At 41.5% G+C, this 427500-nt stretch overlaps 10 protein-coding genes and 1 long non-coding RNA gene across 23 annotated transcripts in view; 7 read left to right on the forward strand and 4 right to left on the reverse strand.

Moving 5' to 3' along the window:
• The window catches only part of LOC147203410 (uncharacterized), a 30556-nt gene extending 22066 nt beyond the window's left edge, over window positions 1-8490 (reverse strand). Inside the window, exon 1 of the long non-coding RNA XR_015101159.1 lies at window positions 8437-8490. This is a non-coding gene — a long non-coding RNA (uncharacterized LOC147203410). The remainder of the gene's footprint in view (window positions 1-8436) is intronic.
• Window positions 8491-61925: 53435 nt separating this feature from the next.
• mms22l (MMS22-like, DNA repair protein) lies at window positions 61926-86662 on the forward strand. The gene is made up of 26 exons (XM_086113056.1): window positions 61926-62043; window positions 62544-62730; window positions 62840-62965; window positions 64028-64080; window positions 64405-64492; window positions 64588-64765; window positions 66140-66233; window positions 66558-66688; window positions 68868-68981; window positions 69377-69553; window positions 70353-70415; window positions 70538-70657; window positions 71466-71701; window positions 75030-75246; window positions 75363-75652; window positions 79466-79644; window positions 79904-80054; window positions 80240-80367; window positions 82380-82522; window positions 82820-82976; window positions 83091-83236; window positions 83434-83645; window positions 83761-83927; window positions 85083-85179; window positions 85261-85428; window positions 85499-86662. Exons 1-26 carry the CDS (start codon window positions 61926-61928, stop codon window positions 85587-85589), a joined length of 3831 nt encoding a protein of 1276 aa, XP_085969182.1. The 3' UTR covers window positions 85590-86662.
• On the reverse strand, window positions 86458-124846 carry klhl32 (kelch-like family member 32). 3 transcript variants are annotated; one of them, XM_086113057.1, is made up of 12 exons: window positions 124657-124798; window positions 123351-123472; window positions 118704-118881; window positions 109537-109644; window positions 106170-106268; window positions 102562-102777; window positions 96068-96794; window positions 95874-95906; window positions 94736-94794; window positions 90057-90249; window positions 87501-87595; window positions 86458-87260 (listed from the first exon to the last, which is right to left on the reverse strand). In XM_086113057.1, the coding sequence occupies exons 2-12, from the start codon at window positions 123371-123373 to the stop codon at window positions 87099-87101; spliced, it is 1893 nt and encodes a 630-aa protein (XP_085969183.1). In that variant the 5' UTR covers window positions 123374-123472; window positions 124657-124798; the 3' UTR covers window positions 86458-87098. The 3 variants fall into 3 exon arrangements, with proteins under 3 accessions (XP_085969183.1, XP_085969184.1, XP_085969185.1); XM_086113058.1 differs by lacking the exon at window positions 124657-124798 and adding an exon at window positions 119981-120249 and having other exon boundaries at window positions 123351-123462; XM_086113059.1 differs by lacking the exon at window positions 95874-95906 and having other exon boundaries at window positions 124657-124846.
• A 729-nt stretch (window positions 124847-125575) lies between these two features.
• Window positions 125576-138557, forward strand: fzd6 (frizzled class receptor 6). Its single transcript, XM_086114046.1, has 8 exons — window positions 125576-125687; window positions 126760-127157; window positions 134028-134224; window positions 134308-134887; window positions 135064-135483; window positions 136476-136624; window positions 136708-137067; window positions 137298-138557. Exons 2-8 carry the CDS (start codon window positions 126984-126986, stop codon window positions 137452-137454), a joined length of 2037 nt encoding a protein of 678 aa, XP_085970172.1. The 5' UTR covers window positions 125576-125687; window positions 126760-126983; the 3' UTR covers window positions 137455-138557.
• Window positions 138558-138659: 102 nt separating this feature from the next.
• Window positions 138660-144111, forward strand: LOC147203414 (collagen triple helix repeat-containing protein 1-like). Of its 2 annotated transcripts, none has more exons than XM_086113943.1 (4): window positions 138660-138916; window positions 141156-141374; window positions 141918-142134; window positions 143647-144111. In XM_086113943.1, the coding sequence occupies exons 1-4, from the start codon at window positions 138758-138760 to the stop codon at window positions 143787-143789; spliced, it is 738 nt and encodes a 245-aa protein (XP_085970069.1). In that variant the 5' UTR covers window positions 138660-138757; the 3' UTR covers window positions 143790-144111. The 2 variants fall into 2 exon arrangements, with proteins under 2 accessions (XP_085970069.1, XP_085970070.1); XM_086113944.1 differs by having other exon boundaries at window positions 138660-138874.
• On the reverse strand, window positions 143271-149575 carry LOC147203415 (solute carrier family 25 member 32-like). Its single transcript, XM_086113942.1, has 7 exons — window positions 149118-149575; window positions 147387-147537; window positions 147230-147315; window positions 146847-147001; window positions 145643-145756; window positions 145324-145469; window positions 143271-145208 (listed from the first exon to the last, which is right to left on the reverse strand). Exons 1-7 carry the CDS (start codon window positions 149308-149310, stop codon window positions 145085-145087), a joined length of 969 nt encoding a protein of 322 aa, XP_085970068.1. The 5' UTR covers window positions 149311-149575; the 3' UTR covers window positions 143271-145084.
• A 635-nt stretch (window positions 149576-150210) lies between these two features.
• On the forward strand, window positions 150211-158385 carry dcaf13 (ddb1 and cul4 associated factor 13). The gene is made up of 11 exons (XM_086114300.1): window positions 150211-150391; window positions 150686-150885; window positions 150983-151090; window positions 151186-151275; window positions 151403-151558; window positions 152900-152977; window positions 153065-153147; window positions 154574-154738; window positions 154971-155106; window positions 156732-156895; window positions 157377-158385. The coding sequence occupies exons 1-11, from the start codon at window positions 150322-150324 to the stop codon at window positions 157462-157464; spliced, it is 1338 nt and encodes a 445-aa protein (XP_085970426.1). The 5' UTR covers window positions 150211-150321; the 3' UTR covers window positions 157465-158385.
• A 677-nt stretch (window positions 158386-159062) lies between these two features.
• Window positions 159063-298406, forward strand: rims2a (regulating synaptic membrane exocytosis 2a). Of its 8 annotated transcripts, XM_086112617.1 has the most exons (33): window positions 159063-159289; window positions 159735-159920; window positions 183602-183634; window positions 184345-184437; window positions 187638-187848; window positions 205840-206129; window positions 233245-234185; window positions 242889-243100; window positions 244320-244439; window positions 245394-245493; window positions 245565-245688; window positions 250423-250469; window positions 251106-251218; window positions 251910-251957; window positions 254577-254707; window positions 254900-255071; window positions 257135-257288; window positions 257396-257419; window positions 258592-258660; window positions 259480-259618; window positions 261448-261564; window positions 263989-264174; window positions 265359-265465; window positions 270595-270627; window positions 274043-274143; window positions 276506-276672; window positions 277244-277483; window positions 285767-285984; window positions 294883-295024; window positions 295168-295280; window positions 295394-295495; window positions 295584-295723; window positions 295813-298406. In XM_086112617.1, exons 2-33 carry the CDS (start codon window positions 159751-159753, stop codon window positions 296014-296016), a joined length of 5061 nt encoding a protein of 1686 aa, XP_085968743.1. In that variant the 5' UTR covers window positions 159063-159289; window positions 159735-159750; the 3' UTR covers window positions 296017-298406. The 8 variants fall into 8 exon arrangements, with proteins under 8 accessions (XP_085968743.1, XP_085968749.1, XP_085968748.1 ...); XM_086112623.1 differs by lacking the exons at window positions 183602-183634; window positions 184345-184437; window positions 242889-243100; window positions 257396-257419; window positions 277244-277483 and adding an exon at window positions 242631-242698 and having other exon boundaries at window positions 285740-285984; XM_086112618.1 differs by lacking the exons at window positions 159063-159289; window positions 159735-159920; window positions 183602-183634; window positions 184345-184437; window positions 187638-187848 and adding an exon at window positions 194044-194241.
• Window positions 298407-301378: 2972 nt separating this feature from the next.
• Window positions 301379-303643, forward strand: dcstamp (dendrocyte expressed seven transmembrane protein). The gene is made up of 3 exons (XM_086113891.1): window positions 301379-302411; window positions 302800-303135; window positions 303227-303643. The coding sequence occupies exons 1-3, from the start codon at window positions 301383-301385 to the stop codon at window positions 303275-303277; spliced, it is 1416 nt and encodes a 471-aa protein (XP_085970017.1). The 5' UTR covers window positions 301379-301382; the 3' UTR covers window positions 303278-303643.
• Window positions 303644-305835: 2192 nt separating this feature from the next.
• On the reverse strand, window positions 305836-321870 carry dpys (dihydropyrimidinase). 3 transcript variants are annotated; one of them, XM_086113361.1, is made up of 10 exons: window positions 321765-321870; window positions 320865-321139; window positions 318846-319004; window positions 316879-317058; window positions 316010-316199; window positions 315661-315817; window positions 313279-313420; window positions 312003-312145; window positions 307479-307686; window positions 305836-306280 (listed from the first exon to the last, which is right to left on the reverse strand). In XM_086113361.1, the coding sequence occupies exons 2-10, from the start codon at window positions 321114-321116 to the stop codon at window positions 306221-306223; spliced, it is 1491 nt and encodes a 496-aa protein (XP_085969487.1). In that variant the 5' UTR covers window positions 321117-321139; window positions 321765-321870; the 3' UTR covers window positions 305836-306220. The 3 variants fall into 3 exon arrangements, with proteins under 3 accessions (XP_085969487.1, XP_085969489.1, XP_085969490.1); XM_086113363.1 differs by having other exon boundaries at window positions 321760-321847; XM_086113364.1 differs by having other exon boundaries at window positions 321755-321813.
• Window positions 321871-382119: 60249 nt separating this feature from the next.
• Window positions 382120-427500, forward strand: part of zfpm2a (zinc finger protein, FOG family member 2a) — a 114437-nt gene continuing 69056 nt past the window's right edge. The window contains exons 1-3 of the mRNA XM_086114344.1: window positions 382120-382451; window positions 414090-414248; window positions 420164-420265. Of these exons, the coding sequence (XP_085970470.1) occupies window positions 382412-382451; window positions 414090-414248; window positions 420164-420265 (301 nt within the window). The 5' untranslated portion in view covers window positions 382120-382411. The remainder of the gene's footprint in view (window positions 382452-414089; window positions 414249-420163; window positions 420266-427500) is intronic.

Here is a 427500-nt window from a genome sequence, read left to right on the forward strand (position 1 = left end):
TGTGTGTATATATATATATATCTACAGTATATATATGAGATACTTCTTGTAACGTATTAACGATACAAAAGTGTATTTTAAGGTATAAGGTATCAGAACCTTTAATTGCCTCAAAAGTCCATCTCATCTAAATTTAAATTGAATTTTAGTTTGGCATAACCTTCCCATTTTCTGTATGAAGGGCAGTTACCTGTGGTTTCTAAAGAAAATCTTTTATTGTTGTCAGGAGTTTTCGCCCAGCCACACCTGACTGTCAACAAATAAATCAGGAGTCCCATCGGCTCATGCAAGACCGAGTGACGTATTCCAACAAAGGTTAAAGAGAGGTGGCAGAAAGGTTGAGTTTCCAAAGAAGCCCTAAATTGTCCATTGGTGTAAATTTGAGTGTGAGTGCTTGCGTATGTTTGCAGATGACCAGTGACCAGTCCCGGAGTCTGCACGGTGGGGCCCCAGCTTACCTTCAACTCAAATGAAGATCAGCAAGAGCAAATGAGTTGATGTTCCCTTGAAAACTACTTAAACAAAACAAATATGAATTTTTGTGTATTTTGAGACAATAATTAATCTCTAGGTATACATTGTTGAAAATAGTTATGATTGCAGCCCCGGGGATTTTTCACCTCTTGTGGTGATACGTTTTATACAACAACCTACAATGCACACACAATAGAAAATAAATAGCATGAGTTAACCCCCCCCCATACGCACACACTCACACACATATTCGATGTCAGACAAGAAAATAATTGTGACTCCACAAAAATAAGAGTCGTTTCTAAGAGCGATCATTGTCAGTGTTGATTTCAGCAAAAGTCACATTGTGCTTCACACTGGTTGGACCACCCAGTGTTCATCAGGTGAAGGAGCAACAGCAGGAAATATTGCTTTTGGAGTTTTTTTACTCCACCACCTTAAGTGTAAGCAGGAAACAGAAAACTAAATAAAATGGCAAAGTAATACTTTGTAAATGAGACACACTAGGCAAATTTTTTTTTTATAATTTAAACTGTTTTGGGCATTAGATAGATGGATGGATGGATGGATAGATAGATAGATAAGGGAGAGAGAGAGAGAGAGAAATGTGTGCGTGTGTGTGTATATGCACACATTCATACAAAACACACAATAGGGCGCCTTCTCTTAAAAATAAATGTCAATGTAAAAAGCACAGAGTAGGAGAGGTGGTGCATGACTAACACCGAGCATTCCTTATTCAGCCCTCTCACTTTCTCTGGCATAGCATATGTCTCACAATCTCATCTTGTTCCTTCCACTTTCTCAACATCTGCACTCTCTCTTTACATTCCAATGTCCTTCATCTCCTAGGAACATCTATGAACACCTCCTTCCTTCTCACCCTATTTTTATCTCTTCTTTTTCTGAATCTCACCCTCCCTCCTTGCATGCACAAATCTCTGCATTCCCTTTCTCCTACTCTCAATGGGCTCATGTCCCACGAGGTGAAAACTAGGAGGGAGGAATGATCTTGGAATGGAAAATGGTTTATTTCTGACAACTGAGCGGCATTAAACACCACTCCCATTCCCAGTGAAACCACATGATGGTAGTGATGAAAAGAAGTGAAAAACAAACAAACAACCAAAACAACTCATATTAATCACTGTAATTGTGTGGGTGCTTTGGGTACCCAAGCGGCTGGGTGCCGATGAGGGATGATGCTGCTCATAGGCCTGCCTCGCCTCCATGAATCACAGCCTGAGTCGCTCACAGGCCGCCACAGAACAAAAAATAGAGATGAAAAATGCAGCAATTAAGTGATTTGATTTCTGCTCTACCCTTCTGTATTTCTCTCTTACTGCCCCTTTTAGGGCCACACACACACACACATAAAAATTAAAAAAATTGATATCCAACCCCTATTCAAAAACCGAGGTGAACACATAAATGCATAAAACTCAAGAGAACTCATTCACACATCCACAAATACAAGCATATGAACATATCGGCTATACGGCATGCTGAGGCAAGAGGTGATATCTGATGAATTTCATTTCTGTTTCTCTTTCTCTGTCTGCATTTTTGTGTCAAGATTTAGTCATGAAGAGACAGAACCCAGCGTCTTACTACTCTTCAGCAATAAAAGCCATGTGATCCTTCACTTGACATTCGATACGTATAATACATATTGCTGGAGAATCCTTGTAACTCCAAAATCATCACTTTTAAGGAGACCCCCAAAATGCCATGCTTGTTCAATCATGAACAGTGCGTCATCAAAAAGAGCAAGATATTTTCAACACTTTACTGTGGTGGTTGGCATTTACTTTGGTGCATTACAGCCACCTTCAGCATGCTGTACAGACAGTGGCCACCAGCAGTAATGCATAATTACTTCTTCCTTGCTCTACTACTTGTCCTTCTTCAACGTCTTCTTCTTCAATGTTTTGGGGCATTATCGCCAAGAACACGAAGGTGGCAGTAATTCACAGAAAGTGATCCCGATTAAGGAGGAGGGCTTTTGAGTGCCAGTCAAGGTCAAATTTGATTATAGTCAGCTTGCACCTGATTGTAAGTTGTAGGACCAACCAAACTATGAGAAAAGTGTGATTTGTATTTATTTATTTATTTTAAATAGAGTAGTCATGAGACACCAGAAGCCTAGTCCATTTTTTGTTCTCAAGCTTGGGTTGAGTGTGTTTGTGGCCAATGCTTCCAGAGATGGTTCCTTTAAGCTTGTGACGTTACCTGTGGATTTGGTTACATCACGGTCGGGCTAGCGAGTGTCTCTTGCCCCTCTAGGGCTCTGTAAACTGCATCTAATTCAATGAGGTGCACTACCAGGTTCAGGTATTCATTCCCTGATGCTGATTGAGATAATCTAAGTACTGTAGTTCTTTACAGTGGTGAAATACTTCTTTTCTGATAAAGTATGTCATAATTAAAAGGTGACACCTTGTTTAGTGGGGCTAAGTTTTTTTTTCATCTGTTTTCAATTCAGCCTGATGTTTTTTTGGTTGGCAAGTTCAGTTCAATAATTGTTATTCTGATCTACAAGTAGTGTGTTTGGCTAAATGTGGAATCTTTTTCATTTTTATTAGCGTTGAAATCATGAAGCCTTTGCCATTAGTGGAGTGTAAGCCATTTCATGCTGTTTTCCATATCCTCCACCACTGACCATTGTCAAATGTTGTGTGTCCAATGTCACATGCTCCATTGTCCCTGGTGGTGAATCTGCTCCTTGTGTTCCTGCTCCACTCACCAATCTGTCCATTGATCTCCCACCCATACTTCCCTTCAACAAGACTCCAATATATTTTAACCCCTCCGCTTGTGGAAGATTTTTGACTCTGGTCACAGCACACTTTTCCTACTATGGACAGACGCCTCAGATGTGGATATGCTGATACTCATCGCACTTCTTCATTCTCATCTGCCTCACATTTGGCTGCAAACCGCTCCTTGAAGAGGTGAGGATCACAATTTGATGAAGCCACCAAAAAGCAGAGACGTAATACTGAGGCCAGAATCGGTGAACAGAATCGGTGCAACGCCTTGGAGGTGTCCAGCCCTTACTGGAAATGAACTTGCAAAATTTACCGAAGCCTGCTGAAATGATGAAGTCACTTGTCATTGATAACACTTGCATGCAAATATTTTCATATATTTGATGAGAGGATTATCAATGAATGCAGAATTGTACCTATCACCTGAAAACATATATGCACATGATCAATAAAGTACACATATGTATGTTTCTATGATGCTAACATTACAATGAGAAAATCAACATGAACTGAGATACATTTTGGTCAACAAATTCTGTTGAGAAAGGGTATTTTTTTTACCCCAATGTCTGCCTCGCACAAATATTCAGTAGGCCTATAACAATTTGCCTCCTACAAGCTGCAAGGTCGAAGGACTTCAGACTATGAGAGATGTCGACATTTAATGCATGCGTCTAGCATTGGGGATGGAGCTGAAAAGGACAGGGCTAAGCACATGCAATTAAGAGCAGGTGTGAGTGGTTAAGGTACCACCAGCGCTGTGTAAATGTGAGTGTGTTGTATGCGTGTACATGTGCACGTGCGTAAGTGTGTTTGTGTGTGTGTGTGTGTGTGTTTGCGTAAATGCGAGTGTGTGGCCAGCCTCGGCATCAGGCCATGATGGACTGCTTCACAGAGCCAAACACCCGTTCAGCAAGCAGCATGCTCATTAATCCTGCCAAACTCCACTTGTTACATGCACGCACAGGAAATCATGAGGCTAGGTAAACCGGCAACGGCTGCGATCCATCACTATGTGCCAGCACAGACAAGAATACACTTCCACATGCACACTAACATGTGGTGGTTTATTTTTAAGATCCATGGATTAGTTTCTTCTGTTCTCTCCGTTTCAGTGAAATCACCTTCAATGGTGGTGAAGGCCTGCACATGCTTTATGTTAAGTCCAGGACATAACCTTTTGTTTATTGGAAAAAAATAAGTCTGGTTTGGGGAAACATGTCAGTCAATCATTTTGACCTTTATTTAATTCGAAAATCAAACTCATTTTCGCCAGGTGTGATTGTGAGCGTGAATGGTCGCTTGTCTATGTGTGCCCTGCAATTTGCTGGCAACCAGTTCAAAGTGCACCCTGCCTACTTGCCCTTGAGAAAGGCTCCAGCACGCCCCTCATTTTTGTTACAGAGTTTTGTTTGGTGTCTACATTTCTGGGATCCCAAAACATTATCGGGTTCATTTCGAACCCTGACAGCCATTTGATCTTGCTTTTTTTTGTTGTGTGAATTGGACTGTTAACATTTCGTTTGTGTTCTCTGTGTGCTATTACCTTGCCTTTTGCAAGCACTTTTTATTTTATTTTATTTTTTATGCATTTTTTATTTTTTATTCTCTTTCCTGGCTCCTTGTGACCAGCGATTTCTGTTTGGACTTTGTCGGTTCTGCGTTTTTTTATCAATTGTTTTGTTGTTTGCCTTTTGTCTCCGTCTGCATTTTGGGCATCCAAAATATTATTCGGTTCGTTCTCGAACATGCAATGTTAATGGTTGGACAAGCATGCTGTTTTTGGAGTCTCTTAGGAAAGTGATGATTTTGAGAGTATTAACCTGGTGCCAATGATATACATAAAAATATCACAGCGATGCAGCCTGCATGTAGCAAGTGATGGCTAACCAATTTAGGAGTCAAGAGTACAGTGAGTGATATGTCCGATACTGACTTTGGAATAAATCTCAGACAGGTAGTGGAGTGGGTCAAGTTTAGTTTCTAGACATGTCCAGCTCCGGGCCTGGTGGGCAACTGTCCTGCCTGTTTTCCACCTGCAACACACCTGATTCAGATGATCAGCTCATCAGCCAGCTCTGATGCAGCATTAGAACGATCCTGATGATTTGAATCAGGTGTGTGGCTCCCGAGAGAGCTTGAAAACAGGCAGGACAGCGGCCCTTGAGGACCGACTTTGGACACCCCTGAGTTAGGCAGTCAAACAGCCAAATCTAGAACCTACGCCATCATTATCTAATTGTGACAGAAAGAGAGCCATAACCAGCTGTTTAGACTAAGAAACAGAAAAGCATGATTTTACTCAATAAAGCACGTGTGTCAAAGTCCTCAAGGCAACCAGTTCATACTGCATGTTTTTGATGTTTCCCTCCTACAGCACAGCTGATTCAAAGGATCAAGATCATTATCAGGCTCCTGCAATGTGAGCTTTAAAAAAAACAAGAACAAAACATTTCTAGAGCCAACACAAAAATTACCCGAAACGAATATATCACAGAATTAAGTGCCCCCAGCTGAAGGGAGCCCCGATGACCCAACCGTAAACGCTGTAATAAAATGTTGTCATTCTGAGAGCTCTCTCATGGGGCCCCCTACTTGCAGGCTTGTTGGAAACACACCTAGAGTACAACTATAAAACACACACACACACACACACACACACACACACACACATGCACAAGAGGAAAAAAGAAAGACTGCACTGTAGAAAATGATTTTGAAGAGTGTCAAATCGTACCCATGAAAATCGTGTAAAATGTTCCAGATTGTTTTAGGCAGTAAAGAAATGATATCAGTAACAAGTGTTGCCTAAAAAAATTGTAAAATATTCCCCACACGTAAGAAAAACAAAACAAAAAAGCCAATTTTCGAATTCTACCCAAATGCATCCTTACAAAAAAAGAATATATATATATATATATACTGTATATATACATATATATATATATAGAGAGAGAGAGAGAGAGAGAGAGAATCCACCCATAAATGTCTGGTCACAATTTACAGCCACTTTCAGTGGATAAATGTAAATCATACATTTTGGGTAAAGAGTAAAAAATTAAATACCTAAATAAATTGAGGAGTACCTGACATTTCTAGTTACATGTGTATATTTACTGCAAAACAAACAGGCAAAGCGTCAGCGTATCCGTCGTACCGCATGGCTCGGATGGTTGAATGGTCAACTCCAGACCCAAAGGTTGTGGGTTCAGTCCTCAGCCCTTGTGATCATGTCAGAGTGTTCTTAAGCAAGAGACTGATCCTCAGTTTCTTCTGTTGTTGTGTCATCAGTAAGTGAATGAGAAGATTTAACCTCAAACCTCCCAAAAATGTACAAAAAATGCCTGGCTATTATTTTATAGGAAGGTGGAAATACAATGCACTATAAGAGTTGGACAGAATGCAATAGAAATTTGTTCATTGGGGTTTTTTAACCTCACTAATCATTGTGTCAGGTACACATCTTGTTTTTTCAAGGTTTTTTTTTTTTTTATTTTTTTTTTTTTTTGTGTGTCAGACAATTTATATGGCCTGGATTTAGCACCATACTAGTGGAGAGAAATACTGCCACAAAGCCTGGGAAGAAATCAATAAAGCTTGACCTCAGTTTGACCTTTCGCTCGATGGCGAAGTTATGGGATCACACTGGACTTGATATTAGCTTATTTGATGTGTAGTTTCCCAACAGCAGCGCTCTTTGCCCCCAATATTTCTTTTCCTTTCATTGTACTCGTGTCAATTGTTGTTTTTCTTTTAAAAGCTTGTGAACAGGGCGGCCCGGTAGTCCAGTGGTTAGCACGTCGGCTTCACAGTGCAGAGGTACCGGGTTCGATTCCAGCTCCGGCCTCCCTGTGTGGAGTTTGTATGTTCTCCCCGGGCCTGCGTGGGTTTTCTCCGGGTGCTCCGGTTTCCTCCCACGTTCCAAAAACATGTATGGCAGGCTGATTGGGCGCTCTAAATTGTCCCTCGGTGTGAGTGTGGGCGCGGATGGTTGTTCGTCTCTGTGTGCCCTGCGATTGGCTGTCAACTGATTCAGGGTGTCCCCCGCCTACTGCCCGAAGACGGCTGGGATAGGCTCCAGCACCCCCCGCGACCCTAGTGAGGATCAAGCGGTTCGGAAAATGGATGGATGAAGCTTGTGAACACAGACATAACAGCTATGCACACACACGCACACACCCCACGTGACAAATGCTATATGAGGCCAGTAACATAGTCCAGTGGTTAGGTGCAGTGCTGAGGCAGATTTGTCATCACAATAGATGTTTGCCTGGATGGAGAAAGCCAAAGCCATCAGCCAAATGACATTCCATGTATCGTTTGACTGAGAAGCTACATTGCTATTCACACCAATTTAGCCCTGAGAGAGCGGGATTTCCAGTCCAGCCAACCTTTTTGTTATGACTCTTGTATTAACATCTAGTTCTAACTGTGAAAACCTTTCAGGAGGATAGATGAGAAAAGCTCCCTGGCAACAACTCTCACATGCTAATAAACTCCATTAGAAACCCTAAAACCAAAACAACAGTTGCAAAAAACAACAACAAAAACCAGGCAGCACCTTCACAAATAAAGTGATCTCTTTAATCCCGCTCACTTCATGGACATAGACTGCATAATATACAGTAATGAATCCTTCACTGCCCATCAAAGCAGAGGGATATCACACAATTATTTTTTTTTTTCTGCACATGAAAGCAGACTTGGGTACGTGATGGAATATATGTACCATCGTGACATAATCAGGATACAAAAAGTATAAAACTGAAATTTGTTGTCGTTGCAGAAAAGAAACCCACAGTCAGATTACCGGCACATTTGTTAAAATGTTGGATTTTTTGCAGGATTATTTTTCATGCAGGGTTTCAAACTACCGGGACAAGCATCCTTCCGGAGTGGATAACGGTCACAATATTAGTCAGTGGACCACCATTGCTCATCCTCGGGAAACAGTTTAATGACAAAAAGTACGACAGAAAATCACTCAAAGGGAGAAAAAGCCAACCACAATGAACACAAAATCCCTCTGAATGAGGACAAACTGGAAAGACAAACGAGACAAAGTATCAGCAAAACACAAAACTTTACACTGGGCAAGTCTTGACTTGGAGCATTGCATAGAAAACAAGGCTGAGAGCTTGATCTCATCAGACGAACTAGCATTAACAGAGGCAAATAGACTAATACACACCTTGTCCACATGGACATGGAAATTATCTTCACACGGAATCATTCCAAAAAATGTTTGTGTTCATCCAAAACCACGGAAACTTCTTCGCTCTTATATACGATATATGCCTGATCCTTATGGCCTTGTAACACTGCCACAGGAAGTTACCAACAGCATAGAATGAAGAAGCCGTGCCATGAAAACAAATTCACAACAATGGCAGTGAATGCCAAGCGGGGAAGAAGAGACTGGAACGGATTTGGGTGGAGATTTTGCTGGAAAAGCCGTACCATCCTCAGTAGTTTCTGCAGCATGAAGGCAACATATGGTTATTGTTACTGTTGACGTTGTTTGTACATGGTGCCAGAGCTGGGCCAATGGGTCATAGTTTCAGTAAATATGCGTATGTGTTGTACACAGAAATGCAAGGACAGCGTTTTGACATTCATCCATGCTGAAAAAAGTGATCCTATTCAGGTTCACAAATAACTGGCTCCATGTGGATGAAACACAGGAAAGATTTTTAAAAATATATGTGCCGATACACTGATTAAAAAAAACACAGGAGAGGGGCAAGTTATCTGAAAAGAGCGGTGAGCTGAGTACAATTAAAAAAGGAAGGGAACGCAAATTATATTTTTGAAGAAAAGGAATCATTCCGATTTCTTGGAGATGACTCCCACGAGCTCGTGAAAGATGGCGAAATCAGATCGGGCAAATAGTGATGTTGCTCCAGCTTAGTGGTGCTCTTCATGGATGAAGGGAATTGTGAACCCTCATTGACCGATGCATTTCTTTGGCGAGGTTCTGGTCCACATTGAAGGGCAAAACGAGCAGTCTGTCATTTGGGTTTTTGAAATACCGTATGCCTTTTGTGACACTTGTCCTTGAACCTTTCTGACACATCTTGTACATTAACTTACTGGAAGGCAAGATGACTGTAAATCCCCCAAAAGTTGTATTTGCAGAGTTACAAGCTTTTGTCAAAGATTACGTCATCATAGCTCTGGGTCTTCATTGAAAGGTATGTACAATGTCGGAGAATATTTTGTTTACCTTGACAGTTCTGAGCACATTGTACAAAATGACGTCTTACACAATCATTCACTTGTATATTTATTCCATTTTTAGATTTACTCGAGGATGGTGGCAGAGAGGCAGTGCGTGAAAAAAAAGAGTACAATGTTGCGCTCAAGGACACATGAAAATCACTGCCCGGGGAACAAAACACCAAACCAAAGATTTGATTAACTTTCTCCACCTCTTAAACCACAGCCACACTAACAAGGGATGGCATTTACACAACAATTAACACAAGCATAATGCACTTGCTGATAGACATCAGTAAATATAATACACACACAACCGCATCTAAAATGGCCATAAACAAGTACCACAGAGTGTTGGCGCCTAGACTGAAGTCATCACGGACCTGTAAAGCATTAGCCTCTGTGTGACTCGAGCCACTCCAGAAATAGCCCCTGTAATGTATGCTTACTGCCATAGTCTCTTTTGCACAATAGTGCCCTTAATAACACACTCCATTTCTGTTGGCATAAATAAGGGCTCCATTTCCATCTTATTTAATGCAAATGAGAGAACCCGTGCCCAAACAGGTAGTGGGAGTAGTGTGTGTAAGTGGAGAGTGGAAGTGTGTAGTCGCCGAGTGTAGAGGCATGATTGGGGACGAGCAAATTCAAATGAGCACTGGAGAGACCCAACAATGTGCCGTCGACTCCCCCGCCGGCCTGCCATCAGTGTGACAGACAGCGTCACTTAGGGGCCATGCCGCCTGCACAGTGTGCCATTACAAGGGCCAACGCAAAACCAATATTTATCCAAGCAAATGATTCTCATGAGAGGGATGATGATTGCAGACGCAAGTGTTGCGCTCCAGTAGGAGGCGCTGGTGCAGCCAACAGCCGTGGTTCATTGCTTCCCTCACGTTGTCATTGGTCGGCTGCTATTATACTGACAAATTTGTGTAACTCAGCAGAACACTTCATATCCAGACAGGATGCACTTGCAGTTTTTACACTGGAAATCCGATTAAAAGGCTTTTCAGTTGCACAGACATGCAAAGGTACTAATTGAATGCTTCCCGGGTCGATGGAAACAACGCCTCTCTCAGAGTGGACCAGCGATTACTTGGCGACACTTTCCTCAAACGTGAGCTTGAACATTTGCCGCATGGACAAAAGTAAAACAAAGAAATAACCAGATTCTAAAGATATATTTGAGTCTGAAGATACTTTCCCAAAGGCAATTTTGGATTAGTTTGGTTCCATCAAATACTGTATAAAGTACTGTGGACTGGACGAAGAGACAAGTTCACTCTTACCATCGTCAAAGCCTCACAATTGTTTAACTGGGTGGATGAATGGTGTGGGTGTCATGAAATAAATTTTCAGTGTTCATTCAGTACACATTTTTAAAACTCATTCAAACCCAGGGACATATGTCTTTCACATTTTATCAGGTGGGAGGGTAAAGGAGGGTCTCAAAATGTCTGGAATGCTGGCTTTTTTCCCGCTATGAGCACAATGGTCCCTAACCTGACGTTTTAAGAATACAAGTAGAAGATTTCGGGGCAAACACTGTAAAATGATATGCAGATTAAATATAATCATTCCACTAATTTTCCCCGTATTACTGATAAATGGGCTGAAGTGTAGAGTGTAGAGAAGCGAGTGATTACTTGAAAAAAAAAAATGCAAATTCACTGGTTGCACTGATGTGGGTTGAAGAAAATTGTACCGGTAGTTGCATTGTCTAAAATTTTAGGGGCAAAATGTCACCATTTAGGGGCATGACGTCCTGCCTCAAAGCCACAGAAGTCTTATGGCCCCTTATGTTTGGCTGCATTAATTCGACAAGGTACATAAAAGCATCCATAGATTGTTGAAGGGTACAACACATGCTGTGGATAGTGGAGATTGCATAAATAGGTCACATAGTGTGTGCCATAATCTGCCTACGCATACAGTATATGAGATTGTCAAAGGAGGACCAGAATCAATCACAAGTGCCAACAGGGGGCACTGCGTGGACAAAGATTTAGTCATCAGAATGATCGTCGAAATCTCCAACAATTGCGGAAATTGTTCAACAATACATAAACAAATCCATAGGTCCAAAATAATACTTTTGCATAACATGTTCTGAGAACCACTGTCGATAACGATGCACTGACTTTACTTTCTTTCCTTCTGAGGGTTGAAAGGAGCAGAAGGCAGACTTCACCCCGGACTGCGTGCCACTCAGTGCACATTCTACATTCAGACAACAAGTCTCACTCACTTTCACACCGACACTGAGTGGGAATTGAACCCACAATGGCTACATGTAAGTGGCTACATACAAGTGAATCACTATCACCGTCGCTGGTTATTAAATCAGCCTGAAATAAAAGAGGCAGTCAATGAGTCATTCTGCTTATGGAATACAAAGTTTGTGAAGAGTATTTTGAAAATGTGTCTCTGCAATTGCACGTAGATCACCGTCCCAAAGTAACCAATTATGGGATGCTACAAACTGTGCCGGCAGCAGCAGCTGGTGAATCTAAACCAAAGACCAGAAGAGGTGGAGAGGAGAAAAGGTTTACGAGGTGGGGATGATGGTCTGATAAAACAGCCCCATACAAACTTCCTTCAAGGAAAGGTTAATCTCTCTCTCTCTCGTTTTCTGTATACCCCCCCGCCCCCCACTCTGCCCTCCCTTTACCAGCTGAGGCCTGTGTGACTTACAGCAGGTCCAGACTGCATTAGATTAAATCATAAATTACCCACCGACCCCCATATCTGCATCACCCCCGCCCCACCTACCCATACCCATCGTCCCATCGCACACGATCCTCGCTGGTCCGTTCCCTATCACAATGGAGCTCTCCCTTTCGTCTCGTCTCTTCCATTCCACATGTACGGTATTTCTCCCGCTTCTCCACGATTATTTTCCTCCAACCCTAATCATTATTCTCTTGTATTCACCCCCTCATTTTTCTCGATCACCACACTCTACAATGGAGCGCGGCTACAGTATTTTTCTTGCCAGCAGTGTAGCGTTAGCCACAACATGTGATACATTTTATTCAGATTAGGTGTGTGTGTGTTTGTATGATGCAGTGTGAAGGAAGCTCATGTAGTAATCTGTCTCTGTATTAAAAAATAAATAAATCTCTGGTGTCATGAAAAAAAAAAGCCACAGTGAATTGGCGCAAGTGCGGCATGGTATTATCAGTTTTAATAAACTATTTTCAAGCATAATTCACTCTCTAGTTGATAGTAAGTAAAGCAAACTTGAAGAAAGTTTAACTGCACTGGCAATATCAAATTGCAAATCGTCCACTTCAACAGAGGTCATGTGCTTGAACAGCTGAATTTGCTTCTGCTCTTTGTAGGTTCCTATTCCAACCAGACCACGTCTTGTCATCCTATGCAAACTACACGCACACTTATGAATAACTGATAAATTGATGGGTAGCATCGCTGATGGGGTAGTGGTACACTCGCCTAAATTGTGGGCAACGTGGGATCGATTCCCAATCAGTGACGGTGTGGATGTGGGTGTGAGTGGTTGTTTGTCTCTAAATGCCTGTCTCTAAAATGGCGACCAGTTCTGGGCATAGTCTGCCTTCCGCCCGAACTCAGCTGGGACAGGCTGCAGCAACTCCCACCGACCCTGTTCAGGATAAGCGGTGTTGATAATAGATGGATGGATGGATGATAGTTCTCTGAATTTCAATTGATTGAGTTGTTAGACTAAACACAAGAGCTATTTCATTTCTGACAGTGTGCGGTGTATTAATTCCTGTAACTCAATGAAAACCTGATCCAGCAGGACTTGAAAGATTTGATGTGTTGTATTGGGATTTTCACCACACATTCTGGTATGGTTGGTTAAATCCAAGTCGGGTACATTTACAGTATGTGAATGAAATATTATGATTGTTTATAGACTTACAGTCACAAGAGCCTGTTCTGGGCTTAACCGAGCATTTGGAGGATAAAAAACAAGCTAGCGATAGAAAGAAAAAAATATATAAATTTCCTCCTTCACTCCCCTTCAACCCCCACCCCCTTCGCTCCACTGCTCCACTGGAGAGAAAAGGGAAATAAAATTGAGTGACCCTGCAGCTCTTTTTTTCCCCCCACTGCTCTCTTCATCCTCCCCCTTACAGTGTGAAATCAAATTTCCATGAAGCTTCCAAATCTGTTGCACAGCAAGGTGATTTATCAGGGATGCAAAGAGCATGCAGAAACAATCTTTATTACATCCATTTCCTGCTTGTCAGTCGGGATCATGTTGGCTGTTCATTAAAGGCGCGGCGCAGGTGAGGAGAATGCATCCCGATGCCTTGATAGATTGTCTGCTCCCCTGTGGTGACAGCAGCTGGATGGATTGAACAGCGGGGGGCAAGGAGGGAGGGGAAAAAAAGCGCTGACTCTGTCGCTCCTCCTGTCAGACACACTTTTACATGGCCGGCCAGTGTCATCCCAACCAAGCAGCATGTACCAAAGGTACATGCGCATGCGGGCTCATAACAATCATTGGACTGCCGCCAGGAGTAAGTCTGCATGGATGCACACATACCATGAGCACACAAACACAATTATTTAGAAGAAATGATATCAGGATACAGATGCAAATATACTTGAAAAATATTTGCAATCATAGCTCAAAAAAAGGCTTCATTGAAATTAAATGTATAGTTGTTGTTTTTGCTGGTTTTCAACGGTAAATGCAAAAGGAAATATGTGTTTCATTAATTAGGTAAACATCTGGAGAGGTGATCACTAATCACTAATAATTACAATAATACTAACCTATCAATGAAATCAGTAAAAACTAGTGAGCCACTTTCATTAGCTGCCATAAACGCTTATGCCATAAAAGCATTTTTAAGATAAGATAAGATAACTTTTATTTGTCCCACACTGAGGAAATTTGCAGTCTACAGTAGCAAAATTGGGAGGGAAGAGAAAGAAACCCCAAAGTGTTTCATTGCACAAAATAAATGTTGCAGAAAAGACCTGTACACAGTTCAATAAAAGTGCAATATAAAATATAGCATTAGCAATATATTTGTCGAATAAATATAATAAATTAGCAATCGCATGGAAAACACAGCATAAGGTGGCTGTGCTATTTACAATGGTTACAGGTTTTCACGTATGTTTATTCAGCAGCCTGACAACAGACAGCATTTGGACACATGGTATGCTTTGCCTTCGGAGTAATTTCCTTTTTGCATCATTCCGATACAATTCGACCTTGTTTTCATGTTGACAAGTACATTTATTTCCGAGCCTGGTTGGCTTTTTACGAAGTATATTTTACTTGAAGCTAACCACTGGTTTGCACCACTGTTGTTAAGCCTCCATACTCGATTTCCATGTATTAAGACTGTCGGATGTGGTCGACCCTGGCCTCTCAGGATCTTGTGTCGCGGCCTGTTCCTGCCCTGATTTGGGTTTCCGTGCTGTCTCTCACTTCAGCCTTTTCCAGCCACCGGTATGTTTCTTGATGTCAGCCACTTCTTCAATTTGTTGGTTGTACATGCCTCGTCGAGATACCATCCACCCACACTTATCTAATCTGAATGACAGTCTGCATATCCTTGTAAAATGAAGCAGGAAGTCGATATCATGCTCATTTTTTGGCAAACAGTTTAATGTCATCCATGGAGAGGAGGTGACTGATTATTGTTCCACTACTGAACGGTACTTGAAGCCACTCTTAGGCCTCTATTTTCATCGACAGGCGCATGTAAGCACTTGCGTATCTTCATTGTCATGTCCAATTTATTAAGATTTGGAATTTGACACAGCGCACTACGCCATGTTGGGCACTTATTACACTCCCTCAGCACACTTGATAATTTGGTGAATGAACGTAGATTAGACCTTTGCCCATCTAAAAGCAGGTCTAAATTGGGACATATGTGGACTGGATTAACTCCATTCATAAATATGACAACAGCGTGCCATTGATTCCTCAGACTTATTGTAGAAAAGAATTCATTTAATGCATTATTATTATTATTATTATTATCACCTTTAATGCATTTTTAAAACCACAACACTTTGTCACGGTTCTATTCCGTTTGTCTCCAGCAGGTGACATCGAAGGGGTTCTCCTCCTGAGCCGCACCTGTTGGTCATCATGTCATAAGTTCTTTTTTTTTTTTCTTCTTCTTAAAAGGACCATGCTTGCAACTTGTATTTGGAGTGTTGTGCCACTGTCATTGGTGTTTGCTTGTGTGTTTGTTTGTTTGTTTGCTTGTTTTTTATTTACTTTGGGTTATTGGGGTTTTCAGGACTTTGTGTTATTGATGTCGTTTTTTCCAGTGTGCCCCTGTAAGTGTTTTTGTTCATATAATTTGTTCAGTACACCCTGGTTCTCCTGCCTCCTTGCTTTTTTGTTTATTTAGCACACACAAACGCGACACAATTAGACCGCACTTGCACGAGACTTGCATTGGGCACAAAAAATAAAGCAGTGATGTGCAGTCAGGGGCAGCAAGTGAGACACACCTGCGAGACGTTCTCTGAATGAGAAGAAATAGAAAAAAGGTGGAAAAAATGATATTAAATTCTGTTCCATTTCAGTTCTATGGTGTGTGTTTTCCATTGATTTCCTTTTTCAATCAAATAATTAACAATTTTCAAAATAGCTGAATGTGCATATTTGCTATGGGGGATGGGAAGGAAGTGAAGGAAAGCGCAATGCAGGCTTGGAGCTTCAGTTCATCCATTGCCGACTTGGACAGTTGGCTTGTGCATTTACACAAGAGACATTGCTGTTTGTCTTTCTATTGCCAATAAACATGTTTCATCACATAAGTGCTGCACATGTTGACGTTCAACAGTCTGTTGAATATTTTTTAAGAATGTGTGTGACATATTTTATCAATTTTACGACCAAAAAAGCCATTTGGAGAGAACGTCATCCCAAAAAATATATGTTCTATAGCTATATGTTTTATGCACTGCGGTTGGCTGGCAACCGGTTCAGGGTGTCTCCCGCCGACTGCCCAAAGACAGCTGGGATAGGCTACAGCACGCCAGTGACCCTTGTGAGGATAAGAGGATCAGAAAATGAATGGATGGATGGATGTTCTATGCACCTCCACTAAACACGACATTTTGATTAATATTGCATTTGTGGAAGATGAGTTAAGTTAAGAAGCAAAATCCACCGGGTTTTATGCTTCTCATGGGGCAGACATTTTGCCACTTTGACGCTCAAGTCACGACCAATGATGGGACACCTGCAGTGGCGTATGCTGGTCTGTCAAGGAGGGGAAGCTCAATTTCGGCCTGCATCATAAAATGTGTCCGTTTATTTATACGTGAATTCTACTCTCCGTTCCTTTTCAAGAAAATGATCTGTGTTAATAAAACCCACCAGAAATAAAAGATTAATTTGTCGCTAGTCGTTTTCAACAAAGAGAGTGTCGCTAAGATGATTAAAAGTCTCCAGTTCAACTCAGAACAGAATGAGAATTGAAAAATGCTCTCACGGGTGCCTACACCAAAAGATCGGTGATTGGCTAATTTCGCTGTCAATCAAAAAGAGAGAGAGAGAAAGAGAGGCTCAGACAGATCATCCAATCATGCTGCAGAAAAGCTGAGCGTCTGGGCCAGCCCATAAACGCCCACTGTCCATAGACTCCCAGAGACGCTGAGCGTCCGATGGGCGGGACAAAACCAGCATTTATCCAATGACTCATCTCGTTTCAATGCATTGGGGCAAAGGGCTCTGAACTCTCTCGACCCCCAGCGTCCGCGCTGTAGACGCTCAGCGTCCACACAGTTTAAAGCACAGTGAAGCTGCGGGAATGAATGAGAAGGGAGTCGCGTCATAACCAGTAAAAAGAAGCTGATTCAGAACAAAAGTTGAGCACGTTGTAGTGCATATTTAGTCAATAACATGGACACACAATTGTATGGACACACATATACTGTATTTGATCACTTCTTTTTGACTTTTTAGGGGAAGCTGAGCTTCCCTTACAGTCTGAGAGCAAACGCCTCTGGTCACCTGTTTTCTGAAAGTGAGGCACGATTAGCCTTCCATTGCTGGCTACTTTGCAGCCAAAGAGCAATTATGGATTAAATCGGAATGACCCTGAAAATGTCTGCTGTTATGTTATGTATATCTGTTAAGGCTTTTGCCCCTCCACACACATTTGTCATGATTCTTAGGATTCTCACACCTAAGGTTAATAAGAACATTTTTGAGTGAATACCTATCATCGATTAACATCCAAGAAGTCTTCATCAGTAAAAGTACAAACTCATAATGCTGAATTATCTGATGCCATTTAGTGTATGATTCAAGCATAAATTGTGTTATTTCAATTGATTCGCAAAATCATTTTTTCGCAATCTTTTTTTTCCCCCTTTCTTTAAAGTAAGCATTAAAGCCTACATGGATGCACTGATGTCGTGCAGGGGTCCCCAACCTTTTTTGCCCCACGGACCGGTTTAAGTCAGACAATATTTTCAGGGACCGGCATTTAAGGTGTGGCGGATTAATACAACAAAATAATATGGTATGAGCTGCATGAAAACTGTGGTGTTTTCGAAATATAATAAACACAATGAGCGTCTAATCTGGTCGCAACACTCTTATCGCTATGGTAATGTTTAATGCCTTCAAAATACGATACAACGCAAATTCAAAGTGCATGAAAATGATGACTCACCACAGCCCTGAGCTTGATTTTCTGCAATCAGACAGTCCCATCTCGGGGTAATAGGAGACAATGACACCTCAAGTGTGTGGTTTATGTCCAGTCTACCTCTTAATTTTGTTTTAGTCGCCGTTGCTGCAGAAACTCCCCACTTCACACAGGTAGGATGTCGAAAATAGCAACAGTGCTATTGTGGCGATCTCAGAGTATTCAGCCATAACTTGAATCCAGTTGTCTCGAACGTACTTTTAAGGCCGCCGTCATTTGCGATCTCCAAGCAGCTTTTTTACTCATTTTGCGGGCTTCAGCGTTTTGTTTTTGAGCGTCATCGGTCACGTGACCGAGAAGCGTGGCTTTACGTGAGTCAAGTGTGACACAGACGGATGTAACGGAGAATCCGGTAATTTTTCAAAATAAAAAATCTTTCGTATTCCGAAATAAATAAAACGGAAATAAGGCAAGTTCTTTCTGTGCGGCCGATACTAAATGCCCTGCGGACCGGCGGTTGGGGACCACTGATGTAGTGTACACTTAAAAACGTTTTTTTCAATGTACTCATTTTTTTCCACAAGTGGCTGCGCGAAATATACCGGGGTAATCATTTAGATCCAAATATAATTTTTCGAAATAATTATTTTTTTAATTATATAGAGGACTTTATATTGTGCAAGCACCTAACGAAATAAAATTGAGAAAATTAAACACACCATTTTTTTCAGTGTACCTCATCAAGTCAATCAGCAAAGTGTATTTGTTAAAGGGCCGATGTGAACCAACATAACCAGTCATAAAGTATTTTATCACTCCTCCTACATTAAAGATAAATATGTCAACAAACATTGTTCTACATCGACAGTATTGTGCTACGCTTATTTCCACAGAGGCTTGCCTTGACAACGCACGGCTTACTTTTTTAGTCTGTAATTATCGTGAAGGGGAAAAAATGCCACAAGGTGCAGTAAACACAAGCAGAGCTGAAGGTTGATTCAAATTTCTGCTCCAAAACATCACTGCATTAGAGACATCTGTTCCCTTAATTGTCTATGCCACTTTTCACCCTTCTTGGTATGAACATGTTATCTTTCACTCTTCTCTCTCCAGCCACTCATCAATGTTTCCCCCTTTTTTAGAATTCCAATGTTTGCCCCCTGTTTCGCTGTGTACTGCTGGGTTTTCTCCGGCTACTCCGGTTTTCTCCAGGTACTCCGGTTTCCTCCTACATTCCCCAAAACATACATGGCAGGTTAATGGAACACTGTAAATTGTCCCAAGGTGTGTTTGTGAGTGCGAATGGATGTTCGCCCATATGTGCCGACAGTATGTGCCTTGGCTGGCGACCAGTTGATGGTGTGCCCCGCCTACTGCCCGAAGGCGGATCGGCTCCAGCACACCTACGAGCTTTGTGAGGATAAGTGGCTTAGAAAATGGATGGATGGATAGATGGATGGATGGATGGGCAATATTTAAAAAACCAACTGCAGCACCTAGTCCCCCTCAGAGTGTTCGCTTGGTAGTCATAAAGTCGACTGGGATCGTCATGGAAGTGGGAAATGTTTTCTGTCAGGCAGTGATAGGGATCTACTGTTACTCGAGAGCTACAGTATATCCTGCCTGTTTTAGATCTCTATCTCTCTACTTCAATACAAATGATCTGCAAGCTCTGTAGAGGCCTTAAACGATCGTGAACAACAAGGAAATGGCTCTCAAGGAACATATATAAATTAATAAATCCTTGTCTCACCCCTCGGGTGGTGTCCGTCGCACATTCAGCACGGATCCTGTGCCAGAGGCCAGGAAGCTTGAGGGTTCTGCGCAGTATCCTTGCTGTTCCCAGCACCGCACTTTTCTGGACTGAGATGTCCGATGTTGTTCCCACGATCTGTTGCAACCACTCATCTAGTTTGGGGGTCACTGCCCCGAGTTCTCCGACCACCACAGGCACGACTGTCGCCTTTACCTTCCAGGCTCTCTCCAGCTCCTCTCTGAGCCCTTGGTATTTCTCGAGTTTCTTGTGTTCCTTCTTTCTGATGTTTCCATCACTTGGGACCGCAACATCCACTACAACGGCTTTCCGCTGCCCATTATCTATGATCACGATATCCGGTTGGTTCGCCATTACCATCTTGTCAGTCTGGATCTGGAAGTCCCACAGGATCTTCGCTCTGTCATTCTCCACCACCTTCGGAGGTGTTTCCCATTTTGACCTTGGGGTTTCTAGTCCATACTCCGCACAGATGTTTCGGTAGACTATGCCAGCCACCTGGTTATGGCGTTCCATGTAGGCTTTCCCTGCCAGCAAATTTACACCCTGCAGTTATGTGTTGGATCGTCTCAGGTGCCTCTTTGCACAACCTACACCTTGGGTCTTGTCTGGTATGGTATATCTGGGCCTCAATGGCTCTGGTGCTCAGGGCCTGCTCCTCTGTGCTGTCCTTCAGGCTGATAGGACTTCTTGAGATCAGCCACTTCAGTTATGGTCCTCTGGTACATCCCGTGTAGAGGCTTGTCCTCACATGATGGTCCCTCTTCCAGCACCTCATCCTCTGTTCCCCATTGTCTGAGACATTCTCTGAGTACGTCATCCGTTGGGGCCTTCTCCTTGATGTATTCATGGAGCTTGGATGTTTCATCCTGGACTCATACTGTATATATACAGTATATATGAGTATATCAGTTTCATTCCATCCGTACTTTCAACTTTCAAAGCCTTCTCTGCAGAGTAGTTTGATGTTATTTAAGTTTTTATATTGCTAAAAAATTATTGTGAAGTACTGTATAGTACAGTGTTCTCGAGGTGATGTATTGGAAGATAAAGGTTACTGTGCTTTTTTCTTTTTGGTAATATCCTCAAATACATGAAATGGGCTTCTTTAATGCCACACATCGACCTGTTTCATTTCGATGCGTACAGGTAAGAGCGCTTCGAAGGGACACTATACAGACAATCTACAAAGTTGTTTTTAGTAATAGTTTAGTAATACACTTTAAAAAAATAATTAGAAAGTGACAGAATACATATTGAGATGGCTGAAGGTGAGTCTTTACAGTCAGTACATAATTTGTCATCTTAACTGTATTCTTAATGAGCAAAGAAAGAAAGGATGGCCTTGGGAAGACAGAATAGGAGAAGGGAGAAAGAAAGAATAGGAATTTTGCCAGCGCTTGAACTTGTGTCCAGTTGAATCAATAGAGAGAGGTGAAATGGACTATTACAGTCTCAGAGGAGAGGAGTCGATTTGAGTCAAATACTGTCTCTTTATGTCTTTGTTTGTCTCTCTCTCTCTCTCTCTCTCTCTCTCACACACACACACACACACACAAAAATATCATCACTTGGGGTGGTAAAGGGCTAGGCGTATGCCACGGCTGGTGGGGCGGGGGTGGAGGGACACCCCTTCTACTCACCCCTCATCTCCACTGTAGCTCAGGTGGTCGTAGGTGGTCAGGTGGTCAGGTGGAGGTCTGGCAGGAGGTAAAGGCCCACGGTCAGGAGCGTGCGACATCCTGCCCACTTGCGCTCCTCTCCGGGTGTCTGTACGGGAAAGCAGGTCCGTCTGAGGGAGCTGAGTCACGGCAGTGTGTGACTGTAACTCTTGATCTCTCTGCTTGTGGATCAGGTTCACTTATGACAGAAAGAGCACTAATTACTGAATTTTATCCATCCATCCTTTTTGTGATCCAATTATTCTCACTCAGGTGGAGGATGTGATGGAACCTATCCCAGCCGTCCTTGGGCAGTAGGCGGGGTACACCCTGAACTGGTTACCAGCCAATCGCACGGCACACAATGAAACATACTCACAATCACACCTAGGGACAATTTGGAGTGTTCCATTAACCTGCCATGCATGTTTTGGGAATGTAGGTGGAAACCGGAGTACCCCAATAAAACCCACGCCGGCATGGGGAGAATATACAAACTTTACACAAGAAGACCGGTGCCGGAATCGAACCTTGCACCCCTGCACTGTGAGGTGGATATGCTCACCAGTCGTCCACCGTGCCGTCATTAATTAATTAAATAATTATTGTTTAATATTTATCACTGAAACTGTGTTCAACCAATGACTGCATAAATAACTTTGCAAAGTTTCAACTCATTCTAATGTATTTCCATTCTTCACATCTTTTTTTCTGCCACATTCCCTACGCGTGTGATAGGTGTGAGGCACGTACCAATGCACAACGGGTAATGCAGTATAGCCATAGGCATCTGAGTATCACACGGCCCAAGAGAGAAATGGACAAGGAGATGGATGCTTCTGTGGACTTATATGAAGTCCTGGTATGCTACACCCTAAATTGAAACATGCTGGTCCTCCGTACTGGCGCATTCCGGCCCACTTAAAGTACTGGTGAAAAGGTATTAACACTCTCAAGTGCTTTGTCTCATGTCTGACAAAATAGCATTTTGCATCTCAGTTGTACTAGATTTTAACATGGATGATGGATGTGTCATTGATGGTGTAGTAGTACACCCGCCTCACTTGTGTGCAGGCAGCGTGGGATTGGTTCCCACTCAGCGATGGTGTGGATGTGGGTGTGAGTGGTTGTTTGTTTTTATACGTGCCCTGTGACTGACTGGCGACCAGTTCAGTGTGTAGTCTGCCTTCCGCCTGAAGTCAGCTGGTAAAGGCTCCAGAAACCCCCCACAGCCCTTTTCGGGATAAACCGTATTGAAAATGGATGGATGGGTGGATGGATGGATGGATGATGGATGCTTACTTTGCACATCATGCTTCATTCTTCCCAAAATGTTTGTGCAGCTTCAGCTAGCATACATGTTGCAGCTACAATGAATAGCGACCTAACAATGGGACAGATGTTGCCTCATCAACACATTTGAAAGGACATTGTGTGTGTGATAATTTTATGCAGGCAGAGCCTAAACTTCAGAGGCATGTTCAGAATAGTTGCTAGATTCATTTAAAATGGTTTACTCGGTTAGGACCTGAATATTATTCCTGCAGGAGAGCCACATGATGCAATACTCCCCCCCCCCCCCCCCCCGCCCCATCCACACACACATTGTTTTGGGTGGAGAACATGACACAACGAAATCAACTTTATGAACACATGCATACAAACTACAACATAAATTTACTGTGCACCACTAGACTTTGGATAGCACATGCCATTTTCTTAGTCCACTTTAGTGCACAACCTTCCGAATCAAAGGCACATTGGAAGAGCACATGAATGCACACATGCAGGTACTGTATTGAAACAAGGCTCATCAACTGCAGTTCTATCAGCACTTCAGAATTGTGAGACTTCAATTAGTTCTTGATGAATGAGCCCATAAGGTGACACTTTCTCATTTCCCTAGTTGGCAGATATTCCACCAATCAGACAGAAACAAATCCTCATTGTGCCATGACTGAGATGAAGATGAGGAGCGTGTTGATGGTGTTGGGGAGGGATGCAGGGTAGAAATACATTCACTGCCCCTCCTCAGGGATTCGGGTTCAGCATTGTCACACTAAAAACACTTTCAGAACCAACTGACCAGATTTTTTTTTATTATGGTGGCAATAATGATGGGAAAATGAAGCTTCAAATTTGCTTCCTGAATCAGTTGATGTATTTTTTTGAGATGGCACTCTCTGTTTAACATTAGACTGACAGTACACTGACTTGCCATTTCTTCAAACCATTTATTTAAAACAGACAGTGCCATCTAGAGGAGTCAAAAATACAACTCCTTCATGAAGCAAATGTGAAGCTTCATCTTACCATCACTTGTTTTTAACAAAACCAACAAGTACCACAACAAACAAGTATGTGCTTAGTGGAAACAAGCATCACATATCACTAGATCTTCCAAATATATTATGTTCATATGAGAGAAATAAAATTTCTGTTTGAATTTACTGCTTTTATAGAATCTTTAACACGACCCTTAATTTTTAGTGTTTTTCAAACGTTGTCTTTGAAGGAATATTTGTTATTTAAAACATTTGATGAACCATATTCATTCGATTTCATTGACTTTGTACTAGTACACACAGTGTTAGCTTTCAGGCTGAAACACCAACATTGTGGATGCTGTTGACGAGAAATATGTACCATTAGTCACATCTAAAATTCAGCTGAATTTATTGTGTTATTGTGTTATCTTGTTTTTGACAATGCTGCGCAAGCTAACTTGATATTAAGTCATCATCAGCTCTGAACATCAGAGAAGAGAAACCGATCAAGGGTAGGAGAGAGCCTGTTTTTGCTCATTGTCTTGGGCTGAATGTGGTGTTCTCATTGTAATTTGCCAGTGTAGTTAATTTAATGGGTATTATTTGACCTGTATTAATGCTTCCTCTCAATGTGTCGATAAAAGTTGGATGTTGTGCCAGCGATTTCTGCAAGCAAAGCAACACAGGTTTTGCACATTGCAGTGTTCTGCTTATTTTGTTTGGCAAATAAAGCCATTATGTTTTTGGAAAAGAAACTTAATTACTGCAGAATTTTTCTCAAGCGCTGCGTCTCCAGTCATCTTCACCCACTCTGTGTGGGTGGAAGGTGTGGCACTCCAGGCCCATTCTGTGTTTCTCACAGATCACAGTAGTATTGGCCTGGTCTTGACCAGTCTTGATTAAAAAAAACTCCCCAGTCAGCCCGATCCAGGACCTTCAATTCCGAGACGAAACCCTTAAAAAGTAGTCTCGAGAACAATCTGAAGATCAAGACTGATCTTGAGACAACACTAACTTATCCGTAAAATGTTATTATTATCTTGTATTTATATATAATGTATTTCACATTACTTGAAACTTTAGTTTGGAGAGCATCTCAAAGATTTACACCACCAACATGTTATGCACTTACTTGGCCTTTGTGTGTGCGTGTATTCGTGTGTGTGCATGTGTGTGTGTGTGGGTGGGTGAACACAGAAATGATACCTGCTGTCATGACAGAGGAAACCATAATTACAACAGAATACATTTTCATTACTTGTATTCTTTTTTTGCAAGACAAGCGCTTTGAAACGGTTCTTGAGTTGTTTTTTTTTATTGGGTCGCCGATTGTCAGAGTAAAAAACGGTAAGTTATTTTATTGATCATCAAACAGACAGGAGGCTGCAGAAAGACCAAAACCCAGATAAAAATCTGTGCAAGTAAAGATACGAGCAACACAATTGCAAAAGAGCAGCTCAGTCGGGGGTAGAGTGTGTGAGTATGGGCGTTGGTGTATGTTGTGTTTGTGAAGGTTACAATGGGGGAGAGTGCTGCTTTGTCGTGGGGCAGAATAAAGATGCATGGAAGCAGCTGGCAAGCTCGCGTCCACCACAGCTCCAACCCTGGGGAATGTGAACATACATTCAAATAACACAGGCGCGCACCTTTGACAGTTTGGATATAACCTGAGACAGAGGCAATACCAGAGTCTTTTCAAATCAAACAGTCATGAAATGGAAGCCACCCAAGCAAGCTTTTATCCACAAAAATGTATATAAATCACTACATACTACGACAGCAATGGAATACACACAAGAACATATTTGCACATAGGCACAGCTGTTTAAACTGAAAAACCTGATTTTGAGTATGAATTCTGCTTCAGCAACATGCGCACTTGTTCAAAGAAAATGGGCTAGTACGCATTTGTCATGAATCCAATGGTAAATTTGCGTGTATGCACAGTATGATCAATCCTAAATGAGGCCCATTGTCAGTACTGGTAAATGTCAAGATTGTGCCGAAGGAACAATTTAAATCTTGTGTTTGTATCACAGTTGTGAGTCAGTGGTACTGCAAGGCTCATCAAACCCAGACATCCATTTGAGATGTCTTGTGTCTCCCTCTCCAGTCACACATGGAAACCTGTCTGACTTGCCTGTCAGAGAAACATTGTTCACCATGTGGACAAGATTAGACAAGGAAGCTGGAGACTTCCTCAAAAGCCTGGTAAATAGGCTTCCCTCTGCATGGGGCACAGTAGGTTATTTAAGGTGAGGGACTGGCCGCTATTCGTCTCTTCAGACTGCCTGTCAGTCCTCTCCTCTGGGACTCGACAACCACAAGAGTCATCACATGGCCATATGTGTGTACAGTACATGTTTTTATTTCCATGTCTTGAACTCTTGACAACAGAAACTAGGTCTGTGTTATCTGGCCAAAGGTGAAATGCCGCCCATATTCCCATATTGCCTACATATTATCATATCATTAGAATTGTATTATCATATCATTATTTCAGGACACCTCAGTCTGTCACGATTGGGTAGTCTGGAGTTTTCGGGTCGCAGTCAAAGGTGGACCCAAGCACAGGGAAGCATGAGAGAGAAGGCAGGGGAACTGGTGTGTGTGTGTGTGTGTGCGTGTGTGTACACGTATACAGTAAATATTCTCTAGTACGGACTCGTGTTTGCGCTGTCCAATTTGTCCTGATAACAGAAATTCCTCATTTGGGAAATGAGCATGGTACATGTCCTTTATGAACCTGCAAGTATGTTGACAAAATGCACGTGTAACAACACAATCAATAAAATACAAAAATATACTGTCCAAATATATATATAACAAAAACTGCAATACAGGTGTATCCCAAAAAATCACAACAGTAAAATACATACAGTATTTTAATGTTTATTTTTTTTCTGTCTTGGGGAAAAAAAATTGTATTTTGGATTTTTTTTGTTGGATGCATTCTTTGGTTTATGACAATGTTTGCCTGCGTGTCATACAGTTTTCTTGCTAGTTGCAAGTAACTATCCCGTTGATCACCGATGTCTGGTAATTCTTGTGCATACTGAAGGATTTTTGTTGCCATTTGCATTGCTTCCTTGCTGGATGGTGGCTTGTCATCAGGAGTTAAATCGATGCCTTGTTTTTTAAAGTTTCATAGATTTGCCTCTTTCCGACTCCAAGTGTCTGCTGGATCTTTTTAACTTTGTGTCCAGCCTCGCTCAAACGGATACATTTCACTCGCTCTGCTCCAGTCGTTACAGTTCTTCTACGTTTCGATGCGATGATCTACACGACGTAAGTGAATAAAGTTAAAATCTTTCGCAATTACAGTAAAACGCACGCCAATAAAAAGTCGCTTACACGTCTTCGTTTCGAATCTGATGAATGAAAACGGCGAAGCGAACACGTTTCTTCGGTCATGTCGAGTGGGTGCTGCTTTTAAGCTAGTGCCGCGTTCTCCAGGACGTAAGTGAATAAAGTTAAAATAATTCATAATTACAGTAAAACGCACGGCAATAAAAACTCACTTACACGTCGTCGTTTAGAATCTGATGATCGAAAAACGCGAAGTGAAAACTTGTTTCGGCCTTGTGTATTTTCCGTCGCATCGGGTGGGCGTTACGTGTATTTAAGCTCCCGCGGCATTACACCTCCATCCGGGTTACGGGTAGTGGAATTTCCGCTTACGCAACTTCCGGTAACACGTAATATCGTAGTCAAAATGTTAATGCATAGGTTTTTATTCCGGGTGAAGGATATTCCTTTCCATAGAATTCCAGGGATGGGAATATTTACTGTGTGTATATATATATATATATATATATATATATATATATATATATATATATATATATATATATATGCGCCTGTGTGGGTTTTCTCCGGTTTTCCTCCCACATTCCAAAAACATGTGCATGGTTGTTTGATTGAAAGTTTTAAATCAGTGTTTTTCAAACCTTGTGTGTGAGATATTGTCAGGTGTGCCGTGGGAAATTATCCAATACAGTATTGTGCGGTCTATCACCTGACATTGTAATCATGTCGTACTCTTCCATACCGGTTGTCACATTGCAAGGTGGTGGTGGACCCCAAAAAGCAGGCAAGAGGGAGGAGCAGGGTGTACTTGACAAATTGTATTAAAACATAGAGAAAACTAAATCCAAAACAAACAAAGTCCAAAGTATCAAACAAAAATCATGACTGAAGCTAAAACATAACTGTGACCGAAACATGACTGAAACAAACCCGACAGCAGCAAACAAGCAAACAATGAGTGGTCGGGCGGGAGTCCTTTTATACTCCTAATGACATAACGACCAACAGGTGTGCAGCTGCAGGGGGAGCCCTACAGTGCCACCTGTTGGTCACAAACAGAATCATGACACCGGTAGGGAGCAGCAGCAGCTAGGTAATTGCCTTATGCTTCGAGACAAGCATAGTTTCAGGTCCGAGGCAATACAATGAACGGTATCTTTCATTAAGCTGCGCAACTGCGCACTGCTCGCACACTCTCAGCACACAAGAAAACCTATCCGGTGCAATGAACGCACTGCCAATGAATTAGATATATAACTTTTTTCTGTATCAATTTGCTGTATAATTCAGTGAGTGACAGGTGTCCAGCCAATCACACAATACGATGCAGTGACGCTATGCAGTCAAACACGGCATTGACAGTACTTGCGCTTTTTCTCTAGTCTGATCCATAACAATACAGTGCGGCGGCGATAAGTGACCTAAAGCTAATCCCTTATCATGGCGAGACGACCGGGCAGTGAATGTGATAAATCGACTCCTCAAACCAAAATAAGAATGAACTGCAGTTCTTTTAAATTGGAATGGATGTCAGAGTATGTGCAAATGGAAGAACAAGCAGTGAAACTGGGTGAGATGTTTTCTTTTTCGAGTGAGAAAGGTATGCTATGCAAAACATGCAGCAAAGCTAAAGTTGTCAGCGAATTTTCCAATGGAGAAATACGGACTAAATGGAAGCTGGACTACCTCAAGCAACACATTCAGCACAAAAGTCATTTGAATGATGTTGGAGTTATACAAAGACTCAAGATGGGAAAAGGGATTGGGGCAATATTGCGGGAGAGCGCAAACGACTGAGAGAAAAAGAACCGGCTGTCACACAGAAAAAAATTCGACCCTGAGCAAGTTAAAGTTCTAATTGACTATATTTTACTTGCCATTAAAACGAATGCACCACATATTGGATTGATGTTGATTTGATTCCTATTCAATGTGTTATAATGTTGCGTTATTTTTCAATGTAAAAAAAACGCTTATAGTAACAATATAACACTTAATTAATTACACTAAAAATAAGCTGTTTTCACATATTCAGGTAGTGGTGTGCCGCGGGATTTTTTTCAAAGAAAGAAATGTGCCTTGGCTCAAAAAGATTGAAAAACACTGCTTTAAATTGTCCCTCGGTGTGATTGTGAGCGCAAAAGGTTGTTTATTTTTGTGTGACCTTCGATTGGCTGGCAACCAGTTCAGGGTGTACCCCGCCTGCTGCCTGAAGATGACTGGGATAGGCTTCAGCATGCCTGCGACCCTGAGGATAAGCAGGTTCAAAGTGGATCGATTGATGGATGGATGGATGGATGAATTTCTTTTCTTTTCGATATTTTGGAAATCTACCTTTATTTATAAGTTTTTTGTTAATGTGTTCAAATGTTGTCATTTGTCAATACATTCTTGTCATTTTTGTCAGCCACTTTTGCTTTCTATGCTTTGTTTTGGAATATTGTTAACTCTTGTGCTTGTAAGTGCTTGCTGCGTCTTTTTTGTGTGAAGCACATTGAGTTACCTTGTGCCTGAAATGTGCTGTCCAAATGAAACTCTGTCTTTTGCAACCCCCCACATTTATGTTCTTCATTTAAAAGATCCAGTTCAGAATACCTTGAGCTGTACACTGCAATAGACAGACCTCGAACAGGAGATGTTTATAGATACCCGAATGTAATCAAGTCAAAATTCATGATTTGTTGATTAGGGGTGGGGGGGATCATACGAATGCACTTGATTATCTTGAATTTTTTTAATCATTATTTTAATTCCCGGTAATCAAAATGTAACTTCTCTTCATCGCTCATCACAATTTTTTTTTCTCCCTGAGAAGAATACTTACCTCCCCTGTGATACGCTGGCGACCCGTTCTGGGTGTACCCCACTTCTCGGCCAAAAGTCAGCTGGGATCGGCTCCAGCACCGCGTGACCCTAGTGAGAGAAAGCGGTCCAAAGAGTGGTTGAATGGATGACGAATACTTACCTCCACATGAACTAGCTTAAGCACCACTTGCAAACACTCACAGTGTTTGCACTGAACACATTTTCTTTCCCAGTTGTAATGAAACTGGCAATTTTCAAATTCTCAAATTAATTATCCATTCAAATTGTCAAATTTGTTAATAATGTCTACCTCCAATAACCAGTACTGGTTAGGTTAGGTTAGTTTGTTAGTAAGTTAGTTTATTAGTTTTTCTGTTCGTTTGAACATGACATCAAGTAGCACGAGAAGACATGCGTAATTACCGCTATAATTCCTGTTCTTTATTTTATTGGTTAATAATTATGGGATACAAGTGTTTCATACTAATATTTACTTTAATTATGACCATAGAGTTTTCTATCTTTGTGTTTTGTATTTATGGACAAAATTCGGGTTGCTCCTACATGATGTTGTTGCAAAATCCTGTTGTAAACTCCTAAAATTGAAGCGATATACAGTACTTGCTAAGATCTGCAATATAAATCAAATATTAAATAAAATCAAAATTGATGTTTTAGAATGGCGGCACATTGGTCGACAGGTTAGCATGTCAGCCTCACAATGTAGAGGTGCAGGGTTCGATTCCACCTACAGCTTTCCTGTGTGGAAAATGCATGTTCTCACCGTGCCTGCGTGGATTTTCTCCAGGTACGCCATGGCAGGTTAATGCAACACTCTAAATTGTCCCTCGGTGTGATTGTGAGCGCAAATCGTTCGTTTATGTGTTTCCCTGGGATTGGTTGGTAACCAGTTCAGGGTGTATCCCGCCTATTGATCCAAGACGGCTAGGACAGACTGCAGCATGCCCGCGACCCTCGTGTGGATGAGCAGATTAGAAAATGGATGGATGCATGGATGTTTTGGAATGAGGAACAAACAGATAATAACTACCATCCTTTTTTAGAACTACATTTGCAACACAGTAATGTAAAATTGCTAATAAAATGCTACTTACATCAATGAATTACACACATAATTCACTGTGTGTGTATCTTGAAAAAGACCTCTAGTTGCTTTGGAGGAGCAGCCAGGAACCACTGATCAATACACATGATAGAATGCTAATCGCTCTTCGCCAAACCAGGGCCTGACGGCTACTAATAGCACAAACTCACAGGGGATTTTGTATGTGTGTGTGTGTGTGTGTGTGTGTGTGTAAGGGGGGCATTTGTGAGGGGGGCTAATGGCAGACAGAGACTCTTTAGGGAGTATTCCTGAAGGTTAGACTCAGGGGGTGAGGGGCAATTGACCGCACTGTCTATGACACTGACCCCACAACTGTCAGCACATTCATCATCCACTGAGACATAAGGTATAGACAGTAAGGGTACACCAACACAAACATACAGCAAGACCCCCCCCCCACCACACACACACACACACACACACACACACACACACACACACACACACACACACACACACACACGTATTGTATACTTACATATTTCATTCTACCGGGGAGAACTGGAAGAGTTTAAAATCAATATATGAGCCAGCTAAACAGATACATGAGCAACCAAAATGAGCAGGTGTGATTCAGGCTCGGTTATCTTTAAGTTGGATTTTCTCAGGGAAACTCACCAGGCAAAGTCAGCGAAATACAAAAACGGAATTCCAAAATATATGTGTTTGGTAAAACCTCTTTACTAAAATGAGAGCGCAAAGAACGAAAACATTGCAGCCATGTGATTGAGTGGCAGAGGGAGAGCGGACAACGTGACTGTACGGAGAAGACAGTGAATCGACAGGTGTGTAAATGACTATAATGTGTGTGTGTGTTTGTGTGCATGTATGCGTGCGTGCGTGTATGTGTGTTTATATGTAGCTGTGTGTATCGCTTCTCTGGAGGAGGTGAGCAAGGTCAGGAATAAACAAAGAGAAATTTTGCATATGTGCATTGTGTGCCCATGGCTCTCCATGAATGAGTGAATAAGGAGGCTAGAAGGCAGCTGCAGCAGCGTGATACGAGCCGGGGTGCAGAGATATCGGCGCTGACATTTTGGGCTTCGCAACCTACCCGCTGCCTCCTGGGAAAGCCATGGCAGTGTCAGTGGCCAAATGCCGACACCCCCTTTTCTCCACCTCATCTGTCAATCACAACGTTGTCCTTCCTGATGGTCCTTGTGGCTTAGACCATAACTGTCATTTTGACATGCAGCAGTGAATGCATCTCATGTGCCGCCCTACCAGGACCTGACTCACTGCTGATTAATATCTGGACCCTAATCACCCCCATCTTCATTCAATACTTCATCCCCGACTACCACACAAAGAAAAACAGAAAGGTTTTGTGTGTGTGTGTGTGCGCAAGTGCGGAGAAGATGAAGAGCAAAATGATCGGCAAACGAGAAGGAATAGAGAAATGAGAGTTCTTCCGCAGTGAGGAGAGAGAAAATGCATTAAGTGAAAGAGAGGAGACAGATAAGGTTGAGATACACTCTGGCCCCTCCTCTCGCCTTCTTTCAGGGCACCTCTTGGCCTCCCCTCCCTCCCCTTCTCCATGCCCACCCCTGGGCCCTCTGGTGTTGCTCACTCCATTGTGTCAGCCTTCAGAAGTGCTCAGTTTGAGTGGCAGTCCGTCACAGATCAGTTCCCTGCTAAAGCGGCCCGGCAGGCCGGGGTGACGGGCCAGGAAGGGATCTAAGTGGGGTTTATCAGCGCTTCTTAACGCCTCTCCAGCTCCCTGACACAAAAGAGAGGGGGTATTAAACATCTAAAGCAAACCAAAAAGCGTGAAAGCTCCTTATAGGGCCGCAGGATTGGAGATGTGACTGGAGTCTTTAGAGAAATAGCAAAATGAGAAGGGGGGAAAAAAGGAGAGAAAAGTGGGTGGGAAGAAAACACACCAATGCCGCAGTGAGGAAACATCATTGAGGGGAAAATTTTGTTATTTCAGTCCTGTGTTGACATGTGAATAGGTGGTAAAGAGATATAAAGAACAGTCGTGTGAGAGTGCAGCTGAAGAGCTCTCTGGCTTGTCACCTGATTTCATGCAACATTGGAATGTCGCACTCACAACTGAACATAAATATAACGGTAAAAATAACGGGATTGCACATTGGATATACTGTCCATCACTACACCCATGGAGGACACTGCCCCTCACAAAACGTATTATTTGGGACACCTGCATAATTCGTGCGTGTGTTTACAGTTATACATCATTACAGTGCATCATGTCGATTTGAATAATTTGGTTTAGGTATGAGAGTGTTGAAATGTTAGCACAGATCAGTGTGACACAGTTCTGCAGTGCAAACTACAAGCTCTAAGATATGTTGTCAAATGAATACCTTGCTTACAGAGTCAGTCAGTCAGTCAGAGTTGTAGTGGAGATCGTGGCCGATCATATAATTTTCAGCCATCTATCCATTTTCTAATGCACTTATCCTCACAAGGGACGCGGGGCGTGCTGGAGCCTGTCCCAGCTGTCTTGGGGCAGTAGGCGGGGGAAACCCTGAAGTGGTTGCCAGCCAATCACAAGGCACATAGAGACAGACAACCATCCGCGCTCACACTCACACCTAAGAACAATTGAGAGTGTTTCATTAACCGGCCACAGATGTTTTTGGAACGTGGGAGTACCCAAAAAAAACCCATAGAGGCACGTGGAGAACATGCAAACTCCACACAAGAAGGCCGGAAATGAACCCTGCACCTCTGCACTGTGGGGCCGGCGCACGAACCAGCCAATCACCAGGCCGCATATAATTTTCAATTGGGTAAAAAACAAAAAATCTGATTTATTTTCTTTTTTTCGTAATTTTGAAAAGAACCACAAACAGCAAGATAACAATCCTGCAGTACATATTGTCAAATGTAACTGCAATAGCTTAGTGTTAAGGACAAAGCGGCGCCTTGAGGATCAAGCTTTTTCCATTGCAGGTTCCTCCCTTTGAATCTGTTCAACATTCGGCAAGGCCCTTCTGTCCAGCTTTAAAAATGGTCTCAAAAAACACTTAAGCCTTTGATCTTCGATGCAGCATGTGACTCCCCATTGTTTTAGTGTTTTATTGTGTTTACTGTTTTTATGTTATTCATTTATTGTTTTTACTGGCATTGGTTTTATATGTTTGATTTGCACTTTTTGTACTGCACTTTGTATGCAGTAATGGTTGTTTTAAAGTGTTCAACAAATAAAGTTAAGCTGAGTTTATTTTTATTCATTGCATTTGCAATTGAATCGCAATTTGCTAAAACACAAATATAATTGCTCATCTTTGAAAGGTCATTGAGTGCAGAGTGGAAAGGCGGGGAAAGGCAATGCTGTTAGTAAAGCCTGCCGGTGTGTTTTCCCGTCTCACTATATCTAACATGTTTGATCCTTTTCGCCCTGCAGGGTTAAAGAAAAAAAAAAGGTCATCGGCTGCCATTGTATGTTGGAGCGTGTGCCGTTGTGGGTAATAAATAAATAGGAAGTGTTCGTGCTAATAAACCTGTTATCTGCACAGCTTTATGTGTGAGCGACCACAACTTTATGTGTGTGCTGCCCATATAAAACAAAAGGGTTGACCTCAATTTACGTGTCTCTAATGTTTGAGCACACACTCAACACAACAGAGTCCGAACTTCTTGGGCGGTAACAAACGAAAACTCACCCTCTGGTCAAAGGGCAGCAACATACGCAAATCACGTATGAAGAGAAAAGTTTGACTGTATGAGACCCGATGTTGCCTTGTCATAGACAGACGAAAAGGTGTTGCTCCGCATTTAATTGATGAGATATCGGTTAGGGTTACGTTTTTGTCTTGAGCGTTTTCAACAAGAATCCATATCCCCCCTTTCAGTCAGGGCTGTGTAAGAAGGCGGCACAGAGCTGCTGGAGAGCGGGCTCGTTAAACCTGACCTGCAATTAATTTACTCCAAATTCTCCTCCTGTGCCAGATGATTTTTGCCTTCGTGGTTGTTTTCCATGTCTCTGCGCTCCAGTGGTTCTCTGGCGTCCTCCTTCCAGTTATTGATTTGTAGTGAGTTGTTTTTGGGTGATTTTGTGGTTATTTGCTTTTTGTTTGAAGACTATTTCCTAAAAAGGTGAATTTTTGCTTTTTGTGCTTGAATAAACTTCTGTCAACATTTTTCACCTGGGTCGTTGATCCTGTCGGCGCTGCCGTTTGGGACATTGGAAGACGTTGCGTCATAAAGGCATAATGTTAGTTTTCCTACACGTTAGTATTTGCCATGTGATTGACTGGAGATTGGTTCTTAAGTTTTATACCCGTTTTATTTATTGATGTATATGATAGAGTGATTAACATGTTTGACGCAATATGAAATTTGATATGTTGAAGTAGTAAAGTGACGGATTTGCTCACCTTATTGTTGCAATCTGCTATTTAGGTCATATATTTCCATACTGATTTACAGTGTGGAACAGTACTACTCCCAGATCGTATTGATTATAGGTGTGTTGCAAAATTGTTGTTTCTGGCATTTCAAAAATGTTTACATGAGTGAATTTTTTCCCCTACTTTTGTACCACAACTTTGTACCACCTACCTCAGGCGTACTATTTAAAGACACAAAATCAGCCGATGGACTGCATGTTGTGTTTGATAAATCTCACGGGGCATGATAAATTCATCTATCTGCATAAACTGAACTCCTCCCACAATACGCCAAATGATCTGCATGGCAATTTATCAATTTTTGCAGGATGCGAACCTGGTTGTGCCCAGTTAGTGGATCAGCTTTCACATCTGTTTGTGCGCAAAATCAAGTTTGCACGCACAAACCTTGAATAAATCAAGCCCATTTTGTTAAGTTGTGGTCATGTCTGTGTTCGATGGCCTAGACCAGGGGTGCCCAAACTTTTTGGATCGAAGATCTACTTTTCGATCAACTAGCCTCCCGGGATCGACCCTTACCAGCACGCGCGCGCACACACACACACACACACACACGCACACACACACACACACGCACACACGCCATGATGAGAAACAGCCTGAAACTGAGGCATGCGACGCACTTTTGCAGCCTGTTAACTATCGTAGCTCACACGTACCGTTTTAAAGTGCTTCCCTAGGCCCTCCTAGATTCCTATTCTTTGCCCATGCCCTCGGTGAATTGTACACGAAGCAAACTCTGAATGAGAATAATGACGAGAAAAGATAGAGCGCAACAGTTCTGATCACAAGCTGCAATTGCAGACTGCTGAGAGCTAACAACATCCGGTGACGTAATTACGCACCAGCGTAAATTCAAGATTTACCTGCTTTATTTTATTTTTTTAAATATTTTTTTGGTGAAAATGAGACTGATAAGATGATTAGGGTGTAGCGTACATTAACACAAAAATATATTACTAACATGTACAAAGACACACAAATGGTTGTTGTTTTTTTTTTCTCCTCGACACCACTCTTCGGATCTACTTGGGACCTGTCTTAGATCTACCGGTAGATCAGGATCGACCTAATGGGCACCCCTGGCCTAGACGTTTATATTGAGCTGTTTTCCACCATCTTGCTAATTATGTCATTAGTCGTGTGATTATTACAACAGCTCATTGTTGCCTTGCTGACTGCGGGCTAGATCAATCGGGATTACATGGTGGCAAAACCTCCGCCTCCTCTGAGAAACCACCGTGGACCTCGATTATGTGTTTGCTGTAAACAATGGCTTGTTGTACAGCCTGCTGCATATGAGCCTCAAAGCTGCCTTTTCATGGACCACTGTCGTCAAACCAGCCTTTGATTGAAACTACAGCATCTGTTGCACAGTTCACTGATTTATGGGGGGTATTCCAATCCTGCAAACACAACATTGTTAGCTTACTATTCTTATATAGGAGAATGGTGGACCAGCTTTGTCTTTTATTGTCGCACTGTGATTAGTTATTGAATAAGATAGGTGGAGTACGGTAAATAATACCGCTATTCCCAAACTGTGGAAGGATTTATCACCTCGATTGAGGTTGTGGGAGTCAGCGGGTAAAAAAATAAAAAAGGACTTTAAAATCCTGCCTTTCAGTCGCAGCTGTGAGTTTCCTGACAGCGTCTTTGGTAATGTTAGCATTTAACGTACACATGGTGGACCATTATTTCGCAACATGGTTCAGTTCCAAAATGTTTGATAAGATTGTAAACATAGAATACGTTAAAAATGACTCGTCTTATCAAATAACCTGTTGTGGACAGTAAAACCATGTAAAAACACATTATTTAACCACTTACTATAGGTAGCAGAGTGGAACATGACAAAATCACGTGCATCCAATGGGAAAAAAATGTGGAAAATGATGATTATACACTCTTTGATACTGACCATTTTACTTCACTCGTATGTATGCAAATGTGCACAATCGCAGAGGAGGGCATTCCGTCATTACTCACAGTGAGCGATGACATCCTGGAACTCTTGTTTATTGTAGTCTGCTAGGTAAACATAGATTTCTACCGTTACAAAAACAAAGTATAATATGTTAAACTTCAAGTCGCTCTCTGTTTACGATCCAGCTCATACACGCCCAGTTTGACGAGTCGTTTTCAATGAGCTAAAAGACTTCTGCAAAAGAAACATCAGTGGTTCCTCGATTCTTGCTCCTCTGTGGACCCTCCTCAATGTTTGATCCTGACTTTTCCAAGCTAATTTAAGAGAATTCAGATGTTCCTTTTTATTTGAACATGACAACAACATCTGGGAGATGCTGGAAGGATCAAGCAACACAAAGAATATAAGTGCCTGGCTACATTTGATTGGTGAAATGGAGTCACACCTCACTACTGGTCACAACTGATTGATGAAACAGCGTCATGTGACAGCGCCTGAGGCAGCGGAAATAGATAAAAATACAAGTAGCAAGCGGAATGTCGTTAAATGTAACAGCGTAGTGTTTCTTTTAAACAAAAAATAGTCAAATTAAAATAAAGAGTAGCTACATTGATCTACCTGGATAAGTACAATTTATCCAAAAAGACGATAAAGTATATGGAGGGCTTTACTACCCACCTTTGAAAATATATAGAATGGTTTCTGGCCTTCCACTCTGGGGTGAAAGGTACTGTGCCTGTGTGGTCATACTTCTTGGCACCGGCAGAAAAATCAGGATGCGATAGTTCTTACGCGAGTGCAGTTTCACTTTCAGTGAACATACTGCAAAGCCATATGTGCGTTTCCCACGTAGGTCATTCTACAAAACATTTTGCCAAGTCTGACTGAAACAACTTAGGTTTGTCAAGAAAGTGTTTACCTATTCAGAGGCCATCAATCAATTCTGTATATCGTTTTCAGTCGCTGACGGAAGCAGGTTTTCATCCATCACTGGAACCGTCACTAACTGGGTCAGTACCGATGGATCTTCTCCATCCGTCACGAATGGACTCCTGTTTTGTTGATGACTGACAGAAGTAAACACACCCTATGTATCTTGCATGTGTTTGTTCGCAGAGGTAAATACACCAGGCTTCAGAAAAAAACAAATCTTTAACATCGCTAGTCAATCTTGTGACTGGTGGTTGTGTCGGCTGGTAAATGCTATCTTTGTTCAACAACTGTAAACCATTCACTGCACTCACTAGATCAGGGGTCACCAACCTTTTTGAGAGTGACAACTACTTCATGTGTCCTGATTATGTGAAGGGCTAGCAAATTGATACACGTCTGAAATAACATGTGTACAAATTACATTTTATATTAGAATATTAGATAGATAGCTACTGTAGCTAGCTAGATAGATAGCTAAATATGTAGCTATAGAGAATCTATAATACTGCCCGTGTTTGCATTTTTAAATGATAATTTCTACTAGCAAATCACAATCCTAGCACTGGCGGGCTACTGGTGTGGTCCTCACGGGCTACCTGGTGCCCGTGGGCACCACGCTGGAGACCCCTGCACTAGATCCTCCAACTTCTTTGCTCCCAATTCTCCAAACCTGCTCCTTTTTTTTAGGACATACCGGCCGATAAAGGAAGCTGGCTGTGTTGTACAACTTTCGGTTCAACAGACTGCAATGGCCTAGTCCCATACTGGTTTTATTTTGTGTGTGTGTGTGTGTGTGTGTGTGTGTGTGTGTGTGTGTGTGTGTGTGTGTGTGTGTGTGCATGTGTGTTTTTTTTGGCTTTATTTGGCTGTATGTCTCTCGTGCTGTGCCTAGGTCTAACGTAGTAAGGAGTACCTTCTCGATGCCGATTGGTTGCCAATGCAACACTGCCAAGAAGAAGGAAAAAGAAGGTTATCAAAAAAATGGTGATGAACTGTAATTTAGCAATGACGGAAACACAGTTAAAATAAATATAAGTTCTGTACTTGTCATGCATCCAACATTTACCCCATCCCTGAGTGGGCCACAACCATGCAGCACCCTGGGGCCAATTTCTTAAAATTTCTTGAATCAAAAATCTTGAGGTACATTTTATTTATTCGTTTTAGACTTTTGTCCTTTTGCCCCTCATGGTTCAATGCATTTTGAACGCATGTTCGTGTCCTTGCACAATAGTTTAATATATGGGTGTGTTCGAGAGAAGGCGGCGTTCTGGTGCACCCTGGAGAAAGCACAAGGCCAAAGCTTCGACCCTTTCCTCCCAATTCTCCTCTCACCCTGTGCTGTCATGGGATGTCTCAGAGGGTGACGGTTTCCGTGGCAACATAAGCCCTGCAAGTGGCTGCATTGTACACTGCTCGAAGGAGAAGTAGCTTGGTTGGTTGAAGGTGGCAATAGAAGGGACAAAAGTCATCCACAGGAAGAGTAAATTACTTTCAGCTATTTGCCACGTGACTCTTTTATCCACGTCTTGCTAATCAACACTAGACGCTGATTAAAACAACAGCTGTCCAAATGAATTGTCATTTGCATATACATGCTGTGTAAAATCAGTACCAAAGTGATGGTGTGAGTTTATCTTAAGGTGGCCATGCAAATGTATCACACGGTCGTGTCTAAGTAACTGATGACACTGATTTAGTGGTGATGCAAATCTACTTCCCGCTGTGTTACAGACAATCCCAATCAGGTCATAAAAATAAATAAATTTAAAAAATAAAAAAAGTGGCTTCTTTAGCTTGATCCACTCTCTAGACTCTACCGTGTGAGGGGAATCATACTGTATGGCACTGGTTATTTATTAGCACAGTTGAAATGCATACACCGTTTCAGCAGTTGCCAGTCTATTCCTTGTCAGGGCGCCCCCTACTGTCTCTTAATACTAACAGACCCTTGAAGCATCTGACTTGTCAGTGTTGGCATTTGCAGAACTGAAGTGTTTCAACTATAGTCCCTCACCTCCTGATATTGTAAAATATGTGCTATGCTATGCACGTAGTAACAAATAATATAACTGATGTTATAAAATGAAGGGAAAAAGTAGTTCCCAAGATCAAGAAAGATCAAGACGTTTCTAGAAATGTGGCCAATCATATTCACTTTTGAACCATTTGCCCAGCACAATTTCAGGATATCCACTGTGCCACTGTTTTTATATGTGAGTTTTGTATGAAGTGCACTGATATCAAAAAGCACACCATTTATTTAACCTTATACTGGGCCTTTCATTTCCAAGCTTTATAAACTCAATCGTATTGACCGCCTGGGAGAGTTACAGCTAACTAAGTGAAATCTACTCGACTGCAATTGTGTGCAGGGTGCACGTTTTATTGGTGTGTGCGTGTGTGTGTGTGTGTGTGTGTGTGTGCGTCTGTGTGTGTGCGTCTGTGTGTGTGTGTGTGTGTGTGTGTGTGTGTGTGTGTGCGTCTGTGTGTGTGCGTCTGTGTGTGTGTGTGTGTGTGTGTGTGTGTGTGTGTGTGTGTGTGTGTGTGTGTGTGTGTGTGTGTGTGTGTGTGTGCCTGACTGATTCTATCTTCCTTCACTTTCGTTCGCTCTATTCTTTGTCCCTGAGGTGCACCAGGGCTGGGACTGCCGAGTAAATTGTCCCAAATTGAGTTCCTTTTTGCTGGCAGATACAGGCCACATCACGACCATTTAGAAAGAGACAGCGAGGGGGGAGAGAATGGAGGGCGAGAGAGAGAGAAAAAAAATCAAAGAACACATCACTTGCTAAATTTTCACACTAATTTCTCTCTTTACCTTTCACTTGTGCCTAGGCTCCCTGTCTTTCTGTTTCTCCTTTGTAAATTTCCCTGCTGCCTCTCTGTCTTCAAGGAGCACATTATTCTTCGGCTGTACTTCTCCTGTTTTATGTGATTCTCTCAGTGTCTCCTTGTGTCTTTGTCTGCTATGAATAAATGGTTCTTTTGCTTGTCTTGGCTTTTCCCCTTGTTGATTCTTGACCATGGTGTGTCTTCCTCTTCTTTTATTCTTTTTCCTGCTGGATCCCATTTCATTTCTGGTATAGCATAAATGAATTCTGTTTCTAGTCAATGTGTATTGTCGTTCTTACTCGGGTTTCTATCCTAACTGTTTGCTTCCCCTTTTAGCCCTTGCATCCTGCCATCTATGGATACAATGTGACTTGGTACAGACCTCTTGTGAGGTGAAGCCTCGCTCCAACAATAATCACAAAGTGAGGTTTTTGGTTGTTTTTTTAAAATTCTGGGATTCCAGCTGTGCCAAGTTGAGCACATCCACCAGCCCTGATGCTGACACACTCCATTAAACTCAGCAGGGAGGCTGCAGGCTGACTGGGGCCACAGGTGAAGCGCAGGAAGAAGATGGGGATACAGTACAAGTACAGTATGTCCTGGGATGAGGGAGGACTGGGCCTGGAGAGAGGAATAGTAATAGAGCACTAGAGAGACTGTACATGTGGGACTGCGATAGGAGTAGATACAAACCTGAAATGTTTGCTGCTTGACATGAAAACTAAAACTTTTATGCACATGCCACTGTGCCTGCTTTTAATCATGACCCCCCCCCCCACTGAGCCTTAACTCACAAAAACAACAACAACAACAAAAACAACTAATTGATGTTTTTTTTTGTACATGGCTGAAAGCTTGACTAATCTGTAAATCCCCAGAGAACAATTTCAGGAATGCTGAAAATATAAGAAAAGAAAGGTAGAAATGGGTGATGACTATTGACGGTAACGGGGTCTGGGCAGATATACATCCATACAGTAAAAATGAATGTGAAAATTGAATGTGAAACTATTTAAGCCTCAAAAATTGCAACATATTCTGAGGACTGAAACGAAATATTTTTTTTAATTTCTATTTGGTTATCAATAGGAGAGGTCCTAAATCTAATCTCGAATATTTATTGTTTGTCAAGTACAGTAAATATTCTCTAGTACGGACTCGTGTTTGCGCTGTCCAATTTGTCCTGATAACAGAAATTCCTCATTTGGGAAATGAGCATGGTACATGTCCTTTATGAACCTGCAGGTATGTTGACAAAATGCATGTGTAACAACACAATCAATAAAATACAAAAATATACTGTCCAAAAACTGTTTATATAACAAAAACTGCAATACAGGTGTATCCCAAAAAAATCACAACAGTAAAATACATACAGTATTTTAATGTTTATTTTTTTCTGTCTTGGGAAAAAAATATGTATTTTGGATTGTTTTGTTGGATGCATTCTTTGGTTTATGACAATGTTTGCCTGCGTGTCATACAGTTTTCTTGCTAGTTGCAAGTATGTAGTACCGATGTCTGGTAATTCTTGTGCATACTGAAAGATTTTTGTTGCCATTTGCATTGCTTCCTTGCTGGATGGTGGCTTGTCATCAGGAGTTGAATCGATGCCTTGTTTTTTAAAGTTTCGTAAATTTGCGTCTTTCCGACTCCAAGTGTCTGCTGGATCTTTTTAACTTTGTGTCCAGCCTCGCTCAAACGGATGCATTTCACTCGCTCTGCTCCAATCGTTACAGTTCTTCTACGTTTCGATGCGATGATCTACACGACGTAAGTGAATAAAGTTAAAATCTTTCGCAATTATAGTAAAGCGCACGCCAATAAAAAGTCGCTTACACGTCTTCGTTTCGAATCTGATGAATGAAAACGGCGAAGCGAACACGTTTCTTCGGTCATGTCGAGTGGGTGCTGCTTTTAAGCTCGTGCCGCGTTCTCCAGGACGTAAGTGAATAAAGTTAAAATCATTCACAATTACAGTAAAACGCACGGCAATAAAAACTCACTTACACGTCGTCGTTTAGAATCTGATGATCGAAAAACGCGAAGTGAAAACTTGTTTCGGCCTTGTGTATTTTCCGTCGCATCGGGTGGGCGTTACGTGTATTTAAGCTCCCGCGGCATTACACCTCCATCCGGGTTACGGGTAGTGGAATTTCCGCTTACGCAACTTCCGGTAACACGTAATATCGTAGTCAAAATGTTAATGCATAGGTTTTTATTCCGGGTGAAGGATATTCCTTTCCATAGAATTCCGGGGATGGGAATATTTACTGTATTGTAATTAGGAGGACATGGGAAAACGATCCAAGCTGCCTTGAACTGTCACTGCTACCATGCTATTGTTGCTGCGGGGTTATAAGTATGACAGTATCATAATTAGGGAGCATTCACAAACGAACGCACAAATCCTTATGCCTTGGTCAAGAAGGGTCATAGCAAAACAATATGAGGCCAATCAAGGTAACACTGGTATGGCTCTCTCTCTACTAATGAAAGCACTTTCAAAAGGTAATCTAATTCACCGGCTGCAATTAAGACTGGGAGTGCCTTGTCATGATCAATTATCTGCTCCTTCACTCATGTTCTCCATCGTGGATCCCGAGCATGCCTGACACAGCAAACTGTCGGACAAATCATCCCCGTCAGCCAACCACTGTTTTCAAACACAGAAATACACTGACTCTAATTACGTATCATTGCAAAATGCATATAACATTACTGGAGGGAAAAAAAAACCTATACTCTCCAGCAGGCGGTAGGTTACCATATCATACATCTGTGTGGCATGACACAAGTGACGACTGCTGACCTGTTTTGAAATGACGACAAAGACTTTGTGTTTTTGTTCTGCTCCCTGACATACTCCAAACAGAGGCAGTAGTTTTTCATTTCCTTAGGGAAGATAGCAAGACTGTTTTGTAGAGTAGCCGCCTAAATGACCGGACTGGGAACTAAAAATCTCTATCAGTGGATTTGTGGACATTTTCTCACAGATGTGTGTCAAATGTTTGTTTGGGTTGTCTTTGACAAATTCAACAAAGCATCATGCTAGCTAGTTTCAGCACCACAGTAGACAATGTCTGTGCCATTAATCCCAGCAACAAAATACAGTAGTCAGTTCACGAGCCAGTTAGCATGCCATCAATGATTATGTTCACCATGTCTGATTTTGAGCCAACATACCTGTTCAAATGTGTAATTGTGGCAACCACTGGGCCTCCCTTTTCAACAATTTACTTTGCAAAACATAATACATTAAAACTACGGTGGTAGAGAAAAATGCTAAAGTCATTCTTCAATCTTTTTGCCCTGTTTTCTCAATTGCTTTGCCCTGGCCAAGCAACATGCAAACGAGTGCCTTCTCGTGCCATTTGGCCATTGCCACCTGGAAGAGCATGTGATGTCATGGTTAAATGTGCTACTGTACAAAGGAAGAGACTGAGGCTTCTTGCATGAGGGTCCTGGTGGAACTTCATTTGGTTTCACTCTGAGGCCGCAGTTTAATGACCAACTTTATGGTCATGCCATTGGACTTGCAGCCGCATGTCCTGGACACAAAGGTAAAGGGAGGGGCGGAGCTGTCAACATATCACGATCTGGTGGTATGTGTGCTCCAATGGTGTGGGCACATGCCAGTTAGGTATTGCAGTCCCAAATCTATGATGAGGATCTGCTGGGAACGTCTGGCAGAGCAGTTTATAGCATAGTGGGAAGCATTTGAGAATCAGTCCCTCCAAATCTGAGGCCAAGGTAGAGTGCACTATTCAGGTCAGGGATGAGATTCGGCCAAAGTGGAGGAGTTCAAGTATCTTGGGTTCTTGTGCACAAGTGAAGCCAAATTGAGGCAGGAAATTGACCGGCGGATTGGTGCAGCGTCTGCAGTGACGGGGATTCTGCACCGGTCTGTCATGGTGAAAAAGGAGCTTGAGCCAAAATGTAATGCTTTTGATTTACTGGTCGATCTATGTTCCTACCTTCATGGTCATGAGCTGTAGGTTGTGACCGAAAGGACAAGATATCAGATACAAGCAGACAAAATTAGTACCCTTCACAGGGTGTCCGGGCTCTCCCTTAGAGATAGGATGACAAGCTTGAACATCCAAGAAAAACGTAGAGTACAGCTGCTGCGCCTCTGCATTAAGACGAGCTAGATGGGACGGTTTGGGCGGATGTTTAGGATGCTTTCTGAATGCCTCCTCAGTGAGATATTTCTGGCACATCCCACCGGGAGGAGGCCCCGAGGAAGACACACTAACTGGCCTGAGAAGGTGTGGTTAGCCCCCCCCCCCCCCCCCTCCCATAAGAGCTGGACTAAGTGGCTGGGAAAAGGCAAGTTTGAGCTTCTCTACGTCGCTGATCTGACCTCGGATAAACAGAAGAAGGTAGATGGATAGGTGGATGTTATTATTGATAAACTTTGCTGGTTCGATCTGCTGTTTTGCTCAAATCACTTTTTTTCCTATTCAGATTTTTATATGACAGGATGGATGAATTATACAAGATTTTCAAAGTGAATTAAATGGTTCTTGTCATGATCCGTATTCGGCAGCAGGTGGCACGCGTTCACTTCTGTCGCCTGCACACCTGCTGCCTATTTGCCAGAGATTGCACCTGCTATATCTAGGCGCTGCGACAGTCAAATCACTGCCGGAGTATTGCATGCCGTGCCACTGCTGTTGCCTATGATTGCCATTCTTACTCGATACCATTCGCTGTTGGTTAAATTTTCGTCGTCCCAAAGGAATCATTATATTAGCGTACGTGAACTAGTACTTGTCTTAAACATATTTCCCTTGCCATTTTTTGCAAGCGTTTTCTGTTGTCGCGTTTCCTTATTTCCTGGTTCTCGTTTTCACCAGCGCTTTCTGTTGTTTATTTGACGGGGTTTTGTTTGTAATAAATATTTTTGTTTTGACGAAGTCCTTGTCGGTGTCTGCTCCTTCGGGGATCCACTTATTCTCTGTTACGTACGAAGCAGTTCCCTTTTCCTGCTTCGTGCGTAACGTGACAGTTCTAAGACACCGTAGCCTTTTTCCCACACAAGCTGTCATTCAGATAATACATTGCAATCTTTATATTCAAATGCCTTTTAATAGTATTTGTATTCTTATTTTTTGTGACTATCAATGTGCCACTGATTTCTAATCTAGACTTTAAAATGTGGTGTTTGTTTTGTTATTTGAAACAAAAGGTGACATGTACAAGGCTTTCTTGACGACATTTAAATAAATGCGACAGAAAATCAGCCTGGGATCAGAATGTGGACACCAAATGAACCATTGCTTCCACTGGAAAAAAAAAATGGTGCGCTGAATTTACTCTATTTTGTCGAGTGGCTACACACAATAGATCGGTTGTTCTTTACCTGGGTTCAATTGAACCCTAGGGGTTCGGCGAAGCGGAATTGAGTTCGCTCAGTAGTCACCGTGTGACTGCCGTGATAGTACATCATACAATTTTAAAAAACTATACTTAGGCCATGTAATTTTATTTGCTTTTTACTGTTTTTAAATGCCGGTAAATATTTTTTAAATGTCTTGAATTTGTAAAAAAATCTAATGTTTATTTTTCACTAATGAAGGGTTTGGTGAATGTGCATATGAACTGGTTGGGTCCAGTACCTCCTAACAAGGCTAAGAACCACTGCAATAGATTCATCTGGATTTTGGTACATTTGTTAAGCATCATCTGGATTTCGATTTGTTAAGTAGATGTTTCGTGCAACCACTTGACAAAATAAACATTTTTCTCAGTGTAGTTGTGTTATAGCACCTTACTTCCACCTTTTTACATTTTTCCAAGAATCAGCTCATAATCCTAATGCCAATTAAACCTACAGTAATCACCATGTTTGTTATATTTGCATGAACAACCCTGATGTAGGTATGCATTTTTTTCCAATGATACAACCACTGGCATTTCTAGACAATTTACCTGCGGTGGTGAGGGGGTGGCAGGAGGTTCCGTTGGGAGGGCAGAGGTTATAACACACCCATACCCACTCAAATGCGTGCGCGCGCACACACACACACACACACACACACACGCATGAACGCACGCATCCATATACACACAATTTAATTCTTTAATTAATAATGTGCATGTCACGTAACAATAAAATAGCTCAATATTGAGCACAGTCTGTTTAACCTTTATAAAAGCAATCCTCAACTAGGACTGCCACAACCATTATTTTGCTTATTGTCTAGTCACCAATAACAGTTGCAATTAGTCGATGAATCGGATCATGTATTGTAAATCATAGCAGATTGCTCCAGCAAGTAGCTGCTCTTATGTAGCCATCATTATTTTACAGTTAAATTCTTCACGGTATGTACAAATTAATAATAAACATAATTAAGATAATGGTACATTCAACTTTGATTAAACTTTGCAGCTTTTACCAGCATTTCGCACATAGTTATAGACAATGGTGCAACTTCAAATGAGCGCAATAATGTGCCCTTATCGTTTCTATCTGTTCATGTTAAGTGCATTTTAAAATGGAACCAACCACTACTGGATACACTATGCGTACTTTCACTATGAATACGATGGAAGTCTACATAAATGAAAAAAGAAATATATGTCGCACTCTTCTGAGGTATCAAGCATTTTGTTCTGCAAAAGACAGAAACGAAATGAGTGAAATTAGGAAAAAAGAACTGTGCTAAAGAAACACAAAATGAATGTTTTCATTTTATGTTTTCATGAAACCTTTATTCATCCCAAACATTTTGCTTTGCTTTGCTAGTATGTATAATTTAAAAGCATTAAAATGATTCACAGTTTGCATGCTTTCCCCGTGCCTGAGTGGGTTTTCTCAAGGTTGTCCGGTTTCCTCCCACATTCCAAAAACATACATCGTATGTTGATTAAACGCTCCAAATTGTCCCTAGGTGTGAGTGTGAGCGTGGATGGTTGTTCGTCTCTGTGTGCGCTGTGATTGGCTGCCAACCGGTTCAGGGTGTCCCCTGCCTTCTGCCCGGAGACACCTGGGATAAGCACACCAGCACATCGGCGACCCTTGTGAGAATAATGGATGAATGGATAAAAAAATTCGCAAATGTGGCAATGACTGAGAGAGAGAGAGAGAGAGAGAGAGAGAGAGTGCGCACGTCCATACAGTGCGTGCTTTGTGGAAGATGTTACAATGTATTGTTTTCAAAATCTCGTCTACTACATCTAGGCACAACACCTCGATGTAACAGACATCCAATTATGGAAAAATACTGGTCGCTGATGGTGTAATGGTACACTCGCCTGACTTGTGAGCGGGCAGCGTGGGATCGGTTCCCACTCAGTGATGGTGTGGATGTGGGTGTGACTGGTTTGTCTCTAGAAGTGCCCTGTGACTGACTGGTGACCAGTTCAGTGTGTAGCTGCCTTCCCGTGGTGGTGGTGGGGGGTGCGGGGGAGTGGGAGTAAATTCGAAACTGCCTCCCTGTATAACCACCTATGGACGCAGCATAATTTCTTGCAAATTATTTGGCAGAGTCTCAAGCAATGGTTTGCAGAAAACCCTGGGGCCTCTGATTTAAGTTTGACAAATCACTTCTTTCTGGTAGAGATTGTATAAAACGGGTTGAACAAATTATAAGAAAGCATTGCTAGTTAGGATTGTTCAGAGAAAAAAAAAACAATACCACCCAAGATGGACCAAATGTAAAACAATATTTCATTCTCAGGGAGTTCAATCAATCGCAAATTGTTGGTTCTGATTGGTTTAGAAGACAACAATGTCAGTCTGTATGTATCAGGTCTATCTGAGAAGAAGATCGGAAGGGCTTCAACCAACACTGCACACTTCAAATCTGATAACACCTAACAACAAAGTGCAGTCGAACTGTGCGCATGGGTGGAATTTTCATTGTTTCTGTATTTTGGCAGATGGGCACAGGGAGAAACAGACGTTTGCATCATTGCGGGAGTGAACACAGCTGACTTATTTCCTGAACAATGAAAGCGGCTTCACTCATGTCCTTTAAATTTAGCGCATGAGAGGCGTGCACGCAGTCTTCGAAATTTGACACAAATGGACTTGCTGGAGTCCATGCAGAAGATTGACGTAAAGCTGACCAGGGCGATCGCCAATCACTGTTGTGAAGGGGGTATTTGGAGACCAACTTCCATTGCAATGGTTTGTGTCTACATGCATGAATCGCAGCATCCCCAATAGCTGTGCCATTGCCCAGGAGGGTGTTTTAAAAAATATACAATAAAGAAGATGACAACAATAATGTGTTCAATGAAGTTATTTCTATTAGGATTAAAAGGGCCGATGCATGTTGTTGTCATATTTAGAAATGAAATAGGATGACATCCACCACACATACCAGTGCAGAATCCGTCTGCCAGCGCTCCAATCAAATCCACCAAACTCATGTTACACCACTGCCGCCACAACTTACCTGCTTTTAGCTGGTCTAAGATCCAGATCATACTTGTCACTAAATTGTCAGGTGCACCACAGGCGTGGAAAAGAAAATGCCTTCCTTCTGCCAGAACGCCCAGCATGCTGCAGCGTGGTCTGCCAGATTCCTCAAAATGGAAAACTAGACTTGCCCGAGCACAAAAATGGAGATGTGCCAGGTTTTACGCAGGGTGCACGCGTGCCTGTAGAGCCCCTTGACACAATAACCCAAATCCCAGAAAGACACACCATAACCAGAAAAGCAATCTGGTGTATGTGGTCACTTGCAGTGAGCATCACATGATGATATTTTGGGAAAACAAGCAACCACTGAGCAGGCACCTGGCACAGCATTGACAGACTAACTCTTCAGCTCAAGGCTCAGCTCTCTACCAGCGCCTCAAAGAGACACAGCACTCTTTGGAGGACAAAAATATGCATGTTCTGGACAGAGAAGCAAGGTGGTTTGAAAGTGAAGTGAAAGAGGCCACATAAAATGCCCTTCAAATCAATCCATTTAGATGGGCGTTTCAAATGAAGATTTTCAGACTAATACTTCTGTGTTTCTCATCCAAGGGTAGGCACTGGAATTATACTGTTCATCACAACATTCTCTCCTCGTCCAGGATGCTGTTCAAGATTGCTCCTATAGCGAGTGATTCATCATTTTCTGGTTGTTATTACAACCGCCATGAGTATAACAACTTCCCAAGCTGTGCAAGTCATGTTGAAATGCTACTGGTACTTGTGATCATTACAAAAGGAAACAAAAAGTGTTCAAAATAGCCCACTTCTTCAAATGAAAACTGCGGCCACAAATGGCTCTCTACTATTTCCGGTTTCGTCCAGGAAGTCGCGCCTGTAATTGTTTCTACATAAGGGCCCTCAGCAATAAGGTGGATAATTCAGCCTCTAACTACCAACACAGCCTCAATTGGCCTTGAGGTGGCTACACAATTTTTTTTGCTTCTGAATGTAACATTGACGAGGCGTTTTCCACCCAACAACTGCTGTTGATCGGTTGAGGTCTCTCTCCAAGGCATCTTAACGACTGCCATTTCTGATCCCAATAGAGTGATACTATTGATGATGATTTGGGGTGTGGTTCAAACTTGGGGGATAAATAGTTAGGTTTCTACACCAGTACCCAGGCCAACTACTGTCCGAACTAGCCTTGTGCATGAACTGAAGAAGCCTGCTCAGATAGGAGGGGAAACGTCATTTAAGATAATCAGAACAGTTCGGTTGCTATCAGCTCAATAGCCATTTATCCATCCATTTTCTGTAACACTATAAAGCAAAATATGTCACAATGTCCAGTTGGGTGTGCCTGAGTTCATCATCTGCACTTGTCGTCTTTACCTCTCTCTCTCTCTCTCTCTCTCTTATTTCAATATTTAACAGTTTTATTGGAGGCTAGACTCCTGTGTGCTAAGGCGCTCTCATTAATTTTCCAAGAAAGTGCTTCAATCCATCACAGAGCCAACATGTGGCCTTTGGAGCTATACATCATCTAAGCCACGAAAGGGGGTGGAGAGGGGTGCTTGGCTACTCTCCCCCTCTTGGCCTCCTCCATCCTACGCTTCTTTCTCCCTCTTTCCCACCTTTATTTCCCACAAGAGTTTCCCACCTGGGACGGAGACCACATTTTGCCCACAGTCAAGTCCTGGCTCTCCAAGATTCCTTCATTTGCTAATGAAGAGTGAGGTATGAGTCAGGCTGGGAGTGAGGGGGTGTCGGTGTGTGTGTATGTGTGTGCGTGTGTGTGGGGGAAGTGGGGGGGGGGGGGGGGTGAAGGGAGTCTGCGATGTAGGACAGTAAGCAAAGAGAGAGAGCAAATATAAGAGAGATGGAGATAGGCGAGAGTGAATGAATTGTGTGAGGCTAAGAGAGAGAGAGACAGCGAGGGAGAAATAGATAAGAAAATTGGAGAAAAGCTCAATGGAATGAATTAAATTGGGCGACGAAAGTGGGCAAGAGGACGATCACGTGTGAATGTGTGCGCATCCTTCATTCATAAGCTACACGTGTGCATCTTGCACGAGGAAACAGAAATGGACATAGAGGTCTGTGAGGGGGCAGCCAAATGAGCTGCATTTCCCAGCATGCATCTGGTGCGGGGTTGTCCTCCCTGCCGCCCCTGGCCTGCACCTTCCTTAATTTCACTGCCTCTGCTCTCTTTGTGCTGAGGAGTCAGAATGAACTCTGGGCTCTCTCCCTAATGGACTGGACCCATGATCAACCATTAGAGGATTGGTGTCCCTTTATGTGCCCCTGGGCGCCAGTGCAATGCTTTTTTCATTTCACACATGCGCACACATTTACCCTATATAGAGGTATGTACACGCGCAATGGTCATGAGAGTTTGGTGTCATCCCGCAGACGTAAGGCTTAAAATAGCTTAGCATCTGACCGAGGCTCTTTTCAGTAGAAGTAGAATTTTCAAAAAGCATTTTCGGTGGATGAGGTTTCAGAGAAGAAGCTGTCTGAGTCTCCTCGACAGCAACCCGATCTGAACGTTTGTGTGATTTCATTTAGCTGGTAAATCCAGAACTCTACCTCAATTACATTTGCTTTACTCGGAAGGGAAACACACCTCTAGTGTACTGTACATACAAAGGAAATGGGAAGGGAGGGGATGTCGTGGGTTTACTCGCACGGAGCGGATTGGAGATTGGATCTCTCGATGAGCTGATAGTGAGACACGAGTAAAGCTGTGCTGAAGTAATGTAATGCTAATGATATGGTAATGATATGGTAATCTGCTGGCAGTATTCCTCCTCACAGGAGAGTAGGGGGAACCTGAGAGACCTTTCACCATTGGCTGAAGACCATGGACTACGTGATGTCAGAGTTCAAGACAAAACAAACCTACACGCACAACCGCATGCACACTCACAAATACAGAGACTTTAGCAAACACTTCTAGAAGAATTACACTCTGAGAATTATACATACAGTGCAACATCTTATTTGATTAATGGAATAAAATCCGAGAGGTGAGCAACCAAAAACTGAATGGTTATTTCCGAGAGTTATTGATATCGGAACTTCTTTCTTTCTTTGTTTTTTGTTTGTTGTGTTTTTTAATGCGTGTCAAAAGGTCATTGTTTTTCTTTGCCGAGAAATCAAAACAGAAAATGATTCATTTTATATCACCACCACAGTGTTGTTTTTCTTGTCATTGTCTGTGACACCCAGCACCTGTGATGGCTGCCATTATCGGCAACATATTCTCTGTGCCTCTTTCTGATTGCACATACAGGCCACTCCAGCCCTGGTTGGGTGATGAGAGCCATCATTATATGGGCGGTCTTACTTTAGTGACGTCTTAGCCGTCACAGTTACAAGTTGTGTTTGTTTACTAGGAGCTCTGCGTTTGCTGTTTCCTTCCATATTTAGCCGACAACAATGACCTGTTTGATTGAAAGAAATGCTGACAAATGGAGTCTCAAGAGTTGCTGATTGGCACTGTGAAGCCAAGTAAACATGACACGCTGGGAAATAAATTCAGTGCATTGTACAATAAATAATTACCGGTAATGGTATTTTGTCGGATATTCCTACAAAATGCATCTGCAGTACATCACAGTAGTGTATATACAGTGGAACATGATGGCCATTTTGTTGTCTTGCCTTTGTGTCTTACATTTACATGAGGGATATACTCTGCCTGAGATGCACAGTGACATTTTTTTTCCAAGATGGCGCCCGACTAGGCAGCCTTCGGCAAGTGCTCTTCAAGAGCCTTGCTTTTTTGTTCTTTTTTGCAGTTTTTGTCTTTTGTTTTGTCACATGTTTGTTGTTTCATCGTGTGGACCTGATATGGACTGTTTTCAGCGTTTTTTGGCCACGACATTCGTCAAAGGAGAAGTATCTGTGCTTGGTGGTTGCGCCTTCTCGGCAGCACGCCTGTACCAGCACAGATTTTGATTGGGAGGAATGTCGGCGCCATTGACTGTCGGTGCTGGACAGACCTGGGGCGCTTGTGTTTTTTGCGCCTGTAATGGGCAGCATTTTTCACAACCCCGTTTTGTTCAGTGGCTATGTCGGCGCTGTTGGACAGTCGCCGTTGGTGCGGCTGGATGGATGGCTGCTGAAGTTGAGGATGTGGAGAGAGGAGCGTTGGCGCAGAGCGCCGATGCGTATTTGGAACCGTGAGTCGCCGCTTGGAATTGAAATGGATTTCCATGGGACAGGAGAAGTGAACCAATCTCTTTTTTCGTCAATGGATGCTACAGCTTCTTGTTGACTTTGAAACTTAGCTTGTAGCCGACGTGTGCACATTTTGAGCATGACGTCTCTGATCCACTGGTTAAAGGACACTTTGATTCTCTCCTCTTTCATCTCAAACTGCTTCAAACAACAAAGCGTGTGATGGAAAAGTGGTTAGAACTGCATGACTGTCCGTGTTTTATGTGTTATGTGTTGTGTTTATTATTTTACTTTATATTAACTGTTTTGTTAAGCGCTTTGTTACAGCTGCCGCTGTTGTGAAAGCGCTATATAAATCAGCATGTATTGTATTGTATTGTATTGTATTTTCCAGAGTGATGCACACTAAATCAAAGAGACCAACAATATGTTGAGCATCAGCATGGAGACATTTGATTCTCATTCCACTCATGCAGCATTACCACTGGAAAGCCAACAGACATCAAAATCCCCGGAAGCAGGTGTTGTGCTTGTCAGGCGTCTCATTTCACTTCAGTGTTTTAAATAAATAAATCACAGCAAATTGTGAGGTGCCTGTTCTCTCTTGATTTATGCAGTATTCACTGTAGATGCAAGGCGCAAATCACAGACGCAATTAAAATAGCTTTGGATAACTAAGGCAATTTAGTGTCAGTGATATTCGCCCGTTTGCTGACAGAAAAGAGGTTGGTCAGCAGAATTGAAGTACAGGTTAAGGTGGGGCTTTGCTGGATGAAGCCCCTGATTAATTCACTTATTAACTGTCCTTGCTTGGCAATGGTCAAATTGAAAATTACACACGAATGCTGCTTACAAACTGGAACAGAAACTAAGATTGCCAGTGAATTTTTTTGGGGGGGGGCGGGCACCACTATATCTGTGACCATGAATAAATATCGTTTTGGTGAATGTGTTTAGTTTGTTAACAAAAAGCAGTCTTTATATACAAGGGGATTTCAGTGGTGTGGTAAAGGCACAAAGAATATTTGTGTGCATACATTAGGAACAATGTGAGAGGACGACAGAGACAGGGATGCACTGTCCAATACCCCCGGTAAAGGTCAAAGCGATGTTTTATTCATGATTCAGGCGGCAGAGGCAGCAGCAGCGCCAGGGCCAAGGTTAAAATGAGCTTGCATCCTGATTCCCCAGAGCCAGTGCTGCACACCACTTCACACACAAGGCCAGCACACACTGGCACATACTTATCAACAATGACAACACGTTCACCCGCAACCAGTAATCATCAATAGGTTTAAAAGACAACTTTAGGTGGTTTGCCAGAAGAAATACCCTCGTAAGATGGTCCTGCCTATACGGACCTCACTGTGAATGGACATTTAAAATTTCGCCAGACATGTGCTTTGTACAACAACAGTTGGCAAACTCACACCCATTAAAAAGGTTCTAAATTAGTAGCGTGACAAAAAATAAATTGATTCAGAAAATTAGTTTTGATTCAAAAGATGTGAGCCTCATTTATAGTCCTGGCAAGTTCATAAATTTTGTAAAATGACAATAAAAGCACTTGTTGCATCACACCCTCTCTAACTGACCTTTACCTCTCGAGTCAAATTGTAATCCCACTGAATCAACCTGAATTGAATCGCTCCACATGAATCGTATTGCACCCCATGTATCGACATATGGTTTCACACTTGGTCTTCCACTGGAGAGATACACACCCCTCTTCTAAATGTTTTATTGCTTCAGTTCTCTGCTGGAAGTGCTTTTTCGATTTCCTTCCACTTCTAATGAACAATAAATTACTTAATTGTGCTATGGCTTCAGAGAGAGAAGCAGATTTGATAGAAAAGGACCTACAAGGTCGTGATTGCATTGTTTTTTTAAAACAGATTTAATCATATACTGTATATCCATCCATCCATCCATTTTCCGAACCGCTTGATCCTCACTAGGGTCGCGGGGGGTGCTGGAGCCTATCCCAGCCGTCTCCGGGCAGTAGGCGGGGGACACCCTGAATCAGTTGCCAGCCAATCGCAGGGCACTATACTGTATATATACAGTATATATATATATATATATATATATATATATATATATATATATATATATATATATACTGTATATATACACACATCCATCCTCATCTTTCCATTCTTTTTTTAGAAAGTAACATTTCCATTGATGAAAACTGCTGGTTTAATTTATAATCCATTTTACCTCCTCTATTTTTCTCCTTTCGTTGTCTTAGAAAATAGCAAAAATTCACCTGACCAAGAGTTGCTTAAAACAACTGTACTTTTTAGACAAAGTCGTTGACATGACGCAAACACCACTTATGTTAACTTCAAAGTGCTGAGTCCAAATCACAGGCGTTAACCTGACAAATGAGAACATTTCATCAGAAAAGTAAACGCCACTCGGCTCTCTCTGATCATCCATTCGGTATCTTTATAATGTCATGTTCAAGAGGCATTAAAAAAAACAAAACTCTTCCAACAGTGTAAATTCCTGGGGCATATGTCACTGATGCGTTTTTAAACATGCAAACATGCAGTGATCTCTTGTCAACACTGATGTAAGCCATGTCGGTTGGTCCCATGATGCCTCTCTGTGGCCAAGAGATTACACTGCAGGAGGCAGCCAAGTATCAGAATCAAGTACAGCAAAAGTAAACTTCCATCCGTTCATTTTCTAGACTGCTTCAACCATTTCGGGTCACGGGCAGTGGGAGCCTGTCAGATCTGACTTCAGGCCAAAGGCATACTTCACTCTGTGTCAGTCGCCAGACTATCACAGATTACATCGAGAGAAGGACAATATTTCACAATGACATTGAGTGGGAGCCAAAGCCACTTTCTCGCACAGAAGTCTGGTGAGTGAACCACGACACCATCCATGACTGAAAAAGAACACATGAATTCTGTTTGAAAATACAACTGCAACTAAAATAGCCATCATTATGCTGAAATCATTTTTATTGGCTTTCAAATTTGCATTTGCTTTGCTTGGTTATTCAAACAGCAGTCCTTGTGTAATTTATCATTTTAAACATATAGATGAAGCTTCAACATATTTTACAGTATTTTTTTTTAATTATGTCCAGTATTGATTGCATTACCGGTGATTGGAAGTTATTGCAGTATAAAGTTGTACTTTTGATGCACCGCTGCCTCTCGGAGGGTTGGCAATGGATTGTGGGAAGAAGCTTCCTATGGAGAAGACACAAAGAAGGAAAAAAAGGCAACCTGCATGGAGAGGTTTGGACCAGCAAAGATTCAAACCCACAACCTTCCCGCCGTTCAGTGACAGTGCTAACAAGGTGACCATCGTGACCACTGCTGATAAATAGTTCTTTTTGTCCACTTAAGACGAGGAATCTGATGTAAATATTAAAAATCCAAAATGATGTGTAAAATTGAAATACAAGACAAGTGGTACCTCGACATCGTTTATAAATTCCTACATAGTACAGGTGAAACTAATAAATGACAAATAACATCTTATTTTATGCACAGGCAAAGTGAAATGAGAAATAAAGCCTTAGGTTTACACACAGGGTTGTCTCTCTATTTTGTTTTAGATTTAAGCTTTAAGTTGGTCAGATTCATAACTACTGCTTTACTATACATTAACAACAGATCACACCCAAAAAAAAAGAGAAAATCTGACTGAAGTGAATGTTTTCCTGCTGAAAATCAACATTATCACAGTGCTCGTGCCTTACACAGAACAACCTGGCCCTCTTTGGCCAGCTGAAAATAACTTGTAGTGAGTAGTAACTTGTAGGATGAATGCTTTGCCCGTGAGGTCCTTCTCTCTTTCCCTGTCAGACTTTGTAAATTTTCATCAAATAGGCATAAAATGCGAGCTGTTTCAATGTCTTGAGCAGCCAAGGCAATCAGAGCTACACTCAACCTATGACTGCAAAGTCATTGTCCTGTCCACTGCCTGCATTTTCAGGTTGTGACACAACATCTGCATTCCGTGGAAAAAGTAAGAAGTCAGCTTGGCGGGCTTAGCAAGCCTCTGAAGATGCAACAGAAACATTTGTTGATCTGGCAGAACATCCGTTCCAGCTTTTAGGGGTTGGCTGTCAGTCAAGCCAAGTCAAATTTGTTTATATTGCCCGGCTCTTATTCACTAAAGTATCTCAAAGGGGTTCAAATGCCCACAGTTGGTAAATCTTAATGACATCCCCAGGAAGACAAGTAAATATGATATGCAGTTTATCTATCTCTGTCTCTCTCTGTCTCTCTCTCTCTCTCTCTCTCTCTATATATATATATATATATATATATATATATCGCAAGTCATTCCGTCTCCATAGGCCTGCAGATGGTTCAGGGAATCAAGGTCACCGTGCCGGTTCGGTTGACCCTTCTGCAGATCACAAAAAGCATGCAAGAGAACTAATCAAATGCTCTGCAATGCAAATTTGGATTGCTCAACAAACAACAGTCAACTCTGCATCTACCATATTTAACCAGAAAAATCCAAATGGCCAAAATTTCACACAAATTAGTTTATCGAATGTGGTACTGACACTGGCAATTGTTAAAAAATAAATAAAAATAAAATGCTTGTGAGCATCACAGACACATCCGCTATACTTCCGCATGAAATAATCAGCATGAGAACTGGCCACCTGCAGCCAGAGAGGGTGAAACGCCCAGAATAAATCTTCCATCCAGTCTCATGAATTCTGGAACGTTGACATCAAGGGCCCCTATCCTTGATGCAGGTGCTTCTGAGAGCAACAACATCAATTGTCGTGTTGTGTGAACTCACTCCCCTCATCCCGGGACAGCAAAAACTTTTATGAATTGTTCTCTACCTCAGCTTTCCGTTGTGATGATGGGCCAAAATGTCACTTTTCATAAAATGGGAATTTCCATTGTGCATTATGGTAATGCTCACAAATTGCTCAAATACAATGCATTCTTGTCCCGTTCGTTTTTCTCACTTCAAGTAAAAATCAACAGCAGCCCACCTGCAGTGTCTTAAAAGAGCTGACGGATGTTTTACGTCTGCAACACCTTTCAGCTCCAATCTCTCAAGCCTCTGATTGAAATCGATTCCCTAACTTGGTGCTCGAGCCCCAGCCAATCCCACTGAGGTGAAGGCCCAGCAGCGTACACCCGCCCTGCAAGGAGCACACCACGGGCAGAGACAAAGTAGACAGCAAAGGTGTGGGGGAAAGACTGTGAGGGTACATTGAACATTGCTCGTGCCTCAGGGGCCCCAGGGATGCTGATAAAGTACCTGGACATTTTTATAGACAAACTACTTATTTCGGTCCTCATATCGCTTGGGAAGACTGATAACTTTATATTCCTCTCAGGCAGAAGAATGAGGGGTGGGGAGTTTTCAAGAGTTTAATTGATCAAGCTGTAGCCGCAAGCGTTTTTTTTTTCTGGAGATAAAAGGCACTGCTACTTTCGCCTTTACAATATGAAGATCTTTTAGAATGCAGACTCAATGAAAAAGAAAAAAAAGTAACTCATTATGCAAAGTCATTACTGGCCTCTGACTACTCTGCTTAAAGAGAGGGAGTTAATAGTAAAATTGTATGGTAAGGATTTCTAGAGGTCAAACGACCAGTCTTATGATAACAGTGCTTAAAAAGATCATTGCTCTAAAATAAAAAGATAACCATGTTGAGGTCAAACTCAAATACAGGGCTTATTAAAAAGGTGGAGCAACATGTTGGCTTATTATCTTTTGGACAATGCCCTTTTGAGATCAAAACAAAATATTACATGGTGCCATGCGTCTTGCAAATGCCCTTCACCTGGCGTTTTCAGTTGCTCTGGCTGACAACTGCAATCCAATACAGGTGGCGTTGTGTTGTTACGAACGTCGCCTAGAGAACAAGATATGCGGCCCTTCCAGTGTACAAACCAACCACAGCCATGACTCATTTTTAAAATTGTGTTTTTCGTTTTATATTTAATGTCCAGACGTGCCTTTCATACGAACATTTACAGTAATTATGAATTGTGTTAGCAACTTGTGTTCCAACTTACATACCAATTGGGGCGGCTGTTGGTGTTGCAAGGAGGGGACACTGATCCTTACAATTAATTTGAATTGTGGACAGTATTTGAATATCCAATCCTTCCATCCATTTTCTGATCCGCTTATCCTCACAAGGGTCGTGGGGGGTGCTGGAGCCTATCCCAGCCGTCTTCGGGCAGTAGGCGAGGGACACCCTGAACCGGTTGCCAGCCAATCGCAGGGCACACATAGACGAATAACCATCCGTACTCACACTCACGTCCAGGGACAATTTAGAGTGTTCAATCAGCCTGTCATGCATGTTTTTGGAATGTGGGAGGAAACCGGTGTACCCGGAGAAACCCACGCAGCCACGGAGAGAACATGCAAACTCAACACAGGAAGGCCGGAGCTGGAATCCAACAGTGATTGAACATTTAGGGAAAATTTGTAAAATGCTCATGAAGAAACATAAACTATTACGATGTACGGATGGGCTTGATAATTGAGTGATCACTCGATCTTTAAGAATTCTGTTGATGTGGAACTGATTGTTAATATTGTCTTGAAGAAATTGAGGAGTGCATGATTTGGCTTAAACAAGTAGAGGTGCAGCTTCAGTTGCAACCCAAAAAATCTGATTAAAGTTAATTTTGTGAGGTGAGTTTCCTCCAGGTTTTGACATTAGTTGCTCCACTTTACTGCTAATGCACCGTATGTACTGTTCTGTGCCATGTCTATTTTGTGTAAAGAGTAAAAAGGTTGACAGGGAGTCTTCAATGACAACTAAGTTGGTAGATTTTTCACATTGCAACTTTTGTGGCAAAAAGAGCTGCTACTAGTATCTGAATACTTGCTAAATGTGGTGACAAAGCTTGCAATTTTGCAAGGCTGAGAATACTCGATGTGTCTGTGACTGGGTCAAATCTCTGACATAACCTCACAATGTGTTCAACATTGTTCTGTCTGCTGAGATAGTATGTGGGCTTTTTTTGTTTTTTCGAACCTTCTTTTACTTTCTGTGTCATTGCTTATAAGTCATCTTACTGGGTTATGTCATTAAAAGATGTATGCGCTTCCCATTCTCAACCCCGGTACAGTACATCGGTTGTATTGTGAAATGGTATTTAGATATGTACTCCAAATGAAGATTAGAAAACAAAAGAAGAAAGAAATCCTGACAGTGTTTCATCATTATTGCTTGTAAAAATAGGGACTTAATAAAATCAGGTCACTACACATGATTAATTTGCTCTTGTCTTGAAAATACAATTTCACCCGATAAATCCTCTTTAGCTCTCAGCCTGAATGGGGTGCAGCACTTTGGCATTTCAATGTCATCAATTCAACAAGTAAGTCAACAACACTTAATTGTATGAGAAAAGAGCAAGTGACAAAAGGTTCAATTTAACCGATTTATTTAGCAATCAAACAGAAAAACTACCCTACTGTCAACCTGACCTTTCCTTTGCAATCAACAATGTCGTTTTCCCACTCCATGCTGTGTCTGCCACCGGTCACTGCCAAATCTGAGTAAAAGTGACTCTCAAATGTACATGCAAGTACAGCCTCAAACCATGATGATCAAATGTCACATTCAAATCCATAAATCCTTTGCTGAAATATAATGTATGGACATTTCTTTTTTTCCAACCTTGAAGAATTTCAGTTTTGATCTTGACCACATTCAAACAATCAATTAATTATTCTACCTGTCCCTGTTTATAACTGGCAGAGATATCTGAACTATGAAATATTTGTAATCAATAACGAATCCTTCTCGGACAATATGAATGAAATTGAATGCATTCTTATGACCATTTTTTTGGCTCAAGCTTTATGCTATCAAACAAATACAGTATCCCCATTGTTTTGGTAACATTGTGAACAAATTAACATTAATATCTTGCTTCTCCATTTTTTTCAGCAGAGGCCAGGTAGAAATGTATCGAGATGTTTCCCCGTGACGACCCTGAATGGTGTTCAGGCAAGCGGGAAAGAATTCAAGGATACGTTTGCTGTTGTCAAGCAGCGTAACTACAGCTAGGCTTTGTGGTCTTCACTCTTCAATTTGTAATTCCAGTGGCATGATACGTGTCCAGAGTCGGAAGTGCTGTTTAACTTCGGATTGTAAACCTTCGAAGAGCGACTCCTCCTGTTACCTCTGTGTTTTTACAAAGCCACGCCCATTACTGAACTTTGGACCAATCAAAAAGTTTAATGTTGGCTTCGCACATGCGCAATGCAAACGCGCGGGACACTGCCGGAACACAAACAGTAGGGCGACATTTGGAAAAGCTGCCATCCTTGTCACGAATATGCGGAATATTACCTCACATAAACAACAATAAAGGTTCGTTCATGTTATAGTGTAGTATAATAACATCGGGATCATTCGGGTTTGTTTGTGTGCATGTGACTGTGTGTACGATCTTGTGGTGATATATAGATGTGTATATGTTGAAGGGGAGGGGGTCCTCTTTATGTTGTAAGATTGAAATGTTTTAACTGTACAGCACTTTGAGTTGCATTTTTATGTCTGAAAAGTTCTTTATAAATAAAGTTTGATTGATTGATAGTGCAGTTTAATTGTCTTGATTCTAGTTTTGCCCTGATCGGAATCAAGTAAATAAACACTGAATGGCACTGTAAACATTGCTAACATAACTTGAACCTAATGTTTCGATCTCGAAAGCGTGGGCACGTTATATTTTAAATCTCAGGTTGAACTGCAAACGCATAACATTAGTATTATGACAATTAACGCATAACCTGAAAATATTGCAATGCTTTTTGTGGCATTTTGTGTGTTCTTCGTTGATTTGTTTGTTTGTTTGTTTTTTAAATGACTAGAGGTGACAATGAGTAGCAGCATGGCAGACGACTTCAACCAATCCCTCACCCCTCCAGTCTCCCCAACAGATGGTCTGTGTGAGCTTTCCCCAGCCAAACCACCTTGGTTCTGTTGCTCTGAAGCAAAGGAGAATCCAACTGGATCTCTCTCAGATGAGGGATACACAGCTAGTGGTTCACTGAAAAGGTAAACCATTTTTTTTATGTTATTGAAAGGCGTTTTCCTGAGTTAATGTACAAAATAGAAACTAACAGGATATGAAACCATACTAACATGAAATGGACCCACTACACAGGCTGCTGTTGTGTCTCGATCCAGCCCCTGCAGACTATGAGAGTGACACAGTAGAAATCTTTGGTTTAACCTGGGTTACAGAGACAGCACTGGTTGAATCAACGAAGCTACTCTTTGGTCTACTGAGGTAAACTAAGACACAAAGCTCAGTTCATTTTGCACGTTCCAAGAAACATCTGTGCGTCAATGCCTTTTCTAATAGAAAAAAACAGACATTTCTACTGAAAAGTAACTACTCGATCTCAAGCGCTTTTTGACAGCCTGGATCATGTGTAAAAACAAGAGGAGTTGGCTAAAAAGAGAGTGGAAAAAGACAGAGAGGATCAATAAGCTTTTAGCGCTTGCTAAAAAGCTTAAAATGAAGAGAAAATAAAGTATTCTACCTCATGAAACTGTATATTGTTGTATATACTGTAAATAGACATCCACTTTATATAATAAAATACATTCATAACCCATATATAGTAAACAGTGTGGGACTTCACTATCACTATATGGGGTAAGAATCAACAGCTTTTTATCACATTTACACAACACTTTATGAATACAAGTAATAAACAAATCTTAAATATGGCAGGGAATGTGTTTCCTTTTTTAGTTTTGATTTTGAGCAGCAAATTTGAAGTTACATATTGGTGCTCACAGGAATGCATAAGCAAAATTGCACAAATTTTCACTTGAAAGAATAGTGAACAATCTTGGGATTTTTTTCTGTTCAAGTTTCAAATAGTGTGTAAATTGAATACACTTCATCTTCAGCATGTTTGTGCCACTTTTGTAAGTGCCCACGCCCCGTCCAGGCCACGCCCCTTTCCGCTTTTTTCATCACTAGCCATTGTCATCCCTGTTCTATACTACTTAAGCTAATTACTTTTGCAGGTGAGCTTGAACACCATAGCCTGGTTGCCAGTCACTTGCACAACACATAGATAAACGACAATTTGCTCGCATTCACACCTATTGACAATTTTGAGTTTTCAATGAATTTAACGTTCGTGATTTTGGAATTACTGTATGTGAGTATAGGAGCCTAAAAAAAACCCACACAACCATCATATATGAAGAAACATTTCATTTAATCTTTTTGTTTATGCGTGACAGTGGTAAATAAGCAAACAGTTTTTGTCAACATAAAACTCTCAATCAAGTTTCACTAATATACTTTTTACTGCTTGGTGTTGAATTTCAGGCAAAAAATCTACATGCTTGAGACTATGGCACAGCACATCTCACCTGACTTTGGTAAGCATGGTTCTATATCTATCCCACAATATGTCTAATGGTTTGGCTTTCAGCATTAATGGCAAAAAACAAATCTCCACAATAGGCTATTAATACAGCCATACTGTGAATAACTAAATCCATTTGTGATCCTTAATTCACATAAAGTCATTGCAACACATTAACATCAATCAAAATATATTGAGATTTGGTTTCAAGGTGACCGTGGAGAAATCAGTTGGATATTGGACTAAAATTGACAGCTCAAGTTTCTATTCTGTTCATGATATATTGGTTACATAAAGACGACATAGTCTGTGTCGCAACATGTCTTTTGTGTTTTAGGTCAACGATCTAACCTTCACTATGAGGCCTCTGAGCTCAGACAGCAGTGTGTATTATTTCTTCAATATGTTAAAGTCTTCCTACACAGGTAATCTCCTTACCAAAATGATCCCACCCTTGGCACTTGTCTGGGTTTCTGTACACTGTTTCTGTGATCCTTTTCATTTTAATTTTTGTGTTCAGATACCTCAGGGTTTCCTGCAGCCTTGATGTACATCCAACCCACCCTTTTGAGGAGCTGGAGGGTCAACTTCCATCTGTTCTAGTCGAGGAGTTGTTTGGCATCATTCTGCTCATTGGCCGTCTTAAAGACCTGCCTGCCAACATTCAGAATGCTTTCACTATACAGAACCCTGGAAAGGTACTCCTGCTGGTTAGGTATTATGTAATTGAAACTTGGGGCTACCGTTTGTTCCGGCGCTCTTCTGTGAAGAAATACATAGGATAGTGGCTCTTAACCTGGGTTCGATCGAACCCCAGTGGTTCGGTGAATCGGTGTCAGGGGTTCGACGGAGCCTCTGCCATGGAGGTTAAGACACACTCGACCCAACATGCAGGGATGGCAATTTTCTGCGGATACGCGGAAATTCGCCTTTTTATTTCTTTAATTGATCATTTTTGTGAATCGTCTAAATCCGTTGAGAAAATTTTAGGGGGGGGTCAGGTACCTTATCATCGAGTTTTCACGAGCTCTCCCGATCAGTCTTTCCATCTTCCGATTGTAAACAGCCCTGCGATTGGATGTGTATGATGTCTTACTTGTTGTGATTGGTCGTCCGGGCCACGCCCCTTTTTTTCATCACTAGCCATTGCCATCCCTGAACATGTCAATTAGTTATGACACGCCCACTTGGTCATTACTGGCTGCAGATGAGCACATCACATTACATTGCTTGTCCAATCAGTGCTGCGGGAAATTTAGTTCACTCGGTAGTCAACGTGTGAGTGTTGTGATAGTACGTCATATTATTTTAAAAAAACAAACATATGTATAGACATTTTATTTACTTTTTTCTGATTTTAATAAATGTGTTTTTTATATTTTGAATTTGTAGAAAGTCGTATTTTTGTTTTTCACCAATGAAGTGTTCGGTGAATGTGCTATGAACTGGTTCGGTACCTTTAACAAGGTTAAAAACCACTGACATGGGATAAGCTTGAAGATGCTGCAGAGTAGGGATCCCCAACCTATATGAAGCCAAGGCACATTTTTTAATTTTGAAAAATCACACGGCAGACCACCAAACAAAATTGTCACAAAAAGAGCATACATATGTCAATTACATATTTTTTTCATCTAGTAGAAGATCATGTAAGTGTTCTTTGTATGAAATACAAAATTCATCACTTATTGAGGGCCGACACTGTGATTTACTGGTTAGCACATAGGCCTCACAGCGCAGAGGTACAGGGTTCGATTCCGGCTCCGGCCTTCCTGTGGGGGTGTTAGCATGTTCTCCCCGTGCCTGTGTGGGTTTTCTCCGGGTACTACGGTTTCCTCCCACATTCCAAAAAGATGCATAGCAGGTTAATGGGACATTCTCAATTGCCCCTCGGTGTGGCTGTGAGTGCGAATGGTTGTTTCTTGTTATGTGTGCCCTGCAATTGGCTGGCAACCAGTTCACGGTGTCCCTCACCTAATGCCCGATGACGGCAGCGATAGGCTAGTGCTGGAAGTCGAAAGATTGTGTGGTGTTTCATTGTGCCAGTGGGATATTCTGTGTTGTGTCCACAGATTTTTCCTCCTTCTTGGCATTTGTTACACCTTCACCTTGACATCCATTGGTCAGTCTTGGAGATCCTCCACCTGTTGGGCCACAAGATGCATGGTACTGTACAGTATGTTTGCGTACTCTGAAATACAGTAAGCTTACCCTGGCGTAGTAAAAGATGTGAAAGATTTTAAATGATGTCATTGTCACACATGAACAACATATCGGAAGAAGACTTTTAAATGAAAGGAAAATGTGAAAGTGTTTAACAGGGACAGAAGAAGCAAATACTGTATTTTCTGGACAGTGCAGTTTCCCCTCTTCTACTGTAGGTGATTTGCATTGAGGTTGGTGTTGATGTATAGTGCAGCTAGCAGAGCAGGCTACCTCTTTCTGACCTATAGATGTTGTCCTCACTGTTTTAGCTCCTCTTCTGCCCAGGCCGGGTGGTGTACGCACACCAGTTCATGAACCTGACGGGAGAGAACTTGACTGATACCAGTCTGTTTGAGGAGCACCTGTGCAGCCTCCTGTGTGACCTAACCGGCCTGGCCATGGGGAAATACAGCAAGGTGGGCATGAAGCATTGAGGTACCACGCCTTAGTTTTGAGATATGCCCTTGATATCTGTAGCTTGTATCGATTAAAATGTATTTTTCGAACAGAAAAGAGATCTAAGCAAGCACTGTGATTCAAATTCAATCCATCATGATGACAGTCGAGAAGGCTGATACTGTCGTTTCATATTTTTTCAGTACAGTTCTATCCATCCATCCATGATCTGATCCGCTTATCCTCACGAGGGTCACGGCCATGCTGAACCCTAGCCCAGCTTTCTTTGGGCGGCTAGTTTTAAAATTTCACAGGCTTTCCAACTATCTATATTCACTGACAATGGACAGCTTGGAAAATCAAATTTACACAGTGCATACATGTTTGAGAACAAGAGTGTCAACGTGATGCCCGCTTTCACGTGATCTTATTTTCAAGTCAAGTCAACTGTATTTATAGAGCTCTTTCAAACAGCCATCGCTGCATACAAAGTGCTTTACATGGAGCAATTTAACATGCACAATAAACAGTAAGACAAATCGGTAATAAAGATGGTAGAAAGCACCAAACAGTAAAACCAAGAACAAATCTAAGTCATGCTGAGTCGAATGCCAAAGAATACAAGTGAGTTTTGAGGAGGGTTTTGAAGATGGGCAGCGAGGAGGCTTGCCGAATGTTCAGTGGGAGGTCATTCCAGAGAGAGGGACCAGCAACAGAAAAGGCTAGATCCCCTCTGAGCCTCAGTTTAGTTCTTGGTACTTCTAATAATGTCTGGTCCGCAGACCTGAGGCGCCGGGCAGGTGTGTAGGGGCGGATGAGCTCAGAGAGGTAAGGTGGCGCGAGATTATTCAGAGATTTGAAAACAAATAAGAGGATCTTAAAAATAACTCTAAAATGTATGGGGAGCCAGTGAAGGGATGCCAGAGTAGGAGTTATGTGCTCCCTCTTACGAGTACCAGTCAAGAGGCGAGCAGCGGCATTCTGGACCAGCTGAAGGCGCTTAATGGAGGACTGGCTGACTCCAAAGTAAAGGGCATTACAGTAATTGAGCCGGGATGTGACAAAGGCATGAATTACTGTCTCAAAGTGTTCATGTGAGAGGAGAGGTTTTATTTTGGCCAGCTGTCTAAGGTGAAGGAAGCTGGATTTAACAACGGCACCAATTTGCCGATCATGTTTGAAATCACTGTCCAGTTTAAGGCCCAAGTTTGAGACTGTTGACTTAAGATAAGGAGACAGGGGGCCCAAGTCTACAGGATGGGATGTACAAGGGCCACTGGGACCAAACAATATCACCTCTGTCTTCTTTTCATTGAATTTCAAGACATTTTGTGCCATCCAGGTTTTGATTTCTTCCAGACAGGACAGGAGTGGCCTTAATGAGAAGGCGTCTTTCTTGCTCAGTGGGACATAGATCTGGCAGTCATCTGCATAGCAATGGAAGGGAATACTACGTTTCCTTAAGATGGAACCCAATGGGAGCAGATACAGCGAGAACAGCAGAGGCCCCAGAATTGAGCCCTGTGGAACACCACATGACAGGGGAGCAGTGCGTGACTCAGAGCAGCCAAGGCTGACACAAAAGGTTCTGTCAGCTAAATAGGACCTAAACCACTCAAGAGCACTGCCGCCAATGCCCACCAAGTGCTGCAAACGAGTCAGCAGAATACTGTGATCCACTGTATCAAATGCTGCAGTTAAGTCCAATAAAACTAGACACACGTGGTCTCCAGCGCCATTTGCCAGGAGGATGTCATTAGAAACGCGTAACAGGGCTGGCTCCGTGCTATGCATCGTCTTGAAACCTGACTGGAAGACCTCCAAGATGTTATGTTCATCCAAGAAAAATTTCAACTGCATGTGCACCACTTTTTCCAGAATTTTGGAAATGAAAGGCAGTTTGGAAATGGGCCTGAAACTTGACAGCACATCTGGATCAAGACCAGGTTTCTTGATCAAGGGTTGGACCACAGCATGTTTTCAGCCAGAGGAAAATCGTTTTGCTCGGCATGCTTGCTGCTAGACTAACGATGTAATGTTTGAACAACTTGGCCTAGCTCCAGTCCTTGTTCTGGGCGGAGAACAATCACTGAACTGGTCGCGAGGCAATCACAAGGCAAATTATTACAATGAATATAATTGTAATGAAGTGTACTATTTTATTTATGTATTTATTTATTTGTTAGTTTTTTTTTTTAGGTGAGGCCAACAGAGGTTCTCAGCAGTCACCATTACCTCTGCTCCTGCACCAAAGAGCTATGGATCCTTGTCATTCACCTTTTGCAATATAGGAATAAAAGGCGACACTCACAGGTGATGTAGATGCCAATTAGGGATGTAACAACATGCAAATGCCACAAAATAATATTATCATGATATGAACCTCACAATACAATAATTATCACGATATTGTGGGGAAGTTGGCAAAATAAAAAAATAAAAATCTCACGATACTGTATAAAAACTCACAATATTGTTAAAAAAGAAAAATAATCATAATAATTGGAAAATAAAAATATAATATTGTATTTTTGTATTGGACTGGTGAGCCATTTTATTGCCAAGTGCTCCTCTTGGCCCAGCGGCGTAAAGTATGATGGTCTATGTAAGTTGTAATGTTGTCTTCAGCTGACACTTAAAATTGAAGCATTTACTTGCACATTTGCACCAACGAAATATACAGTATATTGTCTCTCTTCTCCCTTTAGTCTTTTTGGAGCTATATGAACTCGTTGCTGAGGCCTCTAGTGTCAGGTAAACCTGCAGCAGAACAGTTCAGTGGCCTCCCGACACACTGCAAGGACCCCCTAGGATTCACATGGTGGCTGCTCACTCATCTAGCAATATTAGGCCAGTACAGTCAAAATGGCATAATTCAAGATGAGGTAAGGGGCACATTTACATAACTTGACTCACTGGCAGTTTGTTGCATACACCCACACAATTCAGTATGATTCAATGCAACAAAGATTCTAATGCTCAGCTTTCATTGACACGATTAAAAATATTCATTTAAAAGCAAAACAAACCAAAAAAAAAAAACGATACATATTTATTGCTGTTTTTGTTGACGTTTGTGGTTGTTTAGAGTTTGACTTTATCATCATGGCTGTGGTAAGGAAGTATTTTTGGCGTCCTTGTATCATGTTTGATAGAGAGAGATATGAATAACACAATTTGAAATATATTGTCTATATCAGTGATTCTCAAATTGGGGTATGACAATTAAAGGTGGTATTAGTACTTTGTCTGATGGCTCACTCTAGTGGTATGCGAGAATCACTGATTTAAATGTTTAATTGTTCACAAAGTTACATTGACTTTTTTAAGCAAGTGCAGCACATTTCTTGAGTACAGTTCTTTTAACTGTTGGGTATGGAAAGAAACATTTGCATTTTACATTATCAAGCTGCTTTTTTTTTCTTTTCTGTGCAATAGATCTTAATTGAATCATCTTTCAAGTACAAGTACTTAAACATCCGTGCATATTACAGTGGCTTACCATAATATCAAGTATGTTGTTTTGGAATAAAACCTCTTCCTCGTTTTTGCTGAACATTATTTTTTGAGGTGGTATTTGGTGTAAAAAGTTTGAGAACATTTGGTCTATATTAATAATTGTATGTTAATAAGTGTTGATTTGATTTTTTTTTATGTCTCATACTCTTTCGCCCATCCCTGCAGAAATTCCAAGATGACAATTGGACGTTTGTGGAGGAGTTGCTGAAGTTGACTTGCAAGGCACAGGTCAGCATCTTCAACTAACTGGTCAAACTTAATGAAAACCAGTCTTTTTTATTTGTTCAGTTTTGATGACTACACCACACTGCATGAACGTGTACTTGTCTGTATAATCTGTATAATCATAGGGAGGGCTTGCAGAGGAGCAGGTCAGAATGCATGTGCACTGTTGTCTCTCTTTGTGTCTGCTGTGGAAACCCAGTACCAGCGCCGTCTCGATCCTCTGGGACTACTACAGCAAAAACCTGGTGAGGCGTAATACTTGGTTCAGAAAAGTGATTTACAGCCATAGTGATGTTAAATCCCGTCGTAATCTACTGTATTTCCTCCTATAGTGTCTGTGTTGTGTTGTTGGGCTCCTTTAAGGCTTTGGTGTCTGTTAGAGTGGAGGGCTTAATTTGAAGTTGTATATTGTTGTAATGTTGTCGTCATTTTAGCATGTTTTGCCGTGGAAAGTTTGGCATCACTTTCTCTTTGAAACTCCAAAATAAACTGGTTCTCGCTTAATGAGGTCTATGCTATCCAATCTATAAGAGCCATCATTTGAGAAAATGTGGTACATGAGAGATGTTTCTCCAGGTCCTCGTGTGGCTGCTTTTTAGACCCATGGGGAACATGTAAAATACTTTGACTGACTTGCAAGACACCTACAAATGGCATATTTAAAAGGAATGTTCCCCGCATATTCATGATGCAGTACTTGTGAATTCACCTAGTGGCTGATTGTTTCGGAACCTAGCCAGCATTGTTCACTGAAAACCCCACATATTCACAGTTTTGGTACTCAGGCCAAAGCCTCGTCTAATACAAAAGTAATACTTTGCTGCCATCTGGTGGTATTGATTTTAAAGTGAGGGGAGGAGCTTCCATCATACAGTCCAGAACCGTTTCTAAGAGAAAAGTGCTTTGACATAATCTTGCGGCAGCTATAGAGTCAGATTTTTGGTCCCTGTCTGTTTTTCTTTCTGTACATTCTTTGCCCCGCTAAGATGCTTCTTGTCAATTTCCATAGTCATTTGTAGTTTGCCTGCTCTGCTGTGTCTCTCCAATCCCCAGGGTGCCTCATTCACTGTGCCGTGGCTTGGAGTGAGCGGCCTGGGCACTTTGTGCAAGACGCCCCTGTCTCTTTTGCAGCAGGCACGCAACTGCTGTGAGCCGTCTCCCCTCCTCTCCCCAGGACACACCCAACTGTACCGTTCGGCCAGTTCATTCCACATCTTTCTGCGAGTGCTGGCCCTATGCCTGTCTCAGGACAGCGTGGGGGGAGTACCACAGAGACAGATCAAAGGAAGGTAAAGCTCGACTGGTGACACGAAACCAAATCTCAATGTGTTAAATGTGCATACCCGCAACACACACCCAACATACAGCTTCATACAGTAATTGCACTTAACCATGCTTTCCACTCTCATTGGGAAGATCTCATCTTGCCAGAAGCTTTTGAAATGTATTTGTCTCCAAGTTCAGCCGGTGTCTCAGGAGTCAACCACCTGCTCTTCGTCACAGAAAAACAACATAATCCACACCTGCTCTTTCTAGAATTGCAGTGTGTTTTCAGAGAGCGTGTCCTCTTTTCGGTCAGTGATTCTCGGCACCCTGGTTGTGCTATGAGAAATCATCACAGGTGCTGTGGGAAATGATTCAACTGACTTCATTTGTCCAAAAATCATTTATTTACTTATTACAAATACATTAATCCCTCGTTTATCGCGGTTGATGGGGACCAAAACCACCCGCGATAAACGAAAATTCGCGAAGTAGCGACCCCCACCCCTCCATATAGGTACATGTACATAATATTTAGAAAGCCAAATTTAATGGTATACATGCATGTAGAAGTCAATTTGAAGTAATTAACATGACTTAAAGCTTTACATGAATAGATTTAAACAAGAATAACAAAATACAGTAAACATATAATTTTCTTTTGTCCGCAAATGTTCCGCGAGAAGCTGCGAAAGTCAGCAAAACAACAGGGAGTCACATCGAGCAACATATACAGTACTGTACTACGTGTACAGTGATCCCTCGCTATTTTGCGGTTCGTTTATCGCAGATTCGGTGCATCGCGGATTTTTTCAAACATATTCATTAAAAAAAATATGTACAGTATATATATTTTTCATATACATGGAGCACAGTACTGTATATTCTCTGTGACCCGCTGTTGTTTTGCAGCTTCTCACGGACTGTTTGTAGACTTTTTGCGAACTTAAAAAAAAAAAATATATATATATATATATAAATATATATATATATACTGTATATATATATTCATTCATTCATTCATTCATTCATCTTCCGAACCGCTTTATCCTCACGAGGGTCGCGGGGGTGCTGGAGCCTATCCCAGCTGTCTTCGGGCAGTAGGCAGGGGACACCCTGAATCAGTTGCCAGCCAATCGCAGGGCACACAGAGACAAACAACCATCCACGCTCACATTCACACCTAGGGACAATTTTAGAGAGTTCAATCAGCCTGCCATGCATGTTTTTAGAATGTGGGAGGAAACCGGAGTACCCGGAGAAAACCCACGCAGGCCCGGGGAGAACATGCAAACTCCACACAGGGAGGCCGGAGCTGGAATTGAACCCGGTACCTCTGCACTGTGAAGTCGACGTGCTAACCACTGGACAACCGGGCCGCCATATATATACTGTATATATATATATATTTTTTTTTTTTTTTACCTGTATATGTTAATTGGTCACTACTTCGCGGATTTTCGTTTATTGTCAGTGGTTTTGGTTCCCATTATCCACGATAAACGAGGGATTACTGTATATGAAAAAAAAATTATGAATGTTAGAAAAAATCCGCGATGCACTGAAACCGCGATAAACGAACCGCGAAATAGCGAAGGATCACTGTACATTTGTGTTCATTTACCTATGCCAGCGCTGTGATGTGATGACGGGCACGGACAATTTACAACTAAACCTGTGTAAGCGATCACCTGTTGTCATTCAAACTAGAGAATAAGTTATGGCTTCCTGCTAGTGAATCAGCTTTTTGTGATTTAAACAGGCCCAGATGATGCACCCACTATGTACATTTGTGAGTAAATTGAAACAAGATCGCCATTATTTCAGTATTCATACTTTTTTTTAAAGTGTTCTTGATGCCTTGGCTCGACCAAGGTTGGGAAACACTGTTTTGTGTTTTGTTCATGCATGTGTAACAGCAACATCACCTAGTCCGGTATCCTCATATATCACATACAGGCTGGCCACCCAAATGAGGCAACCATAGATAAGTCTGCCTAATGTCTTCCCTCTGTCTGGAATATTCTCAGCATCATTGCAGACATGGGGGCTAATTAGTTAACGAGCGTGGCGGTTAATGCGCCTTAGCAAAGCTTTGGTGCTTTCCAACACGGATAGCAAGGGGGCTTGTCTGGTGGGGGGCTGGTGGATGTGTGTACTCAGCCAGACTAGGCTGGAACATGTCCAGATCTCTCCCCCTACCCTCCAGCCACACCCCGCGCCTCCTCTTACTGTTACCTCAACCAATGCTATCGCTCCTTCCTCCTCAGGAGGCTCGACTGTTTGCGTAAGCCAAGGGAGACATCAATGATGGCCAGGTTAATGCGTGACACATTGGCCATGTTGATATCCAGAACCAGGAATTTCGAACATCTGCTTGGCTGCAGAGAAAACACTCAAATTAACAAACAGAACAGAACAGTGGGGAGAACATCTACTCATGGCGGCATCTTTTTTTACATGCCATATGCATTTCGTCGGTCAGATGGCTTTATATACAGTCTAAGTGTGTGTGTGTGTGTGTAATTATGTCTTGTATGAAAATATAAATATATTGCTTAAATTTGTTTAAAAAAACATGAGAAATGGACCTTTAAAAATAATATCCCAATATTAAATTTACAATCACAAAGAGAGGGAAAAAAATGCAATCAACTTATTTTTCAAATTGCTACAGCCCTATACCTTTGATATAAGTTTATCTTGGGATTTGGCACTATTGGCGTTTTGACCCAGCAGCATCACAACTCACCTGAGATGGGGAAAATGGGCTCAGTATACCGGTATATATATTTTTTGTTTAACCAGGTGAGCAGAATGTGAACAGGAAGCATGACTCTGTGTGTGTGTTTGTGTGTGTGTGTGTGCGCGCGCGCGCTTTTATTGATCCTTCTCTGGTGTTGCAGTAAATTGGTTTGGCTGTAGAGAGGGACCAAGCGCCTACTGCTGTGTGTCTGAGTGTCTCTGACATTTAACATGATCTTTAAAGGCATTTCTCCACAGTGCCCTCAGGATCTAACAGAATGCTGGGTGTTTCGCTTTTCTTATTCCCTCTCCCACTTTATGCACCCAACCTCCCAACCCACAAACACGCACACACACACACTCTCAAGGCCGGCCAGACAGCGCAGATTTCCCCCTTGGTGCAGTGAGGGGGATGGAGGCAGGCGGTAGAGAGCATCGCCAGAGTGGGAAGTTTAGTCATTGCGGACTGAAAAAGGACACGTTACTTCTGAAGTGATTCGATAGACATTTTACGTTTTGCCAAATCTGCGCTTCATAGTTGCACTCGTTTCTATCTTATAAATGACTATACTATCAACCAAAGTGTTCATTGTTTTTGTCCTTTTTCAGGATTTGCTCTAAGTTCTCCTCTAAGAAGATGAAGGAGCTGACGGAGGCCGGGCTCATGAATTTCTTGCTCCTGTTTCTGGTGGTTGCCAGGAAGGTGGAACTGGAGGATGTTGCCAGTAAAACCTGTGAGCTGCTGGGCTTCCTGCCATCTGACTGCCCCCCAGGACACCGCACACTGGTGTGGAGGGGACAGCTGGCACTGGTGTTGTTATTTCAGGTATGTTCAATCATCAAAAAAAAGTAGAGCTGCTGAATAATTCCGAAGCATGGTCCAGTCCAGTCCGTTTGATTCATCTGTGCAAGCGCTTTTGACATTTGTGTTCTTTGATCTAGGAGAGGGGCTTGGATCTCGGCCCACTTGCTAGTGGGCTAGCCACATCTTTCAGTGATATCGCTAAGGAGTTCTACAATAAAACTACCGAGATGTCTCGTAAGCTTGCCCTCTGGGGGCCTCTTGGATCATACCTGGAGGGGGTGGCTGAAGTGTTCGAAACAAGCACCAGGCTCAACCTATCAGAGGAAAAACTTCTCAATGAAGGCTTTGTGTGGTTGCTGCCAGCCTGCCGCCAGTCTGAACTCAACTCTGTTCTTGGCTTTCTGCAGACTGTCCTCGCCCAGCTCAGGTGAGAGTAATCACCACCCAGGCTTTTCAGCCGTTCTCATTATTCTTTTTTCTCCCACTGAATTACTCTCTCTCACATAAGCCCCTTTTACACTGACCACCGGTGAAAGTTGCAGGGTTGAAGCCTTCCTGCAAATTTGCCAGGTTTTGAAATAGTGTCAGAGGCATGGCAGGCGGAATGCCACCAGAAGGTTTTGCGACAAAGACTCACCAATCTTGGCCCTTTGTGTTGAAAGCAGTCCCTATCTCCAATGCTGGCACTGATGTCACCACGTGTTATTGTAATTATCTGCGCTATTGGCCACAATTTATGGATTTTGTCTGAAAAAGCCTGGTGAATAAATGCCTATCTACCCCGACACCGGTGTTGCGCCCAATAGAACCCGGTGGAATGAGATTTTTGGGGCAGACACCGATAAGGCGGGCTAAAAAAATATAGTGTCAAATATATATCGGAATATATCTGAAATATCAGCCATTTGTATGAAATAAAAGAACATTGATACACGCAGGATATATACTGTTAATAAACACACATTCTTTACTTTTTGGAGGCCGGGCGGTGTTGGAACTATTCTTTCTCTTCCAACCTGGTTTGGGAAAGCAGGCTGAGGAAGGCCCCGATGCCACTGACATCTGATTGGCTGACAGTTCTCTGCATTTTTTTAAGTGATGCCAGAAGGAACTTTGCTGCACACGACAATTTCCTGGTTTTAAGTGAGCGAGACAGAGCCTCCCGCCGCCAAGTCATAAAAATACAATCTATTGCGAGCATCAGCCCGAAACCTCAAAATTTGGTAGATTTTTTTATTCATTCATTCAAGATGATTTTTTTATTTTTTATTTTTTTGCTTACACTATTTTTACAATTTATTCATCAAAGTGTTGAAAAATGGCTTTCTCTCTTTTGGCTTTCTCGCTTTGGCGAAGAAATATTTACAGTTGAACAAGCATGACATTTTGGGGGTCTACTGAAAAGTGATTATTTAGGAGGTACAAGGATTTGACACGACACGAGTAAACAGTGCACGTGAGTTTTAGCAATATTTACAATTTCATATGTACCCGTGTGCCGATATAATAGCCAAAGTATGATTCATAACAAAGAAGCAGAACAATATATGACTAATTCATTAAAAAAAAAGTTCTATATCTATTGAAAAGTTCTATCTGCATCTTATCGGGTTTTTGCAACAACTCAAAGCTAAAGGCTGAAGCAAACATTTAAAAGTGGAAAGAGCAAACCTTTTCTCCAATCAAAATTTGAAATAATCAATACATGCATACGAGACTTACTACAAAGGACGACCGCTCAACTACATTTTACCGACTGATGTTTGCTCTCAAAACATCCATCCATCCATTTTCCAGTCCGCTAATCCTCACAAGAGTCGCGGGGCGTGCTGGAGGCGATCCCAGCCGTCTTCGGGCAGTAGGCGGGGGACACCCTGAATTGGTTTCCAGCCAATCGTAGGGCACACATAGAGAAACAGCCTCTCGCGCGCACTCACACCGAAGGCCATTTTTGTGAGTTCCATTAACCTGCCATGCTTGTTTTGGGAATGTGGGAGGAAATCGGAGGAAACCGGACAAACCCCAGACTGGCACAGCGGAGAACATGCAAACTCCACACAGGATGGCAGGAGCCGGAATCAAACCCTGCACCACTGCACTGTGAGGGAGACATGCTAACCAGTCCCCCATCGTGCCTCCCCCGCTTAGATGCAATACATAAAATATAAGATATGGCAGTTCAGGAATAATTGTGGTCACAATGTTCATAAAACAAGTATTTTTTAGGATGAATATTTGTTCACAGACACACTACAAACTTTATTTTTACAAGGTTACCAAATTGGGTGTTTTATTGTCTTCTATTGATATTTCCGAATTGTAACTAGAGTTGAATGTAACTCAAGTGGAACCGCCGTGAATTAGGAAGAGCCATAGTCAGCGCATAAGTATGTTTTATGGACTTTAAAACTAAAGCTGATGTCAAAGGGCAACTTTGCAGTCATTTCTGCCTACTAATTACAACAGTTAAGTTGCATTAGTCTTCCTTTATTTTCAATAAGCTACAACTCTCACTTGCTGTACAATACAGTAGTCTTAAATTAGACATGGGATAATAGTTGCATCTGTTTTTATTTCCCAGCGATGAAACTTCCACAATGTTAAAAGACTGCTTCAAACCTTGTGTGAAAAATAACCAACTTGAATGCGCAGTAAGTTCATAGCAGTTTGTCTGTGAGCACATTATCGACTTTGGCCACCAAAGTGTACTGTTATTGTTTTACACAGCAGTCAAATCTTTAAATAGAACAAGCCGAATGCTGTTTTTGCTGTTATATACAGTACGCACAGAATTGATACCGTATTATTAAGCGCCTTCAAACCGAAAGCAGAGACTACAGTATAAAGCTTTGTTGCTTTTTTTGTTGCAATTATTAATTGTGGTCATTTTGTTTGATTGGCAAATTTAGCAGGTGCATCATTACACCTATTAAGAGCCGCGTGGAATCTGCACACATTACGGTGATTATTGTGCCAATGGCTGAGAAAATGGAGCGTCCGAGTGTTCACCCTTGATGGCACTTATACAAGAAGCCAGTCCCAAGCCTAATTCCTCAGCTTTATTCCTTCCCATGTCTCTCGGCTGTGGTAAGGTGGGGGGTGCCGCCGGCTGATGAGGTGAGCCGGCGATGGCACAACCTGTTGGATCTGTTTTCAGCAGAACTAATTAACTCCAGTCGCCCTGGCTTAATAGAAGGCAGGCCTTCCTTTGAGGTCATTACAACCTCTCACTTGATATCTAGCCTTTTGTTTTTGCCAGGTGAATGTGGAGCACATCTCAAGTCAAATCAAAAACACTCGTTGGTGTCTGTAGTGTGTGTGTGCTGAGGGGGGGGGGGTAGTTTGAAGGACGGGTGAAAGGTGGTTGGGACTCACCTTCGGAGTTTGCAAAGTGCATAGGTGGAAGAGAGGATCCAAACGGCGTCTTTTTGTTGGGTTGGCACCGGGTTGAATGTATTTGTATGTTTGCGGGTACACCTTGTAAGGAATGTCAGTTAGCAGGATTAAGTAGGGTCTCTGATGATGCCTTGTACAATGAGGGCTGATGGGTGTGAAAGGCCCATTCCGCAGTAGTAACGAGGCTAATGAATTCAGAGTCTAATCGATTGTCTCAGCTCTCTCTGGATTAGATGCAACCTTGCTGGAAGGGAAGAAGTGAATTGTGTGTGTCTGTGTGTACAGATGGGGATGGGATAGTGTGTGTATGAGGGAGGGGAGGGGGCGGGGGGGGGGGGGGGGTTCCTAGCCTGTGCTCGCTGTACACCTCGAACCCCTACTTCCCCGCACCCCCATCTGGGTAGTCGAAGGGGGACAGAAGGATCACCTCCAGTCTAAATGAGATTACAGCTTCTTCAGCTGCTTATCTGGGCTAATGCCAGCCACTGTGGAGCTGCTCGTGAGGCTGCGGCTAGGGCCAGGGATGAGCCAGAAGAGCCAAAGTACATTGTGTGTACAGAGGATCAGCAACTAGGCTCCCCCTCTATACCCATAATATCCTCTTCTCCTTCCCGATCTCATCCTACACTCTGCTGCTCCACACCGCAGCACACCACAGCCGCCAGTAATCCCCCAGGAGGGAAGAAAGAAAACACTTAAGAAGCAGTGAGAGAGGAACAGTGGAGAAACGGGATGAATAATAAAGAGAGGAAAAAAAAGAGGTGGGGTTTTGGCGGGGGTTGTAATCTTGCACACTAGGTTTGACTTTTGCATTGGACAGATTTGTTTATCTGTGTTTTTCCAGACGGGCACATCAACAGCATGTCCAGTCAGAACCCGCCTTGACCCGGATGACTACCAACCCTGTTGTGAAAGAGCCCCACCTAGCGTTAGCACTGGCACTTTGGGCCCACTTCTTCCCCTTCCTCCGCAATTTACGCCTCTCTCAGACCCCTCCGGCTCAGTTGGCAGATGCGGCCGCAGGTCAGTATCAGTGGGATCCTCATCAGGGGAGAAAAGGTGACTAACAGCCTGAAAAACAATCAGAGAGAAGAGTTGAGGCCAAATTAAATTTTGTTGCCTTTTGAATCGATTGAAGATTTTTCATAAATGAAGGGTGAGGAAGGTCAATTTGGAACTGTGACAGTAGATGACAGAAACAGAAGATGGCGCACGGATCTTGCATGTACGAGCTGACACATGGGCATCTTTATTATTCTGAATGACTCTGAAATGCCCTCAGGCTTCACTCTTCTGGCATTCGAGCTGCCCGCCTCTGCCCCGCAGGACCTTCAACCCACTCCCGTGCAGTCCATCATGCAATACTTTGGTTGGGATGACATGGTTCATCCACTTCTCGTCACGCGCTACCTTCCGCATCTACTCCAAAACAGGTACTGCCCACTGCGACCATACCAAAGCTTGTTTGATGAAAATCCCCTCCAGTGTGCTCTGTCACGTACTAATTAATGAGTGTTCACGCAAAAGAATCAGGTAGTGGCCATTTGTTCTTCCCGGGTTCACCGTGTGGCACCAAATAATGGTTGCTTTTAAACCTTTGACCATCTGTCTTTTTCAGAGAGCTGTTGGAGTCACTCACCGGCAATCGTGGCGTCATTCTGTCAGCGTCGTCACAAAGTCTGTCAGTCAGGGCCTGGTTCCGATGTATTCTACAGCAACACCTTGGTGGATCTGAAAGCAGAGCAGGTAAAAGCAATTTTTTCTCCCAAGGTTTCATTTCTTCTCCAATTCTGCTGTGTGTTCTTGAGTAATTTATCACTCCTTTTTGTGTGTTCTACTTCATAAAGCACAAAGCTACTGACTGTCGTGACTGTTTTGTGCAGCTGATGTGGTATTCATTCCCACCCATTCGTAAAGGTCTTGTTGGCGACTCATGATCAATTCGGCCGGGGTTTAAGTCCGCTTTTTGCCCGAAGTCATCAATTAGAAAATGGATGGATGTCATGCTACTGTTACATATTGTAGAAGCGGCAAAATTGAGAGCTAAAATGTATTTCCACAATAGTTTAACTAAGCAGAATTCAATCTCATGTGTAACACCACAACAAAAGGCTTTGACGACCACGTGAGCATATGTCGATTTACCATGGCAACAGAGAGAAAAAAATTCAACTTAATTTATTGAATTCCCCCTTGTAATTGGAGGTTTTAGTGCATAGTGACGATGAAAATATATTCTGTTTGGAGAAAAAAAAACAGCAATGCCTTGGCAGCGAAGGGCAACAACATAGGTTTGGATAAGCTATTATGTCATACACCTACTTAATGTTTAGTCGCACTTGAGATCAGAGCTGAAAGGCACTGCCGAATAAAATCTGACATTCATTTCGATGCAGTCCTGCATTGGCGTAGCCTCCTTGGAAGCAGCTTCAAGTGAGACATCAAATTCAGACAGGCAAGGCATCTCTGAGATTGTATTCATACTAATTGACACTAGACAATCCGTTCGCTAAATATTAAGATGAGAAATCTTTTTTTGAACACGATTTTATCTCCACATTCAACTCACTGCTTCGTAGACCAGGATGGCCATATTCTCCCATGTGCATAGGTCAGAAAAGTGTGCAGCTTTTCTGGTTGCTGCCGCCCAACTCAAATCTGTCATTTACGCTCAAGCCAAATGCACGCTGCGGGTGGAGCAACCTTAAAATGTGGGCATTTCCTGCACACCTTCTCCTCGTGCACTCTTCTGTGTTCCAGAGTTATTAATGGACCACCAAAAATGCTTTGTCATATCATATCATTTTAGATTTAGCGAGCAGGTCAGGTTCACAGGATCTGTTACTATGGTGACTGACTTGGAAATTTCTCTTTCCCGTCTTGGACTAGATAATTCAGTTGCCCGCATCTCAGGGTTCAACTTTCAAACGACTTTTCACATAAGATGATTTTGGAATACAACCTTCCAGTCCAAGCTCAACTGAATAAATTGTAGGAATGTAATGACAGTGGCGATATCGTGATTGTTTAGTTAGGCAGCTGGCTAAAGTGAAACCTCTCCTTTCTCATGAGCACTTTGAGACCGTAATTCGTGCCTACATCACATCCCGGCTCGATTACTGCAATGCACTTTACTTTGGAGTCAGCCAGTCCTCCATTAAGTGTCTCCAGCTGGTCCAGAATGCCGCTGCTCGCCTCTTGACTGGTACTCGTAAGAGGGAGCACATAACTCCTACTCTGGCATCCCTTTACTGGCTCCCTATACATTTTAGAGTTCTTTTTAAGATCCTATTATTTGTTTTCAAATCTTTAAATGACCTCGCGCCACCTTACCTCTCTGAGCTCATCCGCCCCTACACACCTGCCCGGCGCCTCAGGTCTGCGGACCAGACATTATTAGAAGTACCAAGAACTAAGTGGAGGCTCAGAGGGGATTGAACCTTTTCCGTTGCTGGCCCCTCTCTCTGGAATGACCTCCAGCTGAACATTCGGCAAGCCTCCTCGCTGCCCAGCTTTAAAACCCGCCTCAAAACTCATTTGTATTCTTTGGCATTTGACTCTCAACTGTTTGGTGCTTTCTACTGTCCTTGTTCCTGATTTATTGCTTTATTGTTGTACATATGATAGTTGCTCCATGTACAGCATTTTGTCTGCAGCAATGGCTGCTTTAAAGTGCTCTCTAAATACAGTTGAGTTGAGTTTTGTTTTAGATCTGAATTTGAAACCCTGGTGGTGTTTGTGCCTGACTTCCGATACAGGCCTCGCTATGGAGGAGCAGCTGTGTGAACTGACCCGCCTAGTGCTGATGCTTCCCGAGGTGGAGAGTCTTCTGCGGAAAGCGAACCTCTCTCTCCCGGCCACCATGACGACGCCCACTTCAGCCTTGGAGTTGTTTGTTGAGGTAACGTACACTCATCATTGATAGATGTACTCTACTATAGCTAAAGCAACCAAGTATGTGTTTAGATTTCAGGGGAATTTTTTTTATTTTATTTTTTTAACCTCCTGCTGAGAACTGCAAGTCTCACACAAATAAGGCCGACGCATTCGTCGAAATTCAAACTGGACCTTTTATATACAATACTGATACATGAGAGATGTATTCCGCATATGTCCCTGTGAATTTTTGCCCGACAGTCACGCAGCGCCTGGATGTAAAGGTTTCCAAACTCGCTTATCTGCTTCTCGCTTGTGTCAGGCTGTAAGCAGAGTCTACGGCACACTGCAGGTTTCTTCTGAGCGTTCAGCCATGGTGACCAGAGCGCTGGACTACCTGGGAGACGTCCTTAAATATATTAAACCCTCTTTGGTCAGCAAGAATCAGAAAGGAATTCAGCTGGCCTATTGGGCACTCGGTAAGAGTCACATGATAAAATTCAGGAGTATGTGTGTATGGCGATGTTTGACCTGCGGGGTCAGGAAACTGTCACTCGTTTGTTTGCCTGTCTTTCTTGGACCTTGTGAGCCAGGCTGCGTCGTGAAGCACTGGAGCCCCCTGCTGGTCACATCCAAGGCGCAGCAGTTGCTCTTCCGCATTGTGGATCGGCTGCTCCTCCCTCAGAACCTCACTCAGCAAGACACAGCTCTCAGAAACAGCCTGCCACTCTATCTACAGGTTTGGGTCCAACGTGCATGAACCAGATCGCTATATAATCTGAAAAAACAACATCAGAAGAAAAGTTGGCCTCTATGTTCAGACATACTGTATATGCCTAAAGCTAAATGCATCAGAAAACTCTCACTGTCTTACTGTAACATTCAAGATATTTTTTGGGAGCAGAGAAAATGATGCTTGTACTAAAATCCCTGCAGGGTCTGTCGGTGGCTTCTAGTGTAGCCCCGTCGCAAGGAGTGTACCTGAAGCAGCAGCTCCACTCCATCATCCGTAGATATCTTGACCATTTCCTTCCCGCCTCAGCTTCACTGGGCAGCATCGCCAATCATCCCGTGCTTCTCGGTGCATGCGAGCCCATCCCAAACGGCACCGGAGCTTCGCTGAGGAGGACCATCCTGCAGGTCCTCTGGTCGGTCGACATGAAATCTGCTCGAAGTTTGAATTTCAACTCCCACGTCAGTTTGGCATGGCTTGCCCAAATCTGCTCTAATTTACGTTGAAACGTTTTTTTTTTCTGCTATTAGCGGGAGCTTCCTTCAGTTCCAAGGTCATTGTCCTCCACCTCGCCTCGCATCAGTCCTGTTTTTCCTGTTGGAACTTCTGAGACGCAACAGCGACTCAGACCCCGACCTCCTCGCTCTGCCGCTTCCTGCTCTACTGCGCTGCTTGATGCTGGTCAATGACCCTCAGGGTGAGCTTCAGTTGGTTAGGGCTTGTTGACTGCTTCCAATTTTCACGCTACAGGTGCCCGCCAATCAATTAGATTATTGAGGGAAACAGCGTGGGGGGTTCTCCTTCTGTGCTTGTGCAGGTCCTATTTGGGTCAAATTTGTTTATGTATGAGGTGATTTTACATTTGATGATTTTTACGGTCACAACAGTTCTCTGGCGGACACCGTAATTTCCATGTGGTAGGTGACAAAAAAGACTTTTGACACTTCTAGACGAATTATGCATTGATGTGATTATAAGTGTGAATGGTTGTTTGCCTGTGCGCCCTGTGATTGGCTGGCAATCAGTGCGGGCTGTGCTGCGCCTCTCGCCCAAAGTTATCCGGATTGGCTCCAGCTCAGCAAAAACCATCAGGACAAGCGCCATAGAAAATGAATGGATGGATGGACATTTTGTTCATTTTAGTCATTCAACTCAAAGAGCGCCGCTCTCGTTATGTTGATTCACTACACACACAGTGAAATCCATCCATCCATTTTCCGAACCGCCTGATCCTCACTAGGGTCGCGGGGGGTGCTGGAGCCTATCCCAGCCGTGTTCGGGCAGTAGGTGGGGGACACCCTGAATCAGTTGCCAGCCAATCGCAGGGCACACAGAGACGAACAACCAACCACGCTCACACTCACACCTAGGGACAATTTAGAGCGTCCAGTCAGCCTGCCATGCATGTTTTTGGAATGTGGGAGGAAACCGGAGCACCCGGAGAAAACCCACGCAGGCCCGGGGAGAACATGCAAACTCCACACAGGGAGGCCGGAGCTGGAATCGAACCCGGTACCTCTGCACTGTGAAGCCGACGTGCTAACCACTGGACTACCGGGCCGCCCCACACAGTGAAATATTTAATCATTTTATTTTTATAATTTTGGGCAATATTGTTTACGGCGAATGAAAACTACATATTCATCTCAAGAAATGACAATGTTGCATCAACAATCAGAATGCCTTTTTATGTAAGATATTGGCAGCAATTGGCCTCTCGAAAAAGTATACATTCTAAATGAAAAACAATGGCTTTTCATTTAGAATGTATTGTGCTGTCAAGATGTCTTCATTTCTCACTCAACTGGAATTTATTTTTCGGTGACATCCCATGCTTGATATTTTTGTGCAGTGAGGAAGACAAGCACGGATGCAGTACAACTTGTGGTCGAGCGATGTGCTGCAGTGTGTGTAAAAGGACCGTGTGAGCAGCTGTTGTCGGTCTTAAGGTAACCGTTATTAATGTGTTGCAGTCAGTAGGCTTGGCTTACACTTCATGATTTTACCGTTTTTCTCTTTTATGTTCCAAGGTCATTTGTGGCCGAGAATGCGAGAGTGTATGACAGGCAGATTTACACCGTTCTCGAGACGGTGGCTGTTTTAGATCCCCCTGTTGTTGAAGCCCTTATTCCCACCCTGTCTCTTGCTCTGAGAAACAACGAACACAAGAAAGGACTGGGCAAGAATGCCACCTTAAGGTGAGCAAGCGCACAAATCCACTGCATTGTTGTTGCTTGATTTGACAAGTTCACCTTTTTGTTTCAACAGAAGTGCATACAAGAAACTGCTGTGTCTTCTTGGGGAGAGTGGGCAGGCAGAAATCTCAAGTTTGGAAGCAGACGAAAGTGCCAAGACCTAAAATCAGCTCGTAGCATCTTCTACTGTCATATTCTTTGTTGCCAAATATTTTTCTATTACCAACCCAAATATTCACTTAAAAAAAAAAAAAACGTCCATGCAATTGTATTTTGTTTGGCACAAACATTGAGTCAATGCTGGATTAACTAAAATTTGACTTGAATGTTTTTTTTTTTCAACCAGGTCGACACAGGAGCATGATGTACCCTTCCATGATTGATGTCCAATACATGAGCTGTTAAAAAAAATACTAATAATTTTGATTGATCATGTTAGATAAGTATTTTAAAAAAGAAATATGCAATTGTGTAATCACTATAGGGAGACTACAGCATCGATACTGGTTGTTTATGCATGTTGTACAGTGTATTATACTGTATATATTGTAAAGAAGGTATTGACTTGAATTTGTACAAGCATATAATTTGCAATTAAGTATGCAATTCAGATTTTGGACGTATTCTACTCGGATTATATGAAGTGATCACAGTTAGGTGCTGGATCTCTCTAGTGGGTCGCAAGCTCAGAGTTCCCAATTGTGAGGGAAAATGATGTGTAAAGGCTCAAATATTTTATAGTTTTTCTGATTGCAAGCCATTTCTTGAAGTGTGACTTAAGTTTGCTCCAAATCACAAAGGCAATCACCAAGCCTCTATTTCGGTCATTTTCCTGCTTCACTGTATTGTTTTTCCTTCTCACATCGGTGACATTCTGTTGGGCAACTTCAACCTTCACTCTCAGTGGTGGCTGTAGAATTCATGCATTGCCTCAATTTACTGTTCACTTACCTCTTGCTGCTCAATGATCAGGGAGCTTAATCCCTCGCTTTCTATGAATGCTCCAGCTCGGACAATAACACAGTAGATAAATCACACCTAATACACAAGTCATTTATTTTGGAAAGTCGATATACACTATTCACTTAAAGACTGACGAGGGAATTGCAGCACCACACTGAATTATTTTGGTAGAAACTGCTTTGAAAATCAGCATGATAAATAGTCATCTATGCATTGATGTACCGAGAATGACAAGCAAACATTTTATTTCACAATAAACACGTCTTGAACATGTTATGGATCTCTGTCATGACAGAGGGTGATATGTATGTACCGGTACACTGCCAAAGTGTGTTTCATTCAAGGTTTGAAAAAACAAAAACAAAAACAAAATCTTGCCGTTAAAGTTTACTGACATGATACAGAGTGAATAATGAAATGGGTTAAAGTATTTACGTTCCGGGGTTTGCATTTATTGTCTGCATCTAATGATTTACACATTAATTATTATTGTTATTAATTTTTTAATGACTAGACACCAGGATGGCTGGTTTGCATTTCAGGGAAACACAATGGGTTTGGGATAGGACAGCAGCAAGTCTTGTCAGGAGAGTTAGTCTCGTGTGAATACGAGTAAATACTATCTTTTTTTTTTTTTTTCCCCCAAATCACATTTGCAAATACTGACTGTCAAATGTATGGTTGTTCTTCAGTCCTGCATTTGCTGTGGTTCAAACGGAAGCAATCCTGTGTTGGGGTACTTGGAGTGTCTGAAGGTTAGGGCATGTGAAATATGGAGCAGGGAGGAAACAAGTTGCTATCCCATTTGAGCCAAATGGCAACGTTGGCCCATAGAAAACTTCCTCTTTTCCCACCCGACTCAGATCCAGCACCTGAAACAGGACATAAAAAAGGTTGGTCCTGGGTCTTAAAACCTCAAATTCTTGTATTGTCAATGTGTAAAGATGTCAATGTCATAATGTCCCCCCCACAAAAATACACACACACACACACACACACTTTTCTCTTTCTCTTTCTCTCTGCCAGACACCATGCACATGCCGTCTTGCACCTTAGTGGCTGTGTCAAGGAAAAGGGATGAAAAGTTTCAAATGTTAGAAATCCTCCCTCACCTGAATGCATGCCAAAGGCTCATTGGTCCAAATCGAGTACCCTCCAACCACATAGATCCTGTCATCATGGACCGCTACTCCAGACTCATTCTGACCTGAGAAGGAGAAGAGCTTGAAATAGCCAAGCTGAGGACACTCCGAAAGTTTTAACTCCCTCACAAGGTATCAGCCAAAGTTAAACAGAAGACAGGGCACACATTGGCGGAGGGAGGTGTTTGTAAAACCCAAACCCACACTTTGCCAGACATAACATTGAGGACACCTGCCATGTACTACACAGTTACAGCTCAGGAAAAAAGAAAATGCGGGGGCAGAGAAAGGGAATGAACCAATCGAAACTTTCAAGCATTGGAAAAGACAACGAAATAAAGTAGAAAGCATGTTTTATACTGTATTGTATGACACTCAAGCTGTTGCTGGATTGAGTGCTCTTGATAAATATCAATTTGTTGCCATCTAAACATGACTGAGGTATATTTCACTCTCAATCGTAACAAAAAGACAGTGCCACAGTAGATGTTGACAAGAGAATTATTATCCAATGAGTTTCAAATTCAAGTGAGCTAAGGGTGCCAACTGTGTGCTTACAGCAGATACAGTAAGTCAGGGGTAACTAATGTCGCATGTGAGGACTAGTACTAAATTTGATTTGATTATGTATTCATTTATTTGACACTGTCTTGTTTGACCGTATTTGCTTTTATATTAGCCCCACAATTTATAGGCATTTATGCCCAGTCATCTCTTTCTGTCCCATGCCTCAATGTGTTTGTTTGATATTGATATACAGTATATTATTCCTAAAGGGACAACCTGCAAATATGAATGCAAACTGGGAAACTAAAAAAAAGAATTGTCCCTTGTTAGATAAATAAAGTTGTCTCAATCTGAATTTAAATGAGTGCCATTGCTTGGTCGTGTGTAAAACAAACAAACAAAAGCAATAATGATTTCTTTTAATTACATTTAAAGTGTATGAAACGAAAAAACAAAGATCTTGTTACTCTTGGCTATGGGCGTCACCAGTGATGAGCTGTGCCCAAGAATCGGGCACGGACTGGCTGGTATGGCCCGAGTGGGGGAAAAAAATAAAACATATTTGCTGGGCAGTTGTTAATATGTCGAAGCAACCACCCACTGTGTTTTCCTCTAATGAATAATTTGCGACCTACTCTCAATAGACATTCACTCCCTTTCACCTCCCCTGCCGGGTTGGTTGTATGTCCAGCGACGTTGGCAGATGGGCCCCACCGCTGACAGACGGCTTAAATTGGTCTATATCGACATCGCAACTTCCATTGCAAAGTCATTGCAAAGACAAATTGGGCATCTGAGAGCCCCCCTACTAGCCGGCTTGTTGAAAGTACGTGAGGCAAACTTATCAATCAGGGCATGCAAAAAGAACACGAAAACCCCCAAGAGGATGAACAAAAGAACAACGCAATGGTGGCAAGTGTTTTATATGTAATATAAAAAAGTAGTACTCTACTAGTACAGTTTGTCTAAGTCTCACAATGTTGACTGCACATTATTAGTTCACATATAACATTGCAAAACCTGATCACAACCCCATTTTCTTTTTCTGTCAGCTTGGTCTGTCCAAAGTGGTGTTATCGGTAATTTGTGTTTGGAAACGAAAGATGTACAAACCTCCTGGAATGTTCTGGTCAAGGCTAATGTTACATTAAAAAAATGTTAATGTAAAGAATTGGAACTGAATTCGGGACAATTCAACTGTTCAATCAGCCTACCATGCATGGTTTTTTTTTGGGAATGTGGGAGGAAACCGGAGTACCCGGAAAAAAACCCACACAGGCCCGGAACAGAGAACATGCAAACTCCACACAGGGAGACTGGAGCTGGAATCGAACTGCACTGTGAGGTCAACACGCTAACCACTGGATCACCGGGCTGCACGTATATTGTCCATTACAGAAATTTTCTTATGATTTGAAAAATATATATATCGCTCTGTCACAATACAGAGTGGCCTGCAGACCACTGGAGTAGGGACCGTGCCTCAGTCGAGCGTTATGCCGAGCAACGCCACTGCTCTTGGCTCAGGTCTCACACTGATAATGAGTCGTGTTTATTTTTGTGTCGGGTGTGTTTTGTTCAGTATTCTAGGCAGAATTTTTAGATATTATTGCATAGAAACATGCATTCAGGTGCAAAACAAAAGATTGTGCCTCCCCATTAAATGTCCATACGAGATATTGAAATATCTGTTGATGATTGTGGCTTGCAGTGGTGGAAAGCTGCACAAATATTATTTGCATCTCATGCTAAAAAATGAGGTAATCCAATTAGTGTATTCATAATTATTTTGTATTACTGCACACCACATTCAGAGTATTATTAAATTAGTACAATTACTCATTGACCATTTTACATAATTAAAGCAGAGGTGGCGCGTTTCACACAGCTCTTGTGTGGGAGGTGAACGCTAATTTGAATAAGGACTGACGCAGGCCTTGTCCAACATCAGCAGTAAATGCTCTGCATTCCGCTCCACTCCTTGTGTCTGTTGTTGTGGGCGTTCTCCACTTTCCCCACCTGTAAGGAGGCTGAAGGAGCAGCGGGTCCACTGGTCCACGTCTAGGTTGTAGGAGTCGATGTGGCGCACCAGAACTCGGTCGTTATTGTAGTCCAGGTCATTCCCACCAAGCACGTAAAGCTTCCTTCTCACCGCAGCCATCACGTGGTAGACACGCCTCTGCAACATTGGACTGCGTGCTAACCACTGGTCCTAAAGAAGAGGAGGACGTGGAGAGTGAATGAAGGGAAGTGAGGAGAACCTCGCGTGGTGGGATGCCTCCAAGTGGCGCGAGGGGGGAACGCCGGGGCTCTTGGGCCCCAGTTGCGGCTAAATGCCCAGCAGCCGGCGGGGGAGGAGGTGGGGCCTCACCGGAAGGTGAGGCGCCCAGGGCTCACCCCGCTGGAACGGAGGGAAGTGGGAGTAGCCGCCCCACAACCCTCCTTAAACAAAAATCAGGCGAGGGCCCTTCCGGGGCCCGCACTGAGTGTGAACCTCGCGGGGCACCAGCGAGAGTCGTACCGGGTGTGGGACCCGGGAGGGGGGGCAAGTCCCTGACGGGGGCCGATTGCCCAGGAAGGAAGGAAGTGAGGAGAAGGAAAGTGATGGGAAGGAGGCATGGTGGACGAATAAAATTAATATATGCTTAAATCATGTCTGCTTGTTTTTAAGTGCACATTTTTATCCTGTGTTTTAAGCTCTTGTAAAGTGTCTTTGAGTATGATGAAAAGCACTTTCAAATAAAATGTATCATTATGATGATTATTATTATTATTATTATTAATATACAGGTATACTATCCTGTGAAATTGCCCCCTTCTTGATTTTTGTGTTCTTTGCATATTTATCACACACAAAGATTTCAGTTCATCAATCCAATTTTAATATCACACAAATACAACCCAAAGAAATACAAAATGCAGTTTCTAAATGCCAATTTAATGTATAATGTAAAATCCAAACCTGCCTGCCCCTATGCGTAAAAGTAATAGCCCCCTGAACCTAATCATGGGTTGTGCCACCCTGGCAGCAATAAGTGAAATCAAGATTTAGGGATAGTTGGTGATGAGTATTTCACATTGTTGTGGAGGAATTTTGGCCCACTCTTCTTTGCAGAATTGCTTCAAATCTGCCATATTGAAGGGTTTTATAGCATGAACTTCCCATTCAAGGTCACACCAGCATTTCAACTGGATTCAAATTCGTACTTTGACTTGGCCACTCCAAAACCTTATATATTTTTAATTATTATTATTATTTTTTTTTTTGCCATTCAAATGGTGTGTTTCGGATTGTGGTCCCGCTGCATGATCCAAGACCACTTGAGTTTGAGGGCACAAACTTATTCTCCCTCAGCACTTTGGCAGAAAGCAGAATTCATTGTCCCATCAATCACAGCAAGTTGTCCTGGTCCTGAGTGAGCAAAGCAGCCACAGACACTGCCATTATCAAGCTTCGCTGTTGGCATAACTTTTTTTTTTTTTTATCAAATGCTGTGCCATTTTTACCCCAGATGTAACAGGCCATACATCTTCCAAGAAGATCAATTTTTGTCTCATCAGTCCACAGAATGTTTTTCCAAAACTCTTGAGGATAATCAAGACGTCATTTGGCAAATGTGGGATGATCCTTTGCGTTCTTTTTGGACAACAGTGGTTTTTGGCTGGGAAATTTCCCATTGGATGCCATTTTTGGCCAGTGTCTTTCTTATGCTAGTCGTGAACACTGACCTGAACTGAGGCCAGTGAGGTCTGGAGTTCTTTGTGTGTTGTTATCGGTTCTGGGTGCTTTTGCAACCTCCTGGATGAGTCGTCGTCGCACTCTTGGAGTAATTTTAGCTGGTCGACTTCTCCTGGGACTTTTTTTCAAATTTCTTCTCCAATTTCTTTGGATGGTGGCAAGATGTGTTTGTTTATTGAGATCTTATAGCCTACTTCACTTTGTCTGACAGATTCTATTTATGTGATTTCTTAATTCAACAACTGTTTGAGTGTTGCATGTGAAAATGAACTCAGCTGAGTAGTTAGTCATACTTACTTTGTGATTTAACAACGAGTAGGGGGGCAATTACTTTTTCACATAAGGACAGGAAGTTTTGGACTTTTTTTGTGCCTTAACAAATTAAATTGGCATTTAGAAACTGTGTTTTGTATTTCCTTGGGTAGTCTCTGTGTGATATTAAAATTGTTTTGATGAACTGTAACCTTTGTACTTAATAAATATGCAAAGAACAAAGAAATCAGGAAGGGGGCAAATACTATTTCACAGCACTATACTGTACAGTTTGAATTGGGGATGATGTATGCTCAGGTTACTAGATAAATAATGTGGCACTGAAGGTCGGCTTTGTACTAATCACTTCCCTCCGTATTTCTAATCGCATGTTTTAGCCATTCCATTTTGGACAGTCCCTGCTCATTTCACTAAGTGTATTGAAGCTGATTTTGTGAGAGAGCGAGAGAAAGAGAAAGAGAGAGGGCTTGATTGAGGCAAAAAAAAGTGTGTGCGCCTGTGTGTGTGTGTGTGTGTGTGTGTGTGTGCGTGCGTGTGTGTGTGTTGACATGTGGCCATCTGTTGTGGGTAAAGTGGGGGGCGGGGGGCTGCTGTCGCTCTGGCAGGTGAATGTAGATTGGTGGTGAATACAAATGAGCCTCTCTCGTGCCTCCCTCCCTTGCTTCCCGGCCAACATGAACAAACATAGACCCATATGGATGTGTGCCTCACTTGTAAACATGGCGCATACCACCACATTATGTGCAGCCTTAGAAAGATGCAGAGGCCTTGTTAACAACTGGCTCATATGCATACACAAACACACACTGGATCGCACTACATTCCATTGTAATTGGCTGCGTGTGACAATTGGACGTAAAATTATTTTTGACTGAACTGCAGTTTTATTTCATAGGACAATCATTTTCAACCACTGTGCTATGAGAGATCACCAGCTGCGCTACTACTACGATTACTACTACCTCACTACTATTATGACTATTACTACGACAACTAATAATAATAATAATATATTAGAAAAAATTCTCTGTATGATGTATGCACTCCACAGCCAATGACAATCACAAGAATAATCAAATACAGTAATATCAAATTAATACTTCTCTGACAAAACTGAGCATTATTGTCTTAATATTGGCCAAATTTTCCATACACCTCTTGTCAAATGGGATCATAGCCCATATAAGAGAGGCAGAACAACTATCAGTGAGTCTTTTTTTGGCATCAAATCAACTGTAAATTTTGTGAACCTGGTCAAACGTGCTCTCTCTCCTGCTAGCCTGATATTTTCCTTTTCGTCATACAAAAGGGAAATTGCATTAGAAACATTGTTTGTTGTAGCATTGCTTCTTGGCCAAAGCCTGTTTATTTACCTTTTAAATGATGGCACATTTGGAAGGAATAAGCATTTGTGGGATGTGGTGTGCGCCCATGAAAAAATTTACAAATGTTCTCAAACAGCTTGTTTTGCTATTGCCAGTGAGGCTTCTTTTGTGCTTTTGCTCGTGTCTCCAACATGTGCACTGAAACCTGAATGTCAACAAATGTTATGTTCAGCAGTGAGTCCAAACCCTGCCTACGGCAGTTGGATCATGGGGGTCAAAGTGTAGAGAAGACTTAGAGAACTGATTGCTGCACCGACTGAATAACATCTTTCGGTGAAGGCAGTGTGATGGTGTGAAGCGGAATCTCCCTCACTGGAAAAACAACGCTCGCCATCATTGGAGGCTATCTCAATGCAGAGATATCAGATTAGTTTTTTCAACCGGCGTGCAATTCCACAGTATGGAACCATATTCAATCCTCCAATAGGATAATGCTCGCCCCACAGAACAGGGTTTATCAAACACGACCACCGGAATTTGGGAGGGAGAGGATAGAATGGCCTCCCAGCGGTCCTAACGTCAACCCCTTTGAACCTTTGTGGAATCAGCCAGGGTGTGCTGTTTGTGCATGTATGACAACCACAACCACGTTGACGTTGAGTTACAAGAAATGCAGGTTGAAGAAAGGCACGCCAACCAACAGCAGTGTTTAACCAACATGAGGAGCAGGTGTCAGGCTGGCTGTGTATGGTTCTTCCATATGCTACTGAGGCTCCTGAATGTTGCGATGAACGAATGGTAAAATTGCCAATATGTTTTTTTCCCCAATTTTTTTTCATTCAATCCATCAAGAAAAGTCAATGGCAAGAACAAACTAAGCTGTTTGGCATTGTCAGAGAAGATTTGGTATGATTTTCCTGGGTGCAACCCTCATCTCACAAATGCATGTTTCATACAAATATGGCACCATTTGAAAGTGTAATAAACAGGCTTTCCAACATTATAGGACTTGCCAAGAAGCATTATTACAACAAAGAAACTATCTACCAAACATGAGTGTATTTGCGCTCTGTTCATATTGATAATATGAGCAAAATACTTTTATGTAAGTTTAATTGATCACTGGCTAATTTAGCTTTTGAATGAGAGTAAAGCGGCACAGTGCTGTAAGACTGTTCTTCTTAAACTTCACAAACGCAGTTATTTACAAGGTTGGAGCCATTCCCGTCTAAAGGGCAACATTAATGAGATTATATGAAGTTGCTGTCTTGATGTGTTGCAACTGTTTGGATTGAAATGAGCAAGAAAAACTGTACCACAAAGCCACTTCTTCCACCACTGTGACAGTAGCAAATGGTTACCTGTTCAGGCTCATATACCATCAGTCGATTCTGGTACTGAGCTGTGTTTGTCACCCCACCTGGGAAACAAAATAAGTAACACTTTTATCAATAGCAAATGATACAAGGGACAGTGTTTTCACATGCACTGTACTGTATCTGTACTAAAGTAAAAGGGCATGTGAATTGTCCACTTTAAAGGGGCCATATCATGCTGAACAACGTTGTTTTTTATATTTTGGCTACCGTTATTTAAAAATGCTAATCTCTCACCAAAAACACCCGCAAATTGGTGTTTTCCTCTCTTCACCCATTTCGGAGCATTCCTGCTTATTCCTGCTCTCAAAACCACCAGCCCCTAGCAATCAAAGAAAACGAGTGGCTCCTCACTTTTCTACATCACAAAGTGAGGAGCCAACCCCAATACCACCCCCTGCACACCAAACACACAGCCACTCTCTCCAAAGAGGCAACCGTGAAACACTTTCATTTTTGCACTGGAGCCGGGGAGAAGGTCCTTTCACACAACAGGCCCCCTTTCAATTAAGTGAGAGGTCTCCAGCCGCCCGAGCGGAGCATCATTACCTCTCCAGCCCAACGGTGGTGGCTTCGGACACCACACAGTGACTCAGAGGGGCGACCAAATTAGTGACAGCGAGCTCGAAGTGGTGTGGGGTGTGTGGGGCAGTTTGGGACTTATGGAAAAGCAGCACTAGTCTGCCTGATGAGAGATAACAACGGGTCATTACAGTTTTGTGGGTGGTGTGCACAGCAGCCAGCTTTAGGACAATCTCATGAAAAGGGTGCGACAGCCACAAGGGCAGAGGTGGGGTTTTAGTGACCAAGGCGTCTTACTTCCGGGTTAGAAAGATAACTATTACTATATAACTAATACTGTCACTCAATATTTCATAAGAAATTAGATTGCCATTGTGCCAAAGCTAATATATAATCATGCATATGCTATAGTTATAGAAATATAGTTTTGGAAAGCTTAAAAATAGCATGATATGGCACCTTTAAATTCCCAAGCAAACATGGAGGGAAAACACTTGATCGGCTCTAATAACTTCATAATGTGATGGTATTGTATGAAATTTTAGAGTATGTCGAAGGGATTCTTACTGTACATTTATCCAGAGGCTCATCATAAACTCACCCAACTGTACCTTGATTGACTTTACTTGTTTCACTGTGGTACAAAACAGAGCTTTGCATTGGTCTTGTCACAAAAGTGTTGGTAATATTAGGATTATTTTTGGATCAATTGTTTGACTGGGAGACTGTGTCTTAATACTTTTGTCAACAAATCATAATATACATGTAATGTTGTGTATCGCCATTGGTATTTACCTGAGACCCAGAGCAGGTTTTCAGCCACACAGCCTGCGTGGCATGAAAGTGAACGGTCGAAAGGCTGCACATACATCCACTTATTCTTCTTCGGACAGTAGCGCTCTACTGAGGGAAGCACCTGCCTCAGCTCGTTCCTGCCACCCACTGCGTAAAGGTACTGACCCAAAGCTCCCAGTACAAAATGTTCTCTACAAGCCTTCATGGAGGCTATCTCAGTCCAGCGGTTTGTCCTGGGGTCATATCGACAAGCGGTTCTAACTGCACATGTCCTCCCACTGGTGTGCTCCATCTCCCCACCCACAACAAAGAGAAAGTTCCCCATGACAGACACACAGTGGTGGCTGCGCCCAGTAGGCATGGGTGCCAACTCGCTCCAATTCGAGCCCCCTGCCACACGGGCGTGCTCCTGCGCAGCCGGATTGAAATAACGTAGCTCCCGGACTCTGCACACCTCACGCTTTCTTCCCCCGGCTATGTAGAGGGTGAGTGACTGGAAACGAGGCCTGGTGCGGGCTGACTGGTGAAGGGGCTGTGCAAAGGTGCTGTGGTGATAGTCCAGGGCTTCATCTATCAGAGCAGCAACAGTGGAACTGGACTGCACCAGAGGGTGGCTACAGGCTAGGTGGTGCAGAGTTGAGACGTCCATCAGGCCATAGCGGATATGTTGCAGAAGATCCTCAGTGTACTGGTACCGGCAGTCGTGTTCCAACCACATGACAACAAACTAAAAAGGATAACACAAAAAGCGTGATGAAGTCTCTAATGATATGTAACAATTTAGACACAATTGTGAAGCAAAAACCAAAGTAAAATGTAACTCATCTATTTTTTTTAAATTAACATTAGGATCAGCTATATTGCCATTTGTTGCTGGCTGTTGTATAACTTATAACAATAGTATACATAGAGAAGAGGCGTACAACTGCATGAGCATAACGGGCAACAACAATGGATGTCCATGCAAACACAATAAATCCTCAGCAGCTTGTACAAAACCTCACTCAGTCACTTGATATCTCCCTGCGACAGGCTGCTTGACTACCTCACAGGAAGACCACAAAACAGGCGAGTTGGCAGGAACTTCTCTTGACCCATCCCATAGAGCACAGTGCTCCCACAAGGGTGTGTGCTCAGCCCACTGCTCTTTATGCTACCAACCCATGATTGTGTTTCAACCTACCGCACCAATCACAAAAGTTTGCTGACGGCATGATGGTGGTGAGCCTCATTACCAATAATGATGAGGTCAACTACATGAAGGAGATGAGCCAACTGGTCCCAGTGGTGCAAAAACAAAAACCTCTTCCTTAATATAGGGACAACTTAAGAGATGGTTGTAGACTTCAGGGGACGTCATTCACAGCAGCTCACCCCTCATGACTATTGATGATGTTGCTATTGAGAGAGTGAGCAGCACCAAGTTCCTGGGACGGGTCCTGGGGGGATAACCGCCGTCCCATGCCCCCCCCCCCCCCCTCCCCGCCAGGCAGTGCACATCATGCGGCCATCCCATGTTCCCCGTCACATCAAGCCCCATACACATCAGGCCGAGCCACGTCCACATCAGGCCCAGCCATTGGGTGAATGTTGGGACTTCAGGGATCAGTCCCTCGAGGGTGGGGTACCGTCATGGATCTGTTTGTGACCTACAGGTGGCACTGTAGGACTCCTCCTGCACACCTGCTGGTCATTGTGTCATTAGTTTTCTGTTAAAAGGACTCCCTGTCCGACCAGTCAGTGTCGGGTTATTGCTTGTGTGTTGGCGTGTACGTCACTGTCATGGATTTGTGTTTGTATTTCTGTCACGACATGTTTTTTGCTTATGCCATGGGTTTTTGTTTGTCTTGGATTTAATTTTTTGAGTGTTTTTTTAAATACATTTTGTTGAGTCCACTCTTCCTCTCCTGGGTCCTCTATCACCACTCACGAACCATGACAATAGCAATCAGATTGGATACAATGTACTGTATATACAGTATAATACAGTATAATAGCCATGACATGGCTGTAATCTTGCTTTTTTCCTATTATACTATGTATACAGATGTATTGTATTGAATAGTAAAGAAACAAATATTTTGGTACAAATACGTATTAAAAAATACTCTTCTGGTTCAAGCAAAATGTACTGCACAATTTGGTCTCAGTTGATATCCATTGCAATAAATATAAGATACGCTAGAACATCAGTGTGAATGACTCTAGCGCCCATGAAATACAGATACAGTAATTAATTATTACCGGTCGTCCTTTAGTGGGGAACTTCAAAACAGCATCAAGGCATAAACAAAAACAGTAAAAGAAGGCGAACATACTGATTACCAAATAAGAAAGTGCAGGGGGGGATTCGAAGGGAAGAAACAATGGAGGACTTCTAATCCTAATTATTTTTTAGGATACCTACAGGATATTATGAAAAACTCATTCAAACCAACACAACATCCCAAAGTCAAGACTGTAAACATCCACGGGCACCCTCGTTTGTTTCATGCGGGTAAACTGGGTAATTGAACTTAAGAGCTGTGGAAGGTTATTTAGTTGCTGTGAGGTATGGATGTGGGCAAGACGTCTGGGGATTACTGATTTCATTTTCACGTAATACAAAGTGATTTTACTGTGAAGACAACTCAGTAGACTATTGTTATATGCAATATAAGTCACAATTGCGTCGCTCTGGAGATGAAATGGGAAACCTTGTGCTGGGTGCGGGCATAAATCATAATTATCTTGGCCTTAGCTTTGCTCTCCTTTCAAACATCACTTAAAAGTGGAAAACTGAAACAAAACGCTCAAGTGAGGATTCCATCATTTTGTGGTGACTGTACTGTCTTTGCCGTCGCTCACTCTGCTTTTCTCCTCTTGACAGCGCTGAAGTGACAGCATGCGTGCTAGTGTGTGTGTGTGTGTGTGTGTGTGTTTGGATGGCGGCAGCTTACTGTGAAGGTCACGCTGCATCACACAACTTCCTCGGGGCACAGAATAAATCAACTCCTTCCGCTCCATGCTGAAAGAGCAAGTGCAAGTGTGTTTGTGTGTGCGTGTGTGTGTGTGTGTGTGTGTATAAAAAGGGTAAAGTGAGGGACAGAGATAGTGAGGGAGAAAGGGGAGGGAGGGGGGTTAGCTACATGAAGGCAGAGCAAAGGATGGCAAGACAGAAGAGGGGGGAACAAAGCCAGAGAAAATGTGATTTTCCGAGCGTGAGACTCTCTGAGAAAACTCACGTTGACAATGATTGACAGCTGAGCTATATCGGTCCGATATTGGTGTGCACAGTCCCCCTACAATTTCGGACGATGGCCCTCTCTTCCTGTCCGCTTCCGTCTGATGCTCAAATTAACCTTCTGGGCGCAATGAAGGAGGCCTAAAGCAGCCTAATCAGAGACTGATTATGGCGGCGGCGGCTGGTTAAGGGGTCAGCGTAATTGTGCCATCAGAGGCCTGATTGTTTTCAATCAGACGAGCGGGCGACTGACAGCTAGGGGATTGGGGCCCTGATGGAGGCACGGAGGGCCTAATCAGAAAAGAGAAGGGGAGAAAGAGAGAAAGGGAGTGAGAGCGGAGGAAGGCGGGAGGGCACACGGGGGGGAGGCTGATTGGCGCAAATGAACAGTCAAAATGGCAAGTCCTCACACCGCACAACCGCCTCACGCCACCGTCTACGCACACACCTTGACACTTCATCAGACAGGCACACAAGCCATGCTAGCTTGCTTCCATGCGCGCATGAATGAATGGCAATCAATCACATACACATTCAGAAGAAATACCACTGTGATTGCAGGTCAACACAAACAAAAATTAAATGAGATGCAGATGGAAGTGTTTAATTTGTTCCGTTAGCAGTGCGTTTTTCCTTCTACTGTATCCCTCAATTCCAGTTGTGTATTTTCTAGTTGTGCGCCAAGATACAATTCACCTTAAGGTAAAGACTGTGACATTGGCATACATTTTTATGCGTCATTGGTGCAGCTTCATCCAGTGAATGAGAATGTGACCAGGTGATTCCCTTCAACATCATTGTGGTATTGGGAGTGAATGAGTTTAATCCTTCATTTCTATTGTCAATCACCGTACATCATCTTTGGTACTTTATCGGTAGACTCTTATACACCCCATCCAAATGTATTAGAACAGGAAGGCCAACACCTTTATTTTTGCCGTCGACCAAAAAGATTTTGGAACAAAAATGTAGATGAGAAAAGAGATCGAAAATGGAGTTTCATTTCCATGTGTTTCTATCTGAATCTGATTCACATCTTAGAAGACTACCTTTTCAGGTGTACAAAATTACAGCAAAAGATAATTAAATTAGTCTGAAGTCAATAAATTTGGCACGGAGCGAGCAGTTAGCACATCCGCCTCACAATTCTGAGGGTGGGGATCCAAATCTGGGCAGGAGGAAGCAAGCTCTCCCCATTCTTGCGATATCTTCAGGTTCTCCATCTTACGCTCACATTCCACCTCCTTTGGTCAATTGTCCTCCGGCGTGAATGTGAAGGTTTGTTTCTGTATATGTGCCCTATGACTGACTGGCGACCAGTCCAGGGTTTACCCCGCCTAGAATGGTAATTGTTGAGATTTTTACAGTTCTGATTCCATTATCGATTCTGTTCATTGATTTAATATTTTAGCGATTCTCTGAAAGATACTTCTTGGGGAAAAAAGAGACTGAACAAGTAGATTAGCATCCACTTAGTTTTATATCGTAATTAAAAGACACATTTTTAAAAGTAACCTGACCTTCCAAACCCAACGGTGTGGTCTGAAGAGGTCCACACCCAAGGACTCTTGGATGGGGTGCTCTGGGGGCCCCAGAAAAAAAAAGTTATGTATATTATTCTGTAGAAATTGACAAAATACAACCTAGCTTATTCTTTGGCAATTACATAATAATGTCCAGAAAGATTTCAACACTCATATGATATGAATATAACTCGGGCAGCCGGTGACAAATATAATCGACTCAAATCCAACTGTGGTGTGGGAGCTCTCACTGCCCTGCCCTCGGTGAAAGGTGAAGCTAGCGGTAGACTGGACCGAGAACTGCCAGCCTCTGAGCCAATAGGACTCTGTCTCTCGTCACGCAGCAGGTTCTACAATAAGGTCAAAATGGCACTATCGGAGTTATCTGGAGTAGTGACAGCAGAGGAGGTGGCTCGGTTGCCGCTGGTGATGGGCTGAGCAGTCCGGAGCAGATTGAAAGCACAACTGTCATCTAAAAGTGATTTCAAGCTATGGGTGCAAAGACTTTTGCATATTGGTCGTGTTTCATTCAACCTTAGAAGAAATATTAATACAATTTGCAAGCTGTCCTGCAGTTATCCTTCCTTGTAAAACATAAACAAACTTACGAGCGTTTGGTGCCATGTTTATGACTAGCCACATTAATAAATTACGTCGCTACACAACGTGCATGGTGACGTCATTCATCCGGCTCTCAACAAGAACTGGTTTTCGATTCTCATCCCTAACCCAGCCAAGGCAGCCTGGATAGGTTCAAGCTCACCTGCGACACTGGTGAGGAAAAGCGGTGTTAAAAATGGATGGATAATGGATGTATTGAACAAGTCTTTATATAATATTTATATGAAAATCCTTTGCCTGAAATATTTTGCAAACCTCTGCATTTCTCACCACAGCCATTCAGTGAGCAAATGAAATCTGAGGTTCAGGATATGCTGCGCCCCAAAGCCATTTACGATCATCTTTCAATCTGTTGGCCTCAAACTCTGCCATGATTGTCGAAATCATTGATTTTGCCAATTCGTAGTCTCGGCTGAGCATTGTCGGGGAGACTCCTTTTTTGAAAGTGAGAGACAATGTCAGCCTTCACAGACAGCGGGATTTGCTTCCAATTACCAGACAAGCTTTCAGACCATGTGCTCAGGACCGCGCCTTGCTTTCGCAAGTACAGTCAAACCACGGTTCATTGTAAAGTAGGCCTTTTCACTATTTAGTGGGAAAATCTGGCCGTTATACTGAAGTTTATATCAAAAACGTGTTCGTTGTAAGCAAAATTGGCAAATGGAAAATGAATAACATGAAATTGGAACTTTGAAATGTGAACGTTAGAGGGGTGAAAAGGTAAACGGAGTACGCTGAAAAGAGGTTCAACCATATCTTCAACCGTATCTTCGTGTTTGTGTTTTGGATTCAAATGTAAATACACGAAAAAACAATCTGAGCTGTTGTCTCATCTTCATATTTTAAAGTCAAACTCAAATGTTTTCTACAGTAAAAATACTTGACAGGAGACACGATTGGGCCTCCAGATTTTCTTATCCATCTCATTTCCTTACATATCCTGCAATTTGAAAAATCACAACTTCAGTCTCCCATCACTCCCGGATGGGAATGTCGGGGAGAGCTACCGCTGATTCTGCAAAATGTTTAGTTGAAGGTTCTATTACTAATGACAGAAACTCGGAGTGTTATTCAAAAACTATACGCAAGAACAGTATCTCAAACAAATTTAGGACACGTTTCCATACCTTCCATATCTCTTCTTCACTCAGCGAGGTGAGACGGTCGCTCTTGAGGACCTCTTTGAGAAGGCGGAATGGCAGCTGCAGGACGTCCTCCTGCCGTGTCTGGCTCAGCTCAGACAGGTGACCAACCAAGAAGCCCACCACAGCCTCCTCCAAGGAAGGAAGGTGAAAGAGATCGGCCACACGGTACAGCTCCAAGTAGTTAACACTGTTCAATTCCTGCAGACACGCAGAGACACAGAGTTTATATTCCGGGAGTGGGACCGTTGATGCCTATGCAAAGAAAAACGGACTCAACTTCAATAAAGAATAGTCTAAATTCTTTTGTATGATAGAAGGTAAGCACTTGATGAACGGCCATCTTTTACTTGGCTAAAACATTCTATTAGTGTCCAGTCAGTACAACACACGCCAATATTACAGTCACAACTAAGTTCTAGTTAACAAATGCCACACATTCCCATTTGCCAAACATTTATGATAGAGCGCATGTGCTTTATCAGACAAGCCACAAATGTGCAGTTTTTACATTAAGCGTAAGCTGATTTCAATCTCACAGTGTAATGAAAAAGCAGTGAGGGAGAAAGGCAATAAATGTGAGAGGAAGGGGGTGGGATGGGGAAATCCAAGTCGTTTGAAAATGTGGAATACGACTGCCACCTTCTGGCATTGGTGAATACAGCAGTGTATAGCCTGAATGTTCAACAGGGCTGTGTAGTCCCTCGAACGACACAAATCACGTACATATTCTGCACAGGATACATTACATACACACACATTTCAATTAAGATTATTTCATTTCATTTTAATCAAACAATTAAACGAGAGTTATGATGATTGGTGTATTTTTAAATGAAAGTACTGTACGCACCAAGAATGGTTTGGATCAATTAAGTATTCGCTGCGCATCATTATTCACAATTATGGGTGGAGGTCATCGTGACACGCCACTCAATCTGAATTTTAATGCCATGGCAGGTAATCAATAGTAATCATTTGACCTCACCTTCTACCAATACATCTAATGCAGCATCTGGTACAACGTTTGTCATGTAAATATGCATACGTGCGTTTACTGTTCATAACATTAATAAACAATCACTTACGCTCATCTGTTTACAATGTCAAGGGTTGGTCATCTGTTGCTCCATAACGTTGTAAAACCACCAGATGGCTCACGAGAGCAACGTTTGCCATTGAGTGTTAAACATGCTAAACTACAGTTATATATTTTAACGACGTGACCGGCGTTTTTGGATAAAATTACCTTGTACTCACACGCAAATATTTAATGTGGGAATTTAAAATGGATGTTATGTAATCGAGAGGCCATTATGATCCCTACAGAAATGGTTCAAGGATGGGGAGAATAACAGTGTTTGAACAAGTACTGAATAAGTACCCACACTTAAAGTGAACCTCTAGTGGACCATTTTGAGGTATTGATGAGTAAATAAAGTTTAATACATATCTGGTGGGGTTTTTTTCTGTTTTCATTTTTGTGTAGACCAGTTCTGTCTGATGTTTCCGTCCTCCAACACTCCTGATTCAAATTCTCAAGGATCATTATCAGGCTTCTCACAGCTTGCTGATGAGCTGATCATTTGATTTAATGCATATTTGTGTAATGTTTTGGATAAGATTACATTTGGTTTTGTTCCATGGCGCCCTTTTGGTTTTCCGCTGTTCTCGTCATCCGGGTCCCTTGCGTTTAACCAATCAGCTCCCTCAAACCTTTGTGTCTTGTCCAGGTGTTTCTCGTCGTCTCGTCACTTTGCTTGTATTTAGTTCCCTGGGTTCTGTCAATCGTGGTTGGATTGTTGTGTGTGTCTGTGTGCTCCTGTCATATTTTGTTCCGGTCAGAGTTTGTTTCTTTATTACTATGGCTTCTTGTGGTTTTCAGAACTTTGTATTTGTTAATGTAGTTTTTTCCAGTGTACCCCTGCAAATGTTTTTGTTAATACATGTTGTTCAGCGCAGCCTGCTCCTCCTGCCTCCCCACTTTTTGGGGTCCTCTACCTACCACGGGCAAAAATGACCATTTCTGAAAGCCATTGACGAAGCCAACCTCCACAAAATGTGCCTGAAAAGTGGAGCTGAAATTTTTCGAAAAATAATTTAATTTCTCATCTTCAAAGAATTCAAAATGAAATGCATCCTCCTCCTCTAAAAAGTGAGCAGGTGTATCGAGAGGAGTTTCATCACTCGCACGTATTTAGAAACTGCCATTCTAGTTTGCATCCGTAATTATCAAATACATGCTGAGTTGTCAACATAGGTTACATTGATTATTTTCTGGAAACGTACAAATGAATGCAGCATCCAGCGAAACAAAGCGAGCAGCAGGAGTTCGGACCAGGGTTTCTCCTGTGGACAGTGACGTCTCAGTGATAGTCGGGACAGTGATGAGGAATACGTTCGTTAACTAGTTGAAAAAAAAGTTCGTGAAGTTTCAGCTTGTTTGTGACATTTATGGATGTAACTATACAGAGCCACTCAATAAATATAAATGTCTGCTCAATCCTAAAGTGATTTCTTCTTTCTCCATCTTTGACCAATTGTGAGGGAAAGACTGTACAAATGGGTGAAATGCAACGTTCTTCTGTGCCTCAACAGCTGCTTTTGTGAGAATCCACAAATGATCTGAAGTGACATGCTCATGCTCCACACTGAATGTTCATTTATATGTATTGGGAGTAAAGGGAAGTGAACTTGTGTTTTGTGTTTATAATGTGTGTGTTTTATAGTTTGTAACTGATTTATAATAGCATAGCAAAGGTAATAGTTGTAACTCCTGAAAACAACATCAATAAATAATCTCCATACGTGAGATGGGACCAAGTACTTGTTTACGTTATTGTTAATAAGATGCATTTTATCTACATTTATATGTATTTTATGTACGATACACACATTTACATTGTCAACTTCACTTCTCATCTGTTTGAAACCAAAAAACCACACCCAATGCTTTTTAATCATTAGAAATAAATTCAGGGGTCAAGGGATTGTCGAACTAATGTTTTTTTTTTAATTGTGTGAATATTTTGCCGCTGGATGCTGTTATTTATTTTCTTTTATTTTGCTTTTGCACTTGCCCCCAAAATTGTCAGTATGTGCCTGCACAGAAGAGTGGATATATTGTATGTAATCCGTAGTGTGTGTGTGTGTGTGTGTGTGTGTGTGTGTGTGTGTGTGTGTGTGTGTGTGTGTGTGTGCTTGCATGAAGCTGCTTTTGGCTTTTGGCTTCCAGTGGCTTAAGGCTTCATTGCCAGTATTTGCAAAACAGTCTCTGTTGGAATCAGTTGCATTGTGGGAAATGCACTACATATTGACAATGAATAAAGAATGTAAGGGCGGCACGGTACATATAAAACAAAACGTGGTTATTTTGAGTAGTTGAGCAGTGGAACTTTTCTATATGCATTTGAAAATTAAAACCGATGAGAATACTCTTCTGCACACTGGGTCAATAAGAAAACAGACAGAAGCACATATTTTGCCTCCAAGTAGATTAAAAAATGTGGCCCAGTACATGATTTAAAATTTGTGTGTGTGTGTGTGTGTGTGTGTGTGTGTGTGTGTGTGTGAGATAGAGGAAGGTTTGGTACCTGGATGAGGTAGTGGGAGCAGATGCTGAGAAGTTCCAGCAGCTGAAGGTGGCTTCCAGCAGACAACACATCCTGGATCACTGTTGGCTCCAGTACAATCTGCCCACAGGAAAACACAACCTTTGCCATATATGTCAATGATGTCATAATAACCCCTAAACCAGAGGTTGTGATAAACTGGGTTCGATCGAACCCTCGGGGTTCGGTGAATCGGTCTCAGGTGAGACGGAGCCTCTGCCATGGAGGGTAAGACATATGTGACTCAAGATGTCAATTAGTTATGACACACCAACTTGGCCATCACTGCCTGCAGATGATCACATGACATTGCTTGTCCAATCAGTGCTGTGGGAAATTTAGTTTGCTTAGTATTCAACGTGTGACTGTCTGTATAGTAAAATTAAAACAAATAAAAAAATTCTATCTATCTATCGATCGATCGATCGATAGATAGGTATACTTAGCGCTTGAAATGTTATTTACTTTTTTTCTGTTTTTAATAAATGTTTTTTTAAACATCTTCAATTTGTAAAAAAAAATAGTATATTTATTTTTCGCTAATGAAGGGTTCGGTGCATGTGCATATGAACTGGTCGGGTTCGGTACCTCTAAGAAGGTTAAGATCCATTGCCCTAAACCAATAACACCTTTTTACTGTATGTCTATTTCGGAGGGAAAAAAGTACAAAATGGATGCTTTAACTCAAACAATGCAAAAGTTACAGATTGATGTGAAGTGACTCACCTCCCAGACACAGGCAGTAATCTCCCTTTGCACGGACAACGCATATTACTTTCTAAATTGTTACATTTTATTGTACTGTGGTCTATTTATGTCTATATATACATGTATATGATGGTTACAATGTCTTACTTGGAGAGAATGTGGTGTGCAAGAAGCCGCCTGACTTCACGAACCAGGTTTTCTTATGGAGGAGTTTATTTTACTGTAACTCAATCTTAACATGAAGTGTTTTTTGACACTTCAATGACCTTTATGATGAAATGTTACTGAAAATCTACAGCAGTGGTTCTCAACCTGGGTTTGATCAAACCCCAAAGGTTCGGTGAATAGACCGATTCACCGAACCTTTGGGGGTCGACAGAGCCTCCGCCTTGGAGGTTAAGAAACACCCGACTCCACATGCCAATTAGTTATGACACGCCCGCTGCAGATGATTACATTACATCGTTTGTCAAATCAGTGCTGCGAAAAATTTAGTTCGCTTCGTCGTCAACGTGTGACTGTCGTGATAATACGTCGGGATTTTTTTTTGGGAGAATTTTTTTTTAATATATGCTAACTATGTCGAGCAAAAAAAAAAGAACGCGGTCAGACGAATATGTACAACATGGATTCACATGCATCACGGAAAGTGATGGGACTCAATGGCCTATCTGCATCATTTGAGCAACTCAAAACTGAATGAACACTTCTTAAATCATATTTTTATTTTTCCCTAATGAAGGGTTCGGTGAATATGCACATGAACTGGTTGGGTTCGGTCCTTTTAACATGGTTAAGAACCACTGCTCTATAGTAAAAAAACAAAACAACCAAAACAAAAAGAAATTTATTGTGATGCTGTCAGTTTGACCCTAGAAGGAATTAAGATCTGAATTGGATATGATTTTGAAATTGGGGTGGAAAAAAAAATTAGATGGAACAGATTAAGGTGGGCAGGCGGCCCGGTAGTCCAGTGGTTAGCACGTCGATTTCACAGTGCAGAGGTACCGGGTTCAATTCCAGCTGCGGCCTCCCTGTGTGGAGTATGCATGTTCTCCCCGGGCCTGCGTGAGCTTTCTCTGGGTACTCCGGTTTCCTCCCACATTCCCCTAAAAAAACATCCATGGTAGGCTGATTGAACACTCCAAATTGTCCCTAGGTGTGAGCGTGGGCGTGGATGGTTGTTCGTCTCTTGTGTGCTCTGCGATTGTCTGGCAACCGATTCAGGGTGTCCCCCGCCTACTGCCCGAAGACAGCTGGGATAGGCTCCAGCGCCCCCCGCGACCCTAGTGAGGATAAAGCGGTTCGGAAAATGAATGAATGAATGAAAAGATTAAGGTGGACTTTGGGGTTTCTGCCTCTGTACTTCTCCAAAGATGTTAGTCAGCCATCATCAAGATTAACGATGAGTTCTTGTTTGTTTGTTTTTATCCATTTAGCCGTTTTTTACACTTGCAATTTAGTTAAGTGTGTTCAAATGTTGACCACTGACCTGGACCGTTCCCTATAAAACAATTATTCATTGTTTTCACCGTGTTTGGATTTGAGGTTTAAATGTTTAAAAAAAGCAAAACACACAGCAACGGAAAGTGTTTTGTTTTTTTTCAGTAATAGCAAAACGATCCCATGGCGGCGTGTGCCATTAATTTGCAGGCCTGTATGACATGTGGGTGAATGATTTTAGTGGGTTGTTATTTACGGTGTGGGGATAAGCATATTGTCCTCATCTCATCCGCTATCATCTTCTCTGGGCAGACGGATGGCTGAGCCAACTGATGCAGGCGGCTTGCAAGCCTGCTGTTGACCTACTTACACTCCCAAACCAACTACCACTTGCTCATTTCCACTGTGGAAATAAAATTAGGGCGTTAATTACAATTTGAGTTTGCAGCCTCTCGCTATCCAGTATAAACCTTGGATGCTTCTGGGACTGAATATTGCTGATGGAGCAAGGATAAAGGAAGGTCGTATAACATGGTCAGACACTTGTTGGGGCTGGTGAGAGTACACAAATGGCAGAACACCAATACAATTCCCACCACCAGATCCACAGTCACGCTGCTGATTACGTTTATGCGGGTGAGATTAAAAGGCTAATCGGCAAAAACCTTGTATCATGTTCGATATTTAGAAGACGTATTTGACTGCATGAAAAACCACAAGGAGGAAGGTACATTTGAAAAGGCTCGTCTAACGCGAAATCATTTTCACTGTCTTTGTGTTGAAGTGTAATTTGCAAATACATTTGTAACAGCATTAAAATGATTAAAGGATTAACAAATGCAGTATTCAATCATAAAATGGGCGAAGTGAATAGTGAAAGGGGCATAAATGAAAAATGAGAGGAAAGCCGCAACACCGTACTGTATTGGGTACTCAAATACTTCTATCCATGTACACTAAAACATCAGAATTAAACATAATATCTTGTATTTATTAAAATGAAAACACTTAAAAACAAACAAATTGCAAACCCCAAAAGACACGCGCATGAAAAAACAATTATTAACCAAAAAATATTTACATCATGGGAGACAGCAAATTGTGTGTCATGAAACTGAAAAATGAATTGTTCGATTGACATATTCCCAATTGAATGTATGATAATTTATTAATGAATCATTTCTATCGAACTTCTCACCTGTCCAGTGTAGGCGAAGTCCAAGGCGTGCTTCAACCCGACACTGGTCACTCCTTGCAGAGTCACTTCATCAGCCACACTCTCCACCATGCACAAGCTGAACATGGCCTGATGACAAAACCAAATACGGAAGTCATTAGAGGGACTTTTTTTGGAATTTTGGTTTATCATTTAAGAGATTTTTGTTTTCCCCCCAGACTCTTGTCTCTTTTACGTTTTAGTATTTTATGTGTGAATTGGAGCTGCACTGCAAAATGAGTTGCGGGGCTTCAGATAACACAACAAGACAGTTTAATCCGAACCTGCCAGACACAACAGCCAAGAAACCTTCGGTATTTATTGCTTTCCTCAGCTCCAAAACTCAATCCAGGACATTCAGTACTTTGTGATACACAGTACACCTCTTGCCCTAAGTTGGGCGCACACAGACATCTGGGCAAAATCAAAGCAGGGGCCACAGTGTCTGCAGTCTGACACTGCTGAGTGGAGCTTTGGTCATCAAAGCTATTGACTGCTGTCATGCCATGATGGGATGTCACCCACTGATCAGGCGACCATTGCAGCAGTGTGACAGTAAAGCACGAAAGGGTGATGTTCCAAACAAGGAAATAAGATATCTATTCCGCCTACATTCACATCTTCACATTCATTCTTTTTCCTCTGATGTATTCCATCTGATCGACCAAAAGTTGCAATTTAATTTAATCAAAACAAACTACATTAATAAAAATAAATGATAATAAGACACCGGTGTAATAAACAGTGAAAGAGAGATGTCAGTTTATTTATTGATTTTTTTGGGACAGTAATTTGCAGAAGAGTCACGCTGCGTTACTGATGGGCCATTCTAATAGTTTGTTTGTTCCGATTTGGCTCAATGATAATTGCACAATTCATATGACAAATATTTTTCGAGGATTCAAGGTTTAGAGTGGAGCAGTATTGCCTGACATGTTGTGGTTATTCTATAAAACAAAACATTTTTTTAATTACTCAGACTGAATGGTAGACTTAACATGTTAACATACAGTATCATTTGACTTGTCTTTGTAAAGGTATAACTTTTAGCTTAGCTTTTTGTATTTCATGTCACTCGACTGTGGAAGTGTAGAGGCCTACCTAATGAAAAGTTCAGTGTGTGCCTAACCTCCTTATACGTGTCAAAGACCCAGAGGCAAGGCAGTTAAAGCATCTCTTTCTGTCACGAAAACAAAGTGTATTCCTCCCAAAATTCCAATCGAGTTTTTGATGATTCATGGCGCACATGAACTTTAACTCGGCAATGGGAGCGCCCCGCTCTCCTCGGGCAAATGGCCACGTAAGATTTGGAACAACTTGAATTTGAGTGGAATTTTGTCCAGTGCTTACACAGCCGAGTTGATTTTCCACACAGCCAATTAAAAATACACCGGTTCATTAGGCACAGGGAGTGCAGTGGTACAACCAGAGAGTAATGGTGGCGGCGCTGTGGTGTGCCTGCACAGATGAGTGTCAGTGAAAAACTAGTTGCGTATCCAAGCTTTTGTGTCATTACTGTGGAGTGTTTTTAGAGCTGTCTGTCCCTCGCATGACTGTTCCTGACCTTGGTGTCGGTGCTAAGGGACAGCTGATGATGGATAGCTCTGCTGACTTGGAATATAGATCCCTGAGTCCTGCTCACTGCAGTCTTTTCCCCGTGATGCTGCAGGAGGAGTGCAGTGCTGCACTTAGCCTGACCTTCTGGAAAAATAAGTATGACTGCACTTCAATTTATCAATCTGTTATTCCCTTTATTTGGAGTAGGAATTCACAAACAGGTGTGCATGTGAACTTATGCAATGTCACTTAATTGGTTGGGAAATTATTGTATGTCTTTCTTTGATTCCTGTGAGAGTAAATCAGCCCTAAGTTCAACAAAACAGGCCCATACATATGTGTGTGTATATATATATATATATATATATACACACACACACACACACACACACACACACACACACACATACACAGGTATATATAAAAAATCCTCGTCTCACCCCTCGGGTGGTGTCCGTCCCTCATTCAGCTCGGGTCCTCTACCAGAGGCCAGGAAGCTTGAGGGTTCTGCGCAGTATCCTTGCTGTTCCCAGCACTGCACATTTCTGGACTGAGATGTCCGATGTTGTTCCCGGGATCTGTTGCAACCACTCATCTAGTTTGGGGGTCACTGCCCCGAGTGCTCCGACCACCACAGGCACGTGGCTCCTCTCTGAGCCCTTGGTATTTCTCGAGTTTCTCGTGTTCCTTCTTTCTGATGTTTCCATTACTTGGGACCGCTACATCCACTACAACGGCTTTCCTCTGCCCTTTATCTATGATCACGATATCTGGTTGGTTCGCCATTACCATCTTGTCAGTCTGGATCTGGAAGTCCCACAGGATCTTCGCTCTGTCATTCTCCACCACCTTCGGAGGTGTTTCCCATTTTGACCTTGGGGTTTCCAGTCCATACTCCGCACAAATGTTTCGGTAGACGATGCCAGCCACCTGGTTATGGCGTTCCATGTAGGCTTTCTCTGCTAGCATCTTACACCCTGCAGTTATGTGTTGGATCGTCTCAGGTGCCTCTTTGCACAACCTACACCTTGGGTCTTGTCTGGTGTGGTATATCTGGGCCTCAATGGCTCTGGTGCTCAGGGCCTGCTCCTGAGCGGCCAGGATGAGTGCCTCTGTGCTGTCCTTCAGGCCAGCCCTCTCTAGCCACTGATAGGACTTCTTGAGATCAGCCACTTCAGTTATGGTCCGGTGGTACATCCCGTGTAGCTGCTTGTCCTCCCATGATGGTCCCTCTTCCAGCGCCTCATCCTCTGTTCATTCTCTGAGTACGTCATCCATTGGGGCCTTCTCCTTGATGTATTCATGGAGCTTGGATGTTTCATCCTGGACAGTGGCTCTCACACTCACTAGTCCCCGGCCTCCTTCCTTTCGGCTTGCGTACAGTCTCAGGGTGCTGGATTTGGGATCGAACCCTCCATGCATGGTTAGGAGCTTTCGGGTCTTAACGTCCGTGGTCTGAATCTCTTCCTTTGGCCACCTTATTATTCCTGCAGGGTATCTGATCACTGGCAGGGCATAGCTGTTTATTGCCCGGGTCTTATTCTTGCCATTGAGCTGGCTTCTTAGGACTTGCCTCACTCGCTGGAGGTATTTGGCCGTAGCCGCTTTCCTTGTTGCCAGTTCGAGGTTGCCATTGGCTTGTGGTATACCGAGGTACTTGTAGCTGTCCTCAATGTCTGCTATTGTTCCTTACTACCTTTCCTCTCTTAGTCACCATCCGACTACATTTCTCAAGCCCGAATGACATCCCGATGTCGCTGCTGTAGATCCTGGTTGTGTGGATCAGGGAGTCTATGTCCCTTTCGCTCTTAGCATACAGCTTTATGTCATCTATGTAGAGGAGGTGACTGATCGTAGCTCCATTTCTGAGGCGGTATCCATAGCCTGTCTTGGTGATTACTTGGCTTCGGGGGTTCAGTCCTATGCAGAACAGCAGTTGGGAGAGTGCATCACCTTGGTATATGCCACATTTGATGGACACTTGGGTAAGTGGCTTGCCATTGGCTTCAAGTGTGGTTTTCCACATCCTCATCGAGTTCGCAACGAAGGCTCTTAGGGTCCTGTTCACCTTATACAACTCCAAGCATTCAGTGATGTATGTGGCATCGAGTCATAGGCTTTCTTGTAATCAATCCAGGCTGTGCACAGGTTGGTATGTCGGGACCTGCAGTCTTGTGCGACTGTTCTGTCAACCAGGAGCTGATGTTTGGCTCCTCTGGTATCTCTACCAATGCCCTTCTGTGCTTTGCTCATGTATTGATCCATGTGTCCACTTATCTTAGCCGCAATGATGCCTGACATGAGCTTCCATGTTGTGGAGAGACAGGTTATTGGCCGATAGTTGGATGGGACTGCACCCTTTGAGGGATCCTTCATGATCAGGATCGTTCGCCCTTCAGTTAGCCATCCTGGGTGCTGTGAGTTTCTTTAGCCAGTAGGTGTGGACCATGTCCGGGCCTGGTGCTGTCCAGTTTTTCATATCTGAGACTCTTTCCTGTATGTATGTCTGCCACTGTTATGGTAACTGGGTTCTGTTCAGGGAGGTTGCTGTGCTCCTCTCTCAGGGTCACCAGCCATTGTGCACTGCTGTTATGTGCAACCTCCTTCTCCCATATGCCTTTCCAGTACCTTTCAGTTTCCAGTCTTGGTGGGTCAGCTCTGTTGTTAGGACCCTGCCACTGAGCGTACACTTTCGCAGGTTGTTTTGCGAACAGCCTGTTTATTCGTCTGGCCTCATTCTCTTTCGTGTACCGCTTTAGGCGGCTGGACAAGGCTTGGAGCCTTTGTTTGGCAGTTTCGAGTGCTTCAGGTATGGTCATCTGGATGTACCTCTCGGGTATCGGCCTTTTCATCACACCTCTCTGGGCCTCCGTCAATTGACTCACATCTTTCCGAGCCGCCTTGATCTTAGCCTCCAACCGTCTTTTCCATGGTGGGTAACGTATCTCATGGCTTCCATGGTTGCTCTTATAGCCAAGCATCTCTAGGATCACTGATGCTGAAGCGTATATCAGCTCATTGGTTTCCATGATCGTTATGGTCGGGATCGCCCTCAGTGCTGCATCCACACTTTCCATGAGACTTTCAGGTGGTACTTCACATAGCCGTTGTAATCGGTTTCTAGGTTGGCCAGCTTTCATTCTCGCCATGATCTTAGCTTTCAGGTCAGTTGCTGCCTCGCTCAGCATCTCTTTCATTGGGGCTGGCCTCCCAATCTCATCATCTGCATTCATTGGGGCTTGCCTCCCAATCTCTGGTATGACCTCCTTCACCATGGAACCTGCGTTATAAATCATCAATCTCAAGTTGTGACAGCAGTTGCCGTTTGTGGATGTTGGAACACTGAGGTACTAGTTGTTTCGTGGTCAACCGTGACTGTGGGTTTCGAAGTAACCATTTAGCCCACATTCTCTGCATGTAACCTCTCTGACTAGGGTTGCTTGAGTAGTAGCATTCCAACAGAGCCATGTTATCGCATCTCACCCATCTCCGCTTTGTTCCAGTAGCCCATTTTTCATCAAGGTGCTCTGGTTCCCCAGCACCTGACGCAGACCTTGTTTGGCCGGGCGACGTCTGAGCCGGCATGTCATTCGTTTTATTGTCTCTCATCATTGTATGAGGTAGGCATTAGCGTGAAGGATCTTGCCCAAGGACCCACACTGGATGGTGTTATATGCTCATTTTTGCCCCAAGCGGGATTCGAACCCCCGTCTCCCGTACGCCAAACCGATGCCTTACCAACTGAGCTATCCAGCCGCTTTTATATATATATTCTGTTGGAAATATATATATATATATATATATATATATATATATATATATATATATATATATATATATATATATATATATATATATATATATATATACACACACACACATATATATATATATACACTGTACATACATACACACACCTCATAAATGTTTTTTCTGGATGATTGGATGAAAAATAAATCACAAACATACCGCAACATTTTGAAGAAACATATAAATGTTTTTATTTAATTTAATGCCGCATGTCTTTTTGTAGGCGGCACAGTGGTCGACTGGTTAGCACGTCGGCCTCACAGTGTGCAGACAGTTGCAGGGTTCGATTCCGGCTCCGGCCTTCTTGTGTGGACTTTGCATGTTCTCCACGTGCCTGCATGGGTTTTCTCCGGGTACTCCGGTTTCCTCTCACATTCCAAACACAAGCATTGCAGGTTAACGGAAGGCATGTTTGTGAGCGCGAATGGTTGTTCATCCATGTGTGCCCTGCAATCAGCCAGCAACCAGTTCAGGGCGTACCCAGCCTACTGCCCGAAGACTGCTGGGATAGTCTCCAACCCTTGTGAGGATAAGCGGATTAGAAAATGGATGGATGGATATACAGTGGTGGGTACCTTATTAACTGGTTTATAAATAAATGATCCATATGAAAGTACACTCTCCAGAATACTATTTACAGCTAATTTTATTGTTTGTAATGTATATTCTTTCAGTCACGGAAAATAACTGTCTCGTTGTGTCCAACGGTGAAACCAAAGTTTGTTTTGAACACATCATTACATCTTGTTTGCCTAACCTGGACACAAAAAAACCCTAATCATGATTTCAGCAGTATTTCCATGCCAATCTGCTTGTTGCCAGGCAACCTTGCTGTTCCAGGGCCTAAGACAGAGTTGTTTTCCTCCTTTTGTAACCAGGTGTTTTACTATTCTAATGTACTTATCTAATGCTCTAAGATGACATCAGAGTTTGAAAAACACTCAATAAATTTGGCCTCTCTTTCAATTAGTCTGAGGAGGACAAATGGGGCATCCGTGTGTACGTGATGCTGGCGTGACTGATTTACTTTCCAAATGTCTTAGTAATGTGACAAAATTGGAAGAGACAGGTGACACATTGAAATAACTCACGCTTGGTCAGGTATTTCATTACACCCACTCACCCACTCACCAGTGAGTCGAATTTTGTGTTCACACCACTCCGATGTGGACTGTGTGTGTGTGTGTGGTGGTGTTGGGGGGTGGGGTCAGTGGTGGGGGGGGGGGGGGGCTGACTGGTGACAGAAAGTGGGTGAAAGAGGGTGAATACCGGTACATGGTCACTATTGATTTCATCAGGTTGATTTCATAATCCAAGTCCTGACCAGTACAATGACTTGGCTCTGATAGTACTGATCATGGTGTTAGAAGGCAGAAAAGTCTGACTCAATTGGCCACTCTTTGTGCAAGGAGAAGCAAAAATAACCTGCACTCACACAGAAGGAGAAATTCTGCAGGCCAATTTGGATGATTATCATCTGCCTTTCATTTTCAAGAGGGATTCATTGTGATTTCCTAATCTGCTTTGTGTCTCTAAAGCAGTGGTTCTAAACCTTATTAGAGGTACCGAACCCAACCAGTTTACATGCGCATCCACCGAACCCTTAGTGAAAACTAAAAATATGAATCGAGAAGTGTTCCTTTAGTTTTGCCGGTGAGATGAGAGTTGCTCAACGCTGAGTCCCATCATGTTCCGTGATGCATGTTGTAGATATTCGTCTGACCACTTTCTTTTTTTGCTCGACATAGCATGTGTTTAAAAGTTTTTTTTTGTTTTTTTTTAATCATACGACGTACGATCACGACAGTCACACGCTGACTACTGAGGGAATTAAATTTCCCACAGCACTGACTGGACAAGCAATGCAATGTGATCATCCGCAGCCAGTGATGGCCAAGTGGGCGTACCAAACTAATTAACATGTTTAGTCGCGTGCGTCTTACCCTCCGTGGCAGAGGCTCCGTCGATCCCCTGAGACTGATTCACCGAACCCATGGTTAAGAACCACTGCTCTAAAGCAAATATCATTGCTGCACTTTTCTCTTATTGGCTGTCTCCAAATAAAGCTTAATTTGACTGTAACAAGAAATAGCGGGGATCCAATCAGCTGTAGCAACCTTTTTATTTGCAAATACATTTTCTGCCTTAAATACTGCAAGTGAAAACTTGAGCAAGTGGTAGAGTGGTCGTCCCCCAACCCAAAGGTTGGGGTTCAATCCCGGGCCATTGCAACCTTGTCGAAGTGCCCTTGAGCATGATACTGAACCCCCAGTTGCTCCTGATGCTGCGTCATCAGTAGATAAATGAGCAAACAGTGTAAAACGCTGCCTTGTGATTGGCTGGCAACCAGTTCAGGGTGTACCCTGCCTACTGCCCGAAGACGGCTGGGATAGGCTCCAGCATACCCACGACCCTCGTGAGGGTACGTGGATTAGAAAACGGATGCATGGATGCATGTAAAGTTACAATTTAGCGAATGAAGTGCCAGGGAAGTGTACTTTGATACCTTTCCCTTGACCTTACGTAGGTGGAAATATGCATACCGAGTTATATTATTTGATGTGGGAGTGGAAAGATAGTGAGCATAATTACTCACCCGCAAATAACTACTGATTATGTTTGACTGCACCAACCAAAATATGATCATTTGCATCTCGTGCATTGGTGACAAAGGCAATTTGGGCTGCCAGAACTCAAGTGAATTGCAAGACACATGACAAACAACGCTTGTTACGTGCATCGTGTTAATATGCTTCAATTGTGCAGATCGAGACAGACTGAACATCGGGGCACCTTCCCTTGATTGATTGGTTATGAGTGGATTGTTGAGGTGATGAGTGGGCAGGGCAATCGCTATAAAACACCGTGTCTGATCATAAGGCTGGCTTCAGCGCAGAACAATTTTCGTGTGTGACAGAGATTACACGGCATCATGTGCACTCGCCTTGCATTTCTCTCTGCCCCCTCCGTGCATGCGCCTTTGGCGCAGTGCGTAGAGAAAGCGGACCTTGCTGCCATCTTTAAACCAAGAGCCCTCACCAATTTCTTCATTCACTTGTTCCGAAGTAACTGTGATTGGCTCCAGTAAATGAATCCTAACTTGTCAAATTCTTTCCTGATTCTGACACGATTGGTTTGTCTCCAACATCAGACGTGTCGTGTACTTATGGTACCACACATGTGGGTCATTTTATAATCGGGGCCTTCAGAGTATATTAAGTAAAAGGTAAGACCAAATGTTTGATTTCTTTATATATAAAAGCATTGAAATAGAATGAAGAGCGAAACAACAATGAACCTGAAGTCATATTAAATATTATTTTATATTAAATATTCTTTTTTCTTGCCATCATGTTGTTGAACAGCATGAAATTTTTGAAGTATAATTAAAAGCTTTGAAAACAAATATTCAATAATTCAATCTGGGGTTCATATTTTTACATTCAACTCTAGAAAAATCAGTGCCAGTCAGTGTGTGTGTGTGTGTGTGTACACTACTTGTAAACTACATGTAAAGAAAATGACCGATCTTTTGATTAACAGGCAGACCAGAAAAAAAAAGAACACTGATTAAAAACTTTTCCCCAGGATTGGACCCTAAAAAGGTGAACATGTTCAAGGTTCTCTCCCAAATAGACATAATGCCCCAAGAAGTGATGCCCGACACGTCTTGTTTACGTACTGTCTCAGACAGAAGTGGTAGTGTATTTTGTTGAAAGACTGCCAAAAATTCATTTACCGGTATTTTAACATTATAAAGTATAATAAGGTTCTACACTCACCCGGAAATAATCACTGCATGCTGCTAGAATGGCTTTGTGAGCATGGAACTTTTGCTCCCCGGCCACCAGAGTGACGTCACACAGGAGACCATCTTTCCTCTGCTGGTTGAGGGCAGACAGGACGGAGTCCTGATGCGACTTGGATTGACAGAGTCTCTGTCCTGTCAGCATCTCCCTGCTAACGGACACACACAAATTATACAGTTAAACCCAACACAAAGTCCCTGGAGTTTTTTTTAAACTCCTGAGACTGAAGTGCTTGCATTTTTTATTTCACCTTTCTATTTGGTGTTACTTAGACTTGATGAATACAATACATGTTAACATGTCATCAAACATGATTCTACAATTATCATCAACTCAAGACAATTCAAGCAGCAACTAACCAGCATTGAATCGTGTCATCCCTTTTTTGACTGCATTATTTGCCCCACAATACCAACCACATTTCACCGTTAAACTATTTAATGAAGGTTGAAAACGTATATATACTTCATTGGGGATTCCAATGTGTCAAAATGACTGCGTGTGGCCAGGCCATATTTTCGAAAAAAAACCCTCAGCCTGTCTCCTCTTGTATGCCTCCTCATCAACATGCCACACTGTCCATCCAGATCCATCTCTGTCCATTTAGTGTTGGCCATCCGTGTGAATGCATCAGCCTGCCAGGGCAACACACTCTGTCTTGTTGGGGTGTAAGAGAAAGAACATAATGGGTGCGTGTGGGTTTGAATGCATTGGTGGGGCCAGAAGTGAGACGACTGATGAGTCAGGGTGTTTGTTTGGAACTGGGGTGCCATTGAAGTGAAAAGAAATGACAGCATTTAAAACCTCAAAGTGTACTCTGTGGGATTTGTGGATGGACTGAAAACTTCAGGATTTGACAATGACGTATGTTTGCTCCTAAATAATGGTGATTTTCTTGAAGCATTACTCCAACTAAGATTACAATGGACAAAACAATTAAATCAATATATAAGCAGGGGTGCACCTAAAATTTTGGAAGTGGTTCTCAAATAGAGCAACAGAGGTTTTTTGGGGTTTTTTCCTCACCCACTGACCTTATGGATGAACTTAAAGACTTATGGTCCTTCTGGACAAGGTTTATAGTTGTTATGTGTAGATGTGTCATTTTAATATAAGTGAACACATTTTCAGTTTTTATTTCTTAATTACCAGAGCCACACAATGACAGTTTATTGAAACAATACAAATAATTAACATTCCTATTTAACATGATTGAGTTGCATTGCCCATTCAAAAAATTAATTTCCCACCTCTGACACTGTGATCAGCTAGCTTAGCAGGGTTCTCGAGTTGCTCACTCTTGTTTTGAACCACGGACCGCTTTCGTGTAAGAACATATTTTGATGGGTCGTTGAAACCGTGGCACAGCGACGGGGAGCCGTCTTGCTGGTGGCCCTCCTGCAACACGTTAGGCCACGTCTCCCTAAGAATGTTAGCAGGTAGCCGGCTGAGTCAAGACAGCCCCCGCTATGATGTTTCATAGCCTCCTATCATGCAACGCGTCACGAGCTTTAATTTCCTAAATAGAAACAAACCAAGTATTAGTGTACATTAGGTGTCACCAATATAGCTTGCAGGCCTGTTCCAAAAATAGCTCACCAGTGATAGGACTTTGTGACTTTCTTGGCCTGTTATATACGGTAAGTCATCATTTGAAAATGCAAGCATTGACAAAAATATATATAAATTAAGTGTTGTAATATTTATCTCTTTCCTAATTGTGAGATATAATTAACATGATCAATGTCTTCACATAAATTATGAACAATAACATGATTAAATATAGTTTGAGAAAATGTGTTTCAGATTGGTGCAGCAAAATAGTATCGAGGGCTGTCACTATTCAATATTTGTAAAATCGATTAATGCATCGATGATTCCATTGATTAATCGAATCATCGGAGACAAATTGATTTTGCACTACAATAGGTATTGTTTAATGTCAATTAAATGTCAATCAATCAATAAAAGGTCATTTTTAGAATAGCTGCACATTATTGCTTTTGGAATAGATTAATCTTAATCGTTTTCCATAAATTGATTATGATTCCGTTATTGTAACCCTGTACCACTTACCTCATATAATAGGTAAAATAGTTGTTTTCCGAAGAAAATGTAGATTAGAAAATGTTTGCAAATGTCTTATTTTACAATACAATACATCTTTATTTATATAGCACTTTCACAACAGCTGCAGCTGGAACAAAGCACTTTACAGAACATTTAACATAAAATAACAAGAATACAACAGAACACATAACATAAAACATCTACAAATATACAATTGTAACTGATCAAAAACAAGTCAGTCTGCTTTCATGGAGGAGGGCAGAAATCAGATATTTACTTTAGTGAGGCTGAAATCAGAGGATATCGACAAATTTAAGGTAAAAACAAATGCTCTCAGCAATGAATTATCCAAACCAATAATCTATGAATTTGATGATCGATGAAATAACTCAATTTGACACCTCTATCGGTAATAATTTGCATTGATCGGTAACCAAGAGGCGGCCCGGTAGTCCAGTGGTTAGCACGTCGACTTCACAGTGCGGAGGTACCGGGTTCAATTCCAGCTCCGGCCTCCCTGTGTGGAGTTTGCATGTTCTCCTCGGGCCTGCGTGGGTTTTCTCCGGGTACTCCGGTTTCCTCCCACGTTCCAAAAACATGCATGGCAGGCTGACTGAACACACTAAATTGTCCCTAGGTGTGAGTGTGTGCGCGCTTGGTTGTTCGTCTCTGTGTGCCCTGCGATTGGCTGGCAACCGGTTCAGGGTGTCCCCCGCCTACTGCCCGAAGACGGCTGGGATAGGCTCCAAGCACCCCCCGCGACCCTAGTGAGGATTAAGCGGTTCGGAAAATGGATGGATGGATGGACAAGAGACTTTGCATTTATATAATAAATATAATATAAAAATAGCCAAAACCGTAGGGATCCTCTACAAAACCAAGGAAGTGCTAAATAAGAGATCTTTGTACACATTATACACTTCATTATTATTACCATATATGACCTACTGTGTGGAAATATGGGGAAATGCCTGCAAAACAAACACACTCCCTATTCTCAACCTACAAAAAAAAGCAATTCGAATTATTAATAGATCAAAATATACGGAACCCACAAATCCACTATTTATCAAATTAAATACGATGAAATTTTATGACCTGGTTGACTTTAAAATCGCCCAATTAATGTACAAAGCACACAATAACCTGCTCTGCCAAAACATTCAGAAGTTTTTCGAAATTCGAGAAAGCAGCTATGATTTAAGAGGTACCAACTTATTCAAAAAACTCAAAACAAGAACAAACATCAAGCAAAGAAGTGTATCTATCAAAGGTGTTAATCTGTGGAATAATCTCGAAACGGACCTGAAAATGAGTAAATCGCTTGCTGAGTTCAAAAACAAATTCAAAAAAATAGTACAAACAACCTACATTAATCAGAGTTAAAATGAGAAATTCAAAACATTAAATATAATGATAAATCAGAACTAAGTTGATAAATAGAGAAAGGTATAGAAATATCCATTATGAATACAAGAGAAAATTGACACAAGAGTGTCAGGGTGTGGAAGTATATAATCCCGATACAAACCAAAAGTTGTAAAAATATCACGGTTAAGGGTAAAGTATGAGCCTTAATGGAGACTTCTTTCTTCTTACTTTTTTCTTTTCTGATTGATATAAAAATGATTTATTAGATACAATCACATAACGGGGTAGGACTAGATACGTTTTTTACTTCTTCCTACTCCCTTGAACGTAATAACTGTGTTGAATGAAGATTGATTTCTTTCTTTTTACTTTTTTTATCTACCTTATTTTCTGTCAAATTATTACTGTATATATGTTTTATGTTCAATAAACAAACAAACTTACAAACATTTCAAGAAGATTGGTGACCCCTGCTGTACATGAATATCAATGCCTTACTTAAGTTTGATTTTTAAGTTGAGGCAATTGTTGTGATGGCTGACTTGACTTCGAAGTGAGGCTGTCCTTAAATATTGCAAGTGCACAAAAGCGCACTGACAGACTTGAACTGGAGGGCAGTATTCAATTTCCACTGCTTGTGTGCATTGCAAAGATAATTCCAGAATTCTCTATCATCACAGAGATGATTTTATTTTGGGCCTACCATCTCCTTCGCCAATATTCCAGCTCAACATTTTAGACCGCCGGCACCTTGCTGGCGTTGCAACCTTGTTAGGACATGGTCCATCCATCTTTCTTGATCATCCAAATAAACATGGCTTTCATTGGTGAACAAATCAGTTTGAAACTTGGTCTTCTGGTACTCCAGACAGTTTTCCTTTAGACATTGGTTAGGGTGGAAAATATACTAAATGGGCTGACTTACATTGATTTTACTTCAGCCCCAATGTGATTATAGTATCTGAAGTTCCCCTAAGAAGGCTATCTACGTTTAATCCATTGATTGGTTGTATTAAATTATAATGTAACGTGATTAAAGGAATACAAGGTGACAACTGTTAATTACTTGTTTACGCAGTCAATACCATACACCATATACGGTACCATCCATTGAGATAGCTTTTGCATGTACAGTAAATATTTAGTGTTCAATTTGTATGGACTGAGCATGTCATTTACCTGAGGCCGCGTTCAGGAGGCATGCCCCTGGATGCAGGATGAAGGGACTTTTGTGGGGGTCGAGTGGAGGTGCTATACGTCTCCTGAGGACTGAAGTCTCCTCGCCGGCAACATACATCAGCCTGATAGGACAGAGCAGAGAGTCAGCTTTCATCAATCCGTGCAATCCACTCAAATTCAGTGTGGCAACCTTCTGTGTGATGCGTGAAAAAATGCAACTGCCCATCAAGCATGGTGCCAACTTCTCGCTTCACTCACACACTGGCCATTATCATTCTTACAGTTTCCTGGGGGGATGTGGGGTGATAATCATGAAAAGCCGCACTGTAACAGTGACAGGCAATTTGATGTCTGAAAAATGGAATAATAAGCACTTTGAAAAATTGGGAGCCAAATTTATACCAAAAACTAGATTCTCTCACTACAACTTCAGAGGTGTTGCATTACACATCTGTATTGCGTTGTGGTCCACAGTAAACTAAACAACAAAGAATATATCGGCACTAAGGTCAGCAGCATTCTGACTGGAACAATTCAAAACTGTATGTCTCCTCATATGGCTATTCAAAAGCTGTTTGTAGCATGTGTATGGTTCATCCCATCTTCCTGGAGAGAGTAGTTCCCAGCAAGATGCAGTTATCGATCCATTCATGAGTGACCTTCAAATCCATGGCCACAGACAAATGCATCTGATAGATGAGGTCCACAAGGAGCCATTTTGCATCTACCATAAACAACAATAAATGATTGTCACAATAAATAGTTTGTTATATAACAGGAAAGGAGGTGGGGGGGCATGTCAGTCCAATATTACAACCCCCCGACCCCAAACAAACAGGTTTTCAGATCATGATTATGCCATGTCTGTCTATGTCCTGTCTTTGTGTAAATATATACAGATACGGTACTTCACTCATAGTCATACGGTGGAAAATATGATGGTCAGATGATCACAAGAAGTAGGCCATTTTCTGCAAACAATAATTGTCCCTAGATTGAGAACAACTCCGAATACTAGGCTAGGTGTCACAAATCAGACACAATACGGATTTAGACTCGAGCACAACATCAAAAGGTGAATGATGGTGCAGGAGGGTTGCGGTGGGAGATAAATAGACACCATTGTAGCACTGACCATCACTTTCCAAAAGCTTCCAGCTGTCAAAGCGTTTCCTAGCAACAGGCCAGCGCCTTTCTCCGCGGAATAAAGCCTCTTACTTCTATCACACACAACATACACCGTAGACACTCACATTCGGGAATGCATGTTACGGTTGTCACTCTGTGTGCCACACATCTCACGCACCTCATATGTCAGTGTCCTGTCCTCGTCCGTCTCCTCTTTGACAATGAAATTGTCCGAACCCGCCACTATTGAAGCACATCTGCAGGCAAAAGAACCAAGCACGACGACGATGAAAAAGGAGTCCAATGTCAACAGCACTTTATTTGTGTAGTGACAGTGTAGAGCTAAAATGTGACAACCAAACTCCGCCTCCCCCGGTGGTCACATGAATGTGGACAAATACAGTCGGGGGACGCAGCGTCTCCAAGTGGATAATGTGGGAATAGCGTAGTGTGGAGGTGCAGTCGATGGCCGGACACCAGGGGTCGTCGTGGGGTGTCGAAAAGAAGCCCCGGTTGGAATTTCAGATGCCAGGCTTCACACGAGTCCATATTCGCTGGTTCATTCACTTCCGGTGAGAAAAAAAGTTCATGTGGACCATTATCGTTTGGGCCTCACGAAGCAGCTGAGGTCCCTGGAAATGTTGCATGTCAGACTGATGTAACTTAATTTACTCCTGGAAACACCTTAAAACTGCAATAATAAATATTTGATTGTTGTACTCTTGCCATATTAAAAAGAAAGTTCACGGTAAAATTGAAAGGCACCTATAAATATTATATTGTTTTAATTAAATAATGTATACCCAAAATTAAATTCTTGAAACCGTTCAAGCATCTTTTCTCAGCAGGTCAACTTCTGTCAACATGTCTTATATGGTCACCGCTACTAGAAACAATGTTGGAAGAGAACAAGAACTTGAAATGTGGATGCTTTCCTCGAGCGAAAATTTACAAACACACGCACGCACGCACACACACACACACACACACACACACGCACACGTGCACATATGCACGTGCACACGCACACAATGAAAAATACAACTTTCACAGGAACGCAAAGGCAGCACGAGATTGGAGTTGACCAACGGGAGTTTGTTGGGGGGTTTTTTTTCAGGAAACGCACGATCAAATTTCATTCCAAAAATGTACTCCAAAGTTTATCCATGCAGTCTGTCCCAGCTCGAACTCGCTTCATAACAGTTGTTGGTATGTTTTTTTTCTTTATTCTTCCTTGGTTAGCCTTTCAAACGTTTGTGTCGCTACTAATGTTGTTTTGTGTCGCATTTCCATGGTTAGCAACGGAGGCGACCATGTTTACTGCGAACTCGGAGAAATTGATTTTTTGACGGGAGACCGTATATTCAAACTTAAATCGATACATATTTACGTGTGTTTACCTCCTCTTTTTTCAGGTATGTTATTATTGTCTCCCTCCCTGCTCGATTGCAGTCGTTAAAATTAAAATGCATGTGTTGTTGTTATACGGTGCACGTTCGCCAATTTGTTAATAGAAAGCGAAAATTACATCACTGAAATATAAATTACCAACGTAACCAGAAAATGATTTTAAGTTGTAGTATGCAAATGACGCAGCTATAACGTGTGGTTAAAAGCAAATCCTGTTTCTGCTGTATGTTCGAATGGATGTCCATCTTCATGAATATACTTTATTCGACCACTTTTGTAAATATAACTCAAAGAAGCCCAATACATCAAATACTCTTCTACACTGTCATGATGTAGATATGGTAGTAATTAATTTATATATCACCCAAATAAAAAGGTATTTGTCATATTACCTTTTAAACAATAACAAACTGCTGGCGTATATTGTTCATAAACTTACGAGAGTAGTATTTACGATGGTCTCAATCATTCAATTTTCCAGGTTAATATTGCAAATATAGTTGTGCATCCATTCCGAAAAGTCACGTTGAATGTGTCCAAACAAGTTTAGACTTATTCAACTGAATCAACACGGATTTTTAAAATTCCCACGTTAAATGCATATGGTCCACAAATGCACAATATTGTGCTATTCTATCTTATCGATGACTTGTTGGATGCCAAGAGCTCTCTACGGGAAAAAAATGAGGAGTTGCATTGTGTCCGTTTTATGGTAGCACAATAAGTGTATGTGGTGATTGGTGTGACAACAGTCTTAACTTCTACATGCCTCAGTCCTGGTGGAGTGCTTGCATGGATTTGACAAACAGCAACAATAATGTATGTAAGATGCTGGATGTGTAACCTGTGCACAATGTCCTTCTAATTTCAGTGATGTTGGATACCTCTTCCTAAGTAAGAGCACATGCAGCGCGTTAATGCGGAAGCTACACCCTCTGCTCATGCCATCGCCTCCACTGAGCTGACACCAGGATAGGTGGAACAGTCAGAGTCAGGGGAATTCACTATTTGCGTCCTCAAAGTGATCCTGAAAGGGAAAAAAACATATTCACGCTGGAAAACAAAATATCCCCAAATTTCCAGTGAGCCATCAAAATGAGCGTGTTGGTGTGGTTGGGTCTGCTTTGGCTGCAATGTTGCAGTGCTCACAGCCTCTTCACCTGCGAGCCAATTCAGGTTCATCGATGCATGGGGTTGTCCTACAACATGACTTTCTTTCCCAACATGATGGAGCACTATGATCAGGATGTTGCAGCCAATAAAATGGAGGTGAGTCTTTTATAAAAAAACAAAAACACAATCAAACATGCTGTCTTTAGTAATAAATGGCAAAAGCATCAAGCAAAAACAGAATTGGATCGCCAATGCACCTCATTCAATTTATTTTTAAAATCCTTAACTGTCTCACAAATTTAAAAGAAAAAGTAACCACGGTAAAATATTAAAATGTAGCTCTCTACTTTAACTTTAATAACAAGTTATTACATTATTACAACATTATTATTATTACTTTGGCTGGCAGTCCATGTAACTTGCATTCTGTTAATTTTCTCTTCTCACATTCTACTCCTCACACCCCTTGTTGAGGCTGGTCTCCTTTTTAGAACAAGTGTCACAAATACCAAAAGAATAAAGCAAGAGGCGCGCACAGTTAATCCTTTTATGCTCTGGTCTCGCTAGATTTGCTGAAGTCGTGTGTGACACTCTGGTGTCTCGTGATATATGTAACGGTAGTCTGAAGCTTAGTGTGAGTTAAAGTGACATACACTCTGATGGAATTCCCAATTTTACAGTCTTAGGGTCTTCACTCTTTTAAGGGTTCACCTGTTTTCACTAAAACAGTCATTGGTTTTGTTCACACTCATTCCAAGTTTACAACTGTAGATCAGGGGCAAGCCACTCTTTCCTTGGTGCCTGCAGATCATCTCCTGAGAACCAATGCATGTAGTATAAAGTTGGATCGCGAAGCAACAAGCTATAGCCGTGATAGTCAGGTCGCATGCAAGAGTGGAGTAGTCGAGGCAGAATGGTGGAAAAACGACAGAAAGAAAATGAACAATAGGTTTGAGCTTGTAACAAGCTTGATTTAAGCGAACATGCTAGATTTGAACCTCTCCTTTCATAAAGCAAATGTTGTTGTCGTTGTTTTTTTTTTTTAATGTTTCATCTCATTAGCTATTGAGCCTGTTTGTATGGCAATGCAGTACACAGTATGCATTTCAATTGGCACTGATTCAACCATGATCATCTTTGTATAATGGTCGACAGCAGGAACACTCAGAGGTTTGTCCATGCATTGTAATTAAGAACTTTTTAACTCAAATATTGAACCACTCAATTTTCATAGGTTAGCAGAATTGCTGTCTACCAAGAAATTTTTCCGTCCCTGACTGCAGTTAAGCACCAGTTTGAGAGGCTTAATGGCCGCCACACTGCTCCAACTTGTAGCAGGATGGGATGATTAATCAACCTGTAATCAGATTTCGATTTTTGCCTCTCTCGATATTTAAAACATTAAAATACAAGAAAAACAATGTGAACGGCGGTGCGGTGCCTTTACAAATTCCCAACATTTTGAAAGTTCCCGAAATGCATAGCAAGCATGTAGTTTATGTGATTCTGCTGTCCCTGAGCCTGCTTTAAATTGTTTAATGACAACCAGTTGGAGTTTACTGCAAAACTAAATACACAACAAAAATAATTACAGCCCATTGTATATTTAAATTCAAAACATGCTTTGTTTTTAAAACATCTCTAGCGTGAATGCTAAAGTCAATGTAATTGCTCATTGACATGCTAAGAGCAAATTAGCATCAACTTCGGAAGTGATATTCCTTTCAATTATGAATATTCACGCACAAATTATGTGGAAACTCATACACATAGGTAACGTAACACTGAGACATTTTTTCCCCAATCAGTGAAAAGCCAGTTTCATTAATAGAGCTCAATGTCAAACTCACCTCATTGTTGTACTCCATCCATACACCACATTGCCAACACACAAAGGGACTTTCCGGTATTTGTCTTGTTTTTTTTTCTTTCTAATTGGTATTGTTTTAGTATAGAATTACTTTCGCACTAATTTTATTTTTTTATTGTCCTTTCAAGTTATATCTAAAGTTGAGTTTTAAAGGATCCAAGGAATATTCCATCCATTAAGATAAGAAAACCTCTATTGTCTCACAATGGAGAAATTCACACTTATAGCAGCAAAATGTGGAGGGAAGAAAGTGGAAAACAAGTATTTACATGCACCAAAAAAAAAAGCTTTTATCCTCACGTGGGTCGTGGGCATGCTGGAAACTGTCCCAGTTGTCTTTGGGAAGTATGCAGGGTGCACCACGAAATAGTTGCCAGCCAATCACAGCCAAGGAATTTCCCTTTCAATGATACAAAGATCCAATCCCTTTTCTTTCTTTTTTATACCAACACATATCCACTTGACATGGCACAAAATACAATCCCTGAGGTCCCAGGTTAGCCCAATAAGTCCCAAGAGATTGTGAAAATAAAATTAGGTAAAATAAATATGATAGAGATGAGGCCCAAGGGTAGTGCTTATTTATGTCTTCAATGTGTGCAAAGATGCATGCAATAAAAGGTATGAATCTAGGAGAATGAACATGTAAGAGCCTTGAATTTCACATATTTACATGTACTTGACAAAAATATTTTTAAAAAGTGTTCAATATGCAGGGTTGAACAGGCTTTGATGGTGGTTTTGAGTAGTTGAGGTTTAGTAGTTGAATAAATAGTTCATTGAAAAATCATTCATCAACCTAATCATTTTTTTAACCGTTATTTCAATCTCAGTCAAAATAATTATGATTGTAATAATCATCCATCCTTAATGTGTAGTACAGTTTGCACACTCTGTGACAAGTTTCCCGAAAGAGGATCTGTTCTTGATTAAACCATGAATGGGCAAGCTAGTCCTTTGCGCAAAGCTAGGCTCATCCTCCTTTATTACAGCTGCACTGGAACTCGGCTTAAGAAAAGCCTGATTCAGAGGATGCTTCAAAAGGTAATAAAACTTCACCAATCACAACTTCTGTTTGTTCGAAGGATTCAAGATGAAGATTATGATGCTCACTGGAAGGTGGGAGGGGTAAATATGTCACTCCTAATTATCTGCTCCATCGAGAGTTTGTCAATGCTGAGTTCCAGTGCAGCGCCCCAATCGACTCCCCCCGCCCCTCTCCCTTTGCGTGAACGTCTGTTTTAGGTGTGCGGTGTTATCATTACTTGTGGTAGTAGCAAGTCTATAGCTGCATGTTTTGTCAAGAACAGATCCTGTTTCAAGAAGCTTTCCATGGATAGCATAAATTGTACTCTGCATGAGAGCAGCCTGACGACCAGAAAACTTCTTAAACTGTTGCTAAAAAGCAGTCGGGGACAGAAACAATGTTTGGCCAAGGGAATCATATACTTAGAAGAACTGCAAAACTTAAGCTGTCAAATGCCGATGGCCTAACCTCTGCCTGAATGATAACTGAGGCAAAATATTAACAAAGGTCGTGTATAGTGGCTTTTGGTGCACGCTTTACTATTAATGTAATTAGTAGTTTATGATTCGTCCAGTTACCACTGGCATTTTGCCCTTATTTGTCCATTTAGGATTTCAATGTTTGGTTATTCTTTGTCGTGTGGGTTGTTTCGAACGTTTCTGAATGTCAAACTGAGAGGAAAAATATTAGTGAGGTGTCCCACAGAGCTTTCCAGTGTGTTCGCTCAAGACTCTTTTATTCAAAGATTCTCCAATACTGACGTTAAGTCAATTTAGTCAACATGCTTCTTTGCGTTGCATGTTCACACAAAATGTATAATGTGTGGCAAAATGTTGTCAACATGTCAAGTTAATGCTACTTCGCTATACAAGTTACATAAGTACCATGTTTTTTGGACTGCAAGCCGATCCGGAGTATAAATTGCACTAATCAAAAACTGCATCATAAAGAAGAAAAAAGAAACGTTGGGTAATGTGAATTTTTGGTGCAAATCCAATCGCTAATTGGAATATATACAACTATACTTTGGTGTAAGTCGGAGAAGCATCCAAACTATTAAAAAAAGAAAAAAATATGGTCCAAAAAATATGGTTAGTGTAATTACAGGAAAGGAGGCATATGTTTCTGTTTTCTTTTTTTAAGTGCATGATTCATTGGTGGTCAACGGGGGCACAGTGTCTGTTCAAGTGGAGGGCATCTCATTGAAGAAATACAGGACAAACATTTCTGCACTCGTGTCTGATTTCGCTGTGTAATTACAACATGGATTGTATTTTACAATATGTGAGTGATGTTGCTGATATATTGTTGTTTTATTGGTGAACATATATGATAGTTGCATCATGTCACATTCCTAAAGGCAATAGGTTTGGGTTGTACATGTTAGAAGCCCAACCATGAATGGTTACGTGCTGAGGGAATCTCGAGTGTGTCATCTGGCAAAGTTAAAGGCTTCTGATTACACATCAGCTTTAGCCACAGGCAACTAATCATCGGCTTTGTTGTATGGAGCCCTTTGATTTGTTCAGGAAGGGGATGGACACGCCCGGAGTCACACAAAGCCTGTGCTGCATACCACATTGAAAGCACTCTCTCTGTTAATCACTCACTAGTTTCATCTACTGCACACAGTCATACCTCCTCTAAGAAAGTATGCAGTGTCTTATCAAAGTCTGGCCCTGTAATCAACCAGGAGTTAGATTCAGTCTGAACCCAGCTCAGCCTACCACAAAGGATTTTCTGGAGTAGAGCTTCCCTTGTATCGCCCATGGCCCAACATTCCACGAGCAATCACCTGTATATGAAAGTGAGAAGTGTGAGAATACAAAAGACAGTGAGAAGCAGCCAATGGCATACTGTTAACAATGCAGGACCATTTGAGAAACCTCAAGTTGTAGGAGTGCTCGAGGTGAGGATGTTGACTTTTGAGTCGAAAATTCAACCAACTGCTGACCACATATGGATAGTTTCTCCCTCTTAACTTTGCAAGAGGAACTCACTGACAAGGATTCCTCAACCCCCAACTGGGGAGAAACAAGGACACTTACTGTGAGAACGACACATAGCTCGCAGAAATGTGGACTACCTGCCAGACTGGATTTCAGCAAAGAGGGGGTGGGGGGAGATTCAATAGCAGTCTGTGTTGATGGTGCTTACAAATATTACTGGACTGGCAGTGGTTTATGAATTCCCAATTATTCTAAATAGTCCGCACACTGTATGCTGTGATATGATAGTATTGCAGTTGATGTGCAGTGCATAATGTCAGGCACATAACAAGTGCTGCGCTTGCCAAGAATCTCTTATGTTCCCAAATTAATTTCCTGCCACCCATATGGTAACAGAATATACATCCTAAGCAGTAAATGGCTCCTTGTGTGATGCTGTTGAGAACTGCAGCTCATCTAAGTAATGTAAATACTTTACTCTGGAATTGTCCCCCAACCTTTAGCCTCATTTCATGGTATACAGTAAACCCCCATTTTGTTCAACAAAATTATGATTTTGTCTAACTCCACAGACGGGCTAAAGGAAATTAGCTTAAAGGTTATGGTAATTCTAACCCTTCAAACAACTGCTTCTTTGACATATACAACAATGCTGGATTGTCTCTTCTGTGTGGGAACATTAACCAGCTTCTGTAAATTGGGGACCTTCTCAGTCTCTTCTTCTTGCTCTGAATTATGCTGCATCTCTTCCAGTAGGCCTCAGGGCTGCCGAGCATGTTGTGACACAACATGGTAATACGCTGAAGGCACGCAACTCTAAATTTAGACCTGCGGAAGTGCTGTATTTAAAAAAAAAAAAAAGCACAGTAATATAATCTCAATAATTAAGTGAATACAAGAAGTGGTTATTGGTCCGAAATGTTCACAAGTTCTATTAAAAAAAAGAAGCTACATTACACACGGGGGGTCCTGTAACATTGCATAAGAATGAGTGATAATGAAATGCGGAATGACTTTGAAAAGTTATTATTGTAGAGAATATCTGTTCGCCTCAATGATTTGACATCTTTAAATCTGTATTGCTGATTATATACCGGTACACATCATTTAATATGCCCTGGCCTTCTGTTCAATGTAATCTTTGAGCAGCTCTTGTCATAATAACCATAATGGAGTTATAGCAACGGATGAAAAGTAATCATACACATTTTCAGAAAGCTAAACGTGAAAATTCTATTTAAAAAGAAAAACTTTATGAAATTTCTGAGAGGTGTTTTTTATAGATATATCATATCATTGTTAGAATTGGGCACCAGGGCAGGGAGCAGCATAGTGGTGATATCAGATCAATCGAAGCACATGCCTTGGTCATGAAAACAGTCTGGAATTTGACTTTGCCAACATTGAAACCTTTATTATTGTAAATATAAGACTTGATTGATAAATGTGCCTTTCAAAACTCTCAGAAATGCCACTGACACAATAAACGGTTTTGGAAATATTTTTTAATCAATTTATACTTTTCTGGCAGTCACTACAAAAATGTTTCGTGATTATAATTTGGTGTAAAGGGTATTCGGCATTGTTGTTTGAATCGCGGGGTGTTGAGTTCCCCGATGTGTTTTTATAAAGTTTCCCCTGTTCCCTTCAAAGGCACGACAGGTGGGTGCCAAAAGAATTTGAATAATGAGGGCAAAGTCCATTTATTTTAAGAATTTGTTTCAAAAAGTGAAACTTGTATGTTTTATGAGTTCAACACACAAAGTGAAATATTTCAAGCCTTTTTTTACCCGGTACTTAAATACATGGACTTTCCATCACTAATCAAATTTTCAGGCACCCACCTGTATATAAATGTACAATATTATTTGTATTGTTTATTGATGTTAGAGCTAATTAAAGATGTCTGGTTCTTCTTGTCAATCTTGCTCAGCAATGGAGGCAGACATTCTTTTTTTTTTTTTTAACCCTTTTCATACATTTTAGAAAATTGCATTCTTTACGCTGCCCAGTAGTGTTCCAACGTTTGCCACTATGCCATTTACAGAGTAACTGGTCCAAAAAGAGCCAGTGTGAACCAAGACCAAATTTGTCATTAAACACAAGGTGTATCTTTGCTTTGGTCTTAACCAGTTATTTCTGCAGTTATTCTGAACATTGTTTCATTCATGTCATTGCAGCCATTTATGCCATTGGCAAGGCTGAGCTGTTCCCCAAATGTTCACCACTTCCTGTGCCAGGCTTTTTTCCCAGTATGTACTGAGGAGAATACAGTGTTTCAGCCTTGCCGAGAAGACTGTGAGGCTGTAATGTCCGATTGTCGGGAGAACATTCGCATTTTTGGAATTATCTGGCCTCCTGAGCTACAGTGTGACAAGTAAGTAAGACCCATCCACAGGAGTCATGCAAAATAAGTCCATTGGGGAAATAAATACATTCTTGCCATTTATTTTGTTCTAGACTTGACTCATGTGGCCTTGGAGATTACTCCAAGCTTCCTGCAACCACCCCAATGAGCTCAACATTTGCGAGGAGGGACTTGGGCTTTTGGTGCCCACTGCAGTTAAAAGCCAAAGCTGGCCAAGGCGCATCATTCCTTGGAACTCAGGACTGTGCTCCACCTTGTTCCAATATGTATTTTAAACCCCACGACATTGAATTTGCCAAGACTTTCATTGGCGTTTGCTCCATCATTTGCTTGGCCGCCACTCTCTTTACCTTCCTTACTTTCCTCATCGATGTCAAACGCTTTCGCTATCCCGAGCGTCCCATAATCTTCTATGCAGTTTGCTACAGCTTTGTTTCACTCATATACTTCATTGGCTTCCTGCTGGGCAACAGTGCAGCGTGTAACAAGGCAGTCCATCCCAGCGGTGTGGACACAGTTGTGTTGGGCTCTCAGAGCAAAGGCTGCACTCTGCTTTTTATGCTGCTCTACTTCTTCTCGATCGCTGGAATCATCTGGTGGGTCATACTCACCATCACCTGGTTCCTGGCAGCTGGACCCAAGTGGAGCTGTGAAGCCATAGAGAAGAAAGCGGTAAGATTAAAAGATGATGTCTAAAAGTGAGCAGATGAAAAGATTTGGCCCTGTTCTGACAAGACTGAAATTAACTTGAGGCTTCAAATATGATCAGAAGTGACAGACTTTAATGTGCATCAAGGCAGGGCAATGTTGCACGCTGTTCAAAGGTCTCTTGTGTATTTTCCCTTTAGGTGTGGTTCCACTCTGTCGCCTGGGGAATCCCCGGAGCGCTAACTGTCATGCTGCTCGCTCTGAACAAGGTTGAAGGGGACAATATCAGCGGAGTTTGCTTCGTGGGACTTTACGATCTGGAGGCCCTGCGCTTCTTTGTTATCGCTCCGCTATGTGTGGGCGTCATCGTCGGTCTCTTCCTCATCCTTGCGGGCATCATTTCTCTGAACCACGTGCGGCAGGTTATCCAGCATGACGAGCGCAACCAGGGGAAACTCAAGAAGTTCATGATCCGAATCGGTGTGTTCAGCTGCCTCTACCTGGTCCCACTGGTCACCCTGTTAGCATGCTACACTTACGAACAAAGTCAACGCAGCACCTGGGAGAACACATGGATCAATGACCACTGCCAAGAATACAGCATCCCCTGCTCATATAAGGTAAGTGTACCTCTGCAACACTTCCAGGTGGCACAGTAGAGGAACAAGCTAAGGATAAAGAGGGGAATGGAGTATTTTTTTTCTAAATCGCTTGGTGGAGTTGAGAAAAGCTGCAGTGCCTTTTAAAGTCACACGTCTTCAGTCACAGATGGGCACAGATACTACAGTAGTGTCGAAGCCGAGGATGGTGAGCCCAAGTGAACAGAAATAATACCTGCACCTCACTTGCATATATTTGGTATTTTATGCATGTACATTGATGATAAATGCAAATTGCATATAAATGAATGCAAAGTACATTTATAGCAAAACATTAATATTTATCTGCAAAACAGAGTTGAGTTAGTATGATAAAATATTACAAAAACGGAAAATCTATATTATAATTCAACCAATAGATTAATTTACTGTATCATTATCAGAACTAAAGGAATGTGGCTGACCCAACTCAAGATGAATTCTATGACTTCTTTTAAAGGCATTCTCTTGAGATTTACCGTAGAATATTGTACCAGTTACGCAATATCCATCAGCCCATTAAAAAAAATTTTTTTTGTTCTGCTGAGTCTTTTCTCGGGTCACAGGTGAACTGGAGCCTATCCCAGATTACTTTGGGCGTGTGTTGAGGTACACCCTGAGCTGGTTGCCAGCCAGTCGCAGCACACATATTGACAAACATCCACTCACTCTCACACCTAAGGACAATTTAGAGTTTGCAATTAAATTCCAGTAAGAAGCATGATTTTGCAATGAGGGTGGAAGCCATAGTGCCTGGAAAAAATTCGCACAGGTTCGGGGTGAACATGCAAAGTCCACACAGGGAAGCCAGAGCCCAGATTCAAACCCCCAATCTGAGAACTATGATGTGGATGTGCCAAAGAAATAATATGGATGGAAAAAAAGTTTTAGCCAAGTACCTAAGACTTTATTTCATAAATGTAAAATGTTCCCCTGCTTATTGAATACATATTTTGTTTAATTTTCCATGTCAGGCAACCGAGCATGAGCGACCGGACCTCTCTCTGTTCCTTGTAAAGTATTTGATGACCCTGGTTGTTGGAATATCTGCAGTGTTCTGGGTCAGCAGCAAAAAGACTTGCTCTGAGTGGGCCTACTTTTTCAACAGGACCCGCAAAAGAGAGTAAGGACGTTTCGTCAATGTTGGCATCGATGACAGACATTTGTAGTTTTTGGCCACTTTTCTCAATGTTTCGTGATCCACAGTCCCATCAGCGAGAGCCGCCGGGTGCTCCAGGAGTCCTGCGAGTTCTTCCTCAAGCATAACAGCCGTGTCCAGCACAAGAAGAACCACGACAAGTCAACCTCGCACAAGCTCAAGGTCATCTCAAAGTCTATGGGCACAAGCACGGGCGCCACGCCAACCGATGGCTCCATTGGTGCAGGAGCGTCACCTCTGGGAAATCATGAGCTCCATACCCAGGGCAAGGGCACTTCGAGCCGAAGCGCCAGGCGTGATGACAGGGAGCGGGAGCGAGAAGGGGGAGGGAGACGTAGCAAAGGGGGGAGCTCCGGTAAAGTGAGCTGCCAGTCGGGGAGTTTACACAGCAGAGTACCGGATGCAAGGTAAGTCGATTTGTTATTGCATACATTTTCTCTTCCAGTCAGTGCATTTTTTTTAAAGCCACAATCGTAACAAAATTGTATTTGTTGAAAGACTATGACTGTCTTCTCTGGATTCCCACAATCAGTTCTGGGATGCTAGTCCTCCACTGTTTCAAAAATGTTTCCTCAAGCAACTCATGGAAAATGAAGTAATCCATTCCATTATGCTGAAACCTTCGTTTGTGTCCTAGGATGACACCAAAGAGTGAGCAGTCAGAGGTCAGACCAGTTCCGATTATACAGCAGGATTCAGCTTTGAGTCCATGTTCCAGCATCGAGGACTCCACCCACCAGTTGGTGCCCAAGGTGTCTGGGGAGGAAAAGGACAAAAATGACAGCAACTGCTGAGACACTCGGTGAACAAAATGTCCCCGTACACTGACGGCAGGTTTCTATGGTTCACTTGAACTTGATTGTATCCGTTAGTTAAGGAAATGTTACTGATTGTGTACACCCAAAATGTAATATTTACATCCACAATTTCTAAAGTATTTGTTCATCTATCTGCATTCTGGGAGGATTTAAGAGATGTGGTAATTTAGTCACATTTTTACCTGTACAGCTCTATGCCAACTACTATATTACCTGTGGATCGATTTGAAACATTAAGTCTTTTGCTCAATGGAAGTCTTGATGCAGAATGATCTTTTTCCCCTCACCCTCCATTCAACGAATTAGTCACTACACTGGGTATTTTAATGTGAGGTCATGATGTTTCCAAACCTTCAATGTGAGGGAAGTGCCCCCGTGTGTTTTTTTTATGTATTCCTTTAAAGAGAGTTTGTCTCTCTCGTCCAGTTCCTGCTTTAAAGATAAGTCGTGATAGAAGGTGTAATGATGTTTGTCATTCTGTTTTTTATACGATATATTTCCTCTTTCTGTTTCAGTTATTCAGCTCTTAACCGTGTTTGTTGGTCCAGTGAATGTTGGTTTTAAATGTGTTTTTAATTTGAGAAGTTGCTCTCAATTTGAAAGGTAAAAGCAGATGTTGAACATGATGTCAGCGTTGGCGTCCCAGTTGAAAAATCAATCAGTGGAAACAAAACTCGATAATGTGACGATGTAAAGGCTACTTATTTTAAAAAGGAATTGAAAAATGGTCATGTGCAAATTTGTGACGGGTTTATTTTTAAAATATATAACATTTAAGTACTTGATTCATTGTCTAATTTACTATGCAAGGAATGTAATTGTTTTTCCTTAAAATATTGTCGTCCGTTTCCGTTGAAGTGTCAACGTCGTCTAAATTTGGCCAATTCAAAGCATTTGTGGAACTGTCATCTGTTACCTATGCGGATAATGAACTACAGCTTTTTATTGTATTTACTCTTATGACATTTTTGTTGCTGCTGCTTTCCTAACTGTTTTAATTGTACCTTTTCTAATTTCGTGTCTTTTTTATACAAAAAAATATAAGATTTAAACGTAAATAAAAGATTGGATTTCGTGCATTGATGTCCTCCTCCCCTCCAATTATGCCATTATCGCCAGGCATGCATGTCGCAGTGCAGACATTTGGTCATAATGTGGGACATGCTCTCATGTGTGTGTTGCTGGGCTGTTTGCTTTGGAACGGTTTTCTTCAGGAGCGTTGGCTGCCCCCTTCCCGCTGGTCCTGCCCTCCCCCTGCATTCAAAGAGTGCAAAGTTGGATGCGAGTTGACTCTTCAAAAGCTCTCAGCTACATGCAACGTATGATGTCTCCTCTAGCTCAGCGCCTTTTGCTGCTGCTCGTCTGCTTGACTTTGCCCGTGTTTGGCGTGGAAAAGGTGAGAAGTAGAGGATACCGAAAGGATCCTGACGCTGATAAGGTAAGACACATTGCCAATAACTCGGTCGACATCACGATAAAGCGATGTGGCGTTTTCCATGGAAGGGGGAACCTTGTGGACGACCGTGCTGCGTCCCGGATGAGTGCCACTTTTTATTTATAGTTAATAAGTGCACGTTGATGTTTGAGATAACTGAATTGATAGTACATATCAAATCCACAGGCTACAGTAAAAAATGGCCACAATGTGAGTCCGCGCTGAATTATCCTTATTTTGGCCCCTAGAATTATGTGCTACAGTTTTGGAAATGTGGCGGGGTGAGCTGTTTTTTCTATTATTATTTCAGCTATGGTTTGGTGACAGAAATAAGGCCAAACGGGAAGCACACGGCCTCCGTCTTTATCTATTTTATACTTTATCTGTTTAAACATCTGTTTCAATGCCATCAAAATGGAACCCATATAAAGATATACTTTATATTCTCATCACTTTTTTTATGCCCTTTTACCAACCAGGCTATATCCTTGCATGAATAGGATTTATAAGTAGCCTAGTGGGTGGCCAGCGGTGGGATAGAATACACACACATTCTCTGTCTGCTCTTGGGCATCTATCAAATGAAAGTGAAACTGTTTATTTGGCCAAGACTTTCCAGACCTCCCTCATGCTCCCATTAGAAGTCTATACATCACACTTTGAGAATCCTCGAGGCACCATTTTTGCTCTCATAATCTTCCTAAAGACCTTTTGTACTTCTGAGTTGCACTTTTCTCACCACAATGGATGGAAATGATGAACAGCATGTTGTCCTACAACGTAATCTTGTGGCATTGGAAACTCAAATTACACTTGGCTATCTGGGGGGAGGTCAATATTTCTGTTCAAATAGCATGATTATCATAAAATACCCTCCACCCCCTTTTTTTGTATTCGCCGTGGAGTGCTGTGGTGCTCCATTCAGTGTGTCCCAGCCGAAGCATTAAATTCATCTGAGTTCTCAAAACGTTGGGCCAAATACAGCCTTCGTGCGTGGACAGTAACGGGCTGTGCGTGTGGAATATTCAGTATTATTCATGCAGGCAGCACCAAACTTTCAGGAAGGCGGTATAAAAGTCTGCAGCGTGGCCGAGTGGACAGTGGATCCATTCATTAGTTTGATGTGAATATCAAACTAAAATTCAGCATGGAGATGTTTTCTTCATTTTCATGTAAATCAAACCACCACTGAAATATCTTGTAGAGCTCATACTTGGTCAAATAGTGGGGCCAAATTTCAATGATATATTCCAGAAAATACATCGTCAGCTGTTTTTGACCACACGCTTCCCAGTTTCCTTCAGTACTGATGTAACGTCAACAGATCGATCCTGCGAAACCACTCATGGCTAAAACAGACCCTTGGCCATCTGTTTCCCCAGCTGATGTTAGCACACCACAAATCCCTTTAATGGAGGCATTTTTTTCCAGATGCTCATCTTCTGAAGTATAATTTTAGATGTCACCCGAGGGATTCAAACGGAGATGTGGAGTAAAGGCTCTTTGTTCTCATCTCATGGCATTTTTCAACGTAATGTCTCTTTGTCATGCAAACACTGCTCGTTCAGCAAAATGCATTAACAGTTCGTCAGACATCCATTTCTGGTTATGGGCTAGAACTGTTGCATGTCGACAGGTCAGTTTGTGTTTCTTGTCCTTATGGATGGGAATCATGCATAAAATCTGAATATATTTAAATAAAGATTTCAGGTTCAGCTAAAAATGGAACAACTGTATAAACTATTGTCCATGCATTTTTTTGATTGACAATGCAATCTTCAGGACAAAGGGAACTTAGGCAGAGTCATGCAGGCCAAGGTCTTCATTTTGAATAGTTTTTTTTTTAGCAGCCTTGTGTATGTATTTGAGTCGGGTTGAGTAAGATGTAACATTTCTTTAAATATGGCGGAGAGACCATGAATACAACAGAGATGCGTGCCCAGACGAAGTAATATTGTAGCCAGCCTTTCAAATCCTATTGTCAACACGGCAATATGTCATTCATATGCGTCATGGTTGTTCCTGGTCCCATTGCATCTTATTTTCATTTTTGCTTACACACCAATGTCAACCCAGTAGTCGTTTGTAATTTTCTAGGACTTTGAAATATTCTAGCTGGCTAATTTCAGGTGTTCACTTTGCAGGGACTTTAGCTCTCAGGAAGCACCAAATTACATACAACATAATGGACAGATGAAATTCTAAACATCCACTTTCGACCCCGATTTGCTTGTTCCGGTAGTATGGCAGCTGCATGCAGGGTCCAGCAGGAACCCCCGGCAGAGACGGAAACCCTGGCGCCAACGGCATCCCGGGAACGCCAGGCATCCCTGGACGTGATGGTCTCAAAGGGGAGAAGGGCGAATGCATCAATGAGCTCTTCGAGGAGCCCTGGAGGCCCAACTACAAGCAGTGTGCCTGGAACTCCTTGAATTATGGGATTGACCTCGGAAAAATAGCTGTAAGTACAATTTGCATGCCAGACAGAATGCAAATGGGAAATGCATTTATAAAAATAAGTAAAAAAAGATATCGTAACCACGATTACACAAACTTACATTCTTTGCCACGTCTTATGTAGCTGGAAAATGTTACCGATGGGAAACAAGTATCGGTCTAAGCAGCTACTTGGTCAGACCAGAGCAGGAACACCCAATTTCTGTGAATGGTTTATTGTCACGTCTCCCTGTGAGTCATATTCAAGCTATTGATTTAGTCTGTGCTAGTTGCTCATACATTGCACCCCACTTCACACCGAAATAAGCAAAGTCTTAAAGCATAGCTTTTTATATTTCATGCAACTGTGGTATGGAAGTGTGGTCTGCACTTCACTGCATCAATAGTTAATACAGTAATACATTAAAAAAAGCCCACTGAGGTTTTTATTTTTCAAAATGAAAACAGCATTCTACTACATTGTGGTGGCGATTTGACCTTTTTTTTTCCCCAGCCCCGAGTAGATCATGACATCAAACGTTGCGTTCTCCTGCGCTGTGTCTTGTAGGACTGTACGTTTACCAAGCTGCGCTCAGACAGCGCCCTCAGAGTCCTCTTCAGTGGCTCCCTCAGGCTCAAGTGCAAGAACGCATGTTGCCAAAGGTGGTACTTCACATTCAATGGAGCAGAGTGCGCGGCCCCACTGCCCATAGAGTCCATCATATACCTGGACCAAGGCAGTCCAGAGCTCAACTCAACCATCAATATCCACAGAACATCCTCAGGTATGATTACTGTCCAAAAGTTCAATTGCCTCTTGCACAACTCACTTGGAGTAGGTTCCAGCTCACCTGTGACCCTAATGAGGACTACCAATTTCAAAAATAGAGAGACAAACTTGAAAGAAGGAAAACAACTGTCCTCTTGTGATAGCTGGGGTGACATCTTCCACACTGTGCTCAGTGGGTCTCTTTAACCCTTTCAGGGACAGCGGTTACTAAAGTGGGCAGCCATCAGGTTACAGGTTTTCATATATTTTCAATATTCCACCTTTTTCAACCCTTTATGAGCATTGTGCTTTTCACTACAAATACAGTTGACTTGACTTTACTTTCGGTTATGTGGGAGGGAGCCCAAAAAAACGCACGTGGGTATGCGTACCAGATACATCACTTTTATCGGTAGCATCACACACTCTGTCCACCTACAAACAGTATATACTGACTTAAGGCAAATGGCAGACCCACTTCCCCGAACAGGTTACCATTCAATCAGAGGGCACATAGAGGTAGACATTTTACAAACTCATTCGCACCTTTACTGGGTGGAAATGAACTCACGTTGCTTATGTGGAAGTCAGCTGAGCAAACACCATCAGTTACTTTTAAACAACAATGACTCTCATAGTTTGGAAATGCAGTACTACACATGCTAATAGTGAGGTCTATAAAAAGTTACAGTCCTATATATGACATTAGGGATGGGCGACTGGTTAGCAAGTCCGCCTCATATTGCAGAGGTGCAGGGTTTGATTCCGGGCCCTGGCTTTCCTGTGTGGAGTTTGCATGTTCTCCTCATGCCTGCGTGGTTTTTCTCCGGGTACTCCGGTTTCCTCCCACATTCCAAAAACATGCACAGTAGGTTAATTGAACACTTTTGTCACATCATGTGATTGTGAATGCTTGTTCGTGTATGTGTGCGATTGGCTGGCAACTAGTTCAGGGTGTCGCCTGCCTACTACCCGAAGAAGTAGGGATAGGATAGAAGCTGGGAAAGGCTCCAACACGCCCGCGACTCTTGTAAGGATAAAGCCCTTCAGATAATGAATGGATGGATGGATGGATTGATATTTGGGATGTACTGATATGAATCACGTGATCAGAAATCGGGCCAAATGACATAATTTTCAGATGAGAGAAGATCAGGCATTTTAAAATATCTTTTAATTTATCAAAAATGTTGAAAAAAATATATTTTTAAAGACCTCTTAAGCAACAAAGGAATCCAGATGTACACATATATTGGCAAAAGAAAAAAATATATATACATGTTTTACACTATAGCTTTTTTTTAGCCGCCACTGTGGATAATTCCTCAGCAGTCACATTGTTCACCTAACTTAGCCAGAATTAAAAGGGAAAAACACATTTCATGTGGCGCCATTAAGTTCTATGGTTCCAGGGAAGTCAACATCGGGAGAGGTCACATCACAATACACCAGTTTTGTGGTCATGCATTTTGGGTGTTCCCTACAATTTATATGTGCTGTCTTTGTCTCTGTTCTTTTTCTGTGTCAGTGGAAGGACTCTGTGAGGGTGTCAAAGCAGGGTTGGTGGACGTGGCTGTATGGGTGGGGACCTGCGCTGACTATCCCCGTGGTGATGCATCCACGGGGTGGAATTCGGTTTCCAGGATTATCATTGAAGAGCTTCCCAAATAAAAACAGTTACATAAGAGGAATGGGGTCAGCCCCGGTTCACATGAGAGTATGTTATATCGTCTTCCAAAATGTGCAGGTACGGTTTGCTGACGGCTCACAACCACACTGATGGGAACTTCATGTTTTGTGGACAGAATTTACGATTTGACAGGCCATTCACTTTGCCAGGAATAACAAACTGTATTGTACTGTAATTTTCCTGTTTGCTGGTGCTCTCGGCAGTAATTGCCAATATGTTAACATACTCATTTGACTTTTTCTTATATTGCACTTTCAGTGTTAATAAAATAATCTTTTTAAGCTTTTTCTAAAAGTCAACATACATACTTGCAATTATATTTCTGCATTTAGTTAAGATGGATTTGTTAATACACACACACACACACACACACACACACGGGTAAGTCAAAAACGATCTGCACTTTGTGCTGCAGTGTGCGCTCGTGTCTAAGTTCGATTCAATTTTCCCTGCAGGCGGGAACTTGCGTGTCGTGTGATTGCGATCAGGGAATGTTTTGATCAATTGTTCCACGTGTTTTATATACACATACATGGGACAGACATGGGTTAAACTAGATGCAAATTCAAATGTAACTATAGAAAATAGATATTCAATGACAAAGCAAAGCAGGCTGAATCGAAACAAGATGTTGCTCCAAACAAAAAATAAATCACAGGAAGAATTTTGAGGGTGCATATTTGTTTCTCCAAAGCAGAACTGAGGAATTATAACCTTCTTACGTTGTTCTTTTCTTCTATGAATCAACAAGACAATTCAGGCAAGAGTGCAGTTCTAGGTTTATAGCAATAAAAAAAAGGTGCCAGGCATAGAACTGTTAGATATACTCCATAAATAAATAGAAATATGTTTGAACAACATATCCTTTTTTTAATTTTATTTTTACATGAAGTGAATTCTTAAAAATGGATAACTTAAAGTTGTATTGATTATCCACAGCGCATCTCATTCTTCAGACAAAATCGTACAAAAATCTAACTTTGACATTTCTAATTTTGTGAAGTCCTTTGCAGACATTTTCACATCTGTGTAAAGACAAAAAAACAAAACAAAAAAAAACATTACATCCTCAAGGGTGCAGCACAAATGTACAGTACTGGCCAGAAATCAATCAACCGCACTGAGAGGTTCAGCAAGGACACTTGAAGCCTTCCTTTTCAGTGTAATATGCACTGAGGTTCATTTTATGGGTACTGATATTCTGACTGGCCATTCAGTCACTGTTGCTGTGTTTGGCACCTACGCAATTGTGTCTCCTGTTTACTGTTGGACCTCGCTAACTTGGGCCAAGGAGGAAGCGGGAGACATTTTCATAAACTACAAATGTAATGCAGCAGGCTGGAGTGACACGAATCAGGTTTGGGATGATGCCTTTGTAGAACCCAGGGGCGCCTTCATTCCTGCAGTGGGATCAGTGAGAGTTACACATGCCATCTTTCTCATCCACTCAGCGCTAGGACAGACTTGTAGAAGGCATCACTGGTATACCGTTCTGACCAAGCCACGCTAGCATACCTCCAGGTCCGTCTGATTACATCCACAACACCTTCATATCTGTTGTGCTGGTCTTGCAGTCGAGCTCGCACCACTTGATATGGGTACGTCGTAGCCACAGCAAATAATTTGGACAGTGCCGCCATCATGATGTATTCCAATGCATTCTGTCAAATGGGACGGAGTGATCGAAGAAGCAAGAAAAGTCTCAGCGAGTGAGTCATACGACATACTAAGTCCATCAACTGTGGTCTGCCTCTGAGTCAGCTGAAAGGTGTGGAGTGCTATTAAACTCAGTTGAGGCTGTCTGCGGCTCACGGGGTTACCGTAAATGACTCACCAGCTTTGCATCTGAGGGAATTTTCTTGTATTTACTGTAGTCTCTCTTGAGCTGCTCGTAGGCCATGAACTGCAGCGCACCATGGGATGTTCCAAAGAGTCCGGGAACGTAACCCTTTAAGATTATGCCTTGTAAGTAATTTGATTGACTTTCTCAAATGTCATCTCACAGCAAAACACAACATGCAATACTTGCTGTCATAGGGGAATTTGAAGTAATTATCAAAACGCAGAGAATATAAAACAGTGAATACACTGACTGATATGATGACCAATTGCACATCTAATATGTTTGGTTCCTGACTCATCTAGCTAGACAGTGGAGTTAAGATACTATATGACTCATCGTATGATTCAATATAGTTCTGCACCACTGAACACACTGAACAATGTACGTTAATTCAATGCAAAATAAAAACAGATTTGTTTCTAAAAACGTCCTTCATGTTTGAAGATAATGTATTGACTGCACGAAACACTGATTATAATACACAGAAACAAATACATTTTGAAGGTGAGCCTCCTTGGAAGTTACCATTGTTTTCATGGCGTGTGTATACACAGCAACGGCATGATTTTTCACAATTTTGAAGCCTCATTTTTTATCCTTGGCCACATTGGTATGGAACTTATTACAATTGAAATGGTCAAAACGACGGCATATTTTGGTGTATTTAACTGTGTAGACCTGTTTATAATCAATCATGATAAATCAATAATTGGTCTGTGTAGACAAAAAAAAAGATAATTTCTTCATTTGTTGTTTTTAGTTGGCTTTATTGTGTATTGACTAATGTGGTAGGCCACATTTATGTTATTCATGGTTGTTATTACTTATTAGCGCTTAGTGAAGGGTGATTTCAAAATTTTGCATTTGGCCAATTCAAAAGCAAATGATGCGGCGATGTAAATAAAATTGTTTTTCATTATAATTTAACTAAAGTACAGCACAACAAAACATCTATTGAGTGGCCTGGTTCTCACAACGTTCAGGGGAGTGAACGTTTGATTACGTTTCAGATTATAAGAACAAAAAAAAAAAGGTGCACCACAAAAGTGTAGTATTGTTGTCCTCTAGTGGTGACTACGGAAATAGCAGTCACATGTACTGAAGTAGTCACATCCGTTCTGGGTTTGCTTGGAAATATGATCGTAGATGGTATTGGCTACATTAACAATGCCTTGTGGCAGAGTTGAAGACTGACCTTGTAGAGACCAGACACCCCTTCCGTGCGGTAGATCTTGAACAAGGCATCCAGCATCCCCTTGTATTGTTTACTAGTTGAGTCAGAACTGTACTGCAATACAAGCCTGGTCTTGGTCACCCAAATGGGGTTTGTTATGGTGAGGGTTACAACGCCTGAAGTGACAGGGACACAGATGACATCGTACGTGTAATTATGACATGCTTTCCAGCTGTTCAACTTCACAGAAGGACGTTTTGAGATGTCAAACTTAATTTGGACAGGGTGAGAGAAGTTACTGTTCATGTGGAGCAAAATAAAGTCAATTCGGATCAGCATTGCCAGTGATTCCTGTTCAAGCAAAGAGGTAGTGTGTGAACAAACAGGGTATAGTTTAAACTAACCTGCTTCGGCTGCCGACACCAAATGCTCGGTAGCACTCAGTTCCGTATGGCGGCCTTCCTTTACGTAAGCTTTGATTGCATTGTAGCTGTGGATGAAGCAGTGTGTCATGGTACAAAAAAAGGTCGTGTAAACAAACAAGTAAACAAACAGACTTACAAGAAAAAGTAGAGACCCCAAGAGGCACCAGCACCCCACACATTGGGTGTTACTCCTTGATAGAGTCCTCTCAGTCCTTCCTGGTGCCACACACTCTTCATGCAATGCAGCATACCATTATACTTGGGTCTCAATTCCAAACCATCACTCACTGCAGCAAAAATATATGAAAGTGTATTTAGTCTTTGCACGTGACGAATGGGCCATCAATCACAACACTCAGAAACATTTGTTTTAATGTTTTACGCTGATAATCGCCAAATAATTTTGAACACAGGGGTTTAACAGTTTAACCTTGACTACATTAATGATAACACAGTGGTTTTAGTTAAAGCTACTTGAATTCTATTGAATTAACGACCGTCAGAGCATTGATTAAATATTTTACATCCAGCCTCAGGTCATTTACCTCATATGCTCTTTTTGTTCATTTCAGTGCACTAGTACAGTGATCCTCAACCTTTTTTCAGTGATGCACACCTTGTGATTTTTTTTCTTCCCCAAATACACACTAATCAACGCAAAGCATTTTTTGGTTGAGAGAGAGAAAGAGAGACTTAAAACAGCATACTGTGCCGTTATGGTCCGATTTATTAAACTTTAGAACTTAATTTGCGTCGTGGTATCTCTTTCACTATTTGGAAATAAAAATACTGTATATAACAAAAAACGCAAATGAATACCAGGAATTGACTTGTATATAAATAAAGATTTGTCCACATAAAAAGTGACCTCCTCTGGGACCATAGTAAAGATCTGTTCTCAAAAAGAAATCTTAATTTTAAATAACATTTTCAAGTGATTAACAGGTGATGCTAGGTGGCATATGGCTGGGTCCAACCATTGGGTCAGACTCTAGGTTTTTAGAATAATGCAATTAAATAGTCCAATGAATACAACATTTATTTTATGATGTTATATTTTTCTGAAATACTGTATATTCGTAGTCTAACAATTATTTTTGAAGGATTTTTTTTTCATGGATTCTAGGTTTTAAATAGATTTGAAAATGTCACGTACCTCCGCGGGATACTGCCATTTGAGAACCCTTGCACTAGTAGAACCACGACTAAACATGAGTAGAATGACTGTGTCTTACTAGTAACATGTTTTTCCACTGCTAGAGCCATTTTTGGCCTGCCGATATCACGGTAAGGTGATCAATGATATGAAATAAAAAACGCAATGGTTTTGATGTCCTTGATATTAAATAGGTGCACAGACAGCTTTTAATAAATACATTCAGTACTCATTATATTGTTTTATACTTTTAAATGAGTATATTTTTAACTGAAATAGAAAACTATATAATAAAAAATGCTGATCATTTTATTGTAATACAGTATTGACGGTGTCTAATAGTTTAGAGCAGTGGTTATTAACCTTGTTCGAAGTACCAAACCCAACCAGTTCATTCACCGAACCCTTCATTAGTGAAAAATAAAAATATGATTTTTTTAAAACAAATTCAAGACATTAAAAACCGCATTTATTAAAAAGAGAAAAAAGTAAACGGAATAAGTATAAAGTATACGTTTTGCACAAAATGAACCAGCCAGTGATGGCCAAGCAGGCGTGTCATAACTAATTGTCAAGTTGAGTCGGGTGTGTCTTAACCTCCGTGGCAGAGGCTCTGTCGAACCCCTGAGACTGATTCACCGAACCCCGAGGGTTCGATAGAACCCAGGTTAAGAACCACTGGTTTAGAGTACGTTGATATAAGCACCTCACCTGCAAACCTGATTTTGACCAGGTCGAGAGGATGAAGCACCAGCGTTGACACAACTCCTCCGCTTAGTCCTGCCACCAAGTTTTCTACCTTCACACGTTTGAAAACCTGCAGGGCATGTCCGGCGAATGACACAGCAGGGCCTGGTTTGCCATCACTAACGCCGACGGTGCCGTGATCTGGGCCAGCGCTCATGTTTACCTATTTTTGCCGTAGCTCGCAAAAGCTAACTGCGTTTACAGCACGTGATCACATGTCTCCAATGAGTCTATGAGGTAAATCATAGTCTTAGCTCTATTGTCGTCACGGTGTTGCTGCGATGTAACTTCTTTGAATGTCTCATTATGAATCCATGCTAAGTCGTGACCCACGTTTTTGGCATGTGGCGTCAAATACGACTGAAAGGTACATTACCCAACCATATGTCAAGTAGCCGCCGCTGGTCGACCTTGGTAGGAGGTTCAAATGAGCTGACGTGATATTGTAGTACTTCCGATTTTTGAATTTCAACTTAAAACATTTTTTGATAACACAACGTAAATAATAAGATAAGAAGAAATGAAAACCTTTATTAGTCTCGCAATGGAGAAATTCCCGATTCACAGCAGCAAAGTTATGAAAGGAAGAAGTAGAACAACAAAATATAGGAGCTGCTGGAAAGGCAGCCACTCACGCGGCGCCATTTTGAAGTCAAAATAACACAACACAACACGGGCAGCAAGGTTATTTAAATTCCCTTCGTCAACATGGACATTAATCTTTTTAATGACATTTTGTAAAACCGTGGTCTTAGGGGTCTATAAACGTGCCATTTGAAAATCACATTGCTTAATTTTGACTTGAAATTGGTAACCTGATGCAGGTTTTTAATGACCACTGTGTGGTCATATGTCTCCCATACCTTTCTCCCAATTGCTGAATTTCAGCGGTGGGTTATGTACAAGCATACTAAACGCTGTATAGGAAACAGATGCGACGGAGGAACACGAGGTAATGTGTTCACTTTCCGGATATGTCGACTACAACTCTATTACACGCCTTCTCTGACGTACCCACAGGACAGGGATCTCATCCCATAATGCATCGCAGTTTCCATAAACGGATGTTTCCAAACCGACACATGGGTTGTCGTTTTAGTGATCGTTTGAATGATTCATTCCCTAACCAAACGCAAGTGTATTTTAACATTATTTTTTTCACATTAAGATGAAAGTTAAAGTACTTTCGAGGAACCCGGACGACTACGTCCGGGAGACCAAACTGGATATTCAGCGTGGTAAGTAAAGTAAACCTGGCTTGGCTAGCTGCTAACACTAGCAATTTTTGGTAAGCATAATGCTGTCCGATTTTTAAAAGAAGTCATTGGATTTTGCACCGCTTGTTTAATAAGATGCATCAACAATATAATTTTTTTTACCGCATGTGAATTGCATGATAGAAATTTGTTGTTTAACCTGAAGTGTAATTAAATTGTATTTTGCTAGTCACTAAGGTGTGCATGTGTCGGGTGGGCACCGAAAATATTTGATGCACCGTATTTATTGCTTGACATGTCAATCGTTGTTGCCAGTTCCCAGAAACTATGACCCTACACTTCATCCATTTGAGGTGTGCAGAGAATATACCCGGGCCTTTAATGCCACTAAACTGGATAGGGTGTTTGCAAAGCCTTTCCTGACCGCATTGGATGGACACAGAGATGGTGTGAACTGCATGGCCAAGCACACCACGAGCCTATCCACATTGTTGTCTGGCTCTTGTGATGGGGAGGTAATTACTCATCATATAAATATTTTTTAAATAATTGTGTGTGTTGTTTGCACAGCTGTGTGGCAACACTCAAAGGTCTGTTTAATTTTATCCCTAGGTTAAAGTGTGGGATCTCTCCAAACGTGAATGCCTCCGCACGATCCAAGCCCATGAAGGATTTGTCCACGGAATGGTTGTTCGCTTCTGTGGAACATCGTTCTTCACGGTGACTGGTACTTTTATCATGCGAGAGATGCACTATTTACTTCTTCCCCATCAGTCTTTGTATTTCAGTGCTAACAGAAATGTTCTATTTACCAGGTTGGGGATGACAAAACAATCAAACAGTGGAAAATGGAGGCCCCAGGTTATGGTGAGGCCGTGGAGCCACTTAATACAATTCTGGGCAAGGTATGTAGAGCAGGAACCTCTTGGTTATTTTTAATAATGGACCATTGTGCTCTTAATGGTGTATGGATATACAAATGGACAAAGTTCAGGGAAATTGTCAAGTGAAAAGAGTATTCGTCCATTGCAGACAGTCTTCACAGGGCTTGCCCATCATCAGAAAGAAGGTGTGTTTGCAACATGTGGCCAGCAGGTGGACATCTGGGATGAGCAAAGAACCAGCCCCATCCGTTCTTTCACTTGGGGTGTGGACAGCTTCAGCTCTGTCCATTTTAACCGAGTGGAGGTGAGCCGATGCATCAACGAGCACATCAAATTATCTTAATTCTGTCACAGAGGGGAAAATGGTTTCCAGTAATGGGTGCATACATGCTCGCCAGGGAAGTTGGATCGTTGAGAAAGCAGTATTTAGTATTCATACCTTTTTGACTTTTCCACATTTTGTGATGTTACAACTACAGACAAATGTATTTCGTTGTGATATTGTGTTAAATCAACACAAAGTGGTACACAGTCGTGAGGTGGTAAGAAAAATGATCCATGGTTTCCATTTTTATTTTTTACTCATTTCATCCCACCCATTTCCACTGGAGCAACCCCCTCAATCCCAGCTGTTTTACTGCATTTTGACTGATTTGCAAGACCCACAAATTATTGTGTTCTGTTGCGATATAAACATGCAGGCTACCAAAAGAAAGATGAGACTCTCCTCTTTCAGCCGAAAAAAGTATGTTTCTATCTTTTTCCGTTCTCTAGCAATCAGTATTAGAAAATAGCTCAATTTCATCAGATTTCCATTTTACTTTACACATTCTAATTCATGATTTTTTTGAAGGGAAGTCAACCCAAAGAGTTTCTTTACAAGAATATGTTATATGCAGCCCTACTTGTAGAAACATGGCATTCTGATTCATATTTTGGTTGTGGAATATGAGTTAACGCATATTCCACAAATGCAATGTGAGTCAGAATGCAGTCTTGAGACTAGTGGAGGCGCATAGAACATATAACCGTAAAGAACATTTTTCGGGTGACTTTCCCTTTAAGGAGGAAAATAATAACGGACCCATTGTGGAAAGTAATTGCTAAGTAAAATCTAATAACTGGTTGTGCCACCATTCACAGCAATAACTGAAATCAGCTGTTTGAGATAAATGTTGAACAGTGTTTTGCATTGCAACGAGTATACTGTATATTATAGATTTATGAAAAAAATGTGACATACTGTAGGTGGTTATGGACCAACATCAGCGGTATGCTTTTTTTCAATTAGACCGTGAGTTTTAAACACCATTTTAAGATGGAGGTACATGGGTTCGCAAACTTAGAAAGGCATTCAAAAGGTGTTGTTTTGGCATGAAAATTCTTGCAGGTATGTATCGGGGTTGCCTGGCCTTCCTGGCTATCAACTTCCTTGCTGCTGGAATTTGGTTGGGACTTTTGGTTTGACTTCTCTGCCACAGCTATCTTTTCGTTTGTTCTCTCAGTCCAAATGATTTTGATTTGTGTCACGTGTAGATGTGATGGTTGGATTGTACACTAAACAAAGTGTCGGAATGGTATATGCTTATACGAGATCGTCTCGATACTGTTGTGTTGACCATATCTTATTGGGGTTTTTTTCCAGACTGAACTTCTTGCGAGCTGTGCCTCTGACAGAAGTATCATACTGTATGACATGAGAGAGGCTGCTCCGCTAAAAAAAGTATGGTAATGCCACACCCGAGCTACAGTTAGTTTTCAACCCTTTTTACCCTTTGCAAGAATATATTATCTTTGTTTCTGTCTTTAGGTTATCATGACAATGAGGAGCAACACCTTGTGCTGGAATCCGATGGAGGCCTATTATTTCACATCTTGTAATGAAGACTATAAGTCAGTGAACCCATGAGACCTTCAGATAATTCCGATTGTACAAACCCAATTATCATGAAGTTCGGACGTTGTGTTAAAGATAAATAGAAACAGAATATGGTGATTTAGATTTAATTGAAGACAGTACAAAAACAAGATGCTTCATGTTCAAACTGATAAATGTTTTTTTTTTTTTTTTTTTTTTTTGAAAATAATCATTAACTTAGAGTTTCAATAGGAGACAGGTCTGGACTGCAGGCAGGCCAGTCTAGTTAGTACCTGCACTCTTTTACTACAAAGCCACACTGTTGTCAAACGTGCAGAATGGGGTTTGGCATTGTCTTGCTGAAATAAGCAGGGGCACCCATGAAAAAAAACGTTGCTTGGATGGCAGCATATGTATCTTCAAAACCTGTATGTACTTTGCAGCATTAATGGTGCCTTCACAGATGTGTATGTTACCCATGCCATTGACGCTAACACAGCCCCCCATAGATGCTAGATTTTGAACTTTGAGCCCATAATAGTCAGGAGGGATCTTTTCCTTTTTTGCACGGAGGCCATAATGTCCACAATTTCCCAAAGACAGACTCGGAACACTTTTCCAATTCGCATCAGTCCATCTGTGATTAGCTTGAACTCAGAGAAGCCGGCAGCGTTTCCGGATGTTTTTGATAAATGTCTTTTGCTTTGCATAGGAGAGTCTTAAGTTGCACTTATGGATGCAGCGCTGAACCATATTTTCTGACATTGGTTTTCTGAAGTGTGCTTGAGCTCATGTGGTGATATCCTATACACGCTGATGCCGGTTTTTGATGCAGTGCCACCTGAGGGATCAAAGGTCACATGCATTCAAAGTTGTTTTTTGGACTTGCTTCTTGATTTCGCCAGATTCTCTTAACCTTTTGATCGTATTATGGAGCGCAGATTATGGAATTCCTAAATTCCTTGCAATTGTATGTTGTGGAACATTGGCCTTATACTGTTGGACTATTTTTTTCTCGCAATTGTGCACAAAGAGGTGAAACTCGCCCCACCTTTGCCTGTGAATGCCTGAGCAATTCAGGGAAACTTCTTATATACCAAATCATGGCACCCGCCTATTCCCAGTGAACCTGTGGGATGTTCCAAAACAGGTGTTTGAAGAGCATTCCTCAACTTGAGAACATGTTGCAGCCATAAAATTCTAAGTTAATGATTATTTGTTAAAAACAGTCAAGATGATCAGTTTGAACATGAAATATAATGTTTTTGTAGTGTTCAATTAAATATAGGTTGAACATGATTTGCAAATCACTATTTTGTTTTTACTTAGGCTAAACACAAGGTCCCAATTTCATTGGAATTGAGTTTATATTATAAAATGACACTTTTTTTTGACACACTGTTGTTCTTTGACAGCAATTTTTTGACAAGCTTCTTAACGTCTCTGTGTCTGTCTCTGCAGTCTTTACACGTATGACATGAGATACCTAAACAAGCCGGTCATCGTACACGTAGATCACGTGTCTGCGGTGCTGGATGTTGACTATTCCCCTACTGGCAAAGAGTTTGTGTCTGCCAGTTTTGACAAGACTATCCGCATCTTCCGCAAGAATGCTGGCCGTAGTAGGTCAGTACCAGCCTGTAATTTGTTTCATGTAATGGCACCTCAGATGATGAAATATCAGAAAATGGATGGGTGGGTGTTAAAACGTGCACCTGAGATCAAACTGTTGACAAGTGGATGTCAAAATAACGTAATTTGATGAAAATTGTATGCATGTTTGACTGTTTCATTTGCTCATTTACTTTGCACCTCAACTATTTCGCACCTTTTCTTCAACATGTCTTTCGCCAACCAGGGAGGTCTACCATACCAAACGCATGCAGCATGTCATCTGCGTAAAGTGGTCGGCCGATAACCGTTACATTTTGAGTGGATCGGATGAAATGAATATCCGTTTGTGGAAAGCTTCCGCATCTGAGAAATTGGGAGTTGTAAGTACCACGTTTTGTCCTTTTCCACAGTAACAATGAGAACACTTTTTTTTTGGGACTTAAAGTTGGCATCCACTCCAGAAAGTACACTACACACCTTAACACTCAGCACTTAAATCTTCCTCAAATGTCAAGAGATGTGCCAAGACCCTCCGATTTATTACCTGACTCATTAGATGGTTGCTTTTGACAACACACCCACCTTGGCTTTGTCGGGAGATGCCAAACGTTCAGATTTAGGGCAGGCTCTCTCTCATTAAGCGAAATCTACCAGGAGGAGTATATTCAAAAAGGAATGCAATCACCTGTGTAGTTTTTTTGACAAAACACTCAAGAATGGTATGACTTCGACACTCACATTTTTCCAATACATTGACCCAGTCAGACAGTGCAGTCTGTGGTCAAAGAAGCAGGCGCCGTAGTTTTGTTGCGCTCATTTGTTGATTGAAGCTCCTTTATCAGCCGTTGACGTGTTGTAATGTTTCGAATACAGTTACGGCTTCATAATAATGATCGATGGTGTGCTGCTGTCATTTCCAGCAGCCATCCCTCATTTCAAATCGGTCACTTCTGCTTATTCTCCTAATGCTGCTTCCGTTTGGAAAATTGACTTACTTGGTAGTTGCTATACTGTCGCGTAAGAGAAGATTTATTCACGCCTATTGCACTTAAGAGATCAAACAGGGTCTGCTCCTATCAGCAGTTTAAATCGGCCAATCACTTAGAGCCGACCGCTCGCAACATAATGAAGCATTAACAATTAAGCTGGACCGAGAGTGTCTTTCATTATCAAGAAATACTGAAATGCTGAATCAAGGCATCACAGGCAACTTCTGTTTTAGTTGCTGGATTTCACTTTTTTGTGAACATTCGATTGTATGCTGTTTAAGTATTCCCTACAACAAATAAGTTATGTTTTTTAATGGGTAGAATGAATTTCCTTCGGATCAAGTATTTGACTGTAAATAATAAAGCCACTAATCATCTTTGAATAGTTAGGACTGACAACTGACAATATGGAAAGTGGGTCGTTGATGCTATATTAATGTGATAATCCAAATGATTGCAGTCCATTCCAGCGTGTAAGTCCATTTCTGGTTTCTTTGTAATTAAAAAAACGATTAATAGTCACATATGTAGCATACAGCATGTGATACACTTAAGTCTCAACTTTGACAATCTCGACTTTGACAACAGTGATTTCGATCATTTTCTAATCTTGTTTACATGTTTGTTGGCTAACATCCTTCCTGATTTGGCCTCTCACCGTCTGAAATGCAGTCATTCGGTAAATTCAGCGTTAACATAAATGGCTTTCAAATTGTATTCTTTGATTAATATTGGAACCGATCATTGCAAATGTTTCTTTTTTTTTCTCATCGGATTCATGTTTTTTGACATTTCTGTTTGGGCTACATCTCAGTATATTGTGAGCTTATTGGTCAAAGAGACCAAATTGTTACTTTCCGCCTGTGCCTGCCTTTCAGTTGTCGTGATCGGACATTTGCCGTATTGTTCATTGTCATAGTTCACCTCCTTGGTTGGGATTTTCCTCCCTTGATCCAAACCCTGTATTTCTCTGCTGTGCCTCAAATTCTGCTCAAGTCTCCCACAATGTCTTGTAGCTCGCACCCCGAGAGAAGAACGCCGCCAACTATCGCGCTAAGTTGAGAGAGAAGTTTAAGGACTTCCCGCAGATCAGACGCATTGCTCAGCATCGACATCTCCCGAAGGCCATCTACAACCAGGCTAAGGAGCTGAAGGCAATGAAAGACGCTCGCCGCAGAAAGTGAGTTCTTATTTACGTTCCTGTTTCATACTGGTGACTGCTGGACAGCCATGATGTACACGTGCATGGGTTATGGTGTCTTGGACTGCTGGCAGGTTATGCATTTGTTGTCCCACGCAACCTTGTGGAAAATCCCTCTAATGAGGATCCTCTACCATGATATGTTCTCATCAAGCCTAATACACCCGTTCTCTGTTTCGATGGGGGGATTGATTGTTCCATTTCGCTCTACTGTCACTAAGCCAAAGCGCACTATACTTTTTTCCCCCTCCACCATAAGTTTCCTCAGAGATCACATGTGTGAAGCATAATTGACTTTGTATAGTTACTGTGGTGTTTTCAGAGTACATTAGTGTAGCTGGTAGTAAATTGTTTGAATCAGTCTTCTCCTCCGGCCTCTTGTTTGATCACCTCAGAATTTTCCAACCCCTATGTGATCACCAGCAGGCTGTTCTCACCATCTTTCGTCCTTCTCTTTCAGGGAGAAGAATGTCCGCTCGCACAGCAAACCAGGAAGTGTGCCTGTGTTGTCCGAAAAGGAGAAGCACGTTGTGACTGTGGTCAAATAAATAAAAAAAAACTAATGGACAACATCTGGAGATGCATCACAGATACCAAGGGTGTGATTAGACTGTTCTCTTTTTGGAATCATGCAAGCACCCTTTCACCTGATGTTTGTACAAGTCAAAACACCCACATTCTGCCTTTCAAATTCTATTTGATATTCGTCACTTCCATTGAGAAGTGATTCCCAACCAGAGTGCCAGAGAGATCATCTGCAGTGCTGTGGGAAATTGTCCGCTTCATTTGTCGGAAAATTATTGTTTATTAATGACATCAGTCTATGCCAACGACATGAAGTGACGGGCGGAACAATTCATTACTTTTTAAGGAACAATAAACTGTGCATCTACCTGTTGCCATTCATACAACTGAATAACTCATGGCTATCTCTGAATATATCATCTTTGTGTTAGATTCAACAGCCCCAGATTTCATACTGAATAGGTAAAGTTGTGAGTAAACTGAGAGGAGGTCGTTATTGCAGTGTTCATACTTTTTGTGACAGTTTTGTTTGGTGGTGTGTTGTGAGATTTCTAACATCAAATTTATTGCCTCCACACAAAAAAATGTCAGGAATCACTGCTGTTAAAGCAATCACGATTCACGTTAATGTGATTCTAACCAATGGGTGTGAGTAGACAATCACCTTGAGACCTACAGTACATTTATCCATTTCCCACAGTGACTGTCCTCATTTGGGGCAGAGATGAGTGGAATCCATATTTACCCAAATTAAGCAAAAATGAACAAAATACCAGAGTTACTTTGTTTTCCTCAATGAGGTAAATGTTTTCGCGGTTATACGATAGAGACAAGCTCGACATCAGTGTTTGGTCGAATATGTTCTCTTCAAATGTTTAGAAATCCTGACATCGAATAGAGATGCATTGTGTTGCGTAGTATTGCAATAAATCAATTAAAATCAATTCCAAATTTGTGCTTTTTCATAACTCACTGGCATGCCTTTGCAAGCTTTCTTCCCAACTTTGATTTGAATGTTGTCATGAGCCAACATGTCAGTGTTTGATTGAAACCGCTTAAGCTACCTGTTGTTTTACTTGGTACTAATTTGCTTACGGGCCTTGTGAGGCTCATCCTTTATCCTCTTAATGCTTTCGTTTAAATCCATCACACATACCTACCTGAGCATGGCAGCATGAGTAATGGTTCTTGAAAATTTGCAGTTCAAAAACACTTTCTATAAAACTGGGAATTGCTTGTGTGTGTGTTGCAAATGAGGTAGTAAACAGAAAAAGGTAATGTTATGTGATGTGCATTAATGTGTATAAACCTCCATATAAAAAAAAATATATACATATATATATATATGTGTGTGTATAATTTTTTTCAGATTATTACACAATACTGTGCGAAGGCACTAGACGTATCCGGCCCATTGTCTTGAGCTATTATTTCGACACGTCGCATCGCCATGCTGCTAAAATAAGGCATTGACATGTTCCAGCTGCACAGTGGCTCCACTTCGTGTTTCCCGTGCTGCTTTACGCCTGCTGTCAATGAACATCCAAGCGTCCTCCGTTGATTCTGCAACGCGTTTCCGTCGCTCCGCCTCTTATGCCCTCTCCTCCGCCCCCCATGTCTTTTTACCCCCTTCATCATTCTCTCATTGCATCCATTTTTGTGCATTTAAGGAATCTCTAAGTGTTAACAATCTGGATGAAAACAGGCCAAACAGTGACAGAGGGGGCACAAGGACTCCGAAACAAACGCGGACGGATCTAACGTCTTATGAGAGACATGCGAGTGAATCCTTTCTGAGGGATGGCAGCGATGGGTTAGACAGGATTTAACATGACTGCAAAATAAAAGGCAAGGCAAGCGTTTATTTTCACTTTTTTTTCTTCTATTTTTGACCCACCCCGTGAACGGGCGAATATTTGCAAAACTACGTGGAGATTTCAGCCTGCAGCGTTCGCTTCTATTCGGGGCATCCATTTCTAATCCCGAGTGCTTTCTCGAGAGCACTAATGTTTGTGTTGATTTCAACCTACAATAGCCAAGATAGTACCAATCCTCTGCAGCCTCGGCCTACATCCCATAACGTACTCGAAAATCCACCACGAGCTTTTCATAGTAAATATTTTATATTTGTGGACATTGAATTGTGCAGCACATTATCGTGTGCATGAACCGACGTGTCATCTGTTAGCCTCGACGGGCTGCAACTACTCATTCCGATTTTGTTCAGGACATGAAATATTTTTTGTCATAAAAATGCTTTTATCTAATGCAAATTCTTTTCTGGTGTTTGTAGCCACTGTGAGTAAAAGATGTCCGCTCCACAAGGGCCCATGGGTGGTCATGGCCCTGCTGCCACAGCGGCCGGCGCCATGCCGGAGATGCCGGACCTCAGCCACCTCACAGAGGAGGAGAGGAAGATCATCCTCGGTGTCATGGACCGACAAAAGAAGGAGGAGGCGAAGGAACAGTCCATGTTAAAGTAAGGAATTGCTCACTCCTGTCACCTCATTCACATTGGTGCTATGGCTGCTAGCTCGGTTGTTGGTAAGCTCCATGATGTGTCGTGGCTCATGTCGCCTCTTGACATTAAGCCGCGGTTGAAATAGGCGACGTGCGTGAGCTCGATGTTTTTCGCTACAGCCAGTAGCTCTTCGCTCTTTATGAAAAGAAAAATTGAATATGTTTTAATAGCACGGCATTTTCTCCCTGCTACTTTGTTGTACCGCACTGTGGTGGGTTGCGTGAGCGGCGGCTACGGGCGCCATTTTCATGTACAAACACGCTAAGTTATTTCACCTTTATCCACGAAACGTCATCGGCATTACACAATATGTCACTGGGAAGATCATTTAAGGTGTCCTCTGTGGCGGCCACGTACGCGTGATTGTGTGCACGCCTGCATGAGAGCACACGCAGTCACGTGCGCGCGCCCACACTTCTCCGGTGCACAGATGTCTCTTCGAACCTTTCAGCACCAGGCGCTGTCCATTGAAAGCTAGTATTTTTTTTTCTTAAGGCGGGCCAGGAGGATTTTCGTCACTGATTCCGTTAACCTTTACCGTGTGAGCCTTAACTCTGCTTATTCGTGGGATATTCCACGAGGCTGTCTTGTCCAGGTTATAAACCTCAAGCAGCTTATGCATTGTTAAAAAATAACTAAAATAAATAAAAATACATATTTACGCTAGGGAATGGTGCGTTTAAATGTTAAATGTTGCCCCCCCCCCAGCCTTGTTTTTCTTCTTTAATGGAGATGATGTAGTTACTTCCTCAGTTCAAAATGAGTCCTAGTTTCCATTAATAATAATAATAATAATACATTTTATTTATAAGCGCCTTTCAAGACACCCAAGGACACTTTACAATAACAAAAAACACAAAACAATACGGGTTGAGCAGCGGCAGCCAAAACGCGCCAGCGTTCACTCAACCATTTTACAGTCTAAGGTACCAATACAGTCAAATGTTTCTAAAGTGGGGGGAAATGCCTGCAAAACAAACACACTCCCTATTCTCAACCTACAAAAAAAAGCAATTCGAATTATTAATAGATCAAAATATACGGAACCCACAAATCCACTATTTATCAAATTAAATACGATGAAATTTTATGACCTGGTTGACTTTAAAACCGCCCAATTAATGTACAAAGCACACAATAACCTGCTCTGCCAAAACATTCAGAAGTTTTTCGAAATTCGAGAAAGCAGCTATGATTTAAGAGGTACCAACTTATTCAAAAAACTCAAAACAAGAACAAACATCAAGCAAAGAAGTGTATCTATCAAAGGTGTTAATCTGTGGAATAATCTCGAAACGGACCTGAAAATGAGTAAATCGCTTGCTGAGTTCAAAAACAAATTCAAAAAAATAGTACAAACAACCTACATCAATCAGAGTTAAAATGATAAATTCAAAACATTAAATATAATGATAAATCAGAACTAAGTTGATAAATAGAGAAAGGTATATAAATATCCATTATGAATACAAGAGAAAATTGACACAAGAGTGTCAGGGTGTGGAAGTATATAATCCCGATACAAACCAAAAGTTGTAAAAATATCACGGTTAAGGGTAAAGTATGAGCCTTAATGGAGACTTCTTTCTTCTTACTTTTTTCTTTTCTGATTGATATAAAAATGATTTATTAGATACAATCACATAACGGGGTAGGACTAGATAAGTTTTTTACTTCTTCCTACTCCCTTGAACATAATAACTGTGTTGTATGAAGATTGATTTCTTTCTTTTTTTATCTACCTTATTTTCTGTCAAATTATTACTGTATATATGTTTTATGTTCAATAAACAAACAAAGTCTGCTTTTACATAGAGCATATTGGCCAGATGTGTTTCGTGCTCAAACGGAATGTTAAATTAGCAAAGTCTTTTTTTTTGCACTGCATCATACTGAGATATGTCTCCCTATAGTATAAGGTGATCATAATATAAGAAACAACATTGAGTATGATGCAGTGCAGCTGTGCTCTGACAGGTTCTTGCTATCTGTACAAAGGTGGCTCTTTTACCAGTTTCAGACTGTGCAGGTGTACCAAATGAAATGTTAAGTGAGAGTCAGTAAAACTGTGCATAGTGGCTCGCCTGTGCTCTATTCCCATATTTGCCTCAAAGCTTGCCCAGGGACTTCAGTGTGAGTCCGATCACTACACGCTTTTATGATGCATTAGAGCTGTTGTTTTCCATCACCGGGTAAATATTTGCACTAAGGCAACATTCCTAATGGAACGAAAGTTAGGCAATCCCTACCTAGCGCTACCCAATGAGAAACATGACTCATGTATTCCAAGATCTAGCCACCTCAGCTGCAGTGCTGTTTGCAGTTTGATTCACACAAGCCTTTTTGGCCCACCACTTTTTTTTTTGGCCACAGAGCAACATATCCCTACATTCCAGCAAACCCCCAATTGCGAGTGTTTTTCTATATGTACTTTTCTCTAAAGTAAAGGGGATCTGTTTTAGTTTGATAAAGCTTGAATGAACATCTCAGCATAATATTAGGTAACATTAGAATTGTGTGTCTGGTGTCGTGAACCCCTGCATACTGCTCATTAAGAGTCCTGCTGTTTGTTTTGTGGCAGGATGCATTTTTCATTGTCAAATAACGATGTTTTCATTCAATGTCATTCAGTCAGCCCGTGTTGTCTATTGTATTGTTTAAGTGGACAAGCAGAATCGTCATGAGTCATCAAATAAGTCAATAGCCACTTTCCTTACCCATGAATCAGACAAGTATGCATGAACGCAGATACTGAGGCAACATTCATATGCTCATGAGTTGCAATGGATTAGCTTGTCTTTGAGTAATTCGTCGCAATGCCAGCGCTTTCAGAATCAATCACAGACGCCCGCTCGTGTAGCTGGTCCATCTGCGCAGTCACGGTCGAGTCCCACAGCAGCTTGGATGGCATTTCAAGACCGTGGCAGTTTGAACATCAGAGAGGATCCTGGGAGGATGAAGTGATGGAGGATAGAGAGAGAAGCCTTCACCTGCATGAATCAGCTAGGTTCTTCTTACTTAGCAGACCTGCATATGTCTATATGACCCTGTACATACCGTACCTTTTGCACAACGCCATACTCATACAAATACGAGCAGATTATGAAGCGTGGATCCAGTAGTATTTGCGCCATTAAATCTTCTGAAGCTATCCGATAGCTCGGCATTCCACGCATCAATGCCTCGCTGAGCCGAACGGTAATGATGGTTATGGAACCCCCATCCTCCACCCATCCAGACATGGGATGCAATTGAAGCAAGCATCAGCTGCCTGTAATGGGGTGACCCACAGAATGCCCCGGGCACCACTTTTACTTTCCTCCTCGATCCTGGGGCTACTTCCTGTTTCTGCATAATGGCTAAGCAAGCAAAGCAAAGGAGTGTCAGTTGGTCTGGTTTCCCTCTTTCGCCCATGTGATATCAGTCCCTCTATTTCTCTGTCTCTCTACAGTGTTACTTGTGCTGTGATTCAACCAGTGATAAAAAAGATCACTAACCCGGCACATGTTAAACAGGAATGTATTGTCAAGGTATCATATTGGTATAACCCGAACCCTTTGACACTTTTCATGAGTGCTCCAGTGCATCTGCTTCCTGCTGGTCAAGGATCATAAGGATTCAAATCCTTTGCTCAGGACCTCCTTTGAGGTGTTAAATATTACGTTTGTCTGATAGAAGGGATTCCCTCCGAGTGTAGCTATTGTAGGGCGCTGTAGTGTCGCATGATCTGTGGCCGAGTTGCATGAGACACATGTGATGAGAAGAGTTGTTTTCTATAATGTTTGGAAGAGTCATAGAATTACTGTGTGGAGGTATAAAACACAAATTGTGTAACATTAAAAACTTAATATTGACATGAAAGTTTAATGTTTGCCGTCTACCAACAAAGCAAAACTAACAGCAAGTGTATGTGCGTGTGTGCGTGCGTGCGTTCGTGTGTGTGTGTGTGTGTGTGTGCGCGCAACTGTGTACAACAGCCATGGCATAACTTTGTGACAATAAATTACAAGTTGACATAGTGCAACACTTCCAATAACATTATATTGTGTAAAGGAGTGTACACGACATGACTAATCATGTACATTTTGTAAAAGTAACAGAGTGCCCTGTCTTCAAACTATACATGCTCCCTCCGTTTCCGACCTACAAGCACCACTCTGAAGTGACAATCAGATCAGTAATACAATAAAATATGTCCGCTTCCAACAGTGAGGCAGACAACAGGCCCTATTTTTTGTGCACAACTCAAGTCTACCGTAGCGCTCAGTCTTAACTGTGTGTATGGATGGAATTTTTTTCTTTTGGTTGTTTGGGGGACTGGCACAGCTAGAAAGGGTTGTTTACACCATTCTGTGCCGTTGCGGTAGGGAATGTAGCCAAGTTGTTTGCCATCCAATGGAAACGGCTCCCCCTTAAATTAAGCGCACGAGAGGGTCTACATCAGGGGTGCCCACACTTTTTGGACCGAAGATCTACTTTTCAATCAACTAACCTCCCGGGATCTACCCTTACCAGCACGCGCGCGCACACACACACGCACGCCATGATGAGAAACAGCCTGAAACTGAGGCATGCGATGCACTTTTGCAGCCTGTTAACTATCGTAGCTCACACGTACCGTTTTAAAGTGCTTCTCTGGGCCCTCCTAGATTCCTATTCTTTGCCCGTGCCCTCGGTGAATTGTACACGAAGCAAACTCTGAATGAGAATAATGACGATAAAAGATAGAGCGCAACAGCTCTGATCACAAGCTGCAATTGCAGACTGCTGGAGCGCTAACAACTTCCAGTGATGTAATCACGCGCCATCGTCAATTCAAGATTTACCTGCTTTATTTTATTTTTAAAATATTTTTTTTGTGAAAATGAGACTGATAGGATGATTAGGGTGCAGTGTACATTAACACAAAAAATATATTACTAACATGTACAAAGACACACAAATGGTTGTTTTTTTTTTTCTCCTCGACACTCCTCAGATCTACTTGGGACCTGTCTTAGATCTACCGGTAGATGAGGATCGACGTACTGGGCACCCCTGGTCTACATGGTGGAAGGACTCGTTGTTGGGGGTGGGGGGTGTCCATCCATGAGATTGGCGCACACAAGTACCTTTAAAAGGAAGTGCAAGAACAGCTCCACTTGCGGGTGATATCTCATTGACGGCTGTGGAGTGGGCATTTGGAAACTGCCTTCTAACCACAAATGTGCTTCGTTTGCTCAAAAGCAAATAGCCAGCGAAGATTAATGTTTTTTTTTTTTAAATTCCAAGTGAATATGTAAATTGTTTTCTTTGATATCTGCACACCAAGCACCAAGTTAGCCGATCATCAGGGAGCTCAGTAACATGTTTTAAGTACTTGCAGTGTCAGACATATGTGTAAATGTATTTTCATGAGGTTTTCTCATGACAAAGTGTAACCCCTACCATTTGAAGAAAAAATCAAAACATTTAAATTCACCTGTTTGATATTAAAACTGGTTCAATAGAGTAACCCTGAGAGAAATGTGTTGTAAAGTACATACGAAGTATGTTGATGGAATTGAAATTCATTGAGAAGTTCAGAAAGTGGCACGGTGGTCGAGTGGTTAGCGCGTTGACCTCACAGTGCAGAGGTAATGGGTTCGATGACGGGCTCCGGCCTCCCTGTGTGGAGTTTGCATGTTCTCCCCGGGCCTGTGTGGGTTTTCTCCAGGTACTCCGGTTTCCTCCCACATTCCAAAAACATGCACAGGAGGTTAAATGAACCCTCTAAATTGTCCCATGACCCTTGTGAGGATAAGCCGATTCGAAAATGGATGGATGTATGGATGAGAAGTTCAGACAGCACACTAAACTAAAGCAAAGCACTTATAATATACAGTAGATGTTTATCCATCCATCCATTTTCTGAACGACTTTACTGTTTCTAAAACCAAACAATCTGTGAGTTAATAATGCAAAAAGCCAATGGTTTTTTTCAGGCCTTTTGGGTTGGCTAGTGGGCCTGTCTACCTCTCCAGTTGTTACACCACCACACTGAGCAGCAGCAGAATCATCTCCACATTTAAAACCAAAACAAGAGCATTCTGTACTAAGCTGACCTCGGTGTCACTTGTTACCGAATGATGTGTGATTGGGTGAAAGCAAGGAAGTGACAGATGAGAAAGAACTTCTTCTTCTCTCCTGCCTTGCCAGCCAGGGTAGAAAGTTAGTCTTCTGAAAGTTAGTGCTTGATTTGGGATTTGGGCAATCATGAGATTGCATTTCTAGCTATATCGCACTTTTCTTGTGCTCCGTTTCTCTTGCTGTCTGTGTTTGTTGGAGGTCAGTGGGTTTCTCAGTCAATGCTATTCATGACCGTGTTAGTGCTGCTGATGTTGCAATTAAAACATTGCAAACTGTTGAAATAATTTTCTGAGGTCGAACTGAAATGCTTTGGCTTTGGAAAAGCCATGCACAATATGTGACCGATTACGAATAAATGTCCAGGGCTTGGAGACTTCAGGCTCTCCTCGATTGCAAAAGATTTGCAACAATGTATTGAAAAGTGACAATCGGATTTAGGCTTGTTTATTTGTCCCGTTATTTTTGGTCCCTTAAAAAGGTGGAGGCACATATAAAATGCGTTGTAAATTTGAATTTAGGATTTAGTTTGACTCTAAAACAGAGTTTAACCAGATGTATCATACTGATTATGGTTTGTTCCGATTTAGAGCCTGAAGTTCTCGGTGTGGGTGCAAAGGGTGCGAAGAAAAGAAAAGGACAGAAGAGGGAAAGGCAAGTGGAAAGTTTGGCAGTGTAGCAGCGAGTAGAGGAAATGAGAAGAGAAAACAAGAGGAGAGACATTGACGTCCGAGATGCTATCAAGTCTCGTTGCTGATATGACAGCCTCAGTCCCCACTGACAAGCATCAGCCATCTCCCATAGCATGCTTGGCACATCAGACTTCATTGTCTTGCAGGCTTTGTTCTAAATAACATCTGCACTCGTCAGCATAGAATTTATTCTCATCTAGGCTGTTATCCCTCGAACAAAGTTTGAAGGGATTTTCCTGCCCCCCCGGTGCTGCGGTTTGAAATGCCCTTGGCGAAACATGACTGTCAAAAAATGTTTTGCACTGACAATGAGTACATGGGCAATGTTATACGACTGTATATGTGGTTCTGTATGATCCTATGAAAGCCATGACAGTTTTCCTTTGTACCGCTTGTGAGTAGATTGACAGAACCTCAAGTCACTGTTTGGGAAGCGGTTCACTCGTCTGCCTCCCACGTAGGTGGAGAGGGTTCAGTCCCCATTTAGTGGTGCTGCTGCGAATGCGGGTTACAATTGTTGCCCGTGTCAAATTGTTCCCTCTGATTGACTGGCGATGATCAATGTGTCTTCCCTATTTATTAGGAGGGGATTTATGAGTTTACAGGTTCTGAGTATTGAGCTTTTTCTCTTTCTAGAGCTGGCTTGTTGCATGTGAGCGTGATACTCTGCACACAGCATGCGTTTTTCACTCATCGTTGAGATAAGCATCGCCACATTCAGTTCACAAAGCAGCTTTCGTTTCGTTTGTTTATTGAACATAAAACATGTACAGTCATAATTTGACAGAAAGTAACGTAAGTAAAAAGGAAAGAAAATCAGTCATCATTCAACACAATTATTATGTTCAAGAGAGTAGGAAGAAGTAAAAAACGTATCTAGTCCTACCCCGTGTTATGTGTTTATATCTATAAATAGTGTTTGTATGTGTTTATATAGAAATAGATCATAGCTAAGCGGTTTTGGGGAATGATTTGACCTTTGTGTCCCAACTAACTTGCTTTAAGGTGAACATTAATGTGAAAATTAAATCAATATTGTACTGTCATGATAAACTGTCTGTTTATTATCAGAACACGAACCAGAATACATAGTGAAATGTTAACATTTTTCGAGTGGAACAGACGCATGGAACTGTACTTTCGACACTGAATAAGAAAAGAAATCCTTTTGATTTACTGAAAAAACAAACACAGGTTGCACTTCATGAAACATTGACATTGATTAAAATTGCTCATCGGATTAATTTTGGAGGAAAAGAAGGAACACTTGTCAGTTCGTCACATTTTAATTAGGTGTACTACAATTAAATGCAGTGTTTGTCTGTGTCTGTTCTGGTCCTGCAACTTTTTTTGTCTAAGATGAGCGTAAACTAAAGTGACAGTTTTTAGAGCTTTATCATGGTGACAGGTCATTTCAAGCGTCGGGTGCTTATTTCTATGTGAACTAGGACAGGATTTAGGGGGGTATAAAATGAATGAATGCATGAAGGAAGGAATGACAGAGAAAGTTCATGTTTTACATGTGCTCATCAGAATTTGAGTACAGCTCATCCCAGCTAACACTGAGAATGCTATTAGCTAATCTGTGCTTCCAACAACACTCACCCTCAGCACAGCGGCACTGGCTTTGACATCATAGTCCTTGATTTTTGTAGTCGGTGTAGCTGCTCTCACACTTAAAAACTGGCACATCTTAATTCATTTCTGTTTTGGAATTTATTTGTGCCGGAATCAAACAATACGCCTATGTACTGTGAGGCCTACGTGCTAACCAGTTGACCACGGGGGCCGCCATGGCCCAGTACACATTTCATAAATAAATACAATGAAATGAACATGTTAGTGCTTTTTTAATATTCATTATTCAGAGTTATATCCACTTAAATTGATCAGTCACTGAGCTTTCATTCATTACTTTTTAAAAATCGTTCCACAAGGAATAGCTTGGACAAGATATAAAGCTCAGAAAATGTCAAATGCTAAATATGCAGTTTTATACTGAAAAAAACATAACATGCAACCCCCCCCCCCCCCAAACTCCACTGAAGTATTATTTTCTGAAACAATACAGTTCCAGTTAAAATGTTAAATAATAAATCGTCATTGAAGCTTTTTTTGCATTACAATATATCATGAATGTACATGGCCAGTCCCAGTTCTGGCCGGGCCTTCACAACATGAGTCATCGTGGCCTGACAGGGTTACCACTCAAAACATCTTAACGTAGGACCTTGCATCATCCACCCACAGAGGTCTGCTTGCAGGTCCTTAGAAAAGTACTTGTATCCTGAGCTACCCCAAGACTCGAGACTCAAATTAGTCTCTTCTTGTGCTACACTATGCCAAGGTCTTTCATTGTGCCTCTTGCACAAGGCATTTAAATGCAATGCAAGGAGCCACTTTGATTGGCAGCACATCAAGTCATCTGTGTTCACGGCCACAAAATGCGTAAAACGCCTTTTTGAAAATCCGGCATGCCGCGACTGCTTGCAAGGTCTAATCTGCCTCCGTGTACATTTAGACTGCACCTTGTCCTAGACTTGTGCTGGGCATGAAAATAGAGCCCAAAGTGTTTGCTGTGCATGTACTCCAACCGCTGCTTGAAAATAACTGCTCTTTACCCAGCCTACCTGCGAAGTCACAGGCAGAGAAACTTGGCATTGAGGCAGTATGATGTAAATAATGAACACCGCTTGGTCCCATTCTGGCAAATTTCCGAAAAATTTGCCGACAGATTATTTTCAGAAATGGGCGGCTGACAAAAACATTTATGATACTTGGTTTGTGTAGTTTCACACATAAGGGTGGGCAGGCACTGTAGAGATTGACTACCTAAGCAAGTAATACCGTAGGTTTTTTCCCCCTTATATTTATATCCATCCATCCATTTTCCGAACCGCTTGATCCTCACTAGGGTCGCGGGGGGTGCTGGAGCCTATCCCAGTCATCTCCGGGCAGTAGGCGGGGGACACCCTGAATCAGTTGCCAGCCAATCGCAGGGCACACAGAGACGAACAACCATCCACGCCCACACTCACACCTAGGGACAATTTAGAGCGTCCAATCAGCCTGACATGCATGTTTTTGGAATGTGGGAGGAAACCGGAGCACCCGGAGAAAACCCACGCAGGCCCGGGGAGAGCATGCAAACTCCACACAGGGAGGCCTCAGCTGGAATCGAACCCGGTACCTCTGCACTGTGAAGCCGACGTGCTAACCACTGGACTACCGGGCCGCCCCTTATATTTATATATTTTTTCATATATATTTATTTTGTACCCAATTATTGTTCTTCATTGAGGTCTTGGTCTTGGATCAGGGATGTCAAACTCAGGTCCTGGAGGGCCGCTGTCCTGCATGTCTTCCAAGTCTCCCTGTTGCAACACACCCGATTCAAATGATCAGATCATCAGCAAGCTCTGCGGAAGCCTGACATTGAACCTGTTCATTTGAATCAGGTGTGTTGCAACAGGGAGACTTAGAAGACATGCAGGACAGCGGCCCTGCAGGACCGGAGTTTGACACCCCTGGAAACTTCTTGCAGTGTTGTATTGCCTTAAAATGAGGATGTGGCATCCATATTTCATTTATCAAATATTGTATACAAAACCCTAAAGGATCCTTGGTTTGTCATTGCAATGCATTTTGACACTTAGAGATGATATATTTTTATGTTTGAGTGTTACAGAGTTCTTTACATTGCATATTGACTTTTGTGTGATTGAGTTGATATATCGAAATGCTGTGTATCCTGAAATGTTTAGTCCATTTTGTCATCGGTAAAAACATCACCTCGAGGGACCAATCGGCCCATCGTAGTAATTTCTTCAACACAGGAGGCATTTTTTAACACCTACTTAAGAGCAGATGATATCAATGTCTAATAAGACCTGGGTTAATATGAACACCGAGCATAAGCAATACAATTCCACCAGCACCATTGAATCCCTTCAACAGGCTCCTTGGAGGTAAAAGTTCCTTGTGAGGAATATTTACAGTCAATGTATGTGGCTAATTGTGGGACATGTGATATGAGGCCTGATTGTAGGACCGTCCACCCAGCCGACCTCAGAGGGAGATGAGTGCAGTTCCCAGTCCCAATGTCTAAAAAGGCCCCAAGGCGAATGGGGTGCAACCCCCAATGCCGCAACACAGTAGAAAGAGGAAAGAGGAGGCGGGGGACGAGGAGGGTTCGACGAGCGACAGAAGAGCCCCAAGCAATCTCCATTCATGCCAAAGGCAAGGATCGGCACCCCCGAGGGGCCACCTGGCACCCACAGACTGCACACGAGAAGGGCAACACACAAAATAAATATTGCGTTTAACTTGGAAATTATTTTGCCATGTATGACATGTATAACTTTAACTTATGTGGTTGATGCTGTACCTATGTTTTCATGTCAAAAGACTATACAGTACAGTTTTTATTTTATTTTACTGTCTATTATGGCATATGGTATTGTGTAGAAAAACACACACAGGCGCACAATCAAATGTCTGGCTGTGTGTGTCAGAGAGCTGGTTTATTTACTAGTGGTCGTTTACACAAAGCTCTATGATCTCTTCACTCGTGTCGTGTGTGTGTGTGTGTGTGTGTGTGTGTGTGTGCGTGTGCGTGCGTGTGTTTGCGTGTGTGTGTGCGTGGATGCTTGTGTGTATCTCTGTGTTCTGCTCAATGAATCTGTTTGAAGCAGGTGCAAACCAGTGACTCAAACACAGACGCCGGCTACTCAGCTATTCCAATAAGCACATTAACATTTTCCAAAATGTTGTCTCATTGTAGTATTATTAAAATGAAATCACAATTTCTACTTTATATGTATACAAATATTTGATGAGAATGAATGGATATCCATTTTTTTATATTACATCACAGCGAGGCGTTCAGGGTTCCTTATTAACTTTGAATCAATCTATCCTTCTTGGTCGATGAAGGGTACCATAAACTATATCAGCTGGTGTTAATTCAACACAATATGATGTTAATTTTAATACTGGCAAAGTGTCTCTATGAATCCACACTATACCTGGTGTTACAGTCCCATTTACAAGTGTTAAATATTCAACATCCAATAGTGTGTTACAGCAACAAAATGTATGGTTGGTAGTGTAGTAATAATAACACGTATGAGTGTTTGGATGAACACTATTGAGCGTTCATGCACAATACAGTGTGTGGGAAATTACCCCTTTGCCTCACGAACTTAAATAAAACATATTACAATAGTTCAATTCAAAACATTTTTCTTTTATTAAGCGCATATAAAACAGCAGTGTAGGTCACAACTGGTCTTTTTTGAACAATATGTAATGGACAGCTCAAATGGAAACCAAGTTAGGTTAATCAAATACCATCATGTGAGAGTTTTGCCTATTTTAGGGAAGTCTGATTCTGTCTTGCAAGTGTTGAGGAATTTAGCCTTACTATGAGTAGTGTTGGTACCAGTCTCTCACATGAACACTGTTTAAACTCTTAAAACAAAGGATGTCGTGTGATGTTTGTATCATCTTCTCCCTTGAGTGATTAACAGCCCCCTAGTGTGTTCTTTTGCATCCCCCACCTCTGGAGACTCCCTGGCGGCCGTCACGTTCCCCTGAGGAGGGACTCTTATCTCAAGATTTATGCACAGCAGGAGAGCTCTGTACTTTTCAGTCCTGGACTTCTCATGCCACGATCGAATTGCAATGACCTTCCTTTTTCTCCGATTTTTACATAAGGGGCAGGACTGCCCGCCTCTCATTAACATATTACCCCCCTGTTTAAACATGAGTCTGTATTTTTCCTTTGCTTCCTGACGGAATCTGAAACTCTCAGAATCTGGAATCGATTCGTATTGTGTTGTGATCAACTGCAGAGAAGATGACGTGGTGTTGGGTCTTTATTATATACCTTAAAGAGAAAGGAAAGAACCTGTGACCAAAGAGGGCCATAAGGATATGGACACTTCCTCTCTACACAAGTGAGGGGGAAAATGATGGTGAAGAAAATTGTCTCGAATCTATAACCAGCCAACTTCAGACATTACGTAAGGGCGTGGTTTCTATTTCAAAAATAGACACCAATCAGGGCCGAATCCAGGTGACACTCCATTTTAACAATGTATCATTGTTACATCCTAGACTACACAGCCTAATTGATTACTCAGTGGCGTTGATTCAACTATTTCTAACACTGTCCCCGAATTTTTAACACTGGACGATTCATTGTGTACTCTTTGCCGTTTACATCATTTACTCTCCACTTCTCAGGGCTTCAAAACTATGAGTCATTCTTTGGCATCCCAAAGAGGATTTGATGTTGAGTAACCTAGCATTTTTCTTTTTGCATGTAGAGTACATGCAGTAGGTAGATTATGGAAGTGATTGCCATAAAGGGTTGATAACTAAAAGTGATTCACATAACATCACAAATGTCGCTGTGGGCCTTATACTGTGTATGGCCAGTCTTTGAACACTTCATACAAAAGCACCAGCATGGAACCTACACTAAGACATACTGCACATTGTAGGGGCTGGACTAATTGTCACCCTGCCTAGGGGTGAACATTGCATTGTTGTTGCATAAAACGCATCATCCCACAGATCCGCAGTCTAGATGCATGTATGCTTAAAATGTGTGCTTTGGTGTTTGTGTTTTTTGTTATTGTAAAGTGTCCTTGGGTGTCTTGAAAGGCGCTTATAAATAACATCTATTATTATTATTATTATTATTATATGATTCACCATGATAATAACTGAGGAGGCCTTTTTGTATCCCCCATCATCTGGCTGGAGGGACATAAGACAAAGAGAGCTGATGAAGTGATCCCAGGATCATGCCCTTCGACCAGAGTCTGATGAAGGGTCTCTTGCTAATCCCTTAATATTATTAGACCCACTGTGCTACACATTGCGACACCTGCTTGTTTAGAAGTGAAATGAGGTCAGGGTGTGGGGTTAGGAGTGGTGCACAACTACAGAAATCCTCAAAATAGTATAATCTATGGAAAATGTCCTGCCATGCTGAACATTGGTAAACAATTTACCAAGCAGGCGAAGTGCTTTTAATCGCTGCTGCATCATCTGGTTTGCACGGCTTTCCATCTGTGCGATATGACAGATAACGCAAGAGAATTCTTTAATTTGGGACTTTGCTACAGCAAAGTTCAGCAGACGTTTTGTCTCCAGACAAATGTTCAAAGCATAGTTATTTTCACTTGTGTGGTAATTTTTTTCAGTGTCTGTCCCTAACTCTTATTCTTGCTTTTGAACAGATACTTCAGCCTAAATGTGTAATGCCTGTGGGCCTGTATATCAACATTTTTAAGTGATTGGTAAAGAATTTCATGAGTTATGATCAATTTATTGGAGCCAAACACAGTAACCTCAATACACGTGAATGATAGATATTGACGGGGGTGCCACGTTAAAGATGGTGGCTGGGTCTGCATGTCCTCAACCGTCTACTCCAGTCCTCAACCGGTGTCCTGCAAGTTTTCCATGTCTCCCTGCTGCAACACACATGATTCAAATGATCAGGATCATGATCAGGCTCCGATAGCGCTTCCTGATGAGCTGATCATTTTGGATCAGGTGTGTTGCAGCCGGGAGAGATGGAAAACATGCAGGACACCGGCCCTCAAGGACCGGATTTTGACACCATGGTAAGAGAACTGCGCTTCAGCTCAGTACTGCCGCCTTTCGGCAGCAGCAAGGTACTTCCCTTGATGCCACTGTGCACTTTCAATCCTTTTTAGTTTTTAATTGTTACTTTTTTACTCTTCACATGCAGGGAGGGGAGAGGACAGGGAGGCTCTGACTTCCCTGCATGCCCTGATGTCCCTGTCATACCCTCGCTTGGGGTGCTCAAGCACCGTGTCCTCTTATTTTGATACCACATTGTTTTGTAAACTGTTTGAATTGGCCAGTCAATGTGTCAAATTGTGTTTTAATTACTTGTGTTGTCCCCTACTTCTCAGTTGGCATTTCTGGCTCACAACTCTGTGGTTTAATATTTAAGTTTTACATTCATCCATCCATCCATCCATTTTCCAATCCGCTTATCCTCACAAGGTTTGCGGGGGGTACTGGAGCCTATCCCAGCTGTCTTCGGGCAGTCGGCGAGGGACACCCGAAATCGCAGGGCGCACACAGACGTACAACTGTCCGTGCTCACAATCACACCTAGGGACAATTTAGAGTGTTCAATCAGCCTGCCATGCATGTTCTTGGAATGTGGGAGGAAACTGGAGTACCTGGAGAAAACCCACACAGGCCTGAGGAGAACATGCAAACTCTACACAAGGAAACCGGAGCTGGAATTCAACCTGGTACCCATCCAAGTATTAACCAGGCCCACCCTGCTTAGCTTCCGAGATCTGACGAGATTGGGCGTACTCAGGGTATTTTACAATTATTTGTAATCCAAATTGTGTCCGTTAGACACACAGTGTTAGTTTGGTCAGGGCTTTAATACGATTGCCTTCCTTGCAAGGATCGCTGAATGAGCCGCTTTTTCAAGTTAAGTGATGAGACAGCAGTGGCTTTCATATTTCCCCCTTTTTTGGCTGAGCAGAGAGGGGAGGGGTGAGCAGTCACGCGCAGAAGAGAGGGAGGAATATGTGAGCAGCTGCACGAACCAGGGCATACTTACATGGATGTTTTTGCTATATCCAGTAATGTGCAATGTCCTAAAAAAAAATTACATGGTGCAACGGGTACTAGTTAGCTCCATGGTGATGGGACACTGTGACTTATTAAGAACTTAGATTATAAATAATAATAACGAAATAAAGTAGATTGTGTTCAATGGGAAAAAAAGTTTTTTATTTACCGTGATATTTTTTTTAAAAAAAAGGACATTTTAGAGCTGTAATTTTAATACCATGACACCACAATATTTTTGCTCTCGGCTTTTATACCATCTTACTCTAATATCAGCACATGCCTTAATCCATCCATCCATCCATTTTCCGAACCGCTTGATCCTCACTAGGGTCGCGGGGGGTGCTGGAGCCTATCCCAGCCGTCTTCGGGCAGTAGGCGGGGGACACCCTGAATCAGTTGCCAGCCAATCGCAGGGCACACAGAGACGAACAACCATCCACGCCCACACTCCTTAATATAAAACTTTATTTTATTAAGTAAAGTGTTCATCCCTAAGTGGGTGTATTAAAAAAAAGTCTGCTCTTCATTTGTTTTTCGAATCATATTCCAATACCGTAACCTCAACAATTACTGTATTCCAAATTAACTCTTACAGAAGTGAAAAAGATGTCTGCAATTTGCATGTTCCCCTATTTAGAAAACTATTATTTTGGTCCCAAATACACTTTCCAAAAGGTGTTGGATCGATTATGAAGGTGCGTTGTATTATTTGCAAATTGAAATGTGCCTGAAATTTTGGTTAGGGTCTGAGCACTTGAAAGTGCATACCTTAAATTCACCCCTAATGGGCAGTGATAATCAAATGACAGAGGAAGGAGTGGAGAAGGCTGGGACAATAGCGCAGGGTATCTATTACAATTCTATTGTTGGACATGCCTGTGCTATTATTATAGCCCAGCCTGTGTACAGTACAGTCCACCTGCTGCACCCAGTTACTCACAACAGCCTCATGGAGATTTTGTGGGTGTGTTTTTGTTTAAATATGGATCACGTGCGATGTGAGTAGACAGATGTGTGTAGCCAATGTCAGGTATTTGTAATGGGATGAAGTCAGCTTTTCTTTTTTTTTTAGTTCCGTTTGTGTCTGAGGGAATTCAATTCCCAGTTGCTCCAGTTATAAGATTGTCTCACCCGGTTAAACTAGCAAGCGAAGACTGGCTGTGAGACAAAAAATAATTGGTTGATAGCAAGACTGGACAGAACTGGTGCTTATGCAGTCATTTGATGCTGCAATAGCAGCGAGTTAGAGGAGGGCATGATGCTAGGTTCAGGAGCCTCTGTCTGATTATTGCAGTTTGATATCTGGCTAATGTAAAGGGTTATGACCCAAGTGATGGTGCAGCGGGTTAAGTTTAAGGCTGGCTCTCTGGACTACTCCCAGAGGTACCATTTAGCTAGAAGCGGGAAGAGGTGTGATGTTAACATGGAACATTGTCATTTGCCAAAAAAGCAACTGATCCGACGGGATGAAAAAATAAAGACAGAGAAGGCTGCCAAGTATTCACTTCTAAAAGAAGACATATCCATAACCATTATGAAAACAAACAAGCAAGACCATGACCATGACAATACACAATATGGCCAAAATATGGGTCTACAGGAAATGGAAAATGTCAGGAAAAAAATCCCATTCACAGCTCGAGCAGCTTTCCTTCTTCTAAGAAGTCTTACAAGATTTTGGCAATATGTCTGTTGGCATTTTTGTCCATTCGTTCAGGACAGCATTTGTGAGGTCAGATGTCACTGATGTTGGATGCCAGAGCCTGACCTGCAATTTCTGTTCTAGTTCATACCAAAACTATTTAATGAGGTTCAGCCTGCGCCAGTTAAGTGCTCAAACTCCTCCACCCATGCATATAGAGCTTTATCTGTGCACAGGGTCAGGTCATGCTGGAGAACAAATGTTTCCCTAAAAAGCGGAGAGTTCAGATTTGTCCAAAATGTAATGGTAAGGTGAATAATTATGTTTCAAGTTGAAGTTCATACCAGCCCAACTCCTAGGCAATGTACTTTATTGATTAAAGTGTGTGTTGAAATTCTGTCATTGCATTTGGCCAAATGTTACTAATTTGTGTTTCTATTTTTTGGCCACCTCACATTGCAATACAAGATGGACAAAATACGAAGGACACTCCTCAACATGATACCACAGAAAAGTCAACCATTTACTGATCCATTTGCTACACCATTTTTGTAGCCTATCCCAGTTGACATCGGGTGAAAAGTAGACAGCACAGTGGACTAGTCACCAGTCAGTCATACCTCTCTAAGGATTATGGTTTTGGTTTTCTTGTCCGAATTGGATCTGTAGCTGAAATGAGCAATATAGGAAATTATTTAATCACCTACATCATTCATTCACTCATTCATTCATTTATTTTATTTATTTATTGCCTGTTCCGTGGTCAATGTTTCCCTAAGTCTTGATTTGGAAATGTATTTGTGAATGTATGAGCTGCTGATCAGCTGACTCTCCATTTGGGAATCGAAGAGGGGAGACATGAATGAGCTTTTTGGAATCCTGGCAAGTAATCTAAGGAAACAGATGGATTTTAGTTATATATGGCAACAGATTAACCACTTCCCTGTTGTGCAGAAAACCCGCAGTCACCAGCTTCTGTTCATCATTCTGAATGCTAGACCTTGGTCAGGAGGTTTGACTTGTGTACTGTTAAATTACCTGTTCAGATGATTGTGTTCTTTGGATTCAATTCTATCCGCCGTTTTTAAGGCCAACAACCAACCCACTTAGCCTCTTATCTCCCCACCCCTTAGCTGCACATCACACTTTTCCAGCTCCCTTTGCCAGAAGAAGTCAACAGCACTGCCTGTCTAAAGAGGAATCGTAGTGCTTTTGCCTACTACCTGTACATACATTAGAATGAGCAAGTGGCAATGATGTGTCTTTTAATGAGCTACACTGCTACAGTTTTGAAGATGCTCTCCTTTTACATAAGGATGTTGATTTCCTGCATGTGGATGACAGGAACAAAATGACGCATTTGGTAGGCAGTGCAGCTGTGCTTGAGCATAAAATTTGGCACATGTTGATTTTCGTGCCGGCCTATACTGGACGTTCTGATGTCAAGGGAGTTTCTTTTGACATGCACCTGGCACATCTGACAATTTGATGGCTGAAAGTTGACTAAACTTTACGCCTGCTAGAATCACCTTTAACTCTTGGTTCAGGTAGCATTAAAGAGGTTCTGGTCTCTTTATAAACACATTGGCTAAACCCCGATGGAACAAAAAAAGCCTCTGTGGACAAGACTACTATTGTAGCAGAAAAATATTTTGGTGAATTTGAAAATCAGTCCACCGGCTGTGCCACTGGTATTGAAGGTCACACACAGACATGAACGATCGGGATGGAAGGCGGTCTGCACAGATCTGTGGTCTCTGTGGCCAACTTTACATCATCCTCCCATAGAGGTCTGCTTTCAGGTCTTTTACAAATGTACTTTTCACGTGTCAATCTCCTGTATGGAGTCCAGCAAATCAGTTTCTGCTTCCACCATGTCAAGGACTGCACCTCGTGTGCAATGACTTTAAAAGGAATGAGAGGAGCTGCTTCAATTTGCAACGAATCAAGTGAGCTGTGTTCATACCCACAATGGCGCAAAACGTCCATTGCACCAAGCTGCATGACTCTCGAAAAACACCAACCAAAACCCAATCCAAACCAGCCGCTGTGCACATTTAGATTTACACATCTCACTCTAGACCTGTACAAAAATATAGCCCATTTGCTGAGGAATTGTTATGCTAATAAAAAAGTTATGGAAAACGAAAGGTGTGTTTTATCTGCTCTGACTTGACTTGAATTGACTTTTGATGGAAATTAACCATTATAATTCACGGTTGGTGACTAAAGCCAAAGTTTACTAATAGCATGTCCATCGATCCATCTATTTTCTGATTCGCTCCTCCTCACAAGGGTTGCAGGGTGTCCTGGGGCCTATCCCAGCTGTCTTCGGACAGGAGACGGGCGACACCCTGAACTGGTTGCCAGCCAATCGCGGGGCACACACACTAATAGCACGTATAATGCTAAATTTGACAAGACTAATACTGCGCATTGAAGCACTTGACATATATGCTGATTTGTAATAATATAAATTGCAGTGATACAAAACCTCTTTACACTTGATAATGCCACTGTGTGTTATATCTGTTGGTGACACGGTAACCTTAAGGCGCAGGCTTTATACACAATCATTAATTCAGTAAAAATGGTTATTGGTCACAATTGATCTTGAGTTTCATAGATATGGTTGTTACCAAGGGGTCAAAGAAAGGTACAATAAACCATAAACATACTGTACATACATACGTACATACAGTACATACTATACATCAGAGTAAAGATTGTGGTGAGACCTTTTTAATTTTCTCAGTTGTGACTTAATTCCTGTAACATGTTGTATATAAAGGGGTACCGGTAATTAAAGTTAAGTGGGAGATGCCCTCCTCCCCCTCCGACACACACACACACACACACACACACACACACACACACACAAGCACACACGTAAAAAGAAGTCAACTTCATCATGGAACAATAAAACACTACCTTTTATAAAAAGGAAAAACAGTACAGCAACTAACCAGTTGGTGGTTATCTCAAATATTTTCACACTCTGCTCCTTCTGCTCATTCATCCATGAGGCTACTGGCGATCAACTCTGACTGAAAGCTGCGTCATCTCTTGCTGGAATGAAACTTGAAAACGCTGGACACGTGTTAGGTTTGAATGTCAGTCTTCTTTGAGAGTCAGTGTTCCAACTAGCAGCCGAAAGCCAAAGAAGAAGCAAAACGTGCAACTGTAGGACGAAGTGAGGTCTAACAGGGCTTGACAGTGTGCCCAATATGATGGCAAACGGGGCCAACTTTTCAGTGTGTGCTGGTAAAAATATCATTCAATTGGAGTCTCTGTATATTGACGACACATTGATGTTTGAAGTCTGTTTTCCAGTAAATTTTGTTTAGGCTCTTGTGCATTACAAACGTGTGATAGGTCATCCGCAGTATTCCCTAACCAGCACCCATATGTATTGTGTATTTATCTCATGCATGTCAGCATAACATCCACATTCCAGCAGACACTTTTCCCTGTTGGTCATTTGACTCTGAAGGATTTCAGACTATCATTAACTTCAACCCCTGCCAGAACTGGCTGGCTGGGTGTGTGTCAATGATGTATGTAGTCGGTATTTACCCACTGAGCCAGATGACTCCCTTATGATCCAATTATCACTCGATCCGTGGTGGACGCCAAGGGCCCTCAGGGTTCACTACCTTAAGCATGAGATCTTTTATCAAAGACTGTGTCTGTTGCAGATGCCAAGATGAAGCTGCATCTCAGTATTTGTTTAAAATGTTTCTATAATCAATTAAATGGATAATAGAGGCTTTTGTAATATGTAGCTACAGATATTAAGTGATGGTAATGTTCATTTGAGCTTGGACTTTATTCTCATATAAGAAAATATTCGTAAGTGGTGTTAATTTTCCCATTTAGTTCAGTGCTGATTTTTGTTGTTTTCTTTTTAACCATGCTCGAATAGTGAACGTGGCCCATGTGCCAGGTCTTGGGCGAGCTAGCTTCTGTTTGCACTGCCAATCAGAAGTTGTTGGATCTGCTGAGGTGCATGTGACATGCTGCCGACCTTGTCTCAGCAGTGGGAGAAAATGATGATTCATAGCTCTTCGAGCTGTCACATCAATGTTTCTGTGAAGCAGCTGGTTTATAGGTGAGAGGCGGAGAGATTAAACAGGAAAGTAAGGGCTACTCTTTTTCCTCTGCGGTGATTTTTTTTTCCCCAACAAAAATGTATAATTAATAGAGAACCCATATTTTACCTGACAGTTTTTTTTGTAAGATTATTCATATACTCATGAAAATTACCTTATATTTACAATATCTGCTGAAAATGTCAACGGAATTAGTTTTTGTGGTAGAATAAAGTGTTTTTATCGCAACGCTTCCATGCCTCATTTCACATTTTTATCTGCAGTGGGTAGCCGTGCCCTGATGTTCATTTTGTTGGACAGTTAAAAGTGTTAACTTTACTCTAAAAATTGTTCATAGCTTTGCACATCTAAGAATTAGAGAACTATTCAGAATGGCATATTGTAAAAAATCATGGAGCATTTTAGTTGGCCTCTGTCTCATTTTCTGGCCTGCATCAATCCGGTTAGCTTTGGAGCTTTATTCCCATTTGAGGTAAGATAAGATAAGATAAGATAAGATAATAAATCCTTTATTAGTCTCGCAATGGAGAAATTCCCGATTCACAGCAGCAAAGTTATGAAAGGCAGAAGTAGAACAACAAAATATAGGAGCTGCTGGAAAGGCAGCCACTCACACACAACATTAATGAAAAAATTACTACAAAAACGACAACATCAACAACAACAACAGGCATAATGTTACAATCAAACAAGAGTCCAAAATCTGGATGTAAGATTAATAGTGGATGCTAAATTGTCAAACACTCTGAATGGGTGGTTGTCTGTCTCTGGCTTGGCCTTGAATAGTGATAAATACTGGATGAGTTCTCAAGGATAAGCCGCATGATTGTGCACATATACCTCACTATTAGTATACACAAACACTTTAACATAGACACATTGTTATTGTAAAGTGTCCTTGGGTGTCTTGAAAGGCGCTTATAAATAAAATCTATTATTATTATTATTATTATTTTGTTTCATCCATTTCATACTTGCTGTGGAATTGTTAGTTTTGAAGGCCACATGTCCACTAGAGAGCAGTGTAGCGTCAGACATAGTCAGTACTGGCTTCACACAAATAGGAGGTGTGGGGGGGGGGGGCAGTATTTTCTACTGCCCTCCTCAGATGGTAGGATAGCGACTACATCACTTGTGACATTTCGCACTCGGTCATTTTACTGCCTCATGGCAAATAATACACTGCTCCCACACTAACATGTACGCACATTCAGTCAAGTACAGGAGCACACGACTCACGTGGGATCTGAGTCCACAGAGGCTTGTGCTTTGAAGCAGTCCTCATACTTTCTGTCCAGTCGACAAGCTGGCAGGGAGAGTGCTCAGTCAGATAAATATGAGGCTTGTAATGCGGCCACAGAGACGAGACTGATGGGATCAATAAAGAACAACGTTGTAGGTCACTGGGAAAACACAGAGAGAGAGGATAAATATGGACTGGCTCACCCGGAAAGAGAGCAGCAAGACTGATGGGTAAACAGGACTAGAGCTTCTCACTCTCACCATTGTAAAACAATTTGATGCTGTGTGATTTCGATGCTGCTTACTGGAGGCTGTCTTGTTATACTTTTCGATTCAGATTTGTTTTTTGACCCGACTTTATAAGTGCTGTTCAGTTGGTTTTCTTTAATGTCTGAGGAGAGTGGTTTTCGACCCGCTCCATATGCATAACGTGTGCATTTTACAAACCCATTTTATTTGACTCTTGATAGAGTTAACATTGTTCCACAAAAGTTAAAACAGTAGGCTCGCTCACTTTTGGCAACTTCAAACTATGTCTTCACAGTTTCCTTAAATACCTGTTCTGGTGGAGTCACGATGGCCTACTACGATTCCTAAATTCTGGCTTAGTTTAACATCGTCATCAGATGACATCATTGTTAAACAAATTTAAAGGCAACGCAGTAATACCTTTGTTTGATGTATTAGGCATGACGCCAATTGTTCAAGGAGATTCCAATTTGAAGCTCGTACCCTGAACTAGCTATACATGTACCGTAACTCTGTTATCAATATTATTTTTTGTGTCATCTATTTGTGTTATTGCATGCAATGCATTGGTGTCACTAAGCTGATACTTCTTGCCGATTACTTTGGCTTGTTTTCCCTGAATCGGTGATCCGCCGATATTTGTTGTGAAAGTGAGGAATGGATATATGGGTGGAAGCATGTGGCATACATCGATAAGTTTGTCCAAATAAACATCTTTTTGGGATGTATCTTTTTCAAAATCCCCCTCATCCCATTATTGTAATCGCCGTTATCATCGGCAATCACCATATTGTCTTCCTCTCATCGACATCATACATGTATTATTTCAGTTGGCTCATCATTTATGTCACACATTTTCAGACCAGTTTGAGATTTTTATATTTTGTTGCTTGTGTTTTCCTCATCCATTTGTGTTCTGAGTTGTGCACCTTTTTTTGATTTATGTTTTAGGATCAAAGAAGGACCAAAGCCTCAGTCAGCGCAGTAAGTAAACTGCATTAACCAGAGTGCTTTAGGCTTTGACACTTCTTCCTGTCATTTGGTGTTATGTGCTTCATCTGGCTCTGTCCCCTGCGTCTCAGAGAAGGAGGAAAGAAATGTCACTAAATTCATGGAATGCAGCTGCTTGTAGTCAGAGAGCATCACTTTGTGTGCTAAACAGATGACTTCCATGACATTAATGACAATGCAGTTTCCTTTCTAACATTCTTGTTAAAGTCATACAATGTCCCTATGTCTGTGGCTGTTTTTCTCACCTTGTGTGTTGTCTGCACCTGGACTGGCTTGTGTAGCCTTGAAATAGAATCTCTACTTCTTCCCAAACACTACCTTCCTGTACTGTGGATGCTCTTAAACCAAATCTACTGTATGGACGAACTTGACCCCTAAAGTGTCTCCTTTCCACAGCTGAGCATTTGAGGCTGCTCTCATTTCCATTGGCTGTAGCGCTTCCTCGCTTTAGCATTCCCTCTGTCTCTGGATTTCTATTCAACTATTGCTCGTTTTAGGAAACTAGTTGCTTCTCTGCCGTGCCCTTCTCTCTCTCTATTCTGGTTGTAGTGAATGTCCCCAAGTATTGTTCACTTCCTGGAAATCACACCCCCGCTTCTTATAATACCTCACTTGATAAACTGTTTTCCCAAGTGATGACTAGCTGCGCTGTACGTGTTACGCTTATTTGCTTATTTGAACAGGTGGTTTCCCTTTAGTGGGATCACTGAGCTGGTAAATAATGTTCTTCAGCCACAGCAAAAGTCCCCAAATGACACGGAGCCCGAGCCAGACGCGTAAGTAATAGATCAAACACAGTCTCCCTCAGCATACACGGCCATACAACCCGATACAGTACAATATAGTTCTGGTGTTTTAATCACATGGGATTTATTCATGATAAAAACATAAATCTGTCATTGTGTTTTCAAAACACAATGGGTTTCTTAATTGTTACATACCCCCCGTTCTTAATTTTTTTTACATTTAAAATTGACTCGCAATTCTGCAGGAATATAAGGTTGATTGGACTGCTAAATTTGAAATGGATAGAAATTTTACATACAATTAAAATATATAAATCTTAAGAATGAAGCCTCAACATTTGTGAGTGTTTCTGATTTCTTCCTGTTCTGTGCCCCCTGAGTGGCTGCCTCTCCAGCAGCGCATATCCCTGTTTGAGTTTCTTTTCGTCCTTTTACTTTATTTATTGAACAGTGTTTGTTTGTTTTTTCTTCTTTCTTCTTTCTACCCACATTCTTGCTGCTGGAGGCTGTAAATTTCCCCAGTGTGGGACAAATAAAGGATATCTTATCTTATCTTATCTTGTACATTTATCAAACTTAAACGATTCAAATAATCAAACTCATTTTGATTTCTCACAAAAATAGCCCAAGTAAATATAAAATGCAGTTTCAAAAGATTTTCTAAAGGGAAGCAACCTAGTTGGACCTTTATACAGAAGCAATTTCCTGAAGCAAATAACCGGTGGTGCCACCCTTTGCAGCATTCACTGAAATCAAGCTTCTTCTTTGAGTCATGGTACACAGTTATATTAGAGGGGCGAGCATGAACTATCCGTTCAAGGTCATACCACACCATGTCAGCCCTTGGAGTAATTTGTTTGTTGCCTAATCACTCCTGGGAAGTTTCACCAGCATTCCCATTTCTTTGTAATATTTTACAGACTTACTGAGTGCAATCCCATTGTTTCTCTCTTCATTTTTTTTTTTTTGTCAGATTTGTTTTCTTTAATGGATCCTGGCATGAAACAAACAAAGAAGAAAATATAGTAGTAGGAGGAGGAGGAAAAGTAATGATGGTGGTGGTGTTAGTAGTATTATTATTATTAGCAGTAGGAGCAGCAGGAGCTGGTCTAAGTGACAGGCCTAGAAAAATCTATGCTAACTGTTAGCTCATCTGGTAACTAGATTGTGGTTGCAAAAGCTTATACTTAGCGTTGTTATTGTAAATCAAACACTCATAGCAACTAGTTGCTTCTCAATTTGAGTCTGGCAACAGTGAAAGCTTTAGGTAGCTTCCGAAGTGGCGATTGTTCCATACGCATCACTTCCACTGAGTTTTTGGCTTGGCTGAATTCAATGTTGACCACATACAGTACAAAAATATGATTGTAAATATTAAACTGAACACACACCACACCATACCACAGAAGACAAAACATAGGCAAGCGGGCCTTTGCTTGAATGAAAAATGCTGAATGCGGTGGCTATGTGTAGAGCATGCTTTTCACAAAAGGAATGGTAGCCCTGTGATTATTAAGTAAGTTTTATTGTGAATGTGACGCTGAACACGATGCTCCATGGAGCATTTGATCGATTTAAGCAAATCCAACGTATTTTGTATTTCTCATGTCCCATCATGATTACAATAAAGGTTTGGTTTATCTCACTTACATGCTCTCAACATGATATTGTTATTGATTTATGTTATAACCTTATGATTAACTAGAAAAAGTACCGTAATAGAGCAACATGAACATCAGCTTCATGGCCAGTTCACTCTGGCTTTGAACATATTGTGCCATATGTACAAACAAGAGACTCACGTTACTGGCAGCGTGTCCCTGCTGGGGCACAGCCCAGAGGTAAGAAAGCTCAAATTAATGTTGCTGGCATGTGTCGGTTCAATGAGCAGCATACAATATGATCACTGATAGGCAGTCTCACTTTAATTTATTTTTTCCTGACTTTGGGCTTTTTCTAGGAAGTACACTCATTAGGTACACCTGTACAATCTCATGAGATCAAAAAGGCAGTCTTTGCAAAGAGAATAGTGGTATTCATTGAAAATGTTTATTATAGTGGTAGTTGTATGCAGTGCAGTGGTGAAGAACTATAATGCATGACCAGTATAAAGAGAAGGGTGTGTGGAGGACAGAATCTTAGCATGAAATAGCAGAGGAAGTGTGTTTTGTAGTCTCCGCTCCTCTTTGACACTGACCATTTAACTTGCATAACGGTTTTCGTCACCCTGATATCAGACCTTCTATCAACAAATGAGATTCAGTGAGATGTGTTGAACAAGGCGACACACTGATCTAGGCTTGTTTATCACACAATGGCTTCGACACTTCTAATCCAGCAGTGCAACAAGGGTCATGCTGCTGGCACACCTTCATGTCTTGATGCCACATGCTCACAAACAAAAGCGTGCATGCACACGCGCACACAAGTTACTTGTCAGGTTGTGTGGATGGCCGCTATACTTAGCCACCAAAGCACTGGCTGAAGGTAAAGGAAGCACGTTTCACTCAAACACAGACTTGTATGTGGTAAAAGGATAGCACTACTCAATAATTCACAAGCACTAATGAATGTTGCAGGGGATATGTGGGGAGAAACCAATTCTAATCGCTATATTATGAAGTCAGCCCAGTGTTTCGTTTCTAAGGAGACGCTCCATTGACATGCGTCATACAAAATGCATGTGAAGGCCCTTGTGTTTTCAGTAGCCTCTCAGGACGTGTCAAGAGTTCAGCATCTTCTGTAAAAGATCACGTGCTATGTCAGTAGGAGGCCATCTAAAGGACAGAGGTGGTAACGCAATTAGACAAATGTGATGTGATATACAGTGTATATATATATATATATATACAGTTATACCGTATATAACTGCTTATATACGGTATATATGAGCAGTTAACACCAAATGAATGTCTGTATGTTAAGGCCCTTGGATTTTTTTTCTTTCCACCTTATGTCAGTGCACTATTGGCATTTTGATGATGCTTCTAATCATGAGGTGTACACGATCCATTTTTCAACAGAAAGCATTATCATTAGATTCGTCAGTTTGATCGTTTGTTATGCAGAACTGAAAGATTTGCTGTTTATCACAAACACCTTTTTGAATGCAAAACTACATCAGAGAAACAACACTTTTTGAAATACTCCAACTCGAAACATTGCTGTTAAACTGGGTGTCTCAGTCATCGTTAGACCTGTTTAACACGTGTCCTCCTATCTGCCCACAGGAAGTTACACCAGCAGTTTGAATCATACAAGGACCAGGTCAAGAAGATGGGCGATGAGACAAAGCAGGCTCAGGAACAGAAGAGCGAAGCCCCAACTTGCGGGATATGCCACAAAACCAAGTTTGCTGACGGCTGTGGCCACCTCTGTTCATATTGCCAAACGAAATTCTGTGCTCGATGCGGAGGACGAGTGTCTCTGCGGTCAAATAAGGTAACACTGGTTTGCATGCCTGAAAATATCCATTAATATGGACACACATGCAGATGTCCTGCCCTCCGGAAAATTTCTCCCTGCACTACATAGTGAAATCATAATCTGGGAATTGAGCCAGTGGTGTCTCTCATTGTAACGCATACTTTTTTCAGTATTTTGCCCTCGAGAAGAGACTGTCGATAACATTTCTGTTGTGATTATGTTCACTGTTAACTCAATGGGCTCTATTTTTGTACCAAGTGCAAGTCTGGCGTGAGTTGCGGCATAAATCTCTCTCGGGGCAGGATCGAGTTTTGGTATTTTTGCAGACCCGTTCAAGCCACGGCAGTGTGGCACGTTTTAAAAAGGGCATTTTGCGCGGATGTGGGCGTGAACACAGCTGACTTGTTTCACCACCACTTGGAGCAGCTCCTCTTATTCCTGTTATATTCTGTGCACGAGAGGCACGTTGAAGACACTGATCTGCTTGAGTCCTGAGGCAGGTCGAGGTGTGCAAAATGTCTTCACAAATATATCATAAAGAGGAAAATAATAATGCGTCCAATGAATTGATCTCTGCCATGATTCAGAGGATTTGATACATCTCATTGTCATTATAATAAATAAAATACATTGATCCCCCAGAGCTCTTAATCTGCATCTCAATCAAATTCATCCAAATCGCCACCAGCGCCCCAACTTAGAGGTGGTTCTTGTAAGTGTAAAGTTAAGTTTACACTCAGGCATGAAATTGTCATGTGCGCCGGCCGCATGTCAAAGCCCCTTGGTGTGCCGCAACACCCAACATGGCAGAGAGAGATTAAACAAATTCCCAAACAAGCGCGTTGAACTTTGCACCGCCAAGAAAGTCGGCATGCCATTTTCCCATTTCGTTACACTTGAGCGCAGCTCTACTTTCTACAAACCCAATACCAATAAAGTTGGGACATTGTGTTAAAGTGTTGCAGCCATAAAATTCTTAGTTATTAAATGTAGTGTATTCAATGAAATATAGTTTGAACATGATTTGCAAATCATTGTTTCCTGTTTTTATTAATGTTTAACACAACGTCCCAACTTCATTCAAATTGGGTTTGACAACTATAGAGCCCTATGTGTTAATTTCCAGTTGTTGTTGTTGTTGTTTTTTTTTTACATATTCATGCTGAATTTAACTATGGTTGCTCAACTGTATTTCACCATTGGAGGATACTACTGATATTCCTTGTCCCCCCCCCCCCCCCCCCCCCACCGGTGAACTACATGAGTGCTTTTTGTGCCTACCTACTATATGTACCCAAACCGACTTAGTCCAAGATTTTAACATTTGATGGGTTTAAATATTGATCATGAGCTTAAATGTTTCTGTGCGAACTGATCCACTCGAATTGCCGTTCGAGCATGTGACTGTCCTGCCAGCGCCTCTTACTGACACTCACAATCTTTCCCTCTTTCTTCCTCACTTTTATTTTCTTCCTTTCTATCTTTCTGCTGCATCCCCACTGTCATGGAATTGCAATAGGAGGACAAAGTGGTTAGCAACATCTTTTTCTGCATTTTCTGGGAGTGTGTCTGACACATTGTTGTTCCGGTGATGTGCAACATACACATCCAGCAGCCAAAAACAGTCCGAAACCAACAACAACAATACTGAAAAGCAGGCTTTGTGAGTGCATCACCTAATGCTGGAATAAATACCACAGCCCAATCAGAAAAATCAGTCATGTTTCAATCATTTGATTGGAATTATCTCATCAATGTATCATTCTGGAGAAATACATCGAGGTTTGGAGTAAAACCTTAGCGAACCTATTATGCTTATGAAGTTAAACCATAGATGTGAGGAGTGAATGCTAACATTGATTAAAATGAAAATATACGACATGTGTTTGTTTTGTCTGCATGAACAGATTTTGCATCAAGGCGTTGAATGATTTGAGAGACATCGATTTTAATAAAAGTTGTAGTTCTTACATGATTTTGGTTCTATTTGCCTCATGCCTGCAAAGAGTACTCAAAAGGTCTTGACCCCAAAAAATCTGAGCAATACACTCAAAGGTATTTTCTTTTCCTTTTCGGAGATAGTTGGGAGATCTGCAGGCAGGTCATGGCATATTTGTGGGGTTGGCAAATGGTCCGATGAAAGTGCCACTTACAATACATACAATACATGCAGATTTATATAGCGTTTTCACAACAGCGACAGCTGTAACAAAGCGCTTCACAAAACAGTTAACATAAAGTAAAATAATAAACATAGTGAATAGAGGCAATGACACCTCTCGCTCAGTAGTGTTATGGCCTTTTTACCCTCAAGGTCAACCATCAATACACAGTGTGCATGCTGGCGTTAAATATTAATGTGATGTTGTACCAAATAGAATCTCATGAATGGGTTGATGTGTACAGAGACAAGAAGCTACAACTCCTGGGGAATGCATAAACAGTACAAGACTTGACATTTCGCCAGCTTTCAAGCACATTTGTGTGATGCACACACGTGCGTACGCATGCGCGCGCACAGATGCAGACACATACACACACACACACACACACACACACACACACACACACACACACACACACACACACACACACACACACACACACACACACACACAGCGAGCAGTTTTCCAAATTCAGAGGCTAAGTGTTCAAGCTTAATGCTAACATACAATGTGAAACGTCATTGGTGGGTTAATAGAAATTAGCCCGGCTATCGCCGTCATTTAAACCATTGACCAACTGCTATTTCAGCATAAACACTACAGTAATACATCGAAGCAGGGGTAATTCTCGGATCAGAGGTTTAATGGTGCTCTAGACAGGTCTATTCGTGCTACAAAACCTGGAGGAGAGGGGACTGTTTGTGGCAGTGGTGTAGCACTTCACTCAAAAAACAACAAAATTTGCTTCGGAATTCTGCAGGGAAGTTTGTGAATAAAACAAATCTGATCAAGGTTATTTCAATGATGACAGCGCAAAAGAAAAGCATTTGTAAAATGCAAACATGTGGTAAACCTAATATCTGCGGGAGGACGTCTTTTGATATACAACAGCTCCTCAACAGACACGTTGACAATATGTATGATTCAGAAGTGCCTACAAAATTGTGTACCACTTTTCTTGAAAGGCAGTCTCTCCCTGTTCTTCATCTCCTCATACAACGCAACTAAGCAAATTTAGTCGTAACACATGATGTAATTAATAGTAATGAAAATGTCCTGTCTAGAAAGACGTCCACTGATATATGTTATGTGTCTTTGAGGTTTTGAATGTGAGGACAGACATAAAAGTGATAAAATAATTAACTGAACACGAATGCAGTACAAGGTCCCTTCGCTGCTCAGTCTCACTCTCCCTGAACCATCAACCAAAAGGCAGGTAACCAAGCTATGTGTTTCATTTCCAGTAAGACATTGAAACTGATACATTGATCCGACTTCCGTCATTCATGCCTGTATTGACTGCGGTTTGCAAGTTTGTGTGCACTCCAGACCGATACCAAAATATCAATATTTTGATGCAGAGTGTTTAAATTTAACCCTATTCGGGACAGCGGTTACTACAATAGACATCTTACCATGTTATCAGGTTAGAGGGTGAATGAAAGGGTTAAGTATCAATCCTCAAGATAAAGTATTGCTATTTCCAATTATTTTCTTCTATTTTCTTTATCTCTGTTTTTAGTATATTTTTCTGCATACGAACTATGATTTCCTTCTGCATTCACATAAGCACCGGCGTCTGCTCCCGCCCTAAAAATGGGCTGGATCCTCCTATGCACAGAGGCATAAAGTAGCTGTACATTAGTGAGACATCATTGACATGGAATAAAAGTTGGCTAAATCAAATATGAGCAGAAAATGACACTGATAGATAGATTAGAAGTATTTCGGGGCACATTCACTCTTTCTGCAAAAAAAGCCTACAAATGAGCTATCAAACTGTGCGACAGTTGTTACTGTGGCCTCTTCCTTCTCAGCTTGAACATTACTCCTATCGGCACTGAGTGGCGAACATTTGTAAGTGTTGCATTCTGTCATGGTTTGTCAGGGATCGTTCATGGTCGAAAATGTTTATCAAACGTATTGCGAATGGTTGCACCCTTGAGCGAACCCTGATGTGAACGTGCATTTTGCTACCTTCTCCAACAGTTGCAAATGTTTGCCCTTGATTGGGATAGGGGCTTTAGTGCTGGTTGGAAGTATCTGTCACTTAGCTACCTTTGGTGCTGCTTATTTGGGATGAGCCGAAGATTTTCTTGCTCTGCCCCGCCATATTGTGGGCCGGCCATTCAGTTTGTATTGTGAAGGAGCGAGCCGTGGTGAAATTTGCCCTTTTCCCCTCCCTTACCCGTCTGTCGACTCTGTCGAGCTGTGGTGAGTGAGATCTTGTTCTGTGAAACAGCATAGAATGTTTACTAGTAGAAGTTGATGTCTGGAGTCAACAGCAAGCCAAGCCATTGCTCCGTGGAATTCGATACACTGGATCTAAATTTTGAAGGCTCTTTCAGTGAATACTCATCTTATGTTACTTGACTTACTACATAAAAAAAAAAAACAACACAGTAGAAGCGAACTTGAAATAATTTTTTTGGGGAACATTCGGATTTTTAAAACCTTTGCTGTAGCTTAAATACAGTATGTGCGAATGTTTTTGAAGTCCTCAGAATGCCTACATGCCCTGGTGGAGTTCACCACCAGTCATCTCATGCTTCCTCTAATGCGGCTTCAACAGAGCCCGAGGAACCTACAGTCTCCAGGGAGGAAGTCATTTGTGATTAAAGCAGCTCTTGAAATCCCTAAATGTGCTTCTTGCCACCTATTTTTGTAGGATTATATCTGAAAAGAGCATTTAGGTGAACTTAAGTCCTTTGACACATTAGAACACATTATGTCATATCACATATCGTCATACAAAATGAAATGCATTTTGTATGACCCCAGGAATTTGTTTCATATTGTAGCATTTTCTCTTCAAAATCAACCAATATATTTAAAATTAAATGTGTTTGCCGCTTTAACCACATACAGGATAGATTATATCATTGTAAGCAATCAACATACAAATCGTTGTTCCTGCCGTGGTAACCAGATGGCCTAGTTTACAGTAGCGGTCTCTAAGTTTGTATGGACCAGGTAGGGCAGAGGTCATCTTGAGTTAGCACTGGCAGTGGTGCTAACATTGCTGTTCTGAGTTGCGTGCGTGTGGTTGTAAAAACAATGTCGCTCGTGATCTAAAGCAATGCTCATTTCAAGACCAAATGTTGTTCAGTCTGCGAGTGGCCGGCAACCAATTCACGGTGTACCCCACCCACTACCCAAAGTCACCCCGGATCGGCTTCAGCGCGCCTGTGATCCTCGTGAAGGTAAAGCAGTTCAGATAATAGATGGATAGATGTTGTCCAGTGTTTGTTTCCATTCATTGGCGTCTCTAGATTGTGACTCTTTGTCATTTCCTCGAGAACGTTTGGTATTTGGTATATTATCATTCATGAGTGAAATATGAATGATAAACAGAAATAGTATTGCCTTAGTATATCTTCCCAATATAGGTCTAAATATTTTCACCTTTGTCGGCTTGACATAACACCTCATATGAGCTTTATAGGGAGCCTGGGAGCAAATTAATTGTTTCAAAATGCAGAGGAATATATGGGTATGGGGGTCGGCGGGTGCCCTGACATCACAGCTGCATTTGGTTTGATTCTGGGCGTGAAATGGAATTGAACATTATTATTCTTACTGGATGTGAACGCGGCATCATTCCTGTAACTTCATGTCATATTTTTGTCTCTGTGACTTCATCCTCTTGCAGTTGTTTGAGGACAAACTAGACTGTGAGTGCGCTGCCAACAAGAGTGGTCACAGCACACAGCGAATGACAAAGTGCGGAGCAGAAACATTTTCGGTCAGTGTGCAGCACTGCCACATTGCTCTGTCTTATTGCTTGATCGAGGGGGTTGCCGCATATAAATGAAGCTCGCTGATGTAAACGGCAGGCTGACCGTGTCATGGATGAACTAATGCGGCGGTGGTGGAATGCGTAACCTCATTTGACGGGTTGTCGCTTGATTCACATGCTTCTTTACGAGAGTGGTCCTGACAGTACTCCAGGGTCGGCTGGAACTGGAAATCTTTATTTTTAGTCAAGTATTTGGATTGTGACATCACACTGGTGAAAGAAAGTAGGGCAGAGACTGCGGTGTTGGTTTGATCAGAGCGGATGTGGCCGGTCGAGTCTCCGGTGTAACCTTCACGTTGCGCTCAGCAGCTGGTGTCTGGACTTGGAGCTGTCCGTGGTCCTGAAGGTCGGAGGAGCGGGTTTGTTTGTCAGGAGAGATGCAGACAGCCAGGCTTCCGGAGTGATTGAATCGAACACTCCGTGTTTTTCTCGGCAGCACAATGGGTAAGCTGGCGAATGACGATTTTAATATTTGATGCTCTGAATTCAGTTTACTGCATACATGCACAGTTGCATTCGGTTATTGGTAGAGGCAGGTTCACGTGTTAATGTCTTATTGTAACCTTTCAAACTTGTCAACCTTTGCATGTAAAATAGAAAAATAAAATAAAAATAAAAAAACAGATACTGATGGCGTGTGTGAGCAAACCACTTATTCGCATGTACAATATTGTTGTAAATGTATTCCCAGCTCATTCCCGTGTGTCTGAGCTTCAAACAGGGGACATAAATATTCATGAAGTCTATTATTATTGCTGGCGCACAGACTAAAATTAGAAGCTCATTAAAATGTTATTCACCACGTGCAGTCACCGTTGGATCATGTGATTGTAGCTGCTTGCCTTGTTTTCATCAACTGCACATGCAGTGCATCACACTACAGCGTTATGGAGACCCTTTTGCTTTTGAAAATACCCCAAAGCCTCATTTTACGGGCAGAAAAAAGTAAACACAAACAAGAACTAAGTAGGCTTAAAGCAGAGTATTATTTATATTTAGATAGGTATGCCCTGGAACAAAGATGTCTGGGGAGTCTGTATACAACGATAGTCTTTTAAATTCATTATTCATTGGCTGAACAACCAGCACAAAGTGACTGCAGCTCCCCAGTTGTGGCAATAATTTTCTCCGGAGTGTATTAGCTCCTATCCTTATTGATGATTGCAGCTCATCTGGGCGCGGTCCAGCCCGGGATGTTCTGAGAAGGGCTCCACTCCCTGAACAATGAGTCTTTTAATGAGAAGTTCAGCTCACCTCAGTGCAGGTAAAGGAGAGATACGGCAATGCAATATGATACCTCTGACAGCTCATTTAATGCCTCATCAATATTGCATCAGATGGCATCTCCGCTCTTTACCTCCCTTAATTATTTTGGGGACTTTTACAAAGATGTCTCTCATCAAATGTGTCTGTCACGACAGTACGTGATACCTGTAAAATACTCGATCTTCCTCGCTTTTGAATTAGATTCACACAGCACTGATGATAATAATGTTTTGGCCTTTTAAGGAAATCTTGCTTGATAGTTATAATTTCATGCATGTCAAAAGACACGCTTTGATCCGGGCTATTGGCATAGTCCCGGGTTACAGTATTTGCAAGTCATTGACAAGTATCAGAATCTGAATAATACACAGAAGAAATGTGTCTCTGTGTATGTCTTAGCCACTCCACAATTATAGCAAAGAAACCACTGAAACAAAATACGCATTTAAGGCATAAGCACACAAAGTGCGTAGTCATGAAGCAATTGACCATTAGTGACGTAGTATTGAACAGTGAGCGTTATGTAAATAATGCAGTTATTAATTTCCTCAGTATGTTAGTAAATCAATCTGAAATGATTTTTTTTATACAATCATACCTATATTATGTCTCATGAAGAAAACATTCAGTTTTGATAAAGTCTTGCCAAAGGAAAACAAATGAAAAAGACAATGAAGACAGACATAACCTCCCTTCTCGAGATAAATGAATGTGATTGATTTGATTTGACACGGAGACTGACTCTCAATGTGAGCACCCAGTGAATACCTGCAGCAATAGTGCTGATTCACTCTCGGTTCATGTGAAGTCGTGTTTGCAGTGCCGTTAATTGGCCACAAGGAGCCGCTCACTGCTCTTCGCTCCTGCTCGGCGCTGAAAATGTTTGCCACCCACATGAGAAATGTCAATATTAAAGACAGCAAAAGAAGGAGCTTGGAAATGATCTTTTTTATTTATTCATTTCTTTATTTGTTTTTATGTGACTGATATCACTTTGAAATATTGCTGGTTTTTAAAAACATCTGTCATTTAGAACACCATTAGCTCTTTGTGCAGTGACATGCTTTACCAAGCGCAGCCAAAACAACGGTGGAGAATGTGTAAGTAATATTTTGACACCAGATGTGTGGTGTTGTTCTGTGTCTCGGTATATCGGATCGAGCTTATTTGTAGGGTATACACTCTATATTGTCGTGGTTGGTTGTGTGGTTAGTGCGATAGATCTTTCTATTTTTAGCTGCAGGTTCAATGACTATGAAATGTGCAAACACAAGGAGAAATGGCCCTGCCTGAGGGCTGCAGCCCCCAACCCCCTTCCTGCACTCAGCCGTGAAGACTTAATATGAAAGCGGGTTGGAGGCGAGTGTGTGTGTGTGCGCGTGTGTGCGTGTGTGTGTGCCCGTATGTGTCTGTACTGTATACAGTCAGGTCCATTAGTGTCGGGGCAGTGAATCCATTACCATATGTTTGCTTCTGTGCACCACCACAATGGATATGAACAAAAAGTGTAAGCGAGTGGTATTTTACCTTTAATTCACCGAGTTACTCCCCCCCCCCCCCCCAACCCCACTCCAAAAATAAATTGAATAAACAATCGAGAAAGTAATTAGCAATTTCCATTCACACATTGACCGGATTGTAGGCACCCCTCTGTTGATGGAGGAACGCAGGGTGTCAAGTCAAGTATATTTGAATAGCCCTTAATCTCAGAAAAGTCTCAAAGGTTGTCACAAACCCGCAGTTGACTAATATTAACGATGCTCTTTGATCTGGTCACAGAAATAACTTGAATCTGAAAAAAGTAATGATCAATACAAATGTAATTTAAATTCACAGATGAAAATCAGACATTGCTTTTGAATTGCGATTCAACAGAATTATTTAAAATAAACTCGTGAAACGAACCTGGACAAAAATGAGGACACACTTAATATTTTATTGCACAACATTTTGAGGCATTCACTGCAGTCAAACGTTTTTTGTCATTTTCAGTGAGACCTCTGCACCGCTCAGCAGATATTTTGGCCCACTCTTCACTAGCAAATTGCTCTAGTTGTCCCAGGTTTTTCAGGGCGCGTTCTCCATACAGTATGTTTCAGCTCCATCAGCAGATGTTCTGTAGGATTTAGGTCAGGGCTCCTAGAAGACCACTTTAGAATTGTCCAGTATTTTGTTCTTAGCTATTCCTGGGTGTGGTGAGCTGTGTGTTTTCTGCCGTTATCTTGTTGCAAAAGAGCCACGACCTGTGACCGAGACCAAACTTTCTGACATTGGGCAGCATATTTCTCTCTCAAATACGTTGATCGTCTTGAGATCTCATTGTACCCTGCACACATTCAAGACAACCCTGTGCCGGATGAAGCAAGAAAATAAGAGAGCCCCCTCCATGTTTCACTGTTGAGAGAGTGGTCTTTTATTGGTATTCTTCATTTTTGCATCTATAAGCATAGAGCTGATTTGCCTTGCCAAAAAGTTCAGACTTTGTCTCATGTTCCGTCGGACATTCTCCCAGAAGCTTTGTGGCTTGTCAACATGCAGTTTGGCAAAGTCTGGTCTTGCTTTTCACCGCCCTTTGCTTCACACATTGACAGATGGTGCAGTCTGACACAGATGTACCTTGACCTTGGAGTTCACCTTTAATTTATTTGGAGGTTGTTCGTTTTTTTTTTAAACCATTCTTAGCAGTGGTGTAGTGGGGATTTTTTAAGTGGGTTTACGCGATTCTGGGATGTTCTATATATACATACAGAACATCAATCATAGGCTACAACACCAGTTGAACTAACGTTAAATTTAATGTTTTACTACTCTAAAATAATCACAGGCCAACGTTATTAACTCATTCACTCCCAAAGACGTATTTAAACGTCTTTTCAGATTTGGTCCAGAATTGGCTGGTACTGAATGAGTTAAGCATTACTCGTATTAGAACAATGATCAACAAACATTTCAATAAAAATTTAATGTGGCATCAGGAGAAGTGGGTGGGCGGCATACCCCCGCGTACCACGCCCACTACACCCCTGATTCTTAGTTCCGGTCTCTTAAATTTGTCAGTAATTTTCTACTGTGGCCATGTCCAAGAAGGTTGGCTACATTCCCATGGATCTTAAACTTCTGAATAATATATGGGACTGCAGTCACAGGAATATTAATCGGTTTGTCGATGGACTTGTTGCCTTTCGCATTAACATGCTGGTCTATAATGTTCTTTTTAATCTCTTGAGACAACTCTTATCAGTTGTTGTCTTTGTTCTGTTATGTTTCGATCTGGTTACGTTTGGTTTTGATTCCTCATGTGCCCTTTTTTCGCCACCTGTTCAGTGTTCCTTGTGTGTAACCAATTAGCCCCCTCAGCCCTTTGTGTGTTGTCCAGGTGTTTCTCGTTGTCTCATCACTTAGCTTGTATTTAGTTCCCTGAGTTTCTGTCATTCTTAGTTGGGTCATGTGAGCTGTGACTATGTGAGCATACATGTGCTCCTGCCATGTTTTGTTTCCTGTTAGTTTGGTTTGATACTTGTGATTTCCAGGCATTTTTTTTGAGTACTTCGACTTAGAGTTTTTTCCATTGTACTCCTGTGTGTATTTTTTGTTAAATACATTTTGGTCAATCCACTCTGCTCCTCCCTGCCTCCCTGCTTTTTGGGGTCCTACAACTACCATCATGCAAAATGTGACATGTTCAGTGTATTGCGTGTTACACAACATGTCACAAGTGCAATGACTGCACGTCACCCTTTAAATAGACCGACTGACTGATTACATGTTTGAACACATTTGTGATGCTATTCAGAGGACATAAATTGGTTAAACCTGGCCCTATGATCAACTGATTTGTTAATTTATATTAAATGTTCATATATTAGCTTTTTTAGAGCCACCGTCATTTTTGTCTATTTATTTAAATGTTTCTAATTTTTCCCCACGGATGTTTTTTTTTTTTCAATCAGAAAGACCAGTGTCACTGAAAAGAGCTTGAATAAAGGAACAAAATAGTGTTTAAATGTTGTCAATATGTTAAGAATTAAAGAAGTCATGATGCCTTGCCTCCAATTCAAAACAACGGAATGGCCTGAGACCGAGTGTGCGGGTGTGTAGGCACAAGTCGGAGCAAAGGGAAGCATTTTGAGTCATGATGAGCACAGGGATCGACTACGATTGCCATAAAAAAGATTTAAAAGGATCACCACAATATTTTGGATTTTATGGACCAGAAGCATTTTTGTCAGTTAACTGTAGTGAGCGCCAATGGTGAGGAAGACATCATGTTCATAACATTAAAAATATTAGAGCCGTTGTCATATTTGCAGCCGTTGCGGTTGAAGTTGACATCAGTAGAGATGTTGACATAAACTTTGAAGACTGATCGGAGTTTTATGGCATCGAGTGACGTGACGCTTGTTTAAATTAAGCGTCCCAGTCACGTGGTTCCTGTGCAGTGGGAAGTTTTTGATTTGGCTGGCTCGTACATCTGCTTTCAAGTAAATAGGACTATGTCCAAACACTGTTAACAAAACGTGACCAACTTTATTACTGTGTAGAGACTGATTTGCCGCATGTCTTTTGAGATTGGTCATTGCCTCATGTCTCAAGCGACTGAGTTTGGAAAGTAGTTAAATGTGACTGTACATTGTTGCTAGCCTCTTTTTTTTTATTTATTTTTTTTTTATTAATGTCATCCTCCTAACCCTGCTACATGAGTAGGACGCGGGATTGAACTCTTTTATCATCTAAACTGCAACAACTGGAATTCCCACATTCTTAAAGTCTGTAACCATGATAGAAAATAGAGTCTCGCAAACTGTTTCCATGTCTAGAAAATTTTGTTGTACCAGACGTCGGGTGCATAATTCAAGCAAAAGTACATGTGGCCTAGGACGAAGGTGAATAGCATGATTCCGACATCACTGCACGTTTGTGCGGAAGTTGATCTTGAACGTATTCATCTGTTTGTTATCTTACCTTTTTTTGTAATCTTCTATCCTGTTGTGTGATGGAAATACAACATGGTAGTTTGAGATTTCGCCTAAATGCGAGTGATGTGTCAGTGCTACAGAATTTGCTGAACCACAATTTTAGCTCTTCAATCACTGCAGCCCAACAGATTAAAGTAATCGTTTTTAGACACACTGGCTCATTTGAGTTAATGGTCTCACTTATAGTCTCCAATTTTTCGACATGCTTTGCAAAAAGTTGACTGTGGTTCATCAGTGAGGAACACTGGCCCCAGTGGCTGGTGGGTGTTCGCCGATGACTAATGTTTGACTGAAGAGCTCTCGCCATGACCTCGGTTAAAGACGCAGTCATGGCCTCGCTGACTCCTCTCCACCGGGAAGCATAAAGCACAATTTGTAGCGTCCCATCTTCCATTGTGTGTCAGTACAGTTACAGCCTATCTGTAACATTGATAGCTAGTCATAAATGCCTCATGTGTCAATAACACATAGCCTAGTACATGATGCCTGCAAGTGCACAGGTTTCTGCATTGAAAATATAAGTGTCTTAGTTTATCATTGCTCGACTGGTTAGCGCGTCGGGATCACGGTGCAGAGGTACCGGGTTTGATTCCGGCTCTGGCCTTCCTGTTTGGAGTTTGCATGTTCTCCCCGTGCCTGTGTGGGTTTTCACCGGGTACTCCAGTTTCCTCCTACATTCCAAAAACATGTGTAGCAGGTTAATGGAACACTCTAAATTGTCCCTTGGTGCAATCATGAGTGTGAATGATTGTTTGTGTGTCTGTGCCCTGCGATTGGCACCCAGTTCAGAGTGTAATCTTTCCACTGCCCGAAGACAGCTGGGATAGGCTCCAGCATGCCCCGCTGCCCTTGTAAGGATGTATGGATCATTGTTGATAGCTTCATTAAACACATAGCCATATCCAGATCTTCTTTTCAATGAATCAGAAATCAAAACAACTTGCGAATGAAACATGTACCAGAGTGAATTGTTGATATGCAAGCACACAGTATTTGGGACATTACAGGAAATCCTTTGGGAAGACCACTGCACATTACATACTGTACAGATGCTAACTGTATCACTAATGTCAATGTAGCTTCAATACATGCTCTGAAAGCGGGAGGGACAGCATTCAAGTCCTGCTTGCGCTAATAACAGTAATGCACTGACTCAGCACCGAGACTTTTAAGAGAGGCAGCTTGGTTGCCAGTGCGTGTGCGGGTGAGGGGTGAGGGTGAGTGTGAGTTGTGTAGCTATCGCTGTTGCTTAGTCCACCGGATGTGTGGCCGGTCAACCATTGGCCTTTCTCTCTGTGTTGACTGACAAACTTTAAAATAAGATATGATCACCTGAACCAGACTTTGACATTACACTACACCAGTGTTTTTCAATCTTTTTTGAGCCAAGGCACATTTCTTTCATTGAAAAAATCCGGCGGCACACCACTACCTCAAAATGTGAAAAAAAGATCATTTTACATGTTATATTGTTACTATAAGCGTTTTTTTTAACATTGAAAATGAACGCAATATTATTAACACATTGAATAGGAATCAAATCAACATCAATCCAATATGTGGTGCATTCGTTTTAATGGCAAATAAAATATAGTCAATTAGAACTTTAACTTGCTCAGGGTCGGATTTTTTTTCTGTGTGACAGCCGGTTCTTTTTCTCCCGGTCGTTTGCGCTCTCCCGCATTATTGTACCATTCGCTTTTCCCATCTTGAGTCTTTGTATAATTCCAACATCATCTAAATGACTTTTCAGCTGAATGTGACGCTTGAGGTAGTCCAGCTTCCATTTAGTCAGTATTTTTCCATCTGAAAATTTGCTTCGAGCTTAAGCTTTGCTGCATTGTTTTGCAGAGCAGACCTTTCTCCCTCGAAAAAGAAAACATCTCACCCAGTTTCATTGCCTGTTCTTCTATTTGCACACACTCCGACAGCGATTCCAACTTAAAAGAACCGCAGTTCATTCTTATTTTGGTTTGGGGAGTCGACGTATCACGTTCACTGCCCGGTCGTTTCGCCATGATAAAGGAGTAGCATTAAGATAAGATAAGATAAGATATGTTTTATTTGTCCCACACTGGGGAAATTTACAGTCTACAGCAGCAAGATTGTGGGTAGAAAGAAGAAAGAAGAAAAACAAAGTGCTTGCATTCACAAAATAAATGTTACAGTTTCAACGGACACTGTTCAATTAAGTGCAATATAAATATAGATATAGATAAGGTGGCTGTAACAGTCTCTGGCTGAAGGAGCTACCTAGTGCTGTCAGGGCGGGCTGGAGGGGGTGGGAGGGACTGTCCATCATATATTTTAGCTTAGCTAGCATCCTCCTGTTGCCCACCTCCTCCAGAGTGTCTAGGGAGCAGCCCAGGACAGAACTGGCCCTCCTGACCAGTCGCTCCAGTCTCTTTTCCGAGATGCTGCCTGACCAGCAGACAATGCCATAATGGATGGCCGAAGCCACCATCGAGTTATAGAAAGTCTTAAGGAGTGACCCTTGAACCCCAAAAGACCTCAGTTTCCTGCGTAGGAAGAGTCGGCTCTGTCCTTTCCTAATCAGGGCGTCCGTGTTAGTCGACCAGTCCAGTTTATTGTTTAGAAGAACACCTAGGTACTTGTAGGAGGTCACCCTCTCTATGTCCATACCCTGGATGTTCATCAGTGCAGGTGAGGACTGTTTCCTGCAGAAATCCACAACCAACTCCTTAGTTTTCCAAGGGTTGATCTGGAGGTGATTCTGCTGGCACAAGTCCACAAAGTCCTTCGTCGGTCCCTTGTACTCCCGACCGTCTCCCTCTGTAATGAGGCCTACAATCGCAGAGTCATCGGAGAACTTCTGAACGTGGCAGTTTGGAGTGGTGTGTCTGAAGTTCGAGGTGTAAAGGATGGACAGGAATGGAGCCAGAACAGTCCCCTGCCGCGCTCCAGTGCTGCAGAGAAGCCTGTCCGACTCACACTTCGGTACCCTCACGTACTGCGGCCGGTTTGTGAGGTAGTCTGTAATCCATGCTGTGAGGTACTGGTCCACTCCGGCGTTCTGCAGTTTGTCTCCCAGTAAGTTGGGCTGGATGGTGTTGAAGGCCTTAGCGTCACTTATCACTTTTATTATTATGGAGCAGAGAACATGCGCAAGTACTGTCAATGCCGTGATTGACTGCATAGCGTCACTGCATCGTATCGTGTGATTGGCTGGGCACCTGTCACTCACTGAATTATACAGCAAATTGATACAGAAAAATAAATGATACATCTAATTTATTTGCAGTGCGTTCACTGCGCTGGATAGGTTTTCATGTGCGCTGAGAGTGTGCGCAGTTGCGCAGCTTAGAGGGAACATTGGTGCCATTGCATTTCCAGTAAACGTAAATCTAAATGAAAGATACTTTTCATTTTATTGCTTTGCGTCGGAAACTTCGCTTGTCTCGAAGCATCAGGCAATTTCCTAGCTGCTGCTGCTGCTCTCCTACTGGTATGGAAGAGTACTACACGATTACTCTTCCAGGCGATCAACCACACAGGCATACATATTGTATAATTTCCCACGGCACACCTGACAATATCTCAGGGTTTGAAAAACACTGCAGTACACTAAAAGGTACTGGGACTGGGACTTAGCGTGTATGTGTGTGGGTGTGCGCGCATGCGCTCGCGCTCGAGCATAATGATCAGGGCTGCTGTCTGCTCTTCGATGTTTGAAGCTAATGTACTGAGCTTGGTGCTGCAGCCGCAAAGTAGAGCAGATCAAGGCACGGCATCATAGAGTAGTAAAAACCTCCATCTCTCGTATTTGGAGCGCTTAACTAAAGGAGTTTGTATCTTTAATTTTCCATTCATCATTGTAAAGTACATTAACCGTAATTGCATTACGTGCTACCCTTATATACTGTGCCTTCATTAAGTAATCTCTGCAACAATTTGTGTTCATGCGGGAGCGTTGCTGAGGCAGTACTGTATGTGAATCAGAAAACTAAAGGTAATGGCAACGTGATACAACTTCATAAACGTGGGTGGGATTGATCGCGCCTGGCCAACCCAAGCCGCTTAAAGATCAAGTTTGAGCTATGCTCAGAGATGTACGGACGACTCACAGACTCAAAAAGTGAAAAACAGTAATAAAATGAAAACTTTTTTAATTATGTGAAAGGCTGCTGCATGTGTAAAAAAAAAAAAATCATCATTCCCCTCATCAACACAGATTGCTAATTCTTGAAATGTGTTTTTGTGGGGTGGAAACCTCGTTTTGATTTTAAAAAGTAGTCACCTGTTGTGACGCAGTCGATTATATTTTGGAATCGAAAAGACTTTCATCCATCAACAGTGGTCTGCATTTGTTTTGTGAACAATTTACATCGCATATATTTACAGATCATTCCATTATTGCTCATCATTGAAAATTGAACATTTAGCAAATATAAAAAGTCTCCATACCCTTGTTCAAATACCACAGTTTTGTGACACAAAGAAATCAGACCAAGCTAAATTATTTCAACTTTTTCCACCATTAATGTACTCTACAACTTGTACAGCTCAACTAAAACTGTTTTTTACAAAGCTCAAGTGGAAAGAAATTGCTGAGATATTGTAGTTGCACAAGTGTGCACACCCTCTTATAACCTAAGTATATGGTGGTGTCAGGATTAACCAATAACATTCAAACTCACATGAAATTGTGAGTCGGCACCCAACTGTGACCATTTGAAAGTGCTTCTGATTAACCCCAAATAAATTGTAGCTGCTCAAGTGGCCTTTTCCTGACATTATATCGCGCAGCACAAGCCATGGTCCAAAGAGAGCATCCGCAGCATCACAAAGATCTCATTGTTTAAAGGTATCAGTCAGAAGAAGCGTACACGATAATTTCCAAGGCATTAGATGTGCCATGAAATACAATGATGTCATCAAGTCGAGAAAATATGGCACAACAGTGACATTTCCGCGAACTGGACATTCCTCTATAAGTAATGAAAAAAATGAGAACAAAACCGGTTTGTCAAAAATCTGACAGGGAGATTGAAGGAGCTTCAGAAATTTCTGGCAAGTACTAGCAGTTAAGTACATGTGACAATCTCCCGTCTTCTTTGTATGCTTGTGCTACAAGGTAGGGTGGCAAGACGGAAGGCTTATTCTTCCGAAGAAAAATATCTAAGCTCTGCTCCATTTTCCCAAAACACACTTGAAATCTCCCAAATGCACCTGAGAAAATGTGTTATGATCCGATTAAACCAAGGTGGTAGTTTTTGCTCATAATGACATATTTGGCGCAAACATAGAACACCATACCTACGGTGAAGGATTTTCTCGGCAGAATCATGCTTTGCGGCTGGTTTCTTCAGCTGGAACTAGAGCATTGGTCGAAATGAAGAAAATTGCAAATCACAGTTAGTATTAGCAAAAAAACGCTCCGGTTTTTGCGAGGAAACCCCCCCCACAGAAAAAGCCTACTAGAACATCTGAACTTCATTAGGGGTTAATCAGAGGCAGTTGTGAAGTCATAGCAGGTGTGTATGCTGACTCCCATTTAACATGAATTTGCATGTGACTGGTAAATTCCAAACACAATCGGCGACTGTAACAGGGTATGCAACTTGCGTAACCTCACTATCTCAGTTTTCTCTATCTTTATTTTTACTCTTGATTTTTTTTTTCAATTACCGGTAAGTCATCCAAAGAAAAGTTTTGAAATTATCTATTGTGATCTCGTTATTTTTATGTCACAAAAATCTGACATTTGAACATGGATATACAGAATTTTGATAGCCACTTTCCATTACACCGCTAACATGTATCTTCTTCCTTCCTATAGGTGATGTGGGTATGCAACTTGTGCCGAAAACAACAAGAAATCCTCACCAAATCGGGGGCATGGTTTTATGGCTCGATGCCTGGTCAGGCGCGGGCTATATTTGAAGGCGGGCCACAAGGGAAGAAAGCCAAACTGCAGGACTCTTCGCTATACCCTTACCGGGGAGCCTCAGGTGACTTGACAGCAACGTCAGACAGAAGTAGACGTCACGGCGGGCTCCTGCCCAGACAGGCGTCCCTCGACAACGGCTCGCTGAGGTACTCTGGACATGGCGATACACCCATAGACAGGTTAGTTTCTAAAACTAATGACACGTAAATTATACAATATGCATGGAGGGATCAAAATATTTTTAGATCAGTTACATCAGAGGTCCCCAACCTTTTTTGCCCCACGGACCGGTTTCATGTCAGACAATATTTTTTGTCTGACATTTAAGGCCCGATAGATACAGCAATATAATGATATGACCGGCATGAAAAGTGTGGTATTTTCAAAACATAATAATAAGCACGAATCATGACAGGAGGAACACCCTATCTGGCCGCAACATTCTCTGGTCGCTCTGATAATGTTTAAACGTGCCTTCAAAATAAGATACGTCGCAACTAAGATAAGATAAGATAAGAAAACCTTTATTAGTCTCGCAATGGAGAAATTCCCGATTCACAGCAGCAAAGTTATGAAAGGAAGAAGTAGAACAACAAAATATAGGAGTTGCTGGAAAGGCAGCCACTCACGCGGCGCCATTTTGAAGTCAAAATAACAAAAATAACACAACACAACACATAGGACACAGACAGTCATGCAATCTTCACCACTTTTCTGCATACACTTTGTTGTCTGAAGCAGTTATAGATGAAAGAGGAGAGGATCAAAGTGTCCTTTCACCAGTGGATCAGAGACGTCATGCTGAAAATGTGCACACGTCTGCTACAAGCTAAGTTTTGAAAGCAAACACGAAGCTGTAGCATCCATTGACGAAAAAGAGATTGGCTCACATCTCCTGTCCCATGTAAATCCACTTCAATTCCAAGCCGCGACTCCCAGTTCCACATCCGCATCGGGGCTAACGCTCCTTTCTTCTCATCGTCGGCTCCTCAAGCCTTACATCCATCCAGCCGCAGACCGTTCAACAGCACCGATCTCTCCGCTGAACAAAGTGGGGCTGTGAAAAATGCTGCCCATAACAGGCGCAAGACACAAGCGCCCCGGGACTGTCCAGCAACGACAGTCAAATGGCGCCGACATTCCTACCAGGCAAAAACAGTGCTGGTATACCCATGCTGCCGAGAAGGCGCAACCACCAAGCACAGAGTTTCCTCCTTGATGAATGTCGTGGCCAAAAAATGCTGAAAAAAGTCCACATCAGGTCCACACGACGTAACAACAAACACAAAGTGATGAAACAAACCAAAAAACAACAAAAAAAGCAAGGCTCATGAGAGCACTTGCCGACGGCTGCCTACTCGGGCGCCATCTTGACTTCAAATGAAAAGTGCATGAAAAATATGACTCACCATTGCTGCTTGTTATGCAGAGTAGGCTTGGCGCATCCCCTTGAGATAAAGCCATATTTGAAATAGGACTCCTTATACTGTCTATTAAATGTAGCTTTCTCTTTCTCGAAAGTCGTAGGCTCCTCTTCTGTCTCCTGGTTGTGCCTTTTCCCCTTCCCGAAGCAAACTTTTCAAAGACGTTTGTTTTTTTATGCGGTAACCTATCACGTGACCGAGAAGCGCGCATTCACCTGCGTCAAGAGTGACATACTGTAGACTGATATAACAGAGAATCTGGTCATTTTTCAAAATAAAACATCTATCAGATTCCGAAATGAATAAAACAGAAGGAATTTAAGTTATTTATTCTTTCTGTGCAGCCCGGCACCAAATGACTGGTCCGCGGCCCGGTGGTTGAGGACCTATGAGTTAAATGGTTATTTTTTATTTGATGCGTTCAAAATGATGATGATAGACAGTACTATACAGATGCTTCATGGAAGTGTCTGGCTAAAAGAACAGAAGGCTATTCAGAAGAGTGCTTCATGTGTGCAACTGTTGTATTGGTTGGTGCAGAGCAGTGACTCAAACTGTGCCTCCTTGCAAGCCACACATCAAACTGCTTGTCCACATAAGGCCTATAAAGGAGAAACAGATACATAGACTGTGCCTCTCTGCAATTCTTCGACACCCATCCACCCAACCCACTCTCACATACCACACAAAATATGTAAGAAAACAGTGCTGATGAACTGCTGGTGGATGGAGGGTGAATATTTTCTCTTTTTTTCCCCCCAGAAAGCTCACAGGTTGACTCGTTTTCGTTTGATCTTGTTGGCCAGTTTAGGTTTTACAGTGCTTTAGGTATTTAACTTAATTCTACTGTTCAGAAAACGGTGTTTCTTATTTCATGTGCACTGAATTCCTTTTCGGGAACCATTGGCATGCTGTGCTTGCATGGACTCTTAAATTTAGTTCCATGTCATGATATTGTTACCATGTAAGGCAGTACATATCCACCTGGTGGCTCCTTCCTCTTTCTTCTCTCGAAACTATTAGCATTTGAAACACTTGTAGACACCTCTACAAACAAAGCGTTGCACGCTCTTGCTCACCATCCATGTTTATAGTCTGGTATTAGTTAAACCTAAGGCCATGGTGGTGGAAGAATCTCCCAGTATGTATGTATGTATTCATTCATTCATTTATTTATGTTTTCAAATCTCTGTGCTTCCATAACATGATGAAGCTTCTGTACAAATGTCTAGTTTTTGGCAAAGTATGATGCACATGCATGTGCTGAAGTACAACTGGTGAAGATGATTCCTCTTTCCATCCAGTGGATGTCTGCTCACAAGCAGTTCAGACTTCTACACCTCCCACTTAGCCACTTTCTGTTCTTATTACAATGCAAGAAATATGTCATGGGTTCAGGTTACAAGATTTTTGGAAATTCTTGAAATAGCGTTGATTCAGGATGATAAGGAACAATTGAACAGAATTTTAAAGTTCCGCTGTGGAAAAAATGTAAATCAATTGTTGGAAAGATGCTCGTCTGCTTCCTGACCTCAGCTCAAGCGGTGCAGCACTGTTTACGTGCCCCTTTCACCCTGACATTTCTCCTTAGATGCCCACAGTTGTGTGATTTGGTTTCATGTGTGTGGTCTGCAACTCAAAAGCGAAGTGTAAATTGAATTTCTCTTGGTTCAGAAAATGGATGGATAAATGGGATTGTAATCACTAAAATGCTTTTCTATAAAGTAAAATCTAGGACCCAATGAATAATGATTTTTTTTTTGTTTTTTCAAAGGAGACTCCATTATTTAATTATACAACTATACTTATATATCAAATATACCAATTAATCAGCCAGTTATTTTAAGAAATATAGAACAAATAAAATAACTTGGGGTGTTTTGGGTCCCTAAAAGCGTACACCAGCAAAGAAATGAATTCGAGGCAGGTGTTTGTTTTACAATACAGTCCTTTAGACCTTACAAAAAGGAGAAATGTTCTTCAACAACAACATGAGAAAAGCATGAACTGATGAATTTAGCTTTAAATTTAGGCCATAAATGTGTGTATTACATAAGCAACACGATGGACCCTATTTCGGTACCTAGCGCAAGTGTAGCGCAAAGTGCGGTCTAACAGTGCACATGGGTGGAGTTTTCTATCTTTTAGTATTTCTGTAGACATACACACAGTTAGAAATGGGCCTCTGTGCCATTGTGGCAATGAACAGAGTCAAATTGCTTTTCTCATTTCCTTATCTATCCAAACGCGCCCTTAATATCCTGGTGGCGCTATTTTTAAAAATGGATCCAAATAAAAACAAGACTGTGTTCCTGAATGAACAAACACAAACAAGGCGAAACAAGGCGGAAGTAGGAATCTTTATTGTTCTATCATCCATCCAGCTATGGCTGGGTTATGACAACGGACCCGCGACTGAACACCATTAATTTTTGGGGGGTCACCTGCACATAAATCAAGACGAAAAGCTAGCGGGACGCTTTAAATCAAGTGAAGTGGGGGAAAAAAGGAGACTCACAGTCAAAATGCACCCTCAGACGATTATTGAACGGTGCAAACGGTCAAACATGCAACTGCAAAATGAGAACACTTACAAGCAAGCAGCAGCAGCAATAGACCAAGACACTTGTCAAGACGGGTCACATTTTGACTAACCTGACATTGCTCACGAGGCCACAGTTCAGACACACAGTTGTGGAGACTCAAGTCAACTTTATCTATAGAACATTTTAACAACAACCGCAGCTGTTACAAAGCGCCGTCTGTACATAAGATGGAACATAAAAAACATGCAGACCACACAGCAATTACACGTTTTACAACCTAGTTTATTTCTTTACATTCCCATTCATTCACAATACAGTGCTATTTTCTTTTGGTGTAACACGTAAAATAATAGCGGTCGTTTTAGGGCGCAAAAACGGATGACTGCATTTCCAATTCATTTCAAAAGGGAATACAGATTTGATATGTCATCTTAATAGCCTGAAAGATGCCATGCGATGATGGGGCGGTTGATTAATTACGCTTTACACTCGATGGGATGGAATCCCTCGTCTCCAGAGCAGCCCCCACCCCTCCACCCACCGCGGATGTCGTGAACACACAAACTTCCATTTGAGAGGCGTCGCTGTAGAACGCCACTGCATCGGAATGATGAGCTGATGGTGTGACCCCAGTCGCGGAAAACCCCTGACGACAGCGTCGCCTCAGTGATGCTTTGCCTTGTGTCTGCTGCTGTGCGCTTATGCCAGAGCGCGCAGGATGAGAGCGATGACAAAGAGTGGGCTGCATTCCAGTGCAGCAGGGCGCGTGTGTTAGCGAGACGCCGTTCCTCGACAAAAAATATGACTTGGATGTGAGACCGCCGATGCATGGTTGTGGGAGATGCAGATCCCGGTCGCCGTGTAGGATGTTTCCCCACCTCAACCTTCCTGCGGGCGACCACTCGCCTTTTGCAGCCCCGCGCGACGTTCGTGTCACGATCGGGAGAAGAAACAACGCCTTTTGGGTACCTGCAACGCGCTCTTACCGCAAGTCCGAAGAATTATGACCAAAGGATCCCACCCGGAATGCGACTCACCTAAGGACACGTTTGTCGAGGAGCTGCTGGGGAAATATGGAACTTGATCGACGTCGTCGCGTTTAATGCGCCCACGGAGATACGAGTCAACACAAACCGAGGAGAATGTGTAAAGGGGGAGACGGAGGCTTCGGGATGTATTGTGGCTGAAAAGAAGAAAAAAAAAACACCCCGCAAAGAGGAGATCCGCTGTCGAACACAAAAGGAAGAAAGCAGGAGGGCGAAAATGCAGTTTGAGACATTGCGTCAGTTCTGTAGCTCGGTTCTCTCCCATTTCAATGGTGCTTTTTCGGCCCCTCAGAACATCTTACAGACTGAGCTGTTGGAACAGGCGCTGAGCAACATAGGGTGAGTGCTTCCTTAGCGTAGACGTGCTCCTAATTTATGAGGAAGGGCTTCCCCGTGACTGTGGCAGTATTGGAGGTGGGAGGGTTGTTGCGTTTATCGATTAGCAGCCATGCCCGTGTAGTAGCAGCCGCCGGCACAGAAGTGAGCTTTCTGCTGCCGCTGCTGCTGCAGATCTTTCCTGCCACCTAACATCGGCTATGCTGCTCGAGCGCGCTACATGTGTGGGCGCGCACGTGCGTGCTGTGATTGTAAATATACAGTATGTGCATGTGTGCGTGTGTTATTGTATCATAATCACCGGCTTCAAACAATAACCGTGCAGTTCGTGAGTTGCTCGTTGCGACGTATTGCGCTTGTGTCTGCGTGTGCGTGCATGCTCCAGCGCACCACTGCTGCAGCGTGTGCGCGCTTCACAGCCGATGTGGTGTGCTGCCGGAGAGGAGAACATGAGGGAGTTGAAGACCGGTAGTTTAACTTCACCCCAGGAAACAATAGACTGCAGACCCACACTCACTCAAATGCATGGCATTGTGGTTCCAATATGTAAGCGGAGCGCACTGACAAGTGTCCTGCACAAGTCCACCAAATAAAAAAAGGCCTTCACTATTAGTTGGAACCACATGGATGTAGTTATCGGAAATTAGAAAGAGACCCTTTGCAAGAGTATTTGTATCTGGAAAAAATCATACCAACACCTGGACTGTTTAAATTGTTTTTCCTTGAGGGATATTATGGATCTGTATTAAACTCTAGCTTTTAATCAAATTGCAACCTGCTCTTTGTGGGATTTGATAGACCAACAGACATGCTACTAGTACTTAAACATGTTAAATGTTAGCTAGCTAGAAGACTGGCTGCTTTTGCTGTTTGTCAAGAGAAGTTGGATTTGGCTTTGCCGCACTGGAGTATGTTCTGATTAGCCTGCTAAATGTTTGTTTCATTCGTAGAGCGACCTTTGGTCACCAGACCTCACTGCCACGGTAGACACATTATGCTGATGGTGAAAGGAGCTGGAGTCCTTGTAGTTGCAGAAAATGAAGAACACAATTCCAGTGAACTGTTATCATTACCTGCATTTTTACAAAATGTGCCCTTTCTATGTACAGTGAAACTCCTCTACACCAAAATCATGTTTGCAGCAAGAGATTTTTCACAACAGGGGACTTTTAACTAGCAAATTTTATCTCAGACTGTAGCAAATTTGATCTCAGACGTAAACACGAACACACACAAAAACCATACATGTATATGTGTACTTTTTTATTTGTATTCCAATAGTGCATAAGTATGAGCATAATGTTTTTTGACACTTCATATAGCCAGCGTAGATAAAAAAAAAAAGGGGAAAGAAATTGCGAAATTTACGATCAGCATTTACTTTCACTTACATCAATTTCTTGCATAATGTCTTTTATTTTGCTTCCTCTATCTTTCATTTTTATTACCTTTATCCTGTCTTCAAGCGTTAAAGCTTTTCTTTTCTTATCTCCTTGGGATGCAAAGGTCCGTTTTGTCGCCATTTTAGCAGTGCAACGTTCGTGCTGCGTCTGAAACAAATACTTCCTGTACTATTGCGCATGTGTAAACCAGTGGAGTGGTTGCTGTTGCCGTTTCCGAATGAAGCAGTAGAGGTTGCTGTGGCATGCTGAGGTTGGATTAGACTTTTGCGGAAGGCTTGTTTTCGTTGTAGTGAATCTCGTTGCGACTCAAGAGCAGAGAAAAAGATTTCGTATCACGGAACAGGGGGACTTTTCGTTGTAGGGGGAGCAGAAAAGTGGGAATGGCTTTCATGCATGAACATTTTTTCACACTAAGGGGTATTTTCGCCCATGTAGGTTTCTTTGTAGATGAGTTTCACTGTAATCACATTAGTGAGCACAGCAAACATACACAAAACAGCACTTGGCAGCTGATCCAGCTTAGTTTAAGGACACCACAGTTGTTGGACCACTTCAGGTAACAACTACAGAAATTCTGGAGTCAATGAAACTGAGGCTAGCAAATTCTTTCTCCCTGCTGATTTCTTTTGACTCTGATTACAACACAACATCACTTACTGCATATTAGTGGTCTTATCAGAGACTAAACAGGCTGCTGTCAGTTCAAGCTTTGCTCTTTGTGTTGGAGGTGTCTCTTTTCATGTTTTGTTAAGGTTTTTTTTTTTTTGTGCCTTTCTTGCCCATACCATGCCTGCTAATGGGCTGCATGCTTTTAGATTCTGCTTTCATGTATAATGCATGCCGTGTCAGCCGAGGTCCTAATAGGGTGTGGGGATCCGTTCTTAGAAGGTTTCGGAATTGAGTGCTCCCTACATTTAAAACGAACGCACACATACACACACACACACACACACACACACACACACACACACACACACACAGACCACAATGTCAACTTTTTCCGTTTTACATATACAGGACATGAGTCTTTTCCGAGTTGCTTTTATGTTTTATGTAAGGAATGGCGATTCATTTTAAAAATGATGACGTTTGAGTTGCAATGGAATGAATGCAGCACTCACATGAATATGCGGTGCTGCTCTTCATTAACTTCAAACCTAGCTCGATGATCTTGGGTGTGCTTTTATGAGTCATCATCCTACTCTCAATTGTTGACTTCAGTTCCCAGTATCATATTGCCTTCTGAAGTGAAAGCATATTTGCAACTGTGCGCTGCGCCCTGAGCTTTTAAGAGCATGACAGCATGTACAGTTCAGGCGATGAGAAAGGACAACTGGTCTATTGTTCCCAGGCCTACTTCCCAACATCAATAGTTTTGCAGGCATGAGAGGCTGTTTGACCACTTGAAGTGGTCATTTATTAATTCTGGGTTTTATTTTCTTGATGTTTGGGACTGATTACAAAGATGAAGTAAGTTGTTATCATCACACTCAACAGCAATGTCCTTTTTTTTTCATAGCCCGTATTGGACAAAGCCAATACGGACTGGATTACTTGCTTATGACAAGATATGGTGGAAGAACAACTGAGATGAAGTAAAGTCTTCTATCTAGACCTCTGTTCTGCAAAACTTCCCAAGGTGTTTCAAATGAACGGAAAAATAATTAAAATGACAAAATTATTTTGGCTGTTGATTGAAAAAGAGAGAGAAATAAAAGAGCAAGATACAAAGTACCAGAATGTGGCAGGAGTATCCCCCCACCATAACCATGGTGACACAGTTATAGAAGAGGCAGAAGACGCAAGCATATGGGACATAAACATGGAAGTGAGAGGAGAAAATTGAAGGAGAGGCCAAGTGTCCATAAAGTTTGATTTGGTTCAGTTCAACTCATGGGGGCCTATTTTCAAGTCTAGACAAGGCAAGGCAGCTTTATTTGTATAGCAAATTTCATCCAAAGTACACAAGCAAGGAAACAACACCTACAGTCTTTTACCAACATAACAGTTCATGACAATCTGAGGCAAACCAGAGAAAAGCAAAAGTAGCTTACAAAGATTAGTAAAATAACATATATTGACAATGTTTAAACACATTAACAGAAAGCTGAAAAACCATTTAAAAGTAAAGAAATAAGAGTAGGTTTCTGAAAAGGAAAACAATATTAAAAGATGTTTAGAAGACCTTAATCAAAGGAATGGGAAAACAAGCCAAGTTTGGATTTAAAATCATTTATACTTGGGGCTGACTTCATTTCTTTTGGCAGGTTATTCCATTTGTGTGCAGCACAGTAACGAAATGCAGCTTCACCATGTTTACTTTGAAATCTGGCCTCCACTAATCGACCCAAGTTTGCAGAGCTCAGATCCCTGCTGCGCTTACGTTCAATCAGCATTTCTTTAATGTATTCAGCACAGCGTAAAGTGCAGTCTGACTGCGCATTGGTGGAGTTTCTTTCTTTTGGTATTTTCCTAGACTTTACACAGGCAGAATTGAACGTAAGGGTGAATGTGTCCCGTTGTGGAATGGAACGCAGCAGACTCCCGACCAATCAAAGCCGCGCCTCTCATTATCATTAAAATCTGGGCGGTCAAAGCACACACATGCTTGACAATGCAGGAGCAGAAATTGTTGTTGTGGTCCGGGAGATCAGATTGGCGCTCAGTAAAGTGCATTTATGCAGCGAAGTAGCAAGATCTCCTCTTGCGGCTGATGTAGTTGGCCGCGCATGTGACAATTAGAGACTGCTTTGCACCCATGACCGTGCGTCCGTTTGTGAATATGATTCGAGAGACAGCGTACGAAGGATAATAAATACTCTTTGTTAGCATCCCTTAAAATATGCCATAATAACTATGTACTCTTGGATGTTGGTACTTCCAAAATGCAAACACTACCTATTTTTCACGAGTGCGGAACACATGCTTTTCTACAAAGGCGTTTTTCATGCTCATCCAGTAAAAAAAGGGTGCAATTACTACACAGCAATGGCATCCGACAGAGTGTTGTGCAGATTCATCCTCGTCATTTTGTCAAAGTTGAACAGAAACAACAGGAATTTTTCAGTTTAAATTTAATACGAAAGGCTTCTTCAATTCTGATCAACTTCTTGAGCGTGTCTCAAAGAGATTTAGATTTAGTTGTCACTCCACCAACAGTGAAAACGGGTCCATTATTCTCAGGCCTTTTCTGTTACATGCGACTGTTCATCCAGTTTCTCATCTCTGCACCTCTCAACTGGGTGTTGGCAGCACTCAGCTGCTGTAATTAAAGCAGCCTTTTATTGGCTTTGTCCTCGCCAAGGGAGATGTATGCAGGAATAAGGGAGGCCCTGGTTTATTGCCTGGGCATCTAAGAGAGGAGTTTTGATGATTGTACACTGGAGAGGGAAAAAAAGAAAGGGATAAAGAGAGCAATAAAGTCAAGAAGAAAGCTAAAATAAAAATGATAGCAGTGCAGAAGAAAGTGGATGAGTGAAAGTAAGTCCTTCCAGCTCCTCAGCTTTCATAAAGTCATACCTCACAATCAGACACAGTGAGAGAGAAAAAAAAATGTCCATGGTAGGTAGCTAGAGTGGACCATATAGTAAGATAAGCGTCTTGCTGATGCCCCCAACCCCTGATTTGCTTTGCTGGATGCTAATCCTGTTGACCTGCAAGCTAGGTGAAATTGCCTTCAGCAGCTGTGGTTCCAGGTTGCCTCAGCACAGTCTCACAGCCCGAGTCACGCATCACCCGGCTACATAGACGTTATGCAGAGCTCTTTCCATACAGTGAAACAGGATTAACAAGGCATATAAAGGTAGCAACAGTTGAATAGATACATTGCAACAGACTCGCATAGCACTGACATCTGGATCCTTTTTATGCCCGTGGAGCGGAACTGATTACCTCAAAGGTTGAATGGGCACGTGTGCATGCATTGATGTGTGTATGAGTGTGACCCTTGACCCTAAAATATCATTCAGGGTTGAGTGACACTATCTCTGGAGTTCACCCAGTAAAAGACTATTTCAATTTCATCAGAAAGGGGTCTTCCATCACAGTTTTGCCCCAGGTCCCCAAAGTCCCTGTGCTTCTAAATGGACTCAATAGAAGACACAAGGGTGACATAAATGTGTGTTCCTCCATTTGTGTTTGGGACAGTCAGTGCATGTGGTTGGCCACGTGTCTGCAGTCCGGGACCTAGCAGATCTATTGCTTTCTAAAATTGCTGCTTTTTTTGTGCTTACACAGATGTCTGCTGTCATTTGTTTTTAAATAGCAAGAAGAGAGAAGATTAACTGCATGGATGATGCTTTTCCTTCAACCATATGCTCCAATGTGCGATGTTATTTGTCAATGTCAGGAACTATTTAGTAATTTGAAGAGAGTCAAAATTTGCCTGACTTTGCTGTTATTGCCTTCTGTCAGTGTAGGGCATTTGTGGAAGGGGAGCTACAAAAGTTATTTCACAAGTCCTCTTGGGGCGTAGTGCTTAATTGCTTCTTAACCTTAAGATACGGCACATTTTAACCTCATTCCAGTTTCACTTTTACATACTGAATATGACAGGTTTTTTTTCTATGTGATATCATTGGTGACACAAATGAGCAGGGGATAACGTTACATTATGAAATCATGTTGATTATACGTAAGCAAAATAGCAATGCTCACTTAATTGGTTGTGTCAGTCTCGTGCAGTTGAATTACGTAGACAAATATCAGAAACAACTTTGGGATGCATTGCAATTTCCACCACTGTAAACCGCACAGACAAGATATTGTTACATTATGACCTCTTCTCCTTCAGTTCGCCCATCAGAGGTTGCCATAAAAATTGCATCGATTGTATGACTGAGTTTTATGCAAGATGGCGGCCCTTTTTAGATGCAGTCCTTTCCCTTAACTGGGCTTGGCCGGTTTGCAACGGCTATTGGACAGGAACCAAACATTCCGAAGCTGCATGTACCTGCCAGTGCCCATGTTTCAATCAATAGCGAGTCCTATTACTTTGGAACGGCAGAATATCTGATCCAGCCCTCGTGTTGAATCTCATTAAACTGTGCAAGTCGTCATAATTTTGGAGGTGGTCAATGTAAAGTTTCTTGTGTATCGTACGCTGCAGTTATTGCAGTGGTTCTGAACCTTGTTAGAGGTACCGAACCCAACCAGTTCATATGCACATTCAACGAACCCTTCATTCGTGAAAAATAAAAATTGGATTTTTTTTTGTACGAATTCAAGACATAAAAAACACATTCATTAAAACAAACAAAAAAAAAATTAAACACAATTAGTATAAGTATAACGTTTTTTTAAAAATTTGCACAAAATGAACCAGCCAGTGATGGTGAAGCGGGCATGTCATAACCAATTGACATGTTGAGTCGGGTGTGTCTTAACCTCCTTGGCAGAGGCTCTGTCGAACCCCTGAGACTGACTCACCGAACCCCTCGGGTTCGATCGAACCCAGGTTAAGAACCACTGAGTTATTGTTTTGTAAATGAGAAGTCCAGCCACTATTTCCACCTCTCCTGTGGGATGCAAGATGGTCCTGATATAATTCTATCTTTTATGAAACTGTACTCTCCTTATATTATGACATTGTTATAATGATCTCCCTGTATTGTTTCATGAATGGCTAAGGGGCTGTTTTTCACGTAATCCTGTCACCGTGCAGCAAATGCAAACCCATTTCATGCTCTAATTTATTAAATTACCGGTACCAAAAATACACTTCAAGAAGCCGTTTGATAACAGAATCATGAAAAAGCTTAATCAAACATCTGCGCCTATCCGGCCCTTTGCTGTCGTCATCCATCTCATCCTTAGCTTGTTCTCAAATCCTCTTTTGCAGCACTCATGGTATTTCACAAGCTCAATGAGATTAATTATCTCCATATTTTGCAAACACTGCACCGTGTGCAGTTCCCCTGTCTGCCGGAAACGTGTACAATTAGCTCAGTTCATTTGGGTTGCAAATGAGTCGGCCCTCGCGATACTTGGCGGCCTCTCCGGGCCTCTTCTGCAACGTAGGAGAGAACTCAGCCAAGGATTGATCAAAAGCCTCCTACTCTCGCAGGCAGATGCTGAGTAAACAGAGAATAAGAACCGCCTCCTACTGCATCCACTTCTTCTACCTTCAATATTTCTGTCTGTCTGCTAGTTAGCATTAAAGAAGCACCATGTAATATCCCCATTATAGTTCATTAGGTTTTAGGATAAGATTTGATCTCTTGAGGTGGCTCAGGAAAGGGAAAAAGCTCAGTTGGACAATTGTAATTTTTTATGAATTTTTTTCATATTATTGACATAGCACATATTGCAACCAGACTCTGCATAATCTCCTGCTTGCTCATCCTGTCTCAGTTGTTTGCTTCATTATATTTGTTCACGTGCATTTATATGAATATAAGGATCATTACCAATCAGACCATTTTAGTGCATATTTTCCTTTGCGCTTCAGTCTGAAAAGACGCACAGCTGTGCACTTTTTGGACTTTGCAGATCTTCTCATTGACTTGAGCGTGTCTCTTGCGCTCTTTCAAATCTCGCCTTGACATTTTTTTCCCACACAATTCGATCTGTTTCTTCTTAGATAGTTGCTTCAGATCTGTCCTGTGCACTGCTGTTCATATAGTGCCTCCACAATGGTGCAACGCTGCTATTACAGTCAAAATACAAAGCTGCCGCAGAGGGACATCAATCGCTCAATCAACAGAGCTTGAGCTTTATGCTGTGTTGAGCGATATCGATCGGTCTGGCTGGGGGCGGTACAAAATTAGCTTGAGGCGGCAGCCACACAATTTTCAACGCAGGAAAAATCCTGGGTTTGTTGCATTAACTTTTTGTCATTGCAAATTTTCTTACCTTCACTCTTTCCCAATTCACACTATCACCTTTTGAAACCATTCTCCTGCTTAAGTATGGCCAGTTTGATCACAAATCACATTTTCCTCAAACATATGCAATTCTCAGTCAATTAATGCAGTCAACGTTTTGACCCCTATTTGTTATCAATGTCTTATTAAGGAACTACAGTAATTGTCAAACTCAAAAGGCAATATATGTCTGTAAAAGATTCCCAAACTCTCATTCCCCAGCCTTCGGATGTACTGGCCATTAATAATTGGCTATTGTTCCACTTTTCGATCCCAGCTTTTTTTTGGCCTGAAAGACAAATGTTATGAGCATTACCAAGATTAGGTGGAAATGTCAAGAATGTCTTCGGAATGTTAAGTGACTAAGTGTTATGTTTTTGTTTAGGTTTACATTTGGTCCCCATGTGGCCTTTTTGTCTTCACCTGTTCTCGTCATTCGTGCCCCTTGTGTTGAACCGATCATATCCTTCAACCCTTTGTGTCTTGTCCAGGTGTTTCTCGTTGACTTTGCTTGTATTGAGTTCCCTGTGTTCTGTCCGTGTGCGTGTATGCTCCAGTCATGTTTTGTTTCTGTCAGAGGTTTGGTTTTTTTTTTTTGCTACTTTGGTGTCTTGTGATTTTCAGGACTTTGTTAGAGTATTTCAGTGAGTTTTTTCCAGCGTACTCCTGTTTGTATTTTTGTTAAATACATTTTGTTTAGTCCTCCCTGCTCCTCCTGCCTCCCTGCTTTTTGGGGTCCTACAACTACCACCTCGCAAAGCTTGACACTGAGAAGGTTTAGTGTTAAAACATTAGACTGGTGGTGGTAATCCCAGATGATGGGTTCATTCTCCCTTTGGAAGCTGACACGGTGAGGTGTTATATGAGACAGCTGTGCCCCAACCCGACATGGAGAGCTGTTTAACCTGAAGCCCATCATCATTTGTCAGCAATGATTGTACAAACAAAGGAGCACTTCTCACCTTGATCAGACTTCCACATCTCTACTTCCCGCTGATGGGAGGTCACTTCCTGCAGCTCATCTCATCCTGCATTCCTGCATCTTTGCTAACGGATTGGTGTGAGGAATCCAGCACAGCCTACTCACACAGTTCAGCCCCGGAGATGTTATTTTGGTCGGCAAGAATTATTGAAGGCTCCTCTGACTCACCCCTCAGCTTTTTCATTACCTACCAACTTGTATTGCCAGAGAGCCAGACAGAATCACTGCCACTGATTTCAAATGCAGTTTGCTCATTGATATGAAAACTGCATACTTTGCAAATCCAAAGGAGTTTGTGCGTGCCTGTGTATGTGTGTGTGTGAGTGAGAGAGAGAGAGAGAACACGAATTCTATATCTTTAGTATCAGAGAACAAGGAAGTACATTTTAAAAAATCCACTCAAAGTTTGTAACAGTGTAGAGTAACTAAGTCATACCAAAGTCCTACCAAGTACTAGGTATTCAACAAAAAAGCAGGCTTGAAAACAGTATCTCAAGGTTAATTATGCACTTTCAGACCGAAAAGTCAAGTGTAGAAGTGATGACTTTCAGTGGCACTAATTAACTCTGCACAAGAGGCTAATGCAACTCTATTTGACTGTTGGATAGGAGTCCTGCCGTCCATGCAGTCCATTGGTATGCACAGTCTGCTGGGAAATACAGTCTACTGGCCACATACTTAAAGTGTCGGCAACCGATAAATTTGAGTGTAACGAATGGTCTGTTTAAGTGACTGATTTTAAGTGACTGATTTTATCCTGCATGGGATAGAAGTGTGCTATGGCAACAAAGTCAACATTTGGAGCGGTTCTCATAACAACCGGTATTTGTGGGAATGTTTCATACTTTGCTGTTGTTGGACCTTTGGTCAGAGACAGGTATTTTTTTTTTGTTCTATTTTATGTACTTCAGTCTAGTGACAAGTGCGACAAAGATTTTGGTGGTGATGTGTTGTCTCATCAATGCTTGTACGATTGTAATTTGAAAAATCCACATCGATTCAGAATGAAACATGAACAGTAATCTCAATATAATTTCAGAAGGGTGGCGCGGGGGTCAAAGGGCGGCCCGGTGGCCGACCGGTTTGTGCGTCGGCCTCACAGTGCAGAGGTGCAGGGTTCGATTATGGCTCCGGCATTCCTGTGAAGAGTTTGCATGCTCTCCCCGGGCCTGCGTGGGTTTTCTCCGGGTACTTTGGTCTCCTCCCACATTCCCAAAACATGTGTGGCAAGTTAATGGAATACTCTGAATTGTCCCTAGGCGTGAGTGTGAGCGCGGATAGTTGTTCGTCTCTGTGTGCCCTGCGAATGGCTGGCAACCAGTTCAGGGTGTACCCCGCCTACCTCCTCAAAGACGACTGGGATAGGCTCCAGTACACCCGCGACCCTTTTGAGGGTAAGCGGATCAGGAAATGGATGGATGGATAATTTCAGAATTACTGCTGAATGATTATTTTCTTTCTGGACACCCAGTTGCACTTGGTTATTTCACTGACATGCTGTGAGTCACTGCAGATGCTAGCGACTAGTGACTTACAAATCAAGAGAAAAAAATTATTTGGTTTGATGAAAAAATGATGACTGCTGCATCTCCTTTTTCCAAACAGATTTTCAATGTATTTCCATTTTTGCATGTTCTTCACGACCTGCGTGGGTTTTCTCCGGGTACTCCGGTTTCCTCCCACATTCCAAAAACATGCGTGGCAGGCTGATTGAACACTCTAAATTGTCCCTAGTTGTGAATGTGAGTGTGGATGGTTGTTTGTCTCTGTATGCCCTGCGATTGGCTGGCAACCAGTTCAGGGTGTCCCTCGCCTACAGCTGGGACAGCTGGGATAGGCTCCAGCACCACCGGTAATCCTTGTGAGGATAAGCGGATCGGAAAATGTATGGATGGATACATCTTCCCTCAACAGCCTCCAAGTCCATTTGTTTTGCAGCCGTTAATATTTTCACAATCTTGAATCAGACATTACCGTTAGCCATCTCGGATGTTTATTAAAATGCCTCAGTGGTTCTCCTATGCTGGTAGCAATTGGCTGTGTAGTTTCAGGGCAGTTGTTTGAAAAGAAAGATGAAGAAAAGCAGCGATGAATGTGTGTGTGCCGCATTGTTTTCCAGAATAAACAAGGGATGACTGTAAGATGGTGAGCAGACATGAATTATATACAGACAGTGAAACTATAATGGCTTAATTTATTTGAGATGTCATTTTGTTTTAATTACTCATCCAGGAAAATGTAAGTCACATACCTGCATGTTGTCTCGATGTTGGATATGTTTCTCTTAGGCATGCCGATGAGGTTGCGATGCCTTACATGCACATACTTACTTGCAGGACCTTCAGCTCTCCTTTTGACAGGTGTCTGTATTCCATTTAACATCAAACAAACACATTTTTGTCTTCCTCTCCATGGTTCTCTAGTCAACAAAGGTGTCATATTAAGTTCCAGCAGTATGTGATTTGCATTGTGGCCTTTTCGGTGTGATGGAAAGAATATATCTATATATATACCTGTATATATATATATATATATATATATATATATATACATACCTGCGTGTATATGTTGTTTGCACTTTTAACCTTCTTCTCTGCAGAGAGGAATAGCAAAGAGCAGGGTAGTTCTGACTAGTATCTTATCTAGATGGCGTAGTCTATTGGGGCTTGGCCTACATAGGATGCTTGCCGTGTCTCTTCTTTAAAAGGAGACCTTACAGGCAGTGCAGTGCAGAGCAGAGGCCGTATTCACCATACACAGTACGAACAACAGGAACGCACAAGGTGCTGGTGGGTGTGCTTATGTAAGGGACGATATGTTAACAGAGGCGTGCGTCAGGACAGGCAGGGGAGAAATAGCCTCCCTGTCCCCTCCTTGCATGTGAAAAGATTAAAAAAACAAAACAAGTGATGATTGCAGTAAATTATTTTCCATTCTAGTTGTCTGTTCTACGCTTTCCCGTGATTTTATTTTTCAATCCAATGTTGTCAACGATTTCATCATTCCCATGAATCAAATAGCTGAATGTGTGTATTTCCTGCTCAAATGCACGACCAAAAGCGTTGCACTTTCAGTGCCTTCAGCAACTATGCACACATTTTATGCCACACTCCAAATCTAACACCGACCAGAGCCCGCCTGATGATCGCGTGCTGCCGCCAAGAGCGTAGTCCGTCGGCACAGGTCCTGAAGGGGGGGTGGAGGGGTGGTCCGGGGGCAGAAAGAATAGAGGCAGCAGGGGCAGTTTGTGGGCATGCACGACAGCAGGACACAAGCGCGGGTCTGTGCCGGAGCTTGGCTCTGCAGGAAGAACGAGAGCATTGCGTGCGCTCCAGGCTCGGCATTCTATACAGCGGAACACAGCAGATTAAAAACATTTGCAGGGACGGCTGGAGGGCTAATTTGCAATGGTGGGATTACATGAGAGGTGCGTCAGTGGCAACAGAAATGAATGCATCTTCCATCTTAGCCTTTTACTCGTTCCTGCGAAGCAAAGCTCTGATGTAATGCCAATATTTGTTTTTTGGTGATTTTTTTTCATCCCAAAACTTATTTGACGTAATAAACAAAACACCGAAAAAGAATAATATTCAACCCCACTCTAGCATGTTTTTTCATCACTCAATTGCATACCTGTCAACTTGTACGTTTTCCCCCTATTTTATGTTTTTTTTTATAATTTCAAATCATATATGGCGTATTACAACTTTTATACAGGGAAAAAAATTGTGAACCAATCTCACAAAGAGATTGGTTCACAGTTGGCTCAAATCCAGATCGTCTCACCTGCTGGTAGCCAACGACAATGCCGTCGTCGATTGCTACTATTGTCACGGCAAACCAACAAAAGTAATCCTCAATCGTATATATTTTTTCATCGCTGTGTACGGTCGGATTGATAAAGCATGATGTGCGCATGCGCGGTAAACCGTTGTACGGATTTTTGTTGCTTTGTAAGGGGAATCGTAATCATTTATAAAGTTAGCTATTAGCCAAGGTTGACAGGAATGCGATTCAATGAAACACTTGAGACAACACACGGCTGTTCTGATTTTGTCGCATTTGTGCCAGAATTTTTTTATCCAGCAAATAGATTATAAAATGTCTCCACGTACTCCCTGCAATGTGCTCACATATTAGTCACACAGTTTTCCACACAGCTATCAATAGTTGAATGCAATCACTTATTTCTTTGTAAAACCTCGTGAGTGGCGGGTGTTTTGCTCCATCTCATTGTCGGTCACTGCCAATGAACCGTTTGTAGGACGATGTTGTTCATGCTACATAATGCGGCAAGACAACAAAAATTTGGCCGTGAATTTAAATCGAGTGTCTTGGAGGTAGGGGACATGTATAAACATGCAGGAAAGTGGCCCTCGAGGATCTGAATTGCCCACCTCTGTTCCATGGCAATATTCAACCATGAAGAACTTCAAATTATGTTCAGACTATTTAGAAAGTTTTTGGTGATTTTTGTGAATATTTGTCACTTAACTGTCTCCTATAATCCCATAATGACAGATATCGTATGCAGAAAAGTGGTGAAGATTGCACGACTGTCTGTGTCCTATGTGTTGTGTTGTGTTATTTTGACCTCAAAATGGCGCCGCGAGAGTGGCTGCCTTTCCAGTAGCTCCTATATTTTGTTGTTCTACTTCTTCCTTTCATAACTTTGCTGCTGTGAATTGGGAATTTCTCCATTGCGAGACTAATAAAGGTTTTCTTATCTTATCTTATCTTATCATCACATTCTGAGCTGCAGTAAGCAGTGGTATTGTGACCAAAACCCTTAATGTCTGTAGAAAAACTCCATGGCACTCAATGTGGAAAGAAAGGTTTAAGTTTGTCGTACTGTAGTTTTCAAATACGTCACCGTGTTTGCAACTCCAGATTCTCAGAGTCTCCCAAGTGCATAGTGTCCTCAAGGTTTCTTGTCCAGCTTTAGTCTTGCAGCCTGGCCTCATTAATATCAGCGGGATGACTGTTGAAGGAGCAGAAGTCGATGTCCCTAAACTGTGTCAGCATCAAGTGTGGGCACTAAGTGGACCTGATGTGCAGGACTGGAAATGAAGAACAAATCTTAACAGGACAGCTTGTACTTGAGGTGGAGGAGGAGGATGAGGGAGAGAAGGAGCATCCTTTGACAGCACTAAAGGGATGTTTTTTTTCCAACTGTGAAGGTTTTTTTGGACTGTCCCTCACAACCCTGCAGTATCTATCCATCCTCTATCCCATAGGTGTCAAACACAGGTCCTGGAGGGCCGCTGGCCTGCATGTTTTCTAAGTCTCCCTGCTGCAACACACCTGATTCAAATGAACAGGCTTAATGTCAGGCTTGCGCAGAGCTTGCTGATGATCTGATCATATGAATCAGGTGTGTTGCAACAGGGAGACTTAGAAAACATGCAGGGCAGCGGCCCTCCAGGACCTGAGTTTGACACCTATGCTCTATCCGAACCGCTTCCTCTCGGGGGTCGCGAGTTTGTTGTACTCTATCACAGCTGTCTTCAGCCAGTTGGTGGGGCACACCCTGAACTGGTTGCTAGCCAATCGCAGGGTACACACTTTGACAAACAAACCATTTGTACCTTGATTTACTTAGGTTTCATTTTATTCCACAACAAATTAGGCTGTTACTGTTGGTTGAACATAATAGGCAAACGTTACATATTTATCAAGTATCAAGTCAAGTATCAAGTACAACTTTGTTGTCAAATGTACAGCACAGATGAAATTCCCTCCCTCTTAAACAGACAACAGACAACAAGAGGAGCCGCTGCGGGTGCCCGCACCGCCATCAAAAGAACACTTAACATAAAATGACAAAATAATACAACACAACACATAAAACAGACAGTCGTGCCATCTTAACCACTTTTCCTCCATTCACTTTGTTGTTTGAAGCCGTAATAGATGAAAGAGGAGCAAATCAAAGTGTCCTTTTCACCAGTGGATCAAAGACGTCATACTGAAAATGTGCACACGTCTGCTGCAAGCTAAGTTTGAAAGCAACAAGAGGCTGTAGCATCCATGAACGAAAAAGAGATTGGCTCTCGTCTCCTGTCCCATGTAAATCCGCTTCAATTCCAAGCCACGACTCCCAGTTCCGCATACGCATCGGCGCTCTGCGCTGACACTCCTTTCTTCTCATCGTCGGCTCCTCAAGCCATGCATCCATCCAGCCGCAGCCTGTCCATCAGCACCGACCTTTTCGCTGAACAAAGTGGCGTGTGAAAATGCTGCCTACTTCAGGCGCAAGACACAAGCACCCCAGAGCTGTCCAGCAACGACAGTCTAATGGCGCCGACATTCCTCCCAATCAAAATCAGTGCTGGTACACGCGTGCCGCCGAGAAGGTCGCAACCACCAAGCACAGATTCTTCTTTGACGAATGTCGTGGCCAAAAATACTGAAAACAGTCCATACCATTTACATGTTCTTACTGCCCTTTAATATGAAATCTTTTACCAAAAATGTGATTATTTAAATTTTGGTGCCTCAATCCTGGAATAATTTTATTTTCATGTACCATTCAAAGTGCAACTACCACCGTCATAGATTTTGAAATATACAGCAAACTGACGTGGGCACTCAAGAGTTATTAACTAAGCACAGGTGACGCACAGAGCATCAGCCGCAGCTCTGCCGGTGTCTTAAATTTGTGTCTTCGTGGCTGCCTTTTCGGGATTATGTCAATTATACATTCTTGCACAATGTGTTTTGTTACAACAGCACCTTTACAAAGTCACTCCAGCTAGGCAGTCGGAAATATTCTTTGTTTGATATTTTTGGAGTGGACTCTTATTATATTGAAGGTGAATTTTCACCCAATTTTTGCCACTCCACATAGATTCTACAGTGCCCTTAGCATCTGCTTCTTTTGCCTACTTGGTAAGACGTCCGTGCTCAATCTCCACCCTTCTAAGTGCTGTGCAACATCGTGTTGCCTCCTGCCATCATATCATTCCACACTCGTCTGCCGTCACATCCCTCGCCCATTGTCCCTTGCAGCTCTGAGCCACCCTCTTGGGAAGGGTGAGGCAAATGGGAGTACACAGAATGGAGAGGCATGATTGGACAATCACAGTAACAGATGTGAAATCAATTTTTGAGTGTAACGCATCGGCGACATCCCAACAGAATCAACCAGATCTCAATCAGATCAAGCCACTGAAAAACAGCTACATCATCAAAGTGCCAAGCCTGGGAGACACGTTCAGTATTTGCATAAATATAATGCATGGAAATGATGAGGTGGAGAATTTTTTTTTTTTACCCACGGAGACTTCCAATCTCTCCGCCTACCCCTCCTCTTTCTCCTTTCTGTTGAGTCTGTAACTCTGAACCTTCATCCTGAATTAAAGCTTGCATATCTGACTCTGCTGGGTGATTGATGATGTTGTTCTTTTTGGCAGGTTGAGCAGCATTCCTGCTTGACCTCTAGCCAGATGCAGCAGTCAAATGATGATGATGATGATGTTTCGTCCTGATCCTGAGCTCTCTTTTAGACCTCTAGGAGCTTTTGCAGCAGGGTTATAAATTGTTCTATTCAGTCATATACAGTAAGGAGCAGGAAACTGTGCAGCAGACTGGTCGAAAAATGCAGCACGTGCAGCAGATGCTGAGACTTGGCATGCATTTATCGTACACGGTAACACAGATACGCTTGGATGTAATGGATTTCTTTTATTTTGAGGGGTCTTATAGTTACGCAGTGGCTACTATTATTGAAGGAATCAATAATGATGTATCCATGTGAAGTAATTATTTCTCCTCTTTAATGCTTGAGTTCCCATCAACACATTCTCCTTGCTGCCTTCCTCTTGGTTATCTTGTTTCAATAGTGACCCTCCCAAGACGAATTGTTGTTATTGGTAAAGCGGATTCCGTCTCAAGGAAAGAGCTCTCCAATAGGACGTCACTCAATTGTTTTCATTTGACTTTTCTCTATGACACACACAAAGTAGAGGTGGCATTATACCCATTGTATACATCCATTTTGTATTTATATTGCACTTAATTGGACGGTGTTTGTTTGTTTTTTCTTCTTCTTTCTGCCTACATTCTTGCTGCTGGAGGCTGTAAATTTCCCCAGTGTGGGACTAATAAAGGATATCTTATCTTATCTTATCTTATCTTATTGGGTTGGTGTTGCAGGGGTTTTCTTTCAATAAATGGTATAGTCTTTTTTTACTTAACATGTGTTCCGAGCAGCTGGATATAGGCAGAGAGCAAATTGCTGGCCTCACAAGGCAATTGAAAGAGCCATACTTGCATTCGTGTATTTGCTGCTGCCAGGGTTCTTTTCGTGAATAGAAAAAACAATAACAACAAAAAAGGCTTTTAATAGTTCCCACATGAAGGATTTTTCACACGAACAATTTTTTTGTTCCTCGGCAGCAAACCTGTTTTGTCCGCTCTTGCGTTTGTGTGGCGATTTGGTGAGTCTCATTACCGGATTCAACATCTCATCAAAAGCACTTGTATGTTCAGGGTCACATGATTAGTCTAGTTTTATGTTGTCATTACTGCAATAAAGGATGTGCAAGTAAACATTAAAAATGGTGTACAACTTGGTTGTGACCTGTGGCAGGAGTAAACTCCGAAGTTAGTCAGCATTTGCAGCGTGTGTATGTTCATAATACTAGCCAGAGGAAAGGTAGTGTCAGAAAAAAAAGGTATCAAAAGTGTTTGCAGTATTGTTTTTATCATGTACTGTATATGCACTACTTGATAATAGTCTACAACTTGTAACATTTAACATCCATCCTGAGGACCTGATTTACTAAGATCCCAAATGCACGGACTCATTCACACAACCGCGAGCACACTGGGCAAAAAGGTGTCAAATTGGCAAGACTGCTGGCAGTTGAAATAGTTTTCACCATGGACATTGAAGAGCCCAAGTTCATATGATTTCATGCCCCAAATATTCTTTTGTTTTAATTAGGAGAGCCACTTTCCCTGTTCCCACCCTTGGCATTGTTACCATTGTCCTTGTGTACTGATTAATGAAGTCAGATGGTCAAAGCGGTGTCACAGCAGAGGCTTGATGTACCGGAGTCACAATTGGATAGCATTTTCTTCCCACTCTATCAATTGCAGGCTGCAAACATGCCTTTCTCTTGTCCGCCTGTTCAGATAATTCACTCGTGGCTGATCTGCTGAACACAACGGCGCCTCCTTCTCTGACCTGTGTCTCAGCCTATGGTGACATCACATCTGCATCTTGCCTTATAAGGGGATGTGATGGAGGGGGAACATCACAGTGCGCTTTGTGACTCAATTGCTGCAGCAGTCAGACCTCAGTGCTGCATTTTTAGGCATCCCGCTACTTCATGCCAAAACCTCGTTGAGTGGATCCATTTTTAGCTGGAGGACATGCTTTACTGGCAATGTACCTCCATTGTCCTCTATTCTTATGTGTGGGTTGCAATGAATATGAATTGATTGCTCAGTAGTTGCTATACTGTCCATGCCATTGCTCTTTCGTACTTGCCAAAAGCTGCTTAAGCAGCCGTGCTATTCATGCATGCTGATGGACATTGTCAGCCTTTTTACAAGCTGCATGACAAGTCTCTACTAAGACAGGGACTACGTGTACATGCAGTCAGTACTCTCGTGACGCAAAGAGATGTCAATTCCACGTCTACTATTAATAAAACAAATTACACTGTGTCGTGTTACACACCACAGGAATAAATCAGTCGTTTTCCTCCTCGCTCCAAAAGTGTGCTGCTGTGCTGCGCACGGCTGCATATGAACTTGGCCGTGTTTGTTTACCTCTGCTTGCGTATTTCCGGCAAGTTACGTGCTAGACGCATAGGTTTATGCACACACATGTGTGTCTGTATACAAATTGTGTCATTTTCACCTTGGAGACAAAAAATAAATAAATAACGTGAACACGCAGTACCGAAATGTACCGTCCTTGAATGGTATTCCACCCCATGTATCACAATTTATGTTCTTTTATTTGACAGATGCACACCTCTAGTAAATATCTAGATTGTTTCTTTTTACGTATCACATGGTTATGCTGTCTCCATCGCTACAGTTGTTCGGCAAAAAGTCTCAACAGAAAAGCCAAGATTTGAAGGGATTGTTTCTCATTTGTTACCTTGTTTCTTGTGACCTTAGCACTGCTTAGCCAGTGACTTTATAACAACTGTTATGTTGAGAGCAGCAGCTGGTTGTTGGTGGATGTTGGATGTTGTGTAGTGAAGCAAACAGATGGAAAAGCTTTGCTCTGTAAAAGGCCCTTTGCACATATACAGTACACTGGAAGAAAAATTGCTCCATTTTATTGACCACTGCTCTTGAGTACTTTAAAAAAAGTCTTTGGATTCAGATGTGTTCATTTCGTGCAACCACTTAATGAAATAAAATTGTGAAAATCCAACACACGATTTTTTTAATGTACCTGTATTGTATAGAAATTGAATTGGTTATTAGATAGATATCATTATTATTATTATTCTACAAATGAGCGCTTTACTAAAATGACATAAAATTGATATTGCCATTCAGTTTGGTGAAGACTCTAAAAATATTTGTTGCTTGAACTGAGATGCAGTTGTTGTTGGTAAAATTTGCAGGGCTAAGTAAATTAATAAAAACAAATTAGATTTATATAAAATTGGGGAAAATAGCTTTTGAAAGCTGTATTTCCAAACCATTTTTTAGCCATTCTTTAGTCTATGCCAGGGGTCACCGACCTTTTGTGTTTGTTTTGTTTTCAGCCCCAGCTAGAGCAATGCATGTTTCCTTCCAGTCTGTGCACCTGTTCCCGATCATCATTAGCCTTGTATTTCAGGACTCTGACTTCTGCTACTCCTTTGTTGGATTATTGACCTTGTTCGCTGTGGTGCTTCAAGTGTTATTTTGTAGACCTCTTGATACTATTCTTAGTCGTTCTCATTTTTCATAGATCCTTGTTTGTAAGTATTTTCATTATTTTATTATTGCTCTTCATCTTTGGTTTTGCGTAGCTGGATTTTCGGCAATTCGTTTGTGTATTATTGGTGTTTCCATTGTACCTAGCCTTTTAAAAGCGCTTTTTGTTCATTCATTGTTTTTCCCTGGCTCTGTGTGACCAGCCATTTCTGTTTGCACTTGGTCAGTGCGTTTTTCTGTCAATACATCTTCTACGTCATTCCTAGAATTTATCGTCACTGACGAGCTATTTTTAGAACAAGCCCACAGACTACTCATGTGGTCCTTGGGGGCTACCTGGTGCCCGTGGGCAGAACATTGTTGACCCCTGGTCTATATAGGATTTGTGGTGTCACACAACCCTGTGACCATAACAAATGATTGCACTGTTATAGCCCTCAGCTCTTTCGAGCATTCATTCAGTAATCTGCCTCCAATTCGCATTTGCACTGTACAATTGCTCAACTTGTTTTCCTCTCAAAAAGCCCATATTTTAGCTGTACAGTAGTTCACGCACCATACTAAATGCACATTCATCATTCTGTCCCTGCCTCAAGTATCAGTCTTTCAGCATTCAGTAATGAAGTCACACACTAATGGGAAATGAGATTTCATCTGTATAATGCGTTCCCACTCACAAGCTCCTGATGCAGCGTCAGGAGCAACTGGGGCCAGGGGGTTCAGTATCTTGCTCAAGGACACTTCGCCATAGTCACAGGGGCCAGTGATCAAACCCACAAACTCTTGGATTGCGAGACGACCACTCCTAAGCCATTCCGCTTTCACATCTATGTCTTTTCGATCTAAATTTAAATTCTTAAATCTTTCGATTTAAAGTTACTGCTTACTAACAAAATATATGATATAGTAAAAATGTAGGACCAACCACAATCATGCCTTCAATTGATCAATTTATAACACCTGGCCTCGTGTTGGCCAATGAGCAATCAAGGCATTTGTGATTGATGGAGCTCATAAATTGTGACTCATGAAAAGGTTACAGGGGATAAATTGAAAGTGGACTATGAGTGGGTTCTTTTTACAAGAAAAAATGTTTTCATTTTGCTCTGACAATACAAAGTCAAGATGCAGAAATCAGTTGGATCAAAAATGGACTAACCCGCTACTTGGGTCAATCTGGCCCAACTTTCTGGGTTGTTCTATAGATAAAAAATAGAAACTTTTTTTCCTTTTTTTTTTTTGCATTATGTGAAACAAAAAGACCCAATTTTATGGAATAGTAAACCATGGGTCAAATTGACACAGATAGTGGATTACATTTTTGACTAAAATTGGGTTATTTTTGATCCAACTGTTTTAGAATGAAGCATAGTCACAAACTATTGGCCTTTTTTGTCACGTTGCATATGGATAAGCTCTCACTCAATGTTTACCCGCACACGTGTGCATGTGAACAAACACAGCCATATTTTCACAGCCTTGAATAACAATAACAATAAAATATAATTCACTTTGATGAGTCAAGCACCTTGTCAAGATAGTAATTAAAGTAATGCAAACACTTTGTTTTTCTTCTTTCTACCCCCCAAATTTGCTGCTGTAGACTGTAAATTTCTCCAGTGTGGGACATTTAACGGATATCATATCTTATCTTAATTCTATGCAAACAAACAAAAATATACCAAAAAGTGTCAAATATTGGCTGTCTCTCTTTAGTTTGAATTGAAAGCCAACAGCTGTGTTCACATATTAAGAAAACAGCAAATATTCATACTAATTGTACTTTTTTGTTCTACAGGAAACGAAGTCCATCTGCATCCAGGGATCCAAACCAAAAATACGACCAAAGGGAGGGGATTGACCATTCGCAGTATGCCCCGACAGACGGAAGCATGCCCAGATCACCGTCTGACTATGGGAATGGGGACCCTCGGCGGGCTCCGAGGGGCCCACACTTGTACCCGGACGTAAATGCAGCATGGACTGGCTACAGAGACCGGCAGGGTCCTGGACACTGGCACTCCCAGGAATACCCTCTGGACCAGGAGCTAGATGGGCCACACAATGAATATGAGCGCCAGAGACAACGGCAGGAGGAGTTCCAGACTCGCTATCGCAGCGACCCCAACCTAGCACGCTATCCTGTTAAGCCGCAGCCCTATGAAGAGCAGATGAGAATGCATGCGGAGGTGGGCCGCCTGAGGCATGAGCGACGTCATAGCGATGTCTCGCTAGCTTACACTGAGCAGGACGACCCGGCTCCGATTCGGCTGTCACGTCAACACCTCACTGAGCGGCGCCCGCCTATGGTGGGACAGCGATCTTACTCTGTTGACCGCTCCTCACCAGGGCCCATGGGTCCTGGCCTTGGGGGCCACAGAACATCAAATCACAGCCCCCCAACACCTCACCGCAGCCCTGTGTTATCTGGGGATCTTCGGAGAGGTGACATGGGCGGAGGAGGGGAATCTATGAGGAGACAACAACATCACTTGGACCCCAATTCAGCTGTTCGCAAGAGCAAGAGGGAGAAGATGGAAAGCATGTTGAGGAATGACTCTCTGAGCTCGGATCAGTCGGAGTCCGTACGTCCTCCACCCCCCAAGCCCCACAAAACAAAAAAGGGAGGGAAGATGCGGCAGGTGTCACTGAGCAGCTCAGAAGAGGAGTTGGCAACTACGCCGGAGTACACCAGCTGTGAGGACGTGGAGATAGAGAGTGAGTCAGTCAGTGAGAAAGGTACGTACACGCCCCTTTAGCATCACTCTTTCTGTATTTACGATGCTTTTTCCCCTCTGTAACTGCAATCTACACTCCACTGTAATTATGACAACATAATGTGGTTTTTTTTCAGAGAAGGCACATTCGGTTATTCTTGTTTCATGTTTATGTTGATTGGTTGTGATGATGTAGCTTGAGCTGTCAGGTATAACCTTCAGTCTGTGCTTTCTCTATAAGATGCACCTTTACGCTGTTTTGTAAAGTATGTTAAAGGCTCATTGTTTTCTGTTCTAACCAAAAACAACAACAACAAAAATTGGTTCGCTATATTAAACATGAGCATTTATGTGTGAGGTTGCTTGAAATTTTATAATTTTAGCAACTTGCCATCAACAGTAAGAATGAAAAACATTGAGCTTGTGTGTGTGTGTGCGCGTGTGTGCGTGTGTGTGTGTGTGTGTGTGTGTGTATGGGTGGATGTGCGTGTGTGTTTATGTGTGTGCACGCGCGTGCGCGTGCGCATGTGTATTTTTAGAGATTGTTTTTGTTCGTGTTTTTTCAGCCAATAATCATTTACAAATTCATTTTTAGATATAAAAACAATAGTATACAATACATCATAGGTGTCAAACTCAGGTCCTGGAGGGCCGCTGTCCTGCATGTTTTCTAAGTCTCCCTGCTGCAACACACCTGATTCAAATGAACAGGCTTAATGTCAGGCTTGCGCAGAGCTTGCTGATGATCTGATCATTTGAATCAGGTGTGTTGCAAAAGGGAGACTTGGAAAACATGCTGGACAGTGGCCCTCCAGAACATGAGTTTGACTCCAATGGTATACATTGTCCTTTGCAGGATAATATAGTGTATATACTGTGTATATATATACTGTGTATACATATATATATATACAGAGAGAGAGAGAGAGAGAGAGAGAGAGAGTCGTCCGTCAGTCCGGTTTAAAAAAAAAAGTCGTATTCCAGATGAAAAATGCAATTTGATTTAAATGGTAAATGGAGTGAACTATATATGCCTGAAGAGCTTTACACACAAATACATTTATTTGCCAATCTATTGAACTGTTAAGTACAGCGGGAACACAGTGGTGGCTGCCTGCCGCTGTTTTAACCCCTAAAATACCTTAGCCAGAATACAGTCCTGGCGGATTCATGTGCATCCTAAATCTTGGTGGCAACCAAAACAAATTGCCATAACTTCATTGCTTTTCCTTAGACGTCGTCGTCATCGTCTTCTTCTGTCTTTTGGGGGATGGCAATCAAATTTTGGTGCATTACCGCCACCTTCTAAAATGTAGTGAAATCAAAAACGCTTTGATGGTTCTTCCAAATTTTTAGCATTCACTGTAATTCATTAGAAACATATCTCACTTTTTTACATATTTACAAATCATTCCAAATATGCACTGCATGGATTGGGGCTGGACGGTGCAGTGGAGACACACCTGGGACAGAGCAGTTGCTCTCATCTTTGCATCTGTAAAGTTTTGAAGTGTAACCAGGTGGATATGTGACCATAATTTAATCTCACGTTAAGCGAATCATTACGTAGATATTTGTGCTGATAGTAATGATTCTGACACGCAGACACAGCATTTATGACAGACAGGCACCAATGAAGGTGACATCATCTTTCATAGACGTCTACATACCTATTGTACAGGAAGCACACAGTGTTTTCATATGTAGACACTGAAGTCCATTCAAGCAAAGTCACTATGTTGACCCCCGCGACAATACGTGAGGCATCTCCATCAGCCGGGTGTCTGTCAATGACAGACTGAGAGTTCCGTCTGTACTTTTACTGACAATTTTTCGCGACAATTACATTGACGGACGAAAACCCACTTCTGACAGTGTCTGTCATTTTTTCGTGAGTTTGTTGTCATTCATAATTCATTTGCAACACGGGCAACCATTAGCAATGATTTATTGTAATGAAGATTCATTAGTTGCTTGTGTTTGTTGAAAATGCATGAAAAAAGGACCTTCAAAACAAAACTGCTTTTTAAATTGAGAAATTGATGCGAAAAAAAATTGCAGGTGGATCATTTTCCAAAATCGTTCAGGTCTGTTTTCGCCTTAATGTTCATTTATTCTGTTGTGTAACTGTTGTGCTCCCTGACACACATAACCCAGTGGTAAATTATTGATGTGGGGCTTTCCAGGTAGCAGAGACAAAGTCAGGCCGTTTTAGGGTTAGAGTTAATGTTGGTTCTGTCTGCATGTGTCTGTCTCCTCCACATTCAAGCCTGTACAGGAGTGAGTCTGAAATCAAACGTAGGACTTAAACTCCATGCAATGCTCTGAGAAACTAATTTTCTGTACCAGCGTGCCAGGATTTGTTTGATTTTATAATTGACTGTTTTACTTTTTGATCGACAATTACAGCTGTTTGATTGAGCCACAAAATACTGCACTGAACTATTGAATCATTTTGCCAAGACATAAATAATGCACGTTCATGTTATTATTGAAATTCAGAGTAATAATATGAAACACTTATAAAGGTGACAGGACAGCCATTGATCCATCTGTTTTTAAATGATCTTCACGGTGATTTTGACCATGATTGTCATTTGCCGTTCCATTTCAAATATTGACCGTGACTCTTTAGTACCGCAGCCAAAGCAAAACTAAACAATCAACCTGAACCTGAGGCCAAATCGGCAAAGTGACTGAAAAGAGGGCGCAAAGCACCTCATGGCCATATGTGGTCTGTCAGCATCTCAGGGTTTGTGCACTCAGCTTGCCTGGGTGTAGAGATGAGACGTAATAGCAGGCTAAGCAGGGTGCATTTTAAGCTCCAAAAGCCCCAGAGGCCTCCTGGAGGGAGGAGGGTTTGATGGAATGAGAAGAAGCGAAGTTGGGAAGCGAGAGGGTGTGCCATCCGTAATGGGTCTGGCTCGTGCCTGTGAGAGCTGGTTACTGATTTACCGCTATGATCCTCTCCCTGTGTTTTACTCCTTATTGATTCCCCTGACATGCAGTCTCATAATAGTGCCGAACAGACAAAATAGGGGACGGACGGGTTGGCTCACTACAGCGGTGGGGAGGGCATTGTGCAGTCATTGGCAAACATTCCTAATGATTCATGTGGAAATCAGTTTTTGCAACCCAGGAAATCCCTGAAACTATTTGAACCCATTTTTTTCAACCAATCGCGGTTAGTGTTGTGCTTCACTTGCTTGACTCAGGGACAACGTGAACGTGAGTGTGAATGTCGGCCTCTCTCATTATAAGTGAATGGCGATCAATCCAGGCTGAAGTCCACCTTGCTCTGTGGCTCACTTGTTGAGGCTCCAGGTACCTGCGACCAAGTGTGTGCACTCGAATGGGGCTAACGCTTCGATAGTACTTTAAATAATCGCAGCATTTTAAAACATATACTGTGATCCCTCGCAATTAGTCATGATCAGTGACACTGTCACCTTGGTAACATACTGTACACAGTTTCACACATGCCTCTTTTCTGCACCTATTGCGCTGTAGTAAAACCAGCAGCAATAATTAATGATCCAATTAATAGTTTACACAGTTTTTAAAAAAAAAAAATTATTGAGCTGTCAAAGTGATGGAGAGCATGCTGGTGGTGAACTCCGCCACTGCCTGCGCTCTGTCTTCATCCTGAGTCAGCACTTTGTGGTGCCTAGGAGCCAGGGCGAACAGGGAGGGCTGGGCGTAGACTGCTGATACTCACAATTCACTACTCTGATGAGTTTCCTCCCCCGTTAAAAAGCACACAGTGCCTTGTTGGGGACCGGTGCCCAATTTTGGAGGGCCGCGGTTAATAAAGATTGAGCAGAGAGAAACGGAATACTGCATGGCCCTCTGTGCCGACACCCGTGCTCACTGGTTTTAACAGACGCAGATGATGGCCTTGGAGGAATAAAAACAAGAGCGTATTGGCGATGTTATACACTATAAGTGTCTGTGTGTGTGTGCGCGCAAGCACACTTGATTACTTCAGAGTAAGGTAATTTAGTATGTAAAATGCAGTAGAAGATAGACAAGCGCAAGACAGGCAATTACAGTACAGAGATACTGCGAGTCTCTGCTTCGTAATGACAACAGCTTCCACTCTTCTGGGAAGGGTCACTGAAAACGTTTGTGAAGTTTTTGGAGTTTGCAAGATCTTATTTGGTCCGTTCGTCCAGAAGAACATCTGTTGTTTTTTGTTTTTTTTTTGAGACCGCTTAGAAACTGGGCCTCCCCCAGCAGAGAACTAGTTGGCAGTCAGTCACAGGGTATCAATGAGACAGACACCATTCACACTCACATTCACATTGTGACTTTTTGGAGACTGAACTGCAACCCTACACAGACATACCCCTTCTACAATTCTTATCTTACACGCAGACACTGATTGTTCAGTGACCGTGTGTAAGATGAAATAGATATGTTGGGTCCCTCCAGAACATCTGTTCTTGTTCGATGCAAAGGTGTTTAGATGGGTTGAGGTCAGGACTTTGTTTGCAAGTCAGTGTTGTCCAAAACTCAGCTGTCCTGACAGTGATGCACTGGAGCGAAGGGTTCTAGCCACCTTTATGGTTCATGAATTGATCACATGCAATTTGTGCACGTATGTAGTGCGATGTGTTTTTACAGTAATCATGTCCGTTTTTCATTTCCCAGATAAAAAGTCTGACCTCAGGATATGGATTTGTACAATGGAGTTTGTCTACCAGGCTTAAATACTCTCCAGTGTTTATATTGCTGACACCAAAGCAGCTGGGGAAAATAATCACTCTTGTCAGCTGCTGTTAGAGGGTCACAGAGGCTAACGCCTGTCAAGGGACATTCAAAGTGCTTTATCAAAATGCATTATTCGTTTTCATACTAACGTCTGATGGCTGTATGGACGGTGGTAATGATTTTGATTATGATCCTTTCTCACAACTCTGGAGAAGACAAGTATGTCTCATTGCAATTAGCTTTTATGGAGCTTTGGTCTTGGTGCACTACAGGGCATATTCTACTGTTTGCACTTAGGTAAATTCCCTACGCACGTTCAAGGCACCTCGATTCTCCTGTCTTGGCTTCTGAATCACCCACCAGACGTAACCACCGAAGAGGCGTGATTCTGTGAAGCCTGAGGGCGGACCTAATTTCTGGATTGTGGAATTGTTGTGAGACATAAATTCTGTTGAGATCCATTTTGAGAAATACATGTCACACTTTGCTTGTTTTCCTCGTGGGTCTGGAAGTGATCTTCCCCACTGCCTGCTTTCTGGAAAAGAGACAGGCAAGTGGAAGCTTTTTGAAACAAATACATAGGTGGTCAGAAGAGGAAGGAGAAAGCTTTGAAGTAAAAAGGAAACAATTGTTCCCTGACTGTGTAGAGCTTATCGGGACTGACGGTGAACTGGTGTCCTGTCTCGTTCGCCCACACTCAGAATAAATCAATCAAATTTCATTGGATTTTGCTACGCCTGTACCAGAACAAGATTCAACAGTGGACTTTGTATAATTTCATCATGCCCCCCCCCCCCCAAAAAAAAATACATTTTATATATAAAAGAAGAGGCTCTTGCAAAAGGCGACTGAGGGCGCTGCCAAGGTGGGGGAATGATTAATAGCCCCCCTCCCCTTCTACTCCACCAGATCCCAAAACACACAAATGTCTTTGCTGGAGATACTGCAGTGGTGAAGCCCGCGGTCTCAATTCTACTGCAAGGGGCCCCAGTTCCCTGCTGCCTGCAGTCTCCACTCCGATAAAATCTTTTTGTCAGAGAAGTCACTTGAAGAAATGAATAAATACAGGAAAAAAAAATATATATATACAGTATACTGTATATATATATATATATATATATATATATACGCACACACACACTGACATAGAATCATTCACGCTCACGGTCACACCTAGGGACTATTTAGAGTGTTCCGTTAACCTGCCATGCATGTTTTTGCACTGTTGGAGGAAACCGGAGTACTCTGAGAAAACCCACGCAGGTATGGGGAGAAGATGCAAACTCCACACAGGAAGTGAGGCCGATATGTTAACCAGTCGACAACCATGCTGCGCTAAAAATGTGTTTTTGATGCCGTTTGAGATGCAGTAGTTCCATGCATTCATTCTTCACCACAATACATATTGAGCTCTTTCTCTGTCCCGATCCAAATAAAAAACACATTTTACATACAGGTAAATTAAAAAAATCACCAGTTGCAACTGGTAACCATTGTCATCACCTGCTTGACTTGCTCTTTTTGTCTTAGCGCTGCCTTAGTGTGGACAAAGTAACCAGGAGGGGAATTGAGTCAACAACAACAAAAAAAGGTTAATATCCTCCCTTATCATGCCAAAACATGAAACTAGTCCTGTATTGCCCGCAACACTCCAAAGTACACCGTACTTCTCTCTTGCTTTCTCTGCGTCCCTCGACTCCCTAATGCAATTACCAGTCGCACTCACAGTTAGCTTCATGACCGAGCAGACAAATGGAAATTACTGAAATAATTAGCAATCAGCTCACCACAACTGCAGGCTTACAACAATATTCAATCATAGGACACCACCACTGAACGCCCGCGCGTACCATCGGTAGTACATGTACCACACTCTGAGAATCATTGATCCATGCTCATCAAAAAGAGTAATGCAGACTGTTTGCTGCTGTTATTCATGAGCTGAGCTCAAACATGTAAGGCTTTTTCAATGGACTCCAGAGGTACACAAAAGGGATATTCCTGTAAAATATTTCTCACTAATGTCTGTGAAGGTCTTTTCACACAATACTGCGCCGCATGCAACGAACCATCGATGAAACCATTCATTCATTGTGTGTGTATGTGGTGTGAGGGTGCAAGGATGGAACATCGTGTAGCGTCGCGGTGTGACATAGAAGATGAGCATGTGCCACAAGGCAATGCAGCCTTGAATAGAATACGTAAAAGTCGAGAGCAGAGTCGCTGTGACATCAGACGGAACATCCAATTGAAGACATGCTGGCAGGGAGATTTCAGAGCGCTAACAGCAATAGACTAACCAGCTGCAAAATCCTCCCTGTTACTTGCTGGTAGGGTTCTTCACAATCCCTTCCAAAGATGGGCAAACTTCCACCAGGGGTGATGTTGTCCTTGCGTGCTGCCCACAAGCCTTTTACTCTGTATGAGTGATAATTGCTTCTTTGTCCAAATAATCCATCTGCCTCTTCGGTGTGGCATATCAGTTGATAAGACATCATGATTCGAAGACATCAGAGTTCTTGCAAAGGTGTGCCTTAGGCTGCCCACAATAAAATACCACTCTAAAGTATTTTACCACCGAGCACAATGCCACACATGCCGCAGGTTTTGAGGGAGCATGCTATTGGCATGCTACTGCAGGAATGCTCACCGGGGCAGTGACCCCTGAATTCTTTCCCTTAAGTTTAGATGCAGCGGTACAAGGTTCAATTCCGGCTCTGGTCTTCCTGTGTGGAGTGTGCATGTTCTCCCGGTGCCTGCGTGGGTTTTCTCCGGGTCCTCTGGTTTCCTCCCATATTCCAAAAACATGCGTGGCAGGTTAATGGAACACTCCAAATTGTCTGTAGGTGTGATTGTGAACGCGAATGGTTGCTCGTCCATGTGTGCCCTGCGATTGTTCAGGGTTTACCCCGCCTAACGCCCGAAGACACCTGGAATAGGCTCCAGCACACCCGTGACCCTCGTGAGGAGAAGCGTATTCGAAAATGGAAGGACGCATGGATGGATATATTGTTTCATGCGAGGGCTTCACTGTGGCATCCCCTGAAGGGAAAGTCGTTGTACTTTTTGGCCTCCTAGTTACACTTCTTTGACTATTTGGAGGAAAGTAGGGAAAGTAACGCAAAGTTGAAAGAGAAAGAAATTAACCTGAAGTGCGAAAACAACGTGTTACTGCAAATAGCACTTTAACAGCAAGTACTTCTTTATTCAATCAACATAGCCAAAAGTTCTTTTTCAGTGTTGACTCCATTACCCATTAGCTCAGTAACGATGATGTGCACCATCACGGAAGGAAAGTAGTCAATATGCGCACATTGATTGATGACTGGGAGTTCAGTCCAGTATCGTGTTCCGCTAGTTGAGGGATTATCGGGAATTGAATCGGAATCATTTCCGATGGCCTGCTACTCAGCCAAACTAAGTTTTGCAGCGGTATGTTTTTGTCCTCTATGTCAAGACAGTAAGTACCCTTTGTGTTATAACCTCTACTGTCATTTTGCTTTTTCTATAGGGATCCAATACGGTTCTGAGAATTTATGGAGCTTGTGCGCTGGGGTCTTTGTATACTTGAGTGTGTGTGTGTGTGTGTGTGTGTGTATGTGTGTGTGTGTGTGTGTGTGTGTGTGTGTGTGTGTGTGTGTGTGTGCGTGTGCGCGAGTGTGTCAGGTTGTGTCGATGTTGTGGTCCGTGATGTCCTCACTGCTCCCTCTTGCTGTCCTCTCTCATGTACGTACACCCTCCCCGCGCCTTACAGGAGATTTGGATGGCCATTGGTGGGACCATGCGTCTTGGCATAGCAGCGAGGCCTCCCCAATGTCTTTGGTGAGACATGTGGAGCCCCCTCCCTCCTGCCTCGTAACCTCTCTCTGTCTCTCTTTCTCTCTTTCTCTCCTTCTCCTCCCCTCGTCCCTTGTATTCCAGAGTCTATTGTCATTTCACATTTCCTTTGTTTTATTTACACCTTTGCATGTTGTTTTTCTGTTTTCTTTCTGTTTTTATCCCAAACCTTTAGGCGACAGTCAAAGGGGAAAAAGAAAAACAATTGAGCAGCCATTTATGTCTGAGCCGGCACACACCTTATCTGAAAGGCAAAAGAAAATGGTACGCTTTGGGGGACACTCATTTGAAGAGGACTTGGCGTGGTGTGAACCGCAAGTTAAAGACTCAGGAGTTGATACGTGCAGTAGCACTACCCTAAACGAGGAGCATAGCCATAGTGAGAAGGTACTGAGACAATCGAGCCTGCATCTTTTTTTAATCTATTTATGACCTCCCCGTCTTTGTTTGCTCTGTGTCACTAAGTGTAAATAGATTCGATGTTTGTTTTGTTGCGTTTTATTTGACGTTGTCTAAGATCCATTTTTTTCTTTTCGATTTTGTTCCTCTCTTTTTATTTGGGTTAATTATGGCTGCACCTTGCTTGGTGTGGCTGAAAAAAAAAGTATTGCAGGGACACCCTCTTTACTTGTACTTGCTGTTTTTCTCCCCAATAGAAATAAATTAAAAACAAACACACACCTTACAATCGCAGTCGTAAAAAAACACCACTGACACTGATCCTCTCTGTTTGTCATGGCACAATGGAACGTGTGTCTCTCCTAGTTGCATGCTCGTTTTCGTATGTTGTGTTGTTGCTCTGCAGCGGTCCTGTTAAAAGCGACAGGAAAACCTTCGGCCATCCCTCTCACTCTGCTGCCCTCCCCCACAGCAACCAGTCCAGATAAAACCTTTCCTTGGCCAATATTCCACCCACTTTTATACAAAAACCCAACTGATTGTCAGCACACCTAATAGGGGAGAGTGGATTTTTTTTCTCCCTTTTTTTTTTACCAACATGTTTTTCTTGTTTCCCTTCCACTGCTGTGTCTGTTTTCACTCCATGTGTGTCTCACTGCTTTGTTGTGCGCAATGTGCTTTCCTTGTTTTGTTTTGTTTTCATATCTCTGTCTTTATTTTGGTTCCTGTAGTGAAGATGACCCTTTTAACCCTTATCATAGTCTGCTATCCCTTCAATCATTCCTCTTGAAAATATGGCTGGATACGTACAGCCAAGTTTGATTCGCTGGGCCTGCTTGCTGTATACTCTGCATGGGGCACTGCATGAGGCTTTTTTCCACCCGTCACCCTGGCAGGTTCACAAAAGCTCTGGAAATAACAAGGCTATTGCGAATTTGTTAAATCTCACATTGACTCTAAAGTATAAAATCAACCGATTTCATAAATGATTCTTTTTCTGAGGTGGAAAATTGAAAACAAAAAATCAATCAATAAATGAACGTTGAAAATATCTTTTATCGTACTGCACTTGAGCGTTGAGCTTGTGTGAACTTTCTCCCTCTAAGTGAATAAACACTTCCCCAATTGCCCTCATCCACTGAACTTATCTCAAGTGATCACATTCAAGTTTGTAAACACAAAGTGTGTTGTTGCTCTGACCTCTTAGCATCCGGTGACGTGGCAGCCGTCCAAAGACGGGGATCGCCTAATAGGGCGCATTTTGCTCAATAAGAGAATGAAAGATGGAAGTGTGCCTCGAGACTCAGGAGCTCTGCTTGGTCTTAAGGTGAGCTTACTCTGGGAGTGTTTTGATCGGTACTGTGCTCTCATTTTATGTGATTTTCCCCTGCTGCCCCCAATATCTCTTTACTTTCCTTTCTTTTAATTTTCAGTGGGACTTGACTCTGGTCCTCATGACTATGATTGTTTGATAAGAGCACGCTTGAAATTGAAACCTCTAAAATGATTACGTTACATGTTAGAGCACATGCGGCATCCCCACATACACTCAAGTGCCACTGTTGTCGCTTGCATACAAAGATAACAAAAAGAACTGAAGTCCAGATAGAGAGAGGACCTGAAGGAGAGTGGACAAAGAACAGGGGGTAGGGGTGGGGGGGGGGGATATCATTATTGATTAAATGAGCCTCCTAAAAATGCACATTTGTGTCTGCTCGGTGCCTTTGTGCGTTTCTGTCTCCTCAGCAGCAGCAAAAGCACTCTGCAGGCCAGCCAGTCAGTCCATCATTCATGCCGCCAGCTTTGCCCTCACAGTCCATCCCTCCCCGTTCTCCTCTGCGAGGCCCCCCGCTTCGGCCTCAGTTTGTTATATAAAGCCATTTCATTTGCAAACCTCCCTAAGCTCCTTTGTATGTTGGCATTCAGCCTCCATTAAGCAGGATTTTATTTGTATGACAAGAGTGGAGTATGGCATCTCGACGATAGTACAGTTCTAGCCCACAGGCTTGCACTGTTACCGAACCAGAGAACAGGACTAGTGTGTGTGCCAGAGTACTAAAGCATTACCCTGGTCATAAAAGCAGAAAGAAAACAAAGTCTATAGTCTCTTGTGTCAGACTTTCGGTTGCGTTTCTGTAGTATCATGCTTGAAAACTGGCTGCGGACAAACAGGAGTATGCATTGTAACCGGAGGCGATGTGCTCACAGGTTTCCCCAGAAAGAGGTTTCATTTCCATCAGTGTATAGTTGCCCTGACATTTACTTCTCTTCTTCACCACAGGTGGTCGGAGGCAAGATGACAGAATCTGGCAGACTTTGTGCTTTCATCACTAAAGTGAGAAAAGGAAGTCTAGCTGATACTGTAGGGCACCTCAGACCAGGTATTCAGAACAACCCGAATATTGACATCGGAACAAGCACTTGAGTTTGATCAAATGTAATGGTTTTACAGGTGACCAGGTGCTGGAATGGAATGGAAGGCTTTTACAAGGAGCCACATTTAAAGAAGTTTACAATATAATTTTAGAATCCAAGCCTGAACCACAAGTGGAACTGGTGGTCTCACGGCCCATCGGGTGAGAGCTCACAACCCAATTCAATGTGCTACTCTAATCCAGGGGTGCCCAAACTTTTTGGACCGAAGATCTACTTTTCGATCAACTAACCTCCCGGGATCTACCCATACCGGCGCGCGCGCGCGCACACACACACACACACACACACACACACACACACACACACACACACACCATGATGAGAAACAGCCTGAAACTGAGGCATGCGATGCACTTTTGCAGCCTGTTAACTATCGTAGCTCACACGTACCGTTTTAAAGTGCTTCTCTGGGCCCTCCTAGATTCCTATTCTTTGGCCGTGCCCTCTGTGAATTAATTGTACACGAAGCAAACTCTGAATGAGAATAATGACGATAAAAGATAGAGCGCAACAGCTCTGATCACAAGCTGCAATTGCAGACTGCTGAGCGCTAACAACTTCCGGTGACGTAATCACGCGCCATCGCAATTCAAGATTTACCTGCTTAATTTTATTTTTTAAATATTTTTTTGTGAAAATGAGACTGATAGGATCATTAGGGTGCAGCGTACATTAACACAAAAAAATATATTACTAACATGTACAAAGACACACAAATGTTTGTTTGGTTTTTTTCCTCCTCGACACTCCTCGGATCTACTTGGGACCGGTCTTAGATCTACCGGTAGATCAGGATCGACGTAATGGGCACCCCTGCTCTAATCCTTTTGTGACACCTCATCTGTGTCCCGAGTGTGTTTGTACATGCGTTAGAATTCTCTGATATTTTTCAAATCCACTATAAATGCATTGTTATTATTATTATTGTTGTTGTTGTTGTTAGATTGGTGAAGCTTACAAAATGAGCAATATTTAAATGTATAGGTTATTGGACTCCTTTATTTTGACCAGCCCGCATCAGTCAGACTTGGTTTGGAAAAATGTAGACCTCAAAATATGACTTAATTATACAAAACTGTTCTGATTTATTTCAGTAAAACAAAATTAATCATCAGTCTGGGGAAAAGGGGAAATCTTTTCAGCTGGTGAAAAGAATGAAATAGTCCAATGTCTGAAAACAACAGACTTTTCAAGAAAACGTATCACGGTTAAAAAATATTGTGTCTGAGAGCAAAGAGATTCATTCACATAAAAGTGTATAAAGAAAAGTTTTTCTCCGGCAAATTATACTATATTAAGCGACCAGCTCTCCAGCCAAAAATATGAGCAGATAAATGAATCCTGTTGTGGTCTACCGAGAAGAGCTCCTGCAAAGGCTTGAAGTCACATCCTACGCTGTATTGTGGCCACCCCTAATCAATGCGCACGAGGAGAAATGTTTGCAGTGGGCTCAAAAATACATGGAGACTAATTTTCAGCAGTGACAGAATGTTCAGTGATAAAAGGCTGTGCCAATATGGATGGTCCTGCTGGCTGGCGTTTTGGTTGGTTGTTAAATGGCCACCATACCCCAATAAGGCTGTGATGTAAGCAAGGAGACTTGAATAATGGGGCTTCAGACGCTTGCCTGATCGTTGTATAAATACCGTAATTTCCGCATGATAAGGCGCTTCGGAGTATAAGGTGCACCTTCAATGAATGGCCTATTTTAAAACTGTTTTCATAAATAGGGTGCACCGCCTTATAAGGTGCATAGAATAGAAGCTACAATAGTGGCTGTGGTTGCGTTATGCATCCACTAGATGCTATGCTAAAGGGAATACATTACAATACAATATAGCTTTATTTATGTAGAGCTTTCTCAACCGTTGCATCTGTAAATTAACAAAGCGCTTTACTGAACATTTAAAATACTACGTCCAAGAAATCAGAATATCAATCTATATATAAGGCGCATCGGATTATAAGGCGCACTGTCGGCTTTAGAGAAAATTTAATGCTTTTAGGTGCAACTAATAGTGCTGAAAATATGGTAAATGAATACCGAATTTTCTGGCATCCTTTATTTTCAGAGTGAATTAATGAATTAAAACATTCCAATGAAGTGGAAATGGTTTTTAAATCCAGATTAAAAACTATGCTGTGTTTCTATAGGTATGATGAATGCTTTTTCAAACTATTTGTAAAATCGTGTTTTAGAAAGTCTTGTTCTCCCACAGTATTCTCTTTTAGTTATTCTTTATTTGATTTTTAAATCTATTTGACTCAGTTCGTACATGTTTTACTTCAAAGTGCAGAGGTACTGAGTTCAATTCCAGCTCCGGCCTTCCTGTGTGGAGTTTGCATGTTCTCCCCATGCTTGCGTGGGTTTTCTCCAGGTCCTCCGGTTCCCTCCCACATTCCCAAAACATGCAGGGCAGGCTGATTGAACACTCCAAATTGTCCCCAGGTGTGAGCACGGATGGTTATTCATTTCTGTGTGCCCTGCGATTGGCTGGAAGACAGCTGGGATAGGCTCCAGCACCTGCAGAATGAACATGCATATGTATATAACAGCCCCTAGGGCAGTCTTCCTCAACTGGCGGACCGCGATCCACGACCGGACCGCCGACCTCCTCTGTCCAGAGCCTCGGCAAATTGTATAAAATAATAAATTATAAAGTGATTTTTACGTTATACATTTTATATTTTTGGACTATAATCTGCGCATTACCGCGATCGCTTGTTAAAATTATCCGTTGTATTATTTGCGTGCACGAACAGATGTATTGCAGAGGACGCAGCAGCGCGACTGTGTGTGTATAATGTTTGACGAACTGGAGACCCTGGCTGAGCAGGGCATGTCGGCGATAACGATGCGCTGATTGGCTCCTCTGAACTGAAGGTGTGCCCATACATAAGCGTCACGCATTCAAAATGGATGATTGTGTCAGGAAACGGACGCATGCGCGACGCCACAGTGTGCTCACAGCTTCAGCCCAGGAGAGCCGCACACAGACAATTAGACAAGACGAATCGCGGGAGGTTTCGATTGTGTGCAGTTTTGCTCCCGTCTACCCGGGGATCTTTGCAGCTGTTTAACAGCAGAACATCGCAACATGGTAAATGAACATCCCAATGGCGTCCTCAAATAATATTTGCATGCCTCAGACATTGCATTCACCTTCAGTGGAAGAACAGCACTGCACATTCCTGTGCTCCCTTGTGTCAGTATTTAAAATGGTTCTTAACTCCTCTTCTGATATATTTTTCAGTGATTTCAGAGGGGATGTGAAAAGGGGAATTGTACAAATGAAAAGGATATTTTTGTTTTCATGTTTAGTATTTATTTTGGTAAAATGAGTATTTTGTTTTGCTTTTGTTAAATTAAGGGAAAAAAAGACAACTACTGTTTAACAAAGTTAAAGTAAAAATGTCTTATTTCCCTAAAAGGGCTATTTCTATTATTAAGCAGGCACAACTTAACAAAATAAAAGAGTTCCTGTGCATCAACACAATACCTCTCATTATTTGCTGTGTACTGGCAAAGTGAATAATTGTTATTTTCATGCACCCCATTATTGGTTGGTTGTGAGGAGTGTTGATGTATAAGCTTGGCTTGACCATACTAAATGGGCATATAGCCCTGCTCCCCATGACCGCCGTGCATGGGACCGGACCTTGGTCTTATAAAAAAAAAAAGTGGACCTACAGCCTTTCTAGTTGAGGACCACTGCCCTAGGGACTGGCAAATATCAAAACAATGTGGTAAATAATATGGTAAATATCAAAACAATGTGAACATTTTTCATTTCTTAGAAAGCCCCCTGTATTTTAATTCCCCCCCCCCCCCCCCCCGGGTTTTCAATCTTTTTTTTTCTTCTTTTTCAAATTAAAAGAAAAAGGATCATTGTCATCACTGGTAGTTTTGAATGGTCCATTGGAAAAAAAATATGAATCTTGCCGTGAACTTAAGGGAAAACGGTTACAAGTTAGACAAAAAGCAAAAATACTGTGAGTGCCACACCAAATTATCCTCAACAAAAGAAAAAAGCATGATGAGGGGGTGCGCTCAAGCGGAAAGATCTGACTTAACCATCTGAATGCTTCAAAGTGTGACCAGTTAACGTTTCAACATGGAGCTCATCAAAAATTTATGAAGAGTGAACACGCTTTTGGTGAGTTAAAGAGAGGTTAAGAATAGACGGGATAAGGCGGACGATGCTCCCGGGATCGGGAATATCCTCAAATATGCAGTTTAAGTCGCAGGAGTGACAGTTGCGGGCAAAAGGCTGAATGTATTGTCTGGATTGAATGATAATTGTTGAAAGAAGAACTGCATATCACTGGCATCATGTCACAATTAGATAAGTGTGATTTTTTTTCACAAATATATACGATTGGTCAGTTCACACCCGTGGTTGTTATTTTTATTTATTTATTTTTTAACCATTCTAAAGTGTTGAAAATGGCTTGCGCTCTTTGACGAGGCAAGGTTAATGATTGAACAAACGTGATGGTTTTGGAGGTGCAAGGTTCGGATTTTGAATGTAATGCATACCTAGTCTAAGAATGAATGCTGCCACCATGTGTTCTCGCCTCTTGCCATCTTTCTCTCTCTGGCTCTGACTCTCTCAAGACTCGTATGCAAACATCTCACACACACACACGCACGTACACACACACACACACACACACACACACACACACACACACACAGCAGCAGTTTTAAAAATTAGTCCATTGTTCTGTCTGTCCTGGTTTGTACTGTGAAGGGGTCTGCCGTCTGAAGACTAATGTTGTACTGGAAGTGATTAAAGCACAGTATTAGGTCATCGATTCACTTGTTCTCATCCTTTTCTTTGACACTCACGCTTTCTTTCCTCCCTCCCCAGAGATATTCCAAGGATACCAGACAGCACACATGCACAACTGGAATCAAGTGAGTCCTTACCATTTAACATGCTTGGTCCATGACAAAATCCCACTGTGTCTCTTTTTTAGGTTAAAAGTGGTATTCATCCTTTCATGCACCCTGTAACCTGATTACCGGTACATGATAAGCTGTCCACTGTAGTAACCGCTGTCCCTGAAAGGGTTCAACGATGTACAGCCTAATAAACAGTAGTATATACTTCACTCCTATTATGGTGGCAATAGTGGCAGCCATTTTCAGCTGTTTCTGTACCCTACTGCATGATTTCTTTTTTTTAAATACATAGACTTACTAGGGATTGAATGCCTCGATCCTGGAGAAAAAAAACATGAAAAAACGTCCTTGGCACTGAATTAAGACACATCCACACTTGAATGACATTCCTAACATTTTATTACATAGCTAGAGAGTGTTCACTAGTTATTTTCAAGCAATTTATAAACCCTTCATAAGGACAACATCATTCTTCAGTACCCCAAATCTGAATGAATTTCGACGTCGGTCTGCCTCTCTATTTTGCAGTCATGCTCCTGTCCCAGCCTCCCTCCCCTTTGTATCATTTCCTTATCGTTTCTCTTGCATTCTTTTTATATATTAAAGTGAACTATATTTCCTAAATGTTTGCCTCGTGTCGCCTTTCAGGTTCAAGTTCTTTTGAGTCCCAAAAGATGGATCGCCCGTCCATTTCCATCACGTCCCCCATGAGTCCCAACATGCTGAGAGACGCGCCGCAGTACTTGTCGGGACAGCTTTCAGTAAGTGACCTTAAACTGACACGTGGATGATGATAAAAGGCCTTGTGCATTGGTGAGATGAGTTATGAACAGGAGCCACGTCCTATTGATGTTTTCCATTTTCCTTTGTATCATTTTCAATGCGCACACTGACATAACTCAAGAAAAGGGTGTGCGAGTTTGTTCAGGCAAACGGGCACAGAGTCACATATATTTGGCTGACCTTTTTACCATCCCAACTCTGGAGTGTCAGTAATACGATGTTTCCATTTTCTAGTTTGAAAACCCTCCTTGGATGAATGGGTTAAACAGTTGCACTGAAATATGGACATGATCGAATTGTATAAACGTTGTGCGCGTGCGTGAGTGTGCGCGTGCATGTGTGTGCGTGAGTCTGTGTGTTTTATGCAATGAAAAATGTTCACGTGAGGAAAACGCTAGATTAGTAAAATATTGTAGTCTTCCAACCTAAAATCTTTGTGGGGATGATGACACAAGAAGCCAGGTTTGGCTAATTGCACATCCGCAACATCTGATAAGCAGCGAAGAGACATCTCGGGGGGGAAAAAATATATAAATGAGCCGACAAAAAGAATAATACCCTAAAAGTACACACACCTGTCTTTGTGTTTGGGTGAATTGTGAGTTGATGTTGTTTTGTGGGATATTGGTTTTATCGCATTTCCCTTTGTTGTTAATTTTGCTTATGCAGAGCCAAAGCCTTAGTAGAAGAACACCGCCTATTCCCCCTAGGGTCCAGGTAATGGGCCCTGTCTGAAGGGCACCCTCTATTGGTCTTTGCTCTTTACTGTTGACTGGCCTTTTTCTGTTTCCATACTTGGGAAAATGCATTTCCAGGGAAATTAATGCTTTGTGTTTCCCTGTCAGTGCAGTGCCTTGTGTTACATTCTTCTCTATGATTTCTTGCTATCACCATTTTGATTCGAGTTATGATGCATTGCTCATTTTAACCCATTCATGTCAGTTTGCCAAGGCAGTGCATGCCCAACTAATCGACATCAGAAGAATAAAAAAAGTTTCCATTGCCTCATTCACTTTTACTGACGTTACATTTACAGTATATGTGATTTTGACATACACAGTTGCAGGAGGGTGTTTTAAGGACAGAGGACTGGATTTATTTTCCACATCAAAATAAAGCCACCTTTATACATAACTACATCACCCCCCCCCCCCCCACACACACACACACTTCTCCAGGAATACCTTTCCTTGTGTGTTCTAATGATACAGTAGTGTAAACCGTTCTAAATCCAGTTTTGATTAACTTGTTTGAGGTGCCATTTCGCAGCAAAAGCAGAGTTGAACATTTCATTTTACACCCAAACTATCATGAATCGTCCAGGTAAACTACACAGGACTATTGCACATTTGTAATGGTACTAAAACAAAGATGAGGAGCCCGTCTTTGACAGCAAGGACTTCTCTTGGATGTCAGCCGTGTCCTTCTATAACTCTTTGATGGAATTGGGGTTTCAAAGTTTGATTGTTTAATTTTGCACAAAAAGTTGTAGAGATTCTTATAAACAGGTGGAATGAATGTCAAACTCATTGGCAGAATATTAGACCTTGTTTGTGTGTGTGTGTGTTTGGTGGGTGTGGGTGTGTCTGTGCGGGTGTCTTTTCAGCTCCTCGATAAGTCCTGAGGGGAAAAAGTCTAGGTGATTTCATTTTTTTTTTAAGCTCCATAAATGTGAGTTTATAATAATATCAACAATTATAACTTAGATTTAGGGGCTTTTAAAAGACCCATGGACATTTCTTGTTCAATCAATTTGCTCCAAAATTGCAAGCATGTGTTGGCTGATCCCAGGTAATGGATAAAGCCCACACCTTACGTCAAAGGAGTCATTCATAAAAGTACTTTAATAACCGATGCCAATGACGATTGATCAAATTTCTCATAACATGTTGTGAAAGTTGTCAGCATTTCTATAGTTGTGGCTATTGTGCTAAAAATATATGACTGTAGCCTTCGAAATCACAGCAACCAAGTATTGTGTGGTGGTATCGACTAAACTTTTTTTTAAAAAAGGGCAAAAGTAGAACTTGGTGATGCCGTTTTAAAAGCTGCTTGAAAATGGGTCCCATTGTTATGATGCAGAGAGAAGTCTCGTGATGCCTTCAGATAAGCAGTGTGCATTTCGCATTGGTTGAGGAAAAGCTCAGTTTGAAAAAAAGTCTGGATCAAACAGCTTAGTACTTAAATCAGCTTGTTAACACCCTTTTGTACTGTCACGGGGAGACGTGGATGTAGATGTCTTGCGTTTTGATGCTATTATAGTGTTTTATTAGTGGGGGGGTTGTTTGTTTTGTTCAATGAATTAGCTCACAAATATATGATCACATCATGTTGATTGACATGCAGCATTCTTTTAGTAGTCTGCTTTTGACATTTAAATTTATGTGGAACAACTTTAGTGACAAACTCCCGTCCGTCTATGTTTACGTTTTCTCGGCGACCTTGTCTTGGCTGCATTCTTTTGCAATGCTGCATGGATAGCTGGTAGTTTCACTTGCTTTCCATTATCATATTCTTGAAGAAGTATGGACAGTACCTTAGAAGATGTCTTTTTTTTCTCCATCTCATCCAGTTGCTTTGAGGCCACTGTTAAGAGTTTTACCTCTTCTAAGTGTCTGCTTTTGGAGTCCATACTTCTCTTTTTTACTACCTTTGATTAGTCTTGCAAGAGCATGATTGATTTGTCAATATCAGTGCCCTTTGTCCAATATCGGAGACATTATTAAAGACAACATCATCACTGCAAGATGGCATTATTTCCCTTGAGCTCATGCTGGCAATGTTAGAGCATCTTTCTTCTTTCTTGTAGTATTTCACTTCAACTTTGGTTCCATGAGAACCAGATGAATTACAGACAATTCCTTTCCCTAATATTTATTCTTCTGTGCAAGAGAAACACTGCAGGATGAATGATCGGCTCAGACCCAAACATCCGCAATCATATACACTTACCCCCCCCCCCCCCCCCCCCACACACACACGCAAAAGTTGATCATACACAAGGCGTGTAATCAACTGTTTAGCTTGATTAAGTTGCAGACACATTTAAGAGTAAATATAAACACATAATCCATCAATGCCAGCACTGTCCATTTGAATGACCTCATATTCTAATTCAGTACATTTTCAGGCAGGTGACTTTATAAGATCTCAGGAACAAAGAGCACCATATTTTGTAGTCAACAACTGTGCTACATACGGGAAACAAAAGTCCATGCCAAGATTTAATAGAGCCTAGTGAAGTTGTCTTCCCCAGCATTATTCACTTTGTGTATTTTCGCAGTTTATGGCTTAGATCGCCGTGACTGAATTAAGTTTTGTTTTCTGCACTTGCAGGTTAAATTGTGGTATGACAAAGTTGGCCATCAATTAATAGTCACCATACTGGGAGCCAAAGACCTGCCACCCAGGGAAGATGGTCGGCCCAGGAACCCTTACGTGAAAATCTACTTCCTCCCTGATAGAAGGTGAGCACTGGGACCGTTCCCGTCCATGGTAACGTGTAGTGAACAACATTTGCTAACATGTTCAGTGTCATGTCTGTCCACACTCCCATCATTCCGCAGTTGGGTGTGCACTGTACCACAGTGCCCTTTGACTTTGTGGTTCTTTAACCTATGGATCGTCAGCGAAAATAATTTGAATTGTTGTTCCCCCAGTGACAAAAGCAAGAGGAGAACAAAAACAGTCAAGAAATCCTTAGAGCCCAAATGGAACCAGACTTTCATGTATTCCCCGGTACATCGGCGGGAGTTTCGAGAGCGCATGTTGGAGATCACGTTATGGGATCAAGCCAGAGTGAGGGAAGAGGAGAGTGAATTCTTGGGAGAGGTAAGAAAGACAAAAAAGACATCTCCACAATATGTACACTCTACATCCATATGTGTTGGAACACGGTTACCGTATTTATCATTTTTACCATGATCAGGTATTGCGTGCATCCCCTTAATTTGCCTTACTTCTTAATTGTACATCTAGCCAAGTTATTTTGTTCCGAATTGTTTTCCAGCAGTGCCTTTGTTACAAATACTGGAGCCTGGCCCATGGTTGGATGAGTTAGGTGTGGAAAAACTATTTTCACTTCCAATTTTCTGCCCAATGATACGAGGCTTTGCATGATCGGGATTTGGGGGGAAAAAAACAAAAAAACAAAACCCTTATCATCGATCCAATCAGAAGATAGAGCAGTAAATCAATTTAAACAATTTGTACATTTCCTCGACAGTTGACACCCACCATTCACGGTGAATAAGGACCGGAAGGGGTCCATGAAAAGCAAAAATCCACATATAATTGATGGCCATTGAAATGCATTGGGGGAAAAAAATGAACTAAAAATAACTCTTCAAAAAGCACTGATAAATGTTAAACGTACTGTATATAATGTGTTTACATGTTTACAACATTTCTTTCTTCGATGAAAAATGAAAATGGGGAAAAATGCATGAACATCGGCAGTCAATCAGGTGGCCGAGGCTTTTGCTAAAACTTTGGCTAACGCTAAAAACATTGCTATCTTAGTTCAGCAGCTGTTAACAAGTCAAAACACGTAAGCAGCTAGGCTAACTTCCTCACTCCACATTCTGCCTGCTCCATTTTGGCTCCTATTGGAAGCCGTCTGTGTTGTATAAGTCCTGCTTCCCGCAGACCGTGCAGTAATTGTTTGATCTTGCATTATTGTCCAACTTTTGCCTGCCTAGCTTACTGTGTGTGCATGTACCATAGTCAGCATATTCTCAAAGTCGTTTGGCTGTGGCAAAGATTTGCCCCCATCTACACAGATTGTATTGACTTTATATGTAATTGTATCACGAGAATAGCTTGACTCACGTTCGGTATGACTGCAGTACATCTTGTATCCTCGTTGAGCCAAAATTTTGTGCGTCAACAACACATACGTTCCCGTCTGATTTCAAACAACACGCCCGCTTCCTTTTTGCATCTGTGATTGGCTGAATGTGCGTGGCCAAAGATCTTGGAACTGCCGCCTGGCGATGAAAAGCTATTTTGATGTGACTATGGCAACATCGTTTGTGTTCTTAATTTAAAAATATTTTAAAATGAAATCATTAACACACAAACTGGGGCTGGTTGGTTTTTATGTAAATAAAATGGTTTTCTGACCTTTTTACCACATTAATCATAAAACTACATCAATGCTATTCCTTTCTGATTGGATGTTCAAAGGTACAAAGGCTGTCTGCTCACACGACACGCGACAAGGCTATAAATAGATTAGCATTCAGGCTCACATATACATTATGGCAGCAAAGAATGTCCCCGAAGTGAACAAGGTTGTGTTTGCTGTAATCGTTTTCCCCATCATTGATTGATTGGGCAAATTGGGACAATGGTCAATCACAGATTTTGTATAAAATGCAATACATTGGCCGATTTTAATCCAGCCGATCAGATCAGTGCAAGTAAGGGGCCCCTATCCCACGAAGGGCCGAACAATTGCGACTGTTGGCGAGGGTAGAAAAATGCGTGTTCGCATCAGCGTTCGTCAGGGTTGGTTCAAATGCTTGCAAACATTCACGTGAGGTTCGCCAGATGTTTGCCAACAGTTTTAGTGGGGGGGGGGGGTTCTTGTTACAAGGAAATATTTGTGATAAGGGAAGCATAGGTGAACATTTGTCGACCGTTTGGCGCATCTTTGTGAGCTTAAACGAACCCTGACGAATCCTGACAATAACGCAACATTTGTTGCCTTCGAAAACACTTGCAATCGTTCGCCGCTCAGTGGGATGGGAAATACACATTTGGAAATGAAATCGCATAATTGAAAGATGAATTCTTAACGACGACAAAGGCCTTTGAATTGGTTCGTATGAATTTCCCGATGAGCGATCGCCACGGTCTGCAACCTGACTCTGGCTTTTCACACTGGTTAGATACTCATTGAACTGGAGACTGCTCTTTTGGATGACGAGCCTCACTGGTACAAGCTCCAGACCCATGACGTGTCTTCCATCCCGCTCCCGCGTGCCTCGCCAAACACACAACGTAGGCAACTTCATGGAGAAAGTCCAACACGGCGGCTTCAGAGTAAGTGCCGACTCTTTCACACACACGTGTCGTAAAGCCCTGCTAAATGACTATGAGCATTTTATGTCCTGTGTTTCACATCATTTGTACTGCTTTTGCTTTTGCAGACAAAGGCTCATATTCATACTCAGGTAAAGGTCCCACACTCGTAGGCGGCACCGTTTTATGGTGCATTTCAGTGTCTGCTATCCTCTCGACTGATGCATTCCTCTGGCTTGATTCTGTACCCCACATCCGTGAAGGGCGCATGTGTCTGCTCCTTCACGTGTTGCAATGTGGCGAGCCGGTGTGTTAGATACACCATTTTTGAAATCCGCACGGGTTAGCAGACATATTACTCCCCTCAACATAATCGACTCCGCCTGTTAAATGTCTAACAGTGCCACCCCGCAACCAAAAACTTTTTCCTGCAACAACTGTACTCAGCCCTAATGGTGTGCTCTAAAATGCTATAAAATCTCAATTTGCCCGTTGTGACTGACGAAACCACTTGCTTTCCCTTTGTGATATTTCCCATTACAAGCAGGTCCCTTCAAATTAAAAGCCCAATTTCTCTGTCTCATTTTGCTCTGCTTGTATATGTGTGTGTTCAATGTGACTGCTCTGTAAACTCACAGGGGCTACAGTACATCTTCGTATCATTTGTGAAATCCATGATGAACATTCAATGATTTTCACACACCCAATATGCTTATATATTTTATATATATTGTACATACTGTACTCTTGAGAGTTTCTTTTAAAATGCCTTTTGGGGGCACCTGATGTACTTCCTACTTCGAGGATTGAAAGTGATGACAGCTGTGAAAAGTTTGTGACATGCCGAGGTGAAAGGTTAGAAGTGACATGACAGCGTGCAGCACTTGTCATTTATAATATGAGAAAATGTCCACTTGACCGGAGTCAGCCATGACTGCAGACTGAAAGCACTGTGTGTGTGTGTGTGTGTGTGTGTGTGTGTGTGTGTGTGTGTGTGTGTGTGTGTGTGTGTGTGTGTGTGTGTGTGTGTGTGTGTGTGTGTGTGTGTGTGTGTGTGTGTGGCGGGTAGAATTTTCAAGTGAGGTGATGCATACCAGTGTCAATGGATTCATGAAAAACTGTTTACTTTTTGGTCAGTACAAGTGCGCCAAAAATAATAATTCACATGTAAATGATTCAACATCACTGCAGTGTTTTTATTTAGACCGCAGTGATGTTTGATCTCAGGCCTTAATTGAAGCGCATTGAAACCTGTTTCATTCTTGACTCGCTCCGCCCATTCGCGACTCACGTTTTTTCACTTCTCTCTATCTTTATCTCAAAGGATCCCAGAGGATAAGTGATGGCGAGATCTCAGACTATGATTGTGAAGATGGTGTTGGGGTCATAACAGGTAACATACTCTGCTCATATTGACATTATTAACTTCTGTCTGAGTTGACCCGAACGGGTAATTTTAACCTCGGCATTTTACAAAGTGAAGTCTGGATAAAACAGGTAGATTAAGACTACACCCCCAATGTCAGCAGTAACAGCAGCAAGAAGAGGCAGTCGTGATCTTTTCTTGTCTGCTTCTGCATTGCAACTTGGTATTTGTCTGTTTTTACCAAATATCCAGCTGAACGCCCACGCTGAACATCAGAATGAGAGCTGAAGCTGTTCTGAGAAAAGGGGCCACAAAATGACAAGTACTTGAAATGTCGAAACTGAGTTTTATTTTGTAATGCAGTCGACCCCAGCATACTTACAGTTCAGCACTTGCGGATTCACATATTTGTGGATTTTTTGGTTTTTTTTTTGTTCCAATGCTTTTTTTCATAATTGGTAACATGGTGGGGACAGGGGTCGTGGTGCGTTTGGTTTTTCCAGTATTCTCCCCCCTGTTTCCTCCCATTGTTTGTGAATGTTTATCAGTGTATTTGGAACATCGTTTTGGTTAGTACAATTACAAAAAAAAAAAGGTTCCTCAATGCCCCCATGCTACCTCCAAACAAACTATTTGGGGTTGTGCTCTCAAAGGCTCGTTACGATGAAAGGGATGTTACAGTATTTGATGATCAGATGTCGGAGATACATCTTTGCAGTCACCAAGCCCACGAAGCTTTATAGCATACTAGTTTTTTGTTGTGCTGTTGGCATGCTTTAAAAGCACCACAAGATCCAAATAACTAATGGTTTGGTGTTACCCCTTCTTTCCTTGACATGTTCACAGACTACCGACAGAATGGCAGAGACTTCCAGAGCTCCACTTTGTCTGTCCCAGAACAGGTGATGTCTTCGAACCATTGTTCCCGGTCTGCTGAAATTCACAGAGCACGTTCACGCTCTCCAAGCGTTCCCCCACCTGCCAGGTAACTATCAATAAATATACAATAAGATGGTTTTTTTTGTGTTTGTTTGTTTTTTTTATCGTCTTTCTTTAAGTGTTCCTTTTGACCTTATTTATTGTAATACTCACATTAATTTTAATGGTATTGCTTGTAATCCATTCAAATTTCAATTAAATAGTGGAGGGGTGGGGGAGTGATCAGGTTAATTTAGGGTAGCATGTGCGTAAAAGCAAGGGGTTGCAACCTCTGTACGCCTATATGCCTTCGGAATTCTCTGGGTTACGTGAATTTATTCATTCATTTTTTGGGGGTGAAAAATCTGGTAATTTAATCAAAATGATCTCTGACTCATGAGTTCCTGGATGGCATCGGTGTATTACATAAAAATTGAACCAAATCATTTTTTTTCTTCCAGTTTGAGTTGGAGGGTAATGCCTTATAGCGGCTGAATTTATGCCAAGGCTGCACACGCTACCAAGATCTTGAAACGGAGAAAAAGTGACTAGTAACCTTTCATCCTTTTATGATTTGTTCTCAGCATTGGAATATGTTTCTCAAAGTGTCCGGGCATAGCCTTGGCACCGTCAGACCTTAGACCTTAGCTACTTTCCGCTTGTCCAATTATAGTTTGAATTTTCTCGAGGCTCGCTGTAAATCAGTGCCATAGACAGAGCAAACACACTTACCGAAATTGTGTAGGTCAGGATTATGCTAAAGCAGCTTTTTATTTATTTATTTATTTTTTTTACCAACCAACATTCAGTTAACGAATTAGTATATGAGATAATAAATGAATTAAGGTCATTTGGATTTATGTAAAAAAAAAAATGTTTTTTTAAATGTCACCATTGTCTCCAGTTGCAGTCAACCTGCATCTGGTAACATACGTTGTCTTATTTTCCTTTTTGAAAGACTTGATTTGAACTTTTGAAGGTTCTTGCAAAAAAAAATAATAAAATGTAATCTTCACAAATCCCCTTTGACTTTCTCATCTGCATCACTGTGAGTTCGTCCACCTTTGGACCACCCCTCTCCTTCCTATCTCTTGTTTCCCCTTTGACACCATCTCAGATCGCAGCCATTTTTTCACCCTTCCTCTAACCAGACATACTCAGTCGAATGATGCACCTCAAAAGGAGCCCAGGTAGCTGTTAACCTAAACGTGCATGTAACCCCACAAATCAGGTTCCAACTCAATAAACTGCAAACCCTCAATCCGAAGTCATTTTTTTTCCTGTTCTCCAAGACATCTCCCATCTGAGTATGTAGTGCTTTGTGTTGACACAATGACTATGTGATTCGCTTCCTTTCACTGTAGTCAACTTTACATGCAGTAACTTCTTTGATATTCTTACATCACATAAAACAAGTGTATGTACATTTTAATATATTGTAACTTGTCAATTAAAATTCACGGTTTCCAGATACAACTGAAAGCCGACGGTTTTAGTGCCATTTACGTTTTGACGACAGTGTCGACTTTGTCTTCAAATGCTCGAACTTGTGCCGGACGTTTCGGTTAAACAGAAAACAAAAAGCGAACAACAAAACACCTCAGCCATGCATGATCAACATTGCGTGGTCAATATGTTCATCCTTTTCATTGTTTTCATGCCAAGAGTCATTTCCTATCCTGCCTCAAATTGCCCATGCAGTCCCTCAGGCAGCAACCATTGCAGAATAGTCCTCAGTTCAGGATGCAGTCGCTTGAAGGAGTGCATGCAAATGATCTGTGAATGGAAACTTAGAGGTTCAATTACGAGGTCCCCACCCTCTCTTTGTGTTACCATCCCTTGCGGAGGAGAAAAACAACCACCTCTGACCAGCTGTGATATGATATTTTTTCCCAGCCAAAACCACCGTGTGTACCCAATCTGCCGTGAGGAAGCAGTCAGGTTACTGCGTTCCACTCGGATATCCCGTGCCTTTTCTGAGGGCGCCTACTCTTCTGACTATGACTTTGAGAGGTATTGACATGCAGTGCTGCTGCCTCTGTGCATCCGCAATGTCGACGTCTCCGTTGTTCATTTATCTGTGACTGTGATGCCAGAAAAGGATATCCTGTCGGATATCGGTTTCTGCCAAGGAGACATCACTGCTCTGAAGTTGTGTAAATGGACATGAACGGTACACAACTGTCTCTGTGTTTGTAGGCTGAGGCTCAGAGCTATTTCTGTTGCTGTTGTCAGCAGTACGACTTCAGTAAATCACTGGCCAGCACGTGACTGTGGCTTTGTTGATTTCTTTTCTGTTTTTCCATTGACATTGCGCAAGCAGCTGTTTGCTGATACGGGCTGTGCATGATCCTTAGTGTACTTTTCAGTCTATTGGCAGCTACCTTTTGCACACCAATACGTTGGGATGTAAGCTATATTGCTTGGAGCAGCTAAGTAATTCTGTGAATGCTGTCCTTGCCCTTTAAATTCTGCTGCCTGGCCAGAATGGCACATTGAGCTGATAACACCAGTGTACCGCCAGGACAAATGCCAGTGCCCCGCTGCACTAATAAAATGAAATAACTCACATGTTCCTTTTCCCAGAAACATTGTAAATGATCACTCAGTCTTCTGCCATCTGACTTTGAGTCAGAAATTCCATCGGTGCCTTTCTGCTCCGCCTCTGGGACGAACAACTGATGAGTTCTCAGAACTCTTTCAAAGTGCTTGACTGTTTTCATTAAAGTGTCTTAAAATGTCCCCAAAGCTCAGCTGGACTCCAAATCAGCACAGATGACCAGAAATGTTCACTCGTTGAGGAATCTAATGCTCTCCACTCCCCAACCCAATGCCGTTTGTTTGTCAGCATTCAGTCAGTAAAAGCAGCAAAAAGGCCTAAAGAGTGATCAGGGCGCAGGAAAGGCAAATACTCGGGGGGGCTAATATAAACAGAAGTGAATAAATGTAAGCATGAGGGGACTTTTTGCTTTTTGGTTGACTTATTTAGGTGAGAACTCTCAAAGATTAAAAGGAAATGGTACTTGCGTTGAAGTGCACTGCCACAGAGGGTACCATGAGAAAGCATTGCAGCAGGCCATCACCATCTAATAACTACCGGTATGTGCTTCTTCAAAAAGTCAACATGCCGCCAAATTACACAGCTTGGTTTCTACCATGCTCACAGAAAGTGATTTTTTTGGCCATTAGTGTAACTTTTTTTTTCAGGGCGTCGAGCCTTGTTAAGGTAGTTAACTGATGAATGTCATTAAAGACTGAAATTTCCTCTGTAGAACACTCTTAACGCCGCATGATTTTCGACATCGCATCATGAAACAAATTGATGTCTTACTGTCTCATAAGAAGACACGCCCCCTGTGTTTATTGGAAGGACCTAACGTGTCCAAGTTTATCCAAGTTTGTATTTGTAGTCGCAGCCGACTGACATTTTTTATCATATGCATGCTCCAAAACCCAATCCTGTGCCACATGATGTACTGTATTCCCTCCTAATTGTTGTTCATTGGTGGGTTGTTTTCTTTCGTTCTTTCTTCCTTTCTTTTTTAAGTGTATGTATCATTGATGTTAATTGTTGATAACACTGTTAATTCTTTTTTTTTTACAGCTCTTTTTTTATATATACCCTGCGTGCCAAAATACTATGTTCTGCTGAGATGAGCAACTCAATGGAATATGAATATAACCGTCACCCACTGAGCACTTTGGTCCCCCAAACATGCTGCACATGAGCACTATGCCAGTAGCACGAGCACACAATTATATACCTTGCGCACTTCACAACTACTGGATCTCACTAAATTCCTGTTTAAAAAAAAAATAACAGAAGCATCAAATGGCATGGCAAATAGTTGCCCCGCCTAATTTAGCCATTCACATTGTCGACAAGGCTCAGTCATTGCATGCACTGAAATTTCAATCATATAAAATGTAAAAAATTCAGCTACTGTTCTGTGTTGCTGAATCATTTGATTTGATATATTTTGTTCATAAACTGCTCCTAAAGGACCACACTTGTATTTTTGTATGCTTCAAGTTCAGGTGCAGTTATTGACAGCAAATGCAGTACAACATTTGGAAGCAATCTTCAGAATGAATAATGAATCAGGAAATATGCACCATGATAAAAATAGTTTCATATTGTTGTGGGAAAAAAAACTATGACATGATCGAGCATTCTGATCACTGCGGCAGCCCTCCTAATATTCATGTTGCACTGGAAAATATTTCTTCGATAATAGTATGGAAAGTGTTGAGTAAAAACTGCTGACAAAGGCAAAAACGCACGTGTGGTCCTGACTGAACACATGCCCAGCCATTGGTGAGGTGCACCGATTTGGAGGCTAACCGCTGTCGCCCGCGCTGACCTCCCTTCCAGCCGACTGTCCCTGCCACAAGGGGCCCACTGAGTTCCTGCCTATCTCTCAATAACATCTATAGGAGCCACGGAGCCATGGATAGACACGAGTATCACATCAGGTCCCGTTCTGCAGACCAGCGGCCCACAATAGAGCGCCCCGCATCCCGATCACGCTCCACTGAACGCCCCCACGACTCATCGATGATGAGGTCCTTGCCGTCGCTGCCATCTGGGAGGTCAGCCCCTCCCTCACCTGCCATGACGAGGTGTGACCCAGATTGGAGTCGTCAATCAACTCATCACAATTTCAGACTCTGGGCCTTACCGTGACTTCCCTGAAGGCATTTTAACTGTGAGGGAGAATAAACCCAACATAAAGTTAGGATTTTCCGCATTTGTTGATCAAATGAAGTCCAGCAAAAATAAGATGCAGCCAACGGATTCCCGGTTAGGTTTGCAGTACAATTAGTTTTCAGGCAGCTGTTCGACTGCTACCTACAGTACATATTCCTAAAATTATCAGTACTGCTCATTACATGAGATACTGTTACTTTAGGCCTAGGGATCATTGCGAATTCCACTTCCACTGAAACGCTTGATGACTAGACTTCCTTCCCCACAAGTTCGCACTCACCCTAAACCAGCTCACCCGACTAAGCCAGAACGAATGACGGAAATCATTTCACCACCACCCAACGCACACAATCTCGATACCTGCTCGCCTTACCTTATTTGACCTAAAATGCACCCACCTTGCCCATTTCTGTTTTTGTTCACAAGACATGTCCAAAGCACGCCAAACCTGGCACCAGATCCCGTGCCGATTCATTTTGATTTTGGAACACACTGCTCATACACCTGTGTGAGTATAGCAGTGTTGGCGTGACTTTGCTTTTGTTTGGTTACTAACATCGACTGATACTTTGTGTCCCTATGTTTGTATGTTTTCCTTTCTGATTTGAGTTCAAGCCCTTTTGGAGACGCTCCGAACGCATGGTCGCAATGGTCTGCTGATTCTGCATTGAACTATTTTCTTCTTGCAGCGTGATGACTGACTGCACATGCGTTTCAACGCCTCTGTGTTTTTGCTTTTGTTTTTTTTTTATTTATTTTTTGTTTTTTTTTTTTTGCAGCTCAGTTCCGATCAGTTGATGTGTCCCTTCACTCCCATGCCATGTGCCAAACTTCATTATGCGTGCGTTGTCTTCAGGGATGCAAAGTGCACTGAATCCTCCCCGTTGTGTTGTCAACTACCTCACATTGACCTTAATATGGTCAAAGCAAGTAGTTAAATTAATGCATTGATGACATTTACATGGTCAGATTGAGGAGAATAGATATGGATTGCAAATGTTAGCTTTGTATTATATCATCCGTTTTATATGGCTGCATCCAGATGATCTGTGCTTTGTGTGTCTTACCACACTTTTAACAACTTTGTGTAATACAGGGCGCACCCGCGTGGTGGATCTGTCCAGACCAGTCCAAACAGTACACCCATGTCCCACAGACGAGGTCGGCAACTTCCCCAGCTTCCATCCACAGGGAAGGAGAGAAGTAAGTCATCCGGTTGTTTTCTCCTCTTTTTATTCCTCGGACAGATTTTCATATTGTGGGCTAGCCGTGTGATGTCGGTCCGATTTTTATTCCCACACTTCACTTTGAGAAATGTGAAATAGATGTTTGTTGCTTCTTCTTTCTTGTGGTCTGAATGATTTCGTACTTGATTGAGGTTACATAACATGTCTGCTCGGTTCCCTTCCCATTTCCCTCGTAGAAGATGGAGATGAAGGAACCGAGCCTTGTGAAGGTTCGTAGCTGTGTGTGAGGAGTTTACGTCTTCAGAGTGAATGGTGCTTGAGCCACACCTCACGCTGAACCCCGAAACCCTCTCTGTAACGGTGGTTGCAGATATGTTTGATGCCGTGTACTGTATGTCGTGTTAAATCTTGTTTTGTCGTCACATATTTCCTCTGTGTTGGCCTGTCTGGATCCCGCTCCTACTCTTCTTTTCTTGTGTCTTTGTCTTGAGTTTGTGCTGTGATTTATTTTATTTTATTTTTTTACATTTAGACTACCTGAGGCATTATTCCTGGGTAAAGATTTTTTATTTATTTATTTTTTACCAGAAGTTCGACATAATTAACCATTCTAGTCTCATCTTTTGCATCGTTCTTGCTGATGCAAAGTGACATTTTAAGATATAGAACATATATCCTCAGCACCCTTTTAAAACCCGTTTACTCTCCTAATACCCTATAAAAGTTGATGTGTATAAAGCAATCACTTCATGTGGGGGGGGGGGGGGGGGGGGGTTCTTTCCCCGAAGCCATTGGTGTGGTTTACAGTGATTGAGGGCTGGGATAAATCTTGCAGGAATTAAAAAGCACAGACAGTCCTGCAGGACTTGTCAAATCATTTGCAAGACTCTTTCATCATTGTCAGAGTCCATTAGGGCGCCCTTTGTCTTCTCAACGCTGCTCTTCTCTCTGTTGCTCTCTCAGTCCTGCCTTTTGTAATTCTTCAAGCATTTTTAGTAGTACTCTCGCTATCTGGGCCACTCACAAAACTGATTTGGACCCTGTCTAATCTAGTGTGCGTTTAAATGTGTGGCTGTTTTTTTTGTTTTTGTAGTGTTTTTTTCTTTTTCCAGCCACTAATTCTGTTCCTAGATTGTATCATATTCCCTGTTTATATGCCATTGATCTGCTCTTTGATGATGTGCCAGTACTGCGATACAATGCCCGCTGTAGTGTCAAGTGACTCTTGGATATACAGATTTTTTTGGAATACTCTTTTGAGAATAACAGTCCGGAGCAGTGGTTCTTAACCTGGTTTTGATTGAATCCCAGGGGTTCGGTGAGTCGGTCTCAGGGGTTCGACGGAGCCTCTGCCATGGAGGTTTGGACACAGCCCACAATGTCAATTAGTTATGACACGCCCACTTGGCTGCGGATGATCACATTGCATTGTTTGTCCAATGCAATGTGACCGCAGGCTGCATGAAATTTAGTTCGCTTAGTAGTCAACGTGTGACTGTCGTGAAAAAAAAAAGTACACTTATCTCTTGAAATTTTATTGACTTTTTTTTCTGTATATATATATATTTTTTTTTTTTTTTCACTCATGAAGGGTTCGGTTTATGTGCATATTAAATGGTTGGGTTCAGTATCTCTAAAAAGGTTAAGAACCACTGGTCAGGAGTTTGTCCGTGCAAAGTATTGGCTAGCAGGGAAAAAGTGTTGGCAGATCTATTCATTGATTAATTTTTATTAAAAATAAGAAATGCCTTAATAATATCTAGTATTGTTTAATGTTTGAAAATGTTGACCATTTATAAGCCACCTTCTGTGTTTCCACCAGTAGCATATTGTACAGAAAAGATTCAAAGCGCACCAGTAAATGGGAGGAAAGGCAAGTCCTCTGGCATGTGTGACTGTGTTTGATTTCCTCTATTGGCTATCCCTGACCAAATCTGTTTCTTTGAGCTCCGTATTCTTTACTTTTCTCTCCTCCTACTCTTTCTCTGCATTTATTTGTGGAGTAGCGGATATATTAGGGTTAAATTCAGAAGAAGTATGCATGGTTGGACCGTACTTGAATTTCAATGTCATATGGATAGAGCTCTGTAATTTTGATCTTTGCTTCTGCCATACGGCATCCTAGACCGGATCTGTGCTGTCCTCTTTAACAGGAGTCAATAATTCACAGTTTCATTTTTAAAATGCAAACCACTGAAATTTCATGTGGATTACCAAATACACACACACACACACTTTCAGTTAAATATTACATTTAAAATAATGCAAAGAATATTCATCCCAGAACATCCCTTTTTCTGTTTCAGGGGACATACTCGACATCATGATTGATGTGTTTTTGTTGAGAAGCAAATATGTCATTACCGTTGTTGACCGGGAGATGGCGCGCATGTGATAATAAATGTAAAACTAAATTATGACAAGGGAGCTGTTCATTGTTTGGTGCTGAAGAGGAAAGGAGCTTTCTCTCTCTCTTTTTACGTCAGCCTTTTAAAACCCAAACGCTTCATTTTGTCATTTTAAGTCGGCTGACTGGGTTTGTGTCATGATTCCATCTTGCCTTAGCTGTTTTTGTGTATTTGTGTCTGCCTTTTTAGAAGTAACTTGGGAGGACCAGCAGCGAGGGCTTAATGGCTCGCTGTCTGATGAAGGGACACATCCCTCCCTCGGTGTCGCAGGTTTGTTGGTCTGGGTGTGCAGTCTGCCTCTTTTAATAATGCCCTGTGTCAGTTTCGTGGAGTCCTGGTCTCCTCAAGTCCATCCACTTAGCACAAAAGAGAAAAATTATCTCGTTATGTCAGATATATATTAGATGGTGGAATCATTGGATTGTGTATTAAATGTGAACATGCAGTCTATGGATGGCTTCCTTTAGTTTGTCTTTCTTGTCTATGCGTGTGGTGTTGCAGTGCTGCATGGAGTTGACACATCTGGACAAGAATAATAAAAGTAATAGTAGCAGGGCAGCATGGTGTGTAGCGTGTCTGCCCCACAACTCTAAGGCGTGTCTTTTTACTATCAACTTGTTCTTTTGTGGGTTTGCTTCTGGCTACTTCACTGCAAACATGCACACATGTTCATGAAAGACTCTCGTCAATATGTGTGAACATGAGTGTGAATGGTTGCTTATGTGCCGTTTGCCACTTTGAAATGTGATATGGTGAATTATACGAAACCCGTTTACTTCATTCAAATTTGTTGAGGTGCAAACGTATGCATAACATTAAACAGTGAAAGTCATATAACAATGACTGAAAAATCAAGAGGTATAAATAGGCAGAATAATATAAACAGTGTGAATTATAATGAATCATATTGATTATCTATAACATTTCTGCACAGTATTCAGAAGTATTTTTCACACACACACACACACACACACACACACGGTGGAAAGTTCTTATGTCAGTATAAAGATGACCTACACCATTGTTTCCAGCAGCGTAAGTCTGCTGGAGAAAGAGTTCTTCTGCTGCAACTGAGTGTCTTAAAAAGGGTGTAAATGAAGGTCCATGATGGAGACAGGTTTGTTCAGTCACCACAGGTCTCTCTCTCAATCAAATGTCTCCATCTTCAATCCCATGATGTCAGCAGCCTTCTTCATTAGTTTCACGCCACAACATTCCGCACCAAACAAAGCCTTGTCATTGTCTTGTGGATTTGATACAAGACAACTACTGCTGCATCTACAATTACTTCTAGTAGTCGAAGTAGTCGTAGTAGTAGTAGTAATAGAAGTAGTAGTGTGTTGGTGAATCAAATCTCTGGTAAAACTGGCCGTATAGTGCCACTGCTGTACTTCTTAAAATAGTAGTAATTGATCATATTTTTAGTATCGGTGAAGTCTTAATATCAATTCAAAACTTACATGTCTAGGTGTCCTATTTTTAAAGCATAGCAACTTATACTCAACTACATGAGATCAGTGAAGACATCAAATTTCGCTTGATAAGACGATTATTATTTGATTCTCATTACAGTGTGACGTTAGCTTGCACCAAGAGATGAAAGCTGCTCAGGCACATCACAAGTCTCACAAAATATTTTAATTCAACGACACTCCGTTACTGACCTGAATTTTCAACTCATGAGCTTCATGCAAACTGCCCTAAAGAATTAGGTTTGGAGAAGACTCATTGTTTTTCCCTATCTGCACTCACTGCTGCTTTGTCGATTTGCGACACAAAGTGATAAAGAAGTGAAACACACAAGAGCTGTGGGAAATAAGTCACAAACGGTTTGCTGATTCAAACACATTTATTCACCAAAGGGAAAGCAAATATTTGCCAGAATATTTCAGGGTTGAAGTTGGCTGCAAATGTGAAGGGACTGGTGAAAGGGAGAAAAATGTTTGACTGATTGAAAAGGAACAATGTGTCACATCATTTTCTTTCATGAGTTTAACGCTTGTGTGTGTTTAGCCGTCCACTTACTCTTGCTGTATTTCCCAATGCCCTTGTGCTCGTGTGCCTTTTCCTTTGTGTGCTTTCCAGATTGCAGCTCTGTATTTGTGTGTCTTTGAATTATAATTTTACATCTTTATTCCAGACTTCACAAAGTTAATATATACAGGCTCAATTGACCTCTCCTTCCTCTCTTACCTACCCCGCTTTCACCCCTCCAATTCCCAGAGAGCTCAAGTTTCCGTTTGGTTCAGTGCATTAACATGTCTTTATTATTACAGATTTTGTTCTGCACAGAGCCTTCCCCAATCCCGGCTCCGCTCCAGTTATCTAATAATGAAAATTCTACCTCAGCTTCTTACAGCATCACATCCTCTTGCACTATTTTTGCTTTTATGCCCATTGTGCAGTTTTTTTCTGCTCTTGTTGCATTATTTGTGTGTGTGTGTGTGTGTGTGTGTGTGTGTGTGTGTGTGTGTGTGTGTGTGTGTGTGTGTGTGTGTGTTTCGTGTTTTATGTTCACTGGTGACCATTGCTTTGTCATTGTTGTTTCGTATTGTTGTACTTTGTGACCTCCCTTCCCCGAGCCTTCATTCTCACCATCCAAACAGTGGCCTTTTCTGTGATTAGGTGTGATGGTGTCACACTCCCTCTAACTTCACCCTAACCCCTTCTTGCATCCTCTCACATCCATATTCCTCTCCTCCCTCTCTGTGTCTGTCCATTCTGGATGTGATCGCAGAAGACACTGCCTCACCAAGTTGGACGAACTCAGGTCTGTCCTTTCTTCATCACCTTCCTTCTCTGATTCTGCTTGCACCCACCAATCACCCCAAACGAGTCTCCCTGACTTACCCTTGCCACCTCTTTCAACTGACCTCAGTTGTCTTTTAAGCTTTGCTTGCTATTTGTGCTCTAAATTGTCCTGGTCAAAGCACTTGTTGCTGATGGTCATTTTCACTGTTCAGTCTGTGTGGCTTGAACGAAGAAAATCATCTCATTTTCACAACATTGTAATCCTTGTTATAGCTCTCATTGCCAGATGCCATTCTTTTATATCACCAAAAAAGACATAGAAAACATGAAATAAAACAAATATGTGGTGACATTGTCTCAAATTCCTCAAAACCGATACAATGTACTGGTCTCTACACATATAAAGAATGCATCACATATAAAGAATGCATCATGATCTGATGGATTCATTTCAGTCTCACATAATCAGATCCCCAGACAAATTCAGTGCAGAATTGCAGTGGGTTCTCTTTTTTTTTTTATAGATGTGTGAACCAAGAAAATGCATCAACTCAGTACTGAAGTTATTTATCAAAAACCATTGTATAGCATATTACACTTTGACAGGCAGCTTAACACATAACACAGGTTTGAAATGCTCTCAATGACATTTATTTGCTTTACCTCAGTGTTGGATGCCCTTGCAGGGCTCAAGATACGGACCTATTTTTTTCTTCAGCACTATCCACAGTGAGGTTTCAATTTTAGCCTTCATAAATATTGTTCACAAATCAGATTTTCTTGCAACAGAGTCATCAATAACATGGTCTTTCTAATGAAAAGAAAAATCTGAGCATTGACCATAACATCAGTGAGAATAAACAGATAGCTACGACTGGAAAAAAAGGCTTTGTAATCATTTGCTCTCCTTTTTCTGTTGTTTGTCGGTGTGTGCGTAAAACTAGTATTATTCATCATCACGTTAACTCTGAAGGCAGCAAAATAGGTTTGACGTAGACTTAATAATAATTGTGTTTATACTTTGTTTGACTGCCCAGCAAATGGCTTGCGAAAAATCAAGGGTTGACAGTACGTACAGTATGTTAGTAAGTTAGCTCGGTTAAGTGGCATCCCACTCGCAGCGCTAATGAGAACAAGCAGTATGGAAAATGAATGGATGGCTTTGATGATACTAATAATGATATATAATAATGATGATCATTATCAGAATTGCATAGCACTTTTCATAATACTATATATATGCTCTACAACAAACAGGTTAAAAAAAACAGACAGTGCTAATGGGCTTTAGATTCCGACTAGGACCTGAACCACCACCCCATTGGTCGATCAAGCATAAGGACTTGAGGGTCCTCATACAATATGTTGCATGGTATCATTTTTTAAAATCCATAAAAAGATGGAGCGTCCGTCAAGGAAAAAACAGGTTGAGACAGAAAGAGGACATGGATGAGAAAAAAGATGGGGATGTATTGAAAGACAGGGCTCACTCTCATTCATTTAAATGTAAGCAGTTTGTACGTATGCCACATCCATATTTTTTTTAATTTAATGTTTTTACCACAAGCTTCGCTATTTCAGCCACAGGTACATATGAACTCATAAATATGGTCACGTATTGTAAACCACAATATGCATACTGTATATAATGTATTTCTGTTGCTTGGCAGTGCGTGATGAGTGGCTGTGTTTTGCTTGCTTATAACCCTGAAATTGATTTTTTTCGACTGTCTGAAAGCTTGCGTGCATTTTGATGACTATAATTTGCATAATTGCCACATCATGCAACTGCGATTCAAATGTTTGAGTCGCCGCAAAACTGGTGGGCTCTTGTGGCAAAACCCTGCACACTGCACGAATGGAGTTCTGCCGCTTTGCTCATTGTGCAGCGGCCCAAACAGAAAGAGGAATGGCTTGTAGGAGTATGGTCAGATGTAAGAGATTTCGAAAAGGTGCGAGTTGAATTGACTTTTAAATGAGGTGAGGGTGTCGGAGTCCCTGAAGTCAATGGACAGGGAGTTCCAGAGGGTTGAGGTAGTGGTGGCAAAGGTTCCGTCTGCCACAGTGTGGTGCCGGAGTCATCTGAGGGTTTTCATGGTGTTTTAATGAAAAAGGTGGACCCAAATGCAGGAAGCAGGCCAAGTGAGACAGCGTAGCAGGTGCCTTTTCAAAAAACATAACTGACAACAACATTGATCCAGCACGGACTGACAGAAAACAGTGAGCTAAATACAAACAGACAAGACAACGGGGCACAACTGGACAAGACATAAGTGGCTGGAGGGTACTCAAAACCTATACACTAAACCACGGTGGGCGACTGATTAAGAGAATGTATGGATGAAGAGAATGGGGCCGAGCACACAGCCTTGAGGGACTTACTTTTGGGTTTGTTGATAGTCATGGAAATGTAGTGGATCTGTCAGACAGTTATGAGATGAACCAGGAAACTTCAGTGTTGACAATGCCAACTGATTTCAGGTGGCGAAGGATAGAGTGATTGATGGAAACGTTAGCTACAAGGAGATTGAGGAGGAAGAGAACAGTGACTGTGCTAAGATCAGAGGAAAGAAGGAGGTCATTGGTGATTAGGGCTGTTTTTAGTGATGTGGTAGCTTTGGAAAATGCATTGCAATGTTTAATAGAGATTGCCTGAGCGGACATATTTCTTGAGTTTTCTGAAACAGCTCTTTCGAAGATTTATGTAAAGAATAAGAATTTGATAATGGGTCTGAAATTGTGGCTCTCTCGTCAGATCACTGGGGTCGATGTCAGGTTTTTTAGAAGAATTCTGGCAGTAAGCATAAGCAGCTGTATTTTGGAGAGGCTAGCTGCCTTTTATAGGTGAGAAGAATGAGAGGCAGTGGGTGGGGAAAATGTAGGCTCCTTTCAGGGATGATGACAGATGAAATGGCCACGACTTGATTCTAGATGTTAACCTTTAGTTTTCATATTTCAGTTTACACATTTTGAACAGAAGAAGAATAACTGTATTTGCTAACAATTCACTTTTGTTTGTAGAGTGAGCTACAAATCCAAAGAATGATGCCCTCAATTGATTGAAGAGAAAATTATGATAACCTGCAGCTGCAATTAAGAAATGAAAAGTTTGATTTGAGTTGGCCAAGAGTTCTGTTTTATCCAGTGTATCAATTAATAAACATGCAGTAGTTCATCATCACTTTCCATGAACGGTGAGATTATGGCTCTTGAAGAATTTGAACTATTACTTGTCTTCCAAAGCTTGTTTCTTTATTCAGTCTGTTGATGATTTCCAAGCGGACCATTCAGCTTTCTCCCATTTGACTGGTCCTTATCATAGTTCATGACTCATAGCACAGCAGAAGCTTGTCTCCCATCACTGCAGTGTTTCTGGACACCATGTTTATTACTGATTATTAACCTCCACATGACAACTGTCATTCTCTGCTCAGGTATTGAAATGGAAGAGAGGACCAGGCAGATGAAGATGAAGATGAACAAGTACAAGCAGGGAGCTGGCTCCGACTCACGGCTGGAGCAGGACTACCACAAGGTGAAACCATGTCGAAACATGGATTTGTTGGACCGTATCCATCCTAGATGAGAGTCGTGGACATATCCACCACTGCTTTGATGCTGGATGGCACACATACGTAATTAAAGAGTCACTCAATAGTGTTGACCTGTATCATAGCAGCTCTTTTAACGGCAATACAAATTGGGGCCTCATTGACAAATCTTTCTTTAAATCAAATGTGTTCTTTTGTCCCACCTATTCATTTTTTTAAAGAAGAATGCGGCAGTCACATTTTAGTTTGTCATGATTAGATAAAACTGTTACACAGTATTATATTTTTCTTTTAATAATTTCTCTAATTTCTTCTACCTCCTATCCACGGTCGGATCGCAGCAAAAGCTAATTAAGCAGTGAAGCCCAGACCTCCCTCTCCCAGCCATTTCATCAAGTTAGCAGGCAACTCTCCTCATTTGCCACTACCCCATTCCAAGTCCCAAAACCGCCTTAATATTGGATCCCAAACTCCCAAACACCCTTTCAGACCCTGCTGAGGGTGTGAAGCTGAACCTCCTCTCCTTATCCCCTGAATAGACCAGTAGGATTTTATGAGCCCCCGATAGTGTGAACTCACACACCCTTTTTAAGAAGGTGAGCGCCTTGGTCTGCCAATCGAGAGGTGTTCCACCTTCTGCTTCATTGACACAACCATGAAATTGATCATCGATATGTGGCCTGCACAGACGGACACCCCTGTGGGCAATCCATGATGAGGACAAAGGTCCAATAGCTAAGAACCACTGAGGTTAATGTCGAAGGGATGTCATGCCCTTCAAGGTCTCACTATAATTGCCCACATGGGAGTCCCCAGCAGTAACGCTCTCCGGTACCCCTTCCAGGGACTCCTAAAAAGGTGGGGCTCTGAGGTGCTGTTTGGTGTATAAGATCCAGTGATTGACAGCTTTACACTAACGTTTAAAGTAACTAGATGACTTTTTAAAGTAGTAATCAGTCATCAGATTACTTTTTTTGAGCTGACTGTGGCTCTGTGTCTCTCCCCGGGGGCAACTCCTGGCTAGAAGAGAGTCCAACCCTTCTCAAGTGGTCTAGTTCCGGAGTTTGAGCTGTGTGTCGAGGCCAGCCTGACGAAATCTTGCTCGAACCTCTTGATTTAGCATACCAGCTCAGGCGAGAGAGGTGATGTCCCACATCTCTTGAGCGAGTGATTAATTTAATCACGCCTATTGTCTTCAGACTGTTATTTGTATGTATGGTAACAACTTACTCAAGATATACAGTATGTGAAAATCTGAGTCAGTAGCTGCTGTCTCCAAGGTACAAAGTATAGATGAAAGTGATTGCAGTACTTGAACGACCGGATACAGCTGAAGGTACAGCAAATGAAAAATGTGTTTTCTTTCAGTCCAGTGACTCCAGTGTTGTAAACTAAAGGAACGTGACTTTGACATTTTGCAGAGTCAAGTGTTTACTACTCTCGAAAGTGATCATGGACATGTTTAGAAAGCTTGGCCGCAGCCTGCTGTCTCCTTGGTGTCTGAGCTAAACTCAGGAGTCGCTGCCCAGCTTTCCTTTTATGTCTGTGTTATGAACACTCTCGCTTTAGAAGCAGTCAGTGTGCAGTAAAAAGCAGACCAACTTATGAATTGTCTGTTGAAGAATACTCTTCTCGGAAGCTCCATTGACAAAACAACGTTCGGAATGTCCAAAGAAGAAGTACCTCCTCTTAGTCACGCATAAACATTGCTCAAAGACCGTCCGTGTCAGTGATATTACTGTATGCACATCCGCACACTTGGATGGTATGGTGGAACGTGCTTTACCATCAAGGCCGATAGGGCCTTATCATCTGGAGTTTACATGTTCTTCCCCTGCTTCCCTGGGCTCTCTCGAGGCCGGAGAGGGAAATAATTGAGATAATCTTGTAAATGACCATGTGGCTATGTCCAGATCAACCAATCACATTTAATTAAACATGTTAAATGTGAGTCACAACGCAACCGTCACCATTAAATCATTGACTCCCAAAGACGTTTTTAAACGTCTTTTCAGACTTGCTCCAGAATTGGCTGGTACTGAATGAGTTGAAGGTGCCTCCGATTGACCCCAAATCACGTTTAGCAGTTCTAGTAGGCTTTTCCTGACATTGTTGTATTCACATCTTAAAGCACAAGCAATGGCCCCCAGGGTAAAGGTAAAAAAAAAATCATCATGAAAAGCGGGATAGAAAATGGATGGGTTTCCCTGCAGCATGGTCCAACCTGATGGAGGGTGGCTGCTCTTCAAAAGCAAAATGGTGTACTTGGGAGATCATGCAAGTGTGCAGATGCTCTGGTCTGTGCAAACAACAGAAAGACTACAACCTGTTTTCTCCTCTTTTCAGCATTCCGGCAGAGATCCACGGGGTTCAGATAACCTGTCCGCCAAGTCATCAGACAGTGATGTTAGCGACGTGTCCGCTGTGTCGAGAACCAGTAGCGCCTCTCGGTTCAGCAGCACGAGCTACATGTCTGTCCAGTCTGAAAGGCCACAAGGAAACCGCAAAATCCGGTAGGCTGACCTCTGCTTTCAGGGAACGGTGAACTTTTTTCACAATAAACCCAACATGTTGTTTTCACAAGTGGACAAATCCCCCACAGCTGCAAGGTTTTATTCCTGTATATGCTCCCATGTACAGACATTTTCAACACTGAAATTGTTTGTACCTGGGTGAGCCATAAGAGGAAAATGCACCACATAGCATAACTGTGTCATTTTCTCACCCCACTGAGTTCAGGTTTGGCTCTCTTGTCGAAAAATCTTGAGCCAAACAGTTGAACTCTGCTGCTTTTAAGCTGTGGGAGAGGCTTGTCCACAACTGGTGGTATTTGCCAAAATTATCCGAAGACGTTGCATCGTTTTGGTGTTTTTCGTATCAGATGAAGAAAAAAAAATCTTGCATGACACTCGGCAATAGTTCTGCATTTCTTGTCTTCTGCTATTGCTCTGTCAACCTTTGATCTTGGCTGCAATATTTCTGTGTGGTTGGCTTTAGTTTTGTCACTTGACACTTCTCATGCTTTTGTTTGGTTTTCTTTCTGCTGTGCATGTGCTGCTGTCTTGCCTCTGTCTCCGTCTACAGCCATTTGCGATCAAGGAGCCAGTCGCGGGAGGGGGATGAGCATTTAGTTGAAGTACTAGAAGAGGAAGAGACAGGCAAGAGAGGTGAAGGTGAAGGGACGAGGGTCAATAAAGAGGGGATTGTGCAGGGAGAGAGAAAGGGATCAAGGGACAAAGTAGACAAAGACAAGCAGCATCATGAAGAAATGCTGATGAAAGAGGACGACTTGCACCAGAGGAGTATCTCAGAGACTGACCTCAGGTAACAAGCGTGGCAGCCTCGAACCGCAGACTCCCACGAATCAATAGAAACCTCGATTTACCCTGTTGCCCATTTACTTTTATGTGAGGCATCACCATTGCGCATGCTCCCTTCATGGCGGTGAAGCAATAATGTAGACATGGACGACAAAACCGCCAAATAAGTGTTACAAACACCAGAATTTAAGATAATGCCCCATGATGAAACCCAAGAGAGAGCTCTCAAATCAGTTTTTAGTGTTACTGAAAGACCCACAAAGCGACCTCAACCCTCCACATATAAAAACTCTCGGCTACAATATAAGGTATGTAGCTTTGTCAGCTTGAAACTGATCCATATTGACTTCAGCCAAAGTTCAAATGGGGACATTTCACTAATTATCAAACAATCTCCTTGAAATGAGGGTTGTTTTTTTTTACGTGTGTGTCAGAGCAAGCACCCTCGTTATTTTGAGTACAGCACAATCAACGACGGCCCCTTTATTCTGGCCACATGAGAGTCTTCCTATTTGACAGAAATAAAACGTCAAGGGCAAACCAGAACACATGTATTTATAGTCCGAGAGAAAGGCTACACTGCAAGTGCAATTCACCGCAGGTGCCACATTAGTTCTACTTCTCAACGCAAGTAATCGCCAGTATTTTACGGGCTCGAGCAAAACAAATTACAATAAAAGCAATGCGCCCCATTATGGTCTTTGCACGGCCCCAATGGCTGACAGGCTGTCTGCAAAAACACATTTCAGTAGGAAAGATTCTGACCAAGTTAAAATTAGTGTTCAGGTTGAAAATCAACGGTCACCCAGGAATATAGATAGCTGTCCTTTGTTTTGACTTGATGGCTGCACTTTGTGTTCCTTCACTGTGCGTCTGTGCTGCATTGTGCTGTCGGTGCTTTGTCCTAATCCCCTTCCTGTTACTGTGTGCCTGCCACTCCCATTTTCCACAACAGCCTGCAACATTCCCCCAAACCACCCCAACTTGAGTTCCAGCAATGCCAGAGCCTTTATCATCGCAACTTCAGTTTACTTTCGGGAAAGAGCAAACATTTGTGTGCCAATATTTCAAATAAATACATGAGCAAATTAATTGTAGAGTAACATATTCAGTCACGCCTTTTTGCTTTCAAACATAATTTAAAGATTTGACTGAAAGTGAGCCGGATGAACCTGCTTTGTAACAGATGGAACATTTTCATGACGGCTGCAGTATAAATTTGGGTAAATTGCTGCAATTTGTGCTTTTTTTAAGAACCATACAATAGGTAGTCCATTATCAGATTTTTGTTTTAATATGATATAATTGACATGGAATTAAACAAAAAAGACATAGAAACTAAAATAATTAAATAGCAAAAATTTATTTCAAAGAAAATGACCTGGGGAAAGTTTACACATGGATGTTTGATTATAAAATGAGTTTTTCAGACAACCATTTCCAACATGGGTTACATACTGTATGTCGAAACCAAAGCTATTCAGATGATCATTTTGGGCGTCCGAAGGCTAATCCTGATACTGAAATCAACATAACTCAATTTGAGTTGTGTACCTATCAACCGGTATTTTATCCCACCACTTGAGTAAACTGGCCCAGTTGCCGCAGGGTTAAGGGGTGAATTCTCCACACGGTGTTTCAGATCTTCAGATTTAGATCAGGGCTCTTCAGAAAATATATTAATGCCAATATCTTAATCTGGGGCAAAATGTGCTGCCCGGTGTCACAAATCTTGGTCTCAGCCACAACGTTTGGGTCCTCCCAACAGGATAATGTCCCAAAATACACCCCTAAAATGGCTAAGAACAAATGTCAGAGTATTCTAAAGGGAGCCCTGTTCCAAATCCAATCAAAGCTCTGTGGAAAAAAGAGAAACATGTGGTTTTAAGGTACCATTCAAACCTGAAACAGTTGGACAGTTGTCGACAGCTACGCGGCTTACAGAAATTGGTAGATATCAAACACTTGTTCAAGAAAATCTGTTAAAAATACCATAGTTTGGTTCTATTTTGTCTTTATTATTGTTTCAGACATAAAACAATGTGATTTGCATCCAATTTTACTTCAGTAATTATTGTTATGGATGTTTTCCTTGTTCCTCGCCCCACTTGTTTCACAACATATCCATTTGCCAGGCCGTTATCATTCTTAGTAGGCAACAAAAATGTACTGGTAAACATCGATACAATGTGACAAATTTTCTTAGTTTCATTTGTACCCGTGTAGAATATCCTCCAATTTGGAGATCTTTTTTTTTTTTTTAAGGGAAAAATGTGGTTTTCTCAAGAACTTACCGTACTTGCAGACACCAAACCTATTCCAAAAAAATTTTTTTTTGTGTAGCATTAATTTTTAAAAAACATTAAAAAGGGAAGAAAATAAGCATTATTTCACACATTTTAATGCACACTGTTAAAATTCTATTTTAATAATTGATCCCAACTCTCCACAATGTGGAGAAGCAAAACGACTTGAAGTTGAATGATCTGCCATGTTACCGCACGCACATTAGCCTACACAATGAAGTAACTTACTGTAGGCCGGTATATTTGACTCATTCAGAGCCTTAAGATTATTCTTTCAATGACTGAAATCGGCCAGAACGGTATACATAAAGGAAGACACAGCTTGCCTCGAATGATAAAATGTTTGTTCATTGCTCAGCCATGCTCAAACCACGAAAGCACTGAAGCAGAGTGATACAACAGAAACATCGCTACAAGGTACATTTGCTTGTGGCTCATCCCCTATGTATTCAGGTCACAGTGTAAATACACATCTACCCCGCATTGGCTTGGTGTGCAAACACCAGAAGAGCCAAATGTGGTTTTAGTCTTAGAGAGAACTTCTGTTTCACAGAGACACAAAACACCCGACTCACTTGCACGCCGACGTGTCCAGTTGTCTCCTAGATGAAATACGAGTTCCTTTGACGCTTTTCGATCCCACATCTCATCTTCTTCGAATCTGTTTCACCATTGTTGTTGCCTTGGTAACGGTTCATTCATGTAAGAGAGTAAAGACCTGTGTTTTTAAGGCCGGGGACTCATCATTACTTAAAGGGAGGAGGGTATGTTTACTTAAACCCTGGTGTATCCGCACCATTTCAACAACAACTGGTTAAAGTTATACTGTATTTCTGGGCCGAATGATTTCCAAAGACAATTGCAGACTTTAGTTGGACTTTATTTCTCATGTACACCTTTTGCATAACTTAGGTATACTGTGCGGACAAGCTTGCATGACTATTTGCTTGGTTTAAGAGAATAGCAGGAACCGTATTTCTCTGCTCCACTGAATAACTAAGGGCTAACAAATGGGAAACAGTCCCTTATTTAGAAAGTGTGTTAATTTTGAGATGACAATTTGAGAAAAGGATTGTTGGACATTTTGTCGATAAAGTCTTCCAATCTAGATGTCTGTCATTAAATTGCTTTGCCGTCAGCTTTTCACTTCATCTTTTCAGTATATACAGGACATCTGAAGATCTCAGATGGAACTAAAGTTATGTCTTGGGAACATGTTGCCCAAGATGAAAATGCAGGTTACAAATTCCCCATGATCAGCATCATTCCATACCCTAGCTGCAGAATCAATCTGAAACCTTAAGACAGGCCGACATTTTCAAAGAGGCCCGTTTGTTGTTTGGTGGGGGCTAAAACATTCACAGAGAAAATGGAACTCTATGAGGATAGGTATAGTTTTAATTAATTTATTTATTTATTTATTTATTTTTATTTTCTGGCAGGGGTGAATGGATCGGGGTGACTGATCTTGACTGCGACTGAATGTCAAAACACAGTATTATTAAGTCATTATGTAAATTTTGCTCTTTTAGATCATGTCTAATGGCTGTGCCGAGGGTGACACATTGAAAAAGGCTCTATTCCAACAAACGCGTCACAAATTTTTTATTCAATTGCAATAATTACATAAGAGGACTGTGTCAGATGTCCCTCTGCTTCAGCAAATTACAGCTTATATTTCCCAAGAATAAAATCAAAGGGGGTTTATGCCACAGACTTTGGTTTTAAGGCCTGAATGAGCTTGGCCTCTTCCGGGCCATTCATCTCCAGGCAAAATGACTGCATTATTCACAAGAGCACTCATGGCATATTGAAAATTTTGCCGAATGGCATAAATCGTATGATTAAAGCAAATTCACCCACGTTATTACCTGAGCTTTATATACATTGCAAATATTAATATGTACAGTAATATATATATATATATATATATTAGAGCTGTCAAACGATGAAAATATTTAATGTAATTAAAAATGCAACTGTCATAATTAACTCAAATTAACTAATAATTAATTGTGATTACTCACACATTTTTTATCGTTTCTAAATTTCCTTTTATATTTTCTGTCCTATTTTTTCCCATTTTAATGCTCTCATCAACATGGAATTGTGGATCCGTTTTCTATTTGCAAAATGCAAATATTTACTGAAACAACAATTTCGATTTTCAATTTTACATGAACATTTTTCTCTTGGAGCAGTTATTCACACATAATCTCTCACACAATATTACTGTCCATCAACAACAGTGAAAAAATTATTTTGTCACACAACAGCTCCTATACCAGCTCTTTCTAGGGAATCAAAACAGAGCAATATAAAATTATAAAGTGGACATCTAAGGTAAACTAATACTCAGCCTATAGTGGATTTCAGCCATGGTTGCATACTTTGTTTTTCTCAAGTTTGCTTTGAACACAGCAGTCAGGCTATGTTGATTCTGTTGGTCAACACTGGAGAGGTTTTCTTATTTTCAGCGTGGTCGCGACCACTGTACTGCTGAACTCTCGACGTGCCTCAGCGCACCGTCACTGTTAGTCGAACACAGAGAAGCTCTACCCCCTTTATTTATATGGACATGGAACACGGTAACCTTCCACACAAATTAGTTCCAAACAAATAACAATCGTGTCCGTGGCATACATCGTACTCAACAGACAACCTGCTCTTTATTCACCAGAGGCTCATCAACCTGGTCTCTTATTTCTCTCCCGAAACTCTCTCTCCGCTACGTACAATTTCTGTGCATAGCTTGTAATGGAGGCTCTCGCTGACAATCCGTAGTGGAGTCGTTAGATGCAATGCGAATGATTTCAGCTCGAGTCGAGCTGTGGACAATGTTGACAAACTTGCATGCAGTAGCCATACATTTAGCTTTGTCTACTGGCTTCAGCAAATTTGTTCTTCGTCGTGTTATCCATTTTCTTCGCTTTGAAATTATCCATAGCTGTCTGTCTTATACGAGGGGGCAGAGTACTCACATCAGCTGTGTGCTTGGCCATTGAGTGCAATTTCAGACTCGACGTGCTGTGATGATAGCTCAGTTTAGGACTGCAAAACATACAGGCAACTTTGGTCTTGTCAGTGGAACTATCAGTGGAACTATCTGGCAACTTTTTAAAAGTAAACTTTCCATTCATAAACACTTTAAGTATCCGTTTTTGGTGACTCGCGCTGGCAAAACAGACATGGGCGTGGACTTCTGCAGCACGCTTGTTGTTTTGTTTCCAGTTTATTTATAGAGCAACGTAACATCCACTGTGACGTGTGCCGCATTAATCTCGCAAGAAAATAATCACGTTAAAATTCATTTAAATTAATGCAGATAATAACGTGCTAAACTGACAGCTGTAATATATACATACAGTATATATACATATATATATATATACTGTTCCGATTAAACTCGCCCCGAGGGCAGAGCAACTGAATATATGTAATACTGTGTTTCAAAAAGTTGGGGCAGTACCAATGGGTAAGTGGGAAAATGCAGATGTGAAAGGAACTTTTGAGTCTGTGGCTCCATAATGTAGCTTGGCTCTTTGTTACTGGCTCCAAGTCAGACTTCTGATTATTCAGAAACTCCAAAATTATATTGCTGAATCGACAATGGGTCGAAATATATTTTGTTGGCAGAATATTTAAACAAGTGGAAAAGTTTTCCCAGCCTCCTCTCATTTGCCTGCGCCTCCTTGTCATGGTTTCCTACAGCGGTGCCATTTGCCTTTTAAGACGGGTTAGTACTTTCAAAGCCTGGCGGAAAAGCGCACATGCTTGGCAGCAGTGATTTTTAAATCCTGAAATTTAAACGGTGTCATTTCCCCTTCAGGAGCATGCTGCCACGTTGACTAGCAGATAGTGTTTACAAATACTCTATCTAAAAAAATGCTCGAGGGAGTGGATATAATCTAGCTAGCCAAGATTTTTAGTCAGAAGTCCTTCCTGGCATGTGGCATAAACTCTATTAACTGGGCAGATTCTTGTACGTTGCAGCTAGTTGATTCTTTTACACCAGCACTACATTGGCTCCGTTTGACTAGAATAACATCCGTTTTGAAAGAACGGGTTTGTTTTCTTTACTTACAGAATACTTAATTATTAGCCTGACAGAATCGGCATTATCTTTATTGGCCAAGTGTGTTTACGAAAACACGAGAAATCGGAATAAAAAAACGCCCCGAGGCATAATGATGCCACCATGCTTCATTGTAGCCAATGTATGGTTTGAGTGGTGAGCAGTGTTTTCATCTCTCAAAGATTTATTGATTATTTTATTTTATTTTTTTAAAGCAGTTGAGCACTTGTGAAGTGTATATGTTGCATTAATGGTGGGGAACGGCTTGGTGAATTTATTTTATATCACACAGTACAGGCATTTGAACAGAGGTGTGAGCACATTTTAGATCCACTGTATGTACAATGTGTGAGGCACAGTGTGTCCTGTTTTATTCATCCACTGAGTATTTTTCACTGAACACTGCTGTGTGCTTGAAAGCTTCTGTGCGTGCTCCAGAGCCATGTTAGCCTTTGCCAATAGTGTACACCTCCAGATTCCCATCGAGGGCCCGGGAAATCTCGAGGCTCTCAGAATTAATCCACAACACTGTGGCACCGCAAGCATTCAATATTTATGGATAGAAGGTAGACTGATCCACAGCAGAACCCATCTGCATGGGCACCAACGTAAACAGTTTTAAAAAGCAGAGCGAGTCGCAGTATTGTCCACATTGTGCGGACATCTGTCTTATTTCACCAGCAGCAGGACAGCAACATGAGAATCAGCCACTCCTCAGTACCAGTCCGTACAGTTCCACAGATAGCTAGCGTGATAGGGATTAGCCTTTTTTCCAGTTTGAATGATCTGAACATAGTACAAGATTACTTTGTATTTAATAGAGCAGATTTTGCAGAGCCCAATTCGAGTAATTGATGGAATTGGCCGTCAAACAACACATGACTCTTTAAATACTCTCCCAAACATGACAAAGGTTAAACATTTTGAATTGTGATCAGCAGATAAAGGGTGCTACATGTAATCCATCTCATCAGCGATGCAAACCCCATGACGCAAAGCATAATTTGTCTCTTAAAGATAACATAACTGGATGAGCTAAAATAAGATCTTAATTTGGGATGTGGCCTAGATAGGAAGCACTCGACTTGTGAATTAATTCTTTTGGCAGACCAAAGTGTAGATCAGTGTAAGATATGAAAAGAGATCTAAAACATGACTTGGTCAAAACACGATTAGTTTTTACCTTTATGGTAGGTGGATGATATGGTGACCATGTAAACTGTAAAACTGTCAGTCTGGTAAGCCACGCGATGCTGCAGATTTTTCTAAATGCTGTCAGGACATTTTAGGCTTTTTAAAGCTCTCCACTGAGTTTGGAAAGAGCAGATGACTAAAACAACTCACCACAAACTTTCTTACTTGCCGTCTTGAGTCATATCACACATCTTCCACGTTTTGTCTCCAAGGTCAAGTTCTGCAGTGATTACTTTTTAAGTAGGGATGACTAACACTGACAATAGATATTCACATGCTTTCTCTGCTTTGATTTGATCTTTGTGGAAAAACGAACCAGTAGCTTCCCAACTGTCCAGCCTATAGTTGAAAATGGTACCACATGTCAGATTCACCACACTTAGGCAGTCGTTTGGCATACAGATCCACTCTGAGCCCGTAACTCATCTATACCGTAAGTCATGAATTCCTGTACCTGAACTCTGTCCTTCTCTCCTTTTTACCCCACACCTCCCCATCCCCTCTCACTCTCCTGTCATCCGCCCTTCTGCTTCCATCCTTCCCTTCACTTTCTGTCTACCTCTTCTCTTATCACATCCTTTCTACTGGCCTCTTCCTGTCCTTTGGCCTGTTCTCTCTTCTCTGTTCTCTCCTGTGTCCCCCCCCCCCCACCCCCTCCTCCCCTGTCAATGGTGGTGGCTGACAGTGACTTTGCATCCAAAATGAAAAACAGGCAGATGGGCTCATCGGGTGGCGTGAATATGACGAAGAGCACCAGCATCAGCGGTGACATGTGTAACCTGGAAAAGACAGACGGCAGCCAGTCGGACACAGCAGTCGGCACGGTAGGCACCGACGACAAGAAGAGGCGCTCAAGCATTGGTGCCAAAATGCAGGCCATGGTTGGCATGTCACGCAAGAGCCGGAGCACCTCACAACTCAGCCAAACAGGTAAGGCGCCGCCAAACATCCACACTGATTTGCAGTATCTCTTTGTGTCTTATCAATGTGCATCTGTCCTGTGGCCCTCTTTAGTTGTGTTGCAGCGCGTCTCTTACAGTGATGTCCATACTCAATTTTACCCAGCGCTTCTTTTTCCCAACTTTTAATCTAGACAGGGTTTGGACTTGGCAAAGGCGAGATGAAGCCTACAACGTGACTTTTGCCTCATGTCTTCCTCTTTTCCTCTAGGCTATGTCAACTCCTGGAAATCCCTCTACTGTTTCCTTATTGTTATTATAAGTCTTATTCCGTTACTGCTTTAGAGTTTTCATGACGATGCCTGCTGCTTCGACAGAAATCATTTATCATTTGTTTCTGTGTCACAGCTGTTTGAGCTTTGTTCTTGTTGCCAAGTTCCTGTCGTTGCTTTTAGTCTCGTGATGCTCATTTGAATATGCTGTTGGCATTCATAAACGCTGCCACATATTGCTTGTACGTGTCGGTGTAATTGAGAAAATGTGTTCTGGTGTCATTGAAACGCTGGTGGGTTTTTGGTTTGTTTGATTTTTTTAAAATACGATTTCTTGGGATATTTGTCTTTATTTATGTATTTATTTTGGGACCTGGTTCAGTTGTCAGTTGTATTCGGTATTAATTAAAACATGGTCTGGCTATAAAAATACCTGTAGAATAGTGGCTAGCACTGTTGCCCCGCAGGAATAATGTGAGCAATTCATGTGGAATTATATTCATGTAAAATTCCTGTCATGAGTTTAGCTGGTTTTGTTTTATTCAGGTAGTGTTCAGACAACAGTATTTCCATAAGATTTACACGTGCTCTGAATTTGCCTCTGAACTTGTAATTCCCAAGCTATTGATTTTGATTCAAATTGACTAAAGTGGGAGATAAGATAAGATAAGATAAGATATCCTTTATTAGTCTATTCTGTCAGTGTAATTTAAAATTAATCTGAGTACAACTGAATAGATAGACGAAGCAGTAAATAAAAGTGCAGGAATAAGTGTGCATGCCTTCTTGCACAGCAACGTGTTACGCTCTGCTGTGCAAAGTATCATTGCTTACATCTGATTGTCAAATGTTGATACTGTCGTAAACCGAGAACCTCTGAGTTGTAATTCTTTACTAGCTTTCCGTGGCCCACCCATAATGATGTGCGACCCACTTTATGACCCTGACCAACCAGTTGCTAATCGCTGCTAAATGTTAAGTGATAAATGTATAATTAATGCTGCAATTACATTACACAGGTCCAGGCTTAAAAACATTATAGTTTTCATTCATCATCTGAATGGCTGACAATGGGTTCCTGTATGTATACTTAATGCAGACTTTCAGGGAGAGATGTCAGAGCGATGGGGAGCACAAATTGTGATGTTCCCTAGAACTTCGATGTACAATGGAGCCTTGTTTTACTTTGTGCAGTCGTATTTCAACTGCCGATTTACAAACAGACCAAAACAAATGATTTTAAAAATACAACTCACCCTTACGCTAAATATAGTTGATGTAAATCGTGAGAGCCCTGCGCCGGTCTCATCTTCTCCCGTCATCTTCTGTCATGGCCAGGCTCCAAAAAAATGAAGCACCTGTCTGTTCCATTATTTCTCTTCCCTGGTGCTTTGAGTAAATTTGAGAATAAATGTGCATGTTTTGCATTTGACCATGTTGCCAATCACATTTCTGGTGAAATATCTTGCAGCGTAGTATGGCAACACATGTCTTGTGACTTTGGTGTATGTTGTGTTATGAGTCAAGTTATCGCCGCCACATACCGGTAATTCTTGTCCAAAGATCATTGAACAGAACATTTCAACGTCAAAGATGGAGCTTCACTTTGTGCTGCTGCCCGTGTTCCTTGCTGCCAGTCCCCTGGTCCCGCTGGTATGGACATTTTAAGACTAAAAGGCCATAAGAATAGCCAAAGCGAGTGAAACTAAGTATTCTCCTCATCAACCACCATCTTATTTTCATACTCTCTGACCCGCGCAGATCTAACGCGTGACGACTGTGTTGCTTTGTTGGCCGGACATGTCGGTCCTCAAAAGAGCTTTAGGCGATGGCAGCAGACGGGCAAGATGAAAGTCGTCTCCAACGTGTCTGATTGGAAGACAAAATGCCCAAAACACGTGATTAGTGATTAGTCGATTTCAGGCTTTGAATGTTCATGCGAAGTAGTAAAGTCGAGTTGTCAACTCATCATTTCTACAGGAAATTTTGACAATCCCACTTACACCCTTAATTTTCATATCAACTGAATGATTACCAAGGAGGAACACACACCACCACCCAACAAAACCCCAAATTCAAATTTTTAACCACTAACACCCCAACACGAGGAAAGCAAGCAAAGTCCGCGCAGGAGGGCCTGAGCTGAGAACATAGTACCTCTTGACTGTGATGAAGGTGTGCGAACTCCTTCAACATGTTTACCTGGATTACACATTCTTAACAATATTTATAATATCAGCCAAACATAAAAAGAGCATTCAAAAGTATTGGCTTGGATTGTGGAATTAAATGGAGGCTGAGTGACACACCTGAGACAGGCTGTACCCTGGCTACCAGGCCACTGTGTTTGTGTTGTGACTAACTTTGAACTTCCAATTTTATATTTTTAGACTTCTAACCACAGATCAAAAAGAAAAAAAAAAAGACTTCCCCTTCCCCGCTTCTCTTCCAAAAGCTCTCAGTCAGTCAGGAAGCTTGATGAGACATGACCAAAAGACAGCGTGGTAAATTGAGTGCAACAGGGTGAGTGGGTTGCTGCTACATGCAATACTTACCTTTTCAATGGGCACCTGACATGATTTTCATCCATTAAGAGGTGTAATGATTAATTGACAATGAATTGATTGTCGAATTAATAATTATTTTTGATCATCAATTAATTGCTTAGAGACCTTGTTTCATGATAAATTGTCCAAATCAATTTGATTGAAGTCTCCAGACAGGATATATTCTTTGGTTGGTAGTCCTTCATGAAAGCAGACTTATTATCTTTGTGTTGAATGAAAATAAGACATTTGTAAACATCTGCTTTTACTTTGGAAAACAATGAGCAACCTTTTTTGAAATGTGACAAACCAAACCAGTGATTAAATCATATTGAACTAATCTTTGTGCATTTTCCACACTGCCAATTTGAAATCATGTCCTGTTTTGGAATGAAGCGATGGTTCATTGATTAATCAACAAAATAATTGACAGATTAATCGAGTGCAGCAATAAGTTAGTTGGAGCCCTACATCCATCCTCATAAATAAATAAATGAATAACCATTCGTTGGATTTCAAAATAATATGGTGTTCTTTCATGATCTACTCTTAAACTGTGAGATTTTAACAAACTATATAGAGTGACATTAAACATTAAATAGACCAGTCCAGATCTATAAAAAAGGTAAACGTAAATTTGCTCCTAAAATTCCAACTAATTTAGCCTGATGCTGTCACTGAAGGGTTTTCGGTTTGCCACTTGAGCTAAACATACTGTCATGGGAGGAGGGTGTAAAACTGCCTCAACATGAAGGCCGGCGTTAGAAAAAGTCACGTTTTAACTGCAAGTCTCGATGTGCAAGTGTGCGTTTGTACGTGTCTGGCTGCTATCACTGCAGTGAGTTGTGTTTAAAGTGTCCAGGTCCAGAGTTGCTTGTTGACGCTCAGCACGGTTGAGTCCCTGGCCTCATCAATCACGATGATTTCTTCACTGCACTTCTGGGATGTTGCGCTCTTCTGCCGTTACGGTAGAACGGACAGAATTTTTTAGATTCTTGTCGTCTGAGGTGCATATAATTTCCTATTATGTCGTCGCCCCTTTGGGACCACGTCACACTCTAATACCGTCGTGCTTACCTCTGTTAGTCATGCTGTTGTGAAAGCGCAGTGCAACTTCAGGGGTCTCCAAAATATGGACTACGTTTCTTTTGAACCAAAATTCAAGATCTTAAACCAAAGTTATCAGGTCTAAAGAAAATCCCACTCAAACTAACAAACTGGCTTTCATCAACAGCTCAATTCATTCCTTCTGCCTCCGTTATAAATAATCTGGTGATTAGCCTCAGAAACACAGAGGGCTTGAAAAACAGCAATACAACGTTAGGCAAAATAATTGTCACCCTTAATGAGGTGAACACAACGATTAGCAGTACATCTTTGCGGCAGTTCTAATTACCTTGTAATCCTTGAGACATGCGTCACGTTCGCTACGTGTTTTCCTGGAAATCTCGTAAAGCCCATGTGCTGATGTGCAGTCGGTGTATGGGTAAGAATAAACTTCGCAAGTGCAAAAGTTGAAACATCACGTGCCGTATGTGTTGTTTGAGTAATGTCTTCTACTTTTGCCACGTGTCCTTTGACGCACTTGGCGGGGGAGACTGAGACAGATGGGAGACTAATTGTTGTATCTTTCTTGCTTGACTCGGATCATTACTTTGTTCTCGCTGTTGTTGGAACAGCATATTGCCCCTATTTCTTTCACTGCCTCCTTTCAGTGACCACTCTAACCGCAATTGCATCTAATTCTAATCAAGTATACTGCATGAAATTCATGAACCACGGTAATTAGGAGAAGGAAATTGCAGTTTAAAGGTCCAGGATCATTTTGACTATGGTACATTAATTTGGGAATGATTAAGCATTCAGCTTACCTATGTGATGTAAATGTCTTGATGTTTCCATTTAAATTCCTATTTTTTACCCCTCACTCATCGTCAATGTGTCAGAATGAATGGAAACCAAATGAAGCGAACTTTCATCGCAGGTTTAATCCGCTCCACAGCCAAGAGTATTGGAACATTGAGCCCAATTCCTTGTATTTTTGCTGAAAACACTTGAAGACATCAGAAGAGGAATAGGAAACAAGGGATCGCCAGTTCAACCTTCCCTTTACATCTGAAGTGGTTACACAGCTTAAAGCGAGGGCTGCTCACGCGCCCAAACATACAAGCTCACCTGTGAAGGTGTAGAGATTATGTCATGGGCTCGGCCTCCGTCCGCTTCTTCTTTTTCATTGATGACAATACAAGCTGGCAGCGGTAAAATGAATTGAGAAATCTACAGAAACATTCTTTCGACGACTTTCAAGAAACAAAAGTGTTCGGGATTCATCGTGCAACTATCTTATTATGCCAAGCAAAACAACAAAGAAGTTTTGTTCATCAGAGGAAAAAAGCAGAAGGTTTTAGACTAGCCAAGTCAGTCTCCAGACATAAACCCTATAGAGCATGCATTTAACTTGTTCAAGAGGACACTGAAGGGATCTACTAGCAGACCCCCACCAAGAAAAAGAAAAAAAAAGAACTTGTGATGAAAGCCTGGAAAAGAATCGCAATGGAAGGTGCAAATGTTTTTTTTTAATATATATTAATGCGTCACAGGTTTGATGCAGTTATTGCGAGCAAGGGATTTCCCTGTAACCTGAACGAAGTCTTATTCATTTATTAAGTCTGGGTTCCAATACTTTTGGTCACCCACAAATGAATCTTGAGATGAAAACACCAGGCAAGTAAAGCTCAAAGGTGTATCTCTTGTCTCATGATTGCTTTTTTTGTATGTCAAAGCCAGAAGTGTTGGGCTCACTGTTCCACGACAATTAGAGGGGAGAGTCGGTGAACAACCAAATATTGATCCAATTTAGAAAATCCGAGACATTACGATTGAGAATTTTGAGAGAAACATGGGTGAGTGCTGAATGGCATGGCGAGGATTCCAGTCGAATCTGTCCGCTTTCAGCACATCCGGGTTAGTCACAGCCGGTTTGAGACCAACCAAAGTGCACCGTGTTGTTCTTCAAGGAAGCAGACTCGAGCTTGGGTGCAAGTGGATAGGCCTTCACAAAGAAGCACAAGAAGAGGAGCCATTAAATATGACCCAATTACGGTTGTAATGTTGCTCTGTTTTGTCCAACTTCCCACAGATGTGCGAGTGTAGAGTTGTGCTGACCCAGATGAAACGTTAAGTGGCACACTTGTGGAAATAGGTTGCCGCATCTCACAGGAATAAACGTTTGCATTTATGCTCACGCTTCAAGGAGATACGTGTTATTGTAACATTATTTCCAAAGGTCTTCTTTTTTTTTTTTTTGGCCTAGCACTGCCTTGTCAGTGCAATCAGCCATGGGATATTTTCTTATTTGCTTTATTAACGTGCGACAGTGGCCATTTAGCAAGTGCGTGATGGTTTGGCTTCTGAAACCTCATGTTGAAGTAGCATTTAGCAAGAGATTGAACCTCTTGTGCTTGGGATGTCAGTCATTTACCTTCCATGTACGACACTCATTGTTGGAATACGGAAGTGAACTTCACATTTTGAGTTCAAGCTATATGAATTCAGACCACCAGGGAAGTCTATTCAAAGCAGGTTGACATCGAATGTTTGGATACGTTTCACACTACTTTAAACAGAATGAAAGAGAACGGTTTTGTGGCGATGTGGTACACGATCGATCAAGTGAACAAGAGGCGAATGATGGATGGTAGATGACGTTTTTAGGTTGAGCATGTGAATGTGATCATCTTCTGGAATTCTCATTTTGTGCAAACAAAATTGCTCCCAAGTCAACACAGCTGTGTTATGCTACTTAATGGGAGGGAGAACAATCAAAGGAGCAGAAACTGGCACGTGCAATTGGAGTGGCTGCTATGTGGCAAGGCAGCTGGCAGGCAGACTGACAGCTTGTTTTCTCTGGCCTCTGTGGATAGCATGGGGATCCGAGGGGATCGTGATACCAATGATGGAACAAAAAAAAAATACTGATGAATAGGAATGAAAGTATCAGTGGTGAATAACGCAAAGATTTTTTTTTAAAAAGGATAAAACTGGACTCAGTAGGGAGGTCTCTACATATCTCTGGGTAGAGCTTCTTCACCCATACTCGCAGTTGAGGTTTAAGAAGGATAGCCCTCTGATTGGTGGAGCGAGAATCAGCGCCCCCCCCCCCTCCTCCTAGAAAAAAAAGAGGTGCTGCAGGCAGCATCGGGCACACAGCAGCACAAGTCTCAGCCGCTCCTCAACAGACAGACTAGTCGACAGACAAGATCGATTTGCCAAACACAAATTACACCAGTTGAATTTGGAAGCTCGACCTGTCGATCAATCGATTCACCGCATTGAGGACACGTGCCAGCCGTCACAATGGGCAGGCAGGGGCATGATTCCTCTGCTCCGGCTGCTGGGATGCGTATACAGCGCTCCCAGAGTAAGATGAGCTTATCCGCGTCGTTTGAAGCGTTGGCAGTCTACTTCCCCTGCATGAACTCCTTTGATGAAGACGATGGAGGTAAGACGACTCCGAGGGATGCTGTGTGTGTGTGGGATTCACCGCCAAGCTTCAGTCAACAATGTGCCGCGGCTGTGAGCTACATGCAATTCTGTGCATCGTTTAGGCTATTGATTCGTCGTGAAATCCTCAGCTCATGGAAAACAACAATTTCGGACGTGCATTGAGTGAGTGCTTCTAATTGACTGTGTGGTAAAGATCCTACCGGTTGGATTTACACATTTGAAGTATTTGTAATGCAGAACAGAACTCATGAATCACTTTCAAATGAATTAACCAATCCGGTACATTTCGGATGGGGTGCATTGCCCTTGCCAACAATGCACAGGCTGCTTACAGTTTTGGATCCATTCTCAAGTTGCTCTGCGGAATGCATTGCAATGTTGTGACTCAAATATCCATTTTAACACACCAACTCATGCTCACTTTGTTTTTGTTTGTTTTTTTTAAGTGACTAAACCAATCAATCTTGAAACAAGATGCAGAGATGTCTTGCTGTGTGATTAAAACTGGTGACACACCACTATGCTCATCGAAAAAACTGGTTGGCTTGTAAATATGTATTTTGGAGGACCGACAACATGTTTTGAGTTCGACTTTTAAAACTCTCCAACTAAATCTCTGGGATATGAGCTTTAGTTTATCACCAGTGTTACATTTGAACTACATGCTTTGGAAGCATGTATTGAAAATCCCCCTATGCATTGGTTCTCTTGTGCGTCATTAATATTCACATGTATGCCAAAGGTGACTTCTGAACGTTATACACTGTTGACACTCATTGTGCAATTTATTTTAGATTTGTTAACGCTTGAGTACTCTTGCAAGGAAAGGTTTGCAAGCTATTCAGTGCTCGTTGTTGTTGTTGCATTTTACGCAGCGATATGACTCATTTTCATCCTTGCAATGTCATCTTGAGCATTTTAAATGGGTCTGCCCTTGTTTTGATTGTATTTTGTGAGCACCGTAAATGCTGTATGAAAAAATACTGTGCGGTCACATTATTCTGAAATGCAATCGAAGGAAGCAGGGGGACAAGAAAACAAAATGCAGATATGCAGATATAATTTGTCGATTCAATAAACACAGCAAGCGTATTACTATTTCAAAATAGCACTCATCGATGACAACCAGCCAGACATCAAAGAATCTGTCACTGTTGCTCGGCATGAATGGTGCTGTGAACAGGATAATTCTAAAATAGGATGGATACAAACTTACAGCGGCATATATTTAGCTGTGCGTTCATCTTAGTCGAGGTACGTCTGACACGTGTGCTTCCATGCAAGCTGGGAAATGTGAACACACGAGAGTTTCCAGGCTGATGGAAGCAGTCAACTGTCATGTTCGATCAGCCAGATGAGGCAGATGTCAGATATTTCTTGGGCAGCAGCTCCGAGATTTTCTGGTGTGACATGAAGCCACAGTTTATTTATTGATTTATGGATATATTTATTGATGGTGTGTTTGTCAAACTGAAACTCTCAGTACAGCAGATCATGCTGTCTGTGATTCAAGTGTCTTTCGTGTTTAGTGGGATGCATTACTGCAGTAATTCAATCCCAAAAATGACTGAGCATCCGTCTGTCTGTCTGACACTGTGTATGCAGAAGCAGGGGGCAAGAAGTTGCGCAGCACCATCCAGAGGAGCACAGAGACGGGCCTGGCAGTGGAAATGAGGAGTCGGATGACTCGTCAGGCCAGCCGAGAATCCACGGACGGCAGCATGAACAGCTACAGCTCCGAGGGAAAGTAAGCAGACCAAGCCCCGCACTGTATTTGATTTTCTTGTCTTCCCAGCACCTGAACTCAATCCAGCTGCTTACCTCCTATTATTTGACATGAATATACAGTATGTTCATCACCACGGTAACAAGCGTGTATTTGTGGTCTAGTCTCATCTTCCCTGGAGTGAGGCTGTCCTCAGAAGCCCAGTTTAGTGACTTCCTGGACGGGCTCGGGCCCGCCCAGCTCGTCGGACGACAGACGCTGGCTACACCACCAATGGGTAAACACAAGAATCTTCCTTTCGCCGAAGCTCAGGAACATGTGGAGGAGCTTTCTGCTTCTGCTGTTTTTGCCCATCTTTCAAATGTGCACCTTTGCCATGTTTTATTTTAGGCGACATCCAAATCGGCATGGTGGAAAAGAAAGGAGCACTGGAGGTGGAAGTCATCAGAGCTCGTGGCCTTGTCGGAAAACCAAATTCCAAGGCACTGCCAGGTAAGAGTAGGCGTGATGTTAACAAATAATGATGACAATTCCGTTGGTGTCTGAAAGTGACTTATCTTATTTGCCCCTTTCCTCCCAGCACCCTATGTGAAGGTCTACCTTTTGGAAAACGGAGTCTGCATAGCCAAAAAGAAGACAAAAGTAGCAAGAAAAACCTTGGATCCTCTTTACCAGCAGCAACTGCCGTTTGAGGAGAGCCCCGGAGGGAAAGTTTTACAGGTGAGAAGAGAAAAACAGAAAAACGCAAGTGCATAGCCTGAGCTTGTCGCATCCGTTTGACTCACGTATATGATGCGACCGCTTTTTAGGTGATAGTCTGGGGCGACTATGGACGTATGGACCATAAATCATTCATGGGAGCAGTTCAGATACTGTTAGACGAGCTGGACCTGTCCAACATGGTGATCGGCTGGTTCAAGCTCTTTCCTCCCTCCTCGCTGGTGGACCCAACTCTCGCCCCCCTGACAAGAAGAGCTTCCCAGTCCTCACTGGACAGTTTCTCACGGTCATAGCAGCGTGCGGACTGACAGCGTTGTTGTAGCAGCCAGTGTTGCGATGACGGGTCACGCCCCCCGGTTACACTGCATGCTTGATGTTGTGTCTTCTGAGCCTGTTTCTCGGGGTGCAAATGTGATCCTGTGTTTTGAGCAAAAACGTCGCACACGTGGCGAAGCGCATCGCAAGCGTCTGGCGGCCCAAGGATTGCCGGGCAATGTTGTTCTTGCTGTTGGAAGGAAACTGGAATGAACTCCTTAGCACGAGGAATCCGTCATATCCAGGTTTTCGTCCAGTTCGAAGCCATGGGGGTCAGCACTGGGAACCGCGAAACGAGTTCTACAGAAACCCTTTTTCGAATGAAAAATAAACGTTTGGCTTTGTTTTCCAGTTTTGGATTTGTTTTTATTTGTTTCTTTTTCCTGTCTTAGTTTTATTTTATTTATTTATTTTTTTTAATGTCTGAAGGGAGTGACAGTGGCTTTTACCTCCAGATGCTTGGTCATGCCCCGCCAATCGGCCTAGTTGTAGTGAGCTTTTTTTGGACCATTACATAGGGTGAGTTTTGTCCCAGCTTGAACCCACACGTCCCCAAATCCGAAAAGAAAATAGCCTGCAGACTTTTGGTATGTGCTCAACCAGACAGCAGGAATCAAGAGGTAATATTGCCGTGGCTACAAATCACCAATAATGAGTCGTCAAAACTCCGGTGAAAAGATGTGCAATCTACCATCTTTGTTTCATTCTTTCTCTTTTTGATATAAAGTATTGTATGAAAAAGGTTTCAGAAAAAAATATATTTTCCCTTTTTAGTTCATTTGCATGAATACAAATTTAGCTGAGTACTACAAAAAAAACGGTTTTTTTTCTTAAGGCTGTAACTTGCAAAAAAGATGAAGAAAAAGAAATTGAACAGATCAGCCATTTCCAACCATTTTGTATTCTTTTTAAAGATGTGTTTCATTAGTGCATGGTTGGAGAATGAATGCAAGATCACGATCAAGAGAAAAATCATTGTTGATCAGTCCTGAGACCGTACGTTCATGAGTCAGTAAGATCATGGAAACAAAAGGGACATTTTGGAGTACAGTATTTAACAGATAATGTTTTATGAGACACACATAAATAAATAAAAAGAAATAATGACAATAAATGTAAATGACTTATTTCATGGTGAAAAGGCTGAGATAAAGATTATGTGAAAATTGTACATGATTCTCTTTTTATTCCTTCTCCCAGGGTACTTCACATTGTACTGTTCATTTCTACCAATGCCCCCCCCCCCCCCCCCCCCCAAGTAGTGTCCGGATTTGCTCTGGTCCAGATCTGGCGATCTCACAGTTCTTGATTTGTTTTGGTATGCAATTTAGTTCTGGTTTGATTTCTTTAACAAGCATGTTGAAAAGGATTCTCTGCAACATGGCTTGGGCACACCTTAAAGTAACTCAGCATGTTTTGATATAAGATGATATTTGGAATTTTTGCAGTTTTCTTGTACAGTGCATGTCAACGTCATTCGTTTTTCTCCCTCACGATGAATTCATTGTTACACCAAATTGGTTTTCAGTCACCCAATGACCAATTATAGAAGTTCCCGAGCTCATATTATCTTTGGGGATATTGAAGAAAAAAGTGACAAGGAAAATATTTTCTTCTTAAGGGGGTTGAGGAGGTGTGATGACAAGTATATTTGATTTCGCTATTGTTGTCAAACTTCCAAAATATTCTGTATTGGTACAGCAAAAGGTCAAGACGTAATCAAGAGGAAGCAAACCTGCAAAATAAAGATGTGTTGCTGGAGTTCCATACAAGCACTGTTTAGGAGATGAGCTCATCACAAGTTCAAATGAGATGGAATATTGCCACAGAAAATGCTTTTGTTCTTGTTTTCATGAAAATGACATTGATTTCATATATTTTTGTTAGTTTTCTTTTCAAAGCCAAGACCTGATTGTTTTTTATTTTCTATTTTTAGTAATAATCAAAACGTCTAATGTCTGATAGGTTAATAAATCGCATAGCTGCAGTTGTGTCTGAATGAAAATGAACTGGGGCATTATTCCTTTACCACATGGAGATGTCCAAGGATGTTTTTTTGTTTGTTTGTTTTTTTCTGTCACAGTCTGCAGTCTATCTTCTAATTTTGGATTTCCCATTGTACATACATACATAGATGTCAGATTTTAAATAAACACAATACCGTGATGACACTTCTGGAGCAGGAAAAATGCCTCACATGATGAAAAAGACATGTAATTTATCCTTTTGACTGCCTTTAAGTTTCTCTTTCTTTTTGTGCAATGTGTTCATGCCAAGGCTTGTCTTGGTTAACAAGTATGGTTGAGTACAGAGATTTATGTAAGTTATTTTTCAAATTAAAAATTAAAAAAACATGATATTACACAAATGCTGATTGTTGTGTGATTATCGGGTTTAGCGCAAATACACCCACGCACCAAATCCTCTTTTAACTTGCTGGTTTCCTCACAACCCGAATTAACAGTGGGGAAAATTGTCACCCATCCATCCATTTCCTATGCCGCTTTTCCTCATTGTGGTCATAAGTGAGCCTTTTCCAGCTGACTTTACGCAACGGGTGAGCTACACCTTGTGCTGGTCTAAAGCATCCACGGAAAGGATGTGACCCCATCCCAACAACTCCCATGAACATTTCTACACACGCGGTCTTGTAATGAGATCAATAAACGTTGCAGAACAAGCTGCTTTAGTGGTAGCCATCTCACCGGTGTACATTTTCACAATTGACTATTTTGTTTAGCATTATGTGCATCAATTGTTTGGTTTGGCTTCTTTTTGTTTTTGTTTTCGGGTCTAAGCACACGTGGCAAATGCTCTTGATTCTTGTAATAACATTAAAATGTTTGAAAAGATGACAATTTTTTTTTGTTGTTGTTGCTGCTGTCAGCGAAGAAGGCTCGTCCATCCATCTATCCATCCATTGTTCGACCGCTTATCTTCACAAGGATCGCGGGGGGGCTATCCCAGCCAGTAGGCGGAGGACACCCTGAACCAGTTGCCAGCCAATCGCAGGGCACACACAGACGAACAACCATCCACGCTCACACTCACACCTAAGGACAATTTGGAGCAGGGGTGTCAAACTCAGGTCCTGGAGGGCCGCTGTCCTGCATGTTTTCTAAGTCTCCCTGTTGCAACACACCTGATTCAAATGATCAGATCATCAGCAAGCTCTGCAGCAGCCTGACATTGAACCTGTTCATTTGAATCAGGTGTGTTGCAACAGGGAGACTTGGAAAACATGCAGGACAGTGGCTCTCCCGGACCTGAGTTTGACACCTATGATTTAGAGTGTTCAATCACCCTGCCATGCATGTTTTTGGAATGTGGGAGGAAACCAGAGGACCCGGAGAAAACCCACACAGGCCCAGGGAGAACATGCAAACTCCACACAGGGTAGCCGGAGCTGGAATTGAACCCCGTACCTCTGCACTGTAAGTACGATGCGCTAACCACTGGGCCACCGGGCCGCCCAAGATGGCTCGCGTAACTTAAAATAATTTGAGGCCTTTGGTGCCAATATGGCAAATATACAAATACAATACAATACAGATTAATTGAGATGGTGCTTTCACAACACGTGCAGTTGGAACAAAGTGCTTTCCATGACATATAAAACATCAACTGAAACAGTTGCCCTGACTCTTCTCATACGAATACAACTACTACTATGGACTACTCACAAGGCTCGCCTCATGTCATTCAGACCTGATGCTCATCTTTGGGAAGCTCCTCAAGTAAATTTGTTGAGTCTAACTAGTCAAGAAAATGTCAGATTGGAGACATTAGAAAAAATAATGATTCTGAATTCATTCCTTGGTGTTTGCAAAGCCGCAGAAGACACTGTAAATCTGTCCAATTCCATGTTCCATCCACTTCCCCAAGAAGTTAACTGGCATGATTTGTAACCTGCTGGTGAGCTTTTTGCATTCCACAGCATCAGGCTTCTGCAAAAAATCTCCTCAGACTCAAATGGTGCTGAATTCTGTCCCGCACGTGAGCAGGCACCACTGGATTAAAGAGCTCAAAGTAGTTTAGTATCTCTCGAGGCTGCTGCGCTCCCATCTGTTTCTCTACAAGTAGTTTTGGCAACCCTCCTATTTCACAGTCGTTTGTGTTGTGAGCCATTTGCGATCATTACCAAATATTTATTAGCCTCTTGATGAACATACAACCATACATGGGAAAAATATTTAAAGACAGAGTGCGTGTGGAGGTGGGGGTGGGATAGGCCTGAAAAAAATGACACTGTATACCAGGGGCGGGGTGGCCATCAGGAATTATGAGAAAATATGTGAACTTTCCTTAACGGACAGCATATTTCTGGGTGTTATATTTTATGGCATGTGTCTGCCGCACCCTGTCACCAATGTTTCGGCGCCCAACGGCCGCACCCGGATCCTCGTCAACAACTATTTTTCAGCAATATATATATATATATATATATATATATAATCCTCGTCTCACCTGTTGGGTGGTATGTGTATGTGTGTGTATGTATATATATATATGGAGCCTATTCCAGCTGTCTTTACGCAACAGGCAGATTACACTCGAACTGGTTGTCAATCAATCGCAGGGCACACATACACAAATAACCATTCACACTCCTGATCACACCTCGGGACGATTCAGAGTCTTCCATTAACCTGCCATGCAAGTTTTTGGAATGTGGGAGGAAACCGGAGTACCCGGAGAAAACCCACGCAGGCACACGGAGAACATGCAAACTCCACACAGGAAGGCCGGGGACAGATTTGACCTCACGACCTCTGCACTGTGAGGCGGACGTGCTACCCAGTCGACCACCATGCAGCCTCATGTTAACACACTGGTCAGTTATTCATATACAGACTACAGTAATGTATTTTATTAAATTATTATTATTATTATTATTACACATAAACGGGACTTGAGTGACCCATTTGCTTGAGTAGTAGGAGCTGTATTAATAATACCAGCAATGCAATGTTTCTGCAATACTTGCTATCCATGTTTGGAGAACTGATTACATTTGGTAAAAATAGACTTTGAATTTTACGATGACTGATTGTTGTTAAATCAAATGTCATTCCAAACCCCCCACATCCACCTCATCCTCGTTACTTCCTCCTTTTTTGTTTGAGAAAAAAATGACTGTATAGCGCTGTGACGAATGACTGTGGTTTGTAGCCACATCCTGTTCCAGCATTATTTAAGGCGACAGCAAACAACACACATAATAATAGATGCCCGGGTCCACGTCTCAGGTTCGTACTTCACAAACAACCTAATATACGGCACAGCCATCTGATTAATCTCACCCCAGAGCACTTCTTTGTTCGGATTCGTAGGACTGTGGACAATGATCAGCAAGGGCCTGATTGACATGAGGATATTGGCTGTGGATGTTTTCACCAGCGGTAACAGAGAGGGCTTCAGGAGAAGCGTCGTCCTCTTCCTCATGTGTGTCTTCCTAAGCCTACTCCTCAGTGGCTTACTCGTCCTGTACCTCCTCTATACTCTGACTTGTGAGCCATCAGTGTCGGGGGGGATTGCCGCCCTCCATGGGGTCCTGTTGACATTTGCCCTCTTCCTGTCACAGAGAGTACGATGCTTGTTCACGCTATTTGTCATCTCCATTTTCACCAAGAAGAGTCGCAGTCTTCTGCTAACCGCTGGGACAAGTGTAGTTGTCCTTGGGAATATTCACAACACTTTGGAGAACCTCACAGGCTTGGTCAGGAGCCTGATTTGTAACCTGAGGGCCAAGAAAACAGCAGTCGTTGCTCCCTTCAGAAACTATGTGGAGATGTTGAAATGGCTGGCTGATATTTTGCTCGGGGTGACGGATCTCGGTGTGGTCAAGCTTGACTCCCAGCTCAAGATTTCACCTCAAGTGAACTTGGAAAATTTTCAGGAGAGACTCACCCAAGCCGAATTAAAGCTGAATCAAAGTGTCAAATATGCAATGACCTTTATAAACACAGTCTCCTCTGTAAAGGAATGCATTTATCCTATCGTCAGCGTCTTGGTGCTCATGATCTTTATAATACTGCACATAAGAAATTACTGCAGTGACATGAAGTACAAAAATTCTTTCATCAGCGACAAATTCATTGATTTTGACAAGAAGCAGAAGGCGGAAGGAAAGCAACACGTGCTCCCTCTCACGTCGGAGGAGGAGAAGCTTTATCCGTCCATCCCTTCCCTTCGTCCCACCGCCCAGGAAGGAAAAGCTCTGCTCAAATTTGGCATTCCGGTCATCTACCATTTGGTCATCTGGGTCATATTTATAACTGTGGATGCCTTGTTGTACTATTTTGTTGCTATTATAACAACTAAGCTCTCAGAAATGGAACCATTCCACGTCCCTCTGCTGCTGAGCCTCAAAGTAAGTCCTTTGATTAAATTACGAGTCCAACGTCACAATATATTTATTTAACACTATGGCAGATCACTTAAATGCATACTCACACACAGTAAGCCACTATTTCATTGATATTTGTTGCAATTCTGATTCATATGTTAACTAAGATGATTGGTCAGTTGCTTCCTCGCAGTGATGCATTTGGACATCCACTCAGCTCACCAAGTATGCTTTCTTGCCTAACAATGATGCACCAACAACACCTGTGGGGAGTTTTCCAGACAGGCACGGCAATAGGAATATAATGTTATATCAATTTAGTTACCTATGAAGAGTATATAATTCAAAAATCAATGGGAAGTGTGAATAATATGCACATTTTATGCACAACAGTGTTTCTTGCATTTTTCAGGGGGTTGCAGCCTTAGTTGGTGTAAAGTTGGGTGAAGAGAATCACCAAAAGGACTTTTCTTATTCTGTGACGCTGTTTGAGAAGCAGTGCCTCCCCAAACCCAAACTGCTGCTCACAAACTCTGTCGGCCCACTGTCTGCCATCCTGCTGACCTTGCTTGTTATGACCCCAGTGGCAGCCAAGTTGGTCCAGATCAGGCTCATGGTGTGTGAGAAATTCTACTGCACCGCTGCAGAGGAGAGGCTCAAGTATCTTCATGCCAAAATTCTGAGGAAGAGGTTAAAAAGGAGGCGAGAGAAAGAAAGCGGCAACAGTTTTAAATCACTCATCACTAAGGTATGAGTCATAAAATAATGCATAATTGGGGGGGGGGGGGATTTCTGAGGTTGGATTATAATCTTTTTCCTTTTTTGTCTTCACCCACCAGCCACATTTCTGGTGTCCATTGCTTTTCCCTGAAGACGTCAACGTTTTGTGAGGAAATTTTTTCTCATACACATAAAGACTGACTGACATTATATTCATGTATCTATTCATCCATCATTCCATTATCTGAGCAGTATATCCTCAAGAGGGTCGCAGGCATGCTGGAACCAATCCCAGCTGTCTTCGAGCAATAGGCGGGGTACACCCTGAACGGATTGCCAACCAATTGCAGGGCAACCGGTTCAGAGTGTCCCGTGCCTACTGCCCGAAGACAGCTGGGGTAGGCTCCAGCATGCAGAGGAGAAGCAGATCAGAAAATGGATGGATGGATGGATATATATATATACACACACACACACACACACACAAACACAGTGCTCAAAAAAATAACGGGAACGCTTCTAGTTACAGTGCGCTGTTTAAGTGCTCCCTTTATATTTTTTTGAGGAGTTATATGATTTCTTTATGATTTATTTATTTATTTATGATGTATCTTGGTCTCTTTTTTTTATCTACACTGTATACCCCAAAAACCTGGACAGGGGTGTGTAGACCTTCTATATCCACTGTACATCTTCATATCATTCAGTAGCAAGATAAGTAGGTGAAAAGTTATTTGGAATTACTTGCATTTCTGCATAAATTAGTCATACATATGTCACGGTTGATCTGTTTGGGACCAACAGGTGGCTCTGGAGGGCTCCTCCTACAGCGGCACACCTGTTGGTCATCATGTCATTAGTAGGTTTTCTGTTAAGAGGACTCGTGGCCAGACCACTCTGTGTTGGGTCATTGTTTGTGTTGCTGTCACTGCTTCTGTTGGTTAATGTTTATCATGTCATATTTATTGCTTATGCCATGGGTTTTGTTGTTACTTTGAATTCTTGTTGTTTTTAAGACTTTGCTTGTTTTGGAATTGGTTTTCTCAGTGTTTGATTAATACATTGTGCCAAGTTCACCCTGCTCCTTTCTCTTGCCTGCTTTTTGGGGTCCTCCCACCACCATGGCAACATGTTATGTATAGTGGTTTATAATGTGGTCATCTATAACCATGCATTCCTAGTTTCAAGCACTTAATTAATTGATTTCACTTTTTGCCTTTCAAGACTATAAACATCTCAACAGTTTATATAAACTGACAAGAGCATCAATTGATACGTTAGCGTGATCAGGGATTTGACAAATAAAACTGCTCTGTGTTTCTTGCATAAGCAGTTTTGTTGGGATTCTTCTTATTTCAAAAGCACAAAGCTTTAATGAGACAAAATAAAGGTGCCTTGTGTGTGCATGGATTGGGACCGTGTACTTACATTATCCAAGACAGATGTCCCTTGAATGTGCAGTGAACAGCATTACAGCACAACCCTCCTTCCACTTGCATCTTTGTATGACTGATAAGTTATTTTTGCTTTCATTTTGGAGCATTTGTCTTTCATAGTACAAATTCTTCAACATTTGATGATTTAATTTACTGGCTGTGTGTTGTCAAAAAAAAAGTTTTCATTTGACTTATTGACTACATTCAATTGTAAACATGACCTAAGTGGAGTACAATGTCCACAATGTCACTAAAACAAGAAACCAAGTCATGTGTGGTGGTCCATGTCTTTTTCACAGTACTGATTGGGTCATTTTATTGAACATATAAACACATGACAAAGAGTGGAGCCTTGCCCAGCGGTCTTTGGGCAGCACGTGGGGTACAACATGAACTGCTTGCCAACCAATCGCAGGGCACACACGGACAAATAACCATTCACAATCACATCTCAGGACAATTTAGATGATTTAAATAAGCTACCGTGCATGTTTTGGGAATGTGGGAGGAAAACCCACACAGGCACAGGGAGAACATGCAAACTCCACAAAGAAGGAGGAAGGCTAGAGCCTGGAATTGAATCCCAGACCTTCGCACTGTGAGGAGGACGTGCGAACCAGTCGATCACCGTGCCGCCTCACATTAAAACACTCGTAAGTTTTTCATATCCAGACCACAATAATGTATTCCAAAATAAAAGCACACTATTCTTTACTCATGTGCGGATAATCTTATGTATGAGTGTTACATGTATGCCTTGATTGTAGTTTACCTTGTACTTTTTTCCCCAACTCAACTGTACTATTCCTTCCTTCCTGTGTGGCACCATCATTTCAATGATAAACAGTAAGAGGAAGTGGTACAGCCAACGAAAGATTGGGCCTTGTGTGAGTCACACGTTGCCACTGACCCGTGAGGCAACCTGATAAGCTCACATTATGTCTCAACGGGCCCTGCGGCAGAAAACCACGTCAGCATGCCAGCCCGACAGCAAGCTCCCACATGATGCTTGCCGACAGCCGCAGACCTTTTTACCAAGGGAGGGAAGGACTTTGCTCCATTTAAGGGCAAGGATGGAGATAATGTGCCATCCTGCTGAATGTGCAAATGCAGAGTTATTGTGGGTCAACAAAAATGTAATTACTGTCAGTCTATTGACTTTTTCTCCAGTCTATGAAAAGACTCTTTCACCAAATGCAAAGGTTGAGATGACAACAAGACTCAACAAGTCTCAGGCAAGTGTTCATATGGTATGACAATAATAGTGCAGTCTAAATCATGAATCGACACTGTTCCTCGTCAGCCACTTCCACTTTTATTTTTTTTGCAACGATAACAAAGCTATTTGGATTTTATTTTCAAAAAAAAGTACATAGCACGAAATTGACCTTGATGTTGAATTGACCTCAATCCATCCACTCCTAAGGGGAAAGATTAATTAACCCTTTCAGAGGCCGCAGTTACTTCCGTGGACAGCCTATCATGTTATAAGGTTACAGGGTGCATGAAAGGGTTAAAATGACAACAAGTTACACAGAAGCATATATAAAATGTGTAAGTAAGCATGATGATTTCTGTTTGAGAGAGAGACGTTGCTCAGGTGCTCATGGTGGTGTGTGCACAAGGACACGAACATAGCTGGAGACTCAAACTGGTTTACTTTCGTGACTCACATGTTCACACAGAAATTACTTTTCCATCATATGGCTTTCTGATCACAGCTGTAGGTTGGCCCACCTGCAGGCAAAAGATAAAACAGAGAGAAATGTTATGTGTAATCGAAATGAACTCTGAGGACAGGTGGCATTGTGGTCCACCATACAGCTCTCTATTTGCCGAGTAGCACTTCTTAGCCTGTTTGGTATTTCACATTACAAATGTTTGTTTTTCAATCACACTTTTTCATCATTTGTTCAAAACATTCACAGTCATAACCGTGTTGGCAAACTTTTGAGCAGTCCTGTCACTAGACCTTAAATTAATATTTATGTAGACTAGATATTGCTGTAATAAATTAATACAAAATGTAAACATATTGATGTGTTTGTGTACTGTGTTAAAACAGGACTGTAGTAACGCTGGCCATAACACACACACACACACACACACACACACATTTTTTTTATTGCTTTTCCACATTACACACACAGGTGAGCTGTAGCCTAGCCTAGCCTAGCCGACCAACAGGCTTGACTGGTCCGCCAGTCAATTGCAGAGCATATTTGACAAACAACTATGAAACATTGTCTTTCATAAAAGTACATATACTTTAAGAGGCTTACTTTTAACTACCATAATAATGATAAGAATATGCAAATCCACAAAAGAGGGCCTGAGTCAAGATTCAAGTCCAGAAACTTTGTACTGTGTGGCGGACCCGCTATCCACTGTGCAGTGTGCTGCCTGAAATGATGTTATATATTCATTGTTAATATCTTCAGAATAAGGTCATTTTCATTTGGCAAAAGTGTGATTTGAGGCCAAATAATTTCCGGACGCACCATTTCTCCATTGCATAATCAATTTTACATAACTATTCATTTTAGGACATTGACTCCACTAAAATGTTTTTTTTGGACAATGTTTTCAATTAGGGTAAAGCCAGTTGAAGTGAGTGGCCACTTAGTCTGAATGTCAAAATTTGGAGTCGAGTCATTTCATGTGTAATAAGTCACAACATTAACTGCAACGTTTCTGGCTTTGTTGTTAACTTAGAAGTCGCTATGTTGACAATCTTTTGTAGCTTGTGGAACACAACAACAAATGTGTTGCATGCCAGTGTTTGTGCTTGTGCGTTATTTCAACTGTACCATGCCAAAGCACGACTGTTCCACGTGAACAAGGATTGGGAGAATTAACAGGAGTCAAACAGTCTGGACTGGCAAATACCCCTTCTATCTTCAGTGGTTTTCTTTTTTTGGGCATCTTTACTGACCTGGTCCCTCTGCTTGATTCGTTTATAAACATACTCAGAGAAGGGTTCTCTGTGGATGAATCTGCCCCAGCCAGGTGTGGTCTTCAGCCGTCCTTCCTCGAAGACGACTTTGCCCCTGGAAATGGTGATCACTGGCACTCCATGGCACTCCATGCCCTCAAAGATGTTGTAGTCCACAGCCTGGTGGTGCGTCTTGGCTGAAATCTTTCTGCCAAAATGCAAAGGTACAAGCAAAGGCCTGTTCAGAGCAGAAATCTATGTGCCACAACAGAGAATACGATTCTGTGACCGCTTTCACTTGTGATTCTTGTGTTCAAGCAAAAATTGCCCCCCTGGAGACGATGTTGGACAAGGAAAGATTGATGTCAAGGTAATTTTATGCGTGGATATAAAAATGGAAATGTTTTTTTTTTCCCTCAGAATTGTTACTGCAGTCCACCGATAAAAGTCATGTAAATGAATTGCCGCTGTTCTTTTCCGTTAGTTCCTCGATTGGAATGTAAGTCAACAATGTAATGAATAAATCCTTCTGATTTAAAATGATGACTGAAGTAGGACTGTGTGATTATTCTACACTATTGATTAATTGAAGTTGAATGGTCAAGATAATGCTTATGTTTTATCGATTTCAATTTTTTTTCAGGGATTGGCAAGTATGGTTACCACAGGGGTGGGCAATCCGAGTCCTGGAGGGCTGCTATCATGCATGTTTTCCATCTCTCCCTGTTGCAACACACCTGATTCAAATGAACAGGTTCAACAGCTTGCTGATGATCTGATTATTAGAATCAGGTGTGTTGCATAAGGGAGAGATGGAAAACATGCATGATAGCAGCCCTCCAGGACTCAGATTGCTCACCCCTGGATTACCAGGTACTGAGATCGGGCTGATACCGTCTTTTTTTTTTAAATCATGAAGGCCACCAATACCAGCCACTGATACTTGAGGGGGGAAAAAAACAGTACCAGTGGTATTGGTACTCAGTGATAATGTCTGTATCAATGAGCACATCCAATCACCACCAAGTCAGACTTAGCCTACCTGAAAAACATTTTCAGAGCATGTCCAGCACTCAATCGTCAAGACCTTCATCATACTGCTGGATTACCGTATTAACTATTGTAGCTTTGGCACTATGCTCTATTTGCATAACTGTTGTTGATCATTTTCTGAGTATGACCCGTTTTTTGTTTTATTTACTTATCTTTTGTTACTGTTTTGTTGGTTAATTTTATGATTTTCTAGTGTATGTGTTCTTTGTGGATGGGAGAATCTGTGTGTCCAGATTGCAAACAGGTGGGACATTCTGGTTGGCTGGTTTGTCCTGATTGCCACCGTCGTACAGGCCACAGGTGGCATAGGAGTTTTTTTTTAAACCACCCAGTTTGCAGTCAGTCTCTCTGAGCTCTCCTTCTTCCAAAACTTGGCCAAATCCTAAACCAGATACCATTTTTGTGCATCTTTTTTTCTCCTGTTTTTTTTTTTTTGTTGTTGTTGAGGAGGCAGCTTCAGGGTTTGTCTTTAATTTCTAGTTAAGTTTGGAGTCAGAATCCATGTCCTATAAATCCAAGACCTCCTATGTTATAGGAGGTCTTGGATTTCATTGTGGGCGGCCCGGTAGTCCAGTGGTTAGCACGTCGGCTTCACAGTGCAGAGGTACCGGGTTCGATTCCAGCTCCGGCCTCCCTGTGTGGAGTTTGCATGTTCTCCCCGGGCCTGCGTGGGTTTTCTCCGGGTGCTACGGTTTCCTCCCACATTCCAAAAACATGCATGTCAGGCTGATTGGACGCTCTAAATTGTCCCTAGGTGTGAGTGTGGGCGTGGATGGTTGTTCGTCTCTGTGTGCCCTGCGATTGGCTGGCAACTGATTCAGGGTGTCCCCTGCCTACTGCCCGGAGATGGCTGGGATAGGCTCCAGCACCCCCTGCGACCCTAGTGAGGATCAAGCGGTTCGGAAAATGGATGGATGGATGGATGGATGGATTTCTTTGTGAGTTTACTTGGCCTACTTGTCCCTCTGATGACTCCAAATAAAATTCGTAAAACAAATTTGTGTGCACACCACCCTCCTTAGGGGAGACTCGGGGGAGATTTTAATCAAGTTATGTTTTGGGTTCCCCAAGACCAGGAAGATACCAATCCTATTCCACATTACAGTGGTACCTCTACTTTCGAAATTAATTGGTTGTGGAAGAAATGTCTTAACTGGAAAATTTTGTAAGTAGAGACGCATTTTCCATGTAAATGCTCTTATCCATTCCAAGTCCCCCCCCCCCCCAAAATGAAGACATAAATGTTTTCTAAAGCATAAAAATGCATCAAAATATGTAACAAATACAATAAATGAGAGTTGTGTATAATGTAAAACACAAAGAATAGAGTAAAGAATAAAAATGGTCATTTAACTTTTGTGTCCCTTATTTGCCCTCTTTCGTTCATGTTCTCATTTTTGCCTGCCGTTTTGTAGAGAACTGATCCAAAGATTGCTTGTGTCAGCTTTTAACAATCCTTCGAAAATGTCCAAGGCGAACCTCAGAATAGTGAGCGATTGCCCGACTATTGAACACTTTTTCTAGGTGATTCACATTTACGTAAAACTATCCGAATGCCTCATGGCCCGAGGACGCTGCATAGACACATATCGATCTATCTACATACACATACGGTCGAGGTCCCTCTTAGCCAATGGGATGCCAGGATGATGTCCGGGAATAGCCAGTGGCAGAGCAGCTACAGTCAAAACTCGGTTTTCGAACGTCTCGGTTCTTGACCAATTCGGTTTTCGACCAAAAATTTCGATTTTTTTATGCCTCGGATGACGAACAAATTTCAGTTCTCGAACAAACTGAGCGCACTTGTATGCACCATTTGACTCCTCTCGCCTTCCTTACACGAGGAAGTGACGCTTCCTCTGGTAGACTAGGAAGTGACAATTCCTCGTGTTGCTTTCCATTGTGAGCAGACGTGTTCAGTAAACATTTTTATTTTAAAAAGAGCGGGGTTTCGGTTTTCGAACAATTTCGGTTTTCGAACAGCCTTCTGGAACGGATTATGGATGAAAACCTATGGTTTGACTGTATCAGTATGTTGCGTTATGCCCATACTGTGTTTTTACCTTTCGTATCTTGAAATTTATTTTATAACTAGAGGAAACATTTTACTGTTGAGGAGTTTCGTAACTTGAAAATTTCATAAGAGACGTTCGTAAGTAGAGGTACCACTGATCTTGTCACTTGTGCCCAAGGACTGTCTGTATCATTTGCACAACTGTCACTGTTCAAGTATCTCATTATTAACCCTGTACTTTTGTGTTTATGCCTTAAATGTATATTTTGTTTCAGTGGCTTGTTTGTTGTGGCTCAAACTACCGGAGACAAATTCCTGGAGTGTTTGTAACAGTCTTGGCTCATAAAGATGATTCTGATTCATGCCGTAATCACTTCATCTGGATGACAACAAGACAGGGTTGCACCACGGGACAATGCCTGGCAAGATGCTAGTCAGGCGGCATTATGTACACAACTGTTCTCACCATTTAAAAGTTATTGGGTCTATTAAAAGGTGTCATATAAATCCAACTCGGCAGCAATATAGAATTGCGTACTGTAATTGGACAAAAAGAAAGATCGACTGACTCCAGTGCAAATGCATTTATTATTATTATTATTGTGCACCTGGGCTTCCATATTCCCTATCGTTTTGAAAAAAGAACAAAAAGAAAAACAAAATAAAAATGTTGCAAAGACTGAGACAAATAAGTTGCATTCTCATCATCCAAGGAGCCTATTTGTGTGACATGAGGCCAGTGACTGTGCTTCCTCTGTGTTACGCAACTGTTTGTAGCCTCTGGCGCCGGATGTTATGGAGTGACACTTGCATGGAGAGTTATTAATTCCGCAGTTTTCCAGATGAATTCACGGCAGCAGCAATTAATCACGAGGCATTCTTGCGCTTCAAAAAAAGCAAATGCTATATCTATCGAAACAAGAAGGCTGATTGGATCAAAGAACAAATCAGTCCACTGTAACAACGGAGCAAATCTCAGATGCAAGCATATCAATTTACAGTAAGGTACAGTACGGTGGGTCACGATGAATTCTTCTCATCAGTTGATAACGCCTTCCCTCAGGGGCTCAGCCCAGATTCTCTTCTAAGCAGAACAGCACAGTCTCGTTTTGGATTACATAAACGCGCGCGTGTGTGTGTGTGTGTCTGTGTGTGTGTGCTCCCAACCAGCTCAATATGAAGAGACCTCTTGTGTTAGGCTTTACATTTGTTAAGGAGGAGAAAGGCGGAAACAATTCCAAAATCAGATTCAGTTTGTCCTTTGCAGGTTAATGTCCTGACATCATATCCGTTGAATTTTAATGTTAATTCAGCACATTGGCTCATAACAAGATTCATGGTATTGTTTGTGTTCTTGGTTTTTTTTTTGGAGCTGTCCTTCATAGGAAAATGGGATGTGATCTCCCATGTGAGCAATTAATCAGTGGAATGCTGAATGGCCCGACTGGGCCCCTCACCTTGACGACTTGGGATCCCAAATAACCACATCAGCATCTGAGTTCTTGGCGATGCGGCCTTTTTGTGGGTAGAAATTGAAGATTTTCGCTGCGTTGCTGCTGGTGACAGCTACAAATCGATTCTCATCCATTTTGCCGCTGTGCTGGGAAGTTAGAAAAGCACAAATAAGCCGGTTGGAGTGAGAGCGCAGGGTTGACAGCACTGTACACAATTAACAGACAGAAGCCAATGTGGTGCAATGTGTGATTTGAAAGCACTGAAATCTGCACTTAGAACAGCTCCGGGCCTGGAGGGCCACTTTCCTGCTTGTTTTCCAGCTCTCCCGGCTGCAACACACCTGATTCAGATGATCAGCTCATCAGCCAGCTCTGAAGCAGCATTAGAACAATCCTGATGATTTGAATCAGGTGTGTTGCTCCTTGGAGAGCTGGAAAACAGGCAGGACAGCGGCCCTTGAGGACCGACTTTGGACACCCCTGACTTAGAAAACGAACGGTCAGCTCGATTAATTGACATGTCAGTGTCCGTTTAGTCTCCTCACTGTTTGTGAAAAACACAGCGTCACAAATGCTCAATTGCAACAACAAATAAATAATGCAACAGCTAAATTCCAAGTGACATATATGTAATTGAATAAAAGAAATCCATGGTTGTGGGACACCACAATGAATCTCTTAAACGGAAATCTGATGTAAACACAGTATTAAATTTGTCCCAGCTCTTTAGAACATGTTGCAGGCATCCAATTCAATATGAATATTTGCAAAAGACAATCAAGACAGTTTGGAGTTGACTCGATATCTTGCCTTTGTCATGAATCTAGATTGAAAAGGATTTCCTAATCATGACTGCATGTTCTCTTTTATGTACATTCTACACAATGTCCCAACTTCATTGGAATTTGGGTTTGTCTTAAATCCGGTTTACTTTGGCAGGAGAAACGTTCAGCAATTCAAATCATGAGTACCGTAGTTTTCGTGGGATCCGGTCATAGACTTAAAAATAATGTAAATTCTCCATCCATTTACAGTTGTCAAATCCTCACACATCTCCTCTGATGATTGGTAATACTGTAATTAATATTGCGTCAAAATTGTGCATCCAAAATTGTCTTGATGGTGAAGGAGAAAGACTTCGATTCATGACGGAGTGTAGCTTCACAATCTTTAGTGATATGGAAAAGGTGAAACAATAAAATATGCTCCTTATGCTATATACACTGTCTGAAGAATATAAGCAAGTGAGTGTAAGTATGGGCATGTGATGTGGACATACCACTCCCTTCTCCCAAATGACAGACATCCTATCTTCCACACCATTCACCCCGTTAGGGATCTTGGTGAAGTCGTCTTTCCCGAGCGCCTTCTGACAAACTGAGAAGGTGCAGTTGTCGGTCCCCGTCACACTGAGGTCATCACTAACGACGCATTTAGGGGATAAATACACAAAAGAATGACAGAATAGTTGTGTTAGAATAATAAGAAAAAGAATTCTAAGATAAGATAAGATAAGATATCCTTTATTTGTCCCACACTGGGGAAATTTACAGCCTCCAGCAGCAAGAATGTAGACAGAAAGAAGAAGAAAAACCAAACAAACACCATTCAATTAAGTGCAATATAAATACAAAATGGATAAATCGCAGTGCTATTTACGGTTGTTTTCCACATCATTTAATTATTATTAATATTATTGTTGCTATTTTTTATTCAGCAGCCTGACAGCAGTTGGTAGGAACGAGCGTCGGTATCTCTCCTTCTTGCAGCGCGGGTGGTAACAGTCTCTGGCTGAAGGAGCTACCTAGTGCCGTCAGGGCGGGCTGGAGAGGGTGGGAGGGACTGTCCATCATAGCTTTTAGCTTAGTTAAAACCTCTCCTCTCACATGAACACTTTGAGATGGTAATTCATGCCTTTGTCACATCCCGGCTCGATTACTGCAATGCCCTTTACTTTGGAGTCAGCCAGTCCTCCATTAAGCGCCTTCAGCTGGTCCAGAATGCCGCCGCTCGCCTCTTGACTGGTACTCGTAAGAGGGAGCACATAACTCCTACTCTGGCATCCCTTCACTGGCTCCCCATTCATTTTAGAGTTATTTTCAAGATCCTCTTATTTGTTTTCAAATCTCTGAATAATCTCGCGCCACCTTACCTCTCTGAGCTCATCCGCCCCTACACACCTGCCCGGCGCCTCAGGTCTGTGGACCAGACTTTATTAGAAGTACCAAGAACTAAACTGAGGCTCAGAGGGGATCGAGCCTTTTCTGTTGCTGGTCCCTCTCTCTGGAATGACCTCCCACTAAACATTCGGCAAGCCTCCTCGCTGCCCATCTTCAAAACCCTCCTCAAAACTCACTTGTATTCTTTGGCATTCGACTCAGCATGACTTAGATTTGTTCTTGGTTTTACTGTTTGGTGCTTTCTACCGCCTTTATTACCGATTTGTCTTACTGTTTATTGTGCATGTTAAATTGCTCCATGTACAGCACTTTGTATGCAGCGATGGCTGTTTGAAAGTGCTCTATAAATACTGTTGACTTGACTTGACTTAGTTAGCATCCTTCAGTTGCCCACCTCCTCCAGAGTGTCAAGGGAGCAGCCCAGGACAGAACTGGCCTTCCTGACCAGTCGCTCCAGTCTCTTTCTGTCCCGGGCTGAGATGCTGCCTGACCAGCAGACAATGCCATAATGGATGGCCGAGGCCACCACCGAGTTATAGAAAGTCTTAAGGAGCGACCCCTGAACCCCAAAAGACCTCAGTTTCCTGAGTAGGAAGAGTCGGCTCTGTCCTTTCCTAAATGCAGATCTTAATTGGAAATTCAAGAATGAATGCTTGCCATGCTAATCGTACTATGTACTGTACATTCATTGTTCCAATCATTGCATTGATTTTCCCTTTATGATGTTTCAGTGATGATGTTGTTCCAACCACATACACACGTAACTGTGTTCCAACCTTGAGATGTGCAACACCCCATACTCAGTGATTCGGTGGTTTGGCCAACACATAGCTTTGACAATGGGGCCAACAGGTGGCTCTGTAGGGCTCCTCCTACAGCGGCACACCTGTTGGTCATCGTGTCATTAGTATGCTCTCTGTTAAAAGGACTCCCGGCCCGACCACTCGGTGTCGGGTCATTGTTTGTGTTGCTGTGACTGCTTGGTGTGCTTGGTGGTTGGTTCGCGTTTGTGCGTTACTGCCCTGGATTTTTGTTTGTAGTTTTGTCATGTCAAGTTTTTTGCTTATGCCATGGGTTTTTATTTGTGACTTTGTATTTTTGTTGTTTTCAGAATTTTGTTTGTTCTGGATTTTCTTCGTATTTTGTTGATCCAGTTTCTCAAGTTCACCCTGCTCCTCCCTCCTGCCTGCTTTTTGGGTTCCTCCACCACCACCCACGTGACAGATAGAATTATCCATTAATCAAACAATATTTTGATGTTACTTGTCCTCATTAGCTTTGCAGGTGAGTGGGAGCCCATCTTAGTTCACAGTGAGTGAGGGGTGGCGAACCACCTGGATTGTTCGCCACCCGCAACCATTTATGCTCACATTGTCACCTGAGGGAAAACTACCGGTAAGCCTTCAATTAACCAGACATGTACTGTATATTTTTAGAATGTGTCAGGAGGTAGGCAGACGAAACCCAGGTAAGCGACCTACTTGGCCAGCAGGTCCATGAGGTACCCAGGAGTGCTGGGGTCAGGTCTTAGAGGAGGACCCATGACGAAGAAAGCCGCATGGGCCCAATCCTTGTGCCAGTAGTGAGTCCCGTCAGTTCCCAGGCCTGCTGCAATGGGCTCCCCAAACACCACCCGCCCTAGTAGGTGAAAGCTTCACGTCAGCTTCACTAAACGATTTCAACGTCATTTACTATTCAAGAGTGTGACTGTTTTATAAGCTTTCCTTGTGCGACGTCAACCATCACAGGGAAGCATTCAATATTTTGAAAACATCAGTGGAAGGGAATTGTAGCTTTCCCTCACTTATAAATTGAGCATCCTTCCCCTACCATTTTTGCGGGCTTTGGACACCACGTTGGCTGCAGATTTGCTCATCACATGGACCACATACAGAGGGCAGTTGACAGCACTGGCAATGGTGATGGCTCTTTGGGTGGCCTCGGCCTCCACTTCCTCCGGCCGACACAGTTCATGACCCTCAGGCCCTGTGATGCCCATGGACAGCATCTTCTTAGCTCCCTGACATGTCCCGATGAAGTGAAAAACAACAAAGTGGGTTGATAGTGGCAATTGGAGAAAAACTGCTCAGTGTGCCACAATATCGACACTATAATTCCACTGATTCCACAAAAATCGTATGCAAAATAGTGAAATAGTTATAAATAATCTGTGACTTTACACATCGTGCTTCAAGCATTAAGAACATGAACTTTAATAAAACCTCAAAACAGGAAAGTGCCACGTTGCAGGCTGTTCAATTTTTTTTAAAGATCTGCTGCTCCCTAGTGGTGTTCGTTACCATAGCATCTGTATCAACGAGAAACCAGGTAATCGCCACTTTCTTAAATAAAATAAGTCATATTTTAACAAAGAAAAGTGTTTACCTTAAACGACCAGGTCTGTTACAGTCAGCTACATAGTTAAACACATCATTCAATTCTACCCCTTAAATACAATTATTCATAAATATATTGTTGTATAATCAGTACAGTTCTTTCAGTTTTTTGTGTTTTCTGAAATAAAATGACATAGGCCATTATTTTAGGAAGGCAACATTATTTTACACTTGTTTTTATACGGCACTATGAGATATTTGATCTGATCTCTGCTTAGTGCAAGTCTGTGTGTGTGTGTGTGTGTGTGCGTGCGTGTGTGCGCGTGCGTGTGTCAAGTTATGGCAATATTTGACCCTACCAACCTCAGCAATCAGGTCTCCGTTCTCAGCATGCACTTGAGCGATTGCACCAATGGTCTTGCATTGGGCAAAGGCCGCATAGAGATCAATATCCTGCAGCATGTACAAATCTTTATACGCCATAAACATTTTAAAGGAATTGACTCCTCTTTCTTTGGCGATAATCTCCATTTCCTTCTTGACCTGGAAAGGAGAAAAAAAGTATTAACTACACTGTTATAGTTCTGAAGAGCAGCTGTGGTGTTTGCAGTTTCTTCCTGTTATTTTGTGTTGTTTTTCTTTTTTGAGATTTTTTTTCCGGATTCTCCAGCTTCTTCCCACATTCCAAAAAGGAAGAATCTTCGGTTAACTGAGCACACTAAAGTGAACATAGATGTGAATCTGAATTTGAATGGCCTGCATTTGGCTGCCAACCATTCCAGAGTGTCCCTGCTTCTTGCCCAAAGACAGCTGAGATAGGCTTCCCGATTGGGAACAAGGGGTGTAGAAAATGGATGGATGAGGATAATGAACTGATGGCTGCTACTATTATGGGGGCAATGGATTTCAGGAAGGAAATTTTGGGGGACCATGATGCTTTTCTGCCTTTTTACTCTGTCAAAATGACCTCAAGCTATTGACATTGAAATAGATATTGAACAAAACATCTGCAGAGGCTTGACCACTCAAGACATTGCTCTCTATACATAGACAGCATGTATGTGCTCGACGTAGAAATTGGTGCGTCTTGATTTTTGTGCTGGTGCAAACCTCGATTAGCATGTTTGGGAATTTGCCAGACCGCGCTTTCCTTTTACAAGCCTCGGTGGATCTCACAATGTGGTGGCTGAAAGTTGGCTAAACTTTATGCTTGCAGGAACCAGGTCTAAGTTGTGGCACAGGTGATCATGGATTAATTTTGGTGAATTTGATCAGGGTACTGGTTAATAGACTCTGAGCGCCTCAGATATCTGTGGTGGATGTCATTTTTAATTCATAAATGGGACAACAGCATGCATCAAACCCTCTGAATCACTGCAGAAAGCAACTGAACATAATTTTTTTATTATTATTATTATCATTATTCTTATTATTATTATTACATTTTTAAACTCACTATTAAACTCACTGTGTGGGGGGGGGGGGGGCACTCGGGCACAAACAATTGGGTTGTATGGTAGTCTCCAAGTGCCAATTTCACAGCAGTGATCTGTGGCTACCCTGGCGAGCTTTACATCATAGGTGTCAAATTCAGGTCCTGGAGGGCCAGTGTCTTGCATGTTTTCCAAGTCTCCCTGTTGCAACACACCTGATTGAAATGATCAGCTCATCAGCAAGCTCTGCGGAAGCCTGACATTGAACCTGTTCATTTGAATCAGGTGTGTTGCAACAGGGAGACTTGGAAAACATGCAGGACAGCGGCCCTCCAGGACCTGAGTTTGACACCTATGCTTTACATCATCCACAAGTGGAGGTCTGCTTGCAGTTCCTTATGAATGTAAATTGGGCGTGTCAATCTCTGCTTGGACGAGCGAGAGAGTTTCTGCTTCCTCCATGTCAAGAACTGCACCTCTGGTGCGTTGAATTTAAAGGGAATGAGAGGATCTGCTTTGATTGGCCGCTAAGCTAGACAGCTGTTTCTGCCCACAGCGACGCAAACCACCCATTTCTAACTGTGCGTGTCTGTAAAAATACCAAAATGAAGGAAACTCCAACCATGCGCAATAGTTAATTACAACAACAAAGCTGGCTCTGCCACAGGACTCCAGACCTTTGAGACAGCTTCCCTCTCTATTTATGAATTTGTCTGACCTAAGTTGACCGCGAGGCTAATGGAAATAGACAGACAAAATGATAACATTGAATTATTATTATTATTATTATTAGTAGTAGTAGTACTATTGTTATTATTATTGTTATTATTATCATCACTGTTATTTGTTGCAGTAGCAGTAGTAGTATATATGGGTGAGCAAAGGCAACCCATTCACCTGGTCACTCCACCACGTGACAGCGACATGCAGTGAGTAGTCACAGCACACTTTGCTGTCCGCCATCTTGCGCCAAGAGTCGTAGGCCTCCAGAAGAGACTTGCCTTTTTGGGGGATGACAAAGTCCACAACCATTGTTGTCCCTCCTGCTAAGGCAGCCTGGTGAGATATAGTTACAGATTAACCGCTGAAAGGTTTTGCCACTTCAGTGCTAAGTCAACTGCCTGAAGGTTGCATGAAGGTGATGCAAGGACACTTGCTTCTGACATCCACCGATGCCAGAAAATGTTACAATATCAGTGAACTTAACACTGGCATTTAGTTTTGTAAAAATACATGTCCTAGTAACGGCATCAGTCGACGTCAGTGGTTCTTAAGCTGGGTTCGATCGAACCCTAGGGGTTCAGTGAATCAGTCTCAGGGGTTCGACAGAGCCTCTGCCATGGAGGTTAAGACACACCCAACTCACCATGTCAATTAGTTATGACACGCCCGCCTCGCAATCACTGGCTAGTTCATTTTGTGCAAAATTAAAAAATGTATACTTCATACTTATACTAATTGTTTACTTTTTTCTATTTTTAATAAAATGCCTTTTTTATTACTTGAATTTGTAAAAAAAAAAAAAAAAAACATTTTTATTTTTCACTAATGAAGGGTTCAGTGAATGTGCATATTAACTGGTTAGGTTCGGTACCTCTAACAAGGTTAAGAACCACTGGTCTAGGTACACTGCCCTCCAATCAGATAGTTAGGTAAGTAGTCAGCAATTTTTTTTTTATACAGCACTTTTACCAGAGGAGTCACTAGAGTGCCTTGCATGGTTATAGAATACAACACAGAATGTCATTGTTTTACATTTTACAGTTACAGCCAACAACGACAAGAAAACCTCAAAAATGACAACAACACAAATCGCAACAAGCTAATGTTAATGAAATGCTGGGCTAAACAATGTGTATTTTTGAAATTGTTCACGACAAGGATTTATAACCTTTCGTTTTAAATTTTGTGTGAGGGACATATAAAAGCCAGTCAAAAGACTACCGTAATCTAAAAGGACAATACAATGGCACCAAATCCACCAAGAAGAACCTGAGCAGGGTTCAACTGTAATGGTGGCCTGTTTACCCGTGGCCAGTATTCTGGTGTGTTGGGCCATTACCTATGTTCAGATGCTGGCCCAACCGTGCCAGGACATTTTTCATTGCAGACAAAGGTACTTTGTATTTTTTTCACAGACGCATGTCACTTTACAGCGGTGTGTCATTACGAACTGTCTCATTGAAGCATCGCGAATGTTGAGTGATATTTTTGAACATTTGTTTTTTTATTTGTTTCTATGCCGGTCAATCAAAACATAAAAATACGTCTTCACATGAAAACTGTCAGTGGCACTAAAAAGTTTGAGAACCGCTGCCTTTATAGAAGTAAAAAAACATTTATTATTAATGTATTAGACAGTATCATTAATTTATACGCGCCCAGTACCACTTCTAACAGGGCCACCACAACTTAGATGGTGGCCTGATAGGGTCACCCCTCAAAAAAGGCTTAATGTTGGACCCCTGTTGAGGGCACTGTAAGAGACAGTGAAAAAAATTAATAGTGAAAAAAAAATTCCTAATAAAAAACGGGGAGCAAGTGCAAGAATAATAGAACAGGAGTGACCGACGAGATGCATGCCAAAGCCTAATAGCGCTATTCTGACCGAGCTATAATGACACGTTCTAATCTTTGTTGAGACACGTAAAGTGAGAATTACAAAGTCCCTGACACAACACCGAATCCTGCATTTTTGTAAATACTCGCTTGACCCATGATTCATGGGTGAGCTGACCTTACCAGTCTTCCACTCTGCTGCCCTGACAGAAATCATTATTGATTCTCAAAAGAATAATAATGACATGAATGTACTATGCAATCAGATTGGAAAGTGTGTGTGTGTGTGTGTGTGTGTGTGTGTGTGCGCGCGCGCGCGCGCGCCCGCACGCGTGTTCGTGCATGCATGTGTTTTACCTGAGTTCCACTATGGAAGTCATCCACAGTCTTGGTGCCCATGAACGCCAGCTCCAAGTGTGTGTGTGCATCAATTCCACCCGGCATCACCAGTTTATCACGAGCATCAATAATTCTTACTCCCTCTGGAACCTGAAGATTCAGTCCAACTTCCACTATTTTCCCATTTTCAATGTAGACGTCACTGACCACAGAGAAGTCTTCATTCACAACTTTCCCTCCTTTTATCAGGATCCCACGGGGCTCCGCCATCCTGCTGTGCAACTGATGAATGTCTATGAGAATGCAGAGAGAGGGTTTGCACAGTGGAAAGTCGCAATGACTTTTAATAAGTAACAGCTAATGTCTGTTCCAAAGTTCACGGAACATCAGCAAATATGCTTGTCCTAAGACCTCGTGGCCATGAACTCAACAAACTATTTCTCTAATAGTTGTAGGCTACACACATCGCTTGCGTTGACTTTTTACACCTTTAAGTCTCAATGACCACATTCAACAGGCCTCAAGTACATGTTATACATAACTCAGCCACCGGAGGGTAATAAAACACCGTTCCAAAACATTGGCTTCGTTTCGACGTTTATGTAACACACAAATGTGACGTTTTCATTATTTTTGTAAAAAAAATAGCCTGCTTTGCAGTTAAACATGGACAAAACTTTGGGATATTATTCTGTTCTGCTAAAAAAAAGAGATTGTATGACATAATGCAATCTTTGTAATTAATATGACAGGCAACTGTGGACAGCTGTGCTGCGTGTGCAAAAACATCCGTGCAAACAACATTCTCCGTTTATTTTAGAACTAATAAACTATGCCATACAGTACAAAATACATCTTGTGCACCCCCACCCCAAAAAATAAACACGCCACACTTATCATACGTGTACCTTACTCAACTATTGCTGAGGCAGAAGTTGGTCGTAGTTTTCTTATTTCTTGCTGGGAGGCAACTGTTTTAATACTGTATTTTTCATGTCAGAAATTCAAAATAAAAGTTGGACCTTCAAAATAAAATAAAACATAAAATTATTGCAAGAAAGCAGAAGAAGTTAGCCTACTTGTTTTCTCGGTTGTTTTATGTTTACGGCCAAGGTGTGTGTTTCATCAAAATATTTTGCTACTGCCACTACTGCTGCTGTTGTTGTGTGTGGTTGAGTTTTGTATTTATTTTATTTTATTTTACTCTGTTTTATTTACGTTTTTTTTCGAAACGCATGAAGGAGTGGCACCCAAATTTTGTTGTATGCTATACAATGATAATAAAGGCGATTCTGATTCTGATATTTACTCTCAGTATGATTAACATACTGACTGCGATATTGACCAGTGAAAGATTCGCTTTCTCAGTGGCACTCTGCTAGCTCCTGCACTATCAGAAGCACGAACCTACATTTACAATTCACATGAAGTGTATACATTTCCTTTCGCAATGTGACTTCAGAATCTCCAGCACTGGCATTGATCTCTCTCTCTCTCTCTCTCTCTCTCTCTCTCTCTCTCTCTCTCTCTCTCTCTCTCTCTCTCTCTCTCTCTCTCTCACACACACACACACATACCGCTGAAATTGCTGTTTCAAATTTTAGATTAATCTTTCAGCATGTTCACCAAGGCAAAGAGTGACATCAACCTCTTTCACCCTCTGATTGGTTGATTGGAGCTGCTCGTGATTCATAATTACATGCAGGTGAGGACGAATGTCGAAAATTGTTAAAGGTTTACTCTCATCACAAAGTTTTTAAAAGAAAACTTCGGATCAAACATTTGCGTGAATCAGGCATGATTACATTCTATACTGAAAGCTACCTCAAAATTCTCGCTAATGCTTGTTACCAAACTATTCCATTTCATATTTCTGCTTCGAACTGATGAGTACTGTCACAAAATCCCACAGAGTGTAATGAGAAGACAACTCCAATTGAAACAAGAAAAATCAGTTGTAATCCTCTATAGCAAAAGATCTGTGGAGCCATTCTAAGTTAGTGTTTCATTCTGCATGGAAGTATGGATCACACATTACAGCTCTAGACTCATTAGACTGAACTTCAACTTAATTCTATACTCTATTGTACACTTTCCTTTTACTCTGCTGTATACTTTCCTTTTAAATCGTTTCAAATTATCCAACAGCTCGCCTGAAATGTAAAGACTCATCAAAACACAGTAACAGGAAAGTTGGCTGAATCCCGGAGACACTCATTGTGTGAATGTTGTCTTTTATTTTCTTTTTAGCTCATAAATATATCTTATTTGCTTATGTAGAAAGCCTACCCCAAAATTTTACCAACTGTGCAGGTCCACAGAACTGGGAGTGATTTCCTTTTTTTTCTAGGAATATTGGAAAGATTGGTCCACCTTCCTGGCAGCGACTTTGATGATTTTGGTATCTGCAGGCAGCACACAGTGTTTCTGCAATTTGCTATCACTTAATCCAGCCAAATGGGGAATGGTTCAATCTGATTTTTACTGCAAGCAGTTCAAGTTATCATTTTTGGCACGCAAACAATCATTTGCTTCAAGAAATGCCTTTCACATTCAATATGGGTGTCACTGCCATATTAAGCAGCTTTTCATTCCTTCAATCTGTCCCCCAACCTAATATAGTCGCCTAATAAATCCTCAGGACGTGCAGTTTGACTACAAATGTGTGCATCCACACGTAGGAATCAAGGTATTTGGTGACTTTGTTCTTGTTGCAACTGAAGGGAATCATCACAAAGTCATAATTGGATCAAATTGTTGTGTAACAAAACTATTTGCTTGTGTTTATTTGGCTGATTTTTGTATATCTACAAAGTCCAAGAAAATGCGAATGTCCTCTCGCTGACCTGACCAATTCATTAGGCACGGGTATATCAGTTTTCAGTGTATGTATTTACAAAGTAAACAATGGGCCGTTTTGAAGACGTAATCCTTTAACAGTACACCGATTAATCCCGTGATTGTGGTTTGTAGTGTCATGGAACTGCACTGTATCATACAGAAAAAGCCCTTGACATACTTTTACCTTATTCAGCATTACAAACCACTCTGTATGATATAGTGGAACTCTACCCATCAGCAATAGATCAAAATATACGGAACCCACAAATCCACTATTTATCAAATTAAATACGATGAAATTTTATGACCTGGTTGACTTTAAAATCGCCCAATTAATGTACAAAGCACACAATAACCTGCTCTGCCGAAACATTCAGAGGTTTTTCGAAATTCGAGAAAGCAGCTATGATTTAAGAGGTACCAACGTATTCAAAAAACTCAAAACAAGAACAAACATCAAGCAAAGAAGTGTATCTATCAAAGGTGTTAATCTGTGGAATAATCTCAAAACGGACCTGAAAATGAGTAAATCGCTTGCTGAGTTCAAAAACAAATTTAAAAAAATAGTACAAACAACCTACATCAATCAGAGTTAAAATGATAAATTCAAAACATTAAATATAATGATAAATCAGAACTAAGTTGATAAATAGAGAAAGGTATATAAATATCCATTATGAATACAAGAGAAAATTGACACAAGAGTGTCAGGGTGTGGAAGTATATAATCCCGATACAAACCAAAAGTTGTAAAAATATCACGGTTAAGGGTAAAGTATGAGCCTTAATGGAGACTTCTTTCTTCTTACTTTTTCTTTTCTGATTGATATAAAAATGATTTATTAGATATAAACACATAACGGGGTAGGACTAGATAAGTTTTTTACTTCTTCCTACTCCCTTGAACATAATAACTGTGTTGAATGAAGATTGATTTCTTTCTTTTTACTTTTTTTATCTACCTTATTTTCTGTCATATTATTACTGTATATATGTTTTATGTTCAACAAACAAACAAACACGCATGTCCGAGAAACATTATTCCTATAAATCGATACCTGTTTGAAAATGGCAATTTTAATGGATGTCAGTTTTAATGTGGTGAGTCAGTGCCTAATTTAGTTGACTTTATAAGGCAGGGGTGTCAAACTCAGGTCCTGGAGGGCCGCTGTCCTGCATGTTTTCCAAGTCTCTCTGTTGCAACACACCTGTTCATTTGAATCAGGTGTGTTGTAACATGGAGACTTGGAAAACATGCAGGACAGCGGCCCTCCAGGACCTGAGTTTGACACCCCTGCTATAAGTATATGTTTGAACGTCATGGATTAAATGTGTGTGAAAGTAAGGGCTGTACTTCTATCGACTGAGACCACAAAGGTAGGTCCAGACATATGCAGTTTGAAAGAGTAAATATAGTAAATTCTTATAATGAGTGTAGTGGATGATGATGATGATTATTATTGAAAGGGGTTGTCTTTTTTTTAGCAAGCTAAATATAACAGTGTTCTAAAATTGCACGTGGTTTTGTTCATAATGTGACATTTTTTTAACCCCCACCCCCCTCCCCCGAACAATATGGCCCTGATAATGCTGAGATATCCCAGCTGCATGCGTGCGTCTGCCTCCCTTTTATGAGGAGTTGTTAGCCAATGGGAGAGATTAGTTTTTTACTTCAGTAGATTGGTTGTCTGCGCCGCATCAAGAGAGACAACTTTCCCCATCCATTAGTGTATTAGCGAAGAAACACACATTGGAGAGACAAAGATGCATGCGCTGGAGAGATAAGCGCACGCACGGGGCTTAGGAACACCTAACCTTCACAGTTGCAATAAACAATAACATGTGACTTAAGAGGATTTACATAAGATGAGAGGAGTAATCAGAGGGAGTGAAAAAGCAATGAGGCAGCAATGGCATCTCCTCAAAAGTATCTGTGTTGGGTTGCTGAAAGAGGAAAGTTCTGATTCCGCTGGATTTAGAAACGTTCACGTGTTATCGTTTCATTTCCTCCGCCAGCATTGGAAACCGACTGAAAGTGAGTGAGCGTGCTCAGTCGGGGCAGTGGAGGGGCAACACCTTCGCAAATAAATCACTCAGGTCAATTATCATTGCGCTGCAGTCATGGTTTTTGGTGAACATATTTTTAGATTAAAATTTGGAGCAGTTTCTGTTACTCGTTTCAACATTAATATGCACATGATCTGTTTCTAAGAAGCAATTAATCCTTTCGCGATCGTACGGCGTACACTCATCATTATAAAGCTGTCACCATGATCGCGAAGGAAAATCGGAAGAAACAAACATTTCAGATGATCCGTATTGTCCCCTTGACTTCATTTAGTGTTTTTTAGTTTTGTCTCTAATGCGGTCATTTCGAGCTCTTTTCTCTCTCCATACAGTTGCCGGCCGAAAAACACAACACATTCAGCAAGGACACACGTCAGTTAGATTCAAGTGCACTCCAAGAATGGACACACACACGCACACGCACACACCAGATGTCGCTGCATCAAAAAGAAAGTCATTTCATTTGTGAAGATCGAAGACCTTGAGCTGAACGCACGCATCATCCACAAGGTCACCACATTTTTGCGTACCACTTAAAATAAACACACGAAAGTGCATTTTCTTTACAATAGCAATACGGTGTTTGTGACTACATATGAGACCACATTGAAACGTAATTGATAGCGGCTCTTCTATATTGGGTGGCAAAACAACATTTTTGATTGACTAATTTCCAATGATTATTGTCTCCGTGGCTATGCTCACGTGTGTGTATCACATCCTTTATGGTTGTGTATATTTGGGCAACACGAATCGGCTCTTGAATATTCATGCCGTGAATTGTAACAGATTGCATTACCTCTATTGACAAGCAGATGACAGTGTTCTCCTCAGGCTTCAGTCAGTACAACGAGCTCTCATGAAAACAAAAAAAAAAAAAACAAGCAAAGAAAACAAACAAAAAAAAAACCCCATTTGTTTTGTACTATCTTGCAGTAGGAAATCGTATCCCTAATATATTTGTATTGATCAATATCAACGCAATTTTGTAAGAATGTTATCTCAACAATATTGAATTACGGTAATCTAATTATTGAAAGCATCTCATAAAATTATGTTACACATGAAATTTATGGTCATGAGTGGTTGTTTAAATATTTGAGTTTGAAATGGTAATGTATGTTATGTATGAAGAATTTATAGTTAGGTGTCATATTAAGGCGGCCGTTTATTTGGTATTTAAATGAGGAGTGAGTAATTACAGCCAGCAAAAGTGACATAATGCCTTCGAAGAGACTGAGAAGTCTCCGGCTGCACTTCAAAACATGTCATTTTGTTGCAGCTCAAGCCTCTAAAGGCCGCCGCAAAGCAGTCACAAAAATGGTAATGCATCTCATGTCGAGGACAGAAAATGTGATGGGAGACAATTAAATTGTTTTGCGTGAAGGTTGCTGATGATTTTATGAGGCAAATTCAATGCTGTGCCCAACTGTTGTGCTGTTAAACATGACTTTTAAAATATTTGAGAGCTTTATGTGCCTCACTGCACCTTCTGCATTGAAAATAATGGGCTTCTATCCAATTAAAAATGGCATTCCATCTCTGAACTATTATTGGCATCTCTGATTAAGCTTAATTTTGCCATATGCAGATGCGGGCAGCACAGTGAGGGAAAAAAAAGAAAGCTTTGATTCATTAAACTTTCATGGGTCTAGATAAAGATCTGAAATTGATCTCTAATGTGTAAAAAAAAAACATAAATATATATATTTTTTTAAATACAAATCACATGCCGTTACTGGCAGCCCAAAATTGTGATAGCATCGGGGACAACATTTTTAATAGCACCTCTTGAATGTTGATTGGCAGTAATTGTTCTGCAACAATGGCATCAATCCAGCACATGAGCGAGTGATTTATTTGACCACCTGCTTTGTTTAAATCCTAATTTGGTTATCTCTTTTTGTGTGACGGCTTCTCATGTCCAAGCCTGCTTTTGTGGCAAAAGCACACACTCAAGAAATGCAAACAACCTCTGTGCTTAGAACAAAGCGATGGGATCGTTTACAACCGAGATGCCGCTCAATCACTGTCTGAAAATCATTCTTTTCCCAAACATACTGTCCAAATTCTCATGCAGTACAAGTAATAAGCAGGATGGCCGCCCAAGTAACCCACATAGTCTTTGTTAATTAAAAGATTTGCAACTACATGTGTCTGCAGATAATCAGAATGACTTCTGCAGCAGCACTCCCACATGCATCGGCACACCAGAGCTCATTTACTTGCTGGAATCTCATGTTTGTCTAGAATTAATCTATCTTGTCACAATTGAGTTAATTAATTAGTGTTTTAATGCTGCTCTTTATAATTGCAGATGAATCTGCACGCAGAGTAATCACATTAATGCAAATACAACAGATAATTGTTCTCCAAACTTCCTCACCAGTAGCAGGAAATATTACTGGGGCACAAGTCCTGGCCTCTTCGTAAAAGACACGCTAGATGGCACCATTGAGCAAAGTTTCTCCTCACGCCTGCCATTACGGCCACAATATTGTTCAATTAACTGTCTTGTGCTGGTGTCCTCTCAGAGAGAGTGTACGTGCATTTGAGGAATAGATGACACGCGGAGCTCCATGATACCCTCACGTGTAAGATGAATGCTTTCTAAGTGTTGCTGTGGTGAAACAAAAGGTCACAATGTTTTCAACAAGTACAAGCAGGGCGCTGTTTAAAAAGCTATTGCTATTTGCATATATCCAGTGTCAATCGGAGAGGGGACATTTTCTAGTCTCCCCAGGCCCCTGATAATGATTAATTTGTTTTTTTCTCAAGAGGTATCAACAGGACGACCTCAGAGGCTTCTTTCACAAAATGTCACAGATTGTACTTTTCCAATGGGCGTTTTCCACTCCTACTCGAGTTACAGCGTCCTGCTTGTATTCTACCATTGTTGCTTTGTGAGAGAAGTCATTTGAATATTAAAAAATAAAATGGTTTTGAAATTGTGCTGCCTGCATATATGTGTATGGGAATTGCTGGAACCATATACATTCACCAACTATATATATATATATATATATACATATGTTTTGATAAAGACACTGATTTAAAAAATTTTTTTTATTAGTTTTTATTGGTAAAGAACCGTTGTGTATGGGAAGTATTTTAATTATTTTGCCCCACTCTTAAGGTGAAGGATGACAACTCTAAAAATGGACTATCCATATAAGGAGGTGCAAATCAACCTGCAAATGACAAGAACATTTATTCCATGTGTTCAATTCAAAACGAATACCTTTTGTAGTAGTCGTAGTAAATAGTCTTGATCATAATCATGAAGTTATCATTTTGATGTTGTGATGGCACTTTGGATGGCCTGACATGTCTGTCAGTGGACCCACTTTTGTGGCAGTGGAATGTTTGTGTAGAGAAATTTTTGACTCAAATGTTGCTGTTCATCTGAGTGAGTATTTAGACCCAGAGAGTGACTTTTTATGGCTAATCTATCAAAACATTTTTCATGGTGTTCTTTAAAACTTGCCACTTATTCCCTTACGTTGTTCACGACTTTCCTTCGTTCATATGGAACTTCAAGGCTTTAGTGACAATTGTTTTTGTTACTGTTGTTTAATTAACCACATTGCCAGTGTTTTCAAGAATATACTGTATGTATCATGTAGCAGTCTTTCTACATGCAGCTCGACACGGCACAGAAGCAATCAGTATATTGAGAAGGCAATCGGACCTTTTCGGCCTTTGGTTGAATTTTTTTGGACATCTGCATCTTCTGACCAACAACAAATACACAGAAAAAATGGTGTGTTGAATTTACTAAATTCTACTTTGTCAAGTGGTTGCACACAATAGAATCGTCTGTATTTAAGTACATTTTTTGAAGTAGATGTATAATCTACCTAAAACAAATCCAGATGATTTTATTTCGTGCAACTACTTGACAAAATAAAATTTGATAAATTCAACAAAAAAATGTCTGTGACAATGGCAATTTATTAATCTTTGAAAACTGGCATATCAAATCACATATATCAATATACTGTATGTATAGATATATATCTATACACACACACACTCTCACATTACATATACAAATACATACATAGAAATATCATAACCACTATACATTAACATATTTCACTGGTGAATTAGGACAACAACAACACTTTTTTAGTTTTTGAAATAGCAGTACAGTATTCGAATTGAAGTGTGGATGCTGTGACATGTAGGCATATGTTGCCTTTTATAGCATGGGCTGTCCTGTATTGGTGACCATCTCTGCTTTAATACTTTGGGCTTTTGCCTGGCCCCCAGCTCCCAGCATGCTTTGAAACATGTAAGTCTCCTTTCAATCAGTTTTCGAGCATGGCATCGATATTGGCTACATTTGTGGCAGAAGAGGCGATTTGGCAGCTCTGTTTGCAAAGAATTGCCATGGGAGGGGTCGGCTTGACCCAGCTTTAATGCAAAACTGAAAAGGAAACAAAAATGCTACTATATTTAACTAAATCTGCAGCTTACTGGTGAAAACACATGATAATGATATCCTCTTAACACTCCTTGCTGCAGCATTACAGCCCTCACAGCAGCAGGGGCCAAGATTCAAGACTAGAGCGGAGGCACAGTTATTACAGCACAATTATGATGTTGTGGCTGTGTTTCTGGCCCTGTTCACCTCATTCGGTCAAAAGAGCAATGCTACAAAATTAGCAATTAAAGAAGCAAAGCACTGGATTTCGAAAATTGTGTGCTTTAAAGTGGTTTGTTGGATTTTCTGCTGGGCCATTCACAGTAAATATGTTTTTCCTCCGCAGCAAGACATTTTCATAGCTCCGCGTGGAGGTTCTCTCTTACCAAAATTTTGCATCTTAATTGACATGTTTTTTTTTCTTCGTGTGTAATCTTAATTAGCAATTAGTTTGAAAAATTCTCATGCTGATTTTTTTTTTCCTCAGTGGAGGATGTTCTGTTATTCTAATTAAGCAGAGGTCAGATTTATTAACTCAGCAGGAGTGTGTCAGGACTGTGGAAACCTGTAACGATGCAACACTTTGTGTAACTCCGCTCCGCCCATTGATTCGTTTATTAAGTCACTTCACTGGGAAGGGAAGATGTGCTTGTTGATGTTGTTTGTTGCCCACTGATTGACCTCCACTATTCACCTCAGATGAGAACATCCTCTCGGATGCGTGAAATATATCAAAGAAATTAGGTGAACTCTATGAAACCAAGAAGAAGGTCGAATTAACAGCAAGTGAGTCGACAAGTATCAAGCAGCTCACACAGAAGAAAGACCATCTCGACCCGACTATAAATCAAAATGTGCCTCCGATATCTCATTTCAGATCTTTTGACAGAAAGTTGCTTGCAACATGCCACTGGATGCACATCAAGTGCACAGCAGAAAGATTCAATTTAAAATGTTCTCTTGGATAGCACAGGCCTAAATCATCAACACCATAAATAAGGTCACACGAGCAGTGAAGACCTTTGCCATTAAAAAAAAAGTTATGTTGCTTTTGAAATGTGGCTATTTCACTGCAGGTGGCACAACTTCATCAAAGTTGGGACGATGATGCTTTTTAAAGTAGTGGTTCTCAAACTGGGGTCAGGGTACGCCTTGGGGTCTGCGATCCTTTGCTTGATGTCCTTAGAATAATTTGCATATTATGTTGCATTTTATTATTTTAAAAAGACAGAAAAAACTAATTAAAATTACTCCAACTTTGCTTTGTGCCAATCAAATCCTCTAATATGATTGACATTGCATGCAAATCTGACAAAGTTTTTTTTATTTTTTTAAGAACAGAAAGTGTATTATTACAGGAATATAGTCCCTTTTTTATTTAGGACTAAGGTTTTTTTTTTTTAAATTTTGGAATAAATATATATTTTCCAAAATAAAGGCCATCATTTTATGAGAATATATTTTTATTTTATGTGTTTGTGCCATTGTGGAATGTAGCCAAATCCCAGCCAATCGTAGCGGATCCCCTCATTTGCATTAAAACGAAGGCAGTCTAAATGTAGGCAATTCTTAAGGTGTTGCAGAATCAGAAATAGACTGGCAAATTGTGTTTGTACAGTTTAACTGCAAGACCTCCCCTTGTGGATGATATAGTCAGCTGCATGTGTGGGCAATTGGACCTTTGCACCCACGACTGTGCGTCTGTATTTGACACCCAAAATAACTGTGCTGTTTGGTTTTTCCTCACCAAATTGGCAGGTGTAACAACGTAATGCAATTGAAAACACCCTCGGTCTGACGGAACACCTGGCGTTGCGCAGCGTGGTCGATCAAATTCACAAACATGCAAAACTAGAATTGTCCCAGCACGAAAATGGGACTGTGTCTGTTTTTGCACTGGAAACAGTCTTCTTTCTGTGATCAAATTATCAGTTGCGTCAGTGTTACAGCAGCTCCATGCACCAGAACGCCCAGTGAAGTGCATTGTGGTCCCAAACACATTTGACAAAATTAGCCCTGGCACCAAAATGAAGATGTGACCGTTTTTTGGACGTGCGCATGGGCGCCTACCTACGAAGGGCCCTCTGTCTTTGTTTTGAACAAATACATTTTTATCCTTGTAAAATTACGTCTCATTACCTGACAAAATACGTTGTTCTTGCAAGAATTGCATCTTCATCCATCCATCATCTGAGCCGCTTATCCTCATGAGGGTCGCGGGCATACTAGAGCCTATCTCAGCCGTCTTCAGGCAGTAGGCGGGGTACCCCCTGAATTGATTGCCAGCCAATCGCAGAAGACTTAATCCCACATAGACAGCTGCAGTGACTAATAAGGAGGGATTGCATAATACAACTGTTAACATTCCACCTTCGTTTTCCTCTAAAAAGATGATTTTCTTAATGTAACCTTGCAACTTCTTTACCCTTTAAAAAAAAAATAGGCAACCTTTTTCTACTCGGATGCATTTTGAAATACATGTTAGTTATGTTTAACTGTTATTCGGATGATCCGGCGGGGATCCATGGCAAAACTTCTTCCCTGTAAGAGCGCCTGGCACCCGAAACGTTTGACAACCCTTAGAGACGTGATTATCGCCATTGGAAAATGACAACAGCAATTCAGACATGCTAACTAATGAGATGTTCAACAGCATAATTCCTAGTGAGGTTTTATTGGTCAGACATCTCTGCTGTACATTGAGTCTGTGGCCAGACCATAATCACTGCCAGACTGCTTTTTGCTCGGCTCGATATTTAAAACAAAAAGTGCAGCCATTTCACATCACATGCTGGGAATACCTACAGTTCAGTCGGCAGCTTCATGCATGCTCTGCTATGTGCTTTATTTTTTTTCTGTGTGGAGACCATGAAAGGAAAAGAGGGCTCGGCAGTTCCCTGCAACACTGTCTGTAAAATATGTTGTTCAGTCACTTGGCTAGCTATTTGCTTTGATGTACTTTTTCATGCTTTTGCAGAAACTATTGTGAGCTGATCTTCCACTGTGGTAATATTAACGGCTCAAATTTGGGTTAAAACAAACAGTATGCTTTTTTTAATTTAAAAAAGACATACCGGTAGCTTTTTATTTGATTTCATGTCCATTTAAACTTATTGACACATGAAGTATCGAAAATGAACAATTTAAAAAGACAACAATAATGATAATGTTTCATCATATGCATTTTACAGTGAATATTTACTATTGTAGATGTATTTTGCTTTTTCCAAATATGTTCTTTTGGTTGTAATATGCGAATGAATCATCCTATTCCCCAGCATGCCGGTTGACATAGATGTATCAAAAATGTGGCTGAATATTTTGGATTTTTGTCTGTAAAAGCAAATTAACAAAACAATTATTAGAAAATAAAGTGCCTGCATCACACTGAGGTTTTGTTATATTCTGTCCCTCATATGTAGATTCCCATGTTATTCAATAGGCTTATCATGATGCAGTACAATTCTACACTTCTGTAAACCACAAAGTCGAACATATGGTAAATTAATACCTCTCCAACAATGCACATTATGTTTGGAAAGACAATTGACATTTTTCTTGGTTCGTGAGTAGAAAACCACCGAACTTTGTGTAAGATGTTTTGCTGACTAAATCTATGTTTGTGAGAATGGTTCCTGAAGCTGGACATTCTTTTTGGGGGGTCGTGTGGCCTGAGCGGCTTGCGCAACCTGCGGTCGGGGGGCCTCTGACTTCCTGACACTGTGACTGATCGTGAAATCTAGCAGGTGCCTTTGGCGTGCATACCTGTGATCAGTACACCACCATGCTTGTCTTCTTAACTGGCTCTGTAATAAGCTCCTTCAGAGATCAGCCTCGATGCCGCCCCTCAACCCCTCCCACCTCTCTACTGATATGATCTGGAGTATGTCGTTCTCTCCTTCCTTTTATTTCCAACTCTCTTCGTTTTCCTTAAGAAAAATGAAAAATCATATCTTAATGCTTTGATAGTGGGCTATTTTTTTTACGGGCAACGAAGAACAGCCACTTCACTGTCTTAAAAGCCCGTGATGTGGAGGGAAGGAGAGACTGTCTCTAAATTAAATTTGCACAGGCTCTGCCTCAGTGGTGCATTGTGTGTGTTTGAAACTGAAGCGCTTTTCACCCCTCTTGACAATCACACAAAACATGTAATAGTTTCATCCGCGTAAGTGGAGACTATTAATATTTAAATGTCAGCTTGTTTGATTTCAGTAATTGTGAGGTTTAAATTGGTACTAAACAGCCTTCTCACTGCTCTATGTCAGGCCAGATCCACTTTTTGTATTTATCGTTGCTGCTTTACCTCAAATAATGACTGGCAGAGACATGTGGTGTGATACAAGCGATTGTTTTGGGGGTATATTTCTCTTCTATGCTCTTATAATTTTTCCAATGCAAATAATTTTAACAGCAATTGCCAGAGGTACATCTTGAGACGAGAGTGAAGAAATAAATTATTTGTACAGTGTACCTTTGTGACTGTCAGTCACCTTTGCGAGTCTCCCTTTGCAAGTGTGTGTGTGTGTGCGTGTGTAAATCTCCCAAAACAACCCCTCCAATCACCTGTCAATCACATTGACAGGCAGGTGAGACGACAATTGCCCACAATTCTTTGCATACGGTGCAGTAAGCGTGTGTTGGAATGATATAACAAACTCTCCATTGAACTTTCCTACTCTTATACTATTCAGAACTCAAACAAAGCCCCCAATAGATATAATATGAATAATTGAATCTTGGAGGAAAAAAAAAAACGTGTAGCAGCGCGACCCACTTGCAGCCATTTAGCAAATGCGAGGGAGCCCGAGAGCATATTTAAACAGCCCCGTGGCTCTCCCATGTTGCTGTCAGTCCACCGTAAGACCAGCAAATGCTGGCTGCTTCCTTTGTTTTGACCTACTGGTAACTTGTTATTGCACTGAATTAGAAGGATGGCTGACAAAACCAGCACAACAAAGGGAGAGGGGGGGGGGGGGGGGAAACGAGCTTAAGAACAAATAGTCGTTTCTGGTAGAGTTTGGAGTTCTAATCAGTGCCGCAGAAGCTGCAGTGGAGGGAATGGAAGTCTGTGTGCAAAACATTATCTGCGTCTCAAGATGGATCCTTGACTAATCCTGCTGTCTGAGCTCAATGCTCCCAAGATGCTCAGAGAGAAGGAACACTAGAGGAGAGGAAGTCGCAAGGGGGAGGGAAGTAGACCACAGATTTTATGAAGAAAAAAAACAAAACAAAAGCAAAAAAAAAAGTGTTTTCTACCCACAGGCAATATGCAGAGGCACACTTTGGTCCTAAATGCACTCTATTCAACAAACAAACATAGTTTGATAGATATAAATTATCGATGATTAAAGATTCAGTCACAATCACTGTGATAAGGCAATTCTTAGACTCAAACAGACACTACTGTATTTCAAGAAAAAGCTCAACCAAGCTGTGTAGAAGACATCCCCTCATTACTTTTGCATTGGCTGGTGCAGCTTGTGGTGGATTTGTTATTTATTTGACAAAATGCAAGCTGTCACACAGTTGTGTGGCTCCACATGGAATGCTGTCCTCTTTGATTGCGACTAATAGAGTCCCACCAAACTACATAATGTGTTGTATGAAAAGCCTCTAATTTTCAATCATCTGAAAGGAGCCATGCGTACTACAAGAGAGGATGCCCATGCAATAACACCCGCAAGAACAAAAAAAATGGATGTGGAGACAAAAGCCATCACAAAAACATGCCTGGACATGAAACTAATTTATTTCCACAATCATTTGACTGTGACTCACAGAAGCACGGCATTACTGTGCTTGCGCATGAGAAACACAACTGTGACTAAAAGAGAAAATGTTCCCTTTAACATTCTCAGGGCGTTGAATCCATCGCGACTCTTCCTTTTGTCCTCGAAGCTTGGTCCGGACAGACCAGCCTGAGATGGTGCGGAAAGCCCCAAGTTGGAAGCACGCCCCAACTACGAATGCCGTCATTCATTCCTTATTTCTCAGATTGGTTTGAGAAACTCTGGAGAATTTTCAACACATCATCCCGGTACACTGCAAACCTGGAAACATCCTGAGACATAGGATAGTACACCTTAACCTGATAACGGTGTCCACTGTAGTGACCGTTGTCCCTGAAAGGGTTAAAGACCAACCCCAACCCATTCCCAGAAAAGCATGTGAAGAATGTTGGGCTACCCCAACAGATAGAGACTTTGCTGTATACCTTAAAAAGAAGCACACTTTTGAAAAAAAAAAAAAAGGGACATATTCACCATCTACCTATCTCCCCACACAATGTTGTCTTTTCATCCATTTCAAAGATACTCAATGATTTTGCCTCCAACAAATAAAAATTATGCCCTTTCTGGTTGCTAGCAGCAGCTCCGCTACCTTTTTGTAACTGAAAGGAATATTATTTCCACCCAACGACTTCCGTTGACGGACAGAGACCTCTCCGCAGGGCATCTTCCCGACTGTCGTTTGGCATTCCAAAAGAATGATAAAAACATTCATGGTTTGGCCGCGCCTCCAAATGGAGCATAAATAGTTGGGCTTGCCACACCAACTCAGGCTGGTGCAGATTGATTGACAGAAATCTTTATTTCAAATATAAATGAAAAACAGTAACACCAAAAAAACAACAAAACAAACAATTTTTGTTTTTAAAGAATTAGAAAACACTGCATCCATCATCACTAAGATTCTTGATGAGGAGTAGGAAGAAGCAAAATACTTATTTAATCCTATCCTTTAATTTCTTTTTCATTATGAAATAAAACAATGGATATATTGGATGATTTCATCACCATCTAAGCCAGATCCAAGCAAGCCTTGTTGCATGAAGTGATGAAACCTGCTGGGATTGAAGGCGAACGTCTTCTAAGATTACCACAATAGTCCACTTGTGATCGATTCGGTGCCCTGCTGAAACTCTGCTGACATGCCCATTAAAATTGCATGTTCATGGCAATTTAATTTGCAAAATTCGGAAAGTGACTAACATCGAGGAGAAGAGTGTCTAAAATGTCACAGACTGCTGCTGCTGATCAGGACCCTGTAAAACTGTCAGGTTTTCCATTGAGATGAATGCAAAACTGGCCACAGGGTTATTTTTAGACTTGGCTGCAGGATAGAAAGTTTCCGAGCCCCATAAGTAGGTCAGCTCACATTGGCGTTCACATTGCTGTTATGTACAATTACTGAAAAGTACCATCTCTGGACCAGAGCAATTTTTAATCCGTGTTGCAGTCAGTTCCACTCCGACGAACGTAAGAAATCACTGTTGATCCACAAGGAGTTTGATGTGCACACTTCTGGCATTACTTTTGCCCAAAGTACATTTTAACATTGACCAACCGTCATTTTACATACTGTGATGTACATGCAACACACAGTGGCCACTTAATTAAGTGTGGTGACATGAGACGGACAAAATCATCATCACATCATCATCACTGTACAGCCACAATTATAAACCCCTTCGCTAAATAAAGACCTCTCAGTGCAATACACTTCTTGCATTGTGTGTTTTTGGTGTTGATTGGATATATTCCATCATGTACTATTGGTTAATGTGTATGCAACGGACTTTGAAAGACTGTCTCATTAAAATATGTAATTGCACGAGAACCAAAACAACACAATAAATGTTTTAAAGTGAATTTATCAGGCTTGATGAAAAATGTCACAAGTTCAAGACCATTTCTAGACAATTGGAGTGTGGCATATTATGAGAGCAAGCCGAGTAAAATACATGCTTGTTGTGTGGATAGACTGTGTTGGAAGTGGGCTTTCAGTTGCATTAATAAAAGTAACAGGAGCTGGTGACAGCATTGGAGTGAAAATTATGAGCAGCCGTTACAGTGGCTGGCCTCTATTCCAACTTTGTCAGGTAAACAATCTAATTGATCTCACCAGATTGTTCCGCGCCATATTTCCAGTCTTCTATTCTGCTGAACAGACAAGCCCATCATGTGTCGCACTGAAAAAAATGTCAGAGGAGTAAGAGTAATTTATGGTGATGACTGACAAGTGCAGGCTCCTGTTCAGTGGGCTGAGCATTCATTAGAAAACACATTTTCAGATTTCACCATGCGTTCGGGTTTTGTACTTTTTGGGCAGACTAATTCAAACAAATATCGTTTGAATTCTGCAATGTCACAGAAATGTGCAGAAGGAACTTAAACCTCGATTGACACATCTCTGCGAGCCGACTTCTTTTCTTTTTTTTTTTTCCTTCCATTGACAGCCATCTGTGCGGATTCCTTTCACTCTCCACTAATGAGCTGTGGAGTAAGGAGACCCAATCCACACAGGCTGGTCCCTGGGGCCCCGTGCAGCTGCCGGGCACACACATATTGTATGTGTGCACACAGCACATGGCTTCAAAGTATGTTTGAAAGGATACTACTCTAAGATCTGAAGTCACAAAACTTCCCATTGAGAACCTGCCATCATCTTGTACCACATAATGTCCTGCATGTCTACTGCAGCAGTGCCAACATTAGTGGGGAAGACAAAAAAAAAAGCCCAATATCACAGAAGAGATTGATTAGACAGAGTAAATCTGAGAACATATACAGTATATGCTGCCCACAACAGAATTGGAGTGGATAGAAGTTATGCGGGCATTATGTTTTTAAACTAAACAACTCTTTGACCCATTTCTGTTGATCCATCCATCGATTTTCGATACCAGATATTCTGTTCTGGGTTGCAGAGACCATGAGTCTATCGCCGAGGACACATCCTGGGACAGACAACCTCTCACACTCACAATCATCACATAATGGGAACTAAACCCTCACTGCTTGCACAAAAGCACCAAACCCCAATTTCAATGAAGTTTGGACATTGTATATGTCTTGATTCTGTTCGTGACCAACAGGTGGCACTGTAGGGCTCTCCCTGCAGCTGCACACCTGTTGGTCATTATCTAATTATTGCTTTAAAAGGACTCGGCACGACCACTCGGTGTCGGGTCATTGTTTGCTTGTTTGCTTCTGTCCTGTTAGTTGCTGTCACAGTTTCTGTTGGTTTGTGTTTATCACTTTGTTTTTTGCTTATGTCATGGTTTTGTTTGCTACTTTGGATTTGTTTTGTTTTCCAGACTTTGTGGGTTCTGGATTTCATTTCCTTAGTATTTTAATACACTTCTTCAAGTACACCCTGCTCCTCCCGTCTGCCTGCTTTTTTGGGGGTCCACCACCAGCACGCAAACGTGACTGTATAAAACTTAAATGTAACCCTTACATACACCTTGTACCCTGATAACACGATAAGCTGTCCACTGTAGTAACCGCTGTCCCTGAAAGGGTTAAAACAGCATACAGTGCTTTGCAAATCCTGTTTAATTTATATGCAGTGAAATACTTGAAGATATATAATGTTCAAAATGTTTAACATTATTTTCTTTTGTTTTTGGGTGTGAATATTATTATTATTAATATTATATGCCTGCAACACATTCCAAAAAAGCCCGGACAAGCGCAACAAAAAAAGGACTTTTTCTTTGTAGTAAAAGAGTGTGTGAACACAACACTGGCCTATTAGCAGCCCATACCTCTTGCCAATTGAAGATGTGTGGCACATTATAAAGCCAGACTGTTGAGCCAGACTGATGTGTTGTTCATCAAGTCAGAATGGGAAAGTCCACCTACAAAGCTTCAACAATTTGTGTCTTCAGTTCCCAAATGCGTATTGAACCTTTTTCAATGGAAAGGTGACATCAACATATATACATCGTAATTCCCGGACTATAGAGCGCACTTAGTTATAAGCCGCAAGTTCCCACATTGTATCATGAGATATTTACAAAGAAAGACAGTACACACAAAGCATTCTCAAAGTTTTAATCACATACCTCAATTTTTCTTTCCAAATAGTGCCTGTAACGCGGCAGAACCATGGCAGTAAAACAGCACTAACAGGGCTAAGTAACAAAAAACCCACAAAAGTCACTATTCGCCGCCAAGTAATGCTTTTTTTTTGTCTATGAAAAAAATCCTCGCTTGCCGTAACACTCGGTCAATCATTCCTTCATTAGGCTTTCTACAATCTGCGCTTTTGTGTCAACTTTCATGACACGTATACCTGTATATCAACTTGTCTCACGACCTTTTATCCTTTAGAGCTCTTTGGCGGCCATTAGAAAAATCGTTGTATAGGCCGATTCATTAAATAAGTAGCAGAGTTGAAAGCATGTGACAAAAGTCGAGGTTTACAGTCCGGAAATTACGGTACATGGAACCATGCCCTTGTCCGAAATTTATTGGAACGTGTTGTAGGCGTCAATTTCAAAATGGGTTTCAAAGTTCATCGGTTTGAATATTCAATATGATGTTTTTGTAGTACTGTATATTCAATTGAATATAGGTTGAAAATAAGAATAAGAATTAGAAAACCTTTATTCGTCTCACAATGGGGAAATTCCCAATTTACAGCAGCAAAGTTATGAAAGGAAGAAAGTGGAAGAACAAAAAGTATAGGATCTGCTGTAAAGGCAGCCACTTTCGTGGCGCCATCTTGAAGTCATAACAACATAATAATAACTTACATTAGACACAGACAGTCATTCACTCTTAACCACTTTTCTGCATACTCTTTGTTGTTTGAAGCTGTTATAGATGAAAGAGGAGAAATTTTTTTATTTGATTGTGTTTTTATTCACATCAAACAATTTACATTACCACAATGTCCCAAGTTTATTCGAACTAGTTTGTAGATACTGTATAGACATGATATCAATTCAACCATGCATTTTCTAAACCACTTTCCCTCATTAGCTCTGAGTAGCTGGACCCGCATGGAAGCATGTACAGTATGTCAATAACATCAAAGATGATTCTTCACAAATATGGGCCACTTTGTGTTGGTCTATCACATAAAATGAAGTTTGGAGTTGAAAAGTGACAAAATTTGGCACTCTCCTTTATGAACAGGTCCGTACAGCCGAAGGGGTCCAATCCAACACCTGATTGAGTATCCGTCATCTGTCATTACTTGAGGATTTCGTTTTTGATGAATGCATATCCTCGGTGTGAGTGCTTTTCATATATTGAAGACACATGTAAGAAAATATTACGCAAATAAACAGAGGTAACAAATTTCTAAATGTCATCAGACTTTGCATAGCTTTTCACACGTTTGCTCACCTTCTCAAACCTGTAAATGTGAAAAAATGTGGAAATCTATTTGATCCCCATCAGCACTCGGAGCTGGAATGCCACTGATACAGTGTGTGAATAGAAAGAGACAGGAAGAGCCTAATCAATGTTCTCCAGGGCTGGCACATGCCTTGCCTTTGTTTCTTTTTGTAAATACAAGCCTCTTTAACATCACAATATAAGCCATTATCTCTCCTGGCAAGGTAAATTTTTTTTTACGGAGGTGGGGTTGGGGGTGGATTGGTACGGGTATGCTGCACAAAAACATATTTTTCCCTAAGCCTGGAGCAGATCAGTCAGCCGAGATCTAAAGACATGCAAATATTACTGCAAAAAAAAAAAAAACTAGCAAAACTCATTCTAATTATTCCATATCAGCACATTTGCATGGAATGTGAGTGTGTGTGTGTGTTTTTTTTTTCCAGAAGGGAAGAGTTTATGATCAGGAGTGCCTGGACAAGGGGGCTGTTTAGGAATTCACCACATTTTTGATCTAATCACAAAATCAAAATATTCATGAAACACAATGATATCTCCCAGAAGCAGGCAGCTAGCCATTAATTTTCAAATTCAGGTAATTTATTAACACTTATCAGAGGCTGAAAAAGCCTTGCTCTGTGTTCACAAAGTGTGCAAGAGGGAGAGAGGAGTTCAGGAAAACTGATTCCAGATGATTTATAATGGTGTGCAGGGTGCATTTTCAACCAGGTATTCAATTAGAATGTATGTCCAATTTTCTGTTTGAGATCTACAGTTAAAAACTCTATTAAAGCAGCATTTTACATATCTCACATTCACAGCAAAGGGTGATAACGGTGGAGCTTCAACACCCATTTGCTTGAAAAGAAAATTGTATTGCGTGCCTAATTAACATTTCCGACTATATATTGTACAATATGCATTATTATGCATTTAAAAGTATCATCTAATATCTATGCTAGCAGAAACGTGGTGTTCGAGGAGATGTTTCTGTTATGAAGCTCATTTGCGCAGTCAACATATGGCATCATTTCAATGATTGGCTTTTTGCTATGCCATTCATTCATTCTCTATTCTGACGACTCAAGAGTAGATGGGTGTACACCCCGGACTGGTCGCCATCTAATCGCAGGGCACATATAGACCATTCACCCCCACTACCTATGTACAATTTTGAGTCTTCACTTAAATTAACAGGCATGGTTTTAGAATGCGGGAGGAAGCTGGAGTGCCCGGACAAAACCTGCACGGGTCAGGGGAGCAAATCCCACACAGGAAGGCCGGAGCAGGTAGTAAGTAAGAAGTTTAATTCTGACCCGAGTTGTTTTTCATTAGCAGGTTGAATGACACATGACAATCTATGAGTCACAGAGAGAGAGAGAGCAGAACTATGATCCACAGTTAAGGGCATAAGGACTAACAGATAAATACAAGTGCAGAAAACATGCATTTTTATGAGTGATATCATTAACCTTAGGTGCGGCCGATTCAATAGTTTGAAACATTCATAAACCCTTTCAAGGACAGCGGTTACTGCAGTGGACAGCTTATCGTGTTATCAAGTTACAGGGTGCATGAAAGGGTTAAAAAGAAAAAAAATGGTGCCTTTGCATTGTACAGTATGCATTCATATGCATACTGTAAATTATTTTTGCAGTAAATGATTCCTATGAAGGATGGTGGAAGGACAGGCTGCAAAAAAAGGACACCTGATGTCTGTCTGCGCGTAATATTGTGAGGTAGACTCGACCAGCCCCTGAAGCTGAGCCTCCCGAGCTGAGCTCTGATCGCAGCATGATAACAACCAGATGGATCGATACACATGTTGTAAAGGTTAAATGATGTTACGTTGTTCGTCAGCATGATACTGACACTTCCACTGCCCTCCCGTCTTCCTTGCCCCCAACAGTGTTAAAGTTGATGCTCTCCAGTGACCTCAGGAAGAGGGTCAAGTGTTGAAATCAGTGAATCAAACCGGAACAGAACACTGTCTCAATTGTGCGGTAGACTTTATTTAAAAGAATAACAATAAAAATAAGGCTCCAGATTCTAGGATACAGACCATTGCAGCTTCAAATTTGGATTTTCAAGTATTGTTCTGCAAAACGATTAGATACAGTATAATGCATTTCATTTCGCTCATTTCGCATTTTGTAAGGACGTGGTTTAATCACCGACGGTGTCGTGGTACATTTGCCGGACTTTCCCACTCAGTGACAGTGTGAATGAGAGAGTAAATGGTTGTTTGTTTCTGCACCCTTTGGTTGACTGGCGACGAGTCTGCGGGTGTAGTCTGAATTTTGCCCAGCGGTTCCCAGTATAGGCTCCAGCTCCCAATAACATTGAGCATTATTGTAGATGGAGGTTTGTTTACGCACCTCAATGTCATGTGGCGTATGTCAGTCGAATTTGTAGGTAGGGATTGAAATACAGGAGCTGCTCTCGAATACAATAGAGGCCTATGTCTTATATTGCAATCCATATTAGTACATGCAGCAATTACCAGCTTAGTCTGCGCTTGCCTGCATGTTGACGACTTTGTCTCTTGTTTCGAAGGTGCACAACTTGCAGTCCTAGAGGATTATCAGTGCTCCAATTACATAAGTGAACAAATGAGATACAAAGTCACACAGTAGCAACCTCTATCCCCACGGGGAGAATCACAGGCGGAGGGAAATATTCCCTAATTCCCCGTGGACTGCCTGCACATCCCTGCTTGTCTGGAGAGAGCAGAGCGGACGGGCTAATGCAGAGTCAAATGACAAAATGAGTTCTCCGAAAGGTCTGAGTGGCAAGTAGCTAATTTGCGGTCATTGTTAAGTAAGGTACTCGCTTTTCGACTCAATGTTAAACATGAATGTTAAGCGTGTGTGATTTCATTACCTAAAGCATAAACCCCGTTCATATTGTATGTTTCAAGTATTTCACCCATATCAACAAACAATATTATAGAGGCCTATTGGACAAGCTAACTGTAACAGTATATTTATGTTTCCTCTCTAATTGGAATAAAACTGTGACCGAACAAGCACTTCGCAAAGGCAAAGCACTTGAAGTGTTGGTTTCTTCCACTCACTCACACTGTGCAGAAAATTGAGGTCACGCTGTCATTTGTATTCAAGGTAATGTGGCAGTGCAAATAATAGCCGGGCTTGTTTAACAGAACACGCTCTGGATACATGTTTATGCTTTACAACCTGGCAGCCAATTTACTGAGTGCCAACATCCACACTGCATAAAAATCCCAGCTAAAACCACCAACCGTTGATTTATACCAGATAACAATAAAGCTAACAGATTATTTCCGTCCTATTTCTTCCTAAATATGCTTCAGATGACGTTTGTTTAAATACAATCACTATACCAAGAATGTCAAATGTCGTTCTTGTCTATCTCTTAGCGTAAGTTATTACTCGTTATGCTCGTCTGCGTGACACTGTGATTAAGGCTATGACGCAACATAAAACAGTCCTTGAATGCGTTTATCAATGAATTTAATTTAGTGGAAATGAGCAAATTGAAGTTTCAAAGGAGTCCGATCATTTTAAGAGTCTAAATAACACACAATCTTAAAAGCTGTATCTTCAACTACGATGTTAATATCGTCGCGTCATGTTTGGCTGTTTACAGGAAGATACATTGAAATAAATGCAAGGTAAAAGTCCATTCTCCTTAGAGAAGACAAGCTGAAATCCTTTATCATATAACAATGAGCTTATCCTATAGGTAGAACATAAAAATTCTTTTATGGATGTCAAGTCAGTTTTCTCCCTCTCCATCCCAATTAAAACTCACACTAGCACCTACATGTTTATCATTCTCACTACCTTATATTAACGCCAGTGCTAATAGCGATACTTTCAAAAGACTCTCACCTATGGAGAAAATCTTTTTTTCCCTGCCACTTTATCAAGACGAGTAGGTTAATTAATTGCGCCAACACATTGACTATTAAAGGGCGTACCTTATTAATTAATAGCCTCAAATGCAATTAAATTACAGATACACACACCGCTTTAGCAACCAACTTTCCTTAATCCTGTGTAATTTCCAAGGGAGTTCAAAAAGGACGAATGCTATTCTATTGTTATGTGTGCAGTTGGCCTTAATTAGGAGGGAACTAGTGGGTGCATCTTTGATCAATTTGCCTGTATACGTGTGTGTGTGTGTGTGTGTGTGTGAGAAAGATATTCAAACAGATGAAGATGCTGAGGGATAAGCTAGTTGCTGAATTGGAATGGGCACAGCTTAATGAAGACGCTACTGCTTGCAATCAGAAAATTGCGGCTCCGGTGTGAGAAACGGCAGCAGCACAGTCACACACTCATTTAATGAGGTGTCATTTGGAATACATTCCTTTCACACCTAAGACAGTTCAAACTTCCCTGGTATCTACATATCATGCGTATGACATGCAAACCACGAGACCACCTGCTGACTCTGTACAACAGTCTCTTTTTTTTTTAATCATTTCAATTGGAAGGAAACAAATGTTTGTTGTGGAGGAAATCATTTTCCGGTAGTTGCATTCACCTAAATGCAATGGTTCAACCTCAATAAATACTCCATGGTGAACTTGAAGCTAGCAAAACAAAAAGCCACTCATGGGATATGGAGGCACATTCAGGATCCCGAGCGGTTTGAGATTTTGGGAAGCCGAGGAAGAGCACTCCAAGGAATACCAAAGGAATAACATGCACAATGTTTGATTATGTTAATAATAAATCCAATTATGCAATTAAAATATAATGCTTGGAAAGGAAGCTGGTCGTCTTACCCTTTGGGTTCTCCGGCAGTGGCATTATTCCACGCCACATTGCAAAAATGGTGTTATGATTGAGACGTTGAAAGTGGATATTCTTAGCACAGCGTCTTGGTTGCATCACGGTCATGCATAGTTAAATACGTATAACATTGAATGAAAAAAGATAACAATTCTCCTTTTCAAGCTAGCGTCAAATCACAAATTACTGACAGTTATGTCAATAAATATGATTTGGATATTGTCAAAAGAGGCTGATATTAATGTAAAATAAAAATACTGGATAATATAAGTGCTGTAAAGATAGTGTTGCGGTTCGCTTGATTTATGTGCTGACAGCATTGCTTCATTTCCCAGTCAGTGATGTGTGTAAATGTGAATGCGAATGGTTGTCTTTCCCAGTTTGTGCGCTGTGACTGATGGGTGACCAGTCAAGTGTGTTGTCTACCTTTTGCACAAAGTCACTTGGAGTAGGCTTCAGCTCCTTGTAACCCTGAGCAGACTAAGCAGTGTAGAGAATGGATGGATGGATTCAAGCAGAATGCTGTCTAAAGAATTCAACGGACATATTGTGCCTTTCATCCAAAAGTCTGACATTCCATGACTACCAAAGGCACCAGATTAAAGGATGCAACAGTTAGATTTAGTCATAAAAACACATTTGTTACACCCATTAGCTGCTTCAGAGTAATAGCCGTGGTTCTCCACGTTCTAAAATGGGACATTTGGAAAGAAAGAGGTCCAAGAGATGGACTTATTTACCTTAAACTCCCAGATGCTTCCCTGCCCAATGCAGCAAGTTACACAGAAGTGTCCCAGAACCTCACAATCTCTTTCTTGCTGTCACACAATGCATATTCACTGACAAGCTTACCCACACAGCGGTTCGGCCTTTGGAAACCAGTTTGTTTCATGTTTGGGAGACCCAGGGGAGACTGGGACTTATATAATAAATCAGTGAGGGGATGTCGCCAGACTTGCTGCTTTGTCGTGTGTTGCCAGCAATGGTGGGAGTCGGTCGACAAACCAACAACAGCGAGATGGGCGGTCACACTGCAGAGATGGCTGTATTCATAACACTCGCAATGCTCATTTCATTCAACTCAAGATGCTTATTTTCACTCAACTATATCCTCTATATCAGGGGTGGCCAACCAGTCAGAGACTAAGAGCCATTTATTTTACTGTGTTACTGCAAAGAGCCAGATCGCGCGCGCGCGCGCACACACACACACACACACACACACACACACACACACACACACACACACACACACGTGCGCATACGCAAGCACGCACGAACATGAACGGAATCGAAACACACAGACACAATGTTTTTTTTTGCCCCTATTTCGTCCTCCCAATGTTCGCGCTCGACTTGGGACCAGTCCGCTGGCTCCGGGTCAATCGCAATTGACATATTGGACACCACTGCCTCAAAATCAAAGGGAATTCGCTGACTAGCTTCGCGTTTAGCGCTGAGCACCGATTTTTGCACATGAGCGGTGATTCAGTTGTCATCTGATTGGTTGCCCTCTATGTCAATCAAGTAACGGGATTGATGAGAGGCTGGCGGAGTAAGTTCTGTGTATTTAACGCTGTTGTTTGAATGGCATCGCCACTGCCGAGGCGTTTTCGACGCTTGTCATTTGAAATCCCTGGAGCCGCATTGAGCCAGCCAAAGAGCCACATGCGGCTCGCGAGCCGCGGGTTGTCCACCCCTGCTCTATATTCTCTCCTACACAGCCACGTCTCCTACACGCATACAATACGGTTCCGTATTTGTCTCTCACAGCCCACTTGCGCACTCCAAATGCAATCGGATGATGAATGTTCAATATGAGGGTGAACTTGGACAATTTCATTGGTCAACTGTAACGTGTTCAGTCATTTTGTTGGTCAGATGTGACAAGACCAGGGGTAAATCTATTGACGGCTTGAAGCGTGTGAATAAAAATTCATAAATAAACCGCGTCACATTAAAAGTCACAGGGCTCAAACAATGAGGAAAGAGCAGTGGCTTGCAGTCCGGAAAAATACGGTACCAGATTTACTGACATTAAAGAAAAACACTGGTCGCCACGGTGAACTGGGGCTTCGTATGTCCGCCTCATAGTCGAGAGGTCCCCCAACAGTCCAAAATCATGCATGTTAGTTTAACTGAGGCCCCTCAATTGTCGATACGCTTTGTGTGAATGTGAGTGTGATTGGTTGTTTGTCGATATGTCCCCCGCAATTAATTGGTGTCCAGTTGCAGGGCTTACCCTGCTTCTTGCCCAAAGTAAGCTGGGATAGACTCTGACTCTTGCAAATGAGTAGTCAATGGACGAATGTCAACTTTAGATGGATTTTAAACACTTTCCTTTATTTCAACCAAGTTTTAAAGGATGAATAAGAGTCATTGTAAATGTGCTCCATGTCTTACCTGTTTGATTTTCAACCATCAAGTCTGTCTCAAAGACATGAAAAATGTATTATGTTTCTGAAAATAATTGAGTGATATTTTATTCCTTTTAATGCCTATTGAGATGTTTAAAGAGAGTATGTTCGCTCTATTTGGTCATGGAGTGAATTTGAAATACATGGCTCAATGTCCACCTGGCTAATATCAACAACGCAGGGTCTGATCTTGTGAACTCGGCGAGTATGGTCTCAGAACGCTTGTCTCTTTTGTAAATGAAATAGCGATGTACTTGTGATCTTTTCTCCTGGCTGTGACATATTTCCGTAAGATGATAGAAGGGCAAAAAAAAAAAACCTTACAAATGTGAGTCCTCTCCTCTGCTGTCATATTAGGCCTTATGATAGAAGCACAAAATATACCTTGGGATATTTTTCCCAACCAAGTCTTCAACGAGTCACCAGCTGATGCATCCCTGGTTTATTCTTGCTGACAGGAACAACATCCAAGGTTCATTTCCACTTTCAGTTGGAACAGGACTTGGCTGATGATGTTTCACAAGACCACAACAAGGTCTTAAGAATGGGCGAAACGGCTATTGATAACTGTAGCACGGAGCCAATGATGTTTACGCTGTGCGAGAAAACACTCAAAGTTCTGACCCTTCCACGCCAACACTGTTTGCAAACCAAATATTTCTTTGAAAAAAAATGTTCATGAACGTACTCATTCGTAAACCAAGTTATTTAAAAACTGAGGTTCCACTCCTTTGTATAGAATTCTGATCAGATTTCATCTAGATTTTCATGATAAACTTAAAACTGATAATACAACTTCAAATATAACTTAAATATGTACTGTACATTCTACAGTATTTGAAGTTGAAACAAGTTCGTGTTTGTAATCTGAGATCTCCTTGATAGCTTAATGAGATTAGTCTCTTAAGTGTACAATCTACATTTAACCAGAGGGCAATTTGAGTAATGATGCAAAAGTAAATAATTACAGAAGATCACGTTTCTGAGGTTGCAAATATTGTCAACCGTCTCCGCTAGTCCAGGTCCATTTTCAAACCTGTTTTTTTTTTTCATGTACATAAAGCCCACTACCCACCCCAACTGTCTGTGTCCACAGTAATTAATGTTGACTAGACTTGAAAGAGTGCGTAGGCTACAGTGGGAGCAATAATTACAATGCGCCTTGAATGACAATTTTGTTTCTTGGTTGACAGTCAGCATAAAAGTACGACTTATTTGAATGTACACAGTGACCAAATATATTTTCACTATTTCAAGCCTATTCTGATCCCCCCCCGAGACATCCGATCAGTAACAACTCCCTGATTGGACAAGAAACTACACAACACATTCAAACCAGCAATTAGTTCAAATTAACAGACATTTTCAATCATGTCTTTGCTTCGAAAACCGCCGCTTTGTTGTTCAAAAATTCCCACTTTGGCCTTAGAGTGGGAGTGTTTCCAGCAAATGCCTAAATCCTAAAATAAGTACTGCAATCTTCTGGCACAGGCACAATGTAATGCTTTAAAAACAATTTAGCAACTGTCATCGCCGTAATTACAGTAACTAATTACCATCCTACGCAAACAAATAGCTTAACATAATACGCAGTCCCAATCAATTTTGAAGAAATGGAAATTGTAAAAGTTAACAAAAAAGACAAAAAGACAGAAAACAGAGAGAACATTTTGGGCCGACCTGAAAGGACTACAGGAAAATAAAACACTTTGTTTTATCCACACATAATTCCCAGGGAATATCATATCATAAATATTTGCATTCAGTTGTTATCAGGACATTTGCATTTGCCTCTTATCAGTCAGCAAGCCAGGCACCGGCAGATAGAGAAAGCTGCCTCCACACCATACACACATTTCTAATGAGTCACGTCGCAGGCTGATATCATATTTTGGCTCGAACTTTATCACCAAAAAGAGGAGGTCATTTTCTCCTAGAGTTGGCTCATCTTAGAACTGTCTTTGAGTTTGTTTTTTTCTCTGACGTGATTCAACTCCGATTCATTTTTAGCCCACAAAAAGGATTATTTCCTCTCCTCCCCCATCTGCAACAGTCTCATATCAGTGGCACGTACGCTTGCAATGATTATCATTCTGTCATAAAATATTTTCGTTTTATCAGAGTATTATTTTATTTTCCACAGCGTTCATAGGAACAGAGACTCAGGGGTGGGGGCGTGGGGGAAAGAAACTGAGCTCATCTGCATGAACAGCAGTCGTTGTCGGACAGGAGAATCGGCATCTCATTTTCAGGGAGACATGAGCAACAGTTGCAAGGTTTCAAAAGCATATTCCACAATAGCAATTTCACGGTGCATTTCGGATTGTAATTATGAATGTACCAATTTTCTTACTGGAGGTCAAGTGAAGTATCCCAGTTAAATTCTTCTCTCATTAGTGTCTAAGTTTCTCAATCCTAATGAATTCCTCCCTTTCTTTCTGGCTTGGTGTTTCTCAGAATAATACACAGCAATGCACAGCATTCGACACAATGATCATTTTTAGATTTGTGTATTTACATTTCATGTGACTGAACGTTATTTATTGTTTCTTATTTAATTATGAATATGGACAACGATGCACATTTTGTTTAAATGTTGCAAATTTGTCTGACCACATTAGAAATTAAGACGTGTCCATTGTGATTCACATTTGCGTGTGGAATGAGCGGTGCCTACTCTTAAAAAAGAAAGTGTAAAAAAAACGTCACCAATCATCCAGACAGACTGCTGTTGAATAAGAACAAACCAATCACTGCTACACGGGTAACGATAGCAATTTAAACTTAAAATATAGCACGGTGAAAATAATATCCATGCAAAAAAAGACTTTGTTGGCTGGTGCCGTAAAAGAGAGAATTGAGGCGTCCGGATGTGACTGCAAGGTCAAGGCAGCCGTCCGTCATCTTTCCACATCAGGACTGAACAACGTGGAAATGCATAACTACAAATGTGTGTCTCTGAAATAACGCAAGACCAGTCTTGTAGACCACGTACAATAATTACAAAAAAAATCACGTGTCACTCAATCAAATATTATGACCATCATTTGTTTGATGAATATAAAATACAAAAATGTACAGAAAACTGATCTGAATGAAGCAACCAATCATTGAATTGATTAGCAGAATGAATTAAATCAAAGCGCTTTGGATACATTTAACCCCTTCATGCTGCAACAACCAACATGATACACTGTCCACTGTCGTGACCGCTGTCCCTGAAAGGGTTAAAATGTACATGACCGCATCCACTGTATTTGTGTGTGTTTGTTTACGCGTGCCTGATTACCCTAATTGCTTACTGAATTTGTAATGTGCATCTTTATGTGAGATGCAACGTTCATGGCGCCTGGGCCCGTGCGCTCGGTTAAGCCTTATGCATGTGGGGTCGCTACATTAGGGCCATGTGAGCGAGGGCTTTCAGCGAGGGGTTATGTCCATGCTGACATTTACAACTGGTGAGCTGCCACCAAAGCAAAGAGCTGCTAATCGCAAACTCATGAACAGCTAAAGGCTTCAGAAATGAACACGGAGATGGTCTTTGCAGAGCGTGGTGGACGTGTGTCGTCCAAATCAAGCTACGGGCCAGTGTTTTTGTGAGGATCTCAGCAGGGACTGAGATCCGGAGGATTTGAGTTAAGCTTTAGCAGCTTTTGGAAATAAGCTTGTTTGGAAGAGGCCGCAGGACAGTACAACGTTGGTTTGTAATGGGACTAACAAGGAAGTTCAGAGTGATTTGCCTATTCAATACAAGGTTTTCTTTTCAGCAATACTGACTGAACACAGCAGCTTGTTTAGGACTATGTACGTGTACAACAGCTTTTTTTTCATTCGAAGAATTATGGTAGATTTAACCTGACTCAAGTGAAATGGAAGAAGAAAAACTTGATGCTTAAATTGGGTTAAAATGGTTAACTTAGCATCATGAGTTCCACGGTTGAGTTCATTTTATTATGTTATTTTAATGTATCATATTAGGTTCTCTTTCATCCTTTCACCGAAGTTAGTGTTCTTTGTGGCATCGCTTTTCCAATTCTGATGTAGATTTAGACAATCAGCGTGCAGATCATAAAAACTGTGTTGTGCACCATGTGTGTGTGTTTGAATCAGTTATTACCCTGTAAGCTTCAAAACCGAACGCAAAACTCTCCAAACGTGGTATCTTTCCAGTTAATGCTGGACAGACACGTTGCCCCGAGAGGCGTTTGGGTTTATTGCAGCTCAGAAACTCAACCACCGTTAATTAATGTAATAAATAATTGATACCGTATCATTACACAGTCGACCGGCCCAACACTATTATTGTTTTACAAATTAGTTAAGTTCACTCATTTTATTCATAAGGTAATTATTTTGATGTGAAAGCCTGAAGGAAAAAAAAAGGCATGGCCACAAAAATTTAGTGATGGAATGTCAAGTAGCTTACTCAACAGTGTACAAAACAGAAACAGACTTATTTGTAGAAAATCTTGTTAGCTTTTTTTGAATGTTATTTATTCATAGCAGAGTTTAATAGGTTTTGAGGGTTATATTTATTTTTGGTTATTTATTTATTTACTCCGTTTGATCATTTGAGTTACCCTATTTGAGTAGACAATGTTGATTGTTTTCACAAAAATGAATATTTAAGCTATTTACATAAGAATGTATGCTACTGTTCTATCAACATTTTTGAACAATGTTGTCCCTCTGTGTACCTGTCTGCAACAATGTTGCCACATGGATTGCATTTCTTCATTGCAACAGTTATTTTATTGATTATTGAAACCCTTTCTTCCTATACAACCCATCAAACCAGAATGTAGCCTTAACCAATATTTTTTTTCTTTTTTTTCTGCTTTTTTAATCAATTTGTTTATTTTTTACATTTAGCGGTATACGGTACTGATGGTCATGCAAGGACACCTAATAAAAACAGACACATCATTGTATTCTGTAACCCTTTTATTCTGTTGACCACATGCATGTGCACGTGCGCACACGTGCGCACACACACAAACACGCAGGGAAAATTGACTGTTTGGGTCAGTGGAAATAGCATATGATGGAAGACATGAACTGTGCAGGGTGGAGTTGGGCTGATTAAGTGATTGTGACCAATCTCGTACTGAAACGCTTTCTTCAATCCCGCAGATAACATCATCCTTGGGGTTTATCTTTGTTCTTGAACTGATTTTAAACACCCCCAACACACACACATACACACACACACACACACACACACACACACGCAGATGCACGCATCCACACACGGGCACACACATACACAGACACACACACATTACATACTTCCTGATTCTTCTTCTGTCACCAAACCTTTCATTTTGTCACTTTGGTTATTGTTTGGGACGGATTTTAAGATCAGCCATAACCTCACATGGTGGATAATAGAGCCTTGATAAATCAGATCTACAGTGTGGGCTGGCCCTATACTGCAAATATGATGGTATTAATTCAACCCCTCTGGTGTTAATTTCATCACCAACAAAGTGTCTATTTGCATCCACGCTACCTGGTGGGTTAAAGGAGGGTAACATTTCAAACATGCAAAAATCTGGCCCTCAATTAATCCATTCCAGCCCCAAAACGAAGTTATACTTACATTTTTTTCTGTTGTTATTAACTATTATGTGGCTAGAAATAAATTTAAGGCACGGTATTTGGCTGGTTAACATGCCCACCTCACTGTGCAGAGGTGCAGGATTCAATTCCGGCTCCGGCCTTCCTGTGTGGCGTTTGCATGTTCTCCTCTTGCCTGCGTGGGTTTTTTTCGACAACTGTATTTTCCTCCCACATTCCAAAGAAACATGCATATTGGGTTAATGGAACACTAAATGTTTGTTCGTCTATGTGTGCCCTTCAATTAGCTGGCAACCATTTCAGGGTGTAGCCCGCCTACTGCCTGAATACCACTGGGATAGGCTCCAGCACGACCCCTGTGAGGATAAATGGATTAGAGGATGGATGGATGGATGGATGGATGGGTGTGTGAGTGTGTGTGTGTGTGTGTGTGTACCTCTACTTAAGAACGTCTCTTCATACAAAATTTTCAAGTTACGAAACGCCTCAACAGTAAAATATTGCCTCTAGTTACGAAAGCAATTTCAAGATACGAAAGGTAAAAATACAGTATGGGTTGCTAGCCGCAGCTCAGAGTTTCCTGAATGCAACATACTTATAGCTGCTCTTCCATTGACTATTCCCGAACATGATCCTGGCATCCCATTGGCTAAGAGTGACCTCTACCGAATGTGTCTATGCGTGTAGATCGATAGATACTGTATGTGTTTATGCAGCGTCCTCGTCATTCGCCTCTCAGGCCATGAAGTGTTTCGATAGTGTGACGTAAATATAAATCCCCAGAAAAAGCGTTCACCAGTCAGGTGATCGCTCACTATGCTGATGTTTGCCTTGGACATTTTCGAAGGATTGTTAAAAGCCGACAAAAGCAGACGTCCTTTGCTCAGTTCTTTACAAAACGCCAGGCAAAACCACTTCTGAGAGAGAACATGAACTAAAGAGGACAAAAAAAAGACGAAGACACGGTTAAAGGTTAAATGACAATTTTTTTTCTTTATTCTTTGTTTTTTATATTATGCGCAACTCTCATTTATTGTGCAATAATATAATTTGTAACATTTATTTGTTACATATTTTGATGCATTTATATGCTTTAGATAAAATCTATGTCTGAATTTTGGGGGTCTTGGAACATATTCGGGTATTTACATATGTACATTATGTCTCTAATTACAAAATTTTCTCGTTACGAAATTTCTTCCTCAACCAATTAATTTCGTAAGTAGAGGTAACACTGTATTATAAACAAATAAAATATTTAAATTAACACAACAATTTATTGTGCATTAACTTTCTCCAAGGGATCGGGGAGGAAGACTGCAGCTCTTCCTCCACAGTAACATGGAAAAAATCTGAATGAAGTGGGTTTTTTGTTATGTTTTTTTTTTTGATTGAGCGACACTAAAGAGAATACAATACAATGCAATGGAGCTTTATTTATAACGAGCTTTCACAACCGCTGCAGCTACAAGAAAGCACTTTCCAGAACATATAAAATACTATGTCCAAGAAATCAGAATATTGATCCATATACAGTGTAAGGCGCATCAGATAATAAAGTACACTGTCGGCTTTTGAGAAAATTGAATGCTTTTAGGTGTGCCTTATTGTGTGGAAAATATGGTACGTAATTTAATGTTTTTAATCTCGGGAAATTAACATAAACTCTATATTTTGAAAAATAAAACGGTTTCCCTTCACAATATGTATATACAGATATTTCTTAACTCATTATCCATAGAATAATTCGTTCTTAAAAGGTCACACACATCCAAAATGTATAATTGCTATTGCTGTATATTAAATTGATGATCAGTCATTCCATTTTAAAACCTCAAACCAAAAACAATCAAACGACAATACTGCTAAAATAAGATATGTCCACACACAGACTGACATCTTATTGTGGCAAAAGCACAACCTGATAGGAAACCGAATCATTCGTCACATGTCAAACTGTACCAGCCTCAGGAGATGATTGAGTGAAGAAACTGCGACACAGAGGCTTGGTTCTTCTGTGTTCTTATGTGTCTGCAGTGTTGCCCTCCTGATGCATGCTGTTGGATATCGACCAGCCCACCATATACGACTGAAAACACTCATCGACACACTTTACAATTAGTTTTATGTTCATTTCCACTCCAGTTGTCTGACCAAAGAGGAGCCTCTTTCCAATCACGTCTATATTTCTGCAAACATCTGCTCTTCTCCAGTAGAGTATTGAGTGCACTGGACATCCATCCAATAAATAAATAAACAAATAAATAGCAAATGTGAGCGGCATCACTGTGCGTCTACACTGCAGGCAACCGTGACAGCAGCAGCCAGATGCACACAAGATCGGACAAGGGCTCCTGTGTATCAGGCCATGAACATTTTGCTGGCCTAAATATTTCCTGTGTTGTACTTTGCTCTTTATTGTCCCATTTAGTGGACGACAGACATTTATATTTGACCACTGAAAATCCGGAACAAATCATTTCAACATGACATCAAATGACCAAATCAGGATCAATTCCGTGTTTTACGGGACGTTTGGCAACGCTGTTCGACTCCCGTGGCCCGGCTAAGATGCCAGATGCTCGTACATTTATCGATCAATGATTGAGTCTTTTTAAAATCAAAATTATGAACACTCACAGAACTTTGTTGCATGTTTGCAAAATGCATGATTTTGGTTCCACAATTAATGCAAGGACAATAACTGTTTTTGTTCTGGATTTAACATATGATTAAACATGTTTCTAAATATCACATTGCTGTAATCATCGGCATTTGCCCAACCTCATGTTCTGTGGGTAATACCTGTAATATCACATCACATTGGATGGTACCGACGTCTTTTTGATATCTGTAAGTGTCGTTGGCAAAAAGCACGCCGCTTCCAAAGTGATCAAGTGTCTTTTTCATCTCCACCCTATCAACCCTTGTCAACACCACACACATGTAATTGCATCACTCAACAAGCAGGTTAAGAGACAAGGTTGAAGAAAATTAACTTTTTTTTTATGTTGGCAGATTTCCCCAGTTGTTTTAATAACCCATCTCAAACCTGTGATCTAATCTGCAGGAACAGTGGAAGCAATTAAAGTCGAAATTAATTATCCTCAGTGCCTGATATTCTCATAACGGCTTTGAGTTTTGTAGCAGGAAGTTGATATTTTGTCATCCGTGTTTTATCTCTCATGGCTGTGCGTGATTGTCTGCTCAAAGAGATTATTAATGTAGGAAGGGAAGGGAGCAGGAAATAGCAGATAAAGGCGGGGAGACGTTCTTTTCTTGCACTCCTCCTGACCACAGTGGCCCCGCTTGACGGTTCCAAGCTTCTGCTCCCGAGTCCCCTCCAATGCTCCTCTAATTTTAAAGGCCGATTTATCACGACAGCATTTAGACGAGATACTATAAAGCGGGCCTACTTTTGATAGAAATTGCACAATTGTTAATTAGCGGCTAAGATAATACATCTCTTCTCCGTCTACACTCAGCTTGGTTGGTGCTCCCTTTGGGATCTCATTTAAGGCCCACGGCGTTCAGAAGTGCATACTTTAGGGGCCATAGATGTGCACCACGCAAGAATCACCATAGTCACCGGAACTGAAAATGTCAAGTTAAGTGAAAGGAGCTCCTCGCCCACTGCACACGCTAGCGAACAGTGAACAGAACTCCCAAAGGGGGAGATGTGTGGGAGTGTGGCACTCCCCAAGCCCTCCTCTGTCGCTTTTGCATCGACTATTCGTGTAGTGTGTTTTGCATGGCAAATGCTGAGCTAAATTCAGAAATTACGTTTTGATAGTCTCGGTGTAGTACCACTTGAAGTAGAAGAAAAATCTTGTGATCTCTCCACTCGCAGCTCAGCACTTCTATTCTCCTCTTGCCTTCTGTTATTATCATCGGGCTGTGGTGCGGCATATTGTTGCGGACAGAGGGAAACACACTTCAAACTGAAAAAGCAGGAATGACACAAACACAAAACCACACAACACATAAAATAAATGCAACAATGTAAACTTGCAGCCCGGTACAAACAGGCCACTGTACAAAACAACTCCTAATGACAGTCACATCTTACACTGTTACATTGTCGTAACTATGTGAGCTTTCATTTAACTATAGTACTGTACAGTGTAGTGAAGTCAAAGCTCAGATTAAAAAAAATAAAACAAATGCTGCACAAACAACTCCATCATTTTATTAATATTTTTTGGGTGTTACTTCGAGTCTGCGTCAGTTTGGCAGCCATTTGTGTGCAATTTTCAGGTCGTTTATGTGTTCTGGAGTTGCCTTCAGGTTATTAAAGAAATGGAATTGCCGTATTTGCTTCTTCTTCTATTATATTGCAACCTAGAGTTTGGGCTGAAAACAGTCTCAAGTAAAGAGGAAATTCAGCCATGAAGGTTGAATGGTCAGTCAGTCAGTCAGAATCACACAAAAAGGCAGAACTTATCTTACAAGCCAAGCTTGAAGTTGGTTGAAACAGAGTTCTCCCCCCATGTCTCTTGGATCAGCTATAAGAAGATTTCAATGACATGCAGAAGATCAACGGTTGGGAGAGTGAGGACTGCGAGACAGGGGCTTAGAATCACGGCTGGATCAGAATGAGATGAACATACAATCAGAGGCAAAGCCACATGGGCTTATCTGCCCTTTCGCGATGGCTGTCATCATTGGAGAGATCCCTCAGCTGCTCCTCTGCCAAGATGAGAGAGCCTTCTGACAAAAACGGAAAGTTGCTCTTTATATGTGTCAGGAAAAGTTTGGGAGAACGTGGAGTGGCCCACAAGGTAACACATGAAAGTTATCAGCAAGAGGGTAAAACAAAATTGAACTCAGAATTTGCCAATCTGTTTAAGAAGTAAAATGTGAAATAGAAAAGTGTAACATTGCCGTAGGGCACACCTGAAAAGATTAAATATGGCCAAGTGATTTTGCTTTTTAATTATACACTGCACCCCCGCCCCCTCTCTGTCTCCCTCTCTCTCTCGCTCTCTCAATTAGATTTATTTTCGATATTCTTGAACAGTGAAACATACTTTGCTTCCAAAGGCCCTCCTGCTGTGATAGTAGACGGCCACCCTCAATATAATCCCGAATGTAAACCTGCAGCCTTTGTCCAAAACGAGCTTCATTCTTGCAGAACCATTTTGATGTAAGCTACTGATGGACTACGGACGCCGCCGGCACATGTCACATATACGCAATACAAATACCCCACTTGGCATGACTGTTTTCGGGCTTTGTTGGCTATCTGTAACATGAAATGGCTCAATTTCAGTGCACATCACTGAACATATCCCATACCAGGCTGCGGCCAGTGTTTATAGCTTACCCCCTGTGAGGTGCTGGCATCCAGTAGCGGCTCTTTATCTGAGACAGTATGGCGGTTGTGTAGTCTTCTCCCATGTGAGGCCTGCCATGCGAGGTGATTAGAGCATCTCTGTCAGTGTCTGAGGGGACAGATGGAGCAACAGAGGACTTTCTGGAGAGGCTATGGCAATTAGGAGAGAAAGGAGAGAAAATGGTGGTTGAGTTCAGGGAGATTCTTTAAACAACAGTATTCGAGTGGCGCGGGGACTCTCGTGGCCTTTGTCCACTCCACTCGCCATTGTTGTGTTCATGTTAACATGCTTTCACATGCTGTGAGCATGTGACTATCAGTGTTGTCGTACAAAACTTATTATGGTTGAAGTAATTGCTTTCCTTTGTTAGCAAATTACAGCATAGAAATGTGCTTGCCACATAAATGCTGGATGCACGTACTGTTTGTATTTATTCATTTGTTAAATTATGTTTTTTCACGTGGATCTGTATGCTCTGTATAATTTTTGCCCACGTTGATATAGAACTGTAATGAATTCTTTGTTGCTGGGGGCCTCACACATAAATTCCCCACATGAAATGGAATCTGGACTTCAAAATCAGATTCAATGAAACTGCTTATTTTTCCTTCCAACACAGCAGTGATCAAATATTCTTTTGCTAATTGAAATGAAACAAAGCACAATTTGGAAACAGTACTGCTCCTGCTGCACACATCCAGGAGATGGTTGTTCCCCTCTGTGATTAATTGCTTTGTCAATGATCAATCTACATAACATTAAGATGGCCACAGGACCTGCAGGTTGCTGCCGAGACGTTTGCCGTTGAAATCCCCATGGGGCTTTTATTAATGAAGCTGCTACCAGAGTTAACATTTCACCATTCAAATGTAATGCATTCTTTTATTAATTAATAACTCATTCATCAACACCCGGCACTCATCTTTGACTCCAAATTTGAACCGATAAACAAGCATTCTGTTTTTAATGATGGGGGCATAATGTGATATGACTTTAGCATTGAAATGTTATGAAGTGCAACAGATTGACAAAGATACTCCAGATTACAAGTCCTAAATAATATACCCTCATGACAAACTAATTCGCAAATATCTCTCTCTCTTTTATATATATATATATATATATATATATATATATATATATATGAGGGGCGGCCCGGTAGTCCAGTGGTTAGCACGTCGACTTCACAGTGCAGAGGTACCGGGTTCAATTCCAGCTCCGGCCTCCCTGTGTGGAGTTTGCATGTTCTCCCCGGGCCTGCCTGGGTTTTCTCCGGGTACTCCGGTTTCCTCCCACATTCCAAAAACATGCGTGGCAGGCGGATTGAACTCTCTAAAATTGTCCCTAGGTGTGATTGTGAGCGTGGATGGTTGTTTGTCTCTGTGTGCCCTGCGATTGGCTGGCAACCGATTCGGGGTGTCCCCCGCCTACTGCCCGAAGACAGCTGGGATAGGCTCCAGCACCCCCCGCGACCCTAGTGAGGATCAAGCGGTTCGGAAAATGGATGGATATATGTATGATGTGATGTCATTTAGCTCACTCAGTCTTCATTGCAAATCCAACCCCTTACCCTATGGGAAAATAGGTCAACGTTTCTTTATTCCATTAGGCTACACAATTGCAGATTGATATGTGGGGAAGGAACTTGGGTCCCAAGCACAGTGATACGTGCTCATCTCAGGTATAATTTATCCTATCAGAAATATGTGCTATCATTTGACAAGAAAATTGGTTTCAACCAATCCTAATCGTCCAATGATCTGTCCAGAATGCAATATTTCGGAGAGTGTTGAGGTTAAAGTTGCTGGCCTACCACAGATGTCGCAAAATTCTGTCAATATGCAAATGGGAGAAGTCATGTATTAGTGTGTTGGTGTGAACTGGTTGCGCTAGGCTGCGCCAAACGGCCTCACCCTAATTATTCAGATGGTGATAAGCAGTGCAGAACTGCAAAGTCAACTCTGATTTAATCACGCAATTTGGGTCAGTCCATTTTGGCTGCAGCTGAGCACCTCACCGTCATCATTAAGGCCATGCTGCTCTCATCTTGCCAAGACAAAGATGAAAATTGTGCTGGTTTTTTTTTCCCCAGCGCAATCTCCATCTTTGTCCAGCGGAAACATGTCCCACAGCCGGACTCTGAGCTTCGAGAGAGTGAGCTTCGTCGTGAATTTGTCCATGATTCGAAATCAGAAATGTGACTTTGTGCTTAAGATTTCACTTCCGAGCTCTCTCTGCCTGTGGGACCTGGTCCTTGGGCTTTTCATCAGCTGCCATTTTCGACGGCATGCAGTAATTTCATGGCTCATTGCAAGCGCTGAAAACCTTTGAAACTGCAAATGTTAACTTTGCCTGGCCTGGAGCCATTTAGGAAGCGATTAATTTAGCAAACAGAAGTGAGCCACTTTCTCCTCCTAGTCTGTGCATAATTTTTTTAGGATGGGGGGCTCGTCTATCTGTATTTGCCTAAGAGTGAGCAATGTAATGACAGTTCCTGTAATTGTAGAGTGTGAAAATGGTTCCTACCTTCGCCTGCACTATCATCCCCACATCTCTCCTGGCTCAGCCTTGACAGTCTTGTACAGTGAGAGCACACGCAGATTGCGAAAAGCCAGAATCACTTACAACATGCTTGACCTTATTTGTTGTCGCGAGCTGTTGAAGCACATTAAGGGAGAATGTTTGTGTGCAGTTTCAGCACCTCAGTGAGTGTGCTTGAAACCATATTTGCAAGCCACCGACTGATTTCCTGATCATGACTAGGATCAAAAAGTGCAAGAAGCAGCAGTGAAGACATTGTTGGAAGTGTGAATCTTGTTGGCTGAGACGCGCTGAGGAAATAGTGCAGCTCCCTGTGAGGAGTTCCCAGTGTCTGCCCAGTATTCCTTGAGGCTTTTTTTTGTTCCACACTCCGTGCAGTTTAGCAACGGAGAGGCAGACGGCAACGGGTCGGCCAGCCTTCCCCTACAGCTGTCCTACTCCATTCTGGCACCCTGCTCCACAAAGCCAATATGAAAACAAATTTTCAGCCCTCATCGCAATTAATTTTCCTTCGCTTGTGAAAAGAAATCTTTGTCTTGACAACATTAGATATATCAGTTTGCGTGCAGAAAATGCGGACTGGACAACCCTCCAAAAGTCTGTTTCTTCCCAAGAGTCATGTTTCTCTCTGTCTCATACTCCCTCTTATGAGTGTTAGTGCATTTAATAACTGTTTCCTTCATGTGATACAAATTCCTACTTGTGCATGTGTGCATCCATATTTTTTTTGTTTGTTTTTTTTTTCAGGAAAGAACTGCTTCCTTACCTGCTTGCCCTCTAGATACATCTGCATCCTGTTTTAACACGGCTCCACCGCAATATCAGCCACACAATTTAGTTCACCGAAAGCCATTCACAACAACTATGAAGAACTAGAAATCCAGTGTTCTAATATTCTGTTCCGCTTCTTATCATAAAAGTCCCACATGTCCTGTCAATATCCGCAAAATGAAATAAGGAAGCTAAATGTATCCTAATTATGTCCCTGGGACAATGTTGTTCGACTGGCCAAGATGTCAAATTAAATACGATTTTGATTCTGTGAAAGTGGTGTCAAGGCCTTATTTTTACATTGCAGGTACATCGCCTGATAAATAAGAGGGAGAGAACTGTAATTACTGAGTGGAAATGACATCAGAAATTAAGCAAATTGTAAAAGGTCTTTAAATGGGTTTGAGTGATGAATTAAAAAGACCACTGAGTGTGAAGAGGCAGGTGTTATCCTCGCTGACAATAACAAAACAGGAAGAGTGTGTGTGAGGGATGAAGAATGTTCAGAAGGGAGAGGGAGGGCAGGTGTGTGCTGTTATCTGCGGACAATCCCAAGTCATTACCGAGTGAAATTGTATTTAGCTGATGTTCCTGAGCTTTAGCACTAATTCCTAGTGTATTGTTCCATAAATAACACTGATAAACCAATGTGTTCTTTAAATGCAAGCTGTTATTTTGCACCAAATTGAGACGTTCTTTTAGAGTCCCTGGGTACATTGTTCTCTTTCTGAAATATAAATGTAATGTCTACATCATGCGAGTTTGCCCAAGTATTAATTTTCAATAAATTACCGGTATGTCACTTTCAGGGCATAGTGGTGAAATAGCACATTTTCCTCACAATCAGGAGATAGCTGTTTGAAACTCAGTTGAACATCTCCATGTGGAGTTCGTGTGCTCCGGTTTTCTCTGGGTACTCCGACAAAAATTGCATTTCAGGTTAATTGAATACTCAAAATTGTGCACGCGTGGGAATATGAGTGAGAATGGTTATTTGTCGGCGATCAGTCCGGAGCATGCCGACCCCTCACCCAAAATCAGCACAGATAGGTACAAGTTCACCATGACACGAATGAGGACAAGCTGATTAAGAACAAAACAAAAAGATGGATGTTGCCTTTTTATTCATGCCTGAATGGATTTTAATTTAAAGCACTAAACATAAAATTACAGCAACGTTTTTACACCTGCTATTCCACAAGAAAACAACACACAGATGATCAGAGGCTCTGTTTTGTGCTGGCACTTTTTTTTTTCTTTTCAGACACACGTCGTTTGGTCTTTTAGTGAACCAAGACAAATGTAAAAGTGATGAAAGGTCCTGTGCTCCATAGAACCCAGGGCCAGTATGAAGATCGAACATATTCATATCCTGTTCCTGCTATTTTCTTCTATTTAATCAGAGTTCTCTTCGATGCGGGCATACGCCTTGCTTTTACTGGGCCGTTGCATTTGCAGCTCAACACCTTCGAGGCATGTGAGATTATTTTTGCAATCTCAAAGGCCGAATAACTTTCTGAAGGAGGAATAAAAAAACAGAACCCTCACAATTTAAAGTAATTTAGTACATTATAAGCATGGAAGTTAATTAGCGAGACTGCGCAACTACCACCGGTAGCATTGCAACAGACAAATGTATTTGTATTTTTCTTTCTCCATGCTCGTACTCACGCTCTGACCACAAACGCTTGAATTCACTGTTTGGGGCTCTGATATTGATGAAACAGCTTGGAATCCAGTTTAATTAATGACAACTATCTGGAGTTCAAAGCTATTTAGTTGAATTCTGACCTTTTGTCACATTTTTGTACACAGTTGTAGAATTTAATAGAATTCCAGCATTACTCTTCTACTGAATAACATTAAAACAATCTTTGGTGCCTTAGCCCTTCTGAAAGCAATGTCTATGTCTAAGCGCACACAATTTGAGGCTTGATATACTGTATACTGTTAGCCATTGTTTATCCATTAACATGAAAGGAGTGCCAAGCCGCAATATCACAAGACAGTGGAAACAACATGGCCACTCGCTATATCTCGCAAATGCAGCTGAGCCTGAAATGGCACATTGACAACAACATATATAGCTGCTGTGTAGAAACAAAAGGCAAGGCATTTATAATTATTGACAGGCAACATATATTTACTTTTCTTCATTTCAAAATGATAAGCCATTCAAGCCCCACTCACTGTCTGCATTGTGAAGATGTCCCTATCAAAAACTACAGACGTACCTGTTTGTTCACAAGGGCTTGCCAACCGAAGTCCCTCCTCCCCATTCTCGTGCACACACAGCACCGAATAACGAACGAGGCATGAATATTGTTTTTCCACAAATCATAGGTGTATTACTGCTTTTTACTCATCGCTTCTTTCGTTTTAATGATGCTTTAAGAATATCTGATAGTTGTTGGCAGAATGGTACCTTGACTTTCGAGTTTAATTCACTATGTGATCAAACGTGTTACTCAATGTATGCCCCCTAAAAAAAACACAAACCCCAGTTGTTTTATTACGTGTTTTTAATAAACAAAAGTAGCACGGCATAAAAAGAGAGTGTAAAGAAATACTTTTAACATTATGTCATGTAATTACAGTACATTCGAACATGCTGAAAATCCCAAGAGCTGTAGTGCATATGCATGCCTTTAAGGGGTGTGGCCTCGTGATGGACAAGAGGAACATGACTGTTTAGTCTTCATATGAGTTTTTGGTAAGAAGAACTACTAGCCGGTGTTTCCGGTTTGCATTTGTGTGTTTGTATACACACATATACACGTATGGTCAAAAATGTGCACGTGTGCATGCGCGCACACACACACACACACACACACACACTCAATCACTCTTAAAATGAAATAAACAAATGTGACCAGATAATCACTTTTCATAGTACCCAATAAACTGGAAAATTATTCTCATATTGCCTTCCAGACTAAGTTTTTTTTCCCCCCTGGCATAGTTTCTCACGACTCACAAGAGCAGGCTTAGCTTAAAACCTTCCTCTTTAATAAAGTCAGGGCTGCCTCAGGATCATCCTGGGTCATCCTACAGTTCAGCTGCTATAGGCCTAGCTTCTAGCGGACCTATTATGCACTGAGCCCTTCTCTCTTCCTCTCTCTGTTTACATCTGTTAATGTTAATGGGAAAACAGACTGTTAAAAAAACGTTATTTCTGAACATTGGAAAATAGTTTGGACAGAGGGCAAAAGTGTTGAAAAAAGAAAAACAAAAACATTAGCCGGGAAAATCAGAGTGGCACCAGGCTGCTTGGTGGCCGATGGCAACGTCAGAGATGTCGAGTTGCCTTAAGTCCCAGTCAAGAGGTCAGGATGGAGGACTGGGGTGGAGCACAGGCTTTGGCCCTTTGTTGGCACTTTGTTGACCGACGACGACCATAGGGAACATCAAATGTGCATAAAAAGCTACGGCTTGGAGATTGAGATGTCGGCTGTTCATGGTGAGCATTGAGTGCTGATCTCTGGAAGCCAGCATCCTTGTCATGGTCAGTCAACCACAGTGACAGGTCAGCATTCACTGCCAACCAACCTCGATGCAAGCAGTGTGATGGCATTCAAGTCTATTGTACTGGTACCAAGACGATGATGTCCACACAAGGAGGGTTCCAAAGAGAGCACCACAACCACAGCTGGAAAGAAGTCATGCGCCAGAGCGGGGACAGCCATGGATTCTTGTTCAAGTAATGCATTTCCTTCAAGACTCCAAAACACTTGTTCCAGGGGTGTCAAACTAATTATTCTCACGGGCCACTTTGCAGTTACGTCTTCCTTCAGAGGGCCGACTGTAAAAACACAGAAATGTTGTTTCATGGCATTATTATTTGAGCACACCAAATTTAATGTTTTACTTGTTTTGTACTGCCCGAAGACAGCTGGGATAGGCTCCAGCACCCCCCGCGACCCTAGTGAGGATCAAGCGGTTCGGAAAATGGATGGATGGACTTGTTTTGAAATCAGTCAACTACAATAGTCAATTATTGTTCGAGTGTAAACAGGGGAACAAAATTATTGCAAAATCTTGTCATTTATTGTACCTGACAATTTGACATTTTGGTACAGATTTTAGCAAGGATCATGCAAGTTGACACACATGATTTTGTTTTGGGGGGCCAAATTAAATGACGTGGCGGGCCGGATCTGGCCCCTTGGCCTTGACTTTGACACATGTGACTTAATCTTTCTCGTCAGAACCATGAAATGACTGCTGAAAATTACACTCCTCTTCTTGTTCCATTACATTTGTTTTGATATGCTTAATTCTTTACGTTTCCTGAAAAAATGACACCCGGCATCCAGGTAAACAATTGCCATCTTTCACATGTTGACATCATCAGGCTTATCCGTTTTGGACCTAAAAAGTAGGTGTTTCAAAAACTACTGCCTAAAAACACAACTGAGTCACTTGCAGGGAATCATAAATTTCAACATTTGCTCCATTGTTGGGGTCCTTTAAAATTGACAGTTTTCTTTGCCTCGGTCAACTTCACAGAGTACACATGTAGAGTTTGGTTGGTTTTCCTGAACGTGTTTGGTGTGTAATTCTAGACTTGCTCCATATGTAAAGTGCCTTGGGAAAACATGAGTTGAGGTTTAAATTCTTCACATTTACTGTGAATGACTTTTTGTTTGTTTTGTTTGTCAGTGAATATCTAGATACACTATTTACCATCCGCGGAGGCCAGAATTTTCTGTGAGACACTCCTCGGGCTGTCATTTTCGACTCAAGTGGAGGGTGCTTTGGGCTGGGGTGAGGTCATGTGGGGTGCTGGGTTGTTTGGTGGTACTGCATTCAGGAGGCACCTGCGGCTGTGACATCATCGCCTTATCGCACATCATGTATCACCTGCAGCTCCACATCAAGCCCTAACAGACAGATTCCATCTGTCATCTCTGAGAGAATCCCACTATAATTTACTCCGGGCCAATCCTACACAGACGCTGTTTTTTTTTGTTGTTTTTTTTAATGCTTCGTCATGCCTCTGTGTGCTGCAAAGAGGAACAGGGGCTGCTATTTCAAATGTTGCCACTATTTTAAAGCCCAACTGTGAGTTAGCTGCTTCTTTTAGTTTAATTCACTGGAAGTTCATTCGTTGTTCTGCTCCTGCCACAGAAACCTAATTCATCGAGGTGGCAAGCATCACACCAAAGACAATGTTGAAACAATATCACATTAATTGCAATCAATACATATATGCAGCGCTACATTTTGTATGCAATAGCTAATTTGCATAACTACGAAGGCCTATCTCTGCAAACAAATATATAAAAAAAGAGATCATCCTACTTAAAAGCCAGAAGTAAAAAAAACAAAAACAAACCCCTCCTACATTTACCAAATGGCATAACCTAATGAGAAAGACTAATCAACATTAATGTCTTAATATTGAAGGAAGTGAGGAAGGACAATTAGTTGGGGCGGTTCACTCTCATTTCCTCTGCAATCATACAAGTAACAAGAGTTGATGCCGCCTTAAGTGGCCACCCACATACAGCAGCTAATTGCAGGACTTCACCCCCAAGCACCCTCCTAGTCATAGAGACAACGGCCATTTCTGCTCTCCTAGTTTTCATTAATAATCCATGTCACTTTTTTCCCAACACTTAGACTGTCCCTAAAAACCTGAACAAGATATATTCTAGGTGTTATGCAGTGTGCTGTCTATTCTGCTGTCTATGACTACTTCTCGTCATTGTACAGCACTGTATAGCGCATATGATACAGTTCTACTAGTACTGTATTCACTTTTCTGAAATAACAATACGGTACTTGTGTAAATACAGTATAGTTGGCTTTTTTCCCCCGATATTTTTGGAGTGCATTATAACTTCAAAATGACCCCAACATGGTGTCGTTTTGTCGAAAACTACGAGGAAACTCGAGTAGTGGATCAGTCCCTTTTTTATCCAAAATGGGTTATTTTTGACCCAACTGTCTTCAGAGTATAAATCAAATGGCAATTGATGCAGTCACCCTCAGTTAAACTCTCAAGCCCTTGAAAACTACTTGAGACCAAATTTGACATATGATCTCCTTCAGTATTGCCACGGTTACCTTGAAAAAGTCACTTATTTAATTTATTGATTACTTGATTTGTGACTTTATTAGTTAATTCAACAGAGACCAACAACACCACTTTAAAACATAAAAATTACAAACGTTTTTGCCAATATGCAATTGGAAATGCATTTTTAACCAGTGAAATCTGAGAAAAAATATTTTTTTTTAAATTTGTTTTTAAAAACAACCTTTTCAATTTAAGTAATTATTTTTTATAAGTACTGTAGTTAATTTTTAAAAATGTGTCTGATTGGGAGTCTTTATGGATTTCACTGAAAATACACAGGCTGTTTGTTTTTTTTAGAAAGTAAAATAGTCTTTCGAGACTTCACTCAACATAAATATTGTAGCAGCCCTTCATATACAGTAGTTGAAAAATTATGTGATTTTGTCTGGCCTGGTGGGGCCATGAAGCCAACAAGAGAGAGGACGTTGAAGGGCGGGGAGCGGAAAAAAGGGAACTGACTACAAGCTATGCAATGCTTAGCGTTGTTGTTTCGACATGGTTATGGCCAACAGTAATCTTTTTTTGTGTTCTCAATTGTTTGTTGCTAGAAAACCACTTGGTCTGGTTCATTCCACAATGCTACAATATTTTTTTGATGCCAGTGTATTTCAGCTTGACATATTTAACTGTTAATATTGTCATGGCAAACTTAACGTTTACAATGCACATTGTTGATACGTATAATAATTATAAATGGCAACCACATACAGTTAGAAGGTTTTGTTGGTCTTTTTCTTTAAGACTGAATGTACTGCTCTGTTTTTAAAAAAATAAATAAATTCACATAGTGGTCGGGTGTTTGAAGCTAGATAACACTTTGTCAACAGTATCGAGTGTACAACATAGCTTAAGAGTTTGTTTCGCTGTACATTTCATGCAAACTCAACCCAGGAAGGCTGGAGCCTGAATCGATCCTCTGCACTGTGAGGCGGACATGCTAACCAGCCAAGCACTGTGCCGCCCGCTGTTAGCTTATTTACCTCAAATATTTAATAGCTTATTTACCTCACAATGCAAATCTCTGTCCTTCCTCCATTATTTTTCATGTAGTCGAAACGTGGCATGCCTCATACGTGACTGTCACTCTCCCAGACGGGAATGCAAATTGTGATGGTCCAGAATGCTTCACTAATGTGTTAATATAATGTTCCGTTGTTTGCTGTGTGTCCATCTAGCAATGATGTCTCCTTCTGTATGTTATGTGTTGATTATTGGTTTTGTTCTATGTATACACATGATGGATCACTATGATTGAAAAATATGAGATTCCGATTCAAGTGTTGTCAAATGCTTCTCACTGCTGCACCCAAGAGGCAGTAAATTTGCACTGCCATTTGATAGTGAATGGTAAGTGCAAGAATCCTTCGAGCAGTATGTCGACTTGATGGTGAGATGAAGCCTTATTATGCATCATAATACTTCAGCCAAGTGTTTCGAAAAAAGGTTCATTTCTCGAAGCTTCATGTTTACATGAAACCACCAGCTGGCCAGGTGTATAATCACAGGCAGCTGTATCTTCTGTACCGTCTGGTTTGACTCTTAGGAATGAGTAGGAATTACAAAGATATGTACTGTATGTCCAAACAAATTCTCAACATAAAGTGTATAGACCGAACACAATACATATACTACTAAAAAAATAAATAAAGGGATCACTTCAACAGCACAATGTAACAATAAAAGTATTCCCTTTATTTTTTTAGAGCGGTTAATATTCTCTGTGTGTAAATTTTTCCCATCTATTCACATGGTCAAGAAGTAAATTGGGATACAGTATTTTTTTTCTTCCCAGTGAGGTGTTCTTATTGTACTTAATTTCCTTGATACACAAACACTTCATGTGTCGAATAAAATAAATGGTGAGAATTAAATTTTTTAAATAAACCAAATTAGCATTGAAACTGACTTATCAGACCAGGTGCTGTCTGAAGTTCAAACCCATATGCCTACTGTCCACCGGTTGAAAGGTTGTGCGCTCACCCACTGTGCTGAACGTCATCCCTGCTGGAGATGCCGCCAGCACCCTCTTTTGTAAGGATTCCCAGGAGTGTGTAATGTGGCCGTACATTTGCACAGTGCCAGATGGCACTTGCTCTCAACCCTCTAAACTATCTCAAACTACATTAAACGCTACTGTAACACTTTCCTAGTATAGAAACTACAACATCTTTATTCAAATAATATCAAAAAAGAAACACACATGTCGAATAGCGCAGGTTCCTATTGAATCAAAGTGGCCCGACTCATTCCCTTTAAAATCAGAGCAGTTGAAACACACCCAGTCCTTGACATTGCAGACGCAGGAATGTACTTACGTGGGTCCATGCAAGAGATTGGTGCGTGCATTTTTTTTTTCAAGATGGCGCCCGAGTAGGCAGCCTTCGGCAAGTGCTCTTCAAGAGCCTTGCTTTTTTGTTCTTTTTTGGTGTTTTTGTCTTTTGTTTTGTCACATGTTGTTTGTTGTTTCATCGTATGGACCTGATATGGACTGTTTTCAGCGTTTTTTGGCCACGACATTCGTCAAAGGAGAAGTATCTGTGCTTGGTGGTTGCGCCTTCTCGGCAGCACGCCTGTACCAGCACAGATTTTGATTGGGAGGAATGTCGGCGCCATTGACTGTCGGTGCTGGACAGACCTGGGGCGCTTGTGTTTTTTGCGCCTGTAATGGGCAGCATTTTTCACAACCCCGTTTTGTTCAGTGGATATGTCGGCGCTGTGGGACAGTCGGCATTGGTGCGGCTGGATGGATGGCTGCTGAAGTTGAGGATGAGGAGAGAGGAGCGTTGGCGCAGAGCGCCGATGCGTATTTGGAACCGAGAGTCGCCACTTGGAATTGAAATGGATTTCCATGTGAACCAATCTCTTTTTTCGTCAATGGATGCTACAGCTTCTTTTTGACTTTGAAACTTAGCTTGTAGCCGACGTGCGCACATTTTGAGCATGACGTCTCTGATCCACTGTTAAAGGACACTTTGATTCTGTCCTCTTTCATCTCAAACTGCTTCAAACAACAAAGCGTGTGACGGAAAAGTGGTTAGGACTGCACGACTGTCCGAGTTTTATGTTATGTGTTGTGTTTAAGAAAAGATAAGAAAACCTTTATTAGTCTCGCAATGGAGAAATTCCCAATTCTGTTAACTGTTTTGTTAAGCGCTTTGTTACAGCTGCCGCTGTTGTGAAAGCGCTATATAAATCAGCATGTATTGTATTGTATTGGGGCGATTACACAGTTAAACTGCAAGATCTCCCATTGCGGATGATTTTGTCAGCTGCGCATGTGACGTGGACATTTGGGGACCACCTTGCACTCCCAATTGTGTGTCTATGTGTGAACATCAATGGTTTTATTTCAAGCTCACACAAACTCAAAATTTTCACTGTATGTCCAGCTTGAAAACACAAATCTCTCTCTTTCTTTCATTGCTGTTTATGTAGTTGGTTATGGGCACGGGAGTTGTCAAAACACTGAAAACATGACCCGACACATACCTGATGTCACCCCCTCAGACAGGAATGTGAAGTTGAAATCTCTCACAATGCCTCACTATTTTCAAGTCGTAAATACCAGATTTTCCCTTTCTTATAATAAGAATAATAATAATACATTTTATTTATAAGCGCCTTTCAAGACACCCAAGGACACTTTACAATTACAAAAACCACAAAACAATACGGGTTGAGCAGCGGCAGCCAAAACGCGCCAGCGTTCACTCAACCCGGAAGTCAGAAAGAAACCACAAGCGAGGGAGAGGGGGAGAAAAAAAACCCACGCTCGAACTACCCTCATTTTGAGGATAATTTGAGTTAGGCAAAAAACTCCTGCACAAGCATATGACAGTTACAACAGGTCACAAGACATAAACAATGAAGACGGTGAAACAAGGGAATGTATGAAGGAGGGGGTGATGGTGGGGGACTAGCTTCCGTGCATACTTTCATCAGGGGAAGGTCGAGATAGCAGATGTTGTTTTGGTAGCAGGCTGCCCAAGAATTTAAGACAGCATCAAGAAATGTGCTCCATAACATGCTGTTATTGATTCAGTTCCTTTACTGAGTACGATGGTGTTTGGAATCAGATGTCTTCTTGTATTTTGTTAGTTATTAACTATTGATTTACATGTGTTCGTGGGATGGAAGCACCGTAGCTGAAAAGTATGTGTTGTTTATTTAAATCTTGTGAAATCTGTCTCATTGCTGCAACCTAGAGGTGATTAATGGGAACAGGCTCTAATGGTTGATGTATCATTACTCCACTTTGAAGATTTGATGTCACCTTCAAGTAGACATAAGTCATTTTAAGTGTTCACAATTTGTGTCTTCAAAGAGTAACAGAAGTGTGATTACTGGACTGGAAAAAGTTCATCATTCCTGGAAAATGTGAGAATGTTGGAGTAACTAGTTACTTAGTAGCATGTTATTGGCATCATTGCTTATATTTAGGGTTAATGTGTTGAAACTTGCCTAACAAAATGAAATGTGAATTGAAAACACTTGTTTCTATGTAATGGTAATACAGTACAGTGGAATTGGTGGGAATTGTGGATATTTACTTTGCAAGTCAAGTCCATGTGTACCTATAAAACTTCTTCCAGCTCTCCTAAAATTTAAATTTAGGGGCTGTTGTGCTCCTGGTAAAAAAGTTAGTTGGGACCTCTACACTTATGTCAGCTAGTCAGCATGGCATGCTAAATATAATGTGTCTGGTAAATATGTCGTCACAGCTGAACAGTTTAATCTTGAATGACGATATTTGGGATTAATCGTACATAGCAATTTCAACAATTATCACACCATCTTTAAAAGAGAAAAACAATAAGATTACATTCATCATAAGTACATATTTGAGTATCATTTCATTTCAATTTCAATTGCTCATGATGATGATGCTAAAGCTCGAGATAAAGAAATCAGTGTACCGGGCGGGTGTTATGTTTGTATCATCCTGTGATGTAATTCTATTGCTCGTGGAATTGCAAGCTAATTATATCTGTAATAAACAAATGCTTATAAATGTTGAATGGCTTAAAAAATGGTTAAAAATGGAAGTACATTAATATTTTCGATTTCAACCAATGTGGAACAAGACATTTTCATCACACTGCAAGAACACTGAAAGAAAATTTCAAAGAAAAGAAGGACTCAGGCACACTCGGCCACATACCACTTGGGGAGTCATGCAGTGCACCGTTCAAGGGTAACCAAGAAATGACTTATAACTTTATTATTCTTTCTTAATCGGTTTATAAATATTTATGATTTACCAAAGCCACCCTGACTTGCAGCTCCAGTTCCAAAGGAGTCATCGGTTGGGAAATGAGAGATAGCATAGACGGGAGATTTGTGACAGAGCAGAGCATGAAACCCATCAGTTGATGAGTGGAAATCCCTCCTTTCTAATTAATAGAGGTACACAGGCCAGAGGGATAAGGAGGATCAGGGAAATGAAATCAGCTAAAAGATACCATCACTCATTTCTGAAGTCCATTGTCACACTTCAGAATCTGCTGTAATGAATCACTCAAGCATTCCACAGATACATTTGAATGGTGAGTGAAAATTCATTGTCCGGTGGAGAACATTCGATAAGGATCTTTTCTCTTGCCTCTTCTTCTTCTTGAGCCTCGTCTCCCCGGCTTTTGTCAAAGTGCCCTCTGATCAAAAAGCAAAATCAAGGCTCCAGCAACAGGTGCACATTCTGAAAGGCCGGCAAACTGCAAGTGGACTGGAAAGCTATCTTGGATGTGAAGAATGACCCAATAAGTTTCAAGGGATTTGCTCCATGGGGTCGTTTGAGAAAGTCGTGCGCTGACATGCTGCAGACTTTACTCAGTTACAAATCTCATTTGATAGAATCATTTTCCTTCCCGCTATACTTCACGGTACTGGCCCTACTTTGACTAGTTCTACTTCTACTTCTTACTAATTACTAAAATTAGGCCAGAGAACATTAAGTAGAGGGCCAAAGCATCACTGCACCATATGATTAGTGTGTGTGTGTGTGTGTGTGTGTGTGTGTGTGTGTGTGTGTGTGTGTGCGCTTCCTATTTGGAAGCATCACTTTGACAACATGCATTCATGTTCATTTATGACTGGCGTGATAAAAGTAAGATGCCACTACATCAGTGAGATTGGTCAGGGTTGGGGGCGGCCTGATTTTTGGTCTGTAAGGTGGAGTTGCTCTTTTACCCTGAACGTTTATCCTTCCATGCCCTGCTATGCCCAGCCCTGCTTTCTGTTTTTACAACTTTGAATTATTGCATATGAAGACTTTTACTTTGCCACTTTCATCTCCTGTCTACTTCTGGGTCCGAATCCTGCTCCTCAAATCACAGATTCAGGCTCTGTCATGGTAAAGTAAAGACTATAACCTCACCCATGGCCGTGAGCTGTGGGTTATGACTAAAAGATTGTGGGTATAGATTGTGGTATTGTGGTGTCCAGGTTCTCCCATAGAGAGAGCATGAACATTTTGATCATCCAGGAGGGGTTAGACTAGAGGGGCTGATCAGATGGCTCAGGCATCTCTTTAGGATGTCTCCTGCATGGACACCTCCCTGGTGACGTGTTCCAGATACGCCCCACTGGGAGGAAGCCCTGTGGCTGACCGAGAGAAACCATGTCTCATGGTTGGCCTGATCTTGGGATCCCCCTGGAAGAGCTGGACAAAGAGGTTGGGGAGAGGGAACCTTGCCTTGTCTGCTAAAGTTGCCCCTGATAAGCAGAATAAGATGGATGGATGGATGGATGGATGGATGGATGGATCGGTCGATCGATCTACGGATAGACAGACGGATAAAGTACTTCTGGAAATGACAAGATGGAGATTCAACAGGTTTAAAACCAGGTCAAATATCAAGTGTTGCAATAAGCGAAGTAGATGAAAAGAATTACTGTGGTACCTTCTTCCCTTTGGAACTGCAGCTGTATTAGATACCAAGATGTTGGTCGCAATCAAGTAGGTCGATAGGATCTTGAGGACGAAGAAAATAACTCACTCTGTGCAATCAATGTGACTTGTCTCTTTCCCTTTTAAGGGTTAGAATTAAGGACAATTTTAAATTAAGCTGAATGATTAGTCTGAGGCATGATGATTCCATTACACTTACCTCTCATTAACTTTTATTTATCAAGCATCATATTATTTCAATGTGATTTTATAGTTTTACATTTTCGACTGGTCTGTTCTTTTAACCTAAATTATTATCTTGCAGGTGTCTGGTTTTGTGAGGAAATGACATGAAAGACAAAAATGGATACGTCTACTTTTGCATTTGAGCTCTTCAATTGTCTTCTGTCACCTGTCTTTTGCCTTTGGCTTGGTTTTCTTTCCAAGGATGATTAAAATGTTTCCGCTTTGTACGTAGTTCAATACAACCTTGTTGACCAATGAGCTGATGCAATACACTATATATTTTTTTCAACGCTTTTTTCCTGTTGATTTTCCACTTCCACTCTTGTATCGAACCATAATTATTTAATATACAGACACTCAAAGTCTGCATATGAGATATGGATATAATTGTATGTTACTTTTTAATTACAGGAAAAATCTAACTTGTAGATGATGGGCTGGAAGGTGCCATTGCATTGTTTTTTTTTTTTTCATCCTCGTTTTCTGATTATGTGAGCTGGGCTCCTTTGCTAAGCGATGATAAGCAGAATTTCCATGTTCTCTGCATAATTAATCCATCTTTGCCTCTCTTCATGCCAACTCTGGCGTTATCGCCTGCACATGCCTGAATTGCAAAAGAATCCTCTCTTCAATTGGAATTTATTGATATTCTAAAAAAAACTGCAAATCCCCAAATTTAAGCCACAGATTGTTAAATGGATTAATTTCGCGGCAATCGCAGGCATCTAACAGGGAGACAGGCAAGGCAAATTGAAAGTGTCTCCTGTTTGTGGCGTTTTAGTCCCAAATGATGGGGTTTAATGGCATGTTTTTATTTCTAGTGTAAAATTACCATTTATTTGCATGCCATAAAATACTTTTATACGCTTGAAAATTCAGAGGAATTCCTTTCAATGGCTGTCTTTGGCTTTGTGATAACAACTTCAGCTTCCCACATCTGGACGCTTTTGATACTGGGTGAAAGGAATGTCTGAATATTTAAAATGTTTATCTGTTTTCATCAATGGTTTCACCATTAAGGATGGCAGTGCCGTTTGCATGGGGCTTGGCAGATGTAGATTTATTTTCTGAGCTGTCTACGGCCTGCCTTTCTCTGAATACGTTGCATTTTTCCATTTTACAGTGCACTGATGCCTCTGCATATGTAATAAAGCAGCAGACACACTTATAAAATACATCAACAGACTTTATTACGATGGTGTTTTCCGGTGTGGGTGTCGCATATGAGAATAGGGATCAGGTTGGGATGGATTCACAAAGCATATAGAATCTATAGACACCATAATATACTTGACCTTTCAGAAATAAATAATACAAAATAACAAAATAATCTAAATACAGCTAAATACGATGTTTGGTTGACATATTAATGGTGAGGAAGGAGATGGTGGAAATACTATAGAGCTACACTACAAAGATTTGTCATGGATATTTTCACTAAAGCCTGGTGATGCGTGCAGTTAATGGGAAAACAACGGTCATTTTATTTTGAGTAGATTAAGTGTCAAAACCTGTTTTAATATACGTGTAGATACAGCAGAAGCACGACAGAAGCACATTGTAAGAAAATAATGACTTGCAATACCATTTTATTTTCTTAAAGATATAATGCATTCATAAAATATTTCAATATTTCAATTTTTTTAAACAGTTGATGTTTAAACATATTGTTGTGTGAAGATACTTGTAGAAATGTTTCTGCAAATAAGTCTGACTTAAAAAGTAGCTCATTCAAACGTTTTTTAATGGCAAAAAACATATTTCATTTTTGTGTGTGCATCCCTCAGTTCCAAAGCATGCTTTGTGGGGCCATTGAGGCCACACCTCCTGGTTATTCATTATCTCCCAATGCACGCAGTGAGTATTCCTTTCATCATACTGTAGCACAGGTTTTTTTTATCTGTCTAAAATCCTGCATGCTGCAGCAGCATTGCAATATTAATTTCATTTGTTTATTTCAATAATTTAATGAACACACAGGACACAAATTAAGGAATGCTGAAGAAGAATCTTTGAAAGTGCCCATCTTCGAAGAGCTTCAAAATTCCAGGGCTAAACTTCCTATACTGGACCCCCCCACCCCACTCCTTTCCAATATTAAACCAATATAACTTCATCAAGCTTTCAACTTAGTATTTCAACACTATGAAAGACAAAAAAGAGAGAAGTTCAAAGTATTATTTACAGCTCTCTTATCGGGTGTCTTTTAAGAAAAGAGGCGGTTCCAGCCATTCACTTAAGTGCTTATTATGCGACAAGCTGCATTCCTTCACTTTCAACTGTCTGATCAATGTTCTCTCTTAAGGGGGCATCAGTTATTTAAACTAATTATGTCCTTCAAAACGAAATAGGGTATTTAGTAATTTAATCCATTAAAAGGCCGTTGTTATCCCCTGGAGGTGTTTCAGTCTCAGATTTCACCACATAACAGGACACTGAGATTAGCAGTTTTCGAATATGCTCCCCTGTTTCTTTCTCCTTCCGATTTAATTTATTTACAGAGTTACAGCCATTTCTAATGGGGAGGACATGTTCTATTCCTCCAAACTTAATTTTTTCTATTGTTGCTCCTCGCATGTATTCTTCTGGTGTAAACTTGGTGGATTAGTGATATTGTTGATTTTTTTTTTTTAAACATAGATGTGGACTTTTTCAGCATTCTATATTAACATTTTATGTTAGTAGTAACAGACATGATATTTGGAAAGAAATGGTGGGTTGGGATGGGTGGCTGGGGGTGCGAGACAGTGATGTAGAGAATAAAGCCTCTTGGAAAGAAGTGCCATTGAGGCCTCCAGGCCCGCGGGTGGTTTTAGCAGCTTAGCCAGCAGAGTGGGCACTCTCTCAGACATCTGTTTGCTTGCTGCTGCAGGAGCTGCAGGTCTGCCGGATGGATGGGCTCAACCGCAACCTGCATCATAACAAGAGTAACTCCAATTTACTCATATAATAACTATTAAAAACTGTCAATCACATTGAAGTACTGTTCTATCAGAAACCCAAGGTGATTTCTTGAGACCGGTGGCACAGGCCCTGTGTGCGCACACAGACACAAACACACACATGCACACGTGAGCACACACTCACTCCTTTGGAGACAAACCAATCCCCAACAGCCAGAGGGTGTCACCATAGCAGGCAAAATCATAACACTGCTGTCCAACTTTAGCTGCTGAGGCGGCTCTTTAAGGGTGGACTTCCTGTCCGAGGGATAGCTGTCACTCCCAGTGCCACCGGACATGTGTGAGCTCCTCAAAACCATTTGTCACGGCCAACACTGTGACATACATGCTGTACAGCCAGCAGAGCTGCTCACTTGCGTGCGGTCTAAAAGGGAGCATGCAGCTGTAAGGATGTCATCTAATATTTCATTCAAGATAAAGTAACAAACTAATACAGAGTGTTGCCGCTTTAACCTCTTTAATCTTGACGAATTATAACGTTTTGTGAAGTTGTTTAAATATCAATGGAGCGAAAATACAAACTACTCTTTATAATTTGATCTATGTCATATAACAACTGTGTGGAGAGGGCATTTTCATTATCAATCCAATAAACAATTTCATTTGTATTTTTTTTTCAGCTTCGTAGTCATGAGTCATAAGTTGCTTGCAACTGTGTTTATGATCGAGCATTTCTCGTACAATATGGACAGTAATTAAAACATTCTGATCTCATTATATTTGTGTCATTAGCCACCATACTATATCACGACAGAATATGAGTCTGAAACTAAAAGTAAAATGTGGTGACAGATTTTCCTCTTGTATCTTCGTAATTTACATGAACATGATTGGCCTCCTCTTTGCGTTTACCTCTTCAGAAAGTATAATTTTTGTTCTCTCATTGAGAAAATACTGAGCAAATGTATTAACTTCATTGAAGCCCCAAAATTAAAAATACAGTACATAACAATATTTAGTTTAACATTTAGAGTTTTAACCCCCCACCCCATTACTCCCCCTTGATTTAACCATACAATAATTTAAGCCACAAATATAACAAGTTGCCTGGGCTGACATTTTTTTTCTTTGCTCTACCAACTGTGTAATTCACTTGCATGCATTGTGAAAGCACAATGGAGTAAATAAATATAGTTGCAATAATTGTGAAATCAGTTACGTGATGTAAATAAACACATTACTGTAATGGTACGAAACTTTGTCAATAAATACTAACATGGCGCAATGAGACAGCTGTGGGTGAGCCACTTATACACTTGTCAAATACTGAGCAAGATGCTGCCACAGACAACACACCTTCTCTGCACTGACACTGAACAGCAGTCCCCAGATGTGATTTGGCAGTTGTAATCAAATGATTTAGCACATCAAATCAACCTTTCCCCTAATAATCTGATTATGTGGCTACACTGTGTAACATCCCGACAGCATACAGTATACAGTACCTTAACCTATTAATATGACCAACCTTGTGTCAGTGATTTCCCCTGCGATGGAAACAGTATTATGTTAATTATCACAACCATCTGGTTTGAGCAATGAGGTCCAAAAAAAAGAAAAAAAGCCTTCTCGCTGGTGTAGATTCATAGCTGTCAATCACGCATCGCTTCAAACAAGTCACTGAGGCTCAGGAACAGCAAAGAACAACCATGCTGCAGTCACAGGATTTAGAAGTGGCGTTAAATTAATCTTCAGCTGGCAATTTTTCTCCCTCTCATGCAAAAAGCATTTGCTCTACCAAATATTATTATTGATTTGGATGAGTACGAATATGATCGGTCAACAGTGCGCTATTTGTGGGTCTGTTGATAGTCTAATATTTCATCCTATGAAATGTTTCAAAGATTGTGTTTCTATTGTGTAAATAAAATACCTGTTATTTTGTAAGATTTGCAAAAAACCCCCCAAAACAAAGTGTTCATGAATCATAATTTAAAAAAAATCAATCATCCTATCAATCACATATACAGGAATGACAAGTGAATTGGTGATTATACTTTTAAATATATTTGTAATGTCAATTCATACATTGTGCATACTTCACCAGTTAACAACCCTCATGGTTTTAACGGCAATGATTTACTGTTTACGATTGCCATGGCCATTTGGCTCATAATGTGGCATATGCAAGGAAAGAATTAAAGAAAGCTTTTACTTGGAACTGGAGCCACCAGAGGATAGAGGAGGAGCACAGGATGAGAAGGCTTGCAAAGCAGATGCTCTTATGGAGGTGAACCACCACTGACCGTCTGTCACATGAATTATTCCGTAGTTTTAGATTCCATTCCAAAGTTGTAGAATTGGGTTATGAGATAATTTCACAGGCCACTTGCTTGTCTTCCTTTGCAGTCCAACAGGCTAATTGAAAAGAGTGATTTCCAGTTTGGGCAACTATTCAGAACATGGGAGTCAATCTCAGAATATTGAAGGGGCTGGGGGTTTTTCTTCCCCTCGTATTTTTAAAAATACTTTTTATAGGCAGAAGTGTCTATCACTTACAGTGTCACTTATTGAATATGAATTACATTTTTAAAAATAATAGCACATCCTTATTCAAGGAATATCCCTCTGTATACATACTGTATACAGTAGATATCAATTTCATTGAAATATGTAAGGACGGTATTCCCAATTTGCAATGAAATCGAAACATTGGATCAAACTTAAGAGTGCATTGTGTATGGGAACAAATGGCCAAAATATGACAAAAATATGAATGTAATTTTGTGGTTACCACGAGACAGCATTTGTTGTTTATTTTATTTTATTTTTATTGGGGGTGGGTGTCTCCAAAATTCCCTTTGTGTGCATTAACAAATACAGCAAATAAAACGTGGGGTTGCAATGTCAATTTAACTGGTTCATAGAAACATTGCATATTTGCTGACATGTTCGGATTTTGAGTCTGATATCATTATTATTATTATTATTAATGCATCCCAGTGTAATGTGACAGACTGTTTATTGAATATCTACGGTTATTTGCCAAGAGTATCTCCTACCAAACTTCAGTTAGAAACAAGGAAAGTTCACCGAGCCACGGCTACGGTCGCCGATGAGGAACAAACGTAATCTTCAAACAAAAGCGCCAAACGCCTTCACTTCCACAGTCAGAGCACGCGGACCGCGGCGAAGCTCAGCTGCCTCATTATAGAAAGGAAAGCGAGAGGGAGAGAGAGAGGGGTAGAGATAGAGTGAGGGAGAGAGAGAGAGAGCCTGCGAGCATTTGAGAGTCAGAGAGAGAGTGAAAATAGAGAGGGGCAAAGCCAAAGCCAGAGCCAGGGAGAACAGAAAGATAAAGCGAACACAGACGAAACGATAGACGTAAAAAAAGAACATAAAAGAAGTATATAGCCGCTTTTTTTTCTTTTCCCCTTCTCAGATACCTCTAGAAAAAAACGGGGGGAAAAACTGTTTGGATGACCCAAAACCTATCGCTCTGTCAACACTACACCTGGATTCACTGACCGGCCACGCAGCAGGCATGTCCCGAAGGAAGCAGAGCAATCCCAGGCAGATCAAACGTAAGTTAATTTGTTTTCTTGGCTTTGTAGCGTTTGCTCGATATTGTAGACGCTATGAATCGGCTCAAATGTAACCATTCACGTAACAGTGAACGCGCTTTCCTTGCACTTAATTGTGTCTGTTCGAAAGAGGTGAGTTCCGGTCCAAATCTCATGGTGCCGCCCCGTGGCTCTAAAGTTCTACTCAAGGTGTAAATTGCCTGAGTACAGCTAGTTTGCTCTGGGCGGTGTGTTCCTACTTTAATTTAGTTTCCATCCACAAGTATGCATCCTGTGTCAGTGCATCAATTCAGTGTGTGCATCCTCATTTGGGTCGCCAACATGAAATTGGATATACATGTGCTCCAAAAATGTTACAGAATGGTTTCAAATATGCGAGACAGTTGCTGTTCAATTTTACTATTATATGCTTTAATTGCCACATACAAACACACACACACACACACACAGGCACGCACACACATACAAGCATACACGCAGACATACACACACACACAGACACACACACACTGACCCTCACGTGCAAGTGTGTGTACCTGACTTAATAGACAGATTTTACTGGAGAGCTTTTTTAATGAATGCTGTTTGACGACAATGGTATCAGATACATACATCCAGTCATGTATGTAGATTATTTTTTCATTCACGAAAACAGGATTTAATTAAAGAAATGTTGACACTTGTATCCTCTGCGTCGTTGACACATATTTTAATTGCAAGTCACTAAGTGTATTGGAGAGATACTTTACTGCAATTTTATTTAATTCAGTTTTTTTGTGTGGTGTGTGTAAAGGCACACATCTCAGGCCTACTATTTGAAATTACAATAACAGCCCAATCTCGAGATTGTTTTTTTTCCTTCTTTTTATTACCTTATTCCTTTTATAAATCCGATGTATTGTTGACCCAGTGAAATTGGAGTATTTCAACTGTCACACTCACATACTGGCGCATCAGCATTCTTCAATCTTAAATAGAGTTGATGTGTGTGTTCAATAAGGATGTTGAGTGTGTTGGTGTTTCTTTCACACTGCTGCAGGAGGTTAACACACTGTAATTGCAGGTCACAATATCAAAATTCCAGTGCAAATAATTTGTCTTGAACATGCAATACATTTGATTCTTCACCATCACAACAATTTCGAACAGGGGACTAAAGACACAGACGGGGACGTAAAGGAAAACCACTTGTTTAAATAGCGCATGCGTGTTAGCATTTATTTGCAAACATGCTGCATGCACAAGTTGGACACATAAAGATATTAAATAGCTTTTCATTACTTTTGTACCACAAAATTGAGCCTCAGAGAACTGTGTGCCATTTTGCCTCTTATTATGTTTGATTTCTTTTAATTAGGCCTTGATTTAGATTTTGCATTTCAACATAAATGATAATTTGTAAGCACTTTCAACACATATTCCGTATTAAAAACATTTGTGGGATTTTATATTATATTGGATTATATTTCCCATTCCAATTTTTTTTACTCACTGTAACTTTTTCCCTTATACTGAGAAATAATTCACTGTATGTACAGGGCCTTACAACAATATGGAATTTCACTCTCGATTCCATCAGATCAAAAGAGAAAAAAAGTTTTGGGGAAATGGGTTAAGTAAAAGTAAGATCAATTTATATTTATTGATATATTGGGTTGTTTTTTTTATGGTCAACTGAATATAGCAAAGCCGTATAACACATCAAGTTAACTGTAAAATGCAACCGTGTGTGACACAATGGACCTGCTCGTCTTTGAGCCAATCCGATTGCAGCACCCAAATGTTGTTGTCAAGCGAAGGAAGCCGAACATTTGTGTTGCAGCATTGTGACCCGGCCGTGTGTGAATTAATATGTCATGTGTAAGATCATGTTCATGTGCAGCGGGTGTGCGGCTGTATAATCAAGCTCTAGTTGCCACCAGAAAGGTCGCGAGGAGCCTAGATCCTCTCTCCTACCCCGGGAACTCTGGGGAAAAGCCACTGCATAGAAAGTCAGCGGAGACAGTCATTCTAAAGGACAAAAAGGTTGTTGGGCGCAGTGCCCCCACCTCCTCCTGCATACATTGGACTGTTATCTAAAATTGTGATTTATGCAGTATTTTAATATTTTGCTTATTCTTTCCCCTTGGGTGCTCTCTGAGCGGTGATAAAAAGGCAATGCTGAAAGAGCACCATTAATTTGCTCCGATGACTGGGGAGATAAGGGCAGATAATGGGAAAGATAAGCAGGGAAGATATACCATCAGAAACCCGATTATTACCATTAAAATTCCAGCCTAGTAATCTGCAGCTGCCTGATAATTCCTTCTCCGTTTCCACCACTTTGGATGATAAGGCAAAAAATAGTCACTCAGTACTCTTGATTAGGCTGCCTGGATATCCCGATAATACAGTGATAAATTATGTATTTCCCCCCTTGTTTTTTTTCTGTGTAATGTTACACACCCGCGCGCGCGCGCACACACACACACACAGATGTGCGTGCGTGCGTGTGTGTGTGTGTGTGTATATATTTATATATGTATGTGTCTTTTTTTTTAACCGATTTAACCCACCCCTTTTCCAAGAAAGTGAAAACCCACACACTTTTATTGTAATAGGAGTTTGATAGAAGGAGGAGATAGTGGTGGAGGTGTTTTGTGTGGGAGCACATATCAATGTTATCAGCTCATCTCCCTGGCCCAGCTGCTTGCTGCTGTTGTTTTTAGCCTTATCACCCCGTGCCAATATGCCAATAAATTGCCCAGATTGTTAGGCAGGTCGGTAGGATTGGACAGTAGTGATGAAAATATCGCCGATGCTCTGCGGATTGCGATTAGCTGCTGTAATATGATGTGCGACTGCCACCAAGTTCTCTGTATGCTCTCTTCTCACCCCCCCCCCCCCCCCCACCCTTTGCTCTTTTCCCCCCTCCCTTCTTCCAGCGGCTGCTGGTGTCCATACCTCTATTGGAACTGAGAGGAGAACATTTTGATGCTTAATAGGAAGGAAAGATATGAACAGGCTGAATTGAAACCAGGCCCCTTGGAGTAATTTTTCTGCTAAATTGCCCCCCAAAGTTTCACGGCATAAAGCGGAATCTGGATGATGTAGGGGGTATGCCTCCACTAGTGTTTATGGGAACATATTGAAGCAGCCCTCTGAGGCCATGCTCAGACATCTAATGTCAAATGTGCTTATTAAACTGACTTAGTGCTTGAGCCTTAACTGCTGTCATCTTTATATGGACCACCTGAGAATTTCTGCAGATTCTTTTCTGTCCATTTACGTCACATTATCCAATCAGAATGAAGTAGCAAGCTGTACTGTTGTAATTATTGCTCTCCAATTGTACGGTAGGACTGTACCCACATTTACCAGACCTTAACACGATGTCATACTTTCATCTCCTTGTGATACTGCAGTGTACAATCATGTTTCTGCTAATTTATTTAGTAATTCCTTTTTTACTTAAAGTACCCTATGGAAACATTGGAAAAGGTGAAGCGAAAATTGAATTTAGATTTTTGCTATTTGTAAATTATGAATGAATTTGTAAATTTTTTAGTCTTTTGGTTTTCCTTAAATTCTACAAACACAATGCAGTCCCTGCAGTTTGAATCAAAAAACAAATGCAAATATTCATTTTTAGTTTTTATTCTTGAAACAATATTCTTTGCTCCACGGTTAATCTGCACAGCCTTTGTATATGGCCACTTACGGAACGCCAGAAAACCGTTATCATATGAGGTGACATATCTATCTTTGAGGGGCATTTATCAGAGGCAGATTACAGTAGTAAAGGATAAGAGAAGTGTTGACCGAATTGTCTGCCAACATCCTGTGTGTGTGTGTGTGTGTGTGTGTGTACATTAGCACATGTACTATACATCACAACAAGAATGTGCGGGTGTGTTCTAGCAATACTGGAGCTGTGAGCGGTGTCGAAGTATTTATTTGGTGTAACTTGAAGGATGTCAATGTTTTTCCACAACTTAGCGCAGTGTACTTGTAGATATTGCTGTACACTGCATGAGTTGTATCTTGCTGCCTCTCACCCTTGCCCACAAACACTGGCAACTGCGGCTGTCACATGTTTCGGGGGTGGGAAGTCAAAAAAATATCCGTGTGTCTGTCTCACTGTATGTGTAAGGGTCTGTCTTTCATTAAGTGACAGTACTTTATGCCTCCTTGATTTGTTTCTGAAACAGAATGGTTGCTGAATGCAAAGTTTCACGCTAACATCTGTTCCCTGACAATAACAGCTTGTGTTGTTTCCTTGTCTCATACTGCATATATATATATATGATGCATATTTTTGCACTTGAAGCACTGATCTTAACTGTTGTTATACGAAGCTATAGGTTAAAGATGGGCAGTAGCGCAGCTGTTGTTTCCTTTGTTAAGAAGAGCTGCGTGTCAGTGTAGATGGGCTTGTGCTTGGGAGCTGATGGAATGCCAGTGCCTAAAGTTGTCCTCGATGGCCCTGCAGCCTGCAAATTCTAGACAGTGATATGATATGTGGGCAGGGTTGCAACCAAGGTGTAGGTCACTTCCTCACACAGTTTCCTCTTTATCATCCTCTTTCCTGGATTCTTATGTTATTATAATAACTGCCTGCCCAGGCTGTCACTGTGTGGGTTTTATTTTGGTACTCTTGTTTTCGTAATTTTGAAGAAAAAATATTTTACATTTCATAAATTTTAAAGTTTAATTAATATATAGGCTAGATGTAGTATTATGTATGAAATAGGATGTCATTTTTATTTTTATTTTTTTTCTGGCCTGACTGTATAGCTCTCTGTTTATTCATTGATATCAAGAAGGCATACTGAGCCCCTAGGTAAGAATGACTTTCAGCCTGCTTTAAGTTAATAGCCTTGGTTGGCTCTTGCTTGTAGGGATCAATATTGGTAATAATTAATCAGCATTATCAAGCACAGGATCTAGTTCCATTTGTTGTTACATCAGGAAAATATCAATAAAGAAGTGGACTCCCTGATTGTCATGGCAACTTCATCTCTAAGGTCAAAGAGAGTTTATCTTATCTTGCTGCAGAGAGTGGCAAACTGCTTCGGAATCTAGTTTAGCCTCAAAGATCATTGATTTAGGCTTTATTTTACCCCCACAGTGTTGTTGCAGGACAGGGGGTGTGGTTGGGGAGGGGGTTGGGGGAGGCAACATTCTAATCACAACAGAGATGTAAGATTTAAATATTGATGTCTAAAGGCCATTACAAGCAAAGAGGGCCTCTGGTCTTGCTGTTGTTCAAGTACGTCCTTTTAAGACCCAGACAAAGCTTTGATTATCAGGGGTGTCACTGTGGAGTGTGTCTGTATAGCTGACAGTGTGGGACTGCAGGGGAGATCACTTTCCTACAAACACAGGCACAGAATATTAAAAGCCCCTACTCAGCATCCCACTCTGTCTAACTGATTTTTGTTGTGGTATATACGATCCATTTTTGGTACGCTTAGAAACAAAAAAATCATTGTAGCAATGTTTTGTTGCATCATGTGATAAATAGAAAATGTATAAATAGAAAACCTTAAAAAAAACCCACAGCAGCCAAAGTTTAGTTTTCAAAACATTCAAATACATGTGAATATGGACTGGCAGGATATTTAAACGTATATCATTAAGGAAATATCTAAATATATGTGTCCCTGTATAGGTCAGCTCCAAATGTGTGTTGACATTCCTGTACTCACATTAAATGTGTGTGCAATGCATAGTGTGGATTATTTAGTTTTTAATGAAGTGATTCTAAATTTGTCCAAATTCAGGTGGCATACTCTGATTATATTTTGCTTATACTAATAATTCCCATATTCAGAAACATAATTAAACAAGCGATTATTTACACTTTAAAAGAATCGATGCTGTCTGCAGCAATAACTAAAAATGTTGTATGTTAGCTATGACGCAGGTCTCGGCGTCATTATTATAGGGCTCCATGTGTTTCACATGTAAATGCAAAGCAAAGCGGTCTGTTTCCATCTGAGCTGCTTCATTCTGAGCTATTTAGGTAAAATGGCAGGCCAGGGTGTTTGGATGTAGCTCATCATGCTGCAGAATGTTCCTTAGGGTTGGAGCAGGGGCAATGCCTGCTTTTTTTTCATCTTCTTGCCTCCGGGACACAATTGCCTCATTTAACATTCTCTAGCCCAGCCAAGAGAGGAAATAGTGAGGCTGAGAAGAGAGGCTGCCACACATCATGAATTCTTCTTTCATTTAACTAGCACTGTTCCTTTCACCTTGGTGATGCACATAGATTAGGAATGAAGCCATTGCACAATTAAGGGGTTGAGGGGTATTGCAGTTGTTTTAATGCCCCCAAATGGTTTTGAGGTTCTCTATTGTAAATACTGTATGCAGAGTGGTTTCATCACGCTTCTCTGTAGGCCACCATCATTTTAGATTTGCATATACCGAGAGCTTGTTTCTGACATTGTCAGGAAATAAAGTATTCAGCTTTATCTCTGTCTATCTTCCACCATGTACTGTATTTAAAAATAATTTGACTCAGTGTATCTAATAGGCCAATTTCGATTCTGTTTCGATTCGTTCTGTTTGATTGATTTCAATTAATCAACGCACTAATGTCGATATTATGTTTTGGTTTTGACTGAATTTTGATAGTTGAGAAGGAAAATAACTCCTAAAAAAAGATAACTCTGTTATTAAGCATTGTCACAACGTACTTTAATCAGCAGAAAATGCATTCATGTCCAAACTGTCATGGAGGGGATAATTTGGTGAACATCATTTCCAAAGAATGGTCGTAGCTTGCACATCACAGAGTGACACCCTAATAGCTGTTGGGGCCAAATCTGTAGCGTGGCAGGAATTACTGGAGATGTTTTTTTTTTCTTGTGGGGGGGTTAGAAGCGCATTGCAGAACTTTACATTTGGATGAAATGCGCCAGGCTCTGAGGATAGTTAAGGCATACGTGGCAACAGAGGATTAAGGCAACAAGCCTTTCAGTTCAATTTGTACATCAGCATTTTCTGCCAGACGAATGGCATGAAAGGCATCTTAAGGGTTCACTGGAAAATAGCTAATGACAAGGCTTTGTAAATAGATAAACAATTTATGTCAAATATGGTTAAAATATGAAACAAACTTCAAAACGTGTTAATACTTTGAAAAAGCTGTGTTTTGATTTCCGCCATTTCAAAGCTACTAAAGCCGTTGACTGCACGGCTTACACCTCATGAGATCGGGGCTGCATCGTTCTGCATGTGATTAGCAGTGCTGCAACAAAATTGTCAGACCGCACTTCTAATTGAAACTGGTTGATAACTATTGATGATATTTTCTATGACTTATGAAGATCAACTAAGACGGTGTTTGTGACAAAAGAAGTGACAAGACGCAACGTGCACATCTGCTACTTATTATCTCAAAGCAGGCCTTGCTAAGTGACCAAGAGAGTAAACATCCAGGGAGAAAAGCAGTCGCTATTATTTCAGAATTAGCCTATTTTATTTGCGCATTTCAGAGAATACTTATCTAGTAATTACTGAAAACTGTTGACACCGAGCAAGTGTAAGCCAGCTAAAATGGCGTTTTTGTTTCATGGTATCAGATTGGATTTTTATCTGCGCTTCACGCATTCCTGAAAACCAAGGATAATAGGCTCAAGTTCGCGATTTCCAGAATGACAGCAGAATTAAGTGGCAGATACTGAAAAGCTACAATCATCACTATGGCGCTCCGTCCAAGAAGTGGCTGTGAATCTCCGAGACATACGTTTGGCCATAATCATGTTTTTTTTTTTTTTTTTTTTTTTAAGCTTCAGAAACAGGGTCAGATGATAAGCTTGAGAAAAACAGGAGGAAAAAAAGCCTTCTCTGATAGACGAGGAGAAAATCTGATTGATTGATGTCCGCCGGCTTTGCCACCATCACAAGCCAGTTGACAGTTAGTTTGGGATCAGATGATTTCACTCCCAAGATTGGGGTTGAGGGGAAGCTAGGCAAATATGAAGGACACAAAGGTCAATGGCTTCTCTCCTCTCTGTATCTATCTCTTGCTGGCAATAGCTGCCTTTGACAAACTGTAATATGTTGCCAAGCTTTGTGGCAACAGGACACATGGTCATAGTTTGTACAGTAATATCCTATTGCAGTAATCTCACAGGGAATGATTGAAAGCGCTGGAGGAATCTGGTACCGACAGAGACCCGTTGACATCATCAGCTGCAGTCGACTGGCAGATGTCTCTTGACTTGTTTGAACTGAATTCTCCCAGGGGACGGAGTAAGTTAAACAACAGCTTTGACTTGAAGCGATCTGTTATTGTAAACTGAATCTGATAAGACGGCACCCCCATATTATGTGTTTGTGGAGCAAAGGGGCCAGAGAGTGTGTGCGTGTGTGTGCTCTGGGGTTGGTATCATCATGGAGTGTTGTTCCGTGGTTCTGGAGAAAGAGCAGCATTGAATTAGGACATAAGATATTTGGCTGCATATTGTAAATAAACAAGTATTTCGTGGTTGCCTCCTACCCTCAGTGCCTCTGTTCCTTTCGACATTTGGTCTTTTGTCTGTTTTTTGTAACATATAAGTGGAGCCTTATGTGCCCGCTAGGTTGCCTGATATTTCATAGAACGGGCTGGCCCATGTGAGGGTCCATGGTCATAAGTGACACATCCATTAGCTTTGTACCGAGCTGCTTTCCACATCAGGGCCTCCCTTGGAATGAAGCGGCTGTGTCGATGGAAGTCAAATTCAAGAAACGTGAATCTTCTTTTAATCGAGTTTTCATTGTGCAAAAATGTAGCCTCCATTCAGAGGCAAACAATACAAATCCTAATCTTCCCATCCCAATGGAAGTGGACATCATTTATGTGAGGAGACAACAACTCTTTGTTTGTTTGAAGTGGTGGATATGACAGTCTTCTTGTCAAAGACTCAGGGTGGGTTTGTAATGAGCATAATTATCTCTTATATATTTTCAACTAATGATGTCCATTAAATGCTTGAGGCTTCATTGAGAGACTGTCTCGCTGTAGGTTGTCTTAGGCTCTTAATACAGCATGTTACATTACACTGTGCGCAACTAATGAACTTCTTTCATCAAAGATTCTTATCATACAGTGCCTCTTAGGGGAAAAGCCAATATACTTCAGCCTTTTGTTGCAGTTGGATTAGAACAATTCTCATAGTTCTCACTTATCTTTCAAATTTTCTCTGCATGTGATAGTGACCCAATTGGCTTCATGTCCAAACAGGATGGCGCCCTAATCTAGACCGCTGCTCGCTTCATGTAAAACATCTCATTTTGCGGCTCAGCCTGGTCGCTGCCTTATCGTTACACAATTCACTGAACTCTCTGTCATTTTCTTTGTGGCAATTTATTTAAATTCCCTCATGTTTATATATTTCATGTCTTCTTTCATTCATAATGACCGCCTTTCAGAAGTTCAATGACTCATCTTCTCAGACTTTTGGTAACTCTACAGATACGAAGTCACAGTGTCAATGGGGGTGAGAGAAAAGCTGCTTTGTGGGCGTGTTAGTATGCTTGATGCCCATCGCGGTACCCAGACGGGATCCTGCGCTAACCTTGATACGCAAGGCAGATTTAAGCGCTATCACTTTGCACCTCAGCAGGTACGGAGATCATGCTTGAATACGTGCGGGCTCATCTGTCCAGCGCTAAAGCTTTCAGTCGTGCATGCGGCTTGGCTCCTGTGGCTGCTTTGGTCTTTGTCCATCACCTATCAGCATATCAACAGTGTCTCTGAAGCCTGCTTGTATAATGCACCATTTATGGCTTTGTGGATGGAGATGGCGGTTGGGCGGTGGAATAGCTCCAGGCCTTTCCCTCAGTGAGTGGATTAACGGCGGCCTGCTTTAGTGCACTCTGCCACGGTGTGAAATCGGCCTCGCTTCGGCACCGGTGTTGCGGCTTCCTCTCTCCCTTTTTTCTTTCTGTCTCCTCTCGCTGTTTCCTCACCTCCATGCAAAGCCTCTCACTGCCATCTGTGAAATGTGGAAACTCTGTGTCTAAGTTGAGTTCAGATCCCATCCCCTCCACCAAGCTGAAGCCAGGAAGCAAATGGCTAGCCAGTCGGCAAAGGGGGGGGGGGGGCTGTAGAGGAGATGGTGGGAGGAAGAGCAAGAGATGAAGCAGGGGAGGGGAGGCCCATGAGCTCACTGATGTTGTGCCGCGTGTGCAGGAACCCTGCCTGTTCTCCCCGGGCGAGTTGGAGGCGGGTCCAGGCCTGGGTGCTGGCCGAGAGATCTCTGGTTCCTACGAGTGGGTCCAAAGCCCCCCCTCCCCAGCCCTGTGTGTGTCTATGTCGATGTGAGGCGGTGGCACAGCTCCCCTGAGCCCCTGCCCAGTCCTTTGAAGATAAGATGGTGATACAGGGTCCCTTTCGGTACGTTGCTAACTGATGGTCTTTGTGTGACATGCCTCTCTCCACTGGAGCTTGCAGCTAAAAGTCTTTACTGAAATGAATTGGCTGTATGGCCTCAGGTCAAAAGAGATAATGAAAGGGCATGTTCATTGATTGATGATAGTGCTCTGCATATTGTTTCTGCATGTACTGTAGCTCAACTAGACTTTTAAAATGTAGGCCTGAAGCAATAAATAAATAAATAAATTGCTGTCCCTCGTACACAGCAGAGGCAGTAGGTTTGGATCAATGCTCACATCTACTTTTGGCATTTTATACAAGATACATTTGCAAGATGTCACTCTTGCATTGTAGTTGAATTTTTGTCATTCCAATTATCATCTCTTTGTTACATTTTAACGTGACACCTGTCTCAATAAAATCTTTACATACTGTACATTCTGTGCCACCCCAGCTCGTAACATGGCAGGTCCAGTCATGTCCAACCACATAATACCTAGCCTCACCGACCTTGCTTGAAACAAATAAACAATTTCTCTCTTTTGCATCCATATTATTATTATTATTATTATTATTATTATTTATTATATATTTTTTTGGTTTCACCCACAGGCCAATTCTCAAATTTCTACTTCTTTGCAGTAGCCCTTTTCAGAAGAGCAATCGTCAAAATCATCGGACTGCTTTGGAAATGATGAACTCAACATTTCCTCTGCTTTTTTTTGCTATTCTTTGTGGCTTTGGGGTTAAGATGAAGGCATAATATCTTTTGATTGCACTGCGTTATGATGGCTCGCAAAGCTGAGAAGGGGTCCAGCGACACATCATCTTTCCATCGACAATGTGAATCTCTGTGGCTCATAAGGGATGGGGCGTTGATTGCTTTTTGATACCCCTCCAACATGGATGAGGTCCTGCGTACATCAGTTAATTAGTATGTACTTACAGTGTGTGTGGCAGACCCGACAGACCCCACACTTCTCAGCAGACACTCAGTCCAAATGCTCCAACCACACTCACTGAAGGCTTTATCAAATGTTTGACAAGAAAAGCTCTACAATACTGTGCACAGCAGGGTTAATGGTGTGTGTGTGTGTGTGTGTGTGTGTGTGTGTGTGTGGAGGAGCGACTGCAAATCACGAGTACACAAAGGCAAGCAGTATTGTCCCGTTTGTATTGTTTTGGTGCATGGAAAAACGACACTCCTGATTTCCACCAAACTTTGTGGCTAGCGCTCTGACTGTACTCAGCGTGCTACTCTTCTACCCAACTACTTCAGTTACACATGTATAGGGTCCGCTGTAGGTGACTGTACCGTACATTTAAATTATATTTCATGATTCCGGCACACTTTGTTTCCAGAACAATTCAGTTAAACATGCTGGTCGTCTTTCCGATAGCTTCATCATGCAGTTAATGTTGGCCGTTTTGCAAGGAGCTCTAAATGGATGGAGCAGCAGTAGGCAAGTTGCAGCAGCTAATTAGGCCACGCAAATGACTGAGTAGTATCATTCTGTGCACCTCAGTGATAATGTGAGTGTAAAGCATCACATTAGGACCAGTACCAGTAATGCTTTACTGGCAGCTTGGATTGTGGTGTTTTCAAATAAGTCATGTTAGTTACTTTTATTCTGCAAACATGCAGGCCAAGCAAATACATGCACTGAACTGTGGAAGCTACTGAAGAATCTCGATGTATTTCATAAACGTATCCTGTTCCACTCCCACGGCGTGTGAGAAACAAGACGTGATCTGCTCCTTAGAATAAATCGGACAATGTTGCAGTAGAGCAGACATCTAACTGCTTTTTCTCCAGGTAATCTTGACTTGGATCTTAACGCCAATAAAGTGTTTCTTTTTTTTTTTTTCCTCCGCACAAGGCAGATCTGAGCAGGAACACTCCACTCCATATTTCTGTGGTCATACTTTATTGAATATCATTTCAGATAAGCACTATAATCCTTTGGTGGAGAAGTGATGTATATTGACCTGCTCAATGGTGGCAACACAGTGCATGTCTCAGATGTGGAAATGGTAAATACTGACTTGTGTCACTGCTCCAATCTGGTAGCAAAAAATATTGATAGCAGCCCTTTTTGTTGTCAGTCAACATTGACCCTAAGTATTTAAAATATCACTCTCGTAGATGATACTTTTATTACTTTCTGAAATCAATTGAATACTGCAAATGAAAATATACCAAGATTAAACACTCATCCATCATTGACATTAAGTGGTGAAATATTTGGTGATTTTCTTTTTCTCTAACAGCTGAACAATGGAACCTTTACCTGAAATTTTGGTCTCTCAGGTCAATACCACACTGTAACAATCTCACTCTCCTTGGTTTCTTCCATCATTTGAGAGCAAAACTCTCTGCTTCCTCGTGGTTCATTTCATCAGGATTTCCTTTATCTTGACCAACCAGGCCTATGACCCTCACTGTACTGATAGTTATTTTAGAGCTTGAAACAGAACTGGGGTAAGTTCTTCCACTTAAGTCTGGGTCGTTAACCTGTACGTACAATATGTCATGTGAAATCTTTGAGTTTAACTTTAAATGTTAAAAACGTTCTATGCCTGAACGCAGCATAGGAAAATATGCATACCAGTGTATGTCTGTAGGTCAATAAACAGTAAAGACAAACCCCACTAAATTCCATTTCCATTTTAAGAAATAATTATTTTAATGAAGAATGGCAGTTTTTATCATTCAAATTCAATCATTTTCCAAGAAAAAAAAATACAGATGTAAAGTCATGTTTTCCCAGACTTTTAGTTTCATTATTTTCAACATGTTTTTTGAAGATGCTAATTTAACTTTTGGATATCTAGAATGTTCCTCTCCTATTGTTTACTATGTCTGAAGAGTTCAATTTTTGGGTTATTTTCCAAATAGAGAGTTTTTTATTGTTGTATGTTGCTGTGGAAGAATTGTGGGAATGAGAGAAAGAGACAGAGAGAGAGACAAAAGTGCAGTATTCACCCCAAAAACTCGATGGGCTGAAATTTCCACGTTTGGGCAGACACAGACAATCAATGCAGGGTAAAGCTCTCCCTTCTCATAGTCTGAAATGTAAACATGAGTCGCGCACCCCTCAGTCCTCCCTTTACGAGGCACTTTGACAGGCCTGTGAAAACGTGTGCGGTCATGTGGCTGCCCGATGCCATTTGATTGGTGAAATGGAGTCAACCATCATGAGTGGTTCACACTCAATGAGGAAGTCTCTCTGATTAACCAAACCTAATAGATCGTATCAAGCAAATATTGACTGATAAATAAAAGTAGCGAGCGGAATCTAACTCACTGTAGCAGCGTGAAAGTACCATTACTTCTTAACACAATGTAAATACTCTCGTAAAAGAAAAAAGTATGTTGCATTAAAACTGCTATGTAAGTCCAATTTAATCCAAAAAGTTATGGAACATGTAAGTTCCCAGGCCACCCACTGAGGAAATTCATTCGCATTTGGTGGGTTAGTGGATGTTTATGTCAAGTCCCGTGTTTAATACATTAAACATTACATATACAGTGATAATTTTACAGTTTACCCCCAGCGAGTCCCAGGAACTCGCTGATCAGAAAAGTAGGAGTCCCATTATGCATTTAGAGAGTCCCAAATTTCGAATTCTGAAATGGTCTACTTATTCAATTGCATATGATAATAACACAAACAACAACATATACATACAATTATAAACAAATGCTGCAAAAATTTAAATAATTCAGTAGCAGGCCTGAGGATTTCGGAAATTCACGGTAACCGTTTTTCGGTTCTGTCGGATTACCCAATGGGAAACCACGGTAACTCATTTTGGGTTCCGTAAACGTTCATCATGGGAACCCATTTTTCGATTTTGACTGATATTCATAATCAAGAATTCTGAAACTCAAAAGTATTATGTTTCAAGGGTAAATGTTTGAAAACTATGCATTAACAATGAACATTACATCAGCAGCTGTGTACTCCAGGTTTATTCAAAAAAATAAATGGATCAAAAACTGGTGTACTCATATGGCATCATGAATACAGCATACCACAAAATCTGAGTATTTTTTTCTAATCTCACACTGTAAAGATTAATTTACTGGTAATCATTAATACAGGTAAGTATTGATGTGGCTTGACATCCTCTTCCCAAGGCGATGCATGTGTAATCGACTATCAATTTGACGAAATAATCTAACACACGTCATCATTAGTATTACTACACCTTGTGACGCATGTTTTATTCCTAAAGTTACCATGCTGAAACCAGTAAATTATAGAATAACCAATACTGTTTCATAATATTTTTCATAGAGATTAGCCCATAGATCTAATGACCAACTTGCCTCGTAATCGTGCCTCCCGTCGTATCTCGCTCTCGTGTTCTGTGCATACATCCCAGGTGAGTTTAGTGATACGCCCTTTGGACGATTCATACGAAAAATCAGACTGGCATTCCCATTTCTTAAATGTCGTAATTTTTTTCGCCGCCATCTCAAACTTTCATCCACGCGATTCCTCAGTTTGCGGACTAAAACAGCAACCCGCATGTGCACATAACGTTATCTGTCCCCCCCCCCCCCCCCCCCCCCTCCCAACACTGAAAACAAAACAAAACGAAAGTAAATTAGAAGAAACACACTCACACACCCCACCACAAACACACATACCGGCACAGTGAAATTGCGTTGATCACACAGAGATTTGATCGCGTACAGTCAACTCGTGTGCGGTGACTTTTATGGTTAAAGATTTTTCGGTACCATCAAAATGACCCCACGGAAACGACATGCTATCCGGAACGATCGTTACCATGAAATCCTCAGGCCCGCCATAGTTTTGTTTTTTTTTTGGACTGAGAAATTTCCTTGCATCCCAAAAACGCACATTATTTGGAACTGTGCGTCCCGCGGGAAAATTATGCGTCTAGGATGCGGGACGCAGAGGTAACGAGATGGCTGCATATATTTTATTTTCATTTTCTTGGAACTGTAGTTTTGTTATTAGAGGAACTATGCCAAAGTTCTTTCTCTTTTTGTATAAAGCAACAGAGGTACAGCTGAGCAACCGTTCTGCCATCTGACTTTTGTTTGAAGTCAGCACAAGTTGACAATATTGGTTTTGCACCAATTTCCGCCCACTGCGTCTGACAGCTGCATTTGAAAGTGCAACCTGTGTGGAGCCTCTGCTCGTGCGCTGCCTTGAAGAAATGGTGAACATTTGTTGTTTGGTTTGTCAGTGCATTGACGATGCGGTTGTTGAAAGTGACGCTTTTTGTTGTCATGGTTGTGATAGACTAAATGTGATGGACAGGTGGAGGAGCGAGAGAGAGAGTGGCTAAGCGCGATGAAGGTTGCAGTGAGCCAGATTGGGCCATTACGAAATGGCAGATAGCCTCAATTCTAAACTGCTGGGGTGTGATCTCTTGAAAGCACCAAACTGAGCCAGTTTCAGTCTACATGGCAGTCTGAGAGGACAAGTAAGACAATGATGAAGGGAGACAGAAGAGTTAACAAATCACCAGCACCTCTTCACTTCAAATGAATTCCAATCTAAGAGTTATTTTGTGCCCTCCGGTTTCCTCCTATATTCCAAAAATATGCATGACAGGTTAATGGAACACATGAAATTGTCTTTCGGTGTGATCCTGAGCGCGAATGGTTGTTCGTCTATGTGTGGTCTGCGATTGGCTGGCAACCAGTTCAGGGGGACCCCCGCCTACTTAGGCTCCAGCATGCCCGCGCCCCTTGTGAGGATAACAGGATTAGAAAGTGGATTGGCGGAGTTATTTTGTTTAATTTATTAAAATAAGAAATATATTTCCAGGAACCATTTAAATTGCCATGAATTGTCAACTTGAGGAATGCATTTCAGATTGCAGATATAAGAACTGACATGATCAGTCTTATCATTTCATTAGTTGTGGATTCAACAGGGTATTCAATGAAAACAAATAAACTCCAGGTTATTGTCGTACATTCCAAGATGTTCTTGATTCATTTTTTCATTGATTCATCCACTGTTTGTCAATTCAGAGAATGGATGAATGGTTGAATTTTGCAGTATAGACAGCAGCATATACAATATAGCATATCTTCCTTTATTGATTGGGTAGGAGAAATTACAGTTTCCGCCACCCATTTTGTTGTTCTACTTCTTTCCCTTTCGTAACTTTGCTGCTGTGAATTGGGAATTTCTCCATTGCGAGACTAATAAAGGTTTTCTTATCTTATCTTATTTAAATGAAAACTGAAGAACATAAATTGATCACCCACTTTCATTTGAATTGAAACACGCGACGACAGATGCACCCCACGTCTGGACAATATACTTGTCCAGACAAGTATATTGTCCACCATTTTTCTTTCCTCATCTTTTTGCATTTGGCACATAAAGTGCTGTGTCAAATGGCATCATTGAGCAAATGTGTATGAAAGGTTCCTTTCATGAGGAGATGTGTGTTTTGAAGGAAGGCTGAGAGGGGGCAGCTGAGACCCCAGCGTTATCAGCACCAGATGCAGGTTGACTTCAGACTTCCAATGCAAGGTACAGAAAGAGAGAGAGGAAATTAATGAGACCTATAAAGCCAGCAGGATAAATAATTAGCCAACTGCTTGGATCCGTCTTCTCATTTGCAGCGGCAAATAAATCCACCTTGCAGTTTATTTGTCAAAAGAAAGCTTATATTATTTATGCCTGTGTAATTTGAGCATTCGTCTGATTGTATTTCTGTGTTGTTTCTTGATTTGTCATATAGCGTAGTGTTTGTCTGAATGACAGGTTTTAAAATCCCGCCACCTTATACCTGTGTGTGTGTGTGTGTGCGCGTGTGTGTGTGTGTGTGTGTGTGCATGCGTGCGCGAACACACACACACACACACACACACTCACACACACACACACACACACACACAGGTATTATTTGTTCAACATCGCTGATGCAATGTGTGAGCCTTTCCTAACACCGTGCGTGTTTAGTGTTTATTTTGTGGTTTTGGTTAGTTGAAGTCATTAGCAAAGCAAATTTCCCTTGTAAGTAAAAAAAAAAAAAAAATGGTTTGAGTTTTGAGTATTTGTATCCATAACTTTGACTCTTATAACCAGGATATAGTGTTTCTTGTAAATTCGTAGCTGATGGTCCCCAAGAGTGCTTCCAGAAGCAGTGAGAACAATAAAACACTTTGTACGAATACCTAACCATGGACATCTCTATTTTGGTCTTGCAATTTCTCTGAACTGCTGCTTTCCTGTCCCCTCATCAGAATCTAAGCTAATTTCTCTTGCATATGAGGACACCGCATTGAAGTGTGTGTTGAGCTGGAGTGTTTACATGGGAGCTCACCCCCTGAGGATTTTGTATTATTGTTGTCACACTATATGGAGTACATCCACTTGTATTGTTCTAATACTCCACCGTTACATTTGAAAGGAGCTGAGGAATCACCAAAAGACTTACATCATCCTTCAGTCTTTGAATGCTATTCATGTGTTTTGCGCCTAGTAATCTCCCCCTCTAATCTCATTCAAAGATATAAATAAACAAGTAACGATGTAAATGAGGAAAGCACACGAGTGAACAGCCAGAGGATTATGGTAATTAATGATTGTAGATGTGAAAAATGACCCCCCCTCGCCATTTTTCCGCTAATATTATGCGTCTGAGTAATAAGTATAGTTACAGTTTTGTCCAGATTCGCACATGCATTGAAATTTGTTGTCAGGTTCTGCTCTGCAAAGCCAATTCGCCGTATCTCAACACATCTAGACAGACATTTTATGTTTTGATTGACACTCCGCTGTTGATGTACCCAATCGTGTATGAGTACATTCAAATCAATAACATAGCATGAGTATTTTTTTTTAAAGAATGTTTTCCCCCTAACCTCTTTAATTTGAAATCAATAATGTCTTTAAAAAATAGTTCAATGCTAGCCTCCATCAGCTTTTTCAGACAGCACATTAGAAAGTAAAAGAAAAATCGGAACGTATACTTGATCCATTAAAAGAAAAAGCCTTTGAAATGGATTCCTGGGAGGGTTGGGGGGACTTGGGGGGGGCACTCTGGCACAAGTCATGGCATTGATGGCACAGCCCCTGGGCGCAGCGATACTTGGCATGGACAAGATGGTTGCAGGGCTTGTATCAGTGGGCACTGGCCCATCCTTTGGGAGCTCCTAAGCCATGCTGTCTGAAGAAGGACTGATGAGGTTGGCAGCACATATGGGCATTCTATGGGTTTTTATTTCAGTCAAAGCAGTCCCGATGTTATCATCTTCGCTTCCCAGGACGCCAGCGTCACTGAGGCTGACGATTGGTCTTCACGGGGCCGACCCGATTTGTCTACCACCATTTCGACTGCGTATGTTACACCGAGGTGACAATTTGTTCCAGCTAATTGGAAGTTTGTGTCGGTCTTCCCGGAACAAAACACCAGCCTATCACAAATTACAATGATATCACAAACATGGATTCAGCTCACCTCAGCTCTTTTTCCAGTCGAGACAGGAAGTAGACGGCTGCCTCACTTAGTTGATAAGCATCCACGGGGTAATGAAACTTCCACTTTGATGACAAGTTGAAAAGCGCGTATCCATGTTGCTTTGGCAGAACATTAGACATGGCTTCAGGCAGGTGGGGCAGGCAAGAGATGGTACCGCTTTAATAGGGCTCATCCAGAGGTGAAAGGAGCACTGCTCGCAACGAACTGAAGGTGGGAGCAATGGCTGCCAGTACATGTCTTTTGTTTTTCATTATCTTTATTTCCTTATTATTTTAAATGGCCATCCTCTGCACGTTTTTTTTTTCTTCTGCACTAGAAGCTTTTTTGATATCCATTTAGATTGGAGCTTCATTAAAAACCTCAGACAATGGGGTGACTTCTAATTAAGTAGCGCCGCATCTGGCCTCTGGCACCCTATCCCGTTGTTCCATCTATTTTGCTGGGGAGAATTCATTTGTTTCTTAATTAAGAAAAACACCAATAGCGTAAAAAATCTGCTTATGGTACCTGAATCGTAATTAGTTAAATAGTGAGGGGAAGGTGAAAAACACCTACTAGTAGCTCTAGAAATAAACACAGAGCTGATATAAATGAACAAACCAGCCCTGCAAAAATCGAAGCTAGGGAGAAAAGTGTGCCGTCATTATGGCTAAGACAATATGCCAAACTATCTTCAAAGAAATCAAATTGCTCGAATGTTTTCATTTGCATGTATTAACCATTAACATAATGAGGAGAAGTGACATTGGACCTGGATTGCGTGTCTGTTCGGATTGATAACTGCTGCATCTGCAAATTGTCTCCTTTGCCAAATTGCTAGCAGTCATACCGGTGAGTCTTGAACTGTGAACGGACGGTGAGCAAGAGATTGAGAGAAGATGAAGAATCAAGGATTTAGCGCTCTTTTTTTAGATCTCTGAGCAATTGTTGAATCTGAGACATCGGCCTCTGACAGATATCCCTTAACAAGAAGTCGTCTTGTGTCATTGCCTCGAAAGCTATGCGGAAAGCCTCTTTGCATTTGTGTTCATAGGTGTGTGTTAATGTTTGCGGCAGAGGATGTTTGCATGCGGTCGCTAGCACATTTGTTTCTCTTACCCTCCCTCCTTGTCCATACAAACAGGCACGCACAGAGACTAAAGCCAGCGTTCCTCTGGCAAAAATGTGCACATACATCTGAGTGCTAGTGGGCTACCAGTGGCTTATCAGCTCTGCAAAAACTCACCCTGTAGCCCACTTGGCGAGTTGGCGGGCAAGCAGCCAAATCCACTGCGTTACGCAAAACACTCAACTGTATTCAATATTCCAAATTCTGTAATTTTTAATATCAACACGCCATTACCCCACATCAGCCTCTTAGGTCAAATTATTCAATTAAGTGTCTGTTTATTACTGATACCAAAGCTGGATGGTGTTCCTACTTATCACCTTTTTTGCAGATTGGTGTTTTTACTGAATACCATCATAAAGATTGTCTTGGATGTAATTAAAATGGCACCGAGACAAATTTAGCACACGGCTAAGACACAGTGAAACGAAGGCGGTCAGGGGAATTGCAGAGGATATATTCTGTCATCCACTGAATGGGTTCAGGGTCTGTACAGCAGCAACATTTTTGTCAAAGTACTCCTGTGCCCATCTGAGGAAGAGGGATGAGAAAGGAAAAACACCCTGTGGTGGCGTGGTTGTGTTCCCGGTGCTTTTCAGCGCTAGACAAGGTCATCAAGCCGACTTTTCTTTGTGGTGCTGACTTAAACAAGTGAACGTTGGTTGACGATGAGATTTGTGGCAGCGCGGATGCCGTATCGGCATCCTGGGCGCCAAGTGGGCTTCCCTCCATCATCCACGGGCTGGTATGTTTGATGCGCTATTGGCAAGCTATGTTTTTAATGCCTCATGGCAAACATACCTTTTACCGCCTGTGTGACTTTTCAGTGAAAAATGAAAGAAATCAAAGCCCCAATAAGCTGAGGGTGTTAAGCCATAAGGAGGGGGGGGGGGGGCGGGGGCGACTTTGGATTTTGACAGAATCTTCCTGCGCTCTGTGACAAAAATTTGCATTGTTATCACCGATAACTGGTGATGTTTTACTTCGTTGTACATTTTTGTGAAATATGTAAAAAGTAAACCAAGCCTCCAACGATTCCCTTAATGACGCGGATCTTGCTTTTTCTTCCCCGAATCGTCTTAGCGAGCTTTTCAGTGCAGAACGTCTGATATCTGAATATTAAAAAGGAGTTTCAAGCTCATCTGCAAATGTGATTTTCACATATCACACTTCTGCAGTCTTCAAGCTGCTTCATCGCCAAGCTTCTGAGCAAAGATGGCTGAGGAAGGGGGGTCGGGGGGGAAGGAAAAAACAAGATGCACATATGGGTTGCGATTGATGTATTCCATTTCTGACCTAATTTAAATCTCTGCCAACAACCTCATATTCATACTGTGCATTTGCTTAATTACTGTGTATTAAAACCTTGCCGTCTTCCTGCAGACAGATGTAAACACCAACATTGTACCAACATTGTCATAACGCACCACCAGCAAATATGATTTTTGCAACCATACCGCAATACAACACCAAATAATTTGAGCATAATTTAAATGTCTGATAGGCCCAGGGGACTGGCCAGCAGAGGGACAGTGGCCCATTGACATGCTAGCCTCGCCAAGAAATAATTATGGCTGCCTTTCTTTGTTCCTCCCAAGCTTTCTCTTCTCAGAGCATGAGTAATTTGTTTGTGATATTTTGTTTTTTTTAAATGACTTATTCTCTGTGAACTTGAGTAGTACCTGGGTGTAAATGGAGGCGCATATCAGCTGCCCGGTTGCCACATTTTAAGGCTGGAAACAGCAGAAATGTCTTAACTCGGAAATCATACCGAGCGTCATAAGTTATTGTGTCATGTATAAATGTATTGAACTGCTGTATTTAGAAAATTCTGCTACAATCAAACCCCAACTGGTGACACCGTGTGGGACATTGGCGGTAGTCAGAATATCTTAAGGGGACGCAGTGTGTCAGGCAGCAGTTTGTTGTCATGATAATCCCCTCATTTATAATGTCAAGATCAGCAGGTTACTACTTTCCACTTGGATGCCATGTCAAGACTTGGGACAGGCGTAGTGGATTGTCATTTGTCAAGCAATACTTTGACAGTTCCTTCACTTTACTCATATGCTGCTGCTCAAAGGTCAGAGCCGCGCCACTTTCATTTAGTGTGAGCATTCAATCCCGGAGGAAAAGGTGCTCATGCCTCTCTCAGTCGCACACACACACACACACACACACACACACACACACACACACACACACACACACACACACACACACACACACACACACACACACACTCTGTTGGTTCCTGCATCTCACCACAGTAGGTTTATTTCTCTAGTTACAAGCCATATATTTGAGGACATATTTTTAGTAGAGGTTAGTTAGTTCCACGCAGAGCTTTATTGTTGTACCAAAATTGAAGGTCAAAGACAACGTATAAACAGTAAGAACAGACAAAATAGGAAAAACGGCTCTGAGCAGTTTTTCTTGTATTGATTCCTTATTTCCCCCTCTTACCATTACTCTAATAATTAGAGCATCACAAAGACAGCCCCCTTTCTCACTTAACTGCTTGTCATGCTCATTACCGAGTGGCTTTTCAAGTAAACTCAGGTATGATTGCCGCTGTCTCAATGGTGTAGCTGTCATCCACTTTCCAGTGTGCTTTGTGCTACTCCTCAGACATCGCGGCAGGTTGTGGCAACCCAAAAAGGTACTTGTCAGTTGTACAAAAAGTCATTGTTGCTGCCCCATTCTTACCGCCTTTTCCAGCTATTATATGGAAATTGATGGAGTGATGTTGTTTTAGAGAGTGGAGCAGTTCTGAGGACCCAGGGGGGTTATGGGTGTAAATCATTCCCATACAGTTCTGCTCCAGGCAACGGACAGCACCATCATTAGCCACAGCAGATGGAGCGGATCCAGCGAGGGGTTTCACACTCTTCTGATAGGCTGTTGCTGGAATTTTCTGTCATACAATGTAGTGGGATGGAAGCGAGAGTGATCAAATCCACTTGAAATCAGATAAAAGGTATAGCAACAGCCAAACAAAATGTTTCTAAACTCATTTGTAACCAGTGAAAATGTCAGCATCCATTACCTAATGGTGTGTAATATGGTGGAAGAATATTCTTACAAGAATAATATTTTGTCATGATCAATGTCCAAGCCCAAGTGTTTTGAGTGTGCAGTATTTATATTCATCCACATTGGTTGGGCAACGGTTTGTTACAACTGTCTGATTTCAATTTCATACAGAAAAAACACAAGACAATATTTGACCAAATTATGATGATTATTATTATTTTTTAAATTTTCCATCCACTACAATCTAGAATGAATTCACTTCAGAATGTATCTTCACAAAAGTTAAGGAAAAATCAAAGTATGCCCCAATGTTTTTCGTATTACAGTGAATGCGTGAATGCTGTGGGGATTCCGTTTTGATTTGAATATATTTGACATATATTAAAATCATACAATATACATATCATACATATATATATATATATATATATATATATATATATATATTTTTTTTATATCAGTACAGTTAAATCAGCCATCAATTAAAATCAGTGCGTCTTCTGTAAATGTGTAGATATACATTTACATTTATATTTTTATCTCCATTAAGCACTTCATTACAGTTCACTCTGAATTTTACGAGTTGCATGAGGGGAGGCCTGCTATCCAGGGAGTGTGTGTGTGTGTGTCTGTGTGTGTGTGTATCTGTGTGCGTGTGCGTGTGCATGCGTGTGTGAATCGCTGGCGCAGTCATAATCTTCCAGCAAGAAGTTTCACAAGGCCAGATCAAGAATTAGGAGAGGCTGCGGGTGGGAAAGGGGGGGGGGGGCGGGGGGCTTGGAGAGAGAAAAGCCCATCTCGCTCTCTGTTTTAAAGGACAGTGCTTGCTTTGAATGTCATTTGACAATTTCCTTTTAATTAGAACCAATTTACAGGAAGATGCCCAGCAGCTAATCTTAACAGGATAATTAACTTCTATTTTCTTTACTTTTAATTAAAAAGTGGAAAAGATTTAGCTGATCCATAAAGAATTGTTCTTTTGAAATGTTCATCAGACTTCACGCTTCTTTTGGCATTGGTAATATTTAGATCATATCTGCAGCTCACAGTCTCCACTGAGTTATTGCAATGATTTGCTCTCCTTATCCCTGGTATTAAGAAGTAGAACTATCAATAGTAGAAATAGGAACCAGAGGCAAATTAGAATTGAATTAATGAAGAATTTATTGCTCAAGACAACCCCCATCCTTCGGAATGGAATGAAATTGGGATCTCACAGATTTATTAATTTCTTTGAAATTCCTTGATGAAGAATATTGTTTTATCGACATTATTTGATACGCTTCATAGTTTTTTTTGTACATTCCTATTAAAATAGGTTCCACTAATATTACCATTACAGTATTCAACACGATTACAGAATGCAATGGAAATGATGCTTTCCCTCCCATCCCACCCCTCACCCCGCCCCCATCAATCAAAAATTAAGGCAGAGTATTTTCTTGCCATCATTAAGATCAAAATTCCCCGGACAATCGCAACTGGTGAACACATATATTTTTTCCCCACTGTTAGCGTCACCCAACTGACTACACTTAGTGGAGATAAAGTGAGCCAGCGTGAGGCGAGCATACTTTCAACAGTGCCTCCACTCTTCTGCAAATGAGCTGATGGCTGAAGATGGATGCCCCCACTTAACCATGATAGCTCCCCGGAGGAGCCACACTCAATGGCTTCATTAAAAGTCAACGTTTGTGTGAAAAGCTTACTTAAAAAGCCGTAATTAAAGCCATATATATTTTACCTGTTTTGTTTCAGCTGTCGTGTTAGGTGTATGGCACATGCTGAACTTTTCTTTCCATACAACAAGCAGAATGAGAGCAATATATCATTCAGCCAGCACGATGGCACCGCTGCAAAGCGAAAATTTGTCCTTTCAAGGAGGAACTAACAAAGTCCATATGACTAAATTACAATCTCTGTGACTTATAAGGGCGCAAGCGACGTACCAAGTCCGCTTACACTTGTATGTGTAAATTGCAGAAAGACAAGTTGAGGCGGGAGAGTGAAGCAGGACCATAGAGAGACTGCCTGGCATCTGCTCAAGCCTTCGGGCATGCTCAGAGGTGCCTCCAGCATTTTAATGGCATAGTCAAATGCCAGCATGTTTTCAAACCAGTCCAATTCCAATTCACTGGATAAAGAAGCAAGCTCGTGTTCTTCTCCTTCAATAGACCATACCGGGCGTAGCAACAGTCAACCTAGCAACTTGGAAAACACGACAGGATCCAACGTTGGGTCTGATACTAAAAAGAATTTTGGGACACTATTTGAGACAGATCGCCCATGTCTTTGAAATAGTATCCTTCTACATCTGGGTAGCACCTTCACATGCTCTCATTTACGAGGGGGCCTCAATATCAAACGAAAGGCGTTTCGCTCTATGATGCACAAATATAAACATATTCTGAGGCCAACTAAATGCATGATGCCATCTGACTCACTTTAAGTAGAAACTGTATATCTCGAGATAACTGTGACTAAAGCTACTGGTGTGTTTTACGAGAATGGGAATGCATTTAATTTAACACTCAATGCCCCAGAGAATAGCCCACACCATCCTTCTACTTTTTTTGTTGCGATTTCCAGGCAAGAATCTTTGCTGCTGAGTTTCTATACAGTTTGTTCACTGTTGATTGTTGCCCAAATTTAGGAAGTTGGCTATTTGTTATGGGAATTAAATTGCTTCCCAACTGGAAAATCAAGTTACACAATACCCATAGCTTCTAAACAGTAACAGACTGTAACTTTGAAAACATGTGATCCCATCACACTCACATTTATATCAAAACCATTACTGTATGTACAAGTGGCGATTTACTTTGTATTTGCGTTGTTTCCACATTTATTGTGATCACAGTATACAACTCGGAAACCCTTAAAAGGACTCCTATTTTGTAAGATGTAAGACTTATGGGGAATTGTCTTATTCCTGCGGGGGTTCCTGTAACATATTAACCTATTAAGAGCAGCATAAATGCTATCTATTTCATTACAGTGATCAAGGATTAAATTAGAGGCCTGAGCCTTGTAACATGTACACCAAGTCTTTTCCAAGGCCGAGGGAGCCCTCTGCTTCCCAAAGGTCATTAGAGCTGAGCAGAGAATATGGCCCCACGTTTCTTCTTGCATTTCTCCTCTTTCACTTTCTCTCTTAGTCACACATCTCAAATCCTCATGCAATAGTACTGTGTGTGTGTGTGTGGGTGGGTGTATGTATGTATGTAATATCTCTCTCTCTTTACATATATGTGTGTGTGTGTGTATGTGTGTGTATATTAGCATTGCCCCTGGACCTTGGGGTCTGCAATGTGACCCTGGCACAAGCTCAACATCTTGCCCACAATAGACGCAGATGTAGAGACCTGGTTGCTATGGTTGGCTCTACGCGCCATAAAGTGCAAGACGACTCAAGAAAAGAAAAAGATATATGTATGTATGTTATTTTTACCTCGTTAGTGTAGAGAAGTGTTAATCCCCTTACAGCACCTGTCTCAACTCAACTCAACTGTATTTATAGAGCACTTTAAAACAACCACCGCTGTATGCAAAGTGCTGGACATGGAGAAAAAAAAATCATTCAATGACAAACCAGAAAACAATAAATTAATAATGAAGACAGAAGAAAGCACAAAAACAGTCAAACAAACAAAAAAAAATCAAGTCTCATGCAGAGTCAAAAGCCAAAGAATAAAAATGAGTTTTAAGATGAGGTGTAAAGATGGGCTTTCCTAACGTGGTGTAAACATGAATGAATATGCACTACCTTGCCACAACATTAAACCAGCAGTTTGGTAATTTAAGAAAAAAAAAAAGATGAGCGGCATATTGGGGACGAGAAGCAGGAGGAGCGGCAGCAACAGTATAAGAATTGTATTATTATTATTTTTTTGGGTGGGTGTAAAGTGGTCAATACTGTTTTTAAATGAAAATTTTGTGTTGTTACCCTTGCTTTTGCTGACAGACCTGAAATAGCGCTGACAAAGGAAGTGCATGAAAAATAATGATGTCAGTGTCAAATCACCCAATTAATGTATAAAGCACATAACAATCTCCTTTGCCAAAATATCCAGAAGCTTTTTGAAATTAGAGAGAGCTGTTATAATCTAAGGGGTACTAATCAATACAAAAAATCCAGAACAAGAACAAACATCAAGCAAAGGTGTGTATCAGTAATAGGTGTCAATCTGTGGAATAAGCTTGAAATGAACCTGAAAATGAGTAAATCGTTGGAGGAGTTCAAAAACAAATTCAAAAGATTAGTACAAAAAAACTACATGAATCAGAATTAAGAAGATAAATTTGATATATTTATAAAATATAGTATTACAACTGTTTGTTCTTGCTTTGGATTTTGATCAACTCATCAATTGTATTCAAGAAATGCTAATTATAATGAATATGAGAAAATTGAAATAAAAAGGAGGAAGAATAATTATATATATACAAACCAAAAGGTGTATAAATAGAAACGTATAGTACACATAAGGGTAAAAGTATTTGATGATATGTAGATTTTTCTTCTTTGTTTTGAAAAATGATCAATTCAAATTGCTACATGATAAGGGGTAGGACTAGATAAGTTATTTACTTCTTCCTACTTCTTTGAGCATACAACTGTGATGATGTGTGTTTTTTCTTTCACTTACTTTTTAATTTTCCTTTCATAATTTTTGTTTGCCTTTTGTCAATCTGTTATTGTGTGTACTATATATGCTCAATAAACAAACAAACAAACAAACAAACAAGAGTACTAGACTGACGGACTGAGCCAAATAATGACGAGTGACGATGGAGGATTTCTGGGTACTTCGCTGAGGGAATTTCACTGACGCGCCCAGCCCTGAATTTCCTTATTCCACAAATGTAATGATGGTCAGTTTTTACACTTTCAGATTGGAATTGATTCAAAATATGTTCATGATTATGGTTGTAGTTATGAAGAACTTTTCTGGATCATGCCTGGTTTTAGGGCGGGACGATTCATGTAAATGATTTTGATTTTGGTTTCTCTCTATCTTTAAAACGTTAGAATTGAAGAAAACCAATTAATGTGCAGAACAGTCCAGCTTGAATTTCACATGAAATTTAACAGGCCATTTTGCACGTGACAAAAAGAATAGAATGTTCAAGAATAAAGTGTTCAACGTGCAGGGATGAATGAGCATGACAACAATTTTGAGTAGTTTCAGTCGTCAAATAAATACTACGTTTTGAAATCAATCAATCATCATTTTAATAGTCGTGATTTCAATTTCAGTCAAAATAAACGAGACTATGATTTTGTCCATAATCGTCCAGTCATGCCGAGTATTCATATTTTTGACTTTCCGATGGAACTGAAATATTAGACATATCTTAAAATGCAATGTACTGAAGTATAGTTCTTTTTAAACATATTTTCAGTCCACCCTTTGGATGTAAATTTGTACAGACAAATGATTTCCATGCATATTGGGATCGATAACTTTGCTCTGTCAGATTCAATTACCTCACCTCTAATTGGGGAACACACATGACACTCTGAAGTCTGCTGATAATGTGAGGTATCACAGCTTGGCCAAAAGCTGCCGACCTTGCAGGAGGGAGAAGAAATATGCCATGACATTAGCAGCCACTCACGCCACACGTATTTGTTGAGCAGCATTCTTCTTTTTCCAAAGTGTGGGCCTACATATCGTCTGTAAAGTTGCCTTATACAAGATGTGTCTCCCAACATTTCCTGCTTTTGAGCTTCCCCTGAAAAAAATCAAATGCTCATTTCACAACCTCTATCTGTAGCCACCTTCTAAATAGTATCCCCTTCCTCTGTGACTCATTAATCCTCTGTCCATCATGTGGTCTTCGAGTATCACCCCATTTTATAAACTCGGTGGGGCCATTAGCATAGCCCATGCTGGAGCGCCACTCTGCATAGGCGATCTGTATCAGACAGAGGCCATGCCACGAACAAAAGAGCCTCTGTGATCAAGCCTGCATTCAGCGACCAGTGTCTCTATTAACATTGGCTGCTCTTGCCCACTGATTGTTAGAACAGGGCTGATACTTCCTCTTCCAAGTCAGAGGCAGAAGAGAGCCTGATGAATGTGGATGATACAGTTCATAGAGCATGCAAAAAAACTGATCGGAACGCTTACCTTCTCTAAAAGGAAGAATCAGGGGCACATGTTTAAAAAATTTTTCAATCACAAGTCAATTTCGTGGTGGCATTTTTGGTTCTTCTGGTTGAAGCAGATCCTAAAATTGCAAAACATGTTGCAAGTAAGAGTAGTCGAAAGCATTCCATACAGTTTTTTAAATGTATTTATTTATTTTAGTATTTTCTTTTGCTGATCGATTTGTGAGAACCTGTAAAATCTGGGGGCGTTATAAAGCCAGCCATCGCAAACTGATTGTGGTGTTTCTTCGATAAAATGAAAAGCAAAAGCTCTCTCTTTGGTGTCACTGGCCAACTGAACTCTATAGAAGAGGCATGATAAGTGGGCAAAGCAGATGTTGTTCTGGCCTGCAAAGCCCATAGAAATGCACCAAGCAAGCATGGATCACACACTGAATGTGACAGGATTTTAAACAGTACACAACTAAATATAGCAGGAACACCACTATCAGAAAATGAGTTAGGAGTGTGGTGCTAGTCGTTTAGAAAGTCATTATTCTTATCATTGCTGTCTCTGAAATAATTTCAGGTCCCTCCATGCAATGAATACTGTATAATAAACTATACGTGAGAATATGAACAAACTTAACTCATCTACGTAGTCGGCAAGAAGTTGCCATCTGGCCTCTGTAATGGCTCTGACTGAATTGAGTATTTTATTTTTTTATATTCAGATAGGCCTCCAGTATATCTCTATCGGTTTGAAAATGCTCCACTTAGTTTTTATCTTTTCGAGAGGGGATGTGAGATGCCCTTATTCAGAGTCTATTAAACTGCAATTCTATCTCATCTTATCTACCTAATCTTTGTGTCTTATTGACCATGAAGTTTATCTTTAATCTCTTTTCACCCTTATTATCGCACAACACTGTGGGTCCATTTTCTGTGGTATGCACTAGTGCTGCTGTATTTGTCCGCGACCAAGGAAGAATAGTTTTGCCGTACACACAGCTCTTATTCAGCAGTGTAATAGAATGTGTTTATCGGAATGTATTTTCCTGCTTTCTTGCACCTTCTGTCACCAATTGCCTTGGTCGGAGCGTTTAATGCCAATCATAGGATCTCCCCTTGATACTGCCTGGTTTATCTCTCTGTATCTTCTTAAAGTGATACTAGAGTCACATCACGCTTCGCTTCACTTCTCAGCGAATCAGCAGTTGGCATCCGATACAATCATAAAACTGCATCCTGATTTAAGCGTGGCATGTCGACTTCTGCAATTTCTATTCGAGCTGTGTGCTAATTCTTTTCAAGTCCAGGGCTCCTTCCGATGTGGACCTCTACAAAGGAGCCATTTATAGGATTAATGAAAAGAGCAATCAGTTTATGGACATCGGGGGGAGGGGGTGTCTCTTCTCTGGTCCAGATTGAGAGAAATATGAGAGGCACACAAGTGCTGCTGAACTGAACTGAACTGAAATCACGGCTTTAATATAGCTGAGGGATTCACTTGCACCACAATAGAAGAAACACATTGAAAGGTGTCGAGAGGATATCAGTGCTCTGTGTTTGAGCTTCAGAATGATGCACAAGAGGCTGCAAGTCAACTCGTATGACAAGGGGAAACTGATACAATACCCAAATGTTACAGGCGACGAGCAATGAATACACTTAAAATGATGATTACCCTAAGCTCAAGAGGGATTTTTGGGGAAAAAAATCAAATAAATAAGGCCGTTTACTTGCTTGAACCGTATTCTTTCAAACTTTTCCGTCACTATTTGGGTAATAACCTTGCAAGATATGTTGTGGTGTGAGGGAAAAGTGCGTGAGATTATCTTAATGACATTCAAAGGCTGGGTGAGATGTTTTTCACAGCTAATACAATTCAGGTTGCAAAAGAGTAATTCCATCAACGGCCTTGATTGAAGCAAAATGGTAATATGCAAATTCCAAAATAGATGTACAGCTACAAGCAAAACTCTGAAATCATTTAGATTTAAAGAAATAATACTGCGCAGGAGGAGGAGGTGTGGGGTGAGGGGGTTTATTAATCACAGAGAAAAGTGTCTGCTCTAAGATTGCACTGGTGTATTACCTGGAGGCATGGATTGTAAATGGAAAACCTACATTGTACCCTGTGATAAGGCTAACAAATTAATAAAAGTATTTTTATTCCTGCTCCCATGCTGATGCCCGTATAAAAACTCTGGAAAGGAACTTTTTTTCTTTTTCTGTGTGACGTTTTGTTTTTCAGGGGCTGTAATTAACATCATCACTGACCTTGGCTGCATTACCGCTTCCTTACAGAAATAATAAGTGGATACTGTTTTCTATGGACAGTCCAACAAAAGACTGCACAGAACAGAATCTGCATTTGTATTCGCTAAGAAAACGAAACAAAATGACAGACTTTTTTTTCTACTTGAAAGCCTGAAGGATCTGATGAAACCGCTTAACATCAGCGTGGGTGTGTGTGTGTGTGGGTGTGCGTGTGTGTGCGTGTGTGTGTGTGTGTGCGTGTGCGTGTGCGTGCGTGTGCGTGTGTTCCCTCAGGTCCTCTGGAGGATGGCCTGGAGGAAGAGGATGAGGAGTGTGTCCCTGAGGAGAACGAGCTCCTGGCCAAAGATGAGTTCTCAGTGGAAGAAAACTTCCCTGCCGAGTTTGATACAGAGAACATGAGTTGCGAGGACATGGAGTACTTCTGCAACAAAGGTGAGGATCGTTTATTTATTTGAAACCAACCCCCCATGATTCTCCACAAGGCGTGTGCGGAGCTCTTTTTGATTCCTAATGCCTGACAATATGCTGGGGGAACCCTTGTGCCAAGACATCAAAAATAAGTGTGACGCATGCCAAAGGCTTTTAATAAAAGTCCTGTTCAAATCAAGCCTGCCATGAATATTTTTTTCCTTGTACTTTCCCATCATCATTATCTACAGTGGAAGCCATCCATTTTGATATTTTATTCCCACAATTCTCCTCAAGAGCAGTGGTTTGATCTGAGAGATTGGCAGGCTGATAGTGCTGTGAAGGTGAGTTAGGGTGCACCGATGCACTGGAGAGCGTGGCCGTTCCTTTTGAGGTCGCGCAAAAGCCTTGTGACTCCACTAAGCAGCACCTGCTATTGCTTGGAGGTCCAACACTAGAAAGAGCAAAACTTCGCCAGGCAGGCGCCACTCCTCTTTGATCTCCAATTCAATTAGATTTCTTCTTTGTGTGTTTGTTTCATTTTGGTCACACCGTGCCATCACATGAACTAATTTGTGGTCTTCTCCAGGTTACAGTGAGAAGATGACAGAGTTGTCCAACCCCATAACAACCCCCCTCCAACCCCTCCACCCACCTCCTCCTACCCCCAGGTCGCATGTCTTTGCTACCCCAGGTGTCCCACCTCACGGATGCCATATATTTGAGTTTTTAATGAAGCCACCCCTCTTTGAATGAATGGCCTTGTTTCTCCTTTCAAATGAAAATTTTTCAGAATTAGTTTTTCACACCTCTAAACTGATGTGCCTCGTGGGATTACATTACAGAAAGAAAATGAAACTTTCATGTTTCAGGTAGGCTATGCCCCGGTAATTGTATCAATGTCTTCCTTTTGTTCTCTGGGAAAAGTTGAACGGCGCATTTGTTTAGAAATTGCAATTACCAGCAACACCGCGTCTGCTTTTAGCCTTTGTCTCTGACACGATGTGTCCTTAAACTTCAAAGTGGTGTCTTATATAGGCTTGTAATTGCCCAGTAGCTATGAGATAGATGTCGCCGTGCGCATTGGAGGCTGCTGCTGCCACTGCAAAAAAAGAGAGAGAACAAAAATATTCTCCTTCGGAATATCTTCAAAGTAGTTTGTCAGAGGCGGTGATTTTTCCATTGTTTTGGGTAAAACCGTGTGACCAAATTTGTCCCCAAATCTCATTTTCATGTCCTGTGTTTGTGAATAAAATGAACACTAAAAAGCAAAATGTGACATGCTGGTTTTCCTGGTGTAAATGATTAATCTGTTCAAGCACAAGCGCTACGTGCCAGATTTTTGTATTAGTTCTCCGTCCACTCTTCCAGTGGCTAAGTCTCTTTTGCTTCCTAAGACCCAAGTGATGCTTTATCCACATTTATTTTTTCATCGTGGCAAGTTTTACGCAATCATCAGGTGGAGACTCCATGATCCCTTTCTCAATTAGATCTATTTAAAACTAATGTCAGCGGGGCTTAAATTTATTCCACTTGTGTGAAACTGCCGTGAATTAAGAAAGACGCATTTCAGGCAGCATTAAATGGTTTAAGTGTGTTATTACTCGACTATAGGAGGAAAAGGGACGCCTTGATTAACTAAAACCCTCTCAAACGCGATGGCGTGCCGTAATTAGCCCTGTGCGGACTTGAACGTGGATTTTAAAGCAGCCACTCATCCCATGGCCTTTATCTTGTGCTGCTTTCTGGAGAATAAGGTCTCCCGTGTAAGGTTCCTCCACTGAGCAACGGCTCTCTGGTCTTAGCTTAGCCTTGTATCTATGTAGTCACTCTATGAAATGGGCTTGTCAGGGGGACCTAAAACCTCCATTAAAAGTTTCAGTCTATAATAGGTATTAAAAAGCTGTTGGAACACAAAGACGACTACCAATTTTCATTAACATATGAAGCACTTATTAACTTTGATCAGAGTGCGGTGAAGTAGTAAAGCTGCTTAAAGGCGCAAAGGTCAGGAAGTTGAATGCCACCAAAGCCTGAGCCATTTGCCTTACCCTTGCAGAAAAGAGACTCCCCAGATAAGTGTAGAGAGCACCTTCATGTCCCATCTCGGTCTGAGGTTCGGAGACCTCCACATGGGGCTATGGTTGGCTTCAGAACCTGTTCAGGTAATGGTGGTGTGCCCTGACTGGTTTGGGTATAACAGATACAGAGCTTCATATCACAAATTAACACAATTCACCTTTCAGACTAATAGAATCTCTGCCTACCAAGGTTTCTATATGCTGGAGAATGGAACCATTGTCATAAAATAGTCCTAGTTTTTGTCTCAGAAGGTAGAAAAAAGCATCTTGGACCAGTTTCTGCTGCTAACAATTAAAAGATTGAAATATTTGTATACTGTATATGCTGAATGGTGCCTTTCATACTGAAATTGACCGAGCTGTTTTTACCCATTTATCTTCTCTTGATTACCTTCCAATTGCCGCCTGATAACAAATGATCTTGAGAGCTACGTGACATTTTTTAAAACACATTGAATTGACCCTTGATTTGTGCCCATTTTTCCACCGCACATGTAACCGTTCATTTTCGCAATCAATTAATGTCGACAAAAGCGCTGTATACAGCACTCATCTTCTCATCTTATATCTTGACTAAATGACCTGCAAAGTGTCAAAATCAGAGAGGAGTCTCTTCTTCACAGAAGCAATTTGAATCTCTCGCAGTACACCGGAAAGTCTTCTTGGCTCTTTTGCCACAGCTGCTTGTGCCCAGAATGGCGATTGTGGAATTTGAATGCACAGTTGATGCAGGAGAATATGGGGAAATGCTAATTTGCGACGCGATAAGATGAATCAAGTCATCCCTTTAGCCCCATTTGACTCAGTGGAGGAAATTAATCATTAATGTTTGTTAAGTATGACAATCTAACTGGGCCAGATCTACACGCCCAGAGACAGAGGCAGAGTGAGATAAAGACCCAGGCTGCAGACAAGGAGGAAAACTGCCAGATTCTGTAATGATGGGAATTTATTGGCATTTAAAGAGACAGAGGCAGAGCATTCCACTAATAGCCTCCCTCCATTGGAGTGGTCTCGCTGCCGCAAACTGAAAAACAATTTCAACCTATTTTCCTGAATGCGGAGAAGTCTTCCAGCTATGCTTGGGAGAAATGTAATCTATTGCTGCATAATATTCATCAGCAACTAAATATGCACTATCAACTACCACGACGATTTGGAAGGTAACCCCTTTAAACATTCACATTCTGAAACGTACTGCGCGTGGCTCGGTTCTTCAAAAGTCTATAAAAAGTGGGCCTCTGGGTCAAAGTATCAAAAGTTGAATTTCGTAATGAAGGACAATCATGTATGAAGACTTCAAAATGCTTATATTGCTGAAATCGTGTCCCGTCTCGAGCCTCGGTGGTCAGGATTAGAAGGCTCTGCACTCCTTCATCTTACACACATGGATTGACATTTTCAAGGGCTTCCTTAGCAGAGACAATGCTAAAAGGCACAGAAAAAGCCAATATGACTTTGTTGCTACCTTGCTCGAGGAATTGTTTGTGTAAATTGCCTATAAGCTTATTGACCTGAATGCGTGTCACACCGTGTGTGACTGTGATGTGGCTCCAGTGTTGTCCTTTGATTAAGCGGTGATACAGCTGATGTGAACAGCTCACTGAGTCCTCATGCATGCCCGCCAACCCTTCGACCAGTAGCCCACCCCACTCGCCATCCTTTCTGTTCTGGTTAGCCCTCTCTCACTCAGCCTTAGGTCATCTCTTTTCTTTCGTCTGCTGGGAAAGGAACAAAAAACAGATGTAAATTATGATGAAGGCGATAATAGTAGAAGATTATCATTGACTATCTGTCTCCCTTGATAAGGCTTCAGTGGGTCTCGGTTCAAATCATGAAACTGGACATTGTCTTTATTACTTAGTGTAGACCCTCTGTGAATAAAACCGAGCAGCTCAATCAATCTGTCAATACATGAGAGGTTACAGTAACATGAAATGATATTTCTCCCTGTTCCCAGCTACTGTGGTGTAAGCAAAGGACTGCTGCCACAGCACATCCCCCTCCTGCTCTGCTTTTTCTTCATGACATTTGTGCAGGAAACTTCATCAAAGCCCTGTGACATTGTTCCCTGTGAGGCTGCCCGGACGGTTGTGTTTAAAATGCATTGCAAACTGTGTTCGATAGAAGGCAGAAAATCCTTAATCACTCCTTAATTAAGGAATCATCTTGTAGCTTCATTTCCCAGCCTATAATTAAACACTTCCAATACATTTAGTTACAGGGCTTAACATGTTCGCCTGAGATCAAGGTAGTGCTTTTAATGTTATCTCGTCAGCTTTTTTTTTATTCCGCTCCATTGGAAGGAACTCTTGCTATGTGTCGTTTTTTTTTATTATTTATTTTTTTATCCATCATACATCATAATACAAGCCCTGTATGCATGCAAAAGAGGTTCTCCAGTCCCAACAAGTAGTGAGGAATTTTGCTCAGTGGGCTCTCTGATACCATACGGGGAGGGTAAAGGAGTGAGCGGAGAGAGATGCTTGCCCAAGTAGACACTCATATAAACAAAACTGGGTCGTAATGACCTCATGCGCTGTAAGTAGGACATATCTGAAGACTTCAGTGCAATATTACTTTTCTCTCTTGAACATCTATTTAAGTAGGAGGGTGACAACTGATCCATTTGGCAGTGCTTGCCTCCTTGTTTGAACTGAACCTTGAAAAAAAATCTAAACAAACGTGCGCACGTGTGCATCTGTTCTTGTGTGTGTGCTTGTGTACATGTGTGCTTGATAGGAAGATTAACGTTACCAAGGATGGACATTGTTGTCTTGTGTCAGCTGTCATTTGAAAATTGATAACAAACACTTTCCCAGTGCCCATTCACCCAATGGGGAAATACACTCGAAAATACATATGCATTGATGTTAGTTTTTTTTTTTTATCATGATTTGTTTCTTTTATTTTATTATGCACTGCACAACCACTCTCAAAATAGTATGGAAAATTTGAGTCCACATTATAAGTGTCTGAAAACATATTGTAGGGACAGAAACACCAACTTACCAATTACAAGCCTCTTCAAACCAGTTAGTGGGACATTGGGACATTCTGAGGTGAGGTGACGCTACTCGCTGCCACATGTATATGAAGGGGAAAAAAATCATCAGTTCGGACTTCGAAATCATGCACGTTATTCGATTCTAAAAGAAAATCTAAATGAAGCACATGCACTGGAGTATACAAGAGAGCTCAAATTGAAAGTAATGTTATCAAATCATCTTTTGCTTATTTTTCATTCTTCAAGCCGGGCCCTGCCTCTCCTTACGACACGTCCTTGTCACTAAGCATGCAAATTTTCTTTCAGTAAATGCATCCAAGATTGCTCACCAAGCAATCCCATCACTGTCAGTGCTGTGCATTTGGAGGTGGTGTCTATTTAACAAGGGCTTTAAGCACTTGCTTCCTGGAGCGAGATACCCAAATATTCCTAAGCACGGTCTGTCTGAATCCAAAGACTGCAAATCAGCCCTACATCCTATAACACACATTCTCACTCGCTCCACAATAGATCAAACGGTAATAAATAGCCGCCTCTCCCCCGCACATGGCTTTCCTTCCTGTTTAATGGCACTTCCTCTTTTTCCTGCAAGAACTCATGGGAAATCTTTTTTTACATGAAAGTGTGCAGCTGGACCTTGTGATCAAACTGCTAAAGTGCTATTGTACATACATTGCCTGATACTCGCAAACCCACAGAAATATGATATCAGGTTATGATTGTTTAGTATCTGGCAAACACACAATGTCAATTTATGGTCAGTTTTTTTCAATGCGGTATGTCACCATTTTTGTACTGCTCCCTTTGTATTCGTTATATGAGTTTTGTTGGATTTTTTTTCCTTCTTTCAGGAGAGGAGGATGGCAACCGAGAGGCCGGAGAACCAGAAGTGGACAGCCAGGCTGAGAAGACGAGGCATGCTTCAGTGGGGCTGGCTGAATGGGATGGCCCAAGTAAGCAAGGGATTCACATGGGCACTATTCCAAAATCTTTGAGAGCCATCAAAGTTCTTAATAGTTTGCAATGCATTGCACACTAAGAATACATTGAATAGAATGCCAGTAAGTATAAACTATTGGGTTTGAAAAGGAAGGAAACATTGTGTCTACGATTTCATGGTGGCTGAATCAGTCACAAGTTAGCATGAAACAGCACAATTTATACAGACAACATTGAGTTAGAATTGACCAGCATGTACAGCACTTTCTTTTTTCAAAAGATACATAAAAGGCAGATTATCTGTCTATCTGTTAAGGTGTGGGGTTTTTTTAAAGCAAAAATCGTGTTTTGCCATTCTACCAAAGGTGACTTCATCAAAGTGATGGATAATACATCGAACAGCCTGCATACACACTGCTGAACGCTGAAAACATGATTCCATTTAATGTTTGAAATGACCTCAATAATGTATCGCAGGTACAGGCGTTTGCAAAATGAGAGAGCCTGAAAAAAGAATAGAGTAAGAGAGAAAAAGTGGATTTGGGCAAGTTGTGCTTGCTAGCTAAAAGCCCCCTGGGGTGTGTATTTTATACTGACAGTGAATCAGCGTTATCACACCTATCAGATAATGCATTTATCATTAAATTTCACATTTGCATTTAAATCTGGGGAAGGAAATGAGCATTGCTGGCTAAAGATAAGACCGCTGGGACGACAGTAATAAACCATCACTGTGATCAGTCAGGAGACAGGGCTGAGGGGGTCAGCTCAGAACTATGGGGGCCATGACAAAAAGAAGGCATCACATGCCGAGAAAAGACAGTTTGGGCCAAGAAATGCTGAGTTTAAAAATATGTCTTTGAAAAGGAGGGATGGATATACAGTACAGTAGCATGGTCAGATACATGACTGACTATAATTATTGCTTGCCTTCTACTTACCCGTCAGAATGAGTCTTAAGGGCTCAGAAAGACACAACTCGGCTGGCAGCAGAGACACCTAGGACTTAGTCGCTTGCATATTCTCCACAGTTGAACTGCGGAGGAGGTTGTGCGTGTTGCCCATTTCATGTTTTACTAAAGCACAGCCTGAGTGGTTCTCAGCTATCAAGCGGCCTCTGGTTTGTCGACTTCCACACAGTGCCCTAATCTCTGCTGTATTACATCGGGGGAAAAAAATAGCTGTGTCCAGCTCTTATACATCCTGCTTGCGCTAGCTTCAACTTGACAGTAAGGCTTGAAAAAGAATGCTGTTTAAATCAATATGTTGCCACAAATACGAAGCTTATGCCACCATAATCGGGAGTTGACCCTGTCTTTCCTCTGTTTTCTCCCTGGGCAGCGCAGAGAAGGCAGAAATTAATCTTGCTGCATAATAACGCCATTCACTTTCCCATCAAGGCTGCCATAAAAGGTCACTTCCCTTTTTAATTTTTCCCATTGTACTGCAAAAGTCAGATGGGCATGTTATAATTTGAATAAAGAGGCAAATCAGGCAATCAGATAGGGCCATTTGAAAAGACATGACTTCCTGTTCAAAACGATTAAAGCAAATTTATTTAGTTTGTGACTGTCTACCTTTTCATCTCTTTGTAAATGTTCAGATAGCTCCGCATTGAAAAGTTCTTTGTTCGTGGCTGGCTTAAGTTAAAGCAGGTGTGATTATGATCACCCACAGATAATTTTTAATCACTCCACGCGTGCATCTGAATAGGATGTGTAATGGCCGTTCCATAAAAAGAGAGACAAGCCTTTTAATGAGGCGGGTTAACTCGGAACATGCCCACCTGCTTTGGGGAATCTATTGAAACACCTCTGTACACTTTCCCTTTTGCTGAGTAACAACAAAAGCCTTTACAACCCATATCCTGTAATTGAACTTTTTTTTTTTTAATTTTCTGCTTTTCATCTCCACTGTGCACATACCAAGTGACTGTCCATGATTGGCCCTTGTTCTCTGATTGGTTCTCAATCTGCAGCAGCAGAGAACCGTGCACGATGATTCAATATTAAGCTGATAGCCGTCTCTGTTGTTCCGAGTGCGCGGTCTCTGATGTGGAACACCCAGCGAGCTGCGTTTCTCTCCCCTTGTCTTTCCTAGTATGTCCTCAAGCAAATCTACACGCTGATCTTCAATCTCGTGTTCATTTCTTGTCATGGCACTTTTGCAATCAGCCGCTGATTTGGGAGATAGCGTGTCATACTATTCTTGTAATTTTCATGGACGAGTGGCGATAGGAATCTGTCTTAGTGTCTCTCATCCCCCTTCGCTTGCTCTCCTCGAGGCTAATTGGGAAAGGCGTGTTTCAACTAGCGAACTTTGCTAATGAACTTGTTCTCGGCCTTATCTAAGTGCTTCTGCGTGTAAACCACACCCCCTCTACATTGCCATAGGAAGAGTGGTAAAGCAGTAGTTCTGGAATGTTTCTGCCTTGGAAGTAGCATTTACTCTCGCAAAAACTGGGATGAGGCATCAGCAAAACATGTTACAACTACTGTAGTGTATTCAATGGATATCACTGGATAAAGTGTACACTCCATTTGCTTTTTCTTGAGCTTTTTTATGCCGTACTTTACAGAAAAATAACTTATTGCAAAGAAGAAAAGCAAGTCTGCTAAACTTGAGCCTATTCCAGTTGACTTTTGATGAGGGGTGTACCCTGGACTGTCACTTGTCAATCACAAGGCCCATAGAGAGACACTCAGCGAGTGGGAACGTAGTCTGCCCTAATCATTTTGGAAAATAAGACGACATTAACACTGTGAATGTAAATGAAGGTGTAAAAGTGCCGTCTTACAGTGGAAGAACCATTGCAGTGGGAAAAGGGGAATACGTTTTTCTTGACAAATATAACTGTGGCGATCAGATGTCAAGGTGTAGGATTTGTGAGTAGGCAAGAAATGGTTCTCCTCCTAAAAAATACTGTAATAAAGACTTCAATGCTTGTGGGATGGGATGATGTTAAAAATTTAAAGTGAAGTCTAATCCACCGCGAGGAAGTCACAGGAGTTAGAAGAAGCGGACATTCCTCAGATAATCACTGAGAAATTGAAATCTTCTATTTAATTACACTTTATACTCATACGAACATAAGCTTCAGTTCATACGATAGGATTCATTCATACAAGTGAACAAATGGACTGTCTACTTGCATTCAACCCGTTTCAGTAAAAAATCTTTTATTGTGTCTGGTTGCCAAGTAGAAGGTGTAGCAGAAGCAAAGTGTGACAGAATGGAACAAGAGCAATGTGGTCACTTTGTCCAAAAATATTCTCCCTTGGCTATCCCCAATGTCAGCATGGCCCACCTTGCTTAGTGCCTGCTGCCAGTTGGCCGTTGGCCAAGGGGTCAGCCAATGAATCCTACCTGACAGCCATACACACACAAATAGAAGATCCATTGTCACCCACTACCTTCCTTCCATTTTCAAGACATCAAACGTGCACATGCTGCAAATGCAGCTTTACTCAGATGTAAAAAGCCTCATTTGTGACTCCAACCAGTCCAGAATACTCTTTGGCCAATCTGCTTTCTGCACGCCCCCACACCCCACACACCTCCAAAAACATTTCAGGTTTAATGCACATATGTCATACTAGGAGAACAGGAGGACCAGATGGCCACGATACTTTGGCAGGTGGCTCAACAAATGTTTGTGGTTGCCCATGCAGCTATTTATGCCATGGTGAAACAAAGAAAACGCAAATATTTGCTAAAGGACATGGGGACCTTTTGTTGTAATTCAAAGTGATCACTAGTATTAACCAGCGGATAAAACCTTTGTGCATCAAACCGTCAAATGAACTTTGACAGTTCTAGCAGCTTCATATTAATGGTTTCTAAAGTAGGAGTTGAACCGATTTGTCGATGTATCGTCAACTATATCACGGCGAATTTGCGATGACAGCGCTAAATCAATGAATCGCCTTCATACGAATTAACAAGGATGCTGCGCAGAAAGCAACAGATGCTGGCCCCACGCGGGAAACTGGCAGTGGTGCTTTCATTCAAACCATTGCAGCAGTGATGAGTCTTACAAGGTCAAAGGAGGCTGCTTCTTTTCCTTGATGTGTAAAAAGACTTCATTGAACAAATCCCAAAAACAACACATCTGAAGCAGCTCGTAAATCGCCAGGTCACACTAAGCCTAGCTTCGCTGGGCATATAGCAGTAACAACCACGAGGTCACTCTATTGCAGGTTCTATGCATGCCCGCCTGAAAAGGCACGTCTTCATGCGAGGTCACTTAAACCCTCACATCAGCCGGCCAAACTCCCTCCTGTAATGACGATAGACAATGCTCTGTTTCATCTGCTGACTGTACACAATCAAACAAAGATCAGCTGATCAAACACCTATACTGCAGCAAGTAGCGACTCTACAATTGTGTTGAATGAATTAGTGTTGGTGCAAATTTCGAATTTGCCCAGAAAGTAATGTGATTGGTCGTGCGAGTGTCTCAGTGTGATTGGATGAATGTGTGTGTGTGTGTGTGGGGGGGGGGGGGGGGGGGGTGGACTTTTGCAATCAAGAACTCTGGAGAGCGTAAGCAGGCAAATGGTGTTTGAATGTGCGCACAGTGATTTGACTGGAACTCAAAAACAATGACGTATGCGATCGTCAACTCGATTATCATCGCCTTGACACATAAAGAAATAAAGAAAGAAAGAAGTTGTTCAACTCCTATTGCAAAGACTACAATTTTCCTGTCTAGTTCTCGCACACAGGCAATTCACAATACCCATTTAGTTTCTAACACAAATAATTAGCATGATTCCTAAGCCCAAATATATTATTATTATTATTATTATTATTGTTAGTACGGTATTAATATTATGTTTGCGTCAGATAACCTTACTAGGGTTAATCAGAAAATGTAGTTCACAGTGTAATTAGTGCGTTACTGGAGTTAATGTCAAAATAAAATACAGCCACTGTTGGTTGAATTATGAGGTCAGCAAGGTCTACTGTGGAGGTACATATCCAACTTACAACTTGAAGCATTGTATTGTCTTTACAATTTGACCTTATGAAACGCCAAGTGAATTGGGTGCAGATGATAAAGAGCAAAAGGCCTTGCGATTCGCACACAGCAACAGTACAAGTCAGCTTGCTCATTCTAAACAAGGCGCTTTCCAACTCGGCACTTAACTCTTTTCTAAAGTCCGGTTGCAGTCAAGGGAGAGAGGGATGCACCAAAATGAGGGGAGAGAGACAAACGGAGCACCCAGATGCAGATTAGGCTGCAGAAGATGAGGGTGTAAAAGGGATTTAATGGTAGGATGGATTAGAGAAATCCTTGTAACAATGTTAAATAATTATGGTTCCAGTGGAGATCAAAGCAGCATTGATTGAACCCCTCAAGCCTTCAGCATACGGAGCCTTAGAAAGCAGAGATTGGTAAACTAGTGCACAGACCACTCCGGCTGCTCCACTTAAATTGGATTGGAAATATTAGGATATAGATGAATCCTTCAGGAGGCTTTTGCAGAGCTTTTGTCACCAGAAATGTAGCTTGGGAACTGTATGAAAGGTTTGATAGTGTACTGTCTCGACAGAATCATAAGACGAGGGTGTCACAGCTGTCTCGACTGATACCTAAGCTTTTTAAGTAGACTTATAGACACACTTGACTGTTATATCAGCAAAGTAGAAACTTTCTCTGCACGATGCCACCAAACCCATACAGCCCCCACCAATCCACCATCCACCCTTTTTGCCAGCACCGCCGCCGTCTTGTAATCAAGAAATTTGGATGCACATCACAGCAATTTTGTCTGGGAAGAGAAAGGTTTTTTATCTTGTACCTATAGGGGTTTAGTCAAACACCTTCCGATAAGTCTGACAAAACTTGAATGGTGCAGATCTCTGATCCTTGAAAGTCCATCATCAGCGTCGATAAAACTTTAAAACAACTTAAAACAAGTTGTCATCATAACGAAACAGCTTTCTGCAAATAGTCTCGACGCGTATTTGTTGTTGAAGCGTGCATCACCTGTGCGAGGAGGAGCCCTCATTTACCACAGCCGCACACACGTTCACAATGGGTGATTATAATGATGAAATATGCAACAAGAGATTAGACACATCACTGTACTCCTGTGCTGCATCGGCTTGATGCAAATGTAGTCACTGATCCGCAATACTAAGAGGCTTTATGGAGGAACTTCATGGTTGTTAGTTATATAATCTAAAATAGGGCAAAATGTAATCAATGGTCTTATCATCTAAGGAAGATGTCACCACATTCAGTTCTAGTTTTATACAGATGTGTGGGATGTAGCCGAGTAAGAATGCCTTTAATAGGATAATTCAGTCCCAGCTATTTTGTCTGCATATCAACTGAAATTATGTCCACTTAGAAGAAAAAACTCACAATACTATCTTTTTACTGCGATTCCACTAGAGTAAGTCTAAATTCAGAGAGAAAATGTGGGTTGTCACAAAATATGAAGTCGACTTAAAACGCGGTTGGTGGTGGGTGCAGTTTTTTGCCCCCGGGGCCAGTCACCAGGTTGAATGTGGTTGTGCTGCAATACCATACGTACCCTTGCAGGCACTCTGGGCTGCACACATTCAAGAGGTATCATTTTAATTGGTTTAATATTTGATGTGTTTATTTAGTACTAACATGGAGACAGTGCAGTCTGAGAGAGAGGAAATAATATTGGGTAAATTCTGGATTGCTCAACTGAAAATGACTTGGTTGTTGAAAGGTGCATTTTTCGGAGGCGGAGCTTTTAAAAGAATGGATTGGAGAGACGTCGATCTGTAGTTTTTTTTTTTGTTTGTTTTTTTCATGCACGACTGTGTGTGGGTTTTGTTGTGTTCAGATATTTCCATCTTGCGACTGCTTTGCTTGTATCTAGTTATATTTCATAATTTGACGATAAGAATGACAGGCAGTCCAATTCAGTAGAATCTGTAAAACCCGAAAACCCGTCCCCCTCGAGACCACGTCTATTTGATGCCTGTGCCTATGGACTTGATAGGTATTGACTCTTTGATGTGAAGACCTCTCAATTGGTGATGCACTGCAAGGCCTACTGGTCAATCCTCTTCTTTTTTTCTGTTCAAGGATGGAAAGAGGCGGAAACATTTTGTCAAGAGGAATTAAAATACATAGTAATTGTTTATGATAACAATAATCAAAAGTTCAAGAAAAAAATGCATGTTCCTCCCTGATTGCGCCAGTGTTGCACTATTCAATTAGGCAGTTTTCATTGGCATATTAATCATCTTTTCAACA

Source organism: Hippocampus guttulatus, chromosome 6 (genome assembly GCF_054856545.1).
Source record: "Hippocampus guttulatus isolate MCC_2025c chromosome 6, RoL_Hgut_1.0, whole genome shotgun sequence".
In the NCBI taxonomy this organism is placed as follows: Eukaryota; Metazoa; Chordata; class Actinopteri; order Syngnathiformes; family Syngnathidae; genus Hippocampus; species Hippocampus guttulatus.

Bases quoted from the DNA above. Each gene is read 5' to 3' on its own strand.
- fzd6 (XM_086114046.1), top strand. From the start codon at position 126,984: ATGAGCGTGTTGGTGTGGTTGGGTCTGCTTTGGCTGCAATGTTGCAGT. The intron at 134,888-135,063 runs GTAAGATTAAAA...TTTTCCCTTTAG, and splicing joins AAGCCATAGAGAAGAAAGCG to GTGTGGTTCCACTCTGTCGC. The intron at 136,625-136,707 runs GTAAGGACGTTT...CGTGATCCACAG, and splicing joins AACAGGACCCGCAAAAGAGA to TCCCATCAGCGAGAGCCGCC.
- LOC147203415 (XM_086113942.1), bottom strand. From the start codon at position 149,310: ATGAGCGCTGGCCCAGATCACGGCACCGTCGGCGTTAGTGATGGCAAA. The intron at 145,757-146,846 runs GTCAGTCTTCAA...ATAATCTTAAAG, and splicing joins GGGTGTCTGGTCTCTACAAG to GGTTACGTTCCCGGACTCTT. The intron at 145,209-145,323 runs GTATGCTAGCGT...ATCCCACTGCAG, and splicing joins GTAATCAGACGGACCTGGAG to GAATGAAGGCGCCCCTGGGT.
- dcaf13 (XM_086114300.1), top strand. From the start codon at position 150,322: ATGAAAGTTAAAGTACTTTCGAGGAACCCGGACGACTACGTCCGGGAG. The intron at 154,739-154,970 runs GTCAGTACCAGC...TTCGCCAACCAG, and splicing joins AAGAATGCTGGCCGTAGTAG to GGAGGTCTACCATACCAAAC. The intron at 155,107-156,731 runs GTAAGTACCACG...AATGTCTTGTAG, and splicing joins CATCTGAGAAATTGGGAGTT to CTCGCACCCCGAGAGAAGAA.
- dpys (XM_086113361.1), bottom strand. From the start codon at position 321,116: ATGGCGGAGCCCCGTGGGATCCTGATAAAAGGAGGGAAAGTTGTGAAT. The intron at 317,059-318,845 runs GTGAATGGGTTG...TCTCCTTTCCAG, and splicing joins TCACGTGGTGGAGTGACCAG to GTCAAGAAGGAAATGGAGAT. The intron at 316,200-316,878 runs GTTGGTAGGGTC...GGGACATGTCAG, and splicing joins ACGGAGACCTGATTGCTGAG to GGAGCTAAGAAGATGCTGTC.
- LOC147203414 (XM_086113943.1), top strand. From the start codon at position 138,758: ATGCGAGTTGACTCTTCAAAAGCTCTCAGCTACATGCAACGTATGATG. The intron at 138,917-141,155 runs GTAAGACACATT...TTGTTCCGGTAG, and splicing joins AGGATCCTGACGCTGATAAG to TATGGCAGCTGCATGCAGGG. The intron at 141,375-141,917 runs GTAAGTACAATT...TGTGTCTTGTAG, and splicing joins TTGACCTCGGAAAAATAGCT to GACTGTACGTTTACCAAGCT.
- rims2a (XM_086112617.1), top strand. From the start codon at position 159,751: ATGTCCGCTCCACAAGGGCCCATGGGTGGTCATGGCCCTGCTGCCACA. The intron at 257,289-257,395 runs GTAAGTGCCGAC...TTGCTTTTGCAG, and splicing joins TCCAACACGGCGGCTTCAGA to ACAAAGGCTCATATTCATAC. The intron at 295,724-295,812 runs GTGAGAAGAGAA...ACCGCTTTTTAG, and splicing joins CCGGAGGGAAAGTTTTACAG to GTGATAGTCTGGGGCGACTA.
- mms22l (XM_086113056.1), top strand. From the start codon at position 61,926: ATGCGCAATGCAAACGCGCGGGACACTGCCGGAACACAAACAGTAGGG. The intron at 64,493-64,587 runs GTAATCTCCTTA...TTTTGTGTTCAG, and splicing joins GTTAAAGTCTTCCTACACAG to ATACCTCAGGGTTTCCTGCA. The intron at 80,368-82,379 runs GTAAAAGCAATT...CTTCCGATACAG, and splicing joins TGGATCTGAAAGCAGAGCAG to GCCTCGCTATGGAGGAGCAG.
- dcstamp (XM_086113891.1), top strand. From the start codon at position 301,383: ATGATCAGCAAGGGCCTGATTGACATGAGGATATTGGCTGTGGATGTT. The intron at 302,412-302,799 runs GTAAGTCCTTTG...TGCATTTTTCAG, and splicing joins CTCTGCTGCTGAGCCTCAAA to GGGGTTGCAGCCTTAGTTGG. The intron at 303,136-303,226 runs GTATGAGTCATA...TTCACCCACCAG, and splicing joins TTAAATCACTCATCACTAAG to CCACATTTCTGGTGTCCATT.
- klhl32 (XM_086113057.1), bottom strand. From the start codon at position 123,373: ATGCCTCCTGAACGCGGCCTCAG. The intron at 118,882-123,350 runs GTAAATGACATG...TGTGTCCGTTAG, and splicing joins CCTCCTGAACGCGGCCTCAG to CAGGGAGATGCTGACAGGAC. The intron at 106,269-109,536 runs GTGAGAAGTTCG...TCCTGTGGGCAG, and splicing joins ACTTCGCCTACACTGGACAG to ATTGTACTGGAGCCAACAGT.